Genomic DNA, 408,000 nt, shown 5'->3' with positions numbered 1-408,000 from the left:
CTACTAGAATCGAACCAGAGGTCAAGAATCTGTGCACGATTGACTTCTGCTCTCCAATTCCATTTGACGATCTTCCCTTCAGCACAAATTCTCATGGCCAGAGATATCGCTACTTTTGCTACTCGTGCCTCACCAGCGTTGACGGGGCATCATTAAAGGTCGTTGTGGAAGTCAACGGCGAGACAATAACATCCAAAAATCTTTCACTCAATTTTGAAAGCCGTCCCCGAACTCGGGATCTTGCCGGAACCTCAATCAGAAACGTATCAGCCCCTAACACCTTGCCATTGCAGCAGAAATTATCTGTTGGGGATGACTTGAGCAATAAGCCAAATCGAGAATCCGAACAAGACGACCGATCAAAGCTTGCCGGTGCGAGTAAAGGTGACAACGAGAGGAAGCAAAAGGCAAAGCATGTTGACGAGGATGAAGCTTTAACTGTCTTATCGCCGAACACTACCGCTCTTCCTAGAACACCGAGCATATCGCTTCTGCACAGGACCCTAAGACCTTCCTCGTCAAGGTGGTCGTTACCAAAGAGCGCGAGCACGATAAGTCTCTTGGAACACGATTCTCTCAGAGGTACGGAGGAAGGAGATAGAAGGAACACTTCCAACGAAGGCAGCTCAGTGAGCTTAGCGGAGAGGAGAGCACTAAGACGTGAACGTAGGAGAGTGGAAGCAGACCATATTGTTGAGGTTCCGGAGTAATAATGTCTTTTCTTCTTGCTACGTACCTTAGTCGGTATTAAATACGTACACATGTATTGAATATTCACTCAAATTATACCATGTCGTATCGCCATTCAACATGTATTGACGGCTATGCTATCATGAGAGCTGATGATATGTGTCGCCAACTAACCAGACTCTTGACAGACTAAAATCTACCACAATAATAGCTTGGGAAGATATAGTAAGGCACCAGTGAGATCTCGATCTATTCTGAAGCTCTTGTAGATACGGAACAGGACACGGGACAGTGCAAGCCTACCTTACCTGAATGTGAACCGGCAAGACTAGATAAAGAGGTACTCACCCTAGAACCTGAAGTTCTCATGTAACATGTCCAGCGCGTAGCTGTGTATCAATATCTTTTGGTATACCCATAACCTCTCTTGGGTAGCTGTCAAATTCTGCCTTGCATCGGGTCCTCTGGTGGTTCGTAACTTTCTTTTTCGTTTAGGAACTTTATGGGTGTTGACGAATGATGACTGGCTCTACAGAAGACTCGCACCACAGACTACTAGAGCGTTGTGCTCGTTCTGAAGATTTTCCGCTTTCTAGCCTCGCAGGTGTGGTGTCGCGAGATTACCTGCTTTGGCATGTGGAATAACCTGCGCCGATTCGAAAAGGTGTTATTTCATCGTGTCAATGCACATTTTACCTTTTCGGACAAATACACCCAGACTATCAGTTCGAGGGAAATCCAATGCTGATTCTGGAAGACATACTGCCAAAAATTGAGGAAGATTTCTCTTTCCCTTTTTACATTCACTCCCCCCTATCTTCCAATGGCCTCAGGCGCATAAGCGCCAACGGAAAATAAAACTTGAAAATAAAAATGGGGCGGCAAAAATAAATTTCGGGATTCTAGTGCCAATGAGGCATACATGGAGAATGCATTCCCAAAATGCATGATAGTCAACTGCCCAATTCTACTCTTTTGACTAGATAAATACTAACTTTGCCAGCCCGTTTTCATGATCGTGCTATGCTGCCTTAAGTCACGCCTTTGTTGAAGATTCGGCTGGGTTTATTGATCCCTGCGGCACAGCGGAACCCCTCAGCCTAGCCTCACCGCGTATTGGACAAATATAAGGTTGTTTACTCCCTCGAGCCCAGCTACAGATCCCAGATCCCAGATTCTAGATTCCTGAGGATGCAGATTCCACTATTATATGACAAAGTGATTCATGCTACCAAGCCAAACCAAACGGTGGTTGACTTTGCATGGAGAGCTATAAGCCTTTATCATGTCGTCGGTTCCGTGTTTCTAACATAAACGCATTTATCAACAAGTGGCAAAACTTCACAAATCACTGGATTATGGCTCTCTCTCTAGTTCGAACCTTTGTCTCTCCAGACTTCATCGACTCCTTTTGCGTTTGACAAAGACGGCGACACTTACTGCGCAACAACGAAGAGCCCACACCCAAAAACGCCACCAGAGGAACACCAGCAAGATTTTGTACGGACCAATTATATCCCTACGGCAGTTGAACACCTCAATCAAAGAGCGACCTCGGTTTAACACTAATCCACCAGTTCCAAATCTCTGTGGCAAGCTAGCCGGAGCGCGTGGTAACGCTACGCCTCCTTCGAACCACTGCTAGGGCCAATTGCCATTACCACAAGCTTATTTTACGTCATCGACTCATCTGTCGTTTTGGAAGAAGCTGCACACCATGATATTGCCACCTAAACGGGGATATATGCATCGTCTTTGCAGGATTGAAAATGCAAGAATTATTTGTTCTATAAATATACTCAGTCCCCCACACCCCTTTGGTGGTAAACGAGAAAAAAAAATAAAAGAGAGAAAGAAGCCGAAGATTAAAATGTCAAACATCTCGAGAGAATGAGAATATTACAACACGTCCTGAGTAACAGCCAAGAACCATTTTGCGCCCTTGCACGGCAAAAGCACGTGCATAGTATTCTGGTGGCAACCATAACACGTTCTTGTTATTGCAAGTAATCCAGCGGTAGTCTTGTCCTAAACCATACGAATAACACACCGGACTACTCAGCTAATTTGGACTTTCCATGGTAGCCGTGGCTATTTGGATACGCCCGATATTCGTGTTGATGTAAGCGTTGGCATGGTCGAACGATAGATGGGTAGCAGTTAAACCAACATTTATCGTCTGTGTGCAGGATCCCGATGCCGTATCCCAGATCTTGATGGTCTTGTCATCCGAGCCCGATGCCATGCGCTGGCCGTCCGGCGAGAACGCGACCGACCAGACCAAGTCGCCATGGCCCTCTAACGTCTGTGTGCAGGATCCCGATGCCGTATCCCAGATCTTGATGGTGTTGTCATCCGAGCCCGATGCCACGCGCTGGCCGTCCCGCGAGAACGCGACCGACAAGACGAAGTCGCCATGGCCCTCCAACGTCTGTGTGCAGGATCCCGATGCCGTATCCCAGATCTTGATGGTCCTGTCGCCCGAGCCCGATGCCACGCGCTGGCCGTCCGGCGAGAACCCGACCGACAAGACCCAGCTGCCATGGCCCTCTAACGTCTGTGTGCAGGATCCCGATGCCGTATCCCAGATCTTGATGGTCTTATCGCGCGAGCCCGATGCCACGCGCTGGCCGTCCGGCGAGAACGCGACCGACAAGACCGAGCTGCCATGGCCCTCTAACGTCTGTGTGCAGGTTCCCGATGCCGTATCCCAGATCTTGATGGTCCTGTCGCCCGAGCCCGATGCCACGCGCTGGCCGTCCGGCGAGAACACGACCGACCAGACCAAGTCGCCATGGCCCTCTAACGTCTGTGTGCAGGCATTCCATTGCATTTCTACAACTGGTCCCGTACTAAGCCATCAAGGCTTTTCTTCCTTGAAGATTTTCTTTACCAAGCTGCCAGTTGGTGCAAATACAAGGGCTGATGCATATGCTTGAAGAGGGGCTTGCTCTATTATCCATCTGTAGGCTAGAGCAAACCGGTGTGCATCGCGAACAAAGCTTGTTAACTGCCCCCGATTCTCGCGTTCCTGTAACAATTTTAGTCTAGTTTTCCAGTATTTAATAGTTCGGTGCTTACTAGCCGGCCCTCGAGCCGCCCTATAGCAATGACTCCACCCGACATCATACGGAGAAGACTCAGAGCTTCAAGCCAGTAAAGGTAGCTCCGACGCAGAAACCTGTCAATGGACTCGACCTCATCGCGGGTGGCGTCGCATTCACTCAGATGGTCAATCCAATATACACACGAATACCGCGCTGCAGCTAGCGGATCTGGATTGGGCTGCTTAACTTGGTCGATGGGGAATCCAGGAGCGCTGAGGCCGTAGATGTCACGACGCAGTATATTGGCCAAAACTCGTAGCGATCGTGAGAAGATAGAGCGGTGTACATGTTGTATCCCGGAAGGGAAGATTTCCCTAGATGCCTTTTGGACCAAAAAGTCCTTGGCAGACTGATGAACGAACGCGATAGTGTGATCTCGGAGCGTCAGAAAAGAGCCACAAAGCCCTACGATTTCTGCCAGAACGTCGCGACTGCCAGAGCATCGAGGGGGCATATCCACCAGAGACGGCAGTTCATCCAACGTAATTGGCCGACGCACAACCGAGACGACGGCCAATATATTTTTGCAGAGCTGGGAGTTTCTTGAACTACAGATCTGGCTCATCATCCGCTCGTAGAGGGCATCTAGTCCGGGCGGAAGCGCCGTCAGCATTTCTTCAGCTTCCCATCCCGAGATACCGGCAAGTTCCTGGCAGACCAAGGCTACCCAGAGGAAAGTGCCGTATGCGTTCGACGACAAGTAGGCCCGGACAGCGTCTCGCGTGTCGTTATCGTACTGGTTTTGTTTCGCTAACAAATCGACTTTGGACTGGATATAATTGGCAACAGCCGCAGACACAGATTCTTCGTTCAACTCAAGACATAGTCTTACTTTCTGTGTCGCATCGTCAAGACCCTTCTCGATATTCGGCCAGTTGCGACTGGATACGATCCACTTGACATCCGAGTATGTCGACGACGTCTTGGCGATAAAGTTGAGGAGTCGGCTCAAGTCTCCGGTACACTCGTCGAGCGCGTCAATGACCAGGTAGGTGCTTTGCAGGTGCGGATCCTCAAGAATGTTGGTGAAGATCTTCGACAGCGCCTCCCAGGCATTTGCATCCTCGAAGAGTTGCTTCCCCGCCTGATCGTACCTTTGCCGTACGTGCGAGATGAGCGATGGCTGGTGGCTGACAAGAAGGAATATCAGGCCGCGAAGGACAGCCGTGGCGTTATTTATACGCGCATCAGTAGCCTGGCAGAAGAAGAACGAGACAGTCGTAGTGTTAGGGATCGACTTTGTCAACTCGTCGATAATTCCGCAGAGCAGCATCGTCTTGCCCTTGCCGGGGTCGCCCTTGATCCATAGCAGCCGGCTGTCTTGATTGTTGCGCCATTGTCTGAAATCGTCGTTGTCGAGGACCCAGCAGTACGAGCCTGTCAGAAGGCCGCCTTTGGCTTGCTCGATACGGCTCTTATCGTCATGCGGATCGGTTATTCGGAGACCTTGCAGACAGGCATGGTCCTGGGGATCCGTTATATGCTGGCTGATCTTCTGAAGAACGCCTAATTGTTGTCGAGAGACTTCGATATGTTCCTGTACCTTGGCAAGCAGGCTGTTAAGGGCTATGCGTGATTCCTCTGCTCTCCCAGCAAGATCCCTCAACACCTGAAGACGGCTAGCAGACATAGTCGTCTCAAACCTCGAAACTAGCGCCACGTCGGTATCCTTGATGTACTGCAGCTTCTGATCCCAGCCGTCGTAGTTGATGGCTCCTCGGAAGAAGTTCTTGGTTTGAGTGCGGTAGAACCGAATGACGCTCTGTACTTGAAAGTCAATGATGAGTTTATATAAGTCAACAAGACGCTCCGTAAGGTCGTCCTTCAAGTCGGGCTTCGTGTCTTGAGGTAACAACAACGACTCCATTGCGGCGAAGTAACGCATCTGTGACGTGACGTAGGTAAACCCATCCCGGTTCGCTTCTTCAGCGGCGGCGGGGTTCTTCAGGAGGGGGAGCACGAGGGACACGCCTGCCATGACGATGGAGGCGTATGGTAGGTCCTTGATGGCGTCCTTGACATGGCCCTCGACCCACTCCACAGCTCCGGCGACCTTTGCCACGACATCCTGGAGGACAATCTCGTGTCCCAGTAGTGTTGTGCTAACCTTCTTGTCTTCCATATGCTTCAGACCAAGTTCCGTTATCTCTTTCAGCTTCTTTCGGCGTGCGATCGGATCGTTCTGGGGGACTTGATTCGCAATCTTAACATCGTCCGTCTGGTTCGACGCTAGCTGGGATATAGATGGGACTATATTCTCCTAAATTAACGCGAGCGAAATAGTTTAAGCCGGGTTGATGGCATACCTCTAATAAGCACCCTAGACAAAAGCTGCTCATACTCAGTGACTCGATCGGGTTCTTCTTCCTTGAGGGCATCGTAGGCTCTATCCCAAAGAGAGACATACGCAACCAAGTTCTCTCCTATCTCTACTGCTTGACCATCTGTTGCCGTTTGAGGTGCCTTTGCGGCCTTATCGCTGGTGTTGCTCAGAACGGGCAATGTTTTGCTTGATGGGGTAGGCGGTACTGCTGGAGCGGGTGTTTGAGAGGCATTTATCGTCGATTGCGGGAGTGAAGGGGTTACTGTGGTCGATGAAGCGGCTTGCTCAGGGCGAAGAACGGAAACTAGAGCCTGTCAGCAGGGGAAGGAGGGTTCACCGCTGATCCGTACCTTCTGATGAATTCGCTGAGGCGATGCTGCCATGTATTTCTGGACCGTCCTGTGCCTTCGACTTCTCCCGACTCTCTTTTTTCCATCTGAACAATCCAAACCTCTTCCTTAGACTGCCAGCCATGACCTTCTCGTGCACTCTCGATTAGGGATGTATCTGTCGCAGTTGTGTCAAACATAGTTGAAGAGATCGACGATGGATTTTCTGAGCGGTTGCCGCGGAGTTGAAGCCCAACGACATGATGTGGCTGGCTCACGCGCCAATAGAAACTTCCCAAAACGTTTTGAGGCCGCCATCTGCAGGCAGAACTATGGAAGGCATCCTCGATAATCGATAGCTACATAAACAACGACATGAAATCACTTCTAATCTCCCTTGCGATCGTCTTAAATAGGCTCCTCAGGAAAAGATACCTTAAGATACGCAGTTGGAATAATGTAAAAAGGTAAGCGCAGTCATACCAAGGCTACTAAATCCGTCAGAAAAGGATTTGCTGTGCGGGGCCGAAAGGGAAGCGTAGTGGCCCGTGCCGTGGCGTCCCTGAAACAGATGCAGGGGTCACCCTCTAATATTATCGCTGGATGGTCAGTTCTGAACATCAGATTTCCCTGGAAATGACAGTCTGGGTGGAGAAGGAAACAGTTTCGATGCACGTTGTCACCGTTGTTGCCATCCTTTTCCTACCTGCTACGTTCATATCGTTAAGGAACTGCCTCACATCTAGCTGCTTGATATCTTCTAATCTTGTTACCAGAAATTCTTGCAAAGTGGAATTATTCAGGTAAAGGGATCCGAGGAGTTTTAACGGCAGTGGCACCTGCACACAGGGGCCTTTGCGCTCTACGTTGAGATATGCATCCCGCCAACCGCATTAACGTTATTTGTATGGTTTCTGGTCAATTATCGAGTAAAGAAAAAGTCATTGAGGAATCTGTCAGAGGCACAAGTCAATCGGGCGGTGGACAGGACCGAAACTGTGGTCTAGATCTCCCGGTTTCTTAGATCACACATTTTATTCGGGCAAAGCAAACCTGATTTTCAGAATCGTTTGCAAGTTACCTACCTTAATCATATTAGTCATATATCTCCTCAATTAGACATTGTGATATGATCTCACGGTGACCAGGTTCAATCAAGCCATACTGATCTACTGTACTGCAGTGACTGATACTAATAAGTATTTTGACATCCGCATCAGCATCCCATTGCCTACCTGCTTGAGTAATCTTGCACCGCACAAAATGAAGAATCTAAGTGTAAAAGCCGTGATATAAAGAACCTGGTCAGCGAGGGGACTGCAAGTTCCTCCGGCTTTGCAGTGTCTGATACGCAGTCAGGATCATGAACCATGACTTCATAGCAGTAAAATGAAGCTTAGATATCGATACTGCATACTAGGTAAGCTAACTACCTCTACCTTATTGTCATGTTAGTAACCAAGCTCAAACAAAGGACCAATGATGCTAGGACAGAATCCTGGGCTCGTAAATAACCTAGAACAATTATAAGAACTTCAAGATATTAATTTCACTGGGTAGTTTGACACAGACTAGCATCTCCCGTCCTTCAAGTTTCTGACTTTTGACAGAGGTCAGGCGGGACCCACTTTACTGCCCCTGAGCCCCTGAACGTCGTTTGTTGACATACCCAAGCTACTCAAATCTTGAACCCCTTCAATCACACTCCATCCCAGAAAAACTGTCCCAACGTCTTGGATCCAACGACCAGGGCATAGCATGGCACCAACCAGCGGTCTTTGTAAACCATCCCCATCCCCAAGCCCGGGCATCCACCATGAGGCCAAGCTCAGTAGCATTGAAACCCCGCAAAACACACCCCGCACTTCCCCAGATGCCAAGTGCCGCGTTCAGGGGTCCAAATAGATCAAATGATCAACGTTAGACCTCCCGCAAGGCGTCCGCAACGCCCCAAACCACCAAAGACCGCTAGATATGAGGCATTCCGCTTTAAACCCGAGATCAGGCTGCACGCTGAACCTCGCGATGACGGCAGACGGATGACGGGAAGCTTCATGTTTGCGGGGACCCCGCAATTGATCCACCGTGCTGAGTCGCGAGCTGGATCGAAGAATAATGGGGATGTCTGATGTGCGGACGTGAACACCAGCGTTCTATTAATACAGGAAACTCACGATATCAGAATGGGCTCAAGTCCACCATCACACCCTCGCTCATCTGATACCCTATTTCCCTTCGGCTCATATTTTTATGCTAATCCCTCATCTGTCTTGCATCTTTGAACCCATCCTCAACCTTTTCCGTTCCACCAAGACCACCACATCCACCATGTCTTCTTGCAACAGCAACAACAACAACAACAACAACAACAACAAGATCTGCATTGTTGGTGCCAGCCCGTCAGGCCTGGCTCTTGGTGCTCTCCTCGAGAAGCAGGGCGGTTGCGACTACGTCATCTATGAAAGCAGTGCTGAGGATGTCCCACCTCGTGGTGGCTGCCTCGATCTCCACCCTGGCAGCGGTCAAAGAGCGTTGAAGGACGCTGGTGTCTTTGAAGAGTTCAAGAAGTACGCCCGCTACGGCGATGCCACCATCCATCGCCTCTTCAGCCAAAAGGGCGAGAATTTCTTCGACTTTGGTGAGGGCCGTGATGCCCCTGAGATCGACCGCTGGGCTCTCAGAAAGGTCCTCCTCAGTGGCATCCCCAAGGAGAAGACTCACTGGAAGAAGCCAGTTGCCAGCACCACCCGGGACGAGAACAAGCAGATCGTTCTCAACTTCGCTAATGGAACCACTGCTTCGGGGTTCGGTCTTGTAGTCGGCGCCGATGGTACCTGGTCCAAGGTGCGGCATTTGGTAAGAAATCCCTCGTCGACCATTTCCCTTCCGCTCTGGAGAGTTTCAGCTACCTAGGTATTGACAGCGCTCGACATGTAACCGACGCAAAGCCACAATACAGCGGCAATCTGTTCGTCACCACCAAGATCCTCCCTGGCGGTCCATACTACGAAAAGATGAAGGAGCTCTGCCGCATGGGGTCCATGATCGTCATGGGCAAGGGTGTCCACATGTTCAACAGCAGACAAGGCGACGGGCACTACCGCGTCGACGTCGGCATTCCCGGCCCCGAGAACTTTGCCGACGCCGGTCTCGTCGACATCAAGGATTGGGACGCGTTCAAGAAGTACCTTTTGGGAGATGACCTCTTTGGTCCTTACTCGGATGAGATGAAGGAGATCATCAATCAAAGTCAGGGTCCCTTCAGACCTTGGATCATGTACTACTTCCCCACGGACAGTCTCAACTGGAAGACTGTCCCGGGTGTGACGTTGATTGGCGATGCTGCTCATGTCACGACACCATTCGTTGGTGATGGTGTCAACTGCGCCATGAGAGATGCGATCATCCTTGCTGGAAAGTTGAAGGAATTGGGCGTCAGCGAGGAGGCTGTTGCTGCCTATGAGAGGGAGATGTTCCCCTTCGCTATTGATGTTATCACGAGAAGTCTTCAGAGCCAGAAGATGTTCTTCGAGAAGAAGGCTCCCAAGACCTTCATTGAGGTCATGAGCTCTGGGAAGCCCTTGATTGGCACGACTGACCATATCTGAATACAATTTCTGTCTTACAATATCTTTGCTACTCTTTCCATGTCTCTTTGTCTTTGTGATGTCGTGATTTTGATGGCGATACCCTTGTTCCAGCTTGGTATTGACATGGGTTGAGGGTGTCGGGGATTTTGATCCCGGATGGATTCAGCTTCCTCGCGATACAATCCCGGACCGATGGCGGATTCACCACTCTGCTCGACAGGCCAACCAGACCACCATGATTTGAGACCAACACCGTTAAGGCAAGTTTTCCAACGTTCAGGCCCAAGAGAACCTACCCAAGCTTATCCAGGGGAATGGGAATGTGCATGAAACATCACGGCACTTGGTGCTGTTGCCATTTACAGTGCCCTCATCACAAGGGGTCACTAGTCCACGGTTGAAACTTCGCGAAGCATACATAATCTTTATTGTCGGTCACAAACGATTCCTTATTCAATTCTTCCCTACGATATACCCCCCACTGTTCCCAATCACATCAACAATCCTCACGCTTCTTCTGGCTTCTTCCAATAAATCGAGTTCTCATACCGGCTAAGCCTCTGCCCAATAACCGGACACTTTTTGAGGGTCTTCTCATCCTCCCCGCTCTTGACCCGTGCCAGCCACTCTTCAATATCAATATCCACGCCAATCGGGTTCGTCGCATATTCTGGAGTCTTCATGAACTCCAGAGCTTCATCCGCTGTGTCGAAGTTGTTGACCTGCATCTCAAACTCATTTCCATCCGGATCAAAGTAGTACATCGAGGTGCTCATGCCATGGTTGACAGGCCAGTGGGCAGGATGCCGCGGGCCTTCTTCTGCTCGTAGCTGGTGGCAAGATCCTCGAGAGAGTTGAGTGTGAAAGCGATGTGGTAGACTGTTGCTGCTGTAGGGCGCTTGTCGGCTGGGATCTGCTCGTGGCTGTCGTCTTGCACGATGACCATTCTGTGGTGCTCTTCGTCCCACTGGATGAAGCTGGCCTTGGCGTTTCGAAGTACCTCGCGTCCACCGAAGAAGTCGAGGTGCCACTTGACCATGGCCTCGAACTTTTCAGGGGTTGTTCTAATGCCGAAGTGGCCGATGGAGGAGGGACTGACGAGTTTCTCCGTGGTTGCCATGTCGAAGTGTTGCGTGACTGGGCCGAATGAGTGCGAGATGTGACGGTTGTGTAATTGGCAATGGCAATCGTGCAATCTCAATGTGATGTTCTTCAAAACATGCTAACATGGAGACACCTCGTCTTATCAGATCAATAGTTGACCGTGGTGTGCCAAGGCGGATTTGGTCGTCACTACCTAGAGTCTTGTGGGGTGCGGCGATAAGGCGGGTGTTTTGATCTGGTGCTTTGAGGCCCGCAAACACCCGCCACAAGCTGTCAGGCGGATCCGATCCATCGCCTGAGGGGAGGGGAAGACGGTTTTGTGATGGCGATGATATTGAGACAGATCTTGCTCGAATTCTGAGTTTGGAGCTATTCCCGGCCCACACCTCCATCATCAGTTTTCTTGTACCAAAAGTTGTCGTCATGTCCGAACAGACCCCTATTCTCCAACACCCAACCATTGGGCCAATTCGTGGGGTGGTGAAGAAAGTCGGCGTTACACAGTTTCTTGGTGTTCAGTATGCGACTTTGAAAGATCGCTTCTCACGTGCTGAGCTCTTGAAGTCGTACCCATCAGACCACCCCCGTGTCCAATACAGCATCTTTGACGCAACAACCCTCGCGCCCATTCCATTGAGCCCAGCGAACGGCTGCCAATGGGAGCACGCACTGATTCAGCAGTCTCTGGAGTCTCCAGAGTTTGGGCAGTCAGACACGGAATGTCTGACCCTCAACATCGCTGTACCTGATCTCCAGGCAGACGGTCCTGAATGGCCAGTTTTGGCCCTTGTCCATGGCGGTGCCTTTGCGACGGGGAGCAGTTCTTACCCACAGTATGATCTCGCTCGTATCGTCCAGAGAAGTGTCAAGATTGGGAAGCCAATCATTGCTGTGGGTATCAAGTAAGATTCATCCACCAAAATCAAAAACCCCAGGTTATTGACGTTACCCCAGTTACCGATTGGGTGTCCCTGGCTTCCTCTACTCTTCTGCCATGAAGGCTGCAGGCTACAAGCCAAACAACGGCCTTGATGATCAGAGACAGGGCTTGCTCTGGATCAAGCACCACATTGCAGGGTTCGGTGGTGATGAGCACCGCGTAACCTATATTGGCGAGAGTTCGGGTGCGGCATCGGGCACTTTCCATCTCCACTCCAAGGAGCCGTTGTTCAACCAGCTGATTTCGATGAGCGGTTCCTCTCTGGTCAAAGCCAAGCAGCCAGAACTTGCCGAGGGGTCGTTTAAGAGGGCGTTGCAGGTTCTTGACATCTCAGAAACTGACGAGACGGCCCAAGTTCAGCGACTGTTGAAGGTCCCGATGGAGGATATCAGGGAGAAGATTGCACGCAAAGTGCCAATGGCGCCCATTGTCGATGGCGACTTGATTCCAAGAACCACATCCTATGCTCAGATGGCCGACCCAGCTCGGACAGCAGAGTTGTTCCCAGGAATGCAATGGTGCAAGCGAATCATGTTTGGCGATTGTAAGATGGATGGCAACGCCTACGGCCCAAGATTGGCTGCTAGAGTAAACATAATGCCAAAGACCATGGCGACTTTCCTGGCTGCCACTCTGGATCCCATCGACCGAGAGCTGGCGCCCAAAATCATCTCTGGGTACGGCCTCAACGCCTCCGCCACCGCCAACTCGCAAGAGTCTCTCAAGGCTGTTCTCGACCTCGCAACCGACATTTGCTTTGGCCTTGGAGCGAGAACCTTCATCAGGTCTTGGTCGCAGGCCGGGCTCGAGGCATTCCTCTGCCACTTCAACGTTCCGAACCCTTGGGATGGGCCGTGGAAGGGCCATGCGACGCACATCCTCGACATCGTGTTTGTCCTGCAGAACTATCGTGAGCTTCTTCCTGTTGGTCAGCAAAAGGCAAGCGATAAGCAGACCGAGGACGCCATTGCTTTCATTCATGGCGAGGCTCCTTGGCCAGCGTACAAGATAGGGGCACAAGAGGGCGCTATGGTGTATTACGCTCCTGAGCAGGGTGAAGAAGACCAGTCTCGGTTTGTCTCTGGCGAGATCCCTGAAGAGACTGGGCGAAGAGACATTTTGCAGAAGCTCATGAAGCAAGAGGTGCTGGACAAGGTCATGGACGCTTGGGACCTCTTCATGAAGGGCCCGAAATAGGAAAAAAAAAGGAGTAGCCTAGATTTGCTTCGATAGTTTCTCAATGGATGTCATCGCCTTGCCTTGGACTTGTTCATCACACACCGTCACAGTGATCAGTTCCCCATTGTGTTCCCCGCATTTGTCCGAGAATTATCCTTGCAGGCCTGAACTGGCCATCGCTCCCTAGCACAGTGCTCGGCGAGCCAAAGTCCGCTTGACCCGAGCATACCGGCGCCGACGCCAAACCTGTTCTCCACATAACCTCCACAATACCCAGCTGTGTGCTGCTTTACCCCGCAATCCTGGGCCTCACAGGTACTGCTATGGCTATGTTTGCAAGCCCCGAGCTGCTGAGTTTCAAGTTTTGACAGCATTCCATCCACCCACCTTAAGGCCGGGAAATACAATCCATGTCCACCGCAACGAAACGATCGCGATCCAACGCTTCAGGCGCTGACAGTTCAGGTCCGGCGCCCAAGAGACCTACTGTGCGCAAACGGGCCCCCTTAGCATGTGAGGAGTGTAGGGTAAACAAAGCCAGGGCCAGTGGTTTCTTCAACATGACTCAAAAGTTTGATCTGCTCCAGATCATCGACGAAGAGGTTGGTATCGAGTCAGTCCAGCTGCTTCTGCTTATGGGCTTCTATCTCCAGAGCACAGAGCGATTCTCAAAATGTTGGAACATCACTGGTCTGGCTATCAGGATGGCACAGAACATGAGCTTGCATATGAGTGCACACGATGCTCGGAAGAAGGGGCTATTGCTGTGTTGCCCCAGTCAGTTGGAGGAAGAAATGCGTGTAAGAGTCTGGTATGGTTGTGTGCTTTTGGATCGAGAAATCTCCATGTCGTTTGGCAGGCCACTCATGATATCTGGAGGTGACCAGCTGAGGCTTCCGGAGGCCATTGATGACGAGTACCTATCTGAGGTTGGGGGCAAACGAAATACTCAGCCAAGCAACTGTCCCAGTCAAATCTCTTCCTACATCGAGACCATCAAGCTCTACAAGTTTCTTGGTCAAGTGTTGGACATAGAGGAGGATGGGGCGGAAACCCCAACAAACACCTGCTCCGACATGCAGGCCTTGCTTGATCTGGACACCAGGGTCATGGAATGGCGAGATGCACTGCCTGGACACCTTCAGTATGATAACATTGCAGAGAATGGACAGCAGGACCTCGCTTCGACCCCAGGGAGCCTCTCTTCACCGGACTTTTCAGGGCAAGCAAGGCGGCTCTACACACGATTTCTACACGTCAGAGTTCTCATACTGAGACCGGCACTCGAACAATTCTTCCAAAAGCAACGACATACACCAGTCACTCCGCAAGCAAGGGGCAATCCGAGGGTTGCGCGGGTACAAGACCTCATGCTGTCGGACATTGCGGCACAATGTGTGCTCTCAGCAGATTCTCTTGTCAAGTGTCTAGACATTCACATTCGCAGCCAAAGTCTTGCGGCTTGGTGGTACAACATAAGCTGTGGTTCCAATAATCCCAAACGCACGTCACAAGGAGACAACTTGCTAACGAACATATAGACCTTCATACGTGTGGCAGCACCCTATTGATGGGCCTGCTATGCTCTTTCAACGAATCTGTCGTCAGGCGTGTCTCACTCGAGCTCTGCCTTCGTCGCCTCTCACAGTATACGGCGCTGAGCAGCATCGCAACCAAATCCTACCACCTCTTGCAAGAAAGTTCGAAGCGCCTTCTCCCGGAAAGGGGTGCCTCCAATATACAGACACCTTCTTGCTCCGCGGTAGGCAACATGGCACGAGTACCCGACCCAGACCCAGCCACCCACCTTGGTCAGCCGATGACACTTGCTGGCATGGCACCTCCAACCTCGGTTGAGGCTGGGACGTATATGCAGTATTCAAGTCTTCTCCTCGCGCCTCACAGGATATACGCCTGTCCACAACAAACGACGTCCAGCAGCAACCTGTTGCCATCGGCACTTGACCCTCTGCTTGCAGGTTCTGCAGACATGATGAATGATGGTGTTGGTGGCCTTGAGAATGTGCCGGAGTTCTGGGAGACACCTTTTCTTTCTCAGTTGGAGTTTTACCAACCTCATGATTTCACCCTCTCGCAGCTTGAGTAATGCGATTCACGGACAGGCTTCTGAACGATGCCACGACAATCAATGTAACATCAGCACAAGTAATAACCATAATAAACTACCTACGAAACAGTCCCTCGAGATGCTTCAAGCCCCAAGCACAATCTCGCTCAACCCAAGAAGAGCCTGACACTCCTTCACACTGTCAGTTTGCAGCTCATCATACAGGTCAATCTCACTTGGAATCTTGCGCCCCAGCAACCCCTCAAGCTGCACACGGCTCCTCTTGCTCTCCTCTTCTGTCCTTTGGAGCTTCCTCTCAGTACCACCGTCCTTCTCCCCGCCAAGGTTGGAAGTGAAAATACCCGCCGCCGAGAATGGCAGGAAATCCTCATATGTGATCGGCTCGCAGGTCACAACCCCCTCTTTCAGAAGTTTATTTATGTGCACTGACCCCTCCAGCTTATGAGTGCCAGCAACGGGTGCCTTGTCCTCAGCAACCCGATAGCGGAAATACACCAACCCTTCCTTCCTAAGAACCTCCCAGTCATCAGGGTACTCGGCAAACACCTCCTTCAGCACCTTGTCAGAGTCCTTGTCTTCCTTTTCACTCCGACCAACAGCCTTGGCGAGCAAAGCATCGTAGAGCTCCCTGCCTTTTCTGGTCACAGCAGCACCGCGCTGTTCCACCTCTCCAAACCGGGCGGTGTGCGTCCCGTCAATGGCGTGGTCGGCGTCACCAGCAAAACTGACTCTTTCTTCCAAAGCCTTGAAGCTGGTTTGTCGAAGGAGGATCTCGCACTTCCTCTTGGGAGGTCCCTCGATGCGGTCTTTTGCTGGGAGGCCCTGGGAAATCATCCCTGCTTGGACGGCATCGATGTCCAGGGTGCGCGGGGTGAGGTGGTTGATGTGTGCTGAGGGAAAGCAGACAATGTCGGCTACCATTGGGTGCTCCTTTTTCAGGGTGAGGTACGTCTCCAGGGGAACAGAGGATCGGGAGTGCCATTTGAAGATCTTGAGAGATTCGATAATCAGGTTGTTGGCGTCTTCGGCCGTGAGGTTGGCTAGAGCAGAGGTCTCCGCTTGGTCGATCAGCTCGATAAGCCTAGAGGAGAAGAGCTGTCTGGTGGAGAGGATGGAGGTGGCCATCTCCCGGACTTTCGGGGAAGAGATGAGGTCTGGTCGGAGGACGGTGGTGAAGACTCGGAAGGGGTTCTTTCGGAGGGATTCTTCGGTCTGGGGCCGGAAAGCCGTGCCGTGGAGGGGAAAACCGACCATTTTGAGGTCGTAGTAGCCGACGGGGAACATTCCCATGACGGCGAAGAGGCGGCTGATCATGCGCATTTCTTGCTGGGTGCCCAGTCTGATGGCGCCATGGCGCTCAAGCTGGAAGCGGGAGGGGAGGTCGTTGAGGCTTTGGCCGCGGGACTGGAGGGTAGTGGTATCGACTTGGTTGACGACGTCTACGAGCTTGCCGTAGAGGGGTACTTCGGTTCTGTACATCTCTGAGAGGGCCTGCACGAAGCGAGTCCGGAGGTGATCTGGATCCCATCTGTGTGGTGTGTGAGTTTGGAGGCCAAAAACTTGTGAGAGGAGCATAAAGAAGGCGTACGGCTTTGGCTCCTCGTGGAGGGCAGATCCGTTCTGTGGGATAGCTGAAGGCATTGTGGATATGGTATGTGGTTACTTTTGTCAAATATTCTGTGAGATGTTCTGTGGGATATTCTGTGGATTGGATAGGTAGGTATCAACATGGAACACACAGGCTAGACAACCGCAAGCAATCGCTGGACTGAGCAGTAGATAAGGGAGATCTGCACTCTGCTATCAAGATATCGGCTACCAATACATGATGAAACCTTGAATAACAAGGAGCCGGCCTTTCCCGGAAGGGTTGTTGCGGTGAGATGAGTGACCACATCGTGCTTGTTCTAGAAGGTCATGATAAGGTACGTACCACGCATACTAATGCATGCCAAGCTTCTAATCTGCCCTGTATGCTATCTCCGCACGGTTTGCCACGGCTCAAAGCAGGCGGTGATGGTGCGGAACCAGGTATGCCGCCTTGGAGTGAGACCACCGGACTGTTGCTTGTTGTTGCTTACGGCCATGTGACATGTTAGCAAGGTCCATGGTGCTATGTGACATCTTGATTGTCCTGCTGCTGTGTTGCTTTGCATGGTAACGTTCAAGCATGGTCAACAGCACCACTCAGAGACTCTAGAGCGGGCTTTAAGCACGTCAAGAGAAAAACCTTCTTCTTCACAATGTTCAAATCATCTCACAGTGAACTATTTGTAACTTATAGGCCAGCAGCTCTTGTTGCCTCATTACATGAGCCATCAATGCTGAGCAGCTGCAAATTGACGACTTTGCCAATGCTCTCACAGATGTTCCCTCAGTGTCTGGGGGCTGAGGCAATATTCCACTTTCTATCGTAGAGACTGGCTTTCAAGCTCAGGGCAACCAGGTAAAACGGGATTTCCATCAGAATACTTCAAGTATCAGACATGATAACTTGTGTTGGAAGGATGGTTGGGTAGGTGTATTGTTGCTATCAAGACTGTTTGCTTCATGCCTACACAAGCCACTCCTTGAACCACGTCACCGCCACTCTCTGCGCCCTCTCGAGACCCTTCACCTCAGCAGGGTTTTCTCGGTTACCCCTGATGGAGAAACCGTGGCTCAGGCCAGGGAAATACTGATAGTCAAATGGCACACCCAACTTGGGGATCTCAGTCACAGCGTAAGTCTTGAGCTCTTCGGTGAACTGAGGATCAATTTCGGGGGCCATGATCTGCACTGGTACGCCAACATTGGAAATCTCCTCCTTCGTCAGGAAAGTTGGGTGAGCCGCAGCGATGCAGTCGACGAGCGGAGCATCCGACTTGAGACCAAGCTGGAAAGCAGCCCAGCCACCATAGCAATAGCCAATGGCACCAAGCTTGCCGTGCTGAGTGCGGAGGTGCTTCGCGAAAGAAACCATCTCTGGTCCGCGGACGGCCTTGTTGTTCCTCTCCATGAAGTTTGGGAGATCAAGCTTGCCCCACTCTGCCGGGTTGTTGAGCAGATCTGCGGACAGAACAACACCACCAAAGCTGCGAGATTGTCAGCGACAGGAGCTCAAAGATGCTGCGGAGAATAGACTCACAAGTCGGGGACATAGACGGTCACCCCAACCTCTGCGGCATAGCTGTCGGCGAGCAACCTTGTGTTGCCAAAGGTCCAGCCATACAGATCGTGAATCACGATGATGCCTACATCCGGGTTGGAACCAGTGACATAGCATGTCTGGCCGCTCACCTCAACCTCTTTGCCCTGCGGCTCGCCGTCCCACTTAAACCCCTTCAAACAGCATTCGCTCATGGTGACGGTTGGGAAAGAATATTTGCTAGGTAGGATGATTTTTTGGTGGTGTTTGCAAAACTGGCAGTCGTACGTCGAACGAAAGGGTGGATTCACAAAGTTACACCTGTGCTGCTTACCTTATCGTGTTTCCACAGTGGAAGACGGCATCGTGTTATCGCAAAGTCCCGGCGAAGTCGGACATGTGCGGACCCGCAAATGGACCGCTTCCGCTCTACCTCCGCCCCAGATCCGTGCAACTCCACTCGGGAAAGTGGACGCTGCATGCCGCTATCTGTCCGGGGAGGGATGAAATCCGGTGGAAACAATTCGACGTGTTCGTTGTGGTCATGCTCCTACCGAATACTCTGACTGGATTTTGTGTCTTCACTTCAGATCTTCAACTGAGTCTCACTTGAATTTTCTATCTCGCTCCACTTGTTTAGCGACATCACAAACCAACACAATGTCTATCCCAGCAACTCAGAGAGCCGTGGTGGTTGAGGAGATTGGTGGCCCCGAGGTTCTCCAGTTCAAGTCCGACTGGGCTGTCCCACAGCCAACCGAAGGCCAGGTCCTCGTGAAGAACGAGATTTCCGGCATCAGCTATACCGACACATACTTCCGCACCGGTCTCTACCCATCACCAAAGCCTGAGGTCCTGGGCAGAGAAGCAGCCGGCACAGTTGTGGCGCTCGGGCCGAAGACGGAGGAGTTCAACCTCAAGGTCGGCGACAGAGTCATTTGGCTCGCCAATGCTGGTTATGCTGAGTACTCTGCGGTTCCAGCAGCCAAGACCCTCAAGCTTCCAGATACCGTGTCTTACGAAGATGCCACTGCCAGCTTCATGAGTGGTCTGACAGTGCTGGCTCTCGCCAGGGAGACCTACACAGTCCAGCCTGGTGACTGGGTTTTGCTTCATGCGGCGGCAGGCGGTGCTGGGTTTTTGATGACGCAACTGCTCAAGCACGTCGGTGCCAAGGTCATTGGTACAGCTGGTGGCCCAGAGAAGGTTGAATTGGTCAAGAGCCTCGGTGCGGACCATGTCATTGACTACAGGAGCGAGGAGGGCAAGGACGGGGTCAAGACAGTGATGGACATTCCTGGTGGGAGAGGCGTCGATGTGTCTATGACTCTGTTGGAAAGGACACATGGGAGGGCAGTTTGGCCGTTGTCAAGAGGAAAGGGACCATAGTTTGATTCGGCAACTCTAGTGGTCCCATCCCACCATTGCCTTTGAAGTGAGTTTTGATGCCTGTCTGCAAAATGATCTCAGTGACTAATCAGGTTGCAACCGCCTTGTACCAAAATGTATCAGGATTGCCAGACCAACTCTTTTTGGCTACATTGCCAAGATTCCTACCGATCGTGGTTTGCTTTTCCTTTGTTATTTCAACTTCACTTTTAAAGACAAGTATGAGTGAACAGTTGGGCAAGCTGGATACGAAGATAGAACCAAACACATACCACCACATCACAGCGTAGCGTAAAGCGGACACGATGGCAAAGATATATTGAAAGCCAATTAAGCATCTGGCATTGTGTCGAACGACTTGACCACAGCTGCCGCAACTGGCATCTTTCTGGAGGCGAAGAACTCGGCCTTGTACGGGAACTTGTCGAACCTGGAGAGAGCAGTACTGTCAGCTGAACCCTTCTTGCCATAGCAGCGGGATATTACTTACCCATTCTCCAACAGAGCTGTCCGAACGATCCAATGGCTACCAGAGTGCTTCATAGGAATTGTCCACAATGTGCAACCGCACCGAGAACAGAACTTCTTGTGTTTCTCACAGCCACTGAGGTTGTCTTTCAGAATCCATGTATTGATATGCTCGCTTCCTTCCAAGACGTGCACATTTTCGCACTTGAACTTGGCTGACTGAGAGATCGTTAGTATGAGATCTTGAAAGTCACTGGGGGATTTCAAACTTGCGATTTGCCCTGGAGCACCGGCATTCTTCTTGCAGTGTGAGCAGTAGCAGATAAAGATGGCGTCAGGGGTTCCCTGGACGGTGAATTTGACGCCTTCACAGAGGCAAGATCCTTTCACAGCTTCAGCCATTGTTACCGACAACAGTGGCAACTCAAAATGATGAATGGCATCAACAGTAAAACGGCGTTGAATTCGAGAAACAAAACGAACTTTACTTCTCTTCTGTGTCTTGGTGGACATGACCCTCATTCCGGGTTCGGGTTAACAGTGTGCGGATTTTGGGCGGCTTCCAACCCCATCTCCCATCTACACACGGCAAACAACTTCCGGTCATGGGACAAATAGCGGTGCCGATCATATGAGGAGAATAGTGCGAGGCCATGATCAATACATGTTGAAGCGATATCCATTCACGACGACAACCCACCATCATCACCAACTCAAGACACAACCAAACAAGACCCAATTTACAATGGCAAACCGCGCCAATGTTTCCGGAGCCAAGAGCTCAACCCTCTCAACACTCTCAACAGAAGACCAGTTCTACACCGACATCGCCTCCAAGAATGTCGAGCCCCTCTGGACCGTCCTCAACAAGATGGTTCCACCGAAGCCAAACCCCAGCTCGGTGGTCACCGCCTGGCCCTACGAAGACCTCCGACCCGTGCTCATGCAGAGCGGGATTGTCGTTTCAGCAGAGGAGGCAGAGCGTCGTGTGCTCATGCTGGTAAACCCTGCCATGCAGGCACCCTACACCACCGACACCATCTACGCCGGTCTTCAGCTCATCCTGCCAGGAGAAACCGCCCCTGCTCACAGGCACGTGGCCTTTGCTCTGAGGTTCATCGTCGAGGGATCTCGCGGTTTTACCGCGGTGGAGGGGCAGAAGCTGATGATGGAGCGTGGAGATGTTATTCTCACCCCGTCTTGGCACTGGCATGACCACGGCAGTAAAGGTGATGGGCCGATAGTGTGGTTGGACGGGCTGGACTTGCCCGTGTACCGCTTCCTCCCTGTGAACTCTGCCGAGAACTACGAGGAGGCTAGATATCCCAGTGAGCTGTCCGACAACAGCAACTGGAAGCTCCCCTGGGCTCCGGTGCAAGCTGTGTTGGATGAGAATAAGGAGACTGAAACTTATGCGCGGTATGACTACAAGTCCGGGGAGCATGGGAAGCACCTGTCCAAGACTATTTCTGGGCAGGCGGAGAGAATCAACGCCGGGGCCACCACCAAGAAGGTGAGGGAGACGGTGTCATTTGTATATCATGTGTATGAAGGAGAGGGGTACTCGACTATTGTATCGCCAGAGGGAAAGGAGGAGAGGGTTCAGTGGAAGGGCAAGGACACTTTTGCTGTTCCGGCGTGGAGCACAATCTCTCATACTTGCACGCAAGAGTGCGGGAGTGCGTATCTGTTTGCTGTTAATGACAGACCGATGGTTGAGTCTTTGGGATTGTACAAGAGACAAGAGCTGAAGTAGTGTCATATCTTAGCCAAACATAGCAATCATGTACGTACTCTAATATCCAACCGCATACAAAGCCCCCTTATTTCCGCTTCTTGATGAATGGTGCCTTTGCCAGAGCGTTGGCTTGAGTCAACCAAACCGGACGCCCCAGTGTAATGAGTTGAGGACCAAAGTCGGCCAGCAGTTCTTCAGCAGATGGACCACTGTCCCTGATAGCCTGATACACCTCTTGATCGGTTCCAAAAGTAGCCACATACCAGATATTCTTCCACGTCTTGATTGCCTCCTTGGCTTCGCTCGAGTGACTTTGAACATCTTTTGCAATCATGTAAAACGAAGACCTTTTCGCGTGGCCACACTTTGGCTTGTACACACGAACGTCAGAGAACCTGGACATTGTTTGCAACAAGCAGGCGATCCTCCACATCTCGATCTTGTGTAACAATGCGATGAATGTTCCTCCTGGACGCAAATGCTCCAAGGCCAACACAAAAGAACCGTTTTGCAGCCTGATTGACTCCCGCTTCTCTCGGTAGCTTGCTCTCTCTTGGGTGCGGAGGACGTGCCCGTCACAGATTGCGATATCGTATTGCTCGTCGATGGTGAACTGGCGAGGCATGAACTTGTTGTGATCAGGGTGCGAAGCGGGAATCTCTTCAATCTTCACGCCAAAATCTTCTGCTAGCATTGTGACGTCACAGTAGTTGATGTCGATGGCATCATTATTCTCGTGAGGCAACAAAACCTTGTAACCGCCCTGCGAGAAAGGAAGGGTACAAGCTCGTACTCGAAGGTCGGGGTCGTTTAGGGCCATGGCAGCGGCAAGAAAGCCACCTGGTGCGGCACAGACATCCAGAATCGCACCAGGCTTGGTAACTGTAGTGAAGCAACCATCTGCGGCATTGTGAAGCTCGGCGGCGATTCTCTGCATGAGGCCAAAGTGAAACTGAGAGGACTGTTGGTCGTCGATGTTGTCGGCATTGGAGCGTTGGGCCTGGAAGAATCTGTCCCCAGCTGGGTTCTCCCAACCCTGTATGAACAGTGTAAGTCAATCATGTCTTGAGGTAGATAGAGTTGTATATATAGATAGAGAGAAATATACAAAAATGACATACCTGCTGGCGAAGACGATCAAGCCTTCGGAACTCTGGGACTCTCTCTCGTAGGTACGGGACAATGACGCTCTTGTAGTCCGGCGCAGTGCCCCCTATGGTGGTTGAAAGGATGTGTGTTTCTCCAGAATTAGCTGCGGTCAAGGCGCCATGTTCCCAGTTTGCAACTCTGTCCATTCCGTCTGAAGTTACAACAAAAGGCGGTGTGAAGAGTTGGGTTGTTGTTCAAACAAAGAAGTTGGCGGTCTTCCTTGGAAAAAACAACCCCCCAGCGCCTTTAACAATCATGGCCATGGCCAGACGTGACCCGAAATCATGGATGCAATTGAGGTATAGTATTTGCTGAGGCCTACCGTGAGGCGGACTTGTGTGACAAGATGGACTGGCTGATGTCCTTCCTTGCGTCACATTCCAAGCACCTGGGTTCGGCAGATCAAGCGTCTTGGGTGGCCAGAGACCACAGAGCAAGCTGCTTCACCAATGATGGTGCGCTAAGCAGGTTGGCAACAAACAGAGGTCGAGCAATAGCTATGGGCAAGTGCAGTGAAGAAATGCATCGAGGCCTACAGTGAAATTTGTTATCTCATTGGGCGAATCGAATTTTGCAAACGCAGGGCAAGGTGTGCTCTGCCACCAGCCGTTTGCTCATTGATGGCAGCATCTGCCTAGGTACCTATCGAGGTGCTTCTGAAAGACTCGATGTCATCGATATTGTCCATATATTAAGTCTAACAGAAATGGAGGAGACGCCATCAGATTTCTTTCTTCTCTTTTCATCTCCACTGATCACTGAATGCAACGTCTCTACCAGTCCATACACCTCCCGTTTCGACTCGACCATGAGCGCCAACCACCCCGAGCAGACATTCCCCCACCTTCACAATGCTGTCATTGGCAACTTAAACAACATTCTCGAGCCAAGACCATACTTCAAACGAGGGAGACGTGAAATCCTCAGCAATTTTACCAAAAAATACTCCACCTTTGTGATGGCCAACTTCACCTGTGAAAATTCTCAATGTTCCAAGGCTGGCTGGAGGAGCGGAAAGGTCACCATTCTGATCCGGGGCTACGAAAACAACGGATATCATGCCACTATTTTCAACCAGCGATGCGATCGATGCAAGAAATTTGGCAGTTTGGAGTTGGATGAGTCTGCCTACATTGACCGAGTCTGTTATCGACTCAAAAAATGGGCCGGGATCAGCATGGAAATGCGAAGCTCAAGGGAACCGAAAAAAACGCTGCCTCACAAGAATCACCTATGTGAAGGGTGCAGAAAAGGGTTTTGTGAAGGCTGATTGTGCGTGGATGACGGCATGATGTGAAGTCTGCAAATATACGGTACATGTGCTTGGATGCCGATGGGATGGCAAGGGTCTTGGACAAGACAAAAGTCCTGTTGATTTTGGGAAGTCATTTGTATTTCACATTTGCACATACTTCAGTGTTTCATTGCTGTCAGTCAAATCTTGGGCCAAAACAATTGCCCGGTGCCAACATGAAGGCATCCCATCAATTCTTGGTCAGTTCACGCGAAACTTCTGGGCATGCCCGACAGGGATCCATACTGGATATCATCATGTTCGTCCAACAAACCCCATGAGTCCATTGTTACCAAGCTTGAAAGCCGGCCACAGTGTTGCTTACGTGGGTTACCACCTTTTTCATGTTCTTTAGCTACATCGCCGTTCGACCACGTCGGAACCTTTGTTTGTCATGTGCAGTGGGGACTGCAGGTCACAGCAGTTTCGATTGTAGAATTGTCATTCCGACATTTGATGGCCACATGTCTGAGAATCTGGTAGGTTGACAGGGACGTATAAAGAGCCTGCTTGAGCTCACCGAGACTCTTTCTCCCCACATCTCTCACGACATCGTCAAACCTATTCAGAATCTTGGACCCAGTCTGCATTGTTTGTTAGGAGCTCGCTTCCACGACTTCTGGTAGGTCGCTTTCATGAACGTCATGTTGGAAAAAAGCCGTACTAATTCTCGCTTTCAGCCTCCCCTGACCTTCAACGGACCAAAACCTAGGTGGAGAGCTTGACAGACTTATCGAAGCATCTGTACCAGCTCAGACCCGATCCCCGATGTCGCCATATCTTCATCGCTACTCGGAACTCACTCGTCCCTTTGAACTGCTCGTTCAAGATGGCCAAATTGCTGTTCATGCCATCCAATTTTAATTCAATTTGGGCCAGGAATCTACCAACACAGTACCGTAGGTAGGTAGGTATATTGATCCTAGCAGCATTAGGCAATGAAGGCATCTCCTACCAAAGAGCATGTTACGGGGTTCTTGTGGCAGAACAATTAGTTAAGTAGGTAAATACTAGATAGCTACCAGGTACCCTACCATAACCGCCCTGCCCACAAATCGCTCTACTCCTCAACCTTGACCACCCCCTCCTCAACAACCCACTCAACCCCACCCCCCCTAACCCACCCACCATAATCCTGCATATACCTCCCCTTCCCCGTCCTCTCCTCAACCAAAACCTCCCCCTTTTCCACGCCAGCCCACCACATCCCCTCCAAACTCTCCCTATCTAACCCAACCTCATACTCTACCCCCGGCTCCAACCCATCCACCCCCGTAGGCTGCACCGACCTCCTCACCTTCCTCTCCCTCCCCTCATCATCCACCTCCCACCCTTTCTCCGCCACAGCCTTGGGCACAGGCCGCACCTTATTCACACCACCACCTCTCCCAAACGGGGTTGACAACTCAACCGGTGTGTCGGGGTACAGAGTCAGGTAGAATGCCTCGTCTGCATCGCCCCTGATGCGCGTGATCGCGGGGCGGTTGACGCGGAGGGAGCAAGTTTCGACTTTTTGGCGGGAGGGGAGGGCGTGGATTGTGATTGTGCGGTTGGTGAGGGCGGAGGGGAGGGATAAGGGGTGGTTGAAGGTGAAGAGGGTGATGGGGTGAGGGGCGGTGGAGGTTATGGTGAGGGTTAGGAGGGGGGGTAGGGAGCAGGTGGTGAAGGAGTGGGTTGGGGGCGTGAGGGTGATTTTAATGTGGACTTTGGGGGGAGGGGAGGGGGGAGTGGTGGTTGGGGAAGACATGGTTGGTGATGCTTTGTTGTTGATGGACTGGAAGATGGACATTTGTTGGTTGAAAGGTTGGTGAGCTAAAGTTCGTTCGGTCAATTCCTTTGAGATGTCTGCGGTGAGTTGGAAAGGAAGGATATTGCGAAATCGGCAATGAAATAGGTTCTCATAAAGTCTCCGTTGGCTTCAAAAGAAAAGGCCGACGGCGAGAATCAAATAATAGGGCCATCGGCAGAGCGTAAAGGAAAGCAAAAAAGAGAAAAACGGTTTGCGTGGCACAGTTTTATGCACCAGCTAAGCAGACCCCGCATTTTGTGTGATCGAATACCAGCTTTCATCCCAGCATTCTCACCGAGCCAGATCCCAAAGCTTCAGGAAGCCTCTTCCATGACGTCGTCCCAGCTTCCTCCTGGATCCATTCTTTCAATACGGGGTAGAAAAGCAATGAACATCCTCTCTTGAGACGTGGCGCAGTTAGAGAGGACTATAGTCTTCAACCACAAGCTGACATCTGCTAGGGCCGAAGCCTGGTTCAGCCTGTCATACGGAACTAGGCAAGATGACTTTGTGTATGATCAACAGCCTTGTAGAGGTCCAACATAACTACACTTTGTTGATGCTTGCAGTAATGAGATCAATGTATGTAAACCATTGTCCGATTACTTCAACAGAGCACAATGAATAGACACAAACACCTCACTCCTTTCTTCTCACATCTCTCTTCAGCATTAAACGAAAGAAATGCATCCCCTCCGAGCCCTCCTGCTCACCTCGAGTCTGGCTCTCGCCCACGCCAGCGTCCTACCAATCACCCCCAAACAAGGCCTCAAAGTCATCTCCAAACGAGCAGAGCCCGACACCGGCGAGGACTTCCCCGAAGACGAAACCCCCCTCCCCAACCGTCTCAACAAAGTCGAAACCGCCTTCCGCGACGCCATCGAGCTCACCTCCGTCGTCCTCTCTGTCATTGAAACCGACAAGACCATCTATCAGCACTACTTCTCCCCAGATGATCGTGAAGAAATCACCCGCATCTTCCGCGACTTGAACAACAACGGCGAGGGCCATGAAATGCTAGGGAATTTCCTCGTGCAGACTACTGATCTTGACAATGCTTGTGGCGACCGTGGACTGGCATACTCGGGTGACTATAATACTGATCGCCCTTTCATCGTGATCTGTCCTCGGGCGTTTAACAAGAAGGCGATTAATGACTTGGAAGGGAAAGACCGTGGAGATGAGGACGCGGGGGACTTTTATGCGGGTTGTGCGGAGGATGGGGGGGATATTGGGGATCACGTTAGCTTTGTGAGTGAAGCTGAAGAGCCTGCCTTTGATGGTAATGACTCTTGCTAACGTGTGTGGATGGTGAAAGCACTTCAACACTCTTGGCATGACGCTCTTGCATGAGTACCTGCACTATGACCTGATCATCGGGGCTTCCTTTGGGTCTATTGTTGACGACCCTGATGGACAGCCAGGTTATGGGCCTGTTGTTATTTATGATCGGTTGCCTAAGGAGTTGGCGAGGGTGAATGCTGATCAGCGGTAAGTCATACAAAGAGGAATTGTGAACAAAATCGGTACTGACATTGTTGATAGGAGGTGTACTGGTCTTTGATCTGCCAGAAGGAGTTCCAGGCCCCGCGTGAGGGTGTTGATGATGCCGATCCTGATTGCGGTGACCTACCCCTGGAAGCTTTCAAGCGATAAATCATAGTGCACTACTGTGAGACTTCTGAATTGCTTCATGTAGAATACAAATGCGTTTTTGATCTTTTGACCAAGAAACTGCCCAAGTTATCAGTTTAATTTAAGCTGAAATATATTTCTGAACAAAAGTCCAAGCTTTTTTTCTCACTACCTTAGGTAACCTGTAAGATTTGCAAGAAATATTCACTCGGTAAAGCTACCTATTCAGAAGATGAATCTACCGTTAACCCTGATACAGTCTTGATGGGTTGCTTGAAGGGCAATAGCCACAACTTCAGATCTCCACATGGCGTCAGCCCCCTTTCCCAAGCGTTGGGCGACTTCAAGCATTCGGTGAAACTTTGAGTCATGAAGTCTGAACTATTACAGTGGATAAGGTATTTATGTTAGATCCAGCGAAAAGAATATATGCATGTTTGTACCTGCTTGTCGTATCTACTGCTCCGGTTTGCTTGCACCACTCCGACCAGGCGAAGACGGCAACTCTACGGCCTCTGGTGAATCGAGTCGAGGAGGCGAACTGAGAGGTGGCGGGGAGTCCAACGGAGGTGGAGAGCCCAGGCGTGGGGGGGAGAGCTGCTGCGGTGGTGTTTCTCCCGAGTTGTCCGCTCCAATCCTCCTGCGCTTGTCGCTGGATGATGCCTGCGACAGCTCGTCTTCTGAGGCCTCCAAGTCCCTAGAACACTTCGTTACAACCGGCAATCCCCTTTCGTCATATGTCAGTTTGACTTTCACCGGTTTCTCCGGCTTGTAGCTGGTGATTGCATCGAAAGCGTCCTGCAGCTCTGGGTGATCTCCTATTGACCGTACGTCCCTCCACTCTTCGGGTTTTGTTTGAGGGAACTTGCGTTCCCAGGGGTCTCTGTAAATGTTGTGCAGAGCAATCGCATCCCAGGCGTCGTGGCGATGGAGATTTTCTCTGGTGGCGAGAATGGGAAAAGATATGGGTGGTTCTTGTGTGCTAATATCAGCGGACATGAGGAAGTCAACTAAGCCCTCGAACTGAGAGTCAAGGAGCTTCCAAATACGAGAGGGTGCTTTGACTCTTCCAGAATGAAGGTAGATATCGTTGCACTACAAAGATAGTTAGTTCTGAGGCATAGTTAGGAACTGTCACCTCAAGCTGGGCCTACCTCGTATGCGGATTCGCCTCTGTCAAACAGAACGACACCACCAAATATGCGATCCTCTGCCCAGTATCCAGCTACATCGGCAAGGCCGTGGGTGTAGCGGTCGTAATCAAGATAATTTACATGGTAAAAGAGCGTCGGGTGGGGTTCAATGTCTTTTTCCCAGCGCGGTTTGAGGCCATCGTGCTCTATCCACCGAGGCGGAAGGACCCAGGACACAGTGGCGTCGATGTCCTCCTGACTGTGCAGCTTGGGATGATGTGCAAATAGAGCCACCGCTATGTTGTGGATGGAAACGGCAGTCAGTTCCACCAGTCGCATCTTGAATTCTCGAGACCCGATTTCTGAGCTTTGATATGCTTGCATGATCTGTCCGGGATGTTGGTCTCAATCACCATACAAGTCTCAAATCTCAATCGTGACAAAGTACATACCTTGGAAGAAAAGGAAAGAACAGCCGGGTCGAATCCGTCGCGCAATTGCTTTGCCTGCTGCAGAGCGCCATCGCAAAGGGTCTCGTGCTCCAGTAATGGATGGCCTTTCCCGACAAGACACCCGCGGCTCTCGAAAACCGAGATCATCAATGGAAGGCCATCAATAAGCTGTGCTATGCTCAGCTCTGCCAGCTCTGTTGAAAGGATGTTTCGAATCGCTTTGACGAGTGCGTGGTAGTGTTCAGGATCAAGGACTTCGATGGAGACCTCGGAAGGCCTCTTCCTCAACAACGTTTCTTCATCCATTGCTGACGATGACCGGCGCGGTAGTGGTTATGGTTCTGACCTGATATTGTTGTTCGATAATTGATGAAGGTGGGAAACTTTTCATGTGTGTATGGAATCCTTCCAAACAGGAGGTAAAAGCAAAGAAGTCAAAAAGAACAAAAAGTGAAGTGCGGGGCAGGCATAGCCCCACAAGACATTGTTCATGATTGATCCCCATGCAACCCTAACCACAAGCCAGCGGCTGACCAAGTTGTGCCGCAACTTTGAAATATCGAGACATCGCTTCATTGGCATGACAACCGCCGGGCGCGCGGCAAGACGCAGATTGAAACCAGTGTTGTTTCGAGTAACACCAGCATGACAGCCGCTTCGTGCGTCATTGACAGTATGCGTTGGGATCACACGGTGAAAGCTGCGGTGAGATATTGATATCCTCCAATTGTAACGACTGGTGTATCGAGAGTTCCCGGTCTGCTTTCCTCAGATAGAGGTGATTAATGCTGAACATGCCGGGTTGCTGGTTCTTCTAGCGCCTTCTGGCCGCGTCGTCCTCCGTCGATGACTTTAAACTTGAACAGGCGCTTCGACCGGCCGGCCTTGTGAGAGCCGACTCTTCTTGTCATAGTTTGCCATGTCAACGGCAGGGCATTGGATGTTGCGGGTAGGGCATATCGTATATCTTCAACGTGAATTAGACATCTATAAGAAGGTGGGACTCACCTTTAACCAGCTAGACAAATACCTAGCTATACGCATCACTCAAGCATATCTTCGTTACTGGTAACGAAAATACCCCTCCGCCCACAAACCCTCATTCAAATCAAGCCTTGGATATTTTTCACAGAGCAACGGCATCCTTCAGGCTGAGACTTTCGTCAACATCGCAAGCAAACGACCTGATTACCATCAACAGACGAGCGTTCCCACCTTGAAACAACGACGCTTCCACACCCAGCACCACAGACTAAAAGACAAGAATGTCTCGACCTGTCGGCGCTGCTCCCCGTGCGTCCTCGTGGGGACAAGTCCGGGACCTTGAAAACTTCCAAGTCTTTTTGATGCCAACACCTGAGGCCCTGAAGGAGAAGAGTCTCACGAAATTCCGCGCTCTCGGACCGGAAAACTCCCTGTTCCGCTGTGCAGCCTCTGTTGCCGGCCTGGCCCTTGATATGCTTGAGCATCCCCATAGCATCCGCGTGCTCAAAACAATCGCCAACCACGTCATCAGCGCTAGCCCACACATTCTCGAGTTACGCAACATGAAGGAAGCCGATGTCGAAGCCACGGTCATGAAATATCTGCAAACCATCCGTCGGAGCTTCCCTAACCTCGTCATCTCGGACGACTGTGGCATGGCCAACAAGAACGGCCGGACCACCAAGCAGAACTGCGCGAGTGCCTTTGACCCCAAACGGGCGTGCATCATCGAGATCAATGAGACCCTGATGACCAGGATGGGCAACGCATACAAATACATTGTTGCAGACCGCGATGTAGAAAAGCACACAGCCCACTTCCGCACGCTCCATCTCCGACTCAGCATCACCATGGCTCACGAGTTGGTCCACGTCTTCACCCTCTTCCTCAAGCGCGCAGAAGACGAGCACACCCCTCCACGCACCGCCTACGCAGGCAAGGGGGATAAGGAGACCGGCGAGGCGGGACGCTTCTGGGAAGGACACTTTCTCGGCGGGTGGGTCGATATGAGGCTTGATCGGGAAGGGCAGGAAACCATTGCGCTGCGTTCAGATGAAAACTCCAAGTGGTGGAGGATCAAGTCTGGAACTCGAGACAGTCTTTTGGACCGGGACTTTGGCCGCTGGTTCAAGAGGGGCATGACAGGACTCACCGATCTCGACCACATCGTTCCGGCGGTCGAGCCTGGACTTGAGGAGTGGAAGTGGCAGCAGAACTACCGGAATCTGTTCCCTGCAGGGGCAGATGTCAAAGCAGATGACCCGAAGCAGCCACGAGAGTTGATGGCGACCCAGGTGATTTGGCTCACACGTCGGAATTCTGAGACGGCGGCGGGCAGGTTCCCGAGCTACACTTTGTCTGGCCAGGACATTCGTGATTTCGCTCTTAAGCCAAAGACCAGGATTCGTGAGATAAAGGCTCGTGGGAAGTAATAGTTCTTCAGTATTCCGGTATACCATATCAAGCAGGCTTGGTGTGCGTGGATACTTAGGGAGGGAAGAATAGTGATAGACAACGGACAGATCATGATACTAACAGTCTTTACAGATACCTTAGTTAATAGTCTCTAGATTTTTATCTTAGCTCTAGTCAACTAAAAAGACGAATTCATTGGGACTTTACATCGTGCGAACGAAGTAGTCAGGTCCTAACGTTGTGTAATAGAGTGAATGAAGACTAGCAACAGCTGTTTTGATGAATGAATGTTTCTGTAAGTCCGGTGGATCACGAGTCGCACAAATAGTCTAGATACCATCGATTGTGACTTGTATTGCATACCGCGAAACTGTCTATCTACACCAGCCTGTTCCTCCGTATATATAGACCTTAATCCTCCAGGTACCTCCGTACCTGGCTCACCTCTGCTCACTGGTGAGCGCCCCACCGTCCTGCAGCCCCGCCGTTTTATTCTAATTGATTAGCTACCACGGCTTGCTGCAGTCTCCACTTTGCCTTGTTAATGGTTGGTCTGTGACACATGGACCTCGGCCACCCTCGGCCCTGATGAAGCTACTCCCAGGACGCACAGACCACTACTCCAGAACCTTCTATCACCGCGCACTAGCCAACACGCTCAGCCACATCAGAGACTCATGTGTCAAACCTTCTCTTTCTCTTTTCCTTTTCTTCTTCAAGTTCAGTGTACTCGTAGAGTGGCATAGCTAGTTGCAAAACACTACCTTGAGACCGTTACATATACTTCATTAGTTATCATTCCGCCTGAGAGCTTAAAAATACAAGCTCGATGTACCGAAGTACCTCTATATTCTACAGCCCGTTTTATTTTCGATTTCTATTTTATGTCGGCGCTTATATGCTTCAGGTTCATTGGAAGACTAAGGGGTGTGAATGTAGAAGATTGGAAAAGTAATATTCCTCAGTTTTTGGCAGTATGTCTTCCGAAATCAGCATTGGATTTCCCTGAAAACGACAGTCTGGATGTACAGTTCTATCAACGTCTCCTACTGGCGACGTTTCTCATAGCAGGGTGTAAAGAGAGTCGTATGTGTAGCACATGCTGCCGCCCGTCCCACAAGCATCGATCTTCATGACGTCCCCAACGGTGGTATCAACTCCGCTGACACCCACTGACAACGGATGAGCCAAGGTAACGTTGGGGGAGGTGGGGTCCATGATGATAGACGGCCCCGAGATATCACTCAGTCTTGCCGGCAGGTTCAAGCTCTGCCACGACCACCACAGTCTGTCCAGATTTGCGTGATGCAGGTGGAAGATTGGATCAGCTGGCGAGGTGTACAAGTCACCCATTTGACCTGGAGGTTTTGTTAGTACAATGAACGACAAGAGCACCATGTAAGAGAGAGAGTACTAACCAAACGTTCCACCAACGCCGAAATGCCCACCACCGTGCACACCTGAAGCATCAAAGTTGGGGGACCCTTCAACAACGGCGTTGAACCACCCAAAGTCGGGCTGGCTCAGTGTGAGCTGTGTCTGGTTCATCCCCAGGTACATCGACGCAAACGAAGGAGCAAGATCTCTCTTCAAGCACTGCGGGTTATACACTAGAGAGCTCTCAGGGCCCAAGTGGACCAGGTCGTTGATCCCCGCAAAGGGACCATCCACCACACAGCCTCCTCCGGTGCGCCCTGGGACAGGTGGCATCCATGAGGTGGGGTCACTAGGAACCCATGGGCCGTTGCCCCCGAACCCTGTCACGGGGTCGAAGACGGGCGAGGCGGTGATGTCGGCTGCGTCGAGGGTCCAGTCCCAGTATGGTTGGGCGCCGGTGTAGCCGCACTCGTTGCGGAGCATCTTCTCGTATGTGGCTGTGAAGAGTCTGTGCCAGGCGAGGAAGTGACCGACGTAGTGGACCTGCATGGTTTGCTGGATGTGGGTGTAGACTAGGTTATCATAGCGGCTGATGACACCGTGACCGGTTGGGGGTGAACCTTCTGGGGTGAGGGCTGGTTTGGCGAGTATGCATTTGACGGCATTGATGTACTCTGCCTTCTCGGAAGTGGTGAGAGTACGCCTTTGGGAATGTTAGTGAGAACAAAAAGAAAAGAGAAACATTTTGGGTGAGAGTTACCATTCCTTGCGGACGATGAGCGTGGGAGGAGTGGGTGTGCATGCGGCCAAAGCAGCAGAGGCACAAATGATGAGGCTCTTGATGCCGCCAACCATCTTGAATGAGTATCAGAGCAGAGGATGCTGATGAAGACGAAGAATGATGGGAAAGAAAGCCTCGAAAGGTGACGCTTGTGAACCTATTTATCTCTTGATATCTCCTATCACCTCTGGATATCCCTGAAGAGTTCTCCCGTCCCAAGACCCTGCCTGACAGGCTTATTGATCCTGCCGCCACTTCAATGTCACCCATTTATGTAATGTTCTTCTCAATATTTCTGTCAACGCCTTACGATGCGGTACAAGCAACCCACAGCATTGGCTCGGTTTGCCCAATGATACACGCCGCCGATGCAGTACCAGACGTAAAGCTGCCAGTTGATTGGACAGCCCAGAGCTGTTTCGAGTTTTCTTGGTGAGAATACGGCAGCCTACACTAACGGCTGCGGATAGTCGTTTTGGCAAGCGAACGGCTCGCTACTGCAGCGTTCCTCAAATACGCATCCAAGATGCATGGGAGTGTGGTGGAGTGTGATGTCTTGGGTGCGGGATTGTAAGAGAGACTACAGGGGTCGGGATTTATGTGGGCTCTGACACCCCTACTAGCCTTCCATGCAAGTTTCCAACTGAAGAGTTTTGAGCATTACCCTATCTCGGTTAGGTCGACGGACATCGGTGCTAACCACTACCCCGATGTGCCTGCTTTGTGGCAACTGGGACAAAAAACAGATGTATCTGTGGATAAGCGATGTAAATTACTGGGATAACAGGCATGTATAGTTGTAAAAAACAGTACACGGTGAGGGAAGATCCTATGAAAACCCCAACGCCCGTGCAGATGGGGCTGGTTGACGGAACCGCCTTTTGTTTATCCTGGGACTAAGGTATGTGGCTTAGTCATCCAGGGGTTGGGAGGAAAGCGCTTCCGCTTTCTTCGTTACCATGATCGTGGATTATGAAACTTATTGTGACGCTCAGCGCTCTCTTCTACCAAAATCTCAATCTCTGGATTATTCTAGTTCCAAAATCCTACTGGTCTTCGCCAAACACCACTGGCTGCCCGCCGCCGCTGCCCAGCCTCTGTTGTCCTGACACCAAAGCTTATTCATGTACAAGCACCCAAGCATCATCATTGTTCTTTTGTATGGTTGACATTTGCCCTTCATCCACTACCACAGGTCCAGAATATGGTGGAAAGGTGGTGGTTTATGTTGGATTCGGCAGTTTGAAACCGCGCAATGCTCTCGTACTGTGCACAAGCATGATGTCGGCATCAAGAAAACAGACACACAACAGATATACCAGGATTGCTTACAAGAGCCCTCGTCTCCTTGATCCTTGCCTGCACAGCGAGAGGAGATGCTTTCTTCGATTCTCAAAGCTGGCGATGATGAGCCGCACTCGCGACAAGAACCCGTCGATGGCTGGCTTGGCCGTTATCTTGAGCTCCTCATCGAGGTCCTGACCTGTCTCTAGACCCTCATATCTCTGGCGCACGCTGTTCAAAGTGTCAACGTTGAGCTCCAAATCCTGATTGAGCCTTTGAAGTCGTTGGAGAAGTGGAGTTAATCCATGGTCGATAACACCAAGCACATCCTGGTTCTTGAAGCTTCCAAAAAAGTATCTGGCAGCCCGATCTTCATATTCTTGGCCATTGAGATCTATTCGGTCAATCACAAGGGAATATGGACTCGGGCGGCCGCTAAGTCTGGCGAGAGCCCTGCTACCCTGGCACCCAGAGCTCTTCGGATCGTAAGGATGGGAAGTGATGACATCAAGGACCTGAATCGTGCCGTGGAGACGTCTCTCGATCTCATTAGCCAAGCCTCTCCAGTTCCAGGCGGACCAATTAAATATATGAGATGCGTGCCCAACGTGCCCTCAAAGCACCTTTCAACATTCTCAGTACTAGCGAGCTTGGCGAAAGGCTCTGAATCAGCTTGGCAGATACACTCTCGTAAGATTTTGTTGCTTTCCAGGGTTATCCACGTCGCAGTCCCACGTTTGATGTCGAAGGAGTGATATGTGACCACTTGTCGTCTGGCCCAACTATCGGTCCGACCGACCTGTAAACGGTCTATATCTTGTCCAATACCCCTAAGGATGAAAGAGTGGCATATGACGTTGCCAGACCGATTCAAAAAGGAGTTTGGCTGCGGGGAAATGCCGAGTGTAGGTGCGAATTGGGATAGAGATAAATCTGTATGTTGGCAGCCATATCCGCAATAGAAATTGTAGACAAAAGCGAGAAAGGAAGGGTTAACTTGGTGAAAGGTGAACATACCTAGATCGAGATAGGACACAGAGTCTTGGAATTTCATGTGAAAATCTCTTGTGGCGACAATGTGCTGTTGGCGAGGATTCTTTGGACAAGGAATGGCAGCATACATTCTCTATGATAACTCCAATGAAAATCAGAGAGTAGGCCCAGAAACCTCCCACACACACTCTAGCAAAACAGAACAAACACTCTAAGCTTGATGAGGCTCTCACTATCATATAACACTTCCCACTTTAACCACAGGCGAGGGGAAAAGCTTACACCGTCTAGAACGCCACCCCGCGGACCAAAAACGCGGCCGCCACGCCAAACACAAGGTACCCCACCGTTCCCCTGCCCAACAACCCATCACCCGCCCCCGAAGTCTGCGCCATCTCTGCCCCAAAAGGCTGGGCCAATCCCAGGTTCACCTCCGCAGCCTTCGCCTCTTCTCTCTTGACGGTCTTGGTCGGCGTCACAATTATCGGGGTAGTGCCGCGACGTGAAAGATGACTAGCCATCAGGCCCTTCGTGGTCAGCAAGTGGACAGGGTCAAGGCAGCTCTGAACCGCCATCCAGTACTGGAAATACTCGACCGGGATCTCGTCCAAGGTGGCAGCTTCGTCGATAAGTTCATCGATCAGCTCGTCAATCATCTCGGCCTTGGGGTCGTCCTTGTCGAGGGCAGAGGTCTCCTTCTCAAGTTCTTCCAGCTTCTCCTCGAGGGTGTCGCCGTGGGATGACTTGCTATCGGAGGAGTCCCCGTCAACAATGTCCTCGATGGTTTCTGCGAGGATGTCTTCATCTTCGTCCTCTTTGTCAGAAGAGTCACCGAGGATCTCCTCGATAGTATCAGTTGATTCTTCCTTGGGTTCGGAGTCGTTATCGTCACTGGCCTCCGCCAGGGCCTCCACCACGTCGCTAATGGACTTGTCTTCGTCGTCTTTGGCAGCCTCCTCGACAATCTCCTTCAGGGCGTCGGCAGTCTCAGCATCAGACTTGGACTCTCCCTCTTTCATCTGATCCAACACCTCCTCGACAACCTCGTCAACGGTGATCTCCCGCTTGCTGAGCTTCCAGGGACGCCAGCTCGTCCAACTGCCGCCTGAGCTTCCAGAGCTAGACTGCCCATTCCTGTCCGGCAGGTCAATGCCCGTCTGATCCTCGACGAATGCCGTTCCCTCTTCAACGGCAAAGTCTTTGCCAGCATCCACAAGCTGACCGCCAAAGCCACCACCGTTGCTCTTCCCTCCACCACTCCTCGACTTTGCCCGTGCTTCGATCACGCTCCGCTTTTTATTCCTCCTCGCAAAGTTGATGCCAGAACCGGATCGTGGCCTATCAGGTAGCTTGATACCAGTTTTGCCCTCGAGATAGCTTGAGCCAACGTCCCACGCGGCGTCGGTAGCCTGGTCTTTAAGGCCATAGCTGCTCGATTCATCCTCAAGGCTTCCTTTGTCTTCGACGCCGGGTTCGACTTCGACGCCTGGCTCTTCATCACCCCTAAAAGGGTTGGCGAACCGGGTTGGCGAGCGAGGTTCGACACGCTTGTTTCCCTGTTGGTGGGCGGTGTCACGCTTCGTATTTTCCGGTGTTGAAACAGGAACAGACCTCCTGTTGACTGCATGACGGCGGTTATCAGTCACGGGGTTAGCAGCAGAAACCGTGGCGGCGAGGCCTAGGGCAGCGACGAGAGCGGTTGTGTGCTTCATCTTGATTATACTCAATTGTGTGTCGACTTGCCAGAAGTCAAATGTGAAAGAGTGTCGTTTGAGAATGAGCTTTCCAGAAGCCCGGGAGAGAGAACAGAAGAGCAAAAGACTTGCCTGCAAGCCTGTTAGTAGAAAGCGGATGTTCGTAAGATGGATGAGCGGATGCTGAAGAAAGAAAGGAGCATCAAGGGACGAGGGGCACATGTCCTTTAAATCGACTGGACTATGCACTCTCACCCGAACCTTAGCCATGAAACTTCGACGTTAGTCTGAACAGCCTTTGAGGGCATCCGGATAGACCCAGACAACCTCGAAAGACGGGTCGGCCATGGCAACCAAGATAGACCCGAGTATCAGCGGGACTGTCCGGTCGATCTGGAGATTCTGCGAGCAAGGTGTTTGGTAACCCACGTAAGGCTAGGTAGGCTAAAACCAGGCCGCTCAAAGGCCCTCCAGACCAGTAGACCTAGAAAGCACAAGAACTGGAAGCTGTCGAACCTAAGATTTCAAATCGTCGCGGTAAATCTGAGCAACGCGTAACTGCTTGCTCGGAGTTGTATCACTAAGGCAAGGTACCTAGCAACGGTGTCACGGTCCATAAACGGCCGCGGGGACCCTCCCGGAGGGATCGGAACTGGGCCGCGACAGTATCCTCCGAGGGTCGGATGATCGATCGAATATTCGGGGCAACATTGCGTATGGGCCATGTTTCGGACGGGAATGTCCACCACCATCAACTTGACGTACTCAAAATAAGACAGTGTGGTCGTCAGCTGTCTCGTGACCTTGCCTGCCGGAACCTAAAATCAACAACCAATCAGCGCCAAGACCCCTCCCTAAACATCAACACCACCGCGCGACGAGCTGAATCCCCAACCTCACCAAATATCTCGATGAAAACGGCCTGAGGATCATCGGCCATACCCAATTGACGTCCTCATCATGGCAGCTCCCCGAACAAACGGCATCAACCCAGCCGAAGCCACCAACAATGAAACCGCCCCCCTCATCCCCCACCACAGCCACGATCACAACCACCACCACCGCACCCCAACTCTCTTCCCCATCCCTCATGAAGGTGAATCCGGCCGCACAGGCTTCCACCCTTCCCACTTCTTCCTCGTCCTCTGGCGCAGCTCGTCCCCCATCTCCAGCTTCGTCAACCTCCTCTTCCCCTTCGTCATCGCCGCCTTCATCTCCCGCATCTTCTTCTCCCACTCCCACCCACTATGGACCTTCGCCCTAAGCTACATAGGCATGATCCCCTCTGCCAATCTCCTCGGTTTTGCCGGACAAGAGCTCGCGAGAAAGATGCCCAAGGTTGCAGGGATTCTAATCGAGACAACATTCGGCTCGATCGTGGAGATTATCCTGTTTGTGGTCTTGATCATCAACCATGACGAGAAAGAGGAAGGGGGGAACATGGTCCCTATCATCCAGGCGGCGATCTTGGGGAGCATCCTCACCAACCTGCTCTTGTGCTTGGGAGTCTGCTTTTTCGTCGGCGGGATAAGGCATGTCAGCCAGAGGTTCCACGCGATTGTGTCAGAGGTTGGAAGCGGGTTGTTGCTTGTGGCCGCGTTTGGGCTTTTGATCCCTAGCGCGTTTTACTCTGCGCTCAAGTCGGAGGCGAAGACGGTGGAGGTGGTAATTGGGGAGGGGGTGAAAGTTGTTGTGCCTTTGGAGCATAGTGATGATTTCACATTGGGGAAGTTGGAAGATGATGTCCTTCAAATCAGCAGGGCGACGTCTGTTGCGTTGATTCTGAGCTTTTTCATGTACATCTGGTACTGCGCAAGCAGTCAGCACAGCATCTTTGACGAGGTGATCGAGGCGGATGAGCACAGGGATGCCGATCGGGAGGCAGATATGGAGAAGCCAAAGTTTACTGCTACCGAGGCGGTGATAGCGTTGCTTCTGTCGTTGGCGTGTGTCACGGCATTGCTGATATTCCTGGTCGATGAGATTGAACATGTGGTGCATAGCGGTGTGCCGGATCAGTTCTTGGGTTTGATCTTGTTGCCGTTGGTTGAAAAAGCAGCGGAGCATTTGACTGCAATCGACGAGGCTTGGGGTAAGTGTAGTGACATGCGTCCGTGGTGTTCAGTGCTGATAATAATGACAGATGGTGTGATCAATGTTGCGCTGTATCACTGCCTGGGACCCTCCATCCAGACAGCGCTCTTCAATGGCCCACTGGTGGTCATCGTTGGATGGACTTTGGGCAAGCCCATGGATCTCAACTTTGAGATATTCATGATCGGGTTGCTTGTCTTGTCGATCCTAGTAATAAGCAACTTCCTGCGAGATGGGGAGTCCAACTGGCTCGAGGGTGCTCTTCTTGTGGTGAGTGGCTGTTGCTAACATGAATATCAGCGAGTCTAACATGCATACCAGATCGTCTATGCCATCACAGCAATTGCCTGCTGGTACTATCCCAATCCCGACGTAGCATCATCCAACAGTCTACAACAACTGGAACTAATCAACGGAACTGTCGCAAATACCATCGAGGGGTTGAGGCAAGCATTTACCGGAGTGTAAGAAGAGTGCGAGGACAAGATTGGATAGACGCAACACCCACTTGCGCAAAGCTGAAATACGACTTGGGCGTTATATCTATCGTGTACATCTGACCCCTCTAACTCTACATGTTCTTCCTGGTCGATGGAAATCCGTTGCCGATTTGGGTGGGGTGTGTTGATTTGGGTGGGGTGTGTTGAGGGACTGGGTTTCGGTACCGAGCGAGGCTACCCTGGCCCTGTCAGGTTAATATTGGATTTCAGAAATGTCCAAATTAACAATTGAAGTTCGAACCATTTGTGAATAAAAGTCCAGGCGAATCCTTATATAAAACAGCTACTGGTCTTAACTAACTCCCCAACTTACCCACAGTTCCATTTTACATCGCTAACACCTTACTTTTTCGCATATGGCGTCATATCTTCCTAGTTCCTTGGCATCAGCTGCCGCTCTTGCGGGCTTGGTGACTGCAGTTAAATCATCATGGGAGCTATCTCGTATGATTAAGAAGAAATACGAGCAGCGTGTGCTGAAGGATCATGCCAATGAAATCAACACCAGGCTTCGCAGGGCTTTGCGAGATGGCAGAATTTCTCACCAAAGCTTTAACTACTGGAAGAAAAACGTCTTGGTTGCGGTCTGGGAACAGGACCGTACGTTAACATACCAAAAACATAGAGTCTAAATCCGTCTGCTTACCATAGTATCTAGGTGCCGCCCTGCTTAATATAAAGTATTGACGACTTGCTGAAGCTGAGCGATGATTACAAGAAGACTACGCCCACCCCGTTGCTCCCCTATCCGGACAAAAAAGTAATATTCCCAGGCGAGTTCGAGATTATGCCCCGCGATCCAGCGCTGGTGATATCATTGAGGAACGTCGAATAGAGATTATCGAGTACCATACCACGGCTCCTCCCCCTGCCGTGTACTACCACCATCAACACCCACCGGCCCCAGCCGGTAACGGTCCTATCATCATCAACGCCCAGCCCACGCCCGCACCAGCCCCTCCTGTCGAGGTGGTCAAGACAACCACGATTCGCGAGCAGTCCCCGGCACGGTCCTACACGACCACCTCGTACGACACCACTTCATATGGCACAACCACGTCATATGACACCTCTCTCACATCCAAGGGTCCGCCTACAGTAATCGTCGACGCTCGCCCACGGGAGGTGGCGCTTGTTGAGCCTCCTCGGGATACCTGGCGCTACGACGACAACGATGACTTGAGCGACCATTTGAACCAAGCAAGCGAAGCGAAGCGAGTTGAAGAAGAGTTTTGGATAATGGGCGTTTGGAAGGCGATCCTTTTGGAATATGTGATTGGTTGCGGATTTCTTTGTTCTAGCTTCCTTTGGGCTGCATATTAATGTGGGAGGCAGTTTTTGGTTATGATGTAATGACTTCTGGTTATGAGATATAAATATTTGTGTAATATATATATGAAACTTGGCTGGCCTGGATATTGATTGAAATGAGGGTATCGAGCTAGATTGAGCTGTAGTAATCGAAATAACGTAAAATGTAGCGTGCGGGACTCCAAGGTACAGTGTGGTGAGAGCTTTTAAGGTTGTAGTTTATGTTTGCCTCTGCCATTGGTTTGATTTCTAGGAACAATGACTATCTACCCGTAGTATTCCCAAGCTTGGATTCACCAGAGCATCACTCCCTCTCTTAGTAGAGAGGTAGAAATTTCCCTACCTACCTATCTGCAGCCCTGATCTGCGCAGCAGTAAACTGCGTCAAACAGCGAAACTTGCGGACGCCGCTCCGAGTCTCGGCGAACCTCAAATGGTGGAAGTTGACGCCGGGAAAGAGGATGCACTCCCCGTAGGTTCTGCCGTCGAGGCCGTACATTTTGTAGGGGTGGCCTCTGTCTTTGTAGGTGGCTTTGGGGGGGGGGATATTGTCAGCCAGGGCTTTCTGGATGAAGTGAAAGGGGAAAAGGAGGAGGGGAAAGGGGACTTACTCCAGTGGTAAAGGGGATTGTTGTTGAAATGAATCTCGAGAACGTTGATGTCAGTGGCGGCACCGCCGTAGCAGCCGCTGCCGGCACATCGCACGCCGGTCGTGCGGCCTGAGACGTCGTCTTTGGAGAGGTAGGGGCCGTAGGCGAAGACCTAAAAGGAGGGGGTGGTTAGTTGTGAAAAGAGGTGGGAGGCCAAGCACAAAGCTGGCATCGGCCTCGCCAGAAACCGACTTCTCCGCTTCATGGAGGCAATGGACGATCACTCCTTCTTGTTCAAATTTGTTCCAACAGAGGACAAATACATCAGCCTCCTGACTGGAGTCGTGGCATCTGTCGTCAAGGCCTCGGTCAACTATCAAAAGATTGCCGAAGGATTTTCACTTGCACTGGTGGAAATGAGCGAGAACCTGAGATTTGTGCAAAAGAAAACCAAGGTGGCAAACACAAGAGAGATGCAAAGGCTTGTGGTGGCACTGTACGTCCAAGTCTTCAAATTCCTCTGCCATGCCATGTCCTTTTTCCACAAACGGCACAAAAGATTTCTGGCCTCATTCAACAAAGGATTCTACGACAAGACGGTCAAAGCAATGGTCGACGGTATCCAAAAGACTATCGGTGATATCCGCAACGAAGCACAACACACCACTGAGCTCCGCATCGAGTACATGCACCAAAGGTTCAATGACATGGAGCCAGTTTTGGTCACGCTGCAACGACTTGGAATCCAGGCTCACGCGGACAGCCAACAGCAGGTCAATGCGAAACTTGCTGCAGCCGCACTTGGGTTTCAGAGATTGGGCGAAAATGCTGTACAGCAGCTCGAAGGGCTAGAGAATCAAGCCACGCACGGTAAGTTGCCCATTGCCTCTCATCCCATACCGACAACAGTGCCACTGGGCATCAAGGTGCTGGTGTCACAGAGAGTGTCAGCTCACTTCTCAGTTGCCACTTCCACCTCCCGGCCTGTTCTACTTATTTAATGCTGCGTACGGTAGCCCACAACAGAACTTCAACTTTTCCTGCCGTACCTAACCTTGTAAGACCATAGACATCGCTGCGCAGCCTCCACAGAGAACTTCGAATATCCTGCCCATCTCGTCTGCCGAAGAGTCAGCAAACAAGCCAGAAATGCCCACATACAAGCCCACGGCGAAACTATCCAATGGAGGAGAATCGGCGAATCCTACACAGGGTTTGACTGCTGGAGGTGACACTTTTCTATCGTGCATGCCTGCAAAACACAACTAACATTATTCTTGTGCCCGGCAGAGACCATCCCCGATTGCCAGCGAATCCAACAATACGCCGAAGCTCTCAGAATCTACATTGAGAGTGACGCAGAGCTCCACATAGATGAGTTCCGCAGACAGCAGACCATGATCCCCGAGGAGGTGTATACCGCACTCAGGAGATGGATCTTCAACACTGAGTCTCGGATGATGTGGATCGAAGGCCCCTCTTTGCCTGGCGTTTCCACACTCTCCAAGATAGCAGTGACAGCCGTCAATCAAGTCATGAACGCCCAACTTCCTTGCATTGCGCACTTCTGCAAATCCCGATACAGCTTCGCCAGGAGTGACAGCAGATCCGGATTGAACCACAGTGGCGCGGCAGTTATATCCCTCTTCTACTCCATCATTCGCCAACTCACCTACCTGCTTTCAACACAGGGGCCCATAACTGGCATAAGCCTCGACTACCGCGAGTTCGAAAAGCTCGACGGAAAACTGCACAGCCTCCCCACTGCGTTGAGCATCATGAGGGCGCTCCTCGAACACGCACCGCCCACCATCACATGGGTCATCGACGGGCTTCAGTATGCAAGGGACCAGGTTAGCAACGGATACCTTTGGGATTTCACCCAGCTCTTGCGTGAGCAGAAAACGAAACGTTTATGCAAGGTCCTTTTCACAACTAGTGGACGGAGTCAAGTGCTAGATCGATGCACAACAGTGCAAGAGAGGGCTGACGCGTCCAGGCTGGTGCAGGCAAGGGGAGGAAGAGCATACCCTGGTGGAATGCCCCTGTAGGCAGTTATGATATGAAGGAGACCGCACATCTTCATGCTTTCTTTTTTCTTCCAGTCCTAGCTTCACAACAGCTTGAGTTGGACATTACTTGGACTTGGCACAGACCACATCCCAGCTTTAAATCTATCTAGAGCTTCGTTTTATTTACTTTAGTAACTAGAAAGTCTCAGAGACCAAAGGTTCTTGATAAATACCTAGTCATGTACCTATGTCGCCAACATATGTCGCATGGCTTGGCGTTCTCCGTTGTCGCCACCATCCAATCACGGAGGCGAAAACGCCCACATGTCCCTGACGATCCCCCACACTTCTTCCTCAGCTCACTACACACATTCCTGTATCTCAATTGCAAAAGAGCACGTGGCTCAGAAACAGACTGCAGGATTGCTTTCAAGCCCTTTCAGCGTCACTCTATTCCCTCAGTTTGCATCTCTCATGCATGAGCTGAAAGACGCCCACGTGCCCCGACTGAGCACATAAGTTGAATATGCCCTCCACGAGAAATGCAGGCTTTCTCACTTTGACGAACAGCTTCGCGCGACTGCCAGAGTCATGGTCCTCCTCCACAGCCTAGGCTTGCTCGTCTTCTTGACGAGCACCGCCGTCTCACACCCTCAGCCATCACCTGCTCCCGTCTTCACGACAACATGCCAAGGCAAAACATACACCTACAACGAACTCGCAGGCTTCGGCTCCATCCCCTCCGACGCCAGAGATAAATTCGGCGACACCCTCAGCATCGGCTCCTCAGCCGCCATCACCAACTGGAAAAAGCGATCACCCCCCGGCAAAAACAAACAACCCTACTACACCGGCACCCTCTACGGCCTCCCAGACCGAGGCTGGAACACCCAAGGCACCCAAAACACCATCCCCCGCGTCCACACATTTGACGTAACCTTCACCCCTTCCCCCCCATCATCATCCCAATCCCCACCCCTCCCACCCAACCTCCTCTTCAAATACAAATCCACCATCCTCCTCACCTCCCCAACCGGCGACCCCCTCACCGGCCTCGACCCAGACAGCATCATTACCCTCCCCAACCTCCCCCCCCTCCCCGCATCAACCTTCCCCGGGGATGGCTTCGGCGGTCCAGGACCAGGTGGGAAACGCATCGCTATCGATGCCGAAGGTCTAGTCCTCAACGAAGACGGCACATTCTGGATAAGCGACGAATACGGCCCGTACATCTACCTCTTCTCCCCCAGTGGGAAAATGCTTGATGTTATCGCGCCACCTGATGCTTTGCTGCCGTTGAGAAACGGCACCCTCAGTTTCAGCAGTGACAACGCCCCTATCTTTGACTCGGGCAAGCGGCCTGTTCCTGCTAACCCAAGTCAGGGACGGTCGAATAACCAGGGGTTTGAGGGGTTGACCGCCAGTCCTGATGGGAGGAAGCTGTGGGTTATGTTGCAGAGTGCGGGGAGGTTGGAGGGGGGTCAGAATGCTGCGACGAGGAGACATGCTCGGTTGTTGAGGTATGATGTTGCCAAGGGTAAGGGGAAGGGGAAGGGGGGGAAGACGGTGGAATATTCTGGCGAGTGGGTTGTGCCTTTGCCTACGTTTACCGATGGGCAGGGGAGGACGAGGGTGGCGGCGCAGAGTGAGATTAAGTATATCAGTGAGAAGCAGCTTCTGGTCCTGCCGAGGGATAGCGGGGTGGGTGCTTGCACGGATAGCCCGACGAGTGTGTACAGGCATGTGGATGTGATTGATATTGGGAGGGCGACGGATGTGAAGGGGGGGAGGTATGATGCGTTTAATGCTTCGATTGCGGGTGCAGGTATTTGGTCTTACTTCTGATATGGGGGATGGATACTGACAATGGTGAGAGCAGATGGTGTTTTGAAACCAGAGATAACACCTGCCACGCTCTGCCCATGGATCGACTTCAACATCAACTCTCAGCTAAACAAGTTTGGGTTGAGAAATGGACCGCCAGCGCTGCCAACAAAGAGCCTCTTGAACGAAAAGTGGGAGAGCTTGGTACTGGTTCCAGTGGACAATGGCAAGAAGGATGAGTACTTCCTGATTGCGATCTCTGATAATGACTTTATCACGCAGAATGGTAAGTTTTCGTTTTGGAGAGAGGACTTCGATGCAACGCTGACATTTATCAGGATTTATCAACAATGGCAAGATCCCTTACAAAGATGCGAGTGGGTGTAGCTTGAACCAACAGGCCTTGGTGTTCAGGGTGACATTGCCAAAGAAGAGTAAGCCTTTGATCGGATAGAATCAAGATTGAATCAAGGCAACATCAACGATGATAGATGGTCATCTCCTTTCCTTGTGCGCATACTTTGTGTTCCATTCAGGGGTTCAGGGGTAATTGTTATATGAGGGTTAGGGTAAGAAGAGACAAACAGTTTGTTCCGCAATGCAGTGCCAGCATTTCCACGCTATCAAAACAAAAGAACCGTGCATGATATCTCTAGGTCCTCATTGGATGGACAACGAAGAAGAGAGCCTTGTGAACGGGGCGCCGAGGTTTCTTTGGCAGGCCTCCACAGGGCAGCCTTGGCATAACGTGCATGTAGTTCGGCTGCTATCGCGTTTTTATGCAGAGTAGGTGACGGGATGATAGTGTACAGATGCCGGTGTCATTTCGCTTCCTCTGGAATGGCACCAAGGGTCCATGCCAAGGGCTGATGCTTGAGCTTGCGTCCATAAACGTCTAGTTAAGGTTACATCGTTGGTTGGACTGTCTCGGCAGGGCAGAGGAGGCGCTCGCCTGAAATGCGCCAGAAAGCCACCACCCGCATCTATCCGTACTTGCAGTGCTTCAACCACCGATATCTCACCATGGCACGAATGCGGTCGTTCGCGCGGCTTGTGGCTATAGCCAGTCTATCCCAGATAACAGCGGCGAGTTTCTGGACTGCAACGGAGATATACGTCGAACGCCAATATGCCAGCCCTTATGGCTGCGACAGGCCTGGTGGTTTCACTCAAACGATTGCCTCATGCACAACAACAGAGACCCGGAATCCTTTGCTGGTGACACATACAAGCCTACTACCCGACATAACACCAACCTCAACCACAACAAGCTATTATTCGTCCTGGGATCTGGACGTAGTCCAATACCATTATCCCACCGACGCATATCCCAAATCCGATCTGGCAACCTACGATGGCTACGGACTTTCGACCCATACGTGGCTTGTCGACGTGACCTTGACCGCGCCAACGAGCTGCCCGACCCCCTTTGAATACACCACAGAAACCAACCTCGAGTATTGGGCATACGTTCCGTCAGTGCTGACCCCGATCATGAGCTCCAAAGCCAGCGTCGAAACACATGTCATGACACGGGTAGATGAAATGTATAGTTACGTCAGCCCCAACTATGAAGGGATACGGTATACGACGACGTCGCACATGACCTACACGACTTTCCACGTCAAAGCAACCGACCTCCCCCCTATACGCAGGCCAGAATCGCAGGGCTCCACATACTATGATGACATCTACTACAACTACATGAGGCACTGCTTCCTCCCAGGCGAAGAGGATCCCCGGATCAGAGCAGCCAATTGTCCTTACACCTACGCCGGACAATGCAGCAAGATCAAGCCCTGGATCCTCATCCTCGCCATAGCCCTCCCTATCATCTTCCTCATCGGCTTTGTCGAAAACTACTTCTGGTTCACTCGCTTGATGCAAGGAAAAGGCTGCTTCCGCTGCGGGACAGTGGCCTGGTGTTTTCTCATCTATCTGTTCATGATCTTCTTCGTGACATACGAACACAAGCGAAGTCCCGAAGATCAGGAACGGTTGAGGCTTCTGTGGAAGGGGATGCCTTTGGGGATGAGATTGAAGTTGTGGCTCGAGTGGGGGTTCAGACAGAAGTATCCTGAGCACTTGCTGGGGAGTCGGGTGCCGGTTAATGTGCAAGAGGGTATGGAGATGAGACAAACTGGTGGTGGTGGTGGAGGAGGAGGGGGTAGGGCGAGAGGGGGGGCGGGTGACTTGGACGGTGATATGCTTTTGCCTGCTTATCCTGGGCCTCCTTCGTCGAGCATTGGCGATGCTCATTCGATGGAGAGTGGGAACACTTCTGCCCACCGCGGCCCGGTCTTGGGCAATCCGAATGCGGTGCTTGGGCCTGTGCTGGGTTCTGGGTCTGTGGTCATTGGGCCGACGATGACTTCAGTGCAGCCGACGCCTGCTTCGCCGCGGCGGCAAGAGACGGATGAGAGGATAGGGGATGGCGTCATCAGGGCGGTTTAAAGGTTGCATACGGCAAACGTAATACTTAATACCTTGTTGTTCAGGAGATGTTGATTCCATTGATGGAAAGCTTAACTACCTACCTAGTCGATACCCCTAGCTTACATAAATCATGTATTATTCTTGCGCAATCTGCTATAAAAGTGTGCACATTTATGCCGTCAGACTGTCTGTGTTGAGCATGTTTGTCATGATGTGGGTACTGAAGAACAGGATCATGGCCCCATCATATGAGTAGCCAAGTCTGAGGATCATTAAGGGGTCTGAGGAGGTCACGGGGCATATATTCAACCATCAATCCATCTGTATCAAGTACTTACCTAGCTACTTAGGTATTCAATCAAGCCCCTTAACCACATCTTTCAGCAGCGGGGTAGGGAACATCGCCACGAAGCACGGATCAACACGACTTGTATTGTCACTACCACTGGTGCTGGCATCTATCCAGGGTAGTCGGTTGTTCCTTTTCTCCCGGGAACTGTATACGTGTGCCCCTGACCGGTCCCCCCCATCTTCCATCGTCCATCGCCCAGCTCCGTCTTGTTCGAGGTCGCCATGCTAGGCACCTCAGGTAAGGTACCGAGGTACTCAAGGGAAGTTGAAGGTGACATCCTGAGGGGTACGCCACTTGCCCTTGGCCGCGTCATACGAAAAGTAAACTGGGTGCGAAGCCGGCATATCGTAAGACTGGATTGAGGTCGCCTGGTTGGAAATCATGGTGGCGGTCTGGTCGCCCTGCTGATACCAGATGTTGACGGTCTCAATCGGCTCATATTCTCCGTGGGAACCCTTCAAGAGCTTGTTGTTGCCAAACCAGATCTGCACGGTGATGAGTTAGCAAGGATAGAACAAGGATGTAGGCGAACAACTCACCGGTGTCCACATCTTGGTGCTGGGGTCTTGCACGCCGACAAGGACATGGACCGGAACTTCGTAGTCGTTGGAGGCAATGTTCAGGGCATTCTCCTTGGCATTGGGGTTCTCCTGTGTGGCAGCCCAAACACCGTCCTGGGTCAGGGTGTAGGAATCGCCCAGGTTGCACTGCTTCCATTTGCCACTGTAGGTGACGGTCGCTCCTTGGGCCGGCATCTCGGTGGCCCAGTTGATGCCGTAAACCGTGGTCCACTGAACATTCATGTGGGGAGCGAGGAGCTTGGAGGCGTAGACCACATTGACCGAGGCTTTGCCGCCAGTTGCAACAGCTTTGGCGACCTGGAGCAGATACGCATTGCCGTGCAATGTCTTGATGTCGGAGTCAGCCTCCTCGACCTGGACAGTATAGCGAGTCGTCATGATGGGCAGGTGTGTCTTGCTGATGGGATGGATTCAATAAAGTGAGTATGGGGAAAGGAAGATGTGTCTTCTGGAGATCTGAAGGACGTCTGAAGTTTGGCTGGGTAACAGAGCTCTTTATAGACAACTGAGACTGGGTCTGTGGCGGGTGATAGGATCACTGCGAACCCTGTGTTTGAGATTTCATCATTAAACGAACCGGATTGCCTCCACATCGTCATTCAGCCGACCATCTTACCTGTGGAGAGACATCAGCTCCTACGATGCCAACAATCTATTCCAGTTACGGATTTGACGGCAGCAACTTTCCATGTTCTGCAGCCGCCATCATGCACCACTGAACCTTCAGCTTCTGTCCTCCAAGCCAGACTCAGCTATCAAGCGACACTGGAACGTACTGCCTGCAGCCCAAGTCATGCATCACTCAACTCTCAGCTTATATTGTGCAAGCCAGGCTCCCCAAACGAGGAAGAGGAGAGAGACACTTGCCGTACTGTGCACTCTGTTAATCCGTACCTTGTGGGGCTGCTTTTTCCTTGGTATACAAAGCCCTAACCCCGCAGACAGGTAACATTTTGCAATGTACCTTTTTCAGATTTCATTGCAATACAGTCTTTGTTTCGCTTACCACGCACCTCACCAGTACGTTACGGTCGTGGCTTTAACTTTGACGACAGCGAGGTGGGCCGTGGGTAGGTAGTTGACGGTAACTATGACGGTGATGGTGATGGTGACGGTGACGGCGACGGGGAACGACGATGTAGCAATGGACAGTAATGGTGGTGTTTCCTACAGGTATACAAAAGTACGGGTGCGCTATCGAAAGGTACATTGCACGTGCCCCACAAGGAACGAAAGTTCGGCAAGTGTGTCTCGAATAGAAACAATTATCACCCGACCCCAGAGAGCATACTGATATGCAGTTGCCATCCTGCCTCGCCACCCGGCCTCAAGACGGAGACCACACAACTTAGACCTGCCGTCTTTTAAACACGTTACAATGCACAATCCAAAACCGTACAAACTGTAAATATTACTATTCCCAAAACGCCTTATTATCGCCGATAATCTTGACTTTTGTGTAGGCAGTATTTGGGCGTGTAAGCAACGGTGATACCAGTTATTTCCGCTCTCGATGAATTCGTGGGCAGGGTGATCGCATAAGGTAAGGTAACCTTCAGCTTCAGTCCTCCAAGCCAGGCCTCCCAAAAGAGAGATAAAACAGCTATCACTTGACGCTCGAGAACATCGACACCGATGCTCTGCGGTCGCCATCATGCATCAATAGACACTCAGCTTCTATCTTTCAAGCCAGGCCTCCCAAAAGAGAGATTCAACAGCCATCACCCGACGTTCGAGAACATAGCGCATAGCCACTGTCGTTTGGCAGAACGTGGTTGGTCCGATGCCTGGCCGGTGGCACGGCCCATCCCGCAATTGTATTAGCCGTTTCACATCCGAGGAGCATTATGTCCGAGGATATTGGGTCTAGATCTTTTGATGCATTTACAAGGGGCTTGGGACAATGATTTCCAGACCAGCCAAAGCGCCATTCTCCCACCCGGCGGCAACAAAATGCATGCGTGCTTGTCGATATAAGATGGGGGACGAAAATGTGTTTTCAAATTGCTACCTAGGTAGGAAAGCAAGCCTCTACCATTATTGGATCAACGTCCTGTTTGTTTGCAATACCTGCGTGAGACTTCACTTCCGTCCGCTGTGGTTCATTCACCCACCTACCTCTCTACCCTATCCACTCAGTCAGAGGTATGTGTCACGATTCCCCTGCCCTACATGGCTCGTGGTGCCGGAGCAGCGAATGGCGCCGCGGCGCTTCGATCTTGCTTTGGTAAGGGTCGCCGACATCAAACTCATTCTCGCATTCGAAGGCAAGGGCAACAACTTCGAGTGGGACAAGCTTGCCAGCGAGGTCCGACAATGCTGTATCGCGACTCGGCCCAAGGGTTATCAAGGACGCAATTATGGGATGGGCGGTCGAGGACCTGAATGTCTCTTCCTTGAGTACAATGGCACTCAAGCGTCCTACCTGTACGTCGACAATACGGCCACGGTTAAGACATGTGAGTATCGCCGCACATACCACATCACGACAGATCGAGATGAGATTAGTCAGATCCTCCAGTTCATCGCGGCTCAATTTTAGTCATGTATCAAAGTCATCATCGAGTATTCTTCTCTAGCAAATCTACAATTGAGGTTATTATCTCGACTTTCACATCCCATCTTGTAAAGAAGTGGAAGGTTGGATGATGGTGTGGTTGCTCTCAGGGAAGGTAGAAACTGGGCTCCTGGCGAGAAAGACGTGCTCTTCCTATTTAAATACCTCACTGTGCGCTCTATAGTATATCCCAGCTACCTAGGTATCATATTCAATGTCCATCGCAACCGACAGAGCCTGACGTGACAGAGAAAACCAGTTGTTAACATTGCCTGTTGCCAATGCCACTTTGTCAGCTTCCTCATCCAACTCTTTAAGGAGTTGTGCGCGGTGGAACACTGCCCCTCCGCTAGACACAATCAAATGTCTGAGCAGTGCATCCCACCTCCTATCGTTCCTCGGATGATACGCCGTCCACTCCAGCTGTGCCGTAACCAAGCACTCTCTCACAATCTCGACAATCCTGGCCGTCTCCCGCTCCGCATCACCGTGGCCAAGGTATCCAAAATCATACGTCTTCTCAATAAACCCCTCTAGCGCCCTGTCGAGATCATCGTGGGTGGCGCTGTCGTCCCTCATCACCCTGGCGTACGCCCTGCGTATCTGATGCTGGAGTACGATTCCACGGCGGGAGTACACGATATACCTCACGGACGGGGGGATTTGTCCTTTGAATCACAGGTGTTAGCCCATCAACTTCTTTCTTGAGACTGGGATTAGGTAGATAACACACTGACCGGGATGATTTTTTCGCCAATATAGCGAATGAGGAGATCCAGCTGTGCTCTGGCAAAGTTGAGTTCGCTGGTGACCACCTCGAGGCTGTCTCGCGGTGCGCTGGCGTTCCACAGCCGGTTGACTAGTTGGGCGTAGGTTGCACGGCGCGTGGGCCCAGGTACATGTTCTACCTTTTGGCGCTTGATCTCATCTTTGGGGCTATCGGGCTCCCATTTCCCCCTAGGCCTCCGGATGGGCGGCATTTTTCAACTGGAAACTTAGAAAATACAATCTTTGGGATTCTGAATTTTGTAATGCAACAAGTAGATGGGGATGCAGTGTTACCTACCTTTGTAAAGCACAAATGTGGGCAGAGGACAGGAGGTATCTCGCATTTTAGACATTGACAATGAAGAGGTTAACAAAGGGTGAGGATAGCGGTGTTCAGAGCGGGATGGAACAAAGCAGGATTAAAGCCGCAGCGAGAGGAGCAGTATGACAATGAAGACGATTTTTTAAGTTCTTTAGAATACCATTAGGTAGTCAATTGTTCTCACTAGGTACCTAGGTAGGTACCTGTGGTGCATCGGCAAGAAAGGGTATTCTTATGGCCATTCTTATCCACCTCTCAATCGGCCCTCACCATCCCCAAAACACATCATCCTTTACAAGAGAGGTACAACGTTATCGAGCTTGCAGATGACCTTGATCAAAGAAATAACCACTCGTAGCAAGTTTAGCTGCAAGTTCAAAGCCTCCAGTGCGTTTCTTGGGATGTTTGTCAGCCATTGGCACCATGGATAATGGATGGTCTAGACAAAGAGCTCGGAACATTCTTGACAATCCTTGGATTGTTGGTACCCGGCCTCGCAATCCGTAGGAGCGGTAGGGACTCGGGAGACCTTGGGAGAACAATGGAGTAACTGTGCTCAGATGCTGGTCCTAGGTCAATTGACCCTGGTGTGAGAACCGGAGCAGCAAGGGCAATGGGTGACCCGATGGTGAGAAGAAACGTCAGAGCCGTTGATAGCTTCATCTTAACAAATCCTGTTTGGTAAAGCCGGGCGTGGATCTTGTACAGTCAAGGATTAATGTTGTTTGGAGACCATGGTCATATTATTGGGGGCTTGTCTTCTTAAGTACACGCCTTTTCCCTACCGCGGAAGTTCGGCAACATAACTGTAGCTGCAAGACTCAGAATAATTCCACAGAGAATGCTTGATCTACCAGGTATCATCACGGGGATATCATACAGGGTTCAAACCATGTCTCGGAACGGGCCGTTCCTTCTACGCCTTGTCATGAAATTCTCTGGCATGCAGGCAAAGTACGCAATTTACCCCACGCAAGTCCCTACATTCCTGAGCCAAAGTAGGTAAGTTTATTCAACCTCGCCCTGCTTGTCACCGAGCATCTCCCCTTCCTCCAGAGCCTTCAACGCCTTGCGTGATTCAGGATACCAAGGCTCAAAACCGTAATCTGCGCGGCGTTTAGCCTCGGTGTCTAATTCTTCCAGGTCCTTCTTGCATTCCCAGCAATGCCCAGCCTGCTTTCTTTTGTTGATAATCTCCAAAAGAAGCGCGTCAATCTTTTCGTCGTTAGAGGTATAGCCGTCAACGTTCTCGCCTTCCTCCGTGTACCACCATTGCTTGGCTTCAAACACCAAATCGTAAGCCTCGGCAAGGGCGTCTTCGTGGTCCATCTTGGAAATCTCCCGAATGGGCTCGATGAATCGTGCCATATCGCTGGCGAGATCATCATTGTTGACCCCATAACCAAGAAGAGGCTTTAAAACGCGACGCGTTGTGGGTCGCGTTTTTGGGGAGAGAGGCCCCAGCTGACCCCTGAATGGCGCCTTAAGCAAGAAGTACCTCGGGATATCAGACTTCCCATTTCTATTTACTAGGTACATAAGTCCTGCGAACTACCAGGATTTTGGGTTGGTCTGAGAGCTTCTACAAACATTGAAATTTGGAAATTACCCCTAATTTTCACATCCCTTTTCTTCCTCCTTCCGCGGCTTCAGCTTGACAAATCCCATCTCGACCAAGGTCAGTTGCTTCTTCCTTCGCTCCAGAACTGAAAGCAAATCCAACTCTTTCCTTGTCTCAGGTAGCCAATCCGTGATTCCAATAAAATGAGAGACATAGTCTTGCTGCTCATGAATCGCCACAGCCTCTCCCACCACTTGCAATCAGCTCCTGCCTCTACGCACTTCCTGATAACTTCCATACCCAACTTATCGAGAAGATGGTCGTACTTCCCGATTAAATCCTTGCCATTTGACTTTCGATTGTCTCCAGGCGGTAACACTCCCCCATTGCCACCATTCGGGTAGCATGAATGGCTGTCAGGTTCATTTTCGCGCTCTTCCTCATCCTCCAAACCGTCCTCTAGTCGTTTGTCACACATGGTATTACACCACTGATCCATCTCATCATACCATAGGTTTTGAAGGCAAGTCATGACAAGATAAGCTTGCTTTGGAGCGTCTGGATCTTCCATGTTCATGATGCGTCTGATTGGTCGCAAGAACTGGAGCATGGCGGGGTTGAATTTCACACCGTCCTCGTCACGGGCAAGATGTGCGGAGCTGTAATCATCGTACACACGGTCGATGTGACGACGGACCCAGCTAGCTGCCGTGGCTGCATGGCCTTTGCCCAAACGTACTAGATGTTTGAAGGATCATGTGAGGGCTGAATTGTGAGTTAGTTAGTCATGCTGGACACGGCGATATAGGTCACTTGCATAGGGGAGGGTAAGGTATGTACCTACGCTTGGCGAAGTAGGCCTCGGGAGTGAGCTGGCATGCGTACCCGATCTTGGAGTCACCCGGTGTACATGTATCCATTTGTCGGGAGAGGATGTGAGTGTTGAGTGTCAATGAGTTGGTTTAACGGTGTTTACCCGGGCAGAAGTTGAGATTGGTGTTGAGAGTTGGAAACCTTTGGCGGCCACTATTAGAGAAACATGACTCGCGTCGTTGCAAGTCTTGTCTTGATCGGGTTAGCGTAGGTACACAGTGGGACATTGTAGATCTCTTATATTTGAAGAGGTATGCATTGCTGTCACTGAGATGGGGCTTCAAAATCAGTGCCGTGTCCTAGAGAATTTGCTCCTTTGAGCGTTTCAGCTGCGAGTCTTCCTCGGACCAAGACGTGGCACCATTCTGGATCGTACTCGTGAGAAGTTCTAGCAGGCTGTGCTGATGATTGTCTTCCAAGGACCGGACCTATGCCCTGGTTGGAGACCTAATGTATGAAGGTACAACCCCTATTGTGATCTTGCCGTGGCCCGTAGAGACTTGTTTCTTATTCGTCATTTTGCACCTGCCCCACCAGACTACCACCCCAATGTCCAACTCACAAACACTATGCACTCATTAGCCGACCTCAAGTTTAGCCCAACAACCGTAAAATGGCCTCCGGAACCCTCGTCACCTGTCTCGCCGGCGTCGGAGCAGCCGCCGTGCTCCGGGTTCTATACTGGGCATCGCAATTCGTCCTCTACCACTTCTGGCGCCCTTCCAAATCCCTCACAGCCTACAAGCGCGCCAGCGGTGACAGCTACGCCCTCATCACCGGAGCCAGCGCCGGCATCGGTCTCGCCATCGCCCGCGCCATCGTCCGTCAAGGCTTCGGTGTTGTCCTCCTCGGCCACCTCCCAGACGAACTTGCCTCGGCCGCCAAAAGTCTCAATTCCCCGCTTGTGCGCACCCTCGTCGTCAATGCCCGCACCGCGACCCCGGAGGAGCTCTCGGCAGCGGTCGAGTCCATTTCGGACCTTAATATCTCCATTCTCGTCAACAATGTCGGCGGTTTTCCCATGGCTGATCCGCCGATCCGACCTCTCAGCACCCTCAGCACTGCCGAGTTGGATGGTTTCGTTGACATGAACGCCCGTTCATGGCACGTCTGACGAATTTCGTCTTGCCGCTTCTTTCATCAAAATCGACAAGACAAAATCACGAGCGGTCGTTAATTCTCAATGTTTCTTCGGCTGGCCGTGTTGGAATGCCATGGATCGTCATGTACAGCGCCACCAAAGCCTTCAACTACGCCTTCAGCATGGGTCTGTCGCGCGAGCTCGAGGATGGTCCTGCCACAGCCCACATCGACTGCCGCGCTGTTACGCTAGGCGAGGTGCAGAGCCAGGCCAATGTTATGGCAGAGGGTGCCGTTACCGCTGACAAGTTTGGGGGCTATGTTGTGGGAGGTATTGATGGGGCAGTGAAACGGAAGTGGAGGGAGGTGAGACCGTACTGGGGTCATGATCTCCAGCTTGGGTTAATGGACCGCGTGCTGCCTGACAGCATGTTGACGCATTTCTCGAGGGAGGAGTTGAGAGAGAAGAAGGTTAGGTGGGATGCGATCATGGCGAAACGTCGCTGATCTGCGTGGTGCCGGTACCGAAGGTTTAGGGATCTTTGGGCCATCCAAGTGTAGGTAGTTAAGGAGTCTAAATAGGGCAAATAATTTGTGATTCGTCTCGAATCAACAGTATAATGCAGAGCGCGAAAAGCTTTTAACCTCAAAGACCATGAGCCTGTGCCCCATCAACCAACTCCTTCAACACTTTTCGTGATGACGGAAACCAAGGCTCGACGCCCTTGTTCTCTTTGAGGTGAGCGGCTTCTTTCTCCAGGTCATAAAGATCTGACTGCCACAGCCACCGGTGTCCTGCATTTTTCCTTCTGTAGATTGAAACCATCAATGCTTGATCGATGGCGTCATCATATCGTCTGTCCTTCGCCAGGCGCTCTTCAGTTGCGTAGTTCTCGGAATCGCTGTACCACCGACTTTTAAGAACCTAGAGGTAATTATAAAAACGGGGAGAGTACCTAGGTACCTATAAACAGCAGTATGTCGTCTTATATGATAATTGAAACGTTGTTTTAATTTCTAGAGTTTTCTGATTTGAAACGTAGTTAATTTGGACACTCCGAAATCAAGGACTTTCAAAGCTGAAATCAACTATCAAAAGGGGAGTAGGGTGGCATAGACTAACGCTACTAACCACACCCCCCACCTAAGTCCAAAAGCGGTAACATATTTCCCTCGACTAGAGAGAACATTCTTGTCCCTTTCGATGATTACCTCGCCAACACCGATCTGCAGACATTCACTATCAACATAGCTGCCAGTATATCCACGCAGATGCGAGCCAAGAGCCCCGGAGAAAATGCCAACCTGACCCTGATCCCCGGGGATGTCTTCGTCATCGAAGCCTACATTCAAGTTCATTGGCCCTGGTTGACTCTCTTTGTGGTCGAGACACTCATGGCTACCTGGCTGTTGGCTCTCACGATTATGATGACCAAAGACGAACCGCTGTACAAGAGTTCCGCGTTGGCATTGCTCAAGCATAGAATTCCGGGTTGGGAGAAAGATGGGAGCAGTAGCAAGGTGTCTGTGGGAAAGTGAAGGTGATGGAATAAATCTACCGAACTGAGGGACTGAACCGCTAGAAATACATGTGGCTGTCATAACCAGGGCGGTGAAGAAAGGCGAATAAAGCCGTGAAAAGGATAAAAGGGAAAGGCTGCAAAAGGCCTGCAAGACCTGCAAAGGAAAGCAAAAGGCTCTAAGCCAACAGTGTCTATCAAGCGTGGCTCTCAAGTGGTCGATTACGAAGTTGAGGTGAAGCAATCGGTCATAGAAGTCAGGGACACAGAGAAGCGGTTGAAAGATAGCGCGCGGGATGTGTTGGTTCAGTTCGACCGGGGAAGTGCAGGAGAAACGATTGTTACTACACGAACAAGGGCGAAATAGGGGTCAGGGGAGTTGAAGGGAAGGGTGTGCTCCATAGTCAAAGTTTTTTTCACGTCATCCTATCCATCCTTCAATCTCGTTCATCATCATCAACTTCGAGAAGGCCTCCAAGCTAATGAATGGTTTAGCGACCTGGTGTTCGGCTGGAACCTAGCCGCTAGAGTGTTTTGGACTTGGCTCCAAAGTCCCAGCGTCTCAGCCCTGTCCGGGGTAGAAGAAGAAATACTTGCCAAGCAGGTTGTGGCAGCCCTGTTCATCTCCACTCTCCCCTGTTCACAATTCGAGGACCAATCAGCAAACGAACCACTCGCAGAAACTGAGAAATGTTTCCGGGATAACCGCAACTTTTCGAGTCAGACGGTGGCATGTTGTTGGTGGTGGCTGCCCGGGGTGTGAGCAGGCAAGGAGGAAAGCCAAGTTGCAGACCAGCCACATGCGGGATGTGGGCGTCTTGGCTGCAAGTTGGTCACCCAGTTCATCTTAATCGGACGGTCAGGGTCACCAATGTTGACGGTGTATAAGATGTGGGAGAAGGGCCTTTGTCACTGATCAGTATTTCTTCTGTTATTCTCAGCAACAGTCTTACCACAGTCGTTCTCATCGCTCTTTTTCCCTTCTCCTTTTACCAGCAAAGATACCCGGCCTTTTACGCCACTTACATACACCTTATTTTCTAATTCTATCAAAATGGCCGCTCCCGCCACCCAAGCCACTGCTACCCCTCCGACCCAGGCCACCGGTCCCATCTCTGACGCCGACGTGGCCGAGTGGAAAGACAAGTTCAGCAAAGTCTTCGCCGCACCCTCCGAGCACTTCAACTCCAAGTCGCCCGCCACCGCTCAGCCATGGACACACAACTTCTGGAACTTTGTTAATCCGCTCGAGACATGTCTTATGACTTGGTGCTTGCCGTGTGTCGTGTTTGGCAGGACACATCACAGGGTGAACAAGAGCGCTAGTCTGAGGGGCTACGAGCCTATCAACACTTCGGTATGTTCCAGGCTTTCTCTCGGATGACAGGTTGCTGACATGATCTGCAGTGCCTTCTATTCTGCGGTTCAACAGCTGTCTGCATGCAGTGGCTTCCCATGGCGATTCAGAGAGCGGATTTCCGAGCCAAGTACAACCTTCAGGGTAGCTGCGCGGTGGATGTTGCCTTGGCGTGCTGCTGCGGGTGCTGTGACATCGTGCAGATGGATAAGGAGGCTGAGCTGAGGGCTTCTGGGGAGCAGAGCCAGAATGGGATTCAGGAGCAGTATAAAGCTGCTGAGGTTATGGTTGTGCCTGTGGAGCAGAAGCAGTAGAGTGGGTTGGTGATGGAGTGATGGCGATGGTGGGATAATTGAGTACCTAGTTTTTTTGGTGGATAATGGGTTGTGATTTATTGGGACTATGATACCTCTGCTAGCTTGCTTGTTTGTGTTAACAACATAATATTGCTTTTCAACTCTGAAAATGTTTTCTCACAATTCTTCGGACAAGAACTTCGTCATCAAGGGTCAACCCAAGGGAAGGACCCCTGCTTCTCAAGTGCCAGATTGCGGAGACAAGATTTGCAAATAATCCCTGCTAGCGCTGGGGAGCTGAACTAGACCCTTGCTCGGCAAAATTCACCCAGGGTCCCAATGTGGCGTCCATCCCGAGATCAACGATAAGGTTGGTGATGGCTTCAAAAACACTTTTCAGATTGACTTTCTCCAACGGTTGAATCCTTACCTCCCACTTGTCCAACCTCCTCCCTGATAGCTATTTCCCTTCCAACCCGGCAAACCATTACTCTGCTGCCCCCCTCCCTGATAACCCTGCCACCTATAAGCCTGACAACCCCCTTGATAGCCCAATTCAAAAACACCACCACCACCACCACCCGTCTGCTCCTCCTCCTTCTTCCCAGCCGCCTCCTTCTCAACCCCAAGCTCAACCACCATCCCCCTCGCCGTCTTCCCCCTCCTATCCCCAACATCCAAACTCGCCCCCGCCTTGACAAGTCCCTTCGCAATCTTTGTCACCGATTCCCTATCTCGCAACTTATACCCCCCCGCCAGAACAATCAACGCCGTCCTCCCCTCTCGATCCCTGCCATCAACCACCTCTTGCCTCAACCCAGCATCCTCCACCTCTTTAAGCAAGAACTCTGCCGCCTCAGGACAGACACCATAGGCTGCCCAGTGAAGGGGCGTCATGCCCCGGAAATCTTTCTGTTTGAGCAGACTCTTCCATTTGTACTGCCCGATGTAACTTGTAGGCTGGTAGGAAGTGTAATTACTGGGGGCTGTCTGATAGTGGGTGTACCTGGTGGTAGTTGGCTGGTATGTAAATGTTTTGATAGTTGTCATACTGTCCTTGATGGCTTCCAGCGCGGCGACGTTGTTGTGGTAGGAGGCGATGTGTACGGCTGTTAACTGGGAATAAGCTGCGTTGAGTGTGGCGGTTGGGTCGGCTCCTCTTTCCAGGAGGGACTTGATGACGGTAGTGGTTTTGGTGGTTCTTCCGGTGGTGGCGCATAGATCGTGGAGGGTGGTGTGCCCGGTCGGTTGGGATTTCTCGTCGATGTTGGGGGTGTTGTTGGGCTGGTATTGGAATCTCGGGGTTTGGAATTGAACAATGGGTTGGAAACCTCGGATTTGGAGGGGCTGGCCGAATGGCTGTCGGGTGTTGGAGAGGATGTTTTGGGGGAGTTGTGAGGTTGTTTGTCTGGATGTTGTTGATGGCACGTCAGTACATAACCGCATGAATAGGTAAGAAGGCTCAGCGGGTTGCGTGGGGGGGTTAATATAGTGTTATGGAAGTGTGGTAATATGTTCCTCTGCTAATGTGTTAATGTGCTAATGTGTTATTGTGGAAATGTGGAAATGTGGTAATGTGGAAATGTGGTAATGTGGTAATGTGGTAATGTGGTAATGTGGTAATGTGGTAATGTGGTAATGTGGTAATGTGGTAATGTGTTATTGTGTTAATGTGATAAAGGAGGAAGGGTCAACATACAACCTAATAGCCTGACCAACCCGATAAAACTCCCGTCCCCTCGCATATAGCTGACTCGTCAGCCGATATATCTCAGCAGGCGTGAATATCTCAAACAGCTTCGTGGAACCGAGCTGACCGAGCTGGGGCATCAGCTTTTTTGCCTTCTCGTCGGCATCCGCAAAGGCCTCCTTGCACTCCTCCAGGTTTGCCTTAAGACGCGGGGAGAGATCTGTGGGTATCGGAATGCTGGTTGTGCCAGACTTGAGCTGTTCAAGAAGACCTCTGCACGAGTCCAGTGCTACAGAGACAGTCTTGATGCTACTGAAAAGATCCCTGAGACTGCTGTCACTGCATAGGACCCGGTAGGTCAAGGTGTTGTAGGTTGTTGAGAGCCTCTGGGCGGAATCCTGTAGTATGATGACCTGGTCCAACATTGTATGCTTTGGCTGTCACGAATTTCGTACTGAGGAACGGGAATGATCTAGAAAGGAGTTGGATGAAACTGGAGTGAGCAGGAAAGATAGGTAAACATGTACATGACCGGAACGGAGGTAGAGGTGGAAATCCGAGGATACTTTACATTTTAGACTTCCACAGATTGTCCTCATGGTTGTGGACTCAGCCCCAAGGTCGGATTCAGCTGGCCCTTGACAAGCATGTTGGCGGCTCATTGTGCTGACATCATGGGGGAGCAGCACGACTGCGCCCCCCTTGGCAGCAGAGCCTCACCTCCCCATGGGGGCATATTCCTCCTGCTGAAACCACACATCGCATGCTTCATGTTTCATGCAACAATAACGAGAAGCAAAATAGGTAGACACAAAGAAATCAGCAGAGTCTGCAGCGGACAATTATGTCTTTCAAATAATATTGTCTTCATAATGTTAGCATTCTGCGCATTCCGATTCTGATTAACTAACGTCTAGGAGCTCTCTTATCTAACGTATTATCCCTTCTATGCTATTTGAATCCCACTGATCCACAAAGGCCAGGCTTAGGTGTAACACTCTCCAACCACTTCTTAATAAGAGGCTCAGCCTGAAGCATCTGACCAAACTCAGGACCTGATGCCCCTAAAACTGTGGTTTGACTGCCGCTTGTCATTCCGAAGATCACCGCATGAGTCTTGTTTATTCTCAGCAGCTCTTGCTCTCCCTGGCTGTGTTTTGATGCCCAACTTTGGATGGTGTATCCCACCCAGCTTTCCTCCTTTTTTGCCCAGTCTCACCCGGGATGACTTTACTTCCAGGCTTCCTTTGGCTTTCAGCTTTGGTCGAGGCTAGGCGTGTGTCATCTTTGATCTTTCGGTTCGAGGCATTTGAGGACTTGTATCTTTGGTTTAATGGAGGCGGTGGACTGAGTGGTCTAGCATCTCGACTCGGCGGTAACTTATTCGTCTGACTTAAAGGAACGGCCCGGGTATTTGTCATCTTATTCCTCAGTGCTAAGTCATGTTTTTCACCGCTTACTTTGTCACTCGTGGCAGTGTCGGGTGTCACTTTACCACTCGGAATCTTGTTTGTTGTCCGCCTATCTTGTCTGGCGGCCCGTGGACGGGTATCTTTGGGGGCAATAGGTTTTCTCTGTTGGTGTTGTTCTTACTGGCGTCCTCCGCTGGTGTATTGAATCTTACACGGCGGCTGTCATTATTGCCCACTGACCGGCCCTCATCTCCACAACCTGGAGGTTTGAGGTGGCCCTTTTGATTCTGAAGTTGCTTTTGTTGCCGGTTTTGACTAAAAGGCTCAGATTGACTGCTATGTCGATGCTTCGTGTGGCCCTGTGGATGATTTCGGTTATCTCTTATGGATTGATCACGGTTATTGTTGTAGCTAGGAGGCCGACTGTGTCGTTGATCTGGGTCGGGGGTTTTATCCCGAGAACGGTCCCGTTGTTGATGTGGAAATTGAACCTCGGACCTGCCTTGAGACGGGCTCCTGCGTGGTTGATGGCGCGGAGTGGTATTCGGCGCATTGTTTGTATTTTCGTGTTACTCGTGGACTTCAGGTAGTATCTTGGTCTATACGTCCTTTTCTTGAGGTGCATCCAAATAGGCACCCGCCTTTTCCAGCGCAGCCTTCGCCCTTCTCAACGCTCTTTCATCCTTATCTCCCCGGAGAGCTGCCCATTCAAGATATCCCAAGGCGTTCTGCTCTTGTAATCCTTCTCCCTAATTCACCGGTTACGTAACCTCTCTCTCACAATCTCTCGAACAAAGAACTCGGCCGCCTCAGGTGCTACCCCCAAGTAACCATACGAAGAATATTTCTGCCGTTCTTATTAGCCTTATATAGGAGGCATTTCAATTCCCTTTTATGGCTTCTATAGCGCTGCATAGTAGAAACCGTGCTTATCGAAGTCGACGGTCGGGAGGGTAATACTGTCATGGCACTGGCACTGGCACCCTGACCTTATCTTATCATTCACCTGCCCTGCCCCACCGAGCCTTGCAGCCTTGCACCTTAAATTCCGTGCAGGCCAGGCCAGGCAAAGCCTTCCTTTCCTTTTTCTCTTCTTTAGCTTAGTATTTCGTCAATTCGGTGTAGCTTTGCAGCATTGCCTCTCGTTTGGCCACTTCGTGACAGACGGTAGGCTGTGTGGAAAATGGAAGCTACGTAGCCACGTGGTCTCCTGTAACAGTCTTGTAGCTAACAATTTACTTTCTTTGGTATAAGGTTTGATCTATGTACAGAGGTGGCCCATATATTGAGGGACGCGGCGCCGGGCCGGGATTTGATACCGGGGCTGGGGCACAAATCCGGCGACCCCGCTCAGATTGCGGAGCGTCGTCGAGTTGGCCGGATTCCAAGATTGGTCGGTGCATAACATATTGATTTTTCATCCACTATACTGCTGCTGCTGCTAACGTTCGTCTCATTAATAATACCACCAGACGCCCGGAACCCCGTCTTTTTCTTGAACCTTCCAGGAAGGATCGGATTGGCGATGCTGGTAACTCTTCCATTCGTACCAGGCCCAGAGAAGCTCCGTGGGACCGAGCCTGAACCAGCCTCGAAATCCAGGAGGAGAAAATTGGCTCTCGTCTCGAGTCATATACCCCGTATCCAGCATCCAAAGCCACGCTTTCTTACCCATGCGCAGGTACTTGAGCCATTCTTCTCTATCCACTGCCGTCCTCAGCGGGGGCGTCTCATCGGGTAGTTCCTCAATCAGCGAACGCAAGCACTCCTCGTCAACCACAAGGACACTGCGAAATCTCGGGTCGTCATGGCTCTCGTTGGGCTCAAGGGCGGGATCAAGATCTGGATCGTCGGTGTCGTCGTCGTCGTCGTTATAATTCGGCGGAAGGTCTGGCTGCACGCCCACGCTAACCAACCACTCCCGGAAGTAGTCCCTGAGCTTGGCGAAACCCTCGGCGTCCGACTGAATCCCCGCAAGCCTGTCCTTATCCTCTATCACGTCGCAATAGAACCTCTTTGCCAATTCCTCATTGGGCTCCCCGTCGGTCACGGCCTTGCTTTCATACGCCTGTCCATATTTCGGAAATCTGCCCTGGTGGGGGCTATAGCGTGCCCACGCGTCCAGCCGTCGCATGGCGATGGGGAATAGAGCGTCCGATTCGGGCGTGTAGACTGTCCGTAGGATGGTGAATCCCCACAGGTGCTGGGCGTAGGTCGTGTGGCGGCTAGCTCCAAGGGCCTCGAGGCGGAAGGCGGTTTCGTTATCGCGCGTTTTGGGCCGGCGCGGATAGAAGAGCAACCTGGGAACCGGGGGAAAGGTTGGAGGCGCCATTTTTTGGGAGACGTTTGAATGTTTATGTATGTCACGGGTAGCACAGGTTGACAGGTTCATCACAGTAGTATGCAGCTAAGCCACGGTCTGGGCTCTATTCCGTCAGGTAGGGGCAGGCTCTATTGTCAAGACGTAGCTCAAAGAGCTACAAACAGGTCTCGCGGCAGCGAGATGCAAAATCTTTCTAGTCGCATTGGCTTGTGCTCTGCACGTGCCAAGCTCCATTAGTGGATCAACGACGGTCACGGTGCAACCGCCGTGACATATACAGGGTGGCTTTGCGGGTGCTGGCCTTATACCGTACGATCCAGAGAGGGTGCTTTCTAAGCTAGATGCGAAGCTTCGTACGCCAACACCTCCAAAACTCACGGCCCGGCACTGCACAACCTTGGGTCTCCCAAACACACCACAACCCTCGAGAAGCCAACTCACAGTCAACGCTCATCAAGACTCGCATTGCTAACCATCAAAATAGCTCCCCGACTTCAATGTTAGCTGCGGTAGATCAGCTTGCTAAAGATACAACGGCTATAATGCACCAGGTGGCTCTCCTTCGTGCAGAGCTCTTGTCGCTCCGTAAGGCCAATGTCACGGCACTGGACCGTTGGTCCCTAGATCACGTGCCTAGTCACGTGCCTGGTCACTGCACCTATCTTCGGGTCTGCATCTCCATAGCTTCTTCCCTTCTTCATAGAGCAACGCAGTTATCTTCCCAGACCTACTGTGGTCCTGTGACAGCCAATGAGGCACTAAGCAAGCGCTGGAGAGCCAAAAAAAACACGCGTAAGGCTTGGAGGGTCACTTACTGTACAAGAGGCACAGGATCTACTGGATCAGAAGGCCGTGAATGGAGAGGGAGTGCAAGAAACGCAGCTGGATAGTAGTAATGCAGGGGGAGGGCGTGCGAGGGTTCAGTGCTGTGGTGTGTGCGGCAAGCCTGGCCATAACGCGCGCACTTGCCAGGAGGCCGGGTGTCACAGTTAAGCCGGCAGGCAGGACAGACCGTGTGCGGGGCACAGGACGCACAGCCAATCGCTAGCAGAACCAATCAGAAGGAAGAAAGATGGACCAATAGGAGGTGGATCATCCAGGACACAAAGGAATCATGAATGATCGATTCCTGGGACTCAGTTATGATCCTCGAAGAATAGAATGATCCAGGGCTTGGCACTAGGTTTATATATACGGAGGAACCGGCTGGTGTAGATAGACAGTTCCGCAGTATGCAATTCACAGCTTGTATTTACGGTATCTTGTGTTTACATTGAGACATCTTGTGCACTGTTTAGCTGCACCGAACCAATTGTCAGAAGTTGCCTTCAACCGAGTCTCCCTTTCAGAGGTTCTGTACAGGGGTTCGTCACACCGGGGAATCATCTGATGCAGCCGTTTCTAATATAATTGTAGTTGTTTCCTAGTGTTGTTGCGGTATAATTGAGGATAGTTTGTTACGGTGTGGTGGGAAGGGGGTCACTCGCTTATAATATACGTTAAGCAAAGTCACTCTGTCTCTTGGCAAGGTGGGGTATGGTGACATACCTACGGAGCATACCCCTCACTTGATTCCATGACATCCTCTCACTTCTGACCTCGGGCTTCTCCTCCAGCCGCTCTGTGAGTAATACTCTACACCGCAATTCTTCAACATGGACTCCTCGGACTCGGACTCGGTCGAACTGCCATCATTGATGGGCGCTCTTGGCATCTCGACTGGTGATCATGCAATCTGGTCCGTTGCTCCTTGGTTGAGTCGCCCAGACCCCATCGACATCAAGCTCTACCATGTCTTCGACAGCCTATCCCAAACCCCGTACTTTGAGGGTGAGGGTATTAGCGCTGCACTTTCAGCTCCCACGGAGACGGAATACAACGGCCTCAACGCGAAATCACTCAGCAACCACCTGAACTGGAACTACCGACACCCAACGCCATTCATCTCATTCTGGGATGACTGGGCAAAGGCCGAGAAAGAAGTCGAACGGAGACTCAAACAGCCCAAGGTGTATTTCGAAGAGATGAGAGAATCGATTTCCCGTGGAGAGGTGAAGGTCGCTGTTGTCTCACGGAATCGGCTTCTGGAAAGCAACAGATGGGCCTTCAACCTTGCAGAATTCTTGCAGAGACCAGAACGCAAAACTTTGTCGGCGGAACTCCAGGCAATGAAAATACCGATTAGTCCCAAAGAATGGCTAGCGATGTATTCGGTTTCAGAGGATGCGATAATCAAGATCTTGAGGTTCCGGGACGCCACTCGACCTGGGGAAAGACACACTGGGCTTTCTCTTCGACAACGCTTGAGAGCTCTGAGAGTACAGGACCGCACCGAATGCACTGGGCGGAGTACCGGTCAGATTGAGGCGTGGACGGAGTTGAGGTGGCGCCATGTCGCCTCTCATGTGGTCAAGAAGAGATTCTTGTATCCCGATGGTTCCGCCAAGTTGCCCACCAGCAAAACTCAACAAAAGAAGCAATTGGGTGGCACTATGCGGAGGCTGAACCGGGAATTACGGATATCCTTCCGGAGAAACTATTCCAACCTCGGGGACAAGTTGTATCAAGCCTTGCTTGTCATGTGCTCCATGTCTGATCCGCTGTGGAAGACTGCCGTCACTAAAAGGATGCTGAAGAAATTCCAGGACTCGGTAACATATATCTATCGCAAAGTATTCCCGAGACTCGAGAATGGGTCAGATGGGAAAGATTCACATGGTAGAATGGAGAAGCTCAAGAACTTCAGCTCATGGTTGTCGCGATATGGAGTCCTCTGGGAAGTGGATGGCTTGGGGGGTGATATGGACTGGGTCATTCGAGAGGAAAGGCTCGTGGTTGAGTCCATCGAAAAGCCCATAGGTTTGTGATAGGTATGGCGTTCATCCACGACTACCTAGATCATCTGGGATGTTCCTTGTCTCAATTTCCCCAAAGGAGACAAGACTGCCAAGCTCTGTTCTGGCACCGAGGGTGGAGTTGTTGCGGGTTCACTTGATACGAGCAGATAGCTGAATCGATCCAACGGCATCCCCTCATTTATTAGCTCGTGCTGATTTTATCTCAGATATCTTCATAACAACACAGTTTTTCACCATAGTCTGTCCTTCAGCCCCGTCAGCTGTGATCCCAAAACCTCAACTCCATGACGACTTTGAACCATGCGGATTCATCCCGCATCTTGACGACAGAGATACCACGCTCTACCACGTCTTTGATAGTGCTTCACAAACTCCCTACAGACCTCACCAAGGCATTAGTGCACAAATCCAAAAACATTACCAGAAAGACCTACCTCTTTCTGAAGTCATTACGGGGGAGCCACTACAACAACACCTCAGCTGGAGAAATCGACTGCCAACCCCCTTCATTTCACTCTGGCGCACCTGGGACGCGGCTGTGAAGGATGCTATGCAGAGAGTGGCGCAGCCATGTGTTCCGGTAGAGCTCCCCGTCAGACGACGCGTATATCGATCAACACGGCAACAGATATGTAAAAATGTACGGGCAGACGAGCCCGCGGCGGGTGTACATCACAGCAGTGTCGCTTCGTGCTTTGCGAGATAGCGGAGTCTTTGTCTTGATTCTTTATCAGTACACACGCACTTACGAGTTTCCGGTCAAGGTGGAGAAACGGGTCCTGAACGACACTCGACAGTATGCAAGGACGTACATCGAGACCACGCTCCGAGACGCCCAGCCCATCAGTCCCAACGAGTGGCTCGCGCTGTACTCGATACCTGACAATGCAGTTGGAGAAATATCCCCCGTTGATAGCTACGGGGTGACTATCATATCGAAGATGAAAGTACTCGCCAACCTGGACTTTGGCCCTACATACATTCAACCAATCAGCGCACCTCTGCCTACTCCGAAACCCCAGCCTTCGCTCCGCCGGCGTCTTGAGACCTCCGCCTGTTCGTCACCGACCACAAGTACGCCAGAAGACTCCATATCTCTCCTGATGGTGGCATCCCAGTTCACTGGAAACACCTCACTAAGAGTTTTGCTTATGATCACTTTTCCGATTACTTGGTGCAGGCATGCCGGCTAACAGGCAATGAGCCACATCTTGTGTCGCCGCGCTTCATCGAAATGGCAGCCACGCGCTATGCCAAAGAGGTAGCAGGGGCACTTTGGTCTGTAGCCCGCGTCTTTGAAGTGATAGGCACCAGATCAAGACAAGGTTCACCACGTGAATGGACCCTGGGCATTTATCTGTACAAAGGCCTTTTGATCCTTCTTACCTTTGGGGATCCCTTCTGGGAAAAGGTTGCCACACCAAGACAGATTGCCCGCTTTCAAAAGCTGGTGGTTAGGGTGTATCGGGAAGAGATCCTGGAGAAAGGGCCGGCGTGGGCAACATCTAAGTCAAAGATTATTCGGTTTACGGCGTGCTGGTCAACAAGGGAGTTCTGTCGCGGAAGCATGTCTGCAGTCGCTTGCCCATTGACTGGGAGTTGGATAAATGATTGGTTTTTGGGGGTCATCTCTGGCCTAAGTGTGACTGGTACGAGTCTACCTACCGGTACGTCTAGCGTTGGACTCAACGTTGGACTCAACGTTGGGGTCAACGTCGGGTTTCAAAATGTTTTGTGACTAGTAGATGTGACTGGTATCAAAACTACTTTCTAATCCTCGGTGGTCATGATAGTGATCATTGTGGACATTCAAGTAGGTTGTTACATTGAAGGATTTCCGAACACAAAAGTGTCGCAGCCTGCGTTGAACTGGGTACGGAAAAACCACGACAACGATCTAATAATTGTCAAGGCTATCAGGACTACCCCAGCCGTTTGATATTCGTTCTCGCATCCTTCATCCTTGCTATCATCGTCAAAATAATGTTCGATACACTGCAGTCTAGAATGCTTTATTACCAATTCGTACGTACCGCGCACCGGAACGCCAATCTTCTTTATCTCGTCGGAATCAAGAAATCCACGATCATAGAGAAACCCCAATAACTGGGTCAGATTCTGTTGGCTTTTTGCCTCCTCAACCGTTGGCCAATAACCAAAGTCAGGAAGTCTGTGAAGGGCTCCAACAACGTGGTGTTGGAATGCTAAGACCTTCCCCCTCCTGACCGAGTTCCATTCCGGGTCCGACATCGACATCACTATCAACATCGCGTAGAACACATCGTTTGACAGCTGAAGTGGGCTTGTGGGCGGGAGATCAGGAAGTCTCTCCCACAATTTGTCCAGGAGCTCGTTGAGAAATTGACTCCTGTCCTTTCTGCTCTTGAACCGAAAGCACTCATACCATACACCTGGATGAACCAACTGGAGGGCATGTTGCAGGCTAATCGGTCTCCATGGGCCAACATCATCATCATCATCCAGCCCCTCGCGGGGGCACCCTTTCTGTCTGGCCTGCGGCGAGCTTTGATGCTCTTCCTCTTCCCCGTCCAAATCTCGTACTAGAATCATGGTCAGGCGCTTATATATTGGCTTTCGCTTCCCTTCGGCAGGCAGAGACGCGACTCGCTTCTTCTTCTTTGGTTCAGGTCCACGCCAACCGACAGTTTTGACGATTGCCTCCCCAGGAACCTCATGCAACGCTAACCACTCATCGTGGTGAATCTTGTGTTTGTCTCTAATACCGGCAAACGGGTTGAAATATGGCTGTTCAAACCCGGCAGACATCTCCGCTGCATATTCCTGGCTTTGAAGAAACCGCTCCAGGTTGAAGACGGTAGCTTCGACCCCCAACTCAACGAGCTTTGGATAAGAAATGATAGCAATTCTCACAGCCCCTCGGTTGCGGCGCTTCTTCCTGCTCGGAAACTTCACCAACGGGTGCTTCACTCTATATTCCGCGTCGGCGCAAGCCGATTCCCAGTTATCCCACAGGGAAATGAACGGCGTTCGGATTGTATTGTTGGTGGGGTTCAGGTGTGCGTTGAGTATTTCCCCCGTGACGTACTCCTGGCCTTTTTTGACCTGGGAAGCGCGTTGCCAGGCCGTGAGGCCTATTTTTTTTGATCATGACATCTCGATGTTTCTGAAGTACCCCCATCGGGTCCCAGATGGCGGATAGGCTGTCGTGAACGTAATAAAGTGTTCTTGGTGGCCAGAGACCTTTAGGGGTCATTGGCGCGGCTTGCTCATGGTTTTTTGGTGCCGACATGTTGCCGACTCAAACAATAGATGGTGCTGTTGATTCGAGGCAATGAGATTGTCAAAAAGATGAAAAAACGAAGTGAAACAGGGAAAGAATCTGATTTTCCAAGACAGAGCACAGACCAACCCCCACCCAAAACTCAACTAAGGGGCAAGGGTTAGGGGTAAGTAAACAAACCCTCGGGGGGGCATTCTGACCACCAGTCAAAAGCAAAAAGAAGTGCTCCTTGCTTTTGGTTGCTTAAGACGTACTCGTAGGAGACGACCTGTTTTCGAAACACACAATCATGTCTATCTACGACGAAAGGCTTCCTATAACTTGGACCAGAAACTTGCAGATGTCTTCCATCTCCTGATCTCCCTCGCTCCTAGCATGAGCATTGCTCCCGCTGCCAAAACACTCCCTGAGAAAACTTGTGCTCCAACATAGGATCCACCCCCAGCAGTGATGAGCCCGCCGGCTATCGGCGACCCGATCAGAGAACCAATGCCGACAGCACCAAAAACGATCCCCAGTCGTGATCCCGCCTTGCCCAAGTCCGAGTTCAACACAGCCACCGCCGCAGGCATCAAGGACTGAACGCCGCCTACAGCGATGCTGTACAAAGCTGTCCAACCGTATAGCCCGGCTGTTGAATGCACGGCAATCCAGGTGTACATGGCCAACGCCGAAGCCAACACTAGTGCGATGAAGGCATTAAGAGTACCGAACAACCTGGCGAGGGGTGTTGGCAGCAGTCGGCCTACAAAGCCGATTCCGTTGAGGGCAAGCAACAGGTTCAGGGAGTCGGTGTAGGTCATCCCATTGATGTCTCGAGCATAGGAAGCGAGGTAGAAGAATCCGAAGAAGACACCCATGAACGACTGTAGCCAGTTTCGTCAGCTGAATGAACAAGCTACCTATGAACAATTTTGGCTTTGGCAGGAATAGAAAGAACGAGACATACCAAGAAGGACCCAGCAACAAACAGACTGAACGCAGCTTCTCTAAAAGCAGTGAAGTCCACCATTGGCAGTGTCCTCTCGCCCTTCGACGGCAAATCTCTCGGCCGCACCACCATCATCGCCAGCGCCAGCGTGCCAAGTTGAATGAACGCAATCGCCCTCAGCGTCCACCCAAACCCAATACTAGGTAACAATGTCCTCGCCATGCCAGTGTATATAAGACCGCCCACAACACTCCCACAGGCTGCGATCCCCATGGCGAGCGGCAGCTTGCGCGCAAAATAGGTTGACATGACCGTCATCATGGGTGTGAGCAAGCATCCGTTGCCAATCCCAATACAGACTCCTTGGGCCAACAACAACTGCCAATAGGTTGTGCAGAGCGACGTCATGAAGCACCCAAACACAATGAGGAATGAACCGAGTGTTGTGATGCTGCGGAAGTAGCCGGCATCGGTCAGGCGGCCGCTCACGATGCCGCCGAAGAAGAGGAGGAAGACGGCGAGGGATCCGATCCAGGAGATGTCGGAGGGGGGCAGGTCAAGGGTTGAAACGTAGTAGGTTTGGAAGATGCCGAAGGATATGATGATTCCCCTTTATTTGCTGGTGAGCAGGCCAAATTGAGGGTTGAAGGATTATGTGTTGGTTATACGTACCAGCTGTTCATGATGACGAAGAATCCGGCCAGAACTGGATTGTGCGGGATGAGAATCGACAAGAATCGTAACTTTTCACGGAGACAGGAATCGTAACTTTTCACGGAGAAACTTACCAGATAGCCATGCCTTCAAACCTCCGTCTGGCGCTGCATCGCTGGTGGTTTCCACCATGTCGACAGCACACGCGGGCTGCCGAAAGTCGGAAAGAGGATTTGCGTTGGGCATAATGCTTTGCAGTCTGGCCCGAATTTTCCCTGTGTACTCCGAGATGCAATGAAGGAGTTAAGAGATGTCTCCAGGACTTGGAGGATCCCCTCGGTCTATTGGGGCTTCGAAGCCAGAGAAATATATCCGCCCGGGCTGTGACCCTGTAAGGCCTCGGTTGATCGTTTAAACACGGTAAAGCATGAAAGGTCTCCAGTCTTATCCATCATTTCCCTGAGTCTAGCCTAGCCCATGAACTGGGCCAGGATGATAATGGAGTAAACACGTCTCGTGTCTGGTAGTGGTGTTGTATCCGCAGTGGCTCTGTATCCAAGGCTCCAAGCACCTCCCTTTCCACCACAACACTATAGATCTCATACTTCGAAGCCACTCACCTTCCAAAGAGGCCCTATTTCAATTTCTTCCCATTTTTCCAATTTTCCTCCAACGACCGTTCTGGTTGAAAATCACGACTGTTGTCAGCTCTCTGGGGAACCATGACCCCTGTCAGGGGTCACAATTGAGTGCTAAGCCACTTTAGGATGCATATTCCGCCAAGACCGGCTGCTTACAAAAAAGCTCTTGATGCCGCATTTGCTCAAGGGAACCTTGCGCAAAGGTTGTGACGACATGTTCAGGTCTAGACCGGTACAAATTCCGGAGCTTATCTTGGGTCTTTTGGGGTGACGTCTGAAGTTCACCTTTAAGCTCAGTGGCCTCAAGAGACCTATTCGTTAGCGGAGACGACGTGGGTGTGAAATTGAAGCCTACCTACCCGTAGATAAGGGCACTTGAAGATGTGGCCTGTAGTAGAGTCTAGTATCAAGAGTTTTTCCTTTTTGGCATAGGCTTATCGGTGTTCTTGAACCTTGTACTCTCACAGCAGAACCCTGTCTGCTCTGTCCGAAGAGCAGACAGGGTGGCGGCGGGTATCCCGGAGGAAAGATCGAGCACCGAGGATCAGATGTCATCGTCCGAGCGTATACCTGGCAGACTTCGGTGACGCTTTGAAATCGAGTCTGAATCATGCTGGAGATGATTAGTTAACTCAACCAGTCCAATTATTAATCCGTCTTTCCATCGAAGGGGAAAGCAAGCTTGCATTATATCAGCAAATCCAAGAGATCCTATCTATAAGAACCGTGAAAGCTTCAAGTCGGAAACCATCTCAACCTCCAAAACTCACACCTGTCAAAGAAATCAGGGCATGCAAACAACAAACTCTTTTTAAAGTCTGAGAACCTTTCATCAGCCATGTCAACCTTCAAGACCAAAGTGTCAGTTACCCACATCGGGACCGCCACCACGATCCTCGACATCGACGGTATCACCTTCCTCACTGACCCCTTCTTCTCCCCCGCCGGCACCACTTTTGAACACGCAGGCTACGTTCTCAAGGTCCACGACGATCCAGCCCTCAAGCTCGATCAGCTCCCCCACATCGACGCGGTCCTCCTCAGCCACGAGAACCACGCCGACAACCTCGACCCTCTCGGCCGTCAGCTCCTCGACGGCAGGCGCGTGTTCACCACCGTCGACGGCGCAAACAACCTCGCCCCTCGCCCCGACGTCATCGGCTTCAAGGACTGGGAAGAGCGTCAGGTCCGCATCGCTGGCAAGCTCTTCACCATCACTGCCACGCCTTGCACACACTGGCCTGGACATGAATGCGTCGGCTTTATCGTCCACACGGAGGACTTTGGCGTCGCGGCTGATGGGAAGCCGAATGCGATTTACTTCACTGGGGATACCGTCTATGTCCCTGACCTGGCGCGCATGGCGGAGAAATATCACATTGTCATTGCTTTGATGAACCTGGGCAAGGCGACGTTTGATGGATTGCAGATCACCATGGACGGCAAGCAGGGGGCGCAGCTGTTTAAGGATATCAAGGCTGATTTGTTGGTTCCTATGCATCATGAGTCGTGGGATCATTTCACGCAGAATGAGCCCGAGTTGGCGAGGGAGCTGCGGGAGGAGGGGGTGTTGGATTCTGTTCGGTGGCCTAAGCCTGGGGTGCCGTTGAGGCTTACCTAACTGAGTGATGGGAAGGGTGGGTGCGGAGGCCTGAAGAGGATTGAGGATGCTCATATCATGTAGATTAGCGGCAGGTGCATGAGTAGAAGTCGAGCTAGTTATCTGACTCGAGATATATACATTTGCTCTGAAGTGAAGTGATGAAATAAGGCCGTGATTAATAGTTGCTAAATGTTCAAAACGACCTAGCTTGTCTAGGGCTGCATAGTCTTGGCTATGGATGCCTAGCATCTGCGGTTGTTGGGCGAATGGAAAGTCCAGGCGCATTCGACGTGTTCAGCTGTCGGCTGAGGCCTTCTTCCCCTCACCTCATCCAAATCTGACCTCAAAGCAAAGTCGAAAGCACAACCTCCCTGCAGCAAATATGGCTGTTGACCTCAAACTTCTTATATTCACCGAACTGGTCGTTGTGTTTGTTGCATGGGCCGCTGTGCTCGGTATACCATTCAGTTTGATATATGTGCTCCGATTTGGCCTAGCCAATATATGGCTGGACTCGTAATCCCAGCTCAAAGTCATAGCCTATATCACGGTGCCCTTTTTCGACACTTACGTTGAGCGCCTATTGGATAAGCTTTCCCGAGGCATTGCAGCGCGAGGTGTTGAAAGACCAACAGCCACGTATCCACAGTATCACAGGTTAAAGCACTTACAATTGGAGCATGAGAAACTGTAGGGCGGGCAATGTGTTGATTAAGCTGCAGATGTTCGATGTCCTGCTCAAAATTGGTCGGGCGACGCCCGGACCCTGATACCCCTAATACCCTGCTCTGCCAGTCACGTGATACCCTTGAATTTACCGCCCTGACAATTCAACACGAGGCAACGTCACTACCCACTGGAGGAAGCTTCTCGAATCCTGGACATTGGTTATTACTTGGATGTGTGCTATTATCGCACCGCATTTTTCGACTTTACTATGTTTTGGTCCAAATCAATTCCATTTTACAAAGCGCTTTGTACAACTGTAATTCCAGGAGCCAAAATCGCCCCGAAACCAAGCCGTCTAGCTTTGCGGCACCACTGCCCAGGTACCGTTACAAGCTGCTTTCTACCGACTCAGCAATCCGTCTTATCACGCTTCAGGTACCGAATGGTGACAATGAATACGAGCTCTTGGTGTGCTCCATGGAAGAGGTGCTACTGGCTTCAGCTCCCTCTTTCACGGCACTGTCTTACGCCTGGGACTCTGAACATGGGACCGAGCCTATCCTCTGTGACGGAGGGCTCATTTATGTGACCAGGAACTGCGTCGCTGCGCTCAGAAATGTCTGCAACGACAAAGACGCAAACAAACGAATGTGGGTTGATGCAATCTGCATAGATCAGGCAGCCACGGCCAAAGAGGAAAAGGGGCATCAGATCGTTATTATGGAAGACATTTATAAAAAGGCGACTCGAGTTCTGGTCTGGCATGGCGAGCAGGATAAATCTAGTGTTTTTGTGTGCGAGTACTTTAAAAAGGTAGCTAGGTTTAGTGGTTATTAAAAGGATAGACTAAGTCTAATAAAAGTCGTATTAAACTTAGCCCGCAAATAGCCACGGTTAATAAAGAATATAGTAGATTTCTTTTCTAGGTTATAGTTCACTAGGGTATGGCTAGTTTAGGAGGTTACTGTGACGAGCCCCTATCCAGAACCTCTGAAAGGGATACTGGTCGAAGGCACTTCTGAATAATCCTGGTTTGGTGCAGCTAAACAGTGCACAGCAAGATGTCTTGTCTCGATCACAACAGTCTAGATACCAACGATCGTGACTTGAATTGCATACTTGTCACGGCAGGCCGGACCACTGCACCATACCCACTGTGATTGCTATCAAAAGCTACAAGTGAGCTAAGCTTCCTGGCTTGGCTCGCTCCAGTGGTATATATATGGTGACGCCGCCACAGCCGTCACAACTCCCCTAGTAAGAGAAGTTAACTGCAAGAAATTCCCGTTTTTTTGCCCGTGTACTACATAATAGGCACCGGTTATACTTAATTCTTTCTCAACCGCCAAGGAGAGAACCGTATAGTACACGGCCTTAAAGTATTAGTAAAGCTGTATATTTAATATCCACTTTATCACGTACTATATTTCGATAGAAAGATCTGCTTTTTAACACGTATCCATCAAAGCAGAAAGAACAGTCTGTTGCATAAAGAGGTAGTGGTATCGGGCCACATACTTTGCCCTAATAAAAAGTGTTAGGCAGAAAATGGCATATATGACAAGACATCCGTAAGAAATGTAGACCATGATCTTGATAATCTAGGTGCTGTTTGGGATGACAGCTGAACAGACATAACAGTTATGAACTATATCGTCGGTAAGGTCGATCGCTTCGTGTTGCCGGGCATGTGATTGACGATTTGGGTGCATGTTTGAGGACGAGTTGCAGAGTCAGTTGATGTAAATCTTTCTAGATCCAAGAACTATGAGAAGATAGAAAATCAGGTACACTTTGGTTGAAGAGGGGGAGAGGGATGCCCGATCTTATACTTTTCCTAATCACAAACCTAACCATCATACTCAGTTCTTACGCCCACCAAAATAGAAACACCATCATCATGTACCAGAGAGAGTACCACGGGTCAAGGTTCCAGTGAGGGCTTGCCTAACGCGTTCACGCGTGTCGAAACAGGTCAACGTCAACGCATTGTCCCGCTACACGCCTCGTGCTTGGTCACAACTACATCGCCAAACACCCAAGTATACCGCCATCACACACAATTCACAATACATTGTACCTCCTTTCCGGACGATCCGTCCCTTAGTGTATCAGCACGCGCTCTCGGCAGGAAATGTCACATGGAGGAAGCACTGCCATCGAATCACCCCCTGAATGATGCCATCAGCTGCATGGCAGTCACATTGTGGTGCAAAGTTCTGGGACGGTCAGCTGGCTTTTCTATCTCCATCTTTGTCACCCCACCCGAGGTTAGGCTCCTGGGTGGAGAGCGAGAGGGACTAACCAGTGTGATGACGGGTATAAGTCATCTGCCCTCTGTCATGCTCGTCTTTCCCCAATTCTTTTCCCAGAAGATCCCAGGGCCTTTGCCCAAGCCAGAGAAGCAACCCCAGAGCATCCAGCCACCTTTGCGTTGTTTCTTTTCCACAATACAAGTCGGACCCGACACTTCGCCTTTACGCCGCGTCACATACTGCTTCCTATGCGGGCCACCAGTAAGCCAAGTCTTGTCGGCCCAAAGAATCTTCGCCCACTGCTCAAGGGTCCAATGCTCATGCTCTTGGCCCAGGCCTCTCGGACTGCCGGGTTCGTTCGGTAATCGGCGGCTTCTTGGAAGCGACTCGTCGGTGGAAGTCTAGTTGATAAAGGGTGCGCTTGATCATCCAGTGGCCGAAGACCCCGGCGAAGATGATTGTTGAGAACTCGAGGAAAGCCCATTCTACGAGTTTTTTTGCCAGAAACAACATATGGAACATGCTCGTTTTCTTGCTCCGGTGTTAACGACCATGGCCGACCTGTGCTCCGCCCAGCAGTGGCGTTTGGGGCACGGATAACGGTGCGGATCTGGGCTTTAGTATAATCTGTGGTGCTTTGGATCTAAGCTTGGCTTTTGTTGGCATCGAAATATAAAATTCGGACTCGCTGGCGCTCCTCGGTGGACAGCTGTTTGGTACCGCCGGATCCCTGTGGTCGCGCCATTGTATTGTTGTCATTGCTGGAATCTTGTAATTCTTTGGAAAGGCTCTCAAAAAGTGGAAAGCTGGGTGTGTTCAGCTGATTGGTTGAAAGCGCGTTGATTGCTGTGCCTCACAGGTACCTGACATGGGAGTTTTATTTATACACGCGACCACGGTAGCAAACAGGTCTCTGGAGAGGACCCCATAAGGCTGTGATTGTTTCGTTCTGGTGCCACGCGTGCCGTGAGGTCCGTCGCGCTGGAGTGGGTAGGCCCATTTCACCGATTCCTTTGTCGGTTTCCTCACTGTTCATGCAGCTCACCAACCATTTCGCAGTCCAAAAAATGTCGTGGTAGTGGTGTGGGAGCGCAACCCAAGAGGCGGGAGTGATTGGCCATGGACGCGTGAGAGTCCGCGCAGCTGAACATGGTGGGGCTGACGTTCGTGTGGCTGCTGCCCAAGGCGTCTTCGCGCCCAACCCGCGGGCTAAATGCTAAACAATTACTCTTTCTCAGTTATCCTTGCGGTTCTTGTTCCTGCAATTAAATCCCGATGCCTGACCCTCGGGCGACACTAGGAATTTGATGCTCCCTGATCCAATCCGTTGCCGTCGAACCTCCACAGAATCCCGCGATCGGACGAATCGACGCAGCTGATTGACATCCAAATCCGCAGTCGTCATCGAAAAGGCCCAGCCGATTATCTCACAATGGATGCCCAGGCAGCTACCGAGCCCAGAACTCATAGCGACTACACTGTGGGATGGGTCTGCGCTCTGCCCAAAGAACAAACCGCGGCGACAGCTATGCTAGATCACAAGCATGACGATCTTCCAAAACCACCAAATGATCACAATACGTATACCCTAGGATCAATCGGCAAGCATAATATCGTCATAGCCTGCCTACCTAAAGGCGAGATCGGAACAAATTCGGCCGCGACGGTCGCGACCTCGATGGCCAACACCTTTCCATCCATTAAGATTGGTCTAATGGTTGGCATCGGCGGCGGTATTCCATCCAAGGTTCGGCTTGGCGATGTTGTGATCAGCTCACCAGTGGGCCAGTATCCTGGGGTGGTTCAGTGGGACTTGGGCAAGGCGAAAGAAGGGGGCAAGTTCGAGCAGACTGGGTCGCTAAACAACCCCCCTTCCTCGCTCCGCACTGCCTTAACAAAACTGGAGACCGAACACGAAATGAGTGGATCTAAGATACCTCAGTATCTAGAGGATCTAAAACGCAAATGGCCAAGGCTGGCGCTGAAGTACGCCAGCCGTGATCACCTTGAGGACCCTTTCGACGTACCGGACGATCCACCGCGCAGCCAAAAAGCAATCCAGGGCCTTCCTTCCATGGAGTCTGGGGCCAAGCAAGTGGAGGACACCACGGTGAACACTGCGGTTGATGGAGATGGCGGGAAGCTGCGAAATATGCGTGTACATTACGGTCTGATCGCATCCGGTAACCAGGTCATTAAAGACGCTACGTTCCGGGATAGGCTCGACGAGAAGTTTGGTGGCCATGTTCTCTGTGTCGAAATGGAAGCGGCGGGACTAATGAACAACTTCCCGTGCATTGTCATCCGAGGCATCTGTGATTACGCAGATTCGCACAAGAATAAAGATTGGCAGGAGCACGCGGCGGCCGTGGCTGCAGCATTTGCGAAGGAGCTTTTGCAATATGTGCAGCCAAGTGCGGTTGTCGGAGAGCGTCCGGTAAAGGATATATTGGAGCACACGTTAAACCAGGGTTAGTTATTCCCCGGTCGGGGTCATTGCATATCTTCTAATAATAAATGTAGTTCACAAAGAGACATCCGCAACTCGAGAAGACGTCACCCATATCAAGTCCAAATTGGAGAAAGAGAAAGATAAAGAAGTCCTCGACTGGCTCACGGAAATCGACTACGGTCCGCAGCAAAGCGACTACCTTAAGAGACGGCAACCAGGAACCGGGCAATGGCTCCTTGACTCAGAAAAATTCAAGGATTGGCTGTCCTCCAGCAATCAGACACTCTTCTGTCCAGGTATCCCCGGGGCGGGAAAGACGATCTTAGCGTCAGTCGTGGTTGACTATCTCGGTTCAAAGTTTCACAACGACCCGAGGATCGGCATCGCATACATCTATTTCAATTTCCAGAAGCAAGACGAGCAGAAGATTGATGCCTTGCTGGCGAGTGTGCTGAAACAGATAGCCGAGAGCCAACCATCTGTTCCAGGAAGCGTCAAAGATCTCTTTAACAAGCATAAGGACAAGCGGACGCGGCCATCACTTAACGAAACCTTGACAGTTCTCCAGTCCGTGGTAGCAACGTGTTCAAGAGTCTTTATCATTGTTGATGCACTTGACGAATGCCAAACATCTGAAAGCTGCCGGAAAACGTTTCTCTCCGAGCTCTTCAACCTACAGAAAATGCATGGAATAAACATCTTTGCGTCATCGAGGTATATCACGGAGATCGTTGATCGCTTCAAAACCAGCATATCACTGGAGATCCGTGCAAGTACTGCCGATGTGGCACAATACCTAGAAGGTCACATGTCGCAGTTACCATCTTTTCTCCAACAGGACCGACAGCTGCGAGAAGAGATTACGGCGGGGATCTCAGAAGCCGTGGATGGAATGTATGTACAGAACTGGAGGGAAGAGCAGCACAGGCACTGACAGTTGCAGGTTTCTCTTGGCACAAATCTATCTTAATTTGCTTTATGATAAGATGACACCAAATGATATTCGAAGCACATTGCAAGTCTTCCGGAACCAAGGGCAAAGCCGAGGCGAGGACCAGAAGGCCCAGGTACTGAGCAGTGCGTACGACAAAGCAATGATGAGAATCGATGGGCAGATGCCGGGTCGCAAGAAGCTTGCGATGGAGGTTCTGGCATGGATCACGTGCGCGAAGAGACAGCTTACCACGTTAGAACTCCAGCACGCCCTTGCAACTAAGCCGGGAAAGTCTGAGCTTAACGACGGAGACTTGCCATGCATCGGAGACATGGTCTCTGTATGTGCTGGACTGGTAACGATCGATGATGACTGCGGCATAATCCGGCTGGTTCACTATACAACGCAAGAATATCTCGAGGGGACACGGCAACGATGGATTGTGAACGAAGAATTTCGGATAACTGAAGCCTGCGTTACCTACCTTTCATTCACTGTCTTTGAGACCGGGTTCTGCACAACGCATCGTAAGCTTGAGGAGCGGTTGCAGTCAAACCCGCTCTACGATTACGCCGCGCGCAACTGGGGACATCATGCACGCAAGGCTGCAACATCGAGTAAAGTGGTGGTGGGCTTTCTTGAGAGTAAAGCTAAGGTCGAAGCATCGAGTCAAGCACTGATGGCAGACAAGCAAAAGTCATTATACTTAAACTGCCGTCAACTATACCCAAGGAATGTGACGGGACTACATTTAGCAGGATACTTTGGAGTCACCGAGGCCGCAGATGAACTCCTCAGGCGTAGACCCGATCCAGATCTGACAGATACCTACAGGAGAACGCCGCTGTGGTATGCTGCCCAAAACGGGCACGAGGCCGTTATTGAAAAGCTGCTCGCAGCGGGAGCCGACGTTAATGCTGTTGCTGCTTCTTTTAGTGGCCGGACGGCGCTCCAAGCAGCAGCTGAAGGAGGCCATCTCGAGGTGGTCGAGAAGCTCCTCGCAGCGGGAGCCGACGTTAATGCTGCTGCTGCTTCTTTTAGTGGCCGGACGGCGCTGCAAGCAGCAGCTGGACAAGGCTATCTCGAGGTGGTCGAGAAGCTCCTCGCAGCGGGAGCCGACGATAATGCTACTGCTTATAAAGATGGCCGGACGGCGCTCCAAGCAGCAGCTAAAGGAGGCTATCTTAAGGTAGTCGAGAAGTTACTCGCAGCGGGAGCCGACGTTGATGCTACTGCTGCTTCTTCTTGGGGCCGGACGGCGCTCCAAGCAGCAGCTAAAGGAGGCCATCTCGAAGTGGTCGAGAAGCTGCTCGTAGCGGGAGCCGACGTTAATGCTACTACTAATAAAGATAGCCGGACGGCGCTACAAGTAGCAGCTAAAGGAGGCTATCTTAAGGTAGTCGAGAAGCTACTCGCAGCGGGAGCCGACGTTAATGCTACTACTAATAAAGATAGCCGGACGGCGCTACAAGCAGCAGCTAAAGGAGGCTATCTTAAGGTAGTCGAGAAGCTACTCGCAGCGGGAGCCGACGTTAATGCTACTGCTTATAAAGATGGCCGGACGGCGCTACAAGCAGCAGCTAAAGGAGGCCATCTCGAGGTAGTCGAGAAGCTGCTCGCAGCGGGAGCCGATATTAATGCTGCTGCTGCTTATGAAGGTGGCCGGACGGCGCTATAAGCAGCAGCTGAAGGAGGCTATCTCGATGTAGTCGAGAAGCTACTCGCAGCGGGAGCCGACCTTAATACTGCTGCTGCTTCTTCTTGGGGCCGGACGGCGCTCCAAGCAGCAGCTAAAGGAGGCTATCTCGAAGTGGTCGAGAAGCTGCTCGCAGCGGGAGCCTGTCATGGCACTGGCACTGGCACCCTGACCTTATCTTATCATTCACCTGCCCTGCCCCACCGAGCCTTGCAGCCTTGCACCTTAAATTCCGTGCAGGCCAGGCCAGGCAAAGCCTTCCTTTCCTTTTTCTCTTCTTTAGCTTAGTATTTCGTCAATTGAGTGTAGCTTTGCAGCATTGCCTCTCGTTTGGCCACTTCGTGACAGGTACCAGAATCTCAACAGGTGATCCAACAGGGTGGGACTATGGTCGCGTCGATGTTATCAAAACAGTGAGTTCAGAGTTTTTAATAACGGAAAGATTTGCACCACCCTGCCAGCAAACTGCCACCCCAGATATCACGCCGAGCGGGACGAGAACGGTGATGGTGACCGTCACGGCAAGTAAGTCAGCGATCCTGGGTTGAAATTACGAATGTACATGTATGCTGAGATGGACCAAGCTGTGACAACTGTGGTGACGAGAACGCAAGTATGATGTGCTATTTGTCACGGCAGGCCGGACCACTGCACCAAACCCACTGTGATTGCTATCAAAGCTACAAGTGAGCCAAGCTTCCTGGCTTGGCTCGCTCCAGTGGTATATATATGGTGACGCCGCCACAGCCGTCACATCTCCCCCTCGACGAGAGCCCCGCGAGCTGCTGCTCCAGCGAGGCCTTCGAGTGCCATTTATCATCGAGAAGAGGGCATATACATGGTAACTGAAATCTACCCACATTGCAGCCTTCGATCAAATCCATCTCCACTGTTACAACCTGCACCAGGAATGGATACAGACTGCAAGGCAGTACGCCAGAGGTGAATATGACAGGATGATCGAAGGTTGTGACAAGCGTCTCAGACATGGGTTCACTGTCAACAACAGGTTGTTCTAACAAAGAGCTACTGAGAGTAGATTGTAGACAAATGAACTTGAATTGCTTGCATGAGGAATCAGATTCCTCGACATGGGGAGCGCTGGGCACTCCCCCCTATTTATGCGAAGCTATCTACATATGTTTCTGAAGTATCTTTGTACCTTGCTCAGTGTGCTCAGTGGTCTTGGCGGCTGAGCAGACTGAGCAACCTTTCATGATCAATGTGCTCAGTGTGCTCAGTGGTCTTGGCCACTGATCAGACTGAGCAACTCCTGATTGGTCGTATGGGGGCTTATGGGTCTTTCCATCCCTGGCGCACCTCGGGTACCACCCAGTGGTTCCTGTACAGGGGTATTACGCTTGGGACGTAACACTTGACCCGACCGAGTCCTTTATATCTTAGTACTGCTAGGATTATCGGGAGAAACTTTGGGTTACTAATACGATAGAGAATTAAAGTATCTCTTTAGCGGTCCTTCTTGCCCGGACGATAACGGCATAATACATATGTAGCTTAGTCGAGGATATCCCTTCATTATTTAATATCTGTTAAAATGCAGCATTTATTCATGGAATTTCACAACACTTGTTTATGGAATTCTGCGCCCATATTGTTCTCAACGGCTCGCCCACAGCGCTCTCAACGGCTCGCCCACAAGTGCTCTCAACGGCTCCCAGGACTCCTCACCGGATCTCCGGACAGACTCTCGACTGGACCTCCGGACAAGCTCTTGACCGGACCTCCGAACAATGAGATATGAGAAGCATCATGAGCGACTCGAGCACCTCATCGACAATGAGATCATAGATCCAAGTTACTGAATAAGGATGATAAGGAAGTTCAGGTGCTCATAAAGAGCCCTCTTCCAATTGCAATGGTTTTCCTGCTTCTTTCTTTCCTTAAGAAATATAAGTCAAGACAGTCAATAAGATTGATCATTTACAGTATCTTATGAGACTACAACATCTCAGTTCACTACTCTCTGTATTTGCAGGTAATACCTGTTGCACTTTCTTCCTTCGACAACCGCGTCGTCGTACTTAGCAGCACAGTCTGACACTCGCCAAGTTCTTGGGTAATTGCTTCACCCTCCTGAGACCCCTGTAGTCACAGTGCTCTCAGCGACCCCATTCTAACAATATCTATCTTCGGGTTAACTATAGTATAAATTTCGTTAAGGAATGGGTCGATTCTAGGACCTGCTTTATTATTGAAATGGTGAGAAAACACTCAAAAAAACAACCACAACACCACAAATATATCCTCAGTATGTCCCTGAATGAACGCACCTGCGTGACAGTGGCTCGCTCGCAGGCCGCACTTCACGTAGGACAAAGAAAAGACTCTGTGGGCTCGCAGGCCACACGATAAGCACCGGATTGGCCTGATCAGAGGGCCAGAACTGCCTGCACGCGTGCAAAGCACAAAATACGAAGAAAATAAAAGTCGATATCCTGTCTAAAGCAGAATGTCCGAAGCAGGCCGCTTATATTTATGGCCCCTGAACCCCCCAAATCCTCAGGGAGCTCCACTTCCTTACTCATACCCTCAGGCCTGTGGCCGCACCCCAAACCATTATACATGACCCTATGGAAGTGGGAGCTGTTCAAACTATCTGAAGTACACGTGTCTCAAAGTTTTAAGGCCTTAAAGGACAGCGGCAAGGGGCGGTAGGATGACCAGGACATAGGCTGTGTCACTGATGAAATTTATATATCTATATAAAGAGTTACTTGCCCGTCAGGTCAACCATTGTCCTTAATATATAAGATTACAGCGCTTTCCCTCGGTGAAAAAGCAAGCAATCGATCAAAACCAATTTCACACACAGACTGGGACGTATAGGTTGACGTAGCTGTATATCTGAACGTAGCTCAAAGAGCTACAAACAGGTCTCGCGGCAGCGAGATGCAAAGTCATGCAAGTTGCACTGGCCCGTGCTCTGCACTTGGTCCGAGAAACGGTCGTGGACAGCGTATCTGTCTCTCCCATTCAAGGGATGAAATTCCCAGTCGATCCTCGAGAATGGATTCCAAGAGCCATAGTAAATAGTAAGCTCTTTTGTATAGACGGCAGATAAGTAGTCTTCTGTTATAAATTTATGGAATTTACTGAGGCAAGACGACGTGTTTAACTAAATCTTCAGTAAAACGCATTCCTTAAGATAGCACACAGATAATGATTATTTTCGGTTTTAGAGATCGGAGTGGTAAATGTCCACATATGCAAAAATTATGCTTTATGATTATTCCGCCTGAGAGCCTGAAAATACGACCTCAATGTACCGAGTACCTATGTTTTTTACCGCCCGTTTTATTTTCGATTTTTGTTTTCTGTTGGCGCTTATGCTTCAGGTTCATTGGAACGCTCAGGGGTGTAAATGCAAAAGATAGGGAGAGAAATCATCCTCAATTTTGGCAGTATGTCTTCCGAAATCTGGATCGGATTTCCCTGGAAATAATAGTCTGGGTTGCAGGTGAATTTTCTGGGGTGTGTTTTTGGGATGGAGCAGAGGTGGGATAGGAAGCCTGTTTGGAAAAATGTCGTGGTGGCGGAGGGGTGGAGGGTAAGGGGGGTGGATAAGAGCAAGTTGCGGGGGGGAGGAGAGTTATTATATAACGGGTCGGTGAATCTGGATCAACATTCGAGATATCAGTTCCTGCCCAATGGGCGTCATCCGAGGGCGAGGCCGCTGTATGATGCCGCGGGGAGGTTTATTACTATCGGATTGGGCAAGGAGGTTGTTTTGTTCCCTATGTTGGATAGGGAAAGGGGGATTGATGAGGAGAGGTAGAGGGGGAGGGGGAGGCATAGGATATCGAAGGAGGGGAAGGGGAAGAGAAGGTGCTTTAGTGAGCCGCCTCCGGGAGCGTGGATATCGGTTGTGTTTGTTGGGTTAAATATGAGGTCGGTTATAAGGCTCGGGGAGATTCCCATACCAAAAACAGGGTGGAGGGTGTTGGAGGGGCGGACGAGGAGGAGGAGTTTGAGTAGGGGGGCTGTGATGGGGATGTTGATTGGGATTTGGATATTCCTGCCGAATCAGGAAAGAAACCAGAACCAGGCCAGGTGAAGGTTTGTGAAAACTGCGGTGACAGTAAGCACACCATGAGTGATTGCACACTCCCCTGCGGCAACTGCGGCGGTTGGTCACCGGGTGAATACGATTACTTTCTGGAAGAAAACGAACGCCTTCAACCCGGGGAGGATTTTCCAGACGAGCCGGAGGAGAGCCACTTTGCGCCGGAGTGACCAACGGCCAAACACAACAGGTGTAAATGTATGCCTTTTCCGGTTTATCACACGGCCAAGAGGTGTCCGGTGAAGTGTCGTCCGGGTTGTGGGCATACCGACCCAACACACAAGGGGAACGCGATGATGTGTGGTTACCGGTGTTGTATGTGTGGGATCAGGAACTCGCATGCGGGGAAGGATTGTAGGTTGAAAAGGTGTCGGTGTGGGGGGACGCCTTTGGGGCAGGATCACGGGTGGAATCCGACTTGTCGGAAGGAGGGGTGTGATAGGTTTTTGTGTGGGGTTCATTGTCAACAGTGTTTTGAGACGGAGAGGCCGTTTGATGAGAACGCGAGGAGGTGTTGGAAGTGTCGGGACTTGGGGGAGAGGCCGGAGGTTTGGGGGGAGGAGGGTGGGAAGGAGAGGAGGAGGTGGGAGAGGAAGGTGGAGGAGGTGAGAAAGGTTTTTGTGGGTGGTTCGAGTGATGGATTGAAGGCCCAGGGGAAGGAGAAGAAGAACGAACTAGTGGAAGGGGCAGCAAATACCCACAATGGGGCAGAGAAGAGCAAAGCAGACAAAACGTCAGGTTATCAGAGCATCTTGGGGGATAGGACTGGCCAGGGTGATACTTATCCGTGTATGGCACCTGCCAAACCAGAGAGCGGCTCAGGCTGAGAGTGAGGTGGAAGAGGTCCAACTCATATCCAAGGGGTGATCAAGCAGCAAAATAAAGAGCAGATAAACAAGATCTATTTAATATTATTATTAATATTAGCAAAATATAATCAAAACATACAACATCAGGGATTCCCCAGTCGTCACCGACCTGAGTACTAATCTGACCCATAACTGCTTGACTAGGGGAGAGCGAACGGGATCCCGTATTTTCAGCTAGGTATGGTCGTATGTGATAGTTTGAAGTGGAAATTAGATTTGTGCAGGAGGTTGTGGTGAGATGATGTTGTACTTTGATTAATCACAGACCGTTCCGAGTGTTAATAATACAGTATTAAGTAGTATAGTATTATAGAAATCTATCTGTACAGGACTTACAATCTTCAAAGATAGACCAGTCACGATGTGAATCAGGTTTGAAGCTGCATAAGGTGCTAGGTATGGAATATGTGGATAGGTACCTGGTTTCAGATGGAAAGAATGGAACACAAAGGGAAACACAAAATGTGCTTGACGACTTACTTAAAAGGTGCCACGTAGTTTGCATAGGTACCTACCTAAACATTATACATCCTGTGTGCCCTGTTCTCTGTGTAACGTGCACACACCAGCAGTATTTGTGGTGTGTGATAAGGTGTTTGCCCTACCCGCTCTTTGCCCCCAATCGCACAATAAACACCCATCGGTCAACGCAAGGCACTGTCACCAATGCATCGATGGACGAGTTATTACTGCCCAGTCAGCCACAAGAGAACCGAAGTCGAGCTCGAAAAATGCAAGATCTATATCGCCCCCTCGACATTTCCAAGAACGAGATCCGTCTCCTTTCCTTCGAAGACACCGCCGACAGCGGCACGGTATCCCTTCTCCTACAACATGTCTCCTTAAACGACATGAAACCCGAATATACCTCTTTCTATGACGAGAATGCCTCGGCTATGGGCGCCTTCCAGATTTGCAAAGCCTGGAGCGACCGACACGAATTCTTGCCCGTTGCACCCAAGCGAGAGATCCACGATGCCGTCGCAAGATTTACCTGGGGTGATTACATTTGCTTGAGCTATACGTGGGGGGACGACGCGGGACAGAGTGCGGCGGTGGTCGTCAACGGCGTTTCCACAGCTGTGAACAAACGTCTCGCAGCCGCGTTGCGAGACGTGCGGGAAAGCCACGAGGGTCAAATCGGCATGAAAGTCTGGGTGGACGCCTTGTGCATCAACCAAGCCGACGTTGCTGACCGGAATGCCCATGTGTTGCGTGTGAGGGATATATTCGGCGGGGCTTTCTCGGTGATGGCCTGGACCAAGGACTCGGAGCAGTGGGACTTGGAGTTTCTGGGGCTGAGTCAGCCTGGGGAACATCTTGAGCTTTGCAATGTGGTCCTCAAATTGTACGGCAAGCGGGCTCTGGAGGAAATCCTCGGGGTTAAAGAGCGCGGCTGGGGGGTTGACGACGAGCAGTATGAGGAGGTTATGGGGCTGGTCCGGATTCACAATGTCGATGTCCTGGTTTTTGACCAGTTCTATTGGGAAGATTCTGATGATTCTGATGACCTTGGATCTGGCAGAATGCACTTGCGAGACGTACTCGCCATGGAGCTGATGCAGCTGTTTCGGAAGAGATACTGGTCGCGGTTGTGGGTCATACAAGAGCTGGCAGTTAGCCCTACAACGTCCACGGTGTGCTGGGGCAAGTTAACTTTCGACCTGTCGACGCTACAAGCCGTATGCGAGATTCTTCATGCCCAGTCCAAGACCGAAGAGCGCATGCAAGAGGAGTTCTGGCAAGAGTTAAAGCCGAGATTTGATCTTTTGGCATTTATTTCTACATGGAGAGAACTGGAGGCTGCACCAGCGGACCAAGCCCGCCAACTATTGGACGCTTCCATCAAGGAGCTGAAGCAACTCGAACAACACGCGGCTTGCTCACTTCCACAGGACAAAGTTTACGGTTTGCTCGGACTGTTTCCATTGTCCGTGACGTCCGCCGTGACGATTGACTACACCCGGGAGTCTGCTGACGTGGTCGGAGAGTTTTTATCTGCGGTGCCAGAATGGGAAGCATCAACCGTGAACTAATCACGGAATAGATAGGATCTTTTAAAGGGAATGTTTTGGGACGCAAAAATGTGTGGGCAGACTGATGACACTGATGAGGGATGTGGAACGAAATGAAGCAAAACGCAAGTTGCTCAGGCTAGAAAGGAGGAATAGGACCAAGACATGACCATACCGAAAGCCTGTTTACTACCTGCCTACTGAACTGTTTGAGAAAGAGAACGTCTTTAGGGTACCTCAAATGCGCAGAGGTTCCGACAGATCCAGTGTTCTTGCCTTCAGACACAGGCACGCGTGCAGAAGCGTGTCAGCCAGGACGCTTCCACGAGCGGGCAACTACGGACCTACAACCCGCTTGCTCACCCTGCACTCTCCTCCTGGACTTACAAGCAGACAAGTGCAATATGCGGGTATGTAAGCCGAAGAGGAAGGTAGTTTGCAATTGCTTCCATTTGTGAGTGGGACGGGAAACTACACTCTAACTCCAAACATGCATTACAACTCCATACTCTTGATTATGATGGTACCCAGGCATGCATAAACTAGAGAGGGATAGAGCTCTTCGAAACATAGGCCTTGAAAACAGTCAATGGGTCTTCAGAGATAACTAACAAGCTATTAAAGATAGTCAATAGCTGCCGTACCAAAAGGACGTCCTTGGCCACGGGCTCAAGGCAAGGGGTATATATCTTCACAATAGCTTTTTGTTACGCCCCAAGCGTAATACCTCTGTACAGGAACCACTGGGTGTCACGGTTCTGGAAGACAGTGGGGCCACGAGGGACCAATCAGGACTGGACCGCGCGATCGAGCGGGACTCACGGTCCAGGTGGGCAAACGGACCAATGAGATGGGGACCGGAGACCGCAGCGGGGTCCACGGTCCCGTATCGGCCAATTAAGAGCGGACCGGGGACCGTCTGTAAGTCAACAGTCCACGGTCCACTGGTCTATATATACGGAGGAACTGGCTGGTGTAGATAGACAGTTCCTCATGCAAGCAATTCAAGTTCATTTGTCTACAATCTACTCTCAGTAGCTCTTTGTTAGAACAACCTGTTGTTGACAGTGAACCCATGTCTGAGACGCTTGTCACAACCTTCGATTATCCTGTCATATTCACCTCTGTGTTACGCCCCAAGCGTAATACTCCCGTACAGGAACCACTGGGTAGTACCCGAGGTGCTGGGGCACCTCGGCCAATCATTGGGCCAGGGATGGAAAGACCCATAAGCCCCCATACGACCAATCAGGAGGTGCTCAGTCTGATCAGTGGCCAAGACCACTGAGCACACTGAGCACATTGATCATGAAAGGTTGCTCAGTCTGCTCAGCCGCCAAGACCACTGAGCACACTGAGCAAGGTACAAAGATACTTCAGAAACATATGTAGATAGCTTCGCATAAATAGGGGGGAGTGCCCAGCGCTCCCCATGTCGAGGAATCTGATTCCTCATGCAAGCAATTCAAGTTCATTTGTCTACAATCTACTTTCAGTAGCTCTTTGTTAGAACAACCTGTTGTTGACAGTGAACCCATGTCTGAGACGCTTGTCACAACCTTCGATCATCCTGTCATATTCACCTCTGGCGTACTGCCTTGCAGTCTGTATCCATTCCTGGTGCAGGTTGTAACAGTGGAGATGGATTTGATCGAAGGCTGCAATGTGGGTAGATTTCAGTTACCATGTATATGCCCTCTTCTCGATGATAAATGGCACTCGAAGGCCTCGCTGGAGCAGCAGCTCGCGGGGGCTCTCGTCGAGGGGGGGGAGATGTGACGGCTGTGGCGGCGTCACCATATATATACCACTGGAGCGAGCCAAGCCAGGAAGCTTGGCTCACTTGTAGCTTTTGATAGCAATCACAGTGGGTTTGGTGCAGTGGTCCGGCCTGCCGTGACAAATAGCACATCATACTTGCGTTCTCGTCACCACAGTTGTCACAGCTTGGTCCATCTCAGCATACATGTACATTCGTAATTTCAACCCAGGATCGCTGACTTACTTGCCGTGACGGTCACCATCACCGTTCTCGTCCCGCTCGGCGTGATATCTGGGGTGGCAGTTTGCTGGCAGGGTGGTGCAAATCTTTCCGTTATTAAAAACTCTGAACTCACTGTTTTGATAACATCGACGCGACCATAGTCCCACCCTGTTGGATCACCTGTTGAGATTCTGGTACCTGTCACGAAGTGGCCAAACGAGAGGCAATGCTGCAAAGCTACACTCAATTGACGAAATACTAAGCTAAAGAAGAGAAAAAGGAAAGGAAGGCTTTGCCTGGCCTGGCCTGCACGGAATTTAAGGTGCAAGGCTGCAAGGCTCGGTGGGGCAGGGCAGGTGAATGATAAGATAAGGTCAGGGTGCCAGTGCCAGTGCCATGACAACCCCTTTATTCCGCGTAAAAATTAGAAGTTATTAAAGTAAAGTATAAAGTTTTCGAAAGACTGCCCTACTTTCACGAACCTTTAGGGACTAAAAGTGTACCTCTCTCACTAGCGCTATGGCGAGATATTTCGGTAGACTACGTGATGCCGCTGCCACCCTGCTCGGTGAGGGGGAGGACCTATAAGCATATTGCTGTAGTTATTGGCCGCCTTACGAAGATGAGGTATTTTATCCCTACAGCAGGGCTCGACGCAATAGAGCTCGCAGATGCGTTCATTGAGCGAGTGTATTTACTACATGGATTACCAGCAACTGTTGGGTCTGATTAAGGGAGCCAGTTCGTATCAGCAATGTGGAAATCGCTCTCCACTCGCCTAGGAATTACGCTGAGACCGTCCTTAGCCTATCACCCCGCCACCAATGGTCAGACAGAGTGGATTAGCGCTGAAATAAAACAGTACCCCCCTCTCAGTCCGTAAACACTAGATCCACCAAGCCAACACCCTCGCCCTCTCCCCCTACCCCTGCCCCTTCGCAGCCTTTGGCACCGTCATCGTGAACCACACCCTCGACAACCCCCAAGGAACCCTCATCTGCACTGGCGCAAACCAGAATTCCCTGGCCGGCAACCCGACTCTTCATGGGGAGATGGCAGCAATAAACAACTGCTCCTCAATCTTTGTCTCCTCGGCTTATAATATGACACCAGCGGAGTCGCTAGCCGCGTTCAAGGACCTGAGCTTGTACACCAACGCCGAAAGCTGCCCCATGTGCGCTGCTGCTGTGAGGTGGGCGGGGTTTAGGGAGTATGTTTATGGGGTGTCTATCAAAGAGTTGATTGAGCTGGGATGGGGACAGTTGGATATAGGGAGTGAGGAGGTTATTGGGAGTGGCGTTGGAATGAGGGATAAGGACCCGGAGGTGGTGCTTGGTGGGGTGGGAAGTGAGGAGAGTAAGGTGTTGTTTGGGTGGCAGTTTGCCGGTGGGGATTGTCCATCGGGTTGTGAAAGAGGGGAACGGAGCGACGGGTGTTTGCCGGTCGAGTTAGAATAGAGGGGTTGGTTATGGGAGCCTGGGGATTGTCAGTTGAAGCGTTGGATATCAACAAGGGAGTGGAGAATAAACAAAATAATTCTTGGAAGATGTATGCCTCTTGGGCTAATTCTGCCTTCGACTGCACCTTACGCGTCATCTCTTGTCCCCAATATGCCATCAACCTGCATCTCAGCTACCCCCCTTTTCGCTTTCTGAAAAACTCACAGCCACTCTCCGGAAGCATTCAGGAGGTCTTGTCAATAGATCTGCACAACTGGGCGTCAGCCCGAGAGTACGGGCTCCTGGCACAATAACCCTTATGTGGGTCTTTGTGGTGAAATATCCTCCTTGCCTTGGGCCCGTGGCCATGGACGTCCTTATGGCACGACTCGAAGGTACGACGCTTTGTGCTTTCCTGGTGTTTGATGTTGTGTGGGTTCACTGAGTGACCCATGCTTCCTTCCACATTCAGTTCCTCACTCCAACAGGTGGTTGCGTGTTCTTCATCAGTTTACCACACCAGAGTTTCCGCCATTCAGTTTTTTCACCTCATCAACTCATATCAAGAGCTTCTTCCAGGTTGCGTGACTCGTGAGGGAGCCAATTCTACGGCACCGATACAAGGCTGAGGAGACCCCCTGGTACCAATGTCGCAGCACAAACTGTGCAGTATGTTGTGTAAATTCCCCTGCCCGGCTCCGAGTTACCAGTGGTGTCACCTCCTCTTTGCCGAGAGGTGCATCATGGAGAGGCCAACGGGCCACGAATCGGAACGAAACCTCGCTGGCCTGGTTCTTATTTCTTTCCCCTCCGCTCCCGCTTGGTTGTCGCTACTCCAGTCTCTCTTTTCTATGGCCCTCTAGACCTCGACAATGGAGCCCCTCTCGATCATTGGCGCCGTTGCAGCCTGCAGTGAAATCGTAACAGTCATCGCCCGGGTCACAACCAACCTCTATTCCCTCAAACAACGATGGTCTGAGGGCGCACGGTCGCTACAACTTTTGATCGCAAAGCTATCTACAGTACGAGCCGCACTGGCACAAGTCAAGGACTGGGCGGAGTTATACGCGTCCACAAGCCCCGATGGCGAGGAAATGCATGACAGCTTGGGAGTGGCCATGGAAGGATGCCAGGTCTTTATTGAAACGCTGGACCAAGATGTGGCGGGACTGCTCGAAGATACAGTTGTGTCGCGCCTGAAACAGTTGTTTATCGACTCGAAGATCAAGGAACACGAACAACGACTGGATTCCCAGATTTCGGCGTTGCAGGTACTTCTCAGTGCAGCGTATTGGTAAGTCTTGCAGTTCGAGTTGCGCGCCATGTCCCTACACAAGCTGACAGACACTTCCCCACAGCCAGAGTCTCACGGAACAAAACAGGCTCCTTCGAGCAAGGACCGCCTGGCAGATTTTCCAACGAATACGCGATGACACGAGCACAGTCCGAGAACAATCCACCTTCCGAGATACCGAACTGTCAACGGTTGCTGGTTCCGAACCGGCGCCAGCATCGTTAGGGAGATTGGACAGAATTGACAGTTTCCCGGAGAGCCGTCCCCACACTGTTCCCCTGTTCGACATGCACGTCAGACCACCAAGTCCCAGTTATGAAAACAAGTATCACGATTGTCGAGACCCCACGTGGGAACGCCCAATGCCCTTTAAGATGCTACCAGACAGCCCATCTTCCGAGCCAAGGTCTCCTGTCAGCGACAAGAGTTCCAACACCAGCGGTTCAGTCTCGGACGAGTCTCTGCCCAAATCGCCATCTTCCCCCATCCGCCAACGCTTGAGGCAACTGAGACGGTCGAACGCCAACAAGCAAGCTGCGACCATGTCGCCAAAGTCTCAGTTGGGTAATCGATTCCCTGGCGAGTTCGAAGCTACCGATATATACCTCCAGTCCAACGGTAATCATCCACCACCGAAGCCCATTGTGGCGGATCAAAGGAGCGACCAGGAAGAAATGGCCTCGCTGATTCGCAAGAGGGCTGACATCAACCATCCGCACAAAGGAACCGGAAGAACGCCTCTTTCCGTCGCCTGTCACTGCGGTCACAACGATATTGTCGAGTTGTTGATTGCAGAGGGTGCCAACGTACAGTCCAAGGACAAGTGGAAGCTTTCCCCGTTCCATCTGGCAGCTTCCAATGATCATTGCCAAGTCATAGCGACCCTCCTAGACCGAGAGGCAGGCATCAATGCCCGTGGTCCCCATGGAAAAACACCTTCGAGGATCGCGTGTGACCATGGGCAGCTGGATGCCATCCGCATCCTGGTAAAGCAGCGCGCCATGATCGACACCCGTGACGAGGAACAGAAAACACCACTTCATGTAGCCAGTGAGGCGGGCGATGATGAGATTGTCAAACTTCTCCTTCAACTTGGAGCCAACAGGAATGCAAAGGACTCACATATGAGAACCCCACTCCATGCTGCTTGCATCTCTGGCCATGTCGCTGTGGTTGAGACCCTCACTAATGCCAAAGTAGATCTCGAGGCCCAGGAAGAAGAGAGCCTAACCCCACTTGCAGCGGCTGCGAGAGCCGGGCTCACAGCCGTTGTGGATTTGCTTCTTCGGCACAAGGCATCTCCCAGGACTCGCAGTGCTGGCAACTTTACGGCGTTGCACTGGGCTAGCTACAACAGTCACGAAGAGGCCGTCGGCCTTCTGATTGCGAACAAGAGGACCGAGTTAGATGCTCGTAGCATCAACGGCCGCTCCCCACTTCATGTGGCCGCCATGTGTAGGAGCTTTGGGGTCATTGAGAAGCTGGTTAGGGCAGGGGTATCGCTCGAAGCCGAGTGCCTTGAGCGCAACCGACCACTGCACTATGCATGTCAGTATGCAACTCACAGTGAAATATCGCTCCTCTTGAACGCGGGAGCAAGTTGCAATTTGCAGAACATGGCAGGCGAAACACCACTGCAAGTTGCTGTCCGCGCGGGAAACCTCAGGGCAGTGAAGACTCTGCTGGCTCGTGGTGCAAGACTCGACTCTTTGGACAAGAAGGCGACCAGACCTCTCATTATCGCATGCCAAAAGGGACATGCAGAGATTGCGAGTTATCTACTCACCCGTGGCGCCAGGGTCAAGGGAACAACGGATACACCGATGTGTTTGGCAGCGAGTGGTGGTCATGTCCAAGTGATACAGGCGCTGCTCCAACACGGAGGGACTGTACATGAGCTTGATGCACAAGGCTGGGATCCCCTGAGGCGAGCGGCTTTCGAAGGCCATTCCCAGGCTGTTGCAAGCTTGCTTGGGCACGGAGCGCGAGCTACGAATCTCGGCGCTCTGTCCAGCTTCTCCTTTGCTTCAACTACCACAACTGAGCAGCGTCAGCGCATCTTGGATCTTCTCACCACAGCCGTTGACGCAGAAAATGCCAAGCATCAGCGTGTGGCATATCTGACTGAACTGGCATGCTCGCTCAATGACGGCCAGGACAACCTGACAGAACTGCCTGACACGCGGATAATCATGCGCCAGGAGGACGCAGGTGCAAAGGAAGGGTTGGATGCAACAGATATACCTCCATCGTCGCCAGTGAGGCCACCACCCTCCCCCTCGAGACCACCACTCGCATTCCCGCAGATCCCTCAAGCCACAGGCGAGGAATCCGACCACGAGGCTACACGACCGGCGCCATACACCCAGCCAGCGCCATGGCCTCTTCTTGATCTACCAACCCAACAGCCAAAAACACCGATTTTGCAACGAATCCTCCCGCACAAATCGCCTTCCATTTCCAGGGAGGTGAGAACACCACCATATCTGAGTTGGTACGCCCCTGCCACCATCCCACCCCCGAAACAGCAAAAGTATGCGTCCCAAGCTGCTGCCGCAAGGTTAGAAGCACTGTACCAGGCCAGGACAGGAACAGAGGAGAATCGAGCAGAGTTGGAATAATTACCGTGTTTATATTTTCCTAAAGTAAATGTGTTTCTCTAGACTATTATAGCCCTATATAACAAGCGCTTCTCAATTAGAAATAATACCTCGACCCGTCCTCCCAACTTTCCACCCGTGGCCCGACGGGGCACGATTCCAGAAAGTCAGCGTACCTATCCGCCATGGCCCGCCATTTGTGCTCATGGGCTTTGTCGCGACAGTCAAACACCTGGTATCCTCCCAGCTCATCCTTGTTACGAATGGCAAAGATGTTGTGAAGGAATTTGCCGCCCATGTGGCCGTTTGCAAAATCCCCAAAAGCGACGGCCTGGAGGGAGCGAATGCCCTTTGGCCCGAAAGCCCAATTGAGAAAATAGGAGAAATGTGGGCAGAGGGATGATAACATATCGGAAGGAGGGATGGGAAGGAGGAAAACGTCTTCAGCATCGTGGGCCCGAGTTGACGCGGCCCGCCGTCGCCTGGGATAAGGCGGGAGGCTGGTCGCTTTGAAGGCCCATGCATAACCTGAGCCTGTTTTTCGTAAATGGAGGAGCTTGAGGCTCCGTGAGCCTCCGGTAAATGGCTTGAGGAGGGTTATCTGGATGTTTTTTACGATCGCTTAGCAAGTTATCAGTACAAGCCGCAATGCAAGATACATACAATAAAAGGCTCGGACCGCACACCTGGTTCTATACTATGTCTCGCCCACGTATCGGACTCGCTCCAGTCTGAAACATCGCAAGGTAGGCCGAGGCATTCAAGTTTTGGAAGGGCTGACAGGGGATTTTCGGCGGGATCCAGCGCCCACTTGCTGATGTTCGTCTCTGAAATATCGAGCGTGCCATCGACGTCACCAACGGGATCGAAATTTCTCTCCAAGATGCCCATTGTGCACATTGGACCTGTCCATATGCCTCGCTGATGGACCACCAGCCTCTTCAGTGTTGAGCCGTGATGGCCAACGGTAGACCAGAGGGGGTGGAGGCCAGCGCTGTCTTCGTCGAAATCTCTGGCAAAACCGATGTAGAGGTTTTCTAGACAGTTGAATGATAGAAGAAAGGCGTTGACTGTATTCGTCTCCACGTCATAGTCATCATTATCGAGCCCATGGCTAGACATGAACTCAAAGGTCTTGAGCTGAAGGGGTCTGTTTGCTGCCATTATTCTTTCGAGGAATTCACTCGATCGCGAACATTGGCGTAATGTAAGTGCATCTAGACCACTGATGTTGAATGCTCGATCCATTCTCTTGGTCAAATAGACCGATCTCAAAGACAGGGTCGCAAGTGATGGAAACAATACATCAAGATTCGCTCCCAACATACTGTGGCACCGATCAGCGGAATCTTCACATTCTTTTGGACCAAATAAGAGCTCCTCGAAAAGGCCCCCGTAGGGCAATTCCTCGATTTGGAGGTCATGCAAGTGCCCTCTATTGTTTTCAAGCATTCTTCGAACCGGTAGAACATGAGATCGTGGTATCGTATTGCAAATAATCCGTTTGAGCTGGCAGAACGGTAGGTGGATGCTTTTGGTCATGGCCTTGCAACGGGTATCAGCCGTCAAGGATATAGACTGGAGCTGCGGTTGCGTTTGGAAGAGGCTATCCAAAATAGGCTGAGGAATGCATGTTGCCAAGTCCCAGGTGAAAGATTGGAGTTGGCCAGCGGGGATGCGTTCGAGAACAGATTGTACAGCGAGGGCAACGTCGTCCATGTTGTCGGGACCCAGCTGCTTTCCCATTCGTTCTATGCTTGCCTCGACGCACCTTTGATTCCTTAAGAACCATTCATCTTTTGACCATCCAGCGACTGGCGCTGCTCGTTGCAGAGCTCTCCACACCCCAAGGTCCTCCGGTGGTGGTTGCCGGTGGAGACAGGCGACATTGGGCCAGTCTTCTTCCTTCTCATAGCCCCATAACTTCCATCGAGTGTCCCGTCGAAACACCATGTCGGCGACATTCTGTACGGAGGAGGTAGCATTCTGAAGCGCATGGGCGCATTGTTCGATCCGTTTGATGCTGACAGATGATGGTCGGTCTCCTGGACCAGCAGTATTGACACACAGTGTGCTCCAAAACCTCGGTGCCCATATGGCATGGAAGGTCTTGGAGACGAGCGAGAGGGTTTTGATATCTTGAATGTTAAACCCTTTGGCCACTTCTCGGAGCAGCTCCTCCGGGAGACGTTCGAACATCATGATAAGTAAGGTGAGCAGTGATGTCGAGATGAAAATGGTTGCATCAACTTTGGTTCCTGCAAAGGACAAATTCCCTTCTATAGGGTGACTGCCTACATGGAGGCGGGGTCACTTCAGCCAATGAGCTGTTGATCAAACCAGACACTTCTTGCTCCACTTCATCATCAACACACACACAACAAAATGACAAGAACTATTAAAGTAGAACAACGTCGTTGTCTCAAACACTATCTGACTACAATCAAGCAATTTCCACCATTCTACAATCCATAACACATCATCACACCACGGTCCACCGCATTAACACCCACAACATAATCCAACACTCTTCGACACTCTTCAACCATCTGAAAGCCCCTTTCCAATAATGAGGGTTCTGGTTACCTGTCAAAAACAGAAACATCTCTCCCCTTCCAGGGTTTGAACGAGTCTTAGTTTGAGCTGTTGAATGGCGACTTTGACAGCTCCGAGGATGGTCACGGGCTCCAATCAATTAGGTAGTTACCTAATGTTGCTTCATCTGCATCAAACGCCTCAAGAACCTTCATCTCGCTGACGAAACTAGGCTCTGACACTGAACAAGCATGAGAATATGTTCCATAATAAATGCAATTAAATCTGCTGGATTAGTCCCGAAGCCATGCGGAGTAAAGCAATTTACTTGATGTGAAGATATACCCCTTCCCTTGGCCCCATGGCCAAGGACGTCCTTTTGGTACGACACTTGGGATAACTTCTTTTTTGATATCAATGGTGGTGCGGGTCCAGGAGAAAGTCGCGTGGTGTGGAGGGAACGTAACAAAGGCTGAATTTTCCAAGTCCAACAACACGAGCCCTGTGGGCGAGTATGTGGGCCCAGCGATTTACGTGTCTCCCCATCTGAAGTATCTTAGGGGTAGGGGGAAGAAAGGAGCAGCAGGCCTCTTGCTACCCGAGTGGCAGGACAGAAGAATCCGACCACTCCACTCGCTCACTGGCTACATTGAGGTGGCTTTTGCATGACCACAACAAGCAACCTTTAAGCCTATTTTTCCCAATCACACCTCTTCAGCAACCTACCAGTCTCCGGAAACAGTAAACGTAGCAGCATTGGGACTTATTTGATAAGCACTGAGCGACTAGCGTCGTAGCATCACATGTAGACTCAGCTGGCCACTAGCACAGGTCAGCTCCCCTCTCTCATGTACCAGAGCAATAAACGCCACCACGCTTACCCGAAACCAATCTGCATCCATAAAATTGCCAGGACTTATTTTGACAAAACCTTCCCCAAACCCGTAGTAGCACCATCACACTTCACTTCCTCAATTGACACAATACCGCCCTCGAAACAACATGGCTGCCACCGATCCTATTCACTCATGGATGTATTTCCTGCAACGGGATCCCAAATTTGAGACTGAACGCGTCTACGAACTTAGACGGCAGAAGCCTACAAAGAAGATCCCCCAGACCAACATGCTGCTCGAAAAGGTGGACAACATCGCCATTCATGATGTCCGTCCTCGACTCGAACAGTGCTCTTTCGGCACTACTGGATTCTTCCTCCTGGATATGGACACAGGATTGGTTGCAGAAGACTTTGATCATCGCGAGAAGGTGATAAAGTGCTTCCTTCCTCAGTTGGCAGCTGAAGTCAAGGACAGGCTCAATGCCAGTAGGGTGCAGATCTTTGACTACCAGCTTCGAAAGCGGAACCGAGACTTCCCCATCAGCAATGGAGAGGTGTATGAGTATAGACAGCCTTCCTGTCTTGCTCATGTTGGTGCGTCCCCTCCCCCTTCCCCCTCCCACTCCCCCAACCAGCCGTGGTGTGAAACTGATATAGTCACGTAGACGCTACTCCCGGTGATATCGAGCGGCTCAGACATGGTCTCAACAAGGGCAGCTTTGAACGTGTGGACAACGTGCGCTGTCAGTTTGTCAAGTATGTATACGTCTTTTTTTTTCGCGGATCTCTAATGGAGAATATCCACCAACGTTTTTGATAGCGCCTGGAAGCCTCTCAGGGGCCCAACTCGGGATTGGCCACTTGCCCTGTGCGACAATCGATCAGTTGACCCAGAGATGGACTTGAAGATCTGCGATCTCGTAGCGCCGGATGGTACATCTGAGACTGCCTCGGTTCATCACTCCCCTAACCAACGATGGTGCTATGTCAAGAACCAGATGCCTAATGAGATCTGGGTGTTTATGCAGTCTGACTCGAACGGCAGATCAGGTAGGTGCATCCTAAATGATTGACAACACAGAGCACTGACGAGTATGTGGCAAGGTGTACCGCACTCTTCATTTCCACACCCGGATGCCACTGAAGAGGATCATTTGAGGGAGAGTATTGAAGTGAGAATGTTAGTGTTTTACGAGGATGGTCAAGGGCCAGAGTCTGGTTGAATCCTGGCGCGAGATAGATGTTCTTTGATCTAATAGTTTGGCAACAATTGAATTTTTTTTTTGACATCCTTGGATTGGAATTTTTGAACATGGCTTGTCAAATGTGTGTATTCGGTGTCTCGCTTAGATACCAGTACTCAAAGATTGACATCACACAGCGTCCCATGCTGCCAAAGTAGGTACCTGATTGTCAAGCTGCCAGTTTCATTGCCAGGCGTATCGGATGGATCGAAGCCTCTACCAGCGACAGTGCCCAATTTCCACCTCCAAGTTCCATGATGCTGAAACCGGTGGTCTATTGTTTCGTCATATGGGCCCATTAAGCGCCTGAAGATTCCCGTCACATGCATTCTTCAGCTGTCTTGAGCAGCCTTATCACTCACTACCTTTTACGTACGCGCACATCCAGAAAAAGAATAGAACTCGGGCAAAGCGACGGTAATGATACTGCATGGTAGCGCAAGCTGTGGGTGGAGCGCCGGAAATAGCGTAGCGCAAGATACCACACGCACGAATGTGTGTGATGGAACAAACTGTAGCTCTCGCATCTCGGTTATGCTCTGAGTTCTTTTTGCTGAAGAAGGTTAGCTATATCAAATATTGGGAGCTGAACTACCGTCACTAGCGGGCATCGAGGTAAAGGGGCTGAGGTTAACGCATGATTAGTGTGTAGTGGGCTAGTCAAGGTTGCTTTGCAGCTCTAGCGTGAAGGATTGAACGGCGATGCCAGCCAGCCACACGATCTCACTTACAACTTCGGAATATCCCAAACTGTCAGATGTATCTGTGAGGAATCATGGCAAGCGGTATAGCGGCAGTTGGAAAACTCTGGATATGGTGAGAATTTGAGCATAAATACCAGCACAGGGTCGATGGGCGTCAGGTCAATCTTCACCTCTCCTCTCATTCAACATCCCAGGATTGAAAGCATCTTATCACAAAAACCCATTCCTATTCGTCTACCTCCCAACTCAAGGTGAGAGTTTCTCGTCTCGGAAACTTGACCAGGCAACCAGCTAACCTCGCTTGTTTGAAAGACTTCTTCCTCAAGCACCATGTCTGACACCAACGAGCCTACTCTCATCTGTCCGGAACCTCCTGCTAAGGAGGGAGAGGTGATCATTGCCGGCAGGCCGTGGCGCAAGACTGAGACTACCCTTTTCGACACCGAGGGTGGTCAACAGGATTCCTCTACACCGGAGGGAGCTGAACTCATCTGCCCGGAACCTCCTGCTAAGGAGGGAGAGGTGATCATTGCCGGCAGGCCGTGGTGCAAGACTGAGACCACTCTTTTTGACACTGAGGGAGACGGAAAGGATGCCGTGGATGACGTGCAGCCTACACTTAGATGTGAGGACACCTCGAACATTGAGGAAGGCAAGGTGATTATTGCAGGAAAGCCCTGGGATCAGTCTGAGGACATGTTGTTTGATACTGCTGGGGAGGGTGGTGAAGCCGATACTGGGAAGCAGGATGTTTAGATTAACGAGGTACAGTTAGGAAGACTTTTTTGTTGAGACGTCTGTTGTTAGCTACGAGGTGCGTTGGAGAAGTTGCAGCTAGTTATTCCATATTTTTCTCTTCCACTCTTTTTGTCCAGATAGTAGCATCAGGACTTTGTTTGAGAGACAATTTCTTTCGCTTTCAGAATGTTCCAATCTTATCTCAAGATTTCGTCCTGAATCTATCGCTAGACCTTTAACGCGAGGCTCTGAGGTTGCTTGAGGTGCCACTGCCACCCGAGAAGCTCGCGCCCAATGCTCCATAAACTCCTTTCTGTTACAGAATTAGCGGTCAAGGCGTTGAAATACAGTTCGTACAGTAGTCAACAACATACCCAGTATCGGTACACCATTCGTGAATGAATCTAACAGATCTGCCAACTTCGGCGGCCCAACGATATGTTTCGACATCATCGTGGAATCCTGCGATGACGCACGACCGTCTCGTGCACGGGTTCCGCTCCTCTGCATAATGATAACATATAGGCTTAATGACCGTGTTGACGTCCTGTCGCACAAGCTGTGTGGAGGTGACTTCGCTCCCCCAAACTGACGTCGTCTGAAACCCAGTCTGGATGGTATCATTCTTGTACTGTTACGCCCCAAGCGTAATAACCCTGTGTAGGAACAAATGGATGGTTCCCGAGGTGCTGGGACACCTCAGCCAATCATTGGGCCAGAGATGGAAAGACCCACAAGTCCCCATGTGACCAATCAGGAGGTGCTCAGTCTGATCAGGGGCCAAGACCACTGAGCACACTGAGCACATCGATCATGAAAGGTTGCTCAGTCTGCTCAGCCGCCAAGACCACTGAGCACACTGAGCAAGGTACAAAGATACTTCAGAAACATATGTAGATAGCTTCACATAAATAGGGGGGAGTGCCCAGCGCTCCCCATGTCGAGGATATGATTCCTCATGCAAGCAATCAAGTTCATTTGTCTACAATCTACTCTCAGTAGCTCTTTGTTAGAACGACCTGTTGTTGACAGTGAACCCCTTGTCTGAGACGCTTGCCACAACCTTCGATCATCCTGTCACATTCACCTCTGGCGTACTGCCTTGCAGTCTGTATCCACTCTCGGTGCAGGTTGTAACAACTGGCACGTAGCAAGTTTAGGAAGACCTTTTTGTTACAAAGGTAGGTTGCAGGAACCCAGAGGTGTGGTCCTGCAAGCTAGACTAAATACTACAACTGGAAGGTGGGGCAAGTGGGACAAGTGAATGGTAGGTCATGTGACCCACGCCTGACAGGTGGAAGATGATGGCTGCAGACCAAGGACTGCAGGAGCCGTCACAAAACGATACTTTATAGTAATAGAGAACGGTAAGTGGCTGGTTCCTGTTAGAATCCCAATGGAATCAAGGATTCTCGAAAGGGAATATAGCTAGGCGCCTACCTGCAAGGTATGATTCCGTTCCCGCTACATTCTCGCAGTATTGGTCTTAATCAATGATCGATTATCAGACGGAGCCATACATACCTCGGAGAACGTGGCTTAACTGGACATGGTGAATGCTGGACGATCGAGAACACTGTTTTGTCGATTTTTATGGTAGGTACATCACGAGCCCTCCTGGGTCTTCGGTTTAGTGGACACTCCCAGTGTTCAATTCTTGCCTGCACCAAAACTTTGTATCAAAAAGTTAGCAAAACAAAAAGATCGTCCTGGCATCAATGGTAGAGGCTGGGCACCCTCATGGAAGGCATCATTTCGCGTTCATTACCTTCCCTAATCTCACTTATTCGTCAGGCGGATCGAGAGTCAATGGACAACTCGCAATGAAGCCGGACAAATAAGGGGGATTGAGGTGGGCAACGTACGTTATATGATACCCTTGTCAAGAGGATCACAGTTAAAGTGGAAGTGACACACTAACCGGTTGACCATGCTCTCCTAACCAGGGACAGTGGGCTTCTGGAGACGGTTGCTGGGTTGTGGGGGTGGTGTTGTCCGGGGCGTGCGTCAAATGAGAGTAGTGGATGCTCCTCGTCGCATCGACGCCAACAACACGTACACGGGGCAGTGATGTTGTCACGTTGTTATGCCACAGGACATATAGCACAACAAGCAAGCGCTTCAGTTCTCCATTCACCTGGCTATATGCCCCATAACCACACAACTATCGAAACTGGCACATGAAGATCAAGAACCCAAAACAACACCCCCAAAATCATCCTCCCAAATCTGGCCTCCCTCCTCACTCCCCGCCCACATATCCTCCATCCCAATCCCCCTCCTCACCACTCTCAACATCATCTCCGTAGCCGCCATCACGACCTTCACCAGCTCCAAATTCCCCTCACTAACCTCCCCCTGTCCAACCACATCCTCCCACGCCCGCCCCAAGCAAACCGTCACCTGCCTCCTCAACTTCTGACTCTGCTGGTCCTCCTGACAAATCCACCCCGCCACCTCCTCCGCCGCCCTCCTCAGCACCGCTTGATCAACCCTAGAAAGAAAATCATTATTAATCGCCGCAACAGCCATCGCCTCCTCAAACGAATGCTTCTCCGTCCCCGTCACCCGCACAGGCCTAGCAATCCTCGCTGGCCCCCCCATACATTTACAGACATCAGCCGTACACGTCCTTTTCGGCGACGCGCCAGGATACAGCGTAAAGTCCACACACACCCTCCGCGCCTGGATCTCCAATTCTGGCTTCCACTTCCCCCGAATCTTAGCCCGTCCCCGGGCAGCATTCGTTACTGTAGTGTAACACGCGACAGGGCCAACAATCCTACTCTCTTTAATTAACTTCGCTCCCGGCTTACGGCTCCAGTGCGTCGAAGTGAGTATCTCATGAGCCGGCCGGAATCCAGATACGACAGGGCGGTATGTTTTGAGCTCTGCCTGGAGTGACAGCGCTGGCGGTGGACCAGTGTCGTACTCGTACACCCAGGGATAGCTAAACAGCGTGGTGATGTGACCGTCGGAAGCAGTGGGCTCGACGTCGTAGGCAGGGTGCGAGAGCACCCAGTCAGTACAGCAGGTTAGGCAAGAGCAAGACGCCAAGCCTTGACCCAGGGGGCCGAGGAAGATGCGGATCGTTTCGGTTTTCCACCCTGAATCATCTGTGGCATGGAGACCGCTGGAGAGAGCTCGGAACGTCTCGGTTTCAAAGATGAAGCCGAGGTTGTTACCCAAGGAAAGATCCAGTTGGGCGTCATATTCTGTTCGTGGCCGAGACAGCAAAGTAGCAATTCTGTGTTGCTTGTCTTCCCCGGAACTGGACAACAACAAGCGGGACTTTTTGAGATGCGCCTGGACCTCAAGTTGGCAGTGTAGCCACCTCGAACTTCTGACCGGAACCCCCCTCGTAATCTTTGGCGCGATATTCTCCCTTCCTGATCGATAGTACACCACCCTCCCGAGCGTCATGTGCTGAGATCGCGTGAGCATCTCCCCGCATTTGGTTCTTGCTACCACCCCTGGGGAGCTTGAGCATGACATTCCTGCGAGTGCTGCCAACAGTCTTACATCGGCCATAGTCGTCTCAATGGTCGCACCGTAGATGTCCGAGGGGATCATGGTCGCCAGTCGCCACTCCCAGCGGATGTTGGCGTACCCCCACCAAGCAGCCTGGTAGTTGACAAGGAACTGGGACCATGCGGCGGCTTCGAGCCCGGGCGAGCTCCCGTGGTTGGAAACTGTTGTGTCTGACTTGTATCTGATGGCCCATTCCCATGCAAAGGTGAGTGGTTTGAGCATGTCTAGGCAAATGTCTCTGGACGTTTTTTGGTTTCTTCTGTGTTTGACATCATCATCCTCCTGATCACGCAAGCCGCAACAGCCCGCGCCTGTACACGCACAACTGCATACCCAAGCCGGTGGGAAACAGAAGATGGTGGTGAGAGAGGAGAGAGCAAGGCCGATCGGAGTCCATGCCATGGCAAAGATGCTGCGGAGCACCGTAGGTAAAATACTGATTTCTTTATGGACTTTCGAGTCATTAGTTCCAGATACCACCCTGAGAACTCCATAGTCGACGTATCCATTTCGGCCTCTATCGTAGTTCTTTCCGGGTCTAAATCCTGTTTGTAGGGGGTATCGTTCCATGGTAACCACGGACTCACCGCGCAACCCCGGCAAGGTGAGGACCGGCATTCGGTATTGGGGGTTCCATGACAGTGACGATAGATGGAACCAGAAGCCAGCTGTGAGATCGAAGACGCCCGTCACGCGCCTGCTACATCGACTGCTGACGGAAACATATTGCGTCAGCGCAGCGAAGGTCTGGACGACAGCGAAGAGAAGGGCGGCAACGGCAGCTACCAGAGCTGCAATGCCTATTGTCGTCTCGTCAGCATTTTCCGAAGCCATAGCAGCATACCGTTGAAGAATTTAAGCAGTTAGTGTACTCATGACTGAGGAATGTGGAGTGTCGAATCCATCGGACTTCGAAGGGTGCGGGTGAGGCTGAGTGACAGGAGAGCAGCTGAAACGTGAACCAACCAATCATAATGAATGCCCAAGGCCCAGACCACGAGAGATCACAACTGCGCCGCTAACCACACTATTGGTCAACGAAATCCATCGAGAGTAGATGATCATCACGCTTTTGTTATTACATGCTCGAATACCGAGCCGAAGAGATACTTGTATACCGCTCCCAAAGGTAGAAAATCAATGCAAGCCACAACCCCAGCCACCCAACCCCTTCCCCAACCAGGCCATCCCGAATCTTCAACCCCAAACACCCTTCACCATGAACCCCCCCGTACAAGCTAATCCCCCCCTAGGACCCCCGCAACCAGCCACCACTTTTAATACACCCCCTCCCGCCTTTCCCACCCAATCCCCTCAACCAGTAATGTCCACCCTCCCTCCCACCCCCACCCCCCTACCCATCATCCAATTCCCCCAACCAGTAATGTCCACCGTCCCCCCCGCCCTCACCCCCTCCTTAAACCTCCAGCACCCAACCCTCATGTCCTACCTCCACCACCAGGCAAAAACCTCCTTCCCCCTCTCCACAGCCCTAACCAACCTCTCCTCCCACCCCCTCCACCTCCTCCCCCCAAACCAAAACATCACCCCCCTCTACTACACCTACCACTACCTCTCCTCCTCCCTCGAGCTGACGATGATACGCGCGGAGACGATCGGGAGCAGGTTCGAGTACGACGATGAGGATCGGGCCCGGGCGAGGGAGGCGTGGGGGATTGCGGAGATGTGGGAGCGGGGGGAGGTGGAAAGGGGATTAGGGCGGGGATTGTGGAGGGGTTGAGGCCTGAGGGGGAGGTGCTGATGAGGGAGTGAAGGAGGTTGCAGGATGGGTTGTTTGGGTTTGGGGGGTGGCTTGGGGGGGTTGTGGGGGGGCGGTTTGTGGTGCCTGTCTATATATAAAGTACTTAGATTAATGGTAGTGGTAATAATGCTTTTTGGGAGGAGTCACGGCTGGACCGTGGTACTGGAAGGAAAGGAAAGGATAACTTAGAGGTTAGACAAAAGAATTTGATGAACATTTGGAAGACTAGGTACCTGAGGATTTCAATGATTGAGATGGTTGTGATATAAGAATGAAATAATGAAGGCTGAGCTTAGACCCAACATGAGCATTGTGCCAACTTTCGACTATGACCCCCTGTATATCCTTTCCCATCAGATACGTCCATGGTTAGCCAAGAATATCAGTCAAGAGCCCATTCCGATAGTAGGTACCTATTGTAAGGCGTAGAAAAGCAATACCTGCTGATTCGTGTCTTCGTTCGTTCTATCTTCATTCTGCCTAACACACCGCCATGTCGAAATAAGTGTTTACATTTCATCCAATAAGAACCCCACAACTTGGTTTCCCCCAGGCAATATACTTCTTAGCGACCTTTCCAACACCAACACGCTCCCCTATCTGCCTTCCTTCAAAGATGTCATGTGTTTCCATCCTGCTGACGATCAAGACATAGCAATCCGCATTCTCATTCCTCTTCATACTTTCCTTCAAACCCAAACCCACACATCTCATATACTGTCCCATCTCCCGCACCTCTTCATCGAAGGTGATCCAGGGTACTGACAAGCCGACAAATTCCTGGACCTGTGCGGATAAAAATATGGATTTCTGGTCCTCTGCGTTGTTCCCAACTAGCGGGGAGAGCCAAGATACGTCTGCGAACCACTCCACCATTCCCCCTAGGATATCAGACATGTACTCGATCCCCCCATCCCATGCCATCTACGACCACGAGGGAACTGGGCCACCCGAGAATGATGTGATTCTTTTAAGAGGCCTCTTGCCCCTTTGCCACAGTAAGAAACGATGGAAGTGTTTCTGGAAAACACCGTAGCCTCCCAGTCCACTAAGAGTTTGGATGAGACGTGCCTCCAACCCCCTGATGGCAACAGGTCTGTCCTTGAAAAACGACAGCTCTTTGTTGGAGTATTGCTCATAGAGATCCTGGAGGAGCTTGATTGTTTTGCCCTTGGACTGAGAAACGGTATATGTAGGGAAGTTGCTGTCTCCGAGGCGGGAGGCCTTGTTGCTGTAAACTGCTGTTAATTATTCCACGCAGGGAAATATTTGGGCAAGAGGTGTAGTGACCTACATCTCCATTATGGCTAGTGTCTCACACCTTATACCACCACCACATTCCTAATACGTAAGGTTGCTCGTGAAGTGGACCGTTCGACGAGCAAGGGCTCTCTCCTGCAAGACCTAGCCACGGCTGTTGAGTTCGCTATTATCAGCGTCATTGGTAAAGTCATTGATGGATTCGCACAAGTAGTACAAGATGCCGCTTTTCGTGTCCTTTATGGGGATGACTTGCCTCTCAGGGCGAGACTTTAGAAAGCCATCATCAGTTCCAGAGGCGCAAGTTGCAGCGATGACGCAGTATGCCGAGCTAAATACTGATTCCATGCGTTGAGATTCGTGGTGCCAATCCTCGGGATCGTCTTGGATGATATAGAAAGAGTCGATCCACAAGAACCTGTGACCAAGACTGCGGGTAACGTGGACAGCGTCTCCAAAGGTTCTAGGGAGGTGTTCAAGAAGGATAGTCCACTCATTTTGGCCCTCAAAGTTTGCCTTTACAGCTTTGAGGGTCTTTTGATGTTCTGAGCCCCATCGGTGGGAAAGGGCTATATACTTAGTGCCCTTGCTGAGTTTCCCGGTGGCACAGGTAAGCTGAACGGTTGATGAATGTCTGGACCCTATATCAATGAGCTTAGTGGGAAGGAAGTTGACATCTTGAGGGTAGCACTGGTTATTTTTGTCGCATTGATCCAGAACCCACGATGCGGCACAACACAACTGTTAGCCGCCAAGGCATCAAGCGCGGTACCATCCGCGAGAATATGAATATCAGGAAACCTTCTCTTCGAACCATGAACTGAATCCGCTCAGACGGAGAGAAGGTGTATCTGACAACCGACATGGCAAGCTCGGATGCCTCGCCTCAACGAGACTTTGACGATCAACATGAACCTCCACCTCTACCACCCAGACCAACACCTGGGCTCCCACCGAGACCCAGAAAGCAGGACAGTAAACAACCAAAATTGATCCAGATACTCGAGCACGACCTTGACGATGCTGAGATCAAGAAAAAAAACCAGGAGCCTCGCAAGATGGTCTACCACACCGACAGTGAAAGATCTATCGGCCAATTCCTGCTGTTCCTGTTCCCTTCGGTTGCCGTGACGATAGGGCTTGCGGTTCTGCACATACTTCGAATGTCATGGCCCGGAGTCAACTCGAACATTCTGTCGGCTCTTTTGGTCGCAGCCAAGATCCACGAATCTCTCATCATCGCCTCACTCTTCCACGTCCTCTACGCCAATATCCGACGGAAGCTCGTCGGTTCACAGGGCATCCCTTTTGGCTATCTCACCGCCCCCTTCCAGCTGAGCTCACCGTTTTACCTCTTCAGCTCGTCTTTCCTGGCACCTTTGACACAAATCCACCGGTTGACTTTGTCGGCTGTATGGATGGCATTGTTGATGGCGATGAGCTTCCTTATCACCGCCCTATGTGGTGTAAGCTCGGGTATCGTGATGCTCCCAAAGCTTGGCTGGTGGAGGACGCTTCCTGGGACCTCTAGACTATATTCAATTGGATCCCTCGAGAGCGTGTATCCCAGCACGATGGATAGGGCGCATGTTCCGGACTACCGTCCCGCGACCAACGACACAATGTCGTCAAGATGTGCCCATTGGGACTATAGCAACCCGAATAGCATCGACTGGTCCTGGTTGGCGAATGTCGCTCGTGGCACACGAGGTCTTCCTGCAAATCTCACATCTGGAAGCAAATCCATCTCTTGGGGGAAGATCTACATCCCGCAAACTGTCGTCGCAGCAACAACGCCAATGAAGTATACCGCTGCTGTAGTCTCGGATAGCTTTTCCATGACAAAATCCGAGGCCGTACAGAACTGAGAGACAGCAACCATCACCAGCAGCAGGGGGGAACATCTCCCATTGAAGCAACCGCAAGTCTCCATCCAGTGTACGGACCCCAGCCGTCCAAGAAAGGACCCCCGAGGCGAAGCACTCGCCGAGGCTCCCTACAACTTTCTCCTCACCCCCGGTTTCTACTACCGTAGCAACCCAACCTTCTTCATCCCCCACGAGCTCCTCGACGAGGCCTACACCTCCGGAGCCCACTTCGGCTTCCTCGACCTCGGCAACCACGCTCTAGTCAAGGCATCAGCCACCTTCTGGACGCGTTACAACATGACGGGGACCTCCCTAGCCCTCTGCTTCATCGACGCCCGCTGGGTGGAATCCGACGTCTGGTCCTACTCCAACGGGGACGACCCCCAGTTCTCCTACGCCATGAAAAACTCCACCCTCAACGCATCCGCCAACCCGGACGAGGTCATACAGCTGACGGTTCCCTGGCTGAACAGCCTGAACAACTCGCTGTACATGGCACCGGGAGGCAGCTCAAACTACGGACTCAAGTCCAGCAGCAGGGCGGCTAGCGGGTCAAGGTTTGCCTATGACCGTATCTGGGATTATGCGGCTGAGGGGGCGGAGGATTCGGAGTTGTATCGAGCGCTGTCGAGGTCGTTGGCGATTTATCTTGTTGATGCCCTTTCCGATTTGACGTGGTCGAGGGTGAATTTGTATCGAGGGCAGAATTATAGTCTCGAACAGGTCCTCAGAGAGGAGGGGATCCAAGATTACGCGTAGGTGGATGTCGATCGACATGAGCTGATCTACCAGTACAACGTTGAGGGTTTGTCGGTCAAAGTTGCTTTTGGAGTTCTATTGCTTCATGTGCTTCTTGTGCTGATCCATTTTGTGGGTACAGCGCGTATTTATCGAGTGTTTGGGAGTAGGATAACAACTTGTACGCTTGCCAATTGCAAACTGCGTGTGACGGCTGTGGCGGCGTCACCATATATATACCACTGGAGCGAGCCAAGCCAGGAAGCTTGGCTCACTTGTAGCTTTTGATAGCAATCACAGTGGGTATGGTGCAGTGGTCCGGCCTGCCGTGACAATGTGTTACAACCTGCACCGGGAGTGGATACAGACTGCAAGGCAGTACGCCAGAGGTGAATATGACAGGATGATCGAAGGTTGTGACAAGCGTCTCAGACATGGGTTCACTGTCAACAACAGGTTGTTCTAACAAAGAGCTACTGAAAGTAGATTGTAGACAAATGAACTTGAATTGCTTGCATGAGGAATCAGATTCCTCGACACGGGGAGCGCCCGGCGCTCCCCCCTATTTATGTGAAGCTATCTACATATGTTTCTGAGGTATCCTTGTACCTTGCTCAGTGTGCTTGTATTGCTTGCTTTTGGTCGCGGCCAACAGACCATGGCCACCGCTAACAGACCATGGCCACCGCTAACAGACCATGGCCACCGCTAACAGACCTTTCTTTCTGACAGGTACCACCCAGTGGTTCCTGTACAGTGGTATTACGCCCGGGGCGTAACATGATGTTGAAGGTGGAGGTGTTGAGTTGTGGGGGGGAAGTGTGTCACTCGCTTATCTGTATCACTCGCTTATCTCTGTCACTCGCTTATCTCTGTCACTCGCTTATCTCTGTCACTCGCTTATCACGCACATTATTTTTTTCTCTTTATCGTAGATTGGCCTCCGTTACGATAAGCATAGCGCTAGCGCTTTGACCATCCCAATCACTACATTTGGAACTTCGCTCAATTCCCCATCTCACACTTCGTGCAATGACAAAAGAACTATAACCACCCAAGTCGCCAGTCAGCACTGTGACACCACATGCAAAAGAGAAACCAGCAAATTCCCACACACGCTCACGCTCTCTCTCCGGTACCCAAGTAACGCGAAGTCATATCCGATTATCTTACAGCATTGTTTAGGTAATCAAGGGTTCTTAGGGTTTTAGCCATGAGTGCCGAAGAATTCCTCGCGGAAGCCGAGAGCGGCGCGGTGGCTGTTGACTGCCACGATCAGGTGTTGCAAATAGCGTTTATGTACTTGGACGAGGGGCTGTGGGACGGCAATGGTGTGTTCGATGTCGTGGAGAAGCTGCACGCACGCGGATGGTCTTTTGGCAAGGGGGAGTTAAGGTTCAATCGGTAAGTTTACAAGCAAGAAGAAGCAGAATCAACGAACTGACAAAAGCCACGAAGCACCTTGGATGTGTTCTACCTTGCACAGCTCGCCGCAGCCATCTACCGCTCCTCTGACCAACTCACTGGCGACTTCCCTTCTCCCTCCGACTTCCCCAGCTTCTACGCCGCGCACGCCGCCCTCCTGAACCCGGAAGCATGGCGCGCCTACTACTCCCCCGCGTTCCTCACGCACCCTACAACAGCACGTTTCTACCGCTTGCCCAACCTCCAAGACCTGCCTGATTCTTCCTCACCGCTCGCGCAACCGCGCCAGAATCTCCCTCCCGCTGCCGGCACACACGCCACGAAACTCCCCCGCTGGGCCCACAACGTAGCCCGTACAAGCCGCAGACAGCCTTCCCTTCCCCTAGAAACGATTACTCGCTTGGCCCTCCGCACACTCGAAGCAACAACTTCGCGCCTGCGTGCGACCCACCCCAGTGTGAAGCCCTATTCGGAAACGCAGGCGCGCTTTTGGCTCGAGCACATGAAGCTCGGTTCATCCGAATCATCTGGTTCGGGCACCGCCAAGGAGGCGTGGAGGCCGAACAATTTCGGCGTGCTGATCGCACAGGGCGGGGTTGATGTCTTAGCGTGGGAGGCACGGTACTCGGCGCGGCTGTGGGAGGCGAGCGCAGTTCTGGGGGAGGTTGCAAAGCCGGATTTGGATTTGGATGGGGCATGGGAGAGCGGAGTGGAGTGGTGTGGAGAGCCGGATGGAGGGGTGGGGATGCAGGCGTGGTGGAGGGGGTGGGATGGGGAGGTAGGGAGTGAGGAGGAGGTAGAGTTTTTGGCTGCTGTTGCTGTGGAGGAGACGGCTGGATTGGAGGCGGAGGGGTTGGATTTTGCGACACGGTCACATGCGGTTTTGGGGGTGATGCGGGCAGCGGTTGTGGACGAGGTGAAGAGGGAGGTTTTACTGAAGGAAATGGAAAGGGGGATGGTGCAGACGGGAAGGATTGGCGAGGATAGAGCAGGAAAATGGCTGACAGAGGTTTTACTGGTCGTAGAGCCGTATGTGAAGGTATGGCAGGGTGTGTGGCCTGGTGTGGAGGCAAGGGGGCAAGTCCTACGGCGGATTTTGGTGGAGAATGGGCAGCTCTTTGCGAGATGGAAAGTGTCGCCGCTTTTGAAGGAGTTTGATTTTGAGCTGGGTCCCAGGGAGTAGCATATATGGGTTTATATGTAAGTTCAGATCGACTGCGAGCACGGGCGATGGAATGACTTGTTTAAGATTGCATTCAAATAGATGCATAATATGCTAACCATATAAATCCACCTCACCAGTACGACTCACACGCTTCTTAGGCACAGGTCCCAAATGCTGCCTGGCATCCCGTCCCACAATACGCATTCGTGGCCCCGCAAAACCCATACTCAGAGCAACAGTCGCCAAATGCCGAGCCCTCGCACGTCGTGCCGCTGGGTTGACCACAGAGCCCATCCGTTGACACTGGCGGGCCGCTCGAGGAACACATCCCGAAATCCGCCTGACACCCTGTCCCGCAATACGCAGCCGTGGCTCCGCAGTAGCCGCTCGCAGAGCAGCAGTCGCCGAACGCCGAACCAGCGCATGTCGCGCCTCCGGGGGTGCTGAGGGAGCTGCACGTGCCGTCCGTCGATACAGGTGGGCCGGTAATAGCATTACAGATGCCGAAGTCGCTTTGGCATCCCGAACCGCAGTGCCCGCTCGTATCACCACAGTATCCGTACTCGGAGCAGCAGTCGCCGAAGGCCGTGCCGAAGCAGATTGTTCCGCCATTAGCAGCACCACAGAGGCCATCAGTGGAGAGATTCGATGTGCTAGTTGGGACGGTGGAGCTGGTGGTTGACGTCGTGATGTCAGACACGGTGCCAGACGTGGTGCCCGTCATCGTCACTTCATTTGAAGCCAACACGATCTCCGTGGTATACGTTGACTTCGAGATCTCGTCCATGGTAGTCATGAACGTCTCTGTTAAGCCTGGGCCCCACGGCTCGGGCGTGTATAGGCCAGCAGTCCCTGTGCGCGTGCTGGTCTCTGTGCGCGTGCCGGTTTCCGTGCGGCTCGGGAGACTGGCCGTATCGCTGATGAGTTGGCGTCTGCGCATCGGCAGTGATGCTTTACTCATCTCCTCGGATCGTTTCTTGAGGATGAAGTCGTAGCCTTCGAAGGTACAGGACAACTTGGGGCCGCCAGCGGACACGATGGCACGCTCGACACAGCCAGACTTCATAATGAAAGGAAGCTGGAAGTAGGCCCTTGCGCGCCGTGTAGAGGTGCGCTCATGCCATTGCCAGCCCGTGAGCGCACCGCAGCCCTTTTCTTCGGATTTCAGCCTCGAGCCGCCATCTGTGCTCCAGCCATCAATGTTGTACACATTGAATATGTAAAAGAAATCGGAGATCCTGGCTGTTGTCAGCTTTTGCCGTCTGCTATCCCGCTTCTTGCGCCTGGAGGCGGTTAGGGGGATAAAGGATTTTACGGACTTACCAGTAACCACAATCAGCCGTTGCGGTTGGCGGCACCACCACCGTCGTTGTCTTCGTCGCTGTGTTTGTCACAGTCGATGTTTTGATAACCGTGATAGTCTCCGTCAAACCGAATTGCTTAGCGGTAAACGTCGATCCATCGTAGCCCGGCCCATTTGTCGGTGCGAATGCTAACGGGACCTGCTTCCCGCCAATAATTGTCTGGTCAGCTGCCCGTTCAGCAGAGTAGGCTGCCGCGATATCGGGATCCAGCGAGCACTCCGGGCTGCCAGGCGTCGTTTTAACCACAGTATCCTGTCCGTTGCAACCTGTGCTCGTCACGCATGTGGTCTGCCTCAAGTTAGCTGTCTGCCACCTGTAACCTGGTTTCAGCGTTTCATTGACTTACCTCGGTCGTCGTCGTGGACGAAGCCATGTACCAAGCGCTGTAGCTCGTCACCAGATGCGTGCACGCCGAAGCAGTGACGGTGGCTTCACAGTCATTGCTGCTGTCGCCGCCATTGGTGCCTTGTGTATTTCCGCAGCCACCTGGAATGAGGCACCCAGGGCCACCGCACAGTCCAAGGGGGCAGCTGGGTGTGCATCCGAGGGGGCTACATCCGCCACCGCAACCGAAGGGGCCACAACCACCACCGCAGCCGAAGATGCCGCACCCACCGCCGCAACCGAACAGGCCGCAACCGTCGTTGCCGCAACCAAATATGCCACAGTCTCGCTTTCCGCAGCCGGAAGTGCAGCCGGGAGGTGTAGGGGTGGGATTGGGCTTGATCGTGACAGGTCTCACTGGGATTGGGGGATCAGGGTAGTCGATCGAATATGTTGGCTGGGGTTGGATGGTGACGGGGACAGGAGTCGGGTGGAAGGTGACGGGGGGGATGATGACTAGTGGTATATCGGTGTCTGTGGACGTCGTTGGTGTTGGAGAAGCTACGGGGAAAGTCGCATGGTTCGGAGGAAGAGTCCACACAAAAGATGTCGGGGTGATGCTTTGGACAGGGTTGATTTTGTAGGTTGCCGTGTCGGTAGACTGCAGTGTCACTGGGTGAAGACTGACGTCTGAGATGATAAAGCTCGGAACGGGGATTGTCGTCGTCTTGATGAAGACGCCACCGCCGCCTTCTGCCGACGACAGGAGCGTTGTTGTCAAAGCCGGCCAGCTGGTCACAGTGTGAGGAGCACTCAGGGGATATGGCGGGAAGACAATTACGCAGGGAGGACTACAGCCCGTCCACGGATCGCTGGAGTCCCAGATGCTCGGGGGGGGGTACACGATATCGGCAGAGGGGTCAGAGTCACCAATGGAATCTCCACCGAAGCCATCCAGATCAATCGCCCAGTCAACAACTCCACCCATGTGGAGGAGTTTGTAGAGGGCTGTCCGATCTGCCTTCACAGTGTTGTCCATGTAGCCGACCCACTGTGTCGACTCATATACGGCGACATTGGAGTGGCTGTCGGTGTCGAAATAAGACGAGTAGGATGTAATCGGCTGCAATGCTCCGGATGGTGTTTTCCAAAATCCGGTCCCATCCAGGATGGCGTTGATCTCTGCATTCGCGATATAACCTGCGGTTCCTGTGCACGGCCCCGGATAGGCTCCGGACTCTCCGCCAGTGTAGGTGCACATGGGCCCGGTACACCCGGGGGTTGTCATCTGGAACGAGCGGCCGTAGCTCGTGACACCAACAGCAAGCTTGCTTGATGGTACGCCGGCTTTGGTGATCATAGCCAGGGCGAGAAGGGTCTCGGTGATGTTGGTCTGCGAACGCAGACAGTTGCCGGCTGGGCAGCCGTCGATTGCGTGCTGGTTCGCGTAGTCCCACTGGCCATGGAGATCATAAGTCATGTAGACGATGTAATCAGCTAGGGCTGCCATCTCGTCGATGTGGTACCCTTTCAGGTACCAGAATGAAGCGGGCGCACAGAAAGAGACCGACTTGCTAGAAGGCATGGCTGCCCTCAGCTTTGTGAAGAAAGTGAGGTAATTGTCCGCATCCTCGGCGGTTCCTATTCTCAAGTCAGTTTGATCCAAGAACTTCTGAAGAGGCACATCACGCACCTGGTGGAATGCCAGGTATGTCTGGTGCAGCAGGGTCTACGTCTCAGGTTAGCACTATTCCTTTGCTGGTTAAAGAGACCCCTAGCTAACTTACATTCCCAGTCAATATCAATGCCATCCAGCTCATGCTCTGTCACAAACGAGACGATGTTTGCGACAAACGTGTCCTGATTGGCCGGCTTGACCGCGTCGCGGAAAATGTGATACGTGGGCGGTTCGGCGGAGAAGCTCCAACCGCCGAGAGACAGGATCTTTTTGAAGCCAGACAACTGCGTGAACAGCTCCCACTGCTCTTGGATTGGGCTAACATCGACGGCGTAGGTCGAGGAGACGTGGCCAAATGCTAGATGGATGTGCGTGTAGGGCGTCAAGTCCATGGCAGTGATCTTCATGTTTAGGCAGGGACGGTTTAGGTTGTAGCCTTCAAAGTAGCCAATGTTCATGTACTGGGCTGGGGCAGAACCGATGACGATGTCAGTTCCACAGTTCGAAATGCAGCCATTCTCGCCCGGAGCTGAAGTTCCGGGTGCGCCTGTTTCCGACTCGGATTCGGTGCAAAAGTCATTGTTGATGCCGCATTGGCCGTGTTTGTTCTAGACACGGGTTAACTGTGGCAGAACACCAACAGGGGCACTTCGAGGATGCGGGAAAAGGGACATACACAGCACGCGTTGAGCGGACAAGGATTCAAGCTCGCAAGACTGATACCCGGCCCTGGCTGTACCGTTCCCGGCTTTTGTGGTCCGCAGACAGCATTCGCAATCGGCGCGGGCATGGGCGGCGCGCCCGTGCTCAGGCAGATGAACTGGTACGCCTGTACATTTCCGCAGCCCTGCCAGCCCCAAGTATTAGTGTTGAAGCTCTCGATCTCAGCATTCGTGAGGCTGTTCGCTGCGCCAAGAACCGAGCAGCTCTCGCCTGGTACGACGTAGTGCGCGGCGCAGGTTCCGTCAGGGTTCGGCTGCGGGCGGAAATCGGGCATCGTGCCGGCGGAGCAGCAGACGTGCTGGCCTGCTACCAGAGTCGAGCAGAGTGTGCTACTGGGGTTATAGACGGTGAAGTCGTAAGGGGAGATGCCGCACTCGGCTGCCAAAGATTCGCCTAAACGAAGGTTGAGTCTCTTCCCGTTCACTGTCGCCCGACTGTCCATCGGAGGATTTTGTTATCGGGAGTACTCACAAGTATCACCAGAGGAAACCTGGATCGTCGAACACTCAGCTCGTCGATTCAACATAGCCGAACTGCCATCTCTTGACCGGGTGGCACGGGCAGTGCTGTTTCCGAAGCCGGCAGTGCTGTTTCCGAGTCCAGCGGTGCTGCTGCTGACAAGACTCGGTACGGACAGTGTGATGTCAAGCCAATCTTCTGCGTCGTCAAAGGAAGTGATGCATTTGCCCGACGCCCATGTGGCGACAGCATCTTGGACAAGGCTTACATCGCGATCTCCGCTCGCGACAATGCCGAAGCTGTATTTCGAGCTCCGGCCGCCCTTGGAACACAGCTGCACAACAAAGCTTCCCGAGAAACCGGTGGTCTTTATCTTCGAGGTGAGCTGCTGGAGCACAGTTGCCGGGATGCCACGGACTCCTGATCCGGCGAAGAGACCGACAGCCACGGAGTTGGAATAGGCGAAGGAGGTTGTGTCTTTGCAGCTCGAGTCTTCTCGTTGGGACAGCATGGCGATGAGTTGTTGTGCGGCGGCGTCGAAGTCCTCTAGCGTGGCTGGGGTGTCGGTCTCGTTGAAAGCCAATTGCAGTGACTCTTGGACCTGGGTCAAGCTGCCGCCGGGCAGGCAAGATGCCTCATGAGTGGTGTTTCCGATGTTGCTTGCGCCCAACGTGATTGCAGAACTGGCAGTGCAAGCTCGAATAGTCTCATCCTTGCGCAGAGACGTGAATAGGGAGAAGTCGAGCAGCATCGTCTGGTTGCACATCAACAACCGACCCAGTCGGGGGTACAGGGTCCAGTTTCCCGGACGCAAGCCGGACTCATCGCATCCTGCTGGGCAGTGACTGAGCGCCAAGTTCACCAGCTCTGGAGCAAGTGTGTTGGGGTTGGCGGATGCCGGGGCGGCAGTGGCGGCAGGCTTTGTTGCGACTGGGTGTGCCGCCAGGTATGAGTTCAACCTGTCAGAGCCGCCGTTCACTTGTAACGCCGTTGCCGGAGACAGCAGGAGGAAGGCCAACGTTCCGGCCGAGACTGGTGACGGTGAGAACCACATCGTCGTCAGCCACAGGTAAGGAACGTGGGAACAATAATTTGATACAAGCAGCAAGGGAATGAGAGGATAAAGAAGCTGTAAGATCAAAAGAGGGAGAAATTGAAGAGGGTAGAGAGAATAGTTATGGGCTTCCGGTGGCAGACAATCCACTTTTCGTGGCCAGGGACGTCCTGTAGTTAGTGACCCCGCAACCAATAGGGTACCTAGGTACCTGGGTAGGTATGGCAATCACCAAGCCAGCCCTTATTGGAACGACGCATTTCTGGGTGGGCGGTTGATGGACGGCTAGTTGGATTCCCATGCAATCAAAACAGGGCCAAAAAGGTCTTTGCAGGTGATGGTGATGACTTGCCTGCCCACGGTGCTTCAATTTGCTCTTTGCTCAAACACATAGCAGAGAAGCAGAGTGGGCGGCAATGAGGACAACTGAGGATGATAGAGTCCGGCGATGTGGTCGGAGGCTCGGACATTCGAAGTTCTCAACCCTGTGAGCGTAGTCAGTCTTGGCCGTCGAGGTTTTCCGCAGTTGCAATTTCCACATCCCCATAATGAAGGGCAAACTATGGAGTATAATCTCTGTACAAAACTTCCAATCCGTCGTTTTGGCCCCTTGTTCAGACATTGATAGATCGGAATCCACCTGACACCTCCATCATACCTAGACACGGATGAGCACGTGGCATGACATCAATACTGCATGTGATTGATATATGTTATGGTGCGGCGTACCAGACGATACTTATTTGCAATATCAGTGACACTAGGAGAACAGTTAAACTGCCTTACCATGAGCTTCGCGGTGATATCTCTGTTGGTGGAAACACCAAGTTAGTGGAAACACCAAGTTGGTGTCTCCACTCAATTGTCACACCAGTGACAATATAATGTGATAATGAGGAGTCCACCTACCCGCCGGCCCGTTATTAGTGCTGACCCCTTTATTTTGTTGGGGTTGGGGCTTTGCAGAATTTGAAAATTATGAAGAAGAACCAAGAAAACAGAAAGGAAATTAGATCGGATTCGGAAAACCGATTCTTTGGAGTTTTGATCCAGGGGGGTCATGGTGTTTCTCTTCATGGCACATACAAGAAGGATCCCGACTGGTTATATAGCAAAAGATGACAGAAGGTATACTCACGAGGTGGTGTTCATGATACAGAGTGGCAATCATTGCTGCGTGCCTTTTTGCTGTACCGAACCATTCTTCTGAAGCGGTGTTTAAGACCCCAGTAGGTAGGTATTCCTCTGGGAGTATGCGATTAGGGCCCTTGATTCAGCGGTTCGTGATATAGGTAGTCCGGCAGCAATAATGCATGCGGGATGTAATTTAGTCTTAGGACTTGGCACTGTAAGTAATCCCCGTCTCGGCTACCACGCTCCTTCGAATCCGCCTCCCTTGTTCTCGTCAATTCCCTTATTACTTGGCCGCTCATCAAATAGGTATCTCAAATGTTCTTCTACCTTCCCCTCCCTCCGCCTCTCTCCCACTTCAACCCTTCTCCGCCGTGGTGGTAGTCACCACTTTAACCCTTCCTATCTCACCCACAGTCGTTCATTGCGCCCCGAACGCGAACCAGACAATGAAGTTCTGGGCCCTCGTGGCGCTTGCCGCCTCCGTTGCCGCCATCCCCTTCGAGGGCGGTACGATACACAAACGCGCCGGTGGGAGAATTCACATCGGATATCGCATCGTCTCAAAGGTCCGTCTGTCTACACACTAACCCACACATACCAACCCAACCAACTAACACGGCCCCCGCCCGCCCAGGAAGAAGCCGACGCCATCAACGCAAATGGTGGCAAAGCCGTGCAATCTCGCGGCACCATGGGCCGTCAGCTTGGGACAGGGACCTATATCTCGCCCGCTTTCCACGACTTCCCTGACTTCGACCCATCCAAGGGCTATCCTTGGGACTGCGCCGTGACTGTTGACGCCACCGCGTGGGCAGGCCTCAGGAAGGCCTGGATCCCCAAGATGTTCGAGTTCCCTGAGGACAAGGAGAAGAACCCGGACAAGTGCAAGCCACTGGCACTGTGGACACCGCGATGGGGTGCGTGCTGCCAACCGTCTCTCCCCATATTCCATCCCTCCTCGCCCATTCTCTCTGCTCATCTCAATCCAAGATGAGCCAACGCATACTAACGCCCGCCATCTTAGTTGCAAACCGCAAGCGCTTCCTCAAGTATCTTGATCCCACCTCAACACCCGAGAATACGGTGCTCTTCTCGGTGGTGCTTGGGCACGAGGAAAAGCGGCAGGCCCTGATCCCACCGGCGATCATTGACAGCGTTGATGTGTATCTCGCCCAGTGTGCCGAGCGGGCGCCGGACTCGGTGTCGAACGCTCAGATTGGTCAGTTGGGGACGGTGGATTGGGGAGTGGAGGATATGAAGGGCTGGGGTTTGGGAGTGGAGGGGTAGTAGCAAGTCGAGCTGAGAAGGAGCGGTCTCGGGGTGCTGGACGGGATTTCTTCTACTCGGTGATCTTGCATGAGGTATATTGTTGATTGACGTGTTGCAGCATTGAGTGATCTGGAGTCCCCATCCCGGCTGAAAACCTAGGCACTAATCACCTTCTATGCTGTCAATGGGAGCAACTTCATCCCAGCCCTGAATGTGCAATGGCCGGATGCAGGCGCATCTAACCTACCTACCTGGTTCTCAAGTTAGAAATCTACCTAGCCCCAATCTGCCGCGTCATCTTCTACATCTCTCCGGGGTATTTCTGTCTTTGGTCTTTGGGATGCTGCTCAAAAGCCCCAGATTTACAATTCGATGGTTACTTTGATACCGAGATAAAATTGCATTCAAGTTCACCGCCCCAAAATTCTGAAGCTGCAAGGGTACTTCCGAGGAGATGTCAACGTGGGAAAAGGTAGGCGTTTCTCATCTACTTCTACCTATTACTGTATGGGAGGTTCCCAGCATCACCTTTCGAGAGTACCTAGGTGCCTATTGACAACCAGGATATCTATGTATCTTTCTGTCGTTGATTTGAAACGCGAAAGAGACTTTGGTAGAGTTACCTACAAGACGAAGTAGGCGATGGTGAGAACAGGACAGTCCGGTCACTGTGGAGATGGTGGAAGTTCATGATGGATTTGGAATCTTCATAGTTACTGCAAGCGAAGGCATAGCAGGGAGTAAATGATACCAAGTTTTATACAAGTTTACCTTTGAAATGCTCGCCTTCCCTGTGCAATATGACAGCAAGTGCCATGTAATTCACAAACAAGACACAGCCGACAGCACAACCCGAGATTGTTCAGACCTTGACCATGATCGAGGGTCGGAACGAGATGAAGGAAATAACAGGCAGCAATTTAATATAATCCGTTATTAAAGAAATAACATGACTCGTTTGACCTCCGTAATCAGTGATCGAATATCAATGGTAGGGCAAGTGGGGGGGTACATGTTGGTCATCGTTGTATACCTAGATAAGAGCGTATGAGTGATCCACGATGTGCTTTTGTCCCTCTCTGTGGTAATCTATACGAGATGTGGTGTCTGCTTGTTACCGATTTACCGCTGATAATTCGACAGTGAACTCCTCGGTCTAAGTCGAGACCGTTGAGACCCGCGTCTCACAATCCTGCAGTACTCGGTGACTGAGGTATGTACCTGCGCTAGTACCACTCACTTACGGCACAACATCCTCGATGAAAACCGTTGTTACATCTCTTGTGTCAGACGTGACGGTGAACTTGCGTCAGGTGTGCTTTAAAATAGTCGGGCACCGTACTCAGTGTCCAACTTCATCCATTTTCTTTGAAGTCTAGGCTTTTAACCCTACTACTTTTACGTGATCCTTTTAATCCTTCTCATCAACCAAGTAAAATACCCTACGATGGCTCTCCTCGAAGACCAGGTCCTCTATGACAACACCGACAATTACCTGGCCGGTAGACAGTGCAAGCTCAGATCCCTACAGCTATGAGACGGTTGGGCCCCTTACCATCGTCTTCACGCCCCCATCTCACTGCAACGAGGCTTTTCTGCCATGAGGCTTTGGCACTTCCAGTTACAACCCGGTCATCTACTCGTCGGACTGTATAGGCTAACACTCGCCATGTCTTCCTGGTGGAGTTGTGTAGAAGTGGGCGGTATATTGTCCGGGAATCTACTGCCCAGTGGGTTGGTATACAGCAGCCGTCGCAGCCGACGTGTCGAGCCGCATTTCACTGAATGAAAGCACTGCAATATGCTGTCCATCGTGAGTCATCACAATTTTATTTTTCCATGTTTGTTGTAAGGTCGGATTCAATAACTCCATTCATGGGCACAGTACCTACCTAGCTACTTACATACTTTATCCCTCTCCTCGACTCAGGCCGTACAGCTTTGTCTCCGTTGCCGTCAGCGGCCCCTTAAACGTGTCTACACAAATTCATAACTTTCTACACTGCTCCTCTAGCGCCTCGCCGGGACCTCAAAGCTTTATAAGTTGTGGCACGAACATGGAGCCCGATAACTTAACAGTGATACAAGCTCCTCCGATAACCACCATCGAATCCGTGTTGTTTATGGTTGCCCATCGAAGGTTCGAGTTACCTCCAGGAGGGCCAGCGGGGCGAGAAGATGCGCCGACGTCCAGTATAATTACAGCTGCGCCTGTCATTGAGTTTTTTTTGGCGCCCTGACGATATAGATGGCATTATGTTGTGTGGGTCACCGCCAGGTCTCTCCGCCAGGGAGCTCGGGCCAACCTGGGCTGGTTTAGCTTCTTCCGCAGTTCTGCTCCGTAGTTGATTTTTTTCCTAAATCAATCAACGTTTTCGTCTCATTACATTATGAAATAGGCAACGCTTCCAGTGGGAGGAGTAGTGGGGATCGTTGTTAGAGTGCCAGTTATCCTAGCAGTCGGTGCGGGTTTCTGGATATACACCAAAAAGCGCAAAAGGCTCCGGCAAATCCAAGACCAAATATCGGCCGACACGACCGCGAGCGAAAGTCCAGTAAATGCAGAAAACAAACCAGGAGACTCAAAGACAGGTGGCCACGAAGACAAGCCCGGGCTTGACGCAGCCACCCCCGTTAGGGGTCAAGGCCCCATGATCAAGCCAGAGGTACGGCTAAGAATCGAGCTGAGTTTACGTCTGGCGATCACTCCGCAATAAGACATCAGCTAGACGCCAGTGTGCCGGACCCGAAACTCAAAGCAGGTTCAAAGGAACAACCAACAGATACGACTTCGGATGTGAGAGGCTGCCGATCCAACCGACCACTTTGACGCGGCGTATAGAACCCCCCGTTCCACCATCGACTCCCTGAACCCTACATACCCCCTCCACCCCCTATTACCCAGCAGTTGCACTATATACTTGAAGAAAAACTCTTTACTCCTTGGGTTTTGATTGTTAGGTATAAGCAGCACAAGTCCCACCCATGTATGTTTCAATCCCGATTTTTTTTGAAGTTGAGGATCAACTCCAGATCGGTGAAATGCCGGACTTGACGGCAGCCATGAGGGCTAGAACGGAAAAGGTACTTACAGTATGAAAGCAAGGCTGCATCGGGCTGGTTCATCCTGACTGAAACAGCGCCAAACAGGTCCAACTGACCACTCAGTGACCTTGCCTGAGACACCATAACACCTCCAAATCTACAGATACAGAACTTTTACAATATCCACAACCTGAACACAAATTATGACGATTCGTGACAGCTACCATCGTGTTTACTTGCCCATCAGGCTTGATGTGCGTTGGTTGTTCTTTCTTTTCTGCGGCTTATGACATTGCGCCATAGGCTGGCGTTGATGCGGTGGTGTGGGTAGGAGCGGGGAACTGTCTTCAGTCCAAGCTTCGCGTCATCTATTTTCCATCACCAACACCAACTGTTACCTCTTGTAAACAAACAACCTCGGAAAGTACCTTATACAAAATAACAAAAGCCAGTTCAGAGTACTCTCAGTTTGGTGTAAGGCTGTTGTGGGGTTCGAAACAATCTCTCGATGCATGCCATGGACTGCATTCCTTCTGGTACTTCTTGAAACTCGAAGCTGAGTATGAGAAGTGTGACAGCAATGCGGAATTGCATTACGGCTAGTCTCCTCCCGAAGCACATTCGAACACCTGCGCCAAAGGCCAGCTGTGGAAGAGCATTTGGATTGAACTTTTCCTTCCCCGTCTCATCCCTGACCAACCATCTCCTGGGCTCATAGGTTCCAAGATCCCTTCCGGCAGGTGTCTTGAAGCCGTCGTCCTTCTTCTGACGAGCAGCTTTGCCGGTCTCGGTGCGCTGGGACTCATCCGCTAGAACCGATGAGTGATTCACATGGATATTCATGTAGATGATCGAGCCCTTTGGAACGGGATATCCCAGGATGGTGGTGTCCTGCAGAGGGGAGCGAAGAACGCCGTTGGAAGTTCCCGACAGACGGAGGGCCTCCTCACAGGCGGCATCAAGGTAAGGAATGTCAGCCTCGAGAATCTGACTGAGCGTAGGTATACCTGGGCCGAAAGCAGATGATAGAGCAGCGCGCAGTTCAGTCTGGGCTTGTGGAAAGGCCCCCATGAACTTGATGAACCATGCCAGAGTGTTGGCGGTGGAGTCGTGGCCCTGGCATAGTTAGTAAAGCGTTGGCGGAGTGGGAGAATATCGGGCTACCTACACCAATGAGCAAAACAAACAGCTCGTCGAGCATAGCAACGTCCTTTGCAGGATCTGAAGGTTCCACGCCCACCTTCTTGGCTTGTAGAGCTTGTTTGCGGAGAACGAGATCCATGGCACATGTATCAATGGAATCCTTCCCAAGACTGTCCACGTCCAGGCCTTCATATCTCGTCAAAGCCTTCTTCATCGCACGGCTCATTTCCCGCGTCACAACCTTCCTGAACCTGTGGAAACGTGGCTTCAAGACCTCCAGCTTGACCGCCCAGGCTGGAAACGGTGTTGCGCTGGCGTCCATGATGGTATCAACTATGTATTCCACTTGTTCCTTCATGAAGGATCCTGGCGGCGCGGGATCGTCGAATTGTTGACCCTTCAGTTCGTGTTCCAGCTTCCTCTTCTCATACCTCAGAGTCCCAGGCTCCTCACCGATAATGGACACCCATACGGCGTCCAGGGCCGCGTTTTTCAAGTCTTCTAAAACGTTGAATGGTTGGCCTTTGTGGGCGGTGGTTGCTTTCAGGCGCCAAAATTCGACCAGCTCGACTGTTGAGCTGTAGGACTTCGGAGCCGCTGTTCGCTTCAAAAAGTCCAGGCCCATGACATCTCCCCAGAGCCTTTTTTGAGCCTTAAGCTCCGGAGTGGTGAGTTGCGATAGTGTAGCTTTGGAGAAGAGCGGGCCAACCACAGAAAGGGACCAGGCCGACTTGTCAAAATTGGTTACTGCGCAGAATACGTTCGATCTCGTAAGGATCGGACAGGATGATCATCGGATTTCCTGGTAGGAGGAGCTGGGCGATCGGACTGCCGAGCTTTTGCGTGGTGATGCGGTAGATGGACTCGGAGTTTGCTTTGGTGGCCTTGATGGCGGGAATCAGATCTGGCAAATCGCCCATGATTCGCTTTGCTGAATGGGCATTGTATGGGATTTGAGGATACGGCTTTGGATAGAGCTTTTTTCTCCCAAAAATCACTATCAAGGCAAGGAGCAATGCAAACAGGGCAATGCATGCCCCGTTGCTAGCCTCGAACATGTTGACTTCGTTATCGTGATCGGCGTCAGGTCAAGGGTTTTACCAGGGAGGAAAACATGAGAACAAGGAGCGATCATGCAAGCGGTCGCGAGTCCTTGATATAGTACGAATAGTAGTAAGCAACCGCACCCGCCATCGTTGGCGGTCCATCGTGCAGATGCTGACTTCAGCACACACAGGATTGCTACCGGGGGATGTCTAAGCTTGCCAATCATGACAAGTGGTTGGTCCATATTCATCAGTTGCTATCAAGTGTAAGCGCTAATCAACATGTGGGCAGGGACGTCCAACGATGTTGGCGATTTGGGTTGGTTCAAACGTGCATGGCCGCTGGTGTCGTCAGAATGATGAAAATTGCTTCTCAGGTGAACAGCCCAAAAAGTAGTCAAGTGGTCTTACAAATAAGGAAGACTCGGTTTTCTACACTCCCGTCATAATCATCCTTTAAAGGTGTGGTATCTGTTTAACCTACCTCTGAGTGCCAATTATTTTGTAGTCAAGGATGGTGCCGTAACGCATGCTTACCTGATCTAGGTACGCGTCATTGTTGGGTTCACCTGTTCCCTATCGATAAGCGCAGCACACCGTCCGTTAGTGCATGCATTCTCCCCGACTGGCTGTTGGATACCACCGTAACTGGGGTCGATGGTGATTTCCATTTCCTGCACAAGAATCGGTCCAAGTTCCAGATTCGGTTACTTTCTACGACAGGATGCCCTGTCTCAAACGTTCTGAAGCTAGCGCCGACGCCGCCGAGGTCCAACACGGTGGGGCTGTGGGGATAACAATGCGTTGTCTCCGGATTTGTCCCAGGTCTTCGGATTCCGACCCCCCCATTCGAACTTTCCACCTACTTCAAGCTTGTTGCTTGTGGTTCATTTTGACATTTCTTCCGTTCCAACATTTCGGATCACCATCGACAACATGAAGGGCCTTTTATCACGCGCCCTGACGCTGGCAACTGCGCTCTTCCAGCGACAGGCTCTTGTCTGGGATGGCACATGCTCAACGGGCGTACACATGATCGTTGCCCGTGGATCTACTGAACCTGACGGGTATGGCCGGATTGGAGTTGTGGCCCAGAATGCTTCCTTGCTGATACCCAACTCTTCCATTGCCACCATCGTCTATCCAGCAACATTCGAAAATTACTTTACCTCCTATGCAACGGGAGCCTCCGAGTTTGAGAAGCTTGTCCTTCAATATGTGGACGCCTGTCCTGATAGCAAGGTCGCTCTGCTGGGCTATTCGCAGGGAGCTCACGCCATGATGGACGCTGTCTGCGGAAACAGTGATGATGGGTTCTTTGTGTCCCTCGAATTCCAGAAGGCACTTGGCTCGCAAGGTAGGCAGAACCTCTGGCATTATCGTATCCACAAGCATGAGATGGCTAATCTATATTCCAAGTTATTGCAATCGTTGCATTTGGCTCCCCTGACTTCAATAAAACTCACCCCTGGAGCGTTGGCACAAGCACCGGTGCGGGCTTGTTCGCTCGTAAAAACATCACCGCTTGTGAGCCATACGCAGCTAGAATTCGCAGCTGGTGTGATGAAGGTGATATTTATTGCGACCTGGGATCAGACCGGTCGGTCCATGGTTCATACTTTGCCAATTACACCCTCGACGCAGCCGAGTTCATTGCAGAGAGGTTCAACAGCTCTGACACCGTCGTTGACGTCCCTACAACTACTGCTCCTCCTACCACCACACCAACTCAGTCGGGAACCGAGACAACTGATGGGACGACAACTGAGACAACTACAGACACGACAACAACCAGTACGCCAGGCTCCGGCGCTGGATCGTTCAACCCCTCTTGGATAATGATACTGTCGATGGTGGGCACCTTGATGATTTGGACCGAGCTTCTATGAGTCTGCCATAGAAAGCATCTCACAGCCCTCCGAATCGTGCTTGGTCATACTGTTTGTTATAAAGGCGGTCAGATCTATGCTTGGACATCGCCTTCACTTGTACATAGCCACCTCTGGATTTAGCTTGCGGGAATGCAAACGACCTGAGCTTTCCAAATGATTGCATGAATGACGCTATCTCTGCAAGGGCCCATATTGGCCTCGAAAGATATGACTGCATCTACACAATATTTAACAAGTCATCAGATCTTTGACTGGTCTACATTGTGCCTTCTCTTCTTGCTAATTTTTCTTGGAACGTGACCATGGCACCTTGCCCACAAAAATGATTGACACACGCAAATAGGTCAACCCATATTATATTGTGAACTGTACCTTGAAGGATGATCACCAAGCTTCCAAAGATAATTGATAAGCCTTTCAAGATGATTAAAAGGCCTTTAAGGATATTTAAAAGGCCTATTGATTCACTTTCGAGGTATGGTTTACAATGTTATGTGGGTTAATTTACTTGTGTTGGGCCATCAACTTGTGGTCAGGGTGCCTGGGTCATGGAGGTGTCACCAAGGGACTCAAGTCACAAATCTGTGATAGTAGATGGTGTTTTATGTATGTTTAAATGGATTGGATGAGACTAGATGAGCGTAGGCCCTGAAGCTCTTCACTTAAAGGCACATGAAGACAAAAGACAACAGCAGTTGCGCACATGCTGACATGGTGGCGCCCTGTACAGGGAGGGAGAACCAATGTCAACAACCCAAAAGGTGCGGTTCAATAGCAGAAGTTATCTTCAGCCGACTGGAGACCTTGGTGAATGACCAATCGGCATGATGAATACAAAAACTGCTGAATGGCGAAGTCAATGGGGCAATGCTCGTGCCAATGGGTTATTCAAGCAAGACAACAGCCTGGGACAATGGAAGCAGGCACGCTAACTGTGCGTTCCGTTCAGCGCAGTGCTCGAAGGCCGAACTTGGTGTTGAAAAGGTGGGCGGGCAGGTACGCCGGGAGCAACTCCCATTCTTCCTCACTCATATTCCGCAGTGAATAGGCAGTTCGCGCAACCGCCCCGCCTGGCCTGGCCTGGCTCGACTATTTCTCCTTCGATCTCCCGGCGACCATTTTGTTTTTTTTTTTGGTTTCTTCCACCACATCTACGCCCAGGCATCTTTTATTTTGCCTTCTCCCATCTATCCATCCACCCCCCTTTCAATATCATCGCTCTGCTTCGACCTGGTTAGGAGAATCACGATGCGACCGACAACCAGGATCAACAATACTCGCGTCAGAAGGTATCACGAGATTCACGAGGGCAACTCTGGCGTCGGATATGGCCACCCTGGCCTGCCATTACAATTCAGTACGAACGTGGGTCTCTATGTCACAAATGACCTCAGCGGCTTCTACCCTCCTCACCCGATCGAGTCCCGGGCTTTCCACCGCAGCTACTCGGCACCGGATCACGACAGTCTCATTGGGCATCCCCACGCTGGTTTCGTTGGTCATTTCGACGATGGTCTCATTGGACATTCCGATGCCGGTATTGTTGGACACCCTCATGCCCATGGAGGTTACTACCCCCAGTTCAATCTCCATAGTCGGTCTGCTACACCTCACGCGCCATCTCCGCTGGGGCTTTCTGGACAATACGGGCTACGCCCTAACGCGATCCCTTTTGACCCGTCGTCGCCACTTGTGGATCTGTCATCGGCGCCATCGCCTTCCAATTCAGCCTTTTCGGTAAGCCCCCTCAATGTGTGCAAAAACCTTCACAAGAGCCGGAACTAACCACCTTGCCACTCTTTAGACATTCGCTGGCGGAGCCTTGTGCCTAGAGGATTGTGACGACGATTGCCCGTTTGCCGACCCTTATCTTCCCGGATGGCTACAGCGCAAGGGCAATGAGAAAGACTCCTCTCTCGAGTTTTTGCGCGAAGGTGGAGAAGGTGCCTCAATCATGCAGACGGGATGGTTGGAGAGAATGGCCAGGAAGAGAGATGCATGCCAAGCAGCAGCAAGCATCAGTTGGACGGACACCACTTCTTCCATGGGAAGTGGTCATACGCTCTGGGAAGACCTTCGTCTCGTGAGCCTGAGGGGTGGGGAGCTGTCAGGTTTCGGGGACCTCAGTGATTATGTGGAGAGCCCGAGCGGCGCACTCTCGAGGTCTACGACCCTCGCTCCCTCAGACCAGCAGTCCTCAACATCATGGTTTTTCCCCCGCGGTATTTCCAACGGTAGTGGCTCAATTTCCCGGCCTTCGACACCGAGTATTCGTCGCCAGAATCTGTCCTCCTCCCAACATCATGCCATCCCTTCCGGCGCCCAATCTAATACTTGCCGTCAGAACCAGATCACAGAGTCTTCTCGTCCTTTCAACCGATTGGTCCAACCTCTCGATGGTAATTCATCTGAACAAGTTCGCGAGGCATTCAAGCGTGCCCAAGACGCAAAAAGAACAGTGGAACCAACAGACAGTCCCTGCAGTTCAACGAATAACAGTCAGCAAAGCGCTTGGTCTGTCGAAGATATGGCTGAGGATGTCCCACCCGATGACAGCTGCTCTGTCTTCATTTTCGACCTTCCGAAGGATGTCACCCTCTCCAAATTACTTGGAAGCATTAGAGGCTATGGTCGTGTTCGCTACTCAAAGAACTGCAGTTCTGGGGCTCTGGTTGTCTTTTTTGAGCGGGAAGCTGCGCAGAGGCTTGCCCAAGAGGGCCACCTCATGGTTGGCGGGGTGCAGGGCAGCATTCGATTAGCGAAATGTCGAATTGCACAGAGCACATTGCCGAGCGAGTTTTCAAGGGTTCTCGTTATCACAGGCCTCACGGGTGGTTTGAGTGTTGCGTTCTTGAAGGAGTGCTTCGAGATGAAGAACATCCGGTATGAACTCGACAAGATAGCGATGGTGTCGTCAGGCGATATGTCTGCCCTTGAGTTTCATTTCGCCTCTCACTCGCAGGCTGCGAAAGTGAAGGAAATGATCGCGACCGACCCCTACTTTCGCAAGAAGGGGACAAATGCGACTTATGGGATTGACCCATGCGCCGAGCCATCCGTGGTTGGCTCCCAGGAAGAGTAGCAGGAGTCCCGGGATATCTTTGGCCCTACGACAAGCATTAGGTTTTAGATGGGGTTAACGCATGTGATGGAGCCCGGGAAGGGATTAGCTGGGTCGGGATCATTTGTCTCTGGGCTTCAGGAGTTTAGGGGTTTGGGGGAAAGGGTAACCCTATGGTCTGGATATGAGCGCTGGATTTGCTCCGGGTTGGCGTTGCTTTTCCAGGTTCTTTTCTGTGCTAGCGTGGATACCCTGAATTTCTGCTTTATTATAGTGTCTCTTTCTTTGCTTTGTGCACCATGTGTGCCTTGACCATTCTCAAACTTTGTGAACACCGTGCTAAGACACTCTTTCTGCACCCTTATCGATAAACAGATGAGCCATGGATTCAACGTCATCATAATTCATCTACTCCCCACCTCGACAGCGGGAGCTTTGGGTGGGGTTCTCGGTGTTTTGGGCCCAAGCTCTTATTCATTTGTCTTGAAACCATTGTTTGGATCTTTCCGTCGTCACTGCTTTTATTACCAAGAGACTGTTCCGCAATCTCTGCGCTTTTCTTCGCGGCCCGGACCTTTCCTTCACCATTTTCTCGTTCGCAATCGGCCCAAGGCATTCACTACTTTCAACTACAAGTCTCAATACGGGCCCCAATCGTCCACAAGCCAGAATACCTACCTGAAACCCTTCAATCTGACCGACCCACTATCTTCCTTCCAATATCGATCAAACCAAAGGGCTCAATCAGCGTCATCAATCGCATATCCAGCAGATGAGGGTCCCTGATTTCCACGATCCAAAGAGCTACCGTGTGCCTTTGACCGTTGGTTGCCAGATCTCCCAATTTCCACTCCCGCTATCGACCGACACGACCAAGATGAACCCCTATCTTTATCACCTCTCTGAAGTCAGCCACAGCATGGCCTCCAGTCCGTGGGTAGCGGTCTGGAGATACGAGGCTGATAACTGGGTCTTGAGGACTCCCTCGACAGACTTGTCATCATTCTATGCGCTTCATGTGAGCTTATGGCAACAATCTTCCCTACTAATCTCGGGGATCACTTGGCTGACCTTTTGTTTTCTACGCAGTACTCAACCAATCCTAGCTGCGATAGCACCAACCCCATTTGCCTTCCGAGTCAGTATTATGAGCGCAACAACATCCACTCTACAGGTACACACGGAGAACCAAGCAGTGCGGCCACTTTCCAACCCATCATTGTTCATGGTCATGATAACGAATCCCTTGTGAGACAGTACCACCAAGAACCGGCCCTCCATCATCATCATCTCATGCCACCTGCCAGTCATCCCCACCTCTCGATGGGCATTCAACCCGCCCTGTCTCCTGTACCTCGCCCGCCAGGAATGTCGGCGAATTACGAAGGAAATCCCGCCTGCGAGGCGAACTGGTCAGCAGATATAGATGACCACCTGAACACCTCGGTCTAGGTGACCGGGCTGCCATCCGACATCGATACCAAGGGTCTCCTAGGATGCATCCGCAAAATGGGCCGTATCTGGGCCACGGTCATTAACTACCCAGACTCTACTCGATGTCACACTTCTGCCGCAGCGAAAATTACTTTCTTCGATGCTCAATCAGCCCAGCGGTTTCTGGCCTCGTATGGCGATGAGAGTCAAGCTGGGGGCTGGCTGGTCAAGGGGAGAATGGCGCGCGTGAGGCCTAACCGGATCAGAGTGGCACAGAAAGAGACACCGAGAGAGAATACAAGGGTTATTGTTATCAGTGGGCCGGCGCGCTTTTTGGAGTACGGAAACCTGGAGAGAGTTTTTGTGTCTCACGGGATTGAGTTTCAGATGGACGAGGTGGTTGCCCACCGCCATAAAGTCGAGGGATGGGCCACTGTAGAGCTTCGCTTTGGTTCTTACCGTGGACAGGCAGCTCAAGTTATGATGTTGGTGAAAAGGAAGCTGAGGGCTTTTGGGATAGGCGCGCGGTATGGGAGAGATCCGTGTGGTGAGTGATGGCGTGGGACTTGATGCGGATATTTGGCAAAGGGGGTGATCGGGGAGTTGTAGGGCAAAAGAGGGAAAGCTGGGAGGGGTGTGGATGGTATTTCAAGAAGCAAAATGTCTAATAAACCTGTGTAGTCTGATTATGCACTGTATTGTAGTTACTTTTGATCCTGTCCGCGGCATTGCAAGCCATGTCCGTATCACTTCTTGGATGAACTCACTTGCCTGCCGGCTTGACTGGCTCGGAAGAGACGTCGCCCACAACGATAAGCCTGCCGATCAATCGAGAGTCACCACCATAATCGGCCCCGTCCATTTGATAAATTGGAATAATCTTGAAGATATCTTTGAAGCGAATGGATCACCTATTGATTTAACGAGGCCATCTCTTGGCACACCAGGTCGAAGGATGGGTCAGCTGGGGATCCGATTCAGATCATAGCAAGCTCAGGCAGCACAGGTGTACGTGCCCGCCAAGCATAATCTGCGCGTCTTTGGGAATGGGAGCCCTGTTTGCTTCCAATCAATGGCAGTGTTCGGGCAGGGTGAATCCTGAGTATTTAAAATGGTGTAGGTCATGAGAGCTGTGCCGAGCTTGGGGAACGGAAGGGGGTCAGTTAGAAAGCTAGCTGAAAAGGGAATTGATCATATGATCACTGGAAGGGAAACCTGCCGATCTATCCAGAAGCATTGTATTATAGTTATGTACTGGACATTCATAACTATCATTATTATCTCTCTGACTTCCTAAATCATTGCATCACTGTTGTTCAAGACACTTAGGGGCATACTTCCCATTCCTCGGTTCAGGGCTCCCCCACGTTTCGGATTAGAACATCGCGTGGGTTTGAATATGGCACCAGATGGAGAGAACGAGGAGAGTGTGCCGCTGAGGTCCTGTAAGCATCCATGCCCTTAGCCATCCATACAGCTTGCGGTCCAGCACGGGCGACTTCAGCCTCACTCTCATGATGGGAAAGCAACGCGGAAAAAGCCAGTGACCAGTTCGCCGTCCAAGTTGATACTCACATGGTGGGCGCTGGATGCAAGAAACGCGGTATGTCGCCAGCCGTGGGGCGAAATGGCATCAAGCGCGTCGCATCCGCTTGGATTCAAGAAATGTCAGCGCCGCCTCATCCATCCTCTTCCGCAGCCGTCGCCGATAGGTTCCGACCCCAAGGACGCCAAGGTGACATGGGAATATGCATCCCAACCCACCACTCAGGGTAGAAAACACTAATTCAGAGATCTGAAATGAAACATTTCCGTAGCAGTCAATCATTGGCTATCCCAATAGATAGTAGGACCCCAATGCATGAGTTGAGAGGTCCAGTCGCGCAAGGTTGGTAGTAAGCTACCTCAACTCAGAGGTTGGGCACCAAGCGGCTCACCGGTTTGGGATGTGGGACTCATCTTCTACATGCCGAACCAAATCAACCAAGTATTCAGACAGTCCCATTATATTGGCGTGCTAATTCGCCCAGCTACGTGGACATGTGCACAAGCGGGAGGGGGTCTTCGACATATTCGCGTCTGTGTGCCGCCAGCAGGTGGACGTGCAGGTCAGATCTCAGGTTATCGACACAATGTTCAGACTTTTCCCCCACAGAAAATTCTCATCGACAACACCATATCTCATTTTCCAGACGTGTGCATCTGGGCCGGTCCGTAGCCACGTGCGTTGCACCCCTCAAATTCGGCTTCCATAGGTACACCCCTGTACCTCGCACTACCGATCCTCGAGCAGATTGCATTTTCAAGATTCTTTGTAGTCATAGGACGCTTGGATACTTCCCGCCAAACATTTTGGGCCCGGTCGACCGGGGAAGATGGCGACAGCAAGGTGGATGTTGGATCTTCGGTCGACACACGGACGCTACCCCTACGAGAACTAATTGATTCAGACATACGTTGATGACACATCTTACGTCTCTCAGGCTTACGCACAAGCTTCGGCTCTGCACAGAGGAGATCCCGCCCTATGATTTCAACAAGTGAAGTAAATTTCCTGTCCGGTGCATATTCATGTGGCATTTTATGGCTAATAGCGAACTAGCCTGTAGGTGGTGTGGTGAGTTGTCGCATGAGATCAAGAAAGGGCCTCTCTATCAATGGGGTAACAAGGAACATTCGACAGATGTCAAGTTCACCTTGGCGGTTGAGAAGGGCAGTGCCAACCTCTTCTTCTTTGTGATTATTTTCCGACGGGAAAGAATTAGCTCGCTGCAAGGTTGAATACCCGGGATAGACTGTCATGATGGGTGTAGTCAGATCAGCCTATGGATCCAATGAGATGCACACTTCATGAGATTTGCTCTGTTCACGATGGCTTTGGTATTTGACAGAGATGTGCTGACGCCACCTCCTCTCACCACCTTTCCGGCCTTGGTCCTCTATCATCCCTTTGGTTTGGGTTAAGACCGGGATTCACCGCAAAGTTGAAGTAAAATGATCCTCGTCCGGGTGGTGCTGACTGCGTCTGTATGTAATCAGTGCCTGTGGAGTCTGGTCTCATGATGGGTATCTCGCTGCTCTCTATGCTTTCTGCCCCCACCCCGGAGTTCCTCGCTGCTTTGTTGCTCCGAGGACTGCGTGGGGACTGTTGTATCGAAGTAAGGTGGTGGCCGTAATCATCGCTGGTCTCTTGGCGAGTCCTGAAGTTCGGCCCAGGATAGGTCTGGTAGTTCCGGCTGCCAGTGAAGGAGTCGCCAGCGTCCTGGGTGCTCAAGAGACCGAATCGTCGTAAGCCTCGTTCGAAGAGTTGTTTGAGACAGGGAATGCAGCTTGCAATTATCCTGACAACGAAAGATTAGTCGGGCATAATGACGCGGCTCAGCGATACGGAAACTCACGCAAGCTGCATTTCTACCATGCTCCAAATCGTTATAGGTACACAATCCATGAGACTGTCACCTGTTTTTCCGTAGTCTTTGACATGGAAGGTTTTCGCAATGCAGGCACTACTCGCAAATATGCCCAAACCCATCATGAAGGCGACCGCAATCTTCTCCCTGAGTGGTCGCTGTAGGTGGACAATAAACGTGATGGGCTAGCAATCGTCAGCATTGGCAATGATTCCGCGTTTTCATGACAGAAACTCCATACGGCCAAGCTTAAAGCAAAATCTGTCACAACGTTGAGTGCAGAGTTGACATAGATTGATGTTTGCGCCACAGTCATATCCATGCATTGGGCCTCAGAATTACTGTGGTCCCACACAGCCCAGAGCGGTCGGCACAGTGAGAGTTGGAAGGCGTTTGTGTTGATGGCGATGAGCACCACAAACGCCATGATGAAGTACATTCCCCAAGCCCAAACACGCTGATCCCGACGAATCCGAATAAGCATACACGCAATGCTCATCTTGGAGAAGGCGAGACTCCAGGGGAAGACTGGCTGGCTGAGGAACAGCCATTTTTCCGCAAGGACTTCCTGATCTGTCGGGACGTAGTAATTATGTCGACCAATGCCGTAATGAACCGCTATCATCAAGAAAATATACGACGCCAGGTCAAAGAGCTTAGTAGATGATTAGTACTTGGAGTTAGGTGGTCAAATGATGCGGATTCTCTCTCATACCACAGCAAGAGTGATCAGATAATCATCGACGAATAGGCGTGATATCGGTCGCATACGAGTCCAGATGCGGGCGGCATACAGAGTCCATGATATGAGGTGCAGGAATGATATCGTGCCTACCACTAACGAAGCCTTGGACACATCAGGCCCTGGTGGAGCTAGTGTTGTGGACTCCATCGACAACGGTGGGAAAAGCGACGCGTGGGGGATAGTGCGGTGAGGGAGACCACCATGCTTTAAAACCAGCCGTTCCAAGAGATAGATCCAGGCATTGGAAGAGGCGGGCGTGCAGGAGGATATCCAATCATCAAACGGGGTGTGTTCCCAAGGTCGGTGGCTTCCTCCAACGTTTCAAGCACTGTATGCTGCTGGGATTTGAAGGTCCATGCTCATGCGATGTAGGATTAGAGAATCCTTCGACGGCGTGGCTTAAGGGATCTTCACTCGGTCTTGTTGTGCCGCTTCAGGGCTGGCCTGCTCTGTGGCATGGATGTTGATAGGTGGGCACAGGCGCCACAGCACCAGCATCGGTAAGTTGACCTGCTGGCCCCTGGGGTTGCGGTGTGACTTGAGAAACATACTGCACTGTATCCATGGCTTCCAAATTTCCACTTGGAAAGAAAAAAACATCTTGTATTCCTCAACAACACACGGGTTTGCTGTGCAGTGGCGGAGTGAGGTTGACACAAGAGTGAGCATTTCACCGCCAAGAAGGATCACGTGGCCACGCGTGCAACTTTGCTGCTGCACAGACCACTTCTCCCAAAAGAAGCCGAAAGAGACCACGCGTCGAAGCAAGAGACAGGCTCAAATTCGACAAAGTCGACAATGTCAGCAAGAACGAGAAGCTGACCCGCAGACCGCCGGGTATGGTCGACTTCCGTCGAGGGCTCTTCAAACACGAAATCTACAAACCTCTGCTGTTCCCCGCGAGAGAGGTACTGCTAGTGAAGGTTGAGGAGGACTGGGAGCCTGGGAAGTTTACCCGCGCTATTCGGAGCATCGAGTTTGATGATACGTCCGACTTTTGACTTGAAGGAGTAGGTAGCCCACTGGCCCCCAAACTGGCAGCATGCATCCACAGAACCTAATGTCGTACCTCTACATAGTGAGCACCTCAACGCTATCATGAACGCCTCCTCCAAAATCCGCAGAAGACTTCGATCCGTCAGGTACAAAAACAATAACCTCATCAAAATCACCAGTGCTGGCGTGGAACAACTTATCACCTTGTGTCCCAAACTTGAGCACATACATTTTGAAAACGCACCCATGCTCTCAGATAAAGCACTCTCCGCCATATTTCGCGGCTGCCTGTTTACTCGCTCCGTATGTATTTCTCTGGATGCCTCCTTCCTAATCCCCTTTCCGCGGCAAAATCTACTCCTCTTCCACCGGTCTCGCAGCCAACCGACGTCGCCCCCAGCCCTTCCCCCAACCACCGCCGCCGCCTTTACCCTTGCCCCATGGGGGCCCTCCTCCACCTCCACCACCTCCCCATGGAGGGGTGACCTGTGTGGTGGTTGGCGTCGGCCGGACAGTTACCGTCACTGTCACGATACTTGGAGACGGCGTTGTTGGTCTTGGTGGAAGCTGAGAAACCCTAGTCGTGATGAAAACATATGTTGTCTGTGGGCCGGCTGGGGTGGTAGATGAGCTTGAGGTCAGTGCCGCCTTGCTTGTTGATGAGGAAATGGTGCTAGGAGCGACTATGACCGTCGTGGATGTGGTTGATGGCCGCGGAAGGACCACAACCGATGTTGACACGACCGCAGCGCTTGAGCTCGAAGTCAGGCTCGTGCTGAAACTCGCGCTCGAAGCTGCGCTGGAACTGGACACTGGTGTGTTCTCCAGGTCGTAAGCGACCGCATCAAAGACACCCTTTGGAATTCTGGCTTGGCTAAACTCATGAGACCAGGCGCCTCGCCCATCGTGGATTCCAAAAGAGCTCGTGTTGCTGGTGGCTGTATTGACCACACGGGCATTCTTGGCCCAGGCTAGCGTGTTGACACCGTTGGGGTCCAAGGAGCCGCCTGCCCACTCACTACACCCTCGGCACAGCACATCCAACTGCCAGTGTGTTTCGTTGGTGTGGGTGGTTGGAAGGACTGTGTACGTCGCGCCTGCATACGCGCCAGGTACGTTTCTCCCCCTAGCCATGGGTGTTAGCTGAAGGCCCGAGTGCCGGCTAGTATCTCGAAATCCACTTACGTGCTCCAACGAGATGAGACCACCGCAGTGTTACCATTCGGCCATGCTACCGTCAAGGGATTCGTGGCCATTTTCCCGCCCCATGCGATGCCAGCCCAGCCAGCCTTGGAGACTGGAGCCACTATCTGCAACAAGACGTCGAACGGCGCGGCGGCAACGTCAGGGATAGCGATCCGGTAGATGACGTCGTGGGTTGGCACCTTGAACTCGGAAAAGCATATTTGTGTGTTTCCTGGGCAATACTTGGTTGTAGCTTGTCTCTTGTTGTTGGTGGCGGATGCAGTCCAGGCCTGGGCCACCCCAAGGGCAAAGATTGCGGTTTGCTTCAGACCCATTTTGGCACCTATCCTGGAGAAGAGAACAAATGACAAATAACATCTGTCTCAGCCGAGGTCTTTATACCTTGTTGACCCTGGGCCCAACTCATTACATATACTGGTTTCCCGTCCTCAATTGTCTCTCTACCAGGGCTTGCTCCCGCCATCCGGGAAATCTGAAATGAACGATGGCACGCAATCTCAGATCGGCGACTTCCTGTAATAACCAACCGCACATTTTTAGGTCGCTTGTGCAAGCTTCTGGGGAAGTCCGTCAATCTGGCTCACCAACATGACGGAAGGGTGTTGCTGACCTCAATTTACGGCTAAAGGCGGTTCCGGGGATAGAGCCCAGTAGACCGCTGTACTGTGGAAATACTCGGACCGACACGGAAATCCGATCGTTCTTATCCAAGAATCATGCCGTAGCTCACAAACTGGAAATCATGATGGTGGATTCTCTGGGATATGGCTGGAGGTTTCGGGATGTTCTGGTGCACTTCTTGGCTCGCCCGGGCCGCAGATCCGGTTTTTTTTCTTTGTTCAGGTTGAGCGTTCAGACACCACACAATCGCTTTGTTCACTGTGTTGTCAGGCATGACAATAGCTTCACTCCTGGTGAACAAGAACAAAGAGACTGGGTATACTGACAGAAAACACCGAACACTCTGGAAGCCAACCAGCGTCTCAACATGCTATTAAAGAAGACGGAGAAGCCTGATATTATCGGTTTACTCTGCAAGCAACCTGTCTAGAACTAGCTGTAAAGACCACACCTTCAAGATACTACCTAGTTATCCTTCGGTGACGATCTACATCACATCGTTCAAGTGCCTTTTCAGTCTTCAGACTCACTACCTACTCTACCAATATGTCCCAATCCAGCAGATCAAGCCAAGCTGGCAGCAGCGCTCCCAGCGAGCAGCCAATTCTTGGCCCCTTTTCTGGTGATTGGGAGCAGATCAAGCCTCGGCCTACGGACCAAAAGGGCAAGGGATTATCCCCGGGAGATCTTCCTGAAAATCTCCATGATATGAGTGCCCTTTATCTGGATTTGCTCACTGGCAGTAAAGATGACGAGCGGATCAGACGGTCCCATATCCCCCCTTTCCAAACTATCGAGAGACAACCACAGGTAGTTGACCGCAGATCTCCTGAACCTTCCCAGGGACAGGCTGCCGATTCCTCTCTTCATCACCCTCTTTCCTTTGTCTCACGCATTGCGAGGGGTGAACAACCTGGCATTGTCAATATCCCACATCCAACTCCAGCTGCCGCTCCCATCACTACTTGGCAGCCTCAGCGTGCTCCCCAACCTGATCATTCGCGTTGCACTCCGGCTTTGAGAAGGGTGCAGGCGGTTGATAATCTTGCATGTGAGTATAAAAAGGGGGAGGAGTCTCAGGAGTGAGTGGTATAAGTGTCGTATATCGTGTGCTAATTCTTTTCCTCCGCGCAGGTTTGCTTCCCATCATAATCAATAATACAACATTTCAACATAAAACCTATTTCTTTCTTCCAATGTTTTCGTCTGCTTGCCATGTTTTGTCTGCGCCGGAACCTTTATGACATTGTTTCAGGGGCCGGGCTCCACTTTCTGACATGACCCCTAGTCAGAGGGGGTTGTTGCTTGGTGAACTAACCCTTTTTTGAGAATGGATGCGGTGTAAACATGGTTTACACGGCTGTGTTTGGGCGATGAACTGTCACACCATCACATTCTTCTTTTGTAATCGTTACAACACAATTTTTCTCTTATTACTCTGCTCTTGACATTCATTCATTGCTCACCAATCGTCAAGTCCAGCTCAAACTCTACCTACTCTACTCTAAAAACACATGCTCAACCACCACCATACTTGACCATCCACCCAGAGAACCTACCGCCTTCGAGGCTCTCTCAGCCCCTAAGCGGATCAAAACTCATCAACCAACCAACCCCCTGATCCTCCTCAACGACCGCCGATCAAGCATATCCAAGCCATCATACGAATTCTCCTGCGCCCCTCTCGGCAAAGACGACCCCGACGCCACCTCCCCCTCGCTCTCTTCCAGCCGCTTCCCTTTCCGCCCGTCTTCTGTCTCTCGCCCCTCTTCTGTTCAGCGCTATCACCACTGCTAACAGCAGTGGCATCAACCACAAACGCCGGGCTGCCTTCCATATCAGTGTAGTACTGACGTCTTCGGTCAATCCAAGTTTCTGTTTACCCGGTTCCTATCACTTGACGACATGGATCTTCCTCTGCGACGGCGGGAGGAGCCCTTCGTGAGGTGCGGCGATGAAGGTATCTGCCGCGTCGGTGATATTCTCTCTACTGTCTAGATACTCCTCATGGAGGCGTTCTTCTCGAACGCGTTGACGGGGGCAGATGTTCACCGGTAAAGCGTCCCTGGGAATGAGACTGCGACGGTGAGGATTGGGGGATTTGGTGGCGTGGATCGGGGGTGCGGCTCCGGCGCTGGTAGTGGGCGTTGTAGCCGTCTACCAAGGTGAAAGCTGCTTCGGGATAGAAAGAGGCGGAGGGTTGTCGCTGGTGGCTTCCCGACTTGTTGTAGCCGGAGTAGTTACGGATACGTTCTTCACCGGAGGGACGTGTGTCCAGCTCGAGGGTGCTTTCTGACTGAGCTGTTGGGGGAGGGGCAAGCCCGGCGGCTGCTTTGGTAAAGGCATAGCTCCATATGTGATGCTGTATTGAATGTAATATTGCAGGGGGAATTGCGCTTATAAAGAGTTTGGTCGTGGTTTGGGCCACGAGAGTGAGATTCGGTTGGCCGCGGTGGTCATTATCCACGCTTCTTTGAGCGCGGTATCAGATTTGTCGGGTGCGTTACCAACGCATCAGATGTGTCCCGGCACCGGTCATTGGAGCTAGATTCGAAACGCTCTTTTGGATGATGATGAGGCTCTCAAGTGAATAGTCTGAAGTCTTATCTTGCAAGATAGGGCAGTCTCCGAGTCCCGCCGGGTCTCGAGATCCCACGAGGCCAGAATCCGATCCTGTAATAGGCAAGGCCTCCTCACCGGTTCTCTGGGATATGTTGTATCCACTTACGCGTTGGGGAGCTTGCGTCATGGCGCAGGATAGAGCATCTAGAAGCTACTTCACAATCTGTTGTGTTCACACCTCCAGTATCACCATGGACCTGCGTCATGAGGTTCCACTTGATAAGTGGGTGACCTTCTGTTGCTCTTCAGTCCACTGTATTCTGTCGTGGAGGGTTACACTTCTAGCATATACTCATCAGGAGTCTTCTCTACCAACAACTTCCTCGAACCACCAAACAATTCAGTAAGAAGCGCACAACGCACCAAACAACCTCCACAATGCCCGCCTCCGATATCACCATCGACCTGGACCGGAGCTCAACTCCGTTTCCGAGATCTCGCCGCTCTGAGAGAGCCCACGAGCAGGTCGAGGACTTCAACCGGCGCAACTCCTCGCCTCGGAGATTTACCTCCACCCCGACCAGAAGCCGCAGGCTGAGCCCCAGCCCGACTCGATATCGTTCTGCCGCCACAATCGCTCGCAGCCCTCCCAGATATCGTTCCCCTACCAGGATCACTAGCGCTCCCCGCCCCCGCAGGATCAGCCCTAGTCCTCTTAGATATCGCTCCCCTACCCGACTCCCTAGCTCCACTTTCCGCCGTGCTCCCTCCCCCTCTCCCTATTTCAAGGAGACCCGTATCACTGAGGCTCGTCGCACTACCACGTACCACCTTACGAGCCCGGTGAGCCGCTACACCGAGACTCGCACGACGTACCGCATTCCTATCTCCAGACCTCGCACTCCTCCTCGTGGCTTGATTGACAGCCCCAGTCGGCGTATCACATCGCCGCGTCTTGTCGATATCAGGTCTTCTTCGGAGATCTATAGCTCGTCTCGTCGATATGACTCGTACCCTGGCCGCTCCACCGATAGAAGCCTGTTCACCCGTCGCTATTAGGCAGAGACAACCATCGCTCTGTTACCTGGGACTGCTCTGGTTCCCTGGTAGAATAGGGAAGGGATGGTGGCGTCGGGAAAGGGTAGAGCCTGGATTGCATCACAACGAGCGCATCGGGATTCCACTGTTTCTAACTCAACGAATTGATCGCTTTCGGTCGGCGCATCCTGATTCCTAGGGCATGGGAAAACAAAACCGGGCGTTGAGAGCGATAGGGCTGGTTTCCCAGGGTAGTAGCATCAGCCATTGATGAACGTTATCTTTGCCAACAACCACGTGCTTGATGTGCCGAAGTGATGTAATGAAGTGCCTGCTCGACCTCAGAGGCTCAGATCTCCACCACCAGGATCTTGACCAGTCACCTCCCTTCCACCACCACGAGGCACTTCACCAGACAACCACCGAAACTCCAAACACATCCTGCAACAGTTCGAACAACAGTTCGAGGCCACCCACGTTGCGGCTTTCGGCAAAACCATTCATCAAACCGGCGATCCAGCCTTGTTTGACTCCATCGTGAACCCCAGAAGACAGGCCCCACCATCTAACGAGAAACGGGGGCCGGTTCATTCAAGATCCACCCGATCTGACGATCACCACTAAGAGCTCCACCCTGGGTGATCTTCCGCCAGCCGGACCCAGCAGTACGGGACTAAAGTTGATCCAAGCAACATTTTTAACAGACAGCCAGGCCCTTGTGATGGATACTATTGTCGTCAATGCGTTCCCAGCAAGCCCAGGAAAAAGTTCTGTTTCATCAAGCCCAAAGTTCATGCACAGGATGTCGATCAGGAACGGGGGTTATTACCGAGCCGGCACTTGATGCTTCTGAAGAGCTGCATGTCCACATTGTAATTCCCCCACCAGCCGGCGAGGGAGGAGAGCTGAAATCTCGCGAGCGGCCAATGATAAAATCCTTAGCTCTGCTTTTCATGTGAAAGGCCGGCAGTCGGGACAGCTCGGTGGAACCTGGCGGCCGATACCCTCCGGCTCTCAATTGCCAGTCCCGTCTCCGGAAGGGGGCACCGGTTTTCTTGGCATCGATCGACCTCCGAAAGGGACACCGATACCCTAGAATGCAGACAATTTTGAAATCAACTCAGATCTCGATCCTTTGCAGGATATTGCCTCGGCGTGGCATTGCCTGGTGCAAAAGGGAAGAGTCATCTCTTATTGTCGTGCGGTTCTTGGAGCCAAGCCGTCCGTCCCTTATAAGGAGCTTGCGCGGAGGAGTTTGCAAAGTCGTGCTATGCACGATAATTTCTCGAGATAGTATTGGGGTCGCCATCGCACCAAAATTGGGTGCATGGGAACATGTTGACTAGCAATTTCTCCACGGCAATGTCCGGTCACATGTTTTGCGGGCCACGTGAGTGGGTCAGTTTGCAAAGTCGACCCATTTTCTTCAACACGAACCAGAGTCGACCCAGAATCCACATTCTCTATAGCGTATCGCGTTCACTGCCGGACGGCGCCTCAAAGCTGGTAGTTCTCCCGCAGCTCTTCCACCCATAGCCCCCTACCTAGTAAAATGTTCCCCCGCGGCCAGCGTCACTAGGCGATCCCGTGCGCTTGTTGCGCCAGCCAAGGACTTCGGGCTTGTGAATCGTCGATGCCTCATATCAACATCTCACCATGACAGTCGACAACGAGCCGTCATGCCTCACAGCAAGGCGTGGCCCCGGGGAGGACATTGGACGGGGAACCTTCTCGCGTTGCACCGGATGCCTTTTCCCAACGGGCGCCTTGGAATGACCGGTCGACGCTACAGGCAATTCCCGTTGATGGAACAGCTGGGAAGAGCCTTCAGCGGGTAAAAAAGGGTGGGGTGTCGTGAATTATCGGGATCAACTGTCAAATGCCACCACGCCTCTAGAGCTGCCATGGAATTCTGGATTCCTGGATGGTAGAGTCTGGACGTGAAAAAGGCATTCATCGAATTGTGGCTTTGTTCAAGCTGCGGGAGCCATGGGTCTTGAAGGGGTGTTGCCGAGAAGAGCGCCAAGGCCACCCACCGGTGAGCTCCGCACCAATCATACGGCAGCTGGCAGTGTGGTGCCGAGACATTGCACGTATTGCGGCTGCGGGTTTCTCCTTTGGCAGCTGCCACCTCAGTGGCTCAGAGTCTGGACCACTTGGGGAATCTGCCCACTTTGCTCTCGTACGACCGTCAACCTGGAAATGGTCAGTTTGGCCCCAAGGGTCCGATTTGTGCCACCATCCACTACCGTGGACGGCCATGTTCCCCAGTGTCGCCCATGGCCGCCCATGGCCGCCCAGCAATGCGCGCCCGAAGAGTGCCGAGCGCGCGGCGAGCTGTTGGGACGAAGCGAGGGCATTTTCAGTCTTTAATAGAGCTCGAGGTCCCGTCCCTGAGGCTGGAAGTCGGACCATCACCATCACCAGCACCAGCACCATCAACATCAACGTCATTGACAACACCACCCGAACAGACAACCCCAACTGACACTTGCCACTTTCGTCTGTGCTAGCATTATCTCAACAGCAGACCACCACACCACCAACAATGTCTGGACTAACTATCAACTCGTCGACATCATTCGACCCATATGCCACCACCTCCTTTGATGCTGCCCAGCTTGTTAGTGACCTTTTTTCCTTGTGTCTTTCACCATCTTCTCTCCCAGCAGTGAACGGTGCGGGGTATGGTGTAGCTGCCTACCTACCCCTGTTCAATACGCACCTGGACTCCTGCATAAATACCCATGTGTAACTACAACATACATGTCTCGGTCAGGAGAGCTAACATCATCGACAGCAATCATACTCTGACTTCTCACCCATCTTTGACAACTTTGAGGACTTTGGCACCGACTTCAACTCGGACTCGGCAGCCTCCCCCATCTCCCCCATCTCTCCTGTTCTCTCCTCAAGCTCTTTCAGCTACCCCACTGCCGACCAGTGGGTTGACTGGGACAGGATCGAGCACTCCCCAGAGCCCGAAGCTCTGTTCAAGACCAACCCCTTTGACGGGTCCATCTTGACTAGCAACGCCACCAGCAACAACGACTACCTCCGCAACCCGTCACTAAGCCCCGCGGTCAACCCCATGGCCACCGTCATTGGCACCGAAGGCATCGACAGCCAAGCGCCCCTCTTCCAAACGGCGCCCATCATGGTTGCCCCTCTCCCCTCCCAACAACGCCAGATGGCTGCTTCCATGGACGATGCCTCCAAGAGGTACCCATCCCGCAACCTTAAGCGCAAGACCTCAATCCCGTCCGAGGACGACGAGCCCCTCCCCGCGTCCAAGCGGTCCTCCCCCCCACCAGCAGCCGCCCCTCGCCGGTCCTCCAAGGACAACTCCGCCGCCGGACCCAAGAAGACGGCCCACAACATGATCGAGAAGCGGTACCGCACCAACCTTAACGACAAGATTTCGCAGCTCCGCGACGCCGTCCCAGCACTCCGCATCGTGGCGCAGAGAATGGAGAACCCCGGCGCCTACGAGGAGAATGGCGCCGACGACATGATGGCGGACGAGATCCTCGGCGGTCTCTCCCCAGCGGCCAAGCTCAACAAGGCCACCATCTTGGCCAAAGCCACCGAGTACATCATGCAACTGGAGCGGAGAAACCTCGGACTGGAGACGGAGAACAATGCGCTGAGGGGGAGAATGGAGGGGTTGGAGATGCTTTTGATGAGCAGAGGCGGCCCTCAGCCACAGCAGCTTCCTGTTTGGAACTAGAGCTGTCTGAGAGAAGAGGGGGGGTTGGTTGGTTGGACTGTGAAGAAGGAGTGGTGGCTCATCATTGGCTTGTTTGTGGCTGGCTTTCTTGCATTGCATTCTCCGGCGTTATGAGGATATTTCTTGGGACATGATACCACATCATTGTTTTGGGTCTTTGGGATTTAAGCGGGGAGTTCTGGAGTTTTTTTTCTTGGTTTGGCAACTTCCAGCGATTTGACTTCCCTGCGCCCAACATTATACCCATTTACTTGTTGTTTGTATCATTTTTTGAACAGGTGGGATCATCAAAAAAAGGTGTGGATCTTGGATACTTTTTTTTTTTCTTTTGTGGTATATATATTACTTCTTATTTATCAGCTCAACGAAGGGCTTGGATTCATAGTTTTTGGAAACGGAAGCAGATCTCAAAAAGAGACTGCGGATGATGAATAAATTCAAAATATTCTCACCTCTCTTACTTCTTGTGCTTTTGCACTTCGTGAATCAGTCCTCGACTCTGGAACCATAGCATTGTCAAATGTGCATCATTGAACTAGGTAACTTCAATAAGAAAAGAAAGAAAATGGTTTCATATTTTTAGGTTTACAGAGTGTGATTATCGATCACCATCGCCAACAAACACGAAGCCTCCCCTGAAAAGAAAAGGTCAGGAGTAATCTGCTACTGAGGCTCGCCAAAGTATGACCACCACGGTCAAACCCACTTTGCTTCTGTGTCTTTTCTAATTACCTGCCTTGTCTCTCTCTCCCTATCTCTCCCTCTCTCCCTCTCTCTCACTCTCTCTCTGTTTAGTTACCTCTCCACAAAACCCAGGCCTGGTATTACCCCTTTGAGACCTCCCCTGCTGTTCAAAGCAGGAGTAAGCTAACTACCAAGGTCGTTTAATACTTCTTGGAAGAAGAAGAAGAAGGAGAAGAATAAGACGTGTAAGTGTAAGAAGTGTAAGAATATGGGTAGTAAGCGCCACTGCTACTCTTGTATTCAGTAGCTTTATTGGTGGAGGTGGATGGTCCGGAAAATGCATTCCGGCGGGTGGAGGAGGGGAAAGGGAGGAAGTCAACTCCTACGACAGCATTGCGCCGGGTCCTTTGGGGGGTGGAGTAGGAGTTGTTTGGGTTGTAGGAGGAGGAGGAGTAGGGGTTGTTGTTGTTGTGGTTGTTGTTGTTGGAAGGCATCTTTGTCCTGACTGGTTGTGGTTTTGTGGGCTGAGTAGGAAAATAAGATCGACTGGTTTTGTGGATATGTGTTTGTGTTGTTGGTAGTGAAGAGTTGGTGATGATGATGGTGATGATGATGATGATGATGATGATGATGATGATGATGATGATGATGATGATGATGATGGGAAATATTGCCTGGAAAGGGGTCCAATATGATGGTTAAATACTTTCTCCGTTGGGTGAGGGAGGATTTGGGGGACAATACCATGATAGGATTTGCAGGAATATGCCATGGCTGACAATAAGATTGTCGACATGTAAAAAAAAAAAAAAAAAGAGGGGGTGTGTCTTTGTCGATGAGTCGTTCTGTGTAACCGTCCACAGCCAGCTTAGTCAGTCGGGAAACCGACTAGGTACCCGACCCTCCCTCTTGGAAGTGTGAATGACGGGGCCCATTTGGGGCCCTTGTGGGAGACAGGAGGTCTGAAGCCGTGTGGCAGCCAGCTTTTTAGCAACCCGACCGGAAGCTACCTCGAGGTGCTGTTAGCTCGGGCGAGCACCCTGGACCAGAGCAGCGATTATTTTGATCGGTGTGTTGGTGCAAGGGCCTATTTCCGCGACTGACGTCGTATTTCCAGTCCATTGCCACGCTACCCGAGCTACCTTTTGAACTTGAGTTTACGCCAGCTCTGTCATGACGCCTCTGACAAAACACATGTGCGGGCTGTTGGCATCGACACAAGAACTGTAGGCCATTCTGTCTTTCTCCTTTCTGCACTTTTGTACTCATTCACAAAGTCTCTTCACATGCCATATTCATCAGCAACGATGCCTTGTTTTACGGGATCTTCTACCTCGGTCCTGCCGCCTTCTCCATCACTGCCGCCGCCCTCGGAATGCCCGCTGCTGAGCTTGCCCAAACCTAAAATCTAGCAAGTCTCCTCTCTGGTAGCCGTATTCTGTTAAATGACTCTTGCTTGGAAAAGCCTGACGTGATCTGCTGGTACGCCACTCCCTCAAACCGAACCTGAAAGTCTGGTCTTCTTAGCGGGATTCGTGATCGCTGTTGAGCTTCTGTTAGCCACCCCGTTCGACCTCTCTCGTCACCCACCCTAGATTCAGTCTCCGGTTCCCCGCCGTTCTTTTCCTGCGACCCGTTGTGCAGCTCTGCCCGCTCCGAAGCTGTGAAGTGTCTTGTGCGAAAGCCTTTCAACATCGACATTGTCCCACTGTTCAAGTTTGGCTGGCGGCGGGGAGCGGCTGGCGGTCCGTTGGGAGTCGGTGGTCATAAAACCGGTGCTTACCAGCCGGCCAGGGGAGCGGCGGAACGATTCGGGGCTTGAAGACAATGCGATTACTCGCTTTATTCGCTTTTGGCACATTTCGTGAGACTTTTTGACGTACAAAGCGAGAAAATAATGTCATTATTGTCGGTGTTGTGCTTGTATGTGTCTAGAGAAACTTCAAATATTAAACTTGAGGGTAGTCGATGCTTTTCAAGAGACTTTTCCAGTGTGACAAGGTAGAAAGGTGTACAAGTCCGCAACCAATTCTTGACCCAAATGGTTGGGAAATTCAGCAGCTTTATAGATCTCAAGGCCACTGTGTGTGCTGGGGCCCGGAGAGCTTTGATTCTCTTGTCTGAACATATTTATGTTGGCTTCCGCGTGTCGAGTCGGGGTTTCATACACCGAGCCACTGACAAAATGTGATATTATGTAATCATGTGTGAGGTCACTTCAGCGTGATTAACGGCGGTCGAGTTCAGTTGCAAGATTTGATTCCAAAAGTGCTGTCTAACTGCGTGCTACCTGTAGCCTCCTCATCCTCCTCGCCCACCACTACCCAATCGGCTCTCCTAGGTGTAACACCGCAGAGTCAGTCCAGAAGGTTCCAATACTGGCGGGTTGAAATGGTAAGATATGGTGGATTCTGTGGCTTTCCAGCAGCAATGTCTTGAAGTATCTTCGGAGTATAAACCCCCCTCATCATCGTCCTTCAAAAAAGTTTTTCCCAACATCAAAAAACCAAGTGCTGTGAGATATGCCGGGTTGGAGGTGCTCTTTATTTTTGAGAGAACCTTTACGGAGCCCCCTTATTTATCTTATTACTGCCCCGCTGCCTATCTGTTTACTTGCCTTTCTTATCATATAGTAGAAGGCTTTAGAAGAAAAATAATAAGCGTTCAAATTATATTTTAAAGGTCTTTTGAACTATCTTTTAAAGCTCTTGAACTATCTTTTAAGCCCTTTCACTATTTTTAACATCTTTGAATTATCCTTTAGAGCTCATCAAATACCTTTCAACCGACAATAATTATGCTTCGTAATACAGTTAAATTCTATATTAACGGGGTGTTGACAAGATAAATAGGGGGCTCCGTACAGGTTCTCTCTTGTTATGAAGAGAGTTCCATATTGTATGTGAAATGAAGAGAGAAATATGTTGTATCGGTTGCCGTACCACCCTTCGCGTCTTTCTTCAGTCCCATCTTGTGGTCGCTCCCAGGCCTCCTGGTGCCACCTTTTCATCAGGCCCACACTTTGGTTGCTCCTGATTATGGCCTTTCTACTAGTATTTCACACAGTTGTAGGATTTACTTCTTCTGCTAAATTTATTCACTACTCATACCCTTTTCGCCACTTTTGCGCTTCATTCTCCAGGACAGTGACCTCGTGCCACACATCTCGCTGCCATAGCTTCTAACAAAAGAATTTACAACCATCTACGTCTTTTATATCAACAAAATCACCACCATGGAGAATGATACAAAGCCGTCTATGGCCCAACCTGAAGCTCAGGTCATCGACAAGGAGAAGATCCGTGCCAATTTTCGCAAACGACGCTCCACCATGGTTGCCACAATGGCTTCAGAGGTGCCCAAGTTGGAAAACGACGAGTATGCCGCTGAAAGGCTCCATGAGAGGCCGGTAATAAAAGCCTGTGCCGACCTGTATGCTGCTGGTTGGAGATCGACTTACGCTGCGACCGATAGGACCTCTGCGGATAGCAGTGCCACCCCAAAGGGTTTCACTGGGTTCGAATATTTTGCGTGGCTCGCCGACGCAAAGTTTTGGGCCAGATATGAGAAGAGATTGGATCCTAATGACCGCACATTCCCGTGTGAGTATCAGCGACCAGACAAAACCAGCGTGCCGGTGTCAAGAGATTATTCGAAATACTGCGAAGAGAAGGCTGAGACGGCTTTGAAGAAGCGACATCTAATGCCTGAGGATTAGGCAACACCAGTGGCTGAGAGGATCAGGCTCGTTTCAAGCTGGGCTGGGCCCAAAAGCAAGGAAGAATGGTATGTGTGTAACACTGACAGTGCTGGAGCCAGGGCGCGCCAAGCTGACCACCGATTTCTACTATTGCCAGGTCCACGCAGGCAGCATGGAGTACATTGTTTCCTGACGAGATCCCTCCTGTAGCTCGATTTGTGTTCAGGCTTCCGCTCCGTACGTCCTGGGAGAAGCTCGCAGAACACTGGATAGTCGAAACGTTGAATGCCACTATCAGCAGTTCTGTAGTAGTCAAACCTCACGATGGACAACCCAACAGGATGATTAGCGTCATGTTTACTGCCAGTGCTAACCATAAAGTCACTCGCCACTTGCGGGACTTGCACGAGGTGTAGGTAATGTCACGGAGATGTCATGCTGGCTTGGGTGCATGGCTTCACTTCACGCCAATTCACAAATACTTCGCCCAACAAGAGATTGCTCTCGAGAAAGAAATCGCTGTAGCTGAAGTTTAAGGAAAGACAGGAACTTCCTGATAGTCTCAGCTCTCCAAGCTGAGAAGTGTTTCCGCGGACGATAGAGGGCAAGTCTTACCACATATCTCACCATCTATCAAACCAGACATTATGTTCGACTGATTGGGAAAGGGTTGAACAGAGTCTAGTGGGGGAGCATTAACGGGTGGAAAAAGAGTGGTCATAGGCCTTGTCTAGAGGACGCATCAACTCGCAACTTGGGCGCCTTGACAAAATGGGTTTACTTTCTACCAAAATCCTTCAGCCAGCAAGCAGGAGGAGTTATTTGCTGATCTGTAGCACCTCAACCTCATCAGATTTGCCAATCTCAGCTCTCTTATCATCCGTGGTGTCCGCAAATACACGTGCGTTTGTCCTCCCTGAATAAGTGCCCTTTGGTCTTCAATGAGCCAAGTACCACGGGCTTGGGTAAGCAAGCTACTAGCAAAGGACGCGGATAGGGAGTCTCAAACAACGTAGCATGTATCCATCAAGGCGTGACTTGGATGTCCAGTTCTCGGAAGCAGATATACCGACCATGTATCCATCCAGGTAGCAGGCGTCAAGGTTTGAAGTCTCGCCAGGAGAAAAGGGAAAGTCGTAGTCGGTTGGCCAGAACACAACGGTCATCACGTTACTCCATGGGGCAGCACAAAGGACCTACGTCGCCACCACATGGCAGCGGCTTGTCGATATTATCCCGCCAAGAGGTGTGAACCCGGGATATGGGTTCCAGAAGAAGCCTTCTCGAAGGATATCGTCTGTCTTGCGCCATGGCGGGAGCCCGGGTGGTGGCTGACGTCGCAGGCATGGATAAAAGCAGAAGGGAACAACGAAGCAAGGCAATGTAAGAAGATGAGACGCTTTGTAGTATCCTTTTGGATCCAGCCTCCGGGACCTCTTGTTCAAGACTCGGGGCCGATGCCACTGTGACGGTGGTGGGATGGGGGTCGTCGCCACGAGGGCGAGCCAGTCGGATTCGAGGCGATTGTTGTTGATGCTGACAATCGAGATGATTCGCACGCATCGCCCTTGCGTCGTCACCACGTGTCTGGAGAAGACAACGTGTGAACCTGGAAATAGCAGCGTGGTAATGAAACGAATTGGAAGCAACCCCCCCCTTTTCTGATGAAGCTCTTGTAGAGAGAAATTCCCGTTCCAAGTTCGGGGTTGCGGCTCCCTGGGCTATAGTGCACGATCTTTTAATATACCGACGCCATTTATCCCTCGGAGGCTGGCCTCTGGCATTTGTTGTTTGCCCAGATTCCCACCGCCCTCAATATGCGCGGCTAAAGTCGACGCTCATCTTGGAAGGAAGACCGCTGCTCTCCCATGCGCCGCCCCGCCCTTCCCCCGTGGAGCGACACTTACAACCCGCAACCGCCTGCAACCGCCCAGCAGATACCACGACGACGTTCCTCCCTTCGAGGAGCAACCTTCTCCGACTCGAAATAAATTAACAGTACCCCAGAACATGGCGTCACGCGATTAAACCCGTCCAACAGGCGTACATTCAGAGTCTTGGCTTTCAGAATTTGCCAGCAATTTTGCCTCCGAACCTCCTCCGCCCTGGTATTTCTGGGATGCTTGGTTGCCCACGCCCGCGATCCAGTCGAGATGCCGACAGCAGCCCTCCCGCTGTACTTAATCATGGCAAAAGTGCATCCTTTCCCCGTACTCTTGCCGTCTTGGTCAACTTGGCTTCTTCCCGTCCCACCCAGACTAAAAAAGAGCCCTCTGCCGCCTCCACGTCTTGTCGCGCACATCACCTAGCCGCCAAGGTTCTCTTCTTCTTCGACAGACCCTTCGCCAACCTCGTGGTTCGATATGCTCTGGACTTTGTGGTTTGGGCTCCTCGCGGCCCTGCTCAGCAGAACCGGTGAGTGGTGGAGGTTGTTTAAATCATGGGGGTCAGAGTGCTGACCTGGATGAAGTGACGGCGCAGGCTAATGCCATCTACCGCGACCCCGACACCGGCCTCGTGTTTTCTTCCAACTACGTGCTGTACAGGGTAAACCAGGGCATCACTTACCGCGTAGCCATTCCGGCCAACGTCCAGACCTACACCTCCTACGATGCCGTTATCCAGGCCGTCATTCCTAACGATGTCGGTTGGGCCGGTATTGCCTGGGCTGGCTCTATGCCCAGGAACCCGTTGACTGTTGCCTGGAGAAACAGCCAGAACCAGCCGGTGCTCTCCTCTCGCTGGGCTGGGTAAGTGCTGGAAACTTGTGAAGTGGATGATCATGCGCTGACAACCTTTTCAGTGGCCATATCACCCCCCAGGCCTACAACAACGCCCAATACACCCTTTTCAGGACCGGCACCAAGTCCAACGGCACCCACTGGCAGTACACCGCTCTCTGCAAGGGATGCACTTCGTGGACGACCGACACCGGCGCCTCCCGCTTCCTGAGCCCCAGGGGAGGAAACCGCATGGCTTTTGCCTACTCCCCCAACCGTCCTTCTTCCCCCAACAGCCCCACCTCGACCATCCCAATCCATGACGTCCATGGATACTGGCAACATGACTTCTCGGGGGCTGCCAACCAGGACTTTGACGCCATTGTCGAGAGACTTGCGAGCGGTGTCTAAGCCAGTTCAAAAGGCATGGGGGAGAATATACCGGCGGGAGTTGTACATACATGACTTGGAAAGCCAGAGGCGGCCGTTGGATCGCACCAAGAGGGTTTTTGGAAGCGAAGCACTGAGGTCTGTGGACTGAGCATATAGATTGCAAGAATTGTCTGGACATGTGTATTTGTTCTGCGTCATCATACCCCTCAAAGACGGGTATTTGAAGAAAAAATCACAAGTCCTTACTTCAAGAACCGCCCGTGGCCGAAATCACTTTCAAGAACCATTTTCTGATCTGACGACGGACATCGAGATTGGCTTGATGCTACCCAAGAGAAAAGTACCTATGCAATGATTTTATATGAAAAGCCAAGTTTGGTCGATCCATGCGCCCCTGACAATCACTTTTGGGTAGCAGAAAGGAACTTGGCGAAATCTTTCGGTGCAGAACTGACACGACCAGCGAACAATTGATATAGAATATTACCAAGCATACAACACACCACTATCACATGCCTACATGCCCGGATGCAGGGGCTTCATAAACGCACTTAACCCTAACCCACCTATCCCGCATCTCCTTTGAACGAACAACTTGGGCCCAAAACATCATTTTGACACTGACTGTGGGCGAATCAACCCTCGTGCACTTCGGCTGACTTACACAACATTTGTGGCCCAAAGCCGGGATCTCGGTAGCCAAGGAGGTGGCCTCAGATGTTGGGTTGCTCAGCCCGGGAAATCCACCATGGGGAAGTCCGCCAAAATGAGGTGTACTTACTGAAACCTATGCCATAGCAGTGCAATCCACAGCAGAATGTACCCAGCCGTGCAACGAACAGTAAAGTCCCGCTGTAACGATCTTTAGTGCCTGGCTAGCCTAGCCGTCGTGTTGCAACAATCGTGGCATCGTCATCCAGCTGGTCGTCTTGGCCGTGCTCGCAGTCTCTGCAGTCATATGCTGCTGGGGCGAGCGGTGGTGACTCGCACCTTACTCGGCCGCTCCTTCTCCCTCTCCTCTTCATCGCCACGTCGAGAATCCGTCGCCGCTTCCAGCCCTTCTGCTGCTGTGCTCTATTGGACACAGCATCTTCTGCAGCGGCGGAGACCTCTTGGGCAAAGCTGACGTGCTTCTTAGCCGGGCACTCTTTTTCCTCGTCTTCCTCGGATATCCTCCGCCGCTTCCTCCTGTGTGGGGTGGCCAGAAGGCTTTCGGCGGACAGCGGTAGTGTCGGGAGCCAGTATGTTTGGCGTGGCCTCCGCAACCCGGGGCCGGTCTGATGCCACTGGGTTCTCCGGATTAACTCCGGCATCAATACTACCACCTTTGTCTTTGTCGTCGTTGTTGTTGTCGCTGCTATCGTCAGAGGTGGCCCCCTCGAGCTCTTCATGCGCCTTTACCTCGGCATTGCGCTTCTCTTTAATCTCCGGTGGCGTGTGCCCCATGGGCCATTCGTCGGCGGCATTTTGATAGCTCCTTTGGAAGGACGGGCGCAGCGCCTCGTTGGTCTCGCCATCGCGCCACGGGTTGATGGCGTACTTCCACGGGTGGTAGTTGTACGTCAGCTCGAACAAGATGATGCCCATGGACCAGATGTCGATGGAGTTTTCCAGCTCGAGCTCGGGAGCGAGATAGCCGACCGTGCCGACCGTGCCCGGCTCGGGCCGTAACAACCCACCTGCCTGAATGTGCCTGGAAGTGCCGACGTCCAGCAGAACGGAATGGAGCGGCTTGCCGATGAGGCCGATGTTGGTCGGCTTCAGGTCGCGGTGCAGCCAGCCTCCATCGTGCATGACTTTGACACCCAGCAGTGCGGCGCGGAATGCAGTTGCCGCCTCTATCGTCATGCCGTTGGACCCTCTGTCGAGTTCATGCGTCAGGGCTTCAAAGTTAAGTTTGTACTACGTAGATCCTCAGTGTCATGGCACTGGCACTGGCACCCTGACCTTATCTTATCATTCACATGCCCTGCCCCACCGAGCCTTGCAGCCTTGCACCTTAAATTCCTTGCAGGCCAGGCCAGGCAAAGCCTTCCTTTCCTTTTTCTCTTGTTTAGCTTAGTATTTCGTCAATTGAGTGTAGCTTTGCAGCATTGCCTCTCGTTTGGCCACTTCGTGACAGGAAGGAGACACGACGGCAAGGTTGCAGGGTCAGAGGGGGCTCACTGCTTGGCAATGGTGAGCCGGATCACCACGATCACCTGGTGAGCGTGGTGAGCACCAGAGGATCACCACCGACCGCTGGTGAGCGGGAGTGATCCGGGTACGGAGATACTTAGGGGTCTAAGATCTATATATACGGAGGAACTAGATAGCTCGTAGATAGTTCCGCAGTATGCAATTCAGATTGTATTCACGGTATCTTGTGTTTACATTGGGACATCTTGTTGTGCACTGTTTAGCTGCACCGAACCAATTGTCAGAAGTTACCTTCAACCCGTATCCCTTTCAGAGGTTCTGTACAGGGGTTCGTCACAATCAGTTACTAAGGACACAAGTTACTAGTATATTAAAAAGTAGAGAAATAAAAATTACAAGTTGCTATTTAATAGGTATACCGTTACCGTAGTAGCTCAGCGCTGCCCCACTTAATAAGCTCACTTTTTGTGGGGCAACAAGAGCATCAGAGACAGTGGCAAACGAATACCCCCCGTACCCCCTCCCCCCAAAAGCTGACGTCAAGTGGGAGCTTTATCAGCTTATCGGCCGCACCCAACAACCCCTCCACCCCGCTCCGATCAGCCCAGCTTCCCCCAGCAGAGAGAAACGCAACGCGATTCAAGTTGTTTTTCCCAACATCGAACCCAACCCGGTGCTTATTCCCTTATTGCCCTATCTTTAGCGCCTTGCATCACCCCTATCATCCGTCAAAATGGCCGCCCTTCCCGACATCCTGATGAAGAAGGTTGACGATTATGTCGACTCGCTCGCCCCCCAGATCCAGCCCCGCATCACCGAGGAGCTCGAGACCTTCCAGACCAAGACCATCGATAGCCTCGAGCAGCAGGTCATTGAGGCGTTCCGGACCTTGTTCGACAAAGACAACAACAGCTCTAGCTCTGGTGCTAGAGGGCTGAACGAGGACGTTCCTGATTCGTACGGTGGACAGAGCCTGTCTTTTGCGAATGAGATTGCCAAGTTGACCAAGAGCTTTGGCGCGGTTGCGGGCCCGGGAGGGGTGGGTGATGATTTGGCGGAGATTTTTAACTTGACTTCTGGTGGTGGTGGTGGTGGTGGGCAAGCGAGGGGCTTTGGTGGTGAGGGGGAGACGAGGTCGAGAGGTGGGGGGGAGGGGGATGGGATGAAGAAGTTCTTTTCTGCGGCGTTTGACGTGGTTCAGGATCACCTGGATAAGCGGAATGATGGGCCTGGTGGTGGTCAGGGGTTCCAGTTGGATGGGCTCTTGGGGGTTTTGAGCAATACTGTCAAGGATGTGGCTGGGAACCCCGAGGAGAAGGCGAGGATGATTACCCCTGAGATCAAGGAGTTGGTTGGAGCCAAGCTGAGAGATCAACATACGTCTATCGCGGAGCAGTTTACCAAGATTGCGTTGGATCATATCAAGAAGTGGTTGCGGGGGAACACTACCACGAGGGATCTTGGTGATGGTGTGAAGGGGGAGTTTGAGGATCAGGTGAAGGATTTAGTCAAGGGGTTTGGGAGCTTGTTTGGAAGCAAGAAGTCACATGGCGAGGGCACGTCCAGGGGCGTTGGGGATAGGGCTGAGGGTGATGGTGGCGAGAGCAAGGGCGGCTTCTCCAAACTCATCAGCGAGAAGCTCAGTCACGGTTTGGCCAAGGTCCACAGGGAGGTTCGCCTCGAATTCCGCAAGATTCTGGGACAGATTGAGAAGCAGCTGTTTGAGCTGTTGCCAGACCAGTTCCAGCGCCCTCTCGAGAAGATTCTGGGCGGCAATCCGTTTGACTCGCAACTCGACAATACTGTCTCGGCCTCGAGATCGGGTGGGGACCGTGGATTTGGTGATGACATCAAGGCCAAGCTGCTCATCAAGATTCGTAGCCTCGTCCGCAAGGTGCAAGAGACCCTCCGCCAGAGCATCCTTGGTGTCGTCAACGGTGGCCACCGCAAGTTTGAGAAGCAAAGCTGGGTCTTCGTCCAGGGCATTGTGGAGCAAAAGGTGCAGCGGTACCTACCCAAGGTGAAGGTTACTGTGCCGGACGATATAAGTAACGATGATGGGGTAGAAGTGGGTGCAGTGACCAACAACATTCAGCTCGGTGGCGGCAACCAGCCCATCACTGGGGTTTATCCTCCCCCACCTCCCCAGCAGGGACACAACTACTCGGGCAGTCAGCAATATGCCCCTCCGCCAACACAGCAATACCAACAGAACCAGTTCCCGCCTCCGCCCACACAAGAGTATCAGCATGGCCAGCAAAACCAGTTTCCGCCTCCGCCCACACAGGAGTATGGGCATGGTCAACAGAACCAATACCCACCTCCCCCACAGTACAATCCTCAGCAGTATCAGTCCAACCAAGGACAGTCGTATGGATACCCAAATAATCAGGGTTATTAAGTTGAACAGTCTTTGAGCAGTACAAGTAGAGCTAGACTCTAGTTTGAGATGAGAAATGAAGTCCCTTTACAGCCTTGACTCTTTGTAATTGGATTGAAACACAATCACAACCTCGCGACTCGCTGACCAAGTTGTGGGTGCAAACGCCAGCACTCTTGTGCGCCTCTCGACCCATGACAAAGAGGCGTATTCCATGGCCCACAACCTTCACCCGGGGACCCCAGCCCACAAAATAGTTGAGACACTAAAGTAAGTTGACCCATATTATACTATAAAATATACCTTAAAAGTAAGCTAACAGGCCTCTGAACAATCTTTCAAGGCCTGTTACTTATTTGTGAAGGCCTACAAACTCTCTTTAGAGGCCCACAAACTATCCCGTAAGGGCCTATAAATTATCTTGAAAGGTATATGGACCATCCTTTGAGGCATATTACCTACTCTAGTATCTCAGTTATCTATGTGGCAAGGGTGCCGGGCGCTGCTGGGTATCTCACCCAGAAATAACACGAGCATATACAGAGGCAGTTCTGCAGACTACACACCATCGAACCACCAAGACAGACAACCATGGCTTCTGCCAGCAAGGACAACGCTGTCAACATCGCCAACAAAACGACGGCGACAACGATGTATAAAGCCAACGCCGAGGCCGACATGGGGTAGAGTAGCCTGTCAGGCGTTCCACCGGAAGGGGGAGAACTGCGGCAGAGACATTTTGACCAAAATCCCGGCGGCGAAGAAAGTACGGAGCCATAGCTCGACCCAGGAGGTTGATCGTTCCGGGAATGGACATTCCGAGCGAACTGGACGTTTGGCTAATCTAGAGCATATCAAGTCTAAGGATTCAGAGGCGAAAGAAAATCGAGACCACCGAGGGTGATAATTAGGGGCCGGTATCTCGCAACGAAGGAGCATCGGAGGCCGAACGCATGGGTGCACGGTATATGGAAAAGACTCGTATGTGTAAGGGGATCGGCGGGCGCGGCCAGGAGTGATAGGCTTTTTCTTTTTTTTTCTTTTGCCACAAGTAGCAAGGTTTTCAGTATTGGAGAATGAAGCAGAATTTCTTCCCCGAGCCAACAGTTTCTCTGCTCTTGGGCCCTATCAAAGGCGCTATTCAAAAGACACAATATGTTACAAGTAATTTACAAGCTTCAAGCCTCGCCCACAACCACCCTTTCCCCCTGTTTCATGTATGAGGCATGTCATGGAGGACAGTCCTCTGTGACACGCACTTTACCTCCTTTCCCAGTGTTTTGCCAGGCATGGACCTCAAAGTTGCCGCCATTCTCGTCCAGGTAAATGTAATCCAGTTTTGATGAACCGAAGACCCGTCCAAATTTGATAAGCTCTGGTGGCATGATGCCAAGTCCACCCTGGGTTATGATACCAGCGTCTCGCCATTCTGGGGCATTGTTGCTGCCCATGCCGGAGTTGATGAATGCTAGGATGTTGCCGTTTTCTCCAATTCTCAGATAATCACTGCGGAAACTACAAAAATGTGAAATGTCAGCAGGGAGTTTGTCAAGATGACAGACATATTAGGGCGGAATGCCGAGACTTACTCTCCGTTGATGTCTCCCAGCACAACACGCCCCTTGTCAATGCCGGACAATTTATCAAAGGTCAACTGCAGGGCTCCGTTGAATTCTCCTTGTCCATTTTGGCGGATGCAGTCAATGCTGCTGTCAGCTTTGATGAGGCAGTAATCGGCTCTTCCGTCACCGTCGATCTCTGAGAATGGCCGTCAGCACCAAGTAGCTTGGCTGGGTTTGATGTCAACACTTACGGGCAACTCGAACATCATCAGCTGTGAAACCCTCCCGGTCCGGCACCACCTGCCCGATGCTCTCGAATCTGGGAGGCCTCTCCCCGCGGTTCAAGGAGACCGAAACGCCCGCCTTGGCATTGACACAGAAGAAGTCATCCAAACCATCATTGTTCTGTTATGGTAATTCAGTCAGTACCACCCCCCGAGCCAAAGCGCAAAGACTAGATGGGTACTCACAAAATCAGCAAAAATGACCCTTGCCCCCTTTGATACATCGCAGTCGATTCCCACACTGAACTCCATCGTGTTTGTCTCGAAATTCCCACCAGCCCTGTTTTGAGATAACACATATCTGTTACTACCATCGCCGCCACGATAGACCGCAATTCGATCATCCAACTCCTCGCCCCTCTTGAAGAGGTTGTTCATGACGACAACATTGGCAAAGAAGATCTGTGAGGGAGTTGCCCCTCTTCCATCCACACGCTTTGGGATTTTCGCCGAGCTCAAGACGCCCCTTTCCACTTGCTCGTGCAGATACGTGTCATCTACCACTGTCCCTGGGGTTCGGATGCATTCCTTATCGTTTGGCGGAGATGGCCGCTGGACATCGACAGGCCCATCGTCGATCACTGCTGCGGGAGGCTGGATCTGGTCTTCGAGTTTTCGGATTGCTTCCATCCAGAGGGAAGCAAAGATGGCGTAGCCTGCATCGTTGGGATGTACCCCGTCGGGATGGAGGTGGTCGTTTATGTTGATGGCTGCATGCAAGTCGGCCATGCCAATACGTGGGTTGCCTCTGTAGGTATTGGTCACCAAGTCGCGATATTGTTGACTGAGATCTGCGGAACAACTGTCGTTTTTGCGTGATGGTGCCAGGGTCGAAACGACCACTGTTACCCCTGGAACGGTTGCGAAGACATCATCGATGAGAGCTTTGAGGCGGGCTCCCGCGTTGTTGGTGTCGATTTGGCGGATGCAGTCGTTCCTAAATCGACATGTTAGCACACACGGTTATTCTCTCCGTAAGAGATTGGGAGGCTGCGAAGACCTACGTCCCAGCGTTGAGAAGCACCAGATTTGGCATCAGCGCCTTGCCAGTCTTATTGAACTCCCCGCGGACTTGGTTGATGGTCAAGCCTGGGTGCCCTTCATTGTCATTGTCTTCAAAACGCCCGTTTTGTTTTGATCCCACCATGTTAACGTTCCATCCCCGTGTACGCAACTGCGCACGAAGTAGATCGCGATACCCTTCCCCTTTGCTCGAACCAATTCCTTCCGTTATGGATGCTCCAAGGGGCATCACTCGTAGGAAAAAGTCCTGTGCTGCTCTTTTGGCTAGAGAGGTGTGCCATGGTGTACTGTTACTTGAAATAAAACCAAGGGCGACATGGTCGGCTTGTAAAGAGAGCAGGGTGCTGATAGCCCCTATCACGGCTTCGGCTGGCCACATTGTTGTGTTTGCGGAAAAGACAGACTGAGGGTTCGCACTTTGTGACTCTCAACCGAGAGTCGAGTGGCATCGTGTGCCCTCTTATTGTCCATCTTGGTGTTGCGCCATGCATCGTCCTCACCCCTTGGAAAGGACCCTGAAATTCGCATTGACTTGCCAAAAGTTTCCATGAAACGGCAACAGGGGCTTCAGAACCCAGCAGCATCGCAACAGTAGCACAGCCGCACCATACTTTTATTACAAGGCTCGTTGGCGGAGCCACGCGAGCTCGGAACCTTTGGTTGCAGTGTGTGGAGAAAGAGGTTTCGTAGCGTGTTGTCGGCAAGTTGAGCCGAGGGCGGTTTCTTCAGGGGGGCCTTGGCACGTCACGGATGCTAAGCTTTTGAGCCCTGCACCAACCATGGTGCGGATCGTGTATAGTTGTCGATCCGGCAATCCGATTCGATATCATAAAACAATCGTCTTTTGCCCCTCGAACCGGGTGCATACCAGATCGCGACTTCTTGCTAGAAAGAAAGGTTTTCTGAACACTCTGTCACTCAGGCTCCCCACCCTCTGTAGCAACTACCTCGGCCCAAGATTGTCTGCCAATGATTGCTTGTGGTAGTCGCGGGGCCGGTCGACGTGCCATAACTGGCAAGACTTGAGTTGTTAGTACATCAGAATTTGGAGTCGGTGTGCTCTTGCGAGCCGGCAAGGCTCTAGCATGAGTCGATGGAGACGGGGGTGCTGGTCGCCTCTTTGCTGGTCCAGAATGCTTTCGCCTTGACGTAACAACTGTCCAACTTTCTTCCGTTTCGTCACGCAACGAGTCATGATCCTCTGCCCCTGCCGTGCCTGATGGATTGGACTTTGGTGGCTTCCCGCGACTGAAGAGCTCGGCCATCTCAGACGGGACAGGAATAGTCGGCGTGAAATCCTCCGCAAGGTTCTTGTTTTCTTTATTGACGGAAAATCGAGTCTCGGCACTGAGCCCAGGCTGCTGATATGTTGACTGGCCTACGAGCGGTTGGGAGTTCCCATTCGAGTCAGAATGCTGATCTGCCGCCTCGATATGTTGCTTTATCGACTCTTGGGCGTCGAGATTTGTATCCTTTGGTTGAAGCCTGTTGTCTGTCACCTTGCTGGCCGCTTTGGTGATCGCTTCCTTGAATTCCCTTTTGACTACTTCTGCTGGTTTTGAGCGGGCCACGTTTCTTGGAAAGAGAGCCTTGACTCGCTTTGGCAGAACTGATCTGCGCAAAGATACTGCAGGTAACTTGTAGCCGCCACTTGACATCGTATTGATCATTGCGTTGAGATATTGAGCAGCATAGTAATTGCTAGGTGACAGAAAGTAGTAGAACGGATTGAGTGTGGAGTTGCTGTATGCATATTGTAGATAAGGGTGATATAGCTGGCCAAGTCCTGGGAGGGCAGGGTAAATCGAAGGAAGTTGAGATTCGGACTGATCTCCGAAAGAGCCTATGGCATGTGCCATGGAGTCTTTTGCGATCTCCACTGTTTGCGTCCATTTCCCAGAGACTCCCGTGATTTGATCCCCGTCTTGAGGAAGTGGGGGAGGCCACGCGGTGGCTGTTTCGTACGAGACTGCCGACCGCGACTTGATCACCAGATTTTCTACGGGTTTGATTGCCATCCAAGGATGACCTTGGGCGCCATATATCGGATGCGCGGTGGCCGTGCGACGAAGAGGAGGATGCGCAAGCATCAATGATCGTACGAAGTGACGGGCTTCTGGACTGGCGTTGACTCGTTGGAAAGCCTGATCCGGGAATTCGATGCTGCCAGCCCGGTAATGAAAAAGAGCTGCCAGGGTTTTGAAGACTGGCTCTCCGGTCAACATTTGGTAAACCGTCTCGCCAAAACACCACATGTCGATGGGAAAAGAGTCTCTTTGCCCTGTGCTGGGATCGCAGTCCAACACTTCCGGTGCCAGAAAGCCGGGCGTGCCCCTTACAGTCGTAGAAGCGCCAGCTATGTCCTCAGCACGTTTGCTCAGGCCCAAGTCGCACACCTTGACCCACCATCTCTGCGGCGGCTTGGATTTGATGAGAATGTTCTGTGAAGAACATCATTAGAGCCCAAGCCTTCTTGAATTCAGCTTCTGCATAATGTACTCACCGCGGGCTTCACATCTCTATGAGTATACCCTGCCTCGTGCATCATTTCCAGAGCACCCAATACTTGGGAAGCAACCACCTTCACCTCGTCTTCGGGCATGGTTTTGACCGTTTGAAGATACTTCCTCAAGTCGCCATGCTCGCAATACTCCATGGCGATGCAGAGGTAATTTGGGATTTCGTACCATCCAAAGAACTCAACAAAGAAATCGGCATACTTCGGGAAAAGTCAGCATGTAAAACGGTGACTAAGTAGGTGCACACGCACAACATCATCATCTAGGTACATACCTTCGGTTGAGAGAATCTTTTCAACGCTTCCAACTCACGGACGTAGCGGACGCCTTCGTTGGTGCTCTTGCTGTCAGCTACTCGAATGGCTTTCACCGCTCTCCATTTGTCTTCCTCCGCTTCGAGGATCTTTTCTTTCTTTTCTAACCATACCAGACCGCATCCTCCGTGTCCAAGAATGTTGTTATCATGCCGCACCCATCGTTCTTGCCACCATGATGGGTTGCCTTGTCGTACTGTTGTTACGCGGTGAATGGTGACATTCGCCTCGACAGTTGCTGGAAGTCTGGTGTCATGGACTGCTTCCAGCGACATCGAAGTATGGTTCGCCATTGATTGTCAACTTGAACATGACCAGTAGGCGTGGAATGCTTGGTTAGGCAATTGATAATGAGCGTTGAATGTGTTGGGACGGAGCGTATGGAAGGTATCAAGGATAAATGAGTCAGCTGCAGTCTCAAGAGTTCACAACCATCAGAGGAAGGGGCCGTTTTGTGTTGCGGGGAAAGCTGGATGGAAGTGGGCGGTGGCTCAGCTCCTGGTTTCATTCTGTCCAATGAGTGACCGAGGCCGTGTTTTGGCTTCTTGCTCCTTCTACATATTCTGCCACACCAGATATGCAGCCGACAAATCGTGGCGCTCAATCACAGCGTCCTCAGCCCGCGGCCTGCACGAAGTCACATGAAGTTGTGAAGAAAACAACCCGGAAGTCTGCCTCGTCTGCCTTATTATTGGTTCGCATTTGGCCGCCTCGCTGCAACCACCCCTCGATCGCTCAAACCGTGTTCTTACAAGTTCTTTGGCACAGTCTATCCAGAGTTTTGCCAGTTCTTCCTCGTGTCGTGTGGGCCAGAAGAACTCTGCCAATATGGCCGAGCTTGTTGGACTGGCTCTTGCCCTACCACCGACAATTGACTTGTGTCTGAAATATGGAAGACAACTCAGGGCCCTGTGTGCGAACCTTCGCCAAGCAGATGCTCAAATATCAGAGCGTGTGATCCGTCTCGACAACAACTGGATGCTATTTACCCACAAGCTCGACTTTCTGAAGCGCATCCAACATCTGATAGAAGATGACCATCGTGAGATTTGGGGCCAGACACTTCGGATTCTTTTGAGCAAGCTGGAAATTGTCACAGGTATAATCAATCGACTTGTAAGGCCCCTGCCTGTGTTTCTCGAGATCAACCACAGCCTTGAGGTTAATGCACGTAGGGGCAAATACATCTTGATAAAGAAGAGTCTAGACAAGGCCATCGAGGAGCTGGAGACCTGGCAACAAACAACGGACCAATCATGGTTTCTTCTCATGAGAATCGCCGACTCACAGGTCGACCTCGCTCTCCAAACGCCTATCAATCTTGACGCGATCGACGATAAACCACAGTCCAATACAGCAACAGCCATTCCGTCCACAGTCACCATAAGAGCGAGTCGCATGCAAGACAGCACATACGGTAGTTCATCAGAAGCGGGATTAACCTTCGACGCAGCAGAGCTGTCCAAGATGTTCATTCAACAAGTAGCATTCTCGCAGATCTCAATCGCGCAACGGTTGTACGGAAATGGTCAGGTTGGGGTCTACATTCTCAACCAAATCACATGCGAGCCGGTAGCCAAGTATCAACTCATCAAGAAGGACGCAAGAGACCTGGCCAGGAAGCTTCAGCACAACGACCCTCATACATTCGGCCTTCTCGCATGCAAAGGAGTGGCCGTCCCATTATCAACACCGACAAAAGGCCTTCACGATCGTACTACAGCTCCATCAATGTTGACGATGGTCTTCAGACAGCCAGTCCACACTACCGGGATTCCCAACAGCCTTCGGTATGTGCTATCCCATACAGCTCCTCCTCAAACGCTGTCACTACGATTCGACTACGCAAAACAACTCGCCAGGTCCGTCAGCTACGTCCACACGTTCGGCTTCGTTCACAAAAACATCCGCCCGGAATCCATACTGGTATTCACCAGCACCAAATCGGGCTTGCCTTCGCAGTCACTCTTTCTTGTGGGCTTCGAGAACTTTCGACGGGAGGATGGCTCAACCCAGCGGCTTGGGGATGACACTCTAGAGCGAAATCTCTACCGGCATTCTTCCCGCCAAGGAGCTTCGCCGAATGAAGATTACATCATGCAACACGATATTTACAGTCTCGGTGTTTGTCTCCTGGAGATTGGCTTCTGGAAATCGTTCATACGATACCATCCCCAGACCGGCCAAGCACTGCCCACCGAGATCCTGCCTGTGTCGCCACACCCGGACATCAAACAGGTCAACCATTTTCTACACACCCGAGGCAAGGAGTTCCTTCTACATCTAGCGCGGAACGAGCTGCCTCAATACATGGGAACGAGGTATGCCGAGATTGTAGAGACATGTCTGACCTGTCTTGACCCGGACAACCAAGACTTTGGAGATGAGCGGGAGTTCCAGGATGAGGATGGGATCAGGGTGGGAGTAAGATACATCGAGAAGGTGGTCCTGCGGTTGAATCAGCTGTGTGTATGACGCGGACCGATGCATTGTTCCATGCGTACTTTGGCCAGCAATGGAAAATACGGCTTGCTACCTGTACGGTTCATCATTCATGGAGTTATCTTGGCGGCGGTTTTCAAATTGAAGTTGGTTCTCTCAACATCAAATGAGTGGACGCGAGTGCCAATGACAGTATGACCTTCTTTCCCAGATGGCAGCCCAATGCCGGCCATGGAAACATCTTGAAACAAGTATCGCGGGTTTCTTTTTTTTTTCTTTTTCTTTTAGAAGCAAAGAAAGGAAAATACCGAGTACCTTGCGTTTAATTGAGCTCAACTCTGCGCTTGCAACTTGGTGGGGGGCCGCCGGCCTGAGTCACACACCGGCCGGCAGGATCCTCGCTTATATTGTCGTTGGTGCTAAATTTGTATAAGTCAACAGTGCACAGCCGTTGAACCTACCACTACAAATACCTACCTCAACCCAGCAGTGTCTGCTCACCACCATCAAACCTTCTCCAGACTTCAGCAACAAACAATACATCAACTACAATGGGACGGCGCGGACGGGACACCTACCCATGGGACCGGTACGAGTGTGACTGGTGCATGGTGCGATTGAATTGGGATGTACGACCGTGTTACGTCCGCCAATGCCACCATCCTGGGTCACGGAGCCATCGCAAGGAGTATTGGGAGTCGGTCCGCGCAGGAAACGCAGCCAAGAGGGGTAAGACCTTGCCTAGAGCTTGCAGAAGGGCTATGATGGCGGCGGCGGCAGCGACGGCAATCGAAAACGAGGACAGCAACGAGGGGGACAAACCTGATCAGAGCACCCCAGTGGAGGCCGATGCCACAACAACGCAGACAAAGACGGCGACAGAAGAGCCAGACGCACCAGCATTGCCCGCTGGATCAGAGGTCACGTCAAAGCCGAGACATCACCAGGATGAGGTGAAAAAACCATCACAAAAGCGACAGCCAAAAGCCATCATCGGACCCAAAAGAATCATCGATGAAGGCATCACTCTTGCCTTCGACGACGACAACGACGTGGCAAGGATACACGCTGCCAACCGAAAAGCCTGGCCACGTGGTCCGATGCCCATCGCAGCTGATGCTACCGTTGAGGATTGGGAAGTCGCAGAGCTTGTCCGCCAGGGACTTATCGGTCCCGAGGACCTTCAGGTGAATTATGTCGGCTTTGGGGATGAGGCCTGCCTATATACTATTCAGGTTGTGGACACGATGAAGAAAGGGAGAAGAGGGAAAGGCCGTCGGCGACAAGGGGTTCACGTTAAGGATCTTGCGGCCTTGGACGCGGAGTCGGAGTGGTCTCATCTTGACGATGAAGTCTATGCTCAGTTCCTGAGTGATGGGGAGAGCAGTCTGGCGGACTGGAGCGAGCTGTCGTTTGTGTGTGTAGAATCTTAGAGCAAACGATAGACAATTCGGAATATCAAACACTCTGTTAAACTGCCAATCTAGAATAAGAGAACCTATACAGAGCCCCCTATTTATCTTACCAACACCTCCCACTTAATATAGAATTTAGCTATATTACGAAGTATAATCATTAAAGGTTAAAAGGTATTTATTAACGTGCGTGATAAGCGAGCCGACCACTTTCCACCTTATCACAACTATCCTAAATTACACAACCACAATACTAGGAAACCACAATAACTGAATTAGAAATAGATGAATCAGATGATTCTGCAGCCTCCTGGCAGGTGCGTACATTATGGCCTGGCTTACCGCACACGCCACAGCACCGAACCTTCGGACGAGACCCCCTTGCACCACCACCACTTTGTCGATCTTCCTGGATTACCTGCTCACCTACAGCCTTCTGATCCAGTAGATCCTGTGCTTCTTGTACAGTAAGTGACCCTCCAAGCCGCACACGTGTTTTTTTGGCTCTCCGTCTCTTACTAAGCTCCTCATTGGCCTTGCGTAGCGAAGAGACCTCTGCACGGAGAAGAGCCACCTCGTGCATTATACCCATTGCTCCCTTAGTAAATTGGTCTACAGCGGCTAGTATTGAGGTTGGAGAGCTGCCTTGATGGTTGAAAATTCGAGTTTTAATAAGCGCTGACTGTGAGGTAACCTCTCGAGGGTTGTGTGGCCTTTGAGAGACCCAAGGTAGTGCCGTGGTTGGGCTTAAGGCTGGGGGTGTTGGGGTCCGAATGCGTACATCCAGCTTAGATATCACCCTTTTTGGATCGTACGGCACAAGGCCAGCTCCAGCAAAACCTCCCTGGATATTCTTTTCTGTGATCGAAGCAAAAAACGCTTCTCTAAATGCACAAAGAAACTCCAACTTGCTGATGTGTGTGATGTTCATCCGCATCAACTGCTCAATCTGGCGGCTATATGCCCTCTTCAATGGCGCAAAACAGCCAATATCCAATGACTGGAGTATGTGGGAGGAGTGCGGAGGCATACATAGTGTAATAATGTTGTGCTCCTGGCAGTAGGTCTCGAATTCTTCGGAGTGGTGGCTCTCGTGGCCGTCAAGGATTAACAGCCGATATTTGCCCTTCGTACGAGATGCCGTGTGGAAATCGAAGTGCCGAATCCAATCTATGCCTTTCTCATTGGTAGTCATATTTACGCGTAAAACGCGTCCGAAGTTCTGGCTGGCGTTTGACGAAGTTGTGAGCCCATCGTACGCCAACAGGAGGCGCGTCGCGTTCGCGTAGCAATCGATTGGCCATATCTTCCACATACGAAAGCCGGGGATGAAATGCGCGTGTGGATAGCTCAGTTATATATTGAACAATCGTTTTTTTCTTCTAAATCCGTGTCACGACTTGACACTTGGTGGGGCGCGGGGCGCACCGCGGACCAATCATTAGTATAGGAGCAAGGACCAATCAGAACAGGATCATTGGGATCGAGGATCGATCAAGAAGAGTCAATCCCAAAAGGGACAGTATCGATAGGATCGATGGTCGAGTCTATCGATCCAGGACAGTGCCAGGCTTGGCATAGGGTCTATATATACGGAGGAACTGGCTGGTGTAGATAGACAGTTCCGCAGTATGCAATACAAGTCACAATCGTTGGTATTCAGGCTATTGTGATTGAGACAAGCCATAGTTGTACACTGTTTAGCTGTACCGAACCAGGATTGTTCAGAAGTGCCTTCAACCAGTATCCCTTTCAGAGGTTCTGGATAGGGGTTCGTCACACCTCGGGTACCACCCAGTGGTTCCTGTACGGGAGTATTACGCTTGGGCGTAACAAAAACGCTATCTTTCATTCGTCTCCTTCCTTGATTCTTATATGGGCGTATCCGACTGGCATATTGTCACACGGCAAATAAATAACGAGCCGTATTACGGCCTAACCGCTATCTACCTGCATAATTAATGGTTAGAATTGAGGCGGACAATTAAATGCCTCGCTGCTGCTAAAAGGAATGATACTGGCTATAGGGTACGAGGAAGGACTCGGCTACTGCATGAGGCTACTAGGGCACGGATTTCAAAAGGATGGATATATACGCGTCCTCAAAACTTGTTTGTATCTCTAGACTTTCCTCACTAAGGACTTCGAGGCCATTGAAGATTATTAGCTAAAGTAAACTACTGTTCCAAGCCCTGATTACTAGCCCTTATCACAACGGTTAAGTGGACTGGATACGATTAACCCACCGAGGTGCCTGTAGACCACTTGGAACATGCAAAAGCAGTTGTCCGGAATTTCTACCGCCGCTACCCTGTAGAAGCAAGGAAGTCGAGTGCCGAGAGTCATTCCCGGCACCCAAGTCTCAATATCTCGAATAAACCGCCGCTTAACACCACTTTTCACACCCTTCTGAATATAGAATTCTACATCCTGGTCCTCAAACACCAACTCGAGGACAAGGCCATCGGCCAAGGCCAGGTGACAGGCTTTCTTGTATTCCATCTCAAGAGTCCTATTAGTGAGTTGCAAATTGTTACAACCTGCACCAGGAATGGATACAGACTGCAAGGCAGTACGCCGAAGGTGAATATGACAGGATGATCGAAGGTTGTGACAAGCGTCTCAGACACGGGTTCACTATCAACAACAGGTTGTTCTAACAATGAGCTACTGAGAGTAGATTGTAGACAAATGAACTTGAATTGCTTGCATGAGGAATCAGATTCCTCGACACGGGGAGCGCCCGGCGCTCCCCCCTATTTATGTCAAGCTATCTACATATATTTCTGAAGTATCTTTGTACCTTGCTCAGTGTGCCTTCAAAGCCAGAGAACCTCAATTATATCTATGCATGGTGACAGCATTGGTGGCAAGGGTACCATGTCCAGCTGAACTGGTTACGTCAGTTTCAGCTTCCATGAGCTCCTATTCAGCTTGATTGACCAGAACCCTTTTCTGTCTGACAGGTACCACCCAGTGGTTCCTGTACAGGGGTATTACGCTTGGGGCGTAACACGAATATTGCCAGTCGGTGTAACTCTTGACAGTAACGTTACGAGGTCCTGGAACTTGGAGCTGCACAGAAGGCCTCGAGGGTTCCGCTTCTAAAGACTTCGGTGTTGAATAACCAGCTGAGACGTGACTAAGCAGGACGTTAGTGATGTTGAGAGGTAGGTAACGCGCCACAGGAGGAGCTGTACGCTTCCGCTGATGTCCTATATCCTGCTGCTCTTCACGATACAGCTGTTTACGAACGTCATTCGGAACGTCGTCATAACTCTGCAACAAGCCTCCTTCCTCCACATGCCGAATGAGCGCTTTAAGGTGATGGGTTTTAAGCTTATAGTATCACTTTCTAATATTGTCGCGCTAGTAATAGGTTCCTAAGTTATAAAGGGGTCCAGGGCATCGTATAAGATTGTACACGTCGCGCCAGATTGATGGCCGGCCTGAGGCCTCCTCTTCAGCGTCGAGGTCATCGAACCGCTTGACAAGATCACGCTATGCAGTGAGTGACAGACACTATAACGTTGGTATCGTCTACTATGAAAGACTTATTCTGGGGTAGTTTCCCAGCTAAAAGGCTGTCCAGCTTCGGTTGTAGGATAGTGGACCAGAAAGCATTTGGTGCAAAAATAAGATTCGGTTCCGTATCTCTCGAAACCCCTTTGGTGTTTACTGTTAACCTCCACTCGATGGAGTAATGGATCCAGGTAGGAGGGTGTTAGTCATATAGCGCGTCTTTCTTCCAGTCGGCTAAGCGTAGCGGCGGTAAGGGGCGGAGCGTCGGTCGTATTAAAAGCATTCTCTTGAAGGGAGTCATCTACATTAAATTGATCTAAAGCCGGTCTTTTTTAATGGGTGTCAGTGTTATAATGTAGCACAGCCCCGAAACGCATTCTCTACTGTGATTGGATCATGTCCTGCTTGGAAAGTATGCGAATGAGTTGGCCAACAGCTGCTCAGCTGAAGTGATGGCTGTAGCATCCTCGATCACAAGCCACGAAGCATCTCTCAATCTCCTCCGCTGGCACGACACCATCGACGTTGCTGACTTTCACTATCAATTATAGCGTATTTTCCACGCGGACTTTGTGATACTTCGAAGCTGACGCTGTCGCCATGTCATCGTCGCGCCTTTCGCGGCTGCTCCCCTGGTCCCGTAACCGACCGTCGTTGCCAGCACCACGCCGCACGACTGCACAATCCGACGTATCTCCCGAAGCATCGGTCCTACAAGTTAGGGCAAGCTCCACTGCGCCTATCGCACTCTCCGATCCCCCTACCCATGGCTTGGAGATCGTCGCGGAGGGCATCGACCCTACAGTCGAGTAGGTCGCTACCTCTCTTATACCCTCTCCGAGAGCCTCGCGCGTCGAACACGCGGCCTTGTACGCAGGTTTCTTGTGTTTTATAATCCCCAACTAACTACTTTCCTCTCGTAGTATCGTCGCCGTCCATGGCCTCAACGGCCACCGCGACAAGACCTGGACCGCGAGCAACGGCGTCCACTGGCTCCGTGATCTCCTGCCACAGGACATCCCACACGCCCGCATCTTCTGTTGGGGCTACGACGCCAACACCCATGCCAGCTCCCAAGTCACCTGCCAATACCTCTACGACCATGCGCGGACGCTCATATCCGATCTGTGCATGGAGCGGAACCTGTCTGATGTAGGAGCTATATCTTGTTACTAGAGTCGGGGCAGCTTGGCTAACGAGAGTTAGTCGACGAAACGCCCGATCATCTTCGTAGCGCATAGTTTGGGCGGCATTGTCGTGAAGAGCGTAGGTGCCATACTCAATCTTCCTAGACCGCCGTATTGACGTATGTAGGCTCTCATTCATTCGGATGCCGCTCGACGAGGTGCGCTGGAGGAGCACCGCTCCATCAAGACCTCCACTTATGGAGTCGTCTTCATGGGCACACCGCACCAGGGCGGTAACGGCGTCCAGCTTGGGAGGCTGCTGGTGAATGTGGCGTCCCTGTTCGTGCCTGCAAACGACGGGATGCTAAGACACCTCGAACGGGACTCAGAGTGGCTCCAGCAGCAGCTGGGCCAGTACGGGCCGATCAGCGGCGATTTCGTGACCAAGTTTGCGTTCGAAGAGTACGAGACTCCGACGGCCTTTGGGCGGTCTATCATGGTACGTGGCCTTCGACTTCTAGATGAGTGGCAGCTAACATAGAGCAGGTTGTACCCCGCGCGTCCGCGGTAGTGCCGGGCCAGGCCGATGCCGAACCGATTGTCATACACGCGGACCATAGGAACATGGTCAGATACACCTCACGCGGGGATAGCGGGTACAACACTATATCGGGACACCTCCGGATCATGGCGAGAGCTGCCCCCGAAGAGGTTCGGCGGCGCTGGGAGGCGGAGAGGAGAGTGGACGAGGGTAGGCAACCATAAAACAGAGAGCATCCTCTAGCTAGCTGCTGTAACTAATGAATTTACCTTGATGTAGCCCGTGTCGCCGTGGTGCACGGGCTGGGGGGATTGCCGACCCCGCCAATGTTATCAGAACGACCTGAAACCCCGCCGAAGCCGTTTACGACCATCCCCTTCTCGCGCGACCGCGATTTTGTCAACCGCGGAGACATTCTTGAGCAAATCGACCGGCGATGTTCCGAGCCCCCCGCTCGCGTGGCCCTCGTCGGCTTGGGTGGTGTCGGCAAGTCACAACTGGCCATCGAATATGCTCACCGACTCGCCACTCGCCAGCCTGACGCATGGGTGTTCTGGGTCCACGCTGGAACTTACGCGCGCGTCGAAGAGGGGTTCAGGACGATTGCCGACGCTGTAAAGCTGACCGGCCGAAACCTACCGAAAGCTGATATCCTACAGCTTGTGTACAGCTGGCTGTCCAACGAACGGAACGGCAGATGGATCATGATCCTTGACAGCGCTGACGACCGCGATGTGTTCTACAATGCTAATATTGCCCACGGCACGACCAGCGGCGATGAGCGCGACAGGCGACCGTTTGTGACATACTTACCGCAGAGCCAAAACGGATCGATTATTGTTACAACACGTAACAAGGATTTAGCATTCAGACTGAGCGGGCGCCGTCAAAACATAATCGAAGTCGGACCGATGGCGCAGACGGATGCCCTCACGCTCCTGGAGAAGAAGCTAGGATCGCCCGCGGATCTAGATGTGGCGGCCGATCTCGTACAGGCGCTTGACCTCGTTCCGTTGGCCATTAGCCAGGCTGCCGCCTACATACAGGCACGGGCGCCGCGGAGCTCACCCGAGAAGTATCTAACTAAGTTCCGGAAGAGTGAGCACAGAAAGAGCAGTCTTTTACAGTACGATGCTGGGGACCTACGACGGGATGGAGGCGCGTCGAACGCGGTTCTCACGACATGGCAGATATCCTTTGACTATATCCGGTCCAAGCGGCGCTCTGCGGCGGACCTCCTGTCGCTTATGAGCTTTTTCGACCGGCAAGGCATTCCTGGGTGGGTTCTTAAACCACCTAGAGTTACTAAGCAGGAGGTTCCAGGACGGTGTTTAGACGATGCCGGAGATACAGACTTTGGTAACGGCAGTAGTGCTTCAGATGGTGACATGGATGGTGAAACAGATGGTGGCCTCACAGATGATAGTGCAGATACTATTGATGATGGATTCGAAGATGATGTGGCGATGCTGAGAGACTACTGCCTTATAGCAACGAATGAGATGGACGAGTTTGAGATGCACGGGCTTGTGCAGTTCTCGACGAGGAAGTGGCTGGAACAATCGGGGCAGCAGGAGACGTTGAAACAGAAGTTTATCGAGCGAATGGCAGCCTCATTCCCAAGTGGAGACTATAAGAACTGGGCGACTTGTCGAAATCTCTTCGCACACGTTCAAGTGGTCCTCGGTTACCGACCCAGCGAGAATAGGGAGGAAATATGGGCGACGCTTTTGTATAATGGGGGTTGGTTTGCATGGTCGCAAGGGAGATACGAGGTGGCACAGCAGATGGTAGGCAAGGCGAGAAGAGCCTTCGAGAAGAGGTTAGGAAAAGAGGATGCGGCGACTCAAGCTAGCATGTCACTGTTTGCTCAGGTCCTTTTGAACCGAGGCCAGTGGGAGGAGGCCGAGAAGCTGTTTATGCAGGTGGTGGAGACGAGCAAGACCAATCTTGGGGCCGATCACCCTTCTACGCTGACGAGCATGGCCAACCTAGCCTCGACATATAGGAAGCAGGGCCGGTGGGAGGAGGCCGAGAAGCTGGACGTGCAGGTGATGGAGACGATCAAGACCAAGCTTGGGGCCGATCACCCAGATACGCTGTCGAGCATGGCCAACTTAGCGTCGACATATAGGAAGCAGGGCCGGTGGGAGGAGGCCGAGAAGCTGGACGTGCAGGTGATGGAGACGATCAAGACCAAGCTTGGGGCCGATCACCCAGATACGCTGTCGAGCATGGCCAACTTAGCGTCGACATACAGGAACCAGGGCCGGTGGGAGGAGGCCGAGAAGCTGTTTGTGCAGGTGGTGGAGACGAGCAAGACCAAGCTTGGGGCCGATCACCCAGATACGCTGTCGAGCATGGCCAACCTAGCCTGGACATATAGGAACCAGGGCCGGTGGGAGGAGGCCGAGAAGCTGGAGGTGCAGGTGATGGAGACGAGCAAGACCAAGCTTGGGGCCGATCACCCAGATACGCTGACGAGCATGGCCAACCTAGCCTCGACATATAGGAACCAGGGCCGGTGGGAGGAGGCCGAGAAGCTGGACGTGCAGGTGATGGAGACGAGCAAGACCAAGCTTGGGGCCGATCACCCTTCTACGCTGACGAGCATGGCCAACCTAGCCTCGACATATAGGAACCAGGGCCGGTGGGAGGAGGCCGAGAAGCTGGAGGTGCAGGTGATGGAGACGAGGAAGACCAAGCTTGGGGCCGATCACCCTTCTACGCTGTCGAGCATGGACAACCTAGCCTCGACATATAGGAAGCAGGGCCGGTGGGAGGAGGCCGAGAAGCTGGAGGTGCAGGTGATGGAGACGAGCAAGATCAAGCTTGGGGCCGATCACCCAGATACGCTAACGAGCATGGCCAACCTAGCGTCGACATTTTGGAACCAGGGCCGGTGGGAGGAGGCCGAGAAGCTGGACGTGCAGGTGATGGAGACGAGCAAGACCAAGCTTGGGGCCGATCACCCAGATACGCTAACGAGCATGGCCAACCTAGCGTCCACATATAGGAACCAGGGCCGGTGGGAGGAGGCCGAGAAGCTGGACGTGCAGGTGATGGAGACGAGCAAGACCAAGCTTGGGGTCGATCACCCTTCTACGCTGACGAGCATGGCCAACCTAGCGTCGACATTTTGGAACCAGGGCCGGTGGGAGGAGGCCGAGAAGCTGGACGTGCAGGTGATGGAGACGAGCAAGACCAAGCTTGGGGCCGATCACCCAGATACGCTGACGAGCATGGCCAACCTTGCTTTTACTTGGAAAAGTCAAGGTCGACATTCAGGCGCCTTAGCCTTAATGAAGGACTGTGCCCAGGCTCGGCAGCGACTACTTAGTGCAGAGCATCCATCCACGCTGTTATCTTTGGCCACCATCGCCGAGTGGAGTAGAGAACATGTTTCTTAGTTTCGTTATGACGGTATACTATATCTGGATCATGTGTTTTTAGTTTTACTTTTGCGATACAAGTGCACGATTATGCAGGTATCGTGTCGTTGTTGTATATACATTTGATTAGCTACATTGTTTATTAGTCGCGTAACCGGTAAATAGCGAAACTTACTAGCAGTTTTGTTATTGACCGTCCTAGTTGCACCCAGTTTCGGAGCTGGCGTGTAGCAGTACAAAGTGAGCATAGATACATGGTGCCCAGCAGCAATTAAGGATGAAGCTGGCCCGTGCGGAGTTAGGACCGATGGCGTTATACCTTCCTAGTTCCTTGGCATTAGCTGCTGCTCTCGCAGGATTAGTTACTGCAGCGAAATAAATGATTATGGGAGCTGTTTCTGTTACGCCCCAAGCGTAATACCTCTGTACCGGAACCACTGGGTGGTACCTGTCAGAAAGAAAGGAGTCTTACTAGCAAAGGGTTCTGGTCAATCAAGCTGAATAGGAGCTCATGGAAGCTGAAACTGACGTAACCAGTTCAGCTGGACATGGTACCATTTGCCACTAATGCTGTCACCATGCATAGATATAATTGAGGTTCTCTGGCTTTGAAGGCACACTGAGCAAGGTACAAAGATACTTCAGAAATATATGTAGATAGCTTGACATAAATAGGGGGGAGCGCCGGGCGCTCCACGTGTCGAGGAATCTGATTCCTCATGCAAGCAATTCAAGTTCATTTGTCTACAATCTACTCTCAGTAGCTCTTTGTTAGAACAACCTGTTGTTGACAGTGAACCCGTGTCTGAGACGCTTGTCACAACCTTCGATCGTCCTGTCATATTCACCTCTGGCGTACTGCCTTGCAGTCTGTATCCATTCCTGGTGCAGGTTGTAACAGTTTCGTATAATAAAGAAGAAATGCGAGCAGCGTGTGCTGAAAAATTATCCTAGGGAAATTAATACTAAGCTGCGCAGGGCGTTGCGAGATAGCAGAATTTCTTACTAAAACTATAACTTCTGAAAGAAAAAAGTCTTAATTGCCGTTTAGGAGTAGGACGGTATATTAATAACGTTATTTTTCTTTAGAGCTTTTTATTAGATAACAGGAAGGGTAAATAAAATAGGCAAGGACGGGGATACTAATAACATAATCAAGGGGCTGTCTGTGAAAAATGTTCTCTCTCGAGAATAATGCTAAGTGTTGCACTTGGTAATAAATATCGCCAGAACTGCTTCACCCACCAACGACCTAAGCTCTCACTGAAGCCTTCTCCTCCTTCCGAACCAAAAATGTCTACCTAACTGACCGCAAAGTTCATCGGACAGAACAAAGCCATGCGAATTGAAAGCCTGTCACCCTCTTTCTGACAAATATCACAACCAGGAATTGGCCCTCTCCACTTCAGGCAAATCATCCTCGGTTCGCCCGTCCAATCATTGGCGGAAGGTCGAGGACGGTATGTCCTCGTCGACACCAAACAACTTTTGATAGTTGCACCATTTTTCTTTCTCGCTCCGCTTGTACAACAATGGCTCTGATTACCAACCAACATACCACAACACCCTTTGCAGCTGGACATGGAACATGAACACAAGGAAACGGCCGGGTCCCAAGGTCTGCTCCAAGCTGCCTTGACTACATTATCCGCAAATGTATCACGTCAAACACGCCATCAACGCCTCGAACATCTATCGACAGATCTAATCTATTGCTCAGTTGGTTATAACGATCAAATCTATCTACTAATTATTATTCTATACAAAGGAAATATGCGTGCTGATGAGCTTGAATATCCTCCACTTCCTTCTTGTCTTTGTCGATACAATTCAGGTCCATCCTCCTTCTCAAATACGTATTACCTGTCCACCGCCAACAAACAACAAAAAGACTCAGTATGACCTCCAGCTCTAGCCCTCTGAAATTCCTCATCACACCACCGAGAACAAAACAAGATACCCTCTTTTTGAAACGCCCAGTCGTATGCAATCATGTCACAGCCACCAACTCCCCACATGCGAATGCTCAACCATCTAGACACCATCCATCCATGATATCACAGCCACCACCTCTCAATCCCTATAGGCAGGCCTAGTAGCCTTGCCTGCACCCCCAACTGAATGTCCAACTCCAAACTCCCCCTCTCCCGAGGATGTAGGTCTAGTAGCCTTGCTTCCCCTCTCAACCCATCAACCCCAACCCCAACGAACTCCTCGAACTCCTATCGCGACCCCAACCTTCAAAATCAAACCTCGTTGCCCTAACCGGCGTAGGCGACAACATCTCCTTCGTCTTCCTCGCGCAAAAAATAGGTGGCTCATCCGGTGCCATCGACCGTCTTCTCAAAACCACCGACCGTGAAAGTCGAGGCGGTTCCGAAACAGGACTCACCATTGGATACGTCCACCCTCGATGCGCAGGATCAGTGCCTTGTGGGAACATCTCCTCCCCTTGTTCATCCTCATCCATCATCTCAGGTTCCATCAACAGGGGCCCCGCCTCCAACAGCAAGAACCCGTTCACCGTATTGCTGCTTGAATGACCTGCCCAAGTGCGACCCAAACGGGGACCTGGGAAGGGAGCAGGGGAACGGGATCTCGTTGTCGGTGCAGGCGGGCGCCCCATAGGAGCGAGACCAAAATGACTTCTAGCTCCGTGTGGTGGGAGCAGTGAGGGGGAAGTCTCTCGCGGTGGGCAGCTGTCGAGGAGCAGTAACCTTGATGGACCACCGTGGTGGAAAGGTCGATTGTGGTGGCCCATGTCGTCGTCGTCGTCGGAGTAGATTTCATTGTCTGAAGGATATGGAGACTCCCAGTCGGAAGCACGGCCACGCCAAATATCGCATAGCTCCGTGACCACAGACTTGGGGCCCTGATCCATATTTCCTACAGCCAACCAGGCGGGCATTGTTCGGCGCCGGTGGGGCATAGAACGGGTACGCTCACGCTCACGCTCCTCGTGGCGTCGTCGCTCCTCTTGCTCTCGTTCGAGTCGTTGTCGCTCTTCAAACTCTCTCTGTGTTCGTTGGCGTTCCATCTCCCGTGCTCTTTCTCTGCTCAAGCCTCTCTCCATCTCCAACTCTCGAGCTCTCTGCAGAGCTCGTTCCCTTTCCAATATCCTTTCTCTTTCCCTCTCTTGTTCCTCCTCCCACTCCCTATCTCTCTTCAACTCTTCATCCATCTGCCACTGGTCCCCCATGAATGAAGACTGTCTAGACGGTCTCGAAAAAGTGTTGTCCGCAAACTTGGACTCGTTGTGTGGTGTATCATGTTCACTCTCGTCATCGCTGTCGTACTGAAGGTCTTGCTGTGCTGGTTGCTGAGGTGGTTGTCCCGGTGGGTGATGGAAACCTGGGTTAAGCGGCCACGATGACGAATATTGTGGCTGATGCTCCGTCCAGGCTGAACTGCGAGTAATTTTTTTGGGTATTTGGTTACTTGAGCCATGATGTGTTTGGCGTGGGAATGGCGGCCCAGTGTCTTCCACCTCGGAGACCTGGTCGCGGTCCCCATGGTTGCCGATGAGCTTCTTGGGTGGTGTTGTCCCAAGGGGGTGCTCGCCCTCCGCACTTTGCATGGCTGCAAGATGATGTCGACGGTGCGAAGGTCGTTTGGGGGAAGGTCTCGCCGCTTTGTCCGGAGATGCGGTCGAAAAGCGTCTGGCTGGGGGTGATCTGCCTCTCGCAGAAGACGTCGGCGAGGAGCGCTCTTCGGTGTCGACCGCACGTTTGGCATCGGATGTGGAGAATCTTCGGGGAGCCTTGTGCTCTCTCAAAAGGATGGTTGGCCTAGTAGCCTGCTCGGGGTACTCCTCAATGTACGGAGATGGAGACCTTTTGGAGTGACTCTTCTTGGTAGCGCTCTTCTTCTTCTTGACCTTGCGACTCTTTTCCTGGCTCTCCGGGGGGGGCTGTGGAATGGGTTCAGGGGTTGGCGACTTGGGCTCAGGCGTAGGAGGGGATTTTGGCCTCGTCGGATGGCTCCGGTGGGATCCGCCGTTCTCAGAGTCGGTGTCTAACTCAAAGACGGTTTCTTCGCCGACATCTTCGTCAGCGGCAGGCGTGTGTAAAGTTGCTCCACATACGCACTTGTGGCAGCGGGGTTTTGCCTTGGGTGATCTCTTCCTCCTTGGACTCCTGGCCTTCACGGTCTTCTTGTCGGAAGGGGGCGAGGGCTTGCGGTTGTCCTGGTAGACATAATCGACGCCCTCGCTATCACCTGAGTCCCATTCTGTAGTTGTAGTGATATTGGGATCGTCCTGAGTCGGTGTTCTGCTGTTGTTGTTGTTGCCCATTTTGCCTGATCTTCTCTTGTAGCGCAGTAGCCACTACCTTGGGGACGGTGAAAAGGAATTCAAACATTGATGATAGCTGTGAAGGAGAACTGAAGAATGATGCTGACCAAATTGTGTCAAGAAGGAGAAGGAAAAACAAAAGAAAAAGTGGAATGAATGGCGACTCTCAGATATATCGTTCTGCCAAAAAAGCAGAACGATGCTGAAGCCCGAGTGGCAAGGCTTTGGTTGAGAAACTGGGAGCAGATGCCCATCGAGTAATAAGGCACCACACATGATATGTTGAGCGGCTTGGGCCAAGATAATGCAGTGCAATGCTTCTCGTGGCAGAACTCCAAGGCATGAAGCTGTGTGTAATGGCAGGGCGAGCGATGCCCAAGAAGCAGAGCTGCCAACCTGCATCAGCTGGCAGCTACGTGGTGAGCTGGAACACGCACCCTCCCAACTGTCTTCAACCAGCCTGGGAAGGGATGATTGGCTGTGAGTTTACATAATTGCATGTATGCTGCATCATCTTACCTTAGCCGGGGAACCAACACATGGAAATGTCAGCCGGATTAACAACGTGGACCGGCCCGGCAGATTTTCAGCGCACGGCGCCAGTGCCGACTGGGTCAACTGAACTCACATATGTGCAAAACGTTAGGATAGGACGGTGGAAAACGACGAATTGATGAGCTGATATTTAAAGCCATGTTTGATGTCGCTTCCTGCGCTTTCCCCCTTTTGGCCTAAAAAGTTGCCCAGCTTTGCTGCCCAATGCCAGAGCTTGCTTTGCTTTCCCCAACCTACCTTACCTGACCTCTCCAGTGAAACCATGCCCCGAACTCCTGAAAATGCATTTTTCTATCTTATCTCTCGTCTTATACCTACATGGCCTACCTTGAGAGGCAAGGTACAGCTCATCACAACAACAAGCCAGCTGTCATAATGAACCTGTTCAGTCGATTTGGTTGCCCTCGGGATCCCACGTGCCAATGTAAATATACGGAGCGGGAGGCAGGTCTGGAGTACGAGGTGGTTCATCGTAGGGCCCGTAGGCACGTCTACGACCGGAACCGGATCGAGGAGGATATCGACGGCCGCGCTTACTGCTGGGAGCAACATACGGAGACGACCCCGCGTCGACAATCTCGATTTCTTCATTTCTCAGGTCTTCATTTTTCGAGTCTTCATTTCCCGGGCCACGGTAGCTATGAGAGCTGCGACGAGGGGGCTCTTCGTATTGCCTAGTCGAAGATCGGTTGCGACGGTGAGATTCAGATGGCGGGTGCTCATAATGAGAAGAAGAAGAAGAAGAAGAAGGGGGATATCGGTAACCAGAAGAGGAGGGTGGATACCTCGACTTTCTTTCACGTCCCATCCTTTCGAAGCGCTGTCTCATATCCTCGGTCTCGTCGGGTTCAACAGTGACATAGTCGGCATGAGCATCATGGCTGTACTGGTAACTGCTGGGATGTCCCTGGGGGGCATAGCTAGAAAAGCGACGAGGCTCCTCGGCATACCTGTTGGAGGACCTGCTTCTGCGATGCGAGGAGGGCTCTTCAGGGTATCTGGCAGTTGATCTACTGCGGTGTCGAGAGGAAGGTTCCTCCGGTGGCGCTGTATACTCATAGGGATGAGTGGTCCTGGAACGGCTGCCATGGTGAGATGACGGTTCCTCGGGATTCCTAGATCTGCTCCGGCGACGGGATGAGGACTCATGGCGGGATGAACCTTTATGGCTCCTCTCTCGAGAGTAAAGTGTACCCCCAGGCAAGTCAACTTCAACCGTTCCCATGTGATTCGCGCATCGTGGATTGTGGCAAGCGAATGAGCTCTTGTGGGCGTCAAGACAAGCAAACTTGCAGTTGTACCCGCAGTCGACACAAATGATGGTTCTGTAATAATCTTCCCGGCTATACGACATTGCTGTGCTGGTTTCGAATAATATATCGGAGCTTTGATGGTGATGAGGCGCTGATCAGTATATTACGATCAAAAAGAAAGATGTAACGATCCTCGAAGTGGATTACTGCGCTGGCCTTTCCAGATTTTAATCCTCATCAGGTTTCTTTATCTTCCTACATGGCTTCGAGATGCTTCAAAATGGCATTGTCGAGCCTTTGGCGATCCTGCAGAACCGCCCACGAAGTCATCACGGACCATCCTTTGTACTCTACCCAAATAGGGTATGGTCCGCTCTATGACAAAGAGCCATAACCCTCTCAGTTCGGACTCACCACCGCACCCTACTCTTTGTACTTTATCCCACGCATTGCAGGCAGGTTCCAGGGCAGGCTTGGCACACGACGGACCTCTTGAGTTCAGTAGATGTGTCGTGCGAGCCATAACAAAAGAAACCATGAGATAGATTGAACTGTTAAAATAAATACCGTCCTAGCACTCGATCATCACTGCCCCCTCTTCGCTCTCTTCCTCACGGACAGTTCCTGAGGTTCGGTGGACAGATCCTGCTCTACCTCGACAATCTCGCTGGAGCTCTGTCCGCCTTCATCATCGGTGGTTCCGGCAATGGAGTCCGCCTTTGTTCCCCTTCCTCCAAGTACCTCCTGCACGATGCGCTTCCCCTCGTCTATCTCGCCATTGGTCGCCCCACATGCCATGCACTTCCATTTTCCAATCTCAGCCAATGATTTCGTTCCTGGTGGTGCCTGGCCGTTGACAAGCCGGCACTTCGCGCAGATCAAGACAATTCTGTTCTTGGCGGCCGTCTCGTCTTCCCCCAACAAGGTGTCCAGAATGCGATCGTACCAGTGCGGCTCGGGAGGAGGGGCCATCGTGGCAGGTGGATGCTGTAGGAACGGCGGGGGAGCTCTCCCTTCAAAAGCATTTGGCGCGAACTCGGCCGCCTCACTGATCATGGGGCTGGGAGACCGTTGGCTTGGTGCTCCATATACTGAACTTGGCACCCTAGAGTGTGGTGCAGGTGCACCGGCACTGGACTCTGGACGGCGCTGGATATTTGCTGTGGGCGGGGGCGGCAGTCCCGTACGAGCATGATGCCTGGGTTGTGGCTGTTCTTTGACAGCGCCAGCACCTTCGTCTTCCTCCTCCTCGGACGTCTTCTTCTTGTTCTTCTTCTGTTTGTTGTCGGAGCCGCCGTACTTCTCGAGCAGCTCGAGCGTCGAATCGTACTTGGTAGCATCCTTTAGTTTCTGGATGGTTTTGGCGCGTTCAGTCTGATACTCCTTGAGGCGCGCAGTGAGCCTCTCGATTCGGTAATCAAAGAAAATGGTCGTAATCGAGCGGACCAGCGAAATCAAGACCGGCCCTCCCGCCATGCCCGTCCACTCCCATGCCCCCATGTCCTTGTAACCAACCACCAGCATCAAGACAATCGCATAAACAAGGTAGGCGAAACCGATGTAAAGCGTACCCAGCACCTTGATCCGTCTGGCTTTCGCGCGGGATTGATCGAGGCGAGTTTGGGTTACCGTTATTTTGGTCGAAAGAGTCGAGAGCGCCTTTTCAAAAGACGCGGGGGAAGAGTCGTCTCTCTGTGCAAATAAATACAATGTCAGTCAGTAAGCAAACGGCGCAGGGAAGCAAGGCTACACTAACCCCCCATGGCCAGAGCGAAACCATAGTGAATAAGAGGAAAAGTCGCCAATAACTGTGCTATATAGCCGTGATGGTGGTAACGTCGTGTCTGTATTGCTGTCGTCGGGACTACGTTTGCGCGAAAGGGGTAGGTAGAGAGTGTAGGATGTGGAAATTATTGTTTCAGCAGAGAGTGTAAGAAGTGAAAAGAGATAACACTGGAAGAGTGAAACAAAAAACCAAAAACCGTTGAGAAAATCGTCGGCCTCGACAGCAAAGACTCCGCCAGCAAGAATTTTGTCGCGGCAAGGCTGCTTGGATGTCAAGCTTGTGTTCGCATCGCCCACCTGAGGCTGTCAGCTGCGAACTTGCGATGGAAAGATGACAGCACTGGGAAAGGAGCTCCAGCGCTAGACTTTCAAGGGTGCTGTGGAGAGCTCGTGCACGGTGACCTCATCCCCCGATAAAAGAATACCCCGGTTATCTCTCTGCATACCAGCCTGGCAGTAACTACGGAGTGTGACCTCCGAGATGGGCATAATCGCTCCATCTTCTCTAATTTTATCTTTTCACGGTCTTCTCCACGTCTATGCTCGTATCAACCTTATTGTCGCTGGTCTGGGAGGCTGGCAGACAAATGCCCAACATTTGTGGAAAGACACAAATATCTCTGTATGCCGCATAACGGCTTACCCACAAAAACAAGATGCCGCCGGCAATCCCAACTTCCCGACGACCCCTGCGCGGCCTAAAATCCCGGGGGTTGTCAGGGCGCTCTTGGCAGGCTGCGAACTGCTGCTGAAAGCTGGCGCTGGCTGACAAGTGGCTCAACTTCAGAGACGAAGGACGAAACAATCCGCTGTGGCATCAGAGGAACAAGATCATGCCCACGGCCGTTGAATGAAGTCCAATCCTCTTTTCTGGGGCTTTTGATTCTGAAAGTTAGTCTCTTCTTTTCGTTCTCTTGCCCTTTCCACCTACTCCCTATTCCACCTTGCGCACCAATTGTGACGACTAATCTCGACCTTTGTCTGTGCAGCTACAGGACAACTTGACACCTTGCGCTCCCTTTCGTGTCTCCGCTGAGACCATTCTGCTGTGTTATCCTTTTTTTCTTGTGACTGGTTTCTCCAGTCTTAACTCAATATGTTCCAGGTCAGTTGCAACATCCGCTCAAGGCAACTAACTCCTCCTTCAACGGCCAAACCTGACAATGGAGCACCTGCAGAGACTGAAAGGAGCAATTGACCGGACCATCGCAGAGGAACAAGCTCGACAACGTGCCTCTCTGGAGGCGCAACCGCAGGCTTCAGGGAGCGCTCCTGCGCGGAGGTCGCGCTCATCTAGTGGTGCGGGCACCCATTCTCCAGCTCGACGACCGCGCCCAGCAGCGAAGCAGGGCCAGGATTCCGCCAGTCGAGAAGGGGGGGCCGCAAATCCCGATCCTGCCGTATTCGAGGCTGCCTTTACAATTGACGACACCGACGATACCGCAACGCCCTCGAGAGCCGCGACCCCAATGTCGACGGATCCAGACAAGGCAAAGGAACTGGGGGTGATTCCCGAAAAGGGGGGCGAGGCTGCTTCGTCAAGAGCCATGTCTGAGAAGAGTGGGCAAAACGCAGACGGATCCTCGATCTCAGAGAAGAGGTCGATGGACTCCTCAACTGTGACTCTTGTCGCTTCCGAACTGCCGGCCGAGGTCCGCGCCAAGTTGAGGAAGCTCGAAAGGCTTGAAAAGGCCTACCCGGAATTGCTACGGTCCTACCGAATTGCGCATGGCAAAGTAATGCTGATCGAGCCCTTTGAGAAGACTTTGAAGGAAAACACCCCCTTGACTTCGATTGCCGAGCCTCAAGCTCTCGTAGAGTACCTGAATCAGGTGAACCTCAAGAGCGACATGGTGATGGAAGAGCTGAAGCGTGTTACTACCGAGAAGGATTCGCACAAAAAGAAGGCAGATGAGGCCGAGAAGCAATTGGCAGCTCTCAATGATGAACTTTCTAAAAAGATCACCGAGAACGACAAGGAGGTTTTTGCACTCAAGGAGGAGATTGCCGCACTGAAGACCAACAAATCAACAAGTCCACCTGCTGAGAAGGAGAAGGGTTCCGAGATGGTCAAGGCTGGAGAGGCGTCCCAAGAAGGCGGCCAGGGCGAATCACTGTTCTCTTATGACACTGAGATCCCACAACTACAAGCAGAGGTGGAAAAGAAGACAGAACAGATTGAGAAGCTCGAAACTGAGGTTCGCACTTTGAAGGAAGAGCTGTCCGTGGCCAAGGAGCACAGTGCCGGTATGGTGGAGAGTCTTGAGACGGCCATGCAGGAACTTGGCGAAGCCAAGGATGCTGCCGCTCTGAAGAACTCATTCGAAGCACAACTCACTGCTAGGAATACCGAGATCACAACCTTGACAGAGCGCGCCAATACCGCCAGGGCCACGATCAAAGACCTCGAGAGGCAGGTGGAACAGGGCAAGCAGGCCATCAAGGAGAAGGAAGCGAAGCTTTCTTCCGCCTCGAACCGCAACAGGGACCTGGAGGAGGAGATGAAGACAATCACGGAAGCAAAAGAGAATCTCGATACCAAGATCCAGGAACTGAATTCTGAAATCCAGACACTGAAGAAGGCCAAGGCTCAGGATGAAGCCAAGATAGAAGAGTTGGACAAAAAGCTGAAGACTGCAGTGTCGGTTCCTATCCCAGCGCCTGTCCCTGCTGTTGCTGCTTCAGCCAGCACTCCGGCCCAACCTGCACAGGGTGGTGGCAGGAAGAAGAACAACAAGAAAAAGAAGAAGGGCGGTGCCGGCGGCGGCGCGGCTACTGCTGCTGCTGCTGCTGCTGAACCCGCCCCCAGCGAAGCATCAGTTACTGAACAGCCTCCCTCTTCGCCACTGCTAGGGCCCTCCGCTGACGAGCTGCAAACCGAATTGACGCGCCTCCAAGAAGAGTTGGCCGAGAAGGACCAGCGAATCGAAAGACTATCGAAGCAGAGGAAGACGGAGGAAGATCTCCGTGAAGAAATTGAGAATCTCCAAGAGAACCTGATGACCATTGGCCACGACCATGTTGAGGCCAAGCAAAGGCTCAAGGAGCTCGAGGCTGAGAAGAGGGAGCTCAAGGAACGCATTGCGGAACTTGAGAAGGAGGTCGAGACCGCGGCCGCTGGTGCTCAGGTCAGCACCAAGCTTCAGGGCGAACACGAGTCGTTGAAGCAAGAGTTTGACGACCTGAAGATGAAGTCATCGACCTTGCAATCCGATTTGGCTGCCGCCCAGCAGCTTGCACAGACCAGATACAAGGACCTCACTGATCTTCGGGAGATGCTTCAGAAGGCTCAGCCGGAGCTTAAGAACCTCAGGCAGGAGTCTGCCCTGCTCAAGACAACCAAGGAGGAACTGGCAGCCAAGACGACTGAGCTGCGCAACCTTGAGAAGCGCGAGAGGGATCTCAAGACTGAGCTGGCCCGCGCCCAGCGTCTTGCGACCGATCGAGAGGCTGAGATCAAGACTCTGCACGAGAAGGTGGCCCAAGAGACAAATGCTAGGCTGAAGGTGGAGGACGAGCGTCGTGTTACCGGCCGCGACCTCCGTCGTTCAGAAGCTGAAAAGATCGAAATCTCGGCCAGAGAAGAGAAGGCATCCAGGGAACTGCAGCGCGTGCAAGAGGAGGCATCCAAGCTCCGCCCACGCGTCGGACAGCTTGAGGACGAACTCAACAGGTTAAGAAAGGAGCAAGCTACTCTCCGGGAAGAAGTCAAGGCAAAGACCAATCAGTACTCCAGCGCTCAAAGCCTCATCGGAAGCATGCGTGATGAGACTGCGGAACTACGCCTGCAGCTCAAGGAGAGCCAGTCTCAGGTCGACAACCTGGAAGAGGAACTGACCGATACACGGAAGATGTTGGATGAACGCACTCGCGACACTGACACGATGCGGAAGCTCCTCGCCGGGGCTGACGAGCGTGCTGAGAGCAGGTTACATGAGATGCGCACCAAGATGGAGGCCGCCATCGAGGAGAGAGATCGCCTCGAAGATGAGTCGTCCTCCCTTGCTCGTCGCAAATCGCGGGAGACGGAGGAGCTCAAGCAAAAGGTGCGCGACCTGGAGCGGGAAGTGAAGGAACTTGCCAGCGAGAAAGACAGCCTCGAACGCGAGGAGCGCGAGTGGCGCCGTAGGAGGCAGGAGCTCGAGGCTATCGAGGAGAGGGCCGAGACGGAAGTGAGTGAGATGCGCACTACCGTCTCCAACCTCCGCTCCACTTTGGATGCATCGGAGCTGCAGGTGCGGGAGCACGAGAGGAAAGCGACGGAGTTGCGTCGGGCGCTGGACGATTACCGGTTAAGGTATGACAAGTTGAACAAGGAGGTCAAGACACTGCAGGCCAAGTTGTCGTCGGCTGCTGCGAACCCCAGTAGGACCTCGCAGGAATCGACTCGTTCCGGCAGCGTCAATGGAGCGGGTACCCCCGACGCCATGTACCTGAAGACGATTATGTTGCAGTTTTTGGAGCAGAAGGATAATAGGCTGAGGGCGCAGTTGGTACCTGTTCTTGGAAAGCTGCTCAAGTTTGATAAGTGAGTCTATTCTCGATTTTTGTATAAGATGCCGATCGTTGTTGCTAACCGTTGGTCGCCGTAGGTCTGATGAGCAGAAGTGGCTCGCTGCTATCCAGCATATGAACAGCAGGTAGCCGCACTACGCACCTTTCTTTTCTCTTTGTACTTGTAGGTATACACAGTTGGTTATCTCGTCGGTCACACGCAACAGAGAGCGGGAGATGCCGAAAGGAATTGTAGGATAATGGAAAGGCCATGAGATCCATGGCTCGTTATGTGTCACATGGCCATATTTTTCACACACTGACATGTATCTGGCCATTCCTGCCCCTGCCGGATACCGCGGCAGGCAGATTCTGCGCCATACTGCCTGTTGGCTTGCCGAACAAACCTGCTGACCATTATTTGCATGTACGAAAGTGGAGAATAGGGGATATCTTACACGCAGCTGAGGAATGACAACAGGACGGGTCAAGTTCTTCAACTGTTAGGGGGCGCCATCAAGTCAACGAGCAACAAGATGGAGGTATTGGGCAAATACGCCGTGCAGCAAAGCCACATCCGCCGCATTGCTTGCCGGTTCATATTGTTTGTCGGTCTCAGCATGCCTCATCAATATCTGGATGGGTGAGTAATGACATTATGCAACCTTTCGCGTCAACCGCGGAGCTTCTCAGAGAGGATCCGATGGTTAGCTTAATGATGGTAGGCCTAGCTGGGTAGTCAAAGGGACCAATGGATCATGACGAAGTAGATGAATCAGCGACAAATCCGAACCAGAACGGAACTAAAGACTGAACCTCCTCGGGTTTTAACGGCTCAGAGCTCTCTCATGATGGAACGCCACACCGAACCGCTAAAAGTTCAAGTTATGTACTATCAGTAACCAACCTACTTTTACGATGCAGAGACTGACGAGGATGGCCTGCAGGATCGATGTGATCACCATGAGTGCTTGGTGAGACCCATGCGGAAAACTACGAGGTATTTCATCCGGAAGTCAGATTCTCGTAATGGGGAGCACCTCACGCAGTACCTGTTTGGAACAAGAAACTTCTTGCGGAGACTGGAAGCTCACGGCAACCTGCTGTCCCACCATTGGTCTCCATCGGGGGCAGGGGCAGACCTCCCCGAGCCTTATCCCCAATGGTCCTACCAGGGACCAAGCTTGAAAGGGGGTTGTATTCTCGTGGACAGCAGCTACCCTTCGTCGTATGCTACCCTTCCAACCCGTCTGAACGTCGTTGTGCTCCATAGATTGCTTCCCGGGCCACAAAACAGGGTCAGCGATCATCCAGCCTCACTACACCATCTTCCCTCCGAGCCGTCGAGATGCCGATCCATCAGGCCATATTGCGTTCTTCAGGGCCCGTTCTCTCAAACGACGGAGTCATTCAGGCGGCATGGCCTGCAACTGCCATGTCAGGAGCGGCGGTTGATCCATGTCCTACTTGCCCAACTACTGCAGCCCGTGGAGGCATCGAGAGGAGGCGAGAGCCAACAGTGGGCTAACAATCCCATTCAGATCTCAGCTCGTCCTTGTTTGTCAACAACTCCTTACCAGCTAGGTATACAAGCGCACGAATCAGCGGCCCATAAACCACCAAACAGCCCTTTCTCGGGCAAGTACGGAGGTTTGTTGAAGCTATCTTGACCTGGCTGCAACTCGACCTAGCTCGTAGAGGCATGGTCTTGCATAATCCCGAGCAAAGAAAGGCACAACGGAACATGCCACGGGCCGGAGCCGGACGGGAACTAACGGCAACCTGCTGGGCAAGGGAAGAGAAAAAGAAACCGTCCTGTTTACAGCTAGCTCTATGCGGCACTCGGCGCTGATCTGTTCCTTCCCTTTCCAGCAAGTCCCACACGGGTTCCCGCCGTGTGTCCATCACGGCATCTGTCACGATCCCTCGACCCCACGTTGCACGACTGATCAAGCAGCCCAGTGAGATCTAGGAGGGGAGATGCTGGCCACGAGGAGCAAGGGTTCGAACACGGCAACAGAAGGCGGCAAACATGACGCTAGTGGACGGATAACTACACGAGACTTCGGGATCTTTTGATGCCGACCCGGCAGTCTGGAAACGCTGGGCCCGTGACCAACGTCCATCCGTCTTTGTTCCCGCGGCCAGGCCCTGCTTTCTGTTACATCTTTGGTCTAACAATGTTGCTTCTTTGGGTGCTCGCCTGACCGGAAGAAAACCAAGCCAACAGTTTTGTGGTCGCAGAGTGCATTTACTCTGCATGCTCTGTCCTCTGTCAGCTGCAGGCATGGAAGCCTTCCGTCGTTCCGCGCGGGTTATGGAGGGGCGGAAGCCTCTGTCATTGCTTGGCCGACCGGTCAGTCCGCTGCTACATTCTCCAATTATAGCATCGCGCTCATTGCTAACCCCATATGGGGTAGCCACCCTTGCCAGCGCGTTGACGAGAGCCTCACCTGGATTCACAAGGTAGGCGTGCGGAGCGAGCACATTGGTCTGGCTTGGTGCTCATGAGCGGCAAACTATTCATCTGAGGGCCGGTTAACGCCGCAGACCACCAGCTGTCTGAACAGGCAAAGGCCGAACGAGAGACAGACTCTTCGGGCATGCTATATCTAGAGCAGTCAGCAAGCTTACAAGACCAATCTTTTGCTCCTCGCTGCCTCTGGACTTTTTTTAGCTTGCTCCAACCTGGAACATCAGGAACATGGCCTTCCAACAATTTCCAACATGGCCAAGAACCGCGGCGGATTCCGAAGACCCCTACAGATATCAGGTTGGATTTGGAAACCACCATTCCACAGAAGCAATACCGGGTGCCCTTCCTCCACACGGTACCAACCTCCCCCAGAAAAGCAGATATGGACTCTACGCTGAGCTTCTGAACGGCACCTCTTTCATGTCAACAAAAAGCACAGCTGCCAACGTGTACGTGGGCCCTCGACAACCTTTGCCGTTTCGTGCCTTGACATTCTTATTTACAGATGGATGTACCGTGGAAAGCCAGCAGCAGCCCGTCACCCGCCATCACAGGTGGAAGAGATTTTCCATGTTTGTTGTAGAGGCCTCACAACGCTTCAGTTACCAGGCTGACCAAGTCGATAGCTGGAGTCATGCTTTCTACCCACGAACTCGAATGTCGCCTTCACGCCGCTTCCATATACGTGGGGTCCTCTAAAAAGCAATGAATCGTCGAACTCGGCCACGAACCGCAGGGTCACCTTTGTTCAAGGCTTGAGAACTATGGGGGGCCATGGAGACGCCACGCTCAAAGAGGGTCTGGCAGTTCATCAGTACGAGTTCAACATGAATATGGAGCGTGAGGCCTTTGTTAACCACGACGGCGAGCTTCTGGTGGTACCACAACAAGGGACACTGAATGTCAAGACCGAGCTGGGCAGCCTCTTGGTCAAGCCCGGCTCCATTGTGGTCCTGCCTCCAGGAATTCGATTTTCGGTCGAAATCTTCCGTCCAGCCGGGGATCAGTGGTCAGAAATCAAAGCCTCCGGCTACGCGTTGGAGGTTTTTGGGACTCGATACGCATTGCCCGATCTGGGTGTGTTGGGCGCAAACGGGCTGGCGCATGATCGAGACTTTGAATATCCAGTTGCACGGTTTGACCTCGACCCGGACGAGGACACCAGTTCATTTTGTGTCACCGTCAAGTTGGCCGGAAGACTGTTCTCTTACACACAGCCACACACGCCGTTTGACGTGGTGGCATGGCATGGGAAATATGCGCCATATCGGTACGACTTGTCACGATTTTGTCATTTGACGGCGAACACCGATCAACTAGATCCAACCTCATATTGTGTCCTAACTGCTCCAAGCAAGTGGCCGGCTGCAAGCTTGGTGGACTTTTGCGTCTTTGGGGACAAGTGGGCAGTCTCTAGGAACACGCTCCGAATACCCTACTATCACCGCAACATCGCTACGGAACTATGCGGTGTCATTCATGGCCAGTACAAAGGCAGTGTCAGGCCACTGGAGGCCGGCGGTTTGAGCTTCGAACAGAGCTACATGCCTCATGGGGAGACCTATGAAGCATATACACAAGCTAGTGAGGCCGCCAACGATCCCACGAAGCTCGAAGGGTCTCTGTGTAAGTGTGGCTGCCTATCCGGAGCTCCCGGATTACCGGCGGCATTGGCTGACTAGTCCCGTTGTTAGTTTTCATGCTCAACGTCTCGTCACATCTCGCCTTGACAAGATGGGCTATGGAGCAACACCCTGACATTCGACGTGAGTGGTCAATCCGTGACAGCCAGTTCGGCTGCTGACATAATAAATCCCCAAGTTGAACGGCCTGGCATTTGGGCTTCCGTGCAGAACCACTTTGTCCATCACCTCAAACACGCAGCAGATGCATCATGGTCGGATGCCACCGACCAGCACATCCCGACTCCGCCCAAGAGCCCGAACGGCCGGGTTTAATCGAGCACGAGTCGAGTGGGGGGTCTCATTCAGGGTCCTTGCTGCTCTTGGAAGCCATGCAAGAAGGGTTTCGGGAGTTGGCGTGTCAAAATGCATCTGGACGGGTTGTAGCCGCTGATTCTTGGCAACACAGCCTCAGAGACATTGAACTAGGGGATGGAACCGAAAACTTGGTATAAACTTGGCGCTCCATTGCTGGCCAGCTGCCCGCAGATTTCAATTGTACAAGCCTCCAAGCCCCCGCCAACAACAGCACAACACCGGCTGCCTCGGAATTCTGTTTTGCAGATCTCGCACTTTGCATGTTTTTACAGCACCTCATTCAACGACTATCAACCACTAGCGGATACATTCCATACATGATTTCAGCCTTTCGAAAAGCCCAACGTCCCAAGTGATGCATGGTGAAGTCATGGCGTGGTCTTTTTGCTGTTTCTGCTGGCACCAGACACCCACAGTTCCCACCCCAGTGAACTAAAAGCAAGGTTACACAAGATCTCACTGACATAAAGCCCCACAACCTCGGCCCGCATTTGTTTTCCTGATCACTGCTGCACCTTCTTAATCAGAGCATACCATCCTTTGTTTTTTGCCTTGTTTTTGTCTGTCACCCCCTCTCACTCAAACACCACCTGCATTGTACATTCGCTTTTCCTGTCTGTACACCTCCCACACATACCTTACAGAAATGTCAGACTCACCCGCTGCCCCACCTCCACCACCACCACCACCACCGCCATTCCGGGCCACAGTGGAGGAGTCCCTCAGCGTCCCCTCCTTTGGCAACGGCAGCGGCAGCGGCAGCGGAGGCGACAGCGCCAGCATCACAAGCAGCACGCGCCGACGATGGGACGATCCCCCCGACGAGGAGCCGGGCCAGATGCCCTCTGAAAACATGACCAGCATGGTCTTTGTCAAGACCATGACCGCGCACCACGCCAACAACTTTGTGGGAAGCAAGACGGCGGCCGTGCAAGGCGAGGTGTCGTATTTGGCTTTCAGTCCGGGTGACATGCACGTTGCTGCTCTGGTGCCGAAGCAGAGCAACATCAAGAGCTTCGACCCTGACGAGTCGAGTGCCTTGGCGGTGTGGGCGGTCAAAGAGGACGGCGGGGGGAGGACGCATACGAGTTTGTTTGGGCTCAAGGTTCACAAGGGGTTCTGTTTCCGGCCTGGGAGGACGGTGGGCGGGGATCCGGTGGTGGTCTGTCCTTTTTATGTCAAGGTTAAGGGGTTGGATGGGTTTGATGCCCGACAGCCGTTGGTGGAGGTGTATGATTTGGGGAAGAGGGTTAGGTGGAGCAGGAATGAGGTGCCGGTGAGGGCGCCGGTGGTGATGAGTGAGGATGGGGGGTTGGTGGCTGGGGTGTCGAGTAAGGACTCGAGCCGGGTGGTGGTTTGTGGGTTGGAGAAACTGAGGTTGTTGAAGGTGAGGACGATGATTATCAAGCACACGGAGGAGGTGACGGGGATGGGGTTCTTGCCCGAAGGGGGGGGGTTGGTGACGGCGGGGAGGGACGGGTATGTGAGGGTTACGGATCTACATAGCGGGAAGACGCTGAAGAGGATTGAGATTGGGGCGAGGGCGGCGTGTGATATTTTGCAAGTGTCTGGGGATGGGAAGGTGGTGGTGACGGTTTGGGGGAGAGATGTGGTGCTGTGGTATCTGGAGACGGGGAGGGTGCATAATTACAATTTGAATGTGGTCAGGCAAACAGAGGGGTGGCCTTTGGCCGTGTCGAAGGACTGCCGGTACCTGGCGTGCCGGACAGAAGACGGATTCGACGTGAGCGATGCGGCCAGTGGCGCCTTCAGGGGAGACTTTGCGACTCGAGCATCCGTCATCACCGCGGCTGCTTTTTCAAACGACTGCACAAAGATTGCAGTGGGAGATTTCGACGGGTATGTGAATGTTTTTGACATGATTACGGCTTGATGGGTGTTTCATGGGTTTGGATGTTTTGTTGTGAGGATTCGGACAAATGATACCACTAGATACCAATAATTTGAACTTTTTCATGTTTTCAGAGACGACTTTGGGTTCCAGCTGTCTCGGTGTAGGTCAGTCATGTACTGGAAACTTGCAAAAAGTGTCATATTGGCATTGCAAAACCAGTGTCTGCAAGATTCTAGTTGTCTTCAGGGCATTGTTGAAGCAGTTTCATTCCCTGTGTTCAAGACAAATTTCTGTGTCAAGTTCGGTTAATTTCAAAAACCTTGATGGCGAGACACTTTATTGCTGTCTGGAAAGCCAACTTTAATTCTGTCTTTAATTCTGTCTTCAATTCTGTCTTCAATCGCGCTTTTGGATTCCCAAACCCGCCAACTTTTACCCAACACTTTTTGAAAACCTTCCAACCATGTCGGGTCCTCAAACTTGACGAAACAGGGTTGGCTCCAGCACCCTTATCTACACTCATCGACGTTGGCCACAGCTAAGTATCTCCACGGCCAATTCAACCATTGTTGACAGCAAAATGTTCCGGCGGCAATGCCAGGTGCAAACACAGCGAGCGCCCTTCTTCCTCTTGAGGTACAATTGAAGAAAGAACGAAACAAGACCACTTGATCGGGAGTGATGAAGCTGTTAGGATAAGGTAGTTTGAGAGACGGAATACTCGGTGAGAATTCCTCGACAAGATTGCGAATAGAGGATGAGGTACCACTGGCGGCGTGCCGAGGACACACCTGACCCCCTGAATTGCCTCACACGTGTTCACTGCCGGCACATAGACGTGCTTCAAGTTTTTTTTTGAGTTTTTTTTCTTCAAGCCCATTGATTACACCCATAGAATTCATATCAACAACTCATCCAAAAATAGCTTCCACACATTGCCCTCTAGTACAAAAAGAACCCTCGCTCAGCCCGACTATATCTGCCACGCAACACCCGGTTGTGGCCTCGGCAACGGCCCAGTCACATGCAAGGATGTCGCCGTAACCTTCCTAGCAGCTTCAATCATCGTTTTGAGCCCTGTAAGTTGGTCGGTCGCCTCCTTTGCCTCCTTCGCAGCCTCCTCCGCTTCCTCTCCGGCCTTCTGTGCCAGATCTGTAGCCTCCCTGAGCTCCTTCATGAGCTGATTCAGCGCTTGTTTCTCCCGCCGAGAAGAGATCCGTTTTTCTTCGTTACCAACGTCACTTTCCCTACGGGGTCTCTTCCGGCTGGGGAGGTTCAACGGCGGTACCCGAATCCCGGGCGTGTTCGCTATCTCCTCCACTTTCTTAATAACGCGTTCGCTGACGGGCGTGCCGAGGTTGACACTATGTTGAACCCTTCCGACAAACTGAATCATTTCTACAGTGTTGGCTAGTGGTATGAGGGGTGGTTCAATCTCTTTGAGCAGCTCTTCGGCGGGTCTCTCCCCGTTGGCGAGCTGCAGTTCAACAAGTTTCGTGTGCGGTGTGCGGACCCACTTGGGAAGGGGGTCATGTTGGAAAGCCTTATCTTCCGGGTCGCGGAGCCAGTAGCTAGCTAGGTCGTTGGGCTTTGGTGGTTCCCCGGGTCGGGGAGCGAACTCCCTCGTGATGTTAGGCATCTCTGCTTCGCGCAGTGGGGATGGCCGCCAGGTATCAGGTAAACCTTTCCTCTGTTGTGTGAGGCTGTGTGCCATTGATTTTGTTGTGAGTATCAATTGCAGCCGGTGTCTTGAAAGTGCAAACTCACAAATTAAAACACACCTCAGCAGGGTGCGAAGCCCCGAAATCGTCACCGAGCCTGACCCTGGGGTCAACATCCCATCTGTCCCCTGACTTCATCATTTTGGGGTCAAACTGCTCAATCTCTTCTGGCGTTCGGACGACATGTGCATGAATTGCGCGGACGAGAGCATACACGTCCTTGAGGAGGACATCCGCGGGAAGCTTGTTGTTGTAGGGCGTTATGCATCCAAGCTCTGTGATCTTGGGCTTATCCTTCTGTGGATCGATTATGATGTTTTCGTAACTGATCCGGTTGTGCCAAACATGGAGATTTTGATTTAAAAAGCCAACCGCACGGATGAGCTGCTGGAGGTGGGCGAGCTTGAAGATGCCGCTGACGTTATCCTTTAACGGTTTTCCTGAGCAGTATTCGGTGAGGAACCCGACAACAACCTTACCTGTGTCATCCATCACGGGGTGCTTGTAAAGGTCAAAAAGTTGGCGGGTTGATGGTGAGCTGAACAACTTGTGGAGCACAAAATGCTCTAGCATGTTGTTGAAGTCATCGCGAGGCAGTGCAGCATATTTGAAAAAGGCCTTCTCGCTCTCTGGCTTGTTCTTGTCCCGGAAAGAGACCAGGTCGAGATTGGGGCCCTTCCTCTCGAGTTCAAGCAGCTCCGAAGTCTTGTATCTCTTTGCCTTTTCATCCAAGAAATTCGTCGCTCTCAGTGTTGGGTAGAGGCAGTAATGCCGGATCCCCAGCTCGCGTTTTATCAACCGCCTATATTGATCTACTGTGTGCTCGTCGACGAGGTTATTGACATACGGTACCGAATCTTGCCAGTCGACCAAGAGAATGTCTTGTGCGGGTGTGGGTGGGAGTTCGTCAGTCCAGTTCACGAGCCACTTGTCAACAAGTTCCTTCCACATCGCTTCGTAAGTGGCCGGATTCCAGTCCTGGTTCCAGGGTTTGATGTCAGGCCGGGCCGGGCGATCCACCGCCAGCCACATCCCTTGACGTCGGTCATAGTCAGCAAAGTAGAAGACAAATTTGTCGAAGATGAGGGCCGTTTCTTTTGTCTTGTCTGCCTCGAGTTTGCGGGGCGGGCAGATGAGAGCAAACCGAAGGTTGTCAGGTATTGCCATGTTGAAAACTTTGGAACCGCAGATCGAGATAGGCCAACGATTGGAGACGTCAACAATGTCATGCCTCTCGAGGTGCTCTTGTGTCGCCACCTCATTTTTGAGGGACATTGTTGTCTTTGTTCAACTGTTGGCTTCATCCTCCTTTGTCTTGGGCTCTGAAGGTTTCCCAAAACAGCGCATGGTGATCAGCTGTTTCATCGGGGTCACACAGGCTCTAGCAGGCAGAGGGTTACTGTGTGTGTATCCAAAACAAGCGTAATAATATGCAGTAGCATTCCCTTTCTCGTGGTGGTTGAACGGTCGGGTTTGTGATTGGCTAGCGGCAACGTTTTCGTGGAGTTCGGCTGCAGTCGATCTGGAATTCCAGAGGGGATCGGTCGCTGCCAAGCCTTCTGTTATCGAATTTGACAGTTGAACCGCGAACGCACTGGCAGCTCTACCCCCCATGTGCTCTCCACCCCCTGTCCCGCGTGTGGTGGTGCCCGCAGCGTCCAACCCCAGGCCAGCAAGCTCGGAGCTCTCTCTCTTGTTGAGCGAAACATGCAGCACGAGCATGAGCAGCATCAAATACCATATTACCTTACCCTTGCCAAATGTTTCCCCCGTGTCTCCCCTGCCAGACTGAGCATCGTGCCAAACACCACAAACAAAAAGCCCCGACGAGGCAGAACCACACCGCTGCTGCACCGGCACCTCCACCAGAGGCATAGGACAACTCGGCGCAGCACGACAGTGTCTCGGGCACGGTTTCTGGGCTCTATGGGGGACCTCAGGGCCAAACTACGCGCCAAGTTCCCACGACGACACTCGGGCGTCCCATCGCTCGTCTCGGACCAGAGCACCAAAAGCAACAAGAGCAACAGCAGCAACAAGAGCGAGAGCCGCCCCGAGTCGGAATGCACGGCCAAGGGCTTTGAACAGCCTCCCGCTTCCCCCGCCGCCGCGGCTGCTGACCACGGCCACGAGGACAGCAGCCACGGGGGAAGCGGGCTACAAACCGGCGTGTCCGTGCCAGCAGCCGGCATCGAGGAAACACAAGCGAGAGACAAGCAGCTCCTGAGACACGGCGAACCAGGAAAACAAGAGACAGAAGAAGACACAAAAACATCCACCGACGTCAGCGATGCTCGTGCTGTTGTTGATACCACTGTCGCTGCTGCTTCTCCAGCGGCTTCTCCGGCGACCTCTCCACTGCGCGCCGCCAGAACCAGAAGAGCCGCGGGCAGTGGATTCACAGGCGGGAACACGGCTAAGAATTCCACTAACGATTCCTCCCCACGGACCATCCAAGCAATGCCTATCCTGCTGACCCCTGCCGCCACCCTGGATTCTCTTGCCGACACCGACCACACTCACGACGTCAGCGACACCGACCGACGCATTTCGACCGCCAGTCGACTCTCAGCGCTTTCCAGCATCAACGAGAGCACCGCCGACGACGAGAGCAGGCCTACCTCGGCGTACTACACCACCTCCAAACCCACCACCTCCGACCCGATTGACCCGGCGACAGCCACACCACAACAAACAAGCGAGTTGGCAAATTCGGCTTCGCAAGCGCAGCGACGACCCGCTGTCAGGTCAGCGCCCTCGCAGGGACGACAAAGCTCGCTGCCGAGTCGCCAGAACACACTCATACGCACACTTCTAAGCACAACTCATGCCGATGACCTCGACCTCGCCGCCGCTAGCGAACAATTGTTGCCATTCGGTGCAACCATGGTGACGCGCAAGATCTGGGTGAGGCGGCCGGGAGGGTCAGCCACCATGGTGACGATCAACGAGGACGATTTGGTGGACGACGTGCGAGACATGATCTTGAGAAAGTATGCCAACTCACTAGGTCGCCAGTTCGATGCTCCCGATTTGGCTCTGAGGATCATCCCGCGGGAACCCCAACGGCAGGAACGCAATTTGGGACCTGAAGAACACATGGCACGCACTCTGGATGCGTACTTTCCTGGTGGGCAGTCAGTTGACGAGGCCCTCGTCATTGACGTCCCGATCCCCCCACGTCGGACGCCGAGAGCTTCCCCTCGTACAGGACCCCCACACGCACAGCATTTGACATCCGCCTTCTTTGACGACAACCGACCGGCAGAATCCGGCACAGACTACTTCGGCCCCGGAGCTGTTGGGCAGGGTCCAGTTACCGTAGCCGCTCCAGTCACGAACGGGACCATACACGCGCATTCCATGTCGGTGGTCAATACGGGACAGGTGCCTCCCATTCCCTCTCCCGGAGGCACTTGGTCTAGGACGTACAAAGAGAGGCCAGACCGGCCACGACTAGGGAGACAGCACACTTCGTCGCCAACAATTCTTAATGTTATCGGCGCCGGCGGCCACGCTGCCGCCATCGCTGCTGCCGCACCCCACGGTACGCTACCACATGCCAAAATTCCACGTACTAGGACTCATTCCAATGCTTCTTCAGACCAATCGGGTGGCGGAACCCTCCCTCTCACCACCACAACGGCACCAGTTCCTCCCCCGCTGCCCACGCCACCTGCCCCCGCAGCAACAACTCCAGTCCCTCCAGCACCAGCACCAGCACCAGCACCAGCATCAGCATCAGCATCAGCACCAACACCAGCACCAGCACCAGCACCAGCACCAGCACCAGCACCAGCAGCCACACCACCACCCAGGGCAGCGTCTCCCAGAATTTCGGCCGTCGCCCGGCCGAAAAAGAAGAAGGCTACCGACACGCCTTCTCTGCCGGCTGGAATCATGCTCAATGACGGGGTGCCACCCATCAACGTTCTGATTGTCGAAGACAACATTATCAATCTTCGGCTGCTCGAAGCGTTTGTGAAGCGGCTCAAGGTGCGGTGGCAGACCGCTATGGACGGTCGTGAGGCCGTGACCAAGTGGAGAAAAGGTGGCTTTCATCTTGTGCTCATGGATATTCAGCTCCCCATCATGAGCGGCCTGGAGGCCACGAGGGAGATTCGGCGTTTGGAGAGGGTCAACTCGATCGGTGCTTTCTCATCCATGCCCACCGGGACCGTCAGTAGAAAGAACGCCGGCAATAGAAACGATGAGAAAACCAAAGCCGAGGAGGCCACGACAGCCTCGGAGAAGGAGCCCGAAACGAACGGAACGACGAAGTCCAATGAAAAGGCAGAGGGAAATGCAGAGGAGGATGTCCTTCCTAATAGGGCCATGTTCAAGAGTCCTGTGATTATCGTGGCTTTGACGGCCAGTTCGTTGCAGAGTGATCGGCACGAAGCTTTGGCGGCTGGTTGCAACGATTTCCTAACAAAGGTGAGTAATCGGACTTTGGTAACCTTGAAAGATCCTGGAATTGCTGACTGAACAATTCCAGCCCGTCAGCTATGTGTGGCTTCAAAACAAGCTGAAGGAGTGGGGGTGTATGATCAGTCTGATCGACTTTGACGGCTGGAGAAAGTGGAAGAATTCAGCGGCCAACTCGGAGAATGAGGCAGCCAAGAGGTGGGCTAAAAAGAAGGAAAAGTCGGAGGAGAAGGCGGTTACGAAGGGTTAGGTTCCAAAGAGGTTATAATGATAATGAGGGTGTCGAAGCCAACCATCGTACACCATAAGGATCAACAGGGCACTGGCCTAATATGGGATATTTACAGGTGGCGGGAATAATACCAATATGATACCACAGCGCAGGAGATATAACAAATCAGAACTTGAGAGTTTTTTTTTTTGCGTCATTATTCGTTTCGGGACCAAGTCGTTCAGGAGGTCAACCTCGGAAAGTTGGTCTGCTCCGACCCTAACCCCGGTAAGTGCTAGTCGGGACGGATGGCCCAAGCTCCCTTCCTGAGAGCCCAGGTGGGCCCGCATCACTGGGCTCCGAGAGCCGAGAAAAAATCGCAATTGCAATCTTGAGCTCAAACCACCTCCCGCCTCCCACCACCTCGGGCGCAACCGCAACTTTTTTTTTTTTTTTTCCTTTTCTTCCTTTCGCCATGCCGCCTCGGATACGAAACAGCAACTGTCCTCCCCAGCAGTTGCTGCTCAACTACCTCGACGCCCCCCTCCCATCCTCTCTCCTCCCCGTCCACAGGCCAGCGGCGGTCGCTTCGTCGTCAACCCCCTCACCATGTCGTCCCCAACAACAGTCGGCGGCGGCCCCACAACGATGCTTTTCCACATCGCAACCCCGTGAGATGACCAAGCCCCAACGCGAGTTCAGGCAATTCCTCAAACACGCGGGCAAGCAGTTCGAGAAGCACGTGGGCAATGGGCCCATGTATTTGAGCTCGGTCAAGTCGATGGGCGCCGACGATGTTCCGTTTCCGAGCAACAAGATGTTCAGAAGTGAGCCGGTGCTGTCGAGCAGGGCGAGACAGATTATCTGGGAGGCGGTGATGCTCAAGGGGATGCCGCTCAAGGCTGTGTCGGCGCAGTACCAGGTTGACGTGAGGAGAGTGGCGGCCGTGGTCAGGCTGATGGAGATTGAGAAGAGGATGGAGAAAGAGGTATGTTCTTTTATTCTCCTGTTAACAGACCAGGAGGGAGGAGAGTATTGTTTTTTTTTTTTTTTACACCATGATGATTCTACAAAAAAATATTCGATTAGTCTTGAAGACAAAACCGTGGTTAAAAACTTTTGTTAATCCTGAAGAGAAAAAAAAAAAAAAACAATGCCCTCCCCCTCATACCTCCCCGCTTCCCCCAACCCATGAATCATCCACTAACACTGGTCAGAACGCCCCCATGGCCATCCCCTACGCCCTCGCCGTAGAAAAAATGCTCCCCCGCTCCAACCTCACCGGCGATGAACAACCATTCGAGCCCATCAACGACGTCCACGTCCACTCCTTCACCATGCAGCAGCTCTTCGTCCCCGTCTCCGAGTCCCGCGAGTTCACCCGCAAGGACGCCGCCAAGGCCTTTGGCGACCACATCCTGCCCCCCGACCACAAGATGCGCATCCCTGAGCTCGTCAAGATGGAGAGGGACATCCTCAACGACGTGCCACAGGCCCAGGCCGAGAAGGACTTTTTGGCCAGTACCCGCGAGAGCGAGAGAGTTTTTGCCGAAAAGGAAAAATACGTGGCGGCCAAGAGGGACGCCATGAAGAGCAAGGTCGACACCGAGAGGTTCGAGTTCCGGATTGAAGATATCAACTCGGAGGCTGTTGGCAAGAAGGGCCGGGCGAGGGGAGCCGTTGGTTGGAGGTATGGTGTCCCGTTCAATGATCGGCAGAGGGGTCTGTACAAGATTCCTACTAGCGTTGGTTAAATCTTTGTTTTGGAAGCTGTAAGAGACAGAGAGAGCAAGCAAGACAGCAAGCCACTTGTACATTATTTTGAGTTTCAGGGGTGGAAAAGGAACAACAGGCATCCTGATATCATGTTATAGAGTATAGAGATGCAGATTGAGGAATCCAACCCCCGTGCACAACAAAAAACACCATCCAGTCTATTGTCTTGTCTTGATCTGTCGTCTACTGTCTACCTAGAACTTTGCGCCTATCCAGGATTGAAACGTCTCAAAGACGAGCAATCTGGGCAGAAACCAACTCATCATTCCCTTCCCACGGCACCGTTTCCTCTCCCTCCGCCAGGTCGACGACCAGGTTCTTCTTGATCTTGTCCAGGGTCTCCTGGCTCAGCCCCATATGTTGGAGCAAGTACTCTTCCACGCTTCCATACTTCTGTCTGATATACCTTAGGGTGGCCAGCATGTACTCTTTCCGCGCTCCAATCTGAACCTCGGCCGCGGCTCTGTTGCCCTCGTGGGGCGCCCCCGGTGCGGTGAGTCTTTCCACTATGGGCTCCTTGAGGCGGGCGAGTCCCAATTCGGTGAGGGAGTACTCGTGGGCGATCACGTTGTCGGAGACGCCGCAGAGGGCAAGGACGAGGGCGACGATTACGCCGGTTCCTGGGAGGGTGTTAGTGGATGCGGGCGGGTAGGCTCAGGTGAATAGGGGTTCGAGGTGGGTACAAGAGGGGACGCAAGGCTACTGAAAGAGTAAACATGTGGTGGCGGGGTGAGGTGCGAAGGCTGAGGGCAACTGCCCCCAACGCAAGGAGGAAAGAAGCGCTTGTCATCAGCCGCGGGGGTTGAATATCAACAGCACGACGGGCAACGGCATTGCTGCGGCATCCATGAAACAGCCTCTTAGAGGGCCAAGTGGTTGGGTGTGGGCCTTGGTGCCACATGTAAAGATGACTTACTGTCTTTCCCGGCGCTGCAGTGGATCAGTATCGGTGTTGGAGGGTTTGGGTCTGAGGCAAGGTGTTCAAGAATAGTCTGGAAGGGCCGGTAAGCGTTGTCTGGGCTGATGGCCCCAGACAAAATTGAGGCATAAGCCCTCACAAAACCCTGCGCGCCCACTCAGATGTTAGTCAGTCCCTGATTTTCCAGAAGAGCCGCTCGCGTGGCACACCACATCGAGATCGCTGCTGGTGTGCCACACAGCATGCGCGACGGGGAATAAAGTGACGCTGAGGGCGCTCTCAGGGTAGGACTTCCAACGGCTTCGCATGGCTGCACGTCTAGATGTCCACCCTGTGCCCCCTGGTTGCCCGCCATGGCGGTTAGCTAGCCTTAATTGCGTTACATAACCGTCTAAGGTTGCCCAGCTCGTGCCTGGATCGCCGGTAATGGAAGGAGAGGGGGGGGGGAAAAAGCCCTCCATTGGCAGTGAAGTGAGCAGCATCGTAACATATTGACTGACCTCTGTACCGACACTGTAGTTTCGGAGCCGAAGCGCAAGAGCCTCAGGGCTGTAGTCCTTGTCAAGGAACACAGGCGTGGGTATCCTGCGGGCGCCCTCCCATTCCCTAGGCTGCTCCCTCCCCTTAGCCAGCTCAACCAGAGAACGGAGGTCGAAAATATGTGTGATTCCCAAGCGTTGGAGGATAGCCACCCCTTCTTCGTCGAGGTGCGTTGGGTCAGCGGCCCTGAAGAGGATTCCCCTGCGGACAGCCTTGCCGTTCTGGCTCTCGACTGGGTAACCGCCGGCGTCTCGAAGATTCTCAATCCCAGGGGCGTGGATGAATGGTGGGGTGGGTAAGGTCAGATTGGTGGCCATATTTGTTTCCTGTCTCTCGTTCGATCACTTTAGGTAACCCGGGAGGAGCCGTGGTTTCCAGGTGGGCGAGTGTATTGGCCGGCCGACAATCCGGGCTGCTCGTGGTAGAGGTGACACAAGGCCAGGTGATACGCAGGCCACCCTGTGTGTTGGTCGATCTAGTTTGGGCGGTGCAATGTGGAATCATGACAGCCACATATGAGGCAGGAGGTTGCCTTACTGTATGGTAAGATGTTGGTTGGTCACCCCCGCGTTAGTCCAAGAAGGTATAAGCCGAGGTGGTTGAAGGAAGGTACTTTCTAACACTAACAGGTAAAGCAGTCATATGCCGCAGATTCTGTTAGGGGTCCGGCTGACTGGGTTCTAGGACCCCCACCCCATACTGCTGCTCAGCTCGAAATGATACCCGCAGCAGGTCGCGCACCTCACAGAGCCTTGCCATCCAAACTGACGGGGGATCGCGTCAATTACTTCTCTTCTTTTCTGACTGAGAAACCAGGCCGCGAACCGTTTGTGCCAACCATGCGGGCGGAAAACGTCATGTCTCGAGTGTCTGTTTTGCTGCCCTAGCACCCGTCACAAGCCCCTTTTTCTGACAGATTCTGATGCTGGAGCTGGAGGGCAGTCAGTCACATCCCACCTCCTTGAATTGACCAATCACAAATGCCTTGAAGAGCCTCAAAGATCGACCCATCACCATCACACCTCATGTCGAAAGCCGTAATCTCTGATTCCTGTGCCCGGCATCCGATGCCGGATCTCATACATTGCGCGCCCTTTTTCATGGTATTGCGGGGGTGCCGCACATGGTCGCGGGAGATGGCCCCAGATGTGCCACGTGAAGCATTCTTTCCACTTACACTCGAGAATCATCATTCGGACTGGGAAGAAGCCGGACCGGCAAGCTCTTTGCTGCCTTTTGGTTCCGCTTGAACAATGGCCCATCCCCGAGGGTCCTTTCCCGAAAGATTGCGATGGACGCCTTAGAAGGACAGCCGAAACGTGTTGGAAGCCTTGCCGCCGGCGTCTAGAGAGCCTTTTCCCATGTTCAGTCAACCTTCAATCCCAAAGAGCGGTCTGTGTAAGGCAACCGGCCCATCCCGTGGAAGCCTGAAAACCAACCCTCCCCATGCCGGATCTGAAACTCCCACGGTGGCCGCTGTGTGTACCCTCCTTCCTGATCCGGCAAGAAAAGAGCCCTCGCATTCAGCCTCTTCTGTCCATAAGGACCACGACTGGTGAGCAGCCCAACTACCGCTTTCCGGTATGGTGCCACGGCGAAGCCCGAGGTGAAAATAAATTGTGCCAAAAGATATAAGGCGTAGCTTTCTTCATTTTCTGGTGGTGGCCCGGACGTCGACCGCCCAGTCGTCATCCCGTTGCTTCTCGGTCACAAAATGATTGAGCCCCTTGCCCCATCCTCAACACTTTTGTCTCTTCTTGCCTCACTGTTGGGATCAGACACCACAACGCCCCTTTTCTTTTGGTAGATGGTGCGAGTCTCAATCACGCGGGACCACACGCTTCGCCACCGCAATGTAAGTCATCCTTCCTGCCATTTTCTCCCATCCCGACAGCCTCACCGGCAACAATTACCGCAAAATTCGCCAATCACTCTGCCATTCAACTTCGCTATGCTGTGTGTCCACAAATTTCCCGTCTCCATCCAGCCATCAGTTGATAAGCCTGTGGCCAGGGCAAGCTTCGTGGTTGTCGCCTGGAAAGTACGGAAACCATCATCATCATCATCATCATCATCATCATCATCAATCACAACCATGATTCAATGGTTCGAAGCGGGAAGGTTTCAAGCAGAAATAATGGCAAATTCAAGACTAGAGCCTGCGCTAAGTGACAAGGGTGACAAGCCGACAGAAGTAAAAGAAGACGGAGAAGCGAAAAAGTAGAAAAAAAAGAATTGATGAAAATAGAACCGAATCTGTATCGACGAGAAATGTGAAGCAAAAGGAGAAAGGTGGTGATGGGGTTCAGAAAAGAAAATAGCCGCAGTAAAAGTTGGAGATAACGAGAAACCGGGGCGATGCTGTGATGTGACAAGAGAGCAGAGAAAAAACCGAAGAAACTCCTCCAAAAAAAAGAAAGAAAAAAAAACAAGAGAATGGAAAAGAAAACAGGAAGAAAAACCAGACATCCAACCATAACAAAAAGCCCAAACCCTGTCTAAATGCATGCTATTTCTATCCCAAAACACCATGCCTGTGGTTGAAATGACATAGAAGAGTCCCAAAAGATGCGTGAACCGTGTGTCCCAAGACCACCAAAAACGAGGTATCAAAGCTTTCCTCTAGCCCGCCGCCGTCTGCTGTATTTTTGACTTCCCTGATTGCTGACCATGCTTGCGTGTTGATTGGGGATTCTAATGCAACTTCTGAACCAGAGCAGACGGTCATGTGAACCTCATGTGAAGTCATTAAGTTGACATGCTCGAGAGGTGAACTCCCAAGGTGAAAAAGTTCAACGCTCTCTACGCACCCACTCCTGCCTGGTAGTGCAGAAGCCACAAGCAGGATGTTGACAGTGCATGTTCAGACACTGAGGTGTAGTCGATGACGTGTACGTGCCGGCACCGCAGTAGTGACAATTCCAGAAGGTCTCGAGATAATATCCCCCATTGTCCTGGGCACCATAATCGGCAGGCTGACCGGTCCCGGATCTCGAGCTCCCGGATTTGGAGGAGCCTGACTTGGAGTGTTTGCGTGAGTCCGACGAGCTGTGCGCCATTGTTGCAAAATTAAAAGATGTCAGGAGGGATTGAGTTGGGACGTGATAAGACGAAGCTGATCTTGCGATGATGATCAAGAGACTGATGATGCTCACAAGACATAGACCTCCTGGGTAGAACCTGTTTTATAGTTCATTTTTTTTGCAGACAACGACAATCTTGACAGGCAGCTCAGTTCCAAGGTGGCTTGGAAAGAAGGCGACTGGCATTTCCCGTGGAAAACCAGCACAAGAGATGGCAGTTCCACCAGGGAACGAGGCATTCTGCTCCATGACTGTCCTCATTTCCAACAGTGCCACCATGTGATTTGTTCATGGAAGTTGAACGATTGGTAGTTCAACAGACGCGGAAATCGGTGAGGGATAGACCAGTGACCTCGATAGACCTTCCGACGCGAGTCTCCGTTGCCAATGGGCTCCTCGGTGAGCTATGAACGGTGGCGATGCCGTGGAAGCGAGCCCCAGGTCGGCCCTGAGAAGACAAAAGGTCCCACAAAGTGTAGAGGGACCCAAAAGCGATGATAACCCCCCTGCGGTCACCATAGTGCAACTTCAACCAAAATGACGTATGGCCAGCTCCGGTTGGCTTCTTGGGGAGTCATCGTTGAGTCGCCGGCTACATTAGAAGTGATGGGCAAAGGGGGCTCATCTTTGCCCAGGGCCCAGGTCCATGCGTTACCCATCCGATGACAAGAGCAAAAAGGCCGGGTCCGAGGTGCTCAAAACACCCAAGTAGTTCCGGAAGGATAAATGCCCGGCAACTTTTGGGTGTTTGATAGCATTTGGTTCCTGTGGTAGGAGATGCGTAATCTTGGAGTGACATGTAAGCGACGGGATTCTGTCGGGCCAAAACCCGGCAAGGCTGTATACAAGATGCAGTGTCAGCAATGTGCGAGCTGGGAAAGAGATTCTTCCAAGATTAACTTACAGCTTGTGCCCCGTACATATCCATCGATTGTTAAACGTTTCTCTGTGTCATATATCGAAGCATGTTGAAGCATATGGTGTGCGAGAATGGTGAGCGGCTCCCGGGGAAACAGATGCAGCCACCTCGGTGAGCAGCCTGCAGCGCCTTTCGGTCATGGGACCTAGCCCTGCTATCCCCACGAGCGACAAATCCCATGTAGAAATTGGAATTTCAAGAGCCCCTTGTATCGAGCGGTTGAGAAGACTGCCAAGTACAAGACCCATGCTCCGTGGTTGGAATACCAGTACAAACCATCAAGTCGATCGTGACAGGACAGGTAAAGAGACGACCGGTGAAACAAAGCCAGGGAACCTTTGCGAACGACTGGAAACCCTGGCAAATCGAGACCATTGTTGCGTGGCGCTGTTGTACAGAGGGAAACGTGTTGGTCCAGCTTGGTGCTGACAGTTGATGTTTGTTCTTGTCCTTGCTCTCTGGTACTTGAGACCTGTCAACCGGACAGAATTGCAACGATCTATCAAACAATAACAAGGAAGGGGAGGCCATAGTAAGCTCTCTAGAAACATCAGATCGAGCATTCTCGACCTTCCGGGGGCGATAGGCCTTCGCGTGGTCTGCTCTTTGTCCTTAAATAAACGTTCTCCACGGGGCTCTCGGTTCATTGATCTCGAACAGAGCCGCATTTTCGGTCTCACTATAATTAGCTAGCTTCGCCCGGGCAGTCTTGGTCTTATCATGCTTGGCCATGATATTCGTTCCCATGATTGGACATTTACTGTGTGTAGTATATGTCCACATGTAGCAAGGCCATGTGTATGTGCTGGACAACACATATCGTCGGCGTTACTAGGGGCTCTAGTGTAAGTGTACACCGACCTCAGAGATGTCCACGCGTAGCTTCCATGTGCGGCTCTGTTTCGTTTTTGGTTGGCTCTAACCGCCCGAGTATGACAGGAACTCAACTACCGGACCTTGGGAAATCCCTGGAGTCAGCCCATCATGTGGGAATGTCAACACAAGGTGTCTTGTGTTTCGGTTGCATTCGGTACAGAAAACATTCGAAGGTCCCGGGAAGGCAATTCGGCCGCGTGAGGAAACTCGGCCAACACGGCTGTAGGGCTTTCACCATGGCTGGGTTTTGTGGAACTGGTGAAATGAATTTTCGATTTCGATTCAGGACTCCGGGGCAGCCTGTTCAGACTTTGAACACCAGGACATTGCCATTGCCCTTTACTAAGAGTCAAGAGTTCCCAGGTATAACTCATGGTCCAGTGTGATGATTGCCTCATCCAGTAGCGAGAGGACCTGGACAGAAAGCGGCGACTGGTCTCATCGTGAGAACAGGCCGATATGGTTTGATGGAGGCGAGATGGAAAAATCCACGTTGTAAGGATGTATCAAAGAGTATGTTTCTGTTTCCGGGCGAAGCCTGTCTGTGTCAAATCAGAATGGCAATCAACCTGACGAAAATTCGTCCCAGACCGACCTCCGTCCTCGTCAGTCAGGGAAACAGGCTGCGGGCCAATAGCGAGAAAAGCCGTAAAATTCGGATGAGCCCCTGAAACTGAGTTGGGCTGAAACCAAACTGCCGGTATTTTGCGCCAAACAATCAGAGCTCGAAACGTTGCAAAGTGTCGAGATCGTGATCTCACAGACGAGCTGAATGGCGGGGATCACAACCCCGCTGGCATCTACCAAGTAGTCCGTGCGCACCGCTTAAGCTCACCAGATGAACCCTTGCCCAGATGCAAGTGCCGCCCTTGTCAGTGACAGCATCGCTGCTGAGCTACGTCATTGGCGCAAATGTCGGGAGCGGTCACGTTCATCCCATGTTTCAACAGCCCATTTCGGAGGGCTTTTTTTGAACACTTCTTCCACCGGCCCAGACGACGACCCCAACTGCATTCTCTCTGCTTGGCTTCAAACCTCTTCGCAAACCTTTGTTGGATATTTTTCTGGACCACAGGGGATCCACCATTCCCGCCAGTTGTCCCCGCCGATCAAAGCAGCCACTTGCCTGCTCGCGAACTATCGTCGCGCCGGCTCGTCTTGGCAAAAAGATCTCTTCTTGTTGTGTTTTTTTCTGCTGTTGTGATCCCGACCTCCTCTCACGCCGTCGCCTGATCACGCAGACGGAACACTTAGAATAAAACGTGCAGACCGTCCGCTCGTCTTTGCAACTCTATTTTCTCGCCACGAACCAAAAACCACACGACATACAAGTGGCTGATACGACAAAATGGCGATTGGGAATTTCACGCTGAGCTATATGCTCTTCACAATCCTCCACTTCTGCCAGTTTGTCCTCGCCATTGCCGTCTGCGCTCTCTATGGCGTCGAACTGGACCGCGCCCGTAAGGCGAACGTGAGCGGTGATTCCAAATGGGTATGTATATCTTCACCTTTTCCGCCCCATCCACTCGCAACCTAACATTACATACCAGATCTACGCAGAAGTAGTAGGCGGCCTCTCCGCCCTGACAGCCCTCCTCTACTGCATCCCCTACATCCTCCGCTTCGCCGCCATCTGGGTCTGGAACCTCGTGCTCTTCATCCTCTGGATCGTCCTCTTTGGCATCTTTGGCAAAATGTACATCAATGAGAACCCAGAGGGCAACCACGACATTGTGCGCATGCGGAGCGCCGTCTGGATCGTCCTTGTCAACGCCATCCTCTGGCTCGTCAGCTTCATCGCCAACCTGACCTACTGGTGGATGCACAAGGAGAGGAGGAGCAGGTTTACCAGCCGGGCCAAGGTTTAGGAGGCATGGTTGGATAGGGAGAAGGGTGTTTGGAGGTGATTTCGGCAAGTTGGAAAGGAGCCCGGAGTCATCAAGGGGGCAATGTTGGCTTTGTGGACCACATGTTGGAAGAGGGATCATGGTGAATTGTCCTGTCTGGGTGTTCACATCGTGGTAAGCGCGCAACTTTTGACGGAATTGGTACGCGAGAGCGTGATGGATTAGGGGTAGGAATGGATGGTAATGATGGTTTCTGGGTAAAACGATACGATACCCCTCTTGGTTGGAACGCGACGACCCGATATCCTGTTGAATATTTTTAATAATGTAATTTTTCCATGTTTTCCAGTCTGGGCAACGGTAATAATAATGTTTCTATCTGATGGTTGGAGGAAGACAGTGAAGTTTGGGTTGTAGTCTACTTACACAGCGGTAACAAACTTACCAGGCCACGCAACGGTGTAGCTTCGCGCCATGCAAACAAACGGCCAGCCCCCGAGATGCTCCCGGTCCACGCGTCTACTGGGGTGACAAGATCGGAGAGATTTCGTTCCATGTCATCTTGTGATCTCCCTCAACCTGTCCCTGGGAGGTAGGTAGATGTATGACGAGATACATTTGTCGATCTCCTTCCCACCGGCTAGCCCTCATCTCGGGGGCCAACAGATGAAACCAACTCTGACAGGATGAAAATTCTGTGGAGTTTTTCATGCCGATGCCATCTCCTCGTACCGACCATGACCATGAAGGTCGCTGACTTCTTTGATGCGCAGGGTAGGCTCGCTGCCGTCCGGATCTCACGATCCTCGCTTATCGCTCGGCACCTGGCCGACCACCAGGCAGGGGGCAGAACGGAGATATAAATAATCCCTCCCCAATCGATGGTGACGTCACCGATACTGCGAAAGAGTTTCATCGCCAGACATTAGAGATGTTTTTAACTGAATCTGCTCGGGGAATGTTGCTGTGTTGAGAGGACTGAGACCTCTGTCTTAGAATACCTGGCAGTTAGTCTCAGTCACTATTATTTCCACACGGAAAACGTTCACCACAACCGCTGTCAGCCAGGCAACTTTTCTTGCGAGTCGGAGAGCGGGGACACGCTCCACAACTCCGACTTGGGAACCTTTCCTGGCAAGAAAAGTACCCGTACATACCGACAAAAAAAAAGAAAGACCGCCCAGGCAGCTTGCCGTCAACGGGGTACCGTGTAACGCACCAGGAGATAGATCAACAACAGAAGCGAGCAACCGTCCGGCGGCTAAGCCCTCGACGGTAGGGTCGCCAGCGGCGCGGGGCCTTTCCGAACCAGCGAGCAAGACATATGTGAACGCTCAAATGGAGAGAAAAGAAAAAAAAGGGTGGAAGAAATGTAGAGGATCCACGAGAGATCGGCAATGCACCGCCCGTTGGGTTGCTAGACAGAGATAACCAACCCGCTCGGATCGAACCATTATGACCAGATCACTTCCAGGATACCTGGCTGGAACCCCCGCGTGTGATGTCTCCCCGGTGCCGGGCCTCGCATTCGGAAGCGGCGCCCATCAACCGGCGAGGTTTGGTCCTGACCGTGGTGTTGAGACCGTTCACCATGGCTAACCACTGCGCCGGGTCCAGGTTTGCGAGACCAGCTACTCCTGTGAAGTTGTCGGTCCCATGTACAACAACTGGACAGGAAGACTCGCATGGAAGCTCGCATTCCATATTCCCAAGGAACGGGTTTCCCTTCTGCTTCCGGACTAGCAATGCCGATTACCCATGGGCCTTGCATCAAAGAGAGGAGCCCACGGAGCCTTACCGCTTGGCGGACACTCGACCAGGCGCCGGGCATTTACCACTTGGCGATGGATGCGGCTGTCCACACATGTATCAGACTGTTCCCACCAAGCGCATTCGCGCCTAAAAGCCGCTATCTCAGCGCTTGCTTGATAGACCCTTCTTTGGTCGCTATGAGCGATATTATACGGCATATGCAGCCGGCCACAATAGGGAATGTAGCAGTATTCGTTCCCGGCCAAATGTTGGATGGCATGGCTGCACGTCTTGTTGAAGTTGCGTACCCCACCCCTCCTTCACAATGTTCGCAGCGATCAAGCTGTCGTCAGCCCTCTTCCCCTAAGGGCAAGGGAGTCACATTGCGTGTCCTCACGGTCTGGAATTGGTGAACTGGCATAGATAGTAAGGTCGGAACGCATCTGTAGTGCAGGCAAATTCTTATGAAAATGGCTTGGATATGCGCTGATAGCCTGATGGCATTTTCAATGAAGAAGCGCCACATCCGCTCTGGGGAGGATCGTCAGTCATCTCCACCTGGACACAGACAACAAGAAAAAAGAAAGAGGCGACAGAAGGAACATTCGTTCCGTTTTGGACTGCGTTAGCGTGCTGTGGGGTTATGGCCATGGGATTTTGCGAGATATCCATCCCTGTATGTACATATACCAGGCCGGTCTTGCGTTCTTGTGTCTCTGAAAATGCGCCGCTCAGGACTACAGCATCGTATTTCAGCGTGATGTGAGAGGCCCGATGTAGGTGATCGGATACATAGACTTCCTGCGTCGATATAAGACGTAGGATTGTGTTCTTGCACCCTGTCTTTTGCTCCACGTAGAGGCAATGGTGGGCGTGACGTTATAACTGCGATATAGCCCCATCACCGCAACCCAGGTGTCCCACACACACACGAGGCGGCCCGGACGGACCCTGGCTCCCTGAGCGTGTGGCGGGTCATCAGGGTTCAGTGACAGGGATCTCATAAAAGAAAGTAACACTACAACCGTCAAAAACAGGTTGTCAGGGTATCAGGGACCGGCGTGAAAAAAGAAGGTGAGTGAGGGGGAGGAGGGAGGAGGGGGGGGAGGGAGTGGACTCTCAGCGAGGATGCAGGAACCTTGCCCTTGTTGATAGGTATGGAGCATATCCGACTTCTCCAACCACCGGCAGCTTTGGGCTTCTTGGAAAGAGATATGAATGCAGCCGTGTTCCCAGGCGGCTTCAACTTTCTTGGGTTGCGGTTTCGCGTCGTCCCACATTATCCCTTTCCCTGCCATGCAACTTCAACCGTCCCTCGTCCGTCTAAGCGAACCGCCAGTATCAGCGGGATACACCAGGTCGAAGCTTCACCTAACCCCCACCATAAATTCCATGCGGCTCTCTGGCACTTCTTTCTCTTCGCTGCGCTTCTCAGTTTGGTGTTGTCGACCCGAGGCGAGGGGTGTTTGTATCGAGGGTTGCCAGCAGGCCAGCTTGACACACACATGACCTTGAACTCAGACGGTTAGGTCGACATCACAACAAGGCAGTTCCCAGACTGTTCACTTGCTTGTAATCATCCTCGAACCGTTGTCGTCGTCGAATCCACCTCCTCTTCGGCAACCCACCTCCTTTACCGACCGCAAGCCCGAACGTCACCGACTGCGACCGACCCGATATTGACCACCCACTCTGACACCTTGTTTTCTCGAACTTCTGACGCACATTTATGCTCGGGTTGTGTATCCACGGAGAACCTGCCAGCAGCGCACATTGATTAGCTCACTGGACACAGGTAAGTGGGTTTGGCTTGACTTACACAGGCGAGTGGCGGGACATCTGTATGACCGAACCGTGGGTGACGGGCGTCATCCAACCTGTCATGCGGACTGCAAGGAGAAAGTTTGGACCCTGTGGAACATTTCGAGATGTTGAGCGTGTGGACGGGACCGGTCGAACCTTCCTGTCAGTGGAGGTTCTGAGGCAGGAGACGCTCCGCAACCCTGGACGTTTCACCCACAGGGCAGGGCTCTCTCCACACCTACACGTCTTGCATCAGAGATATCTTCAATTTCTTATCTGATCTTTGACGTCGGATGAACGTGTGTGGCAGCAGAAAAGTCAGAATCTCTTTTGCTAACAAACTGTCTCCGGGTGTTATCATCACACAGCCCCTCAAATAGTTCAAACTTGACCCTCTATCTCGAACGATCGACGACACCAATCTCCAGCAGAGTTCACTCTCAACATCCATCGCCATGAAGCGATCTGTGACAGACCGGTCGTGGAGGCTGCCTCTACAGCTGAGGCGGCAGGCCATGCATCGACGAACCTACTCAGACTCGTCAGAAGCATCCCATTGCTCTCGCGCATCATCGAGCTCCGAAGATCAGTTTGCCTTCTCGCCAGCTTCCGAGAACCCGCCAACTCGAAGTGTTACATCCAACTTCACGGCTTCCCTTGACCAGACTGCCGGTACGTATACCTTAGCTCGCGTTGTCCTCCATTGACTACCTCGACATTTTTCACCCGACAAGTGAACGGCCAGCAGCTATCCAACCCCAACACAGCCCATACCCTCTCCTTGGGTCGAATTCCCAATTTCCCCTCGATCCATGATGCTGGAATGCCGAGCAGATCCAGGGTGCACAGTCAACATCTCTGACTGGGCGGCTTCGGATGGCGTGGCTTGCATTCACAGCGGCGTGGGTGCCGTCAAACGCTACTCTCCAGTGAGACATGCGTCGGTTGCATCGGTGCTGAAGCGGTTGCGTCAACGCTTAACCCCTCCTGGTTCTTTTGGCCGTCTTGTTGGGGGGCAATAGACTTTCTGCAGTGGACCGGGCGTCCCGCTACAGGCCTAAAGCCGGAGCGGCCAGCTTCGGCGGCTCCCGAGCCGTCTCCATTGAAACCCCCGTTGATGTTGCAATGGTTGTTCCATGCCCCCCACTGCGTCATACATAGCATTCCAGTCAAGCTTTGTCACTCACCAGCCACGAGATCACTTGCATCATGCTGACTACTTGCCTGTATAGATATCAACTCCGAGGCCCGTTTCTCCGCCGATGTGGCAGGTCCATCAGTCGACACACCCCAAGGAAGTTCGAGCAGCAAAAGCAGGCCAATTGCCATCGAGATTCCATCATTTCGCAGACACGATACTGTTACGGGTGTGGACGCTTCGCTTCCCCCGGCCCCTTTGTCAGGACGAGGTGATATCCCTGGGTAAGCAGATCCCCTGAACTTCAAGTCAGTCTGGCCATCACCGGGCCAATCGTGTGCCGACTTGAACGCTCATTCAATACAGAGGATACTTCCCTCTCCACGAAGATCCCCAATCCCGGGTCACTATTCCCCATCCATTCCACAACGACGCCGACATGGCCAGACAATACTCCTGGCAAAAGGCTGCCGAGTCCACGACCAATCGGGCGGCGAGCCCCTTGTCCATGAGCATGAGCACCTCGATCAGAAACGAAACTGGTCACTTCCCCTTTTCTGAGCGCTCGAGAACAACTGCGCTCACTGCTCACACCCCCGCAACGTCGTATATCCCAATGGGCCACCACGATGGCATTGCGTTACCTCTTGGAAAATACTACCCCACGAACTGGGAGAGACGCCACGGCAAGAGTTCCCAGCAGCAGCGGCCCTCGACACCGACAAAGCCCGCTTCCTCGGCTGGCCACGAGTCTCAGGGGCAAAAGCTGCGTCGGGAACAAGGGCATGCCCGATCCGGCTCTGAAGTCAAACGCCGTATCCAGCAATACCAGCGTGACATGGTTGCGCAGGCCACGATGGCTGCGAGGTCAGTGGTAGCTAACAGTGCTGCTCTTCCAGCAGCCATCGGAGGGCCTGATGGGTTCTTCGGTGTCCATCAGTTGAAGACGAAGCCGAAATCCCCTCGTCTGGCGCCACTCGGCAGTCCCGGACCCGTCACACCAATGTCCCTGGAGGGCGAGGACGGCGGTTACCTGACACTCGGTCGACCCATGACAGGTGCCGATGCCGAGCGTCAAGCCGCCGAGCTGGAAAAGGCTATGCGTGACGACGAGGCGAGACGGAACAACTCGCATTCTTCACCAGGCGCTCTATCTGTTTAAACATCCGTTTTCCATCGCATAGCTTTTGGCTTATTTCATTTATTGGTTCTGGACACTGCTATGCATCATCATCACTTTGCACATCGCCGGTAACACCAAAAAAAAAAGGGCACAAACGGAAAAAAGGGATTTTCTGGTTGTTTTTTTTTTTTTTTTTGTTTCACATCATTGATACCCCCCTTCACAGAGAACAATAGAGCGCGCGGCCGCGGCAACGGCGGGACTGAGACGGAAACAGGCAGGATAGGGGCGTATACTCATTTGGACGTTACATAGATTTCTTTTTGGTAGGGGGTTATGAGAATATGCTCTACTGGCTAGTACTTGGCGTTTTGGTGGCAACGATATCATGATGTACGTGCAGTGATTTGTTGTGTGGGATCAACCCAATTGCTAAGTCTTCCAACTCCTTCACACACAAACAAAACCCCCTGGTGCGGAACTTGCTACAGGTAGACCTCTTCCTATGAAGAGCAGCATCCATTTTTTTTTTAAAAAAAAAATGGGTGATACTGTTCCTGTTTGTTTACCCGGGGGGTGTTTCGAAGACGCGGGGAGGAAATGATTTATATCTCCCCTTGACACCAAAGCAGAATATCTCGAGTCAAACGGTCTGGGTTTATTAAGGGCAAAAGTACAGAGCACGTGAGGAAAGTCGTGGTTGGTCGGGAGGTTTCCCATCCCTCAACTCAACTCTCAATTGCCCAACTGGACGACGACAACGATCTTTTACAAAAAAAAAAAAATAATAAAAATATAAAAAAAAAAATAAAAGCAAAACATTTTCCCCATTCGAGGCTTCACCACTTCATCGACATCCAAGAGCCAGATCATCAATTTTGCTTTTGGATCGCCATACACACCGGGAAAGAGGCTCCATCAAACGCCGGCTTCGGGTGTCGAGAAAAGGCAAGCAAACTTTATAAAGTCAGGTAATATAACGTGATCCACCATTGACCCGCGCACCCCATTGACCCGCGCACTTTTCTAGACATCATCATTCCAAACTGCCAGAGGTCCACCAAAAACCAATGCAATCAATTGAAACTACTCAGAATCGCTTGAACTATGTATTTCTCCAGCCTCTGGGCATGTCCTTGCATTGTGGCCAGCCTTGCGGCAGATGCCACAGAGCCGCGAACCCGTCCGACGCCTCTTTGACGACCCTTCATTTTCCTCCTCGACATGCCCTCCCTCCTCAACCACACCCTTCTCTGCCATTATCTCCCTGGCCTGGCTTCCACTAATAGCACCTCCGTCTTGGAGATGCGTCCGTTTAACCCTCCGACGCTTGGAAAGTGCTTCGTTGGCCTCTTGAAGTGTCCGTACCTCGGCTTGTAAAGGGTCACCCGATGGGAAAATACCTGTATTCCTTTCGAAAGCTGATCAACAGCAGCTAAAATCGGAGTCGGAGAGCTCGACTGATGTCTTGCAATCCGAGCTTCAATAAGGGTAGACTGCGAGAGGGCTTCGTTGGTAGTCTTGGGCGTCTTAAAGGCCCAAGGTGTTGGTGGCCCATCAGGGGTCCCAGGGGGGATTGGTGTCCGCAACTTGACATCTAGCTTCGAAAGGACGGCCTGCGGGTCGTAGGGGATAAGTCCAGACCCCGAAACCCCCGAGAACGTTTTCTTGGGTGAAAGTCCGGCTGAAGGCGGCTTTGAACGCAAGGAAGAACTCGGGCTTCGTGATATGCGTGATCCGGGCTTTGATGAAGTGCTCGATTTCAGCACCGTACATCTTCTTTAGGACGCTATAACAACCCACATCGAGAGGCTGGGTAAGATGCGAGGAATGGGAAGGCAGACAAATGGTGACAATGTTATTCTCCTTGCAATAGTCCTCGAATTCGGCGTTAACATGGCTCTCATGGCCGTCGAGCACCAGCATCCGATATACACCCCTCCGACGGTGTTTAGTGTGCTCATCAAAATGCTGCAGCCATTCCAGAGCAGTCTTATTATCTGTCCATCCGTTGGTTGTTGTTGCGACGGCCCAGTCGTCAGGTATCTGATGTTCGGAGTACCAGCTGGCGAGGTGGAAACGGCCCTTCACCACCAAGAAAGGCGGCACCACATACCCGTCGCCAGCGACAGTGCAAATCGCTGTCGCCCATTCCCGATTACCCGGCTGAATAGCCTTTGGTTTACCGACCCGATCGGGCGCGTAACCACCATCCCTGGACGTATCATGCCCATCATAAAGCCGGTTTCGTCGAAGTTATAGATGTCGCAGTCGAGGATACCGTATTTCGCACGCATGTTGGCAACCAGTCGGAACCATGGCTCAATAATTGCGGGATCTTCACAGAGGCCTCTTTGATAGTCATAGACGCGATTAAAACGCGTCTTTAACTCTGGACGTCGTGCAACGAAGCGGTCTGGCCAGTTCTTTCCGACCTGTCGCGCACCGCGTTTCCGAAGCAGGAGATTGGCCATATCACCCACGTCGACAATCCGGGGCGAAAACCCTCGCGAATCTCGGTCGAGTATATATTGAACAATTACCTCCTCTTCGATCTTCGTTAAATTCGAACGGCCGTGATAGCTATCGGCTTTAGGGGTGATTCCGTTCATTCTGTCGCGGAGGGTTGTTTCAGGGACGTTGTAGATCTTGGCTGCACGTCGGCGAGACATATTTTTGCTCGTATGGATAGCCTCGATGGCAAGGATGATTCTGGCTTCTTGGGTTTGCACAGACATAGTGTTTTGTGGTGTGATGGAGCAATTGCCTTTGGAGGTCGTGTTGCGATAGAAAAGTGCGCGGGTCAATGGGGTGCGCGGGTCAATGGTGGATCACGTTATATATTTGACTAGCTGGACAAACAACCACCGCGTTCCTGGCTGTCATGGAAACGCACGGACGCCAACAGCAAACAGCTCAAAATATGTTCGTCTGATGAACGACAGCCGGACAGCAGATTTCCAATGCTTCATCATTCCAAACTTTTCTCATTGCATCCAGGGGTATCAAGCTCAAAAACCCTTTCCTCATGTCGACATGGTAATCCACCCCATCCATTAAAAACCAATATAGTAACCCACCGTATTCCAAACACTCTCCATGATGATTCAACAGGAAATTAAAAATCCAACGCAACACCCAACGCGGTTTACGCAACCTTCTCAGGCTTGCCCTCGCCCACCACATCATTCACCCCCTTATCACTCCCACCAGCATCCTTGCCCTCAATCTTCTCCGTCACCCCCTCGGTGGAAGCAGGGCTGCCGGGAATCTCATGCTCCTTTCTCCAAAAATCCTTCTTGCCGCTCGCCAACCTCTTCATCCAGGGAGGGATGACACCACCAGTCTGGCTCCAGCTCCAGGGCTCCTTCTCCTCAAAGTTGGGGGGCACAATCCTGCCGCCGGAGGCCTTGGCGATGATCCAAACAAGCGAGTTGATCAGGATATACAGGCAGATGCCCGCGATCAAACCGTCAGCGATGGAGTAGGTGAAGGGCATGATGGCGATGCAGATGAAGGCCGGCACGGCGTCACCAATGTACTTCCAGTTGATGTCCACAACGGCTTGCACCATCATGGACCCGACAAGGACGAGCACGCAGCCGGTGGCCCAGGGCGGGATGGACGCAAAGATGGGGGCGAAAAAGATGGAGATGAAGAAGCAGAGGCCTGTCCACATGGCCGTGAGACCGGTCTTGCCGCCTTCTCCGATACCGGCGCCGGACTCGACAAAGGCGGTGACGGGAGGGGTGCCCAAGATGGCGCCGATGACAATGGTGATCGAGTCGACCATGTAAGCGATGGTGGAGCCCTCAAAGTCCTGGGTGACGGGGTCGACGAGGCTGGCGTAACGAGCCATCGAATACAACGTACCCGTGGTGTCCAGGATGTCGACGTACAAGAACGTGATGAGGGCGAGGCCAAAAGCGCCGCCGTCCGCACCCGAGATGTTGAAGTCGACCACGTTCAGCACGTTCTGGATAGGGTGAAAGTCAACAACCTTCTTGAAGAAGTTGAAGTTGTTGGTGCCGAGTTCGGTGTAGGGGAAGTAGGTGACGGGGGTGCCACGGGGCCAGGAGATGATGGACACGAGAATGATACCGGCGATGATGGCGCCCTTGACGCGGTAGAGCATGAGCATAGCTGTGAAGACACCGCCGCAGAAGATGCCGATCCACATCATGGGGCTGCGCATCTTGACGCCGTCGGGGCATTTGCCGTCGGCAATGTCAGACTCGAGACAGCCGGCAAGCTGAATGGGCACGGCCTGTCCGGGCAGGACGAGACCGATACCTTGAGCGTAAGTCAAACCGATGATTGTCAAGAACAGACCGATACCGACAGAGGTGGCGAGCTTGATGCAGCGAGGGATGGCGCGAGCGAGCCATTGGCGCATGCCGAGGAGAGCGAGAGCGAAGAAGATGAATCCTTCAATGAAGATAGCCGTGAGAGCGGTTTGGAAGGGAACACTGTTTTCGCCGTTGAAACCGACGACGGTGTAGGCAAAGTAGGCGTTCAAACCCATACCAGGAGCAATACCGACTGGCCTGTTGGTTGCGCAAAGAACGAAGTCAGTCAGTCTTCCATACATCACCCCCCTATATCTTTGGCTGGGTATATAAAAAACAAAAACAAAAAAAAACATACAAGTTGGCGAGAAGACCCATGAAAAAGGTTCCCATGGCAGAAGTAGCAGCAGTGGCAGTGATCAAGTCCTTCTTGATCTCGGTCTTGCAGAGCTGGTAATCAAGGTTGAACAGAGGTGAGGAGGTGTTGGTGATCTTGCAGTAGGGATCTGCACTGTTGGGTCCGTTGGAGCAGACGCAAGTACCGCCGCTGTCGGCAACGATGTTGGCGTTGACGGCGATGATGTAGGCCATGGCGAAGAACGTCGCAAGGCCGGCACGGAACTCGGTGAGGAACTGGGACCCCTTTCTTTCCTTGGGCTGTTTATTGACATTGCTTGTAAGAACTCTGCGTCTTTCTTGCTCTCTTGCTCCCTCTCATCGGAGATGGCTCACATGTCCAGATCCTTCCAACTGAAACCAGTAGCCAACCGAGCTGGCGGCAACCCGTTGGTTGATGTTGTCTTTCCAACCCATGATGTCCGGTTCTCTGCAGGTGAGTCGGGGTGTGGTGTTGGATAAGGGTCTTCGGCTTGGGGCGAGCAGCTGACGGTCTCGACGATGGTGGTGGGGAGTGACGGGAGCTTCAAAAAACTATCCTGTGTGGTGGAGTCTTCTTTGGGCTTGATGAGTAAGGGGCCGAAAGGGAGAAACAAGCTTTTTCCTAAGGGTCAGCCTGATGGGGGAGGCTGTGGCTGGCGACGTCAAGGTCGAAGATCACCGTCAGGGGCCGAAGCTCTCGTGCTGCTTCTGCTGCAAAAGAAGAGCTCGAGGAGGCACGAGGAGGCATCGAGGGATCGGGAGCGGCGATTCATCTTTTTATCATTTTTCTGCGAAAACGGGGACCCTGAATGCAGGCTGTACACGCTAAGTATTTCCCAGAAAGAAAAAAAATCCCTTATCTCTGGGGAAACTAGGGCAACTTGGAGGGTTGTCCATCCATCCATCTCACTCGCTTCGCATCACGGCTCAGGTCCCGCCACCCTCACCGGGGCGAGCTTGCCTGGGAAACATGGAACATGATGTCTCGATAGGCTTGGCGTAGTGGGGATGAGATGCAGGACTGGTGACGGCGGCGCCAATGCCATGCGAACATGCAGCTTCCGCCCGCAGGTGTGGGTGGTACCGTATCTTTCCAGTAGCTGTTCCCCCACTCCCATTGCCCAGTCCTTTTGGATTCGGAGTGAATCAGCCCCCAAGAGGCTGGTTTCTGTGTCTCCTGTGGTGTTGCGCGAGAAAAGAAGAGAGAAAAAAAAGAAAAAGAGAAAAAGGAGGCTTCCGAAGCGGTGCGAAGTTGTGTGACGGCGGCGATATCCACCGTGTAAAAGCCGGCCGTCTCCACCCGCTATGGTTTTTTTTTTTCTTTCGAGATCTTTTCCATCTCTGACACCCACCACACATCTCTTGAGACTTTTGCGATGACGGCGGCGCTACGAACACGGTCATCCGATCCGGGAGCACTCTAGGAATACAATTAAGTTTTCCTATCAAGTAACAGGCCGTCCGTCATTGGGTGGCAATGACCCCTACGAAAGACGGATGAACGGCCTGATCCTGTCTGGCCTCATTCCTGATGTGCGGTAGTGCCAGAAGTTGAAAGCGGGGAAAGCCTATCTTTGTTTGGGGAGGCGGCGGCCAAGATAAACGGTGCCTCGGCCGGGCGAGCGTCCTAAAACGGGACCTAGCGGGTGGGCCAAGAGCTCCAAAGCTTCTCTTGCATGTCTTCTTCCTTTTGGGCCATCATCAGATGCAGAAGTGGTTTGACATTGAATGAGGAATGCGACAAGACAGCCCTTATATTGTGATGACATTGCGGGGAGAGAGACGGAGCTGCAGAACTGTCACTCTGAAGCCAACCATTGTCCCAACGACCCAACGATTTCCACACCTGGGGTCCCGAGTTTCTCGCTCCTCCTCCGGAGCTGGCCCCCCCCCCCCCCACCATCTATCTCACCATCTCACCATCTCACCATCTCACCACAACCTTATCACCGGCTGCTGCCGTATTTGACCACCCAAACTCTTAAACCCATTTCATCTCATGCCCATAACATGTTCTCGACCGGTCGAATACAGAACCACCGTTTATTCTTCCCAACACGTGCTGCTGGCCCCGACCAACCGGGCAATCCATCCCGGCCGTCAACCAGCAAACCGGGACCACCCGGCCTTCTTTTTCCCGGAATTCCCGCTTTCCACCGGGGCGGAGCACAAACTCTCAATGCCGAGACCTGCGTTCAAAACACAATGCCGAGATCTTCGCTTTCCTTCGAGTCGTACAACGGGGGAAAAAAACAACCTCTCCCTCCCCCTCCCCCCCAAAGATTGTTTGTTTGTCGTTCAACATGATCGATCTTTGATAAAGATTGATATCAAATTCCACACAAGTCACAAGCCAGGGCCGTCGGCGAGATACGACACCCAAAACCGGCCCCCTCCCATTCGCCCTTCGCTGACCTCCTATCAACCGCCAAGGATCTACAGCGGCTTGTGCCCCCCCCCAACCCCCAACCCCCAAATGTCCCGGGGCTGGCTCCCTGTTGCATCTCACTTCCCGGTCCTGTGCCTCGATGAGGATGGCGTGGGATATAGACAGACAGACAGACAGACAGACAGACACAGCCAGGCTCAGCTCTCTTTGACATTTGACGTCCTGCGAGTGCGCGATCAGCTATCAAAACTCGAAACCAACCCCTGATCGGTTAAGAGCTTCTTCCCACACAGTCTGTCTGTTGCTTTGGACACGGGGAACCAAATCCTCCCCCCCCCAAACTCTTGAGGAGAAGTGAAAAACCCGAACGACGGGGATCCGACACACACACACACACACACACATATATATATATATATATATATATATATATATATATATAAAATGTCTTGCCCCTCGGCGATTTTCCTATCCACAATTCTGACATGCAAAACCAAAGCTCCTCCTGCATTCCCAAATCGAAAGAAAAGGGTCCCCCCAAATCCTAAGAGGAGGGGTTTGCTTGTCTGGGGCTCCCCGAGCTGATAAGGCTCAACCTCTCATTCGCCAGCTCAAAACCAGCTCAGGTCGAAAAAAAAAAAAAAACTACCGTGTTTGCCTACATATATGCAATGCAGGCCTTGCAACCATCTTGGTAAAGGGGGGGCAGCTAGCTGGTTGGAGAGGATGGGGAATACATTGATTTCCTTCCCGTCTGGTTGGTTACCTGAACATGAAAGTGGTCACGGTTTGGATCATGTGGGTGTGAACTGGGGTTGCTTCAACTTCATCTCCTCCAAGTGTGGGCAGCCAGGCTCGTGACCACGAGTCCTCGATTATCACCAAGTATCACAACTCCAAAACTCAAACCATGACAGCCACTAACCCCTACCTCAGACATATGTATTTGCAAAGGCAAGGGAAGGACGGTCGCTTCAAAACATCTTTGGGTCAACACAGAACCATCATCTCAAAACCCCAATGCATTCCCAACAAGCCGTGAGGCAGAAATAAATCTAGGGATATCTGCGAGTGCTTGGCTAATCTAAAGGTCAGCACCAACAAACAAACACACAAACAAACAAACAAACAAATAACCATGTGTGAAAATGCTTCCCTCCCCCCAATGTTCCTATCCACCCAACACCTTCCTGTCCCGTCCCCAAATACCAAATGCCCTCATGATGATTTTCATTTTTAAACTCCAAAGTGATGCAATCCGTCCTCCCTCGCATATTCTTACACTGCACCCACACTCCCGTCAATTCATGCTATCATCACAACCCCTCAAGCCGTGATAACCTCATTCTCCTTATTCTCATCCTCAGCCAGAGGACAAGTCTCCATGATCGGCGTCCCAACAGCTTCGGGCGTCTCAGCCCCACCATTGCAGTCACCTGGCGGAGGAGCCGTAGAGTTGGGGTCGATCATAGGTCCCCCAGCATGACCATCCCTCTCCATCATAGCCGCCAACCTCGCAGCCCTGCCTTCCTTCTTTCTCGGGACAGGAGCTGTTTTGTCCCTGTCAGCATCAACCCTCTTTGCGGTCCTCCCCAGAGAAAACATACCTCGATTATTCTCCTGCACATAAAACTGCCTCAGCAGCGTGACAGCCTCATCCCTCCCCCACCCCCCCTCGGCCTCATACCCACGCTCGACATTGCCCCCGTCCCCCGGCAAATGCGACGTGTCAATCGGGTCGAGCACACTATTGTCCGGACCCCCCTTCACCTCTTCGTCAGGACTCAAAACCTCCCGACTTTCTTGTCCTGCCATCACAGGCGCTCCTCCAGCCTTCGCCGCGTCGGTCGTGACATCGGCACTCGACACCGGCCTCCGCTCCAGCACCGGTCTCGCAAGTCCCTTCCCATTCCTCGGCGCGGGCGAAGGCGGCGCGCTCGCCATCGAGTGAGGCGAGTTCTTGTGGATCCGGAAAACACCCCCCGTCCCACCGAACTTGTCGTTGACCGCTCCAAAATAAACCTTCTTGATCTTGAGCTGCCTCAGCAGGCTCGCGCACATGACGCAGGGTTCAACCGTGACGTAGAGAATGGATTCCTGGATGACCGAGGGATCAACACGCGGAGCCGGGTGAAGTTTCTGGCCGTAAGGAAAGAGATGCCCATCACGGGGGTCAACGTCACCCCAGAGAGCATCTTCCTCGCCGACTTCCGGCTGCTGGGAGTTGGTCTTGTCGCCGAGAGGGACGATGGCCTTGACAGGACGGGCAGGTTCGGTGTCGGCCTCGGATGCGAAGGACAACAGGGCACAAATGGCCATGAGCTCGGCGTGACGGGTGCCGTTACGGCTGACATTGGTTGCGTTCATGCCCCGGGCGATGACACGTCCGTTGTGCACGAGCACGCAGCCAACCGGTGTTTCGTTTGTTCGGAGGGCAAGTCGGGCCTGCGGTGGACATGTTAGCAAGCGATGGTCAAGCCATGTCGGTGATACGGGTCAGTGAAGAGGCTGAGCGTGTCAAGGTAGGACATGCCGAAGACCGATGCAGCCGACAGCAGCAAGTCTGATGCGAGCCAAAAGTCGTGTAACCAGACTAATGGAGGGCATCCCGAAGCCTTGTGTAAATGAAACCAAAAAAAAAAGCAGCCTAACATATCTCATTCCGGAAATCCATCTTTCCAAAACGAGAGGTTGGTGGCAGGGGGAGGGGACAACAGGTGCCTGCGAGTAGAGAGCCAATCCAACAAGTCGGGGCTGATGTCCAACTGTCCGTATGCCTGGAATTTCATCTGACCATAGCTCACAAACTCTCAACAACCACCTCTTGGGTGGAAACAAAAGACGAAAAAAAAAAAAAAAAAAAAAAAAAGGGGGGGGATTTGAAACCTACCATATCCAACGCCTCCCTCATGAACCCACTGTGAACAGCCCTCTCAGCAGCCTGCTCAGGTGTCTCTTCCTTCTCCAGAATGCGCAGCGTCTCGTCACCGAGTTGAATCGTAGGCGGCGGCATCTCCTTCAGCTTACTAGTCTGCGAGATGCTGTGAGTCAACGGGACAGCAGGAGCGCGGGTCACCTCCTGAGTGGCCAGCGCCTCGTCGCCGCCGAAGATGTCAGGTAGAGCGCCGTTGGACTGAACAAAATTTCCCTTGCTCAAAGCCGCAGTGCCGCCATTCTCGGCGGGAGCGGCAGTCGAGCCAGCACCAGCATTTCCATCCGAAGCCGAAAGAACACGATTGCTTGCAGCAGCACTCTCCTGGAGGCTCAGGCGGGAAACGCCGTTGGCAACCTCGTCGGTCGAATTGTTGGTCGTAACGGCAGGGTTGGCAGCAGAAGCCGCAGGGGCATTCTCCTTCAACGAGGCCGGGCCGAACCTTGGCATGGCCGGGACGACCTTGGGGAGAGGTGCATTCTTCGACAACATCTGCTGCTGCCGCGAGGAGGCAGAGGAGGTGTCCCCAGCCATTGTCAAGTCGGTGTTGTCGGCGTCGCTATCTTGGTTGGCATGAAGGTCGGCTTGGTCGTTGTCGGCAGTGTTGTTGCAATTTCCAAGAGAGCCGGCAGCAGGAGCAGAGGTACGGGGAAGAGTTGGCGAGCCCGGCCGGTGGGGGGAGGATGTCGCTGCTGAAAGAAGTGCGAGTGCCTGTCGAAAGACACCGGCGGGGAACCATAGGAGAGCCTGCAAAAAGGCAAAGGCTTTGAGGCCAGTGGCCGAAAGGGCTTGGAACAGAGTGACTGCCATTTTTGCTCTCGGATACGTGGGCCCTTTTTTCTATTCACAAGACAGGTTTGCAGTCACGGCCTGGCCTGGCCTGGCCTAGCACACACCCGCCTTGAAAGACCAGAATGTCAGGGAAACAGGAAGGTGTTTCCGGTAAACGACGGTGTGCTGGTGAGTAGGTACTAATGCTGAGGAGCCGGCAAGGGCTATTCTTTGAGAGGAACGATGCACTCGCAGGATGCGTTTGGAGTTTTCTCGCCTTCCTTCTCTCCTTCCTTTAGAAGCTTGAGATGCGATGGTTTGGGGTCCCGGGATCGGCCCAGGTAGAAAGAAACCCCCTTGTCTGGAGGGCAGTTGGCGTCACTTGAGGGCTTTCCGCCTCATACAGGCTGGAAAAAACAGTATGGGAACATGGAATGGTCAGACAGGGGCCAGACATGATGAGGAGTGAAAACCGAGTGAACAACATCTCGGGCCCACTTTGTGTGTTCCTTGTGCAGCAATTTCCTGTGGGTCGCGGCAAGAAAATGACTGGACCTACTGTGCTCGCCAGGTACCCCGGTACATGCACGCCACGGTTTCTTTCCCAATGTTCGTTTGCATAAAGGCTCGCTTTGTTGCATACCCATACGGACCACTGCTGTTTGCTTCTGTTGACATCCAGAAGGCCACTGTCTCCTTTTCACCAGATGATGCCTTGAGACAGGCTTGGACATGTCTACTCTCCCAAGTCTGTCTCGAAATATGTCTACTCTCCCAAGTCTGTCTCGAAATATGTCTACTCTCCCAAGTCTGTCTCGAAATATGTCTACTCTCCCAAGTCTGTCTCATCTTGTTTTTTTCTGGTCATTCTTTAAAGATGAATAACTTTCTCCCAACATGTCACATCACATCACAGCAAAGGAACCTATGAATTTTTTTTTTTTTTTTTTTTTTTTCGTTTTTAATTTCGATGGCCTGCAGAGGGGCCTCTATTGTCAAGTCTGAAAAAGAAAAAAAGAGCAAACACTCCCTGGTACTAGCTAACACTATCCCGAACGGAATCCAGCGAAATAGCAATCATGCTAATAGCAGAAAACAAAGCATCGCTCCCATCATCAGTACGAGGCATCTCCACAGTCCACCTAGCCATCCATTCCCAAACGACGTCGAGGAAATGAACGACCGACATGTTCCGAAATCCGTTGTAAAACCAAACCCTGGGTATCATATGCCAAACCAAACAAATGCGCTCGCTAATGTCAACATGCAAAAACATCACTACATCCTCATATCTTTTTTTCCCACACCTGCAACAACATCCACCAGACCACCCATGGTACTACACCATGATGGATGATCTGGCGTAGCCAATTGATCGGAGGAGTGTTCTCCCCCGTTGAGATGCCCTCGACTGAACCCCCTGAGAGGCAGAGCCGAGGGCCTGGATCTTGGCCATTGGTATTTGCAAGCGTTTCGAGGCGACCGAGGTCGTCCCCGGGACTCCACAACACCACAGTGCTATGTAGCCCAAAGATAGAGTCATGATGCTCAGTATGTTGGCGAGGCTGTCGACTTGACCCCCAGGATGCGTCCCATAAGACGCGCAGAGTATCGAAACAAGACCGAGCACGACAAGCTGAGAAAGACGCGCCATGGACGGCTGGAAGCCTTCCTGGGCAGCGTCCTTCACGGCAGGTTGACGTCGTGTCGGGGAGTTTGCGACCATCATCGTCGCCAATACCGCCATTACCCCATCGAAGCACTGCTTGACACGGCTTTGTTTGCCAGACTTTGGTTGAATTCCAAGGTCGGCAGATACGCCGCCGCAGCTGCCACCCACGATTTCCTCCACACAGCATCGGCCATCGATGGCAGCCGTGCTTGTTGTGGTGGCAATCGGTGTTATGGCGACAGAGTGCCCAGGTACGCCTGACTGGAGAACAGTGCCCGTGTTCATCGCAGTCGTGCGCAGCAGGGGTGCCGGTGAGGGTGATGGTGATGGTGATGGTGATGGTGAACTTACCCTCCTGGCTCCGGTGGATGTGCTCGGACTAACCGACGACTGGACGTCGTGGGCAACCGTGCTGTCATCCTGGCCGGTGTATAAGGTCTGTTGAACTGCTTGCAGGTAGACCTCAGTGCCGGCGGCGGAGGAGGAGCGGTGGTCTGCGCGTAGGGCCTCAGGAACATGTAGTACCGGCTCAGAGTGGCGCTCAGATTCGTAGTAATAATCAGAGCTGTTCTGATCCGCTAGGACCAGGTTGTGGCTTGAGCCGGGGTGAACCTGCTGCTGTTGTTGATAGGACGGGCCACTGTATTCGGCGCTGGACGAGGCGGCAACGTGTCGGCTGCCAACATCAGTCTGCTGGAAGATGGGGTCCTCATCATAGTAGCTGGACGCGGGTGAGTAGAGGTTGAAGTCGACATAGCTGGTTCCAAGGTCGACGCCAGGGTTCATGTAAGGAAGAAGGTTCTCCGGTGCATCCACAAGGAGAGTGGCGGGCGAGGCGGTGGCGGGTGCCGGAGTGAAAGGAGTGAATACTTGCGAAGGCGAAGTGGCGGAAGAAGAGCCAGAGCTGGGGTTGTAGAAGCTCTGGGAGTCGGTGAAAGCGTCGAAGAGAGGGTCGTTGAAGGTGAAGTCGGTAGGGAGAACGACAGGGTCTTGCTCGACAATGAAGTCGTTCCAGAGGTTCTCCAGGTCAGCATCGAACGCTACCGGGAGGGAGGTGGTGGTCTCGGGCGCCGCGGCGAAAGCGTTGGCAACGAGCTGGTCAGTTGGCACAGAAGGCTGCTGCTCGGACTTCCTGGCCTTCTTTGCAGACTTCTTCTGCTCGGATGGGGAAGTGGAGGCTTGAGAAGCAGAGCGCTTCCTATGGCTAGGGTCGCAGCGGACCTTCTTCTTGCGGCAGGCATCGCATGCCTTGATGATTCTCATCAGGTGAGCATGGTCGCGCTGCTCCTTGGTCTTGCATCCGCGAGAAGCCGAGTTGGTGACGTCCCTGCCGTCCTTGGTCATGATCCGCATTCCCGGGTGGCTGGAGAAGTCAATGGTGTGCTGGCGGGAAGCAGTGGCCTTCTTGGAGGTGGAGGCAGGAGTGAACTCCTCAAAGGAGGCGACGCGAGCAAAGGAGACAGGCGACTGAGCCCAGCTCTGGTCAGAGGTGACGGGGGAAGTGTCGTAGCCGGACGCATAGCCGGAGTCGTAGATGGCGGAGCCGACGGGGGAGGCGGTGACGGCAGGGGAGAAGGAGGAGGTGGCGGGGACAGGGTAGAACTTGATGGTCTCTCCGGTCTGGCGAGCATACTCGAAGAAGTCCATCGAGACGTGCGCTCTCTTGTCCTTGATGGACGCAGGGCCTGGAAGGAAAGCGTGGATCATCGCATCGAGCTCAGGGGTTCCGACCTGGGGCAGCCACTGGAGGGCCGCCCCTAGAGCCGGCTGGTAGACCGAGAAGCCATGGAAGGCTGTCCCGGCCGAGCCGTTCTGGGCCATGTTGGCCATCGCGTTGAACGGTTGCGTTGTACGTACTGTGTCAAACGCAACCCCGTGACGAGTTGAGGATGCAGGCTGGTGTGGAGATATGTCAGGAGTCTCGGGCTGGGATTGGTTACCAGCGTGTTTGACAAGGTGTGATGTCGGGATCAACTGTGATGTGATTTCGAAGTGTGGGTGTCGTGGTGATGGTGGTGGTGGTGGTGGTGGTGGTGGTGGTGGTGTGGGATGGAAGATGTTTTCGTCCAAAGGGGGTGATGGTGGACTTGAAGCTGAGGTCTGTGTGTTGCCAACTTGGTTGCGGATATTGGTGCTTACAATCCGTGTGATGGGAATTGTGAAGCCCTGGTTGATTGGTGTGTGGCTTCTCTAAACAGAGACAACTATCGGCAGGAGGCAACTCTTTGGTAATGGCAAAGTTGAGTTGGTGGCACACACACAAAAACTGTGGGAGTGGATGTGTGTGTGTGTGTGTGAGTGTGTGTGTGTGTATGTGTGTGGTGCAAGCAACAAGAGAGCAAAAGACGACAGGGGGATCAAGTTCCGGCTGCCTGTTGGCAAGGTTTGTTTGAACTGACTGTGAAGCGTATCCGCGACGGGCAGTGCAAAGTGCAAGTGCAAAAAAAGTGCTGGGAAGCAATTGAACAACACTATTTCGAGCCTTCAGGTACCGGTAGAGAGAGAAAAAAAAAGAAGAGAAAAGACAAGAGCTTCCGTCCGAAGGAGTCAGACCGATATTTCACTGCTTGAATTCCAACAACAAGGTTGCGTGAACCAGACCAGTCATCAAGGCGCAGCGAAGGTTGATCCCCCAGTATTTCGGCGAGTCGAATTAGGACTAGCGTGGTTCAATCTTGGAGTGGGGCCATATACTTGGTTTCCGATCTTTTTTCTGTCCCAGCTTCATCTTTGCGGGAGCATCACCAGATGACCATGGTGAACCTTCACAGTGGCAAAACCCCCCCAAAAGCTTCTTTCAACATCTGAAAAGGTCTTTTGAAACCTAGCATCGTCACTACAATCTACCGTGAAACCACTCCGGCCCCCATCCCTCTTATATCTCCCCCGTCCTCACCACCCCGTCCTCAATTCCAATCCTCCAAGTTCTACAAAATATTCCTCTCCCACCTGGTACCATCTCCCGTACTGGGGTGGCTTGCATGGTTGCACTTCACGGCGAGCCTTCACACGGAATGGTGCGGACCCGCCTCTGCACCACTTCCCCAGGAGGCCGTATCCTTCCACTATCCAACTCTCACACCTTCTCCAACCGGCATTCATTTCATTCCGTCTCCATTGGTTGGATGCGACGGATGAGTCAAGGGGAGATATCCCCATTAACAAGGAGAGTTTGCGTAGTGGCACGCTTCATCGATCCAACGACGTAACCACCATCATGGTTGCGGTTGCGGTGTGGTTGTGGTTGTGGTTGTGGTTGTGGTTGTAGTTGTTGTTGTTGTTCTTTGAGATGCCCACTATCTGCAAAGATCTTTTTTTCTAGCGAGCCTGCCGTTTCCACCGTGTTGTTAGGGGTCCATCAGTAATCTTCAATTGAGGTTCATCAATCACCTCCACCTCGTCAAGACAATGGCCCAGGAGTTCTCGTGAGCGGATGCCTCAGGCCGATCACCTGGGCTGCCTCATTCCCAATAGACTTTTTGAAGCCTCTACTCTATGCTTTGCCGCTAGACTCCGAAGCCCATCGTCAATTGAGGCTCTCCCCACAAAGGTTTGAAGACGACCTCACAGACCCTCTCTCTCGACATGTGGGGGGGTGTGGAGATGGCCAGCCCAGCCCAGCCCAGCCGGCCGAAAACACACCCGCCAAGAAACAGCCCCCTTTGCTCTCTTTTCACTGCTCCTCCTCCTTTCCCCTTTTCCCTCTTCACAAACCCGATAAACTTGCGTTCTCAAAGGCGCCATCAAGGTCAACAAACCTATCTCACATCTCCAGCTCGATGACTCTTTCCCTTCCCCGCACTTTAAACCGATGAGGTGGTTGTCATGCACCTTCCACCGTCTTTCTGCCGGCTGTCGGTTCGTGTCCAATGCAATCTCGCAGCTGCGTGGCGGTGTTCAAGCTTTCGATCCCAACCGCTACTCCTGCAAGGTCACACAAACAAGCCTCGCTCTCTTTCGATTAAGCCAATGTGACAGGCGGAATTTACCCATACTTGGAGTTACTGGCATGAAACGATCTGTAGGCAGTAGGCATGATGCGATATTGATAGGAGCAGAAATGCGAGGTAGAATTGGAAACATCCGTGTAGGCGCCGACAAAGGTTGAGAAGAAAGAGGTATATATATAAGGGTAGGGTGGTAAAGTCATCTCGCCCGTCATACTCCATGTGTTCTCCAAGAAAAAGAAGTCGGAAGCGTCTCGGCAACTCGTCACCTCATCACCTCATCACCTCATCATCACTTCATCACCTCGTCACCTACCTCATCACCAATGACTCGACAGTACAAAAACCAGTATTCCACCCAATGTCGCTGAATACACATTTTCCTCCTCCAAAACCGCCAGTTGTCCTCCGATGGTTCCATGACATTAAGAAGCCAGTACAGGGAAAGAAACTTTGCAACGAGAATTAGGAAGAAATGAAATGGCCGAAAGTATCGAAACCACCACCACCCGACACTCGAGTCACCATGTGTCGAGTAAAGGAAAGGAAGGGGATAGGAAACACAAGAAGCGTGGGAGAGGTATCCAAAAACCAAAACCTAAATTCTGACTTGCGTCATAGTAATCTACCGTGTAAGCCCAGACAGAAGAAAAACGCACCCAAAGTCTTTTAAGCAGCAACTGCAGCTCTCACGGAACCCTCGAGAGCCTCCGCTCTGGCTATACTCAGGGCAGCATACAACTGTCATTTACATTAGCAATCATCACGGCAACCAGACACAAGAAGGGGCAAGGACATACCGAATCCTCCCGATACTGAACAACATGTCGAAACAGCCACATCGCTACCAACCCGGCAGCGATGCAAGCAACCGACAACTCTGGGACGAAAGCCGCCCACCAACTTAGGCTCGACACCGTCAAGGAAGAGGCTGGCTGATAAGGAGCTCCGATGGCCAAATACAGGCGTGTGGCGATGACCGAAAGAAGGGAGAATCCAACGAAGATAGAGGAAGCCGGATTAGACCCAAAAGCCGGCATCGCTTTGCTGCCTCTGTTGATCGTGGGTTTGTACGGCTGCTTCGTCAGGTGCTGGGCCGCCTTGTAGTACTGATTGCGCCCGTCCCCATAGTCCCCAAAGAGGAATCCTCCACCAAAGTCATACCCACCCCCGCCGCCGTGTCCGTAGAGATCGGTCGACTGGTTCCCAAACGGCGACCCTCCCTGCTGCATCCCGTAGCCGTATCCGTCTTGGCTGGCGACCCTCACAGACGTGGTCCCCGAAGTCAAGCTCGGCGGTGTGCCCTTGCTGATGAATCCCCAGTACCACTTCTCGTGCCGGCCCTGGCCACACTGCTTGCAAGGCTCGGTTAACTCCTCGGCGCTGGTAAGATCCCAGTCGAGCAAGCAGCTCAGGCACCTTCCTCTCTCCTCGTGATTCTCAAAGACATAATGCGCGCTGTAGAAGTGCTCGAGGAGCAAGTCTAACGTGTTGAAGTGTTGCGCACAAGGGAATTCCACACCGTCATGCTCGGCGGCAGAGGCTCCGAGACATTCAAACTGCAGCTGTCCGACAAAGTTGTAGGTCTGTTTGCCTACAGGCACACACTGATAATCTGTGTCTCCAAGCCAGGTATCGTCTGCGGGCTCGGGGTTGAAGCTCGTCTCGGGGGCTGGTTGAAAAATGTCGACGCCGCCAAAGTCCAGATCGAAGTCGGTGTCAAAGAAGTCGGTAAACTCGACAGGGATGAGCGGCAGCTCCTCGTGGTCCTCATGCTGCAATGTCTGCAGCATATTGTCGATGTCAATCTCCTCATCGACCGGTCCCAGCGGCGCGCCAGCAGCGGAGACGACCTGCCCTCCAACACCGGCAAGGTCATCCAGTTCACTGAACCGAGCCTGGTACCGGTTGCTCGGGTCTGGAGGCGTTGGTGCGGTGGCAACCTCGGGGGTTAGAATCCGGGTGAGTTGGAACTCGGTCTTGAAATATTCCACGCCTAATTCGGGTAGCGGAGTAGGCTTGATATCCTCCTCCTCGGGCAACGGTCCGTATTTGACCCTCCATGCTTCCTCGAAGAGATGAAGATCCCAGTGTTCGCGAGTGCACTGCAAGGCCAGGTTAGAGGCAACCCAAGTGACGCAGACAAAGGTGGAGCAATCTTACCCCGACACGTCGTTTCCTGCAGTCCTCACAAGCTCCCAGCTTTCGTATGAACGCTGCTTTGGCCTTGGCAGGCTTGCTCAGCGGTTTGGTACGCGTGGCCCGTTTCTTTTTGGACATCGATCCTTGTTGGTTGAGGTCGACACCATTCATCGCCTTTGTGACCGAGTGAGTGGTGCTGGCGCAGGAAGGGGAACGAGATCTCGAAGTTGCTTGCGAGGGTGAGAGGAGAAACTCGTCATGGCCGACAAAGGTCGGTGGCTCGTTCAACCTCCGCAGGTCTGCCAGGTTCACTTCACGCTCGGCCTGCTGCCAGATATCGTAGAGCGCCTGGGTCTCCTCGCTTGGGGTAGGCCGAGGGACTGGACCCTTGCCTCGCCACGAGAATCGCTTCGGCCTAGGTTCAGACACGCCGGAGGCGAGCTTGCGTTTTTGCGGCCGGGACATCGAGAAAGCTGTCGGCGGGGAAGCAGGCAAGGTGACGGACTCCGAGCCGAGGGCGTGAAAACGGTGAGGCAAGGCTGTGGTATCAGGTAGCACCCAACGAGCAAAAGGAGGAAAGTTGGATCGATATAGTATGACAAAAGAAAGGGGCAACAAATGAGAATAGCGGACGACAACGTTGTAGGTTGGATCGATCACCACCCCCGCAACCAGTTGCAAAGGTCACAAAGACAGATGATGGAGGGCAGAGAAACAAAAACCCCGGGGTAGGCAAGAGTCAAAAAAGAAGCGGCGGGCTGGTGTGAATCTTGTAGCTGCCAGCAAGACAAGGCAGACCACACCCCAAGGCACACACAGCCTGATTCTGCTCTGGCAACAGCGCGCTGAGATCAACATGCCGAACAAAAGAAGGCGACCCGAGCAGTCGGGACCTAACGGAACTAAATATCATCCATGCTTGAGCAAGGATGTTGACGAACCAAGCAAGCAAGAGACTTCTCTGGGCTTTCGTGTGATCAACCTAGAAAAGGAAGCATGGCACACTCCCATCACGTACCTACCGCTGTTCTCGATGGTTGAGAGGTGTGTAGTGTACGGCGCCGTTGAGTCCGAGCGGTGACCCCCTCCCCCACCCATGCGAGGCTTCTGCCCCCCCTTCCCCTTCCGATTCACGAACGTGATGGCAGACGAACGTTCCCCAGAGCTGACAGACTGACGGGGCGATGGGCGGCGAGGTGGGAGATGGGGGTGTCTAGTGACATGGAGTGAGTGCAACCCAAAACCATAATCCACACCGCAGGTAATCCACCATCCACACCCATTCCAACCCGCCTCCATCCGCTGTGCTCACTCGGAGCAGCTAGGTAATGGCAGGGGACCATGGCGAGCCGGGTGTGTGAAGGTAGACGTGCGGCGTTCAATGGTGATTAAAGGCCAACAGGAAGAGCGACAAGCTGAGGCTCCAACCAACACGTAAGCCAAGGGGGAGCGGGGTGGGGGGGGTGACTGGGAACACAAGACCAGAAACGCCGCATCATCCCCCCGGGCCAAAACCGTTGAAAGCGACTGCTTCCCAAGGGCGTAGCCGTTGTATTGTGCGGAGACTCGGCGAGCCGGAACGTGGAGGAGGGAGCCGTGAGAGCGTACGACGGCTTTCTTCTTCACCGCCAGACAGGGCCGCAAGGGAAAGTGCTTCTTTGGGTGTTGCGGACGAGTGTTTCGGGCTGCTCTGTGTGGGGAGTAGTTCGCGCACCACGAGAGCCGGGCAAATGACGGGAATTGACAAGTGGTGAGGAGAAGCTGGAGATGGGGGGGAGATGCCCCCGCACTTTGTTCGTGCTGTGTAAGTGTGTTACTGGCCTAATGCAATTAGGAGAGAGGCGTAGACAGCCCATGTTTTTTGCACTAAGGCGAGGCTGCTGTCCATTGTGTCCATTGGCGGCCGACAACCAAGTGGCGTTCGGGAACGCTAAACTCAAATGGAATTTCCATTCAACTTCCAACTCTCGTTCAACCATCGCACAGCACAGCTCGCTCCCCGACGCTTTCCCCTCTCAGAATGAATGCCACGATGACCGCATCCATCTTCTGATGCTCTAGTAATAGCCCACGATCGTAAGTCTTGGTAATCCCATCACAATCCCCCCCGTTCCTCTCGCCCGATCGAATCGACTCCCATCTCCAAAACATCTTGTGATCTAACTGCCCTTCTAGGAAGTCATCAAACATCTTCTAATCCCCACACGGCTTAGCGCTGATGCTTTCCCTCTGCCCTGTTCCACACTTCCATTCTGTGGAACCACTCCACTCACCAGGTCTCATCTTTCTATTCAGCCCTACAAGGTTGTTTGAGAGAAAGATTTTGATCCCGACGTGCGTCAAACAAGTTCTTGGTTCTGTCTGGTTCATCCCATCTCTCACACCCATCGCTCACACCCATCTCTCACACCCATCTCTCACACCCATCTCTCCCGTCACTTTGCTTCGTCATTCCCTCGCATCTGCTACCAAACCACCATGCGTTGCCTATCCTCCCCCCCTACCCCCATCCCATCCGCAATTCCCCAGCATGCATAAGAAAAGATATCTTTTCGGCCGTTTTTATTTTGTCTAAACCCCTTCCCTTCCCCCTCCCCCCCCAACCCCCCAACCCCTCTGTCTGTGCCTTGTACCACCTTGCCCATTTTACAACCTCATTCGCTCGGCCTTATTTTTCCGGGTTGTAATAAAATATGGAAATCTTTCATAAGCCCTCCCTCGTTGTTTTCCAATTTCTCATTGGGCCCCAGCCCCCCCGTCCGGCCCTCCCATTCGGGTCTTTTTTTTTTTTGTTGTTGTTTTTTGCGTGCCCCAATGAGAATCTCCAATTGAACTTTTGATGTTGTATTTTTGTACGAGCTTTGTCTTGGCTCGCAGGTGGCCATCGTCCAGTTGTGGGTGTGTGTGTGGAGGGGGGGGGAAGGGGGGGGGAGGGGAGGAAGGAAGGCCCAAGAGAATGCCTACCAAAAACTGGAAACTGGATAGATCGTATGTCTTTCCTTCTCCAATTGTTGAGGTGCGGCTGATGGGTGATCAGCTACCTATCGTACCCAAGGAAAAGGTGTATGAGAACAGGCGAGTACCGTAGTTGGGTTGGGCCTTGCGGTCGTGTAAGGCATACGTGTCTAGGTATATACGTATGCCGCTGTACATTGTCGTAGTAGTCTTCCCAGGTTCTATTCTCCCTCCAAGACGTGCCTTGGGCGAGTGGATCCGGTCTAGAAAACGCCAGCAACGTGTCTGTAAGTGATCTGCCGCCGGTTGTGATGCTTGGTGGTGGTGGTGGTGGTGGTGGTGGTGTGTGAAATCATGGTCACTCGACCTTTTACAACGAGACAAGCTGGTGACAGTGAGGGCGTGGCACAAGTGCAAAGATGCCGTACTGTTCGTGTCTTTCTCTTGTCTCTCTTCCTTGGCAAGGGGCAGAAAGGGTTTGCTGAACAGCCCGCTCTCCCACCGTATCCGCGTCGTATTGTGCGTTCGATACCACATGCGGCTGAGTCATGTGGATGGCAATATGGAAACTAGACGGGACGGCATCCGGTTGGGGAGAAATCTCGGGGTTCTGTTTTGGAGGAGTTACAGGCCCGGGTGGTCCATGAGTTAGTCCGAGCAAATTCCCACAAAGAGTAACCACGAGGTACTGCCGGGGACTGAGTGGGTAGGAAAGAAAGTGAGGAACCGATCTCTGAGGCCCTTATGTGACATTGTTGGGTGGGGATTACTGCAGGCGTGTCGAGAAAGTCCCCATATATCTGATCCAATGGAAGGGGTATGTTTTGACTAGGTCGGAGGGCATACGTGCCTTTCCCATGCAAATGGATGTAGATGGCAAATACACTGCTTCGGCGGTCCTCCTCTCACCATAGCCTCCTTACCTGGTATCCATGCCTTTGTCGGCCCAGCTAGTCCGGTCGAAAGGCCCGGATGAGGGAATCGTAGCCGAAAAACATGAACTGCTGGTTTTGGGAGCTGCCGCTCTGATGGGATGGGTCACGAAGCATCCAAAATAGCCTTGCCTCTGCGAGCTGAAAGATGTACCGTGATGACTTTTGACTGGATAGACTACAGTGTTGTACAGCAGGCCCTAGGCAACCGGGATGCGCATTACCGCCCGTCTGGTTGACTGGCCCCCTTGCGTGGTGCCTGGTAGTGGCAGTTATTACCCGAGCGTGGTGCGATGGTTCACCTTGGGGACAACTACCTACCCAAGATTTGGTAACCGGATGTATATTTTCTCGTGTCTGTCTACCGGCTCCAACAGGTAGGAGGTGAAGTGCACATCCCAGCGGCAGGATACAGTGGTGGTTTGTGTACAGCATTTGAGCTCAGTGTGGTGCAAAGATGCGCCCATGCTGTAGACAAATACTTCATCTCAACATAAGTTCGTACGTAGTACTAAAGCTCCGAATCAGACCAGCAAATTGAACGCAGCGGCGCCACGGTGAGCATGTACCCAGAGCAAACAGTACAACGACTTGACTCCTAATATGGCCCCCGTCCGCCCGCAGGGTTTGGCGTCCCTGGATCCATTCAACATCAACCGGCCGGCCTGCTTACTCCAAGAAACATACACTGCACACTCCATGAGCCTCAATATAGACCTAGTATGCAACCCAGCAACCTAAGCCTCAGAAGGTCGGCCACTCCCGAAGAGGTCATGGGCCTCCCTGCTCCAAGGCCCGACATCCACCCCAGAGTCCTTTGCTGTCTCCTTCGCCGAGGTAAAGCCCGGTAACTGCATCTTATATTTAGGGCGCCCGCCAGCGGCTGCTCCGGGCCGTGCTGTCTCAGGTGGCCGCACAGTCAGCCGTACAGGGGCGGGTTCCAATGGTAGAATAGATTGGGGAACTTGACCAGCAGCGTGTGACTTGAGGGCAGCCTTACGGCCGCGAGTGGCCGGGTTTGTGATTTTCGGTCTAGTAGGAGCAGCAGGTGGAACCTGCGGTGGTTGACCGTTGGGGTTATTTGATGCAACCAGAGAAACCCCAACATCCCGCGGGACGGCAATTGGATTCTCATGCACCTCTTGATGACTGACGGCTTCGCGTGACCTTGAGACACCCTCCGCTTCCTCTGCAATCAAAGTCGGTCCCTTGGCAGAAACTGGTCGCATCGATACAGCAGTCGAGCTCGTGTCGAGCGATGGCATGGTCTGTTGATGAGCAACTGCAGACTGCCCAGCCTTATCTGCCCCCGGAGCAGAAGCGAGATGGTGGTGCGGGGGCTCACCACTCGGGAAATCGCAGATAGATTGTTCGAGGTGGGCTGGCGTGGGAGCTTGGGCAGACTCCTTGACCGGTGTTTCCCGGCTTGTGATGGTAGGTTGTAAGTTGCCCCGTTGAACAGCCCAAGGTACGTCTGTTGTTGACTGGAAGGCGGGCAAAGGGGGCAACACCCTGCTGGTTTGTAGACTTTGTACGACTGGCACAGTCACGGACTCTGGTTCGGGGATGCCTGTTCCTGGCGCGGGAGCCTTCGGGCCATTGGAATAGCCCAGAGAGCTCATGTCGTTGGCCTCTAGACCTGGGGGTGTGTCCATCAAACCGGGAATTGGGAAAAGAGGTGGCAAAGAAGAGGGCAGAGGAGCTGGGGTAGGAGCTGGAAAAGAAATCGGAATAGGGGCTGGCCGAGGCTCTGCTACGGTAGCCACCTCCATGACGGGGGAACTCGACGGTATGAAGCCAATGACTTCCCTGCTTTTGACACTCTTCCTGAGTCTGGCTAGCCTCGGAGCCACAGGGACTTGGGGAAGCTCCTCGCTGTCGCTCTCTTCCGAAACTGCTACTGTTGTGTTGCTCCTGGTCTGACGTGTAGGCGGGCGTTCATCATCGCTTCCAACAAATGCTTTCGCTGTGCGTCTGTTACTGCGGCGCATTGGCCTCTTCTCACCGGCACTCTTTTCTGATACCGATATATCTCGGCTGGTGCTCTGGCAGCTTGCTGGCCTTTCATCATCGCTTTCGTCTAATGCCATTGTCATTCGCTTCTTGGTTTTGCGAGTTGGCAGGCTGTCATTGTCACTTTCATCCAGTGCCAATGTCACCTTTTTCCTGGGTGGACGAGCTCGAGGCCTCTCACTGACGTCCTCTTCATCTGTCATTTTGTCTTGCAGATACCTGGGGCTGGTTTGCGGTTCAGCGATCGGTCTTGTCGGGGCTCGCGGCAACTCCGGAGGTTGAATGGTGCTCCCTCGATCCTGGGTGGTATCTTTGACCAAATCGGCCGTCCTTTGCTGACCTGGTGATCTCTTTCTTGAGCGCTCAGCGCCGTAAAGGCCTGCAGTGCCCTCGTCATTGGCTCCCATCATATTGGTTTTTGAAGCGGCAGGGGGAGGAACGGAGAAAGTGTTGTTAGAGTCCAGAGATGGGTCATCATTGGCCCGAATGTTTGATGGCTGATCCTCATTACTGGCCTGAGAATTTGCCAGGCTCTCGTGTCTGGCTCCCAAGCTATGTACATCTTGCAGGAGAGGCGGTGTTTTGGGCTTGGGGACTGTCTGTGCCTCTTGTGGAGCATCGACAAAGGACGCAAACGGATCGTCCTCCTCTAACATGGTCATATGCGCTGGATTTGGAACAAAAGGCTCTCCATCGTATTCCAACTCGGCATGGGATTGAGCATGGCATACTTTGGGCTTTTTGGACTTGTTTCCTTTCTCATTAGACACAAGCAGGCCACGCTTCTGGCGTGGTTGGATACGCAACTGTGGCCTTGGCCCTTCAGGTGTCATATTAAGTCCAAGACCCTCGGGTGCTCTTTCATCTTCGACTGGGAGTTTAGAGCCAGCGTCCTGCGCCTTTTTTGTTTTGCTGTTCCTTGTGCTCTTCGATGATTTCGCTTGTTTCGTGGCAGGGGCTGCATTTGTGAAGGGCGTCTTGGTCGTGCGCTCCTTGGAACGTTGTTTGGGCATGTTCCTGGGAAGCGTGCGACTCTCTCCAGTATCTTTGTCCCGTATAGGCGCCTGGTTCTTGTCGTTGAGATTCGTGTCATCCTCTCCGCCCTCCACATCGTCATCATCATCATCATCATCATCATCGTGATCAAGAATTACCACCGGAGGTGGCTTTTTCGGCTTTGGTGCAACTTTCTGGCCACGGATCTGACCTCTGTCGATATATTTCGCTGCGATTCGGTTCCTCGTCGCAGATAAATCACTGTCCCCGGGGTCAGAATTCATGCGAGTATCCTCCGCCGGAAACTCAACCGCAACATCTCTCTGTCTTGCGCGGGCCTTATCAGCCTCGTTTTTTGCTGCAGGTTTCGAGGCGCTCCCCAAGGGCGGTAAACGAGTCTTCAAGAGAGGCGCTGTTACAGTAGACCGTGAAAGACCAGCTCGTACAGAAGGGTTAACTGGAATCTCCTGGATCCCACTGGTCGGTTCTTGTGGCTGTGGCCCATGTTCTTGAGAGGAGACTGGTTCTGTATGCCCTCGTGCCACCGATGTAGTTCGTCGGAGAGCCGGGGCAGAACTCATAGGGGCAGCTGATAAGTTGAGGGTGGCGCCAAACAGACTCTGGGAATACCCCATCTTACTAGGCGGCATGTCATCACGTTTTCTCCTCTTTGACGGGTGGGATTCCCGCTCTTCGGGCTCTCCCGCCGGTGAATCATTTTCTTGGGAGGACGCAGGGCCAGAATGCATCCGCGTCGCTGATGCCGCAGGCCGCCGGACAGGGGCTGAGCTCATGGGTACCGCCGAGAGAGTGAGGGGAGCTCCAAACAAACTCTGGGCGTAGCCTAGCTTGCTCGGGGGCGTATCGTCGTGTTTCCTCCTTTTCGCCAAGGGAGTCTCCTGGTTGGCATCAGGAGTCTCCTGGTCTCGCTGACGCTGCTCAAAAGGTGATTCAGTCGACACGAGAGCTCGTCCATGGTGGCCCGTCGGAGTTAGGACCTGGTCAAGACGCCTGTGATGGGATCGGGGACCGGCAATTTGAGCTGGATATACCCTTGATGGAATTGCTGGCGTGCGTAGTCCAAAGGCCGCAGGAGCCATCCTCGCTGCCGTGCGGCTTTGACGTTCCTCCTTTTCCTTTGCTCTTTTGTCCAACAGATCAGTCAAATCCTGGTTTTGACGCCCAACACACTCCTGAACCTGCACAATGACCCCTCCCCGATCCAGCTTGATTTCCTCGCCCTCGTCAAAGTCCCAGTCTCGCTGCCAGTGCATGTCGCCCACAGAGTTTCCCCGGTCATCGTACACCATGACCCGCTTGTTGAAGGTATGATACTTGAGGCGTCCATCCTGCCATCGTTTTTGTTTCCTTTGCAAGTCGTGGGTGAAGAGACAGAGAAATTCCAACACCGGGGCGCTGCTCCCACCGCCGGCGAGCTCTGGCCTGGCTCCCGACGAAGTGATGGCGGGCATTGTCGAAAAGCATGTCGAGATGGTCGATACTACCACATAGCCTTTGACTGGTGATTGAGAGGGTGATTCCAGTAAATTGCCAGGTAGGCAGCACATTTGGACTCTGAATCGACTGACGCGCGCGGGGACATTGGGATCGCGTTGCTGCGCGCCTTCACGTGACCCCAACCCACCTTTGACCACCCATCCAAACTAACACAAGGCCTGTGCAGATATCCGCTATTTAGGCTTTTCCTAGCCATGATTGGTTGGCCAGCGGGCAAAAGCAAGACTTCACACAAGTCAACGTTGCCCGTTGGTCCTGTTTCAAGAAAGCTCGCCAGTGGATCGGACCATTGCTTGGGGCTTTCGCCCACTGCAGTCCACTTCTCGTGGCAGTGCAGGAGCCTCCCGCTTCGTTACCTGGGCGTGCTGGGCAAATACTCCGTATCGTGTGTCGGAAGTTGGCTGGAACCCCCTCCTTCTCTTTTTCTAAACTGTTCATCAACGCATATCACTGACCTTTTTGGGCCGGTTTTTGTTTCTCTTCACCCTGTTTTTAAACAGTTGCCAGGCCCCGTTCCGCAACAGCTGCGCCTCGAAAAGTGGTGTTGGGACGAACATGAGCCTTCGCGCCATTGCCCATCGTTTCTGCGGCTTGTGAGACCCTACAGCCGACAAACAGGCCAGCTCAAATTACATTAATTACCTTGACCCCTTTGCTGGTTTTCTCTGCATACTTCTCTTTCCATCCTGCCTGGCGACGACTCATGATAACCTCCTGTGTCCGGATCTGAACCTGTCCCCTTCCACAAAACACATGGCTACTGCATATGTGGCGTAGGTTACGTGTTGCACAGGAAGACCCCTCCCGCAACCCAAACGAAACGCCCCTCGGCCGAGCAAAAACCTGGTTTCCCCCTTTTTCGGATTCTCACCAGGCATCCACACCGTGGTGAAGTCGAAACGCCATCATCATGCAGTCAATGCAAAGACAGTTTGGCAAGCTCTTGAACAAGGGCCCCGGAGACAATGCCAAAGTGTCTGTTCTCCTGAAGGATTATGAGGATGCAGACAAGGTTCTTGCTACGGTAAGTTGATCGAATCCGTGATGGTGGCAATGCAATCATGACTGATGTTAGAAGTAGCTGATTGAGAATGCTCGTGCATGGAGAGACTCGTGGGATTCTCTGATCAACTCGCAACACAACATGGTGGTTGAGTTCGAGGGCCTGTATGATCCCATTGTAGGAGCCACGGATGGCCATGGCCGTGAGGCAGCACCGACCCCTCAGTTACAGCTAGAACGCACTCTCCGTTTGAAGGAAACGTATGGCGACCTCAAGACAGAACTGTTGCAAGAGATTGTGGCCATTGAGGAACGGATTCTCAGGCCGGCAACGGATGCCCGGTCCTACATCACCCCCATTCGCAAGACGATCAAGAAGCGCGAGAACAAAAGACTGGACTACGAAAAGGTCCAGGACAAGACGCTGAAGCTCCAACGAAAACCCGGACGCAACGCCAAGGAAGATGCATCTCTTGCAAAGTATCAGGATGAGCTATCTCGTGTGGCTGATGTGAGCCTGCCCCGGAGCCAAGTGTTGCTCTCGGATCTCTCATGACTAATTCCCATCTAGGAGTTCAACATTGCAGATGAGCACCTCCGCCAAACGCTGCCCCCTATTGTCGAGGCGACCTTCAGCATCGTCCCTCCCCTCCTCGCTGCTCTGGTCCTCATCCAGAACAGGCTTCTGGGCCTCTATTACACCACCCTCCACAACTACTGCGAGGACTCCAACTTCCCCTCGCCGGCACCCCCAATGGAAGATGTGATTGCAGTCTGGAACGCCGCCTGCAGCCCCATCCAATCCCAAATCGAACACATCAGTTTCATCCGCCACAAAGGCGGCTACACCCAACCTCCACCTTCAAACGGCTACAGGCGCACGCCTTCTGGCCTCATCCCCAGCACCAACAGCAGCAGCAACAGCCTCCAACCCCGCCCCATGCGGATCCCATCATCTCACGCCCTCAAACCACCCTCTCCCTCCCCATCCCCGGCAAAAACACCCCCTTCGTCTTTCAGCTCCCGCCGACCGGAGTGGGCCAACCCGACAGAATTCACCACGGCGTCTCACCTCGGCGGAGCGAATATCGATCGTTCAAAGCCGGCCCGTGAGCGGTCTGTTTCGCCAAATCCAGCGGTGGGAAGTATTATGGTCAACGGGGGGTTGGTGGTGAAGAAACGGCCTCCTCCTCCACCGCCGCCGAAGAAGCCCGCGTTGGTGCAGGAGCAGTGGGTTGTGGCGCTGTACCCGTTTGCTGGGCAGGGGCAGGGAGATCTGAGTTTTGATGAAGGGGAGCGGATCAAGGTGGTGACCAAGACGCAGACGGACCAGGATTGGTGGGTGGGGGAGTTGAGGGGGGTTAGGGGGAGCTTTCCGGCGAATTATTGCCGGCCTGCTTGAGGGTTAGGGAAACGGACAGATGGAACCAGGGTGATGGCTGGGGGAAAGGTATCAGAGGGGGGCATTTCTTGACGTTTCTTCTCGGGAATAAGCTTTGTTATTTGTGTTTTGCTGGTTTGAAAGGATAATGGAGGGATGTTATGGGTGGATGACTGGGCATATATGTATATATATATATAGAGAGAGAGCAGCAAACTGTTTGGGTGGTGGATGTAAAGGCATAAGCATGTTGAACTAGTTGTTGTTATTCCATGTCTACTTGGGAGCGGGAGTAAGTATGATTCAAAGCGAAAAAGGAAGATGTCTACGAGAGACCACTTTCTGGCTCTGGGCGTTAGGTCAAGCAGGGGTAAAAGTAACACCTACGGTGTTATTTAGGGAGAGTCTCGATAGATGTGATAGCGGCTGTCGAAGATAAACATTTGGGTTTCTTTACTTTCCCGGTGAGGTTCGAGACCAATGTCAAAGGTCTACAAATGCTGAGATTTACTTAGACATTGCCTCCATCTTTTGCCCCTAACCAGGTTACCGCTTCATCACCACCACACGTTCCTTCCTTTTGTTGCCTGCTTGACCATGTTCTAGCTCCACAGTTCTTCCATTAACACTCTAACACATTCCCCCTTTTTACACATTACTAAGCACATTACCCCCTTACCACAATAACACATTATTACCACTCTTCCATTCGCAACAGCACCATATCTACATCTCACAGCACATCATATCTCCACCCATCCTGGACATCACTCCTTCCACTCTGTTGGCTTTTACAAAGTTCGTGGCACAGCCTCGCCTCCTAACTCCCAACTTGAACATGCTGGGATGACACCATGTCGTGAGGTAGAATTGGGATCTCACCCTGTCTGAAGAGTTTTACGAGTTGCTCAACAGTTCCTAGATTTTAAACCCGAGTCTTTCTCGCTGGTAATGCTCGCCTCCCTCTGCCCTGGGTGCCGAGCCCATGTGATTGGATTGACCGTCGTCGATATGTCCCCCGTACCCTTCGTTTCCCTTATTGCCAAGGTATGACCCATAAAATCCATAAACAACCAACGACCAGACATCACCTCCTCCATCAACTTCAGCCCCGGCCATTTTTTTCAGCAGCCTTTTTCCCCCGGGACCTCGAACAAAACCTTGGCGGTTTTTGCTTCATTATACTCCCCCCTAATCTAAAACCCAACCCAACCCAACCCAACCCTCAAGGTGTGAGCTTCCCTCTTCTTCTTCTTCTTCTTCTTCTTCTTCTTCTTCTTCTTCTTCTTCTTCTTCTTCTTCTTCTTCCAACACAACAGGCCAACACAGCAAAGACAAGACTTGCCGCATACCTCTGCCTCTCCAACGCCCACCTACCCCCCTTCTCCACCTCCCTCCGGCGCTCCACCACATCCCGTACCCTTCCCTCCCCCATTTACCAATCTCACTCCACCGTCCACCAGCCATACACCGAACAAAGTCATCTATCAGATGTTTTTTATTTCATTTTTCACTCTCCATACCGATACCGCAGTGTGGATGCGAAAAAATTCCTTTGCAGTGACATCTGATGTCCAGTGCTTGATTCCATGGTCGAGTGGTTCTTTTCTTTTTTTTTCTTTCTTATTTTTCTTTTTTCTTTTTTCTTCTTCCATACGAAGGGCTCCTTCTGGAAGCGCATGTTCCTGGTTCGAGGGACAGTAGTAATAATCCCGAGGTTGGGAAGATTCAAGGTCTATGGTTTGGCCCGAGTTGGGGTTTGCCTGAGGGAGAGAGTGTAAAACCAAAACAAGTAACACAACACATTAATTACACAGTCACAAAAGGGAAGCAGAAAAAACATCTTCCATGGGAATCTAACCATATCTTCATCCAAACTTGATACCCCCCTTTCTTCAGCCCCCTTTCCTCATGGTAAGGTAGACAGGCAATACTAATACTATGTATGGAAAATCAGGAACAGCATAAAGGTGAACAACAGAAAAAGAAAAAAGAAAAGAAAACCACAATCCATTCGTTAGGTATCCTTACAATCCAGGGGTTCTTCTCCCCCTCCCCTCCCCCCCCTTCCCCCCTCTTATCCCCCTTTACCCACCCACAACCACAACCATCCATCCATGATTTTGCAATCTGCTTTGCCAAAAAACCAAAAAAAGAAAAGAAAAAAAGAAAAAAAAAACCAAAAAAACGAGAGCGAAAAAAATTGAAGCAGCGACACAAGGAAATCCCAGATGAAACAAAAAGACCCAAAAACGCCAGGAATGGTAATGGTCGCTTTTCCCCCAAAAGAAATCTCAGTACCAAGCCCAGACCGGATAGAGATAAACAGGAAAAAAACAAAACGAATGAATGGTATGACCGAAACGCCAAATGTGCTTCTGCTCATCTATGACTATATGCCGTTTGTCCCCAAGAGGAAAACCAAACAAAAACAGCAGGTCGTGAGCCGGTATTAATACATTATTAAATGTCCTATAATCCAGGCTTTTGGGCTATGTGCGTATGTGTCGTCCATTGTCGAAGCTGGAACTTGTGTCGACAAGGTTGGGAATTATGTACTGGATTGGCATGCTCGCAAAGATGAACAGCCAATCAGGGTATCGTCAAAGACAGAGGCTTAACCTCGACTTGTTGGACAGATGGTTGCGGCTTGAGGGACTGGACAGGCTCATCAAGGGCTGGTGGCGGAATCTGAGACTCTTCCACTGCGGGTGGTGGTTTTTCGTCCTTGATCGCCGCCGGGGGTGTTTTGGAGTCGTCCTCGACCACGGCAGGTGGTGTCTTGTCGTCGTCAACCTCCTCCACTTTGTCAAGCGCAGGTGGCGCTTGAGGAACAGGCAGCGTCTCGTCTGCGGGGCGCTGCTCAGGCGTTTTGGGCAGCTCTTTGGCCGCGTCGACAGGTCCGGGAACCTCGGGTACATCTGCAAACTTCTCCGAGATTTCGTGGCTCGGCCTGGGGCTTCGCTCGCCGCGGATGCTAGGCGCAACACTGGAGACTCCTCGATGAACATGCCCTCCAGGCACGACGCCACCTCCGATGCGGCTCCAGAACATCTGATCTCTCAACCGAACGCTCTCCTCCCAAGCGGCCCGTTCAGCATCCTCGTCCTCGGCACGCCAATGGCCGTCCTTCACAATACGCAAAAACCCGAGGAAATCGCAAGTAGACCGAACCCGACCAAGACAGTATTTGCAAAGGGGATATGCGTTTTGTGCCGAGTCGGACTCGCTGGTGCGGAAACGATGTGTCCGAAGATACTGCTCTTCAGTCCTCTGCTCGCCGCATAGAGAGCATGGGATCAGTTCAGGTCTCATGATTCTGCCAAATCTGCCAGTGGTCGTGGACGGCGCGGGCTCAACAACCAATGTTCCTTCCGTCATGGCAGTCAATACGCTCCGGCGAGCGAGCCAAGAAAGGCCAGGCGCACTGTCCAATCGAAGGGTCGGCTCGATATCCTCCGTCAAGACCCTCTTGTAGAACTTGGTCTCCTTCAAATGGGGCAGGACAGGCGCGGCGGCAGAAGAGGTTGTGCTCACGGTGGAAGCGGGGGTATTTGGCGTCTGCGGCGAGGTCGCCGGCGAGCCGGCGGTGGCATTGGTCGCAAGAGATGTACTGGACAGGTTGCCCGCCGTGACATGGGACGCCACAGACCCGAGACCGAGCCCAAGTGAGACCAATCCAGAGTTTGAAGCATTCGAAGGAGTGCGCTGGGACGAGAGCCGCTTCGATGTTTGGACAAGATCCTTGAAATCCCGGAATGCCGCCAAGTCTGTGCGAAGGACCGGGTGTAGCAGCTGCGTGAAGCTGGTTGGGTATGACGGCGAAAGCGCAGCCGGGAGACTCTGACTATGGGTGTGGTGCGGGTGGTTCACGGTAACGGAGGGACCATCGCAGTCCTCGAATTTGCTGAAGGTCGGTGACGATGGGCAGGTAGGGGGAGCCTGCTCCTCATTCGCTGCCGTCATCCGCTCCATAACGTTCTTCAGCTGGACCAGCTGTTCCTGTTGCGACCTAAGAATGGCTTCCGTGTCGGCAAGCTGGGATTTCAGCTGATCATTCTTGCGCTGAAGGACTTCCTGTTCTCTTCGAGCCTCCTCTTTGGCCGAGATAACCATCTTGTTAGCCTCTTCAAAGAGAGCAGCCGTCAAGTTCTCCAGCTCTTGCTCAATCTTCTTTTTCTGCTGTTCCATGTCAGCACGCGCCCGCTTCTCCTCCGCCACACGCGCCAGAAGATGGCTCTTTTCGGCCTCGACGGTTTTCCTTCGAACCCAAACGTCCCCTGCCAGCATCTCCCTCTGCTCGGCCACCTGGACTTCCAACTGCCGAACCTGCTCGCGGGCCTTTTCCAATTCCAACCTCGTCGCAGAGAGATTGTCGTCCAAAGTCGTCTGGTGGTTGATGGCGTTGATGAGCTTGGTGCTCAAGGTTGCGACCTCCTGGTCGAGATCGGGATGGTGGGGGGCGGCCATGGTTTCGGGGTCTGCAGGGCTCATCGCCCTGCTCCTAGGGTCGGGGATGGTGCTCAAGTCGTTCTCGTCATCATGTTCTTGGGGTGAGAAGAGTCGCTGCGGCTGGGGCGTAGAGGGAACAGAACGGGCAATGTCGGCGGTCATGGACGATTCGGCAATAGAATTGGCCCTGGCGTGGCCCGGCGAAGGCTTCGGCGAGGCGGCTCTCAAGATACTAGAGAGCGATCTGTTGTGGGCCACCTTGGGGCGACCGACGGACTGGACGGGCTGATGCGAGGACCAGCCGGCCACCGTAACGAAGCTTTGCCACAGCTTGTTAGTAACGGCCATGTGACGCCTTGCGAGGAGCGTTGGGGGACTATTGAGCGAAGCGCGTTCCCTGTTGTGCACATACTTGTAATCCAGCTTGGGAGATTTGCGAAGGACCACACCAGAAGCTGGCGGGTCCTTGAATCACCAAAAGAAGGCCGCTGCTTCCTCCGTTACTCGATCTCGTGGCCGCACAAGGAAATCGCGTCTGCTACCGGCGGGTGAGACAGCGAGATGAATGTCTGAGGTGTTTTGTCGGACGGTCACGGCCACCGTCAGCCGAGGCATGCGTCGATAAGCAGAGAAGAAGAAGAAAAGAGAAAAAAAAAAAAAATTGAGTATCCTAAGCAGCGCGCTCAAAATGGAACAGGACAACACGCAGTTAGTCGATGGTGGGAGGCAAGCTGTCCAAAACAAGACGATGAGGAATCTAGAGATGCAGCAGGAGGAGCAGTCTCCGGACAGCGAAAGCGGATGCGGGCAGAGAAGGTGATAACCTGCAGCATCAAAGATGTGCAGAGCAGCAACGGTAGGACACACAAGACGCTGAAAAGGAAAAGCGCCCCCAGATTTACAGCCTCTAGACAGGGGTCAGCTCGGCTCCCATTGGACCCTGCCCAGTCCCCGATTGCTTGGAGCGGAGTCGAACGTGCGAAGAAGGCACAAAAGCGCTTGTGGATTTTTGAGATTGGATTGGGCGAGTCCGATGATATCGCTCAGTTTGATAATGGATGGAGGGTCGGAGTCTCCATCCTGCCTATCTTGGGGTTGATTCAACTTGACTCTGGATGGCCGGGATGGCTCAACAATAGCTGGCCCGACTCCTGCGGCCGGACGGGCTAGCCAACGTTGACCCGGCCGGAAGAGCCTTTCGGTTGCTGACTGATGACACGCTATGGCAAGCGGCAAACAGCTCAGCAATTGTGGCTTCCCTACGAGGATCAATATCAGCAAAGCAAAAGTTGGCCGAGTTTTGATGTGCCTCTCCCTCTTTGTTCGATGGGCAGCCAACAATTTTTTCACTGGCAGATTTGAACAACGTCATCGATCAAGCCAAAACCGGGATTCTTGTTTGGAATGGCATTTCTTAAAGGCCCCTGCTATGCGGCTCAGCTGGTCAAAGCGTTTGCTGATGGAGCGGACAGGCGGGTTGGGGTCTGGAATCCATCTCCGGGTCGGAGCTTTGACACATGGTCCGTGGACGATAAGCTTTGGTCTTTTCGCCGACTCGGGTCCTCGGGGCAGCATCCGGTTCCGTGTGAGTATCAGGTTCAGGGTTTTTGTTTTGATGGACAGGAGACGGTAGAATGGACGATTTCTGCGGTTTGAAATGCAAACTCTGTCACACTGTTTGGGGACTGACAGAGAGGCACGATGAAGGCAACACAAAACAACCCAGGGCTCATCCGGACAACGCTTGGTGGATGTGCAAATGCCGTCTGACGATCAGGTGAATCGCAAACTCGTCCCGCTAGCGAAAAGATGTTGGATGCAACATGTGATCTGATAAGCTGGGTTTGCGCACCCGTATCTCGAGTCTCGAATTATAAACCACAAGACTATCACCAAGTGCGGAGAAGTTGCAGCAGCGTTTACGTGATGGTTTCAAAGCCCCACGATGCTTACGGGCATAACACCCAAGACGGAACTTTTCGTCCAAAGATGAGTGAATCAGGCAAGACTATGCGACTTCCCCCTCCCAACCCCTCCTCCACCTTAGCCCTCCAAGGCGGAGAGGAATCAGACAGAAGGTGCCAAAACTACAACATCTCAACAATTGGGGAAGCAAGAGCCAGCCGGACCCGAATAGGGTTCCGATCAGCAGGCACATTTGTGCTTGCTGTGCGTTCTGTGATTGCCTGTGCATATTTTCTGCTGGTTTTACACCACAACACAGTCCGTCATTCGTCCCACCACTGAGAGCCATCGAGACAGCTGCACACTATCATATCTCATTCTAAGACCTCAAGGTCTCGTATTTCTGGCGTCTGTCTTGCCTGTCATGCCTGTCATGCATATCTGCGATGTGTATGGGATTGGGCCAAGCGGCAAGTGCCTGCTTGACGCATTTTGCTCAGCCCAAGGATACTGTTCCAGGTTTGTGTTGTCTTGGACGCGAAGGTCGTCTGTCGCCATCCCAAGATCTTCATTTTCACCTCTTACAGATACATACTGAGTATACATACCCAGACGTGGTCTCTATTGCTCAATACTCCTGTTGACAAGTTGACATTTTCGGCAACACCCGTCTGCTTCGGCTATCTCTGCACTACCTATCTCATCGTTGATGCCACACCTTTTTATTCATTCATTCATTCATTCATTCATTCATTCATTCATTCATTCATTCATTCATTCATTCATTCATTCATTCATTCAGTCATTCATTCATTCATTTGTTCTTCCGGAGCATCACTGCCAAGTTGACCTCCACGCCGACCGAAACAGTGGCTGCATAGCAGCTGGGGAATATGGCACAACGGACGAACACTTGGAGCCACCTTGGCCAAACATTGCCACTCAATCTGTCAAACGACATTAGTGCGAGTTGCACGGCATGGGATGGGACGGGAACTGCAACCTGCTGTCACTTTCCCACTGTCACATATCCCAAGATTTCCGTCCCAGGTTATGATTGTTGGCTTTGTGATCAGTGATGGGTCAATGCGGGCTACAAAGTCTCTCAGCATGTGGTGCTTTTTGGTCATGTTGAAAGTTTGCCTCATCTACGGTATTTGAATTTACCTCGCAGAGGAGTCACAAGGACTCAACAACATCAAGCAGTTGGAAGATGCGCAAGTCGACCGAGGTCTCCAAGTGAAGGTTTTCCTCGGAGCCCCAACAATCTGCTTGGTTTGAAACACGCATGGTCTGGCAAGGCGACACACTGTGTGAGAACTCCAGGCTTGATATCGACAATCTCCGGCAGAATCTTATACTGTGCGGTTTCAAAGAGCGGTCAACTGAACACCACACTCCAACGGGAACAGGTGATAGCTATATCAGCTTCTTCTCACAGCACATCCCTTGAACCGCCTGCAGGACGGGACAGGAAAGGCTGCCAGCCCTTCAAACATCGACCTCTTCTGGTTGGCTTGAATCGATCACCCCTTAGCCACCATTGGTACTAGTTGGCATGCCCACATACCCCAGCATTGACGAGCCAACAAGAAGGACAGGAGGCTCGCATGCGCACACCATATGAGGAAGCAGATCGTCGACCGACCGAGCCAGCCTGTTTGTTCTTGGCTCCCGGCTTTTTCACCGACAGCTAGATTGCTTCTTCATACGCACGTCGAACTCGAAGGGGTAGTTGGCTCGCGCACTTGGTTTAGGAGCACCGACAGACGCCCGTGATGACCAATGTTTTGCGCTAAGAAACGGGTGGGATCTGTCTTGGGCTCGGGAGAGGGGACCACCCAAGTTCTTAGATTTCTGCGTCCCTTTTCCGACTGCTTCTGGCATGGGTTCAGAAATAACGCAAGCAAGCCTGGAGCCTGGCCCCCTCGGAACAGTTGCACGAACTGCTGGGACCCTGGATCTCTGCGGTTAGCTGCATTGTTGGAGCCCTGTCAAAAATTCACGGGAAGGCTTAGTTCCCGCTAGATCTGCCAGAATCCGGGGAATAAACACTCACTGTCACTATCGACGTGACAGCTTCCAGGAAGTTGGAACCGATTTCGAGCCAGGTTTTCCACCCATTTCATCGCCATTTCATTGGCTCGATCCCTTCCTTACAATCCTACGAATGAGAATCGATCAGATCTGACACCCCTCGACGAGGAAATGCGGCGCATATCAAGGGACTTGGCGCACTCCTGCAAGGCATCGGGTATCATTCCCCACACCCCCCCCCCCCAACTATGAAGTTCGAGTCCTTCCTGCTTCTTGCCTGCCGCTCGGCATTTGCTCACAACGCTCGGGAAATAGGCCGTGCGAAGAGGCTCCCGACGACAAAGTCCAGCATCACACAGCATGGAAGATACATCTGTACCACCCGTACCACCCGTACCACCCATACCACCCCTACCACCCGTCTCCCGCGGCCATTTGAGCGCGCCGTTGGGTGTAACCGAAGGTACTTTATGCTGCGATGGAGGCTTCTATACGGCATCTGGAAGAGATAGGAATACGCCATTACTAACAAAATCAAGTTCTATCTCGCCTCAAACTCAAAAATATGGAAGTTTGCAAACGGGTCTCGCCGAACTTGATCTGAAACGGGTTGAAAGGTGTGGGATGGGAGGTCGCCGTCCTTTTTCACACAGTGCTGGTGGTGTCCAGAGCTGCTTCGGAAAGCTTTGGCCCTTTTTCCGAGCAGATATTCCAACACCGACAAAACAGTTTTGTATGGCTGCGAGAGACCCGATTGGGGATGCCTCAGAGACTGTCCCCCACGTGGAGCTAGCCCTAGTTTTGAGGGTGTGAAGGGAGCAAATGTCCCGGGATCACGATCGACCTCTTGCATGGAATTACTTCAGAGTTGGTAGACGCTGGGCTGAGGGGCTACAAGTCGAGTACTCAAGCATGGACTCGGTCTCTCTGACATCTCGTTGGTTGACAGTGCAGATGGGCGACAGCTGGCTGCAATTCAGCAGGCCGAGATGGATCTTCCTGTACCTGTTACAGGTATAAAGATGAGAGCTTTTCTCTGATGCTGCCCAGTCTTCGGTCGTCCTGTCGAGCTTTCATCTACATCCTGATCTCTACAAACATACCTTTTAGGGTTTGACTCGAGAACAATGGTCGACACGAGTGCATATCCCGTCCCTCCACTCGCCGGGGACACCCACGGATACTGGTTGGTAAGTTTTCATTGGGCTATCCCCTTTCACATTGGGGTTCTTGCCCTGATAGTTGTCTTGCTGACTTGGAATAGGAAACACGGCCTCATGATGAGTCTCTAGACCCTAGGAATGTCGTGGATTTCCCCCGTCCCTTGAATCTTCCGGCTGATCTTAGCGTTCTCACCGCCGGAACTTCCGACTACGCTGGTTCGTACATCATCTGGCCTCCCGGCCATCCCAACTCTCCCACGTCCTGGTATGACTGGGTCGCGAGGGAGCATGACTGCTACGAATGCCGGCGCAATTCACTCGGAAGTCATGGTCAACAACCCGAAAGCACCCAACAGCCTCCCCAGGGCACTATGGCACCGTTCATGGAGATGCTTCACCCGTCGTTCTTCGCTTCCCAGCCGGATGCCTTTTCAATCATCCACGCCCCGTTCCCCGAGACAACATACTCCTCTCCAGCTGTTCAGAACAATATCGGTGGAATAGTCTCCCAGCTGCCCCGTCCGCAACAACACCCACCTCCAGAGGTTCAAGCACTGCCCGTAGCAGCTTTCTTCCAGCCATCGGCTCCTGACTACAGCCACCAAGCCTTCCAGCCAACGCGACACAACCCGGCTCAGCAGCACTACCAACCTCACACCATTGCAGACATGCAGCAGGTAGTTACACCCCAACATGACAGTTTGGCCAGCATCGATATCAACCCTCACCCAGACCCCCACTACCCAACCGCCACCCCGTTCAACTCTCCCACCACCACCACCGTCACCACAGACCCCTTTCTCTCCGACCTCCTCCCAACCCCAGTCCCCATCTCTCTCGACAACAACGCCCCCCAACAACCCGTACCGAGCCCCCCTATAACCCACGCCCGCCGAACTACCCTCCCCAACGCGGAGGAACGCTACCAGTGCGCCCATCTCCTCCCCTCCGGCCAGGTCTGCAGCGCCGAGTTCCCCCGCCACTGGGAACTAGACCGCCACATCGACACGCTCCACTTCAAGTCCACGCGCACCACCTGCCACGACTGCAAGCCCTCACAGACGTAGTAAGTTTTTCTCTCTTGTCCCCCTTGTCGACAAGGGGTGAGTATTGAGCAACAAAACAACAGCAGCCGACCCGACTGCTGGCGCCGCCACTGGAGGAGGACGCACGCGGTGAGATTTATCGAGGAGAGGGGGGATCGGTTTTTCGTGGGGTTGCTGGAGCGGCAACAAGAACGGGCTGGTGACGGACAAGGAGGAACGGGGCAGCAAAAGGGGGAGGTGGCGTCGACGAGGAAGAAGGTGAGGAGGTATGGTAATGGGCTGCGGTGGGTGACGATAATGGGGGGCGATGATGGCGGGTTGAGCGAAGAGGAGGAGATTGCGTTGGACGTGTGGGAGGCGATGAAGAAGAACGGGAGGCAGGGGCCGTTGTTTGAGGAGAGGAAGAGGGCTATGAGGTGGTACATGAGGGAGGGGAGGAGCTGATTCCGGGATGGGTAGACTTGGGTTTTGGGACAGGTACCTGATAGATGTGATGCCCCGCAGAAACAAAGCTGCTAGGCTCTTGTTGGCGTTTAAATATCAGGCTTTTGTTTTGCGCACCCTCTCAACAGCTTCTGCCCAAACCTCTTTAAAAGTCCTGCACCCCCGTCTCCCCCGTCAGCACCCTCCCCACCCTCCCCCCTCCTTCTCCTTCACCCTCACTGTCAGCCCACCCCGGTTCCTCCCCCTCGATCCACTCCTCCTCCCTCTCCCTCCGCTCCAACTCGTCAAGCTCGTCCCTGTCATCGACCTCGTCATACTCAAAATCCTCATCCTCACCCCTTACGAACCGATCCCTTAGAAACTCCCTCCACCTCTCCTCCCCCTCCTCTTTTGTCTCCGGCGGGGGTGACAACTCGGCGCTGAACGAGGTGAAGCTCGTCCCCGCGGCTTCCACCTTGGGCCCCCTCCCTCTCCCAGCCTGCGACACACCCGCCGCCGCCGCCCCGTTCTCGCCCATTTCATCCCCCGCCGGTTTCTCCGAGGAGAGCTTTGCCAACCGTTCCTCGCCCCGAAGGAGGGACCCCTCGAGGACGCGGGCGTACCCTTTGGACTTGGAGTCTGCTTCCCGCTCCCGGGGGGTGAGGAAGCGGCGGATCAGGTGGTCGTGGAGGAGGGGGTCCGAGAGCTCGTGGTCTGGCCGGTCGAAATAGGACGGGTTTCTGCTCAGGTACTCCCGCCGGCGGTTTTGGACTCTGAGGCGGGTGAGCTCGGATGGGGATCTTTGCGGTCGGGGTCGGGGTCGGGGTCGGGGTCGGGGCCGGGGTCGGGAGTGGACATCTTCTAGTCCCATTTCATCTTGGGTATTGTTCTGAGTGGGGTTGCTTGATGGTGGTAATATCGGGGCCATGATGTCTGTTCTTGTAAAGTGGTTTTGAGTGTTGGGGGAGGGGAGGGGGGCGCGATTGTGTGCGACAACAATGGCTATTGAGTTGCAAGTGATGATGACGATGGTGAGAACTAAATCAGAGCGCTGGAGAGCAGGGAAATTAGCGGTTTGGAAATGTGGGGTTGGCGGCTTAAGTGCTGTATTTGCCACTCTTTCAGCAGTTGTCAACAATTCTGACTTTGTGTATTTATTTGCCTTCTCACCTCTCGATTCTCGATTTCAAGACGAGGATTGTGTCCACAGCGTGTCAAAATAAGTAACAAATTGGACCATTTCACATTGGTTACTGGCTTGCTAAGTGGTGAGGCTATTCCCATAGACTAAGCCAGGGAAACAAGACGTAGATACACAGCGGTGATCAAAGTAAATACTGTCAAGAAACAAAAAAAGAAGACCAGATTAGATATTGACTTGGTAGCTTTTTTTTACCCAAAGAATAAACAAGATCGCTCGTCAACAAAAAGAAAAAGAAATAGATCGTCTGCTGATATCGTCATCACCCAAAAAACTACCCCAAACAAATGAATAAACATATCCACACATGTATATGTACCATTCCAGACAATACAACAACATCACATCACTCACTCACTCACTCACTCACTCCCACTCCTGGAACTCCCCATAAGGATTCCACTCCTGCCCCGGATAACTCGTCGCGCTCATCTGCACCTTCTCATCCTCCTTCTTCTTCCCAGCATTCATCATCTCATCATCAAACACCGGAATCTTCTCCTCCATCACCATCCTCTCCTGCGCGATCCTCTCCTCCTCGGCCTTCTTCTTTGCCCGTTCAAAAATAGCAATGTTTTCTCTTGCGACCGCCCCGGTTTGTGTTGTCTTATTGCTTGGTGAAGCAGGCTTGAGTGTCGCGACAGTAGCAGAGGCGATGATGGGCGATTCAACATCGGACAGGTCGTCATCGGAGTCGTGATCGACGGCCGGGGGAGAGTTGGAACGGGGCCGTGGTTCAGCCGGGGGCTTGAGCTCGAGTTTGGGACGAGTGGTGTCGTGGGATGGGCCGGCAGACTTGGTTTCGGTGGGCTCGGAGATGATTATGGTGTTTTCGGCCTCCATAGGGGAAGAGCGAGTCTGGACAGGTGACTGGCGTTGCTGTTCCTCTTGTTGTTGCGGTGTCTGTGGCTGAGGTGGAGGTGAGGCTCGCTGCTGCTGTTGCTGCTGAGACTCAGGTTGTTGTTTCGGCTGCTCTTGAGGAGCAAACTGCGAGTTGCGCGGAGTAGCATCGTAAATATTGTCATCTGGCACACGACTCGGTGACTCCAGGTGCTGAACCGGAGCAGAAGGGCCTTGTATGATTGGTTCTGGGCTGACGGTTCTCGAATCCTGAGGCGGACTGACAGTTCTTGAACCCTGAGAAACGATGCTGGCGCCTGCAATGTGAATCGGAACAACCGTGCTTGGTGCCTGTCGATCCGGGCTCCTTGGCGGTAAGAACTGGCTGCCATTAGGAGGGGAGGGTGACTGCTTAGACTGCATGTACCGCTGCTGCGAGGGGAGAGAAGCAAGTCCGTTGCCGGCGGAGAACTGGCGCTGGTGAGTGGCGCTGCCGTTTTGCGGGGGGCTGACATTCCGCTTGAGGGGACTTGGCCGCGCAGAGGGCAAAGTGTCGCTGTCCCGGCTGTCGAAACGAGCTGGTTCTGGCCGAGGTTGCACTTGTCTCTCAGGAGGCGAGACGTTAGGCGACGGTGCCTGAGGCGCAGCTGTCCGCACAGAGGATTGAGGTGACACCTCTATTTGGCGGGGAACTGCGGTCAAAGTACTTGCCGGGTGTGACTGCGCTGGTTGCTGCACTGGAGGAGATGGCTGAGCTGGCTGAGCAGTTTGCGGGGGCTGAGTCTGTTGCGTGGGTTGGGCCTCCGGAGAAGGAACCCGCTCACGCAGAGACGGTTGACTGTTGAATACTGGAGGCTGCTGTGGAGCAGGGGCAGCACTGACAGGTGGGGGTGCTGGAGGTTGAACCGGAACTGGTGAAGGTGCTTGGACATGAACGTGACCCTGAGACGCGGGAGAAGGATCACGAGCGTTGACGGGAACCGAAGAATTCGAGGGCTGGGGCGAAGCACCTTGAGCTCCATTGACCTGCTGAGAATACACTTGACCAGGGACGGCTCCAGGCGGGACTTGAGTTGGCATCCCTCCTGGCTGTACCCATTGCTGGGGATAGCCCGCTGGAATCATCTGCCCTTGAGGCATACCGTACAACCCGACAGGTGTAGGGCCAACATAGAACCCAACAGGCCCAGGAGCAACACGTCCCTCGCCATGAACATACCCATACGAGGCAGGAATAGGGACCCTCTCGTACTTTGGCTCGGTGGGAGGCGGACCAGGGCGAGGAGCTTGCTGCTGGGATGGCGGCGATGGTTGGACTGTTGGCGCAGTCCCTTGCTGTCTCTGGGATTGAGGCTGATTTTGGTATGGATACTGACCAGCAGGACCAGTTTGCTGGGGCCTTTGTTCCTGAGTGGACGCACCAGCTGGAGGCTGTTGTTGTGGCTGCGGCTGGGCTTGAACTCCCACCTGATGAGGCGCGAAAGGCTGGGATTTCTGGCCTTGAGAAGATTGCCCGGCCAAGAACGGTTGGCCACCCATGGGCGGCAGAGCGTTGGGTGAATGAATCTCCATCTGCTTCGTCCCCTTTTTGAAAGCACCAAGGAACCCCGAGAGATTGCCACCCTTCTCCTTCTCGCCCTTTTCTGGCTTCGGTGCCGACGGCCCGGTTGCCTTGCTGCCCTTTAAGAGTTTCGAAATTGTGCTTTGTTCCTTTTCCTTCTGGTGAAACTGAGGAATCATAGGGTTGCCATTCGGACGAGGACCCGGACCGAACGGTGCGCGGTTGGGCTGAGGACCACTTTGGGCCGATCCCCAAGTGGGCTGAGTGCTAATCCCTTGGAGAGGTGCCTGACCTTGTTGAACTTGAGAGGACTGAAGGCTAGACTGGTAAGAGTGTCCGCTCGGGGGGCGAGGCCCAGCTCCTGGTCCCTGACTCGGTCCCTGAGGATGCATGTGGATAGAGGGCGTCTCAACGGTTGGCGAAACAGCAGAGATCGACTGTCTTGACGGGGCTCTGCTATCTTGGTCCGGCAGCTGAACTCCGGCAGAAGGGTGGAACTGGGATGGTCCAGCACCTCGCGTTTCTTGTTGGAAGCTAGGTCCCGACACCCCGAACTGTGTCGGGCCCTGTCCTTGATAACCGGCAGGAGGACTTCCGGGAGGAGCAGATTGATCGTTATTCAACCCCTCCGAGGCGTTCAGAGGCTTGCGCGTGGGGTTTTGGGTTGGACTGAACCGAGAGCCCTGTCCGTAGCTCTGAGCTGGAGGCTGGCGAACTGCAACAGCTTGCTGAACAGTGAAACTAGCAGGCGAATCGTTCAGATGCCGTCCTTGCTCAACGGCAGCCTGAGAAACAGGTTGCGATTTGCTCGAGACGGGAGACTCAAAGGCGGAGCCAGCAGGGGTTGGGTCGAGCAATTTGGTTGGCTGGTGTAACTGAGCATTCTGCAAGTAAGGCGTAGTTTCTTGCTCTTGTTGGCGGCTGACGGTAGATAGATTCTCTGCCTGACCATGCTGAAACGACAGCTGACTCTGACTTTGTTGAGGAAGCGGCGGCGGTCGATGTGCGATAAATTCATCATCTAGCTGACCGTTATCAGAGGGCTGAGAGACAGGTAGCGTTTGGCCTGGCGATCCCGGACCTCCTCTCCCGAATTGGGACTGGAATAGTTGCTGGTTAGCCGCAGTGGAAGGGCGTCCATCTGGACCCAATGCTGGGCTCATGCCATATTGCTGTTGTCCTCCCCGCCCCGGCGAAAAGGGAATTGGTTGCCCCGGGGGGATTGGCAGCGAGACAGCAGGAGGACCATCCTTGGGCTTGGAGTCAGCTCGGTTGCGAAGGAATCCAAACATGCCACCACTGGGCTTCCGGGTCTGGTCGTATTGCGCAAAGCTGCCCTGCTGTTGTTGCTGGGCTTGTTGCTGTGGTTGCCCCTGTTGCTGTAGTGGTGACTGCTGATTCTGGGCGCCCGGAGGTGGCAGCGCATGACCTGGCTGCCGTAAACCGGTGACAGTTCGCTCAGGTCCAGAGTACAGATTGAAAGAACCGGGCTGCGGGCCAGCTCCTGCCGGAGGGGTGGGATCCTGAGGGTGCTGACCTTGTCCTTGGGCCTGTCCCTGAATCTGACCCGGTGACTGTCCCTGGAACTGCCCCTGAACCGGCCCCTGAGGTGTCCTTGGAACCTCCCCTTGAGGGATGCCTGGCAATGGACCGGGAGGTGGCCCCTGGAGGAACGACGCCGGAGGTGGTCCCTGGTTCATGCCCTGAAACTGGGCCTGTGCCTGAGGGGGTGATGTCTTGATAGTGAATGACGGCGAATGCTTATGCCCCTCTGATCGATGGAAGACATTCTTGAGAGCAGAGAAGCGCTTCTTGGGCGGTCCACCGATGCTTCCAGCTGGCTGGTTTTCCGTGGCATTGGTCGACGTGGAAGTTCTCGACATGTCAGGCCTCATCGAGTTCGGCTGCTGAGGTCCGGATGGTTGTGTGGCACCGATGCCGAAGAAAGTAGTCAGCTTCCGGCCCGGTGGCGCAAACTGCGATGGCGGAGGCGGGACACGTTCACCCATGGGCGTGCCCGGGCCATGCGCAATCATACTATCGTTGTCGGCCGCCCTTCCCCCAAATGGACCGATTGGGTTTGGTAAGTCGCCCTCGTCATCGCTTGAGTCAGAGACGACGTCGTTGCCAACCCCCTGATATCGCGGAGTACCGTCACCATCCCGGCGCTCGACTGGACCGCCCGTGGCTAATCTGTCTCTGAGTCCTGAGTACACGCCCGAGTTGCGCTTGATACGCCCATCTTCAGTAACCGTGATCCCAGGAGCGCCGGAGCCTGGCGGTGATACATTATTCTTTTGCTGCTGGTTCTCCTGGTCGGATCCCTGCGGGATGACAGGGCTTTGATGAATAGTCGGGAGAGCAGGAAGAGGTTGCGTTGGGTGAGCTCTTTGGCTTGGTAACCCGTTGTAGTGCTGCTGATCCCTAAAAGCCGGATGTGTTTGCTGAGATGGCTGGGAAGCCTGTGGCTTTGGTCTTTGCGAGGAGTGCCCTCCAGAAACAGGGCCGCCGGTCTCCTTGTCAAATCCGTAGTATGGTTGCTGCTGTTGCTGCGGGGGTGATGGCTGCTGATGAGGCTGCTGCTGCTGCTGCTGTGCTTGTTGCTGTTGCTGCTGGTGCTGTGATGAGGCATTGCTTGGTGAGGAACGATGGCGGCTCGAGGGATGTAGAGGTTCTGCTAGATGTGACTCCTGCGGTACCCAACTCTGAGGTTGAAACCTCTGGGAAAGGTTCCCCGGTAGCATATGAGGAAGCATCGGTCCCTGTCGACCGGAACCATCTGTATATTGCTGTGGGCCCTGCGGGGGCACTCCGTTCACTCCGTGTGGAGCATTGACGGCAGCTCCCGCAAACCCGCGGGACAGGCCCGGGGATGGTCCTTGTTGACCTTGACCTTGTAGCTGCCATGTGTGTTGCCCTTGAGTAGGGGCCTGGGTTTGCGGACCAGGCGCACCTTGGGTTGGCCGGTATACAGACTGAACAATCGATTGCTGTTGTGGATGTTGCTGTCCCTGATGACTGGTGTTGGGGTTTTGTTGCGCCGTGCCGGAGTGCTGTTGATGTTGCTGTCCATACTGTTGGAGCTGCTGCTGTTGCTGCTGATGACCGTTACTATTACCCGGACTGTTGTTGTTGTTGTTGTTGTTGTCACCAGAGAATCTTTCAGCGTTCAAGCCAAGCGATGAGCCACGGCGAATGGGCGGTAGACCAACAAAAGACGGAGGCCGCTCTATCCCATTTTGGCCAGAATGCTGCTGATGCTGTTGCTGCTGCTGCTGCTGCTGCTGTTGTTGTTGTTGTAGGTATTGTTGATGCTGTTGGTGATGATGTTGGAGCTGCTGATGCTGCTGATGTTGAAGCTGTTGATGTTGATGTTGCTGCTGGGCGCTGAGATACCCCTGCTGGAAGTTTCCCGGATGAGGTAGTGGCTTGTAAGCCGGATTGTAGGATGCCATTGTAAGTTCGTGATAGCGTAAAACGAGTACTTGGTGACGTCGACGATGTGTCGCGAAAGTAACGGTGGGAAAGCCAGCGCGGACGCAAGTGGGAGCTCAGATTTAGTTGTGCGTGGTTTGTGAACCGACTGTACGACCAGGTTGCAAGCGACTGCCGTCCTCCTTGTGTTGCTTCAATCTAATTCCCGGTCTTGTCGCTAGGTCGCCAGCGCAGCGACTGCGAGTTGTATTGTCCACTGACTTTTTTTTTGGTTCGTATCTCTCACCAATTGCTGGTCTATTGCAGGTTGAGCCCAAGCGCCGAGGACACCACCGGTTTTCTGGGTATGTCTGTGTGGGAGGAGGGCGTTCGGTCGAGCTCCGATTGCAAGACCCGACAATCCAGTACAATTCGATCACCTAGGTAGGACCTCCGTTGTGTCGGAGGACGGATTGTGTTGAACCGCCGGCCGACCGGAGGTGACTCGGGCACCGTATATATAACGTCGCCGCCGTCAGTGTTGGAGCTGAGACGAAGAGGGGCAAAGCAAAAGCTCAAGCTCAAGCTTGTCTGTCGATCGTCCCATGTGGAGGTGGGGGGCTGGTCGCATCAGGGTCCAGGACGCCCACGTTTGTTCGCGATAGCTGGGACCGAGCCGTTGTCGTTCCCACGGTTGAGCTTGAGACAATGACGACGGTAGCAAAGAGTGCAAAAGAAAAGAAACACGATGCAGAGTAAGACGCGACAGCAGTTTCCTGTTTTTGAGAGGTCGAAATTGCTGGCAGAAGAGGACCCTTGTCTTGGATGCGAGGTTCAGCCCCCGCAGACAGGGGGTCAGCTTCTCCAAGGGCCCGAGTTTGTTGCTGCTGATGGGCTGAGATGGCAGCCTGATGCCCTGTGGACCGGTGATGGGGACTTACAGTAAAGTTTCTGTTACTACCGGTCTGCCTTACACTGGCCCGTGTTCTTCTACCACCACTTTTCCCCTTTTGTTTATTGCCGTTTGATGCTGAGATCATGCTGCCTCGCTGGGCTGAGAACCGTAGAGTAAACATTTCGCGACCATGCTATTTTTGCGTGGGAAACAACGGGCTCCGGGACACGATGAGTGGGTGCCCACAGATCCTTGCTAGAGTTACTGCGAACGTGGAGAATGGCTGGCACTATCACTTCTCCAGGCGGGCTGTGCCGTAGGGTAGCATGTGCTGAGTATGCTGCCTCTTGGCTCCTGGTGATCATCCTCACCTTGAGAGTCTTGTGGTGCAATGCCCGGGTTTTGTGTTGCGTTGGAAGCCAGAGAAGCCGTGGAACAGAAGAAGTATTTTGGTACGCTGGTTGCGTCTTTGGACCTCTCAGCAGCAGCCGGCTGGGCATTGGGAACACTGCAGGGTAGATCGGATTCGACTCCGAGGAGGTGTTGTGGATTTGGCCCTGGAGAGGAAATCGATACTGCGTAGCAAGATCCTTCAATTTGTTTCATCGCCTTTTTGCGGCCCCCAGCCTTGTCCCAACTTCCGTTCTTTGCTGTGATCAGCAGTACCCCAAACAAGACCCCCGAAATCGCGGTGGATGATGTGATGAGAGAAGCTAAACTACGGCGCGTGACAGCGAGAAGGAGCATAAGAAAAGGCAGTGTGTGTGTACAGTCCTTCCGTGGTAGGTACCGTCCTACCTACCTACCTTGGTCACTGTAAATTGTAGCACATGAAATTCGGCATCATTGTTCTTTCAAGTGTTATATCACTCGCGTGTAGAGTCTTTACCGACCCCCATACAAGTGGTCTTTGAACTCCATCTCTTTGGTCAATAATGCTACTACGGTAATGGTTGTCAGTCAAGCACAGAACTGATGATTGCTTCAGGCATATCCGTATTGAATTCCACTGTTCTTCCTGAAAAGGGGCCCGCCCTCTATTCTCATGCCATGCTGCTTACCAAAACCTCCTCATCCATATCCTAATCTAACAGTCCCCCTGAGGTTCAACACCTACGCTCCAATACTTCGATTTCGTCCTCCTCTTCGATCGATTTCCACCATCAAGAGTATGTTATAATCTTCTATCAGTTGCTTGCAAGCCCAAGCCTCTCCCAACTCCACAGCAGCACTCCCTTCTCATCCTCTGACAGTGAACTCGCCACACCACATTTCTCGGCAATCATCAACTCCAGCTTCCTAACAGCTTTCCAAAGAGACTTGAACAAAAGAATTGTACCGCCCAGCTAATCGATGTTCACCCCCAGGGGAATGATTATTTTTTTTATAAAAAAAAAAACGGTATCAAACACTGGTGGAACCGGCCCCAAAAAACACCCATCATCTGCACCGGTTTCCGCAGAATCTCTACCGACAACTGCTCAAACGACACGCGGGAATGTCCCCGGAACTAGCCGTCGTGACATCCCAGTGCCGTAGTTGATGGAGGGAGTGAGGAATCCCGATGCTGCCCCTGCCGAGCTTGTAAATGATCCAGGCCCGTAGTTGATCATGTCAGGCCCATAGTTGATCATTGGTGTCGACCTTGAGTTGGTGACTGCTTGTCCATGGTGGGTAGGTTGATGTTGGCCAGGTGTGCCTGATGACTTATAGTGTCCAGATCTCATCGTGTGCAGTAGAAGCAAAAAGACCAACGTGCGCGAAGTGTATCTAAAGTGCCGAGGACTGATACTGCAGGAACAGGAACATATATGAGGGAACTAATGTAGAAAGGTGGACAAGGCACTTGCTTCATGCAATGGAACGAGACTTTATATAGACTCCGAGGCTGCACAAAGGGTAGAATCACCTGGCGGCTACGCAGGGTCAAGAACTGATCGTGTTGCTCTCAGTGTGGCAAAACGCCGTTGAACGGTGATGATAACTGTGTTTCGGTTGCCGCAGAATGACATTTGGAGGTATTGGTCTGATGTGTGAAAGACAGGTCATGCTCCTTCAAGAGGTTCCATGGGCGATGATAGCTTTCATCTGTTCAACAGTCTGTGTGTAATTCCCGTGATCTTCAACGTTTGTATGCCATACCCTGATGCCACCTCCCTATATGAAAAGAAAACCCTCCTCCTAACCAAAACAAACCACCTACCCACCTGCCCAAACCTGACTTCACGTGGCTGATGCTTGTACCTGGAAATAAATAACGTAGTTTCCAACCGTATTAACACAATATACAACCCAACCCCAGCTGGGCAAGTTCGTGACCAAAAAAAGACAAAGAAGACACATATCATGAACTTGAAAACACCTTGTCACCCGTTTCCCGGAGCTTGTTTCTGCCCTTGCTGAACAATCCCTTTCCAGCTTTCCCTGCTGCCATCAAGAGCACCTTGCTCTTCTGTACCTGTGCACTATGTTGCAGATGTGAAAATCCACTTGCGCCGTGTTGATGTGGTGGTGGCATAGGAATGTTCGCCGGAAGGCCATGAGCGCCGTTGCCACCAAACTGTTGAGATGGGGCTCCGGTCGGTGACAACCCTTGCTGCGATCCAAAGCCTGCCACAAATGCGTTTGTATGCTCGGGGTGCCGCGATGTCATCATCGTGAGCCACTCATCAAGCCCGGTATCGATTGCGGCGAACTGGGCTCTGGAATCGTTAAAGGTTCGAATCCTGTCAAGCGGCATTGGCATCTCCAGAACCTGCCGGAATGGAAGGATATTGATGGATCCTTTTCTCGGCGCCACGGCCCGAGAAGCAAGTTGTTGTTGTTGTTGTTGTTCTTGTGGTGCAATATTTTCAGGGGTTGGCGATGTACGCTCTTCACCCGTTGGCGGCTCAACAGCAATCTTTTCATCTGCGTATGCTAGGCTTTTGCCATTAGGTCTGTCTGAAAGGACTGAGATAGGAGATGGTGGTTCAATGGGTGTCGCGTTGGCTGATCTAGGGGCAAGGGTACTGCTTGCTTGCGAGACGGTGTCCGCAAGAGGCACAGCGTCGGCTTTCAAGCCAGGAGCAGGACTTGATGGAGCGGCATCCAGCTCAGCTGGTAGTGTTGTGATGGCCGGAAGTACCAGAGACTTCGGCTCAGCGGCCGGTTCTTTTATCGCAGGCTGAATACTCACAGGCGCCGGATCGCTAAATCCAGCCTCCCATGAGAATCGCTTACGTGTATCTTCCATCACGGGTGTGTTGCCAACTCCGCCCTCCGACGCTGCGGGTTTCGCGGGGCTAGTTGGTGAGCTTGCGGAAAGGGCGACAGCTTTCACATCCAGCGACGGAGCTGTCTCTTCTCGGGGGGGTTCCGCGACAGAAACGCTAGGGGCATCGGAGGGTCTCCCTGCTTCCGGCTGCTGACCAGTTGCGGCAGCGGCAAGCAACCCGGCTTCTACCTTTTCTTCGCTCGCGGTCCAGTAGTCATCATAAACATCACCCAGATAGCTGCTTTCCCGAACAGGGGACCGCGCGGCTGCTTGATAAGCGTCCGCGGAGTCTGCGTGAATATTTCCGAATCCTTCTGTTGACTGGACAGGACTGAGTGACTTCATAATCTCTTCGCTCAGCACATCGTTCTCCTTCAAAGGCGAGCTTGTGTCTGCCTCCAGCATGGACCCAGCCCCGTAGGATGGCGGAGATAAGACAGGATGTACATCAGTGGTGATCTCTGGCGGGTCGCGACGTGGATTCAGTGGCGCCGTGGGCGTGATTTCCGAGGTTTCCGTTGTCGTAGTGGTTGGTTCGGGAGCCGCAAGAGCGTCGCTCTCCACCTTCTCGGTCGTTTCGTAGCTCACCTTTGATTCGGAGCCGGGAACCATCGCAGATGTTGTGCCGAGCGAAGGGCTTGTGGTTCTGAGTGGTGGCAACGCGCGAGGAGAGGCGGGGCGTGGAAGAGGTGCTTTTTGTGTTTCAAGCAGCCCGCTTTCTTTGACAGGACCTGCCCCGCCGTAGCTAGGTGCGTGGGAGCTATCCATACTGAAAGCAGCGTGTTCGGCTGGCGTGCCCGAGTTTGCGTCTCCGCCAGCCCTCTCAACTGCTGCTGGGACGGGCTCAATCTGAGAAGGCAGCAAAGCTTGACCTGGCGTCGCTAGGGTTTCGGAAACCCAGCCACCCGGTAACGACGGTCTGAGAATCCCTTTTTCGTTGGACTGTTTGTTTGCTGCAGGTTCCCGCGGCAGATCTGCGGCTGGCTGCTGTTGGGCAGGAGTGTTCGAACTCGGCGGCGCACCAGAGTCCTGTTGAACCGCAATGGCGGAACTAGAAGTTTCGGCCCCGTGCTCCATGGCAGCCGGGCTGACCGGATGCTTTGAATCGTGGGTCAACGGTGTCTCCCCGGCTGTGGTTTCGGGTGCGGTCGACGCCAAATTGATATCCTGAGTTGCTGGTGTGCTGGGTGATTGCTGTGGCTGATGTTGACGAAGTGTAAGGGCTGGCGACTGTGTCCGTGAAGGATCATTTGAGACCTGCGCGGTGCCAGTAGTAGTGCTTGTTGTTGGGACACCAACGGCGGGGACACCAACGGCGGGGACACCAACGGCGGGGACACCAACGGCTGGGACAGAAGGTTGTCGGTTTGAGCTGTCGAGAAAGCTTGATGGGGAAAATAGGTCTTCGCCAAAGCCCGACATGCGGGTCACGAGCGGTAGCTGGGGGCTTGTTGAATACCGCCGGAGTTGCTTACCTACATCAACCTTGGAATCTTCAGCATGCGCCGGAGGTTGAGCCTCTGAGGTTGTATAATGAGGAGTGTAACTCGCAGGTTCATTGCTGGGCTCGTCGGATCCGTAGCTGTCAAGAAGCCCTTCAAGCCCATATTCGCTCCTTCTCTCGGGAACCGTAGCCAAACCAGGTCTCGAATCTCGATTCACACCAGTTCTTTCCTCATCTTCCCTGCTTCCCGCTTCTGCTCCTGCGGCATATTGTGGCCGGTCGACAACAGGTGGCCCCGTAACACTGCTCAAAGCTGGCCTCGGAGACTCTAACGAACGCTTTCTTTCTTCCTCCAACTTGCGATAGATATCGGCCGGTCGGACGAACGGGGATCTGGACGGCGAAGCCAGCGAGCTCGGGCTTGTGGGCGATGTTGCGGCATCTAAGCTGCTCTTCCGTGGCTGCTGATGAGATTGTGATGGAAGCGTAGCGAGCGACCCTGTGCTCTCCGGCATGGTTACAGCGCGCTGAAATTGCTGTGGTTCCGTCGGGGAACGCGGTCCCATCGGTTTCGACTGCGGCGGTGGGTTCGGCTCAGGCTCGTCGTCTTCGTACTCGTCGCCCCAGTCATCGCCATCATAGTTCTGAGGTTTGAAGTTTGCCCACTTTCTCGTCTTTTGTCTGCTAACGTTGACCTTGTACATATCGTTTGCTTGCGCCGGAGACCCTACAGCAGGTGACCTGGAGAAGAGGGGGTGTTAGTTCAGCAGTATCATCGACGCACTGCTGTGCGCACCGAGGTTGGGCAACGGGAACGCAGCGGGGTGGCACAATCTGCTTACATGGACCGGTTTGTAGGAAATACATTCCCATAGGAGCCGTCCATTGTGCCGTCCAGTTGGTTTTTCAGCAACTTCGAGCCTGCAGGCGCAGTAACAGCTCCTCCAATGGCGCAAATTAAGAGGCTTTTCGGAAGGGGAGCTTGGAAGCAGGAGAGCGCCCCAATAATGCAAGTTGGTTCTGTCGGCCAGAATGCGGCAAAACAGAGCCCGCGGGTGTAGCACGGGTTTCGTCCAGTGGTTCAAACCGGATCAGTTGTCGGCTCAAGTTGGTCGCGAGGAGTTGTTTGAGAACCAAAGTTTGAGGGACAGGTTCACGAAGCACGGCTGGTCGGCCGAACGTGGACAGTTATGAAGGAGAGGAGATGGGCAGATGTCATTCGGGGTTTCCCAGCGGTCCACCCGATCATGAACGAATTCCACTATGGATCTGCTGGGGTTCACGATTTGGGAACAAGGATTAGAGGCGCGCGGATTCGGGGTGGATTTGACTTTGTGGAGTCCGGCCAAGTCTTGCTGATGCCAAAAAAAGAAAAGGCATTCATTGTCTGGTCGAAGACAATCAGATTAATTGTGCACATGCATTTTGCAATTGTTCGAGATTGAGGACATCCAAGACACGAGGCCAGCTTGCTGAAGAATGACGCTTTGGAAGGCGGGTTTAATCCCTGTGGTTGAGCTTCCACCAAGTTCTCATCATAGCCAATGAGGAAGAAGACCCATTACAGTTCTTCCAGAACCTCGCTCTTAACGGTGATGCAGCTGCCCCAAGCATCTTACGAAGTCTTGTGCATCGTGGGCGCCAAAACGACAAGGCCACGGCCCCTGGTCTTTCTTGTGTGTTCCTGCAGTTACTGAACTGGTGGATCGAGAACTCCATACGACTGTCGGCAGACCTCATAGCTTATCAAATTATCACGAGCAGATGGCCTGGTCCCTTGCGCGGGGCTGTGTCGATGCTACCTGGCTAGATTGCGGGCACTGGATGCCCATCGCCGCGCGTCATCGGATTGCCCAGGAGGCGAGTGTAGTTCGTACAGAGCTTCAAACCAGGCCTGGCTTTGCTGATTGCTCTCTGGCAGCTCTGCCGTACATAGATACACCTATTTTCATAAAGTGCACTCTTGCTGTATCATTCCAAGTAGCACCTGTAACTCTACAAGTCGCTACAGCGCTGCTGATTAAGAGAGTGACGAGATCAGGACCCTGCGCTATTCGCACAGTCCCAGCCACAGTTCCCGCATCGTCTGCACTGTGCTCACACCCAACGCAAGTCAAAGGGGGGTCCAAGCGTTCCTTGTCGAGACAACACCACGTTTCCTTCAATCACGACGACATCTTGGACATCGCCAACCGTTTCCAGCCGTCATAGGCGCCCCATTCTGACCATTCTTCCGACAAGACCCTCGCTGCCGGCTTTCGCATTTACGTACACAACTTTTAATTAATCAACATCGCGTTCCCTATCTGGACACCTTTCCTCAGCTCGCCTTTCTTCAGTCCACCACGGGCGCATCGCGACAGCAAAAAACCCGTATCGTACCCTAATCGTCTTCGGTCACATCATCGAGAACAAATACCAGAGACAGCGACGACCTATATCCCAGTCTTCGTCACCGACCGGCTTTCAAAATGGCCGTCGCGATCAACGACCGCACGGCGGAATTCCGTCACATTGTCAGCGCCGCGAAGCGCAAGCAAGTGGCAAAACCTGGATCGCAAAGACTCCTCGGCAGTAGTCAACAAAGCGCCGCCAACGGCGATGCCAAACCCAAGCGCTCAGAGTTTGCGCGGAGTGCGGCAGAAATCGGCCGAGGAATCTCGGCTACTATGGGCAAGCTGCAAAAGCTGGCTCAGCTGGCCAAGAAGCGATCCCTCTTCGACGACAACCCGATCGAGGTGAACGAGTTGACCTTCATCATCAAGCAAGATCTGTCCCGCCTCAACGAGGATATCCGAAATCTCCAGGCCCTTTCCAGACGGCTGCACCCAAAACCGGACCAAGAGGGTGAGAACAACAAGAACATTTTGCTTCTCTTGCAGGGCAAGTTGGGGGATGTCAGCGCGAACTTCAAGGTAGGACAAAACACACCCCAGTCGGATATCTGAACGCGCACTGATGCCGTGACAGGACGTGTTGGAGATCAGAACCAAGAACATCCAGGCCTCGAGGTCAAGGACCGAGGCATTTGTCTCTAACGTCGGGCAACATGCGCAGCTTTCCTTGCAGCAATCTGCCTCCCCGCTATACGGCACGCCGAACCGGGGGACACCATCACCGGGGAATGACTTGATTTCTCTGAACCCAGTGGTAGACCAGCAGATGCAACTCCAGATGATGGAGGAGGGTGGCCAGAACAACTACATTCAGCAAAGAGGCCAAGCCATCGAAGCCATTGAATCTACCATCAACGAACTGGGGTCCATGTGAGTTCTTCTCCGAACCTGAAGATCAAGATGACCACAGCTGATCAATTTCTCCAGCTTCGGTCAACTAGCTGGCATGGTCAGCGAACAATCAGAGATGATTCAAAGAATCGATGCCAACACGTGAGCCCCTTCTTCCACCACTCTATTACGTGATGCCATTAGCTAATATCCGTATGCAGAGAGGACGTCGTGGACAATGTTGAGGGCGCACAGAAAGAGCTTCTCAAGTACTGGTCACGAGTCAGCAGCAACAGGTGGTTGTTAGCCAAGATGTTTGGCGTTCTTGTGGGTTACCTTCCCTTCAGGCCATGTCTATGCAGCTCGCTGATATGATGTTTCTAGATGATATTCTTCCTGCTCTGGGTGTTGATCGCCGGGTAGTCTTTTGGGTTGTTCCCAAAGTTACGATTCTCTTGTATAATTATGTCCTTCCTTTTTTTTAACTGCTGCTACTCGCATACGGGGACTACCGCGTACTTCATTTTTTTGATGTTCGCGCCGGCGTTTTCTCGGTAGAATCTTTCGTTGCAAGCATGGTAGACAGAACCTTGGTAATAATGATGGGTGGGCGTGTGGTCTTTTTTGTATCTTGTTTCTTGGGAAGACAAAGAAGGGGGCTGCCTGAATGGCTGTGTACAGAAAAGGGAGGCAGTGAAGCAAAGCGTGCCAGACTATCGCTGGTTGTCTTGAAGGGGAAAGCATGGAGAGTTTGAAGAAGCCTAGCTCTGACCTGCAGATTGAAGGATTTGAAGACACGGGGAAACTTGTCCTGTATTTCCTGAGACGAGTGGTAACGGGAGCAATTTTCCACCTATCAAAGTGCCTAAAGACGGTGTTGGAGACCGCAGCGGTACGAGAGGGTGCCCCTGACGAGAGGGGGTCGGATGTGACTGTGGGGTTTTGATGCCATCATGAGGGGCAGCTTCACGTTGAGATTGTAGGCAGACCTCAGACTTGGCCGTCTTTGCCCCTATCCAGACGAGAGATCCCTGTATTTCAAGCAATACGGAGAGAGCAGAACAGTCGCCTTCCGCCTGCCCGCTGTCGTGATACTCCATGATCTGCCCTCGACGTGCTTTTGCTCCGTCCTCTCATTTAGCCGGATAGCTCTCTTTCTCCGCGTGGGATCCATGGTATAAGCTGGATACCTGCTGCTACTTAGCCGTGTTGAACACTCCTTGATCTGTATTTTACTTCCAATCCAAAGCTGTTTCTCAATTCCTCTTTTTTTTCTTTTTTTTCTTTTTTTTTTTTTGTTTTTTTTTTTGGCCCAGAATCAAACTGTCTCGCCTATTCGTCCGTCACTTATCTCACCTCAGGACAAACCCCAAAATGCCCCCCAAACACTTCACCCTCAACACCGGCGCCAAAATCCCGTCCATCGGCCTGGGAACCTGGCAGTCGCCCCCAGGCCAGGTAGCCTCCGCCGTCTCCTACGCCCTCCAAAACGGCTACACGCTCATCGACGGCGCCTACTGCTACGCCAACGAAGATGAAGTCGGCCAGGGGCTCGCAGAGGCCTTTTCCACCGGCAAAGTGAAACGAGAGGACATCTTTGTCGTGAGCAAGGTCTGGACTACGTACAACACCCGCGTCGAGGAAGGATTGGACAAGAGCTTGAAGAGTCTGGGGTTGGATTACGTTGATCTGTTCCTGGTTCACTGGCCGCTGCTGATGAATCCTGAGGGTGAGTACGGCTTCGGACAGGTGAGATCAGGGGGTTTGATGTTGATCGGAGATAGGTAACCACGACCGGTTCCCCACCAAAGCGGACGGGAGCCGCGACATCATCCAGGGGTACAACCATGTTGATACCTGGAAACAGATGGAGGCGCTGCTGAAGACGGGCAAGGCAAAGGCCATCGGTGTTTCCAACGTATTTACCCCCCGCCCTTACCCTCCTCTCCCGAGTTCCCGTTGCTAAAGAGAAAAAACAGTACTCCAAGCTCTACCTTGAACAGCTCCTCCCCCACGCCACAGTCATCCCAGCCGTCAACCAAATCGAGAACCACCCCGGTCTTCCCCAGCAGGAGATCGTCGACCTTTGCAAGGAAAAGGGAATTCACATTATGGCGTACAGCCCCCTGGGGTCAACTGGTGGACCGCTGTTGAGCGCCGAGCCGGTGGTCAAGATTGCGGAGAAGCATGGCGTGAAGCCGAGCTCGGTCCTGCTGAGTTACCACGGTTTGTCCCCACGCCCAGTGTTTTTGAAGACGTGAGAGGCTGACAATGAGAAACAGCCCCGAGAGGCAGCACCGTGCTCGCCAAGTCCGTCACCCCCGAGCGCATCAAAGAGAACATCGAGTCTCTGATCGACCTGGATGAGGAGGACCAGGCTGAGCTGAAGGCGTACTCTGACAAGCTGGTTGCGGAGAAGAAGTGGCAGCGGTTTGTGTACCCGCCATTCGGTGTCAACTTTGGTTTCCCAGACAAGCAGTGATCTGGTGAGCGGAAAGGGTATGGGTATTCAGACGTTTCTAGAGATCTCATAATTACATATTGACCAGCACCTTGATCACCAATCTTCCCTCGTCGTCTTTGACTCGACCCGCCATTCCAAAGGCTTTGGGTATGTTCTCAATACCTGTGAAGCGTTGCGTGATCAGGTGATTTAACCCAGGCAATTTTGATCGAAGACCATTAGCGAGCAGCTCAATGGCTTTTTGGTAAGCATTTGCATATCTGAAGACGCCAACGAGGTCGACCTCTCGGATCGAGGCTGCTGAGATGGGAAGAGTCTGAACTGGGTTGCCCATGCCGATGATCATGACTTTGCCTCCTGGAGCCGTGGCCTGCTTGATGTCAGCAAACGCAACGAGGTCAAGACTTCGGGACTCACAAAGATGGCAGCCTGCAGACAGCTCTCCACCCCCGTACACTCAAACGTCCCATCCACCGGTCCCATTTTCTCCCCTACCATCTCCGCCACCTCCCTCGCAAACACCAGCTTCTCCTCTATCGTCTCCGGCCTCTTCATTGGCACGACCACCCCCTCATCCGCAAACCCATTCTCGGTCGCGAACTTGACCCTCTCCTCCTGAATATCCGCAATAATCACACTGGCCTTACTCACAACTTTACTAACGCCCGCACAAAGCAAGCCCACCGTCCCAGCCCCAAAGACCAAAACCTTTGCCCCTTCCTCCAACTTTGCCCTCTGCAGCGCGTGAAGAGCAACAGCCATCGGCTCAGCCAGTGCTCCATCCTCCAAGCTCACTCCCTCGGGTAGTTTATGACACCACTTCCGGGGGTGTACAATCTCCTCCTGCAGCGTCCCCTGGGCATGGGGCCACGCCTTGGCGGAAGAGCGGAACTTCATCTCGGGGCATATGTTGTACCTCCCTCGAAGACAAAGATTGCATGATTCACACGGTTGTCCAACTTCAAGAGCCACCTTGTCTCCGGGGGACAGATCGGTGACGGCTGAGCCGACAGCGGTGACGATTCCGGCCGACTCATGGCCTAGAGTCAGAGGCTCGCGGACAAGGATGTCGCCATTGCGGAAGTGGTTGTAATAGTGAAGGTCTGAGCCGCAGAGACCGGTGGCTTTGACGGTGACGCGGACGTCATCTGGCGTGAGGGGTGGAAGCGGGCGGGTTTCCTGCCATGTCAGCAGAAGCCTTCGCAAGAATAGATGGGGGAAAAGGAGACTTACAAGACGGAGGTCTTTAGCCCCATAGAGGACCGAGGTTTTGACTTCAGTGGACATGGTTTTGGTGTTGAGGTCCAAGTCAAATCGGTAGGTGACTATGGCTGAGGAGACACGAGGTATATGGTAAAAGATGTGACCAGATCTTCCAAGGCATGATGAGAATGATCAACATCGCCCAGGAAAACGATAGGATAAATAAATATCAAAGTGACCCTCGAGCTCAGGCAGCCCAACGGCGAATCAAACCTCCCTGCCCAACATCTCCACTTGTACCGCCCACTCGCAGCAAGTGGGAGCGGCCATCCGATCGACTATTGGTCATGATGGAGGATCACAACCAGTCATCATCGACAAACAAAAAACAAAAAGCAAACACGATCATGAGGTGTTGCAGATTACTTGGACCTTCCATGCGCCTATCCGTAGAAAGTGACACAAAACATACCGAGAACCAGGGACGTGGGGCAGTCCCATCCGATGACGGCTGATGTCGAACGGGGAAGAGCTGCGGGTGTAAGTAGACAGGTGGGGGAGGGGTCACAGTCTGGCCTCTCTACCTTGAGGCATCCCTCCCCTTGCAGCAGGCCGAAAGTTTGACTGCACCTCCTGTACATCTATCTCCCTAGTCAAGTCTGTGAGCGATACGGACAGCCTAGCGCCATGTTTTCCCTCAAAGATCACACTGCCCTCGTAACCGGCGGAACGCGGGGTATCGGGCAAGCTGTCGCCATTGCACTCGCCGAAGCCGGTGCAGATGTCATTTTGGTCCAGGTATCTCTCCTCAGCATGACGGAGACCCCCAGTCTCGAACCTGGACTAACGTATCACTCAGAGAAATGCAAAGGACGAAGAGACAGCAACCGCCATCCGGAAACTGGGGCGCAGAGTTACAGTCGTCGCGGCAGACCTCAGTTCTCCTACAGAGGTGAAGAGGATCGTTCCCGAGCTACTAGACGAGGGCCGGGAAATACGCATACTGGTCAATTGCGCCGGCATCCAACGGCGGTACCCGTGCGAGGAGTTCCCAGATGAGGACTTTAACGAAGTCATTCAGGTCAACCTCAACAGCGTCTTTACCCTCTGTCGGGATATTGGTGCTCACATGTTGACGCTTGAGCCCTCGCCAGTCACTGGCCGCAAGGGATCCATCATCAACTTTGCTTCTCTGCTCACCTTCCAGGGAGGACTCACCGTGCCAGCTTATGCTGCTTCGAAGGGAGCTGTTGGGCAGCTCACCAAGAGCTTTGCCAACGAGTGGACATCCAAGGGAATCACGGTGAACGCCATTGCGCCTGGATACATCGAGACGGAAATGAACACTGCGCTGTTGAACGACAAGGAGAGGCTGGCGAGTATCAGCGCGAGGATACCGGCCGGAAGGGTAAGTACACCCACCATAATACCTGGGCAGTAACTGACAATCATGCAGTGGGGCACCCCTGAAGATTTCAAAGGGACAGCCGTGTATCTAGCCAGCAAAGCAAGTGCATATGTGAGCGGTCATGTCCTCGTTGTGGACGGCGGATGGATGGGTCGGTAATCACCAACTTTCTTATTCGTGATGATGAAATACGAAGCAGACTCAAGCCAAAACCCTAGAGAATAGACCTCTGATTCCCTCACTTTGATCCCTGAACCGACTTCATCACAGACTCCATCCAGGGGTACACCGAGCTGTTGGCCATCGGGTAGCCCATATGCAGAGCATTGGGGAAGAACCTAGCCTCCTTGGGCGAGCCATGCTCAAACAGCATCATCGAGTCCTCGATGGGCATGAGACCGTCCAGCGTGCCCTGTTCTTCTGTTAGTTTCATGCTCGAGGGGAGAGGCATGTAAAAGCTCACATTGATCAACAACAACCTCGCGCTCTCCATCTTCAGAATCCCCGTCTCCAACAACGAAAACTTCTTCTGCGCCTTCTCCTTATACTCGTCCACGCTCCCAAACCCATGCTTATGCGCCATCGCCGGCGTCAACTTGAAGGGATACTCATGCCCATCCGCCCGCTCCAGCCACTCCCTATCATAAAAGTAATGAACCCCCGCCCCCTGAGCAACACTCCCAATGATCCTCTCCTTGTGCGTATGCGCCACCCGCACGGCATAATAGCCCCCGCTACTCAATCCCCAAACCATGACCTTCTTCATATCAAACCTCCCCTCTTTCGCCATCCAATCCAGCAACGAACTCCACAGCCTATCCGGGCTCTCAGGATCGGCACTATCAGCCGGGCAGTCCGCCGTCCCAGGGATCTCCACAACAACAGCTGCCCACCCCCGAGCCAAAAACTCCTCACACCGAACGGTATTGTCAGGCCGGTACCCATCCAACCCAGTCATGAGAACAACAGCAGGAAACGGCCCCGTCTTCCCGTCGGGAACCCGAACGTAGACAGGAATATCCTTCCTATCCCTCCCCTTGGCCTGGGAATGAGGCACAACCACCTCCTCCAGCGGGCTCTCCCACGTCTTCCCCGCCTTGGCATACGTCGCCTTTTGCTTCTCCCACGCCTCCCACTTTGTCTTGTCCGTCACGTCGGGAAAAGAGGCGATATACGGGAACCTGGCGATCCTCAACACGGTACAGGCCCTCAGGTACAGCTCCGAGGCCTTGGTCTTGTTGCCTTGGGCGAGGAGCTCATCGCCCTGTCGTTCGAGGTTGTCGGCCGTGGGGATGAAAGAAGAGGTGTACTCGGCTGAGGTCCCATCGTTGACGTTGCGCGCGATGAGGGACTGGAAGATGGGTTCAAAGTCGGAGAATCGGCCGTCGTGGAAGGGGTAGAGGGACTTGGTGCACTTCCCCACTCGTCAAAACATGCCCTGGTGGTGGGTGTGATTGTCGTTTATTTGGCAAACAAGAACTTACGGGAAACCTCCACTTCGTCTCCCACAACGCCTTGATCCCCTCATGATGCGGCATCGTGGCCTCAAACGCCTCCCGGCCCATCAGCCATTCTCGCTGTTCCCCCGTGCCATCCACCCCCGAGATACCCCCGATGTTCTTCTTCGCCGAGACAGAGTGAGGAGACATGGTTGTTGATGTAGCTTGATTTTGATATCCGAAAGTTTTTGTCAAGTTCAACACAAATGATGAGAAAAAAAAAAGAAAAAAAAAAAGACCCCAGAGAGCAGCCCGCAATGCAATGCAATAAAGTACAAAATAAACCAAATAAAAGAGTTAGATCACTCTGACAACCTTCTGCTTGGAGAAAACTGGCACTCCGTCCTTGGATCCAGCGTACACAGCGGTAGTAGTCGATCTTCTGCGGGCTCTCCTGACGGGGGAGGTTGCTTGATCACGGACTCTATAAACAAGGTGTCAGCACAGGAGACATGCCACAACATATATAGAAGGGACCACTGACTGCGACTGAATCAGAGCAATGCGCACACGGGCGACGGTAGCGTTGAGATCCTCAGCAATGACACCCATTTTGGTTAATATGAATGATCTGTCGGGTTTGGTCTTGGGGAATATCCGTAGTCCGAACGGTAGGTAAGCGGCTAGGCTGACGGGTTGTATCTATGAGTCGGGTACAGGCGAAGTTGGTGAGACGGTTATGAGTGTGATGTTTATATGCGTAAAAGCTGTTGTGGTAGCTAGGACTTGAAACTGCTGTGAGCTTGCTTGATAACTTCGAAAGAAAGCGTCAACAAACAGAAGACGGGGAACACCTGAACATATATAGATCACCCAAATTGCAAGGTGCACAAGAGCAAGGCAAGGCAAGGCAAAGGTCGCATAGGTGACTGGAAGGTGGTCAGATGGAATGGCTTCCGGCCCGTCAATGGTCACCTTTTTCGCATTCACCTGGGGAACCGACATCCAACCTTCCAGACCAGGAAAAGCCGGGATGCACCTGGCGGAGCTGAATCAATCCGTCGAAGGCCGAACCTGCGTAGAGCCAGCCCATTCCTGGCCCATCTCCGAGGACAAGAAGCATTCGCGGTGCTCAGCGGACCATCCTTCATGGCTGCACAACAGACGCCTGTGTCGATCACCATTGGATAACGGGGAATTGGGGAATAAGAAAGTCCACTAAAGGAAGTCCGGTGGGGTGTCAGAAGAGCAGAGTTCGGCGTTTGAACTGCTGAGCCTGCAGCAGAAAAATGGCCGACCAACCAGTCAGGACGTGGTGTGTGTCGAGTTGGCCTGCTGGTGGATGGGTTGTGTTGTTTCCCTTCGAGACCGCCCAGAATCACATGCCACAGGGCCGATGGATGTGTCCCAAGGGTGAGAAAGGGGGGCCCTGGTGTTAGTGTAACGGTAGGGCCATTGTGGCAGCCCGCTAACTGCCGCCAACAGGGCCAACGGGGCCTTTGATTCCGCGCGGGGTTGCACCAATCTCGACTGCGTCCTTGGTCTCTGCTTCTGACGAGACTGGCTCCGATCGTTAAAACAAAGTCGTGCTACGGAAAACATCTTCTCATGCCGACATGTCTCGCTTGTCTGAATGGGCACACCGGCATCCGTTGAGTCTGGCTGTACAAGAACTGCGTATTGTCAATACTGATACACAAGCACGCCAATCTAGACTTCTGGTTACATCACAACGGAGTGAAACAACAACGCTGGCTTCATGATACTGTGCTAACTTCAGCAAGTGTTGACAGGAACATATGATATCAAATGTGCCGCCCTTTGTGCGCCAAAATGGTAGCGTATGTCCAACATATCGTGTCGTCGTGACATTACCGATAGATCGTTGATCGTTCCTGGACAGTGTGGCAGTCTCGGTGCCAAGCTCCGTGGGGTTGCAAACACCAGCCGTACTCCGCCCCCCAAGTATTTTGGAATGGGCCGACGTCAGAGGTTGGGTTCTTGACATTTGAGCTGCTGAACAATCCTGATCCCCCCCCCCTCCCCCAGTCAGCAGCTTCTCCGAGAAAAAAAAAAGATATCTTGCGAAACAAACATTATTTGTTGTGATAATGGGCCATCTCGAGCCCCGCTCTCTTAAATCCACACTTGACGTAGAAGCCCTCATTGTGCTCGCTGCAGTCCAAGATTGTCTTGTAGCAACCCGTCTCTCTGGCGATGAAGTCGAGAGCCTGGATAATTCTAAGACCCAGTTTCTTCCCTTGTTGGTCTTTCGCAACGGCGATGTCTTCGATGTGTCCGACCTTTCCAAGGCCGTGAATGCTGGAGTGCGACAACCACGTTAGCCCATCCCTGCTGCTGGGACGATGGTGCGAGACGGCTTCGGGGTGATAGGTTACTCACAACTTGCGCTCCACGATCAGCGCACCGGTACCCACGACCCTGGGTGGGTTGAAGTTGGTATCTTCAATCACGAGAATAAAGTAAGTGCCGTCTTGCTTGGCCAGCCACTGGTAGCGTTCGTCAAACTCCTGCCGGGAGATATCCCCCACGGTGGTCAGGACCCGAAGACAGTCGAGAAAGCCATGCTCGTAGTCTTCTGACCGAAGCGCGCGGAGCTTGTAACCCTCTGGGAGCTCAGCCTGGACACTGGGAGAAAGGAGGTCGGCCGAGAAAAGATCTTGGGTGCTCATTGTGAAAGTGATCGTCTGCGTGTTCTGGCTACGTGCGTTGGGCTGGATCGATCGAGCGATGTCGGACCAAACGGCGACAAGATGGTACAGTTTGTCGAATTGAGGAAGGTAGTCGTAAGAGAGGAGAAGACGTACGGAACTCCGTGTGGGAGGTTCTCTTACCGGCTGGTGCAAATGCGGAAAGCGAACGTTGTCGGCTCAATGAGAACAAGATGGATCACGAAAGGGAATGCGGATGTTGAATCGAGGTGGTCAATGGTCAATGGCCAGGGTTTCGACAGCACGTTGTGGACAAAATAGCTGGTACTCCCAGTCAGCCAAACGTATAATAATTGTTCTAAAAGACGAAGACAGGCCATTTTAATTATTTTTGAAGCTTATTTAGTATCCTTTTAGGTGTATGAACCATTCTTGATTGTCTATCAACTATCTTTCAATGTTTATTAACTATATTTTTAAGGTGTGGTTTAGAATACTTTGCTCTATTGACTTACTTTTGCAGTGCCAGTTATTTTGTCCAGGGCGTGGACCAGCCCCTAAGTAGCCGCTTCCGATTCAAGGGCTCGGGAATGGTTCGGGCCAGCCCTGTTTGTTGCACAGTGATAAGAAAGCGGGATCGCTTGCTGTTGGGAACCCCACCAGCTACCCAGCAGCTCCCACCACGAATCTTGGAAAACAGATCGATAAGAAAACGCCCAGTCCAACCTGGAACCAACCTCTCACGACCCAAAGTAGTTTGTCGTTGATTTGTGCTATGGCCCCGACCCAGTCTGTCGGGAAGGACCACTGTAGGCGCACCGCATCAGAGGCTTGACCGTTCCTGTGTAAAGCTTGGATGGGCGAGTGCTCGCTCCTCCTCCTCCGATGCTTTTGCATCCGTCTTGATGGCCCCGCAGAGAGAAAAGAGGGTGGCCCATGGCCGTGGAGTCTTGCCGACTTTTGAGTGCCTGTTTCTGGCGGTCATGATGAAGTGATGTAGAGAGGACCGCAGCGCCGGTCAAAGCCAATCTCCAACTCATCAGCCCAACATTTGTGCATCGATACCCGCCACATCTGCCCCGCGTTGCTGGAGATAGTGGAGTGCGAAAGGCGGGGTTAGCTGGGTTGGGTCCTGTTTGGCAGTTGGAGTCTGCTCGCTAATGCCGCTATGGCGCCCCTAACGACCGGCAGATGACCGTCCCCACGTCATCACATGCCAAATTAGCCTTTGGGGCCCACAGAAATGCAGAGCCCAGTGACGATGTGGAATGCCTCCAGCACTATCATGGAACGCATAATTGTGACAATCTCAGGGCTGGCCAGCCGTTCTAGCTGTTTCGCCACGCCCACCGCTCTTTTCTTCCTCCCCTAGAGTTCAGCAATAATAGCTGTTTCTCCTTGCTCTCGCCCCCCCCTCCGTCGCCCATGATGATGAAGGTCCGTCCTCCTCTGGCCCTCCTGTCGTCCCCCAACACTGCGCGAAATTCCCTTCGTTGATCCCTTGCGCGTCGAACCAGCCTGCCTCGGGATGACCAGCCGAGGCCCTGTGCGATATAATCACCCTCACGTCCTTTGTTAATTTGACACCTATCCCATACCGCCTTCTCTTCTTGCCTTGCGCTGAACGATGATTATTGGAAACTATGGAGACACAGACGATGTCGATATGGACGTGGATCCGGAGGACGTAGGTCCTGCCCGACTTGCCGTGATTCCTGACGAGGACATCGGAACCCAGATTCGCGATATCTCAGCCTCGAATCCCGGGAAGACCCTTCTGCCAACCCCGGTGGCCAAAGTCGTCAGTTTCGCGACCCGGTCCACAGGTCTAGCTCTACGTATGAGCACGGTAATAGGCGGATATGGCTTCGATGCCGCAAAGCTCACCACCTTGTCGAGTCTGGAACTTGGTCGCAGTATTCTCGGAGGCATCATCAGCAGAGCTGGAAAAGATGTCATCTCGCGTTCTGGCACAGATCTTGGAAGAGCAGATGCTGAAACTACACTTGAACGGAGCCTTGAAAACTTGCACAGGACCATGACCCAGATCGTCTTTTGGACTACAACCAGTTTTCACATGACGGGTACAACGCTCGCCATGATCTCTGAGACTTCCCAGCTCCTCCTGTCGACCCTGGATCAGTTTTTCGGCTCAACAGATTCATCGCGGGCCATGGCAAGCATCATCACTTTGATCCGTCGCGAGTTTCAGAACCCCGCAACGGGCAGACAGGGAGAAAAGGTCGGCGTGATTGACTTGATGCTGGGCCTGTGTGGGATGGCATATCTGCAGAGATGGTGTCGGCGCCTGCTCGAAGAGGAGAGTCGTACCTTGAGGGTCGAGGAGGTAGTGTGGGACGTGGTAGTGCTGAGTGATGGTGTTCGGGTTGATGTGCATGAGGGGAGTCTGTATGGAGTACATAACGGATCGTACGCCGCCGAGGAGGCCTCGTCGAAGGAAACAGTGATCGCCATCAACAGCAACGGCGAACTCAACGACGATGACCGAAGTCGCCTTCCCGTGGCCCAACTAGAGCAACAAATCATGAGGTCTCTTCCCGATAACGCTAGAGTGTCTATCACCCGGCAGATTCGCACGACCGAGATTATCACAGTGGAGGTTACCGGCGGTGATGAGGATATCAGGGTTGACACACCTCCTGGCGTGGAACTGATTGAGGAGCCCCGGGCCGTTCGCCACAGCTTGTCCCAGACTCAACTGCGTGGCCGCCCGGAGAACAGCATCTCTGATTCTCGGTTTGTGTTCCGGCATTCACGAAGTCACGAGAGGCGAAGCTGGTTTCAAAAGGAGCACGGAGATGTCAGCCAGGTTCCCGGGTTTGTGGAACGGATGGACACGGAGTCTCCCGGAACGTCAGACGTGGAAACGGACGAAGAAGACCCGCCACCACCACCATCGGTCCCTCCTAAGTCATCGAGAGAACAATTACGACCACCTATCCGACGCCCCAACTTCCAAGGCTCTGGTTCGCCGATATCGCCGTCTTCCATCAGCAAACCATCCCGTATACCTTCTGCATCGAGACACGGGGTGGAGAACGCAGCAAATCAGAAGCGACCAAGGATACCCCCAACCGATTCCTCATCAAACAATGACAGGCCGAGCTCCTCTTCCGGGAGACAGTCATTCAACCGATTGCTGCCTTCCTACAAGCAGCAGAAGGAAGATTCGGGTCCTAGTATAGGCTCCTCAGCCAAGAAAGGGGGTTTCAGAAGCGCGTTTACCAAGCCAGGACGGCTCTTTAATAGAGAGGATTCCGGCTCAGAGAGCAGCGCCGGGAAGACGAAGGAAACCGCGAAGCCCGTCAAGCCCGCCAGGCCACCATCACATCTAGCAGTTCCTAGCAAACAGTCCTCCCTGATTCCAAAACAGCCTGTAATTGTGCCGCCACAGAAGACGACAACGACAAAAACATCGCGGCCAGGGACTGCTGATTCACGCCGAAGTGTTCCGAGGAGCGAGTCGCGGGCTAGCTATATTTCAGTGCACAGCCGTCGGGACTCTTCCATCTCCCAAACCGAAACATTCTCTATTACAACCGCGGATGACTATCGGCCGGTCTCACCTTATCAGGAGAACTCGTCAACCAATCCTGTTGTTAGGAAGGCGAGGTCGGACAGAGAGCTTGGCGGTCCGCTTGGTGGTCCGCTTGGTGGTTCGGGGACTAACCATCGTCGGGTCAAATCTCACATGTATGCGCCCAGCATCTACACTCTCAGGGCCAATGAATCGCAAAGTTCGCTTGTTCCATACCAAAACTACCAGTCCAGGAGTGCCTACAGCGATACCGAGGCGTTGGGCACCCTGCGAAAAGCTGGGAAACTGGACACCATCTTTCCCAACGACCATTTTCTGACCAACATCACTCGATACATGAGATTCGCTTCTGCTTCTTACGGGTCAAACTTCCTCAGAGTCCTGGGCATTGCCAAAGAGATGCCCATCTTGCGCGCCCTCGATGACACCCACCACGAACTCCGCTGCTTTGCTCACCACACCGAATCCGATGCCAACAGCATTCTGCTCTCCTCCTTTGTCGACCCCCAAGGTGGCTCTGACGGCACGGGCTCCACCAACACTGGCGTACCCCTCGTTCATTACATCTCTCTTGACCACAAGGCCAAAGCCGTTGTGCTTGCCTGCCGTGGGACACTTGGCTTCGAAGATGTCTTGGCAGACATGACGTGTGACTATGATGACCTTGTCTGGCGTGGCAAGGCTTACAAAGTCCACAAGGGTGTCCACGCTTCGGCCAAGCGGCTGCTCTATGGCGGCGACGGCAGGGTCCTCAACACGCTCAAGCAAGCCCTGGAAGAATTCTCCGATTACGGTCTCGTCCTCACCGGTCACTCCCTTGGCGGTGCTGTTACCGCTCTCTTGGGAGTTATGCTCTCGGAGCCACACCCAAGCAGTTCCACCTTCATCACCTCACCCAATCCTCATACTCGACTCCTCGGCGACGGCACCACAACTACTGCTTTCCGGCATCAAGAGATATGCCTCCCTGCTGGCCGCCCGGTTCACGTTTTCGCCTATGGCCCGCCTTCGACGATGTCGGCTTCTCTGAGCAAAGCTACTCGCGGTCTGATCACCAGCATTGTCAACGGCAACGACCTCGTGCCCTATCTTTCACTGGGAGTCCTCCACGACTTTCAGGCAGTGTCGCTGGCCTTCAAGACAGACAACAATGAGGCCAAGGTGGAAGTCAGACAGCGAATCTGGGACGCGTTGCAGTCAGGGATAGCAGACAAGTGGTATGGCTCTAGCGGGAGCGGTGGCGAGTCTTGCAAGAGGGAGGATGATGATCAGTGGGCTTATGCTGCGCTCAAGGTTCTCAGAGCGAGCATGATGAGCCAGAAGTTGCTGCCGCCTGGAGAGGTGTTCGTTGTGGAGAGCACACGGGTGTTGAGGCGAGATGCCTTTTTGGTGCCGGAGATTGGCGGAGAGGATCTGGGGAGACCAGCCCATCGAGTGGTGTTGAAGTATGTGAGGGATGTAGAGAAAAGGTTCAGGGAGGTGAGGTTTGGGACGAGCATGCTGACTGATCACAGTCCTGGGAAGTATGAGGATGCGTTGAACAAGTTGAGGTCTGGTGTGATGGAACACTGATTGGAAAGAGGAAGAAGTCGGAGTAGGCGTAGCGTTGATTTCTTTTGTTGGGTGTTGTTGGATATGATGGATGACGATGGCGATGCTTCACAATCTCCCGGCGCCCCCCCCCCTTTACAACTATACAACTACTACATACACAGACACGAACTTATCCCCTCACGTCACCTTACCACTACCTTAGCTTAGCATATATCACGAGCAAAACACTATATCACAATTAGAAAAGTTTATACCCCTTAAAATATTTGACTTGATGTCTTTTCGCCTATTTCACTGTTTTTACAACTTTTGCCATCCAAAAGACACCGTTTTTTACTCGGGTTTCTCGGTAACAATCTTGCCATCCTTGTCATAGAAGATCTCCTTGACCTTGACAGACCGCAAGTGGTCAACACCCTTGCTGAGCTCGCAGTCGTGGTGGAACAGCCACCACCGCCCCTTGAACTCGACAATAGAGTGATGGGTGGTCCAGCCCAGCACTGGCTCCAAAATCCTCCCGCCATAGGTGAAGGGACCGTACGGGCTGTCGCCGACACCATAGGCGAGGTAGTGGGTGTCGCCGGTGGAGTAAGAGAAGTAGTACTTCCCGTTGTACTTGTGCATCCACGCCGCCTCAAAGAAGCGTCTGTCGTGGTCGTCGGCGAGGATGGGCTCGCCGGTCTCGGGGGCGAGGATGACCACATCCCTGACCTCCTCGGCGAACTGGCGCATGTCCTCTGTCAGCTTGCCAACGCGGGCACCGAGGGAGGGGACGCCCTCGCCCGTCGGCTCCTTGGGCCCCTGCCAGCTGGCGTCGAAGACGTCGTGCCCCTTCTGGTAGCACTGCAGCTGCCCGCCCCAGAGGCCGCCAAAGTAGAGATACGCCTCCCCGTCATCGTCAACAAAGGTGGCAGGGTCGATGGAGTAGGACCCCTTGATGGGCTCCGGGTCGGGGGTGAAGGGGCCCTCGGGGCGGTCACCGACCGCGACACCGATGCGGAAGATGCCCTCCTTGTCGCGGGCGGGGAAGTAGAGGTAGTATTTCCCGTTCTTGGTGGCCGCGTCAGGCGCCCAGAGCTGCTTGGACACCCAGGGGATGTCTTCTGTCTTGAGGACGACGCCGTGGTCGACTACAGGGGCGGCGGGGTCGAGGGACTCGGTGGAGAAGACGTGGTAGTCGGCCATGTCGTATTGGTCGCCATTGTCGTTGAACTGGATATCGGTTTCCCGATCGTGGGAGGGGTAGATGTAGATTTTGCCTTCGAAGACGTGGGCTGAAGGGTCGGCCGTGTAGATGTTCGTGATGAGGGGGGCCATCTTGATAAACTGATAAGGGAAGGGGGGGGAGGGTTTGGTTTGTGGGGTAAAGTTGGAGTAGTGGGGTAATTTGCGGGGGTTAGATCTTGCGGGGAGGGGCAAGTTGGCTTGACTTGTTTTGGTGAAGATGGAGGGAGGGTGATGAAGATGGTATGAAAAATAATGAAATCAAACAGAAGGGAGGATGTGACGGAGGAACTACCTCAGATATATACACATCCGGAGCACACAACTTGGCCGCCCGGGTAGAAGCACGGGGTGGGCGTGCCATCACAGTTCTTCTCCAAATGCTCTCCGCCGCGCTGGGTCATATGGATCGCGTGGATGTCGGGAAGAAGGGTTTCCTGGTCCCATTCCCTATTTATCCCCATTTAACCGTGCGGGCTGCATCCCGACCAAGACGCTTGGCGGGTATCGGCGGGGTGCTGTGAGCTCCGGGTGATATTGAAAAGTCAAGAGACTCAGGTGAGAGAGGAGCTATTGGAAGGATCAGAGGTGGTGGTTTGAGGGGCTAGAGGTTCGGGCTGTGGGAGAATCGATTTCCATGATGTCAGCTTTGACCATGGGTTTCTTGGACTTATCTAAGGAAGTGAGAGAGCTCTTGAGCGAGTGACTGATGCAGAGGAATAGTTGTGCTCAATCCCAACCTTACAACCGCCACTTTATCAAATCTGAGCCACGAAATGGCTCACGGTTGAACAGGATAAAGAAACATCGCACCCTGAACCGAGACGGGGACATGGTGTTGAGGAGTTGTGGTTGTCAAAAAGCGGGTATGACGGGAATGAGCGGCGACCCCCTGCCATCTATTTTCACACTCGTTCCGCAGTTTGTCTTTGTCAGTTTCTCCAGTTTCAAATCCCAACTTCTGGTCCAGGTTTTCCAAGAAAGCAAGTGTCGGTTTCTTACCTCTTCTCTTGTTCACCTTCGATACGACCTCAAGACAGATCCCCCGCCAAGCCTGGAGGGCTGCTGTAACTCACACAACCCAATTCTTCAATGAAGCTATCCACATCGACTTTTGAAACCCCCATCATGATCCCCAGAGACGGGGTGATAAGACGGAACAACTTCATTCTCAGCAGCTTGTGAAACCCCACAATCTCGGCCAGCTCACCTGTCAGGGGCATCGGCGTAACCTTCAGCCGCACCCCAATAAGTGCTGGCCTGCAGCCATCACACCTATCAGAGGCTGTTCGCGACGCCGTGTTATGCACAGCGCCGTCTAGATTCAGTCAAATTATTGGGGTCTGAACCTTGCTCAGCGCCCAATGATCCCATGGACCCTGATCGCAACCCTTGCCCAGCTCGACACCCCCGATAACACGAGGAAAATGAAGGACATGCGTTTGTGGTCCCCGCCGCAGGCCTGTTCAGTCCCCTCTCGTTTTCTGTCAAGCTTCGTTTTTTCCACGCGTCTTTCGCGTCGACTGTGTTGAAGAAGGGAACCATCTTTTGTACGCCAAGCCGGTTGATAATCAAGAGCCGCAATGCTGGTCCCTTCAGCATCACTGGCGTCGCCGACGCCGTCAGTGACTCCGACGCCGACCTTTGATGTCTTTGGCGCTGCTTTGCTTCGACCACGCCAAACCGACTTCTATGGGGGTTGCTATGTATGTCGCTCCGTCGAGACCAAGCAGCACAAGCTGGGCTGTCCTGTACTGACCTCCCTCTCATACTAGAATTACGGATCAAACGTTTACTCCTGCACGACCCATCTGTCAGAATGCTACAGTGACTTCGACTTCGTGACAGCCGGAGGAGGGCCGGAGAATGGACTTGCCTACAACAGTGCCGTCGACGCCGCTGTTCAGTCATGTGTCTGCACCCATGGACAAGCCTACTGGAACTGCTGGTATACTAGAATCGCGACTGGAACCTGCTCCAGTTTGTATGACGGCTGGAATGATCTATACGCCTCAGCCCTCGGATCAACATGCAGCAACATCATTGGCGGCCCCCAGGGCCAGCAACAACCTAACATACCGTGAGTGAGACGGGGTGCCATGTGTGAAAAGCAAGGTTGACTGACTGTTTGATCTTCAGGACTTCTGTGTCTCTCGCGTTACAGTAAGCATTGTGTTTGGTCTAGGTTCCACTTCAAAGTTGGAAACTGACTTGAAATCGCAGAACCGTCAACGTCGTTACTGTCAGCACTCGTATCAACACTCCCGCCTATGACGGACAGCCCAAATTCCAAGGCACAGGTGCTCTCCTCAAGGACGAATGTGGTCAAGCCAGCTTCACTCTCGTAGACGCTGGGAATACCGCATATTACGCTGGCTTCCTCGGCTGCATCAAAGACCGTCCTGATTGCTGTCCTTGGCCCGTCGAGACCGCCACCGCAGCAGTTGTCTCGGCGGTGGCTGGATCCAACGCGGCAGAGCTGGAGAAGCTTGGCTTCGACTACCCCATTCCTGTCGACGCAAAGCAAGCCAGACTCCAAACATGCGCTGAGGATTACTATTCTGTGGATGGCGGCTGCTGCCCCAACGGCTTCGTACCATTCACCTCAGCGGTGGGTGGCCAAACGCCCTGCTGGTCTTCTATCAAAGCTGGAACTACCCGACCCCCTACCCTCACGGTGGAAAGGGGCAAGGAAACCAAGACCGACCGGGAGACCTCGGCGGTCGTCAACATTGTCTGGTCTATGCGTTATCCGGTTGTGGAACAAAGCTCTGGCGGCCTCTCGGTAGCAGCCAAAGCTGGCATCGGTGCCGGTGCAGGCGTAGCTGCCATCCTCATCGGTGGTCTCGCCTTTTGCCTCTGGCGTCAACGCAAAAAGAACAAGCAGCTCGAGGCCCGGCAGCCCGCCGACCCCAATTCCGCAGCAGCGGCAGCAGCTCAAACAGTCCCCCAGCAGCAAATGGCACAAACCCAACCCCAACCCGGGCAACCTCAACAGTTCCCTAACGGCCAATTCCAGCCCATGCCAGGTCAGCAACAACAACAACCACCACAAGGCCAATACCCCCCGCCGGCCCAGTTCCAAAACGGCCACCCCTCTCCCAACCAATACATCGCCGCTGGTGCCATACCCCCGGGAACAGACCCCTCCCGCCACAGCGTCAACACATCCATCTCCTCCCCCTCCGCTCTCATGCCGCAAAACACCGGAGCTTCCAACACAACCAACGGCCACGCATCCGAGTTGTCATCTCTGAGCGGTGGACAAAACCCATTCAACACCCACCCTCAGAGCACCCCTTCCCCGGGAGTGGGTGCTGGACCAGGCGGGTACCCGGCGCCTATTGCCGAGGCAGATGAGGGACAGCATCATGGTCAGAATCAGTTTTACGGTGGTGGTTATCAGCAGAATCAAGGGCAGTATTACAACCAGCAACCACAGGGAGGGTTCCCGCAGCAGCAGCAGCAGCAGCAATATGGTGCCCCGTACGTGCAGCAAGGGGGCCAGCAATGGCAGGGCCAGCCGCAGGGACAGAATCCGTGGCAGGGCCAGCAGTATCATAACGCGGCGGAGATGAGTGCGCAGAGGGAGGCCGATCCCCCTCAGGAGGTTATGGGGAGTTACCCGCAGAGTAATCAGCAGCAACAGGGCCCGCCACCCCCCCACCACCACCACCAGCAGCAGCAGCAGTGAGATGTGCGAGTCTAGAAGAAAAAGGGGGAGCTGAGGATATAATGGTAATGAATTGGCATATAGGTTTACCGGGCTATTTAGGCAGGGTGGCATATAACAAGGATGGGAGGCAAATCCGTCTGGGTACATCCGACACCAGTGCTTTGGATGGGTTAGGTGGGAAGGGAAATATTCCGAGTTTGGGCAGGTAGCCAGTTGTATAACAAAATCCTTGGTCAATAGCATGGTTTTTTGATGAACTCGAGGTCCGAGCATGAACATCAAACGGCGGTGAGCCCTCAGTATGGTTAGGTGTAAGGGGCTGGCTGAGCTGAGTAGCAGGTCACACGACACCCATCCGTCTCCCAGGCATCTTTCACCGGTCAAGTACGGGCCTCATCGAAAGCGTGGCATCACCCCCCTGATCCTCTCGGGCCGCAGTGGCACCAACCTAAGGGGTCAGCCAGTGTGCCCGGCGTCCGGTCCCGGCCCGTAATGGGGGTGTGCTGGTATCCGATCGGATGCAGATCATCGCAGTCCAAGTCTGGAAATCTGGATATGGCTTCTTGGCGGGGCGTGAAAAGTGTTGTAGAACCTTGGCGGTGGGTGGCTTAGGAGGGAAGTGTAATGTGCACGGTTGAAATGGAAATTGCACATTGGGGGTAGCATCATGGGCAGGCTTTCGGGAGAGAATGGATTTGACATCAGGTCATTGTTACCTGCTGAAGGCTTGGGCCGCTATCGAGAAGGGGTGTTGGTCCTCGAGCCTTGCCGTGGGGAAGGGAATGTTCCTCGGATCTAAGGCGTAGAAATCAATAGAAAACCTGGATGGATTTGAAGTAGCTGAAAATTCCAAAGATGAACAGAGGTGTTGAGGAGCGGAGAATCCGGGGTCTTGAATTCGTCAGGGGGGTTATATGAATCAGTACGATAAGAGAAATGACGGGCTTGACGAGGCTGACCGAGGTTGCAATCTGAGACGGTGACAGGTTGTGATGAATAAGGACCGCTCTCCTGCGTGTTGTATGGTCCATCGGGGACCTACAAGATGAGTGTATCAGGCATGAGGGTGAGACGGCTGGCAAAGGTCGTTCGTGTTTTCCACATCATGATGTTACCAACACGATGTGGAAATTCTGGAGTTATCTCGGGAAGTTTGGCCAAGACCACTCCTGAAAATGGGAATTTGTGTAATTGAAGTCAGATATGGGAATCGCCGCCCAGGTATGGCTGAAGGTCAAATGTCGCCATCACTGATATGCGGTAAGACCAAGGAAACGTCTGAACTGAAGCATATGTGCAGTTCTCTTTTGTCCTATCAACGGCCGAACTTCTTGCAGGTTGTTGGTGGTAAGGAGCCTGGTCCATGGTGAGGGGGGGCCTTGGCCGATTTGAGGTGTCCCAAATAGGCAATTGGACTTTGTGCCACATCCATCGACGAGGCTGCGCAACGTTGAGGTTTACCAAGCAGGTGTTGATCGTGGGGTACACAAGCTTGGGCAGCAATACGTAGAACGGCCCCTTGGAAGTGTTGAAGCTGCATGAGCTGGCGACCTCAGGTAGAGGGGGGTGTCGAGAGAAGGGGACACGGGAGGCGAGGTTGACGACAAGGGGGCCATGGCCGCAGCTGAACTGAATGCTCAAAATTCCAATCAGTGGTCGGCGTCAAAAGCATATTGCGCAACGGCGTAAGCTTCGTTGCTTTTTCATATCAAGTGACACCCCACCTGCCGTCGCGACACCAACTTACAAAACTCCGAGGTGCACCTGCCTCAGGCCTCCCTCTAGGCAGATAGGACTGCTAGTCCCACAAAAAGTACCTACCTGTGGGGGAATATACTGAGCCTCTCCCTAAGCATGCTCACGCTTCTGCATGTTGCTGCTCAGTTTTACATTGCCCGGTTTATATGGAATCGTCCCCCCAACCGTTGCTACCGCTGCAGCCTCCTCCCTAAACAGCACATGGAAAATCTGGCTTGTCATTCCACCCGAACCTGCATTTTCCCGCCCGCTTCGGCACTTGGCCCGCAGCCTTGCCTTCTGGTTCTCTTGAACCATTATTTTTCTTCCTTTCGGAGCCTGCCACGATCGTCTGTATTCCCGACTGGACCTTGGTTCATTACGGTTGCTTGAGATACTACTAGATCGGGCTGTTGTACAACACCAAGCTGGACGGACTGAAAAGTACCATCAGAACCCCCTATTCCGTCCCATGAGCCTCTCCTAGCTGCTCAGGCTTCACTCCATGTGGAGGTTTGGCCCTACACGAGGGCTTTAGTCCCATCATACATTATATCGACATTTTACATCACAGCTCCGCACATACTTGACAACGTCGAGAAGAGGAAGTAGTCCTGGTTTATGTAAATCTTGAGCCCATAGCGTCCAGACAATGACTGTCGCAGCGATGGGGCAGAGACCACCACATGTTCCTGAGCTCGGCTTTTTTACGTTGGGTGAGGATCTAGGTACGTATACACTGCTCTGTCTGCATGATCATTGAGACTGATCTTTGAACATTAGTGAATAACCCGGAGGCAATTGTTATACCTGCGGTGGATATTGCGAAGCCTGTTGAAATTGTTGCAAGGCACACGGAGATCAGCTCCAACGGAGCCAGGGGTAGAAGCGGTCCTACCAAAACCGAAGTCTCGGCTGCTCAGGAAGTCAAGAGTACGAACAGTCAAGCGACCAAGGCTGAGACAAAGCCTGTGAAAACAACTGGTTCAAAGTCGAAGGATGCAACCGAGGAAGACAAAAAGAACGCCGGGGCCACGGTAGACTCTCAGAGTCAAGAAGATAGTGTGGACTACGGCGATCAGTGGACATGGAGCGAAAGGGACCAAGATTACATCCGTATCGATGAAAGTGAGACTTCTCCTCACATTTCACCAAGCAATAATCACTAAAATATCACAGACGGCAAAACACTCCATTACACCAGCTTCCAGAAACCCCCCGACCCAGATGCTACATCACCACCCAGTCCAACAAAACCCGGATCACCAGCTGGAAGTAGACAGAACTCGACCGGACCCGAAGCCGCAACCAAACACAAATGGGAGCAGCCCTTAGACCTTCGTGCGTACCTCTCGCCCCTTTTGTTGTCCAACAATCTAACACTTCCCTCCAGGCTTCCAAGTAGTCACCAAACCCAAACGCTTCTTCGCCGTAGGCCGCATCTTCAAAGTCCCCTGGTTCGAACCTCTCGGCTCCACGGACCCTTCCCCCAATGACCCGTTCCCTTCAGCCACCCCCCCGAACCTCGAGTACTCTACGAAATGCCCCGACTTCCACGGTGAGAAACCGCTGGCCAAATACCGCTGGTTCGTCGTCGTCCGGCGCCGCCTCCACCACTCACTCTGTTTCTCCATCACCACATACGCAGGAGCCAACAAGTCAGCCACCAACAAGACATGCAGAGGTCGGGATGTCGATTTTGTGGTCTTGCACAACAGCAATGTCGTACCTGCGAAGCCGTACGAAGAGGAGAACATCACCCGGAAGCCCATCGGGGTGATAATCGAGGATCAGGAGACGTATATCAGCCCGGTTGCGAGATTGGATTGCGGGAGGATGTACACTGTCGAGGACCACCTCAGGGTGATGAAGGTGGGGAGGGTGCACCCGGGCAGCTTGGCGGCGTTGGAGGAGTATTTCAAGGATAGTGTTTCCTAGTTAAAGGGGATAAGTGTGCGTTGCTGAAGGGTGGTGGGATATAGTGGGAATTTTTTTTTTTTTTTTTTGGATATAAATCGGGATCCGATTTTGGAAATGGCGATGGGTGGTTGGGTGGGTAGCCTTTTGGAATTGTGTTTAGTTCCCTTTTCAGATGTTTTTCGTCACTTCTGCCTTTTCTCATGGACTTGCCATACTCTCGTTGAATTCTGACAAGCCAGAGCCGGAATTTCGTACCATCTGTCTCTCTGGCTATCCTTGTCGGTGCCTCTTTTCTTGTCTTTCTCACTCACATTCGTTTCTACCAGTTTAACCTACCGCCCGACACAAGGCATGCCAAAATTTAACCAGCTTCATTTTTGCCTTTGCCTCGCTCGACGTGGTGTTCAGCCCTGAGAGAAAAAGGGAGGCAGGAAAAAGCCAAAAAGAAAGCAAAACGCTGAAAATCACAAACGCTGTGTGGCGAGGGGCCAGGAGTCGAACCTGGGTTCTTCGCTCAAACTCGGGAATGCACTAACCGCTGTACTACCGCACCACGGAAACACGTTCGAGAAAGCTGATTGATAAAACCGTGGTCTGGTTGTGGTCTGGCTGTGTTCTCTGGTTGTGGCTCCTCTAGTATGGTGGGAAAAGGGGGGCGTGGCGTTGACTCGGCTGGGTTGGGTGAACCTCAAAAGTGCCCTGAGGACGGGAACAGCAGGGTCCACAAGACACTGTGAACATCTCAAGCACATAAAAACGGATTTGGTTCAACACAAGGAAATAACTTCTAGTGGGCCCTACAAAAAGTGAAAACAGGTACCCCTCTGATGAGTGAGTGAGTGAGTGTGTGTGAGAGTGTGGTGTGAGTTCACCAGATAGGTAGTAGCTCTGGCATACCTCACCGCGTTCGACTTTTTCGCAATGTTGACAAATGACAACCATAAATGCCATCATATCACAACAATGACAGCAACATGGTAACGAAGAACTCCTCCTTTCCTTCCCCTCCCCATACCCCCCTATAAATTTCCCAAAAAAAAACGACTGCTTTTTTTGCGCTCTTTATCCCGCCAGACTCCACCCAAACCGTTCCGTCCCAATGTGAAAAGTCCTTGGTGTATGCCCTCCCTTCTGTCATTAGTGTGTATGGTGGTGGTACAACGAGACATTAAGTGAAGTAGGTGTTGGGTGGGCCAAGGTGTGTTTGGGTTTGCGGTCGTCTCGTACGCATCATCGGATGCGTCATCGTATTCTCACTTCTCTTACAACTCCTCCTTGGCGGTCTTCTCCTTGCTCTCGCTAGCGGGTTTGGGGACCTTACCCTCGGCCTCCTTCTCGCCCTCGACGCTCTTCTCAGCAGCCGGGATGGATTCGTCAGGAACCGAGTTTTTGGGAGTCTCACGGTCGACACCTGAGAAGTCATGCATGTTAGTGGTTCACTCTTTGGGAAAATGGCTCAGTGGTCCACCTACCCTCAACATCCGGGTGTGGAGGCGCCACAGGAACCGGCGCGCCCTCCTGAGCGCCGACGAAAACTTCGTTGCCGGCAGCATCAATGATGCGAGTGCGAGTCTCGTAGCGGGTCTTGAACTCGACCTTGCCCTCCAGGGCCTTGACTTGCTCCATGTCCAGCAAGTTACCATCCTGGTCTCTGTACTCAACACGCTCCTCGGTGTGGACAACACGCTGTTCACCAGCCGCCGGGGCTCCCGAAACCTTCTCCTTTGGCTGCTCCACGGCGGGGGCCTTGGCCTGTTCGCCAGCAGCCACCGGGTTCTCAGCAGGGGCTGGGGCCTGGACGTTCACCGACGGCTTGCTTGTCGAAGTGGGCGAAGCCGCTGCAGGTGAGTTGGCGAGCTGGTCATAGGCCTCATACTACGTCAACACAGATGTTAGCACCACGTCTCGGTCACAAAACAATCTGGCATGTGCCATTCTTCTATGTGCTCATGAATCATGCCTCTATATCCACCGAACCCAAATACTTGCTCGTTTCTTCCACAGAAAGCCTTCATTTCCCCCTGACGGGCAACTTCACCTCGGGGATCGATGCACTTACGCTATCTAGGAAGGTATTGCAATCCCAGTCCCAGGTGTTGAAAAGCTTGACACGCTTGCACTCGGCCTTGGTCCAGGCGTTGCCGTAAGCAAGAGGAGAAAGCAAGGTGAAGGCGGCGACCGAGATAAGCAGGAAAAGGAGAGCACCGGCCTTGCCGATAAGAGGGTTCTTCTTCAAGCCAAGAGCCGAAATCCGCGCAACAACAAAGTCGAAGATCTGGCAGAAAGCAATGACGGAGAAGTAGAGAGCGGGGAAGTAGTGGTGGAGGAACAGCTGGCGCTGCATCAGATAGAACGGGAAGTAATGAAGAGCCCAGCCGAGCACAGACGTGCCAATCTCGTAATCAAAGCGCTTGAAAACCGGGTCAGCGTAATCATTGAAGCTACGCTGCCAGCGGAGAACAGCGATTCCCTTGAACAAGATGTAGATAACGACGGCAGCTGTGGCGCTCCACCAAACAATGGGGTTGCCGATGAGGTAGATCTGGCGGTGGTTTCTGCCCCAGAAGTTGATACCACGGCGGAGGATGGGCCAGGAGTCTGGGCGGGAGTCCCACGCGTGGGATTCGACAAGTCCAGCGTTGGTCTTCCACATAACCTTCTGGAGCTCCCAGAACTTGCCCAAGAAGCCAGGATTGGCATAGTTGACCTTCTCGGCGTCGGGACCAAGCTTGGCGTGCTCGTTGGACTCAATGTACCAGAGACTGTTAGGAAGAGTGCCACCACGAGCGCAGGTAACCTCTTGCTGTTCAGAGGCCCACGCGGGGAGCTTGACCTTGTGCGAGAACAGGACGCAGCCGGTCATGACGTGGACAAGTCTGAACTTGGTGTCAATGGTGCGAAGGCGCTCCTGGGCAACACCGGCTTTGGACTTCTTCTTGACAATTTCGACACGGAAAAAGTCATTGGCGTCTCCATCGAATCCCTCATAACCATAAGCAGACACCTCGTTCTGCCACTCAGCTTCGGTAACGGGGGGGCGAACATCGTGAGAGTGAAGGCGGCGGTGAGTGGGAACATGGTAGACACGAATGATGGCACCGTTCTTGATGTAAGGAGTCTCCTCAAGGTTGTTCCACGCGTTGGTACCGTTGATAGGCAGACCATCAGCGCCAAGAGGCTGGGTCTGGTTCTCGAGGAACCAAAGGTTGTTGTCGTCCTTGTGAGGGTAGAGAGTGATCTGCTGCTGCTTGGATCCGGTGGGATACATGAGCGGGTGCGAGTGAAGATAGCCGCCCTGGGTGTTGACGTGCCTGATGGAGACCTTGCTGCCCATAAGAACATCGGCAGGGACATCCTGCATGCCCTTGGAGTTGAGGGTAGACTGGAACTCGGAGCTCATGAAGCCATCACCCTCGCCAGGGTTAACCAGGCAGAGGAAGTGGATACCGAACATGGCCATGTAAAAAGCCACGGGAATGGCAATCAAGCAGAAAGCACGGGCCAAGAAGTGCTTGGAGAAGGTGCTAATAGTGACGTTTTTGTGATCACCCCACAGAACCCAGAGCTGGACCAAGGTCAAGCCGCCAACCCAGGCAATCGTGAACAGGCCCACCCACTTGATGCTGACAGTCATGCCGAGACCAAGACCGGTCATGACAAGCCAGAACCACCAACTTGGGGAGAAAGCTCTAGAGGGGCCGAGCTCCTGCTGGTTGGTGAAGGAGGTGAAAGCAAGCGCGGTGAAAGCCGTAGCGATCATCAGGGGGGAGTCAAGCAAGATAAGGCGTGCCTGGGTAAGTAGACCGTTCTCTGTAACAACCCAGTGTCAGTCCACCGCCAGTCCATAGCCACATCCATATCCAAGAGGAGGGTACCCACCAAAAATGATCAAGCAAGCACCCATGGCGGCGATGAAGGTGCGGCAACCGGCAGCCTTGAGCGTGAGGAACATGGTAGGAGCCAGAAGAACACCGCAGATAGCAGGGAACAAGCGCATGGCGACATAAGGAACGCCAGGCTCAAGGTAGTCCTTGCCAATCTCCTTGAAGTCGAAGTTTCCATCAAAGCCAGCGAGGTAACCGAAGAGGGTGATCATCAATTTTGCCAGAGGAGGGTGGACGTCCATGAAGAACTTGCCCTTGATATACTTGGAAGCGAAGCCGCCGAAGCTGTAACGACCACATGGTTAGCTCTACGTTGAGAGTCTGGGTAGGTATCGGTAGTAAACGTACTGGACCTCATCGAAGACGACGCTGGTGGGCTGATAGATGCGGAACAGGCGCACCGCAGCGGCCAGGAAGGTGATACCAAGCAAGAGCTGGTAATCGGAGCCTGGGAGCAGGAAAACATCGTTATCGGCCACGCCCTCGGACGTGTAGTCGTTGGGGCGCTTCGAAGCTCCCTTGTTCTTGTTCTTCGAGCTTGTCGAGACGGTGCCTGGGATGGGTTGGGTAGGTGCTGGGTTCGGTGGCAGGGGAGGGGATACCCGGCCGGATGCCGCTTTTGCGGCTGCCGATCGAGCCATTGTCGATGGTGGAGAGGACGATGTATAGCTAGAAATCGTAGTTCTTATCGGGGTCGGGGGGTGTTTGTTGACGGTGTGATAATTCAGCCGCCAGGATCGTTGTTGGGCAATCCGGGAATCGGGAGTTAACGAGAGTCGAGAAGGTCAAGGTTTCATTACAAGGCTGTCATTGGATGCTGAATTCCGAACAAGAAAAAAAAAAGTGTCGAGTGAAGAGCACTCGGCCACGTCCAGAGCAAGAAAAGGGTTGGACGAGAAGAAGAAGAAGAAAAGACTTGGTCAGTCTTCAGTAGCTGACTTGACGTCGGAAAAGGCTGAAGAGATGGAAAGGGGGTTGCAGTCGCCAGTGATGAAGCTGCGTGCCGACAAGCATCCCATAATTATTTCAATGTAGCTTAAGTGGCCTCAACCCCCTGTTGGGTTAAAAACGGCCGTAGCGTGTTGTTATTGGCTGACATTCCCCAGACAGCACGGAACACGGGCCACAAGTAACCTCGCAAGAGCCTAGCACCGTTCCCTGGGACCAACTACTTATTTTTCGACGCGTCACAGCCACTCTCCCTGCGTGTGTATTCGTATTGAAAGGGAACATGCCAGGGCAGGCAATGGAGAAATAAATTGGCATCGATATGTGAGGGGAACCCGACGGATGGACCTTCTCTTATCTGGCAAGATTGTTCAAGTCTCAGAAGGAAGTGAATCAAAGTCAAGGTTGCATGTGAAGATGTGATGATCCCTGAGATGGTCAACAGTACAGTACCAAATGTGCGCACGGACCATTTGATCGCAACCCACCACCCACGCTCTGCCGCGCGCCGATAGCAATTGGCAGTGTTACAGGAATTTCGATAGGCGAACTCTTTCTTACTTTACATCATTCCAATCACCACATCGATTTTGCAAATACCTGCATCAAAATGGCCGTTGCAAACGGAGACTCGGCTGCATCGGCGGCCGCGGCGCTTGAGAATCTCAAGCCGCCGCCAGGAGTTATCATCCCACCACCGGGTGAAATCCGCGAAGCGATCGAGAAGACGGCTGGCTATGTCATGCGCGGCGGCCTTGGCCTCGAACAGCGCATCCGCGAGAACCACGGCAAAAACCCAAAGTTCAGCTTTTTGATGAAGCATGACGACCCGTACAATGCCTACTACGAATGGAGGAAAGAGGAGATCAAGGCCGGCCGTGGTACCGCGGTGGCGGCTGGTCGCGTCGGAGAGAATGCTGCGCCAGCGAAGGAAGAGCCAAAGGGGCCTCAGAAGCCTCCCGACTTCCAGTTCTCAGCCCGTATGCCTCGAATGAGCCAGAAAGATTTGGAGATCGTGCGACTAACTGCCTTGTTCGTCGCAAAGAACGGGCGCCCTTTTATGACACAGCTTGCGCAGCGTGAGCATGGCAACCCTCAGTTCCAGTTCCTGGCTCCCAACCACACTTTCCACAACTTCTTCCAGAGCCTCATCGATCAGTATTCAATTCTCCTACGCGAGAGCGGCGTCAATGGCGAAGGCACCAAGCTGCACCAGGCCCGTGTTGAAGAACTTCGCCGCAGTGCTACCGACAAATACCATGTGCTCGCGCGCGCCAAGCAGAGGGCGGAATATGCCAAATGGGCCGAGGCTGAGAAGGCGAAGAAGGAGGAACAGGAGGAACAAAAGAAGGAGGAGCTTGCGCGGATCGACTGGAACGACTTTGTCGTGGTTGAGACCATCACTTTTACCGAAGCTGATGACCAGGCATCCCTTCCGCCCCCGACGACTCTCAACGATCTCCAGTATGCTTCTTTGGAAGAGAAGAACAAGATGTCGATCAGCTCCAGTCTCCGCATCGAGGAAGCGTTCCCATTCGAGGACACCAGCTACAACGCTTATCCTCCGCAGGTATATGGCGTGCAGGCCCCGGCCGCAGTGCCGCAACCAACTCACCAAACGCCTGCCAATGCTCCACCACCTCCCTCGTATGGCTCATCTGAACCAGTTGGAGGATCCAGGTCTGCAGAGGAGGAACATGAGGTACAGAGAATTCGAGAAAGAGAGCAAGAAAGGCTACGCATGCAACAGGCACAGACCGAAGCCCGCGGTGGCGCCGCGCCCATGAAGATCAAGGAGAATTACGTTCCACGGGCGGCTCAGAGGGCAGCAAACAAAATCGGCGCCCAGACGGCCATGTGCCCCAACTGCAAGCAGCAGATTCCGCTCAACGAGATGGATGATCATATGAGAAGTGAGCATCTGATCCATGTTATCTTTGTTTGTCAGCAGTTACTAACACATCTGGTAGTTGAACTCCTCGATCCACGGTGGAAAGAGCAAAAGGCCAAGGCAGAGGCCCGGTATGCCACCACCAACCTTAGCACGGTGGACGTGGCCAATAATCTCAAGCGCCTGGCCAGCCAACGCAGTGACCTGTTTGACAATGCCACTGGCCAGGCACTGTCGGAGGAGGAGCAGGCACGGAGAAAGAAGATTGCACTGCACTCGTTCGACGGCAACCCAGAAACCGCCCATGTGAACCAGATGCAGAACTTCAACCTTGACGAGCAGATTCGGGCTATTCACCAGAAATTTGCGGACAAATAGGTATGGCTTGGGCACAAGAGGTTGAGGGTGGAGGGGCTTTGGATGAGAAAGATTTATCGAACTGGTTGGTCAAGTTTCGGATGCCAAAAAGAGTAGGCTGGCTTGAACAGTACTTTTACACAGCCATCAGGGAAACGCATAGGAGTGTGTATTGTATTCATGAGGATTTATACCTGCGCTCATCTCATGGGAAGGAGTTCTGGGCGCTTTCAGGGGCAACTATTGGCAATCACAAAAGCCGTTCCGCATGGCCTCATTCGGTACTTGGCGTTTTGTGGTCTGTGACATGTTTCTTGTTGACATGTTGAGAGCAAGCGCGCGTGCTTTGAACTGCCACGGCAGACAATAACCAAGTCACTAATATATGTGTAGTGAGATATTCACTGGTAGATAGAGTGTGACATGGCAAACATGGGCCCAGATCCCGGACCCGAGATCGTCGAGCAGCGGGAATTACCCCACTCTTCCATGACCCGTTCCTGCGAGCTTGGCTTGGCTTGGCTGACCACTTTACGATCATGAGGAGCGAGCTCTCGCTCACTTGCATCACATCACCGCTTCGACCTCAACCCTCCTCCACCACCAACTTTTTATACAATACCACCGGTCAACACCGCACAGCTTTGACTTGCTCTCCCAGAAGCATCTAACCACCGCGCGCAGCTTCGGCATTGTTTTCGCGCTCATCTGCAACCCCTCACCCCAAACCACACCACCCCCCCCCCCCACCCCCTCACAGCTAGCCACAAGCTCCCCTTCAACAAGGGAGCTTTCCCACTGACTCGCCCAACCTGGCTTCCAACTCTCCCACCGAGGCTGGCAACACCGAAAGCCAGCCTCCCAAATCCCCCACCTCCCCCACAGGCTCCCAATCCGAAGCCCTCGCCGCCGCCGCCCGCCTCCACCGACCCATCATGCAATCCCTCCCCGACACCCGCGCCCAGTCCTTTGACGAGATCTACGGTCCCCCCGAGAACTTTCTCGAGATCGAAGTCCGCAACCCCCGCACCCACGGCATCGGTAGGCACATGTACACCGACTACGAGATCGTCTGCCGGACCAACATCCCTGCTTTTAAGCTGAGGCAGTCGACGGTCCGGAGGAGATACAGCGACTTTGAGTACTTTCGGGATATCCTCGAGAGGGAGAGCGCGAGGGTTACGATCCCGCCGCTGCCGGGGAAGGTGTTTACGAACAGGTTCAGCGATGACGTGATTGAGGGCAGGAGGGCCGGGCTGGAGAAGTTTCTGAAGATTGTGGTTGGCCATCCGTTGCTGCAGACGGGGAGCAAGGTCCTGGCCGGGTTCGTGCAGGGTAGGTCGGCTCTCTTTTCCTTGGGACTAACATGAAAACGGAGGTTGCTGAAACACGGGAGACAGATCCAAACTGGGATAGAAACGCCTGGTGACGAGAGGTCTTGGGCCAGCTGGTGAGGACTGACTCGGGTTCTACCGCCACTACCAATACGACCACGACCGCGACCACGGCAACGACATTGGATCAGATGACGGCTTCGGTTTCTACCCACGGCAGCAGCTTTTCGACGACGGGGAGGGGTATTTCGCGGTTGTGGTCTGGCGGGAGGGAGAGGGCGCCAACGGACATCAGCAGGTCGGCGTCGGCGCCACCGCAGCCATCACTCTCTGTGCAGACGAGACCGAGAAAGCTGCAAAAGAAACCACCTAAAGGGATGTTTCCAGAGTCGTATAAGTTGGGTGATTAGAAAGCATGACGGGTTATGATGGTATGCGGGCTTGGTTGGTCATTTTTTCCAAAAAAGGAGGCGAGTAATGTTGTTTGTTGCATCAGTTGTACTGTTTTGTTTTGTTTTGTTTTGTTTTGTTTTGTTTTGTTTCCTTTCATGTCGATTCACTGCCAGCGGAGGAGAATGGAAGCCAAGGAGAGAGTGTCTTGAGGGTTTAGCTGTTGGACTTTTATTTGGTTTCATTGAATTCGAGATATCCCGTTCTTCCACCTCCCAGTTTCCCTATCACAGTGTACTATCTCGTGAACTCCGGCTCAGTGTGAATTTGGCTTGATTTGCCATGTTTATATTGGATTTATTTGTCCTTTTTCAAGAGCAGGGATCCTGTTTTACCTTTTTGTCCTTTCCGTGAATTTTCCGTTCCTTTTCTTTTCCACCCATTTGAGAACCCCAGCTTTTCATCCCCTGCTGAATGCATACATCCTCCCCCTGTTTTTCCCTTCATGCATCATGCGCCCTGACGTAGGTATCGTACATTTAATCCCTCCCTTGTATCATTACAAGCAACAACGAGTAACAGTGAGAGGGGTAATCATCCCGTTACCAAACCTACTCGCATCGTCCCATATATACCCAAAAATAAAAACCACCCAACAGAAGCCCAACCTAAACGCCAGATGCCATGCTTTGCCTTCTTGAACCATCCCCATGCTGTTGCCGCCCCATCCAGTCTTTCCAATGTACGAAAAGAGGGCTAACACGCCCCCGCCCCCACAGTCTCCCGTCGTTCCCCGTGTCTCCTATATACGCCAATCGCTCGCCAAAGCATATGTTCTCCGTAATGATACGTCGCTGAAAAAAAAGGTAGGGTATCGATTGTTGGTGGTGCAGAGGTGTGTAAGGAGAGGAGGTTGGCATGTGCGCCTGGGTCGGCCGCATCGTAGAGTTATGACCGTACAGCCGTCATCGTTTTCGACTCGGTCGTCATCCTCATGGCTCATGATGCGAAGGTTGCAGCAGTCTCAGGATGCCCTCGTACATGCCAAACATGATGGCCGCACTTGGGACGGTCCTGAGCAGGTGCGGCGTCATGCCTCCATAGAGACCGACCATGCCCTCCTCCTTGGCCACAAGCTTGAAGCACTGAACCAGGCCGGTATACTTTGGTCTGCCGTCCGCCATGGGCGCTTGACGGAGTCTTGTCCGGGCAACCTATTACCATCTCGTCAGCGTTCGAGAACCCTCCCAAAAGAAAATGGACAGTAACAAAACTCACCTCATGAGGGTAAGTCAAAATGGCCGCAATCAACTTCGCCCCTCCCGCCGCGCTCGCGTTCCCCATCCAGCTCACCGTCGTATCCCACCACGTCCTCTCCTTCCCGCTAATCACCAACCTCTCCTCCCTCCTCGCCAGACTCTTCTTCGCCCGCTCGTACAGCACCCACTGCAGGGTCGACTCGGCCACGCCCAGATAACTCGCGCTCATGCCCTTGTACAGCCCGTAAATGCCCTCATTCCTCAGCACCTGCTTGATGCAGTCCAAACTGTTCTTGTACTGCCTCGTCGCGATCCCGCCCTCAGCCGCGAGGTTCTTGTCAAGCTGCAATCTCGTCTTGACCATCCAGATCGGGTTCGTCGCCGTGCTCGTTACCACACCGGCTATCATGGCCGAGGAGAGGTGGATGTATGTCGAGTCGTCTTTCCCATCATTGAACCATTGAGCCAACAAACGTTTACTGTTGCCGTATGTAAAGAAGTTGATCGCGCGGGCAGGGACGACGCCGACGAGGTTGGGGCCGAGACCCTTGAACAAGGCGCGCGGGCCTTCTACCTTGTACACGGCCGCGAGGATCGAGGCGGTTTCGTTGAAGTGGTAGACTGCCGTGCGGAGGGGGTTCATGGGGCCGACGTGGGCGGCGCGGGAGGCTTTGAGCTGGGCTTGGTAAAAGTCGGATTGGAGGCGGGTTTTGAGGACGTCGAGGGGGGCTGTGAGGGTTGCTGCTGTCATGCCGCCGACACTGAGACAAGAGGTTAGTTGGGTCTGGGCATGGGCATGCGACAGGCGACTAACCCTCCAGCTACAAAGTGTGCCCATGACTTTGCGACTGCTGGCCTTTCTCCAGGCTTTGGCCTGGGGTCAACCTCACCGGTCTCCCGGGACTGAAGAAGATGTACAGGAGCACCGGACACGGTTTCCATCTTCTGGTTGCCACCAGGCAGGGTCCTGGTGGTGGTAACCGTAGCCATGTTGAAAAGGTTGTGGTGGTGTCTGGTACTGTCGCTCGTCAAGGTTTTTGCTGCCGAGGTTTTTGGCGGGGTTCTCGGCTTTCGTCTTGTTTTTTTCCTCCCTTCAAATCCGTAGAATGATATTGAGATATTGGCAGCGCAATTCGGCGGCTAGCGACAGTAGCCGGCAATGCTGATGGCAGTGGGATGGTAGGCCGGGTGTGGAAAGGAAAGTGAATCGCAAGAAAGGATATCAACTGACAGTGGGCGATAAGATAAGAGGGCCCTCGGGATTCTTGGAACTTTTTTTTTTTTTTTTCGCGGTGCATCGATCGAACGCGTGGATCCGTATGTGCAGCGGCGGGTAATTGTCGGCATAAACCGGTGGCACAAAAAAACAACGTCATAGGCTTGGGTCTGGGTGTCTGTGCACTGCCTCCTTTTTCTGCTGTGTTTGGAGGACCCGCTTCCCCTGAATCTGTCACCATGGTGATGTCGCCACTGCTGTTTGGTGTGAGAGGAAAAGATGAACAGGAGGAGAAATTAGCATTGATGAAAGGATTTGAGACTTGATTTCCTGGTGATATGAGGTAGGTTGAAGTGACTGGAATGTCACCGGCACTTTATTTCTGCAAAAGGCGCCGCTATCCCATCATCATTCATCTATTTACTTTGGACAAGTTTTGGACTACCTGCTGGGCATCATCAACACACACAAGATCATATCACATCATGCATGCATCAGGAAACAAAAAGATAATAGGCCAATGACTTTATTGTCTAAAATACACCAGGAAGGCTCCCCCACTCCCACTCTCTACCGACCAAAGCCCGCAAAAAGCATCTCCAGTTTCGTGATCAATCCACCTTTTCCTGTTTGTGACAAGTGATGATGGGTTCCAAAGAGGCCTAAGTGTTTTCATATGAATGCTCAAAAATTTTCCGAGTTTTTTGGTGATTGTTTTGTAGGTGTTCCGAGTGTTTTTTGTGTTTTGGTGGGTGAGTTTTCTGGAAAAAAAGAAAAAAACAATAAGAAAGAAAGAAAAGAATTCCGCCATGTTGGAACCCTTTGATAAAGGAAAAGCTCTGCAAAATGGTTGTTCCCATCAGAAAGACAAATGTCAAACTAGAAGACCGAGCAGACCGACCGCGACAGGAATCGCCAAAGAAAAAAAGCAAAACCCGTCTATGCCTATCCGTTCTGTGTGTTGTCTGTCCTCCTGTCCAACAACCGCCAACCCAAACAAGAGGGAACATCCTGACTTTCCGTCTTTGCCGAAAGCCAAAATCTTTGATGAGAAGAAGATGATGATGTGCCATTGTGAAAGGTTGCCGTGTGCTCTGAAGGCCATTGTTCGTTCCTCGCCATCTTCATGGAAGAATCAAGATTACGTTCATGAAGTTCGTGATTCTGTGCAGTCGTTGCGTGTCGTGAAGGAATTTTCATAAACAAACCAACAATCGCTAATGCAAAGAGCCACAGTCGCCAGGAAGGAATGGATGATAGCCGCAAGGACCAAGTCGTACCAGGTTGTTGCGAATGGTACTTCAGGACGTCTAGAACAGAGAGGTGGAGTGTACCCTGTTCTTAGCCGTACATACCCACGGCAGTGCTCATGGCAGCGAGCCGCGGGGAAGTGCGGCTTTAGATCACGATGTAGTGATCCGGATGCTGGTAAGCAGCATCGGTAACCAGGAGAGTGTGGGCGTTAGCGGCGGCTCGGTCCAGGATCTGCTTGATGGCATCCAGCTCCTTTTCAGCCACGTCCCGAAGAGTCATAGCGGCGAGTTCCCTGCCCTGAGGAAGCTGGATCTCGTGCCACATATACCCGAAGTAAAGACTGTCCTCCTTCGCACGCTCCTTGATAGAAGCCTGCACCGACGCCGGGAGTGTGTTGACGTAGCGAACTGTCTCCTCGCGGATGAGGGTGATGTACCACTCAAGCACGTCGACCGGGACACCAGGGCGAGGGCACAAGTTGTACAGGTGCGCCCAGCACTCGGAGAAGGGGGGCATGTTGAATTCGGCAATGGCCGGTCCGGACATGTTCGCCAGGTAGGCGAGGTTGTCCTTCTGGAGGACAGAGAATCCGGGGCAGAGCATTGCTGCGTGAACAAGACGCTTGTATAACTGCTCATTCAGAACCGTCTGCTGGCGATGCTTTCCAGCGGTCACATCACCCTTCTGGAGGAGCTCACCGAGGAACTCGATCAGCCGGAAGGTTGCATCATAGATGATCTGACGCTGTTCAAGAGTGATCAGATGAGAGGCGTACCACGGCAGCTTTTTGAGCGTGGAGATCATCGACTCAAAAGGGCGCTGGGGACAGTCCTTGGAGTAAGGTGAGCGAGAAGGCACCTCGATGTGCTTGATGAGAAGGTTCAACTCTTCCGCCATTACAAAGCCGCGGAAAGTGTTCCACGGGCTTTCGGGGTCTTCAGGGAGCAATGTGACGCGGCCATCCTCGAAATTCACGCCGCGGCACAAGGGGAAAAGCGCCTCCATGAGCTCCTTCTGACTAGACATCGTCACCTTGATGGGGCGGTCGCCCAAGCGAGGTTGGCGGTGCTTGCGGATAGCCTCGTGATGGCGCTCGACGGTGCGAGTCGCAGCATGAATGCTGTTGAACTCGACGAAAGCATCCCCAGTCTTCGAGGTAACCCGCTCCATAATGATATGGACTCCCTCCTGCGCATCGGTGATGATTTTCGAATTGCGGCCAAGCATAGCGATGATCTCCGCTCGCATTGTGCCGAATGGAATCTGCAACAAATGTCAGCCTGGCGAAGCAAAGCATCAATACAAGAGACGGCAAACTCACGTTGCTGATTTTGATGACCCCCCAAACAGCAGGCATCGACTGACTGGAACTCTCAATGAACGGAAAGTTCATGACATTGAGTAGGACCGATGTGGTGGGGATCCCGTTAACACCATTGATCAACCTTCTCAGGGCATTGGAACCCATAGTCCGGAGTCCGGAGAGCTTGTCTCGAAGCAATCCCCATTGGACTTCCAACTCCTGCTCAGCCTCAGTCAACTCGCTGTAGTCAATCTCGTGAGAGTTGGCAAGGAAGTACGCCGCTTCGTTGACAGCGTTACTCGCAGACGAGTCCGGCGAAGTGAAGGGGTCAGTGAATGCCTGGTTGGTGATGATGTCGCCGATTTGACTGCTGGACCCAGGGCCCGAGGTGAAGTTAGGAGGGGGTGGAAACATGACTGGGATGCCCATCGGACGAGGTGCAAAATTTCGCGGCTCCGACTGGTTATAAATGGAGTGATCGGCGTACCTATCCTTCTTTGACTCATGGGGGGTCCAGATGGTTCCGTCCAGTCTCATTGTCTGGCCTGTGACAGGATTGAAATAGGCCTGAAGTGTTGTGCCGGCATTGGATGGAGTTGGGGCAGCAGCATTGCTATGGCCAGGCACACCCGTGCTGTTGTTCTGGGCAAGGTTATTGTCGCCTCGGGGAGGTCCCATGTTGCTGTTGTTGAGGTTCGCCATGTGGTTGTTCTGACCAACCTGATGACCGCGATGAGGGGTGTCGACATTGTTCTTGCGGCCAACGTAGCTTTCTTGAGCAGGTATCGCGCCGCTGTTGGGACCGAATTGATGGTTGACCTGAGAAGACAGGCCCTGGGAGCCATTGCCGGCAGGCACAGGTCCAACGTTGTTGTAAACAGACGGGTGGCTTTGAGGGTTGTCGTGCTTGAAGGCAGCAGAGCCATTGCCAGCGTGAACAGGCCTAGCGTTGCTGTGATCAGGGAAGTGACTCTGAGGGGTGGCGTTGTCGAGTCCAGCAGGAGGCGGAACCATTCCGCTGTAGATAGGTCCGGTGTTATAAGTAACGTGGCTTCCATGGGCAGCAGGGTGGACAAAATTGGCGCTAGGAGTGAGGCCTGTCTGAGAAGTCTGAGCTGGGGGTGCAGCGGCGTTGTTCGTGGCAGCATTGCTCGTGAGACCTGGGATTGGAGAAGACAGTCAGCACATGGGCACAGAAGAACAAGAAAAAAATGACAACAACGGCAGAAAATGTGGAAGACTCGCCACAAGGCGTCCCGAGTGGTGTAGGAGGAGGAACACCACCGGGCACCATCGGATGATGAATGAATCCCAGGAAGGCAGAGGGCATAGGGATACGGAAAGAGCCATTCACGACACCGGGCGGCATACCTGGTTTGGCCATGGAAGGCTGGGGTGGGGACTGCTCATTGTTAGCTGATGTGACCAAGACAAGAGAGTCGGAGGTCCTACGGCGAGAAATGGCAAAGTGGGAGCAGAAGTGCTCTGGCCGAGTTGAGATGTACAGAGCTGCGCGCTGGCAAGGTGCTGACTAGTGAGCAGAGAGCGCTGTCCCGTGCCTCTGCTGAAGCCATTGAAGACACGAGGAGCCATCGGAGACTTCAACCCGACGTGACGGACCGGGGTGTGGCTCTCCTGATGGGACCTGTTAGCCGTTGTGAGATAGCAAACGGTCACGAAAACATACCTGAAAGGTCTCCATGTTGTGGCCCATGTTCTGGCCGGAGACTGACATAGCCTTGTGGCGGTGGGAAAAGGCACTGGCAGTTCTCACTGAAGACAAAGACGCCTGGTCAGAGTCGTTGCGCGCGCTCATATTGACACCGCTGTTCTTCTTGTCATTGGAGGCGTCGTTGGCGAAGTGCTTGAGAGAGACGCCGCCCTCGGGTTCCTTGTTGTCGGCGAGAGAGGTCCCAGTCGTGCGCTCAGTGTCCTCGTGAAGAGAGGCACTGCCAGTGTGCTGCTCATGATCCTCAGCATGCTCACGAAGGGACACACCGCCTGTATGCTCACGGCTCTTTCCAGAGCTGGTGACAGAAGACTGACTCTTGTTAGAGCCGTTGGTGCTCACGGTCGAGCGACCACGTCCAGCGAAGTTCATCTTCGGTTGCTTGGCCGAGGACTTTCTCCGGTAGCCTTTTCTCATGTCAGTGCTCAAACAAGTAATCGGGCGTCATGATGCGCGAGCATGGGTAGCAATAAAGCAAAGCAAAGAATGTGATAATGTTGGTGAAAAAAAAGCGAGCCTTGAGGTCGCAAGTTGATGGGAAAAGAAGGAAAGCAAAGAAAGTGAGTATGCCGGTGAAAAGAGCAACTTTTGAGGTCGCAAGTCGAACGGGAAAGGAAGAGGACGGTGGAAATGTGAGCAGTGGGAGTTGAAATGGAGGAGTGCGGACTTTGAAGAAGGGAGTTGAGCTTCCGGAATAGAAGTAGACCGTCAATGATGTCGCCTCACGGGGATGAATCCGGGGAAAGCGGAGCTCGCGGCTGCGACTCGCAGATCGCGGCTGGAGAGGAGCGGCTGGAGATGTTTACTTACAGATGTAGTCGACGACGGGTAGCCCCTGATTGTCGGCGACAAGTACCTCTTGATGGTCGGCGTGGCAACGAGTTCTTGAGAGTTGGCAATTGACGACCTGAGAGGCACAACGTGTTTGGTTGAGAGAAAGAGAAAGGTTTTGGAGTGGGAAGAGGAGAGAGGAAGTTGTGGGATGGGAAGATAAGAGAGATAATTGTGGGGTGGGAAGGGGAGAGAGAAAGAAGGGTCTGCAGAGTTTTCAGGAATAAATACCTTGGGAGGTGGCAGTTGCGGGTAGTTGGTTGGCTGCTGGATGCCAGGAAGATATTAGAGAATGAGGTAGCTCGGAGTGTTGCAGGGAGAGAGCAAGCTTGGGGGAGAATATTGTTTCCGGGGGAAGAAAGAAAGGCGTGGAAGTTCTTCAGGGCTTAGATTAAATATTCATTTGTGCCTCAGGAATTCGAAAGAACTTGCGAGGGGGTTTGGGGTGATTGAGATGGGGGAGACCTATTGTTTGCTCTGTGGGGCAAGAGCCCTTCGCAGCAATTGTTGTCGTCGAGTGAGGCTATTGTCGTCGAGTGAGGCTATTGTCCTCGAGTGAGGCTATTGTCCTCGAGTGAGGCTATTGTCCTCGAGACACAATAGGGGAGGCTGGCACAAGTTGGACACTGGCTGAAAAGGGTGATGTGATCGACGGCAGAGGGGAGGATTGCGAATATCAAACCGAAAAATACCAAGAGCAAACAGACTTACCTGAGCTCCAGACGGATGTGAACGTTGGGAATGGTGACGAGACCTCGAAGACTCCGAAAGCTGGTTGAGAAGGCGGAGAGCGTGATGATCTTGCTGGCTCCGAGAGAACAGCAGGAAACGAAGATATCGGGATATCGATGTTTCAACTGAGAACAGAAAATTGAAGAGCTTAAGGAGTAAATCTGTTGAATGGAATTACCAGAACGGCAGAGCAGGATTGAGCTATCTCCCCACCTAGAACTCCCAGGTGCTCTGCAAGAACCAGATTTCTCTTCAGATGAAACGTCCTTGGCCTCGATCTGAACAAAAGAATTGGCAACGCGCCTGCCAAATTCTTGACACAGGACGGGATTTCAGACGGAATCAAAGGCCAGGCGGTCACGGATCCAACCAAGTCCACACTTCACGCCGAACAAGGTAACATGCAACACCCTTGGATGTCGAGGGCTTTGAATGGTGGCCGAGAGTCGAGGCAATAACCCAACTCTGATAACATAAGTACGCAGTAGTGTGACCATCAACACAGCCATCATCTGGCCCGGCCCGCGGATGGCGTAACGGGGATAGTTTGGGCTGATGGAACGCAGAGAAAATTGGGAGAGACTTCTGTAAAACCCAGACTTTATTTCTAGACCAAAGACCGGCAAGAACCCATGACAAGTGTCGTGGATAGTAACAGTCGTGAAATGGCTCGCTTACAAACTTCTTTTCTCCAGAAACGCCAAGCATGATGGTCTGAAGCCATAAAAGCGACAAGGAGGATAGTGACATCAGGGAAAGCTGTTCAATTGCATGCAAAATAATATAAGTGAGGTAGTGTAAAAGCGGGTTCGCTCAGTCGAACTGTACAATGGCGGTCAGGGTATGCCAAGACATTGGAAAGGGGGGCGGCTTGACGTACTGGAGTGAGGAAAGATTCCGCTACGAAACGAGCCCGCGCATTCAACTGATGGCAATGGTTAGCGTGGTCCTCGATATAAGAGAGTAGTAACTGGAACATACAAACAACTTCATCTCTGAAATCTCTTTGTCAACCTCCTCCATAAACTGGATGATGAAATCAACCAGCTTGTGCTTGAGCATTTCCTCCGTGTGGAAGTTGGTTATCAAAAATGAAATGTCATAGCCCTGTGATGCAGACACACGCGTCAGTCACAGAAAGATGTCCCAAGACAGCCAAAGCGAGGAAGGTGGGCATCTAGGTTGACCCAGCGGTCCCTCATACCTTGATGGGCTTCCTCCTCAAAATGAAGAATGACTCGGCGCGTTGCGTCAAGAATCTTGTAAACTTGTGGACAAGAATGTGTTCAATTTCGTCGGCCTGCTTGATCTTGATGCTGATACGAATACTGTTGATGCTGGGCTCAATGAGTACCCGCTCGTTCTCGTTGCGCGCAATCGTCAGGGGCGTCAAGAGAACCTCAGGTGATGTTCGGGCCTCGACTTCGGGAACATTGTGTCTTTCGGCGGTTTGGGACGCGAAGTTGGACAAGCAGAGAGCGGCGGTCAGACTGCTGCGGACAGCCTGGAGATACGGTCGAAGTGATTGCGACTGTTCAGGGATACGGCATGTCAGCTTGGCTACTCTGGATGTCTGGGATGCTGGAAGCTCTGGGCGTCCTCAGGAGCTCACCATGATGCCTGTATTGACAGGAAGCCTCCAAATGTAACTGTTTCCTGGTGATCCGGTGGTGGTGTTGGCGGATGATGCTCTCCTGGAGCCGTCGTCGTCGCTCTGGGTATCCTTGGCAAGCTCCTTGCTTGTCGAGAGCTGCGTGTGGTAAGGCGGGCCAGGGCGGGGCGGCACAGGCACGTAGCCCAAAGCACCCGGCTGGCTGGGTTACGTAATACTCTTCAGCCCAGCAACCCCCTGTTTTGCAGCTGTGGCGGTGGGTGCAATCCCTGTCGTTACCACTGACAACCCCGCGCCTTTCCTTTGCCTTCCACGCGCGCTCCACAACCTCCAAGCCAAGTGACGAATCTCAAGGTTGCCTTGGGAGCCTTTGGTTTGGGGGCAAAACATTCAGAATTCGAGGCTTTCAGTTGTCTATTCTGCATTCGAATTTGGACAGACTTTCCTCACATACTTGCAAACGCCAGCAATCCATCAGGATGGCGACAGTCAACGGTAAGTCAACGACGGTTCTTCCATCCTCATTCCTGTGTGTACCTTTGGGTAGGTACTAATAGATCATGTTAGTGGTTATCAAGCACGGGCCCAAGAAGTACGATGTCGAGGTCGATACTACCGCTCCCGGCGAAGAGCTCAAGTACCAGCTCTTCAGTCTCACAGGTGTCGAACCCGACCGTCAAAAGATCCTCGTCAAGGGTGGCCAGCTGAAGGATGATACCGACATGAGCAAGCTGGGCCTCAAGCCCGGTCAGGTTATCATGATGATGGGAACGCCAGGAGAGGGCGGAGGTGCTATCGTGCGCCCAACAGAGAAGGTCAAGTTCCTCGAGGACATGACCGAGGCGGAGCAAGCGCAGCAAGCTGGAGCCACACCGGCCGGCCTTATCAACCTGGGCAACACCTGTTATTTGAATTCGACACTTCAGGCTTTGCGCTCCATCCCCGAACTTCAAGAGTCGCTTGAAAAGTACGAGTTCCGAAATGCCGCACCCAGTGGTTCGCAGCTCGGTCTCACCACCACCACGCCGGGAGCTGATATCACCTACCAGCTGAGGAATCTGTTCAGAGATATGTCCAAAACTCAGGAAGGAATGCCACCACTGGGCTTTTTGAGCGCCCTTCGCACCACGTTCCCACAGTTCGCCGAGAAGAGTAAGAAGGGACCAGGCTACGCCCAACAAGACGCTGAGGAGGCCTGGTCGCAAATTGTGTCTCAGTTGAACCAGAAGCTCCAGATCAAGGAAGGCGGGGAAGGCTCTTCCGCCGAGGCCTCGTTCATCGGCAAGTACATGTGCGGAGAGCTGTCCAGCACACTCGAATGCGACGACGCTGCCGCTGCCGAAGCGGGCGAGGAGCCGACCCATTCCAAGGATCAGTTCTTGAAGCTCAACTGTCATATCGACGGCCAGACGGCGCATTTGAGGGATGGCCTCGCCAACGGTCTCAAGGAGAAGATGGAGAAGCGATCAGAGGCTCTCGGGAGGGATGCGACCTACACCAAGACCTCCAAGATCTCTCGGTTACCCAAGTACCTCACAGTCCACTTTGTGCGCTTCTTCTGGAAGCGTGACGTCCAGAAGAAGGCCAAGATCATGCGCAAGGTGACCTTCCCGCACGAGCTGGACGTGGTCGAGTTCTGCACCGACGACTTGAGGAAGGCTCTTGTTCCAGTCCGTGACAAGGTTCGCGAGGTGCGCAAGGAGGAGGAGGATGTCGAGCGGGCCCGTAAGCGTCGCAAGAGAAACCCCGTCGAGGACCAGACGCCCGAGGAGAAGAAGGAACAGGAGAAGAAGGAGAAGGGAAAGAAGCCGTCCACGTCGGCTGATGGTGACGTGGAGATGGGCGAGAGTTTCAAGACTGATGCCGAGTTCGAGGCCGAGAAAGACGCTGCGCTCCTCGCGGCCAAGAAGGAGCTCAACTCCCTCATCGACCCCGAGCTGCGCAAAGACGACGGCGCCAATCAGTCTGGCATCTATGAACTTCGCGGCGTTGTCACTCATCAGGGTGCCAGTGCCGACAGCGGTCATTACACGGCGTACATCAAGAAGGCCGGGCCCAAGGATCCTGTGACTGGAAAAGTCGGCCCTGAGGACGGCAAGTGGTGGTGGTTCAACGATGACAAGGTTACCGAGGTGACGTCGGACAAGATCGATGCCCTTGCTGGAGGCGGCGAGTCCCACTCTGCGCTCATCTGCCTTTACAAGGCCATCCCCCTGCCCACCGCCGAGGGTGTCATGGAGTAGGCGACTCTCATCCGCAAATCACTTTGTCCTTTTACGCAGACATGACGGCATAGCACCAGGAGAAAGGGCGTTGGTATGGGTGGGGCTTTATCAGACGCAGACTGTCATTGGGTTCAATGTTTTGTATTCCGGTAGAACGCAGAAGCATGGGATGGTGTTATGAAAACGGCATTCGTTAGACCGAGGCTAGGTAGTGATGGGTAGACAATGTTTCACTGCGTCTGATTGCTTTTTTGTTGTGATTTGTGGTCCTGCGGCAGACAAAGCGACGTTTCAATGTAAGGGGACAGGTAAGCCAACATAGTTCATTCTACAATCCTATCTTGTTCAGTCCTTCAACACTGATTTTGACCCTCACCGGCATGGCATGACTCTACTCCGCCCTCCTCGTCCCCCTGGCCATGAAAATCTTCCTCTTCATCTCCTCCCTCGTCCCCGCAGCTTTGTTGAAAACAACCGCCAGCTCTTCAAAGGCGAAATGCTCTCCTGCTCCGGCATCTTCAAAGATCTTCTGGATCTGCTCCTTGGAAAAGCCGTGGTGGATGACAGTGCCAGAGGCAGGATGGGAGGCGTCCATCTTTTCGTGGGGGAGGAAGTCCAGAATCATGAGCACGCCGGAGCCGGGCCTGAGGCGCTCAACGAGGCGGCGGGCTGCGAGGGGAGGGTCGTCGAAGTGGTGGAAGCCTAGGCAGATGGCTGCTAGGTCGAAGGAGAAGAAGTCGGAGGAGGAGAAGAGTTGGGTTTGGGTGGGGTAGGAAGGGGAGTCAGTGGGGAGGCACAGGTTGCCGACGTGGGCGTGCATTTCTTCGGGGGTCAGGCCCTTTGGGGGACGGATGTTAGCACTGGCTTGTGAAAGGGGGAGGGCGTAAAGGGGATAGATGGAGGTGAGGTGTGGGGATCAAGGACTGGGTGTAGTTGGTGATGGGGGTTGGTTGACTGGCAGCGATAAAGGGGCTGAAGAAGGCGGGGGAACCCGGTTCAAAACTTACCTGGTTTGCGGCTTTGGCATTGTAGGTAGCCACCTGGTTTCTTCCTGTCAGCCATGTGTGATGTGTGCTTGTTTGCCTCCGAAGCAAGCTCAGCACCAGGAAGAGGACGGACCATATTCTCGGACAAATCAATGCCGACACACTGGGTGGTATACGGAGTAAGAGCCTATATAGTCACATCAGCATATGGGTTTTCCATACCGGTTGAGTAAAAGGTACCATACCCTCGAAACTACCGTCATCAACACGTGTCAGCCTTGTCCTCTCTGTGTTTTGGATATATGCAGAGACTCACCAAGTCCGGTCCCACAAGCATAATCCAACAACCTCACCTCCCTCACCTCCTTCTTCTCCCTGTTGTTATCTTTTTTCTCCTCCTCGTCGCCGGAGGTCTCCTCGTCAGCCCACTCAACACCAATGAAATCGATCCGCTTCCTGATCTCTTCAACCAGCTTGTCGAGGGTTTTCTCGTGCTTGGAGTCGTAAGAGGATGCTTGTTGACTTCGCTCGAACGTTAGCAACCGGGAACAATGTCTGGGGGAGTGAAGGGTGACGTACTTGAAGTACTCCCTGTTTTGAGTCTCTCCGTGGCCGTGAGCGTGGGAGCGACCATGATCGTGAGAGTGTCCGTGGGAGTGGCCATGATGGGAACCGTGAGTGTGAGGGTGATCGGCCATGTTGAGATGGTGAGGGTTTCGGCTGAGGAGAGCCAGCTGGCTACGTGATCAGCAGGTCAGTGATATGGATGGTTGAACGGTGCTGACGGGCCGGTCGTGGTGATGGAGTACAAATATCTGGGAAAGCATTCTCGTTAGCATCTGGATTCCCGCCCATTGATTGATTTCTGGTTAGTGATTTTCATCAGTGATAGTCGTAGAAGCAAGTTGTGATCCAACCCAGCGAGAGCTTCCTTGTGGCTGTCGAAAGTTCCAACCTTGAATCCAACCTCAACTTCACAATCCAACACCACATACCTAATCAAATCAGAAAGTGCGAAATCTGATAATGAAATATCTCTACACGTCAGGAACTCTTGTGATCTCTTTGTCCTTCCACTCTGGACATTTAAATACGCACATCTTCCCTCTTCTCCGGAAACATATCGGGCACATATTCACCTCAACCCTCACGCTAGCAAACTCAAATGACTGTGAATATCTACTCACAATTCAAATACCCCGGCGAGTTTCCCTTAGCCTCTCCAACAACTCTGCGACAGCTTTGATTGTTTTCACTCTGTTGTCGTCGTCGTCGTCGTCGTCGTCGTCAACACACTCAGAGGCCAACGCTGATGATGACCAATCTTTCAAAGACGGACCTCCCTGATGGTCAATCAACCCGACCGTTACAAGACTGTATTTCGCTGCCCTCAGCGTGAAATCGTGTGTAATTAATCTTAAACAAGCCCACTCTTACCCCATTAGGCAGCGTCTCTGCCTGCGTATCAAACCGTACACTGCCCCCTTCCACCAAAATTACACACAGTGCCCTGTATCCGTAAGCCCCCACCCTATGGAATCGCCCCGACGCTCAAGCCCGCCGCCAAACGGGACGGAGCGGGACGGAGCAGCAAGCACCACCCCCAAATCCCAAAACCAACCAAGTTGCCTGCCCGTCCGCTCTGCTTGTTTGTACCCTCTTCACATCAAAAATGTCCATCATTGACAAAGGGAGGAAGAATGGTATGGTGGTTTGGTTTGGTGTAGTGTGGTGTAGTGTGGTGTGATGTGGTGTGGTGTGGTGTGGTCTGGTGTGGTGTGCTGATGAGTCCAGAACACATCTCCTCTTGGAATGCCATATACCGTCCACCCAGAGCAAAAGCACCATCGTATGTCCCCAAGACAAGACATCATGAAATATATTTTTGGGTCCGACAGAGACATTCTTTCATCCCTTTGTTGCCTCGCTTAAGCAACAACACAACACACACATCAGCTCCCATTGATCAGTCATTGTCTGGTTCACTGCATCATAATTTCTTTTTGCTTGCCCCCCCCCAGATTTCATGTTTTGGTTATCAGAAACAACATCACAACACTCCAAGACAACAGCGAGACAGAAGAAAAAAGACAAGACCTTTCCCACGCCCCCTGCTAGGTCGGTAAATACACCCCCTCTCCTCTCCAGGAGTCACCACCACCACCACCACCACCACCACCACTCCACCACTCCACCACCACCAACAATAGGATAAACACATAACTCGCTAGCGTCCCAGACATCATCCACCACCAAAAACGATCACCTGCATTTCCAAACAAACGACGATCTTTCCCCCTTTCCCCCCTCGCGTTGGTCCGCCACAAGTGTCCCTTGCTTGGTCCAAGAACTTGGAAGAAAGCAAAACGAGCCCTTGCGTGATAAAAACTGCCGGCCGGTGTGGGGAAGAGAAGACGACAAAAGGGGACGTCACGAAACAAAGCCAAGGCAGGCATGAATCCTCCACAGCCATCTGATCTTCCCGCGCGCATAAACAATCGAGTAGATCAAACCGTTTAGTTTCTTTCTTGTCCTCACGAGAGGGTGTGGTGACGCCCACCACGCACAGCACGCACACCCCTTAATCCTGTCTAGACCTCATATGACGACTGCTGCATTGTAATTTAATCCACGGCGTAACAATCTAATATCAGATGGATAAGTCCCCAGGCCGTATAGTTACCCAAGTACCAACCTTCGGCTCAGCCCGGGGTTTGGTTCACGGTGGTGGTGCCCGGCGAAACATCAATCTCAGTCCAGACCAGTCTCATAGATTACCTACCCTGTCTTACCACGGATAGCTGCCCCGCGTTTCTCTCTCTCTTTCACCATCTCTTCCGCCCATCTTCCTGCCTTGATCAACTGCAAGTTCATATGATAAAAAAAAGCCACAGAACCGAGGCAAATCCCTCACGCGCCGCTGCCTTGCTGCACCTTGGTCGCCTTTTGCTGTCGTGCCATGGTGCTTGATGCACAGCCAGGCAAAAACAGACCGGCAAGCGGGCTGCGGCGGGCTTCCTGCAACCTGATGTCGGTAAGCGGGGTTGTGGTGGAAGGGAAGGGCAGGGCCACAAAGCTAAGGAAGCACGCTTCGTGAAGAGGGTGGTGGGCGGTGGTATCAAGAAGGAAAAAGGTGCGAGCCCTCTTCGGACCCTGTGACTGCGTGGAGGGGAGGGAGGGGAGAGAGAAAGCAACCCATCAGATCATCATCATGAGGAGGGGAGCAAAAAGTGACCGTGGCACGGGAGTTTTACCCACCTCCACATGCGTATGCTGTGTGATACTCATCACAACCTGCTCCATCTCTTTGGGCTCCTGAGAACAGTTAGGACACCCATGCTGATGATGTACCTGCTCTCCCTGTGTCTCCCGCCCGTACCCGTCCCCGGGCGGAAGTGTCAGATCTCACTTTTTTTCCAGCCGGGTCACTGCACACTTAGATAATACCCGCTGCACCCAGCACTGGCTGGCGGCACCCTTCCCTGGTGCAACCCCAGTTCCTGCCAACGGGGACGGCTTTCAACGGGGCACCCGTCAATGAGGCGTTTGTTTGGGCCGCAAAACAAGACGAGAAAACGGCCCAGAAAACCGGATTGCCAGACATTACTCGATCGACCCGTGACCCGATGGTTGTCGGACTGGTTGGATGGTTGGCTAGCCAGCTTTGCTTGGGTGCGGGGAAGCTTCAAGACGACACATCATGTCTTGATGTAGCCCTTTATGTTGCGGACATATACCGGCAGGCAGCCGACCAGCTTTCGGTGGCCTGCCTGTACCAAGCCGCATCAGAGGAGCGGGACAGGACATGCTTGCTGCGAGTATCCAAACAGCATTCGAAATGTTTTTCCGTGGGCGCACAGCACCGAGCTCCGCGCGTTGGGCAACCAGCAGGTCCGAGATTGACTGATGGGGTGAGGGTCCCAAGGTGAGTGAGGTGTGATGCGGTGCCGTGTTGGCAATGGTCGGCCGGTAGGCGATACGGGGGTCCGCCATCCTCACCGCCGTTTGTCCGGATTCGTTTCCAATTGAGTGTTTTATTGCGAGCTGACCGGCTTTGTGAGTTGGTTTTTGGTTCTGCATTGGAAGGGCGTCTCTGTGCCTGTTGCACGAGCGCTGCGTCCGTCTGTTTGCCCACACTGCCCGCATCGGCATCGGAGGGAGCAGGGGACCGCAACGTCACCACAAAACACACAAGGTTTATCGGTTTTCCTCTCGGGCCACGCAGGCAGTGAGGGAGGTGGTCATATCCGGGCCGGCGTCAAGATGGAGGCGCAATCGGCTTCGTTAGAGGTGATGACTGAAACGAATCTCACATTAGCCTGGTGGACAAGCAGAGGGAGGCTCTCTCCGACAGGTTTCCAACCACCCGAACCGTGACCGAAGTGCGTGGGTTGATATATGGAGCCTGCCAACGCATTGCTGCAAAATCCCAACTTTATCCTACAAAAGCCTGGCCGGCGTTTCGAAAAACATGGGACGGCCGTATAAGACCCCTCTTCGACCGGCCTGTCAGATCCAAACAAGTCCTGCCGCGCGGGAGACTGGAGGTTCGGCGAAGGGGCTGCCGGATGACCAGATTGAGAGAAACCTGCGTCCGAGCTATCACCTCTCCCAAAGTGACCTGTGCCACCGCAGGTACCTGTATGCACACAGTGGTCTCCTGGCGGCTGTGTGAGTCGGATGACATCGGTTGTGTGAAGCTCGTGTGCTCCCCCAACCCCTGGTGAGGAAGAGCTCTGGAGAGCTGTGGTCGTGGTGAGGCGGCCTGAAAAGGTTGGTTGCACAGGACCATCTGCACCATCAGCAGTGTTTATCCATCCAGGAAGTCACCTCGACTAGGTGCCTCTGTGCCACCACAGGTCATATCGCCGCAGCAATTGCTGCAGGGCCCGCGCAGCAGCAGGCGGCAGGTATCGTAACAATCCCTCGGCCGCTCGAAGGAGGCTGGCTGAAGTTTACACTTACACTGTGACAAGAACCGATTCTAGCGAGATCGGCCGGCCGGCAGTCAAGGGTGAGGGGGAGCAAGAGGCCAAGGGTCGTGTCAACTTCCTGATGCTGATCGATTCCACCAAAAGCGGTCAGGAAATTCCCGCTCAGCCCTACACCTGGATTCGATGTTGGGTCTGGTCAAGGTGTCGACAGCCCGACGATTACCCCCCAACTCCGACCACTTCGGGTTGTTGGGCGACAGTTGCCCGTGTGCCAGTGACTTTCTCCTCTCCGTCAGCGGGACAGCAGAACTGCAGGAATGAGGCAATGACGGACATGGCACCCGGGAAGCGCGGAACGGGAAGGTACAGTTCGCGGCCCTCAGTGTAACATGATTTCTACAGGGCCCCCTGGATGCCCTGTCTCCCTTTGTTCGACAGCCCTGTTGGCCTGGAGGGGCCTTTTCACCGTGATTGTGCCGTCGCATGTAAAGATGTCACGTATTGAGGGCGGTTTGGGGGTGCGGTGTGCTGTGATGTGCGGCCTCGGTGAGGTGGGTGGCATTAGCTCATGTAGGGGAGTGTGCTGGTGAAGGGGTTTGATTCGGATACATGTTGCTGCATCGAGCGCCAACCAACAATCGTCTCTCGTTGGGTTCCTTCGATTCGTCAAGCGCGCGAGACTCGTCCCCTCTTGAACAAAAAGCGATACGGGGGAGAGGAACGGCGGTGTCGCTCGGTCCGTGTATGGTATCAAGTTGCTTGGGTGGATGTTACTGTTACGGACTGCCCCCGCCCTGATGGAGGTTCCCATTTTCTGCCAAGCGATTGCTAGAGCTGGGGCATTCCCAGATCTGATTTTCGGGGAAGGGCGATACGGAGCAGCTGAGCAAGGACTATCCACGGTCGCCACTCACGCCACTCCGTCACCGAAGACAAGGGGATCCAAAACAAGCCCTCCTGGACAGGCCATCCTGGGACTTTTGCTACCTTGACACCCTGAACACCCCCAGAACGCCCAGCACCTGGCATCACGATGAGCACGATTGTGCGCAAGGGAGGCGCCTGGCCTCTCCGCATGTGGCCCCGTCCCCCTCCATTTGCAAAGCCCCCTTCCAGCCATTCCCACGCGAGGACCGTTTTCTCTTACGGAAATTCGCGCGGAAGCGAATCTGTGGAGTACAGCAGCTTTTGCTCACGTGACTGACATCTTGTGCGCTCATTCGTCTCGACCCCCTGCAAGTCTGGGTGTGCGGGTTGCGTATGTTGTTGTTGTTTCACGGAAAAAGCAATGAGCCGTAATACCCAATCGTAGCCCTTTTCAGCTACACGGTGGGTGTCGCCTAACAACCACTCCAACCACTTTCTGTTGTCGTGGCCCATTGTTCTCTCTCTGCTTGTGACAGACAAATGTGATCAGGATTCGGCCGTCCGGCTCATTGTTAGTTTTTTGCTTGAATGTTGACCGCCTTTTCGTCGCTTCTGGACGTCGAGGCGCCCGTTCGCTCTCGAAGTGGTTGTTTTGTGCCGCTTTGCTGCGTTAAAATGGCGTCTCGTTGGCGGCCATTCGGGCCCGAACACCTGTTCTGATAGCTATTCAAGATCCAATCTGCGCATCGTGAGATTTGTCCGACCGCTTGCCCGGGCCGCGGGTGTTTGGGCCAAATAAACTATCCCAAGCGACGGATCCCTTGCCTATCCCTCGCCACGTAGCCAGCGTTTCGAACAATGCACCTGTCGAGTATGAATTTGTTTTTCAAACACGCCCGCCTTGGCCAATTCTCAGCCAGCTGACCCTTCCAGACGACGTTCGTAGTGCTGGAATGGAGACATAACCCACCAATATTAGCCTTGGCTGACCTTGTCGTGGCCATTGTTCGGACATCGCCTCGCTTCGAAGGGGATGTATGGAAAGGGCTCGAACTGGACACTCCGGATCATTCCGCTGCCAGCGAGGACCTGGCCCGTCAAGCACACTGAGGTGGTCAGACCAGTACGGAGGTCAAAGAGGCCATCTGCGGACGGGATATGCATCTACGACCTCACAGCCATCCCATCCATGTCAGGGCCGAATTGGAGTAGCAACAGTTGCTAAGCCACGCCCGGAATCTATACATGGAGATTGGCGAACCGCCAAACGCAACAAGGCGATGAAGAAAATGACTAGTCATATTTGATGCCATGTTGAAGTTGACCGAAGAGTCGTTGGTCCAGCAAAACGTGAGCCAAATGACGCCTAGTAGAAACACACCACGCGCTGCTGTGGTGACACCCTGGTACTGCTCCGAAAGTTGGTCAGCATGGTTGGCGTGCTCGCCGGCGATCTGGCTACCCGTCGACTGGACGCTGGGCCGGCATGGGAACTGCCAAGTACTTGCACAACAAGAGAATGCTCGGCTTTTGTATGAAGACACGCAAGATTGCCTTGCAGCAGACCTGGGACGTAAGGAACTGGCGATCGCGCCATTCTGCTTCATGGAGCTGGGCAGACTATCGTGAGCTGAGAACTTGGGGCCATGAAGGGGCATGACGGGCGATAAGTCCTCGATCGTACATGACCCAACCGAGCCTTTGGTCATGTTACCATTGAATTAGTGTCCATACGGCCCAAAGCGAGAGGTGGTGCTGAAAAGAGATGGTAGGCTCAATTTGCCCCCCCCGGGTGGAACTAGCGGATGGATTTGAAGGCGTTTTGAGTTCAGCTCGCTTGATGGATGTTTCTGCCACCAAGAAGAAACATGCCGCGTGTCTTGAACCATGCAAGACATGTCGGTGGATAATAATATCTCTCCATGGACCCGTTGCTCAAGACAGGTGTCACTGTTGTGGGGGTTTGCTCAAACAGACTTCAGCTCCTGCTGTGATACTGTCTAGAGTTGTGTGCAAGACTGACCGAGCCCTGTGTGTCTGCAAATATCGGCATTGCTGCTGTCGTACAGCCTTGATGAGACCTGCAACTCGTCTTCGACTGGTTTGCAATACCAATATTCGGTTGACCGAAGTGAACGCTTGGCTAGAAAATTACTGTTATCGGTTGTCACAAGTAGCTGTGACGATTTTGCAAGATTGCTGATCACTCTCTCCCTTCAATGGCCAAGCATCAGATGAGACGGGGGTGCAAGACCCAAGGCGAGGGAACAGACCCGCGGGACGTCCCCCCCTGCTGCCGCTGCCTGTTCCCATTTTGAGAAGGGGATTCGCGGGGGGTACCAGATACCACTACTGTAGATGCAGGGCTAGGATTCTTCTCAGATGCTCTGCTTGTTTTGGTCACCCCAAGTTTTCGTCAGTCCATGATGTCTTGTGCAGCAAAGCGAGACCTCATATATGGTTATGCCCGAAGACACGCCCGAACCCGAAACTGGGCGCTTCTTCTCCCTCACATGGACACAGCCCACATCGGAAAGAGGTTGGATTGTCGCTGTCAGGATTACCATCCTGAGATCATCCCCCGCTCTCATCCTGAATCAACAAACATCCCATCAGGCCTGACGAGACGATGGGACCGGTGAGCCGGGATTGACACGCAAAAAGGCTATCACTTTGGCCAAACATATTCCCGCACAAACCCAGTTCAATACACATTCCCAGCACTCACTCAAATCTTGACGGTGGACGTATGCAGCCCATAGCGGAGAATGCTGCGAAATGCACGCCCACGGCCGCGGCTGAAGTTGCTCCCCCTGGTTGAGCACACCGCCCAACTGCGCTGATGCTTGTCGGCTTGGATAAGCCGTAACCGAGCTCAGTAGCACCGAAGTGCAGAACCGAAGCGGAAGGAGTGTACCAAGGTTGTGACCATGTATGTTCAGATATCGCTCCCTCAACATCGCGACACCTTTCTACCGCAGAGGCGGTGCTGGAAAGCCTGTCATGACGACGAACCGACGCACAACAAAAGCAAAACTTCGCAGCAACGGGCATCACAAGCGAGGCGGGTGTGACCAGGAGATCTCGGACCTCTCCCCCGCATGCAGCTTGTGTGCGCGAGCTATATGACTTTCGCAGTACCTTTGCGTGCACCGTCTTACGCATTTCGAGATAGCTGCGCAGTAATAGCTCATCCTCCCACCACGGTTGTCCAATGGGGGGCCGGAAACCCCGTGTCATTGATGGCATGCAGCGAACCGAACATGTGTACAAGTGAGAATGGTAATATGGAAGCAACTCGTCCAACGCGGAGTGGTGGGGTGGCAGGGAGTCCTGCCTCAGTTTCCCCCGCGCACCAAGAGTTATGCTTGGCCTCATCCCATGGTAGGTACGATGTCGGATTGGCTTGCTGTGGCCCCTGATGGTTCCACGTCCTTGGAAATGGGAAGCTGAGGCTAGAAAGAACGTGATCGAGGACCGGCCAATAGGTTGAGCAACTTCCACTGTACCGTACTCGAGCAAGCCATCGCCGTGCAGTTGCGGTCAGAATGGTGCAAGGGTATGGGCTCAGGTGGGCCTATCAGAGACCAGGTCCGGAAGAAGGCCAGCGGGATGAGCCTAAAAGAGGAGCGGGCGGCACGCGAATCCCTATGCCGCAGTCACTCGATCCACCCGATCCTTGGCTCCACCGGCCACCGATCACCGAGGCTCGAGGCTGTCCCAGACTGCTCCGTGCGTCGTGTATGCTTGCCAAGAGGGTCCTTCTGGAGGGGAGAGTAGATGTGTATGATTCCCGGGACGGATTGCCAATAGCGGTTGTCCGCCGTTCGTCTCTGGTGGAGGGCGGGGGGGAAATCGTCTGGTTGACACATCTCTTGATGCGGTTTCTGACGGTTTGCCCACCCGTCCCGTCGTGTTACAAGGCTCATCGGCTTTTCTGGGTTGGCACAGGACCCGACGCGGGACTGCAACGCACGGGCGACCCTCGCACACCCGCTCGTTAGCGTGACATCCGGCGAGGAGCTCCACCCGCACGGTTGGCACCGCCCTGATGATGAATCGGTCGAATCAGACTGCAAGGCTCCTGGGCCATGAGGGCAGCACAAACACCGTTCACCAAGCCCTGCCAGCCTGCCAGCTCACATCCCCAGGGCGGGCTGCCAGCGACAGCACTGGAACAAAGTCGGGCTCGGTTGCTGGACACAAGTGCCGGTCGTTGACAAGTTGACGGTGTAACAAGTATGACCAGTTAGTTGTATATGGTGCTCGATTCTATCGTTTCCCGTGTCAAGCCGTCTTACCACACCAGCATCATCTTCCACCATCACCTTTGGCCCGGGAGGGTGTGATGCAGTGGGGTCCAGGTTCAGAATCGCGGCGATGCTACGTGACGACTCCCACCTCATCATCGAGTTCGTCCGTCCCTTCGCACTCTCAGTGGGTATATGTGAGAAGCTGTAGGCCTGGATCTGACTGCACGTCGACAGAAGCAGAAAGCCCCTCTGGCTCTTCTCACTCGTCCACGGTGAAGGCGGACGAGAGGGGCAATCGGTCCATTAGAGCAGTGCTCCGCGATCGGGAAGGCTGGCTCGAAGAGGGGGCAAGGATGCCATGCGAGGGCCCTCTCATGTTAGCACAATACTAGCGCATGGCTATACCTGCAACTGTCGTCCGTCATCAGCGGGCAGCGGACACAAAGGCCGATGCGCGACCCACAACTCACCAACAACATAACGGGCGGTAGGCCGGGAAAATGCAATGGCAGAGCCGTGAGGTTGTGACATTTGTGAGCTGTGAGCTGGGAGTCCCGCGGACAGGCCCGAGAGTGATCCAGCACTCTAGTGGGGCGGGCTTCGCTAGTCTCCGACTTGGATTGCCGCCAACTCAACCCACTGTCCTGGACGCTGGGACGGGAACGTCCAATAGATCTCCAGCACGAACCCTGCCGACACGTTTCCGGATCGATGGACGTTTTTTTCTCGAAGCTGGGGAGCAACAGCTCCTCACGCGTCATCAGAAACGGCCCTTGTGTTCTCCCATCTCCCCTTGCTGCTCGCCGAGGACTTTCTCAAGACAGTCCAATCCATTACAACAGCAAACCACCATCACCCTCACCACCACCATCAATATCACACCCTCCGTCTTTTGCCAGCCGGAACACCGCACCCTTGCCACTGGCCCGTCCCATTGTTACATGCATGTTATTTGTTTCCCACCCCACCCACGGCAATTCGGGTGCCTGGGATATGACCCTGTATCTGTCCTGCTCATCAGCAGCGTGATCGCTTCTCGTTTTCTTGTTGTTGCCTCCACACACGACGCTTACTTGCCAACAGCATGCCATTCGCAGAAAAATCTTGGAGCCATCCCTGCTGCATGGATAATACCACGCACACTAGCTTAGCGTAGCTGTGGGCTAGTCCGTGTGAGTGTTTTGCCATGGCAAAGGTTTTTTTTGCTCTTGGGGCGGCAGGCACAGGGCCCCCTCATAGCGCTCGTGTTCCATGGTAAGATCTGATCAGGAAGCGGGACACGGCGGCGGCAAAGTCGCGTATTGGAGCTGCAGAGGCGGTCGGCCCGGTTCGCTTAAAGATCCACGGCGACAGTGACACACTGAGCGGGAGTTTTAATCAGCAGTGCTTGGCCCGGCCGGAAGCTGCGGAGGGGTCAGTTGATGTCTGGGTGGGAGAGTGAGGGAGGGGGGTTAGGGGGGGTGGATAGCTAAGTCCGTGAGACAGCGTGGCTCAAGACAGTGACAGACCAAGAGACAGCCAGCCAGATGGCGATGGCGCGGCGGAGGTATTGTCGACGCTCGATGCTGCTGCTTCCCGCTCGTACTGGTCCCTGTTCGAGACCGCTGCTTCGCGAGATCGATCATGCGAGTCAGAGTGTGAGATGCAGAGGAATGAAATGCAGTGTTGCCTACTCTCCTGCCTGCCTCCGTCTCTTGTGTTCCCATCCCCCGCCCTCCATGAGCTCTTTCCGTTCTGGGCGTGCTCTTAGCCTGTGCTGTTCTGTGATTGGTGCAATGCAGAGTCATAGCTTTCGGAGGGGAAAAGGAAGGAGGTGGGCCCTGACGTGCAAGTGAGAGCAGGAGCTGAGGGTGTGTGATCAGCTGCCATTTTTTGGCCAAAACTGAACTGAAGAACTTTAGCCAAACCCGGGCCACTTTTGCCAGTTGCACTGACCACCTCTGAACTACCTGCTAAGGGCCTGGATATTTCACTGAAATACGTGAGACTGTGCCTAACTATACTAATCATTTGTAGTATTAATTGTATTACTGATACTAAATGCCCTGAGCTAAAGTCTATAAAGCCTATAGGCCTATAGTTTATAGTAGCTTGTAGTAGCTTACAGTGCTGAAAAGCTTTAAAAAAAAGTAGGCATTTAGTTGGCTCTTAAGAACTTTCAAAGCAGAGGTACTCTTTTAAAAGACTTCTAGAGCTTTCCAATAGTTTTTTTTTTTATTAATTAACGTAGAAATATAGGCTCGTGCTCATTTAGCTAGTTATTTTAATAGTGAAAAGATTCAGTTGCCGCTAATCGCACAGTTAAATATTAGTTGTTTGTGTAAGTTTAGTTACCGCCGATGACACCCTAACCGAAGCTAATTATCAAACGACCTTGCTTGAATACTTTTTCTCCGCTGCAAACAATTTGGTCGTCGATAATACTCGACGGAGGGCCCGAAATCTGCGAGGCCCACTCGCCTCCGTCACTCAATATTCCTGCCGTTCTGCCGTGCTGCCATCGAGCTGCCGACACCCCACCAACTCCCAATCGGCGCTCATGCACCTCGACCAATCTGGATGCCCTGACTGTCCACATCCAGCCTTATCCCGTGCGATATGAAAAGGGTCGAACGGCGAATCCCCTCCGAGAACAGCTTGGTATCAACGCTGGATGTTTTCTGCAGCCGGATGTAGGGCAGCTCGTCTTTTCTGCAAATGGTTCCTTTCAGTCTCACGTAAGTTTTACACATAGCTGGCAACCTCGTGATGCTGGTGGTTCGATTATTCAGACACTCCCGGCATCTTCTTCCATACCGTCCCGGCCAGCTGTCTTCTTACACGCAAAGAGTAGGCAAAACTCGGGCATGGTTTCCTTGTTTCACCAAAACAAAGAGAGACGGGATATTTTGATTGATATCATGGCCGGATCTCATGTGCCGCAAACCACTCAAGCTACATGCCGTCCTTGGCAGTTCGGCTGGTCAAGCCTCCTGGGTCCTTCTGCCCAGCAAACTTTTTCGCATTGTCCGGCACCGTCTTTGTTTCTGACATGACTGCAGCTGACGGGCCGGTCCACACTCCGACCCTGCGGATAACACCAGATGATCTGTTCTGCCGACTGGGGTCCAAGATACTTCATGGTAGGTACCGTCCCGCCAGGTCTGAAGACAACGTGTCTGTGATAGGTTTTAGCCATCAACGTATTACAAATACCTCAGCTGAGTTTGTAGTACGTACCATCCCCTCCCGGGTACAGTCCCCTGCCAAAGGTTTGTGAAGCCATCCTGCCCGTTTTCCTCTCCTCGGAATTAAAACAGTTCCACGCGCTATGAAAATGTAACCTTGGAGCTAGATGGTGTAAATATCGAGCTCTTGGACCGGTCATCTGCGGTCGATTAAGAAACACAAACAACGTTCAGGCTTCATCTGAATACCCACCGAATTCCGTGCTGGGCCCAGGCCTCAAACTGACGAGACACTGATAGGTTATCCATCTCTCTTGGCAAGCCTGTTGTGACTTGTCAACGGCTCGGGATCAGATGGCGTATCTGCCACGCCTCTACATGTTTGACATGTTACCCAGTGCACTGCCTCAGCGCGATGTGAGCAGCCTGGTACCGGTGGAATGGGCTCCATGCCCCCGGGAAGGCCGCCGCCGAGTATGGGGTACGCCTGTCAGTTTTGGCGCAATGCCTATTGGCCCAGACCAAAGCACATGAATGCCTCTCGAAATGGAGGGACGAGGAAGGGAAACCTGGCGAGCTGATGCTGCAGGTTGCGGCTGGCTCCCTCAGATGAAAGAGATCCGGTCGTTCCACTGCTTTGAAATACTGTCAGTCCATACATCTCTCGAATTCTTACCACTGGCCCCCAACCCCCGAGGAGATTATTTGTGTAGCTCAGGCATCCTATATGTGGCACAATCAGTTGAAACTCGGAGCTTCTCGAAGCACGGCGCAGCATGCGAGATATGAGAGCAAGCAAAGCGCCTGGGGTGCTCGCCATGTCATCGAGGGGCGAGGCAGGTACCGAAACGTTATATCCCGGCAATGTGACCACGTATGACAAGATCTCGAGGCAACAGCAATGGCTAGAAGAACATAGTTCACCATACCATATAGTGCAGGTAGAAACCAGTGTGATGGAAGAGACACACGACGACACTAAAATGTTCCACCGGTGGGGGGGGGAGGAAAAAGGTCTCTTGCTGGGCTCCCAGATCCTGCGGCCCAGCTGCGACCAGTGCGACCAGCCGCGCGGGCGGGTTCTTGAGCAAGGAAGGACGATTGGCTGCGGGAACGTGTGGCATCATCAACGACGCAACGCGAAGGCAGATGGGGCAGATGGAGCTAGGGTTTTCTTGGGGCTCTTGGGAACACTGGAGGTTGTGCCAATCAACCGCCTGTCCAAGGACCCGACGGCCCGCGCCTGCTCCCAAACAGGAGTCGCACCCATGCCCCACCCGCTGGTCGCTCCGAGCCACCAGCTCCGTTGCTGGGACCAGTAATGCGCGAATCTTCCAGGGTCCCTTGAAGGCACCACGGCGGCCAACCCTGGGAAGCCCAGTTCCGACTGGCACCTTCCCTTGAAGCCACCCCCAGCACCGAGGGGCACGCCCCAGGCTGAGGTGGCCGTTCACACGGTTCACACTGTGCGCGATACGGTACCTACCTACCTAAAAATTCCCATTCTCCATCTTCTGAAGAGAGCGAACACACCCTGACACCCTGACACCCTGACGCCCTGACGCCCTGACGCCCTGACGCCCCCCCTCCCCTCTCGCGCGCCGCCTGCTGCTGATGGAGCCATGCCATGGAGCAATGGAGCCTGTGACCCAAGTTCCAACAGCAAGCTGCGGCACCGATCCGTCATAAGCCGGTGCTGGGCCCTCCCTCCTCACCACCTCCACGTTCCCGCTCAGCCCGTTTTTTTTCGGCCTCGCATTTCTTGCAAACCCTTCCAGGTTCCGCGCAGCTGGAGACGGGCGTGACCGAATCGGTCTGTTGGTCAGAGGTTGGCGCTACAGTAGTCAGGTCGGATGCTGCTGCTCCATCGATCAGATCGCCCTTTGCTGTCTTCTCTCTCACCTTTTCTGTTTCCTGTTTCTCGCAGACACCAGGCAACAAACGGTCGCGACCGACACGCAGGACAGACACCATACCACTCAGCTAACGTCTAACAGCCTTTTGACTTTGGCGCTTCGTCGACTGCAATCTTCAGCCGCCGGACCTAAAGAGGTACAGTGACACTCCCTTCCGCGCCGGCCCATGCCGAACCCATTTGCGGTGCATCGCAAACATGCGCAGTCGAATGGGGTCACTGACACACACAACTATGGTAGACCTCGAAGCTCGCTCTCTTTCCTTTCTGGACCTGGTCTGCTTTTTTCTCTTTTCGCAAACATCAGTCGACACCACAGCCAGGGCAAGACAGCCAAAAGTCGCACACGCAACAACCGCATCATCGAAGCAGCCAATCTTCTGCTGCGGCAAACACCACCATTTCCATCTTCTTTGTCCTCCCCTTCCCGTTCTGCCCCGCGCTGGGCCGTGCCGTACCGTGCAGGTACTGTTTCTGTACACCCTCCGTCGCCCAAGAGACGTCTTGTCCTTTGTTGCTGTTCGAGGTACGTACTTGACTCTCGTTCTCTTCTTTGGCTTATTGTCCCCCACGGCATCTCGACTTGGGCTGCCTTCAAGAGCCCATGACCTGATCCAAGCGAGCGCAGCTAGCCTGGGGAATCGGCCGTCGTCAGAAGTGGACGGATATGTCTTGTGGGGGGGCGGTCAGGCAAGGAGGAACGGCAAGGTCCATCCTTCTTTTTCTCGCATTGTGTCGTGCGCTCCAGCAGTTGGGGTTGCTGCACTGGGCCAAACTACTACCACTGTACACAAGGCCAACGGCAGATTTGTTTTTCTGCGTCCGGTTTTCCATTTTTACCATCCAATGCCACAGCTTTTGGGTGGATGTGTCTGCACAGCAGTTGGCCGTGCGCAGCAACATCATCTCACATCACACAACGGGCACACACACCCCAGGGCCAATCTGACATCCTCCCCTCCATCCTCTTTACATACGCCATGAGCACATAGAGACACACACACACACACACCCACTCTCTCTCTCTCTCTCTCTCTCTCTCTCTCTCTCACTCTCTCTCACACACACACTCTCTCTCTCTCACACACACACTCACTCACTCACTCACCCACACCTTGTTTCCTCTCTTGCGTCTCATCCCCATACTTTCTTTACAGCCGCTCCTCCCCCTCCCTTCTAGACTCCCCCCTTGTCCCAAACGCTCCTCCTGCAATTCCTTACTGGACCCAAAGTGCCTCTTACCCCTGCTAGTCGTCAGCCAACACTTACCTTCGGTCCACTGCTGCCCGCTGAGGTGCAGGGAGCAAAAATGCTAAATGTGTCGGTTGATGCGCTGGGAAGGTGCTTGATTCGCTACGACAGCACTTGGGAGGGGGGCTCCTCTATTTTCACTCTGGGGGTTGCCGGTTTCGTAACAAAGTCGCTTGCATTTCCCCTGTACCGAGTACATACATGTACCTCGTTTTTTTCCTTTCAGCCCAGCCGGTTCTTCCCACCCGCTTCGAATCCAAACTAACTCTGGGACCCAGCAGACCCAGACCTCTAACAACAAGGGAGCTCCCGCCCATTTGAAAAAAAGGGCTCGTTCCAAGTCTCCGTTGCGGCACGACATACATACACCCGCCTTTTACCACCTTTTCCTGGTCCGTTAGGACCATCCCTCCCTCACCCCCTCGCACAAACCCTTTGACGGGTTTAAATTCCACACTTCCTCCCGCTTTCGCCGCGCCTGACCCTTTTCTTCTCGCTTGCAACGTGCTGCCAGACCCAGGATCTATCACGTCCCCCGTCGCCAAACCAGTGGAAAGGTTTCTAAGCCTGAGCTTCAAGGCTCCTGAGATAGCCCTTGTATCGCTGTGCACAGTTCAAGAGTTCCATAAGGTGACGGACGCAGCATAAGAGTTCGGGGCTGGAAAAGGTCAGCCTTGCTACTATCAGTCGGATTGTGGAGGATCCGGCAACATTTGGCTTCTGACCTTGCCACTCGGGAAGCAAAGTAGCCCCTTGGAACATACGACATGGCCGACAATCACAGAAGGGCGTACCCCCCGCCACGAGAGGGCCCAGAGAGCTCGCATTATCCACCGCCCCCAGAGGAAGACGAAGATAGGAGGAGGCTCCCGCCAGTTGGGGGGAGCGGCATGAGCTTGCCGTCAATCTCTTCTTATCCACCACCACCAGCTTCGTACCCGCCGTCTGACCCACGCTATCCAGATCGAGGGTATTCTGCAGACCCGCGATATCAAGATTCAAGGAGTTGGCCCGCAGACCCTCAAGCACCTAGTGGATATCCTCCGCCACCTCCAGACTCACGATACCCGCCCTTGCCGTCGGTGAACGCGCCGCCACGGCGTTATGATGATCGGCCGCCATACGACGACAGGAGGCCGTATGACGATCACAGACCATACAATGACCCTTACTACGGGCCGCCTCCACACGCGTCCAGGCCCCCTAGTTACCCACCCCCTGGATCTGATCCATACTACAGGTACCCGCCGGGAACTCCGTATCCCTATGGGGCTCCTCAACAGGCACCGCCTCAGCAGCAAGCTGCACCAAGGCAAAGGACATCGATTGCGTGCCGCTATTGTCGAAAGAGAAAGGTAACAAGGGATCATGTCGCGCATAATCAGATGGAATCAGGACGGGAGTTGCTAACTTTGGTTTCAAATAATCAGATTCGCTGCAGTGGTTACCAGAACACGCAAAATGGAAAGTGCACCAACTGCGACAAGCTTCGAATCGACTGCGTATTCCAGCCGGTATCTTCTAATTCCTCAGCCGCCTTCGTTCCAGTCCAGGCGCTCCCCGGAGGAGTGCCTCCCGGAACACCCCTCTTTGGAGCGTGGGGACAGCCTCTCGGTTCAACGGGCTCACAGGGACCACCTCCGCAACGGCCTTACCCGCAACACCCCCCGTCTGACTACCCGCCACCTTTGAATTCGCCCACAGCTGCGTATCCTCCATACGACGACCGGGAAGGCAGTCGCCGACGAAGCCGCCCACCTGAAGACGATCCGAGTTTGCGACCTGGCCCTCCCAACTACCCGCCTGACGACGATCCGCGAAGACGCTCTCCCGCTTCAAACCACAGCAACGGCACTCCCCCGACGGGCTATCACCAGTATCAACACGGCGTCTACGACCAGGACAGGACCCCAACTCCTCAAAAGCCGAGTCCCAGCGGTCCCAGTGCTCCTCCGATGCACCCTCAGCAGCCGCCGCCTCTGGTGGCTCACTCACCGCCTTCTGGTGCCTCCACCAACCCAATGAGTCTCGGACACCTTATCAGCACGGATGAGCGTGAACGAGGCGGTCCTAACGCCGGGATCGATCGCGACATGCTCGGGAGACTGGGTCGGAGATCCTAACATATATATGATTTTTTCGCCACGACAAAGCGAGGACCAGCAATTTGCATGTCTTATATATACCCAGTAACCTTTCGCCAAATGTCTAGCGTTGAAGTGGAATATGTGATTTTCGGAACGGCATAGCTCATTTATACCTGCCTTTTTCCAGCACCGGCGGGAAATGGAACAAAGATTGGTTTTTCTTGGTTTTTTTTCCCCCTTCTGTCTATATTTGAGGGTGGAAAGGGAGGAGGGGAGATTTGGATTTGCCTCACGGCAGTGAGTATGCCTTTTTTTTTTCATTTTTTTTTCACGTTGTGTTTTCCGTATGTACGGAAATTTCTTGGTTTCGGCACATGGAGGAGGGGTCGGGTGGGTGGTATTCTGAAGTTTCTGTCTACCTTGCAGCAACCAATCACGAAATTGGCAATTTTGCTTCATATGTTGCTTTTCTATTTTCAAACATTCCGGTGTCTCTGTCTGCATATTGTATCTTTTCTATCTATCTATCTCTCTGGTTTCGGCGGGTTGGGGGTGGTATTTTGTGCTTCTTCAAGTAACTGGGAAGGTTTTTGTCTGCTGGTTTGCTTGTCATCACTCTGGACATTTTAGATTGATTTTGTGCTGGTTGGTTTGGGTGGTCTTGTGGTTTTTTTTTTTGGAAGTTATCAAATCATGTTCATGCAACGTCTTTTGCCAAAAGACACACACACACACACACACACACACACACACACACACACACACACACACACACACACACACACACACACACACACACAAACATTTCCAGTGGTGTTTTTGGCTTGAACATATCACAACTTGGTTTCGTTTAACCTAGCTCTCCAGACTCTTTAGCTATAGTATCTATATAATTCAAGTTGTACACACACACACACATACATACATACATACATACAGCAAAGTTTACATTATCTGCAACCGTGTATCTAAATGGAAAGGCTCGCTATTTTGCCTACGGATAGCTACCTACCAAGGTTTTGGTCCCGGCCGAACCGGGAGTGATCGCGCGGAACTCGTGACGTTGAGGATATATACATCTTGTTCCCTGTTGTGGAACAGTTACGCCAGCCTTTTATTATTATTATTTTTTTTCCATTTTTTTTTCCCGGATGTCTACTGCCTCGTTGCCTTGCGCGGCTACCCCTTGGTGAACCCGTTGGCCCCGTGATGGGAAACAGTCGGATCGACTTCCAAAACTTTGGTCTCTTGTCCGACGTGGGGGTTCGAGGTGCAACCCAGACGGCTTACTTTGCTTCCTTCTGGTCCTACACGGGGACACGGGGAAAGAAGGCGAGGAAGGGTCAGACAGACGTGTGGGACGGAAGGGTGGGAGGAAGCAGCTGTGCTCGTTGGAGGGGGGAAAAGGTGTCGCGACACGCGGGTGTGCTCTGTTGCTCTGAGATATCTTGTGTGTTGTGTAAGTGAAAGGGAACATGTAGGTGTGTCCCAAAAGGGGAAAGATTTTTGTGTTTGGGTGTACATCCATCCCATGAACATCTTGTCTAGATATTTGCTCTTGTGGTGTGGTGTGGTGTGGTGTGGTGTGTGTGTGTTCAGGGGTTTATACCAGAGGAGACGTATGTTATCACGTCTACCAATCTTTCTTTTTTGGTTCTGGTACAGATACATAGAGTCAACATGAGGTTGGTGATTGGGTCTGATGCCTGGACGAGGCTAGACTGGGCCAGATGGAATAGTGTACAGAGTCTAGTATCTGGGGGGTATCCAGCACCGCCTCTACTAGTCGCAGATAGCCCAGAAAGCGAGCGTCCTTTGAACGACGTGACTGTACTTGCAAACGTGTAAAGTCAACAGGTACCTTGACTTATTCATGGCTTCCCCTCCTCTAAAGAAGCTATGCTATGCCACCCATCCAAACTATCCACTCACGAACAGTTTGTCGATATTAGCACCATACACACCTCCCGTTCACCCATCCACTCATCCACACCACACCCACATACCGGGCCACACACATACACACACACACACACACACACCACTCTCTCTAGCGTCCACACCGCGTCCGTCTCGTCCGCAGGGTCCGCTTCCCACTTCTTTTCCTTCTCCCCTCTCTTCAGGCCTCACCGATGTACAGCAACACCAGGATTGGGTTTTCTCATCCCACCGTCGATCATCAAAGGTGGACAAGACCCGAAACTCACAGCAGACATCCCTCACCCTTGCAATCATCAAAGCATGACAAAAACAACGCTAAGCAAAAAGTCTCCCCTTCATTACTCCATCCCACCTTTCGATAGTCACATTCGGATCACCGCTCTGTTGTTCTTCTCCAACAAGCACAAACAAGGTGGTGCCATGGCTTGCGCTTCTAGCTCCACTTCCTGCTTACCGGTACGGCCCATGACGGGAGCAGGTTTCCCACACCCCCCAGCCCCTGCTGGTGTAGGGTCACCGAGCTTCAAGGCAACAACCTTGTCTCCTCCCCCTTCTCGGACTTGGCTCCGATTGTTGAATGGGGTTGGAAAAAACGTTCGTGTCTTGGCTTTTTTCTTGGAAAACGGTGGTGATGAATAATAAACGGCAGGGAAGGTGTAATGGTACGGAGTACCACTAGTGGAGTGAATGTAAATAGTCGCTGTGAAAGTCGTGATGATGGTGACTGATCAAGCTAGCATGGCTCGAGACACGAAGCGAAGGAGGAGCTGTTGTTGCCGCGACATTTTTGTCCCTCTGGATCCACCCCCCACACATCAACAATCATCGGGACATGCAAGCGCACGGGTGTTACATAGTGCACATACCTGGCCAACCGCCTCTATCAAGAGAGGGATGTCTGTTTAATGAAACGCTGACTGCCGAGGACAACGGCCAAAGAGGGCGACGTCTGGCAGACTAGTAAGCAGCCCCCCTTGTCAGGGGACAGACTTGTTTTGTCTTGATGAACAACTTTGTTCCTTCTGCTCAGAGCAAAGATGTTTTATCTGAATCCACATTGGGGCCGAATGCTATGCAATGACTGGGAGTGAGGGCCGGCCACGTTGTCTCTTCTGGGTCTTCTGCCAGCTAGCAATACCAAGAATACACTAGGGAATCTTGAAGAGGATAGAGAGCTTTTCACTTACGTAGATACATGCACCTTCTGTGGATCCATGTCGCCATGTGTAGTCGAAAAAGCCTCAGGAAATACGAGGCTGAGTATGTGCCGTAGAGGCAGTTAGCAAGCCAGGCTGGCGCCCATAAAGAGATATCACAATATGCAAACGGCACGACGCATGCCTGGCCCCTCCCTGCTACACTCACATACTCACCATCTTTACCCCAAGTCCGTCTGACAAGTACCGGACGTCCACGGAGGCCACGGGGCTAAGGCAGCGCCGAGGCGAATGACGGGCGATATATTTGCTGTGCCGTCCGAGTATGCAGCGCTCCCAAAATGGTGGTGAAGCAGAAAGCCCCTGGCGCGTGTAAAAGAAGAATGCCACATTCCTCTGCACGCCTCTGCGTCGACGAAGGCCTTGGTGGTCCGCCCGCCTGGCGGCCGCATGTGAATGAATGCTTCTTTCCTGCGAGGTTTGCCCGCTAACTTGAACCAACCAGGCCAACCAACTGTTGCTTGTGTTCGGCGGCGCAAAGCTGGAGCCCGCTCCTCCCGAGCAAGTGCCGCACCTGTGCTCTTTGAGTCGTCAGACTTTCTATTCCATCCCAGGACATAATTCAGCACAGCTGATAGTTCCACGCTCATCATCTCGGTTGAGGTCGGCTTTGCGTTCCATGTAAGACGATGGCTGTCGTTTGTGGACGGCCCATTAATGACGCTGCGCAACGTCACGCTGTGCACCCACTCTGGCTTCCCTCATGGATGTCAACTCAACTGGGTTCCACGAACGGAGGGATGTTGGTGCAAAACGATGCGCACGGTCGGGGCCTCTGGGGAACCATGACTCGCTCTGCTCGCGACCATGTTGCGGGATAGGGTGCACGCCTTGCGCTGTTTGCGTATTGCTGGGACGGACGGCGGGCTATCAGATGTAACCGTCAGCAGCAGTGCCCCGGGCCACATAGCCCCCCCCGTACGGGCCGACCCCTAGAAAGTTGGACCCGTCAGCCGGGTGATGAGCGGACGGACCGTGGTGTCATTGATTCTCCGATGCGGGTGGACGACACAGGCGTTCTCCAAGCTCCAAGCTCAGGCAGGATATTGAACTTGAAATCCAGTGACCAGTCGGCAAGGATAAAACTTGCCTGCAAAAGGCCAGCTTGGGGCGAGAACTGCCGGACATATGCAAGATAGTCTGGGTGTGGAATGCACGAACCATGGCTCGCCCACAATAGAATGCAGAGGTTCCTGCAGTGGCGGTCTGGCGGTTTGTTTTTGGACTGACTGCGGGAGTTTCCGAGCGTGTGTTGGCCTCGTCCAGGCCTTGTGGTGTACCGGTCTGGTCTCCAACGGCGAACGCGACTGACCGAGCGTTGGTTGGCCGCTGGTACGGGGGCGAGATGTGGTAAGGTAAGATCGGTAGGTCTTGAGTGTTTGAGCAGGTCGTCGATAACTCGTTTTCGCTGGTTTCACCCGGGTGGCTTCTTTGTTTTTGGAATGGCAACAGGGTTCGGAGCCTGTTCCGCTGAGCTTGAGATTGGCTCCCAACTAGATCCTGGCCTCGGGAGTTTTCAAAGGCACGGCCGTTGGTGGTCTGTTGGCAAGAAGGATGGCCCGGGAACAGTGGACACCTCTCCTCGTTCCCTCCAGGCAGTTTGACTTTGAGCTAGGTACCTAAGTTGTGTCGTCCGTCAAGCCACTGCATTGGCACTGCCATAGGCTGTTGTGATGCCGAGGGGCGGTTCAGACTCTCTCCAGCAACATGACATCGATTGACTGCGACTCCCATCTTCCTTTGGCCATCTTTTGCTGTGGATAGACGACATTGGACCTTGCATATTCCCGTTCAGGTCCGTTCAGGCTCAAACTTCGCGTCTCGGACATCTCGGTCTGCGCATATCAACCCAAACTTGTCGTTACTTGATTCAGTTCACCCTGCATCTAAAGGATTACAAGCGCACTCTGGATCACACCGAGTCCACCGAACAAGGAGCACGAGGTTGCGAGCATGGAGCCCGGGTTTATCATGAACCTTCCCAACAAATCCGAGAGATGTCGACTGCCCCAGTATGTTACCTGTCACATTGTTTCGGAGAAATCTGACATGCTTCCAGACACCGCTGTGATCCATGTCGTTCATGCCACCTGCGAACCTCCTCCATTCGGTATGGTTGCGTCCTTTGCGACACGCTGCCCATCTTCCTCCCCATGGATGTTTCGGTATCTCCCGAATCTGGACTGTCGTTATCGAATCGTTCTGTCGTCTTTGCCCGAAGTACCCGAGGGACAGTATCGTGGCGTTGTGATGGCAAGGGACAAGAGCCCGCTTATCTGGGAGGCGTCAAGAACCTGAGCGGCGGGTTATGCCAAGCTATGACAGTGTGGAGGGCTTGCGACCCAACAGCATGGCGATGATTTCGTGATCTCGTCATAATCAATAATCAATCCCAGGGAACTATTGACCTGCTGGATCGGGGATAATTCCCAACTCGAGGATATTGGTCGCTGTGGCTGTGATGCCGCCATGCCTGCTCGCCCTTGTGCAAGCTCATTCTACTGCTTTGGTCAGCTTACTCTACCCTCCATCCTTTGTGGTTGCGGTTGCCAACTGTTCCACAGAGGAAAGTATCGCGATTCGCTAATCGACGATCAACACCCACAGAGATGGCAAAATGCAGGCGCCCCAGCCCGAGGTTCCAAGGTTTCCACATCCCTAGTGGAACTTTCAGCTGATTCCCCTTCTCCGACGCTCGACCCCCCCTCGACACGCTTCATTGCGCTGCCCAGCCAGACACCAACAAGCCACGCAATTCCTCGACGAGCCAGAGGACTGTGACATCTTCTGAGCGGTTACCACGCCTGGGTGCGGCGTGGACAGCCAGCCATGGGTCGACACATTGTCACTGGTACCCGTTCTACAGACACACCACTGCCAACCCCCGGGGCGCTGGCTTGCTCGAGGTTAGAGACAATGCGGGACAGATATTGTGGAAGCTGACTGACTTACCAACCCGACTGCAAAAGTGTCGCGGGCCTAGACAGCTGATGCTTCCAGCCGCTCAATACAGCATCGACCATCTTGCGCAAGGCTGCCTAGTCTTGTTCTTCTGATGATACTGGGAGTGCAAAAAGCAGGTGAGTTAAGTAACCGATCAAAACTTGCTTTTATAGTCAGTAAGTAGTGACGAGTAGTTTCCCTTCTGCTTTGTTAGTTATTCTTCTGCTGGCCATTGCCATCGCTAACTTGCACAGCAGAACCAAGTTCGCCGCACCTTGTTGAGAGAGCCAAACCACGGCCAGATACCGCTGCCCCGATCCACCGAAAATACACATTTTGTTGTTTGAACATCGCATTCAATCAAATCTCTGCAGTTCTTGTTGTGATGGCTTTGCTGTGGAGCCATCCCCTGGCTGTCGGTAAGGGGTTGCACGGACCGGCGTTGTGAGGTCAAACTATCACGAGTGGAGTCAACAATGGGAACACCAACATGGGGACTGAAATGAACGAAGTTCTGTTGAGATGATGGGAGTTGAAAGACACCAAATTGTGTCCGACCAGAATCACTTGCGCCGAAGGTATGTTCGGGTGAAACACCTGTCCGTTTGGTATCAAATCGGGGCTGGCAATCTTTATGAACCTCACTCTGACACTTTGGACCAGGTGGAATGGCGGTACACGACGTAGCCCAGTTGTTTGAATTCCACGGCGCGAAGTTCGGGTCCTTTGAGATCCATGCGGCATTGTCGTGTGGTGCGATCTCATCTCAGTGTCATGACATCAAGGATGATGGAGGTTACGTTGATCTTTCAGGTCAATTTCGCGATGACATGGCCGGCGTGTTGTCAGGATGATGTTTGCCGAACCGGTGCGTGTTCGATTTCGGAGGTCCCGATGAAAACAGGAGAGACATGGGCGAAACACGCATGGAAAACGCCGCGTATCCCCTCTCCCATATTTTCCTTTTGGGGCGGTACCGCATAGGTATTGGGCCATTGCAGGCCGCCCCCTCATGCAAGCAAGTGGTCCACTAGTGTGCGACGTCTACTTTGTGGACGTAACGATGGCCGGCAGCACGACAAGGAGAGTTCTTTCACTTGTAGCCATCATGCGGTGCATTCGTGCCGATGTTCCAATGTGGCCAGCATCTGGTGTGTGCGTTGCAAAGTGTGGTGCAGTCGCGCAACCGGAAAGGGAAAATATTGGCATTGACTGTAACACCACTTGCAGTGTGATGGGCCACTGTGACTGGTCGTTATATTCTCGGTTTCCCCGTTTTGCAATGGGCTGGTTGTGACTGGCATGTTTGTGCCGTTTCTTGTCTTTTTTGCCTTGCTCGATCAATCTTCCCTTTCATCCAAGTTTTGGCGCGATGGCACCTGGGTAGTGGAAGGGTGGAAGGAGGAATCGAAGATCCACACTTCAGGGGAAGTAAACAAACCGCTTTGCTGCAGCTTAGCGGCCATGGCGGTAAAACAATGGGCCTCTTGTGTTAGCTTATCCAATTGAATGGTTTAGGATTCTATTGGAGGAATAAGAATATTGATGGCATCATGCTGCTCGAGATTTCCGACATGATCAAGAAGACGACTCTTGGATGCGATAACGATGCATTGCAAGCGGTATTCCAAAACAACTGTAATACCACAAGTAACATACCCACCAAGGTGTATCCTCCATAGCAACTGGTCACAATACCTATCTAGGAAGTCGCATGTACACGATCTCTACAATCCTCGGCTGCAAGTCTAGGTGCGGCGTCGACTGATACGTGTACCACCATCATTCTCTCACAGTGGCAACTCTAGCAGCTCTGCCACATTGGCTTGGTTAGCTATCCCATCCTCGAGCTCCTCGTCGATACCAGGCAGAGGACCACTCACCAATCGTCCCCGACGACAAATGCACCACCAAGTAAAATGGCAGGTTCGTTGATATTGTGGTGTTCATAACTGTCGTTTCTCAGCAGACCGCTCGCACGTACCCAGAGCAAAGTCGGCGCGCAATACATACCTCAGCGTCCCGACACCTCCTGCCTCGAGCAAAAACGTTGGTCCGTCATGAAGTTCCTTTCCCGCCCACCTCTGCGCAAAAGCTCGGAGTATGTGGCCATGTGCAACGATCAGGACGTCGCCCTTCTTCCCCTCGCCGACATTCTCGCCCTCCATCACTGGACGATGCCATTTCTCCCTGATGTCCTGGATCAGTCTATCTAGCCTAGCAGTGATATCCGCTGGGCTCCTGCTCACAGTCAGCCATCCCTCCAGTAACGAACAGTCATGGTCTGGCATACTCCCCACCAGGACACCCATCTCGCCAGATATCCCACTTCCTCCCATCATCCAACCCCTGCTCCTTTCTAATCCTGTTGATCTCGGGAGAGGTGATCCCCTCATAGTCGCCGTAATCCCACTCTCTGATGTCCTCCGTGATCTCAACCTCAGCTTGACAGGGGATACCCCCTTCCCGAGCCGGGCTCAGAAGAGGGGTGTGCGACCGGTAAGCAATGTTTAAGAGCTCCAACGTGCGCTGGGCGCGGAGGCGAGGGGAGACATAGATGTGGGAGAGCTTGGAGGGGACGATGAGACGGTCGTTGCCGACGAGGGCGCGGCCGGTGGCTAGGACGCGCTTCTCGCCCGAGGCGGTGAGGGGGATGTTGGTTGTGGAGGTGTGCTTGCCGGAGAGGGACCAGGTGGTTTCGCCGTGGCGGATTATGAAGACGCGGGGGGTCATGTTCTCGAAACTGGAAAACTATGGAGGGAAGGATATGAGGGGGTCTGCAGATGTGTTGTCAAAAGGGGAGTGGTAGGTGCAAAACAGGGGATAAGTTGAGGTCTTGATTGTCTCAAAAAGGTGTCATCAGTGAAGAAACATTGGCGATCCAGAAGCTGACCTCACCACTCAGATTGAGCGAATCGAATCAGACACACAACACGTGGAGCTGGAGCGGGAAGACACCAACCTCGCTTGTCTAGAACAAAATGCCACTCGAGGCAATGAGACAAAACTGTCTGGTAAACCACAACTGAACATCCTGCACCGTCTATTCGAGACCCAATTCCCATCTCCATTTTCCCTCTCTCCCGATGGGACATGAAACGCAGGGCGATTACTCACTACCCCCTCAATCATCTCAGTCAGCAGACAGACTTGCCTCCCCAAGAAGCTGCCAACTTCCCAGTTTGAGTTGTGTTCTTGAAAGAAGGCAGAAGTTAGAAGCCCCACTTTCCCGGCAAAGCAAACCAAGCAATCCGTTTAGCGCTAAACGGTCCGTCCCGGTTATCCGGCCCTGACATACTGCAGGTCCGTGCGCCTCAAACCCTTGCTTTCACTCAAGAGACATCACAGCTCACTCAGTCAATCTTCATCATGACAGTGTGAGCAACGACTCACCAACAAACCCTCACCCCACCCACCCCTTATTTGTCTATCAATTGTGTACTTAAATAAAACAGTCTCAAGCTCACCACAAGCTCACCAAATCATAAGACTTTATAAGTCACAACAAACCCACCCAAAATGTCCCGATCACCACAAACCCTCCTTCGACTCCCCCCCAAACGAACCTTCACAACCTCAGCCCCCCACCTCAAATCCCAACCCTACAGCAAATCTTCCACGAGGCAGCAAAGCCAAGGAAAAGCCGACCCAAAGTCAACAACAGACGGGAAACCCGAGCCAGCACCCCGCTGGAAACGCCTCATCTGGACCGGCGCCTTCGCCGCGACGGCATTCACCGGGTCCATCTACGGCGCCGGGTTGAAGACGCAGAGGGAGTGGAACGAGGTTCGTCCCCCCCTGGCCGCCCTCTCTTTTTTCCAAACCCCCATATCCACACCATTCTGCATAAGATTTTCTTCTTTAATTTTTTAATTTTTAGTTTTTAAGTTTATTTACTTGTATGGTTTATTTTATTTTTATTATTCTACTTATTTTATCTTTTATTTCTTTGTATTATTTTATTTATTTTATCTTTTATTTTTTTTTATTTTTTTTTATTTAATTTTTTTATTATATTTTTTTTCTCACGGAACCCATTTCCATTTCCTATGTCCCGAAATCAAGCATAAATTGCGTCTTGAAATTATACATCGGGGGTAGGTAGACGGTTGTGAAACTCGGGTGTGCTAACAAAGAGTCATTAGGAAAAACAAAAGGTCCAGGAGCTCACCACCGACGAAAAAGTGGCCATGCTCGAAAACTCAAAGGGAGAGCTCTGGAAGCAAAAGGTGTCGCTGGAGCAGAAGTTGGGGGAGGTGAGGAGGAGGATGGAGAAGGAGGAGGAAGGTGTGCCGAAATAGGGGGAGGGGGTGGTGATTTGTAAGAATAATTTCTGTAAAATATAAGGAAACAAACATATCGCCGCGAAGTATTCCAAGGTCATTCAGAACTTGCTGACAGGAGGAGCAGACGACGCGTGGTCACGCATGCGATATTGGCTGATCTCGTTCAGTCACAAAGCACGATCAGTGGGTCGAGCACGGCAGAAGGCAGAATATATTTGCTTATCCACTGCCTTGGCCACGCCCCTAGATGGTATTCTGTCTCCAGGTCCTCATCAGGAAAACAGCTTTTTCAGTCTCTTCGTCCTTGCCGCATATCTCTTGCACCGCCAACGGAAACGCCTACCCAAACCCTTGACCCCTGGCTGCTCTATCCTGGTACCGGCAGACTGCCACCCGAAGCAACCTCCAGACACCAGCCCAAATGAGAGATCATCGCCCCCTGCCTTGGAGCAAGTTCTTGAAAACCAGATCAGCCTTGAACAATTGCCAACTAAAACGAAATTGCCCGAGAGGAATGACTTGAAGCAACAAAGAGGTCGGTTATTGACTCACTCATGTAAAAGAAGTCGAGAAGAAGATGGTCAATGAAAAGGAATGTTGGCGAGGAAGATACGAGTCAAGAACACGGGAAATGATGGGCAAGAAAAGCAGGCAAGGGTCCAAAGCCAAAAGGAAACTAACAAAGCAAAAGGATTAAAGAAGGGAGGAAAATGAAGCTGAAAGATCCAGATAAGGAAAACCAATTCTTGTAAATGGAGATTGAGGCATCGAGTCTGCCATGTGATGATGTCGACCGAGCACTGGAAAGTAGAAGAGATGTCATGCCAGATAGCCTTCAAAAAGACAAAGAAATCCTATCCAACGGCTTCGACGCCAACAAGGAGCGCAAACCATACACCTCGTGATAGAATCCCATCCTGTCCCCACCCTGCCCGACAGGCTGGGGACGTCTTGCCTTCTTCTTTTTTGCGTCGTCCAGCGTTGTGGCACCCTCTGCTCCAGCACCCGTCATTCTGGCCACTGTTGCCAACAGCGCCTGCATGTCGAATTTGTTGAGGTTTTCAATGTGCATCCCTTCACTGACGGGGCCGATGTACTTGAAGTAGTAGCCTGGATGCAGCCCGGCGTTATCCCACATCTTCCACTCCCCGAACAGGACATAGATGTCTTGCCACTTGGTATTGCCGAATCTAGTTCGGAGCAGGAGGTGGATGATGCCCGCGGCCAGCTTATACGCGAGGTTGTCGTGGGCCTCCTTGAGGGGTATCTGGAGCTGTTGGAGAAGGTCTGTGTCGGTGGTTGGCAGCTTGGGCGGAAGGCGGACCACAACCGTGTGTAGACTGGGACATTCGCAAAGCGTTTGAAGACTCGGTATGACTTCAGGGCCCCATTCCATGTCGAAAACCAACGTCTCCAAACGGTGCGGGACTTGCGAGATGACTCTGAACAGGCTCGTCAGATGCTTAACCGAGAATAGCATGAGGACCTTGAGTTGAGAAAAGTCCCAGTTGTTGGTGCTCTCTTCCAGAGAGTGTCGCCAGTCATAGCTCTCAAGAACCAGCTCCAGAAGGGGTGGCAATCTCTCATTGCTCACGAACTCGAAGGAACGCTCGGCAAAATTGCGCAGGTGAAGTGTTTCCAGACCACGTGTCTGCATGAGCCGTTGCTTCAACATGTTGAGGGTGACAAACGATCCCGGTCCGGTCACGCTCAACCAAGTGAGATGCCTCCTGGGGATGGAGCTGATGTAGTCGCAACTGTCGGCCCGCATAAGTGGAAGCCCCAGCATTTGCACCCTGGGCCGACGAGACGTCAAGGCAGGTGACTGAAGAACTGTTGTAAGCATCCAGGAGCGGCCTGTCTGTGATATGTTATGTTAGCTAGCAAAACATTAGACAGGGCGAATAACGTACAACTCTGCTGGTGAATGAGAAGAGAATGCTTTGAAGCTCGGGGAGGTTGTCCCTAATCATCACAGCAACCCTATCAGGATGGACATCGTGTTCTATACTGTCCCCTATCAGATTGTTGCCATGATGAACCGATGTCATCCTGCAGTCAGCACAACGCCTTGTTGACTGGAACCGAGAGCCCTGGCTGCAGAAATATCGACGGGTAATCGTCGATGCTCAAAAGTATCAAGGCTAGCTTCGACAGCTGAGCGGCTATCAGGTGGCAGGTAGTTTGACTGAAATGGACTAGCACAGATGGTTGCAAGTGCCAAGGGTACTGACCGCGGTCACTCAGGAGAGAGCCGTCAATGCTGGGAGTCCTAATAGACAATCGGCACACGGTGTTTTGTAGGGTGAGGCAAGAAGACTCGGATGGAGGCCCAGACTGGCAGACACCGTCTTCCTGGATTAGATGCCAGCGACCCTGACATTTATGCATAGAAGACCTCCATCATGAACCCATTCTTGTCTTGCCGGAAATGCATATGAAGGAGGTGATGGAATTGAAGACAAGCGCGCACAGCGGTCGTGTTGAAACATCAGGGGCGCTAGAGCATGTGTACCGGGAGCGAGGCGTTCTGGGCAGTTGCCGCGGACTATGCTCCGTGGAGAGCACACAAACTCTGTCACAGTGACGTGAGTTTCGGGAGACTCGACAGGTCTAGACACTCAGGATGGTCATCGGGACGGAGGGAGTGAAACCGCGCTGTCCTCAAAAATATGATCATGCTAGGGAGAGAGCTGAAGATCCCATCACTCGCCTTCCCCCCTCGTCTGATTATCAGCAAGGTCGCTTCCGCTTCGGAACCGAGGGTGATTTGATCGACATTTTGGATTTTTGACTTGTCTTGTTTTTGGCCTGCAGAGTAGTACAATAGGCGTGAGAAAAATCGCGCTCATCTCCTTGTCAAGTTGAGAACTCACCTCTCACAAGCATTTTTGCTCGCATCAGAGCAGGACACGGATATTTTACGGCACCCTACAGCTATCCATGCCACAGCACCTCGTCATTTGTCCTCGCTGACAGCGTCACCTCAGAACAGAGCTGCTCAAAAGGTCCCCACGATCTGGGGTAGGACGACTCTCAACCAAGCCAAGCACCCGAACACAACATCCGCTGATGGCGAGGTATCGTGCGGGATGCTTACCATCTTTAGAAGTTGCTTCTTTGACCGGTGAGGAACCTCCTGTCCCTCGACAGAGAACATGGTGGGTGAGGGCGGGCAAGGACAGGTCGACAGCCATCCCGCCTCGCGAACTTCCTGTAACCGGTCAACTCTGCCCAACCAGACCTTCTCCGTAGCTCTCATGCTACACATTCTAGTGGGGATGGATGAGAAAAGCCACCCGCTCCCCTACCCTGACCGAGGCCGTCATGGGGTCCATGAGATGGCGCAACAGAGACTTCCCACAAACCGTATGTTCAATCCCTTGTCATTGTCCGTGGTAGTTTTGAGATTGGCTAATCATTCAAGTCAGAAGACATGGGACGAGTTTCGAACTGGCTTACATCTGATGTCTGTTCAACGTCGAGATAACCGCCGGAACTCGACCGTCTCTCTCCGGGCAGCCCCCCAAGGTAACGATCCACTGTCTTTCCCCATGTTCAAAACTTGTGCGACATCCGTGTGGGATGTCCATGCGAGAATGAAACTGCAGAGTGGTAGGGTAGAGGACAGGTTTGCTACTGACGCACTGGACATTTTCAGATAACTTTCAAAAGGCCGCTTCCAAACCAGCTCACGCCAGGGACGAAGCATGAGATAGGTATGCTGTTCTCATGGAAGATTCACCCTTGGCCACAGTATCTCTTGAGTTCCATGGCTCCCTAACTCTGATGGCAGAAATCATCAGCCAGTCAGGTGGGAAAGCCGTCAGTGCTTCGGCCCGCGCCGTGAGCTACCACGAAACTCCTTATAAGGCAACAACATCCGCCTACCCGCACTGTAATACGAATGCCTTATCTGCATAGACTTTCACATGTGGTGTGCAAGCCACTTCCCACTTGTTGCCTTCTTCAGCGCACTTTCTCGGTATGCACATGCAGCTTCCCGGTCAACCTCACCCAGCTGGGAGTTGCGTGATCGGGAACTGGGCCGGGCTGTCCCACCGGCAGCCTTGCGGTTTGCAGCCGGGCCAACCAAAAGTAACGTTGTCTCGTGCTCGAGGCTCCAGGGAATGCGAGAGGGTAAGAAGAAGATGGGCACATGCTTGGTCATCATCGATCGAGGTGCAACTCAACGCCTAGAATTGCTTTTTTTGTTTGTTTTGCGGTAACCCCTATCCTCCAATCATCGGCCACTGGCGCGTTTCCCTCCGGCATATGGTGGAAGAATCACGGATCACCAAGAAGTCTCCAGTACAGAACCGTGACAGATTAGTGTGTGAGAAATCATGTTTATAAACAATAAGAAGCAAAGAACTACCTGTGAACTAGAAGCCGATGAAATCAACAGATATGAACGCTCTTTCCGCCGCATACATGACGGTGATATCTGAATAGGAAACGTAAAAAACCCTCTCTTTGCAATATGTATCCCTCCCCAAATTACCCTCTCCCGTCCCCCCCCCCCTTTTCGAATCTGCCCATAAACCCCATCGGATCAAAACCCTCCACAGTGATAAGGCATGTATATGAGCTCCAAAGAGGCCTAGACCTGGTCCAAGACAAGCCCAGAAAGCCCGACGGCGAGTCATGGTGCTAGGTAGCAGCCGACGAACACCCTATCGGTGTGGGTTTGGTGTGGCGTGGTGTGTGTGTGTGTGTGGTGCAAAGTGCGCTTGCTGTAAAGAAAAGTGATATGTTTTCTTTTTCTTGCTTTTCCCCTCTTTTCTTCTCCCAACGACCGGCTTCCTCGCCAAGCTTACTCCCTTTTCGACAATACCCTCTTCATCACCAACTGTTCATCGGGCATCTATGCACGTTGAACTGAGTGGGCGTCTGTCATCCAAGACATCCCCCTTCCCCTCCCCCGCGCCTCCCCAAAAAAGCGAGATAGATGACTGAGACCTTTCTTTCTCGCCGCCACGCGAGACCACAGCCGCATGGACGCCCAATTGCTAAAAGTCCAGACCGATGAGCGTCTTCCCGGCCACGTTCTCTTCATTGGCTTGCGATTAGTATAGCATCGAGCCAGCCTGTCAGATCAGCAGGAACTGACGGCTATGGGGCTCCCGCCCTTGGACAGCACACATATCCATCACCACCACACCGCACCACCCTCACACCACGAGCTCACTTCCAGAATCGTCAAACCTCACCGGAAAAATTGATCCATCACTTCCATATCACGCTTCCTCCCCCCTTTCATCGGCAGCCACCACCCTGACAGCCCTCCAATCCCACCCCTCCAATCCCACCCCTCCGATCCCTCTCTCCCAGCTCCTACCCGACCATCACAACTGCCTCTTCCCGCTTCTCGGCCCGAGTCGCAGTCTAGTACCTGTACAGCGGCCCCGGGTCCTTCACCACCTGCTCACTCCCACTCCCCCCAGCTGTCGGCCTCTCCCTCGCGGCCCGAGTGTACGCATCCTCCTGCTCCTCCGTCGCATCCGATATGGGCGTCACCGGCTCAACATCCTTGTTCTTCTTCGAGGACGGCCCTGCCCCTACCTGCTCCCCTGCACTCCCGTTCCCTGCCCCTCCCCCTCCAAACCCGGGATGAAAAGGCTCATACCCCAACCTAGGCGTCTCATCCTCGCTGACTCTTCTATTGTTCGTCGAGAGTCTCGGCTCAGGATCACGGAACGGATCATCCTCCTGCTGCGCAGGAGTACCCGTATTCGACCTCGACGGCCCAGCCATACTCGCCGAAGGTCCATACGCCGGGTTGGGGTTATTCGTCCGGTACGACGGTTCGGCAGATGCCTTCCCCTTTCCATTACTGTTGCTTCTTGAACTCGACCCTGACGGTCCAAACCCCGCGCCGCCTGCTACCCCAAACCCGTTCCCACCATAGCCACTCCCCATTGGTTTTCTGGGCGGGACAGGGGGTTGGTCTTGTTGGCTCGAGGGGGAAACGGGGGTGTTGTTGTCCGATCTGGCCTCGCCGAGGTGTTTCTTGGCTTGGAGGACGGCGCGGTGGTGCTGGTTGAGGGCTTGCTGGAGCTGCTCGTTGGTGTCGATGAGGGACTCCATCGTGTCGTTGTCCGGTGCGGGGTTCTCGCAGGACATGTACCCCTGGATGGACTTGCTGGCGCCAGTGCAGCGCTCGGAGAACTCCTTGATGAGATCGTTGGCGAGGACTTCTTGGGTGGGCGTGGAGGCGACGAGCTGTTCGAGGAGTTTGGCTGAGGTGCGGGCTTCCTCGAGGCGATTGGCGAGTTCGATGGGGTCGGGCAGGCGGTGGCGACTGGATCGGGAAGAGGAGTGGTGGTGGCTGTGGTGGTGAGGGGATTGGGGGTATTGCGAAGGGGGTTGTTGGGGGTACTGCTGGGGGTAGGGGGGCACGTTGTGGTTGCGGGGGGTGGCGTAGGTGGATGGTGTGGTCTATCTCGAGGTCAGTACATCTCAATCGATAGGTGATAGGTGACCGCACTGAGTATGCTTCGTAGGCCTTCTTCTTTTCCTTCTGCCACATGGCGATGATGAGGTTCAGCCCCTCGTCGTACCCCTTGGATGTCTCGAACGTGTCCAATGTCTCCATCAACAGCTGCCTAACGCTGGAATCGCGACCGGTGCGTAACAAATCCTTGCAAACATCGACGAACTTCTTGTCGAAGTTTCTGGTGAACCCAGGGCCGGGGTTGTCGGAGAGGATGCGGATGAGCATGATGGCATTGTACTGACACGCCGGCCTGCTCCAGTAGTCGCGGCTCAGGAACTTGCGGATCAATCGGGCGGACTCGGTCGCTGCGACAGGCGAGGCAACGGCGGCTTCGACGATAGCAGGTAGGTAGATGACATCGTCGCCCTGGATCACATTTGTCTCAGATCTCGAACAGCGTCAGGGCTTCTAGAAGAGGGAAACAGGTACGTACCGTGGAGCTTCCTCTTGATTCGCAAAAGGCTTTCTGCAAGAGATATCGCAATCAGTATCCCGTACAAGCAGGGGAGAGCGACTGGCGCAAACGTACCACACAGCGCGCAGCAGTGTCTTGGGGTTGTTCAGTTGCAGGATCTACAACGGCTGGGATGTCGGTGGTGCTGTCCGAGGCTGCAGCAGGGTTAGCTTCGGTCCATCACTGGACGTCGTGACGATGCTCAGGCATACTATTTCGCTTTTTTATGGTGCCCAGCACCTTGTTCATACTGAAATTCTTCATCATGTTGGCGCTCTCCGTATGTATCTGATGTTCCTAGGTGTGTATTCATGCGAGAGCGTACTTGTCGGCGAAGGTGGATCTGGTGCAGATGCGCGCGCGTCCTGTCATAAGCCGCCGGCGCCGTATCGTGAGTTGGATTGGAGATGATTCCCACACCGAAACTGACAAACACAAGCGCAGCAGATCAGCGCGGCAAGAGAAAAGGTATGGAGAGGATTGAGAATACGCAAAGATGCGATTGAAGAATTCGTGTGTGCCGTTACCCAGAAGTTTGCGGTTTTCCTGGCCGGGTTTCGGGTTTGTTGATGGGTGGCCTGCTTGCTGTTTCCCGTCCGGCTGGCGTTGTGTTGCCCCCGCAGTGCTCTCTTGTTGTGTTGCTTTGGGTGAGTGCGTGACCTGCGGGATGGTTGTGCGTTGCGTGCCCACCCCCCCAAAACAGATGTAACAAGGGTCTTTGATCTAGGCCCCGTTTTGTAATAGGTAGATAGATAACTGAGCCACAGGCAAAAAGGGATTCCCAATGTTCTCCAAACCCCGACAATTGTATGTTCAAATAGACCGAGTGGTGATGAACTGGTATGGTTTGCGGTGAGCAGGCGGGCTGGTTGGTGTTCAAACTGAACTGTTGGTCTGAGCTGCCAGGTCTCAGTCTTTTTGAGTTCTGAAACAGCTGACAAGGAAGCTCTGAAAGCAATGAACATAGAATCTTAAAATCACAAAGACGCTACTCAGGCAAACACATCGGTCTTTTATCATATATGTATATATATATATATATATATATATACATGGCAGCAAAACGGTCCAGATTCACGCCAGGCAGCCGCCCGGGTTCCGTTTCCAAATCCGAGTTGGGTGTAACCATATCGGGTTGGTTAAGCAAGACTCCAGTCAATGAAGGATTGTCCTGGCGTTGACTGTTGTGGACACAAGGTCTTCGCATAAGGCGCCAGCACACGAAAACCACCAAGATCCGGATATCGACACACTAGAGAAGAAGAGTTCTTGTTAGTGTCAGTGTCAGTTCTGTCTCGTCTCATATCAAAACCAATGCCAAGACATCGACAACGTAGCACACACACTTGACCGTTGTAGAACGGTGTTAAGCCCGCACAGCCCCCCCTTGTCGTCAATCAGACGCGCAATCAGCTCCCCGTGGCTGCCGGCCAAGGGCTTGTCAACGTCAGACTTCAAGACAACATTGCGCATCACCTGGCATGAAGAGTACTTTTATTTTCCTATTCTCGCTGAATACTACCTGCCGCTGGTCCTTGCACCTGTGCAAGACCACTCGGAGTCGGGGTATCGACCTATCCCCTAACTCCTAAAACTCAAAGCATATTCCCTTCCCCCCTTCCCGTCTACTCTTCTTCATCCTCGTCTATTAAATCTTCAACCACAAGACTTCCGCCCCGGCCCATCTTTTGCCCAATCGTGATTGTCTTACTGGGGTGGAAGGTCTCCCGTGGTAGCACCGATGCGACTTGGAAGCCATACTTGTGCTCGTACCCCTCTGGCTCAGCCGCCTTCTCATTCAGAGGTCCTTCTTGTAGAAGGCCATAACACTCCACAAACGCATAAAGTTCCTCCAATGTGGTGTCGCTGGCAAATCTGCGGATGACCCGCCCGCCACCAGCGGAAGCCGGCATGTTGAGAGCCAACCTGACAGCATCCTTCGTGTCCGGCTCCGGCGCAACGGTCGTGGCCCGCCAAATTCTCCACTGCCTCCGTAGCTCCTCCTGTCGGGCTGCCCTTTCGGCTTCTTCCAGAGCACGCTTCTCAGCCGCTGCCGCTGCCGCCTCAGCCTCGCGCTTTTGTCGGGCTCGCTCGCGGTCACGGGCCAGCGACCTCTCGTATGCAGAGTCCTGCTCATTCCTCAGATTCCGGGCATGTTCCTGGGCCGCCCTCTCAGCCCGCACGCCGTTAAGATCGGGGGAGTACTTCGTAATCGCATCCTGGAGCCCAGAAAGGTAAGCGGCTGGCGTCATGGGTCCGACCAGACGCTTGACAATCCCCATCTTTGTGCTGCCCTCCTTGGGGGTGAGGCATACCAAGCACGAAAAGGGGTACTTGAGACAGGAATACTCGTTGGCCACCTGATGGGCTTCGGGGTCGGCCACGTTTCCTCCCCAAAGGATGATGTTGTTGGAGGGATCCGAGATGTAGCTGACAACATCGGGGCTGAGGAGTGTGTTTCGAATAAAGGAGTCGGTGTCGTCATGCTCGGGCGATATCAACACCATCAGGAAAAACTTGAGGTCCCTCTTTGCCGTGTCCAGAGCTTGGGCATGGCCTCCCTCGAAGAACATGAGGCCGTGAGTGCCGTATGCCTCCTCAAACTCGCGCCGAAACCTCCTGGCTGCCTCCTGTGGCAGTGTCGCAGTCCGTCCATGAGCCTGGCCCAGACCCCTGATGGTCGTACCCAGGTATCGTGGCCGGAACGAGGCAGGTAGGAATGCGAAGAAGAACGAGATGATCCGGCCAAAAACAACCAATACACCTCTCGTCAAGCTCCATGTGGTTGAAAATGGCGTCAAAAGAATCGACAGTAGTCCTCGGGGCCGGATGCTAACCGGCTGCTGCGGCACCACTCGTGGGGCAGCTTCTGTTCTTGGGGACCTCGTTCGTCTCGGCCTATCATCGTCGGCATCCAGGAAGCTCTCGTGTAAGTTCTCATATCTTGCCGCGGCTGGCGGAGGATTATCCTGTGCAGCCTGGGCCTCAGCAACCAGGTCGGGCCCGTCACCGTCAAAGAATTTGGCGATAGCTATCTGGAGGGCGTGTCAGCTCTCTTTCCAAACGTTTGCTCTCATACGGAAGTGCCTGACTGGGCGGAGGAAAGGATACGCACTTGGACATTCCACTGCGACCTCTCCAACAAGGGCACCGCATCCTTGATTTCTTGGCCTGTGACATCGGTGTATTGCTGAAGAGCCTCCTGCTGCTGGGAGGAGAGCTGGCCCAGATCAAATTCAACACCGTCCGCCATGTTGAGGGTGGCGTGTTCCCAATTCCCGAAGCTGTGGTTGGTGGCCCAGAGCTCCCGTCGTGGTCAAATCAGTTTGCCCAAGGTAATGCTTTGCAAAGAACACGTTGGTGGTGCGGTTGAGAATGGCGCTAAGTCACGATTAATTGTTAGATGCACCGAGCTTGTTCTGGCTGTTGCAGGCTCTTGAGGCGATGCCCGGCGTCCGGATATCAAACAGATAGCACGTTGTACAAATGATACTGGGGTGGTGGAAGAGATAGCCGCATCGGTCGCAACACGTCAACCTCCGCGTCCCAGAGTTACGGCACCGGGTGCAAACTGCTCAACAGGGTTTTGCTTGGAATGCCGGCACCCCTCAGTAAGCCAAGCACAGGCCACAGTTCAGAATCAAGCCCCCCTCTTGCTTGTCTCGGTGAATGAGAGGAAAACTGGAGTGGCAGGGCTCAACAAGTTGAGGAAGGCGACAGGGACAGATGATAGAGGGTGAGGTCAGCCTTGGTCCTCAGATTCATACAACGAATATATATATCTGTATATCACTATACGCGGAACACCATGTCAGCAACCCCGCTTAGAAGAATGGTTTCCCGGCAAGAGTCCGTGCTCCTCCTCCTCGAGGCTGAATGGCCAAGAAGCAAGGAGTTGGGGGGCCCCACCCCACTCTTAGCGCGCGGGCACCCGCGACGACCCTCTCGAGAGTTCTCATGCTTTCTTCACCTGGGCACAGTCAGCACCGTCCCCATTCTATACCCGGTGAGCGCATTGGTTCAGAGCTTGTCAAGATTTTGGCAGCGACGTCAACTCGAAATTCTTTCCATCCTCTTTTCTGCCGCCATAACCCCTCCTGGAACAGCCCAAAGTTGCTTCGATATAGAGCCCGACCACTGCCACCCGCCCCATTGATCGCCTGCCGTGCGCTTCCTTTGTCTCGTGCTGCTGCCATAGCCTCCAGTTTGATAGTAGCAGCAACCAGTCGCTTCAAAACACGGTTTCTTCTTGTCTTGCGACCAGCTGTGTATTGCGCTTCTCTTTCCCAGCTTGTGTCCAGTTCCATGGATGCCTTTTCGGCCCTCTAAAGCAAAACATGGGAGGATTAAGCTACCTGTCTTCAAGTAAGAGCCCATGACTGCTCGTTCATGTCTTCTCTGGATTGCCACCCAATCATGGCATTTGTAGCTGTCGGCGCCTTTCAAACAGTTCACTGACACAATGCGCCAGATCTCTTAGAAACGTCCGAGGCATTCCCATTCTTCCATCCTTGATATAGAGTAACCGATTCGCCATGGCCGCTTCACGGTACAACTCCAACGACCTGCGGCGGCAGGTCGGCTCGCCGAGATCTAAAGGACGAGGTGGGTTGATCTCGACAAGCATTGAGCACGTCGACATGCGGTTCAACTGACAGCGATGCCCAAAGATACCAAGGACACCCTTTGCCGCAACGTTGTGATATACGGGCACTGCCGATACATGGACACGACCTGTAATTTTAACCACGACCAAAACAAGCCAGCTTCTGGCCCTTCCGATTTGTAAGTCGTTAGCCGTTGGTGAAGGTGGCATGCGGCCATGCGAAAAGCCAAGAACCGGGCTTGTGTGGCTTGTGGATGTGGTATCATGCTTGATCTTTGCGCGTCTAACCGTGCCGGCAGTCTTTCCAAGAAATCTTTCAATGCCGATTCACCTTCCTTCACGCCCTCGGGCCAAAATCTGGGGCAAGCCAAGAAGACCACCCTTTCTTCTCAAGCAGCGAATGCTGCGCCCTTCACCCCTCGCGGTGTCACCGGTGAGTGTGGCTCTCGTCTAGACCCGTCATCTCTTGTTCAAGGCTGACGGTCTTGCAAAAGCGAGCACGCAGCAGAATGCTGATTTGACCATGTTCAACCCAGCTGGTGCGCGAGAGTTCACTCCGTCAGGCAACACACAGAACTATGAACTAGGAAACAGCGTATGTTCAGGATGCCACCCTATGTGAATTTACCTTTTCGGCCTGACTGACCGAAAAGCAGAATATGGGGAATGGCGCAGCCCAAGACAATGGCGTTTTCAGCGATCCGTTTGCCATGAACTCAATGGCTCCTGCCCTTGCGAACAATGCACCTTTCAATCCCTACGCGGGTGATCCCAGCGCGGTCTCGGGTGCTGGGGCGGGCTTCTATTCTTCAGGGGGCGCGTATGCCTCTGTTCCCATGCAACAACCAAACTATCATCTGTATCAGCCGTACGATGCCTATCGAGGAGAGCTGCAACCTTGGCAGCGGTCCACCTATGACTATTTCATCCCAGCTGCCATGCGAGAGGAAATACAAAAGAAGATGTTTGCTACACAGCATACAATGCCGGGTAGGTCCTTCTGACTGCCGCTTCTTTCTGGACCCAATGCTGAACCACAAAGCAGGCCTGCCCAAGCTCGAGAACTACCACTCTCTGTTCTCACTAGACACCAGCCACAGGAAAAACACTGCCTGTTTTGGCTACCACAGTTGGGTGTACAAGGCTCAAAAAGTGACGACTGGGCTGCACTACGTCCTCAGACGCTTGGAAGGGTACCGCTTGTCAAATGATCAATCGGTTATGAGTGTGATGAGGGACTGGAAAAATGTCAGACATGAGAATATTGTGTCGTTTCACGAAACCTTTACTAGCCAAAACTTTGGCGACAGCTCCCTCATCTTTGTGTACGACTGGCATCCTCTTGCCAAGACGTTGGCCGAACAACACTTCTCTTCGCCCCTGGGGAACAACCGACAAAGATATCCCGCTGTGCCGGAAGGCATACTCTGGAGCTACGTTTGTCAGATCGCAAGCGCTCTCTATTACCTACACAACAAAAATCTTGCAGCACGGTGTCTGGACCTCAGCAAGATTCTCGTGACGGAGAAAAGCCGGATTCGACTGGGGTCATGTGCCATCTTGGATGTGGTGCAATATGACCACAACCGTCCGATTCAGGAGCTGCAGGGGGAGGATCTGGTCAAATTTGGCAAAGTCATTCTGTGTCTGGCCACGGGCATGCCTCCAAACTTGCTGCAGTCCAGCAATACGAAGGCAGCCCTCGACTCGCTGGTCAAATACTCGCGCTCCTTGAGGGACGCTCTGCAGTTCCTTCTATCACCAGTCGCGCCGAACGGCCAGCCACACACCATTGCACACTTTCTCACCATGATTGCGCCGCAGCTTGCTCAGCAGGCAAACAACACGCTCCGAGAAAACGACGAGCAGCAGTACTGGCTCGCTCGCGAGATTGAGAACGGCAGGATCGCACGCAATGTGATGAAGCTATCAGCCATACTGGAACGTGGCGATTTGGGCAGCCAGTCCAACTGGTCAGAGGTGGGGGATCGCTTTCAGTTGAAGCTCTTCCGCGACTATGTTTTCCACCGTGTGGATGCCAGTGGCAAGCCCGATCTTGGTCTGGGCCACATGCTGAGTTGCATGAGCAAGCTCGACGCTGGTGTGGATGAGCAAATCATGTTGACGAGTCGCGACAACGAAACGGTTTTTGTCATTACATACCGAGAACTCAGGGGCATGTTTGAGCGCGCGTTTAATGAGCTCATGAAGTTCAGCAAGTCGCCTGGGCTTTAAGGGTTTGCTATAGGGGGTGGACTGGTTGCTCTCTTTGGTGAGAGGCACGTTGCGACCTGGAGATATTCTGAAGGAGGTGTTCGGGAAGCCTATTCGAACGACCACCCTGAGGAGAAACAAAGGGGATGAAGGCAGGCCAAAGCTTTCAGTGGGGGGTAATAACAAGCTGAGGGGCGGGGAGCGTCAAGAAGAACAGCGGAATGGTGAGGGGCTGGACGATGAAAGGCATTGAGGATGTCAAACAGTCGGACAATAACGAGCCTCGAGACAACGAGGATGAGGAAACAGCACAGCAGGGAAAGGCATTATCCAGCCTCCACGTGAAGGCCAGCACGGACCCGAAGACGATAAATCGAGGGACAAACTACCACCTGACGAGATCCTCGGGGAGGAATATCCAAGGGGAAAAGGGAAGCGGAAGGAAGTTGACGAGAAGCGTTGGCGGGATAGTAGAAGGATAAATGTAAATCGCAGACGAGGGAGACTTGTGGACAGGAGTGATGGAGGTGCGATGACGTGGACAGTGTGAATCAGGTGAGCAACGGCGGCAGAAAGGTGAAAGGAGATGAGCGAAGAGGATATATAAGCGGTTGTCATAGCGAGGCGGTAGCTGTCATTTTCTTATGATGAAGAAACAAAATTGAAAAGTTTATATCTTATGCTGCTGCCCACTCGCTTGGCGAATCAGGCTCGAAGCTGTGGTGTTGAAGATTAAATGGTATTGCTGTGCTTTTCATAGCCAACCATCTCGAAGATGATTCTGTTCCTCTGTTCCTTTGGTGCTGATGGTATGGTGTGGGACTTCATCACACCCACATCACACCCGCATCAACGTCAAGTACTTGGTTCCCTGGGTATCTCTCCCTTGTCAATTTTCCGCTGTCAAAGCACTTACGGGTCTCGCCTCCCATGTTCCATTCGACCGTCGAAGATGAATTCTAAACCTGTTTTGCCGCACCTTAGTCCCTATCAATATTGCTATGCCAGGGACATTATTGACGACACACGCTTTCTTTCCCCCTCTTCGTCATGCATCTCAATCCTCCATCTCCTCCTGCTGCAAGAACGGGTTGGCTATCACCTCGCTGCCGTCCACGGGAGAAATAACAACCAGAAGGGTGCCGCGTACCACCACGAGACCAAGCGATCGCGTAGTTTCGTTGCCTTCGTCATCTGTTTCCCTCATGTTAGCCCCCCTTTCGCTGACCCCCAGCACGCCAACCCGCAAACAAACGTACCTCTGACCGCCTCCTGAACCTCATCCAGCACCAAATTCATCAACGCATCATACCCCTTTAGCGTACCCGTCACTTGTACATTCCTCCATGTCAGCACCTGCTTACCATTTTCCCCAAGTTTGAGAACAACCTACCCTCCCGTCCGCCATTAAACTTGACCGTAATCCTCTTGTCCATGTACTTCTTCAGGTCAAGAATATTCTCCTTCTTGGGACGCTCCGTCTGCTCCCCGGACCCGCCTTGGTGTTGGTGTCCCTGCTGGTTCTGGTGACCCCCGCGACCGCCGCCCCGATTACCGCCGCCGCGATGAGGACCTCCCCTGCCTCCTCCGCTTCCTCCTCTGTGACCGCCTCGGGGCTGGTAGGGTCTTTCGCTCATGATTGGGATCTGTTTTCTGTCTCTTTGTTGTCGTCTTCGATGAGAGGGAGGGGGAACTTGATCGGGGATCGTGGGGTGGGTTATGTTCGTCAAGGTCGTGGTGGGTTTCGAGACAGGTGGGATGGTCAAGTACTGGTTTGGTGGGGCTGGAAGCTCCAAGCTCTCTCTGGTTGTGGATGGCAAAGCAGTCAACAGTCAACAACCCCAACCCCCAAATTCCAAAAAGAGTCAAAAAAGGTCGTTAAAAGTGGAGCCTTTTCCTCCCTGCCTAACCCCGGCGATTCTTTTTGGGTCGTGGCAGGGGTGGCAGGTGGGCTTTCCCGCTTGTGGCTAGTGAAGCTGCAGGGGCGCACGGGGCAGGGATTGGAGTTTGAAGATGTGCGTGGTCAAAGCTTTGGGTCTGTTTTTGACGACGAGGGGGAGGGGGGAGGGGGCGTTTTTATATTATTTTTTTATTTTTATTTTTTTTTATTTTATTTTTTTAGCTTGGATTACTCAGTTTTTGTGAAACAAGCTGGCTGGTCAGCACATAGATGATGGCCGCTAACTTGGAGCTTGCTTACTTCAGGCACGTCACAGTATAAGAAACAAAGTGACTTGACAGTACAAACAGGAGCCAAGCTAATATTATAAAGGCATTAAACAAGGAGTTAAAATAGGGTTAAGCACCGTAGTACTATATATAAAGCTTAATATCTATACTGATTTTTATTTTGGATCTAATCCTATAATGTTTTCTAAGTTCAAGTTTTATTTATATTTTTTGTATTTATTTTGAATATACTTTAAATCAATTCTGAATTTGTCACAGTTAACCCAACGGCAGGTCGCGCAGTATGTGGGGCGCAGGACGTCCCCAGCCAATCATTAGGAAAGTCAGGAGACAGCCAATAGGGGCCGGCCAGAAGTGCTATGGCGCCAAGACCCACGAGCACTCTGCAGGATGCAAGATGCTCGGGGTGATCGAAGGCATAGCACGACGAGCACTTTACAGGATGCAATGTGCTAGGAGTGATCGGGGCCATAGCAGGGTGAGCACTTCGGGGTCTCAAGGTCTATATATACGGAGGAACCGGCTGGTGTAGATAGACAGTTCCGCGGTATGCAATACAAGTCACAATCGTTGGTATTCAGACTATTGTGATTGAGACAAGCCATTGTTGTACACTGTTTAGCTGTACCGAACCAGGATTGTTCAGAAGTGCCTTCAACCAGTATCCCTTTCAGAGGTTCTGGATAGGGGTTCGTCACACCACCCCCCCATCAACCACTCTGTTTCGGCACTCTTTTTCAGGCGATTCTTATCCCCTGATAGGCTTCTAAAACCAGCCAAGACTCCTTCAAAGATAAGCAACGCACTTGCTCTTCCAAACTTCCCCACCAACCTTTGAGACATCTAACCACATTCTAAAGAATGTTCAGCACAACCCAAACGCTATTCAACACCTCCTCACAATTAGTTATCATTCTTCGCTAATCCATTCTACCCAGTCATATCAAAAAGTGCATGACTACAAACCAAATAAATCCGCTGAGTGTCCCATAACCCTATCCTCAATTCTCTTTACAGTGTCCCGCTGTCCAGATGTCTCAACGCTTGTTAGAGATGTGCCCTTCTCGTCATCCCCCTCGTAACCCTCATCCTTACTCGAGACCAACTATTCAAAAAGTCCCGTGTCAGCACAATCCTTCCCTTCACCGCACCCTAGAGACTGCTTACCAGTGGCGGAAGCCCAGGCGGCCCGGCCTCAGCCAAAACACTGGTAATAGATGGCATAGGAGGAGCCCGCTGCCCTCGACGAACCGGCTGAGCAAGCCCATGCCTAGGAGCCGGCGGAGGTCGTCTCGATCCTCCCGCCTCGCTATCACCTGGAACAACAACCCCCTTCTCCTCCCCCTGATCCTTCTTCTCAATAGGCGGTCCCGCATAGTCGTCGTACGTCTCGATCGGCCGGCTTCGGTACCGCTCCGTAAACGTAGTGCTGGGGTAGTAATCAAATCCAGTGCCGGTAATAGGTATCTTTTCCTTGACTTGGGGCAGTGGCTGGATTACTTGAGGCTTGTTACGCGTTCCTGGGGGGTTGTAGTCGCCAGTCTTGCAGAGGTTCCGGTCATACTTTGGCCATGGTTCTCCGACAGTATTCACCGCGGGTTCAGAACCCTTCACCGGTGGTGCTCTACTGATGGCATCGGGATGACCAGCCGCAGTTCGACGAATCTCACGCTTGCCGGCCTCCCGGGCGGCAGCAGCTTTGAACCCCCACTTGCGCTAGTCAGTGGGAGATGCTTCCTCCCTCAGCCCTGCGTTGAAACGAGCGAGGGTAGCTGGAGGGGGGGTCACGGGGCTCTCGGTACCGGCGGGCTGTCTAGAGGTAGTCATCTCGTAGGTCTCGCTGGACGTTGGCGGCTTTGCAACAGGCGCACTGCCTGTTGCAGTAGACGTTCCGGCGAGCGTACTTTGTCGTCTCGGGGCCCCTGTCTGGCTTCCCGTAGCTTCAAGTTCCCCTATTCTAGACGTCCGTGCCTTCTTCAAAGAGCCTTTTATGAAATTCTGGAAAGCTTTCCATCCCTTCTTCCGTCGCCCATCATCACCCTCTCCGGCGCCACCACGAAGCCGACCGGGTCCGTAGCTCGGCGCCGTGTTTTGTTGCCACCAGGTCTCTGCAGTGGTACTGGGATTGATACTGGGATAAGCCTGGGCAGCGACATCCCGAATGCTTGTATCAATGGGATGAGACGGCAGTTGGTTAGAAGAAGCTCGATGTCGACTGCTTCGCTGAGGTACCCCTAATATTTGCGGTCCACTTGACGAGCGGCTGACAGCAATGTTGGGCAGAGAGCGTGAACGCCTTCGCGGTTGAAAAGGGTCTCCGCTGTTTCCAGTGGTCCCAGTAGTCCCAGTGGTCTTAGTGGTCCCAGTCGTCCCAGTCGTCCCAGTCGTCCCAGTCGTCCCAGTTGTTTCAACTGTCACAGTAATCTCAGTTCTCACAATAATTCTAGATTCGCCAGCCGTTCCTGTATTTCCGGCTGTCCCAGGAGTTGCCGTCGTTCCAAGAGCTCTTGTCACCTCAGTTGTTCCTGTAGCTCCGAGTTTTCCTGACGCTCCAGTTGTTCCAGCCGTGTTGCTATCTGTATCTTCTTCTGGATCGGCAGCAGCTCGGAGTCCTTGGACAGGTTGCCTGGTCACAAACGCCTTCAACCACCTGGCCCCACTCTTCGTTTTCTCCCATGTCCTTCTCCGGCGCCCACCACCCCCTCCCGCGCCACCACGAAGCTCTCCCATGAAGAAATCAGCATCCCTGTTGTCTTGAAGCAAACCTTTCGAAGAAAGTGAGAGATGTTGTGTCCAAAAGAGCAGGTCTACTGATGATGGCGAACGACGTTCTGAATCAAAGGAAGCATCCGGTGAAGATGGTGGCGTGCCTGTTGATGATGGTGTCTATCCCTCAGCATCGGATTCACTTGGACATTTGAGAGTGTACACAGTCGTTTCGGAGTGCCACGTGCCGTCTGCGGCTTTCCTGAGAGGACCTGGTTGATTTTTCGGGTAGGGAAACCGCGCGTGTCTAGAAGGATTGGGTCTGTTGGACGGTTCATCTCTAGTAGTATCTGGGGTATCGTCTCGGTTGGTTGCTGGAGTACTGCCCCAACTGTCCTCTCCGTGCGTTGGTATCGACGAAAAAGAGTCCAGCATTCTGCGACGAAGTCAAATCAGTGGCGCGAAAACACGACGTGGGACAGCAAACGGGTCTCACATCTGTGGATCGAGGCTCGTGGCCCCTTCCAGATCTTCGCCATGCATCCTGTACCAGAAACGAGGCGTGGCCGTCTCTCAAGGCTGTCGAAAACGATGGATCGAAGAAGAGATAGAGTGTTCTCAACAGACAACAGCCGGCTAACATAAAGCCCTATGGAATGTTCAACGAATGACTGCTCTCGCGTGTGGTTAATGATGAGTACAGGAGGAAATCGTCATCGGAGTGCTAAATGGAGCACCAGATGCCGGCTTCGAAGGTTCGGTTCCCCGATTGTCAGGAGCTCCTACCGGAAAGAAAGCAGGCACTCTGTTATCCAGCCAGGCCGGTTCTACCCTCTCGTATGAGCAAGATACACATGGATGCTAGTTAGTTTCCCCGACCTTGGTGTCCACACTGGTGCGAATACCACTCTCTGCACATGCCTCGACACTGGGTCTCACCTACCCCGTTTTGAGATTCGCTGCCAGATGAAACCGAATCGTCTCATCGCCAGACCGGTGAGGTGTTTTCACTACTGTTGACAGACCCCCGAGGATTACTTGCCAATGGGCCACAAAGGTTAGACAGCCAGCATTGCAACATACCTAGCCAAGAGGCAGAAAAACAGGTCGCTACTTGACACCCGGGCGAAATGGCAAAGCTGTCAAAAGATACCTGGATCTGTCGATTGCCGTGAATGAGACGGCCTCTCGAACTGTCGATATCCCATCTCGGAGATACATTGTCCCATGGGGGCTAGCATGGATCTTCTTGACGGAATGCTGGTGGCGCTGCTGAGGGGCAGTGGTTGTGATATCTACCTGTCCAAAATAGCAACACCAGCATCTGGCAAACAAACTTGAGAGGCTCAAGGTCTACCGTCTGAGTTTGTGATACATCTCCAAAGTGTGCTGCTACCGAACTGACATTGGCTGGAAATCCGAAGTGTGTAGAAGTAAGATGTCTCTGCTTCTGTCGATCCAAGGTGCGGTCGAATGGAAGTAACCGCCACATTGGGCTTGGAACGTCGTGGTCCCCAAAGAATCGACATCTGTCCTGCCGCCCAAACCCCTCGTCACAGATCCAAGAGTGCAGCCGGTTTGGCTTGATGTCCCCCACACACTGGACGATAGCTTCTCGGGTGCCGATGCCGAGACCGCCAAAAACATCTCTTTCAGCTCTTGACGGGATGAAACCACAAAAAGCAATTCCACTTCTCGTTTCCATTTCTAGAGCTGGGAAAGATAGGCAAAAGGCCAGGTCTGAGCACACTGCACTGATATGCCTCGCAACCCATCTGTTTTTATTTCCGTGCCATTCCGGATCAGCCCTCGACCTCTGACAAAGAAGATAGACGCCCCCTCCGCCGGCTGCCGTGTTCATTCACACAAAGTAAATAGTCTACCCGTATGTCCACCCCGGCCCTCGTACCAGGCATCTGGACGTCTCGAGGGGCTTGGAATGTAAATAGGCTCAACGCTAGCTTTCCCACGACGCACGATGCGCCGTCTCGGGTGGTACCAAGACGAAGCCCAGGACAGAACCTGGGATGTTTGCAGGAGACAGCCCGGGAAGCTAGACCAAGTACGTAGCAAGGAGGAACAAGCAAGACGGTACAGGCCCAACCAGGCGCCGAGAATGTCACGAGATAATGACGGCTGAGGAGATCGGTCCAGACCTTCAACCTTTTTGCTTGTGCTTACATCTGGAGGTTCGTGGAATATGGCTTGAATGTGCAATCAGACAGATGTCGGATGTCAGATATCTATCTGGTATCTCAGAGACAAGGTGTACGGTGAGAAAGAAGGTCGGTAGTCCCGGGACGGATAGGGATAGGGCAAGGAGACAAGGTGTCAACCTAGGGTAAGGTACGTGAGGTGAGGTAGGCCGGCCGGAGGTGGTGGTCCATCCACACACAGTCCACTCAACAGACCCCCCCTCTCCAGCCTCTCCCTTAAATACCTTTTTGGTTCCCGCCCCCCGGCGACCAATCCAAGACCGTCTTCTTCCCTTTCTCTTCCTCCACAACGCAACAACACTCGACCGCGCTTCTCTCCGCAAAACCACCCCTGCCCCTGGACGGTCGAATGCCTCGTTGTTTTTTTTTTGAAGCCTTTTGCGCACCCTCTCTTCTTTTCTTTCTAGAATACAGCTTCTTCACACTCTCGACGCGTTACTTTTGCAATTGGTCTTTTCCTGGCGCTCGGCTCTCTCTACGGAACCCCAAGTTTCTGCAACCAGGAATTTGCCCCCGGATTCCCCGTCGTGCAACCCCCCTGAGAGAACAGGTCTTTGAAGGACCCCTCGCGTGTGTCGCCCTCTGTTTTCGGCTGCATTGCTCGGATTGGACCTTGCGTCCACGCCGCGTCTACTGGACCTCGTTGCGTGGGCCTCTCAGCTCAGGCCGCCTCGCCGAGACGCTGACTCGCCTACGCCGGTGCAATTGGCACGTCTTGCAGACGCGTTTGCAACTTGCATCCGGAGTTTCTCACCACTTCAGCAACGTTGCAGCTGCCTCTTCGCCAGCATTTTGTCGCGTTCTCTGGCGAGTTGCACCCCCCTCAATGGCGACAGATATGGCTGTAACCCTAGCGACCGATGTAGCGACATCTTCGATTGCTGCTGGATTCGGATGCGTGATCATGTCCGAGTCCAGCTTCTCGGCCACGCCGACGGACGATTCTTCCAATGCCGCTTCTCTGAGCTCGACACCGCCCACCACGTGTACTCCGGACAGCATGTCTCTGGCTTCCGAACCCGACGCCACCAAGCCGGCAAGCATGGCCGACGCGACGATCGAAGCTGTCATTCCTATTCTCGAACATGAAGCTGCCGCCGACGATAACCAGCAGCAGCAGCAGCAGCAGCAGCCAGGCGAACTGAGCCCGGTGGGACAGGCCATAGTGGTGGCCGAACCGCTCCCTTCGACCGAGTCCCTGCCCACTGGTCGCCCACGACGCGCCCGTGCCAGTTTACCGGTCTACAATTTGTCGCAGTTGAGTGGCACCGACAAGCGAAGGCGACGCGTCGCGGGGCAAGGTGTGCAAGAAAACCGGCGCAGGACTATTGCAGGGGACGCCGGTAGCGAGGCGGATGCAAACAGGTCGACAGGCATTGACGTGCTGGCGCTCAGCGGCTCCGTCTCGGGCACCAACACCCCCAAAGGTGCTAGAATCTCTTCGAAAACGAAACCGATCCCGGTCCAGGCGCCGATTGTCACCCGAAGGGCTACGCGTCAGTCCGGCGCGCCTGTCGAGACTTTGGCCACGAAGGTGGCGGCATTGGGGAGAAAGGGCAGAAAGTCGGCCCAGAGCTTGGGGCGCATTTCGCGCGAGCTGATGCGCCTGCAGGATACCAACGAGTTTGCGCATATTGACACCCGGCCGGTCAAGTACACGGTCTGGAGCAATGGCAAGTATGTGGACGTGGATCCCGCCGCTGAGCCGCCGCGCAAGAAAACCAAGGTGGACGAGAAACCCAAGACCGAGACGAGCAAGGAGCGCGCGACCACGGAGCCGTCCGAGCCCGTCCGGCCTCCCGTCAAGCAGCGTCGCGTCAAGCAATGGCACAGGAAGGGCCTGTACGCAGGACAAGAAACACCCACCGATATCACCCAGGGCTTGACAACCCAGGAGAAGAAGCAGCTGGCTCAGATCCCAGAGCTTTTGAAGCCCGTCAAGGCCAACAAGACGCTTCCTCTGCCCATGTACAACGGCCTCCGCATGCTCATCCACGGGCGCGACTTCAAATTGCCCTTTGATGTGTGCAACCCCCTTCCTCCAGGGCAACCAAAGCCACCGGCGTACCGGACCATCGCGAAGAGTAAGCTTGCCCTGCGCATCCGACTGTACTGTGCAACCGTCTAACAAAGCTCGCAGATCGGTTTGTTGGCGATGCGGCGGCGTACTGGAAAAAGTCGCCCCATTTCGAGGATTTCTCGTCCAAATGCGTCTGCAAGCCCGAAGATGGCTGCGCCGAGGATTGCCAGAACCGCATCATGCTCTACGAGTGTGACGACACCAACTGCAACGCCGGCAGAGAATTCTGTCAAAACCGAGCCTTCCAAGATCTCCAGGAGAGAACCAAGAAGGGCGGCCGGTTCCGCGTAGGTGTCGAGGTTCTCAAGACCTCGGATCGTGGCTACGGCGTCCGGAGCACCAGGTGCTTTGAGCCCAACCAGATCATCATGGAGTACACTGGTGAGATCATCACCGAGGAGGAGTGCGAGCGTCGGATGAACGAAAAGTACAAGGACAACGAGGTGAGTCTCCTGCGCGGTCTGTCTGGTGTGCGTGCTGCGTGCCGGGAGCTGATTCGGTCGGCAGTGCTACTATCTCATGTCGTTCGACCAAAACATGATCATTGATGCTACTACTGGCAGCATGGCTCGGTTCGTGAACCACTCGTGCTCACCTAACTGCCGGATGATAAAATGGATCGTCTCGGGCCAGCCCCGCATGGCTCTCTTTGCCGGCGACAAGCCCATCATGACGGGCGATGAGCTCACGTACGACTACAACTTTGACCCCTTCTCCGCTAAGAACGTGCAGAAGTGCCTGTGTGGTAGCGCGAACTGCAGAGGCGTGCTGGGTCCCAAGCCGAAGGAGGTCAAGCCGCCAAGGCCGCCAAAGCCGGCGAAGCAGGAGAAGAAGACGGCCAGAGGCTCGATCAAGGCCGGCAAGCGGAAGCTCAAGGAGCTCTTGGTCGGAGCCGAGGATGAGGCGAGCGGCGGGAACGCTGCTAAGAAACGCAAGGTTCAAGCTGCGGCCGGGGTGAAGAAAACGCTCACGGCCGCCGCCAAAGGCGCTGCAAAGACCGCGGCTGCCAAAGGAAAAGGTCTTGCAAGGGGCGTTTCCAAGTCGGCTTCTACGGCTATCAAAAGGAGCGTTTCGGGCACAATCTCTCTCGGGGCGAGCGCGCTCAAGTCGTCCACCAAGGGAGCGGGGGTGAAGAAGACGACCACGACAACTCATCGAAAGGTGACGAGCGTGGGTCTGACCAAGACGTTTGGGAAGAGAGGCGTCAAGACCACGACCACGACGAAGATCAAGCTCTCGGCTAAGAGCACGAGCAGCAAGGCTACCATCGTGGCTGCTGGTCCGAAGCCTACCCCCAAGAAACCGGCTGCGGGCGCGAAGGAGTCGACTCCGGCTTCGGCTTCGGCTTCGGCTTCGGCCGCCTCGGCGAGGAAGCGCACACCATCGAGGAAGGCGCTTGAAGCCAGCACCCCCGACGCGGGTAATACCCCTGTCAAGGGCACGTCTGCTTCTTCAGACGCGAAGGCGAAGGTCGCCACGACGACCACGACGACTGCGGCAGTGAAACTCAAGCAGACGAAGATCAAGTTCGTTCCGAAAGCAAACGCTGTTGCTGCTGCTGTTGCTGCTGCTGAGTAGATTCAACACGATTGATGAGAAGAAACTGGGGTGGAGGCGTCACGGGATGTTATGAGAGGGGTATCCAATACTGGGCTTTGGGCTTTGTCTTTGGTTCGGTTTTGGTTTTGGGAGGGGGGGGAGGGGAGCCGGGGGATGGTGCTTTGGAGTTCTTTTCTGTTTCCTCAACAGATGGAATGGTTCGTGGGTTTTTTTTCTCTTCCAAAGTGGGTTTTAACAGTTTGCTCCTTGGGGTCTTCGCATCGATATTTTTATTTATTATATTTTCCTTCTCTTGCTCTTTTTCACTTGGTTTTTGATGTTGTTTCAGGTTTTTTTTTTGTACATATATGTAGAGAGATGGGTTCAAGCGGTGGTGCATGGACTGGGGTGGAAAATGGGGAATAGGGGGGGGGGGGGGTTGGGTAAGTAAGTCGAGGGAGAAACATATGGAGGGTTTGTGAAGGGCTAGTTTTCGATTTATCTTGTTACCCTGTTTCTGAAACCGCTCCTTGCTGCTACATCTGACAACACTATCTTGGGAGTGTGAAGAGGCGAGATGGCGTATTTGGGGAAGCAAGCGGGGGAGCAAACGGGGGAGCAAGTAGTCCACTTTGGGGAGATGAAGATTTTTTATTATTCATATTTGCAGCGGTTCTGTTCTGAATTCACTGGGTTGAGGATGCTGGAGATGAGATGGTATGAGATGAGATGAGATGAGATGAGATGAGATGAGATCGTGCACACCAACAAGCAAATGCGCGTGAACCACCACGCCAAGTGGGACCTCGAATTCCCAGCGCTGCGGGAAGCCCCGTGCAGAAAACAGCCGGTCCGTTCCGAGGTGAATTTGGGATTAAGGTATGTGGGGGCGTTTTCAACTCCGGGAAGTTTTTTGACTTTTTACGTAAGCAGAACGTTGGAGGGGGGTTGCAACGGGCCTTTTTACTGCGTGCCAAGGATGGTGTTTGTCAGGAAAGGTGGGGGGGAGGGGAAGGTCAGGGCTGGGTTAGGGTTGTGAGGTGGAGTTTAGATTGTTTGGGGTGTGTTTGATGTGTTTGGGAAAGAAGGGCATTATGCAAAAGTAAATTCCATCCCTCCGAGTGTGAGGTGTGAAAAGTTTGAGGTGGAGATGGGGACTTTTGGGTTCTACATCATGGCGGAGTTTTTGCTTTCCAGTCTCTTGATTGTTGGTTTGGTCTGTCTACAGGTGCTTTGCTGTTAACACCCCATAAATGCATTTTCCTCGGTGTGCATTTGTCCTCACGGGTGTCACTCCCGGGCCGCAAAACTTGAGCCATGACACCCGGTATTATCATTTTTCTTTCTTGCCGGGCTGTGCGTGTGTGTTTCGTTGGGTGCCGTTCGTTGAGGAGGAAAACAGCACAACCGTGCTCTCAGTCGGTGTTTTTTTAACCCTCAACTCACCGAAGCACACCACCTCATGCCCTCTTTTTGCTGCCCGAGACCGACCCCCTGGCTTCTCGTTTTCGGTTGGCCGTTTTGACACCGAGGCAGATCTCTACACCGACACTGACATAACCTGTGACGAAGTGTGAATTGAGATGCCTGCCCGCCTCGGTTTTGAGGGCGAAAAGATGCATATCCGCATCTATCGTCACGCTCGCTTGTGCCCCATCGCCTCAACGGCTATGCATGACATGTGTGGTCGTCTGTGGTGGGTTTATCTGCTGCTGGCTGTCGGCAAATGGGTTAGGTAGGTGACAGCAAGCAGCGTGGCACAATGCTCGGGTGTTTTTTTCTTTCTTTTTTTTTTCTTTTTCTTCTACAGGTGGACAAGGAGCATGAGTGAGAACGACACACCGAAAAGCTGGAAATTCGGCAAGATTTCCGTGTTGGTCTTGACCCACTGATTTGCCCCGGGCTTTGACGGGAGTTGGTGCCGGCGTGGAGAGGCGGAGCAGCTACCACCAGGTTGGCAACACGGCGATGTGGTGGTGACAGGTGGGGGATCTGAGGTAGTAGTGGGGTCGTTCAGCTCTTAACTAACCTGAGGTTCAACCTGGGCTTCCTGGTTTCGGGATTGGACGCTGCCTGCTACATGAGACTCAAGAAAACAGCATCTGTGAGTGGCCGTGTCGTACGCGGACCCTGGGAATTGAAAAAGGAAGATGCTGGGGTTTCTAGAAGGACAAAAAGTCCTGTGGTTTGTATACAGCCCCTCTGGGTCTCCACATTTGGCCACCGTTGCACGACGACGGGAGTTGGTTGCTGGTGCTAGCGAAGCTCTACCTAGCGAGGTATCAATTTGGTGAGGTGGTATTTCCACTGTTAGAAGAGGATGGGTGAGGAGAAACTCTGCCTCGGTGCCTCAATGGCTCCTCACCTAGAGCTTCAGTTGTCCCTCACCATCAGTGACCCCACCTCCCTAACCGGTGACAGCAGACCGCGGGGACCGGTCGACGGGTCGCGTACCACTATTTGAACGCTCTTTTTAGATGGAGGCAAGAGGCGGGTGGGAAACTTGGAATCCGTGATGCTTTTGGATCTTCCCTGCTTTTGATGACATCCATCGTGACGTCCGCGGACCATGTCTATTTTTTTTCTTTTTTTCGCTGGTCTGTGAGCTTCGCCGTACTGTCTGGGAAAATAGAAACCTGGAGAAAAAGACCCCCAACAAATGCCGGACCAGGACCAAAGGGTTGGGGTTTGGAAAGGATGGATGAGTGGTTGCAAATGCAACACACACACACACACACACACACATACGTCTTCTTCCTGCGTGGTTCCTCGTTGGGTCGTTCTCTGGGTCGTTCTCTGGGTGGGTGTTGTGTTTGTGTTACTTGTATTTCGAGTCACCTCTGTCGGGAACCCCTCATTTGCTGTGTGGTTCGTTCATTCACTGCTCGGGAGCGCAGTGGAAAAAAAGGTGTGGAGGGGTGCATTGCATGACATGGCATAGGGCTGATGCCACGTCCCTTGGAGTTGTACCTCGTGTGTACCAGAAAGTTTCGGGGACGCAATTCGAGATGGTTTTCGAAGGTGGTTGGTGGCGGAGGTGGTTGCCTAAGGCCAGGAGGGCCACTCACAACCCCAAACTTCGCCGAAGGTTGACGTCGTTGGGCGCGCGCCAATCACCGCCAGGCTGATGACAAGCAGGTATGCCAAGCAGCTGCGAGTCAGAGTCATCTACGCGCGCCCTTTCACATGCTCTGGACAAACTAGGATTGGAGTGCAGATGCAAGAGCGAAGACAACAGAATATTCAAGTAGCTCCTTAATCTACATGACGCTCATGATGCCAGAGCTGCGCGTTGCCGAGAAGGACCCTTGCATAAGTTGCACTCACTAAATTGCCTGGGTTGGCAGGTTGCTGCCTCAATGTGCTGTGCATAAACTGGGGTAACGGGTTTTGATTGATTCAACCCAATCTCGGCTGATGGAAGCAAATGCAAGCACTTACGCCATCACCAGCCATCTCGGTATCCAAAGACGGGAACGCACATGGAATGTTGTATCTGCCTGGGCAGGTGGTTTCACGACATCTTGTTGACATGGTCGAAACCCAAGAGGATGTTGCCAGGACATTGACACATCACCAACGGTCGAATTCGCGGCATATGGGCGAGGGAGGAAGAAGTCCACCAAAAGCAATTATCCCTAAAGTCAACTACAACATCTATACTGAATGCCTTCCAAAAGAACCCTGACCCTTTATATCCAACTCCAAGAAAAAACAGTTCATGCTCCTCTAATCCCGATGCGAATGTAATGGCTTGCGCCCTGTGTCTTGTCATCGCTGCGTCACAGATGCTTTCCCAAGGTTGTCGGTCGTCCCAAACTCCAAATCCAATATCACCCCCAACTCCAAAGCGAAAAAGCCTCCCTAACAATGCATTCTTCCTGACTTGTCGTCCCACACCCAGGTTGCGGGGCTCGAAAGCTCATGCATAGGTGCTTAGGGCTTGGGATTGGCGTTATCTACTGCTCTTGATGATTGTGACTGTGCAGTATACGCATCGTGGATGACCACAGCCGGGACAGTAAACGTCGAGTGTGCAGTTCAACGGTCCGTAATTGCAGTTGTCCTGTAGTTGAGTTAGCATGAGCGGAATTATCAGACCGGGAGGTGGCTACTCACACAGTACCATACTGTAGTGGCGGTTCTGCTGCTGCGACCGGGCATGTTGACGATTGCGGATTCGATCAAAATGTGATTGGTGTGTTTGTGTGTGGTATGAATGCTGTAGCTACCAGCTTGAAGACGTCTGGAACGCTTGTTGCAGAGAAACTTTGTAGAGGAGAGCGGTGGTGGTGGTGGTGGTGGTGGTGGTGGTTGTGAGGATGTGATGAACGGAAGGGGATAGAAAACAGAAAGCAGAGATCCTTATATACAGATTTAATCCGAACAACTTGTACAATGAACTTCCATTGCAAGGCAGAGGACGGCAATTACAATTCCTCATTCTCTCGGTGACACAGCAAGTACATCGACCCCTGGCTGCAGATGTACAGCCGTAGTTCCTCTCGCACCGTCGTCAGGCACTGCGTAGGCTCCTGAGGAACTAGCCACTTGGAAAGGAGAAGCGAGCAGGCAAACAGAAATGGCGGCCGTGAAAGGCAAGGCGACGACAGGCAAGTGAGGCATAACAAGGAATGCGAATGAGATGGTCCACTCGGACCTCCCGACACCCGACACCGAAATGCCCATCTTCCGTCGACGACCCCTTGGGTGTTGAAAGACTCATCGGACCTCCTTGCAGCAGACCAGATGTAACCCAGGTCGTGTTGTAACCAGTAAAGAACCGTTCAGCATATCAAAAAATGCATGATGAGGGCATGAGGACCTCATGAAGCGTGAGGTCGCCCCATGGGCGGAGCACGCAAAGCGCTATAGTCGAGGTGTCGCGTCGGTTCGGTGTACCATCCAATGAAGGGAAACAGCAAAGTGAAGACTCATTGCAACATGCAGTCCCTAACCACGGGCAATTCCATACCTCGAGGGTGCCATGCGCAGCATGCAATTCTCTTGTCGAGCCAGCGCCCTGAGTTGTGAGCGCTGGATTGCTTAGCCGCGGTCCTCGAAGCTGTAAGACACCCTGGTCCAGAGAGCGGGTTATGTCGAATTAGGTGCGTGCAAATGGGACGTTTGTGTTGTGTTCATCTGGTTGATGTCTGGCAGTTGGGTAAAACAAAGAAGTGTGTAAGTGACAACCCCACCCCCCTCCCCAATCCAGAGAGCAGAGCCGCATTGCGCCCCCAAAGACTTGGCAAACGCCCGCACCCAATGATCCCCTAACCCTCAACCGCTGCGACATTGCAGTGTCCCACTTATTTCTACACTCGGGGTAGCATTCCTCCAGGCTCGGTGTAATCGAGTTGTTGTGCACTCAATCAGCGAGCCCTGCCGCGCTGACCTTCCTTCCCTCATGACCACCAGTTGTGCCTAACTCTTTATCCCGAACTTCAAGGTTGAGCTCCGGTGGAGCAGTCTTTGCGCTTCCTCGTTCGACCACTGCTTTGCGGGGCATTTTGGTAAGGTAGATAGGTATCCAGGCTTTTGGTGGCTGAGCTTTTTCACTTTCAACCTCTAACCCTAGGCGGGCAGAAGAAGGCCCAGCTTGGCGACAGGTGCAATTCAGGTGGGGTGCCTTGTGTGTGCGTGAAAGTTGAGTCCACGGCTGCCTTGAAAACATGCAGCTGTATTGACTCATGCGGCTCTTTCAATCGACCGACGTGAGAGTGTTGCGGCTATGATCGGTCTCGAATGTCAAGCAGACTCGACGGCGCCGGTGTTGGGTTGGGATCGTATGCGGTGCACCTCAACCATATGCGAGGCTTGGAGCCTCTCAAGGAGGACGAGAAACGGACGGAACCGAGCGTCGAAGGTGCGTCTGGCTAGTCGAATTTCGGGCTAATTCGATTATGCACTTGATGCTTTTCGCGAAGTCGAGGCCGAGGTCGGCTTGCTCGGTGAGACCCTGAAGAAGGTTCGGTGACGAAAGACGAGGCCACGCCAGTCTGCCCACGCCAGCACTTCCAGGACCCCCGACCGAAACGCTCGAGATTGAAAGATCCGACACTGATTGCCGAGTGAGCTTGTCAAAAATAGACCGGAACGAAATACCATCAGAGATGGAACAAAACCAACGAGGGAGTGGGAGGACGTTAAGAGAAAACTGCTCGGTGTGTGATGAAAACGTTGAGCAAGGACGAGACAATCGAGAGGTTGGGAAGAGAGAAGATAACATGAGAATGCTCAAAGGCAGGGAAAGCAAAAGACGGGAGGAAACTGCCTGTCCAACTCTTCTTGGAACCTCGGCATCAGCACCTGATGACCCCGGCGACTGGAGTCCTCCCGCTATCATCATGGCGTAGAATGATTCACCCAACCGACCGTATGACTGCTCAAAACAGAAGCGACAACCTCCTTGGCTGGTCCAACCGTCATTGAACGCCATGTATCCATCCATTCATCCATCCATCCGTCCGTCCATCCATCCACTGCGAACTTGTTGTCCCTGCACAACGCTCATGTCAAATAGCGTATGGCAAAGCATCATGGTTTCTCGTTCCTCGACATCGATCTCCTTCTGCTCTTTGGAGGCTGCTTCTCCATTGACGTTTGGATATATCGGCGCCACGAGGGAGGGTATATGAGGTCTTGACGTCGTCGCGGAGAGTATTCGAGTTGAACGTTGCGTGCATTGGGTGAGCGTGGTCGGTTCACTTCTCCCAGCTCCGGTGGTCACTCTGTGAGACGACCATCGCCGAGGGGAATCCGTGACATTAAGGATTGAGCCCAGAAAATCCTCTCGGGAAAGATGGTGGTCTGAAGGGTTCCATTATATGCTTCCTCCAGGAGCTCAGATGATGAGGCTCTGCCGAGGGTGGGAGGCCGGAGCCATCAAGCAGGTAGGCTCACCACCCACACCATGCCGCCCGTTCTGGGTATATCGGTCAGTGGCGACCTCGTTGTGGCATGCAGTGCCTGACCTTGGCTTGGTGGTGGCATGCTGACTCGACGGGTGGCTTCAGCCAGCCATATCAGCCGCCGTTAGGGAACACCACCGAGTCCCAAAACAAATGAGATGGCGGAAGCATGATGAAATGCCCTTCCAATTTATGTTTTCGGATACCGAATGGAAGCTGATGACCGGCTTCAACCGTACTCGGGCACTGTATTCGAGACATCCACCGTCGGTACACAAATTCCAGACGCCTGCCTAGCCAGAAGATGGTGGGGCATCGACCCATGGTTCACACCACTATCTCATCTGGACTTCGGTTTCAATGAGGGGTTGGATTCAAGCCTTGTAGCCTCCTCAGGCCAAGAAAACTGCGAGGCTGGAATGCCACACCCGATGAGCTGAGGTCGGTCAGGTCATCTTGATGTGACCGCGTATCGGCAAACTGTCTACCGATGAAAAGCTTGGCTGGCTTGATGATCTAAACATCCCAAATGGAAAAGACAAATTCGATGCGTGTGCTTCAAGTCGGGCACCAGCAACCTAAGAGGTTTGATCCACTGATATAGGTAGGTAAGGAACAGCCTATGAACTATTCCTGATCAGCATACGGTTTCACGATTCGTCAGCTATTCCGAGGTATTACCAATTTGTAGGGCACCGCGTATGGATTCGACCTCCAAACCAATGAATCCAGTGAGGTCAAAATGGCAATTTCCATCCGAATGGAATATGCTCCGATGTGCTTGCCATGAACCAAATTGCCATCCTCCTCGTCAACCATTGGCTCGGTGCCAAATACTTGTATTTTCCACGAAATACTCTCCCACATGATTCCTCAGCTCATAAAAATACATCAACAAGTCAACAACGAGAAGCAGGACTTTATATCACGCATGTAACCATCTCTTTCTTCATGAATAGGTATGATATGCTTTGAAGATTGTCCCCATGTGATTGTCCATGCTGTGGAACATGAAGATCCAGGAAGAGGTTAGCGTGCACCTGGGGCCTGGCGATGTTAGTGCATTAAGAACCTGCACGCTGATGGGACCATATCAGGGGGTTTCCCGCTAACAGTTGCTGTCCTGGCCTCCTTTACACCTGTGGGCACGGACGCGCCGTTGCAGGGCCTTAGCGTATGCCCAGAGTAAGATTACCAAGATCCGAGACTATTTAGACAGTTTGTCTGCGCGATCGACCAACGTCATCCCCGTTCGTCCCAACTGTGAGCTTGATCCGACCTCCGACGTCAAACCGATGCCCATTGCCATTATCTAGACGGAACGGTCAGATCCGGGTCCGGGCTCGCCTAACACTCTCGCCTCGATCCTCGTTTCTGTTTCTCTTTGGTTCTCTTTGCCGGCCGCGACTTGGATCGGCGCGTCCTCTGGTCTCACATGTGAGGGTGGGCTGGCGGGAGGACGCAATGGTTGCAGCCAAAACAGCTTCCACACGGTGGCTGGTCCGAATAATTCCATTAATACTGGCCGGTTGTGCTGGCCTTGCAACCTATGTGGTTGTCAAGCGAGTATGCTGTATGTTTGTTTTGTTGAATTTTAATGTTACAGAGCCTCTTTGCTGGCCAGTCGCTAACGTAGTTGATTAGTGGATTATTTCCTACAAACACAGCAGAAAAATGGAGTAGCTGCGGCCTTCCTTACTCTATACTTCGTCTTTCTTCTCTGTATGCTATTGTCATACTTCCGCGTCTTCCTCGAAATACAACACAACCCGGGAGTCACGCCGCTCGGAGAGCGAGCTGTTGTACAAAGAGAGCGGGACAAGGAGCGCAAACGCCAAGGCCGTAAAGCAGAGAGCGATCTCGAAGCAGGCGAACGATACGAGGCCGGTGCCGACAACAATCCCGACAGTCCAGGTCTCGAGCGCTTCTACAGCAAGAATGTTTTTGTGTGTAACACAGACGGCCGGCCTCGGTGGTGCAGCTCTTGCTGCACCTGGAAGGTTGACAGAGCCCATCATTGCAGTGAGCTCGACAGGTGTGTCAAAAAGATGGATCATTACTGTCCGTGGGTAGGCGGAGTTGTCGGTGAAACATGTCAGTGCGAATGAGTCAAATCTGCCTAGAATCAAGTTGCTAATGCAGGACTACAGCTTTCAAGTTCTTTATGCAGTTCACAGGTTACACAGCATTGTATTGTATTGTGGTCATTGTTGCAACGGTCATCTGCCTCAAGTCGAAATTAGACAGCGGACAGGGCGTTGATGGGCTGGTAATAGCTGCTTTGGCAATCAGTGCGTTCTTCGGCCTTTTCACCTTCACAATGACCGCCACGTCGATTCGGTATGCCATTGTCAATCTTACCAACGTCGACTACCTCAAATCGAAGAACATGGTCCACCAATTGGCCATTCGAGTCCCTCGGGGGACACAAGGGACACCGAAATACAGCGTGATCACATACCCGCTACCGAAGCGCTCGGGACCAGGCCATGAGGAAGATCCTCCACGGGACCAGCTAGCAACCCGGACATTTGCCATTGTGAAGACGGAGATGGGCGAAAACCCATGGGATCTGGGACCGTATAGAAATTGGCAGTCAATCATGGGAAACAGCCCCGTTGACTGGCTACTGCCGATCAAGCCATCGCCCTGCGCGGTTTACGAAAACAACGAAAGCTTTTACGAGATGGGGCCCCTGTATGAACAGTTGCGGGAACGATTCGGGCTTCCAGAACTGTCCAGCAGCGAGAAGGGAGAGGTTATAGAGCTGAAACAGCATCGGCATGTAAATGGGACGGACAGCACACGAGGTTCATGATATAGACGGAGATACCCAGGGATTCTTTGTGGGCACTTGCTATCTGGCGCATGTCATTTTATTGGGTTTATACGCATATCGTGCATCCTTGGACGGTACAACGATAGGGTAATTTGATCAGCAGTGGTGTTTATGGAGCGATCAGAAGCCTGCCCAAGTTCAGTTCAAGTTGGGTCCCTCGTGCCTTCCTAGCCGTGGTGAAATGTCATATTGTGGCACCCGAGACCCGCTTCTGCAAAAGGATGGTTGAAACTGCAAGAGCGACCGATGCCTGGTTCGTTGCCGAAAGACCGCAGAGAATCATTGTTTTGTCATCACATCTGCTTATCTCACCCTCAGCTTTTCCCACCTTCTGCGACTGTCAAACGCTGATGCTCGGCGGATCATTCAACACAGACACCGTTCATTCAAGAAATTCTGTCGAGCTCGAGCTGCAAGGAATGGATGCCATGTGTTTCTTGAAAGCTGCCTGATTGCTGATGATGTAGAACAGAAGTAACACCATTATGGGCCGGCCTTACCGTTACGGCACCAATTATCGCCTCATCAGGGGAAGGTAGCATCAAGAGGAAGACCCAGAGTGAACAGCCTCTACAGTGATTCAATCTTCAAAGCCCACAGCATCATTGGGAGAGTAGGGTGACGAGGTGCACCAAGTTAAATATAGAAGCTAACCAACATAGCTCTGAACCAGCCAGAACGCAAAAAAGAGAAAGGGTCTAACAAGATGAAAACGATTTCTTCGCGACACTGCCGCCAACCTCTCAACCAGTTGTGTTGCCATGTCTAATCTTGTCAGATCAACAAAGGGAAGTACATGGGAAAACCAGTTGCCAACTCCCGCCATAGTTATTGGTGACTGAGTAAGTTTTTTCGAAACTCGTGCTTGATGAAGTAACCAAACAACTACTGTTCCCGGTTTACGCTCTCTGTCACTCCTGTTGCGCCGGGATGCAGTCCTCGCAGAAGGCTGGGCGATGTCGACAGACGGCGCACTCCACCTCAGAGTCGAGATTGATAATACTATCGACGTCGTCATTGGCCTTGCACAAACAGCAGTAGACGATATTGCATTGTTCGATGCGAACAGGAGGCATGTAGTAGTCGGCCCTGCGAGGTTTCAGTAACGGCGTTTGAGATTGCACCATGATATCTCACATTTTGACAAGGAAATCCAGAGTTGAGAATTGAATGGTTTCTGTGGAGAAGCTGGGGCGAGAGGTATGTGAAGAGACTTATCACGGTCTTTATTGCTGGCTATGATGGGAGATGTCTGTTACCGAGAGTAGAGCTGACCATTTTCCTGGTCATCAGAGAGTCCTTTTATACACTACCACAATCACCTTGATCAGGCACCTTCATCTGTCACTCCTTCCGTGGTAGACGCAATATCGACACCTCCGGTGGGGGTCAAATCTGTTACATTTCCTCTCCCGGGCGGGAGGTCAGCAGTGACGATAACATCACTCTATGGGCGGTGTGACCCGCTGGACCACAGAGGCTTAGATACTGGTGCCCCTCTGGTACGATACGGCGCTGCCATTCGCCTCAAAAAACCGAGCCCTAAGTGCTAGAAGGTTTAGTTTGAACGTGCAAGGTCAGGGGCTTGGACAACACAAAGCTGGTTTCGACCTGCTTCACGGTTACGACCAAGCTGGATAGCGTCTCCGACAGACCGGATCCCCTGAGGCACCCGGGCAACGGCCCACATGTTGAGGATCAACAACGAGAAGCATGCTTGCCACACATCCGATATTTACCGTTACCGAACTTTGGAAGTGTCAGCTCAGACTGTTGCCAGGATCTTCGATATTGCTGAGGGCAAAGTCAGAAGCTCGTTGGTTCTGCTTCAACATCATGCAGGGACTCGATACCGTGGACAGATTGCCTTCTATGTTCCACAAAAGCAGGTACAAATTACCGAACACTTGCCGGGTTTCCAGGGTCTCGAAATCATAAAAGAAGCGAGCGGCACTGCTGGTGCAAAGTCTTCAAGAATGACATACGCCGCCTGGCAGCCTCGCCTACTGTTGCTTCTAGAACTGCGGCCCCCTTTGCCAACCAGGCCACGACAAAAGAGAAGGGCACGTTGGTTCTAGAGAACAACACAAGAGAGCGTAGTCCACCGGGGCGAAGTCACCAGGCATGTGATAGTTGATGTCAACGCTCCGCCCCTTCAAGGATAGACGAGGGCAGACGTCCAGGCTAAAGCTTCCACCATCACCACTAGTCAACAAGATATATGCACATCCTTCCACGATCATGACGGAGCGGTCACGGGAGGAGCGACTAGAATGCCCTGCACCTTCTGTGCCCACAGCTACCTTCCTCTCCCATTCTCGGATATCGCCGGACTGGGCAAGGGGCGGGCAAGAGATGTCGGAAGGAGGGATATCTCTATGGACAACCGGATTCAGCATTCGAATCAGATCGCCGATCGCGGAGAGGGCCACTGACTGTTCAACTGAGAAGGAGGAGGACGATGCGCAGCCTTGCGAGGTATGGATCCCGGCTTGGAAACACATCTCAGGCCACCCGCTCCAACCTTCCTCCGGCCATCACCGGGCATTTCTCGAATGATGTCATGCCCAAAGTCCACTCACGGAAAGAGCGATGGACAGTGGACGAGCAGAAGAGTCTCATCCAGAGGGTTGGTAGGAACATGTGACCTGCCAAATCGAGGTAGAGGCAGGACACGGCGGCTAAACCGCACTGTGGGTGGTGGCCGAAGAAAACAGGCCCGACATAATCTTGTTGCTTGGGGTTCGGATAGGGGCTGGTTGGATGTCTCTCGCAGTGATAGGCAGCATCAGTCTACGTATGCAACATAAGCAAGGCCAGAAGCAAGAGAGGGTGTGTGGCTCAAGGGAGAGAAGGCTGCCCAAAGTCCAGGAATCAAAAGTGAGAGAGGACGACGATGGTTGTGATGCCATCGACGGGCTCTATCACCTTCCTGTCGTGGGTTGTTTGTCGCTAATCGCTCGCTTTGCCTCAAGATGGAAACGTTCACGGCAGTCTTTCAACGGCGTGGCTGCGGCTTGTGGTACTCGGGTCCTGTGGTGGAAGGCGAAGTTGTAGGGTACCTGAGGATAAGGCTCGACGGTGCTGACGGCGCGTGTGGAACAGCAAAAGTTTAAAAGTGGTGCCTGTAACAGGATGGGCCAACGCCAACCAAAGGGCTAGAAAGCGCGGAAGATCGGGGACGGAGTGGGATATGGAAAAGAAAGGGGCTTCGTTGACTACAAGTTGAGTGTCCTCCCAGCCCTTGTCTTCTCCTCTTGCTGCGTCATCTCAGATATCAGAACACCATCGACAGCCATCTTGCAAGTCATTGAACCCGGCCCGCTTCCCCCCTTCTGTTGACACGGAGCGGTTGTGGCTCCCTGGCACCCAACCCACACCACCCTCCACACCAACTCTGAAGCCAACTGACCTCCCTTTCGCCCAACATTTCGATCCAGGAGTAAAGAGTGAGCGGAACACAAATACGCATCCTCCGATAGGCAAGTTCGTCTCTATAGTTCTCATCATTCCCTCGTCATGTTTTCTTCTGCTCTCGCCTCCAAGGTCATGGAATTCTTCCAACCCACCTTGGTAGTCGCCGGCAAGCCATGGCATGCGGGCTTCCCGAATTGATCACGCACCATGGCACGCTTCGGGATAATTATCTCATACTCCACGCGCGGGGTTTCCGGGACGAGACACAGAGCTTCCACACTTTTTTCCTCGTTCATGCTGCTGTGGTTGTAGCGGAAGAGGAGACCGGCGAGACAGAGGTAGCTGTCATGGCTCCAAGCCGAGACAACTCGGAACGGAACATGCACTAAACCACCCGGGAGGTGACATGCTTCATATACACTACCACCTACCTAGCTTCACCATCAAACTCGCCAGAACTCACTCAGAACAGACTACGATGATGAGGATTCTAACAGGAGAAGAACACAGAGGACGTTGCAAATGCCAAGTTCCATCAGCATCAGCATCGAGTCCATCGTGCAGAACCAAGATATGCATGCAACTGCCCACTATCTTACCGATCCGCAGCGGTCTGATCCAGGGTTGGGAGTGGCTGGCTGAAGTGTTAAGAATATATGTACTGGACACAATACATGACTATATGTAGGGGGGGGGGAGGATTGATGATCAATCTGGAAGTGAGAGAGGGGAAGGGTGATGAAATATTGAAAACTGCGTGGGGGTTGAAGAGTGAGTGTTGAGGAGGGGACGGCAGTGAAATGATGAGAGCCTCAGATGTAGTAAAATCTCTGAAACAAGATGATCGAATCTCGCGCTTTTCTTTTTCCAAACAGGCTCACGATGGTTTGAAAGCTACACAAAGTCCGTCGTCGTTAAAACGATATCTAAATCCTATCTCGCTGGATCCTCCGATTACTCGCAGCAAGCTCCCAGTCAATTGTCTTCCCAGCAAATGCGGGGTCTCCACAAAAGCTAGGGTGGTCCAAGCGTCCCCGTCCCAGAGATCGGCGCTTCAAAAGGGCTCCACTCTTTTCCCCAGAGCAAGCACATCCCATTTTCTTGGCGGCCTATTGTCCGTCCCACAGTCGACTTTCATCATCCCAGTGGAAAACGGGAGTTTCCGATTTCACACTGACGCGTGTGTGTGTGTCTCTCTCTCTCTCTCTCTCTCTCTCTTCCTTCAATTACTTCCAGTCAATCGATGTCTGTCGACTTGGACAGCAGAAGATGAGCCCCCCGACGACCTGCAACATCGCCAATCTCGAATTCTAGGTCGTTGCGAACTTGGACCTGATCATGTCTTCGTCACCCTTCCGTAACCGGCACCGGGACTCCTCCCCTGCCGGTGCGCCAGGGAGGAAAAGGTCACAGTTCACCTACCGGCACTTCAACCAGATGGCTTCTTACAATACTTCCTGCCCGTTGAGGGTGGTTGCCCATTTGGATCTGGACTGCTTCTACGCACAGGTGGAGATGGTACGGCTCGGCATCCCCGAGGACAAACCTTTGGCCGTTCAACAATGGTATCTTGCCCCCTTTTTCTAACCACCCTCCTCCAATACCACGCTCGACCTGTCAGCTAACAGGGAGGGAAAGGCAAGGTTTAATAGCAGTCAACTACCCCGCCCGCGCCTTTAAGATCGGCCGGCATTGTACGGTGACTGAAGCGAGGAGGTTGTGTCCGGAGCTTATAGCGCAGCACGTTGCTACTTGGCGGGAGGGGGATGACAAGTGGGCTTATCGGGAGGACGCGGCCGAGCATATTGCTACGGATAAGGTGTCGCTGGATCCGTATCGGTTGGAGAGCAGGAGGATCATGAGGGTCATCAAGGAGCATTTGCCCGGGGGAGGGTTGCAAAAGGTTGAGAAGGCGAGTATTGATGAGGTGTTTTTGGATTTGACGGCGTGAGTTGTGCTTTTTGGGAGTGAGCAAAGGTGGGATGATGCTGACAGCTGGTGGTAGGCATGTCCATCAGGTTATGCTTGAAAGGTATGGGGAGGAGCTGGGAGGTCCGCCGCCGTATGGGGATGTGAGTGAGGAGTTGCCGATGCCCGCGGTTACGGCGCTGGATTGGAAGGCGGATGCTCTGGTCGACCTGGGGGAGGGGGACAGACAGGAGGGGGAATTCGATGATCCGGACTGGGACGACGTGGCACTGCTTGTGGCAAGCGAGATTGTGAGGAATGTGAGGGGGGTGATTAGGGAGAAGTTGGGGTATTCTTGCTCCGCGGGCGTGTCGAGGAACAAGCTCCTAAGCAAGTTGGGGTCGGCGCACAAGAAACCGGATCAGCAGACGGTGATTCGAAACAGGGCGGTTGGGCACTTCTTGAGTGGGTTCAAGTTTACAAAGATCAGGAACTTGGGCGGGAAGTTGGGGGAGCAGGTTGCTGACGCGTTCAAGACGGAGGCTGTGTCGGATTTGTTGACGGTTCCGATTGAGCAGCTGAAGCAGAAGCTGGGAGATGAGAACGGGGTGTGGATTTACGAGACGCTGAGGGGGATCGATACGAGTGAGGTCAACTCGGGCACTCAGATCAAGTCAATGCTGTCGGCCAAGTCATTTCGTCCCGACATTACGACTGTGGAACAGGCTACGAAGTGGTTGCGTATCTTTGCGGCGGATATTTTTGCTCGCCTGGTTGAGGAAGGGGTGCTGGAGCACAAGAGGAGGCCAAGGACTATCAATTTACACCACCGTCACGGGAACCAGACCCGGTCTCGATCGGGACCCATACCGGCGCGGCTTCTGAATGAGGAAAGCCTGTTCGAGTTGGCCAAGAACCTGTTTCACCAAATCACGCTGGAGGGTGATACCTGGCCGTGTTCCAACCTGAGCCTGAGCGTTGCCGGCTTCGAGGAGGGGGTCTCTGGCAATATGGGCATCGACTCGTTTCTCGTCAAAGGTGACGAGGCACGAGCGCTGAAGTCATCGGAATCGGCCCGCACATCCTCGTCCAAGGAAGCACTCGACACGAGCACACGACAGCAACCTGCAGCAAAGCGACGACGTATCGATGGTGCCGGCGGTGGTATTCAGCGTTTCTTGACAACGAAACGGGAGCCGTCCCAGGACACCCGGACGACGGCCCCCGAGGACGACCTCGTGAGGAGGAATAGCGGTGAAGCAAAGTTGGGCACCTCGAAGACATATGTCGCATCAGGCATGGGATGGCCGGGAGAGCCTTTACCAGAGGAGGCCCAAGCCGATTCTCGACGGTCGCCAATCACACCCCACGCTTGTTCTCGATGCGACGCCAACCTGGGGGGTCCGGAAGAGCTCCAGAGTCACCTGGATTGGCACTTTGCCAAAGACCTCCAGGAGGAGGAGGAAGAACGTGTCAGTCAGGCATTCGCCAACCGACAAGCTTCGACTGCAGTGAACAACGCGCGCGCCGGCAGTCAGAAAGGGACGGCGGCAGCATCATCCGCATCAGCGTCAGGGTCAAAGAAGTCCACGGGGAGGTCGAAGAAGAAGCCGGAGCGCGGTCAAAGCAAGCTAAATTTTGGATGATCATGATGATTTGAGCAGCTTTATGCATCGCCGAGGCGGCCGTGCATTCGATAACTACCTGCAAGACGAAGACTTACGTGGGCAAAGCCGACAACCAACAGCATATGGAAGGCATACGACAGTCAGCCTATTGGGGAAGCTGGTTCGGGAGAACGAGAAAATGGATGGGGGGCAATGCACTTATGTTTCCCGGTGGGTGGATGGCCTTCCTGTTCGTCATACATCCTGGGCGGGCAAGTCAGTCATCGGAGAGCCCCAGCAACCGACGTCGTCGGAGTGCGGCGATTCTAGAGCCAATCGTTGAATCCCGTCCGAACCCAACACTCGGCATGCAAGCGCCTCTTGCAAGGAGCGGGAAGAGGGCCGTCGCGGATGGATGGAAGAAGAGGGCACACCCGTGAACCCCATCCTCACAAACCATATCAGAGAGCAGTTGCTTCTGCCGGCCATCCCACACGAAATCCTTATCGTGACGTCGCTGGAAAATGCACGTTCATCCTCCGGGAAGTCGACCCGTTTGGGAACTCTACAGCACATCCCGGACGACGAGCATGGGCCCCTGAGGGGATCTGTGGGATCTCTTCCAGCTGCTGTCGTCTCCGATGCCACCGTGCAGTTTGAAGCCACAAACAGCTCACCAATGTCTCTCGCAGCGGATCACAGTCTATTTCGAGGTTTTTCACAATCCGTCATACAGCGTCAGAGCCTTTGCTGCGGTTGCTGTACACAGGCTTCTTGTTTGTTTGAGGTTCTGGGAATTCCCCAAAACTCACGAGACTCAGCATGAGCGAAGCAATGTTGCTTCGTCGACCACCGCTTCATCATTTGGGGAAGAGCGAGAGCCAGTGATTGGCTGGTCCGACCATCAGTCCCCATATTTTCTCATGCGGGCGACGGTTGGGCTTTGGGCTCATGTATTGATACCCGACCTGACCAAACCAGAAACCTCGCCCCGTCGTCACTGTCGCTGCTGATTTTGAACACGGCAGCTGCGTACCTACCTATGCAGGATTCTACGTACGCCCTCGCTCGCCCTGACTCCACCAGACCGAAGCAACAATAATGCCCGTCGTTGTCAACCGGTCCGTATGTTTGACAGGTGAGGAGCCGTCCGGGTAGGTAAGAGATAGTTGTACATTGGCATCAAAGACCACGGTTGTCAACCACGCACCGAGCTATCCATCATCATGCACCTGTATACCCTCATCCCCATCATATAACGTCGGGATGCATGACAGTGGGGGAGGGGAGATGGAGATAGATGCTCCTCTGTGAGCAGATGAGACATTTCCATGCAGCAAGCCTTCTCCTCTCTCGACGATAGATGCTGCACCCGCCCTTTCCGCCTAGCGCACGGCCCGAGACAACGAAGATGGGCAGACGTCAACTTACCATGAAGACACTTGAGTGCACATTACTGTATGATTTTGAGGAATTTATCCAGTTCGCCACTTGTATCTGATCAGGCACACTTCGGGCTCCCGACTAACAAGCCTGCACATTTGTTTTGTGCGCGTGAAGTGTCAGAGATGGGCAGAGAGAAACGGGGACAGCAACCGAAACGGCTTCTTTTCTTCGGTTCTCCTTCCAGTACTGTCGTGACAACTGCAGGCTGTCACCCAAGCGATTGGCATGGGAGCCCGCACCTCTCGCCCATCTGGCGTTTTTGACAGTGGGTGAGGCCCAATCAGAGGCTTTGCAACAACAGCCTGAACCGTTTGGGCAACACCGACTCACGCCAGCTACATGCCCAAAAGAAGCCTCGTCTCCGTAGCACATAGCTCCATGTTACACGGGTCTAGCCTCTTTCTGTTTTCTTACACAAGAGATGAAGAGAGAAACCCCGAGAGGGCTGGGTGTAATGCCGGGTCAGAAATGCCCCCGCTTTCTACGGCGGCCGCGGGAAGAGACGCCGTCAACGCAGACGTCGACTCCATACAAACAGGGCTCAGTGCGTGGGAGACAACGTCTCTCTAACCGAGTCCTCTTTCAGACACCGATTCTGAGGGAGAAACCCCTCTCCGTTACCGTAACCCGCCGCACTCTTGCTGGATGCTGAGGATGGGAAATGCAATGGCACAACTGCCCTGGTCTCCTGCCATGCTGCAGGCCGCAAATCTGCGAACGCAGCAACCCACTAGGTGCTGGTGACGGGAGCCAACCACACACTCCCACGCCTCCGCGAGACCACCAGAGACCACACATCGTCACTCCCAAAAGCACGCACTCTGCGATTGGCCTCGACCGGCTCACCTGACAGGCTGTTATTTGCTGCGCTGTGCTGGGCCTCGGGGAGGGGGCGGGGGGGGGGTTTGTCTTTGCTGGGACAGGGCGACGATAAGGTAACATGGTACCTTTTTTTTTCTTGATGTATTCTGCGTGATGTGTTATGTATGTTGGGCAGAACGGACGCTGATGGGGTGACAAGTCAAACACGATGCCGTCACGTCAGTCTCCAGCACCGTTTTATCCCGACAGTACCGGTTTTTCCAGCTGCGGCGGCAAGCAATCCAACCTCAGGCGCCCGTCATTCGAACGGCGACGGGATTCCCCAATAGACGGTGCAAACCCTTCCTTCCTGACGGAGAGAGGGCCTTGCGATTGGATGGCATTGAACAGCGCTGCAGGTGTTCTTGGCCTCTCTTTCTGGCTGCGTGTGCCTGCTTGCCACCGCACCAGCAACCAGCACGCCTGGATTCCCCGGCTTCCCCTGCTTGTCCCCCTCTCGTGCCTCTCGGTCCCCTGACACCGTCTGGATCTCGCCGGCTGGATGACTCCATTCTCGCTGCGTGTCCGTTCAGACCGGTGTCTTTCCAGCCAACTGGGTGCTGCCGTTTGAGCCTTGTCTGGCAGCCAGCTAACTGCCCAACGGAGGCAAAGAGACGGGGGCGCATTTGGGTACTTGGCTGGAGAAAATCCACTGCCGTTGCAGGCCGCCAGTTACCATCGCCGCTGCAAGACCCACTCTGACAACCCAACCCCAAGCGCCGGGTGCCTTCCATCCACTGCCACCCTTCCTGTCCACTGTCCATTTCTTCCACGACCGCCCGCCTTTCTCCCACCCTCTGGCCCTCTCTCGTTCTCTCATTCTCCTATTCTGGTTTTTTTTTTTTCTGCTGCCTTGCCGCGACGCCCGGAATCCCCATTTCCGCTGTTCCGCTCCAACACCACTCCGACACACCTGGTTCCTCGATCATTCAATCATCGTCAGCTTGAATTAGGTTCTTTTGGGGCGGGGGAATCAACTCGGCTTCGCAGCAACCGTTAGACGCGCGCACGCACCAAACTTTCCACAATGGCGGGGAGACCAAACAACAGAGGACCTGGCGGCGGCCAGCCACCAGTCCCGCCAGCAGCCCAGCGTCAAAACGAATACTTTGTGCCTCGTGATGGCATCGATCGCGAGGTTATCACATCAGACATCTGCAGATACCTGGGAAACGATGCGTTGGTGCGCCCTGGCACCTACGAGGTATGCCCTGCTTCTTCCTCCCCCGCAATGCCTCCTCGGGAAGGCTGGGATGTGCAGTTTTGCTCACCAAGTCTTGTTTTGTTTATGTTTTAGTCCCCAGATGGACGTGTCACCCAAGGTTATTTCATCACGGCATACCGAAATTTGACGTCGGTGAGTGGCCCTCGTTCGATGCTCGACGACGGCAGTCGTTAATGATGAGCACGGGGCTAAATTTCTCTCTTCTTGGCAGGCCATGATTCAAGATCTCAAGGCCGACTCCGCTCGGTGGGAGCAGGAACGGCGCGCAGCGTCCAGGTCTTCGGGCGGCGGCGCTGGAGGTACAACACACTCCAGCCATTCGAACGGCGTTTATGTGAGGAGTTCTAACTCGCCCATAGGCGCTCGCGAGCAGACCCGCGGGCAATCTGACTACAGCGCGTGGAAGAACCGCCAACGGGAACAGGAGTACGAAGCCTCGTACGGCGCCACTGCCATGGATATTGACTACCAGTCGGCTCCTCCGCCGCCCAAGAACCCGGGCTACGGTGGCCAGCCGTACCCCGGACCTCCCCCTCCTGCCGGATACCCCCAGGGTGCTTACCCACCACAGGTTCATCCCGCTGCCGCTCCCCAGTATCAAACTCAGCCCTACGGAGGATATCCGCCCAATGTTCCGCCAACTCAGTATTCCCCAGGACCTCAGGGAGGTGACAGATACGCCGGGATGGTTCCTCCTCCGCCTATCCAAGGACAATTCGCCCAGGATGCTGCCTTCATCCACGGATCCAACTACCAGACTGCCCCTGGATATGCCAATGCACCGAGGATGCCGGCTATGCCATTGGCCCCTTCATCCGCCCCCCCTTCGAGGGCTTTCAGCACGCCAACATCAGGTCCTCCATTTGGCTCGGAAGCAGACCCATATGGCTACCCGCCTCCTGCTGGGATTCCGGCCAGCCAGGCCTTCCCAGCCGACCCTCTTTATGGCCGCGGTGCGTATAGTACAACAACAATCACAAACCCACCCGAGGCTTCGTCTGATGATTTAGGTTCCCCTGCAGGTACAGCGCAACGGCAAGGCTACCCGGCCGCCCCGGACCAGCCGCCATATGAGGATCACAACAGCCCGGTGCTTCCCAACACCACCGTTCCTCCAACCAGCTCGACACCCACGAGTGCCGGACCGTCCGGTGGCAGACGCGACCGCGATTCAGAACCGAGAGACCGAGAGCGTGATCATCGAGAGCACAGAGCTCGCCGTTCCGAGACCGAACGCGATGACAGGCACGGAGACCGGAACAGGCATCACCGTCGCTAATCACCGGTCGAACCGCAGGTTTCCCTCCCACGCAAATGCCCGCGTTAGTCACCACACAAAACTGTCCGCCCCGAAACGTCCTCGGCATGTCGAGTCCGGAGCGTCTGATTGAACCGCTATTATGTTAATGCCTGCTAATGTCTTGGGCTGGGACTAGCTCATTGTTTGTTTTCTTACTTTCTTTACGCTTCTGGACTCGGCTGCCTTTGCAACCTGCCTTTTTGACACAAGGCCCCCACGGATAGACCCTGGATCAGAGGTTTCCACAAACCTCCGGAGCTGCAAGTTGCATCTCTGTCAACCTTTTTTGGATCATGATATGACGACATGCCCTCGATGCGGGTCTTTCGACTACTTGTTCCGCTGGCCATTATTCTGGATCTTTTCGACATGTCAAAAGCATCTTCGCCCCAACTGGATCATCTTCTGCCAGCCGGCAACCTTTGGACCCTTGGCAACTTCTGGACAACAGACAGCGGCGGGTGGCAGCCCCGCCGTGTGATATTTTTTTTTCTTTCTATCATTTTATTTCCTTTTTTTCTTTTTCGACAGAGGGGCAAGAGACGAGACGATTTTGATACCATACAGGAGAGACAAATTTGCTGCCTAGGGAAAAAGAACGATGATGAGCTTGAGGACATCTTTACAACGGTTGTAGATACTTCCTCCCTCGCTGTCCGGATCGGCTGTCAGGACTGCTTCTTCCTTTGTTGCATTTTGCCTCTGGCTGTGAACTCTTTTTTGCACGCCCAGGAGTGAGTCGCCTTGCTGACATCCCGGTTTCTCAACCGCGCATCCGCCTCTGACATCAACAACCAGAGACAACGGCTACGGCCGGACAGCGAGGTGAGTGAACGCTTGAAAGAGTGTATATATCTGATGAATTCCCTCGGAACACAATGAGCTATACCATTTTCCACCCACCGTCTTCGCCTCGGGCGAGCGAACTGAGCTATTGCGTTTGAGTCAACTAACACAGCGCAGATGTTTGATGATTCTGGACACCGCTGAGGAACTATGGAGCCTTCACATCTTTCTGGACCCTGCTGGATTTCACTTTCTCTCTTGGCGACTCTCTTCTCCCGTTGGATCTTTCACACAAGCCATGGATTGAGGACCTCTTCGACCCCGCATATGGATACCTGACAACACAACCATTTTTCTCCCTCGGACGCTCTTTTGACCATGAGGTGTTCTGACACTGGATTGCCAGACCCATCCGGGTTCTGAGAGCACGGAGCTCACACAACATCATCGTTCTGGATCTGAAGCTGAGGCTACCCTCACTGTCAAAGACATCAATGAACAACATCGTGGTAAGGTTGAGCCATTGGACTTCTTTCTCATCCGGATCCTTCTCTTTTCTACACCGGTCATATCAGCAATCGTCAGCCTTGGAATATCAACGTTACCAACACACCAGTGGGACTTCGGATGGAAAGTCATGGATTGACATCAGTCTTGCCTTGGACAGCACGTTTTGGACCACTCAACTTGGACCTGAACTTGACCAACACCGATAGGGCTCGACACTCCTTCAGGTTACAGACGAATGTTTCCCTGCTCGTCAGATCTGTTTGACTTTCCCCTCTGCTGCATCATTTTGTCAACGATTTTCGACCTATTTCTTCACATTTGTCTTTGGATTCAACTTTCTCAGCTGGATTTGCCATGGACCCGAGGACTATCATTGGACATGCCATGGACTACCATTTGGACCATTCTTTACTTGACCGGACTTGCACGGCTTGATGTTCTGTGTCATGTTACTGTCAGTTGTTCCACCCCTTGTCTTCCATCCCCCCCTCGGCTTCGTTCATCCTCGAGGTTGTTGAGAGCATGTCTAATCGTCTTGTAGTGTGTGGATACCTTTCTCATAGTCATCATCTTTAAGCCGCTTGTTTATCTTTCACTGCTCAAGAGTTATTGACGCCTTTATCTGTCGGTCATAGCATGTTTAGCTTCGGGCATCGCATGTATTTGGTATTGCATGGTGTCTCTGTTTTGCGCTTGGTGGTCAGTCTTGGAAAACTGGGCTGTTGAAGAAAGCACAAAAGAATAGGTTACAAGATTGGGTGGGTGGTTGTCAGATTTGTTTTGTTTTGCTTATGTTGTATGTCATGAGTTCTGGGCGGGTGTCTAATTTTGTCTTGTTTCTTTCTTTCACGTTAGTTTGCGCATACCCAGCTTGTTGCTTGGCATCTTTTTTTTGGATGTTCATGATGCTTTTGGCTCTTTGGAGATGGAGTTGATGAATACAGTTGGATTTGAGGTACTTTTGGTTTATGTTATTTTGATCAACGTTGCGATGTTTGTCAATGTTAGTTCGATCAGTGGCGTGATCATGGCCCATTCATTGTATTATACACTCATCACACAAAGATTGATCCCGAAATGTCATAGCGTGGTGCTTAGTATCTGTTCGGAATGGTTGTTGATACCTGAGCTCAAAGAGTAAATAAGGGGCCATTCATAAACCGGCTTCTTGCCGCTGCATGGCTCATGATGCATCCCATAGATTTGCACACGATGATCAGACTTTAGCGTTGTGTATGGATGTCGTCACGTGGGTCTTGAGACATGTCTTTGCGAGAAGCTTGCTTCTCTTACAGGAGATGGTTGTGTGAAGATGGGCAAGATGTCTGTAGATGAGTGAGGTGTCTACAGTGCTGGATGTGATAAGAGGGTTGGGTTTGGTGATTACCAGTGGGATTTTTCACGAGACGTTTTCATCGCTTGAGACATGGTTATTCGTGGGGGGCGAGATTCTGATGAGGGTAAAGAGGGTGTTTTGGAAGTCTCAAGGTTGGGGGTTTATTTCTTTGTGAAACAGCCAAAAAAAAAAAAAAAAAAAAAAAGGTTAAAAAATATAAAAAAATAAACAAAAAAAAAGAAATTGTTGATGATTTTTTTTGCCTCCGTCAGCTGCTTTTCTCGTTGTGGAGTTTTGAAGCACGTAGTGGCATATATATTGCTGCTGTCAGTCATCAAGGCCTCGAGGGTGGTGTGGTGGTTGAACAACAATGTGGTGATGATCATGGCCCGCTTGGTGCGGAAGAGTGAGGTGAGGCTGGGACCTGTCTGTCATATGCATGCATGTACCTGATTTCCACTTTGGAAGAAGAGTTTGGACGACCCTTTCCTGTATGGAGTTTGTTCCTGCGGCCCCCTTTTTACATGTCGGATGATGCACATTCTTTGTTGGGGTCACCGAGAAAGTACACTATCAAAGGCACCGGAGCCTTTTGGTTTTCTTTGCTCCACCTTGAGCGTGTGTGTGCTTTTCTCCACTGTGACCGTTCGCATTTCTGGATCTTTGGTGGGGGGCGTTCGTCCGTGGGAAGCTATTCTTGTCGGTTACTTGAGATGGATAGGGAGGTTTGCGCAAGGAAGGAAAAGGTTTGAGGCTTGCGTTGGGGCAGATGGCTAGAGTATGGCAGCTTCTTCTGCTGAACCCGAATCCGATCTGTCAGTCCAAATCACGATATTGACAGTCGAGAGCCCTCAGTCTGGTGATCACGCCAGGGACGCTACTGTACCAGCCATGACGGCTAAGTACATATTGGGTGGTGTGGTTTGGGGGTTGGGCGTCAATTCAGATGGAGACACTTTCGAGGCCTCATAACGGGGTTCAGTGACGCAAAGTAGGAAAGCCGGGTAAAAGACAAGTGAATAAGTTAGTGGGGGTGCAAAGACTCCCAAGGGCTGGTTCTTCAGGGACAGTCCCTCGTGCTCTTGGTCAATGTCTAACGGGAGTCGGAACTTCTGGCAGGCCTCGGTGGATGGGGTTTTTGGTTTGCGAGGCTATCTTGAAACATGGATTGTTTCTGTGCTTTTGAGCAGACCAACTGTGGGCAGTTTGATTTACCCCGTATTCTGTTCCGCATAAGCCAGCTTCATAAACCTGTTGGTGTGAATTTGAATATTTCTTTTCTATATACTGTGTAGTTGTGCCCTTGTCAAAAAGCCCGAACCCTGGGTGAACTCCACTTCAGGAGAAGCAAATGGCGGGGAATAGAGGGGAAAAGAAGGAAGTGGGTCATGTGCCTTGGCTTGGATGGAGGGGCAAGGAGGGGTTGTACTATGATGTTTTTGATTGGCGGGCACTGGTTTATCGATTCGAGGGCTTCACCGCCTTTGCGGACATGGGGTCCCCTCCGTTGCGTTGCCCTTTCTTGGCAATCCTCTGGCAGGCGTTTGACATTGAGGTTGAGGAGAGACTGCCAGGACCAAGTGGAATGAAAAGTGGAATGAAAAGTGGAATGCCGGGATAGACCACAGGAGGGATGTCTGATGTGAGGAGCAGTGAAGAGCAATAATGAAGGGGCAATAGAGATGGGCATATGTATTTGGATGACAAAATTCCAAAATAGCGGGGTTGGATATCTTCTTATCAGAATGCCAAGAGGTACTGCCTGGCTCACCGGGGGGAGAATAGCCCCCCCCTCTGTCTCTGTCCTTCTTAGTAGGCCTGTGTCGGTTTAGATGAACTGTGCAGCACCACAACTGGACGACCACCAGTTTCAGTGACAGTGCCTATATTCAGAACAGGGTCGTCGAAGGCAACGCTCAAGTGAGATAGAGGGGCGGAGCCTTGAATTAGATCCAGTGTGAGCCCACGGAGAAGTATTGCTCTGGTCTAGTGGCAGTGGCGTCTGATAGAGGGTTGGTATTTGTTGGTGCAGCGCACCAAATCAAAATAGAATAGCTCACCCGTCCTTTGCAAATCCCAATTCGAGGAAACCTAACCGCTCTGAAACGGGAACGGGAGCTCTGCTCACCAACAGGATCCTTGAGACAGACAGACAGCAGTAAAAGGGCTTGTTTGTTTCAGCATTTCTTTTCCTTCCCGTCTTCAGCAATCTCCCGAGTCGAGGGTCCTCTTGTTCGTTCATCTCAGGTACCCGACAGAGCAGGCTGAGAGGCACGGACCAAGGTTGCAGGTGAACGACGGGCTGTTCTGACAGTGACAAGCGCCTGTGGCTACACAGCGTGAACCCTCTTTAACTTCTAGCCCCGCCATTTCGGGGTCTTTGCCGACCTCTGTTGCAACCCAGATTTTGGCCCAAATTTTTTTAAGCTTGGCCCTCGACTTCGACATCCATCTCGGCTTTCCACCCGTGTCATTTTTCTGCCTTTTCTGCCCGCCACACCCATAGCTGTTGTCCTTGGACGGGCTGTTGATGCGATAGCACATCCCTCACGCTGCCCAACATGGACGCCACCGCAATCAGATCGTTCATCGTCGCTACTCTCGATGCCGACGCTGATGTGCGAAGGCGGGCTGAGCTCCAACTGAAGCAGGTATGTTGTTATCACCACGGGGACCACCACCACCGCCTCCGCTGCCATCCACCCTCGACCCCCGGGTGTCGACCTGAGTGCCCTGAATGCCCTTCTTCCCCAACCCATGCCCATCGCACCAGATGACAACAACAACAATGCCGCCTCCACTGCCCCGTTCTTGCGCCCACACGTATGGCTGTTTGCTGACCGTTCCCTTGTTGGTGTGCAGGCCGAAGATCAGCCCAACTTTACAGACATCCTCCTCGACCTCGTGTCTTCCGAGCAGAACGTCACCCTGCAGCTCCCAAGTACGACATGCCCCCCCCCTCCACCGAACCTTTTTCCGTTGCTTATCTCGAGCCGTATATATTCATTCATCTGTGAACACAATTGCTTACACCTTCTCAGCTGCTATCTATCTTAAAAACCGGGTGAACCGCGCATGGGAGCGTTCAGACCACATCACGACCAACTCAGTAATACCCGAGGATGCGAAGGTGCGCTTCCGCGAGAGGCTACTGCCTGTGCTCGCCGGCTCTCAGGCCAAGGTGAGGCAGCAGCTTGTGCCAGTCCTCCAGCGAATCCTCCACTTCGATTTTCCTCAGTCATGGCCAAACTTTATGGACTACACGATTCAACTACTGAACACAAACACCCCCGCCTCCGTAATGGCTGGTCTGCAATGCCTGCTTGCCATCTGCCGGACCTACAGATTCAAGTCACCAGAGGGTGAGACGAGGGCCCCTTTTGACAAGATTGTCGAGGCCAGTTTCCCAAGACTTTTGGTCGTCTGCCAAGAGCTGGTGAAGCAGGAGAGCGACGAGGCTGGCGAAATGCTGCATATCGCCCTCAAATGTTACAAGCATGCCACCTGGGTATGTTTCCAGGATGTAAACCTCGAGAGTGCTGAGCAGATACTGACCTGACATCCGCAGCTTGAGCTTTCGGATTTCCTCCGCCAGAATGAGGTTAACCTTGCGTGGTGCACCATCTTCCTGGAGACTGTTTCCAAGCCGATCCCCGCGACTGCTATGCAGCACGAAGACCCCCTCGAACGCGAGCGTCACCACTGGTGGAAGGCGAAGAAGTGGGCGTATTTCAATCTGAACCGCTTGTATATCAGGTACGAATCGGTGCTGGGTCAAGTATGCTGCTTTGCTTGTAGCTGACGGTGTCTCGTAGACACGGTAACCCTAATTCTCTCATGGACAATGCCAGCGACGACCAGAAGAGATTTGCGAAGGACTTCACAGCCCAGGTTGCGCCGACGATTTTCAACCACTACCTGCAAGAGATTGAGAAATGGGTTGCCAAAACCACCTGGCTCAGCAGACCCTGCCTTTCGTACACCATTGTGTTCCTGGACGAGTGCATTCGACCCAAGGAGATGTGGGCGCATCTCAAAACTCACCTTACCACCTTGGTTACTCACTTTATCTTTCCTGTTCTTTGCCTCTCCGAGGACGATCTTGAGAAATTTGAAGAAGAACCCGAGGAATATTTGCACCGCAAGCTCAACTTCTACGAGGAGGTTTCGGCCCCTGATGTTTCTGCTACCAATTTCTTGGTCACCTTGACAAAGGCGCGGAGAAAGCAGACGTTCGAAATCCTCAAGTTTATCAATGAGGTGGTCACCCAATACGAGGCGTCTGAACCGGACAAGAAGAATCATATCGCCAAGGAGGGTGCTCTCCGCATGATCGGTACTTTGGCTCCGGTCATTCTGGGCAAGAAGTCACCCATCGCCGACCAGGTGGAATATTTCCTCGTCCGCTTCGTCTTCCCTGATTTCAGCAACGAACAAGGGTACCTGCGTGCGCGTGCCTGCGACACTGTGGAGAAGTTTGAGCAGCTGAACTTCAAGGAGCAAAACAATCTCCTGACTGTGTATCGTCACATTCTGGACTGCATGGCGGATCCCAAGTTGCCAGTCCGTGTGACTGCAGCTCTGGCTCTGCAGCCCCTGATCAGACATGACATTATCAGAACCAGCATGCAGTCAAGCATCCCAACAATCATGCAACAGCTCCTCAAGCTGGCCAATGAGGCTGATATCGACGCTCTGGCTAACGTCATGGAAGATTTCGTGGAGGTTTTCGCTGCCGAGCTGACTCCTTTCGCTGTGGCGCTTAGTGAGCAGCTGCGCGACACATACTTGCGCATCGTGCGCGAGTTGTTGGAAAACAATCAGCAACGGGATGATCTCGACAACGAATATGGGGACTACCTAGACGACAAGAGCATCACCGCTTTGGGAGTGCTGCAGACCATCGGCACACTCATCCTTACTCTGGAAAGCTCGCCGGATGTCTTGCTTCACATCGAAGGGGTGCTCATGCCTGTGATTGAGATCACCCTTCGGAACAAGCTTTACGGTATGTTTGATGGGCGGTTGGTGTGTGGAGCGGGGCTAACATGTGACAGATCTGTACAACGAAGTGTTCGAGATCATCGATAGCTGCACGTTCGCGGCTAAGCGGATCTCCCCCATCATGTGGCAGGCATTTGAGCTTGTCCATGCCACCTTTAAGTCCGGTGCTGAGCTGTATCTCGAGGACATGCTCCCTGCCCTGGACAACTTTGTGCAGTTCGGTGCCCCTCAGCTTATCCACAAGCCAGAATACGTCCAGGCTTTGTTCTCGATGGTGTCGGACATGTTCATGGAGAACAGGGTTGGAGGTGTTGACCGCATTTGCGCCTGCAAGCTCGCCGAAGCCATGATGCTCAGCCTCCGTGGCCATATCGACGTTTGCGTTCACGGCTTCATCACTATCGCTATGAACGTTTTGAGCGGACAGGAAGTCACGATCAAGTCGTACAAGATCCACCTCATGGAGATGGTCATTAACGCCATCTACTACAACCCCCTCCTGGCTCTCCACATCTTGGAGACACAGGGCTGGACCAACAAGTTCTTCAGCCTGTGGTTCGGCAGTATGGAATCGTTCACCCGCGTGCATGACAAGAGGCTCTGCATCATGGCTATTGTTCAACTCATTACTATTCCCAATGAACAAATCCCGGCAAGCGTCGCGGTAGGCTGGCCTAGGCTTCTCAAGGTAAGTTACCCTTGATGGGCCTGGTGATTGAATTGTGGATGATTTGGATATTAACGGACCTCTAGGGAATCACGATCCTCTTTAGCACCCTTCCGGCAGCTATGAAGAGTAAGTAGAACAGGCGATGAATGTAGCTTGCAGTTACTGACGATGAGGCAGATCGCGAAGAGGCTCTCAGGGATGACTTCCAACTCGACAGCTCAGCGTACTATGACGAGGATGAGGACTGGGACGATGATGGTGCTCAGTGGGAGGAAGGCGACGCAGCTGAGGGTGAACACAGTGAAAGCAAGGACGAGAGTACTGCGTACCTTGACTTCCTGAATGAGGAGGTGAGGCAATGCCTTCGCAAAGTTTTGATCCAGATGTACCGTACTAACGAGATCATTCCAGGCACAAAAGTTGCAGTCCGCCGAGGGTGAGGTCTCCGATGATGACCTGGGCGAAGACAGCGTACTTCTGGAGAATCCTCTGGACAAGATCGACCCATACATGTCGTTCCATGTCTCTCTCCACAGTAAGTTTCGACAATCCGTTAAAGATTGCGACGGCAACCGCTAATTTCTAATTCTCCACAGGACTTCAACAAGAACAGCCCCAATTTTACGCCTCGCTTACTTCACAACTCTCGCCCGATGAGCAAGCAGTGATCACCCATGTGTGCGCACAAGCCGAAGCGCAGGCTGCCCAACACCAACAGGCTGCCCTTGCGGCCCAGGGTGCTGGTATGAATGGTACAAGTTAGGAACCACCCTCTGTACTGCCGCCACTTCGGGACCGCATATTCCGACGAGTTGTTTGCTGAGTGGTCAAGGATTATCGGGACACACTTTCCAGCTCCATCACTGCATGGGGCTGCAGAAGGTGACGAAAGCTATAGGCAGCTTCACCGCCGATAAATGATCGTTGCAATCTTGTGTCGCGGCGGTATGGATGCTCGGGCCGGCGATCTAGCGTATATGGGCTCGCAGTCAACAGGGTGAAACACGCTGTGCTGCGTTGCGTATAGCAGAGGCATTTATTATAAGGCGCCTTGGGGATAGACGTTTTATAGGGGTGAGGCTTCGGTGGGCTTTTGTTGATAGGAGCATTGTTGTTATTTTTATTGTCACTTGCCCCAGCACCCCTTCTCTCTTCACCCATTCCCCCATTCCTATTCCCCTTCCCCCCCCCCCCAACAACAACAACACAATTCCCCTTCCAGCGAACAGATTCAGGAGTGAAAAGCGACACGGCCAAGGGGTTAAAAGAAGATTTATGAGCAAAAGAATAGACTAGGCTCCCACAACACATTGATGCCAAGGCAGCTGAATACAAAGTCAAAAAATAACTGAATCAAATGGTCCCTGTTGATTGATTTTCTTTCTGTCGGGCTTCTTGCCACCAGCTTCCTGCAACCACTCCGCTGCCTTTTTTTCCTTTCTTTCGCCCGACGCCGAGCATCTCGTTCTGCCTCCTCGACGATTCTGATAGCCGCCTCATCCTTCTTCGGCTTGGCAAGTTCAGGGTCGGGAGGGTTGTTGTTGTCGGACATTTTGGAGTGTTGGGTTTTGGACGTCGTTCTGGGTGTGTGGTTTTGGTGTGTAGGTGTTTTTCTTGGGGAGTGATGTGTGGGTTCTGGGCCTGGAATGGGGTCTGTCTCTGCGAGGAGAAAGGGGGGGAAATATAGTTGCGGGGGGGAAGGCACTGTGCAACGAAGGGGGGCGTGGAGAAGGGGACGCACTCATGAGGCGGGAGGCTGAAAAGAAGGGATTGTGTCGCGGGGTGGGGTGTACAGTGTCGGCGAGGGGGGATCGTGTGAGGGACGGCTTTGTTGTTGAGGGTACTAGGAGGGGATCGAGGAGTGGTGGTTTGGGCAGAAGGGGCATCAAGAGGAAGGTTGTGTACCGTTTCGGGATGAAGCAGAGTCAAGTCGAGATCATCACTTGATGTCTTACACACCTCGATGTCTCGAGCACCTTGATGTCGAGAATATCAGGGGAGTAGGTCTTGTTGGTAGTGAATGTAGGAGATGCGTGTCAAGACGAGGAGTGTGATAGCCAACGGGGTCAGTATTCTAAACTATGTGTTGTCTAGAGTGTTACTTGAGTAAAGTTGTCAAGTGTAAGAGAAACGGCCTCATTGGGTAAAGGAGAAACAAGTCTGGAGGGGGTGATGGGAGAGGTTGAAGAGCTGGTTGAGGATGGAGGAGTTTGGATGATAGATGGAAGGAAGCTTTGTGACACGGGGGTTGCAGGTGTAGCTAGACATGGCCATTAAGAGTCTGGCTATCTTTATTCGCTCTTGCCTTTGGCTTGGAGCCAACCAGGGGTTCCGGGCAGGCAGTTTCAGCACTGGAACTGGAAACGCCGAAGTTGGGGTATTCTAAAGAGAAGAAGTGCGTGGACTGGTCGTGAGAGCACTGGGGTTGTTGGTTGCCATGAACACACAAGTTGGAAGCCGGCTAACCATAAAGGTTCATCCCCTGAACTGGTATTATTGGGTTGCTTGGGCTTTCATGATGAGGGCACAGAGGGTATCCCAAAAAAAATCTGAGCTGTGTTACTCCAACCCTTCAAGCCATCGCAGTTATCGTTCATTCGATTCGAACATCTATGTCAAAGTTTCTGTGGATGAGTAGTTACTAACGTGATTATGTATTTCAGCTAAAATATGTTCTCTTTTCGATACTGTTGTTGCTATGCTGATGCTCAATGCACTCTGTTTTGTTAGGGATTTTAAGGGGCATTTCAGGGGTAGTCGACCAGACCATCCATCAGCGGAAATGTGGAACACCCACTTCTTCAAGATTGGGGGTCTTGAGAACAGGCCTCATTTCCCATTGGACAAAGTCTCACCATGGTACCTTCAGAGTTAAACACGTTTGCGGTGCCAGTCACCTTGTCCGCAGCGTGGGTGGTAACCACTGGCAACCCCGACTCATTCCCTGATGCCCACTTCACATGGAGCCCCCAATTACACACAACCCGAATTGACCCGTCATAGTCCTTCTCCTCTGAGGGTCGAAGTATTCTGAGGGTTTCTCTCCAGGGTTATCCGCATCTCACGTGTTGGACTGCATCGCCGTCTTCATCTATCTAGATGAAGAGGGTGCGTGACATGCGCTCTGTGGCGGTCACTTTCACTCTCCCATGCTCGGTCGGACTCGATGGTAGGCCGTCGTCTGTCGGGCCCGACCGGTTGCACCGCTCATTGGAGCACTGCCCACCCTTCACGATAATCCGCAGGACGAACTACAGCAAGCCAGCAAGCCACAATATCCAAGAACCGACGGCCAAGTGCCAAGCGGGACAACGTGCTGGTTAG

General features: G+C 52.8%; 121 protein-coding genes and 1 non-coding gene across 122 annotated transcripts; 64 read left to right on the top strand and 58 right to left on the bottom strand.

Annotated features, from left to right (window-relative positions):
• Positions 1–2,752: 2,752 nt before the first annotated feature.
• Positions 2,753–6,845, bottom strand: QC762_0022210 (uncharacterized protein; the record flags this gene model as incomplete). Its single annotated transcript, XM_062883101.1, has 4 exons — positions 6,471–6,845; positions 6,104–6,424; positions 3,822–6,047; positions 2,753–3,492 (listed from the first exon to the last, which is right to left on the bottom strand). The coding sequence occupies exons 1-4, from the start codon at positions 6,592–6,594 to the stop codon at positions 2,753–2,755; spliced, it is 3,411 nt and encodes a 1,136-aa protein (XP_062749724.1). The 5' UTR covers positions 6,595–6,845.
• A 1,854-nt stretch (positions 6,846–8,699) lies between these two features.
• On the top strand, positions 8,700–10,057 carry QC762_121840 (uncharacterized protein; the record flags this gene model as incomplete). Its single annotated transcript, XM_062886604.1, has 2 exons — positions 8,700–9,305; positions 9,383–10,057. The coding sequence occupies 2 exons, from the start codon at positions 8,700–8,702 to the stop codon at positions 10,055–10,057; spliced, it is 1,281 nt and encodes a 426-aa protein (XP_062749723.1).
• Positions 10,058–10,811: 754 nt separating this feature from the next.
• Positions 10,812–11,159, bottom strand: QC762_121830 (uncharacterized protein; the record flags this gene model as incomplete). Its single annotated transcript, XM_062886603.1, has 1 exon — positions 10,812–11,159. The coding sequence occupies one exon, from the start codon at positions 11,157–11,159 to the stop codon at positions 10,812–10,814; it is 348 nt and encodes a 115-aa protein (XP_062749722.1).
• A 310-nt stretch (positions 11,160–11,469) lies between these two features.
• On the top strand, positions 11,470–13,338 carry QC762_121820 (uncharacterized protein). The gene is made up of 2 exons (XM_062886602.1): positions 11,470–12,045; positions 12,098–13,338. The coding sequence occupies exons 1-2, from the start codon at positions 11,567–11,569 to the stop codon at positions 13,278–13,280; spliced, it is 1,662 nt and encodes a 553-aa protein (XP_062749721.1). The 5' UTR covers positions 11,470–11,566; the 3' UTR covers positions 13,281–13,338.
• A 349-nt stretch (positions 13,339–13,687) lies between these two features.
• Positions 13,688–17,127, top strand: QC762_121810 (uncharacterized protein). Its single transcript, XM_062886601.1, has 2 exons — positions 13,688–14,744; positions 14,804–17,127. The coding sequence occupies exons 1-2, from the start codon at positions 13,823–13,825 to the stop codon at positions 15,367–15,369; spliced, it is 1,488 nt and encodes a 495-aa protein (XP_062749720.1). The 5' UTR covers positions 13,688–13,822; the 3' UTR covers positions 15,370–17,127.
• On the bottom strand, positions 15,462–17,166 carry QC762_121800 (uncharacterized protein). The gene is made up of 2 exons (XM_062886600.1): positions 16,940–17,166; positions 15,462–16,879 (listed from the first exon to the last, which is right to left on the bottom strand). Exons 1-2 carry the CDS (start codon positions 16,990–16,992, stop codon positions 15,475–15,477), a joined length of 1,458 nt encoding a protein of 485 aa, XP_062749719.1. The 5' UTR covers positions 16,993–17,166; the 3' UTR covers positions 15,462–15,474.
• A 739-nt stretch (positions 17,167–17,905) lies between these two features.
• Positions 17,906–18,726, bottom strand: QC762_121790 (uncharacterized protein; the record flags this gene model as incomplete). The annotated part of the gene is made up of 2 exons (XM_062886599.1): positions 18,479–18,726; positions 17,906–18,425 (listed from the first exon to the last, which is right to left on the bottom strand). The coding sequence occupies exons 1-2, from the start codon at positions 18,691–18,693 to the stop codon at positions 17,906–17,908; spliced, it is 735 nt and encodes a 244-aa protein (XP_062749718.1). The 5' UTR covers positions 18,694–18,726.
• Positions 18,727–19,138: 412 nt separating this feature from the next.
• Positions 19,139–19,867, top strand: ZTA1 (NADPH:quinone reductase; the record flags this gene model as incomplete). The annotated part of the gene is made up of 1 exon (XM_062886598.1): positions 19,139–19,867. One exon carries the CDS (start codon positions 19,139–19,141, stop codon positions 19,865–19,867), a length of 729 nt encoding a protein of 242 aa, XP_062749717.1.
• A 330-nt stretch (positions 19,868–20,197) lies between these two features.
• Positions 20,198–20,857, bottom strand: QC762_121760 (uncharacterized protein; the record flags this gene model as incomplete). Its single annotated transcript, XM_062886597.1, has 3 exons — positions 20,198–20,297; positions 20,358–20,700; positions 20,824–20,857. 3 exons carry the CDS (start codon positions 20,855–20,857, stop codon positions 20,198–20,200), a joined length of 477 nt encoding a protein of 158 aa, XP_062749716.1.
• A 109-nt stretch (positions 20,858–20,966) lies between these two features.
• On the top strand, positions 20,967–22,091 carry QC762_0022120 (uncharacterized protein; the record flags this gene model as incomplete). Its single annotated transcript, XM_062883100.1, has 1 exon — positions 20,967–22,091. One exon carries the CDS (start codon positions 20,967–20,969, stop codon positions 22,089–22,091), a length of 1,125 nt encoding a protein of 374 aa, XP_062749715.1.
• On the bottom strand, positions 21,300–22,147 carry QC762_0022110 (uncharacterized protein; the record flags this gene model as incomplete). Its single annotated transcript, XM_062883099.1, has 2 exons — positions 21,300–21,788; positions 22,130–22,147. The coding sequence occupies 2 exons, from the start codon at positions 22,145–22,147 to the stop codon at positions 21,300–21,302; spliced, it is 507 nt and encodes a 168-aa protein (XP_062749714.1).
• Positions 22,148–22,158: 11 nt separating this feature from the next.
• On the bottom strand, positions 22,159–23,477 carry QC762_121740 (uncharacterized protein; the record flags this gene model as incomplete). The annotated part of the gene is made up of 2 exons (XM_062886596.1): positions 23,195–23,477; positions 22,159–23,109 (listed from the first exon to the last, which is right to left on the bottom strand). The coding sequence occupies exons 1-2, from the start codon at positions 23,366–23,368 to the stop codon at positions 22,159–22,161; spliced, it is 1,125 nt and encodes a 374-aa protein (XP_062749713.1). The 5' UTR covers positions 23,369–23,477.
• A 451-nt stretch (positions 23,478–23,928) lies between these two features.
• QC762_121730 (uncharacterized protein) lies at positions 23,929–24,492 on the top strand (the record flags this gene model as incomplete). Its single annotated transcript, XM_062886595.1, has 1 exon — positions 23,929–24,492. One exon carries the CDS (start codon positions 23,929–23,931, stop codon positions 24,490–24,492), a length of 564 nt encoding a protein of 187 aa, XP_062749712.1.
• A 1,084-nt stretch (positions 24,493–25,576) lies between these two features.
• QC762_121727 (uncharacterized protein) lies at positions 25,577–26,263 on the bottom strand (the record flags this gene model as incomplete). The annotated part of the gene is made up of 1 exon (XM_062886594.1): positions 25,577–26,263. The coding sequence occupies one exon, from the start codon at positions 26,261–26,263 to the stop codon at positions 25,577–25,579; it is 687 nt and encodes a 228-aa protein (XP_062749711.1).
• Positions 26,264–26,989: 726 nt separating this feature from the next.
• QC762_0022070 (uncharacterized protein) lies at positions 26,990–27,961 on the top strand (the record flags this gene model as incomplete). Its single annotated transcript, XM_062883098.1, has 3 exons — positions 26,990–27,556; positions 27,624–27,779; positions 27,851–27,961. The coding sequence occupies 3 exons, from the start codon at positions 26,990–26,992 to the stop codon at positions 27,959–27,961; spliced, it is 834 nt and encodes a 277-aa protein (XP_062749710.1).
• A 296-nt stretch (positions 27,962–28,257) lies between these two features.
• Positions 28,258–29,987, bottom strand: QC762_121720 (uncharacterized protein). Its single transcript, XM_062886593.1, has 3 exons — positions 29,526–29,987; positions 29,095–29,460; positions 28,258–29,035 (listed from the first exon to the last, which is right to left on the bottom strand). The coding sequence occupies exons 1-3, from the start codon at positions 29,829–29,831 to the stop codon at positions 28,397–28,399; spliced, it is 1,311 nt and encodes a 436-aa protein (XP_062749709.1). The 5' UTR covers positions 29,832–29,987; the 3' UTR covers positions 28,258–28,396.
• Positions 29,988–32,987: 3,000 nt separating this feature from the next.
• QC762_121700 (uncharacterized protein) lies at positions 32,988–34,157 on the bottom strand (the record flags this gene model as incomplete). Its single annotated transcript, XM_062886592.1, has 3 exons — positions 32,988–33,283; positions 33,344–34,005; positions 34,063–34,157. The coding sequence occupies 3 exons, from the start codon at positions 34,155–34,157 to the stop codon at positions 32,988–32,990; spliced, it is 1,053 nt and encodes a 350-aa protein (XP_062749708.1).
• Positions 34,158–36,647: 2,490 nt separating this feature from the next.
• On the bottom strand, positions 36,648–38,402 carry QC762_121695 (uncharacterized protein; the record flags this gene model as incomplete). Its single annotated transcript, XM_062886591.1, has 2 exons — positions 36,648–38,186; positions 38,373–38,402. The coding sequence occupies 2 exons, from the start codon at positions 38,400–38,402 to the stop codon at positions 36,648–36,650; spliced, it is 1,569 nt and encodes a 522-aa protein (XP_062749707.1).
• Positions 38,403–38,821: 419 nt separating this feature from the next.
• Positions 38,822–40,692, top strand: QC762_121690 (uncharacterized protein). Its single transcript, XM_062886590.1, has 3 exons — positions 38,822–40,146; positions 40,198–40,418; positions 40,470–40,692. The coding sequence occupies exons 1-3, from the start codon at positions 39,015–39,017 to the stop codon at positions 40,614–40,616; spliced, it is 1,500 nt and encodes a 499-aa protein (XP_062749706.1). The 5' UTR covers positions 38,822–39,014; the 3' UTR covers positions 40,617–40,692.
• A 1,610-nt stretch (positions 40,693–42,302) lies between these two features.
• On the bottom strand, positions 42,303–43,076 carry QC762_0022020 (uncharacterized protein; the record flags this gene model as incomplete). Its single annotated transcript, XM_062883097.1, has 3 exons — positions 42,303–42,490; positions 42,571–42,721; positions 43,050–43,076. The coding sequence occupies 3 exons, from the start codon at positions 43,074–43,076 to the stop codon at positions 42,303–42,305; spliced, it is 366 nt and encodes a 121-aa protein (XP_062749705.1).
• On the top strand, positions 42,822–44,600 carry QC762_0022010 (uncharacterized protein; the record flags this gene model as incomplete). Its single annotated transcript, XM_062883096.1, has 3 exons — positions 42,822–43,419; positions 43,619–43,762; positions 43,840–44,600. The coding sequence occupies 3 exons, from the start codon at positions 42,822–42,824 to the stop codon at positions 44,598–44,600; spliced, it is 1,503 nt and encodes a 500-aa protein (XP_062749704.1).
• Positions 44,601–45,152: 552 nt separating this feature from the next.
• QC762_0022000 (uncharacterized protein) lies at positions 45,153–46,874 on the top strand (the record flags this gene model as incomplete). Its single annotated transcript, XM_062883095.1, has 3 exons — positions 45,153–46,386; positions 46,441–46,671; positions 46,724–46,874. The coding sequence occupies 3 exons, from the start codon at positions 45,153–45,155 to the stop codon at positions 46,837–46,839; spliced, it is 1,581 nt and encodes a 526-aa protein (XP_062749703.1). The 3' UTR covers positions 46,840–46,874.
• Positions 46,875–47,408: 534 nt separating this feature from the next.
• On the top strand, positions 47,409–48,839 carry QC762_121590 (uncharacterized protein; the record flags this gene model as incomplete). Its single annotated transcript, XM_062886585.1, has 1 exon — positions 47,409–48,839. The coding sequence occupies one exon, from the start codon at positions 47,409–47,411 to the stop codon at positions 48,837–48,839; it is 1,431 nt and encodes a 476-aa protein (XP_062749702.1).
• A 491-nt stretch (positions 48,840–49,330) lies between these two features.
• QC762_121595 (uncharacterized protein) lies at positions 49,331–50,194 on the bottom strand. Its single transcript, XM_062886586.1, has 2 exons — positions 49,713–50,194; positions 49,331–49,658 (listed from the first exon to the last, which is right to left on the bottom strand). The coding sequence occupies exons 1-2, from the start codon at positions 50,130–50,132 to the stop codon at positions 49,428–49,430; spliced, it is 651 nt and encodes a 216-aa protein (XP_062749701.1). The 5' UTR covers positions 50,133–50,194; the 3' UTR covers positions 49,331–49,427.
• A 1,757-nt stretch (positions 50,195–51,951) lies between these two features.
• QC762_121597 (uncharacterized protein) lies at positions 51,952–52,296 on the top strand (the record flags this gene model as incomplete). Its single annotated transcript, XM_062886587.1, has 1 exon — positions 51,952–52,296. One exon carries the CDS (start codon positions 51,952–51,954, stop codon positions 52,294–52,296), a length of 345 nt encoding a protein of 114 aa, XP_062749700.1.
• A 2,716-nt stretch (positions 52,297–55,012) lies between these two features.
• Positions 55,013–55,882, bottom strand: QC762_121600 (uncharacterized protein; the record flags this gene model as incomplete). Its single annotated transcript, XM_062886588.1, has 3 exons — positions 55,013–55,215; positions 55,263–55,700; positions 55,807–55,882. 3 exons carry the CDS (start codon positions 55,880–55,882, stop codon positions 55,013–55,015), a joined length of 717 nt encoding a protein of 238 aa, XP_062749699.1.
• A 566-nt stretch (positions 55,883–56,448) lies between these two features.
• On the top strand, positions 56,449–57,213 carry QC762_0021950 (uncharacterized protein; the record flags this gene model as incomplete). The annotated part of the gene is made up of 1 exon (XM_062883094.1): positions 56,449–57,213. One exon carries the CDS (start codon positions 56,449–56,451, stop codon positions 56,947–56,949), a length of 501 nt encoding a protein of 166 aa, XP_062749698.1. The 3' UTR covers positions 56,950–57,213.
• Positions 57,214–58,187: 974 nt separating this feature from the next.
• Positions 58,188–58,802, top strand: QC762_207983 (uncharacterized protein; the record flags this gene model as incomplete). The annotated part of the gene is made up of 2 exons (XM_062887709.1): positions 58,188–58,436; positions 58,626–58,802. 2 exons carry the CDS (start codon positions 58,188–58,190, stop codon positions 58,800–58,802), a joined length of 426 nt encoding a protein of 141 aa, XP_062749697.1.
• A 508-nt stretch (positions 58,803–59,310) lies between these two features.
• Positions 59,311–60,261, top strand: QC762_0021930 (uncharacterized protein). The gene is made up of 2 exons (XM_062883093.1): positions 59,311–59,792; positions 59,843–60,261. Exons 1-2 carry the CDS (start codon positions 59,490–59,492, stop codon positions 60,104–60,106), a joined length of 567 nt encoding a protein of 188 aa, XP_062749696.1. The 5' UTR covers positions 59,311–59,489; the 3' UTR covers positions 60,107–60,261.
• Positions 60,262–60,514: 253 nt separating this feature from the next.
• Positions 60,515–62,332, bottom strand: QC762_207970 (uncharacterized protein; the record flags this gene model as incomplete). Its single annotated transcript, XM_062887708.1, has 2 exons — positions 61,788–62,332; positions 60,515–61,496 (listed from the first exon to the last, which is right to left on the bottom strand). The coding sequence occupies exons 1-2, from the start codon at positions 62,201–62,203 to the stop codon at positions 60,515–60,517; spliced, it is 1,398 nt and encodes a 465-aa protein (XP_062749695.1). The 5' UTR covers positions 62,204–62,332.
• Positions 62,333–64,449: 2,117 nt separating this feature from the next.
• QC762_121680 (uncharacterized protein) lies at positions 64,450–65,599 on the bottom strand. Its single transcript, XM_062886589.1, has 2 exons — positions 64,648–65,599; positions 64,450–64,583 (listed from the first exon to the last, which is right to left on the bottom strand). Exons 1-2 carry the CDS (start codon positions 65,580–65,582, stop codon positions 64,541–64,543), a joined length of 978 nt encoding a protein of 325 aa, XP_062749694.1. The 5' UTR covers positions 65,583–65,599; the 3' UTR covers positions 64,450–64,540.
• A 6,348-nt stretch (positions 65,600–71,947) lies between these two features.
• QC762_0021900 (uncharacterized protein) lies at positions 71,948–73,247 on the bottom strand (the record flags this gene model as incomplete). The annotated part of the gene is made up of 3 exons (XM_062883092.1): positions 71,948–72,499; positions 72,583–73,174; positions 73,237–73,247. The coding sequence occupies 3 exons, from the start codon at positions 73,245–73,247 to the stop codon at positions 71,948–71,950; spliced, it is 1,155 nt and encodes a 384-aa protein (XP_062749693.1).
• A 1,450-nt stretch (positions 73,248–74,697) lies between these two features.
• QC762_0021890 (uncharacterized protein) lies at positions 74,698–75,480 on the top strand (the record flags this gene model as incomplete). Its single annotated transcript, XM_062883091.1, has 1 exon — positions 74,698–75,480. One exon carries the CDS (start codon positions 74,698–74,700, stop codon positions 75,478–75,480), a length of 783 nt encoding a protein of 260 aa, XP_062749692.1.
• A 4,166-nt stretch (positions 75,481–79,646) lies between these two features.
• Positions 79,647–80,665, top strand: QC762_0021880 (uncharacterized protein; the record flags this gene model as incomplete). Its single annotated transcript, XM_062883090.1, has 2 exons — positions 79,647–80,496; positions 80,588–80,665. Exons 1-2 carry the CDS (start codon positions 79,819–79,821, stop codon positions 80,663–80,665), a joined length of 756 nt encoding a protein of 251 aa, XP_062749691.1. The 5' UTR covers positions 79,647–79,818.
• A 2,021-nt stretch (positions 80,666–82,686) lies between these two features.
• On the top strand, positions 82,687–83,088 carry QC762_0021870 (uncharacterized protein; the record flags this gene model as incomplete). Its single annotated transcript, XM_062883089.1, has 2 exons — positions 82,687–82,913; positions 83,022–83,088. 2 exons carry the CDS (start codon positions 82,687–82,689, stop codon positions 83,086–83,088), a joined length of 294 nt encoding a protein of 97 aa, XP_062749690.1.
• Positions 83,089–89,152: 6,064 nt separating this feature from the next.
• QC762_0021860 (uncharacterized protein) lies at positions 89,153–90,457 on the top strand (the record flags this gene model as incomplete). Its single annotated transcript, XM_062883088.1, has 1 exon — positions 89,153–90,457. One exon carries the CDS (start codon positions 89,153–89,155, stop codon positions 90,455–90,457), a length of 1,305 nt encoding a protein of 434 aa, XP_062749689.1.
• Positions 90,458–92,939: 2,482 nt separating this feature from the next.
• QC762_0021850 (uncharacterized protein) lies at positions 92,940–93,877 on the top strand (the record flags this gene model as incomplete). Its single annotated transcript, XM_062883087.1, has 2 exons — positions 92,940–92,964; positions 93,363–93,877. The coding sequence occupies 2 exons, from the start codon at positions 92,940–92,942 to the stop codon at positions 93,875–93,877; spliced, it is 540 nt and encodes a 179-aa protein (XP_062749688.1).
• A 1,650-nt stretch (positions 93,878–95,527) lies between these two features.
• Positions 95,528–97,774, top strand: QC762_0021840 (uncharacterized protein; the record flags this gene model as incomplete). The annotated part of the gene is made up of 1 exon (XM_062883086.1): positions 95,528–97,774. The coding sequence occupies one exon, from the start codon at positions 95,528–95,530 to the stop codon at positions 97,772–97,774; it is 2,247 nt and encodes a 748-aa protein (XP_062749687.1).
• Positions 97,762–99,995, bottom strand: QC762_0021830 (uncharacterized protein). Its single transcript, XM_062883085.1, has 2 exons — positions 98,417–99,995; positions 97,762–98,354 (listed from the first exon to the last, which is right to left on the bottom strand). The coding sequence occupies exons 1-2, from the start codon at positions 99,953–99,955 to the stop codon at positions 97,851–97,853; spliced, it is 2,043 nt and encodes a 680-aa protein (XP_062749686.1). The 5' UTR covers positions 99,956–99,995; the 3' UTR covers positions 97,762–97,850.
• Positions 99,996–100,720: 725 nt separating this feature from the next.
• Positions 100,721–102,366, top strand: QC762_121475 (uncharacterized protein; the record flags this gene model as incomplete). Its single annotated transcript, XM_062886584.1, has 5 exons — positions 100,721–101,720; positions 101,792–101,882; positions 101,947–102,176; positions 102,231–102,306; positions 102,363–102,366. Exons 1-5 carry the CDS (start codon positions 101,291–101,293, stop codon positions 102,364–102,366), a joined length of 831 nt encoding a protein of 276 aa, XP_062749685.1. The 5' UTR covers positions 100,721–101,290.
• A 1,038-nt stretch (positions 102,367–103,404) lies between these two features.
• QC762_121473 (uncharacterized protein) lies at positions 103,405–103,830 on the top strand (the record flags this gene model as incomplete). Its single annotated transcript, XM_062886583.1, has 1 exon — positions 103,405–103,830. One exon carries the CDS (start codon positions 103,405–103,407, stop codon positions 103,828–103,830), a length of 426 nt encoding a protein of 141 aa, XP_062749684.1.
• Positions 103,831–105,999: 2,169 nt separating this feature from the next.
• QC762_121470 (uncharacterized protein) lies at positions 106,000–108,439 on the bottom strand (the record flags this gene model as incomplete). Its single annotated transcript, XM_062886582.1, has 2 exons — positions 108,372–108,439; positions 106,000–108,143 (listed from the first exon to the last, which is right to left on the bottom strand). Exons 1-2 carry the CDS (start codon positions 108,406–108,408, stop codon positions 106,000–106,002), a joined length of 2,181 nt encoding a protein of 726 aa, XP_062749683.1. The 5' UTR covers positions 108,409–108,439.
• Positions 108,440–111,228: 2,789 nt separating this feature from the next.
• Positions 111,229–112,992, top strand: QC762_0021790 (uncharacterized protein; the record flags this gene model as incomplete). The annotated part of the gene is made up of 2 exons (XM_062883084.1): positions 111,229–112,221; positions 112,282–112,992. 2 exons carry the CDS (start codon positions 111,229–111,231, stop codon positions 112,990–112,992), a joined length of 1,704 nt encoding a protein of 567 aa, XP_062749682.1.
• Positions 112,993–114,184: 1,192 nt separating this feature from the next.
• On the top strand, positions 114,185–115,579 carry QC762_121465 (uncharacterized protein; the record flags this gene model as incomplete). The annotated part of the gene is made up of 2 exons (XM_062886581.1): positions 114,185–114,375; positions 114,430–115,579. The coding sequence occupies 2 exons, from the start codon at positions 114,185–114,187 to the stop codon at positions 115,577–115,579; spliced, it is 1,341 nt and encodes a 446-aa protein (XP_062749681.1).
• A 5-nt stretch (positions 115,580–115,584) lies between these two features.
• Positions 115,585–116,556, top strand: QC762_0021770 (uncharacterized protein; the record flags this gene model as incomplete). The annotated part of the gene is made up of 2 exons (XM_062883083.1): positions 115,585–115,596; positions 115,945–116,556. The coding sequence occupies 2 exons, from the start codon at positions 115,585–115,587 to the stop codon at positions 116,554–116,556; spliced, it is 624 nt and encodes a 207-aa protein (XP_062749680.1).
• On the bottom strand, positions 115,716–121,284 carry QC762_0021760 (uncharacterized protein; the record flags this gene model as incomplete). Its single annotated transcript, XM_062883082.1, has 7 exons — positions 120,122–121,284; positions 119,604–120,043; positions 119,037–119,535; positions 118,943–118,978; positions 117,272–118,890; positions 116,892–117,213; positions 115,716–116,803 (listed from the first exon to the last, which is right to left on the bottom strand). The coding sequence occupies exons 1-7, from the start codon at positions 121,161–121,163 to the stop codon at positions 115,716–115,718; spliced, it is 5,046 nt and encodes a 1,681-aa protein (XP_062749679.1). The 5' UTR covers positions 121,164–121,284.
• Positions 121,285–122,636: 1,352 nt separating this feature from the next.
• QC762_121445 (uncharacterized protein) lies at positions 122,637–123,984 on the top strand. The gene is made up of 3 exons (XM_062886580.1): positions 122,637–122,863; positions 122,932–123,214; positions 123,322–123,984. Exons 1-3 carry the CDS (start codon positions 122,744–122,746, stop codon positions 123,582–123,584), a joined length of 666 nt encoding a protein of 221 aa, XP_062749678.1. The 5' UTR covers positions 122,637–122,743; the 3' UTR covers positions 123,585–123,984.
• Positions 123,985–125,466: 1,482 nt separating this feature from the next.
• Positions 125,467–129,264, bottom strand: QC762_121440 (uncharacterized protein). The gene is made up of 2 exons (XM_062886579.1): positions 127,780–129,264; positions 125,467–127,727 (listed from the first exon to the last, which is right to left on the bottom strand). The coding sequence occupies exons 1-2, from the start codon at positions 128,377–128,379 to the stop codon at positions 127,065–127,067; spliced, it is 1,263 nt and encodes a 420-aa protein (XP_062749677.1). The 5' UTR covers positions 128,380–129,264; the 3' UTR covers positions 125,467–127,064.
• Positions 129,230–130,949, top strand: QC762_121430 (uncharacterized protein). The gene is made up of 2 exons (XM_062886578.1): positions 129,230–130,157; positions 130,220–130,949. Exons 1-2 carry the CDS (start codon positions 129,737–129,739, stop codon positions 130,687–130,689), a joined length of 891 nt encoding a protein of 296 aa, XP_062749676.1. The 5' UTR covers positions 129,230–129,736; the 3' UTR covers positions 130,690–130,949.
• A 991-nt stretch (positions 130,950–131,940) lies between these two features.
• Positions 131,941–133,774, top strand: QC762_121425 (uncharacterized protein; the record flags this gene model as incomplete). Its single annotated transcript, XM_062886577.1, has 2 exons — positions 131,941–132,429; positions 132,497–133,774. 2 exons carry the CDS (start codon positions 131,941–131,943, stop codon positions 133,772–133,774), a joined length of 1,767 nt encoding a protein of 588 aa, XP_062749675.1.
• Positions 133,775–134,096: 322 nt separating this feature from the next.
• Positions 134,097–135,742, top strand: QC762_121424 (uncharacterized protein; the record flags this gene model as incomplete). The annotated part of the gene is given in 3 exon segments (XM_062886576.1): positions 134,097–134,771; positions 134,843–135,199; positions 135,206–135,742. Coding segments are annotated over 3 exon segments (1,140 nt in total). The 5' UTR covers positions 134,097–134,525.
• A 2,036-nt stretch (positions 135,743–137,778) lies between these two features.
• QC762_121420 (uncharacterized protein) lies at positions 137,779–139,967 on the bottom strand. Its single transcript, XM_062886575.1, has 4 exons — positions 139,313–139,967; positions 138,839–139,252; positions 138,586–138,782; positions 137,779–138,528 (listed from the first exon to the last, which is right to left on the bottom strand). Exons 1-4 carry the CDS (start codon positions 139,487–139,489, stop codon positions 138,102–138,104), a joined length of 1,215 nt encoding a protein of 404 aa, XP_062749673.1. The 5' UTR covers positions 139,490–139,967; the 3' UTR covers positions 137,779–138,101.
• A 725-nt stretch (positions 139,968–140,692) lies between these two features.
• QC762_121410 (uncharacterized protein) lies at positions 140,693–141,877 on the bottom strand (the record flags this gene model as incomplete). The annotated part of the gene is made up of 2 exons (XM_062886574.1): positions 141,524–141,877; positions 140,693–141,464 (listed from the first exon to the last, which is right to left on the bottom strand). The coding sequence occupies exons 1-2, from the start codon at positions 141,856–141,858 to the stop codon at positions 140,693–140,695; spliced, it is 1,107 nt and encodes a 368-aa protein (XP_062749672.1). The 5' UTR covers positions 141,859–141,877.
• Positions 141,878–145,165: 3,288 nt separating this feature from the next.
• On the top strand, positions 145,166–145,786 carry QC762_0021680 (uncharacterized protein; the record flags this gene model as incomplete). The annotated part of the gene is made up of 1 exon (XM_062883081.1): positions 145,166–145,786. The coding sequence occupies one exon, from the start codon at positions 145,166–145,168 to the stop codon at positions 145,784–145,786; it is 621 nt and encodes a 206-aa protein (XP_062749671.1).
• Positions 145,787–147,477: 1,691 nt separating this feature from the next.
• On the top strand, positions 147,478–149,955 carry QC762_121400 (uncharacterized protein). Its single transcript, XM_062886573.1, has 2 exons — positions 147,478–148,388; positions 148,566–149,955. The coding sequence occupies exons 1-2, from the start codon at positions 148,314–148,316 to the stop codon at positions 149,493–149,495; spliced, it is 1,005 nt and encodes a 334-aa protein (XP_062749670.1). The 5' UTR covers positions 147,478–148,313; the 3' UTR covers positions 149,496–149,955.
• A 5,636-nt stretch (positions 149,956–155,591) lies between these two features.
• On the top strand, positions 155,592–157,242 carry QC762_121380 (uncharacterized protein). Its single transcript, XM_062886572.1, has 3 exons — positions 155,592–156,294; positions 156,350–156,629; positions 156,683–157,242. The coding sequence occupies exons 1-3, from the start codon at positions 156,243–156,245 to the stop codon at positions 157,008–157,010; spliced, it is 660 nt and encodes a 219-aa protein (XP_062749669.1). The 5' UTR covers positions 155,592–156,242; the 3' UTR covers positions 157,011–157,242.
• A 2,622-nt stretch (positions 157,243–159,864) lies between these two features.
• Positions 159,865–161,532, top strand: QC762_121370 (uncharacterized protein; the record flags this gene model as incomplete). The annotated part of the gene is made up of 1 exon (XM_062886571.1): positions 159,865–161,532. The coding sequence occupies one exon, from the start codon at positions 159,865–159,867 to the stop codon at positions 161,530–161,532; it is 1,668 nt and encodes a 555-aa protein (XP_062749668.1).
• Positions 161,533–162,535: 1,003 nt separating this feature from the next.
• Positions 162,536–164,759, bottom strand: QC762_121360 (uncharacterized protein; the record flags this gene model as incomplete). The annotated part of the gene is given in 6 exon segments (XM_062886570.1): positions 162,536–162,719; positions 162,738–163,026; positions 163,101–163,269; positions 163,325–163,478; positions 163,544–164,294; positions 164,362–164,759. 5 exon segments carry the CDS (start codon positions 164,757–164,759, stop codon positions 162,741–162,743), a joined length of 1,758 nt encoding a protein of 585 aa, XP_062749667.1. The 3' UTR covers positions 162,536–162,719; positions 162,738–162,740.
• Positions 164,760–165,294: 535 nt separating this feature from the next.
• On the bottom strand, positions 165,295–167,748 carry QC762_121350 (uncharacterized protein; the record flags this gene model as incomplete). Its single annotated transcript, XM_062886569.1, has 3 exons — positions 167,174–167,748; positions 166,884–167,099; positions 165,295–166,821 (listed from the first exon to the last, which is right to left on the bottom strand). The coding sequence occupies exons 1-3, from the start codon at positions 167,504–167,506 to the stop codon at positions 165,295–165,297; spliced, it is 2,076 nt and encodes a 691-aa protein (XP_062749666.1). The 5' UTR covers positions 167,507–167,748.
• A 293-nt stretch (positions 167,749–168,041) lies between these two features.
• On the top strand, positions 168,042–169,688 carry QC762_121340 (uncharacterized protein; the record flags this gene model as incomplete). The annotated part of the gene is made up of 1 exon (XM_062886568.1): positions 168,042–169,688. The coding sequence occupies one exon, from the start codon at positions 168,042–168,044 to the stop codon at positions 169,686–169,688; it is 1,647 nt and encodes a 548-aa protein (XP_062749665.1).
• A 518-nt stretch (positions 169,689–170,206) lies between these two features.
• Positions 170,207–171,088, top strand: QC762_121330 (uncharacterized protein; the record flags this gene model as incomplete). The annotated part of the gene is made up of 1 exon (XM_062886567.1): positions 170,207–171,088. One exon carries the CDS (start codon positions 170,207–170,209, stop codon positions 171,086–171,088), a length of 882 nt encoding a protein of 293 aa, XP_062749664.1.
• A 5,318-nt stretch (positions 171,089–176,406) lies between these two features.
• On the top strand, positions 176,407–179,706 carry QC762_0021600 (uncharacterized protein; the record flags this gene model as incomplete). Its single annotated transcript, XM_062883080.1, has 4 exons — positions 176,407–176,470; positions 176,540–178,563; positions 178,690–178,941; positions 179,194–179,706. The coding sequence occupies 4 exons, from the start codon at positions 176,407–176,409 to the stop codon at positions 179,668–179,670; spliced, it is 2,817 nt and encodes a 938-aa protein (XP_062749663.1). The 3' UTR covers positions 179,671–179,706.
• A 2,128-nt stretch (positions 179,707–181,834) lies between these two features.
• QC762_121320 (uncharacterized protein) lies at positions 181,835–183,946 on the bottom strand (the record flags this gene model as incomplete). The annotated part of the gene is made up of 1 exon (XM_062886566.1): positions 181,835–183,946. One exon carries the CDS (start codon positions 183,944–183,946, stop codon positions 181,835–181,837), a length of 2,112 nt encoding a protein of 703 aa, XP_062749662.1.
• A 2,380-nt stretch (positions 183,947–186,326) lies between these two features.
• QC762_121310 (uncharacterized protein) lies at positions 186,327–187,868 on the bottom strand. The gene is made up of 2 exons (XM_062886565.1): positions 187,511–187,868; positions 186,327–187,446 (listed from the first exon to the last, which is right to left on the bottom strand). The coding sequence occupies exons 1-2, from the start codon at positions 187,532–187,534 to the stop codon at positions 186,340–186,342; spliced, it is 1,131 nt and encodes a 376-aa protein (XP_062749661.1). The 5' UTR covers positions 187,535–187,868; the 3' UTR covers positions 186,327–186,339.
• A 408-nt stretch (positions 187,869–188,276) lies between these two features.
• On the top strand, positions 188,277–192,183 carry IMH1 (Golgin imh1; the record flags this gene model as incomplete). The annotated part of the gene is made up of 2 exons (XM_062886564.1): positions 188,277–192,067; positions 192,132–192,183. Exons 1-2 carry the CDS (start codon positions 188,703–188,705, stop codon positions 192,181–192,183), a joined length of 3,417 nt encoding a protein of 1,138 aa, XP_062749660.1. The 5' UTR covers positions 188,277–188,702.
• Positions 192,184–194,737: 2,554 nt separating this feature from the next.
• On the top strand, positions 194,738–196,847 carry QC762_121290 (uncharacterized protein; the record flags this gene model as incomplete). The annotated part of the gene is made up of 5 exons (XM_062886563.1): positions 194,738–194,958; positions 195,015–195,081; positions 195,136–196,135; positions 196,204–196,275; positions 196,331–196,847. 5 exons carry the CDS (start codon positions 194,738–194,740, stop codon positions 196,465–196,467), a joined length of 1,497 nt encoding a protein of 498 aa, XP_062749659.1. The 3' UTR covers positions 196,468–196,847.
• Positions 196,848–197,155: 308 nt separating this feature from the next.
• Positions 197,156–198,403, top strand: QC762_121280 (uncharacterized protein; the record flags this gene model as incomplete). Its single annotated transcript, XM_062886562.1, has 1 exon — positions 197,156–198,403. The coding sequence occupies one exon, from the start codon at positions 197,156–197,158 to the stop codon at positions 198,401–198,403; it is 1,248 nt and encodes a 415-aa protein (XP_062749658.1).
• Positions 198,404–199,337: 934 nt separating this feature from the next.
• QC762_121270 (uncharacterized protein) lies at positions 199,338–201,252 on the bottom strand (the record flags this gene model as incomplete). Its single annotated transcript, XM_062886561.1, has 2 exons — positions 199,338–200,067; positions 200,132–201,252. The coding sequence occupies 2 exons, from the start codon at positions 201,250–201,252 to the stop codon at positions 199,338–199,340; spliced, it is 1,851 nt and encodes a 616-aa protein (XP_062749657.1).
• A 454-nt stretch (positions 201,253–201,706) lies between these two features.
• On the top strand, positions 201,707–204,763 carry MgSsk1 (Two-component response regulator SSK1p; the record flags this gene model as incomplete). Its single annotated transcript, XM_062886560.1, is given in 3 exon segments — positions 201,707–203,831; positions 203,844–204,522; positions 204,584–204,763. The coding sequence occupies 3 exon segments, from the start codon at positions 201,793–201,795 to the stop codon at positions 204,761–204,763; spliced, it is 2,898 nt and encodes a 965-aa protein (XP_062749656.1). The 5' UTR covers positions 201,707–201,792.
• A 436-nt stretch (positions 204,764–205,199) lies between these two features.
• On the top strand, positions 205,200–206,703 carry QC762_121250 (uncharacterized protein; the record flags this gene model as incomplete). The annotated part of the gene is made up of 2 exons (XM_062886559.1): positions 205,200–205,712; positions 205,942–206,703. The coding sequence occupies 2 exons, from the start codon at positions 205,200–205,202 to the stop codon at positions 206,476–206,478; spliced, it is 1,050 nt and encodes a 349-aa protein (XP_062749655.1). The 3' UTR covers positions 206,479–206,703.
• A 25-nt stretch (positions 206,704–206,728) lies between these two features.
• QC762_121230 (uncharacterized protein) lies at positions 206,729–208,276 on the bottom strand (the record flags this gene model as incomplete). The annotated part of the gene is made up of 3 exons (XM_062886558.1): positions 206,729–207,120; positions 207,417–207,564; positions 207,920–208,276. The coding sequence occupies 3 exons, from the start codon at positions 208,274–208,276 to the stop codon at positions 206,729–206,731; spliced, it is 897 nt and encodes a 298-aa protein (XP_062749654.1).
• Positions 208,277–210,751: 2,475 nt separating this feature from the next.
• On the bottom strand, positions 210,752–211,018 carry QC762_121220 (uncharacterized protein; the record flags this gene model as incomplete). The annotated part of the gene is made up of 1 exon (XM_062886557.1): positions 210,752–211,018. The coding sequence occupies one exon, from the start codon at positions 211,016–211,018 to the stop codon at positions 210,752–210,754; it is 267 nt and encodes an 88-aa protein (XP_062749653.1).
• Positions 211,019–211,737: 719 nt separating this feature from the next.
• On the bottom strand, positions 211,738–213,591 carry QC762_121218 (uncharacterized protein; the record flags this gene model as incomplete). Its single annotated transcript, XM_062886556.1, has 2 exons — positions 211,947–213,591; positions 211,738–211,880 (listed from the first exon to the last, which is right to left on the bottom strand). Exons 1-2 carry the CDS (start codon positions 212,017–212,019, stop codon positions 211,738–211,740), a joined length of 216 nt encoding a protein of 71 aa, XP_062749652.1. The 5' UTR covers positions 212,020–213,591.
• QC762_121210 (uncharacterized protein) lies at positions 213,532–217,399 on the top strand. Its single transcript, XM_062886555.1, has 3 exons — positions 213,532–214,332; positions 214,391–217,115; positions 217,175–217,399. The coding sequence occupies exons 1-2, from the start codon at positions 214,186–214,188 to the stop codon at positions 214,706–214,708; spliced, it is 465 nt and encodes a 154-aa protein (XP_062749651.1). The 5' UTR covers positions 213,532–214,185; the 3' UTR covers positions 214,709–217,115; positions 217,175–217,399.
• Positions 217,400–217,704: 305 nt separating this feature from the next.
• QC762_121200 (uncharacterized protein) lies at positions 217,705–220,835 on the top strand. Its single transcript, XM_062886554.1, has 3 exons — positions 217,705–218,914; positions 219,475–219,664; positions 219,747–220,835. Exons 1-3 carry the CDS (start codon positions 218,698–218,700, stop codon positions 220,540–220,542), a joined length of 1,203 nt encoding a protein of 400 aa, XP_062749650.1. The 5' UTR covers positions 217,705–218,697; the 3' UTR covers positions 220,543–220,835.
• A 2,499-nt stretch (positions 220,836–223,334) lies between these two features.
• QC762_121180 (uncharacterized protein) lies at positions 223,335–227,400 on the bottom strand. Its single transcript, XM_062886553.1, has 3 exons — positions 225,525–227,400; positions 225,151–225,449; positions 223,335–225,050 (listed from the first exon to the last, which is right to left on the bottom strand). Exons 1-3 carry the CDS (start codon positions 225,603–225,605, stop codon positions 223,652–223,654), a joined length of 1,779 nt encoding a protein of 592 aa, XP_062749649.1. The 5' UTR covers positions 225,606–227,400; the 3' UTR covers positions 223,335–223,651.
• A 1,354-nt stretch (positions 227,401–228,754) lies between these two features.
• Positions 228,755–231,996, bottom strand: TAD2 (tRNA(adenine34) deaminase). Its single transcript, XM_062886552.1, has 3 exons — positions 230,450–231,996; positions 229,167–230,004; positions 228,755–229,109 (listed from the first exon to the last, which is right to left on the bottom strand). The coding sequence occupies exons 1-3, from the start codon at positions 231,299–231,301 to the stop codon at positions 228,886–228,888; spliced, it is 1,914 nt and encodes a 637-aa protein (XP_062749648.1). The 5' UTR covers positions 231,302–231,996; the 3' UTR covers positions 228,755–228,885.
• Positions 231,997–232,601: 605 nt separating this feature from the next.
• Positions 232,602–234,764, bottom strand: QC762_0021440 (uncharacterized protein; the record flags this gene model as incomplete). Its single annotated transcript, XM_062883079.1, has 1 exon — positions 232,602–234,764. The coding sequence occupies one exon, from the start codon at positions 234,762–234,764 to the stop codon at positions 232,602–232,604; it is 2,163 nt and encodes a 720-aa protein (XP_062749647.1).
• A 1,389-nt stretch (positions 234,765–236,153) lies between these two features.
• On the bottom strand, positions 236,154–240,585 carry QC762_121150 (uncharacterized protein). The gene is given in 6 exon segments (XM_062886551.1): positions 236,154–236,261; positions 236,325–237,150; positions 237,159–237,622; positions 237,682–238,986; positions 239,045–240,438; positions 240,506–240,585. Coding segments are annotated over 3 exon segments (1,821 nt in total). The 5' UTR covers positions 239,489–240,438; positions 240,506–240,585; the 3' UTR covers positions 236,154–236,261; positions 236,325–237,150; positions 237,159–237,550.
• A 3,062-nt stretch (positions 240,586–243,647) lies between these two features.
• On the bottom strand, positions 243,648–247,487 carry QC762_121140 (uncharacterized protein; the record flags this gene model as incomplete). Its single annotated transcript, XM_062886550.1, has 1 exon — positions 243,648–247,487. One exon carries the CDS (start codon positions 247,485–247,487, stop codon positions 243,648–243,650), a length of 3,840 nt encoding a protein of 1,279 aa, XP_062749645.1.
• A 277-nt stretch (positions 247,488–247,764) lies between these two features.
• On the top strand, positions 247,765–249,841 carry QC762_121130 (uncharacterized protein; the record flags this gene model as incomplete). Its single annotated transcript, XM_062886549.1, has 3 exons — positions 247,765–248,461; positions 248,519–248,950; positions 249,011–249,841. The coding sequence occupies exons 1-3, from the start codon at positions 248,348–248,350 to the stop codon at positions 249,839–249,841; spliced, it is 1,377 nt and encodes a 458-aa protein (XP_062749644.1). The 5' UTR covers positions 247,765–248,347.
• A 2,571-nt stretch (positions 249,842–252,412) lies between these two features.
• SEC2 (rab guanine nucleotide exchange factor S2) lies at positions 252,413–254,434 on the bottom strand (the record flags this gene model as incomplete). Its single annotated transcript, XM_062886548.1, has 1 exon — positions 252,413–254,434. The coding sequence occupies one exon, from the start codon at positions 254,432–254,434 to the stop codon at positions 252,413–252,415; it is 2,022 nt and encodes a 673-aa protein (XP_062749643.1).
• Positions 254,435–258,069: 3,635 nt separating this feature from the next.
• On the top strand, positions 258,070–260,990 carry QC762_121116 (uncharacterized protein). The gene is made up of 3 exons (XM_062886547.1): positions 258,070–259,404; positions 259,479–260,443; positions 260,507–260,990. Exons 1-3 carry the CDS (start codon positions 259,342–259,344, stop codon positions 260,865–260,867), a joined length of 1,389 nt encoding a protein of 462 aa, XP_062749642.1. The 5' UTR covers positions 258,070–259,341; the 3' UTR covers positions 260,868–260,990.
• Positions 260,991–261,012: 22 nt separating this feature from the next.
• QC762_121113 (uncharacterized protein) lies at positions 261,013–261,774 on the bottom strand (the record flags this gene model as incomplete). The annotated part of the gene is given in 2 exon segments (XM_062886546.1): positions 261,013–261,673; positions 261,686–261,774. The coding sequence occupies 2 exon segments, from the start codon at positions 261,772–261,774 to the stop codon at positions 261,013–261,015; spliced, it is 750 nt and encodes a 249-aa protein (XP_062749641.1).
• A 639-nt stretch (positions 261,775–262,413) lies between these two features.
• QC762_121110 (uncharacterized protein) lies at positions 262,414–267,903 on the bottom strand (the record flags this gene model as incomplete). Its single annotated transcript, XM_062886545.1, has 1 exon — positions 262,414–267,903. The coding sequence occupies one exon, from the start codon at positions 267,901–267,903 to the stop codon at positions 262,414–262,416; it is 5,490 nt and encodes a 1,829-aa protein (XP_062749640.1).
• A 3,198-nt stretch (positions 267,904–271,101) lies between these two features.
• QC762_121100 (uncharacterized protein) lies at positions 271,102–274,740 on the bottom strand (the record flags this gene model as incomplete). The annotated part of the gene is made up of 3 exons (XM_062886544.1): positions 274,300–274,740; positions 273,354–274,198; positions 271,102–273,323 (listed from the first exon to the last, which is right to left on the bottom strand). Exons 1-3 carry the CDS (start codon positions 274,341–274,343, stop codon positions 271,102–271,104), a joined length of 3,111 nt encoding a protein of 1,036 aa, XP_062749639.1. The 5' UTR covers positions 274,344–274,740.
• Positions 274,741–275,097: 357 nt separating this feature from the next.
• On the top strand, positions 275,098–277,540 carry sed5 (Integral membrane protein SED5). Its single transcript, XM_062886543.1, is given in 6 exon segments — positions 275,098–275,128; positions 275,148–276,372; positions 276,428–276,723; positions 276,781–276,846; positions 276,906–277,011; positions 277,069–277,540. The coding sequence occupies 5 exon segments, from the start codon at positions 275,929–275,931 to the stop codon at positions 277,105–277,107; spliced, it is 951 nt and encodes a 316-aa protein (XP_062749638.1). The 5' UTR covers positions 275,098–275,128; positions 275,148–275,928; the 3' UTR covers positions 277,108–277,540.
• A 450-nt stretch (positions 277,541–277,990) lies between these two features.
• Positions 277,991–279,205, top strand: GAR1_1 (H/ACA snoRNP pseudouridylase subunit). Its single transcript, XM_062886542.1, has 4 exons — positions 277,991–278,413; positions 278,469–278,602; positions 278,664–278,910; positions 278,967–279,205. Exons 1-4 carry the CDS (start codon positions 278,059–278,061, stop codon positions 279,164–279,166), a joined length of 936 nt encoding a protein of 311 aa, XP_062749637.1. The 5' UTR covers positions 277,991–278,058; the 3' UTR covers positions 279,167–279,205.
• QC762_121070 (uncharacterized protein) lies at positions 279,177–280,753 on the bottom strand. The gene is made up of 3 exons (XM_062886541.1): positions 280,382–280,753; positions 279,566–280,327; positions 279,177–279,518 (listed from the first exon to the last, which is right to left on the bottom strand). Exons 1-3 carry the CDS (start codon positions 280,433–280,435, stop codon positions 279,219–279,221), a joined length of 1,116 nt encoding a protein of 371 aa, XP_062749636.1. The 5' UTR covers positions 280,436–280,753; the 3' UTR covers positions 279,177–279,218.
• Positions 280,733–281,986, top strand: QC762_0021310 (uncharacterized protein). The gene is made up of 3 exons (XM_062883077.1): positions 280,733–281,149; positions 281,211–281,759; positions 281,808–281,986. Exons 1-3 carry the CDS (start codon positions 281,039–281,041, stop codon positions 281,916–281,918), a joined length of 771 nt encoding a protein of 256 aa, XP_062749634.1. The 5' UTR covers positions 280,733–281,038; the 3' UTR covers positions 281,919–281,986.
• QC762_0021320 (uncharacterized protein) lies at positions 281,328–281,665 on the bottom strand (the record flags this gene model as incomplete). The annotated part of the gene is given in 3 exon segments (XM_062883078.1): positions 281,328–281,508; positions 281,570–281,598; positions 281,615–281,665. The coding sequence occupies 3 exon segments, from the start codon at positions 281,663–281,665 to the stop codon at positions 281,328–281,330; spliced, it is 261 nt and encodes an 86-aa protein (XP_062749635.1).
• Positions 281,987–281,997: 11 nt separating the features above from the next.
• Positions 281,998–283,408, bottom strand: QC762_121050 (uncharacterized protein; the record flags this gene model as incomplete). Its single annotated transcript, XM_062886540.1, has 3 exons — positions 281,998–282,171; positions 282,223–283,173; positions 283,244–283,408. The coding sequence occupies 3 exons, from the start codon at positions 283,406–283,408 to the stop codon at positions 281,998–282,000; spliced, it is 1,290 nt and encodes a 429-aa protein (XP_062749633.1).
• A 147-nt stretch (positions 283,409–283,555) lies between these two features.
• Positions 283,556–283,810, bottom strand: QC762_121040 (uncharacterized protein; the record flags this gene model as incomplete). The annotated part of the gene is made up of 2 exons (XM_062886539.1): positions 283,556–283,682; positions 283,743–283,810. 2 exons carry the CDS (start codon positions 283,808–283,810, stop codon positions 283,556–283,558), a joined length of 195 nt encoding a protein of 64 aa, XP_062749632.1.
• A 1,484-nt stretch (positions 283,811–285,294) lies between these two features.
• Positions 285,295–287,238, bottom strand: GNA1 (Glucosamine-phosphate N-acetyltransferase-like protein; the record flags this gene model as incomplete). Its single annotated transcript, XM_062886538.1, has 2 exons — positions 285,602–287,238; positions 285,295–285,520 (listed from the first exon to the last, which is right to left on the bottom strand). The coding sequence occupies exons 1-2, from the start codon at positions 285,889–285,891 to the stop codon at positions 285,295–285,297; spliced, it is 516 nt and encodes a 171-aa protein (XP_062749631.1). The 5' UTR covers positions 285,892–287,238.
• Positions 287,239–287,497: 259 nt separating this feature from the next.
• Positions 287,498–291,001, top strand: QC762_121020 (uncharacterized protein; the record flags this gene model as incomplete). The annotated part of the gene is made up of 2 exons (XM_062886537.1): positions 287,498–290,874; positions 290,944–291,001. The coding sequence occupies 2 exons, from the start codon at positions 287,498–287,500 to the stop codon at positions 290,999–291,001; spliced, it is 3,435 nt and encodes a 1,144-aa protein (XP_062749630.1).
• A 315-nt stretch (positions 291,002–291,316) lies between these two features.
• Positions 291,317–292,300, bottom strand: QC762_121018 (uncharacterized protein; the record flags this gene model as incomplete). The annotated part of the gene is made up of 1 exon (XM_062886536.1): positions 291,317–292,300. One exon carries the CDS (start codon positions 292,298–292,300, stop codon positions 291,317–291,319), a length of 984 nt encoding a protein of 327 aa, XP_062749629.1.
• A 1,490-nt stretch (positions 292,301–293,790) lies between these two features.
• Positions 293,791–295,901, top strand: QC762_121010 (uncharacterized protein; the record flags this gene model as incomplete). Its single annotated transcript, XM_062886535.1, has 3 exons — positions 293,791–293,913; positions 293,983–294,287; positions 294,431–295,901. The coding sequence occupies 3 exons, from the start codon at positions 293,791–293,793 to the stop codon at positions 295,899–295,901; spliced, it is 1,899 nt and encodes a 632-aa protein (XP_062749628.1).
• Positions 295,902–297,445: 1,544 nt separating this feature from the next.
• QC762_121000 (uncharacterized protein) lies at positions 297,446–300,314 on the top strand. The gene is made up of 5 exons (XM_062886534.1): positions 297,446–298,348; positions 298,404–298,748; positions 298,800–298,961; positions 299,014–299,664; positions 299,867–300,314. Exons 1-4 carry the CDS (start codon positions 298,273–298,275, stop codon positions 299,556–299,558), a joined length of 1,128 nt encoding a protein of 375 aa, XP_062749627.1. The 5' UTR covers positions 297,446–298,272; the 3' UTR covers positions 299,559–299,664; positions 299,867–300,314.
• On the bottom strand, positions 300,022–300,093 carry QC762_0021240. Its single transcript has one exon. It is a non-coding gene; the product is annotated as a tRNA-OTHER (tRNA).
• On the bottom strand, positions 300,279–304,726 carry PMT1 (Dolichyl-phosphate-mannose--protein mannosyltransferase 1). The gene is made up of 5 exons (XM_062886533.1): positions 303,773–304,726; positions 303,420–303,709; positions 301,600–303,350; positions 301,013–301,415; positions 300,279–300,951 (listed from the first exon to the last, which is right to left on the bottom strand). Exons 1-5 carry the CDS (start codon positions 304,063–304,065, stop codon positions 300,803–300,805), a joined length of 2,886 nt encoding a protein of 961 aa, XP_062749626.1. The 5' UTR covers positions 304,066–304,726; the 3' UTR covers positions 300,279–300,802.
• Positions 304,696–306,896, top strand: PRP21_2 (SF3a splicing factor complex subunit). Its single transcript, XM_062886532.1, has 2 exons — positions 304,696–306,285; positions 306,343–306,896. Exons 1-2 carry the CDS (start codon positions 304,983–304,985, stop codon positions 306,639–306,641), a joined length of 1,602 nt encoding a protein of 533 aa, XP_062749625.1. The 5' UTR covers positions 304,696–304,982; the 3' UTR covers positions 306,642–306,896.
• A 282-nt stretch (positions 306,897–307,178) lies between these two features.
• On the top strand, positions 307,179–308,192 carry PRP21_1 (SF3a splicing factor complex subunit). Its single transcript, XM_062886531.1, has 2 exons — positions 307,179–307,955; positions 308,021–308,192. Exons 1-2 carry the CDS (start codon positions 307,556–307,558, stop codon positions 308,047–308,049), a joined length of 429 nt encoding a protein of 142 aa, XP_062749624.1. The 5' UTR covers positions 307,179–307,555; the 3' UTR covers positions 308,050–308,192.
• RIM2 (Pyrimidine nucleotide transporter, mitochondrial) lies at positions 308,113–310,920 on the bottom strand. Its single transcript, XM_062886530.1, has 3 exons — positions 310,418–310,920; positions 309,623–310,364; positions 308,113–309,558 (listed from the first exon to the last, which is right to left on the bottom strand). Exons 1-3 carry the CDS (start codon positions 310,591–310,593, stop codon positions 309,337–309,339), a joined length of 1,140 nt encoding a protein of 379 aa, XP_062749623.1. The 5' UTR covers positions 310,594–310,920; the 3' UTR covers positions 308,113–309,336.
• Positions 310,921–311,334: 414 nt separating this feature from the next.
• On the bottom strand, positions 311,335–315,786 carry QC762_0021180 (uncharacterized protein). The gene is made up of 5 exons (XM_062883076.1): positions 315,773–315,786; positions 314,829–315,512; positions 314,622–314,778; positions 313,395–314,542; positions 311,335–313,336 (listed from the first exon to the last, which is right to left on the bottom strand). The coding sequence occupies exons 2-5, from the start codon at positions 314,967–314,969 to the stop codon at positions 312,218–312,220; spliced, it is 2,565 nt and encodes an 854-aa protein (XP_062749622.1). The 5' UTR covers positions 314,970–315,512; positions 315,773–315,786; the 3' UTR covers positions 311,335–312,217.
• A 1,065-nt stretch (positions 315,787–316,851) lies between these two features.
• ARC19 (Arp complex subunit) lies at positions 316,852–318,721 on the bottom strand. Its single transcript, XM_062886529.1, has 5 exons — positions 318,281–318,721; positions 317,873–318,199; positions 317,650–317,775; positions 317,549–317,593; positions 316,852–317,490 (listed from the first exon to the last, which is right to left on the bottom strand). The coding sequence occupies exons 1-5, from the start codon at positions 318,281–318,283 to the stop codon at positions 317,482–317,484; spliced, it is 510 nt and encodes a 169-aa protein (XP_062749621.1). The 5' UTR covers positions 318,284–318,721; the 3' UTR covers positions 316,852–317,481.
• Positions 318,355–320,763, top strand: UBP6 (deubiquitinating enzyme; the record flags this gene model as incomplete). Its single annotated transcript, XM_062886528.1, has 3 exons — positions 318,355–318,486; positions 318,511–318,775; positions 318,848–320,763. 3 exons carry the CDS (start codon positions 318,355–318,357, stop codon positions 320,521–320,523), a joined length of 2,073 nt encoding a protein of 690 aa, XP_062749620.1. The 3' UTR covers positions 320,524–320,763.
• Positions 320,764–320,827: 64 nt separating this feature from the next.
• QC762_120920 (uncharacterized protein) lies at positions 320,828–322,806 on the bottom strand. The gene is made up of 5 exons (XM_062886527.1): positions 322,071–322,806; positions 321,800–322,013; positions 321,625–321,678; positions 321,513–321,545; positions 320,828–321,343 (listed from the first exon to the last, which is right to left on the bottom strand). Exons 1-5 carry the CDS (start codon positions 322,187–322,189, stop codon positions 320,897–320,899), a joined length of 867 nt encoding a protein of 288 aa, XP_062749619.1. The 5' UTR covers positions 322,190–322,806; the 3' UTR covers positions 320,828–320,896.
• Positions 322,807–338,645: 15,839 nt separating this feature from the next.
• Positions 338,646–340,001, top strand: QC762_120900 (uncharacterized protein; the record flags this gene model as incomplete). The annotated part of the gene is made up of 2 exons (XM_062886526.1): positions 338,646–339,233; positions 339,309–340,001. The coding sequence occupies 2 exons, from the start codon at positions 338,646–338,648 to the stop codon at positions 339,999–340,001; spliced, it is 1,281 nt and encodes a 426-aa protein (XP_062749618.1).
• A 7,611-nt stretch (positions 340,002–347,612) lies between these two features.
• SHB17 (Sedoheptulose 1,7-bisphosphatase) lies at positions 347,613–349,253 on the bottom strand. The gene is given in 5 exon segments (XM_062886525.1): positions 347,613–347,879; positions 347,950–348,018; positions 348,080–348,307; positions 348,360–348,995; positions 349,013–349,253. Coding segments are annotated over 4 exon segments (738 nt in total). The 5' UTR covers positions 348,800–348,995; positions 349,013–349,253; the 3' UTR covers positions 347,613–347,878.
• A 128-nt stretch (positions 349,254–349,381) lies between these two features.
• On the top strand, positions 349,382–351,074 carry QC762_0021120 (uncharacterized protein). Its single transcript, XM_062883075.1, has 3 exons — positions 349,382–349,422; positions 349,449–349,852; positions 350,212–351,074. The coding sequence occupies exons 2-3, from the start codon at positions 349,586–349,588 to the stop codon at positions 350,365–350,367; spliced, it is 423 nt and encodes a 140-aa protein (XP_062749616.1). The 5' UTR covers positions 349,382–349,422; positions 349,449–349,585; the 3' UTR covers positions 350,368–351,074.
• A 113-nt stretch (positions 351,075–351,187) lies between these two features.
• QC762_120870 (uncharacterized protein) lies at positions 351,188–354,103 on the bottom strand (the record flags this gene model as incomplete). Its single annotated transcript, XM_062886524.1, has 3 exons — positions 353,815–354,103; positions 352,266–353,766; positions 351,188–352,213 (listed from the first exon to the last, which is right to left on the bottom strand). Exons 2-3 carry the CDS (start codon positions 352,401–352,403, stop codon positions 351,188–351,190), a joined length of 1,164 nt encoding a protein of 387 aa, XP_062749615.1. The 5' UTR covers positions 352,404–353,766; positions 353,815–354,103.
• A 1,572-nt stretch (positions 354,104–355,675) lies between these two features.
• Positions 355,676–357,572, bottom strand: QC762_120860 (uncharacterized protein; the record flags this gene model as incomplete). The annotated part of the gene is made up of 5 exons (XM_062886523.1): positions 355,676–356,793; positions 356,843–357,217; positions 357,285–357,317; positions 357,381–357,460; positions 357,518–357,572. The coding sequence occupies 5 exons, from the start codon at positions 357,570–357,572 to the stop codon at positions 355,741–355,743; spliced, it is 1,596 nt and encodes a 531-aa protein (XP_062749614.1). The 3' UTR covers positions 355,676–355,740.
• A 1,215-nt stretch (positions 357,573–358,787) lies between these two features.
• Positions 358,788–364,718, top strand: PAN3 (PAB-dependent poly(A)-specific ribonuclease subunit 3). The gene is made up of 9 exons (XM_062886521.1): positions 358,788–358,839; positions 358,929–360,876; positions 360,951–361,670; positions 361,777–361,910; positions 361,976–362,090; positions 362,211–362,344; positions 362,406–362,506; positions 362,568–362,901; positions 362,957–364,718. Exons 4-9 carry the CDS (start codon positions 361,841–361,843, stop codon positions 364,144–364,146), a joined length of 1,944 nt encoding a protein of 647 aa, XP_062749612.1. The 5' UTR covers positions 358,788–358,839; positions 358,929–360,876; positions 360,951–361,670; positions 361,777–361,840; the 3' UTR covers positions 364,147–364,718.
• On the bottom strand, positions 358,931–361,047 carry ucp10 (UBX domain-containing protein 10; the record flags this gene model as incomplete). The annotated part of the gene is made up of 2 exons (XM_062886522.1): positions 360,421–361,047; positions 358,931–360,340 (listed from the first exon to the last, which is right to left on the bottom strand). Exons 1-2 carry the CDS (start codon positions 360,556–360,558, stop codon positions 358,931–358,933), a joined length of 1,548 nt encoding a protein of 515 aa, XP_062749613.1. The 5' UTR covers positions 360,559–361,047.
• A 58-nt stretch (positions 364,719–364,776) lies between the features above and the next one.
• Positions 364,777–365,908, bottom strand: lsm7 (U6 snRNP-associated protein Lsm7). Its single transcript, XM_062886520.1, is given in 5 exon segments — positions 364,777–364,815; positions 364,839–364,947; positions 364,959–365,319; positions 365,385–365,456; positions 365,519–365,908. The coding sequence occupies 3 exon segments, from the start codon at positions 365,760–365,762 to the stop codon at positions 365,183–365,185; spliced, it is 453 nt and encodes a 150-aa protein (XP_062749611.1). The 5' UTR covers positions 365,763–365,908; the 3' UTR covers positions 364,777–364,815; positions 364,839–364,947; positions 364,959–365,182.
• Positions 365,909–367,467: 1,559 nt separating this feature from the next.
• QC762_120825 (uncharacterized protein) lies at positions 367,468–369,045 on the bottom strand (the record flags this gene model as incomplete). The annotated part of the gene is made up of 3 exons (XM_062886519.1): positions 367,468–368,031; positions 368,104–368,660; positions 368,697–369,045. The coding sequence occupies 3 exons, from the start codon at positions 369,043–369,045 to the stop codon at positions 367,468–367,470; spliced, it is 1,470 nt and encodes a 489-aa protein (XP_062749610.1).
• A 3,018-nt stretch (positions 369,046–372,063) lies between these two features.
• Positions 372,064–374,895, top strand: QC762_120820 (uncharacterized protein; the record flags this gene model as incomplete). Its single annotated transcript, XM_062886518.1, has 3 exons — positions 372,064–373,321; positions 373,378–373,760; positions 373,825–374,895. 3 exons carry the CDS (start codon positions 372,064–372,066, stop codon positions 374,893–374,895), a joined length of 2,712 nt encoding a protein of 903 aa, XP_062749609.1.
• An 8,336-nt stretch (positions 374,896–383,231) lies between these two features.
• pfa5 (Palmitoyltransferase pfa5) lies at positions 383,232–384,738 on the top strand (the record flags this gene model as incomplete). Its single annotated transcript, XM_062886517.1, has 3 exons — positions 383,232–383,333; positions 383,438–383,861; positions 383,918–384,738. The coding sequence occupies 3 exons, from the start codon at positions 383,232–383,234 to the stop codon at positions 384,583–384,585; spliced, it is 1,194 nt and encodes a 397-aa protein (XP_062749608.1). The 3' UTR covers positions 384,586–384,738.
• A 278-nt stretch (positions 384,739–385,016) lies between these two features.
• Positions 385,017–386,159, top strand: QC762_0021030 (uncharacterized protein; the record flags this gene model as incomplete). Its single annotated transcript, XM_062883074.1, has 2 exons — positions 385,017–385,806; positions 385,938–386,159. The coding sequence occupies exons 1-2, from the start codon at positions 385,777–385,779 to the stop codon at positions 386,157–386,159; spliced, it is 252 nt and encodes an 83-aa protein (XP_062749607.1). The 5' UTR covers positions 385,017–385,776.
• A 3,202-nt stretch (positions 386,160–389,361) lies between these two features.
• RAD30 (DNA-directed DNA polymerase eta rad30) lies at positions 389,362–392,280 on the top strand (the record flags this gene model as incomplete). Its single annotated transcript, XM_062886516.1, has 3 exons — positions 389,362–389,588; positions 389,656–389,970; positions 390,029–392,280. The coding sequence occupies 3 exons, from the start codon at positions 389,362–389,364 to the stop codon at positions 391,575–391,577; spliced, it is 2,091 nt and encodes a 696-aa protein (XP_062749606.1). The 3' UTR covers positions 391,578–392,280.
• Positions 392,281–394,583: 2,303 nt separating this feature from the next.
• QC762_120780 (uncharacterized protein) lies at positions 394,584–398,756 on the top strand. Its single transcript, XM_062886515.1, has 4 exons — positions 394,584–395,049; positions 395,143–395,202; positions 395,282–398,120; positions 398,208–398,756. The coding sequence occupies exons 1-3, from the start codon at positions 394,873–394,875 to the stop codon at positions 396,347–396,349; spliced, it is 1,305 nt and encodes a 434-aa protein (XP_062749605.1). The 5' UTR covers positions 394,584–394,872; the 3' UTR covers positions 396,350–398,120; positions 398,208–398,756.
• Positions 398,757–400,541: 1,785 nt separating this feature from the next.
• On the top strand, positions 400,542–406,090 carry NMD5 (Nonsense-mediated mRNA decay protein 5). The gene is made up of 10 exons (XM_062886514.1): positions 400,542–401,653; positions 401,865–401,943; positions 402,044–402,510; positions 402,571–402,780; positions 402,801–404,010; positions 404,060–404,694; positions 404,760–404,802; positions 404,836–405,026; positions 405,088–405,211; positions 405,273–406,090. The coding sequence occupies exons 1-10, from the start codon at positions 401,564–401,566 to the stop codon at positions 405,437–405,439; spliced, it is 3,216 nt and encodes a 1,071-aa protein (XP_062749604.1). The 5' UTR covers positions 400,542–401,563; the 3' UTR covers positions 405,440–406,090.
• Positions 406,091–408,000: the final 1,910 nt, after the last annotated feature.

The sequence above is a fragment of the Podospora pseudocomata genome (assembly GCF_035222375.1).
Source record: "Podospora pseudocomata strain CBS 415.72m chromosome 1 map unlocalized CBS415.72m_1, whole genome shotgun sequence".
Classification (NCBI taxonomy): Eukaryota; Fungi; Ascomycota; class Sordariomycetes; order Sordariales; family Podosporaceae; genus Podospora; species Podospora pseudocomata.
The sequence above is the reverse complement of the archived record's forward strand: the minus strand, read 5'-3'. Positions and strand labels throughout refer to the sequence as shown.

Excerpts from the sequence above, each read along its gene's own strand:
- QC762_121820 (XM_062886602.1), top strand. The coding sequence starts at position 11,567 with ATGTCCGAACAGACCCCTATTCTCCAACACCCAACCATTGGGCCAATT. Across the intron at positions 12,046-12,097 it reads ATCATTGCTGTGGGTATCAA|TTACCGATTGGGTGTCCCTG; the intron begins GTAAGATTCATC and ends ACGTTACCCCAG.
- QC762_121810 (XM_062886601.1), top strand. The coding sequence starts at position 13,823 with ATGACTCAAAAGTTTGATCTGCTCCAGATCATCGACGAAGAGGTTGGT. Across the intron at positions 14,745-14,803 it reads TTGGTGGTACAACATAAGCT|ACCTTCATACGTGTGGCAGC; the intron begins GTGGTTCCAATA and ends ACGAACATATAG.
- QC762_121800 (XM_062886600.1), bottom strand. The coding sequence starts at position 16,992 with ATGCCTTCAGCTATCCCACAGAACGGATCTGCCCTCCACGAGGAGCCA. Across the intron at positions 16,880-16,939 it reads CTCCACGAGGAGCCAAAGCC|ATGGGATCCAGATCACCTCC; the intron begins GTACGCCTTCTT and ends CACACCACACAG.
- QC762_121720 (XM_062886593.1), bottom strand. The coding sequence starts at position 29,831 with ATGGATGAAGAAACGTTGTTGAGGAAGAGGCCTTCCGAGGTCTCCATC. Across the intron at positions 29,461-29,525 it reads TTCTTTCCTTTTCTTCCAAG|ATCATGCAAGCATATCAAAG; the intron begins GTATGTACTTTG and ends CATCCCGGACAG. Across the intron at positions 29,036-29,094 it reads GAGGCGAATCCGCATACGAG|TGCAACGATATCTACCTTCA; the intron begins GTAGGCCCAGCT and ends CTATCTTTGTAG.
- QC762_121690 (XM_062886590.1), top strand. The coding sequence starts at position 39,015 with ATGGCAGCTCCCCGAACAAACGGCATCAACCCAGCCGAAGCCACCAAC. Across the intron at positions 40,147-40,197 it reads TGCAATCGACGAGGCTTGGG|ATGGTGTGATCAATGTTGCG; the intron begins GTAAGTGTAGTG and ends TAATAATGACAG. Across the intron at positions 40,419-40,469 it reads TCGAGGGTGCTCTTCTTGTG|ATCGTCTATGCCATCACAGC; the intron begins GTGAGTGGCTGT and ends CATGCATACCAG.
- QC762_121595 (XM_062886586.1), bottom strand. The coding sequence starts at position 50,132 with ATGACGACTCGCTATACTGTCCAGGTCGAGGAGGCTGACTCCGACATC. Across the intron at positions 49,659-49,712 it reads GCACCAAGATGTGGACACCG|ATCTGGTTTGGCAACAACAA; the intron begins GTGAGTTGTTCG and ends ATCACCGTGCAG.
- QC762_0021930 (XM_062883093.1), top strand. The coding sequence starts at position 59,490 with ATGGCCGCTCCCGCCACCCAAGCCACTGCTACCCCTCCGACCCAGGCC. Across the intron at positions 59,793-59,842 it reads ACGAGCCTATCAACACTTCG|TGCCTTCTATTCTGCGGTTC; the intron begins GTATGTTCCAGG and ends CATGATCTGCAG.
- QC762_121680 (XM_062886589.1), bottom strand. The coding sequence starts at position 65,582 with ATGAACCTGTCAACCTGTGCTACCCGTGACATACATAAACATTCAAAC. Across the intron at positions 64,584-64,647 it reads GGCGTCTGGTGGTATTATTA|CAATCTTGGAATCCGGCCAA; the intron begins ATGAGACGAACG and ends TTATGCACCGAC.
- QC762_0021830 (XM_062883085.1), bottom strand. The coding sequence starts at position 99,955 with ATGATGTTCGAACGTCTCCCGGAGGAGCTGCTCCGAGAAGTGGCCAAA. Across the intron at positions 98,355-98,416 it reads TGCGGTCCGAGCCTTTTATT|ATAACCCTCCTCAAGCCATT; the intron begins GTATGTATCTTG and ends AAAAACATCCAG.
- QC762_121445 (XM_062886580.1), top strand. The coding sequence starts at position 122,744 with ATGAAGTTCTGGGCCCTCGTGGCGCTTGCCGCCTCCGTTGCCGCCATC. Across the intron at positions 122,864-122,931 it reads GATATCGCATCGTCTCAAAG|GAAGAAGCCGACGCCATCAA; the intron begins GTCCGTCTGTCT and ends CCGCCCGCCCAG. Across the intron at positions 123,215-123,321 it reads ACTGTGGACACCGCGATGGG|TTGCAAACCGCAAGCGCTTC; the intron begins GTGCGTGCTGCC and ends CCGCCATCTTAG.
- QC762_121440 (XM_062886579.1), bottom strand. The coding sequence starts at position 128,379 with ATGGGCCTGGACTTTTTGAAGCGAACAGCGGCTCCGAAGTCCTACAGC. Across the intron at positions 127,728-127,779 it reads TGTTTGTTTTGCTCATTGGT|GGCCACGACTCCACCGCCAA; the intron begins GTAGGTAGCCCG and ends TAACTATGCCAG.
- QC762_121430 (XM_062886578.1), top strand. The coding sequence starts at position 129,737 with ATGAAGGGCCTTTTATCACGCGCCCTGACGCTGGCAACTGCGCTCTTC. Across the intron at positions 130,158-130,219 it reads GAAGGCACTTGGCTCGCAAG|TTATTGCAATCGTTGCATTT; the intron begins GTAGGCAGAACC and ends CTATATTCCAAG.
- QC762_121420 (XM_062886575.1), bottom strand. The coding sequence starts at position 139,489 with ATGGAGTCCACAACACTAGCTCCACCAGGGCCTGATGTGTCCAAGGCT. Across the intron at positions 138,783-138,838 it reads ATTTTGCTTTAAGCTTGGCC|CCCATCACGTTTATTGTCCA; the intron begins GTATGGAGTTTC and ends GACGATTGCTAG. Across the intron at positions 138,529-138,585 it reads ATGGTAGAAATGCAGCTTGC|GATAATTGCAAGCTGCATTC; the intron begins GTGAGTTTCCGT and ends TTTCGTTGTCAG.
- QC762_121400 (XM_062886573.1), top strand. The coding sequence starts at position 148,314 with ATGTCTGGACTAACTATCAACTCGTCGACATCATTCGACCCATATGCC. Across the intron at positions 148,389-148,565 it reads CCTTTGATGCTGCCCAGCTT|CAATCATACTCTGACTTCTC; the intron begins GTTAGTGACCTT and ends CATCATCGACAG.
- QC762_121380 (XM_062886572.1), top strand. The coding sequence starts at position 156,243 with ATGCTCTGGACTTTGTGGTTTGGGCTCCTCGCGGCCCTGCTCAGCAGA. Across the intron at positions 156,295-156,349 it reads GGCCCTGCTCAGCAGAACCG|TGACGGCGCAGGCTAATGCC; the intron begins GTGAGTGGTGGA and ends ACCTGGATGAAG. Across the intron at positions 156,630-156,682 it reads CTCTCCTCTCGCTGGGCTGG|TGGCCATATCACCCCCCAGG; the intron begins GTAAGTGCTGGA and ends CAACCTTTTCAG.
- QC762_121310 (XM_062886565.1), bottom strand. The coding sequence starts at position 187,534 with ATGGTTTCGCTCTGGCCATGGGGG. Across the intron at positions 187,447-187,510 it reads TTTCGCTCTGGCCATGGGGG|AGAGACGACTCTTCCCCCGC; the intron begins GTTAGTGTAGCC and ends TTATTTGCACAG.
- QC762_121210 (XM_062886555.1), top strand. The coding sequence starts at position 214,186 with ATGGCGATTGGGAATTTCACGCTGAGCTATATGCTCTTCACAATCCTC. Across the intron at positions 214,333-214,390 it reads TGAGCGGTGATTCCAAATGG|ATCTACGCAGAAGTAGTAGG; the intron begins GTATGTATATCT and ends ATTACATACCAG.
- QC762_121200 (XM_062886554.1), top strand. The coding sequence starts at position 218,698 with ATGAAGCGATCTGTGACAGACCGGTCGTGGAGGCTGCCTCTACAGCTG. Across the intron at positions 218,915-219,474 it reads TTCCCTTGACCAGACTGCCG|ATATCAACTCCGAGGCCCGT; the intron begins GTACGTATACCT and ends TTGCCTGTATAG. Across the intron at positions 219,665-219,746 it reads GGACGAGGTGATATCCCTGG|AGGATACTTCCCTCTCCACG; the intron begins GTAAGCAGATCC and ends CATTCAATACAG.
- QC762_121180 (XM_062886553.1), bottom strand. The coding sequence starts at position 225,605 with ATGGGTTGGAAAGACAACATCAACCAACGGGTTGCCGCCAGCTCGGTT. Across the intron at positions 225,450-225,524 it reads AGTTGGAAGGATCTGGACAT|CCCAAGGAAAGAAAGGGGTC; the intron begins GTGAGCCATCTC and ends GTCAATAAACAG. Across the intron at positions 225,051-225,150 it reads ATGGGTCTTCTCGCCAACTT|GCCAGTCGGTATTGCTCCTG; the intron begins GTATGTTTTTTT and ends CGCAACCAACAG.
- TAD2 (XM_062886552.1), bottom strand. The coding sequence starts at position 231,301 with ATGGCAGTCACTCTGTTCCAAGCCCTTTCGGCCACTGGCCTCAAAGCC. Across the intron at positions 230,005-230,449 it reads TGAGGGAGGCGTTGGATATG|GCCCGACTTGCCCTCCGAAC; the intron begins GTAGGTTTCAAA and ends TGTCCACCGCAG. Across the intron at positions 229,110-229,166 it reads TGTGCAGGAGAATAATCGAG|CTCCTGTCCCGAGAAAGAAG; the intron begins GTATGTTTTCTC and ends GGGACAAAACAG.
- QC762_121116 (XM_062886547.1), top strand. The coding sequence starts at position 259,342 with ATGGTCGACACGAGTGCATATCCCGTCCCTCCACTCGCCGGGGACACC. Across the intron at positions 259,405-259,478 it reads ACACCCACGGATACTGGTTG|GAAACACGGCCTCATGATGA; the intron begins GTAAGTTTTCAT and ends GACTTGGAATAG. Across the intron at positions 260,444-260,506 it reads TGCAAGCCCTCACAGACGTA|CAGCCGACCCGACTGCTGGC; the intron begins GTAAGTTTTTCT and ends ACAAAACAACAG.
- sed5 (XM_062886543.1), top strand. The coding sequence starts at position 275,929 with ATGGCCGTCGCGATCAACGACCGCACGGCGGAATTCCGTCACATTGTC. Across the intron at positions 276,373-276,427 it reads ATGTCAGCGCGAACTTCAAG|GACGTGTTGGAGATCAGAAC; the intron begins GTAGGACAAAAC and ends ATGCCGTGACAG. Across the intron at positions 276,724-276,780 it reads ATCAACGAACTGGGGTCCAT|CTTCGGTCAACTAGCTGGCA; the intron begins GTGAGTTCTTCT and ends CAATTTCTCCAG.
- GAR1_1 (XM_062886542.1), top strand. The coding sequence starts at position 278,059 with ATGCCCCCCAAACACTTCACCCTCAACACCGGCGCCAAAATCCCGTCC. Across the intron at positions 278,414-278,468 it reads GCTGCTGATGAATCCTGAGG|GTAACCACGACCGGTTCCCC; the intron begins GTGAGTACGGCT and ends GATCGGAGATAG. Across the intron at positions 278,911-278,966 it reads GGTCCTGCTGAGTTACCACG|CCCCGAGAGGCAGCACCGTG; the intron begins GTTTGTCCCCAC and ends AATGAGAAACAG.
- QC762_121070 (XM_062886541.1), bottom strand. The coding sequence starts at position 280,435 with ATGTCCACTGAAGTCAAAACCTCGGTCCTCTATGGGGCTAAAGACCTC. Across the intron at positions 280,328-280,381 it reads GGGCTAAAGACCTCCGTCTT|GAAACCCGCCCGCTTCCACC; the intron begins GTAAGTCTCCTT and ends CTGACATGGCAG. Across the intron at positions 279,519-279,565 it reads GTCTGCAGGCTGCCATCTTT|GCCACGGCTCCAGGAGGCAA; the intron begins GTGAGTCCCGAA and ends GACATCAAGCAG.
- QC762_0021310 (XM_062883077.1), top strand. The coding sequence starts at position 281,039 with ATGTTTTCCCTCAAAGATCACACTGCCCTCGTAACCGGCGGAACGCGG. Across the intron at positions 281,150-281,210 it reads CAGATGTCATTTTGGTCCAG|AGAAATGCAAAGGACGAAGA; the intron begins GTATCTCTCCTC and ends CGTATCACTCAG. Across the intron at positions 281,760-281,807 it reads CGAGGATACCGGCCGGAAGG|TGGGGCACCCCTGAAGATTT; the intron begins GTAAGTACACCC and ends ACAATCATGCAG.
- QC762_121000 (XM_062886534.1), top strand. The coding sequence starts at position 298,273 with ATGACTGTCGCAGCGATGGGGCAGAGACCACCACATGTTCCTGAGCTC. Across the intron at positions 298,349-298,403 it reads TACGTTGGGTGAGGATCTAG|TGAATAACCCGGAGGCAATT; the intron begins GTACGTATACAC and ends TTTGAACATTAG. Across the intron at positions 298,749-298,799 it reads TTACATCCGTATCGATGAAA|ACGGCAAAACACTCCATTAC; the intron begins GTGAGACTTCTC and ends AAAATATCACAG.
- PMT1 (XM_062886533.1), bottom strand. The coding sequence starts at position 304,065 with ATGGCTCGATCGGCAGCCGCAAAAGCGGCATCCGGCCGGGTATCCCCT. Across the intron at positions 303,351-303,419 it reads TGCTTGCTTGATCATTTTTG|AGAACGGTCTACTTACCCAG; the intron begins GTGGGTACCCTC and ends GGGTTGTTACAG. Across the intron at positions 300,952-301,012 it reads TCCACACCCGGATGTTGAGG|GTGTCGACCGTGAGACTCCC; the intron begins GTAGGTGGACCA and ends ATGACTTCTCAG.
- PRP21_2 (XM_062886532.1), top strand. The coding sequence starts at position 304,983 with ATGGCCGTTGCAAACGGAGACTCGGCTGCATCGGCGGCCGCGGCGCTT. Across the intron at positions 306,286-306,342 it reads GATGGATGATCATATGAGAA|TTGAACTCCTCGATCCACGG; the intron begins GTGAGCATCTGA and ends CACATCTGGTAG.
- PRP21_1 (XM_062886531.1), top strand. The coding sequence starts at position 307,556 with ATGCAATCCCTCCCCGACACCCGCGCCCAGTCCTTTGACGAGATCTAC. Across the intron at positions 307,956-308,020 it reads CCTGGCCGGGTTCGTGCAGG|ATCCAAACTGGGATAGAAAC; the intron begins GTAGGTCGGCTC and ends CACGGGAGACAG.
- RIM2 (XM_062886530.1), bottom strand. The coding sequence starts at position 310,593 with ATGGCTACGGTTACCACCACCAGGACCCTGCCTGGTGGCAACCAGAAG. Across the intron at positions 310,365-310,417 it reads GCACACTTTGTAGCTGGAGG|TGTCGGCGGCATGACAGCAG; the intron begins GTTAGTCGCCTG and ends CTCTTGTCTCAG. Across the intron at positions 309,559-309,622 it reads TTTTGACTTACCCTCATGAG|GTTGCCCGGACAAGACTCCG; the intron begins GTGAGTTTTGTT and ends AGATGGTAATAG.
- QC762_0021180 (XM_062883076.1), bottom strand. The coding sequence starts at position 314,969 with ATGGCTCCTCGTGTCTTCAATGGCTTCAGCAGAGGCACGGGACAGCGC. Across the intron at positions 314,779-314,828 it reads CCACTTTGCCATTTCTCGCC|TCCCCACCCCAGCCTTCCAT; the intron begins GTAGGACCTCCG and ends AACAATGAGCAG. Across the intron at positions 313,337-313,394 it reads GGGTCATCAAAATCAGCAAC|ATTCCATTCGGCACAATGCG; the intron begins GTGAGTTTGCCG and ends CATTTGTTGCAG.
- ARC19 (XM_062886529.1), bottom strand. Across the intron at positions 317,776-317,872 it reads TGAGGAGGAAGCCCATCAAG|GGCTATGACATTTCATTTTT; the intron begins GTATGAGGGACC and ends TCTGCATCACAG. Across the intron at positions 317,594-317,649 it reads TTTCAGAGATGAAGTTGTTT|TTGAATGCGCGGGCTCGTTT; the intron begins GTATGTTCCAGT and ends CATTGCCATCAG.
- QC762_120920 (XM_062886527.1), bottom strand. The coding sequence starts at position 322,189 with ATGGCCGATCACCCTCACACTCACGGTTCCCATCATGGCCACTCCCAC. Across the intron at positions 321,546-321,624 it reads TTGATTTGTCCGAGAATATG|GTGGCTACCTACAATGCCAA; the intron begins GTCCGTCCTCTT and ends GGAAGAAACCAG. Across the intron at positions 321,344-321,512 it reads ATGCCAAAGCCGCAAACCAG|GGCCTGACCCCCGAAGAAAT; the intron begins GTAAGTTTTGAA and ends CGTCCCCCAAAG.
- SHB17 (XM_062886525.1), bottom strand. The coding sequence starts at position 348,799 with ATGACCCCCCGCGTCTTCATAATCCGCCACGGCGAAACCACCTGGTCC. Across the intron at positions 348,308-348,359 it reads GATGGGTGTCCTGGTGGGGA|GAGCCCAGCGGATATCACTG; the intron begins GTATGCCAGACC and ends GACTGTGAGCAG. Across the intron at positions 348,019-348,079 it reads GGAGGTGTCGGGACGCTGAG|TTATGAACACCACAATATCA; the intron begins GTATGTATTGCG and ends GAGAAACGACAG.
- QC762_0021120 (XM_062883075.1), top strand. The coding sequence starts at position 349,586 with ATGTCCCGATCACCACAAACCCTCCTTCGACTCCCCCCCAAACGAACC. Across the intron at positions 349,853-350,211 it reads CGCAGAGGGAGTGGAACGAG|GAAAAACAAAAGGTCCAGGA; the intron begins GTTCGTCCCCCC and ends AAGAGTCATTAG.
- PAN3 (XM_062886521.1), top strand. The coding sequence starts at position 361,841 with ATGGCCGCTTCACGGTACAACTCCAACGACCTGCGGCGGCAGGTCGGC. Across the intron at positions 362,507-362,567 it reads ACTATGAACTAGGAAACAGC|AATATGGGGAATGGCGCAGC; the intron begins GTATGTTCAGGA and ends ACCGAAAAGCAG. Across the intron at positions 362,902-362,956 it reads TACACAGCATACAATGCCGG|GCCTGCCCAAGCTCGAGAAC; the intron begins GTAGGTCCTTCT and ends ACCACAAAGCAG.
- lsm7 (XM_062886520.1), bottom strand. The coding sequence starts at position 365,762 with ATGAGCGAAAGACCCTACCAGCCCCGAGGCGGTCACAGAGGAGGAAGC. Across the intron at positions 365,457-365,518 it reads GTTTAATGGCGGACGGGAGG|TGACGGGTACGCTAAAGGGG; the intron begins GTAGGTTGTTCT and ends GGAATGTACAAG. Across the intron at positions 365,320-365,384 it reads GGTTCAGGAGGCGGTCAGAG|ATGACGAAGGCAACGAAACT; the intron begins GTACGTTTGTTT and ends TGAGGGAAACAG.
- QC762_120780 (XM_062886515.1), top strand. The coding sequence starts at position 394,873 with ATGGCGGGGAGACCAAACAACAGAGGACCTGGCGGCGGCCAGCCACCA. Across the intron at positions 395,050-395,142 it reads TGCGCCCTGGCACCTACGAG|TCCCCAGATGGACGTGTCAC; the intron begins GTATGCCCTGCT and ends TTTATGTTTTAG. Across the intron at positions 395,203-395,281 it reads CATACCGAAATTTGACGTCG|GCCATGATTCAAGATCTCAA; the intron begins GTGAGTGGCCCT and ends TCTTCTTGGCAG.
- NMD5 (XM_062886514.1), top strand. The coding sequence starts at position 401,564 with ATGGACGCCACCGCAATCAGATCGTTCATCGTCGCTACTCTCGATGCC. Across the intron at positions 401,944-402,043 it reads CGTCACCCTGCAGCTCCCAA|CTGCTATCTATCTTAAAAAC; the intron begins GTACGACATGCC and ends ACACCTTCTCAG. Across the intron at positions 402,511-402,570 it reads GTTACAAGCATGCCACCTGG|CTTGAGCTTTCGGATTTCCT; the intron begins GTATGTTTCCAG and ends TGACATCCGCAG.